The sequence below is a fragment of the Mustela lutreola genome, chromosome 4, assembly GCF_030435805.1.
Source record: "Mustela lutreola isolate mMusLut2 chromosome 4, mMusLut2.pri, whole genome shotgun sequence".
Lineage (NCBI taxonomy): Eukaryota > Metazoa > Chordata > Mammalia > Carnivora > Mustelidae > Mustela > Mustela lutreola.
Window position 1 is genome coordinate 32,587,428 of NC_081293.1, and position 576,716 is coordinate 33,164,143.

A 576,716-nucleotide genomic window follows, 5' to 3' on the forward strand; every position below is an offset into this window, starting at 1 on the left:
AGGGAAAGGAACAGAAAGAACTTTGAACAAATAGGCCCTACCTAGCTTACCAGCTTACCATATCTACTCCATATTCTTTTTAACTATCTTTCTGGATGAGCCCCTCTATCTGAATTCTTTCAGGCAATTGAGGGGGGAACCTAAAAAACTCTTCTTGAGTCTTTTGGGCCTTAAATGTCTTCCGCTCAAAATAATGAGCATGAAAATTGGCACATTCTGGGGAAACTTGTTTTGAAACCCTCACTGAAGTCCAAGCAGAAGCTATTGCTAGTACAAAGAGACTAAGGCAAGAATAAGCTTGGGCATGTTTGAATATTAGAAGGTGGCCAGTATGATTGAAGCAAGTTGGCAGGGGAGGGGGGATACAAAAGTCAGAGGCAGACTGTCCACATGAGGCACTGATATTTACTTCTAAGATGTTACAGTCATGATTTTCCCCCACCAGCATAAAATGTCTACTTCTCCTAGAAATCCCTTTCATATTAGTGGTTTTGTTTATCCACCCAGTTGTAGAAGGGGGGGGACCCCAAAATCAAAAAACAAAACCATGTTTTCTCTTGCTTACGCAAGATGGCCCCACTTCCTGCTTACTTCCCAAAGTAAATAACATTTACATTTAGAACTCCCCTTTCAGAATCCCAACACCAAATTTTAAAAACCTACCTTCCTGAACACCTTTTCCACTTGCACTGATGTCATGCTCTGCATCCATTTTCCTGTAGTCTGTTCAGGAATCTTAGATTACCTATTATCCCATTCTCTATTTTTTTTTTTAGATTTTATTTTATTTATTTGACAGAGAGAGATCACAAGTAGGCAGAGAGGCAGACAGAGAGGAGGAAGCAGGCTCCCTGCTGAGCAGAGAGCCTGATTCAGGGCTTGATCCCAGGACCCCTGTGATCATGACCTGAGCTGAAGGCAGACACTTAACTGACTGAGCCACCCAGACGGCCCTGCATTTTTTAAAAAGAAGAAAACAGGGGCGCCTGGGTGCTCAGCGGGGAGCCTGTTTCTCCCTCTCCCTCTCCCCACTGCTCGTTCTCACTTTCTCTCATTTTTTTTAAAGAGTAAAACATGTAGTCTAATTAAAAATTTGATGAGCAGTTTACTTTTCAAAGGCTCACATAAATGGCCTTAAAAATCAAATCAGAAGAGATATTAAGACAAAGTAATGAGAAATTCCCTTTCTACACTAAAATTTATTTAAAAATCACTTGGGTTTACTTCAAGAATAGAACAAACCCTATCATTCAAACACTTTCCAATTTATCTTTTCACTCTCAAAGTCCAAACACAGGTACCCTAAATACAATCTACAAGATTTTAATCAAGTCATTACTTCCCTTTTAAAGTTTCTTAATAATATAGATGCTAAAATTAAAAGCCTTGAGATTTATGTAATAAATTAAAATATATCATTTACTTACAATATTGATTATCACTATTGCCTAGAATAGGAAAAAGTGAAGCTTTACTTTCTGCTTAAGTAACTATGTATAGTTTTCTGCCTGAAAATGAAAAATGAGAACATATATACAATATTGTTGTCAATTTTATCTACTTTTCCAAATCTGAATTAGTTTACTTTTTTTTTTTTTAAAGATTTTATTTATTTATTTGACAGAGAGAAATCACAAGTAGACGGAGAGGCAGGCAGAGAGAGAAAGGAAGGGAAGCAGGCTCCCTGCTCAGCAGGGACTCGATCCCAGGACCCTGAGATCATGACCTGAGCTGAAGGCAGCGGCTTAACCCACTGAGCCACCCAGGCGCCCTTAGTTTACATTTTTATTATAAAAATGATTTTCCAAATTCAATACAATAGTATTAAAGTCATTTGAAATTAAAAAAAAATCATGAAAGTACAGTTTATGTAAAAGTTCAACAAATAAAAATACTTTGTAATGCAATTTTTTTTAAAGTCAAAGTTTTTTCTGGTTATTTATTAGAAAATAAACCCACCCACAGAATGAAAACAGTAAAACCTTATTAATTGGAACTGAGGGAAGATAAATATGAACAGTAGAATGTTCGGAAAGAAATGTAATTTTGCTAACTTCCTAAGCCTTGCAATTTATTTAGCTTATCAGAATATTAAGAGACAGTGTTTAGCAGGGCTTAGCAAATGTTCCTACTTTCATTCAAAGTACCAAGTTATTTACTTCTACTGCAGTTACACTGTTAGTAAACTACACACACACACACACACACACACACACACACACACAATGTATAATTTACTTCAGGATATGTATTTATTAACACATAGTACATTATTTGCTTCAGGGGTACAGGTCTGTGAATCATCAGTCTCCCACAATTCATAGCACTCACCATAGCACATACCCTCCCCAATGTCCATCACCCAGCCATCCTCTCCCTCCCCCGCGACACCCCCCCAACCCTCAGTTAACAAACAATGTTTTTAAAGGGCCAGATTTTCTTCTCTCTCTGAAGTCACTAGTTTCTCTAAAATCTTCTATTTTAATTTTTGTTTTTAGATGTTGTGAAGCAGTGCAGTTCTAATTAATGAAGTTTTACTACATTTGGGAATTCATATTTTGGACACCGCTTTGATAACATCAAACTAATACGAATTTGACACAAAAATCACTTTTCCCCAGAGGTAAGACTGTTTTCTGACACATATATGTCAACTAGTCATGGCAAATTAAAAGCTGATTCCCAATACTATTTTGTCACATATATGTTTCCTCTTTTACACCCATCTCTGCTGTCTGAATATGCTCATGGAATACAAAATAGTCTTATCCAATCAAAAATAAGAAAAATCAAAATAACCAGGTGGCATTATGAATATAAATTATTCCATGATTATATGCTTTAGAATTATACCCTCCAATAGTATAGAGTCTAAAACGTTGACTGCTCTAGATAAAAATAGGATCAATTCCTAAGCTACAATGAAAGCTGTTATCCTGAAGTCAGAGGCTTGAAAATATTAATGCCATTTTGCAAATGTTACCTAACTTCTATAAAATCAAACAAATATACCCAAGCCAATAATATCATATAAAGATCATCACTACAAAAGAAATCAGCAAAAATTATGATTATATTCTATGACTCTTAGAAAACTATGCCAGTTACTTGGATCTTCTAGGTAGCACTTAAATAATACAATGTATACCTGGCCTGAAAGGACAGTGAAGTAAGAAATTATATATATATATATATATATATATATAAATCAGACAAATGAAACATTCTATACATATTAAATTTAACATCACCTTGAAAATTTTAGGAAAACTTATTTTTTAATTGAAAATATACTTTAACCAAAAAAATCCCATCATACACTGACCATGTTGAATAACCCTATACTGCCTGTATAGGAGATTCAAAGGAAGATACATGATAATATTTGAGCTGCCAGTACTGTGAGTCTCAAGAGGCTGAAGGACTAGAATATCCCTTGGAAGAGATTTTGGGGGAAAAATTATTCTTTTTTTTTCTCCAAATGTGGTTAAATAATAAACCAGTTATCCCCAAAGTAATAAAGACTCATTTCAAGTAATTACTCTGCTTACAAGTTTTATTTACACAGTAATTATTAATAGTGGTTTTTTTAGTGAATTCCTTGTATTTACATTTTATATACACATTTATACTTGAAAAGTAAAGAAACTGTACAATAATAAAAATGAAAAAAAGAAATACAGTAATTTAGGTCAAACTCAGGAAACAAATACATACAAGTAAGATTAAATTTAGGCAGGTAGTACAACTTCAACGAGATTACTGCCAGGGGTTACATTCCCTCTTATATCAGGGCCACCAATATCGAGGAAGTAGTTACCAGAGTTAAAAACGTCATTCTAAAACCTATTAAGACCCTGGGTACTCCCTCAATATGTATTACAATACCAGTTTCCACTAAGTAAGCTCCTAAGATAGGAGTTAACTTCTGAGGGTTCCACTAGTGGTCCCTAGGCTAGAATGACCCATGGGGTAAAAATATATGGACACCATCTGGTCCCATACTCCTAAAGAGGCAGTCAGTGAACTAACAAGATTTTCAGGCTTGTTAGTTTTAAGACTATATGCTACTAACAGAAATAGTATGCTCAAGTGTTGTTTTAAACAAAACTGCAAACATAAAAGCACACTGTACATCTAATTATTAACCAAACAGCATGTTATACAGATATCACTTATAATACTCAAGTGATTTATTTTAGGTTTGAGGATTAAATGTATTATAATAAAATTCATGTTGATTTACCAATAATTAATTTCTTTATCCACTATACCATCAAAGTTAGACTCATTAGAAAAAAGTTAATTTTATCTTTTTCTTTTACTCTTATTTCCATTGATTAGAAAATTATGCACAGTGTTTTACAAGTCATAGACTTGGCTACATATTAAGATTTCAAATTTAAAACTGGAATTAAATTTTGTTTCTACAGACAGTGAAGGAATTTTAACTAAAAAGTTTAAAGTCTTGCCAAGTAGCATGCTATTTCAGAACTCTCAGAATTTGTATGTTTTAACTCTTACCAGTGAAAAATCTCATTTATATTCATGGACTTACTTCCAAAATCAAGTCTTCAGTCCACTAAAGTGCAAAGAACTCTCCTTTTACCAGTTAGTTTCCTTAAATTACTAGATGAACAACTTCTTAGACTAAACAGAAAGGCTAAAATTCTTTGAGTCATGGGTATTCCTTAAGAAACAATTTTCCTTCAAAAACAAACAAACATGATGCTGTGGAAAAACACCTAAACAAATGTGAAACAAGCTCCCATCAGTATTTCCAGTTCCCAGAAAACCCCAATTTGTCCCAGCCTGTGAATGAAGACAACAATTTCAGTGACTTAAATAATCTACAAAGTTGCTTTCTTTTGTTCTCTAATATCTTCAAAAGGTTGGAACTGGAGATAATATTTGTATTCAGGTGTTTATTTCAAATAGTATTTTGGAAGTTAAAGTAGTATTTAACAATCCTGCTCTGACCTCCAAAGTGCTTTTATGGTAACTGTTAAAAAAGAAAAGATGTAAAAATTTGAATAATCTCCAAAGCTGTTAAAAAAGTTTATTGCATTAAACTTCACTCCAAATTATGGAGTATGAACTAGCCATTTAAACTCTTCCCTTTGTAAAATGGCTCTCCCTACAAAATACTTTTTATTAATACTGTCAATTGGTTACTCATTTCATTTACTTCAGCCATGGAATTCAAAATCAGCAGTTTCCCATGTCTTGATTCTTTTAGATTTCTCCAACATTTTCTTCCACGCTTTTTACATAGGAAATGAAAAACTTTTATGAAAACATTATTTATGTTTCAATTAGTCTGTTAATTTTGAAGATTAGCTTTTCAGAGCAGGACTATTATTCTTGTCTCCTTCTTTAATATCCTTCATTACAGATGCAAAGACCTGGAAATTATATAAAGGAAAGATTAATCCTCAAAATTAACTACCACACAGATTAAAGAGGTTTAAGTGACTATAGTTTATTAACATGGAAAAGCTTTAGTGTATTTAACTCTATCCCCTGGACGACTGCTATTCTCAAATCCTCTTGTTCTTTTCAACTCAATTTTATGGTATACAATTAGATTCCAGTTTTCATCACTTGCCAAATATTCTGAAATTACTACTTAGTAACAGAACATTTTCTGGATGCATATTTTCTGACACTTCATTTTAGTAAGCAATAAAACTGTGAGCTTATGATGCTTACTGTCTATCATTCAAGGAGCAAGTGATAATGCTTTTATGGCACTTAACTTACTTAGACTGCCAATGTTTGCTTCCCTAACAGGAGAGGCATCTAAAAAGCCAAGATCATACATTAAATTCTTTCTGTTGTAAATCTTTAGCACAAGGTGGGTAGTTTTGTTTTTGTTTTTTTAAGTAGGCTCCATGACACAGAACCTGAACTCATGACCCTGAGATTGAGATCTGAGCTGAGACCAAGAGTTAGACATTGAACCAACTGAGTCACCCAGCAGGTGTCTGATATAATTGTTGTCTATTTGAAATAGATTCCTAATCCAGTCCTTGGGATCATGACCCAAGGCTAAGGCAGCCGCTTAACAGACTGAGCTACCCAGGCGCTCCGTAAAAAAAAAAAAAAAAAAAAAAACAAAGTTATTGGAGTTACATAAAAATAAAACCATAGCTTTGGATAGGTAAAAGAGGAGAAATTGACTTTAAATTCTTGCCTTTTCAAAGTCAAAAATTATTTTTTTGTTTTTTAATTAGGCACTAACATTTGAGAAATAAGGTTTTTTTTTTTTTAAGATTTTACTTTTTTATTTGACAGAGAGAGAGAGAAGTCACACGTAGGCAAGAGCAGCAGGCAGAGATAGAGGGGGAAGCAGGCTCCCCGCTGAGCAGAGAGCCCGATGTGGGGCTCGATCCCAGGACCCTGAGATCATGACCCCCACCTGAAGGCAAAGGTTTATTAACCCACTGAGCCACCCAGGTGCCCCTGAGAAATAAGTTTTTTATAAGTCAACTGGTCGTTTTAACACATCCATTAGAAGAAGTAGGAAAAGGTCACTCTACCTGAGTCCATTTTTTGGTGCTATTTTGCATCTGAATGGCTGCAATACAGCTGAACAGCTTTTCTGATGTGATATCTTCTGGCAATTTAGTGAGAAACTGTGCTATATGAATAAAGTCCATTTGTAGGAGAATATCTTCATATAATCGGAGGATTCCTAATCCAGTCCTAAATAAAAATTCCTCCCCATCTCTGCAAAATACATCCCAGACTCGACAAGCCAGATCAAGTGGTAGTGATTTGCTATAGAGTGTGAAGATCCTAAAATTAGGGAGAAAATAGTCATGAAGTTCTTCATTCATTTATTCATTCACTCATTAATCATCTCTATATAAAAAGAACAGTGCTTAATTAGGGATAAAAAGATAAATAAGATACTACTCCTTCCTTCAAAGAATTTGAATAGTGGGAAAGTAAGTAAAAGTAACTTACCACCTTCCACAGAGACATGGCCTAGCAGAAATTAAGAGTGGCAAAAACACCTAGTGATTAAGGGGATGGGCTCTGAAACCAGAATGTTTAAGTTTGACATTAGTGGCGTTAACTTGAGCAAGATATCCATCCTTGCTGTGCCTCCATTTCCTCATTAGTAAATAAAGAGTAATATTACCTACCTCTCAGGATTGTTTTGAAAATTAAAGGAATAAATGTAAAGTATTCAGAATAGTGCCTGCTACATAAAAAAGGCTCAATAAAAGTTACTTATTATTGTATGAGGAATCCAAGTATCATCTTTTAGTAACCTAAATACAACTTCTCTCTTTTCTCCTCCCACAAACATCTACTGGTTCTTTCTTCCCTTTGCCAAACTTTACTTACTACTTCTTTTGTAGCATGTATAGCTCCAACAGAATCACTAAAATGGTTTTTCCCATCCTTTCTGACAATGTCTGATTGTGTAATTTTTTTTTTTAAGATTTTACTTATTTGACAGAGAGAGACAGTGAGAGAGCCAACACAAGCAGGGGGAGAGGGAAAGGAGAAGCAGGCTCTACGCTGAGGGAGCCCAATTCGGGGCTCGATCACAGGACCTTGGGATCATGACCCAAGGCTAAGGTAGCCGCTTAACAGACTGAGCTACCCAGGCGCTCCGTTCATGCAATTCTTTATCCAGTGGAGTTTTAGGGCTGTGCTCTGGTTGGGGAAATGGGGACAGTAGGTGCTAGAGAACTTCTCTTGAAGCTGCCTTGGCAAAGCACACTTTTTTTTTCTCTTTTTAAAAAACTAATCTCTACACTCAGTGTGGGGTTCAAACTTATAACCCTGAGATCAAGAGTTGCATACCCAACCTTTGGGAGCCAAGAGCTCCCAAAGTACACATTTTTTTTTTTTTTTTACAAAGACTGTGCTTATCTGAGGTAGTGCTGATGAAACTTGAAGAAGGAACTAAGTTTTACTACTTACTTAGGTAGTAAGTTCAGAGGCAGTGAAACAAAAATCCATGTCTATTTCTTAAATAACAAATATTTAATTGCATAATAAAAGCACACCCCTGGTAGTACAGAGGATAGTAATTCATTGCTCAAAATGAGAGAAGGTACCAGCAGTGCCTAAGTAGTACACAGTTCTCACTACTAATTACATTCTGCTCCCTATTACCAAATGTGATACTGGTTTGCCTTATGTTCGTTCACACTCTTCAAGATGGGCAATTGAGTATTTTTGCCCCTTCTCTACAGATTTAGTATTTGGCCTTGGTCCTCTGGGTCTTGTAACATAAAACTTCTCTTCTCCCCATTATCTTGGGGCCTTCCCAGAGGAACTCCAATGTTCCCAGTAGAAATGGAAAAGAACACAATGATGCAGTACCTCTTTCTGCCTCGGGTTCTGTTCCCATCCTTTAATAAAACCACCTTTTTTGGGCATCTGGGTGGCTCACCTGGTTAAGCAACTGCCTTCGGCTCAGATCATGATCCTGGAGTCCTGGGATCGAGTCCCACATCGGGCTGCCTGCTCAGCAAGGAGTGTGTTTCTCCCTCTGACTCTCTTCCATCTCATGCTCTCTAACTCTCTCTCTCAAATAAATAAATAAAATCTTTAAAGAATAAACAGGGGCTCCTGGGTAGCTCAGAGGGTTAAGCCTCTGCCTTGGGCTCAGGTCATGATCTCAGGGTCCTGGGATCGAGCCCCGCATTGGGCTCTCTACTCCGCAGGAAGCCTGCTTCCCTCCCTCTCTCTACCTGCCTGCTTGTGATCTCTCTCTCTCTCTCTGTCAAATAAATAAATAAACAAAATAAATCTTTAAAAATAAAAAAAAAAAAACCTCTCTTGCACCAAAAAGAAAAAAAAAACACTGAAAAATAACTAAGTTTTTAAAAAAACTTAAATAAAAGAAAACCTTAACAACTGGGAATATAGCATACTTGAACAAGGCCATTAATTATTTTTCTATAGTGAAACTTAGTCTCATTTACAGGAAATCCACTGAATTTGATGACTGGGGTTTAAGGTTTGAATGCCTCACATGTAATCGTAACAAGCTATCTTAAGATAATTGCTCCATCCTTTTGGAAACTTCACCATCCCACCATTCTACAATCAACTGGTGATGGCTCACAAGAGTCCTTGGCAAGGAAGAACTGTAAGTGCAATGTTGAGAAAAAGGCACTAGCACCTAAATAAAGCATCACTCCTCTGTCAAAAAGCAGGATAAAGCCTTGAAAAAAACCAAAGTCCTCAGTAAAAAAAACCAAAACCAACCAAAAAAACATATCATAACTATCATAAGCTCTTGTGTGTTAAGAATGATAAAGAAATAGCTTTCTCCTGAGCGTAGCATGCACGCATTGAAGGAGATAATCTATGTAAAACACTCACTACAACCCAAGATAAAGATATTATTCCCATTTTATAGATAAAAAACTAAAACACAAATTGAGGGATTCTGATTTTAGTCCAGAGTCCATGTTCTTAATCAAATGCCTCCCCACAAAAATGTCTGAGTTTCTCTATTTGTTAAGGGAAGGAATTTTTATCTGTATAATCCTGTGCATGAGATTTACTCTTATTCCTAAAATACTCAAAAAGTTATACTATTTTATTGATTTTATGACTTACCAGTCGATCAAGTATATGTCTGGTGTAAGACTGTAAGATTTGAAATGAAGAAATAGTTTGGAGAGATTTTCTTCAAAAAATACTTCAAACGTTGCAAAATATTTCAACATCTAAAGATAGAAATATCAATAAAGTTACTGAACAGTATACTTTAGAAATAGAGAAATTAAACCCTTAAAAAATTAAAAGAAAATCTTGCTTAGCACTTCTTTCCTATTCTTTTTATCAAGCATTTGTAAAATTATAATTCAATGAAAAACTTATTTTAGATCATATTTTTTTGGTCTTCTAATTACTGTTTTTCACTCTAAAAGAGCACTCAGACTATAGAAACTGACAGTCAAAGGAAAACATGATTCCTTCCAAATGTTCATACCATGTTGTGATCCACACGAAAAAAGGCCAGCTGGCATGGCTTATTGAGGAGGTTTGCAAATGCAATGAAGGCATCTGCCTCTTCCAAATTGAGAATGAGAACTGCTGCTATGAAGGACATCCCTTGGACCTTCAAAGAAAAGAAATTCATCAAAATGTGCTTACAATAATAATTCAATACAGTTTATCTTACTGTATTCCTTAAAAATTAAGAAGTGATATTAAAGTAGAATTAACCAAGTTTTCTTTTTTGTCAATGAAAGTAAATACAGAGAACTTGTCAATAATTATGAAATCTCCCTAATCTTAAATTTTTTTGTTCATGTGTTACGGTTTAAAAAGATTAGGGAAAATTTTAGAAAAAAAGGAGAAAGTATCAGCTTTTACTTGCTACAAAAGCCTATCTCCACGTACTAATCTTGCTTTCATTTTCTCTCACTCTGAAGTCTTTCAAAGTAGAGGACATTGAAAATATGGTGATTGTCTTCATGTCACAGCACATCTGTCTGAGGTATAATGTGAGGAACTAAGAATAAAAGAAATGTATGAAAAGTGCTACTGAAGTTCTAAGACAGAAGAGGTGGTGGGAGGGTGGAAGTAGGCTGGATTCCTGGAAAAGCAGGATGAACAAATAAGAAAAAAAAAAAAAAATCCCAATAAATTAAAAAAAAAAAAAAATGTGACCAAAGACACACAGGACCAGCCCAGCTGGAGCACAATCTTGATATTGGGAGAACTTAAGTAGGATGCAATTCCAACAGTGAAAAGCCTTGAGGAAAAAGCTCAGCTACACAGATGCTTGCTTGTGAGTTATGGACAACTGTTGGACATTTTTGAGCAGATAACTGATATGAATTGCTGATCATTGTTTAACTAAAAAAACTTCATCAGGCACTTCTGGTACAGATTTGCAGAAGAGACTTACACAAAAACAACACTTAACAGTATTTACAATGAAACCGCCTGTGTCTCTTTTTCCCAGCCAAATGTTTTCAAGGTTTGCCTGCAATCACTATTTCTACTTTCTCAGCTCCCCTTGAAGTTTTTATTTCTTGCAGACTTCAGTTTGGATTCCCAATCCATTACTAGCTGATTTTGAAACTCCTTTTGCCAGGATAACCAATAACTTGTAAAACCCAATGGGCACTTTTCTACACTCTTAGAATTCCCTTTGCTTCTGTGATCCAGTATTTCTTTGTTCTCCTCCTACTTCTCTGGCTTTTTCTGTGTACTCTTTACAAAATCTACAGTAATTCCCTATTTGATTTTCTAGAGTATAAATTCCATGAGGATAGAGCCTGTGGCAGGCAGAATAAGTGATAAGTGCTATAGGACAAATATGGCATAGTAAAGGGGGTAAGTGCCAAGTTTGGGAATATGGTAGGTTTTATATTAAAGAAGATGGTCCAAGTAGTCCTTACGGAGAAAGTGAAATTTCAATGAAAGATCTAAAATCCCTTGCTCATGTATTATGTCACAGAATAGTCAAAACATTATGTAATGTTCACATTTTTTAAAAATTTTATTTTGGGGATGACTGGGTGGCTCAGTCAGTTAAGTGTCTGCCTTTGGCTCAGGTCATGATCCCAGGGTCCTGGGATTGAGTCCCACTAGGGGCTCCCTGCTCAGTGGGAGCTTCTCCCTCTGTTCCTCCTCCTCTACTTGTGTGCTCTCTCTCAAATAAATAAAATCTTAAAAAAAAAAAAAAAGACAAAGGTAAGATGAGGTTTCATGACTTCCAGTTAAACATGGCAAACTGAACACTTTTTTTTTTTTTTAGGTTTTATTTATTTATTTGAGAGAGAGAATGAGAGGAGAGAGGTCAGAAGACTGACCCTCTGAGCAGGGAGCCCAACATGGGACTGGATCCCGGAACTTCAGGATCATGACCTGAGCCAAAGGCAATTGCCTAACCAACTGAGCCACCCAGGTGCCCTGAGCACTCACATTATTCTGTGTTCCCTCCCAAATCCAACTATAATGACATTAAAGAAAAAAAATCAATACGAGCCTAGGAAGACAAAGAGAATGGAAAATAATATAAACAGTAAATAAAAATGTCACTAGCATTCCAGAAGTTGTAAATAAATGGAGAATGTTGAAACTAAGATATCTGCAGAAAAGGAAGCCAATAAGCAGCAAACCAATTCTGCCACAAATCTGCAAGGCTCAGAAACTGAAGTTACAGGCCACTCTGAAATTGGAGGGGTAAGGCTAAACCTAGGATTGGCTGAAAATTTATACAAGGAGCAAATCCCTTCCTCTATTCTATAAGGACAGGTGCCTATCTTTCCCTCAACCCAACATAATCTAAGAGGTTTATCTCCAGAGGCACAGACACAGGGAGGAGGGAATAGACGCTACACCAACATCAGGGGCAATTAATAAAGGCTTACAAATTGAATAATAAAACCCTCAGTAGCTCTCCCAGAAATCTGGCAGGCAGTCTCACAAGTGCCTGGGAAGATTCCTCTCTGTTTAGTTGGCAGCCCCAAGAAAAATTAGACAGAGAGATACAGATATTTGGGAGCTAGGACAACATAACTTTGATAAGATAGATAAAATGTTTATATTCAAAAACAAGACTGAAACAAATACTTACATAACCAACATCAGGTCTGTAACACGTATATGCCCCTAAGATACTATGTAAGACATCATGATATGGGCCACCCTTAGGAGAGAAAAATGAAATGTCAAATACACAATAACTGTCTATATGTTAATTCCCAAATAAGTAATTTTTAAATAAACTCCAGCATTTCCTAAATGAGTTGTTTTAGTTAGTATATTGTGTCACTGTCAGAAATACTCTAAATATGCTCTGTAATGTTTTCTCTAAAGAATTAATAAAAATATTTAATCCTGAACCAAAGAAAAGTCAAATGAACTCACTTGATGGATACAAGTTATATAGTCTTTGTACTATTTTAAAGATTTCTAGATTTGGTACAATAAGATTATGATGAAAACAGACTATTTCACTTCATATAATTTTAGCAAAAGGAAACCATCAAGCTACACCAAATTAAGTTTAATAATTTTAATCTTAATGGTAAAAATTTTATTTCATTGTATCAATCTAGAGAAATTCCATGTGAGAAAGAAAAGTACACACAAAATGTAATAATCATTTCTCCTAAGGTATAAGCAACTCATGACTGCCTATGCACAAAATCATTTTTATGAACCATTTTTTCCTATTTCAACAGTAATCCTAGAAAACTAAGATTTGGGAAAATGTTCTTTATATTTTAACAACTGAATAAGCAAAAATGTTAAAATTCAAATAGCTTTCAGAATAAAAAATAAAACAAATAAATTCACCATAATGAATAAAAGTATTATGGGCTATGCTAACTACAATGCATTCAGTCAATGGGTCAAAATAACAGAAATTCCTTCAGAATTTTCCTAATAGTTCCACAGTTTCATATAAAGGTCTCTAATTTTTATAATTTTGCCTTTTAAAAAATAATAACTATGCATTTGAGAATTCGTTGCCTTGGATCAAAAAAAATTTTGAAGTAGTTACAACTGGTTAGAAACCCTCACCTTCTGAAAGATGTAAAGGGATGGAAATGTGCGGGATATGTCCAACTTAATTAATTCCAGACTGGCCTCCCGATCAGCAACAGAAACACCTGCATTTGTCAGGTAGATAAAATTAAAATGATTACTTGTCTATACCCAGTTTAATCTTGTACACACAGAATGATCACATGTTACTTAAGGAAAGTTAAAAGACGAATACTCCAGAAATTCAAAGAAACACCACACAGCTTTTGCTGGAACTTAAGAGCTTCTTACATGAAGAAAGTATTTATGTATTTATCAGAAAAGTATATGAAAGGTTTCTACTTCCAGTTTTTATATAAGGTAAGAGCAGATTATCACTCCCACAATAACAACTGGGAAAAATAAGTAAGTTTCAAATAGCACAAGGTTTTTAAGAATGCTGTGGACATAGAGAGAGAGGTCCTGATGATTTAAATCCCAGAAAGAGAAGAGTCTTTCCTAGGTAGCCATTTTTCTTCGTGGAGGCATGTGCCAAATCTGGGCCATTACTTTGGGACTGAGTCTGCCATAGACAAAGGTACTCTTGCTTGAGAAAACAGAAACCAGAAGAGATTTCCATGACCAAATAAGACCGATGTGATAGAATCTGGAGGAGTCTGAATGTATAACTGGTTTACCCCTACAGGACTTCTGTGTAGTGTTAGTGAAGTGCAGAAGGCGGGGCTGGAAAGGCATAAGGAAATCACCCCAAATTACAAAGCCTTTGGGAGAGCATCTCAGGAGAGGGAGAAGCCTATATGACAAAAATACTACAAAAAATACGACAGTTTTTCCTACCAAGATGTGTGAAACCCACGACGAACTAAGTTTACATAAAGCTGATACCTTAGCCTAACCTAGCTCAGTTACTGATTGAACTGAGGGAATAATCCAACTGCCTGACAGAAAACAGCATGCTTCCTCTGTAGGGCAAACATCAACTTCAGTTTATCTACTCTTCTTCTAGAATGACTGACGTATAATAAAACATTTTAGGACATGCAAAGAAGCAGGAAAATGTGACTTAAAATCAAGAGGAAAACAAACCCACAGAAGCAGGCCTGAAGATGACCCAGTATTAGAATTAAACAAGAATATTAACTGTTGGGGCACCTGGATGGCTCAGTGGGTTAAAGCCTCTGCCTTCAGCTCGGATCATGATCCCAGGGTCCTGGGATCGAGCCCCGCATCGGGCTCTCTGCTCAGCAGGGAGCCTGCTTCCTCCTCTCTCTCTGCCTGCCTCTCTGCCTGCTTGTGATCTCTCTCTGTCAAATAAATAAATAAAATCTAAAAAAAAAGAATATTAACTGTTAAATGTTAAAGAAAATAGAGGGAAAGGATGGGAGCAAATGTATAGAATGGAAAGGTGAATTTCCACAGAGAAAGAAAATTTACAAAAAATACCAGGTTGACATTCTAAATTACAAAACAGAATATCTGAAATTAAAGACTCATTGGACAGATCTAATAGAATGGATATTGGAAAAAAAGATTGGTGAAATTGATTACAGGTCAATAAAAATCATCTAAACTGAGGCACAAAAAGGAAAAAATATGTTTTTTAAGTGAACGACTTGACGGATGCTGATAAATGGTCTAACATACATGTCTAAAAAAAGAGAATTGAGGCAGAAGTAATAGTTGACAAAACAATGGCCAGGAAAGTTAAATGACAATTGCAAATTATAAACACACAGTAATAAGAAATCAGTAAATCAGATAGAATACTGTTTCTAATTGGAACAATTCTTCATTACACCAAATTAATTTCCACTAAAGTACAACTTTTACCACTTAATCATGACCAAAATGTCCCAAAAGTAAATAATTATTTTAATTCTTATACTTTCAAAACTTCATAAAATGAATTCAAAAAGAATTATGAAACAGCTAAGGCCTTTCCAGTCTACAGCTTCTTACATCTTCACCCTCCTTACACTTTTAGCTTCCCAAAAATAGCTGACAGAGCTAATAGGTCTCAGGATGACACTTACATGAACCTTCTCAAAATAAAATCTTCTCTCTAACCTTATTTGGTCACTTTTCCCTAACCCACTATTCAATCCTCTAAAAATAGGAGAGTATTCAAGGAATTTAATAAAGTTGTATACATACTCATAGAAAACCACTCTGCAACACATACCACGTCTCACTTCTCTAAATCATGTTCATTTTTAGAGTTTTACTTACTGGCAAGAGAAGAATGTTTGCTATCTATGAAGTAGAGCAAATACAGAAAGAAAAGTGACTGGCAGACAAATAGCTCTCCATTATTCAAGGACAAGAGGTGACTGAATATATTTACCTATATTTAATAAATAATGATAACAGGAAAAAAGTATCCTATCTTCTTCAAAATTATTAGGGAAAAAACTCAGTGGAGGGAAAGATGAGGTCTTTAAGTAATTCAATGAACAAAGGCTAAGGCATGATAAGAATTATAAATAATGTTTTGGGGAGTGAGTGAAAGCAGTGATTGAGGATATAGGTCATAAGTGAGGAGTGAAGACCATCTTTCTTTAAGTTAAAAGTAGGCTTAAAAATACTTCAGTTTTGGGCGCCTGGGTGGCTCAGTGGGTTAAGCCGCTGCCTTCGGCTCAGGTCATGATCTCAGGGTCCTGGGATCGAGTCCCGCATCGGGCTCTCTGCTCGGCAGGGAGCCTGCTTCCTCCTCTCTCTCTCTGCCTGCCTCTCTGCCTATTTGTAATCTCTGTCTGTCAAATAAAATAAATAAAATCTTAAAAAAAAAAAAAAAAAAAAAAAATACTTCAGTTTTTAAGTTATTAGTCTTACTGTTGTGAATAAATCCTGGGTTCCGAGGTCCAAAAACATGGGTTTACATCACAGCTTCATTGCTTACAAGTTAATTACTTTGAGCCTCAGTCTCCTCTTTTATCATTCAGGGTAATACCACCTACTTAAAGGGCTACTAACATTAAAGGAAATAATTTTGTAAAGCAATTGCTACAGTTCCTGACACATGGAAAAATCACCATGTTTTCATCCAGAAATTTGTACTAAAAAAAAAAAAAAAAAATCACACCTTCTGCATCATTCTCTGAATTTGTTTCACTGAAGCTTTTCCACCGTTCTTTTGCTCTTGAGAGGAAGATTTCATAAAGTTCTAGGGAAAACAAAATAAAAATTAATAGTAGGAAAAATACATTCATATATTTTAACTTTTACCCTTTTTTTCCTGGAAAAGGTTCATTTGTAAACCTGGGGCCACACATGGAATAAGGCAGCTTTGAGAGTTAAGTGCCATGAGAAATATATACATGGAACCATGGGATCACTTGGAGAGTTTTCTAATCCAGGTAGGGGATAAAGGAAGGCTACTTGGAGGAAGTGATGACTGAGCTGTCCCATAAAGAATAAATATGGGTCTTAGAAAAGAACAAGGTGGAAGAAGGCATTCTAAGAATTCTTGTCATGGGCAAAGTCACAAAGAGAAAAGAGATCATGACTTATTTGCATGAATTACAAGTGATTTCAGGACGCTTAGATTATAAGGGGTGAGGGAATAAGAGCAGATGATAAGGTTGGATGACAGAGGCAAGCATTAGTTGGTCACAGGACCTGAATGGCATGCTAAGGGGATTAGAGTTTATCTACAACTACAAGAGTCTATAGCACACTCTGATCTGTGTCCGTTAAGCTAGCAGTAGTGTAGTGGGTAGGTTGAAGCTGACGTTTTGCTGAAGTGAAGTTAGAGTTTTGTGGTAATAGCCCAAGCAAAAGATGATAAGGCTTAAACTTGAGCAGTGATAGTGCAGTTGGAGAGAAGAAATGAACACAAGAGATATTCAGAAAGCAGAAAAAGCAAAACTTGCTGAAAGAGAGGGGGAAAAGGCAGACTCATTAGGACTTCCAGGCTTCTGGCTACAGTAGCTGGGTACATAATAATGTCACTGAGAGAATGAACACAGAAGAAGCAAATTTGTGATTTTGGGGATGGAGGAAGGTGATAAGTTCCATTTTGGACAAACAGATCTGAAGGCAGTGCATGCATACTGGAGAAAGAGTTTGGGATCCACCAGTATACAGTTGATGATTAAAACCATTCATAAGCGTGTTCAGGGAGATTATTAAGGGCAAGAAGAAATGACAAATATGGATTGCCAGGAAAGACAAATATTTAAAGGGTAGACACGGGAAGATGCACATCAGAAGAATAAGAACTGCACAAAGAAGGGGACCTGGGTGACTCAGTGGGTTGTCTCTGCCTTCAGTTCAGGTCATGATCACCGGCATTGGGCTCTCTGCTCAGCAGGGAGCCTACTTCCCACTCTCTCTCTGCCTGCCTCTCTACCTATTGGTTATCTCTCTGTCAAATAAATAAATAAAATCTTTTAAAAATGCATGAAGAAATAAAAGAGAACCAGTTGTCCTAGAAACCAAAGGAAAGGAGCATTTCACTAACTATACATAGGACAGGGAGTTGCTGTTTGAAACTTAACTCTTCTAACCTAGTTTTTTCATTCACAAGTGGAACTAGTACTAATACTTACAGCTTAGGGCTTTAAATATTAAATGAGATAATATATGTAAAATCTTGGAAGCACTTAAATGTAAGCTACAAAGAAGGAAGTGATCAACTATCCAGTACCATATAGCAAGACAAAATCTGAAATCTGCCCATTGGAATTTGTAGCACGGAGGTGATGGGTGACCCTGATGGGAGCAACATCTGAGGGTAAAGGGGGCAGAAGCCCAAATGCAGAGATATGAAGAATCTAGAGAATATACTTTCTAGCTAACAGACTGGATATATGGGAGGAAATGAATTCTGATTTAACTTTTACTCTTAAAAATGGAGGAAATTCCTATTACGGCTCAGGTCTTCCTCTGTATAGCAGGCATCAAAAATGTGGCAAATCAAAGAACTTGATTCTACCAAAACTATTTATTACCACAACTGGAAAGAAAGCAAATAAAATATTGCACAGTGGTCATCCAAATAGCTACAATAGAGAATGTATGTATGAGGCAGGAAGAGATGCTTTTGCTAAAGAAGTATCATCATGGAGTAAGAGAAAAATGATTTTTCAGAGTAAGACCTAGATTCAAATACCAGATTTTAAGTATTTGTGACTTTAAGAAAGTTACATGGTTACTCTGGAATTTGGTTTTCTTCATTTGTAAAGTGGAGAAAAATAATACCTATTCATGGCAATACTGATGATTAAACAAGATAATTTTCATAAAGCTCCTGACAACTTACAGACCCTCAATAAATGCTAGTGCTTGTTGTCCTGGATGAAAAATGGAGAAATTGGTTTCTCCATTAGGATACTGCTTTCTAAAGCTACGTAACCTTCAGATTTGGTCGGAGGGCCTGCATTCAAATATCTTTACTCATATCTTTCCGTTTTAAGTGCCCAGTCACTGTAAGACTACCACTTTATGCACCCATACACATGATCTTGATACAACTTCAAGAATAAAAGAAACAATGTTTTTTCCTCAATTCTCAGATTTTAATGGTCTTTACTTTCTAACCATTACTGATATTCTAAATTACACAAGAACAGAACATTTCAATGACAGATGAATAGCAAAAAACATTTCTTACAAAACATCAACATTTATATATTGCCCAAAATGCCAAGAACGTTTTTGTTTTCATTAATCTTTTTTAAAAAATTTGTTTAAAGACAGTACAATATGATTTTTTAAACATTCAAATAGTATAAAGCAGTATAGAATAAAAAGTAAATTTCCTTCCCTCTAATGTAACTATGCTTACCAGAAATCTAAAGATGAAAATATGAAGGTACAAGTATATACAGATATATCTTTCTTTTAAAAAAAAAAAAAGGTGTAGCAGCATATTATAGCACCAACCTGCATCTTGCTTTATTATATTAAAGAGAATAAATTATTATTAGGAGAATAATAATAGAATAAATTATTAGGAGAATAACTCTGCTTTAGTTTTTTTTTTAAAACAACTGCACAGTATTCCAATGTATGACTGTACCATAATAAGTATTCTTATATTGCCAAGAATCAGATCTTTATAAAAAAAGCTGACCAGATATACTTCAAGCAGCTCTTGCTATGTTGATCTCTTCTCCCTTCTGTTCATTTTTCATTACTACTAGTCATTTAGAAAGAACATTTTTAAAAGTCAAAATTTCTATTATTTGAATCCGTCAATAATTTGATAAAAGTAGATATAGTTTTGTAATATAGATATGCAATATTTTTTTGCAGTTATCAGGTACCAAACTGAAGGTCACAATTTCTGATTTCAAACGGACTCCAAGCCACATCCAGTCTCACTATTCTACTCAAATTTTAAAGCTGTCCTGGAAGAAGAAAGGCTCTCCAAATAAATCCTCACCTGTGGGAGCCACGGAATTGGCCTACTAATAAAAATATGGTAATGAATTTTAAACGTCAAAGGACATCTCTCCAGGGAAGATTTACAGTGCTTATCTACAATAAGAAGACTTGCATTTCAGTTCAATTCCATACTTGACTCCACATGCCTCATTTATGTTATTCTGAATCTACAAAAGTAGAATATGAAGCAGACTTAAACATGTATCTTGGACTTGAATTGGGAACTCTTTGAGATCAGTATAAGTTTCATTTTCTCATTTTCTGACAATGATAACACTGTACATACTCTTAGCAAATTTTCTTTTGCTGTAATTTCATATTCATTACCATAAATAATTGTTAGAGCAATCCTTTCAGATAGCTAATACTCTAACTCCATTTACAGATGAAGAAAACTAATTCTCTTAGATGTTAAGTAATTTGCCCAAGGTCACAAATCTAATGTATAGTGGAACCAAGATTTGAACCACTAATGACTGACTTTAGAACCTTATTCCTGGACGCCTGGGTGGCTTAGTTGGTTGAACGACTGCCTTCGGCTCAGGTCAGGATCCTGGAGTTCTGGGGTGGAGCCCCACATCGGGCTCTCTGCTCAGCAGGGGTTCTGCTTTTCCCTCTGTCCTTCCCCCTCATGCTCTCTCTCTCTCTTTTTCTCTCTCAAATAAATTAAAAAAAAAAAAAGACTTAAAAGAAAACCTTATTCTTATCCTCTATTCTACTTATTCTAATCCCACTATTCTATTCTTACTTTACTAACTCTTGTTCTGCTATTCTCTAAGGGTTATAAATTTCATGATTAAAATCAGTAAGTAAAAGTCAAACTGTTAAGAGTCATTAAAAGGAAACAAAGTTATCAAAAGTAAGTTTACTTCAGGGTACCTGGGTGGCTCAGTCAGTTGAGTGTCAGACTCTTGAATTTGGCTCAGGTCATGATCTCACTCAGGGCTGTGAGATCATGCCGTATATTGAGTTCCATACTCAGTGCGGAGTCTGTGAGAGTCTCTGCCCCCTCCTATCCCCTCCTCTCTATTCTCTCTCTCTCTCGAAAAAAAAAAAAAAATCTTATTAAAAAAAAGTAGATTTACTTCAATTGAAATTTAGCTTCCTTCCTACCACTAATAAAAAAGAATGATCACCTAGTCCATTCCTGAATACATAACTGTTTAGTAGAGAAAATATAAAATTACTTTAAAAGTAAATGACCTAGTTATGTTACCAACTTTATAAATTTTGAGCTTGAAAAACAACTTCATGATTGCATTATCATAAAAGGTTAATACTAACTTAACCAGTATTTTAATGCAGAAGGTATTAGGACACTTAACATTCTAAAGTCAAAGTTCTCAACAAAACTACAAACCAAATTTCAAATAGCCATCAATACTTTATCATCTCATCTGTATATAAAACCAATTCTTAAGATTTCAAACAATTGGGCACCTGGGTGGCTCAGCGGGTTAAGCTGCTGCCTTCAGCTCAGGTCATGATCTCAGGGTCCTGGGATCGAGTCCCGCATCGGGCTCTCTGCTCAGCAGGGAGCCTGCTTCCCCCTCTCACTCTGCCTGCCTCTCTGCCTACTTGTGATCTCTCTCTGTCAAATAAATAAATAAAATCTTTAAAAAAAAAAAAAAAAAAAGATTTCAAACAATTACTGTATGTTCAACAATCCTTAATGTCAAGGGTTTTATCTGAGAGTTCTGACTGTAATGTAAAAATATTTCCTTTTAATTAGTTTCAAGCACAGAGGGCAAAACAAAACTTTGTTTTATCTGGAGGAAATGGTTAGGTTAGGTAGACTTGAATCTTTTCTAACCTAAATTAGAAACTCTTTAGTTCTTCCTTCCTTCCTTCATTTTTTTATAAAGTAAACTCCTACCCCCAACATGGAGCTTGAACTTACAACCTCAAGATCAAAGATCAAGAGTTGCATGTTCTATTGACTGAGCCAGGCAGGTACCCCACTTAATTCCTCCTTTAAATTATATTTTTAAAATTAAAAAAAAAAAAGTCTGCTTAAGGTAACATGTTTGTTATGGGATATTTGTGAAAATCAGTGTTAAAAATCATTGATAGGAGTGCCTAGGTAGCTCAGTCAGTTAAATGTCTGACTACTGAGTTTGGTCCAGGTCATAATCTCAGGATCTGGAGACTGAACCCAGCATCAGGCTCCCTACTCAGCAGGGAGTCTACCTATCTTCCTCTCCCTCTGCCTCTGCTCCTCCCTCTGCTCATGCTCTCTCGCTATCTCTCTTTCTTAAGTAAATCTTTTTATAAAAAATCATAATCATACCAAAGTTGGCATCACTTCTAAGACTAAAGATAAATATTTAGATTTTTGTTACAATTCTGTCCAGTTTTTTATTTATTTTTATTTGCTACAATGGGTATTCTTGTAAAAAAGCTTTTGTACCCAATCCTGACGATTTTCTTATTCTTAGAACTAGAATAGATAGGTGAAAGATTATTTTTTGAGGCCCTTGCTAAATATTTCTATATTATTATCAGTCATACCCTATGTGGATAATTTTCATTTATTTTAATCACTTTTGAGAGGTAAAAAATAGTACCCTGATGTTCTTTTAACATATGTCATTGATTTGACAATCATCAACAAAATGATTAAATAAATTATAGTACAGCCAAACTGGAATACAGTGCAGCTACAGTATTGCATAATGTATATTGGTATGCAGTGACAAAGAGGATGTTCAAGGCAGATTATAGTGTAAAAAAAATAAGCCATGAAATAAGCTTATGGTATACATTCTTTTTTGTGGGGGTAAAGAAAAGAAAAAGAGAAGGCTTAAACATAATCATACTTGATGCACACTTTTTTTAAACATGTATAAAAAAAGACCTGAAAGAACATACATTAAACTTGTATTTATAGTAGGATCAAAAGCAGGAGTCTGGGTAGAAGAGTGGGATAAAACATATAATTTGTTCCTTACTACTGCTTGAGTTTTAAAAAGCTAGTATGTAAATAACATTTTTTAAGAAACAGCAACAATCTAGTCACATAATTATACCAGAGTTCCTCAGTCTTCCCGTGGTGCCACTGTCTAGCACTGTCATTATCACTCAAACCTATTTAACATTTTTTATTAGTTACTACTTTACATTTTCCTCTATTTGATATCATCCTAATTTTAACTAACTTTTTTTACTGCATCAAAACTACTTTACATTTTACTTCAATCATTTAAGATTTTAAAAAGCACAAGAAAATAAAATGGATCTTTGAGAGTCTTTCTTACTTATTTTTCTGTTTTTTTTTAAATTTGAAATTTTCAAATAAAAATCTGAAAGGGGTGGGTAGAGATGTAAAAAAAGAAATTTCTAGCCTTCCACCAGCATTTATGTTTTTTTTTAAACAGAGGGGATACCTTTCCACCATCAGACTATTTCATTTTTCCTTTTATATACTTATACATCCACTGCTACCTAGAATCCCAGAAGTTACCTGCAGTCAAGATATTTGGATGTCAATTATACTAGTGATGGTTATCAACTAAAGGAAAACCCATAAATCTTATTTATGTAAAAACTTACTCATTAAGGTTTTACAGGGAGTGGGAATGAGGCATGTTCTTAAAATGACATTAGATGTGGTAATGTCTTTTTAAACAGCCAATCTAATAATCTGCCTTGTAGCACTGCAGATGTCTATTTGGATGGGTGGGAGTAACTGAACATAGAATACAAACCAGGAGTGATATTTAGTTCATTTCCTACAGCTAGACTCCAAACTTTCCCACGAACACTAGGGGGCAATCCCTGCCACCACAATTCTCGAACTCTTCTCGTACTACGCCTAGAATTAAAGGGGGAGAAAAAAAGGAGAGAGTTACTTTTTATACCAAAAACACTAGTTCCATGATGGTTTACCTAGTCTGTGGCCAACTGACTGAATGATTTTTGAAGAACATGGTTAAGTATACAATGCATTCTTTCTGTGGGGTCCATGTCTGTAGGCAACAGAAACCTAAACAGTACTCTAAAGAAGAACAACAGTAATTTAAAGGGAACTGCCTTCTACAAGTGCCACTTACTGGGTACAATGAGAGAATCAGAAACATGTGGACAATCACATAAGAAACAGGATAAAAGGAACATAAAAATCTGTTGTCAACTCAGTACCAAAAAGAAAACCACAAGGTATTTACTAAGGGTAAGAAGTCTTTGAGAGGCAGTGTAGTCTACTGAAAAGTGTAGGTTTTGGAGTCAGAGAGGCCTGAATTCAAATCTTGTTTAACTATTCATTAATTGTATTACCTTGGGCAAATTATTTAACCTTTCCGGCCTTGAGCTTCTTTATAAGATAAATGAAAATAAAGGCTGTAAGAATAAAATGTGATACTTATGTAAAGAGCTTAATGTGCTATCTGTCACACTGTACCAATATTCAACAAATTCCTTATGCATACCCTACACTAGGCTCTGCAGACTACATCTCCCTTCTACCTTCCAGTCAGTCTAGAAGGAAGATAAGCCATGTACAAAAATATTATCAGAAAATAAAAGGCAAAGTAAAGCAAGAACTACATTATTCTCAAATTATATTGGGACATTACAGAAGGGAAAGATCATTTATAGCATATTTATAATTATAAGAAAACATTAAAAATCATTTTAATACATAACATTTAATAAATGCATCTTACAATGAATATATATATTTAATGTTTTCTTTGCAAAAACCTGCTATGACATCAATAGTGCATCTTGTGACAAAAGATATGTCAGAATTAATATGGTAATTGAGGAAATTAACATTTCATGGATCAATTCCCATTTCAAATGGATATCTTCAAAGGATAAGTAAATTCTGATGGGCATAGAGGGTGGTCAGTAAGGGAGGTATTAGAGATTGAGAGATTTATAAAATTAAAGGCAAAGAAATAATTATTAAATTTTTCAGACACTGATTATCAGTATCATTTAGCCAAAGCATGAGATACATGTTGGAAGTAATAAAAATGAAGAATTAGAAACACGAGATCTTTGGAGACAGACTGGAATTCAGGAAAAGTCTGCTTACTTACATTATTTCCCAATTGGGCAGTATTTCATTGATCCAAATTACCATTGCACTTGCGATATTTTCTTCCTGTTTAAATCGTTCTTTCATTATTTTTTTCCTTTTATATGCGTCTTTAATTTCTGTTTTAAACAAGCAAAAATTATTTCAATACAAAAAAGCTAGATCATATGCTCTTCTCTCTCTACCTAAGTCTAAAAAAGAGGCATTAAAAATGACATTAGGGGGACGCCTGGGTGGCTCAGTTGGTTAAGCAGCTGCCTTTGGCTCAGGTCATGATCCCAGCGTCCTGGGATCGAGTCCCACATTGGGCTCCTTGCTCGGCAGGGAGCCTGCTTCTCCCTCTGTCTCTGCCTGCCATTCTGTCTGCCTGTGCTCGCTCTCGCTCCCTCTCTCTCTCTGACAAATAAATAAAATCTTTAAAAAAAAAAAATGACATTAGGGGTGTCTGGGTGGCTCAGTTGGTTAAGCATCCAACTCTTGGCTTCTGCCCAAGTCATTATCGTAGGGTCATGAGATCAAGCCCTATAGCCGGCTCTGTGCTCAGCAGGGAGTTTGCTTGAAATGTGCTCTCAATCCCTCTCCTTCTGTCCCTCCTCCTGCTCATGCTCTCTAAAAATAAATAAATGAATCTTTCCAAAAATTGACATTAAATAACATTAAAAAATAATTTTGCCAATGGCATTATTATAGTTAAACCTTTCTACTATGATGTCTCACTTTAGTAATTAGACTGAAAATTTAAAAACTGTAACATACACACATACACAACACTCCTCTGAAAATCAGAAGTCACAATTCTGAAACAAATGATGCCTCAAAAAGAGAAGAGATAAATTACATATATATATTATTACATAATATACACTATAATTATACATAACAGAAAATCTGAAGTTACAATTTTAAAACAAGAAATGCCTCAAAAAGAGAATACGTACATAAAATAATTATACAGAATATATATGAGAAATTATAACCCTGTTTTATATTATGATATATAACATGTCATATTAATATATTTATTATATACCATAGATCATAATTATTAATGCATTAATAACAGTATATTATATGTAATGCTTTACATACGTTTATTTACAACATATGTAATTTTAGACACAGTGGGGACTTCAGAGGTCAGCTAGCCAGAATGTTTACTAATTGTGCTTCACAAATTCCTCAGAAATCATTTTAAGCAGCAAGCAGGAGGCCAAGTAAGCAGCAGCTCTTTCTTTTATTTGCTGTATATTTTCAGATTCTATAGATGGTTTCTTTTTTTTTTTCTTTTTTAAAGATCTATTTTATGAGAGAGCATGAGCAGGAGTTGGGGGAGAGGCAGAGGGAGAAGGAGAGAACCTCAAGCAGACTCCCCACTGAGCACAGAGCCCAAGGTTAAATCCCGTAGCTCCTGAGATCATGATACAAGCCAAAATCAAGAGTCAGAAGCTCAGCAAACTCAGGAACCCCTATATAAGGCTTCTTTGTAGAGAGTTCCACTGCTTTTAAAACAAAAAAGTATTAATAATAATAATCAAAACCAAAAAAGGTTTTAGCCTTAATCTAGTCAACCTGACCCATGTACTTCAGACTTAAGGAAACTAACATTAGGTTTACCTACAGAGGCATATCCAGGTAGTATCAAAGAAGATTAAAGCTATTACCTTCTTTTTGGGGGGTTTCTTTTTTTTTTTTTTTTAAAGATTTTATTTATTTATTTGACAGAGAGAGAGATCACAAGCAGGCAGAGAGGCAGGCAGAGAGAGAGAGAGGAGGAAGCAGGCCTCCCGTTGAGCAGAGAGCCCGATGCGGGGCTCGATCCCAGGACCCTGGGATCATGACCTGAGCCGAAGGCAGAGGGTTAACCCACTGAGCCACCCAGGCGCCCCTGGGGGGGTTTCTTTTTAATTTAAATTCAATTTAATTAACATATAGTGTATTATTAGTTTCAGAGGCAGAGTTCAGTGATTCATCAGTTTTATATAATACCCAATGCTCATTTCAACCAGTGCCCTCCTTAATGCCCATTACCCAGTTACCCCATTTTCCTACCCTCCTCCCCTCCAGCAACCCTCAGTTTGTTTCCTGTGATTAAGAGTGTCTTATGGTTTGTCTCCCGGAATTCGTCTTGTTTTATACCTCCCATGTTTCTTTACTAACCAGAATCATGCCATATATATTGTTCTTTGATGTAAAGTTATTACCTTCTAATTTCCCAATTTAGTGTTATTTCTACCATATCATGTTGTTAGGATTATGTATTTATCAATAACTATCATAAACATTAATCAACTAGTAAAGTCAAAATTCAGAGTCAATTAAAATTTGTTGGGTATGGCAGGAATATTTCAAATTCTAGATAGTAAAATAAACCCAACCAAAGTTTAAATGATTAGGGCTTTTAGAAAGATATAATTGGCCTTATGAGTTTCTTATAATATTAAAAAAATTAACTTCATTTCTAAAATAGTGCCACAAAATAGAAATGTATACTATGATAGTATTCCACTAAAGTCAAAGAAAAAAAATTCATTGTTAAAAGATTTGTGCCGGGCGCCTGGGTGGCTCAGTGGGTTAAGCCGCTGCCTTCGGCTCAGGTCATGATCTCAGAGTCCTGGGATCGAGTCCCGCGTCGGGCTCTCTGCTCAGCGGAGAGCCTGCTTTCCTCTCTCTCTCTCTGCCTGCCTCTCCATCTACTTGTGATTTCTCTCTGTCAAATAAACAAATAAAATCTTTAAAAAAAAAAAAAAAAAAAAAAAAAAAAAAAAAAAGATTTGTGCCTAAAAATATACATAGTTGTATAATATTTTCTGAAAATGTATGCTGAACTAACGGTGCTTAGTAAATAAATACTCTTAAATTATCCTTGCATTATACTTCTTGGTGGGAGGAGAGACAGAATAAATAAATGTGTGTATTTATATACCAAAATACACATTTATGTGCCTGTCCAAATGACACAACTGGGATTCTAGAGAGACTCCATTAAGTTACAAAAGCAAATTCTAATTTCAAATCTCATTCTCAGTCATACAGAAAGTTAAAGTGTAAAGATTATTAAATTATATTAAAAGCTTAAAAACTGTAAAGGTGATCTTCATGAAATAAATTCATATCCTCTCCATTCATAAGTCAAAATAATAGTAGTCTAAGGTTTACCACTGCAATTTTAAGAATTCTCAGTCTGCTGCCTTTCTACTATTAGTTTTGTAAAAGAACTTGTAGAGAAAGTATGACCTTTTTTTTTTTAAAGGTTTTTATTTATTTGTCAGAGAGTGAGAGCACACATGTACAAGCAGGGGAAACAGCAGGCAGAGGGAGAAGCAGGATCCCTGCTGAGCAAGGAGACTGATGAGAAACTCGATCTCAGGACCCTAGAATCATGAACTGAGCCGAAGGCAGACACTTAGCCGATGGAGCCACCCAGGCATCAGATTAACAACAGATTTAGTTAGAAAAATAAGAAATTAGCATCATCTTAAAAACGGACTTAATCAGTTTCATCATCTACCCTCCTGTTGAAATTAACCAACGGGTTAGCTTCCTAATTGACATCAATAAATTAAATATACCAATTAGGCTTCAATTTTATACCTCGTTTTTTAGCCTCAGCCACCATCTCATCATATTCTTGTCGGTGACGTAAAGCTTCCTCCACAGATTTGGCAGGTAGATTTCTGGGGGAAAAAATGTTTTAAGTCGATTTTTAAAAAATGAACTTTTAAATGTCTAAACTTCTTTTTTATAGTCAAATATAAAGAATTTCTTTCTTAACCTTCTCATTTCACACCCTAAGACAGTACTAGGTTGAAAAGAACTCTGAATTTCAGAAAAGAATCAGAATCCTGATTGCTAATATTTAACATAAATGTTACTATTTATATGTCTGACAGATACATGTTTATATATTATTTAAATGTGTTAGATTTCAGCCAACACTTCTAGGTTATCTGTCAAACCCAGTTATTAGTTTTTTAGTCAATTTTTTTGAGGTATAATTTTCATACAATATAATGAATGAATAGATTTCAAGAATACAGTTTGACAAGTTTTAACAAATGTATATACCTGTGAAACCAACATATTAATCAAGATATAGGACAATTCCATAATTCTACAAAGTGTCATTATGACCTCTTTGCACTCAATACTTACCCACTTCTACTTTAGGCAATCACATCTCTGATTTCTATCTCTACACTTTAGTTGGTTGCCTTTTATTTATTTTTTTTTTTTAAGATTTATTTATTTGGGAGAGAGAGAGAGAGAGGTGGGGGGCGGGGAGCAGAGGGACAGGGAGAGAAATCCTCAAGCAGACTCCCCATGAGTGTGAAGCCTGACACAGGGCTGGATCTCAGGACCCTGAGATCATGACCTGAGCCAAAACCAGGAGTCCACACCTAACTGACTGAGTCACCCTGGTACCCATAGTTAGTTAGTTGCCTTTTAAAGAATCTCATATAGGGGAAAAAAAAAAAAAAGAATTTCATATAGATTCTTTTTTGTCTAGTTTCTTTTGCTGAGCATGCTTTTTAAATTCAGCCATGTTATTCTGCATACTAGTAATTCTTTTAATTAGTACTTAATTAGTATTTCTTTTAATTGGTAAGTAGTGTTCTATTTATCCACGTGGATGAACATTTAGATTGTTTCCAGTTTAGGGCCACTACAAATAAAGCTACTATAAATATCCACTTCAAGTCTTTGTGTGGGTATCTGCGTTCATTTCTCTTGAGTAAATACTTAGGAGTAGAATTCTTGGGTTTCATGATAAGTGCACGTATACTTTTATAAATTGCTTTCTACTTTCAGAGTGTTTTTTTTTTCTTAAAGATTTTATTTATTTATTTGACAGAGAAAGAGAGATCACAAGAAGGCAGAGAGGGAGGCAGAGAGAAAGGGGGAAGCAGGCTCCCTGCTGAGCAGAGAGCCCAATGCGGGGCTGGATCCCAGGACCCTGAGATCATAACTTGAGCCAAAGGCAGAGTTTTAACCCACTGAGCCACCCAGGTGCCCCTACTTTCAGAGTGTTAAGATAACATTCTACCTACAAATTTGATTATCAGTTAATCACTTGCATATACTATATTTTGGCTTATAAAATTAATGGCTTCATATAGCAGGTGATTTAGATATCAACTGTGCAAAAGAAGTACATTTGAATATTACCACATATCCAAATATATCATAATAATGTCCAGTTTGGGAAGTCAGGTTTTTTAATTAAAAAAACATTTTTTCTTTTTTTTTTTTTTTTTTTTTTTTTTTTTTCCCTTTTTAAGATTTTACTTTTTTTTTTTTTTTTATTTTTTTTTTTTTTTATTTTTTATAAACATATATTTTTTATATACATATATTTTTATCCCCAGGTCTGTGAATCACCAGGTTTACACACTTCACAGCACTCACCAAATCACATACCCTCCCCAATGTCCATAATCCCACCCCCTTCTCCCCAACCCCCTCCCCCCGGCAACCCTCAGTTTGAAAAAAACATTTTTTCAAGTAGGCTCCACACCCAGTATGGGGCTTGAACTCATGACCCTGAGATCCAGAGTCTCATGCTTTATGGCTGAGACTGTCAGGTGACCCTCAGGGTTTTGAATTTATTTTCAACAGGCCAGGATGGGCAAAGATATGTGACAAACTTTAAAAACATCTATTTTACCTCTTCTTCCCAAATTAGTTCCTCAGCTATGTTATAACGGGGAGGAATGACAGTTAAAACTTCTTTAGGCCATAATGGAGTAAGAGGAACCCAGGCTTACCCTCTTGCCTTAATTAGAAAAATGAACAGAACATACTAACCATTAGTTTCTAGACACTGGACAATAGACAGCACAGTGATCCTTAATAGAAAGGAAACCAACAATGTAACCCTACAAATGCCTAAGCACACAGCCTGCCATTTCTAGGTCTCAGTGCTGGAGGTACCCAGAGTCCATCAATCTTGCTGAGGTGAGGAAACAAGAGTTTGGAGTTGAGGCGTCCACAGCCAGACTTTGCAGATCAGAGTACAGAGTGAGGGGAGCTACGGAGGGGTCATCTCAAATTTCTGGCTGAATATTATTTATGCACGTGGGTGATTAAATTATGGTAGCCAAGGAAAGAAATACCAAAAAGGAATAGGTAGAACATTCTTCTTCTTTTTTTTTTTTTTTAAAGATTTTATTTATTTATTTGATAGATAGACAGAGATTGCAGTAGTCAGAGAGGCAGGCAGGGAGAGAGGAGGAAGCAGGCTCCCCGCTGAGCAGAGAGCCCAATTTGGGGCTTGATCCCAGGACCCTGAGACCATGACTGAGCCGAAGGCAGAGGCTTTAACCCACTGAGTCACTCAGGCGCATCTCGGTAGAACATTCTGAAAGATGGCACTGGGCCAGTCAGAGTGGAAAGACCTCCTAATAGACCAGGTAGCAGGTGGAATTATTAGGCTACAGCTTCATTAGTAAGGATACTAGTTCTAAACTAAAGCTCTTCTAGAATCACTCTAACAATGCTTAGAGTAAAAGGGGCAAGCAAATTCCAAAGAACTTTGTATGAGACTGAAGCCAAACAATATTTAAAGAAATACGAAAAGGCCAGCTATGTATGCTATGTAAACTCACAAAATCTAGTGTCCAATAAAAGTTACTAAGGAAGCAAAGAAGCAGAAAAATACAATTTATACTGAGGAAAAAACTAATAGAGATAGTGCAGAAATAACAGATAACAGGATTATTTATTCAAGGATAATACAAATGCTGTTGTAAATACATTCAAAAAGGTAGAAGACAGCAGGAACATGATAAAAACTCAAGATCCAAATCAAACATCTATAGATGAAAAGTGCAATTCTTAAACTGAAAAACACAAAAAATGGGTCTGACAGCAGATTATAAACTGCAGGAAAAAAAAAATAAGTGAGCTTTAAGATATAATAAAAATCTTGACAAAATGAAATAAAAAGAAAAAAAAATCCTCTTGAAACAGCAACATATGCTTTAATTGACTCAGAAGAAAGGGGAGAGGTGGCAGACAAAAAATAGTTGAATAAAGGCAACAATTTTTCCAAAGTTGATATAAAATTATAAATGCAGGCACATCAGAGTTCAATGAACCCCAAACAAAAGGAACATGAGGAAAACCATACCAAAGCACATCATCAAATTCATGAAAATCAGAGATAAAGAAAAATCTTAAAAGCACTTAGAGAGTAAAAGAATTCAGACAGCAGACCAGCGCTACAAAAAGTGTTAAAAGAACAGTTAGTAGGGTGCCTGGGTGGCTCAGTTGGTTAAGCATCTTCCTTCAGCTCAGGTCATGGTCCTGGGATGGAGCCCCACTTGTGGTTCCCTGCTCAGCAGTAAGTCTGCTTCTCTCTTTCCCTCTGCCCCTCCTCCCTGCCCATGCTCTTTCACCGGGTGCACTCTCTAATAAATAAATAAAATCTTAAAAAAAAAAAAAAAAAAAAAGGCCATTCAGTAGAAGGGAAAAATAGCAGATGGAAATCTAGTTACTCAAATCCTTAGAAAATAAAAAGGTTTAAAGAAAAAAAACTGTATGGTGGGATGTAATGGTTAGTTTTGTGTATCCAACTTTTTCTCTCACTCTCCCCTCACTCTCCCCTCACTCTCTCTCTCTTTCTAAGCCTGCTTGCCTGCCTCTGAGATGGGACATGGGTCTTCTGCCTTTTGTCTTTGACTGGAAATCACACTATCAGCATTCCTAGTTCATAGGCTTGGGACTTGACCTGGATATGGAACAGCAGGTCTCTTGGGTCTCCAGCTTGCTGATTACACATCTTCAGACTTCTCAGTGTCCAAATTCATGACAGCCACTTCCTTATAATAAATCTCTTACATATAGAATATATAAAAAGAAGAACCTTAATACATAGCATTTCCACTTCTCTAAAGAACACTAAGACACAGGGTTTATAACATGTAAAGTGGAAGTGTATTTCTGTAATGTTCTTATATATGTGAAATGGTACAATATCATTTGAAGGTAGTCCATGAAGGGTCAAAATGTATTACAGAGAAAGTACTGATAAAATATTTAAAATATAGGCAATTCACCAATAATAAATGAAATTAAAAGACAACAAAATATTTTATCCAAAAGAAGGCCAAAAATAAAAAAGTAGAACTTTGACTGCCATCCTATAAAAAAGATGAATTTCTCCAACTCCTTAGCATTAAACACAGAATTGTTTCTAATAAGATTTAAACAAAAGTGTGGAATCTCTTAGAAGACTTCCTAAAAGGAGAGTTGACTCAACTGCAAGAGACCTTTTGTTCTATCAGGTTTGTCCCAAATGCAAGTGCAAGGTCAGCAAGAGAGTAAAGTCAGCTCCTGAAGATGGTGCAACAGAAAGATATGAACTTGGGTTCTTGATCCACAGAGACACCATACTAGCTCTGAATGGCCCAACTCTGGGCCATGTATATATGAGGGAATAAATCCTTGTATGTTTAAGCCTCTATTTGGGAAGACTCTTATTTGTAGTTGAATGTAATTGCTGAGTATTCTACCAGTTAAACAATAATAATACTCTAAAGGGCAAGGACCATCACAAATCTCACCTATCTGACTCTGATGTTTAGCCCTCACACTAAATTAACATTACGATCCCTAGTACTGTTTACCCTTAAATCTTACAAACTGATGTTGTCCAAAGCTGCTTACTACCCAGATCCTAACCAATCATTAACGCCAATCCCAGCCTTAAGTTTCTCTCATTTCCTTTTGCAAACTATCTTGCCTGTGTCTCTGGATATAGTTTGGTACCACAAAGGAACAGGTTTAATGGTTTTTAAATTTCAGATGCTATTACTATATAAAGAAAGGAGAAACCTTATTTATTGCAAGAAAATGAGACCACAGAAAAAAGAGAAAGATACACACACACACACATATAGTTTTTTTTTACATTTTATTTTATTTATTTGACAGAGAGAGATCACAAGTAGGCAGAGAGAGAGGAGGAAGCAGGCTTCCTGCCGAGTAGAGAGAGCCCGATGCAGGGCTCGATCCCAGGACTCTTGAGATCAGGGTCTGAGCCGAAGGCAGAGGCTTTAACCCACTAAGCCACTCAGGTGGCCCTATAAATCTAGTTTTCAAGTAAACAGTGATCTGGACTCAGTAATACTGTTTTCTCTTTTACTTCCTCCAGCTTAAGAGGGGAAGTATTTTTTTTGCATCTATTAATCTTTTGAACTCATATTCCCTTCTTTTGCTTTTTTAGTCCTTCTAACAACCTTGTAATAAATTCATCTATTAAAGTCTCTTTGTTTGAAATCACTATGTTGCTGTCAGTTCTTCCTGACTGGACTCTGAACCTTTAAGATACAGAAAACTATTTGATTGATAGCTATACTTCATCTACCTTTAGAAATTTGTATTTTACCAATAGAGAAACAGCTTAATTAAAATTTTATTTCTAGTTTTTGAACCATAAATCTACTCTTTTTAAGATTTTATTTATTTGACAGAGAGAGAGCAAAAGCAGCGGGAGATGCAGAGGGAGAAGGAGAAGCAGACTTCCCACTGACCTGGGAGGGCTCAATCCCAGGACCCTGGGGGTCATGACTTGAGCTGAAGGCAGACGCTTAACCAACTAAGCCATCCAGGTGCCTGATTATAAACGTACTCTTAAGATACCTCACCAATTGCAGCGTATCATGCTTAGTGAAATAAGTCAAGCAGAGAAAGACAACTATCATATGATCTCCCTGATATGAGGAAGTGGTGATACAACATGGAGGCTTAAGTGGGTAGAAGAAGAATAAATGAAACAAGATGGGATTGGGAGGGAGACAAACCATAAGTGACTCTTAATCTCACAAAACAAACTGAGGGTTGCGGGGGGGGGGGGGGGGGGGGTTTGGGAGAAGGGGGTGGGATTATGGACATTGGGGAGGGTATGTGATTTGGTGAGTGCTGTGAAGTGTGTAAACCTGGTGATTCACAGACCTGTACCCCTGGGGATAAAAATATATGTTTATAAAAAATAAAAAATTTAAAAATAAATAAATAAATAAATAAATAAAATCTTAAAAAAAAAAAAAAAAAGATACCTCACCAATTGATGCAACATGGGGGCTTAAGTTGGTAGGAGAAGAATAAATGAAACAAGATGGGATTGGGAGGGAGACAAACCATAAGTGACTCTTAATCTCACAAAAGAAACTGAGGGTTGCTGGGGGGAGGGGGTTTGGGAGAAGGGGGTGGGATTATGGACATTGGGGAGGGTATGTGCTTTGGTGAGTTCTGTGAAGTGTGTAAACCTGGTGATTCACAGACCTGTACCCCTGGGGATAAAAATATATGTTTATAAAAAATAAAAATTTTAAAATAAAAAAAAAAAAGAAAGAAAGAAAAAAAAAAGATACCTCACCATTTACTATTATTTTTCACCAAAGGGGCCTGATCATTCCCGTCAATTAGAATGCTGCCTGTTTCTCCTGGTGTGAATCCTAATGCTTTTTGCACTTTCATTCTTTCTTGTTTTTTTTTCCCCACAAGTCTCAGCAAAAGACTATAGTCTAAACTTAAAAGCACAATCTGAAGGATCTGTTCTTCTATTTATTAAGAAAGCAGAGTTTATAGATCTAAATAGATCTCTTCTCTACACAACCTCAGTCTCTCCACATGGTCTAGACCAGTACTAAAGCAATGCTAGAAATGCTCTTTTGTGCTGTTCAGAATGCAGCAGCCACTAGCCACATGTCATTACTGGGCATCTGAAATGTGTTCTAGTGTGCCCGAGGGAATGAATTTTATAATTTCTTTCATTTTAATTCATTAAATTTCAATTTAGATAGCTATATGTGGCTAGTTGTTACCATAATGGTGATAAAATGGTCTAGACTCTAGAAAAAGAAGGAGCAGTAACTTGCTATCCAGGTCATTTACATAAGAAAGCAGAACTAAACTCTGAATAACTACAAAGATCAGAGATTTTTAAAGTAACACAGAGGTACGTCTCAAAACCATAGTTATAAAGGCCTAATTAATGAGAGAGTACAGTCTCTACATCCATGTTACTGTTTCCCTGACAACTCACACCTTGATTTTTCCAGACAGTTCCCCAAACTATGTTTACCTAGTCCTAAAAGAAGATTTTGAGAAGAGGTTAGCAGAGAGATTTATATCAGTTTTAAGTACTCCAGTCCTAGCATGAAATGATTTACAGGAAGGAGTTAAACATTGTTCAGGAAACAGAACTTTTCAGATAGTCATATGTCAGGTTTTTCTTCTCTTTTCTTTCTTTTTTTTTTTTTTTAAAGATTTTACTTATTTGACAGAGTCATAGTGAGAAAGTGAACACAAGCAGGAGGAATGTGAGAGGGAGAAGCAGGCTTCCCACTAAGCAGGGAGCCTGATGCGGGGCTCAATTCTAAGACCCTGGGATCATGAACTGGAGCCGAAAGCAGACACTTAATGACTGAGCCACCCAGGAGCCCCTAGGTCAGGTTCTTCAATTGTGATTTCATTTTTTTTTTTTTTTGAGAGCGAATATATATACTCTAAACCAAAATAGTACATAAATAATCATTGGCTTATTAATTATTGTTTTGGTATCCTCTTCTTCAAATCATTATAAATGCAAAAACCTTCGGACATCATACATATTCAATAATTATGCTTCAAAGGTGAATTGTCCATTTGGTAAACATCCTACCAATCTTTGACATTTTGAGGAAGACCAGAGTCTTCGGTACCCTAACTTTTAAGTAACTCTAGGTTAGAGTGAATGAGTAAAGCATAAAAATAAATATATATACACTAGTTTTCATATTTTTTTCTTAAAAAAAAATCCCTAATTTTGCAGTCATTTGCCTGGAGAAGTATATTAAAAAATACGATTCTATAATCTTGAAAATCAAAGACTGAGTGAATATAATCAAGAAATACTAAGCACCTCACTCAGTACTCTTACTCTACAAAAAAGATACAGATTACTCCTATCTCTTACAAAAATGTCAATTAGTTATTAAAAAAAATTTTATTTGAGAGAGGATGAATGAGAGAGAGAGAACATGAATGACAAAGAGTGAACATGAGCAAGGGGAGGGAGAGAGAGAGAGAGAGAGGGAGAAGCAGATTCTCCCCTGGGCAGGAAGCCTGACATGCACTCCATTCCAGGGCTCTGGGATCATGACCTGAGCCAAATACAGACCACCAAATACAGCCACCCAGGTGCCCCAAAATGTCAATCAGTTATGTGGTCAAGAGAAGAAACCATTAATGAATACTTAAGATAGCATATCATGCTTAAATACATGATATGAACATTTGCTGATTTTCAAAGGTATCACATAAAAGCCTATGCTTTACTTTTTTTGTCAGTCTTCACTTGTATCTTAAGATTTCTCCATTATGTTTGGTATTGTAGATACAGTAATTCAGCAAGGAGGCCAGAATAGAAAGAAGAGACAGCTCTATCCACCGGCGGGTTTAAAAAAGTCCTCTAAGTAACAGTGATTCAAAACATAGAAGAGTTGGGGTGCCTGGGTGGCTCAATTGTTAAGTGTCTGCCTTCGGCTCAGGTCGTGATGCTGGAGTCCTGGGAATGAGCCCCGCATCGGGCTCCCTGCTCAGCGGGAAGCCTACTTCTCCCTCTGCCAACCCCCCTGCTTGTGTTCCCTCTCTGTCAAATAAATAAATAAAATCATTAAAAAAAAACAAAACAAAACATAGAAGAATCAGCTCATATGGATGCTCTTACCCTCCTGTCCAAGGCTGGCTTGATTTCGAGGTGAACTGGGATAGCAATAGGCAGAGAGAAAGTTAACCAAAGGATGAAATTACAGAAATTCCTACATTTGATATCTTCTGAGATTTCAGATGATTAAACGCTAATGTTGCTTCCAATGTAAAGCAGTTCCAACAATAAAAACTTATGCAGTCAATGATTCTAAATGTTTCTGCAAAATTACAGAGGCTAAGAAAGGAAAAGTAGCACCAATTCACAAACCCCCTTTGCAAGGGGAAATTCTTCTCCTTCCACTCTCACTGTGACTGATGAAACACAAAATTTCCAACATCAAGTTCACACTGAGGCAAAAACTTCTGCCCCCTTCTCTACCTCCACCCAGATGCTATCTCATAGATGGAGCAGTGGTGGTAATAGAACGTGGCTGCATCCAGAAACAGAACAACACTACAGATTATATAAATCTCAGCTCCAATTTCTCAGCCTGTGAAAGGAAGGATGTGAACTGGCCCAGAGCTGCTGGAGAGTATTCTGAGGGAGATAAAGAATAAAGTGTCATTTATTTATTTTAAAAGTCTGTTTATTTTAGAGAGACCGTAGATGGAGGGAGGGACAGAGGAAGAGGGGAGAGAATCTCAAGCAGACCAGGCTGAGTGTGGAGCCCAAAGTGGGGCTCAATCTCATGATCCCGAAGATCAGAACCTGAGCTAAAATCAAGAGTCAAAAGCTTAACCAACTGAGCAACTCAGGCACCCTGGAGTGCCATTTAATATATAAGTTGCATCCCTGCATTCTCATCTGGTTTTATCGTTAATGAAGTCAAAATTTTCATTCTCATTGGTTCTTTAGGTCTATTTTTAAATTGTTGAAGTAGAAGAGGGATCGATGATCAGGTAGTCCCATGTACTAAAGCTTTTGTTTGTTGGCTTTAGTTATATAAATGGTAAATTATATAAATCACTTCCCCAAAAAAGACCCCTCCAATTTTGAAAGGTGAATAAAATTTTTAATTAAATTGCAGCATCTCAGAACTGGGGGGAACAGTTGCTATCAAGTTGAATCTGTTTGCTACAGATGAACAAAATCACACAGAAACAGCAAAGAAGCTGTAATATTTATTATAATTCCTATATTAATTTCCAGATAGTAGTGTGGAAAAGAAAGTCATTCTTTCCATTGTTTTATATACTTCTGGTACACTGAGATCTTATTTACTATGTCTAGAGTACTATTTCAAGTTCCAATATTAATGAACTGCTTATATGCATTACAAGAAATATCTAAGAGAAGCAAGAATCACTAAAGGTTGAAGTCAAAGACTTGACTGGATGGCAAAGATAAAGCCTAGTCCTTAAAGGATTAGGAGGTGAGAAGAGGAAATAAGTGCATCCCAAGTGAGGGCAGTAAATGAGCAAAGGTACAAAGGCGGGACTTAAATAGGTTCAGTTATAAAATAAAATATGGCGTAAAGAAAAATATGTCCCAAATACTGTTTAGAAGAGAACCTTTTGCATAAAATTTTTATGAACTCCTGGGAAGAAATGAACAGTCCTGATAAAAAGCTTAACCCATTTCGGATAAATTTCAACAAACTTAAGAAAACTCTTCTGGGAACTTCATTATCTACCTGCTCAGCCGACTGTCTGCCAGAGTCTGAAGGTCTTTAACCAGGCATTCTTTTCTGGCTTATCGAAGCACTCTGAATTGACCTGGTTTATTCCCCTCCCTGGCAATAAGACTTAAATAAAACTGACATGTTCTCATAGCTAAATTTCTGAGAATCTTTTTTTTTTTTTTTTAACCAATGGAAAAATGAATATGAACATATTTACCAAGTCCTTTAAAAGGAGTGTCATGATCACTTTAGTGTGAAGGAATGCAACAATTATAAAATATATATATATACTTATGTGCAACCTTTCTTCTCTCACAACGTCTAAAAAATATTCAATTCAACCTCTGCCTGTTTGGCTCTAGATTCTTTTATTATGTTCCTCTTGATAACGGGTGGAAAAAGCTGCAGATGAGGAAAATGACAAAACAGGTTAGGAATTTTTACTCTGGAAGGAAAGAGAAGTCTAGAAGACGAAAAAGAATAGATCCAGAGAGCCCAAGAGGAGGAAAAGGAGTTAAGAAGCAAGGGGTCTTTAGGGAAGGTGTCTTTTGTTTAATAACAAATCAAAGACAGTATTTTGAAGAACACCAGCTTTCTGGAAGGCTGAGATGGGAAGGACAGGGAAAGCAAAGGGAAAAAATTAAAATGTTTTACTGGGTATCAAGAATATATTCCTGGAGTGGGGTGCCTGAGTGGCTCAGTGGGTTAAGCCGCTGCCTTCGGCTCAGGTCATGATCTCAGGATCCTGGGATCGAGTCCCGCATCGGGATCTCTGCTTGACAGGGAGCCTGCTTCCCTCTCTCTCTCTCTGCCTGCTTTTCCGTCTACTTGTGATTTCTTTCTGTCAAATAAATAAATAAAATCTTAAAAAAAAAAAAAAAAAAACAACTTCGAAAAAAAAAGGAATATATTCCTGGAGTACCAGGGGGCTCAGCTGGTTAACCATCTGCCTTCGGCTCAAGTCATGATTCCAGAGTCCTGGGATCAAGCCCCACGTGGGGCTCCCTGCTCAGTTGGAAGTCTGCTTCTCCCTCTTCCTCTGCTCTTCCCTCCCCCACTCATACTCTCTCTCTCAAATAAAATCTTTAAAAAAAAAAAAAAAGAGGGGCGCCTGGGTAATTCAGTTGGTTAAGCAATTGCCTTCAGCTCAGGTCACGATCCTGGAGTCCTAGGATCGAGTCCCACGTCAGGCTTCCTGCTCAACAGGGAGTTTGCTTCTCCCTCTGACCTCTCCTCTCTCATGCGCGCTCTCTCTTTCTCAAATAAATAAATAAAATCTTTAAAAAAAAAAAGAATATATTCTTTATAAGAGTAAACCAACTAGCTGACATTCCGTAGTTATTATCTCAAGTTACAATTTCAAAATCTGTACAAAAGGCAAGGACAAATACATCTTAAGTATACATTAAATGTCAAGAAAGGAAAAATAATTGCCTCATCTTGTTAAATTAAGGCAGGAAGGGTTGAAATAAGAATAGATATGAAAAAAGCAAAGATTTTATGTATCATACATTGGCTCAGAGATACTTCAAGAAAATATGTATAAAGTCTGGACATCAATAATATATTCTTTCCTATTAGTTTTAGGATACATGACTAAGATTTTTAAAATTAAAAAAAAAAGCCATTTCTATATTAATTTCTCAATATATTTAAATTGAAATTTAAACTGAAGTTTAAATTAAATTGAGGTTTAAAATATAAACAATGTACCTGATGACAACCAGAATACTTACGATGGTCGATCCTCAAGAATCAGGGCAGTGGTAGAAAGTGGCTCAAATTCAAAATTCTTACGTCTTGAAGACTGAGGCGGTGGTTTACAGGTCCTCCCAGTTCGTGCTTCATATTCCTAGAACAGATAAAAACACTTTATGTAGAATCTTTTTCAATCTTCAGTTTGTATTATTAAATTTGTATCATTAAGGATATTACACTATAATAAAAGATACAAGTCATACATTAATTTGGTAAAACTATGAGGCAGACAGAAAAAGAAGTCACTTTTTTTCCCTGAAGCAGTCTAAATCATGAATTTATATTATATATAAAGTAGAAAAATACGTTAAGAGAAGAGAAAGATACAAATGCACTACATTAATGAGTCAAGGTTTTAGGAAGTTGCCCTCTATGGTATCAGCTGTCCTAGTCCAGCTTTGAATCTACGAGCAGATAAACCTACTTTCTAACCCTTCAGTCAGATCAATAATGAAAATGTTGATATAGGCATAATCCTATCATAATGCCTTGAAGATCTCTCCCAAGAGTAACAATAAACCTATAATCAAAATGCTGGTTTTCAATTTTGACCTACTTTAAATTTAAATACTATAAATCTGCCTGTTTCCTCTAAATGTAACAATAATTCACCATCGTTTCTTATCCAAAAATCTGGCAAAAGATTGTCAAATACACTATTAAAATCAAGAAACTATTATTACAGCATTTTTCCAATTCATCTGAACAGATAATCCTATCAAAAGAAATGAAGTTAATTTGACACAGTATGTTCTTGGTGGATACCTTTAAATTTCTACAGATGAGCTTTTTTTTTTCACAAATGTTCACAGACTTCTACTGAAATTATTTCCAGAAATTTAACAAAGATCAATAAGAAGTTGCAGGCTTATAGTTTCCAGAACCCACATTTTCCCTTTAAAAAAATTATTAATCTAGATTAAGTCATACCTAGATAATAAATATATTTTTCATGAAAATCTCAAAGGGGCACATGGGTGACTCAGTTAAGTATCTGTCTGACTTGGTTTCAGCTCAGATCATGGTCTTGAGATCCTGAGTTGTGAGGCTCTGTACTGACTGGGAGTCTGCCTGGGTTTCTTTCCCTCCCCCCTGCTCCTACCCACGCTCACACATGCCCTCCCTCAAATAAATGAAATAAAATCTTTAAAAAAAAAAAGAAATTCTTAAAGATTATACAGTTCCATGGGTAGATTTGCAAGTCTGCTGGTCATTACAGAAGATACTAATTTTTTTTTAAAAGATTTTATTTATTTATTTATTTGACAAAGAGATCACAAGCAGGCAGAGAGGCAGGCAGAGAGAGAGGGGGAAGCAAACGCCCTGCTGAGCAGAGAGTCTGATGCAGGTCTTGATCCCAGGACTCAGGGATCACGACCTCAGCTGAAGGCAGAGGCTTAACCCACTGCGCCACCCAGGAGCCCCAGAGACATTAATTTAAATGAAGAAAATGAAATACACTTAAAGTGATCAAGTGCTTCACTTACTGGCTGCTTTCCTACCATGACCTATAATTCTTTTTATATTATTTTTACCTTTTCCAACTCAAAGACTATTTCACCCTACTGAATCAAACGGTTGTAAAATAATAAATTCATGGTTCTATCCCTGTTAAAAATCTGATGGCCTTGTGGAGGTTTAATCTTCTAATTTGAGATAATTACTTTTTAGGGAAAACTGCACTGGATTTTTTGAGACTTCTTGCTCAAGTTATTTAAGACTGTGTATGCTCATTTATACGAACTCCCATCCCAAAGAGCTATACAGCTTTTGAGACTTTTTGAGTCAAAAGGTTACTTATTTCTTTATCACAATTTTCTTTCCTAATGTCTAGGATATATATGTAATTATGATCATTGCCTTTTTTCTTCATTACAAACCCAAATGTAACAAATTCCCTTTTCTACTAATGTTTTTCTTATTAAAAATCATAGATGCAGGGGCACTTGGGTGGCTCAGTGGGTTAAAGCCTCTGCCTTTGGCTAAGGTCATGATCCTAGGGTCCTGGGATTGAGCCCCACATTGGGCTCTCTGCCTGCCTCTCTGCCTATTTGTGATCTCTGTCTGTCAAATAAATAAATAAAATCTTTTTTTAAAAAAAATCATAGGTGCGGGGTGTCTGGGTGGCTCAGTTGTTAAGCAACTACCTTCAGCTCACGTCATGACCCCTTGGTCCTCGGATGGAGCCCTGCATCACGCTCCCTGCTCAGTGGGAGCCTGCTTCTCCCTCTCCTGATCTCCCTGCTTGTGTGTGTGTGTGTGTGTGTGTGTGTGTGCACGCGCGCGCGCGCACACACACACACACACTCTCTCTCACTCTGCCAAATAAATAAATAATTAAAATATTTTTAAAAATCATAGATGCTAGATACATATGACAGGTTGTTTTGTTTTGTTTTGTTTTTTATTTATTTAAATGGCACTTTGTTTTCCTATAATGTGACCTGGTCTCACTGCCAAACAGAATACAATGAATATTATCCAATAAAGCATTTCCCATGCAAATAAATGCCAATGCACAGACAACAAAATAGCATTTCTAAATCAACATACTAATAATATTTACTGATATAATGTACCATGCACTGTTTTAAACATTTAACACTTTTGATCCTTGAAAAAATCCCGTGAGGCACCTAACTCACAGTAGAGGAACCTTAGGCACAAAGATATGCAGTCACTTGCTGAAGGTCATAAATGGTAGATAGTGTAGCTCCAGAGCCTGGCCTTTTAACAATCTATTACTTTATTATATTAACAGTCAAGTAGATATCTATGACAATTTAAAAAAATGAAATAGATAAAATCATTCAGTGATAGAATAATGGGGATCTTTAAAATGGGTAGATCAGGCTAACAATACACTGATCCAAATAAACATCACAAGAAAAGACCACCAGATGATATTTCCTGTTACAAGGCAGTGTGAAGTACATATCACCATTCTTGACATATTCTTGCCAAAAGAAAAAACCAAACTCAAATATGGTTAAACCTCTAGAACTGTGTTCTCCAATATAATATCAAAAGGAGTAATAACCAAGTATGTCACAATGCTTAAATACATGTAGAAAAACAGCAAGGAATCTGAACTATTAAAAGGTTTTCCTCTGGAGGACTGGACTAAGAATGAAGGGGACTTGTTTTACTTTAACATATTCAGTATTATTTGAATTTTCTTACAAGAAGAAATAAAATACTTTGTAAGATCACTTACATTCATGGTAGATAAATGACAAAGATTTTACTGAAGAGGTAGGATCAGAACTGGGGCATAAATGATAGGTAGAAAGAATAGGAAAGAACAAGTGGGGGGGGCAATCAAAGGCATGGATGAGGCACCACGTTAATCTCACTGAATATGAAAAAGGACAGGAAATAAGGTTGGACACGTGTAAGCTAAATTATGGAATCTTCCATTGATGAAAATATTTGGAATACATGAACATAATGGAGAGCCATTAAAAGTTTAGATTAAGAAGACAAAAAAAAAGGTAGGTTTTTGGTTTGTTTGATTTTTTTTTTTTTTGGTTTGTTGTTGTTTTTTTAAAGATTTTATTTGTTTATTAGACAGAGATCACAAGTAGGCAGAGAGGCAGGCGGGGTGGGGGGCGAGGGAGAAGGAGGGCACTGCAGAGAAGCAGGCTCCCCGCTGAATAGAGAAACTGACACGGTGCTCAATCCCAGGACCCCTGGACTATGACTGGAAAATGCGCCCAAGGTAGGTTTTTAAGTAGGCTCTACACCCAGTGTCAGGTCTGAACCCATGACTCCAAGATCAAGAGTCGCATGTTCTACTGAGTGAGCCAGTCATCAAAGCCTAGTTTTGATGAAAGTAGTTTTTTTTTTTTTTAAAGATTTTATTTATTTGACAGACAGAAATCACAAGTAGGCAGAGAGAGAAAGGAGAAAGCAGGCTCCCGCTGAGCAGAGAACCTGATGCGGGGCTTGATCCCAGGACCCTGGGATCATGACTCAGTCAAAGGCAGGGGCTTTAACCCACTGAGCCACCCAGGTGCCCCATTGAAAGTAGTTTTTTACTAAAAATTAACTGAAGGGGTGCCTGGGTGGCTCAGTTGTTAAGCGTCTGCCTTTGGCTCAGGTCATGATCCTAGGGGCCTAGAATCAAGCTGCGCATCAGGCTCCCTGCTCAGTGGGAAGCCTGCTTCTCCCTCTCCTGCTCCTTCTGCTTGTGTTCCCTCTCTGTCAATTAAATAAATAAAATCTTTAAAAAAAATTAACTGAGTAAATACACATTTAATATAAAAGGTGACACAAAATGAGGCACCTAAATATATTTATGTGTCTACCTTACAAATGGGCTTTATACAGAATTGTCATTCAGGTATTTTCACAAGAAATAAATTATATTTCTTGCAATTCCAATCATAGATCCTTAGCATAAAAATGCTTTGAGTTTCTTGAGGGTAATATGAACAAGAAAAGCTAAAAAAACATAGCATCAATCCACCCTTATATGAAAATAATATAGATAAATATATCTAGAATGACTAAAATATTTGCTGAATTAAAGCTGCTACTCTAATGGGATTAAAATTACAAATTATATTAGAAATAGTAAAATATTAAGTACCAATACTTTCAAAACTAATCACAACATGGTATCTATTAGTATCTATTAGTTTGGGTTTTGTTTTTGCTTTTTGTTTTTTTTTTTTTAGTAATATACAACAAAAGTCCAACTCAAACAGTTTTAGGTGAATTTATCAGGCGATAGGACTGAATATTCCATATACTCAGCTAACTTTGGTCTTTGACCAAGAGGTTCAAAGCATTAGTCAAGGACTCCACTTCTCTACCAGTCTCTCAGCCATATCTTCCTCCACGTGTGGGCTTCATCTGGAGGCTGGTTTGCTACTCAGAGAAATGACTGCAGCAGTGTGAGTTGTCACATCCTTAATCAACTTTCAATGATCCTCCAGCTGCTCTTCTAGTAACTCTCACAAAAGAGAAGGAAAAAATCCTTCCTAAAAGTTCTCAGTAAATATCTCATTCCACAAGCATCACAATGACCTGAGAAATAAGCCTTATCAATGAGTCAGTCAGGGCCTGTAGCTGAGGCCAATCGCATGACTCTTAAGGAACTCTTGAGTCAGGGGCAGTAGGGAGATCAGAGGGCTCAAGTTAGTGAAAAGTAGTTGAAACACGTAAGATTCCATTTAAAAATATAACAAATAATATCTCATGGAGGTGGATTTCACTTTAATTCTATGTGTATTATCATGTCATAAAAATCCCCCATGTATTTCTTCAACAGAAGTTTAATAATGAGCTAAACACTAACAATTTGATAGGTTTTAAAAGAACATTACAATATTAAAAAGCAACTGGAAATATAACAGCCCAAGAAAATCAGTAAATAATGCTAGCTACAGTACATTCACCGTCTGAAAATACTGTAAGATTCTGCCTCGTTTTTTTGCCAACAAAGCTGTTTTTTTTTTTTTTTTAATATTTTATTTATTTATTTGACAGAGAGAGATCACGAGTAGGCAGAGAGGCAGGCAGAGAGAGAGAGAGGAGGAAGCAGGCTCCTGCTGAGCAGAGAGCCCGATGCGGGACTCGATCCCAGGACCCCGAGATCACGACCCGAGCCGAAGGCAGCGGCCCAACCCACTGAGCCACCCAGGCGCCCACCAACAAAGCTGTTTTAACTGACCTATTTTATGAGTAACTGGAATCCACCTGCCAAATATAAGATAAGAAACATTTAACATATGGCATTTTATTTCTATGGGATGTTGTAATGAAGCCTATTTACTTCTTCTATAATTTATTCTTGTTTTTCATTCAAAATATTCTGTCCTATGAAATATGCTTAATTGAGATAACTAGAAGAGTGGATGAAACCAATGCTAAGGGCAGGCAGGCAAATATCTGTAGAATAATTTATGTTATGTAATATTCTATAATATTAAAAATTACACAATATATTCTGCTACTATAAAAAATTTGCATCAGTCGATCATTCTAACCCTGGTCAAAAGAAGGTAGGTAGTTGTTGTCATCTCCTTAAGAGTAAAGTAGAAAAAATGTCTTACAATTTAAAGGTAAAGAGATATTCTATACACATAAAGAGAAAAGATGTTTTTCCCCAAAATAATCTCTCAGAGAAGATGTAGCCCATTTGCTAATAGCATCTCTCATATTATGGGTGCTTTCTCTCTGTTAATTTTGAACAGCAAATTACTTATTTGGAGAAAACACATTATCTTGAAATTATCTCAACCAATGCTAAGCGTGGAAGGTCATTTGTGACCTACTCACAAAACCCCCCCACTAATCAAGTGGGGGGTTTTGTTGTTGTTTGCTTGACTGGAGTAGGAAAGGAAGAAACTGAATGTAAAATAAGTAACAATTCCAGGAGGTATATCCATCTGATTGACTGCAAACTCTCACAAAGAGACTTTACAGATTACCTTAAAAAACAACATAGTAAGAGACTTTGCCATATAGATGATAATTTTATACCTTAAAGAATGAAAGAAAAAAAAATGTAATGCATTTGAAAATTTACGGCTTGGGACAAAATTTCTCATAGGAAGATAATATGCAGAATCAAAAGCACTATATCTTTGGGTCACTTGAGTGGCTCAGTTAAGTGTCCAAATCTTGATTTCAGCTCAGGCCTTGATCTCAGGATCATGAGTTCAAGCCCCACACGGGGCTTAAAATATCGTAAGGCCTATTGCAGCAGTTCTCAATAGTATCCCTGAGACACTCATTGGACCTACAAAGTCAAAACTATATTCATAATAGTTTGTCTCTGTCAGTGTATTAACATTAGCTCTCCTGCTGCTACAGCAACGTTACATAAAACCGTTGTTACTCTAGCACAATTCAAGGCAGACTCCAACTGTACTACTAATCACTGTATTTTTTTTTAAGATTTTATTTATTTATTTGACAGAGATGACAAGTAGGTAGAGAGGCAGGCAGAGAGAGGAGGAAGCAGCCTCCCCACTGAGCAGAGAGTCTGATGTGGAGCTCAATCCCAAATCCCTGGGATCATGACCTGAGCCAAAGGCAGAGACTTTAACCCACTGAGCCACCCAAGTGCCCCAGTGTTTTTTTATTTTTTAAGATTTATTTCTTTATTTGACAGAGAGAGAGAAAGAGAGAGATCACAAGGAGGCAGAGAGGCGGGCAGAGAGAGAGAAACGGGCTCCCCACTGAGCAGAGAGCCCGATGCGGGGCTCAATCCCAGGACCCTGAGATCAAGATCTGAGCCGAGGGCAGAGGCTTAACCCACTGAGCCACTGAGGCACCCCACTAATCACTGTATTCATCATGGCATATATTCACAGTTAAGAAACAAAAAGGGAATGGGGGAGGTCTGGTCAGTTTCACTTAAGAATGTCTATGATTAAACAGTAAATGTTACTAATTATATTAAATCTCAACCTATGATAAACATCTCTTTAATATTTTATGTGATAGGGACGCCTGGGTGGCTCAGTTGGTTGGATGACTGCCTTTGGCTCGGGTCGTGATCCCGGAGTCCTTGGATCGAGTCCCGCATCGGGCTCCCAGCTCCGCGGGGAGTCTGCTTCTCTCTCTGACCTTCTCCTCGTTCATGTTCTCTCTCACTGTCTCTCTCTCAAATAAATAAAATAAAAATATTTTATGTGATAAAAGGAAATGTATACATAAGGAGCTTCTGCTGCACACCAAAGTACAATAGTTGTCTAGAGAAAAAGCACTTATGCAATTATTTGAGTGGTGAACAGGATGAATCTTTTTTATTATGGGCACCATTTTTTAATTAAAAAAATGATAGCAAACTATACTTATTCAGACTTGAGTATCTGGCAGGTTATTTTCTCAAATTTGTAGAAAGTAGGTACTTCATCTCCATGGTATTCCTCCAAAAACAATATAACCCCAGTCACGTCATGAGGAAATCATCAAACAAACCCAAACTGAAGAACTGACATAATAAGTATATATATTTGGTCTGTTTCCTGGCACAGACCCTAAAACCCTTGAATTCTCTGAATTAAGTAGTTTTTTGGTACGCTAATGAGATGATGGATAGCTGAAGTCTCCTGGATATCCTCAGGATAGGGGCTGGTTGTCAGGGGAATGAATGGTGTAATGAGAGAGTTGGAACTTTCAGCCCAATCCCCTGACTTCTGGAGAGGTGAGAGGTGCTGGCAGTTGAGTTAATCACTAATGACCAGAGATTCAATCACTTATGCCTATATAATGAAGCCTCCATAAAAAAACCCTAATGAACAATTCAGAGGACTTTTGGGTTGGTGAACACATGGAGGTGAAGGAGGGTGATGCACATGGAGAAGTCATTGACACTCTATGCCCCTTCCATGTACTTTGCTCTATGTAAATCTTTCATCTGATTGTTCATGATTGACCTTTCACAAATTGGCAATCTAAATCTAATAAGTAAACCATTTTCCTGAGTTCTGTGATTCATTCTAGCAAATTATCAAACCCAAGGAAGGAATCATGGGAATCTCCAATTTATAGATGGATGGTCAGAAGCACTAGAAGCCTGGACCTGGATTGGCTTCTGAAGTTGGGGGTGGTCTTGTAGAACTGAGTTCTTAAGCTGTGGAATCTGACACTGACTCCACGTAAACATTGTCAAAACTGAATTCAATTGTAGGACACCCGACTGGGGTGGGGAGGGGAACCCTACATAGTTGGTGTCAGAAATACTGAGGATAGAGAGAAAATAGTATGTTTGGGTTTTTTTTTTTTTTTTTTTTTTTAAAGAACATGCCAGAAAATACCTGAGCAGTACTACTCAAAATTGTCAAGGTCATAAAAACAAGGAAAGATTAAGAAACTGTCAAAGGCCATAGAAACATGATACTACAATGTGGTATTGTGGATTGGACCCTGGAACAGTAAAAGGATGTAACTGGAAAAACTGGTGAAATCCAAATGAAGTCTGGGGTTTAGTTAAAATCAATGTACCAGTGTCAACTGTAAACTTCTTAGTTTTGACAGAAGTCTAGAATAATGCAGGTAATATCAGCATTAATGAAAAAAATGAAAGATTATACAGGAATTATACATTGTTCTCAACCCTTCTATAAGTCTAAAGTTATTTGAATATAAGGTTTATTAAAATAAAAAGGATGAAGTGAACTAGTGATTTCAAGGAAAGCAATTGAAGGTAATTGTTGTCAATAATAAAAGTCAACCTTTCAAGTGAAATTGAAATGCTGAGAAACTTATAAATGCCACAGGTTTGAGAGTTTCCAATGAATTTTTCAGAAGAAACAATGGTGATATTACTGCAATTTTAAAGTAGTCTATAATAAAACATTATAACATTTAAATGATCTGCAATATGGTAAACCAGTATTTTCCAAATGATCAATGTATAATATGAAACCACACAGGGGTAAAAACATCCACCCAAAGTGCGAGAGAGACCGCTGGATTTTAATATAAGAGTTATTTATTTTCAGATTCCACAATATGACTTACCTTTAAGAAAAACTACCACTTGATGAGTTTGAGTGTAACAAGAAGAATAGCCACAAATATCTGAAAAGACTATTAAAATGCTCTTCCCTTTACAATTGTTAAAAAGAAAACCACAGGCCCAAAATGGAGTCACTTAAACCACACAAAGGCTTGATACCTAATCTAACTTCGGCTTCAACCTGCCCCAGAAATGCGATCTTATTAATCAGTCAGTCAGGAATTTTCTGCTCTGCACCAATGAGGTAATCTGTCACGTGGGCCCTCTCCATCCTCCCCCCACCTCCACAAAGGCAGACGAAGTAATATGCATCATAAGACACCTTTAAAGGGTCTTCCCTAAAAAAGGGCAACTTTGCCTGAAACCATCCCTTCTTTTCTTTTGCTAGTAATTTCTTGACCCACCTTCCTTCCTATAAAAAACTTCCATTTTGTATAGCACCTCAGAGCTTCCCTCTGCTTGCTGAATGGGGTACTACGCAATTCATAAATCTCTAAAAAAGCCAATTAGATCTTCACATTCACTTGGATGAATTTTGTTTTCAAATAATGTCTACATATCTGTTTGAGGCCAGATTTTCTTCACAGATGTACACCAAAACAACATATAGCAAGAAACTGAAAGCAGAAGTAGAGATATAATCTAGCCTTCTTTTATTAAGCCAGACTTCAAAGAGATAAAAAGTAAAACAATGCCACTCTTTCTACCAGTTTTTTAAAAATACTTTTTTTTAAAATAGTAACATAAATGTTATTTATGTTAACATGCAATGACTTGACTACCATTATTTTAAAATGAATTAATAGGGGCACCTGGGTGGCTCAGTGGGCTAGAGCCTCTGCCTTCGGCCTGGGTCATGATCCCAGCGTCCTGGGATCAAGCCCTCTGCTCAGCAGGGAGCCTGCTTCCCCCTCTCTCTCTCTGCCTGCCAATCTGCCTACTGTGATCTCTGTCAAATAAATAAATAAAATCTTAAAAAAAAAAACACAAAAAAAACTTTAAAAAAAATGAATTAATAAACACCTCAATATTTCAGTTTTAACTCTGGGTATAGTAATCACTGATTATCACCTTAAGCAAAAAGTCTCTGAAGTCATTAATAACTACAAGTCCAAGAGTTGTGAAACTAAAACACTTGAGAACTGTTGGTTCTTCTTCAAGAGAAGTGTTGGTCAAGTCAACCACTGAAAAGCTAAAACAAAGGTATACCTAATAGGCTAATAATGGAAATAAAATGGAGTACTAAAAATACTCACTTATTCCAAAAGAAGGCAGGAAAAGAGAAAAAAAAGAAACAAAGACCGATGGGACAATTTGAAAAGAAATAGCAAGATGGTAAATTTAAAACAAGTCACATCAATAATGACATAAAATGACACTCATTTATAAAAAGCTCATCATATCAGATGGCATACAGAAGATTCAAATATATGTTATTAAGAAACCCACTTTAAATATAAAGATGAATAAAAAGGAAAAGAATAGAAAAACAAATTATCATGCAACCAGTAACTGAAAGCAAGGTACAGTGGCTAAATTTAAGTCAGACAATAACTTCATAGGCTGATTCACCAAGAAGACAAGAAAACAAGCTTCAAAACACATGTAGGAAAAGGAGAAACACCCAAGTAGATTGTGGTGCAGATTTCATTATTCCTCTTTTAGTAATTCATAGAATAAACAGGAAATCAGCAAAATTATACAGGACTCGAACAACACTATCTTCTAATAAGACCTAATTGATATTTATATAACTCTTCCTCAACATCTATAGAATGCACAATCTTTTCAAGTGCACAAGGAATATTCACTAAAACAAGCTATGTCTAACACAGAAAATAAATCTCAAATTGAAAAAGACTGAAATTGTATAATGCATATTATATGACTGTATAATTACATTATGTCATATATAATTATATATGACCATATATGACCGTAACAAAATTAAATTGGAAATTATTTACAGAAACTTATCTGGCAAATTCTGAAATATTTGAAAGTTAAAATGACACACTTCCAAATAAATATTAGTAAAAGAAATAACAAAGAAAAAGAAAAAAACAATTTGAAATGGAGCAAAAAAGGAAAACACTGAAACTTGTGGAATACAACTAAAGCATGGTTAGAGGGAACCTTAATATACTTATATTAAAAGGATGAAAGGCCTAAAATCAGTGATCCACCTTAAAAAAAAGCCTAGAAAAAAAGCAAAAACAAACTCAAAGTAAGAGGAAATAAGTAAACAATAAAAAGCAAAAATAAAATAGGAAACAGAGAGGAGGTAAAAATCAGTGAAACCAAAGGTATGTTTTTAAAAAAATCTGTACAATTCATAAACTTCTGGTAAAACTGGTCAAGAAAGAGGACACAAATTACTAAAATCAGAAATGTAAGAGAGATGACCTCTATCCATATCACATATCCAACAGACATAAAAGGATAATAAAAGAATATTAAGAACAATTTATTCCAATAAATCCAACAACAGAAAGAAATATAAAAAACTCCTGAAAAGAATGCTACCAAAATGGACTCAAAAAGAAACAGAAAACTTCATGGTCCTATGTCAATTAAAATAATAAATTTATATTTAACAATTTACTCAAAAACAACAAACCTTCATGTTTGGTTTATGTCAGTACTTCTCAACTGGGGTCAGCTCTGGCCCCCAAGGAACATCTAGCACTATCTAGAAACATTTCTGGTTGCCACAACTCCGGGTAGGGGTGGAGTGTGGCTACTGGTATCTAATTGGTAGGGATGCGGATAAATATGCTACATTGCAGAGGAAAGTCTCCTGCAACAATAATTACAAGACCTAAAATGTCAATAGCATTGAGGTTGAGAAATTTTGTCTCTGATAACACCAACAAGTTCTACCAAACATTTAAGGAAGAAATAATATTAATTCTACACAAATTCTTTCAGAATAGAGGAGGAAGAAATCATTCTCAACGCATTCAATGATGCCAGCATTATCAATACCAAAATCAAATCAAGATATTAAAAGGAAATTACAGGGGACGCCTGGGTGGCTCAGTGGGTTGGGCCGCTGCCTTAGACTCGGGACATGATCCCAGGGTCCTGGGATCGAGTTCTGCATCGGACTCCTTGCTCAGCAGGGAGCCTGCTTCTCTCGCTGCCTCTGCCTGCCTCTCTGCCTGCTTGTGTATACTCTCTCTCTCTATCTCTGGCATACAAATAAAAAAAAATCTTAAAAAAATAAATAAAAAATAAAAGGAAATTACAGACCATTATCTTGAATGAAAATTCTTGATTTTATTTATTTATTTGACAGACAGAGATCACAAGTAGGCAGAGAGGCAGGCAAGGGGGGGGGAGGAGGCTCCCTGCTGAGCAGAGAGCCCGATGCGGAACTTGATCCCAGGACCCTGAGATCATGACCTGAGCGGAAAGCAGAGGCTTTAAACCACTGAGCCACCTAGGCGCCCCTTGAATGAAAATTTTTAACAAAATATTAGCAAACTGACTTCTTGTTTATGGTCTAACACAGAAGAAACTTAGAAATTACCATTCCATCCTAAAAAAGTCGAATAAACTAAAAAAAATTAGTAACTTCTCTTGGAGCTATCAGAGAAGTAAAGTCACAGGGTGAACTGTGCCTCCCAAAATGGAGACAGATAGGTGGATATAAAGAAACATAGCAGAAAGCTGTGAGCACAAACCTCTGCAGGAATAAATGCTAGGGTAGGAAAACATGAACTATAATTCTATTATTGAAAAATTACTGGAGGCACAATGTGGACAGGTCTAAGAGCTAAAACTACAGGAGGACCCAGTCCCACATACTTCTGTTGAGTTTTACCTCCAGTAACTCTACCAGGTCTAGAGTGAATATTAGAGAAAAATCCCCTCATGCTTCTAGTGCTAGGAGGAGAAAAGAACTTTTTTTTTTTTAATTTAAATTCAATTAACATAGGGTGTATTATTAGTTTCAGAGGTAGAGTTCAATGATTCATCAGTCTTATGTAATACCCAGGGCTTATGACCTCACGTGTCCTCCTTAATGTCCATCACCCAGTTACCCTACCTCTCCCCCAGCAACCCTGTTTGTTTCTAAAGTTAAGAGTCTCTTATGGTTTGTCTCCCTCTCTGATTTCATGTCTTAATTTTCCTTCCCTTCCCGATGATCCTCTATTTTGTTTCTTAAATTCCACATATGAGTAAAATCATTATAATTGTCTTTCTGTTTGCCTTATTTTCCTTAGAGTAATACCTTCTAGTTCCCCCCACATCCTTGTAAATGGCACAATTTCAATTTTTTTGATGGCTGAGTAGTATTCCATTGTATATATAGATCACTTCTTTATCCATTCACTGTCAATGGACTCTGGGCTCTTTCACAGTTTGGCTATTGTGGACATTGCTGCTATGAACACTGGGGTGCAGGTGCCCCTTTGGATCACTACCTTTGTATCTTTGGGGTAAATCCCCAGTAGTGCAATTGCTGGATCATAGGGTAATAGTTCTATTTTCAACTTTTTTTTTTTTTTAAAGATTTTATTTATTTATTTGACAGGCAGAGATCACAAGTAGGCAGAGAGGCAGGCAGAGAGAGAGGAAGAAGCAGTCTCCCTGCTGAGCAGAGCGCCCGATGTGGGGCTCAATCCCAGGACCCTGGGATCATGACCTGAGCCGAAGGCAGCGGCTTTAACCTACTGAGCCACCCAGGCACCCCTATTTTCAACTTTTTGAGGAACCTCTATACTGTCTTCCAGAGTGGCTGCACCAGCCTGCATTCCCTCAATGGTGTACGAGGGTTCCTCTTTCTCCACAGTCTTGCCAATGCATCATTTCCTGACCTGTTAATTTTAGCCATTCTGACTGGTGTGAGGTGGTATTTCAATGTGGTTTTGGTCTGTATTTCCCTGATGCGCAGTGATGCTGAGCATTTTTCATGTGTCTACTGGCCATCTGGATGTCTTCTTTGGAGAAATGCCTGTTTATGTCTTCTGCCCATTTCTTGAATGGATTATTTGGGTGTTGAGTTTGGTAAGTTCTTTATAGGATTTGGATCCTAGCCAAAGACATTGGGGATTGTATGTGTTGTGGTGAGTGCTGTGTACTGTGTAAGCCTGATGAATCACAGACCTGTATCCTTGAAACAAATAAACTGTTTAAAAAAACCAACTTATCCTAAAGACTTTGTGGTACTGACAAAAGACAAATGTATCCTAAAGAAATTATCAGAGATATCATGGGATACACATACATACCACACACACAATTTTTTTATAATAAAAAAAAATCTGTACCTAATATCATATCTGGTGGTAAGTAACTCAAAGTTTTGCTGCTAAGATCAAGAACAGCACAAGGATGTTCCCTCCCACCACTACTGATGTCAACATTACACAGGAAGTCCTAGCTCATGCAATGAGACAAGAAAAGTAAATAAAAGGTATACTATTAGGGAAGGAACAATTAAAAATTGTCTTTGTTTGCAGATGCCAAGATTATCACTGTAGAAAATCTGAAAGAACAGACAAACTTCTGGAACTAATTAGAGACTATAGCAAGGTTGCAGGATACAAGGACAAATGGAATGTGAAATTAATTAATTTATTTTAAAAAGATATTTATTTATTTATTTCAAAGACAAGAGATCACAAGTAGGCAGAGAGGCAGGCAGAAAGAGAGGGGGAAGCAGGCTCCTGCTGAGCAGAGAGCCAGATGATGAGGGGCTCCATCCCAGGACCGGGGATCACAACCCTGAACCAAAGGCAGAGGCTTTAATCCACTGAGCCACCCAGGCGCCCCTGGAATGTGAAATTTAAAACACACTTACATATTAGCACCCAAAGGAAGGAAATACTTAGGTATAAACCTAACAAGATATGTACAAGATCTACATGAGGAAAACTACAAAACCCTGATGAAAGATATAAAAAAAAACTAAATAAATGGGGAGTTACACCATGTATATAACAAGGAAGAGTCAGTATTGTTAAGATGTCAGTTCTTTCCAAATGTATGGATTCAAGACAATCCCAATCAAAATCCTGGCAAGTTATTTTGAGGATGTTAACAAAGTGACTTTTGAAGTTTATATGTAGCGGAAAAAATTCCAGAATAATAAACTCAATATTGAAAGACAAAAATTAATTTGGAAGACTGCTACTACCTATCTTCAAAACTTACTATAAAACTACAACAATCAAGATAGTGTGGTACTGACAAAAGACAAATGTATCAATGGGACAGAACACACAGTTTAGAAATAGATCCATATATTGGGGCGCCTGGGTGGCTCAGTGGGTTAAGCCTCTGCCTTCGGCTCATGTCATGATCTCGGGGTCCTGGGATCGAGTCCCGCATCGGGCTCTCTGCTCAGCAGGAAGCCTGCTTCCTCCTCTCTCTCTCTCTGCCTCTCTGCCTACTTGTGATCTCTCTCTGTCAAATAAATAAAATAAAATCTTTAAAAAAAAAAAAAGAAAGAAAGAAATAGATCCATATAAATACAGTCAACTGATTTTCCACAAAGGAGCAAAGGAAACAGAATCAAATGAAGATAGTCTTGTCAACAAATGGTGAATAACTGGACATCCACTTGCAAAAAAATCATGAACATAGACTTTACACCATTCACAAAATTAATTCAACAGACATAAATGTAAAAACAAAACAAAATAACCCAACTGTAAAATTCCTAGTAGACAGGAGAAAACCTAAATAACCATGGTCATGGTAATGATTTTATTTTGCTGTAATACCAAAACAAGCCATGAAAGAAATAATTGAGAAGCAGTACTTTATTTAAATGAAAAACTTCTGCTCTGTGAGAGATACTGTAAGAAAATGAGAAGACAAGTCACAAACTGGCCGGAAATACTTGCACAAGATACATCTGATAAAAAACTGTCAGAAAAAAAAAATATAAAAACCTCGTAAAAGTCTACTGAGTTCTGTTCTTATTGTTATGTATATAATTTGCTTATTTTTAGAGAAAGAGTGAGAGCATGAGCAAGCAAGTGGTGGGGGGGGGCAGGTGGAGACGGAGAGAATCTCCAGCAGTCTCCCTCCCTACTTACTTAGCACAGAGCCTGATAGAAGACTCAATTTCACGACTTGAGATCATGACTTGAGCCAAAATCCAGAGTTGGACACTTAATTGACTGAGCCACCCAGGTGCCCTGTTCTTACAGTTTTGAAATGAACAACCCAAGAGACATCTCACTAAAGAAGATATACAGACAACAAGTAAACATAACATGTTCCACCTCATATGTTAATAGGGAACTGCAAGTTAAAACAACAGTAAGATATTATTATGTACCTATTAGAATGCTCAAAATCTGAAACACTGACAGTAACAAATGCTGATGAGGATGTGGAGCAATAGGAGCTCTCATTCACTGCTGATGGGAATGCAAAATGGTATACAAAGTTTGGAAGATAATGTGATGTTTATTATAAAACTAAACATGCCCTTACCGTATGATCCAACAATCAGAATCTTTGGCATTTACCCAAATGAAATGGAAATTTATATCCATTTAAAAAAAAAAAACCTGCCTGTGGATGTTTATAGTAGCTTTACTCATTAATGAATAAAGTAAAATTATTCCATATCATACTATGTCATTACACATTTGTCCAAACTCTAAGAATATACAACCCCAAGAGTACACCCTAATATAAACTATGGACTTAGAGTAATTATGATGTCTCAGTGTAGATTCACGGATTGTAACAAATGTATCATATGGTGGTACAGAATGTCAGTGGGGGAGGTTGTGTGTGGGGGTGGGGACAGGAGGTATATAGAAACTCTCTGTACTTTCTGCTCAATTTTGCTATGAATCCAAAACTATTCTAAAAAAGTTTATCAATTAAGAAAATATATATGCAAACCAAATCCAGCAACATACAAAATGGATAATAACTTTGACTAACTGGAGTTTATCCCAGGAATGAAAAGATGATTTAACAATCAAAAAATGTTTTCAAGTTAATAAAAAAATGGCCAAAACAGATTGCATCTGACCTTTGCTTCATTTTAATGGATGAAAAAATTAGACAGCACCATCAGGTACCCGAGAAACACAAATTAAAATCTCTAAAGGATGATATAATCTTAGCCTTCAAATTGTTTTCTAGATATGGATATTCCAAATATTGTATCCAGTACCCCAGCAAAGGTAAGTAGGCATGCACAGAGATAAAACAGCATCTAACAAAAACTAGTAGAGGGGCACCTGGGTCGCTCAGTCAGATAGGCATCCAACCCAACTCTTGATTTTGGTCCAGGCCACGATCTTGGGGTCATCAGATCAAGTCTCACGTGGGACTCTACACTCACCAGGGAATCTGCTTGATATTCTCTCTCCTTTTGCCTCTGCCCCTATTTCTGCTTGCACGGTCTTTCTCTCTCTCTCTCTCTCAAAAAAAAAAATAAATAAATAAATCTTTTTAAAAACTAGCAAAAATTATTTTCAATATAAACAGACCTATAGAATTTGCAGACACGGGGTGCCTGGGTGGTTCAGTGGGTTAAAGCCTCTGCCTTCAGCTTGAGTCATGATCCCAGGGTCCTGGGATTGAGCCTCCTGTCGGGCTCTGTGCTCCGTGGGGAGGCTGCTTTCTCCTCTCTCTCTCTGCCTGCCTCTCTACCTACTTGTGATCTCTGTCTGTCAAGTAAATAAATAAAATCTCAAAAAAAAAAAAAAAAAAAGAATTTGCAGATAGTGGAGTTATCAGACAGGGCCTTGAAACAACTATACTTACTATGTTAAGGGAAAAAAAGGCCAAGCTTGAAATTTCAGCAGGGAATTGTAAACTGTAAAAAGTGATATAGCAGATTTGAAAAAGAACCAGCTAGAAACATAGGAATTGAAAAACACAAATCTGATAATAGGAACTCAATGTCTGGGGCTGTATTTTTAACATATTCTGTAGGATTAGTAATCCACTATATTTAGAAACCAGAATTGTGGGCTATTACAATAAGTCTAAATGTCCTTGTTTGCCAACCCACATTTTTAGCTTCTATAATGCCTCCAGAATTTGATGTCTCACTTCTAACATATGAATTTGATGTCTCAGTACCTTATTTAAAAGTATTCTGGGGGACGCCTGGGTGGCTCAGTTGGTTAGTGTCTGCCTTTGGCTCAGGTCATGATCCCAGAGTCCTGGAATCAAGTCCTGCACTGGGGTCCTTGCTCAGCAGGGAGCCTGCTTCTCCTTCTGCTACTTCCCCTGTGTGTTCTCTCCCTCTCTCTGGCAAACAAATAAAATAAAACAATTTTTATTTTAAAAATAAAAATAAAAAAAGACTTTTTTTTTTAAAAAGGTATTTTGCATAAAACCCAACCCTCTAATCTTGTGACTAATGACCTTTCACCATCTATCCTATATCACTGATATACTGGCCTACTAATTAAACAAGGCTTGTGCATTCCTGCTTGCTCATTCAATTTCCTCTTTCTGGAATGGCTTCCCCCATCTCTACCTCATAAACTCCTACCAGTTAGTATACATTAGAACACAACTCATATGTCATCCCTGAACAGAATTAACTATTCTTTCACATGTACTCTTCATACTTTGTTCACAACTCTACTACAGCACTCAGAATCATTAAGATTATATATGAAGCTATGCCTCCCCTCAGTTATACTGGAATAATTCAAAGGCTAGGACTCCTATTGATTTATAGTCTAAGAACCTGAACCATACCTATTATATATTGCAGTCAATGTATGCTGAATTATGCATTCATTGAAATAAAAGCTAGAGAAGAATCTAGAATCACTTCAAGATTTTTGTCCTTCTGGGCACCTGGGTGGCTCAGAGGGTTAAACCTCTGCATTCAGTTCAGGTCATGGTCTCGGGGTCCTGGGATTGAGCCCTACATCCCCACATTGGGCTCTCTGCTCAGCAGGGAGCTTGCTTCCCCTCTCTCTCTGCCTGCCTCTCTGCCTCTGTGATCCCTTTGTGTTAAATAAATAAAAATCTTTTTAAAAAAAAGATTTTGTCCTTCAATTTCTGCTACAGAAAAAGCTTAGTTTGTTAACATGAGGTCCCATGGTAAACTAGGAGCAGAATGGTAGTCTGCCACACTCTGACACTTTGGGCTCTGTAACTAAAGGTACCTACCAGAAAAAAGGTGACTAGGAGGGAAATGTGAGAAAAGATTTCTATAGGTTCAAAGGCAGGGTGGCCAGAGACTTTGAATAGCTTCTTAAAGAAGTAAAATACTAGAACTGGTAAGAGGAAAGAATAAAATAGGAACTTCTCTTCCAAAGACAACATGAAAACCAAAACAGTCTGACACATAAACTGATGTGGAGTTCTAGTAGACAGTGAGAACACCCCTTCTAAAGGAGTTAATGTTAAACCTGCACCAATCATATTTCTATATGCTGTGAATAGTTTACAGACAGCCAGAATAATGTGTTGGAAATGGAAGTTAACTCCTCATGTGGACCTACCACCTCAAGACCATGCTTGCCCAAGATAAAGGGCTCTCTTGACACAACTTGATCCAAGAGCCAGGGATACCATCAGGCTTGGAGTAGAGAGGATAAAGGCAATTATGATGCCTTTACTGATTATAAATTTTATCCCAGAATCTGTGAAGTAGGCCAAATAAAATCCATTTCATAACTCAACCTTAATGAAACCTTGGGGCAAAACATTTAATTGCCCTTTGGCAAATAGGAAAGCCTTAATAAACTTCATTTTGGTAAAGTTATTAGCACAATTTTGTTTGTTCAGTCTAATCTGATGCCTAACATAATATACAAGTCTGACATAAAGACAGAATGAATACAACTTTTTTTAAATCTTTTTTAAAAGATTTTATTTATTTATTTGACAGAGAAAGATCACAAGTAGGCAGAGAGGCAGACAGAGAGAGGGGAAGGGAAACAGTCTCCCTGCCGAGCAGAGAGCCCGATGTGGGACTCAATCCCAGGACCCTGAGATCATGACCTGAGCTGAAGGCAGCGGCTTAACCCACTGAGCCACCCAGGTGAACCCAGAATGAATACAACTTTTTTTTTTTTTTTTTTTAAAGATTTTATTTATTTATTTGAAAAAGAGAAATCACAAGTAGATGGAGAGGCAGGCAGAGAGAGAGAGAGGGAAGCAGGCTCTCCGCTGAGCAGAGAGCCGGATGCGGGACTCGATCCCAGGACTCTGAGATCATGACCTGAGCCAAAGGCAGCAGCTTAACCCACTGAGCCACCCAGGCGCCCATGAATACAACTTTTAATAAAACTCTGACATAAACTGTATTTACAGAATCAAATAACAGGTAGCAACCCTTTTCCAAGTCTCTGTCTCTGATGATAGCAAAAAACTTTCCTCCAAATCCCACCCAGTTCAATTTCTGAGCACTTACTGCTTTTATTCTTTTAGTTTTCTTTAGCCAAAGTAAGTTTTTTCTTAAGGCTTATACTTTTCTCCTCTCCAAGAAGAGGCTGGCTGAGCTATTATGAATTCCTCTCTCAACCTTCAGACCATATATATTAACTTTTATGAAATCAATTTATTCATACATGGGAAAGACAATAATTTATCATTAACTATAAAATAAAGAACACACATACAGCCAGAAAGGTAATTACTGACTTGCTTCTCAAGGTGACATTATACTAGGTAAACAAAGGTGAAAAAAACAAAACAGTCTTAACTGTTGTTAACAACAGTTAAGGGTGTTAACAATTTTAAGGATTTTTCAAAAATAAATTCTGACACAGTCCAGCCCCTCCACAATTTAACCACAAATAAGGAAATGGGTACTTTTTGTACTGCTGAAATTTTACACCAAAGGTATCTATACTTAAACATAATTAAAGCCAACAAATTGTTTTCAAATATTCTAATGGTGCACATACCAATCAAGTTATTAACCAGAATATTAAGCTCTAACACTTTAACAATGTTATAGATTTGAGTACTACTCACAAAGTACACATATTCTATCTAGTCCCTTTCATGTCATTGTTTCTGCAGTAAAACATTTCAAAGAAATGGCCTAACTGAGGAGAGTGACATATTCTTTTAGATTTTTAAGACATTTTCAAGCGTTCAGATTAAGAAGTCATGTAGTGTCTTAAAAGTTTTTTCCCTTACCTATGGAAAGTTATGTGAAAGTATTTCGAACTCTCAACTGAAGGTTCACTCAGAAAAAGACATGAGTGAAGAAAAACTGGAAACGTCATCTAAGTACTATAATCTCATTTTCTTATTTTAAGATGTCAATATAAAAACAGTATCAAGCAAAAAAAAGATCCGTCAGTTTGACATAAATAGGGTATATTCAATCTAGTATGCAATCATGTTAAAAATTATACGTAACATGGCTCATTTGTAATCATTCTTACTTGCAGTCTGAAGGTCAGAAGACAATGTAGCTACATTCCAACTTTGGCCAATTAATTTCGAAAAACCAAAAACTTAGGTCAATCGAATTACAGTGTAACTGAAATACTATTTACTATTAATAGATGCAACTTTTAACATGGCTCACCAACTGGTTCAAAAGGCCACAAGCAGGAATTTCACACCTGCAAGAGAACACATGTGATAATCCTCATAAAATAATATTATGAATATTCATGTGATTTGGGAAGTGACTCAAATTAAATGCCAAACGTGAGTTAGACTTTGCTATCACCCCAAAATGATTTTATGTTGTTTTATGTTAACATGAGAAGCACTTAAACTGATCAGATCTTTAATAAAATTTACTATAATAAAATTAAAAAAATATTTAACCTACAAATATCTTTCACTTATGAACTTCATAGATCTCTAAAAAGCTATGGGTGCAAAACATGTAAAGATAAATAACGCAAAAAAATTATATATATAATATTCTGTTCTTGAAATGAGTCAAAATATATATATAATATCATATATGTACAAATATACACACATAATTATATGTGCTTCTACACAAAGAAATGAATTTTAAAAGGCCCAAAAATGTGAAAGTGAAATGAGACATACCTTCCTATAATGTTTTACATTTTATAGAGAATATAATCATGTGTTAATTGTATAATTAATAATTAAGAAAGAAAAACATTTAAAAATAAAACCTTACTTTTCTATATAGTTACTTTATAATCTTATAGATGTCTTTTCACTGAAAAGAAAATTCTGGCCCAATAATATATTCATACTTAAGAATATATCAACTCCTTTCTAAATATTTGCTTTCTACTTTAAAAAATTATCTTATGAGGGGTGCCTGGGTGGCTCAGTGGGTTAAAACCTCAGCTCTGGTCATGGTCTCAGGGTCCTGGGATGGAGCCCTGATCGGGCTATCTGCTCGGCAGGGAGCCTGCTTCCTCCTCTCTCTCTGCCTGCCTCTCTGCCTACTTGTGATCTCTGTCAAATAAATAAATAAAACTTAAAAAAAAATTATCTTAGGAAATACTCCTCATCCTCTATAATCTCTCAATAAATCTATTTTGCCACTCAAAAAGCAAGTAAGGAAACCTTAGAAAGCCCAGCAGAATGCACTTTCCTTCTGTATTTTTAGCACTACCTCACTTTTTCAAGCATTTTTACACTGGAATTACTAGATCCCTTCATTTTCTACAGGCTGAATAGCAGAAGGCCTTGCCCTAAAACATGAAAGATGTGCCCTGGGGTACCTGGGTGGCTCAGTCGGTTAAGCATCTGCCTTCTGCTCTGGTCAAGCACTGCATCAGGCTCCAAGCCCAGTACAGAGTCTGCTTCTCCTTCTCCCTTTACTCCTTCCCCCACCTCCCCTCACCCTACTCATGCACTCCCTCTCAAATAAATTAAACCTTAAAAAAAGAAAGAAAGAAAAAATAAAAGATGGGCCCTAACATTCTTCATGTCTTTACTGATAATACCTTCCTTTTTTATTTCGGACTCTGAACATACAGTATTCATTTAAAAGGAGTACATGGTAAAAGATCTCAATCATACTTCGTATTCATAACAGTTTTACAGAGTTTAAAAGTCAGGGCTGTGAAAACATGTTTTCAAGTGGGAACAGAGACACAAAGTTATCAATTTGCTGTTACTAATAAAAGAAAATCATGCCCACCTTGAAAATGACATCTGCAGGGAAGAGGAGAGCAAAGTCAGACAAATGGGGAGGAGAGAACATACACAGAAACCGGGGGAAAAGAAAGCAGAAAGCGAGAGGCAGAAACAGGTTCCATACATGAGGAGATACATATTTTGAGGGTTGAAAGGATCAGAAGAACAAAGACTTCACTATCTACCACACCTCCCAGAAAACAAACAACCATGGAAAAGGCACCAAAACAGACACTAGTACCTACAAATCGCTGGAGAGTTCAAAAATAAAAGTAGCAAGTAGGAGATATCAGCATCTGTAAAAGGCCAGACAAAGGACTACAGAGGAGAGCAACTCCACTCCCTCTTCCCACATGAAAATAAGAGTTGTTCTTTCCCTGACCCCTCACCAAACTTTCACACAATATATATATATGAAAAAGAGAGAATGTGACCTCTTAGCTTTCCAAAATAAAATAGCTAATTAAAAGCATACAGCATATAAGTAAACATATAATTCTCCAATCAGTAATTTACTTAGAGGCTTGTCGCAGAATGTTAGTTTACATAAAAATATAAAAGTATGCACATGCATATTTAACATAAACTATCATAAAGAATACAAACCTTCAATAGCAAGACCACTGTTTTGCCTCTAGAGGGCGAACTTGGTCTTCTGGAAAACTCTAGACAAGAGAAGTTACTTTCAGACTTTACCAAAAAAAGTTAAAATTAAGATGTCGAGATAGCAAAAATTCCCAAACTTTTTTGGTGAACAGTGCCCTTGGTGTACCATTAATTTTTTCATGGCTCCCCCTGAACCAGTAGAAATACCAAAGTATTGTTTAATAAGTAGTTTTGCCCAACAATTTAATAAGGATTTATGCCCTAACATTGGAAAAAAATAATACACATAAATTGAAGGGGAAAAGGTTTTCATTCTTAAATAACCACAATTACTAATTAGGCCTGTATGCTTATCGTGCACTGTATAATTTGACAAATCTCGAAATCAGATTGGACACGATCACGCTCATTTCCCACTGAACACTAATCTTTGCACAGTATCTGATTTTCATCACAGAAACCTCAGAAAACCAGATTAACAAAGATATGATGCCACAGGAAAAAAACAGTGTCACTTAATGTCAAAACTGTGTATAATCTCAAGCTAACAGTCTGCACTGTATCTACCAGACATGGACTATCACTGAGGCAGCCTCTGTTCCCCTGTGTGTAGGCTGCAGCACATGGAATACCTAGGCCCACAGGTTGGAAAACACAACACTGCAGTTTCAAGTCCCAGCAGCTATATAAATTAGTCAGTGTTTTAATTGTAGATAAAATTAACTAAAACATATGTTTTTAAAGATTTATAAATTTTCTTGTATTACCTGGGAAATGAGTTTTTCTTTAAGCAATAAAAGGAATACTATTAAATCCTTAATGGAAGACGTTTTCTCTAATTGGAATGGTGATTATTGTCTTAATGTGATTATTTTTATACACAATGATTGCATTGAATCTGAAAAACTACAATTGGGAAGGAGAGAAATAGAAAATGTATTACATATATATCTCTTCCTTCTGAGAAACAATTTCTCAGAACTTAGAAATGCCTGCAAACTCATCCAGTCTCACCAATTTCCTGGTACTGATAGAGCCCAATTTTAGGAGTCAAGTAAGATCTGAAATTCTTAAGAGCTTCAGAATATGGACATTAATACAGATATTAGAAGAACTGACTCCAAAATTACTAGAAACAGATTATACATCCACCTATTTCACAAAGTCCTTGGTTAAGGTAGAACACTAGAAAAGTGACCAAAGAAGGTGTTCAACCTCAAAACTTACTCAGTTTTTGCTTTCTACTGTTTCACCGATTAGTAACTCCTTGCATCCATAAAATCTGTGCCACTGGCAAACACTACCATATTCAATTACAAGTCAATGTACGTGGTAAGACTGCTTAGCTAAGAAGAAAAACAAAAGAACCAAAAAGCTCTTCAAGGAGTAACTAGGAGTAACTAGGAAAAAAACTCAATTTCCATTACTTTAGAGAATTTTCACAACCATAAATGATAATTGAAAATATGTGTGTGTTTTAAAAAAAAAAATTTAAGGTTACTGTAAGTATCTAATAATCCCCAAATTTTATATGTAGAAAAAGGACAAATGAAAGTGGAATATGATTCATTATCAAGAAAAAATTATTTGAAAAGTTAAGACAAACCATGTGGCTATATTAATACTTACCTGTTGAATGATTTTAGAAGTTTTCTGAAGATTCTCTCTGGGAGGGACTTTACCAAATAATTTCCAGCCAGGAGCACTATGGACAACTGATTTGAGTTCCTTAGTCCTTTTTGGAAAAAGGTTTCTGAAACACAGAAAAGTTACATGAATTGTGTTTTTGGTAACCAGAACACTATTTAATAATTTTTAAAGTATGTTTGTACCCAAGACAAATACAAATACTTTTAAATTAAATTCTATCTTTTTAATTTGTAAGTACTCTCTATACCCAACACAGGACTTTAACTCACAACCCTGAGGCCAATAAATAGCCTAGGAAGAAAGTATCTTTTGGGGAACCTGGGTGGCTCAATCAGTTGAACGTCTGACTCTTGGTTTCACCTCAGGTTCTAATCTCAGGGGTCATGGTCAAGCCCCACATCGGGCTCCATGCTCAATGTGAACTCTACTTGGGATTCTCTCTCCCTCTCCCTCTACTCCTCCTGCTCTTGCTCTCTCTCTAAAATAAATAAATAAATCTTTAAAAAAAATTTTAAAGGAAAAAAAGAAAGTATTCCTCACAAATCTAAAGGAAACCTGCACAATAATCAAAGATTTTTTTTAAAGACTGTTTATTCATTTGAGAGAGGGAGAGAGAGCTAGAAAGCACATGAGAACACAAGCAAAGGGGAAGGTCAGAGCAGGGAGCTGAGTAGGGAGCCCAACACAGGGCTCCATCCAGGACCCTGGGATCATAACTTCAGTTGAAACCAGTTGCTTAACTGATCAAACCACCCAGATGCCCCCAAGGACCAAGGATTTTACTTTATCTCTAGGCCCTTACCAACCAAATAAAGTATCTATAGCAGATATAAGCAGGAATGATACTCAGAATATGTATCCACCAATAAAGCATGATAAAGGCACTCTCAGAAAAGTCTGGATGAATCCAACCAAATAGGAACCCTTCTTATAAGCTGTGATATGTGATTATTATGAAAATTTTTAATTTGCACATTGCTACAAATTATTTGAAGTCCTAAATAACTTGGTTTATCTACATTCAAAATATCATGTATCTGTTCTTAAAAGTACATTATTGTGATAAAAAAGGAGTTATGTTTTTAAAGCATAATGTTAAAGCCATTCTTTGAGTTTAGGAAGGGATCAATGGACTCCTACAAAAGAATGTGGGCTAATTCATAATAAATCAAAGGGACACTCCCATTTCCTTGGGTGTGCAATGGAAGTGAACTGATGACAATATAAGTTCTACTTCGGATACTCTAGAAGTTTCATCTCAGAGATTATACATAGCGACTCAATTCTCTACTTAATACGATCTGTAGGTTGGAGGTTTTTAATGATTATACTGAGGACTGGTATATTTACAACATACAATTTCAAGCTTCAAACGAGGGCCTATTAATTTAAGTAATATTTGACATCTTGTGTGTAATAATAGAATTTCTATGAGCATTTCTCCTTTGAAATGAACATGAAACTGTTAAATTTTCTTAATAGAGGGCACTGAAAAAGACACTGAAGGAGAAAGGAACTCTCCTATGGTTTTCAGCAGCTGCCAAGTAGGTAGTAGAACTCCACTCAGTCACGTGCCCAGGACATGTTCAGCGAATTTTCAGCACTGGCAAACTCGGCCTGGAGATGGCTTCTCCACCCCTCCTAATATGGAAACTAGTACCCCAAAGGCCTCCTGCTGGCAGTGAAATAACAATTCCCTCAATAAGCCCCACAAGGCTTGTCTATACTCCAAAGATTTGCCATCCAGCCATGCTAAACACAGGAGAAAAATGTTTGTCACCATGGTTTATTCAAAAAATTACTGAATATGACATCAAAGTCATGATCCATAAAGTAAAAACTTTTAATTTTTAATAATATTTTAGTTATTTGAGAGAAAGAGTGCATGTGTGCATAGGTAGGGGGAGAACAGAGGGAGAGGGAGAAGAAGACATCATGCTCAGCAAGGAGCCTGATGTGGGGCTCGATCCTGGGATTCTGGGATCATGACCTGAGCTGAAGGCAGATGATTAACTGACTGAGCCAACCAGGCCCCCCTGGTTGAATATAAAAATTGAAAAATGGCCTTAGGGACATGTGGGTGACTTGGCTGGGCATCTGCCTCTGGCTCAAGTGATGATCCCAGCGTCCTGGGATCGAGTCCCGCACTGGGCTCCTTGCTCGGGGGGAGCCTGCTTCTCACTCTGCCTGCTATTCTCGCTGTTTTTGCTCTCTCTTTCTGACAAATAAATAAAATCTTAGAAAAAAAAAAACTGGCCTTAATCAAATTTAAAACAAATTTAAATCAAATTTGCAGTTCAAAAGCATCACTCATGCAAAATGGAAGAATATGAAGCTCTAGATGTCAGTTCCTTCCCCAAAGTAAAAACTGAGCTGGAAAGAGCACTTGTAATCAACCATTTCAGAACTCTAGAAACTTATCAAACATTTGTAACAAACAGGCAAGTACATGAAGGAAGAGGGTGCCGATCCTTCCTAAATCTACAACATGTATCAACAAACCACCTTCCCTCAATTCCTTAGTTGTTCCCTCCCAAAGAAGTGGCGATTATGAGCTCATGTTTCTGAAGTGGTTGAGAATCAGGAAGGATAGCTGGGTTCATGTCTTTCTAAAATTTGAAGTTATGAATTTTGTTCGTCTGGCAGTGACCTGAGGTACCAGCACAGACACCTGTATCAGTTCAGTCATCTTGCAGCAATGGCTTCTACTGGTGGTGTCTACTGAAACATTAAAAAAGATAAAACTCTTGGGTGCCTGGGTGGCTCAGTTGGTTAAGCACCTGCCTTTGGCTCAGGTCATGATCCTGGGGTCCTGGGATCAAGTCCTGCATTAGGCTCCTTGCTCAGCTGGGAGCCGGCTTTTCTCTTTGCCTGTGGCTCCCTCCTGCTTGTGCTCTCTCTTAACAAATAAATAAAATCTTTAAAAAAAAAAAAAAAACAGGGGCGCCTGGGTGGCTCAGTGGGTTAAGCCGCTGCCTTCGGCTCAGGTCATGATCTCAGGGTCCTGGGATCAAGTCCCGCATCGGGCTCTCTGCTCAGCGGGGAGCCTGCTTCCTCCTCTCTCTCTGCCTTCCTCTCTGCCTACTTGTGATCTCTCTCTGTCGAATAAATAAATAAAATCTTTAAAAAAACAACAACAAAAAAAAACAAAGAACTCTTTTGTTTCTCTTTTTGAGCCAGAAGTTTAAGGAAAAAAATCTTTTCCAGGCTACCAGCTGACTGCAGAAATAACAGAAACTTGTGACATCACACAAAAATGATATACTTCACCAAATAGTTTGGTAAACATCACAAATGGATGACTCTAGAACTCAATAAACAAAAATCACCAAACACTGAAGAGTTAACAGATTTACAGAATGCCACATCATAGTAATCAGAATGTCCATGTCTCAACAAAAAATTAAAATACACACAAAGAAAGAACAGAGTATGAACCATTCACAGGAACAAGATTTGACAAAAACATCCCTGAGGAAGTTCAGATGGTGGAACTACTACTCAAAGATGTTAAATTAACGGTCTCAAATATTCCTAAATAAACTAAAGGAAACTACAGACAAAGAAATGGGGAGTGGAGAATGCATGAACAAAATAAGAATATCGCTAAGAGAAAAGTATTACAAAAAGGAGCCAAGCAAATTCTAGGGCTGAAAGCTAGCATAACTAAAATGAAATTTTTTTTTAAAAAGATTTTATTTGGGGACACCAGGGTGGCTTGGTCGGTTAAGTGTCTGCCTTCACTTAGGTCATGATCCCAGAGTCCTGGAATCAAGTCCCATATACGGTTCCTTGCTCAGTAGGGAACCTGCTTCTCTCTCTCCCTGCCTCTCTCCCTGTGCTCTCTCTCTCTCTCTCTGACAAGTAAATAAAACCTTAAAAAAAAAAAAAAAACAAGGATAAGGAAAATTTAGAAAACAGAGAAGCAAATACCACAAACAAGATTAACAACTGATTTTTCATCAGAATCATGGAGGCCAGAAGGTAGCAGGATAACATTATTTAATGGTTGAAAAGAGAAAAAACTAAAAATGTGATATGTGGCAAATATATCATTCAAGAATGAAAGAGAAATGAAGACATTTCTAGATAAAAGTTGAAAGAGTTCATTACCAACAGACCTGAGCTATAAGAAATGCTAAAAGGAGCTCCTCGGGCTGAAATGAGAAGTAACCAAAGAGTAACTCAAAGCCATGAGAAGAAATAAATAACATCAGTAAAATTAACTATATAGGTAAACGTCAAAGCCAGTATTATTGCACTTTTGGTTTGTAACCTTTTTTTCTATATGATTCAAAAGGCAAATGTATAAAACAATATTTATAAATATATGTTAATGGACACACAATGTACAAACATATTATCTCTGACAACAATATAGAGTAGGAGGGACAGAGATGTGTGGCAATGTGTATACTAATGAAACTGACTTGGTATTATTCAAAATAGGTTGCTGTAAGTTTAAGATGTTACTTGTAATCCTTAAAGTTACCGCTAACAGCTTAAAAATATCCAGAAAAGGAAAGAAGGGAATCAAAATGATCCACTACAAACATTGAACTAAGTACCAAAAAAGTGGTAATGGAGGAACTGGTGAACAAAAATCATAAAAGACATACTGAAAACTAATAGCTGAAAAGGAGAAGTAAATCCTTCCTCACCAACAATTGGTTTAAATATAAATCGATTTAACTCTCCACACAAGAGATATTGGCAGACTGAATTAAAAACTGTCTATATGCTGTCTTCAAGAGATTCTATTTTTTTTTTTATCAAAGTATAGCTGACAATAAGAGACCCATTTTATTATTATTATTTTTTTTTTAGAGAGGGAAAGAGAGAGTAGAGGCAGGGAGGAGAAGGAAAAGAGGGAGAAAATCTTAAAACAGGCTTCATGCCTCTTTATGCGGCACTATGAGGGGCTCGATCTCACAACCCTGAGATCATGACCTAAGCTGAAATCAAGAGTTGGACACTTAAGTCTAAGTGTCTAACACCCAGGTGCCCCAAGAGACTTACGTTAGATAAAAAGATACAAAGAAGTTGAAAATAAGAGAATGGAAAATTATATCGAAAATACATAAAAACCAAAAGAGACCTGGAGTGTCTGCACTTTTGTCAGGCAAAGTAGTCATTAAGTCAAAGAAGGTTATAAGACACAAAGACAACATTATATGTCAAAAAAAAGTTAATCCACTACAGGATATAACCATTTAAAAACATATATGCACCTAACAACAAGAGCCCTAAAATATGTGAAACAAAATTGACAATATTGAAGGGAGAAATAGACAGTTCTACAATAATAACTGGAGATAACCGCAGCCTACTTTCACTAATACACGGAACAAGCAGATCAAAAAGGAAAACACTAAAACACTGTAAGTCAATTAGACCCAACAGACATACACAGCACACTCAACCCAAAAGTAAAAATACACATTCTCAAGGGCACAGAGGACATCTTCTAGAATGAACTACATGTTAACCCACAAAACAAGTTTTGATAAGCTTAAAAAGATTGAAATCATGCAAAGTACCTTTTTCAACCACAGTAAAATGAAACTAGAACTCAGTAACAGGAAAAAATTGGAAAATTCACTAACATGTGGAAATTAAACAAAATAGTCTTAAATGACTAGTTGGTCAAAGAAAAAAAATCACAAGGTTATTTAAAACACCTTCGCGGGGAAAAGAAGAAAAGAATACACCCTGAGATGAATTTAAACAAACACAACGTACCAAAACTCTTGAGATACAGCTAAGGGGGAAATTCATAGTTGTAACCGTTAAAAATGAACCATCTCATCAATTACTTAATGGCACACATGAAGAAACCAGAAAAAGAGCAAAGTAGGGCACCTGGGTGGCTCAGTTGGTTAAGTCACTGTCTTCGGCTCAGGTCAAGATCCTGGGGTACCAGGATCGAGTCCCACATCAGGCTCCAGCTCCATGGAGAGTCTCCATCTCCCTATGACTTTCTCCCTTCTCAGGCTCTCTCTCTCAAATAAATAAATAAATAATCTTTTTTTAAAAAGAGAGAAGTAAACCAAAAGTTGGCATAAGGAAAGAAAGAAAAAAAATTAGAGTGGGTACGAATGAAATAGAGAATAGAAAAATAGAGAAAAAAAATTAAAAGCTGGTTATTTAAAGAAGATCAACAACAAAAAAAGGAAGATTCAAATCACTAAAAGCAAAAATAAAAGAGGGACATTGGGGCGCCTGGGTGGCTCAGTGGGTTAAAGCCTCTGCTTTCGGCTCAGGTTACGATCCCAGGGTCCTGGGATCAAGCCCCACATCGGGCTCTCTGCTCAGTGGGGAGCCTGCTTCCTCCTCTCTCTCTGTCTGCCTCTCTGCCTACTTGTGATCTCTGTCTGTCAAATAAATAAATAAATCTTTAAAAAAAAAAGAGGGACATTATTACCAATAAAAAGGAGTATGTGTGAATACCATAAATAAACAACTGTTCATAGTCTAGTGTTAGGAAAAAGCAAATCATAAATGACAATTAGGTACCAACCACACCCACTAAGGATGACTATTATTTATAAAACAACAACAACAACAAAATAACAAGTTTGCACGGATGTGGAAAACCTGGAACAGTGGGCATGTAAAATGGTGAAACAGCTTGGGAAACCCTGCTGGTAGGAACGTTAGGTGGTACAGCCACCTACTAATTTGGCAGTTTCTTTTATAAGTAAAACATAAAGTAACCATACAACCCAACAATTCCACTTCTAGATGTCTACCCAAGAGAAATGAAAACATAGGTCTACATGAAGGCTTAAACAGAAATGTTCATAGCAGTATTTTTTTTAAAGATTTTATTTATTTGACAGAGAGAGATCACAGGAGGCAGAGAGGCAGGCAGAGATAGAGGGGGAAGCAGGCTCCCCGCTGAGCAGAACGCCCAATGTGGGGCTTGATCCCAGGACCCTAAGATCATGACCTGAGCTGAAGGCAGAGGTTTAACCCACTGAGCCACCCAGGCACCCCTGTTCATATAGCAGTATTATTCATAAGAGCCAAAATGTAAAGACAAGCTAAATATCCAGCAACTACTGAATGTATAAATAAAATATATATTCATGCAATGAAATCCTATTCAGCAGTAAAGAGGAATGAGGCAATTGATATATGCTACAACATGGATGAACTCAAAATATGCCCAATGAAAGAAGTCAGATGTGTAAGACCACATGTGTAATTCTGTTTATATGAACTGTGCAAAAAAGGCTACTCCTGGGGGTAGAATTGAGTATTGACTACAAATGGGTACAAATGATCTACGGTGTGGCAGAAATGCTCTGCAACTAGATTTCAGGCTGTACAGCTAAATAAATTTAATATCATTGAATTGTGCTTTTAAAGTGGATGACTTTTATAGAATGTTAACTATACCTCAATTAAGCTGTTAATTAAAAGAGATTATTTAAACTAACGATCAAATATGAAGGCTGACACTGCCAAAAGTTGGTCTTTCATCAAGTTTAGTAAAATAGATAAAACTTCCAGTGGGATTTATGCAAAAAATAGAAATAAATAAATTAGGAGTAAAGAGAAAAACATAAAATCAGATGCAACAAAATTTTTAAAGGGAAGAGAATTTATAAACAACTCCAAGCCAATAATTTAGAGTATTTCTCAAGGGGTGTCTGGGTGTCTCAGTGGGTTAAGAATCTGCCTTTGGCTCAGGTCATGATCTCAGGGTCCTGGGATCAAGCCCTAAGTCAGGTTCTCTTTTCACCAGGGTGCCAAGCCTGCTTCTCCCTCTCCCTCTGCCTGCTGTTCTGCCTCCTTGTGTGTGTGCTCTCTCTGTCAAATAAATAAATAATAAACCTTTAAAAAAAGGGTATTTCTCAAAATGGACAGAACTTTGTAAAAATACAATTTATCAAAACAGACGTGGGGCGCCTGGGTGGCTCAGTGGTTTGGGCTGCTGCCCTCGGCTCGGGTCATGATCTCAGGGTCCTGGGATCGAGCCCCGCATCGGGCTCCCTGCTCCGCAGGAAGCCTGCTTCCCTCTCTCTCTCTCTGCCTGCCTCTCTGCCTACTTGTGATCTCTGTCTGTCAAATAAATAAATTAAAAAAAAACAGACTTGTAAGAAATATAAAATATCAACAGTCCAAAAAATCATTTTAAAAACTGAAATAAGGGGCGCCTGGGTGGCTCAGTGGGTTAAGCCGCTGCCTTCGGCTCAGGTCATGATCTCAGGGTCCTGGGATCGAGTCCCGCATCGGGCTCTCTGCTCAGCAGGGAGCCTGCTTCCTCCTCTCTCTCTCTCTGCCTGCCTCTCTGCCTACTTGTGATTTCTCTCTGTCAAATAAATAAATAAAATCTTAAAAAAAAAAAAAAACTGAAATAAGAGTTAAAATTTCTCCCCCAGAAAGTCAGGCATGTTAGTTTTGTTTCTTTTTAAGATCTTATTTATTTATTTGACAGAGAGAGAGCACAAGAAGGAGGAGCAACAGGCAGAGGGAGGGGAACAAGCAGGCTTCCTGCTGAGCGTGGAGCCTAATGCAGGGCTCGATTTCAGGACCCTGGGATCATGACCTGAGCCAAAGGCAGATGCTTAATGACTGAGCCACCCAGCCGCCCCATCACATGTTAGTTTTACATGAGAGTTCTACCAAATTTTTCGGGATCCAGATTGCACTAATATTGTATAAACTATTCTATAATCCTTAATCATAGATGTAAGGCCAATATGAACCGGGCATAGGGGAGCCTGGGTTGCTCAGTGGGTTAAAGCCTCTGCCTTCCGCTCAGGTCATGATCCCAGGGTCTTGGGATTGAGCCCCACATCGGGCTCTCTGCTCAGCAGGGAGCCTGCTTCCCCCCCCCCTCTCTCTGCCTGCCTCTCTGCCTACTTGTGATCTCCATCTGTCAAATAAATAAAATATTTTAAAGAAAAAAAAAAGTAAAGCTGAGTCCCCCTACCAAAGATAAGCAAATTTACTACAACCAGTTTTTTGTTTTGGGTTTTTTTTTAGGATTTTATTTATTTATTTGAGAGAGAGAGAGAGCGCAATACCAGGCGGAGAGGCAGCGGGAGAAGAAGTAGGCTCCCCGCAGAGCACAGAACCCAAAGCTGAGCCGCCTGATACCAGGACCTGGAGATCATAATCCAAGCTGAAGTCAAATGCTTAACCAACGGAGCCACCCAGGCGCCCCCAAAACCACTGTTTTTAAGACAGCATGGTAATGGCCCAGGGATGAAAAAATTGATCATTAGAGAAACAATGCACAACTTAGAAGCACACAAAAGCATAAATGGAAACAGAGGTGGCACTGCAATCAATGACAAGAGACAGATCATTAAAAAAGTGACGCTAGGGGGCTCCTGGGTCTCTCAGTTGGTTGAGTGTCCAACTCTTGACCTCAGCTCAGGTTTTGATCTCAGGTCTTGAGTTTGAGCCCTGCATTGGGCTCCACAATGGGCACAAATCTAACTTTTTTTTTTTTTTAAGTATAAAAAAAAAATGATGCTGGGACCTTTGGCTATCAATGCAGGGGAAATGAAACTGGATCCCTACCATATGTAACAGTCAGCTCCCAGTGGATTAAATAGTTAGATCTGAATAATAAACTTCCAAAGTTTTAGAAAGAAATACAAGAGAATTTTTAAATAAGTTCATAGCAGTGAAGAATCTAAAAACAATACCTAGAAGCACTATCATTTTTTAAACTTAATTAAATCACAACATTAAAATTAACTACTAGTTTACAAGGAGCAGTATAGAAAAAGAAAGTAAAAAGACACAAATCTGGGGTGCCTGGGTGGTTCAGTCTGTTAAGTGACCACCTTCGGCTGGTTATGATCCCAGGGTCCTGGGATGGAGTACCACACTGGCCTCCTATCTCAGCAGGGAGTCTCCTTCTCCCTCTCTGTCTGCCCCTTTCCCCTGCTTGTATGCACGCTCTCTCAAATAAATAAATAAATAAATAAAATCTTAAAAAACACACACACACAAATTTGGAACAGAAACTACAACACAAGTAAATGACAAAAGATTGGCATATAGAAAATATAAAGAACTCCAACGATCATTTTCATAAGTGACAAACTGTCTGATAAAAACAATAAAAACTATTAAAAAGTATTGCACAGGGGCGTCTGGGTTGCTCAGTCATTAAGTGTTTGCCTTCGGCTCGGATCATGATCCCAGAGTCCTGGGATGGAGCCCTGCATCAGGCTTCCTGCTGCATGGGGAGCTCCTCTCCCACTCCCCCTGCTAGTGTCCCCTCTCTCACTGTCAAAAAATAAAATCTTAAAAAAATATATTGCACAAAGAAGCCAAACAAATGTCAAATAAAGAAATCTATCAGAAGATATTTATCCTCATTCATAATTAGTGAGCCCACAAACTAAAAGCAGAATAACATTTTATTTACACAGGATTGGTAAAAAACAAATCTGATGACACCAGATTTAGAGGGAGAAGACAGCTGCTAGGAATTGACAATAGTGTGATCACACATCAGTTTCTAGCTCATGAAGCTGAACATTTGCATCTTGTGATTATACTTTTAGCCACATACTCTAGAGAAAATTCTGGACATATGCATTAGAAGACACATTTAAGAACATTCAAGGAACACTATTCAGAAGAGCAAAAATCCTGAACAGTCTAATAATCCACTGGCAGAAGAATAGAAAACTTAAATTGTGGCATGTTACTGAATATAATATTGTTCCTCAATGAACACAAATCAAAGCTACAACCATCAATATGGATGAATCTTAAAAACAATGCTGAGGGGCGGCCTGGGTGGCTCAGTGAATTAAGCCTCTGCCTTCAGCTCTGGCCCTGATCTCAGAGTCCTGGGATGGAGCCCGACATCGGGCTCTCTGCTCAGTGGGGAGCCTGTTTCCCCCCTCTTTCTGCCTGCCTCTCTGCCTACTTGTGATCTCCCTCTTCCTCTGTAAAATAAAAAAAAATCTTTAAAAAAAATGCTGAGTTTTAAAAACAAACAAAAATGAAAGATGCAGGGACGCCTGGGTGGCTCAGTTGGTGAAGCGGCTGCCTTCGGCTCAGGTCATGATCCCAGCATCCTGGGATTGAGTCTCACATCGGGCTCCTTGCTTGGCAGGGAGCCTGCTTCTCCCTCTGCCTCTGCCTGTGCTTGCTCTCGCTTCTCTATGACAAATAAATAAATAAAATCTTAAAAAAAAAAAAAAAAGATGCAGAAGAGTACACACAGTATACTATTTATACAAAGCTCTAAAATAATATAAAATAATAAGAAAAACATTCTGGCCAAAGTATTGCTTAAATCATTAAATGAATTGAGGTTAGTTGCTACCTCTTAGGGGTGGAAAGGACAGTATGACACTCATAGGTAGAATTTCAATAGTATTGATAATGTTCTATTTCTGAGACTGGGCAAAGGGTTCACCAATGTATACTATGCCTCATAATTCATGTATCTGTTACAGATTTTCTTCTGTATGTGTCCAAAAAATATTAGTTTTTATTGTTATGTAAACTTAACTTCCCAACTGGAACTCCCTTATAACTGGAGAGCATGATATACATAAAGGATTGCATATTCTGAATCTACCACTGGGGAGCTATAAAGTTAGCCTTTTCCTACATAATGATGGATATCCACTTTTGCCACAAGCTTAGGTATACTTATTTGAGCCAAAGTTGACAGACATTCCAGATTTTAAGTACTCCTCCTATGGTTAATTCACATCTCTATATCAATTTGTCTCAATCATCAAACTGAGGTTGTTACTGGGTCAGAAGACTTCATGCTAACAATTAGCTCTTGGCGGGGGAGGAGAAAGAAGTGTACAATGAACATTAAGTTTGATTTTTACAAATACCACCAATTCTAATCATTGACCAGAATCAGATCTTTCACTCAAATCTAAGAACCCCATAAATTCCTTGCCCCTCACCATGTATAAACAAGGTACTTTTACGAAGGGAAAAAAATAGCATTTCATTCTCTGAGAAATATAGAATTATGTATGTATATAATTAAAGCAGGCTAACACAAAATAGAAGAGGTTATGCAGGTTTTTCAAACACAGTGAAATATAGTTTCAAATAATGTGACATGGTGGAGAATACAGACATAGAAGCACAAAGAGGAAACCACAAGCATAAGATGCAGTTATATCTAGTGAGAGTAATAATCACAGATCAGAAAAATCTCCAGGTTAAGAGCATTACAGAGAGCTCTTGGGCCGGGGGGGGGGCGGTCATTGTAATCTACGATTTTTACCTATGATCAAGGTATTGTAATCACTACCAAATACATTCTCATATGAAAAACGAGCAGCTATACATAGTAATACTGTGCATCAGGCCACCTGTAAGTTACAGAACTCTTTATAAACCACAATCAAAATGCCGAATAAACATGGATTTTTTCACAAAGACCATTGAAAATTATCCTGCATCATAAAAGGACTGTTAAGATACGGGTTTACATCTGAAATTAATTTATGAGGATATTTTAGACTTCCAAAATTAATGTCAAGGAATACTAACATCTTAAACCAAACAATACTAAGCCTTTCTATGGATGTAGTTTCTGAAGAATCTTGATATGACTGGAAAGGAAAAAAAGCAAAATAAATGCATAACCTCCACAATAGAGAAAGTCTGGTTTCAACATTTTTATAGTATAATATCACAATGATAATAAGTTCAGCATAAAGTTTAAATTTTAATTAAATCATTAAAACAAGTCAAAACCAAATACCTTAAGCTTACATACCCAATAAACTTTGGTTACTTCAAGACATTTCCATAAAAGAAATATGAGCCAACAGGTATCCAATTGCTAAAAAAGGCCACCAGATAATGTTTCACATTAATTTCTTATGCCACTAAGAAATTTTGGATTAGGTTTTCAAGTTATCCCCTGCCACAGAAACTGTATATAATGCAACTAAAAGGCATACATCTGCAACAAAAAGTAATTTTAAGATATTATTACAAATATATGAAATTGTATTAAAATAATACAAATCAAATGAGTTCTACTAGTCAGTCTAGGAAGAGTACCACTCTATTAAGTCTTAAGGGAAAACATAACAAAAAAGTACATTAATAGTTTGAGGGGCGCCTGGGTGGCTCGGTGGGTTAAGCCGCTGCCTTCGGCTCAGGTCATGATCTCAGGGTGCTGGGATCGAGTCCCGCATCAGGCTCTCTGCTCAGCAGGGAGCCTGCTTCTCTTCCTCTCTCTCTGCCTGCCTCTCTGCCTACTTGTGATGTCTCTCTGTCAAATAAATAAATAAAATCTTTAAAAAAAAATAGTTTGAAAATATGTCATATGCTGTCATTCTTCCTATACCCCATCCCTCGTCCCCTAATACACTATCAGAGGACTGGTGAAATGAAGGTCTCAGTGCAAATAAATTCATGGGACTAGATTCCTCCACACCACCTTTTCTTTTTTTTCCTCGCCACCTTTTCAAAGTGAACACACACACACACAGTTCCCTTTTTCCTGTCCCCCTTAAACATCCCCTTTAAATTTCTTAAAGTCCACACTAAAGGTTCTTAGCAAAACCAACCAAACATGTTCAAGCACCCATACACAAAAAAGAGGAGACAGCTCTTCCTCTCCGGATTTCAGAGGTAGAGCTTGACCGTACGAATGAGAATTATATGGCAGTGTTAGGAAGAAAAGGTCACTCCTGGTTTCTTCCTGCTCCCTTATTCATCTCCTCTACTGAGGGGTTAAATTTTGGCAGACAAACATGCTGCCTAACAGCAGAGAAGATATAGTTTGCTCTGCATCCCTAATAATACAAGGTTAGGTTTCCTCTGTACCCCTCTGCCTCTGACCCCCTAAAAAAAGACCTGCTACGCTGGTAACTAGCTAGGTATATAGGGAAGTTTTAGAAGTCACGCTGCAGCCACAGGCATGTCTTTCAATCCAGATGTCATCAGCATAAAGTTGATGTTTTCAGACCCCATTCGTCTGTGTCCTATTTTTTTTTCCTACTGATTCCAAACTCAGATGGGCTGATAAAGAAGTATTATTTACTGGTTCTCCCCAAACTCCGAAAGTCAAGTTTTTAGAAGTTGAAAGCATCTTATTACCTCAGATACACTGGAGATATTAAAAACTATTTTTCTAGTTTGAGTGTTTGGGGTTTTGTTTTTTTCCATTCTGTGACAACATCTTGTCTAGAGAATAGGAAATGGTAGTGGCAATCCGTCTTCTCTCCACTAAGTTCATTCTCTATCCCCAATCAACACTGTGCTCACACACACAGCTATCTACACACACAGAGACATAAACACACCATCTTCCATTCTCTCCTCTAATCTGTGTCTGGTCTTTTTAGCAAAAAGAAATGAGAAAATCTATTGTACCAGCTAAGAAACAGCACTAGGTGAGAAGTAGCAGTTCAATGTTTCCACATCACTGAAAACACACACACACAAAAGAGGCACACCAAGAAAAAAATGATGTGGGGGTTAGAAGAGAAAAAAAAAGGGCCTAGCCCTTCTTCTCAGTGGCTTTTATAATAAAGGTTGGTGAATGATTTTTGCTTATTAGTACTAATATTTGCTTCACATATCTGTGTATCTGTGTCTGTTTCATTTTTCTAAGATTTCATTTCTTTTACCACGCAAAAAGCGTTACATATGATAAAACAATCAGACCACTTGCCTACTACACCATATTAAAGGATAAAGCTAACCAAAAAGGGACAACACTTACACCATGATTCCTAAAGTAGCAGAAACTCCAGGGCTTCAGTCTTCAAGAACTGGCAAACCCATAAACATGACAAAACCATGTAAATTCTGAGACAAAACTATGTAAATTCCATAGTTTCTCAGACTATGGAATTTGACACAGAAAACTGGAACTACCTAAATTTTCAATCTTCTGTCAATAATGTCAACTCCGGGAGGGGTGCGGGGAAGAAATCATTCTTTTTGCCTAACATTTATACTTATATGCTTATTTTAATTTTTTAGATTAAATTCTAATCATCACTGAAATACATAAAAAGGTGTTAGAAGGCTTTTCCAAACAGTTAAGAATCCAACTTCAATCAAAAGTAAAATCAGTTAAAAAACAAAACAAAGGGCGCCTGGGTGGCTCAGTGGTTAAGCCGCTGCCTTCGGCTCAGGTCATGATCTCAGGGTCCTGGGATCGAGTCCCGCATCGGGCTCTCTGCTCAGCAGGGAGCCTGCTTCCTCCTCTCTCTCTCTCTGCCTGCCTCTCTGCCTACTTGTGATTTCTCTCTGTCAGATAAATAAATAAATAAATCTTTAAAAAAAAAAAAAAAAAAAAAAAAAAAAAAAAAACAAAACAAAACAAAACTTGAAATCATGACCTGATCTTAGAACTCCATCTCAGTAGAAACTGGACTGCTGAAAACACATGAACTTCCTGGACTTTGTACTTAAGTTTCCCTGAAGCATAATAGAAAGCCAAAAAGAAAACATTATCTAGTGATCATGGAATGCCACAGTTGACTACATAATTAATTCAAAGAAGTAGAAGTACTGTCTCTTTAAAATTCAGTACTTTGGCTACCCTTGAGTATTTTGGATTTAAGATCTGGCATGAAGATTACTTACATTCTTTCCAAACCTCAATCATTTTTCACTTGAAAAAGACTTTCAGCTGACTATATGCAAAAAAAAGTACTTTTTCTGCCAGATAACTAAGGCTTTTTTTAATTCCAAGAATTTTCTTTTTCAGGCTTTTTCTGTATCTCTTTATTGTTATTGTAAAAATTGTAAAAATAAAAAAATATGTAATTTTTATTTAATATACACTGCTAAACTAAACTAACGTACTTATTCTCAGAGATTGGAGCTATCTAAAAAAGGACAGAATTCATATCATTTACTCTGTCAAGAAAAAACAACCCACGATTTCAAGGCTGAAAGTAAAGGTTATATGGAGGACATGGGGAGATGGAGGAAAAGTGAGTTGGGAGAAACTGGAGGAGGAGAGGAACCAAACAAACCAAGGGTTTTGGAGGGGAGGGAGGAGTGAGGTTGCGTGAGCCTGGTGGTGGGTATTATGGAGGGCACGGATTGCATGAAGCACTGGGTGTGGTACATAAACAATGAATTCTGGAACACTGAAAAGAAATTTAAAAAAATAAATAAAAACTTTTTAAAAAGAAAGTGAAGGTTATAATTTTGGGGGGTTATTGTTAAACATTTTAGAGTTGCCAGGAACTACAGAGGGTAACCAGTCAAAGGTTCTTCATCATGAATCAATGAACCTACATGAATGAGCTAAAGGAGGTCCACAAGCCTCCTCAAACTACATGCAAATTTGAAGTAAATGATGTGCTTACAGAAATTTGGGGGGGGGGGGCAGTTGTCTATAGCTTCCATCAAATTCTCAAAGTATTCAATGTGTACCTGCCACCACATCGGGAAAACCTATACTTGCCAAAGTCACATCACTAGAGACCTGAGTCAGGTCTCTTGAACAGCTAGCTCCTCTTCCTTCCAAACACACTTAATTTGTTCATGTCCTTCACAGAACGATTAACATGTCAGAGCTTTTTAACTATTCCTATTCCCTTTCATTCTACAGATTGCCAAAATGCTTTTTAAAAATACACATTATTTTTTTCTTCCTCCTATGTTCATGTCAATAAGTCACCTTATGGTATATCTTATTTCTTGTTTTAAGCAAATATTTATTTTTATTAAGTAATCTGTACACCCAACATGGGGCTCAAACACATGACCCCAAGATCAAGAGTGGCATGCTCTACCAACTGAGCCAGCCATAATAGGTTTTGGGCAGTATCTTACAAAGAGAGATTTTTTTATTCTTTTGTTGCACAGGCAGAACATAACAGAATACAATTAAGGGGGAAAGAAAAAATTAAAAAATATATTTGCTTGTGTGCTACATACTAATTACACATCGTGAATGCTTCATGAAGAAAATCTCCATCTCTCTATACCCTATGTTGTACTTAACACATTCATAAGAAAGACAGAAACCACCAGAAGAAGAAAAGAGGAAGAATATAAGAAAGAACTTTTGGAAAGAGAACATAAACAGTAACAAGGAACAACACATTAGCAAAATATGAGAAAGGTATTTCACCAGGAGGTAAGCTATCTTTTAACCTAAAAGAAATTTAGGAAAGAAACGCAAGATAATGACTGCTGATGATAAGTAAAGCTAATCACGTTTGTGAATACATTTCTATTTATGCCTCTTGCATTAAAAAAAAGAAATTATGTTAGTGTTTTCCTTTATAATAAAAGTAAAATAAAAATAAAATAAAATAAAATAAAAGTAAAATACATTCATATATATTTAATCTTCAATAATGGACACAGGGTTTATTTTTGAAGTGATAAATATGTTCAAACCTGATCCCAGGAATGCAAGGCTTATTCAGTACTTGAAAGTCAATCAATGTTATTTACCATATTAGCAGCCTAAAGAAAAACCACATGATCATATCAACTGATACAATGACAATATCCTAAATCCATTCTTGACAAAAAAAAAAAAAAAAAAAAAAAATACACAAGAAATTAGGAATAGAATGGAAGTTTCTTAGTCTGATTAAGGGCCTCTTAAAACACAAACACACAGGGGCACCTGGGTGGCTCAGTGGGTTAAAGCCTCTGCCTTTAGCTCGGGTCATGATCCCAGGGTCCTGGGATCGAGCCCCGCATCAGGCTCTCTGTTCAGCAGGGAGCCTTCCTCCCCCCCCCCACCGATCTCTGCCTGCCTCTGCCTACTTGTGATCTCTCTCTCTGTCAAATAAATAAATAAAATATTAAAAAAAAAAAAAAACACAAACACACACACACACACACACACCCCCTAATATTAACATCATACTAAACTGTGAAAGATTAAATATTTTGGAGATTAGAACAAAATAAAATATCCACTCTCATCGCTCTCACTCAAATCATACTGAAAGTCCTAGCCAGTGCAATAAAATAAGTCAGTCTTGCAGACTGACAAGGAAAAAGAAATAAAAGTTTCCCTATTTGTATAAACCATTATCATCTATATAAACAATCCCATGGGATCCATAAAAAAATCTCCTAGAACTAATAAAGACATTTAGTTAGATTGCAAAATATAAGGCAAACATCCATCATATTTCTATATACCAGCAATTAATAACTGGAAACTAAAAATTTTTAAAGTGTATCATTTACAGTATCTCCAATATTAAGTATTCGCATATAAACATAGAACATGAGCAGAACACATATGCTGAAAAATACAAAATACTGATGAAGGCAATCAAACAAGACCAAAATAAATGGAGACACCTACTGTATTCAAGGAATAGAAAATTAAACATACTAAAAATGTCAATTCTTCCCAAGTTAATAAAGATGATCTGTAGATACAGACAAGCTATTTCTAAAATTTATATGAAAAGGCAAAGGAAGTAAAATGGCCAACATGATTCTGAACATTTATTTAGTTATCTTCTGCATTTGAATATAAGCTCTATGATGTTATCACTATATTGGACTGTGAGCTCTGCGTTCACCCTTGTATCCTTAGTGCTGCACTTACACACATGAATGAAAGTTTACTCATTTGGGGAGCAACAGAGAAAAAAAAATCACTTCTATTCCTAGTTGTATTAGTCCATTTAGGATGCTATAACAAAATACTATAGATTTGGTGGCTTATAAACAACAGAAGCTTATTTCCCACAGTTCTGGAAGTTGGGAAGTCAAAGATCAAGGCACTGGCCGTTTTAGTGTCTGGTCAGAGTCTCCTTCCTGTTCATAGACTTTTGATTTTATCCTCCCATGGTGGAAGGGATGAGAGAGCTTTCCAAGCCCTCTTTCAGAAGGGCATTAATCCCATTCATGTGGATGGGCTTCACTTGACCCAAGGACCTCCCAAAGTCTCCAACTCCAAATATTATCACACTGGAGATTAGGTTTCCAACATATGATGGAGGAGTACATGACAAAGATTCAGTCCTACAGCATTAGTCTAATGGAACAGCACAGTCTAGTGAGCCATTATTTCTATGAATCCTCTCTAAGAGCCTCTTCTTCTTGCATCATTCTCTTCTAATACTTCTCACTTTCTATCTTATATACTGATCTGAATGCAACTTTTCAGCTACAAATGCACTGTGAACAGGACTACAGAACATTAACAATGCCCTGCATATAAGCTATGTAAACACTCAGTAAATATTTTTTAAACTAACACGAAATGAAAATTGGCTGTTTTTCTTTTGATGTACAGTTCTACAAGTTTTTTTTTTTTTTTTAAAGATTTTATTTATTTACTTGAGAGAGAGACAGTGAGAGAGAGCATGAGCGAGGAGAAGGTCAGAGAGCGAAGCAGACTCCCCATGAGCTGGGAGCCCGATGTGGGACTCGATCCCGGGACTCCGGGATCATGACCTGAGCCGAAGGCAGTCGTCCAACCAACTGAGCCACCCAGGCGTCCCCAGTTCTACAAGTTTTATCCCATGTACAGATCTGCATAACGACCACCACAACTGAGGTATAAAACAGTTCCATCACCCCCAGAAAATCCATCATGTTATCTCTTTGTAATCACCCTCTCCCCTAACTCCTGTAAAGCACTGGAATAAACCTGAAGATAAACTTACAAGCCAGACTCAGTGCCAGAGAAGTAAATTTTGCCCCCCCCACCATCTCTTGCTGCCTGCTAGTATCACATCATAGCATTTCAATTTATGTCTGCAATGTCATCATTGCTGAATTCACCAGAAAGGCTTTATTCTAGTTACTTCCTTGGAATACAGCTGTGTGTTCAAATATGCTTGCTGAATAAACAAGGGGGGTGGTCCAGACAAACTGAAATTAGGAGAATATCAAACAACTCATTCTGAGTAGAATAAACTACAAAGTACGAAGAGAGAATAGATCATTTCATTTCCTTGTCCTCAAACCCTCAATAGTCCCTAATTCTTAAGGAAAATTTTTAATTCTTTAACCTAGTATTAAAAGCTCTTCATGGGCACCTGGGTGGCTCAGCGGGTTACTTCGGCTCAGGTCATGATCTCAGGGTCCTGGGATCGAGTCCCGCATCGGGCTCTCTGCTTGGCAGGGAGCCTGCTTCCTCCTCTCTCTCTCTCTGCCTGCCTCTCTGCCTACTTGTGATCTCTCTCTGTCAAATAAATAAATAAAATCTTTAAAAAAAAAAAAAAAAAAGCTCTTCACAACTTGAACCCAAATAATCTGTCCAACATTAGTTCCTACTACTCTTGCCACAACTCAAGAGAAATATACGTGACTTCAGCATACCTGCAACCCACTCCCACTTCTTTGTCCATTTTTTCCAATTCCTACTGAAGCAGCAGCCCAATGTGGCTGCATTTATATCTTATGGCCTTGCCTTTGGAACAAATTAATTCATAGGCTAAAACAATCAGGTTCCCAGGATTTTTTTTTTTTTTCTTTTTTGGTGGGCGGCAAAGCAAGGTTTATTGGGTACTAGCAAAGTGACAGTACAAAGCTCCCAAAGGCAACCAAAGGGGTTGTCCCCCACTTTTTTTTTTTTTTTGGTCCCAAGATTTTTAAATAGGAAACTTGGAGACTGAATCAGTTGAAAGCTAGTAGATGCTTGAACTGATAAATCAGGTAGAGCTAGGACAGCTTTATAGGGCTTCTGCAGGTGGAAACCATGCACTGAACAATCAGAAGGCAGAAAGATGAGAAAAACCATCTCTTGAAAAGTGGAGAACTGTTCCAGGCACTCTACAGCCCAGGTATATTTCATTCTCTATTTTCAAAATATCTAGGTGCCTGGGTGGCTCAGTGCGTTAAGCCTCTGCCTTTGGCTCAGGTCATGATCTCAAGGTTCTGGGATCTAGCCCCACATCGGGCTCTCTGCTCAGTGGGGAGCCTGCTTCCTCCTCTCTATCTGCCTGCCTCTCTGCCTACTTGTGGTCTCTCTCTCTGTCAAATAAATAAATAAAATCTTTAAAAAAAAAATCTACAAGATGCCTCTTACACGCCTACAATAAACCTTCCTTCCTCTAAGGTAGCTTAGGTGGGCTTCTGTTCCTTACAGTATGGACACTAACCCTAACATAGTATTTGCCAAACTTTATAACCTTTCCACACATTCTGTACTTTCCTACCTCTATGCTCTACATACACATTTTATTTCCCCCTCTTAAAATATAAACTAAGTTGGTAACACATGGTTAGAACTGTGATATAGCCAATCTAAAGATTTTACTTATTTGAGAGAGAGAGTGTGTGCACCTACAAGCAGGGGGGAGGGGCAGAGGGAGAGGGAAAAGAGACAGAATCTCAAGTAGAGTCCACACTGAGCCTGGGAGCACCACGTAGGACTCAATTTCATGACCCTGAAATCATGACCTGAGCCAAAATCAAGAATCAGATGCTTAACTGACTGAGCCACCCAGGCACCCCAAATATAGCCAATCTAAAAAGATCCTACTTTTGTCCATCAAATGATACTACCAAGAAGTATAAAGATAAGCCACAGAATAGGAGAACCTATTTTCAAATCATATAACTGATAAAGGGCCAGTATTCAGAATATATAAAGAACTCCTATAACTCAACAAAGATACAAACAAAGGGTGCCTGGGTGGCTCAGGTATTAAGCGTCTGCCTTAGGCTCAGGTCATGATCCCAGGGTCCTGGGATCGAGTCTCACATGGGGCTCCCTGCTCAGTGGGGAGCCTGCTTCTCCCTCTCCCATTCCCCCTGCTTGTGTTCCCTCTCTTGCTGTCTCTCTGTCAAATAAATAAAATCTTAAAAAAAAAACAAACCACACACACACAAAGATACAAACAGCCCAATTAAAAATGGACAAAAGATATGAATAAACATTTCTCCAAAAAGGATAAACAAATATCTAACAAGCACATGAAAAGATATTCAACATCATTAGACATTAGGTAAACTCAAATTAAGACCACAGTGAGCTACTCCATACCCACTAGGATAGCTATAAGTAGGGGGGATAAAAAGGGAAAAACTAGAGGTGTTGAAGTGGATGTACAAAAAGTATAATCTTTGTACATTGCTGGGGGGAATGTAAAATGGTGCAAGTACTGTGGAAAATAACTGGTGGTTCCTTAAGAAGTTAAACATTATCATATGATCTAATAATACCACTCCTAGACATAACACCCAAAATAACTTGAGGAGCATTAAAAAAAAAAACCAAACTTGTACACAAACATTCATAGCAGTATTCATAAAATCCAAAAGGTGAAAACAACACAAATAAATGCCTGTCAATGGATAAGTGGATTAAAAAATGTGCTATATTCACACAATGGAATACTATTTAGCCATCAAAAGCAAAACAATACTGGTATATGCCACGACATGGATGAACCTTGAAAACATCATGCCAAGTGAAAGAAGACACAAAAGTCCATGTATTGTATAATTTCATTTACACAAAATATCCAGACTATGCAAACCCTCCGAAACAGGACACAGATAGTGATTGTCAGGGTCTTGGAGGGAGAGTGGAGTGCAATGACTGCTAATAGGAATGGAGGTTCCTTTTGGAGTAATGAAATGTCTTGGAACTAGACAGTGGTGATGACTATTAACACAAAGAATGCAGTAAATGTCACTAACGGTAAATTTTATATGTATTTTAACATAATAAAAAATGTTAACAGGTTTCTAAAAGTGAACTTCCAATTATCAATTTTTAAAAATATAGTCACCGGTTTAAGACTAGACCTACATCTTTATGTAGTAATAAGTCTGCCAAACCCAAAACCATATCTAAACCACACATCTTTGTGAAGATAATTCACTTTTTTTTTTTCCTGGCAGTGTTTGGAACTAAATATATTACACAGAAAACTAAATCCCACTGGTTAAGGCTTTTAAAACAATATACAAAAATGACTTTAGGGACGCCTGGGTGGCTCAGTTGGTTGAGCAGCTGCCTTCAGCTCAGGTCATGATCCCAGCGTCCTGGGATCGAGTCCCACATCGGGCTCCTTGCTCGGCAAGGAGCCTGTTTCTCCCTCTGCCTCTGCCTGCCATTCTGTCTGCCTGTGCTCACTTGCTCTCCCCCCACCCTGATAAATAAATAAAATCTTAAAAAAAAAAATGACTTTATATCAGAAGCTGTTTATTCTATCTGAGCAGTGTTTTTAAGTGTTATCAAATCTAAAATGAAGGCTAATATTTAGCCTTCACTTTGGTGATGGCAAATAAGTGTTATTTAGTATAGATTTGTAAGAATGAGTAAGAATGTACAAAATGACAAAAGATGAATGTGTTTGCTATTAATAAAGGATCAAAAATATAATACGGAGTGTAAGAAAAAGCCAGATACATCTACTTCTACTGAAATTGAAGATAATTTGTTTGCTAATCAGGTAAGCTGAAGAAGGGGCACCTATGGAGCCTCCTTAAGTCTCTCTCTCCCTGTCCCTCTGCCCTCCCCTCCAAGTGCACATGCACACATCCTCTCTCCCTCTCTCGCTCAAAAAAAAAAAAAAGAAAAGTTAAAGAAAACTACTTATTTTCCAAGCGGAAAAAGCATAAAGGATATTTCAAAACTTACATCATTAAGGCAACATTTACTATACAGAGTTCAACATTTCTTTTACATTATAACACTGCCAGTTACAGATGCTATATTATAGATTCTCCTATTAGCTATACGAAAGTTAGTCCTTTAGGAGTGCCTGGGTAGTGCAGTCTGTCAAGTTACTGACTCTTAAAAAGGTTTTGGCTCATGATCTCAGGGTGATGAGATCTAGCCCTGTGTTGGACTCAGTGCTGAGCTTGGAGTCTGCATGGGATTCTTTTTCCTTCTCCCTCTGCCCCTTCTGCTTGCATGCTCATGTGCATGCACTCTTTCTCTAAATAAATACATCTTAAAAAAAAAAAAGTCCTTTAAACATGGACTGTTTTTGCAAACACAGTGGTAAGTAAGAAGAGTTTTAAGCTCCACCAAAATTAAACTAATATAGCCAGATCTACCCAAGATGACCAAATTTAAGGGTGGCAGACACCAAGTCTCTGACCTTATTTAATCCTTTAAAAGAATATGAAGGTGAAATCATTTATGCCCGTTTGTACAAACCACAGCTATTTATATATTATGTCTAACTACTTGCCTGGGGATAAATCTATTATACCTAAGATATTATTTAAAGTACTTATTATAGTTAATGTACAACTAAACTTGTTTAGTTGGCTTCCCAATGTGTTTCAGCTTTGATCTCCTCCAACATTCAGTTTTTTAGTCCTTACACTGGCCCAAAGGATTTCTCTTCTACAGAAACATCTCCCCAAAGACAGGTACCAAAATACTTTGAGAAATGATACTATTAAAGTAAAAAGTGGAGAGCCTCCCAAAGTGACCATTTCAAAGGTTCCAGACATTTAGCTATATTACATTCTTGTACCTTTTTAAAGCTGTAACCCAATAAATCTTTGTTTTCCTATTACATATAAGGACCTACGCCTCTATGCAGAGACAAAATAGACATGTTCTTTATCTCCAGGGAGTTTGGAAGTCTCGATACTTTGTCTTTACCTCAAACAATCCCTGAAATGGCTGAGAGTATACTGCCAGCATCCACTTTTATGAAGCAATGTACAGAACATGTGCATTGAATGTAAAGACTTGATTGTACAATAACTTAACACTCTAAGGGTTTACCCAGAGGTTGTTTTCTTTCTGATTCATGAGAGCAAAACAACCAGCCTAACAGCTATTCTGGCTCTTCCCGCCCCACCCCCCCACCCCCCTGGCCCATCAAATTCTTTACAAGAACATGGTAGACATAATTTTTCACATGACTCTCCATTTTCATGTCATCACACTTCCCTCAAAACAAAAATCAGATTCAAGGTTTTCTTCCACCAAAGCTTCACAAAAAGACATCTAGTATAAGCATAAATCACTCAATTTGTTAGGGATGCCTTCTAACAAGGATTGAATTTAATGTTACTTACATCAACTACCAGATATCATACTTTAATAAAGAGACTGACAAGCACGTATAAACTACCACAGTGCATCCAAACCCTGGTTTCACAAGTTCCAAATCAATCTGCCACAAGAGTCATTATTCTGAAATACAATTCTGCGGGGTGCCTGGGTGGCTCAGTCAGTTAGGCATCAGACCCTTGATCTAAGCTCAAGTCTTGATCTCGGGGTCATGAGCTCATGTCCCACATTGGGCTTCATTCTGGGTGTGAAGCCTACCTAAATTTTAAGAAATAACTAAATAAAAGCAATTCTGAGCATGCTTCCCTTGTTTTCAGAGCCCATCTGGGGAACCTGGGTGGGGGGGCTCGATCAGTTAAGTGTCTGCCTTTAGCTCAGGTCATGATCCCAGATTCCTGGGATCCAGCCCAGCCTGAGGTTCAGGGAGTCAGCTTCCCCGCCCCCTCACCCCCTGGCTTGTGCTCACTCTAATAAGTCGTATCTTTAAAGAAAAAAAAAAAAAAAACCATCAAACGTCCTGGATGGAATCAGTTTAAAATTGCTTAGTTCTGTCAAGCAAACTCCTTCACAATTTAACTTCAACATTTCTGACACCCTGCCTCACCCAAGGTCAGTTATTCTGCAGTCCCAAGTGCTGTGCTATTTTCATGCATATTTTCTGCACATACTATTGTATGCCTGTATGGTCTTCAGTCAGCCTCACTGCAGAGCATGGAGCACAATGCCAGGTTCAATCCCAGGAACTGAGCATAAGGCCGATGGTTAACCAGTGAGCCACCAGGTACTCTGGTCAGTGAGCCTCATTTCTGGTAAAATCTTTTATAGCACTAATCAAGTAATATAGTATAAATACTGATTCATGTGACTCCCCCATCCAAAGTTTAATGCTATTTAATTTTCTTACTGTTTAATAATATTTAATTTCCTTAGTGCCTCATATACATAATAGGGCTCAAAAGCATTTGTCGAATAAAGAGATGGTAAAGAAAATTGCAAACTAACTCAATAAGAGTGTGCTAGGTCAGAAGGCCCAAAACCAAAAAGAGGCTCAGAAGCAATCTTTAAATTTCTGAAGCGTGATTATGTTAAAAAAAAAAAAAAACAAACACCTAACTTATTCTTTGTGGCTCTAAAGGGCAAATTAGGACCAGAAACATTACAAAGAGATACACTGTTTTCCACATAAAGAAACTTCTAACAATTATTTCCTCAATAGGCTGCCTTGAGGAAATTGACCTCTCTGTTAGAAAAAGAACTCAAGCAGAGGCTAAACAATATCCATCAGGTGCCCAAACTCTCTAAGAATAAAGAGGCAAACACACTTAGCTCTATGGTGGTGCTGGTTGTTACTGGTTTGTTTTGTTGACCTTTTGCTCAGGCCTGAGCTAGAAGTACTTCTTGAACTGATGGCATGCACGATAGAACTTATCTTGCAGTAGCATATTTGAAATCCCTCTAGTGATCAAGGTGTTGTGATATTTCCATTAAATAGACAACTAAATCAAAAGATTGTATTTTGGTGGTCTCTTAGAACAAAACAATCTTATCTCCTCATTAAATATACAGTTATTATTTTATTTGGGAAAATATAATAGTGGTTATCTTCTAAAATTGTTCTCAGTGTTGTTTTTTTTTTTTAAGATTTTATTTATTTGACAGAGAGAGAGAGATCACAAGTAGGCAGAGAGGCGGGCAGAGAGAGAGGGGGAAGCAGGCTCCCTGCTGAGCAGAGAGCAAGATGCAGGCTCCATCCCAGAACCCTGAGATCATGACCAGAGCTGAAGGCAGAGGCTTAACCCACTGAGCCACCCAGGTGCCCCCAATTCTCAGTTATTTGTATGCCCCATTTTGAAACTTAATTTCTGTCCTAGGTATTCTTAACAGTATTAATGCATTTCTGGGAGTATATCACAAAGATGGCCATTATTCTCTGGTTATATGTTCAATTATTGTATTGGTTACCTTTATATAAAAATTATTTATCAAAAATATTATTAGTCGGGGTGCCTGGATGGCTCGGTGGGTTAAACCTCTGCCTTCGGCTCAGGTCATGATCCCAGGGTCCTGGGATCGAGCCCCGTATTGGGGCTCTCTGCTCAGCAGGGAGCCTGCTTCCTCCTCTCTCTCTGCCTACTTGTAATCTCTGCCTGTCAAACAAATAAATAAAATCTTAAAAAAAAAAAAGTTATTAGTCTTTGATAACAAATTTTGTTTCCCAACACCCAGTTCTGAATCACAACAAATCTGTCTTCCAAACAACACCCAGGATTTCAATCTCTTCAATCCTAGGTAGTACCATGAGGTTAAAAAGTCAGTCCAACAGGGTTGTCAAGAGCCATGTAAGAAAAAAAAAAAAAAGGCATTACATTTTACCACTTACGTTTTAAAAACCTACATTTTATCACTCTTAAGTTGAGACCTTTCACTGACTTAAAATTTCATTAGTTTATTTCAGAACTTAAATTTAAAACTACACAACATATCTTCCTGGTAATGAGCAATTAATTTTCTCCTTACGGGTGAGAGGGATTTTAATTGTTTTCTAGGTTCACCATGGTGCTTATAAAAAACTTTCCTTTTAATACTGAATCTCAAGGAAGAACACACTGCATAAAACACTCCTTTTTAATATCTGTATCTATCATACTAGCACCTAAATTTTTAGATCCTAAATTAAACCATATATATAGAGGTTACTTTACATTATACATTACATCATATATACACCATAAATATTAACCTACTGTATATTATATACATTACAGGATACATATATATACATGCACACACATACATACATATATACACACACATACATATCTGTCATTAAAAAATATTTCTGCTGTACAATATGACTTCTGAAGAGGCCATGAGAGGCTGGGGACATTAGGGAAGTTAAGAGGGAGGCATAGCAGACATACTTAAGGAGGCAGCAAGTTGCCAGAAACCTCTACAAGGGTACTGAGGGCAGAAAAATAAATATGCAGATAATCTGTACTTAATCTGTACTTATTATCTATAGCAATACTCTGAAGCCTAGAGCCAAAGTACAGAGCTAACTTCCAACTAACATGTATTCTCCTCAGCAATTTTTCTCTGTAGAAATGTCTTCAAACTCATTCTCTTAACAGCTTTTCCTGTCTGTAACTGTAACTTCACACTCTCTAAATTTAACTTTTTCCTTACCACCTAACTGGAATAGTATGGAAACAACTACTATCCTTAGTAGTTTTATATTTCCTGTCTTGCTTTTCCAAAAGCAAATAATAAGAGCATTTTCTAAAGACAAGGAAATGGACCCTCCCCTCAAGCCTCTAGCCCTGCTCATACCATGATTTTAGCCCATTGAGACATGTATTGTTAGACTTCTGACCTACAGAGCTATCAGATAATAAATTTCTATTTTTTAAGCCAAAAAAAGATGAGCATTTTCTGTTCTTCTTATAAAAAAATTTTAAATTTATAGTCTCTGAATACCTTTTTCTTAGAGCAATAAAAGTATTTCCCCTACTTGACTAGAAGAGGACTACAGTCTAGATGAAAACCAGATTTGGAAACTGTAAATAATTCCCAATGTATGATGGGTAGTTATACATTATGGTATTTGGGAAAATACGAGAAAATAGCACATAATTTGATTTCAAAACTATCATGTTCAGTTCCAAACTCAGAATGTTTTAATCTCTGTGGGGTTAGAAACAGGCAGATGGAAATATTTTCTAGCCAATAATATATCCCAAAATAAAATTCAAATTAAAAAGAAAGTGAAAAGCCAAATTCAAGGGTAAATTTAAACACATTACTAAGTTCACTCTCAAACTAGCTCTAACTAGGAGCATAACTTGTAGCTTGGTTTCCTAAGGTAAACTTCTCTTAATTGCAGGAAAGAGCCTGCAGAAAACCCAGACAGTCACATGAGTTTCCCTTTCTTCTTTTGGCCACAGAAATAAGAAGTCCAAGAAAGGCTGAAGCAGCAAATTCTACAGGGGAATAAGCCATGTGAAATCTGCAGGATTTTTTCTTAAAGGCACGGAAAAGAGTTACAACTAGCAGGAGAAGGAAGCAAAATTAACACCTTCTTTGATAAGCTATAAATATGGACAGTTACGTCTCCATATTAAAGAGATCTGAGTAAGATTTTGAAAGTTAAAACTTTTCACAGAACAGGCAAGCATGGCTATCTACACAGCATAAAATGAAAGTAAAAGACCCTTCCCACCAGGCACCTGGGTGGCTCAGTGGGTTAAAGCCTCTGCCTTCAGTTTGGGTCATGATCCCAGGGTCCTGGGATGGAGCCCGGAATCGAGCCCCAAGTCGGGCTTTCTGCTCCCGGAGAGCCTGCTTGCTCCTCCTCTCTCTCCGCCTGCCTCTCTGCCTACTTGTGATCTCTGCAAATAAATTAAAAAAAAAAAAAAAAACCTTCCCACTAAAAAAAAGGAAGCTACGATTTAATCAGGCAGAGATAACTTCTCAATCTAGTTAAAGTTAGCAAAATACTTACACATTTGTATTTACCCCTGATCTTTACCATACCTGTACTTATACTCACCAGTTACAGGACTTACTTATAACCCAACTTTATTTTATTTTATTAACATATAATGTATTATTTGCTTCAGGGGTACTGGTCTGTGAGTCATCAGTCTTATACAATTCACAGCACTTAACATAGCACATACCCTCCCCAACAACCCTCAGTTTGTTTCCTGAGATTAAGAGTCTCTTATGGTTTGTCTCCCTCCCAAGTCCCATCTTGTTTCATTTTTTCCCCCTCCCTACCCGCCAGGACCTCCTGCCCTGCTTCTCAAATTCCTTACATCAGAGAGATCAGATGATAATTGATATGACCCAATTTTAAATCAATAAGGTAATATGAGTTGTAAATGCATGTTGTACCTTCTTCCAGTTATTATCTGAGGAAACCTATCAACAATAATTTCAGTAATTACAGTCCAAGAACCACCTGCATCAGAATCACTAGGGAGTCCCTGTTAAATAAATACTTGGTTTCCTGCTGGGCCCCACCCAAGATCTAGTGAATCAAAAACAGAGTGGGGGAGCTCAAGAAATCCCCATTCTTGACAATCTCCTCCCTCCAGGTAATTTTAAACACTAAAGTTTAAGAATTATTGTAGTAGGAACCAAGGATCTTATCAATCAGAACTACCTGGGGACAACTCAGGGTAGATAGCAGAGTTCCTAGGAAAATAATCTGCCTCAAAAAGGACTGACTTTTCCCTTCCCAATATGCTTGGAGATGGGTAACAGATGTGTCACCTCAAAATCTCCAAATGTTTCCACTCTTCCCAAAGCTTTCCCACAACAACATACTAACTTTGAAATGTATGAGTGAGCCAAGTTAAACATTTCATGAACTTAAACTAAAAATCTGGCTTTGCCATTCTGTAAAGTTCCTTAAAACAATAAAAGATACAAATATTTTAATCCATCTCAACATTCCCCCCTTTCTCAGATTTGCTTTTTAGTCAAAGTTTAAAGACTTCTGGAAATTTTAGATCATAATTTTACAGTCGATTTTAATTCCCATACAATCCCAAACACCAATTGTGTTTAAAAGTCTACTACACAAATTGTGAAATGTTTCTTCAGGTAGTATACAAAAAAATCCATTCATCTCTTCCTTTCTTTAAACCAATGGATGTCAGTGATGAAACTGGGGAAGGGACTACAGCTGTCATACTGAAGTCTGAATAAGAACATCTGAACCTTCGCTGTATGTCAAATAAGAAAGGCAACACACTTAGACCATTATCTCATGGATGGTCTCATGAGGTGGGTATCACCATTATCCTTACTTTATGGATGAGCTGCCCAAGAACTAGATGGGTCAAGTAACTTGTGCAGAATTATACAGCAAGATAAGCTAATTCAAACCAAAGCAGTCTAACTCCAGGGCCGGCACTTTTAACACCAAACTATCCTGTATTTTGAATATGCCATCTGCCAAAAGCAAGTCCCCTGAATCTAACAAGGTAGGAGTTGTGGATTCTGGAGAATCTCATTTTTTAAAATGTGCTTTTAGGTGATTGTGAAGTATAATGAAAGCTTGGAATTACTGTACTAGGCTATTAGTTCACCAAAGTGGAACACTGGCAACCTCTGAGATAGAACTCATGGTCCGGAAGTTAAGGTCTCAAATTCCACTACACTGATTAACTAGAATTTACTTATCTTATTTTCTCTCCTACTCCAAAGAAATTAAAAGGAAAAAAATCCAGAATTTTCTAATTAGAGCTGCTGGTCTATACTACCCATATGAAAGAAACTAAACAAAGATTATTGATGTTCAGCATTATTCTGGGGCAGAGTTAGACCTTTACTAAAGGAAATATGCAATGTAGAATTTATTTTTTCCATGAATGCATTTTATTTGTACATTTTACTTATTTGTACTACATCCCTAGAAAAAGAATCTCAGGATTTTCCCTCCTATGTTATTTCGACTTTCTTCCTCATGGTCCCTGGTGCGAGCTGAGGTTGTCAGTACAGTGAAACCAAACTGGGAGAACTGGAGCCCATGATTCTGCCATTTTTCTAGATCTTTGAGTTGTACATCAAATCTGGGGCTGATTATTCCTCACTTGTTTAACCTGCCCATGAGGTTCACAACAATTTTCCCTGCTCTGTGATCATCAATGATTTCAAATTTGACTGTCAGGGGGCACCTGGGTGGCTCAGTGGGTTAAAGCCTCTGCCTTCCGCTCAAGTCATGATCCCAGGGTTCTGGGAATGAGGCCCACATTGGGCTTTCTGATCGGCAGAGAGCCTGCTTCCCTTCCTCTCTCTCTGCCTATCTCTCTGCCTACTTGTGATCTCTGTCAAATAAATAAATAAATAATCTCTTAAAAAAATTTTTTTTACTCTCAGTATAACGATGCTGCATCAACACAGTTAGAAACTGGATGACGACTTGGAGCATGGCCTGTAAGAACCTGGCATTTGCCTCTCTTTTCAGCATTGTTAACACTCTCAAGAGCATCTGCCAGGACATTCACATGCACCATTATGGTGACACGGAAAGATGGTGGAAAGAGCTGCAGGGCAGAATTTAGAGTTGGAGATATTTCAACTTTCTCATTTTACAGATGCAACAAACATCCTGTTTTTTAAAGCACCATCTTTAACTCAGTTCACATTTGCAATATTTAGCTGGTAAAATTTTGAGGCCTATAAAAGTATTGCAAGAAAATCATATAATATCACAGTATATTGGAGCTGGAAGGGACTCTGAATCTCCTAATTTCACAGATGAGGAAACTAACTAAATTTAGTTAATTTGTCCAAGGTCACACAATTATTTAACAGCAGAATAAGCTTACCCAGGACAAAAACCAAATTTCTTATCTCTCAAGCCCACAGTATTTTTACTACACCAAAAATTAAGTTTTTGTTCATAAACTTTTCAGAATTTGTAGAAATTAGTATATAAGCTTCAAGTCCTAGGAATCAGATCTTTGCTCAAGTTCTGATTCTTTTACACATTCACTATCTGACCATAGGCAAATAATTGTAAAATAAAAATAAATCCCACCCTTAACAGGTCACAGGGAATATTTCCAGAATTAGAAAACACATATCAATATAACTTTGGAAAAATATGAAGTTATATAGAATTAAAATATGCTTTCATAATTTTTTCTAGAGGCAAACAGGTAAACAATGATTGTTAAATACTGTCCTGAACAGTGTGAACTGCAAAGCCTTGGAAATCAATGCCCTTGGTCCACCTGAAGAACAATTAATGACCATGTCTAACTTATTTCCAATGTTAATTAATACCACCCTACTAGAAGATACCTAGCAAATCAGAGATTTCTCTGATTAACAACACTGCTGATTTTCCATAGGATATTAAATGATGAATAAAGTGATCCTTAAAGTTCCTTCTACTTTAAACATTTTTTATTGTACAGTAAAACACAACTGCTCCCCAAATAAAAATCTTTTAGTCAATATCGCTATGCTGAATAAAGTGTGAAGTTTAATTAATAGCAATGTACAAATGCTGGTTTCTCAGTTGTTGAAAATGTACCACAGTAATGTGATATTAACAATAGGGGAACTGGGTGAGGAGTATACCAGAACTCTCTATCTTTGCAACTTTTCTGTAAATCTGAAACTATCTTAAAATAAAAAGTACTTTAAAAATAGAGTAAATCTCTATGCCTATTTTTTTTTAAGATTTTATTTATTTGACAGACAGAGATCACAAGTAGGCAGAGAAGAAGGCAGATAGAGAGGAAGGGAAGCAGGCCCCTTGCTGAGCAGAGAGCCTGATGTGGGACTCGATCCCAGGACCCTGAGATCATGACCTGAGCGGAAGGCAGTGGCCTAACCCACTGAGCCACCCAGGCGCCCTCTATGCCCATTTTTAATGGTTCAAAAAATTTCTACCAAATGAGTAACTCCAAGTTAATACTGGAGTAAGAGTCTGCTTTGTTACTGCTCTGTTAATGTCTAACTCTTGATTTCAGCTCAGGTCATGATCTCAGGATTGTGAGACCGAGGCCCATGTCAGCTTTGCGCTGCTCCTGGCACCTATTTAAGATTCTCTTTCCTTCTCCCTTAGCCCCTCCCCTCCATTATATTAAAATTATCTTAGTTTCAGAAAAATTGGGAGTTTTCCAATATTTTCTACCTGACTTATATTTAGATTATTACATTTCTAACCAATCACCCTAAAACCACAAATTTCTACGTAATGTCCTTGAACCAGAGCTGTATTTCCAGTAATTTAGTGCCTTAAGAAAGCACTCAATGGTGGGGTGGGGGGAATGGGGGTAGTGAATATCAGATACAGGGAACAAATAATACAAAAGGCTCTTGAGCCATCAGCTCCTTAATCTAAAATAATGGGTAGCTTCACAACATTCTAAAATTTTAAAGGGTCTTGTGCTCGCTTCGGCAGCACATATACTAAAATTTTAAAGGGTCTTACTTTTATTCTAGAGCAATGGATTATACATTATTTTCAGCTTTCCTAAAAATGTAATGTCAAATGTGTTTCACTAGTGACATAGAAAAGAATACTTCTACATTTTTTGTAATCTCTTGCAGTAACAAAAACTTAATATATATTTTTAATTTAATATTTAAATCAAGATATTCCTTCATTCCCCTTACAAATAATTATACTGTACCCCTGATTTGGGTAACTCTAAAAATCTTTTAAAACTTATCAGAAATGTGATATTTTGCCTCTTCTTTATTGAAATGCTGAAAAAGGAATTTTTTTGTGAAACAGGCTTTTATTTTAGTTGGTTGGGAGGAATACATGCTGTACAACAAATAAGGGAGCCCGATCTGACAGAAGTCTCCGATAGTTCGGTCAGGTGAATTATGATCTTGCCAACCAGCACAAATTCTAGGTGGAAAAAGAAATGTGGTTGATTTTGTTGTTTCTGAGAACCTTAAATAAAGAAAATTTACATGGGACATCTGAGTGGCTCAGTTGGTTAAGTGTCTGACTCTTGATCTCAGCTCAGGCCTTGATCTTAGACCTTGATCTCAGGGTGGGGAGTTCAAGCCCCATGCTGGGTGTGGAGCCTTCTTAATAAAAACTTTTTAAAAAGGAAAAGAAATCACTAAACGAGCCTTTAGTCTTCCATGTTCAGTCTAACTTTAATATGTGTTCTGTGAAAATAATCTTTTACCTCAGCATTAAGTAAGTTTCAGAAGTCAATAATTACTGGAAAAGCTACATGGATCTGTATGTTTCATAATCTACAATGTCAATTCTCCTTTTTAAAAGTAAGGAAAAATCTTCAATACTTTCTTCTCTACCTGAGCTATGCCTTTTAAGGCCACCCAATTCTCATGATTCACATGAAGACTTTGTAAGAAAAAAATATCGGCACTACCTGGCAACAGATACTTGTGTGTTTCTAAATAACAGTAACTGTGCCAGTACAATCTGAACAAAACTCAAAAGTGTTAAACAGCTTTATTTTTTTTTTTTTAAAGATTTTATTTATTTGACAGAGAGAGATCACAAGTAGGCAGAGAGGCAGGCAGAGAGAGAGAGAGGAGGAAGCAGGCTCCCCACTGAGCAGAGAGCCCGACGCGGGACTCGATCCCAGGACCCTGAGATCATGACCCGAGCCGAAGGCAGCGGCTTAACCCACTGAGCCACCCAGGCGCCCTGTTAAACAGCTTTAAAAATATACCTATAAAAAATACCTATAAAAGGTGTACCTTATCTAAAAAATAAATCTTTCTAGATTGAAAAAAAATTAAGACATGAATTTGCTTGAAGGATCCATTTAAATAATTTAAATTTATTTTATTTTTGAAAGAGTAATAAACAGGGGTGCCTAGGTGGCTCAGTTGGGTTAAACAGCTGCCACTGGCTCAGGTTATGATCCTGGAGTCACATAATTGAATCCCACATTGGGCTCAGGGAGTGTGCTTCTCCCTCTGACCCTCCCCTGTCTTGTGCTCTCTTTCACTTTCTCTCTCTCAAATAAATAAATAAAATCTTAAAAAAGAAAGAAAGAAAGAGTAATAAACAGATCCTTAAAGAATGAAAGCTAGCCTGGAAACATAAGATATATATTTTTTTAAGTTTTCAACTCCTCCTTACTGCTAAGTGGGTGACAGTAGTAGATCCACCTAGCATTTTATTTTTTTTAAGACTTACTTATTTGAGAGAGAGAGAGAGAGAAGGGGAGAAAGAGAGAGCAAGTGAGCATCCACAAGCAGTGGAGAGGCAGGGGGAGGGAGAGAATCTCAAGCAGACTCCCCAAAGAGCATGGAGCTGGATGCCGGACTGGATCTTACAACCCTGAGATCATGAGCAGAACCAAGAGTCCAAGCTCAAATGACTGAGCCATCCCAGGTGCTCCCTAACCTAACATTTTAAACATTTATGGACAGGAAAAGACCAAGGATCTGAGGGAATATTAGTTCTGGGGCTCCCATAGTCAAGTCACCATTCATTCACAGAGGGATGCCCATGTGAAGCTGAGGCAAGGCCCCAACCAGGACTGAACAAGAGCTCACTTCATCTGAAAAAGAAGTAAAGTAGGAGATGGAGGGCAGTCCCATCCTGGACAAAACTCCTTTAGCTCCTACAGAACTTCTACCCTACTCAATGAAGCTTCTGTCAATGATGTGTCTCAACTGAAGATAACTTTGTAATAATAGATAAACCGTTGTAATATGTTCCCCTCTCTCTACTTAAGTTAAAACAAACATGAATCTATTCCTTAAAAGTATTTCTATTATAGATCTATAATAGTAAGATCTATATAGTAAGAAAGAGAAGAAAGTAGAAAGAGAAGAAAGATGGAGGATAATCAGGTGGGAGAGAAAAAAGCCATGGGTGAATGCAAATTGTGATCAAATGTTAACCTGGTCTGAAAATCAGGAATCCTGGTTTCTAATTCCAGCTCTGCCATTAGCTACCTAAAATACCTTATGTAGACAGTGAACTTCCTCATTAAAAAATGAAGTGGCTGAAGGGAGGGATTGCTCCCAAGAACAAGAATATGTCCTAGAACAAGATATCCCCAAAGGGATCCCACATCTGGAGCTCCAGGCTTAAGAATGACAATTGTAGGGACACCTGGGGGGCTCAGTGGGTCAAAGCCTCTGCCTTTGGCTCAAGTCATGATCCCAGAGTCCTTGGATCAAGCCCCACATCAGACTCTCTGCTCAGCAGGGAGCCTGCTTACCTTCCTCTCTATCTCAGCCTGCCTCCCTTCCTACTTGTGATATCTATCAAATAAATAAATAAAATCTTTAAAAAAAAAAAAAGAATGATAATTGTACACATGAAGGGAAAACAACAACAACAATGACAAAAAAAACTCACAGGTTGTCAAGACAAAGGAAATTTCTAATTATTCTACCCAGGGATGGGAGGCTTCTTCAAAATTACTCTGGGCACCTGGATGGCTCAGTCAGTAGATCTCTTGATCTCAGCTCAGGTCTTCAGCTCAGGGTCAGGAGCTCAAGCCCCGAGTTGACTTACTAACAAAAAATAAAATTACACAACCTAGAGAATGGTGAAGAGGAAGAATCTATGAAAGTTGCCAATCCAACACAAACTGAGCAAGGTTCTCAATATCACTGCTAGGTACTGTAGACTCAGAGACGAATATCATAGTCTCTGTCTTTAAGGTGTTCCAAAACCAAGTAGGGTTTCGGTTAAATGCTAAAAGAAAAATTGTGCCTCTTGACTGTGTCCCTTTCCAAGTATCTTATACAAAGAAGCAATTGACATCTAGAATCTTGACATTCAAATGTCGATTAAGAAAAATGAGGCTTAGAGAAATTAACTTCATGGTACCTGTTTTCTGACTTCAAATCCAGTGCTCTGATACACTTGCTTAATAGGGCTATATAAATGTCGCTACTTATATTAACTGAAATCCTATTTGTCTACAGATTAAAGAAAAAAAAAATCAAAATTCCATCCTACTGTTAATATGAAAAACCTCTTATAATAGATTTGCCTTGTTATTGCTCATAATTTACAATGCATATATACCAATCTGTCTTCTAACTTAATACCTACTAGTCTGCACTCTACTGTGCAAATCATCTCTGTTCCCAATGGGGGCACAGAGCAGGCATTCTGTGATTGAATTAGCGATCTCCAAAGCCCCTTCCAGGTCTAAAACTGCCTGACACCTGACATCAAAACATGACCAAAAAATACCCAAAGTTCACAAATGTATAAGCTTAGCTCACCTTGCAAACTTTTAAAATACTACCACTATAAGCTTTAAGTATATTTTTGTATATTTTTGCAACTATAGGCACAAATACAGATCTCACTACTATATATTTTGTCCTACAAGTAAGACAAAATTAGGATTTCCCGATCTTCACGTAAACAAGTTTATAAATCCACACAAGGGAAAATAAATGATAATAAAATAGAAAAAAATTACAATCAGAAAATAGTGTGTCTACAAAAATGCACACAGATTGTATAATCCTCTAAAACTGGAGCTGTAGAATTTGCTTCATTTCTATCAAGATCCCTGAAAAGGAAGCAAAAGCACAGGAGAACTCTGAAGGGGAGAGTTTACAAGTTGGGAAATTTGCTTAGAGATTAAAAGAAAAAAGCGTATCAAGCAAGAAGAGTCCAGGAAAATTGGCATTTCATTAATGTACATTAGGATGAGTAATTTATCCCTATCAAACCCTATTCCGAAATCTGCAATGTCCAGCACCATTACTTAATTTCAAGAATAGCAGGTCAAAACAAATACAATGGCATCAAAAATTTAAAAGTTGCTGAAAAAAGCGTAGGCCTATTTGGCAGAAGTACAGAAAAGGGATTTTGGAGATAAAGCGCCATAGTAACTTGGCTTTAAGGGCCGGAATCAAATTCTAAACCCGAGACTGACTGCATTTTAATAAAAGCCACTGAAACAGTTAAACACTATGAAACACGATCAGTTCTAATTTCAAGAATTCCTAAGTCACTTGAATGGGTTTTAGACTCCACACAAATAGTCATGTCTGCAAAATGACTTCCCTTTCTCTTCCACAACCACACCCGGTGCACACATTACCGCCGCGCCCACCCCCAACCCCACACACCACCCCTAATCCTCGCAGTAGGCTGTCTGCTTTTCCGCAGGAGGCAAAACTGCAGCGGTGGCATTAGCACACTGCCAGGACCTGAATACACGGAAACCAGGTGTGAAGCGCAGGTAGAGCCTCCAACCTACAGAGGAACAGAAAGATTCGCTCCCCAGAAAGTTGGCAACTTCTCTGACAGGCAACACAGTGCAGACCCAGTTCCTCTTCTCCCGGTGACAAATCAAAGCTAAGTACTGACGCCAGCAAAGAGCCCGGACGGAGGCGGTCTCCACGCCTCTCTCGGCCAACTCCCGGCCTCGACCTCCGCCCCGGCCCCGAGCCCGCCCCGAGCCCCGGCGCAACCTGCGCTGTACCTGGCGAAGAAGTCGGCGAAACCGCCGCTCCGTCGAGCCCGGGCCGAAGGCCCCGCGGCGCCCTGCTCCGCGGCGGGCGCGGGCACCGGCGGCCCGGCGGGGGGCAGGTGGTCGCGGCTCACCTCGAACGTGTTCCGAGAGTTCACGTGAACGTCCGAGACGCCGGGGCGCGGCTCTACGCCGGCGCCCCCGCTAGTCCTCTCGGCCGAGGCGGCGGCGGACGCGCCCTCGTCGGGACCCTCAGGGCCTGCTCCCGGCCGCTCCACGTCTTCACTGCTGCTGCCGCCGTCGCTGGCGCGGCCGCCCTCCGAGCCGCCGCCCGCGCCCTGCGGCTTGTCAGGGTCCGCCGCTGCAAGGCAGCAGCTCCGCAGCGGGTCTTCGAGCGGCGCGGCCCAGTCGGACGGGCTGTCCGCGCCGTCCGCGTCCTCGTCGCCAGGCCCCTCAAGGCGGAGACGGCGGTGGCGCGGATCCCGACCGCCCGCGCGGGCCAGCCCGCGAGCCTCCTCCAGGTCCCGACAGTCCTGGCCCGGCAGAAAGCCCGAGTCCCCGTTGGTCATGCCTCTATGCCGCGGCGTGCGGGCATCCGCCACCTCTGCGCCCAGGTGCTTGGAGCCCGAGTCCCGCGGGCAGGCGTCCGAGCGCGGAGCTGCCGGGGCCGGGGGGGCGCGGGGCTGGCCAGCGGGGAGTGGACAGTAGCACAGCCCCGGCTCCAGCTGTCCCCCGGCCGCCGCGAGGTAGCGCCGAAGGAGCTGCTGAGGCGTCGTCTCCTCCTCTTCCTCCCCCTCCTCCTCCGCCGGCCGCTCCACAGCGCCGACGCCTCCGCCAAAGCCGCCGGTGGCCCGGATCATCTTCCCGTCCTGGCCCGCGGGCTCCGGCGCCGGCACCGGGAGCAACTTGGGGTTTCTTCCCGAGCAGGCTCCGGCATCGTCCGGACCCACCATCTAGGGCCGGGTGAGTGCCGCCCGAGGGGGCGACGGAAGAGCCCCTGGCACAGGCTCGGCCCCGGAATAACCCTAGGGGTTGGGGACGCGGCGGCTACCGCCGCAACGTTCCCAGACCCACCCCTCCCACCCCGGGCTTTGGGCTGTTGCGGGAGGGCGGGCACGCGCCGGAGCTCGCGCACGCGCAAACGCCGGCCCGGTCAAACCGCGACCTGGAGATTCCGCGAACCATAGAGATAGTAGCTAGAGAGGCCGCTCCCTGACACTCAGGCGGCCAATCTGGGATCCGCCATCTGGATGATGGAGGCTGGTTGGCTCACTCCGAGCGAGACAATACTTAACAGGCACCGGTTTGCCTCCCTGAGCAAAATTCACTTGACGTACTTAATTTATAGAAGTGGAATACAGGATATTAGATATACGTCCTTCCAGCGTCAATGGGTCACCAGTGGACTTTACGCTTTTTCATACATCTTCCATACTGCCATTGCCATAATTCAGGGAGTCTTTGCTTCATGTCAACACCCTCCCTTCTCCACTTCATCTTCCACGATACTACCAAAGGAATCTTTCTTACCTAGACCCACGTTTCATAACATAATTTTTCTTAAAAATTTCCATTATCACTTAAGGAGGGAAAGGAAGTGGAATCAGACGGAGAGGGACTGTTGAAATAATTCCAGCACCCCATGATAATGGATTGAAATGGGGTGATAGTCACTGAGTGGAAATGAAAGGCATTTAAAGTAGAAATCACAAGACGTGATAACTGATTTAAGGAGCGATTGAAGAGGGAGGAACCAGCAATTACTACAAAACTCATGCGACTGAAACTAATGTGGTTTGAAGAAATGGGATTTGGATTAGAAAACAAACAAACAAAAAAAAAAAAAAAACCCTTGATTAATAGGGGAAATATATCCGGTAAAGTGAAAGACTGGGACTGTCCAGGATATAGTTAAGAGTTCTAAAATTTAGGTTAGGGCTTCTCTTTGGAGACTCGAATTGAAGAGTCATGAGCATATTGCAACAAAGTGAGTCATTAGTGACTTACCCTGGGAAGAAGGAATAAAGACGGAGGTGGGGCAGAGAATCAGAGGTGTTATTATTTCAAGATGGGCAAAGAAGTTGTACTGCAAAGGATTAAAGAGGAATTAGCTGTAGATAAAATGAAGGGGGAAATATTGGCCACTCATTCTAGAAGTATATCAATGAAAAGAGAGGAAAGAAATAGGAGAATGGGGTAGTAATGAGAGGAAGCCCATTGCCAAGCCTTTATATTTTTTTTTCTTCTATATACAAGAAGGAATATAACCTATATATGAGTAACAGTAAAATATGTAAATAAAATGAGCACTTATGTACTCAGCACCCACTTTAAGAAACAAGTGTCTTTTATAATGAGCATATCTGAAGGCCTTAGGAAGGACTAAGTGGCAGAGGCACAGTTAGCAATATATTTATTGCCAAGATTTTTCAGAAGAAGAAATGACTTCCAGGACACAGGTGGAAAAACCAATATAGGAAGAGAGGAAATATTTGTAAATCATATATCTGATAAGAGTTAGTATCCAGAATATATAAAGAACTCTTACAACTTAACATGACAACCCGATTTTAAAGTGGGTAAATACTTGAACAGACATTTCTCAAAAGAATATATGGTAATAGCTATTAGTAAGCATATGAAATAATGCTCAATATCATTAGTAAAGAGGGAAATGTAAATCAAAACCAAATGACATGGTACTCAAATTGACTAGAATAGCTATATTCAAAAAAGTGGAAAGAGGATGTGGAAAAAGTATAATCCTCAAACATTGCTAGTAGAAATGTAAATGGCATGGCTGCTATGGAAAATGTTCGGTGGTTCCTCAATGAAGTTAAATACTGAATTGCCATATGACCTGGCAATTCCACTCCTAGATCTGTACCCAAAAGAACTGAAAACAGATTTTCACACAAAAACTTACACTTGAATATTCACAGCAGCAAAATTAGAAACCAAAATATAGAGACAACCCAAATGTTCATCAACAGAGGAATGAATAAACAGAATGTGACATTTATACAATGGACTATTATTCAGCCATAAAAAGAAACGAAGTATGGATATATGATAGAAAGTAGATGAATTTCAAAAACTACGCTAAGGTAAAGAAACCAGACACAAAAGGTCCACATTGTATAATTTCATTTGTATGAACTATCCAGAATAGGTAAATACATTGAGAAAGAAAACAAATTGGTGATTGCCAATGACTGGGGTGAGGGGTAGAAATAGGGACAGACTACCTGATGGATACGGGGTGTTGAAAATGTTTTCCAACTAGATATAGGTGGTGTTTGCATGACATGACAAATGCACTAAATAGCACTGAATTGTACACTTTTTTAATTGTACATGTTTAAGTAGCTGTATTTTATATAAATTTTCACCTCAATAAAAGAAATTTAAATTAATTTAGAAACTACCTATACATAAGTATAGTTATATGATGGTAAAGATGAGGATAACTGAAAGAGTCTAATCACAATCTTTATTTATTTATTTATTTATTTATTTGACAGAAATCACAAGTAGGCAGAGAGGCAAGCAGAGAGAGAGAGAAGGAAGCAGGCTCCCCGCTGAGCAGAGAGCCTGATTCAGGGCTTGATTCCAGGACCCTGGGATCATGACCTGAGCTAAAGGCAGAGACTTAACCCACTGAGCCACCCAGGGGCCCCTCTAATCACAATCTTGTTTCAACTTTTTTCTTTTCTAACTTTCTTAACTTCTAAATTTTTCAAATCTTTTTTTTTTCTTAAGTTTTTTTTTTTTTTAAAGATTTTATTTATTTACTTGACAGAGAGAGATCACAAGTAGGCAGAGAGGCAGGCAGAGAGAGAGAGGAGGAAGCAGGCTCCCCGCTGAGCAGATAGCCCGATGCGGGGCTCGATCCCAGGACCCTGAGATCACGACCCGAGCCGAAGGCAGCGGCCTAACCCACTGAGCCACCCAGGCGCCCCTTTTCTTAAGTTTTTATTTGCTTGCGAAAGAGAGCATGAGCGAGAGAGCAAAAGCTGAAGGAGCAGAGAGAGAAAGGTCGGTTCCCCAATAAGCAGGGAGTGCAATGCAGGACTCCGTCCCAGGGTTCTGGGATCATGGCCTGAGCTGAAGGCAACTGCTTAACCTACTGAGCTACCCAAGGTGCCCCTTTCAAACCTTTTCTAACTAACTTGTTGACATACTCCTTTCTAGCTCTATTTCTCCCTCTATGAAATATACTACAGTATTTTAAACTACCAATTTCTCTAAATGGTTTATTTAGTTCATCTCTTTCCTTTCCCCTGGTCAATACCAATGAAAGTTTTATGAATTATAATAGCCCATACAACACGACTGTTTTCTCATTAAAGATTTCAAAACTGAAGCACATTCACATTTTGTAGCTTTTTCTACAATAATATGTATTTCATAATAAAGTATTTCAGTCATTCTTCTTAGGCATTAGTGGTTATATTTTCTACTTTCAACAGTAAAAGATTCTGTCTTATCTGGTAAGTAATACATACCATCTTACAAATTTTTAAGAAGTCTACTTTCAAGGTGTAGCATATTCTTTTTGTGGTCCTTAAGAGTTTGACATTAAAAACTTTTTTTGTTGTTTTACTTATTTAAGTAATCTCTACACCCTACCTGGGGCTTGATCTATTACTCCAAGATCAAGAGTCATGTGTTCTTCCAACTGACCCAGCCAGGTCCCCCCATATTAAAAACCTTTGATACCATATTATATTACTACAACTTTAGGCATAAATAAAATATCCTGGCACATTCCTATAAATAAGGTGAAACTATTATGAGAAAGGATTTTTTTTTAATTTTTTAGTTTTAGAGATAGAGTTCAGTGATTCGTCAGTCTTTTTTTTTTAAGTTTTATGTATTTATTTGAGAGAGAGAGAGAGAGCACACACAAGTTGGGGGAATATCAGAAGGGAAGGGAAAAGCAGACTCCCCACTGAGCAGGGAGTCATATGCAGGGCTCTATCTCAGGATCCTGAGATCATGACCTGGGCGGATGCTTAACCAGCTGAGCCACCCAGGCACTTTCATTCATCAGTCTTATATAACATTCAGTGCTTACTACATTATATCCCCTCCTTAATGTCCATCACCCATTTACCCTGTCCCCCCCACCCATTCCCCTTCAGCAACCCTCACTTTGTTTCCTATGATCGAGAGTCTTTTATGGTTTGTCTCCCTCTCTGATTTCATCTTGTTTTAGTTTTCCCTCCTTTCCCCTATGATCCTCTTTTTTGTCTCTTAATTTCACATATGAGTGAAATACTATGGTAATTGTCTTTCTCTCTTTGACTTATTTCACTTAGCATAAAAACTTCTATTTCCATCAATGTCATTGCAAATGGCAAGATTTCTTTTTTTAATGGCTGAGTAATATTTCATTGTGTATATATACACACACCACTTTTTCTTTATTCATTCATCTGTTGATAGACATCTGGGCTCTTTCCATAGTTTGGGTATTGTGGACATTGCTGCTATAAACGCTGGGGTGCATGTGCCCCTTTGGATCACTACATTTGTATCTCTTGGGTAAATACCCAGTAGGGCAATTGCTGGTTTATAGGGTAGATCTATTTTCAACTTTTTTTTTTTAAGATTTTATTTATTTATTTGACAGAGAGAGATCACAGTAGTCAGATAGGCAGGCAGAGATAGAGAGAGAGAGAGGGAAGCAGGCTCCCCGCTGAGCAGAGAGCCCGATGCGGGACTCGATCCCAGGACCCTGAGATCACAACCTGAGCCTAAGGTAGCGGCTTAACCCACTGAGCCACCCAGGCGCCCTATTTTCAACTTTTTGAGGAATCTCCATACTGTTTTCCAGGGTGGATGCACCAGTTTGCATTCCCACCAACAGTGTAAGAGGGTTCCCCTGAGAAAGGCTATTTTTAATCTCTGTGACAAAATATTAATTAACAGTTAAAATATGGAAAACCGCAAGTATACTTTGGATTCTTTCGTTTTCTAAGAAAACTTGACTTTCACGGAAAATCTCAAAACACATACAATTTGTCATATTCTACCAGTACGATCCTCGTACTGGTAAATATGGTCCCTTATCCCATAATATAATTTTGCTACAACTGTACTCAAGGAGAGTACAAAGGCCTCAAACAAAAGGTGTCAAAACCCTTCATATCCTTCTTTAATCCTCAATCTTTTTCTTATGTACTAGGATTTCCAAAAATCTTTCAAACGTGCTTTAACTTCTATCATGTTAAATCACCTCTGTCACCACCCACATACTCTTAGAGCAATGTTTCTCAAACTCACCTGCAAATTAATAACATTTAGGAAGTTTTAAAAATGCTTAATGTCTGGACACCACCCAAGGCCAATTAAGTCACTATCTCTAGAAGAGGAGCCCTGCATTGATATTAAAAGCTATTCAAGTAATTCTAATTTACAACCAACGTTGAGAAATACTGGCTTATAGCTACAAATTTATCTCTCTTCTTCGCTGAGCAAGCAAGCTTCTTTAAAAAGCTGTTTACAGGGGCACCTGGGTGGCTCAGTGAGTTAAAGCCTCTGCCTTCGGCTCGGGTCATGATCCCAAGGTCTTGGGATCGAGCCCCACATCGGGCTCTCTGCTTGGTGGGGAGCCTGCTTCCCCCTCTCTCCCTGCCTGCCTCTCTGCCTACTTGTGATCTCCATCTGCCAAATAAATGCATAAAAATCTTGAAAAAAAAAAGCTGTTTACACATTGTGCACACTTAGATGCGATACTGTGAAAAAGACACAGTGTGGCCGAGAATGTATATAACCTCAATCTAATCAAAATAACCTCAAAATAATATAATAATAATATAACCTCAATCAAATTCAAAAGGAGGAAAATTCTATTTAGAAAATAAAATGGGGGATTCTCATTCTTCAAAAAATGCCATTATCATGAAAGACAAAGAAAAGCTGTGGACATAATTGAGATGAAAGAAGATTAAAACAAAATAGTAATTAGATGTAATACCTGCCCCTAAACTTGATTTTGTACTCTGTAGAGAAAAAGAAAACAGTCTATGAAGGATACTATTACACCAACCAACACAATTGTCATATGCACAGTGGGTTAAATAAAGGTGTCAATGTAAATATTGATAGTTATCATTATAATTGATATTTGTAATTTATAATTGCTGTATCAGATCTATAAGAAAATACTTCTATTCTTAGGAAATATACAGTGGAGTATTTAGGATAAGGGTCATGATATATGTAATTTACCCTCAAACAATTCAGGGAAAAAAAAAACTATTCGTACACACACACACACACACACACACACACAGCTCATGACAAAGTGGAACTGGATAAAATGTTAGCAGTAGAAAAATCTGGGAAAGATATATGAGTATTCTTCATGCTATTTTTATGTTTCCAACTTTTTCTTTTTTAAAGAAAAGATTTTATTTATTTGAGAGAGTAGGCGAGAGAGAGAGAGAGAGAGAGAGAGAGAGAGAGAGAAATTGGGGGGGCGGGTAGAAGGAAAGGGTGAAACAGACTTCCCACGGAGTAGGGATCCTGATGCAGGGGCTCAGTCCTGGACCCTGAGATCATGAGCTGAGCTGAAGGCAGATGCTTAACTGAGCCACTCAGGTGCCCCTATGTTTGCAACTTTTTCTAAGTTTGAGGTTATTTCCAAAAAAATGTTTTAAAGATGTCTGCATTTCCTCATCTCCCATTTAATCTGTTCTAGCCTCTGTACACTATTCTTTACTCTCATTAATGACTTTCTTATTCTTGATCCCATAGAAAGTTTTCAATCTCCATGTTGCTTGATCTTTCAACAGCATTTATGCTGTTGATTACGCCTTCCATATTGAAACACTTCTTTCCCTAGCTGCTAACTTTTTGAAAGAAATACTCTTTTTCCTTAGTTTTCATTACTCTATTGTTGCCATAGTCTCTTGGTTTTCCTCTTCCCTCTTTGGCCACCTCTTCTGTTTCTTCCTTGGAAGACAGGATTTCTTCCTCTAAGTCTAAAGCCTCTTCTCTCTCACCCAACCCTCGGTACTCCAGGCAATCTCATTAATTCTCAAGATTTTGATGATCATCTATAAACTGATGACTAGAATTTAACCTACCACTCCTACGTTATAATCCAACTATATGACATTCTCATACAGATATATCTAGGTATCATAAACATAATAAGACTAAAATGAGTCTCTCCTGGTTTTCTTCCATTGTTTTCTATCTTAATATGCACCACCACCATCCACTCAATCACTCCAGATCGGACAGGCCAACTGTGTACCCAACATTTCTGCTTGCTGGTATCAAAGCCATTTAAAACCTAGTATATACAAGTTTAAATTCATAATTGCCTTCTTGAAATCTATTCTCACTATAATATTCTATATCTTACTGAATAGCAACACTGTATGTCTAATTGTACAAACCTATAACCCAAGAGTAATCCTTTTTTTTTTTTTTAAAGATTTTTATTTATTTATTTGACAGAGAGAGATCACAAGTAGGCCGAGAGGCAGGCAGAGAGAGAGGAAGGGAAAGAGGAAGGGAAGCAGGCTCCCTGCCGATCAGAGAGCCCGATGCAGGGCTTGATCCCAGGACCCCGGGATCATGACCTGAGCCAAAGGCAGAGGCTTAACCCACTGAACCACCCAGGCGCCAAGAATAATCCTTGATACTTATCTCTTCCTTATCCCCTTAGCCAAGTATAGCGCTCACTATACTCTCAAGAGGTATGACCTCCCAAGAGATATGACCAGGTCCTAACCTCTAGTACCTGTGAATGTGACTATTTAGAAAAGGATATTTGAAGACACTCTTAACATGAGATCATCCTGAATTAGGCCTCCCTCTCTTCATAGAGCTAATAAAAAGGTGTAATGGGTGTCCTTTAAAAAGACAGGAAAAAAAAAAAAAGACACATAGAGACATGGGAAAGTGAAAGTGAAGGTGAAGGCAGAGACTGGAAGGACATGTCTACCAGCCAAGGAACACAAAGAATCACTTTCAGCTAGGGGCACCTGGGTAGTTCAGTTGGTTGAGTGTCCAATTCTAGATTTTGGCTCAGGTCATGATCTCAAGATCATGGGATTAAGCCCTGCATCAGGCTCCATGCTCAGCAGAGAGTCTGCTTGAGATTCTCTCTTCCCCTCCCTACTGTGTGTGTGCGCTCTCTCTAACAAATAAATAAATAAATAAATAAATCTTAAAACAAAATAATTGCTAACAGCCACCACAAGCTAGGAGAGAAGTATGAAGTAAATTATCCCTCAGAACCTTCACAAGAAATCAACCCTGCCAACACCTTGATTTCATATTTCTGGTCTGCAGAACTGTGACAGAATAAATTTCTGTTTTTTTAAAGCTACTTAGGTTTTGGTATTTTGTTATTGCAGCCCTAGGAAGCTAATACACAAAGAAGTTACTAAAGTCTGTCTTTTTTTACCTTCTACATGTCTTGTATTTTTTAGATAAAATATTTTTACTGTTCTTTATAAAAATATAATATGGTGTTATCAACTATAGTCATCATGGTTTACATTAAAGCCTCTGAAATTGGATAGCTGAAAAATCCTTATATACTTTCAGCTATAATATGAATAAAGTCTGAGGATCAAATGTAAATATCTTTTAAATTTATTCACTTCACACTATATCCACCCACCCAGACTAAATTGCCATCATCTTTTCCTGGGTGACAGAATTAACCTCCAGCTGGGGGCACACACAAATCATTCTCCATGGCTGCAGCCAAAGTACATTTTTATGAGCACCAAACTGATATTGTCACTGCCCTACTTTTTTAGTCATCATCATGATAATAACCTTTTAACCTTTGAAAAGAAACATTTCTTCCTCAGTTTTCATTGCCCTATTTTCTCCATTTTTTTTCTCCTACATTTTTGGCTATATTTTTCTGAGGATACTTGGGGAGGGTTCTTCTTCCTTAATCTAAATGTAATGGCTTGGGGCGCCTGGGTGGCTCAGTGGGTTAAGCCGCTGCCTTCAGCTTGGGTCGTGGTCTCGGGGTCCTGGGATCGAGTCCTGCGTGGGGCTCTCTGCTCTGCGGGGAGCCTGCTTCCTCCTCTCTCTCTCTCTGCCTGCCTGTCTGCCTGCTTGTGATCTCTGTCTGTCAAATAAATAAAATCTTTAAAAATAAATAAATAAATAAATAAATAAATGTAATGGCTTCCTAAAACAAAATATTTTCTCATGACCTACAAAGCTCTTCACAGTCTATGTACCTATCTAGTCTCCACTCCCTCTTCTCCCCAGAATCCCTGGACTTTAGTCATAATTATCTTCTTTTCATTCCAGCTACTACGAAACTCCTTCTGCAAGCTCTTATATCTAGCATGTTCTGCATAATGATCTGGGATTTTTGCTATACTAACTTGTATCTGTCTCTCCGGCCTCATTTCTCAGTTCTCTTCTCCCTACTCATCATGTTTCAGGCACATCACCCTTATCTCTGTTTCTGAAATTATGTGCAAAGCCCATTCTCCCTAAGGGTCTTTATGTATGTTGGTCTCCCTGCCTAGAGGACTCAGCCCCACCTTGTTGACCTGGGCTAACTCCTCTTTCTTCAGGACTCAGTTTGCTTGTTTGTTTGTTTATTATTATTATTTTTTAAAGATTTTATTTATTTATTTGACAGAGAGAAATTACAAGTACACTGAGAGGCAGGCAGAGAATGAGAGAGAAGGAAGCAGGCTCCCTGCCGAGCAGAGAGCCCGATGCGGGACTCGATCCCAGGACCCTGAGATCATGACCTGAGCCGAAGGCAGCGGCTTAACCCACTGAGCCACCCAGGTGCCCTGTTTATTATTTTTTAAGTAGGTTCCATGCCCAGCATGAGCCCAGTGTGGGGCCTGAACTCAGGACCCTGAGATCAAGAGCTGGCTGCTTAACTTACTGAGACACCCAGGATCCCCCAGGACTTAGTTGTTTTTTTGTTTGTTTGTTTGTTTTGTTTTTGTTTTGCTTTAGATTTTATTTATTTATTTCACACAGAGAGAAAGTGAGAGACAGAACACAAGCAGGGTAAGCAGGAGAGGGAGAAGCAGACTCCACCCTGAGCAGGGAGCCCAACGTGGAGCTTGATCCCAGGACCCTGGGATCAAGAGAGGAGCCAAAGGCAGAGGCTTAACAACTGAGCCACCCAGATGCCTACTCCCCGCCCCCCCTCACCTCCACCCCAGGACTCAGTTTTAGTTTTTGTTTTTTAAAGATTTTATTTGTTTATTCAACAGAGAGAGATCACAAGTAGGCTGAGAGGCAGGCAGAGAGAGAGGGGGAAGCAGGCTCCCCGCTTTGCAGAGAGCCTGGTATGGGGTCCCAGGGTCCTGGGATCATGACCTGAGCTAAAGGCAGAGGCTTAACCCACTGAGCCACCCAGGTGCCCCAAGGACTTAGTTTTAATGATACCTTCTTGATAACTCTTCTTTGACTTCCCCTCTAATTGAGTAGACTCCAGTTATATGCTTTCAAAGCACTCTTTTTTTTTTTTATAGCCACTGTAATAGCTCCAATCTCATAGCATTTTGGACTGGACTCTACACTGCAAGCTCTGTGTTTGTTCTGTTCACTTTCTTAGCAATAATAACTAGCACAGTGCCAAGGACAGAGTAGCTGTTCAATAAACATTTACTAAACGAATACATGAGTTAATAGATGAATAAAACTACCATCAAAATACATATCTAGGGGCACCTGGGTGGCTTAGTCAGTTAAGTGTGTGACTTCAGCTCAGGTCATGATCTCAGGGTCCTAGGATCAAGCCCCAAGTCCGGCTCCCAGCTCAGCAGAGAGTCTGTTTGTCTCTCTCCTTCTACCCCTCCCCCATCTCACGCACACACACACACACACACACACACACACTCTCTCTCTCTCTCTCTCTCTCTCTGTCTCAAATAAATACAGTCTTTAAAAAAAATACACATCTAGCACCCAGGAAATTCCCAACTCAATAGATTAAGCCTATCTATAATCCTCAAGGCCATTTCAGAAACTGCCTGAAGGTGATTCCTATTTATACTCTTGAATGCACACAATTTCATCTTCCATGGATAAATGCCTAACCTAAAGATGACTTGAGCTGCACGAGTAGGCACTAGTGAGACCTAATATAACCATAGATTATCCTCACTATATGCTGATCTGAAAGCTTTGATGAGCTTATGAGGTTTGATGATAAACTGATTAAACAAAAATGTGGTGAACACATCCATCTGGAAATCAGTTGACAAGACTCAGAATAAATTTGATATCAAAATCCACAAGAAAGTTCTGTAAAGCAATGGGAATAAGCAACCTTCTGTGGGACCATGTGACTTGGATTGGTACTGAAATCATCTTCAATGTCCACAAATGGTTTAAATTCCATGCATTTTTGGCAAAGGCCCTCCTGGTAAGAGGGGGTGAGTAAGACTAAGATTGTGGATTATAGCTAGATAACAAGTATTGAAAGGATGTGTATTACAGAGTAACTCAGCCGGATAAGATATGTGTGGGAAATAAATGATAGTAAAATCACAAAGCTGCTGCTGTTGGGTAAGCCACAGAGGGACAGCCACAAACCAAGAGACAGATGAAATGCTTTAGAAATGCACACTGATCTTTTGGAGAACCAAACCAATGCCATGTATTAAGAGGCACTGTAATCCTACTCCTGGGAATCTGCCATAAGGAAATCATTCAAAAGAATAAAAGAAAAGCTATACAAAGGTGCTTATGGCAATATATTTAAGAGTTAAGGTTTTGGCTTAACATTACTGAAATTGTGGGGGTGCCTGGGTGGCTCAGTCAGCAAAGTGTTTGCCTTGGGCCCCCGTCATGGTCTCAGAGTCCTGGGATTGAGGCCCATGTCAGGCTCTCTGCTCAGTGGGAAGCCTGCTTCTCCATCTCCCTCTGCCACTCGCCCTGCTTGTGCTCTCTCTCTCTCTCTCTCAAATAAATAAAATCTTTAAAGAAAAATTACTGATACTGTCAATAATACAGGAAGTATAGGAAAATCTAGTATATCAGTGACATAGGCAGATGATTAAAATGATAAAAATGCAGAAATATGGAGAAATTTTACAAAGTAATATTAAATAAAAGGTAGAGATATACAATCACATATTATAATGACAATGATGCATAAAACTGCATGACTAGCTTGATAAGGCCACAAAGGATAGACAAGAAAGAAGACTAATGGAGGTTTTTGAATTTTTTATACTCTTCCTTTTTATGAAAATTTAAAAAATTGATTCAATGGTAACCCTCTACAAGAATGCTCTTGAAATTATTTCCATATACATGCCATAGCTATGTGTTGTGACAAAACGAGAGCTGAAAATATTTTTTATGCTGCAAGAGGGCATTCAGTTACATCTGAAAGAAAAAGCATCCATCAGTATCTATTGAAGGGTGCCTGGGTGATTCAGTCAGTTAGGTGTGGGACTCATGATTTCTGCTCCAGTCATGATCTCAAGGGCATGAGATCAAGCCCCGCATCAGCAGGGAGTATGCCTGAAGTTCCGCTTAAGATTCTGCTTGAGATTCCCTCTGTCCCTCCTCTCTCGCCCCCTCATAAAGAGATAAAATATTTTTTAAAAAAAGCTATTGACAGACTTGCAAAAACAGGGACAAGTTCTGCAAATAGCTGCTACTGCTATAATCAAATGAGAGTTTTTACATAAATTTGGCATAAGGAGGACTAAATTTATCAAGTGTTAGTATTTTCAGAAATGTTTAGGGCCAGACCTGGAGTAGATTAAATATTTCCCTTTATATCTCAATGATGTCTTTATTTTTATTACCAAAGTAATAGAAAAGAATATAGAAAAAAATTTTCTTAGGTATTTTTAAACTATTCTTCATCTATGTTAAACGTGTTAAAATAGTTGTCTATGGAAGAGAGGAGAAAGGAATTGCTGAAAGGAAATAAAACTGAATATAGTACTAAATAAAAAATGCATCTGGGGCACCTGGGTGGCTCAGTGGGTTAGGCCGCTGCCTTCGGCTCAGGTCATGATCTCAGGGTCCTGGGATCGAGTTCCGCATTGGGCTCTCTGCTCAGCAGGGAGCCTGCTTCCTCCTCTCTCTCTGCCTGCCTCTCTGCCTACTTGTGATCTCTCTCTGTCAAATAAATAAGTAAAATCTTTAAAAAAAAATGCATCTGATAGTCTTTGCATGAATAAATGATGATAATGTTTTAAGAACTGAGGAAGTTGTTAATGATCCTCTGCACTTAAGGAGAAAGAAAGAAAAGGAATAAGGAAGGAAGAAAGAAAGAGGGAGAAAGCAAGCAAGCAGGAAACTGACCTGTAATAAGCCTGTGCTTATTGGGGCTTTGCACATGCTGTTCCATCTGCTAGAAATTATAATCACTCCCCACACCCCCTACCAGAATTACCTGTTTTCTTGAGATCTCAAGTTATCATTCCTTCAGTAAAAGCCTAGAATGACCTCCCTAACAAGGCCACATCCTGCTGTTATGATAGGTCCTAACACTTAATACTTTGGCACTAATTACAACTAAAATTATAGAATTTGAAAACTTCACATTGATTAGTGTGATTCTTTAATACCTGCTTTCTGCTAGCAGAACACAAGCTCAATTACAGCAGGAATAATATCATTTTCTTTTTCTCAGGCCCTGACTTAGTGGTTGATATAGAACAAGTGGCCAATTAATATTTGTTGGATAAGTGAATTAATAAAAGGATAAATGAATGAACTGAAAAGAATCAAGCTAGGAAAAGAGAGCCAAAAGTGGAAGGCCTGTGCAGGAAGCCTCACGGAAGTTCTTGAAAGTATTTGCCAATAAGAAGGAGGGAATGTTTCTTTTCTAAATTTAAAAAAAATTTTTTTAAATTTATTTTTTATTTTCAGCATAACAGTATTCATTATTTTTGCATCACACCCAGTGCTCCATGCAATCCATGCACTCTATAATATCCACCACCTGTAAATTTTTAAAAATTTCTTAAAAAATATTTTATTTATTTATTTGAGACACAGAGAGGGAGAGAGATCACAAGTAGGCAGAGAGGCAGGCAGAGAGAGAGGGAAGCAGGCTCCCCGCTGAGCAGAAAGCCTGATAAGGGGGCTTGATTCCAGGACCCTGAGAACATGACCTGAGCCGAAGTCAGAGGCTTAACCCAATGAGCCACCCAGGCACCCCTGGAGGGAATGTTTCTTAAGTTCACCACACCTTTTCCACGCCAAATGCTATATATACATTATTTCACTCACAGGCATTGTTACCTGTGTTTTAAAAATTAGTAAAAACAAAGTCTGTCTGACCTCCATGTATGTGCTTTTTTCCATGTATCATTGAGGATGTGGATTGAAAATTGTAGGAAATGAGAATATTCACCACAAACGCTGACTAGGAGGGAAGGGAAAGAAGAGACAGAGAGAAACCAAGTGTTTAGCAGAATGCACAAAAAGCAATAACCGCTGAAACAATACTTTTGACCTAAAACCAAAAGTCATCTCCTGGAAACAGGTCACCCTTGGGATGGAGAGTAAGAGTAAGCCAAAATAGGGTTGCCTGGGCGGCTCAGTCGGTTGGGTATCTGACTCTTGGTTTCAGTGCAGGTCGTGATCATAGGTCATGGGATCAAGCACTGCATGCAGCCCTTTATCAGGCTCTGCGCTGAGTGTGGACTCTGCTTGAGATTTGCTCTCCCTCTTCCTTCCCCCTTCCTCTTCTACCCCTCTAATAGGCTAGAATACTATTATGTATTGTAATCCTGAAATTTTAAATCTATGTGCCTGGGTCTCACACTGAAGCCTTTAGGGACCAGTATGGCTGATGGGTATTAGACAACAGGAAGTAGTAAGGAACAAGGGAATGCATACTGACTGTTTCTTCCACCTAAAAGCATTAAAAAATCAATTTAAAATCCCTCTCTCTCTCTCTCTCTCTCTCTCTCACACACACACACACACACACATGCACACACTGTTTTAACCAAACACAATAATTCCACTGGCAGAGTATGGGTCATGGGCCTCAAAGAGTTTGTGCCTCTGTGATTGCTCTAAATTCTAGAGAAAAGAGTTGACCATGTTAAAAATAAATTAATAGAAAACATTATTCTAAACCATAGCAATCAAAATTTACAAAAATCAAATGGGGTACCTGAGTCTATACTTAGGACTCATCTTAATTCATCAGATAAATTTAATTCAACAGGGGTGCCCGGGTGGCTCAGTGGGTTAAAGCCTCTGCCTTCAGCTCAGGTCATGATCTCAGGGTCCTGGGATCGAGCCCCACATAGGGCTCTCTACTCATCAGGGAACCTGCTTCCCCCACTCCCTCTGCCTGCCTCTCTGCCTACTTGTGATCACTCTCTCTCTCTCTCTCTGTCAAATAAATAATATCTTTTAAAAAATTTTAATTCAGGGGCGCCTGGGTGGCTCAGTGGGTTAAGCCGCTGCCTTCGGCTCAGGTCATGATCTCGGGGTCCTGGGATCGAGTCCCGCATCGGGCTCTCTGCTCAGCAGAAAGCCTGCTTCCTCCTCTCTCTCTCTGCCCGCCTCTCTGCCTACTTGTGATCTCTGTCTGTCAAATAAATAAATAAATAAAATCTTTAAAAAAAAAAAATTTTAATTCAACAAACAAGTAAATATTATTTGTAGATAAAAAATAATGACCCAGGTGTCAAGGATTACAAGATGGAATGAATCACCATCTGTGTACTTCCTCATTTCTCAGTTCAGATCCTATAAAGTTTCAAGAATGGGCAGTCACAAGGTTACAAAATAACCTCTCTTCTCTGCTCAGAAGAAAACCAGCCCCTCATATTGTCTGCAATTTACATCTCACCTCATGAACATTCAGCTTTAAACTATTATAGTCTTGTAATGCCCTGTGTTCTAAAATTGCCTCTTACCTACCTATACAAAAATTCCAATTTCTTTAGGCTGAATTTAGGCTGAATTCCAATTTCCTGAGTGGCAGGGAAATAATTTGTTTTTGAATTCAAGTGCCCCACTCAGGTCCTAGTAAAAATGCTCAATAAATGTTCATTGGACCCAATACTCATTTTTTAAAAAACGATTTACTTATTTGAGAGAGAGAGAAAGAGTGTGAGTCGGGGAAGAGGCAGAGGGTGATGGAGAGAGGGAAGGTAGGAGAGAGAGAAAGAGAGAGAATCCTTAAGCAGAATCTCCACTGAGCATGAAGCCCCACCCAGGGCTCAATCCCAGGACCCTGAGATCATGACTTGAGCTGACATCAACCAACTGAGTCACCTGGTGCTCCATTAACATTGATTATTTTTAAATGTGTCCACAAAATTTTTTTTATACTTCTCCCTTCAAAAAGTGAACTCTCATTCCCCTATCATTGAATGTGGTCTGAATTAAGTGACTCACTTCTAACAAATTGAATAGCGGAAGTGATGACTTCCAAGAACGGATCTTTTTTTTTTTTTTAACAGGTGAAGTCAGGGATGCCTGGGTGGCTCAGTTGGTTGGGCGGCTGCCTTCAGCTAAGGTCATGATCCCAGCATCCTGGGATCAAGTCCCACATTGGGCTCCTTGCTCAGCAGGAAGCCTGCTTCTCCCTCTGCCTGCCACTCTGTCTGCCTGTGCTCACTCTCTCTCTCTCTCTGACAAATAAATAAAACCTTCAAAAAAAAAAAAAAAACAGGTGAAGTCAAAACATCAGGATACCTAAAGCAGGGACTCTTTACCCTGACACACATTAAATCACCTGAGAACATTAAAAATGTTCTGATCCCCAGTCATATTCATGCCTATGAAATCAGAATTCTGAGGATGGATTCTGTATTAGTTCACTAGGGCTGCCATAACAAAGTATCAGAGCCTGGGTGGCTCCTCATTATTTATTTATTCTTTTCAATTTATTTTCTCAGGATTCTGGAGACTAGAAATCAAAGATCAAGGCGCCTGCAAGGTTGGTTTCTTCTGAAGCTTCTCTTCTTGGCTTTGTAGAGGGTGGTTCTTCCCTCCTCGTTCCTTCACATGGTCTTATCTCTGAACCTGTATCCTGATCTCCTCATAAGGACCAGGGCCTACCCTAATGACCTCACTTGACCTCCTAAAAGAACCCATCTCCAAGTATAGTCACATTCTGAGGTTCTATGGGTAGGATTTCAATATATGAATTGGGGAGCAAAATTAACCCTATAAAAGGACTATAGAATCGGTGTTTTCAATTCCCGCCCCAAGTGATTCCAACGTGCAGCTACATCTGAGCATCAGTGCCCCACGCGCAGGATTCTCAAACATGCCTGTATTAGAGTCACCTGGGTAGCTTAAAAAGAGTAAAAAACACCAATGCTTAGGCATCACCCTCAGAGATTTGATTTCGTTTATGTGGGATGGGGTGTTCTTCGTTTCCAAAGTTCCTGGTGACTTAAATCTGTAACTAGGTTTAAACACCACTATATGACTAGATCTTAAAAGGCATTAGAGCTTTTCCCTTGCTCTCTCTTGGATAACTTGCTTTGGGGGAAGCCAGCTGCTTTGTCATGAAGATACTGAAGCAGTTCTCTAAGGAGATGGCCACACAATGAAAAACTGAAGCTTCCTGCCAACAGACAATAAGGAACTGAGGCCTTTTGCCAAGAGCCATTCAAGTGAGCCATCTTAGAAGTTAATCCTGGAGTCTCACTAAAATCTTCAGATGAGTGCAGCCTTAACCAACACTTAGACTTCAACTTCCAGAACAAGAAACATTTTGCTAAGCCACTCTTAAATTGCAGACCCACAGAAACTGTGTGAAATAATAAATGTTTATTGTTTTGAGTTGCTAAGTTTTAGAGTAATTTATTAAGCAGAGATAGGCAACTCATACGATTACTAAAACTATAATTCTACTATGATATACGCATACATCCTTAAATTATCTTTAAAAACTAGCTATTTTGGAGCCTGTCCCTTCCAGTTACATCCTTCCCCCCCTTCACTTCCCATTTTTGCTACCTCCAGGAGCCACAAATTTCCTTTTTTCTGGGTGTTAAGAGGTCCTAAATAGAACATTAAAAAGTCTCTTTTGCCCTAATGGGCCCAAGAAAGAGAGTCCTTAGGGGCAGATTGTTATCTTCTTTCTGGAGTGACAGTTGTCACTCCGAGTGCAGCAGCAACTTGGAAAATGCCACGTAAGCAGGCCTTCCTTCTATGTGTATGTGGTAAGTACATGAATGAGGTATTTCCAAGCTGAGGGAGGACTTGAACTTTGGTGATAGGGGTGATAGAGAATATTACAATTAAGCAGGGGTATGTTGTGGGAGGTGTGAGATGACTTACATGTTACTTTATGAGACTGACGCGCTACCTACTGCGCTAACGAGGCACCTACATGTTACTTTAGATATTAGTTTTACTCTATAGTCCCTTCGTGCTCAGCTATACTTCCCAGCAGCTTTAGAATAGAGATCTAGAGACACAGTGCCCTTGTTTTACAAACATTCTTTCATAGAGAGCTCCTAGCAGAGTCTGGTACGGGGGCGGGGGGCGGGGAGGGAGGAACTGTTGCTGCCAAAGGGACTATTAGAAACTATACACGACATTGTGCACAGAATCTACTTCCCCTTCCCTAGACATTTTGGAAAGCAATGAATTAATACTGGCTCTGAACAACTAATTCAAGCAAGAGGAAATGTCATGTGTTATCAGTTTAATTTATCAACAAAAATCTTAAGTAAGAAAAGAACTCTAAGAAGATCCTCTTTAATTTTTCCTGTTTTATAATATAGCAGATTAGAAAAAGAGTTTAAGGCATTTGATCCCTTTTGCTGAAAAAGTACTCCCACTGGTGGAACTAGCATTTTATTACATTTCCCACCTGGTAAAATGCAGACTTTGTCACAGCATATCTAAGCCTCAGATTCATTAACTTTAAAATGGAGCTAATATTTATCTTATAAAATTATTGAGGATAAAATGAAATAATTTGTACTTAGAGAACCATAAAAAGTGTTTAATAAGTGATAAGTCTTAGGTTGGGGTCCCCGAATTTGACCCTGAGTCAAGGTCTTACGGGTTGAATAGTTTGCTCTCCAAAATATGATAAAATCTTAACCTTCAGTATTTATGGATGTGATCTTATTTGGAAACAGGGGTTGTGCAGATGTAATTAGGTTGAGATGAGGTCATTAGCGTGAGCCCTTAATCCAATCTGAGGGGAAGACAGCCATGTGAAGACATAGACACAAGGGGATGCTATGTAAGAATGGAGGCAGAGACTAGAGTCTTGTACTCACAAGTTGAAGAATTCCTAGGACTTTTAGCTGTCACCAGAAGCTAGGAGGGAAGCACTGAAGAGATTCTCCCTCAGATCCCTAAAAAGGAAACAACTGTGTGCCAACACCTTTATTTCTAACTTTCAGCATCCAGACTGTGAGAGAGAGAATAAATTTGTTATGGTCATGCAAATTATGGTACTTTGTTATGGCATCCCCAGAAAACGAATACACAAGGATTTAAGTATAAGTGGTTTATTTTAAAGAAGAGTCCAGAGACCACTGATAGAAGGGTGGGGAAGTGAGACGGAGAAAAAAGGACTATGAAAGAGTAGGGCTGATGAGTAGGTCAGCTTTGTAGGTGGAGCTCATTCCTTCCGTGGATCTCTGGGAGACAATGTGGAAGATGCCTCAGAGACATCCTACTTCTGTGGAATGAGAACATTAGCATGCTGATTAGTGTAAATACTAGTGTATTAGTTTTTGATGGCTGTTGTGACAAATTGTCACAGATTTGGTGGTTGAAGACAACAGAAGTTTTTTTAAGTTATTTTTTATTTTTTTTAAAGGAATCTCTACACCCAATGTGAGGCTCAAGCCTACAACTCTGAGATCCAGAGTCTCAGGTTCTACCGACTGAACCAGTCAGGTGCCTACAAAACTCTCTCTCACCAGTTGAGATCAGAAATCAGAAATCATTATCATTGATATCAAGCTGTCAGCAGGGTTGTGTTCCCTCCAGAGGATCTCGGGGAGGATCTGTCTCTTGCCTCTTGCCCTTTCTGGTGCTGGGGCATTACTTGATTTGTGGTTACATTACTACAATCTCTGCTCTTTAGTCACAATGCCTTTTCCTCTTCTAATCTCTCTCCTCCAAGCTTATATACAGACACATGTAATTCCATTTGGAGCCTACCTGGATAGTCCAGGATAATCTCCCCATCTCAAGATCCTTATTCACACCTTTGGCCATATGAGGTAATATTCACAGGCTTTAGGGCTTAGGGCCAAATATTTTGGAGGACATTTTTCAGCCTTCCACAATTTATCCTTCAACTTCAATTTATCACTGGTTGAAGACTGCTCTCAGGAGTCAAAATTCTTTGGCACTTCTGACCTATTTTGCAGGGTTCATGAAAAAGTCTTCAGGTTAAAAGTTGTAAACACTTAAAGAGGACATTTTTCTGCATGTGTGAAGTAAGTGCTGAGAGGATGTTGACGGGACACCAACAAAACCTGCTAGATTATTATTTTTTTGGCATCAGTCTTTTGTTTACAATTTTAATTCCATAATTAATCATTAGCTGTAATTATTGCTATTAGCTATTTTAACTTCATTTCCTGATGGGCCACAATGAAAATTATTTGCATTACCTGTGTGATCTTCCTCAGAAAGCATTATCCCTTCTATATGAGCTTTGTCCTTTTTTTTTTTTTTTAAAGATTTTATTTATTTATTTGTCAGAGATAGAGAGAGAGAGAGAGAGTGAGCACAGGCAGACAGAGAGGCAGGCAGAGGCAGAGGGAGAAGCAGGCTCCCTGCTGAGCAAGGAGCCCGATATGGGACTCGATCCCAGGACGCTGGGACCATGACCTGAGCCGAAGGCAGAGGCTTAAACCCACTGAGCCACCCAGGCGCCCCCTGACATATATATTTTTAAATTCTTGATGTCTGAATTTTGGAGATTTACATTTATAATTTGGCACCATAAAGTAATTCCTCTTTAGGAAATACAACATCTCTTTTGAGCCATTTTATGCTTTTAGTTTCAAGGTCCCTTGTTACAACTTATATGAATTATCTTGTGGGACAGGAACACCAGAAGTCTTACTGTTCTATGCCTATTTAGTGACATTTAAAAAATCCGTTTATTATAGAGAATGGCCAAGAAAGCCCTAGCTTGTATCCCAAGATCTCTGGAGTATTGGAATTCTAGCTGTGGGTAAATGAATAAAATAGGGAATATTGGAAAAGGCCCCAGGGAAGAAAATAGTTTGGTTTTGAGCATGGTGATTTGAAGTTCCATGGTAACCATGTGGGGATGTCCAGAAGGAGGTAGCTATGACAAGGAAGCTTGGAGGGAGAGGTATGGACTGGACAAAAGACTTGGAAATCTTTTTGCAATATGTAGATGAATGAGATCACACTGGAAGAGCAAGTAGAATGAGAAGTAGAAAAGTGGGCCCAGGCCAGAACCCTGAGAATCACCTACACTGAAAAAGCAAGAGGAAGAAAGAATGGAGGTAGGACAAGAACCCAGGGAAGAGGTTGTTAGGAAAGCCAAGGACACTGACACTGTAATATGAGAAAGAAGAAATGTGTAGCATCAAATGTAGTAGAGAACTAGTGAGGTTAAAAAAAAAAAAGAGTAAAAAGAAATGATATAGCTTAGTGCATACTTAGAAAAACAATTTGGAGGTTTTTAATGACCCCAATGAGAGTGACAGTGGAATGTTGGCAGATCTAGATGGGTTCTTAATAGATTGCTCTAAAGGGCTCATAGGAATCTCTGCATATAATACTTGTGAAGATAGTTTGGGGTAGCCCAGTGACCTCTCTTAGCCCAAATGTTCAGGAAAGCTCTGGAGGATCCAAGAAGGCCCAAAACCCTGAGTTTAGCAGTGGGTTGAACTAGTGGGAAATGACACAAAGCTGGAGAACATAAAATTGAGAAGCCATTAAAGATTTTATTTATTTATTTGACATAGAGAGATCACAAGTAGGCAGAGAGGCACGCAGAGAGAGGGTGGGGAGCAGGTTCCCTGTTGAGCAGAGAGCCCGATGAGGGGGCTCCATCCCAGGACCCTGAGATCATGATCTGAGCGGAGCCAAAGGCAGAGGCTTAACATGTTTAGTAGAAATCATGTAAACTTCCATTTTTAAGTTTATTTTCAAATAATTGCTCAAATTCAAGATGGGAGGGATTTAGATTGGCAACAGTTGTTGCAAAATGATCTAGGGATTCAAGCTGATTATAAACTTGAAAGGGCCAAACATATGATTTAATTCCTCAAGAAGTTAGCACAAACTTGGGCTATGATAACAGAAAAGAGGAAGTGAAGACATCGGAATACCAGTTTTTTTGTTTTTGTTTTTTAAATAAGGAGAAGCAGGAAAGGAGGAAAATGAAACAGTAACTAAAAGGGAGATAGAGTCAGGGGCGCCTGGGTGACTCAGTTGCTTGTGTCTGCCTTCAGCTCAGGTCATGATCCCAGGGTCCTGGGATGGAGTCTGGCATCAGACTCTCTGCTCAGCGGGGTATCTGCTTCTCCCTCTCCTTCTGCCCTTCCCCTCTACTCATTCCTTCTCTATCTATCTCAAATAAGTAAATTGAAAAAAAAAAAAAAGATTTTCATTAGAAAGAAAGTTATGGAAGAGATTTGAATGTGCTAATGGGTTGAGGGGAAGGATCCAAGGGAGAAGGAAAACAGAGAAGTGGTAATTAGTGGTACAGGAGTCTGATAAAGTTGGGAGAAAAACTGGTTTTGAATGGAAGTGGGGATGCCTCACCCGTGGAGAGACTGGAGGGAAGGCTGGAAGGATGGGAGTGACCAGAGATAAATTGCTGTTTGGTAAGGGATTTTGGCACATGGGAAGAGCACAGCGTAATGTTTTCAGTTTGTTTGATGAAGTAATACTCCGGTGGGACAGGCTCTGCTGTTTCTGAGTATACGTGGAAGGACAGAGAACAACGGGCCAAACTGGTGAACTTGGAAGGGAGGGAAATCATTCCAGATAGGATGGGATTCCTGGTCTCTGAAGGGGAACCCAGAAACTGGCAGTTTTCTTCCCAATCTATTTAACACTAACACCCACCAGGAAGCTCACACTTCTGGGCCTCTCTCTCCAGCTTTTCCCACCTGGCTTAGGGCTGCTGGGGTCGTTAAGTCCGTTGGGAGGTGTGCTCAAGAATCACAGGCTTTATTTTTTTAAAAAATAAACTGGAGTGAAATCCTTATTCAGGAAAAAAAAAAAAGGTCCTTGAGGGACAAACATTTTGAAAACTATATTTTTGCAGTACCTACATCTTCCTGTTGGAATTAATGACTTTGCTGGAATTAATCAGACAAAAATTTACACACAGGTAATAGTTGCAAAATATTGAAATGCAGAGTCTCACCGACATACCTCTTTATCAGACAATGGTTGAAATGACAACAAGAAACGTTTCAGAATAAAATATTGAGAATTAAGATACTTTCCACGGGCGCCTGGGTAGCTCAGTGGGGTAAGGCTCTGCCTTCGGCTGAGGTCATGATCCTGGACTCCTGGGATCCAGTCCCGCAAAGGCCCCTCTACTCAGCAAGGAGTTTGCTTCCCTCTCTCTCTGCCTGCCTCACTGCCTACTTGTGATCTCTCTCTGTCAAATAAATAAATAAAATCTTAAAAAAAAAAAAAAAAAAAGAATTGAGAGACTTTCGAGTTCCGGAAGGTCGTGAGAAGTCATTCGCCATTACACAAACACGCCCAGAGAGCCCGTGGAGGGGGCAGGCATGACACAAAAGGAGTACGCCTTTCCTGCCCTCAAGCCTCGATGGAAGAAAACCAACTGCAAAGGTCAGTATCTCTGACAGAAAGATGAGAGACGCTGCGTGAGGAGAGGCACGATGTGCTGGGAGGTGACTGATAAAAAGCAAGCCCTTTCGTCCTGAAAGGTGGAGCCCGACTTCCCCAGGACTTTAAAGGAAGTTGGGCGACAGGACAGGAATCACAGACCTTATGAAGTTCCCCGGGGGCCACCCGCCTTCGGCAAGCGCGGCTCAGGGACACCGCACGTTCACAGGCGCGTTCACCGGCGTGCCACCCGCCCGGTGCCGCGAGAGGGCGCGCGGCCGAGTCTGGGCGCGGAAGTCCCACTTCTATTTCCGGCGGCGGAGGATGGGGAGGGGCCAAGGGTAGCTTCCGCCTGGCGCAGTTTAGGGCTTTGGGCACGTGTGTTAGTTACATCCTTGCGATCCCTGGATTACATTTATCCCCGGGGAAGCTGTAGGATTGGGACTCATCATATTTAAGGATGAAAGCGGTAAGTGTCTTGAGGAGCCCGATCTCCGCGGCTTAGGCCCCCTGGTGTAGCTTTTCGGCGAGTTTTTGACCTTGTATAGGGGGCGGTGGCTTGGATTCGGGGCTCCCTCCCTTCTGTGCGCTGCCAGCCTTCCGGCACTTAGATCGGGATCGCCTACTGTGCTCGCGCTCGGCTTCAGGAGGCCGTGATGATACAAGCACGGAGTCTTCTCTCTGTAGGGTGTCGGACATTAAAGGGTTCTTCGAGACCATCTTTCGAATCCTTTATTTTAGAAATGTGGCAGGGTCCTGCTCCCAGCGAGTTTATAATGTGAGTCATGGGACGCAGGTTGAGTCCATTTTTTCCCCCTGACGGGTGTGGGGATAAGAAAGTAAGTGATTTGCCCCGCTTCTCAAAGAAAAAGAGCTGGGATTTGAATTTCTCAATTAGAGGTTACCAGCAAGCGTCGAAATCCACAGATCCTAATTCCGTTTGCCCTCCTTAGTTTAAGAGTCTTTGACAAGTCATATAATCTCTCTCAGCCTTAGCTTTGTCATCAGTTACTTGAAGGTAGCAGCAATCACTGCTTAACGGGGATGTTGGAATCAAATATGTTGGAGGACTTAGCAAGCAGTAACACGATGTATGAATGTCACTTTATTTTTTTTTAAAAGATTTTATTTATTTGACAGAGATCACAAGTAGGCAGAGAGGCAGGCAGAGAGAGAGAGAGAGAGAGCAGGAAGCAGGCTCCCTGCAGAGCAGAGAGCCCAATGTGAGGCTCGATCCCAGGACCCTGGGATCATGACCCCAGCCGAAGGCAGAGGCTTTAATCCACTGAGCCACCCAGGTGCCCCGAATGTCACTTACTTTAAAGACAGCATTTTGTTCTGGGTTTGCAGTTTAAATTTCTGGTATGCTGTACTCTTGTTGTTTTCTAGAGAAGAAATAAAAAACAGGTCCCAAGCTTTCGGAAGTTACTAAAAACTAGTAAAGTCAAACTTGAAAACAAGCTAAAAAATAAGCAATTTAAACAACAAAGCACTCTCAAGAAGTACCGGAAAGAACAGAGGAAACTAAGACAAGCTGTAAAAGATGCTGTGTCTAAGAAACAGATGCCACTGGAGGACCCAAAGAAAATACGACCAGGTAATTGCGAAAGCATTCATGTCCTGTAGTTTCTCTTGATTTGTCCTAAAATGTTCATGAAATAACATTGCTTTCTAGTAATCAGTCTTGTTTCCAGATCTTCCCAAGAGTAAGTAAGGGTAGTAGTCCGATGTGCTTTATCACAGTCCGTGTGAGAAAACATTACAGGATGGTATTCACTGTGAGAGAGCTAGTCTCTGCTTTTAGTTTGTTTAGAAAGCAGGTCTGAAGATAGAATACTTGGGAAAACAGAGTGAGAGTAGATGTGTAAATAACTGTTGGGAAACAAGCCAGAGCTGCCACTTTCTTCTCATTCACTGGCAGTCAGCTTAGGTAAGAACATAGCCTTTCTCTGGGGCATCCTTGACAGTGTTGCCAAGGGTCACTTAGTTTTCTCAGCTTCGGCTTTCTTTTCATGTGGAAACTTGGAGTGAAATTGAGCTGTAACTGTCAGGGTTATCTTTTGGAAAACTATCGAAGAACTCCCAAGTACTCAAAACGGGTAAGGATTCTGACCATTTTGAGTCAGACCGGTTCCTCTACAATGTTCTGGTACTTTCAGGGTATTTATATTTGATCGTACCTGACTTAAGTCTTCCTATGTATATCTCATTTTCTTAAGTCTGACCTATTTAGTTTGATCTCTTGGCTACATATTATTGTGATGTATAAAAAGGTGGTTGAACTGGAAGTGGGAAAACTTGGGTTTTTGCCTTAATTTTGTTATTAGCAAAGAGGCCTTAGTTGGTCACTTGATCTCCAGGTACTTAATCTGTTTAAAAAAGAAATGTTGCTTGAGTTACATGCTTTTTAAGATCTTTTCTATCTAAATTTCAGTGGAATTTTTAAAAATGTGATATGTTATAATTATATATAAAAAGTAAAATGCTTATTTTTATATGCTGAGCATCTAAATGAAGTCTATCAGGCGGTAAGGTATGAGTATCTGAGTTAGAGAGAACAGCTTTGGGAATTATCTGCACGTAGATGGTAATTGAAGCTTTAGACTTGGTAAAGTCAATGTGAAGACTGTGTAGTGTGAGAACAAGAGAGTCAAGAAAGAATTTTAAGGAACCCAGCGTTTAAGGAATGGGTGGAAGAATAATGTGATGTAATGAGGTTTGAGGAGGAGCCGGAGAATTAGGAAGAAAACCAGAACTGTACAGTGTTAGAAATCAGAAGGATGTTTAAAGAAAGAAGGAAATTCTTTTTGTCTCAACATAAAATAGTCTACGAAATAGTTAATTTAAAAAAAAAAGGTGAAAAGTAGTGTGTATTGATGCTTTCACTCACTTGAAATTATAGACTTTTGCCACATGTATGAGATGCTTATACCATTTGAATAAAAATATATATATAAACTCAAATACAGTATCACAAAAAGATTTTCAGATAATTCTTTTCCTTTGACCTAACAGTAAGACTGTTAGGAATTCAGTCTATGATTATATTTGAAAATATTTGCCAAGAATATATTTCCAAGTATGCTCATTTCAATGTTATTAATAATAACAAAAAAATAATAAAATAATAATAAAAAACGTTATTAATAATGATCAAAAATTGAAAATAAGATGTTCATCAACAGGAAATATTAAGTGACATAATGTTGTTTATGGTGGAATACTATACAGCTGTTAAGACTGACAGAGCTATAGTCCATCAGTGTGATCTATATGATCTATGAAGCGAAGGTTGACAAATTGCCCACTGGGGAATGACTTGATTGTCTTAAAATGCTGATATAAAGAATTTAATGGACTAGACAGTTTGAAGGTACAAGGGAGAGAGGGCTTAAATCATAGAACAAGATAAGAGAAGGTAAGAAGTTCTGAGATCCAGAGCCCAGGAGGAGGGGCATTCTTACAGAGTTATGAGAAGGAAAACAGAAGGGATGGAGGCCGATGTTGTTGAATTCAATGTGGGAAATTGCAGGAGTTTCTAGCTTCTGGCTTTTCTTTTCTCAGTGACAGAGGAAGCTAGATCCTCGGAGGATTACGAAGTGAGGCAGGTGATGGGATAGAAGTGTGATGATAGAGACAAAATTTGAAAAGTCTAAGGAAGAGAGAAAGCTGATCAGCGAAATAAACCAGCTGCTGGTCACTGTTGAGAAATGGGAAGCTCACTTAAAGTAGGTAGGGGTTCTTTTCTATGCAGTGTGTACCTTTGTATATTTACTAGTGTTATAAGAATCAGGGAGAATTATAGGTTCTGTTAAGGAACTAAGATTGTCTTGTTCATGGTTGAATCCTTAGCAACTGCTAAGGCAGTGCTTGGCACTTAGTCGACATTCATTTTTATATTAAAAAAGAGAAAGAGAATGAGGGACAGACAGAAGATGGAGTGATCAGTTGGGGTTTTGTTAGATGTAAGTGCGTAAACCATAGAAGGGTTTGAGGATATTGGCAAGAGGGCAGTTGAAATGATAACCATGCAGTGGAAGTTCGGAGTGTAGAACACAATGGAAGATAGAAGTAGAGTGGTCAGAGGATAGAAGACCTATATATGGGTCACAGAAATGCAATGGAAGTAACCAGATGAGACCTAGAAGGACAAAAGGTTGTGGTCAAGGCCTGGGGTGAGCACCAAGGTTTGGGATGCGGATTGTAGAGGGGGTGGCTGAAGTGGAAAGGAAGTCAGCAGGGATCAGAAGGAGTGAAGCAGGTACGCCTGGGTGGCTCAGTTGGTTAAGCAGCTGCCTTCGGCTCGGGTCATGATCCTGGCATCCTGGGATCGAGTCCCACATTGGGCTCCTTGCTCAGCAGGGAGCCTGCTTCTTCCTCTGCCTCTGCCTGCCATTCTGTCTGCCTGTGCTCGCTCTCTCTCCCTCTCTCTCTCTGATTAAAAAAAAAAAAAAAATCTTAAAAAAAAAAAAAGAAGGAGTGAAGCAGCTAGTCATCGGTTCTCACATGCTCAGAAAGACATTGCAGACTGTGTGGAGGCATTTTATTTTTTGGTTGCGACAGTGACCTGCGAAGGCAGGTTGGAGATGCTAGCGTTTTGCCTAGCTTAAGACATCCAGGTAGAACAAAGAGCTGTCTGGCCCAGCATGTCTTTAGTGCTCCTCTTTAGGGGTTGGAGATGCTAGCGTTTTGCCTAGCTTAAGACATCCAGGTAGAACAAAGAGCTGTCTGGCCCAGCATGTCTTTAGTGCTCCTCTTTAGAAATACCAGGCTGACTGTACTAGAAAAGCATAAACTTTCCTCTTATGAACACAAAAACACAGAGTTCTATACCTGAAATACCAGTTTCTGACTTTGTTTTTGTTGTTGGAACAGGTAAAAGGATTGAGAGGGAAGAGGAAGAAGAAGAGGAAGCCCTTCCTTTGGATATGATGGATGCAGATGACTTGCAGTTAATGAGAGACTTAGGACAAAGAGCATCTTTTCTAACGAGAGATCTTTCTTCTAGGTAATACTTCCTTTAGATTATAAACATTGACATCCTTTCAGTATTAAAAACTTGATTCTGAATTTTAGTTAGGTGGTTAGTAGTAGTAGTGCAAGATGTTCAGCTCGAAGCCTAAGAGAGTAACTCAGTTTATTTCCTAAATAAAGGAAGTTCATGACCAAAGCAAACTGATTTTATTTAGTGTATATCTTCATTTCTTTTGAGTCTGAATAGTGAAGTAGAGTGTCCTGGGGGAAGAATGTAGTTCCCTGGGGAATCGACAGAACAGTCCTGAGTTCTTAATGGCTATGATTTCAGTCCTTGTTACCCTGTTGGGGACATATTATTTCCATTTACAGAGGAAACCGATGCTTCCTGCAGTCACAACTAGTGGATCTGCAGTTTAAACCTAGATCTTATTAACTCCGAAGTCCATGCAATAGTTTCAGGGTTTTTGGGAAAGTAAAACAGCATGATGTCACCCTTAGCTTTGTGGAATAGTTTTCAAAAAGAATCTGCTGTAGCTTTCACTTCTCTTTTGTATCTGAAGGCAGCCGTAGTCTTCGGGGGAGACTGTACAATTCTTCTATTCATTTAGTTCATTTGAGTGCCTACTATGTGCCTGGTCTGGTGCTAGTATCTATGTACTGATTTTTTTTATTTTTTATTTTTTATTTTCTATATACCTACTGGAGGTTTGGCTAGTAGTTTTCTTTTCTATACTTTTAAAATAATCTCTAGATTCCTTTGTAAATACACTAAAACTGGAATTTTTCTTTCCTGCAGTGAACCTGTTCACGTCAAGAAACGAAAGCATGAGCGTGTTATAGATAAATATGAAAAAATACCAAGAACTCTGCAAACTGCACCAGAAAAGGAACTGATTCACTTACTTCCTATCAAGGATAAAAGTGGTATAATCCCGCAGACCAGGGAGAAGCCAGGTGAATCTAATCAGTCAGCCTCTGTATTAGTAAACATTGTAGCTCTTTACTAATATCATCACTTTTTTTTTTTTTTCACTTGAGATCTAATTTTATTTTTTGCTTTTACCTACAAAATAGGAGGTCGCTGCAGTTAGTCATATAGCAAGCTTGATGATTTTGGCCAGAAATACAGATGGTTATCTCCCATATCTGTTGGGTCAGTATAGCTGAGGCTGCAGTGTTGAGGTGATTTTCTTTTCAGAGGTTTTTTTTTCACCAAATACTCTTGTTTCTATAATTAGAATATTAGTTATCCTTTATTAACCTTTTTTTCTTACATTTTCTTATCTTTTTCTTGTGAAGTAAAATACACAAAAGTCTAGAAATCAGAGTTGCCTTGCAAAGTTATGTGGTTTATCACAAAAAACACACCCATAAAACTGCTATCTGGGCAAGATAGAAATGCTGCCAGCACCCAGAAACTTCCTTTTTTTTTTTAAAGATTTTATTTATTTATTTGACAGACAGAGATCACAAGTAGGCAGAGAGGCAGGCAGAGAGAGAGGAGGAAGCAGGCTCCCTGCTGAGCAGAGAGCCCGATGCGGGACTTGATCCCAGGACCCTGAGATCATGACCTGAGCCGAAGGCAGCGGCGTAACCCACTGAGCCACCCAGGCGCCCCAGAAACTTCCTTTTTGACCCCCTCAATCATTAATTGCTTCCTCCTCACAAAATTAACTACTTTCCAGATTTTATGGTAATCACTTTCCTGCTTTTCTCTCTGTATTTTTATCACTTAAGTATATTGTCAGAGTTTTTAGTATATGTGCTGCCGAAGCAAGCGCTCAGATTTTATAAATATACGTGTTTTCCATACAGTTATAGACAGTAAGCAAGATGAAGAGGAAGAAGAAGAGCTGGAACTTGAGGAAGGTAATGGAATGCATTTTTGAAGTTACTAAATTGTTAATTGAGAATTACCTTTTTTGCCTAATAATAAATGTAACTTAATTTTAGATAAAGTCTGAAATGTGCATTTTAAATTACTGGTCATTTCAAGGTCATTTTGAACATTTTCCCACATGTTGAAAGTCTTACCTTGTGGAATTTGATTCCTTGTTGCTCTTTATTATGGAAAATTTTATGCAGTTATGTTTGTAATGTCTAGGCATGCATGAAGAGTCTTGTAAATTATTACCATTTTGAATTCTTCTTAATTTTAAGTGAAGGACTTACTTATAAATATTAACTTTTTAGCTTTAAATTACAAATTGATTCTGTGATATGAAATCATTTCACTTCTTTCTTAGAGCAGTTATGTATGTCTGTATGTATGTCTATCTTAGATAATTGAAGGTGGGTTTCTAATAGGTAAGACAGTTGCAATCAAAGTTAAACTGAAAGAATATATGGTTTGACATTATATTTGTTTGGAATTTGCCGTAGAACAACCTGGTTAAATTTTACTTTAGCTTAGCAAACCTCATTAATGGTATAAATGAGATTACAGGTCAACCAGTTGTTTTCAGTCATCCTTCATAGGCTTATTAGAGATTATGCTTGTGTATTGATTAGATCTAGTTCTCTATCAATTTCTTAAGATTGACATATGTTCTGAAGTGCAAAGGACTGCAGAGAGTTGAAAACAAGGGAGACTGTACTGTACTTTTAAAAAAAACAAAATCAGTTTGCTTTTTCCTGTAATTCATGGCAATTATTATTATTATATATATATATTTAAAGATTTTATTTATTTATTTGACAGACAGAGATTACAAGTAGGCAGAGAGGCAGGCAGAGAGAGAGAGAAAGAGGAGGAAGCAGGCTCCCTGCCAAGCAGAGAGCCCGATGCGGAGCTCATGGACCCTGGGATCATGACCTGAGCCGAAGGCAGAGGCTGTAACCCACTGAGCCACCCAGGTGCCCCAATTCATGGCAGTTATTATAAGTTTATTAGCATAGTAGTTAAGAATATGAGCTCTCGAGTCAGACTACCTGAGTTTTGAATTCCATTTCTACCAGACTTATGAGTATAAGCAAGTTACACTCCCTTTGCCTCATTTTCTATGTATGAAATGGATATGATTGTACCTGCCTCATAGCATTTTTGAGAGGATCATATGTAGTAATCTTGACCCGTGACAAGTACTCAGTAAAAGTTACCATCATTATTATCTATCACTATAGAAAATATTGTATTGATAAAGGTTCTTGGATACTTGTAAATAAAGAAATGTTTAAGAGGGGATATCTAATCTCTTTCAGAAATCGTTGAAGATCCCATTCGAGAACTGACATTAGAAGAACATTTGATTGAGAGAAGGAAGAAACTACAGGAGAAGAAAATGCATATTGCAGCCTTGGCATCTGCCATATTATCAGACCCAGAAAGTAATGTAAGTAGTACTAATTTCTTTGAGCTTTTCATATTAGATATAGTACAAATGTCTAATATTGTAAGATTCCTTTACTACCTATAAGCATATACAGAAAGGAAAAGCAATAAAATACAATGACTGAGGTAGAATAAGAGTAGACAGAACTTTGGAGTACCTGGGTGGCTCAGTCGGTTAAACATTTGCCTTCAGCTCAGGTCATGATCTCAGGGTCCTGGGATCGAGGCCCATGTCAGGGCTCCCTGCTCCATGGAGAACCTGCTTCTACCTCTCTCTGCCTACTTCACCCTCTGCTTGTGCTCTCTCTGTAAAATATATAAAATCTTGGAAAAAAAGAAAAAAAGTAGAAAGAACCTGAACGTAGTCCTACATCTGAACTTAATTTTTTCTGTAATCTTAAGAAAAGACACTTAAACTCTCTTGAGTCTTATTTTCGTCTTCTCTAAATGAAGGTATTGAGGGGCTTCTGTGTGGCTTGGTCAGTTAAGTGTGGAACTCTTGATTTTAGCTCAGGTCATGGCGCAGGATCGTGGATCTAGCTCTGTGCTGGGTGTGGAGCCTACATAAGATTCTCTCTCTTTCCCTCCCCCTCTATTACCTCCCTTCTCTTTCTCTTTCTTAAATAAATAAATAAATAAGCTAAAACGAGGATATTGACTTAATGTTAGAACTCTGAAAGTGCTAAGTGTAAAAATTAATTGGACAAGAGAGAAGGAACTTACTTGCAAATTTGCTTGACTGATGGGATTTTTATTTATTTATTTATTTATTTATTTTTTTAAAAGATTTTTTATTTATTATTTATTTGACAGAGAGAGAGAAATCACAAGTAGGCGGAGAGTCAGGCAGAGAGAGAGAGAAGCAGGCTCCCGCTGAGCAAAGAGCCCGATGCGGGGCTCGATCCCAGGAAACTGAGATCATGACCTGAGCCGAAGGCAGTGGCTTAATCCACTGAGCCACCCAGGCGCCCCTGATGGGATTTTTAATAAGGAACGTGCTACACAAAAGTCAGTGAGATTAGTTCAGGAGTACCTGTAAGTGCAAAATATGTTAAGTGAAATAGAACAGAATTATAATGATCAGTGGGCCATGGAACAGTGGTGAAGATGGTCATGGTTAGAACACGTGGACTTCAGAAACCTGGAGTACTGTCTGTTAGACTTTGGGTAAGTCCTTTTACTCAAGACTCATTTTCTTCATCTCTAAAAAGAGAATGGTACCTATTTTAAAACTTTGTTGTAAGGGTTAAATAATCAAATATACATGAAGTCTTGTAAAGTAGTACTACTGTTCCTGTTAATGTTGGTGTTCCTGTCATCCTACTGTGAATATACTGTTTATTGAACAGTATTATTTACCTTTGTTTATTTGTTTATTGAACAGTATTATTTACCTTTGTAGAAAAAAATGCATCTGGGTACGTTTTGGAGTGGTACTTGTTCTTTCTTAACAAAGCGAAGGGAAAGTCTGGAGCAGAATTAGGGAGGGAAATTTGGAATATATCTCACCTCTATCATCTCATTTAATCATTATAAAACCGTAAAGACAAGAACTGTTGATCTTACTGAAAAATTGAGCCCTAAAAAATTCAAGTAAATTTGTTATGATTTCAACAGTTGCTGGATTAGAATCTGGGTCTTCCAGCTCTGGAGCCTCATACTCCCATGAGTTAGGGCTAGCGAATAGGTGGGAGTATATTGATCCTAGCCCTGCTGCAGCAGATGTTGCTGACTAACCAGAGGATTTCTTCTCAAGATACCTAGCAGGCAATAGTTCATCAAAGCAAGGACATTCATTGAACTGTTTTTTACTTCAGCATTACTTCATACAAATGATTTTTTGTACGAGTCTTGTTGAGGCTAATGTATATACATTCTACTTATAAATTCCTGATTAACTTCTGTATATGTGATGAATATATTTGGTGTATATAACATTTTAATTTCAAAAAAAAAATTAAGAGGCACATGCTTTTAAGAAAACCCAGTAAAAAAAATTTCAAAGAGTAGGTATATTAATAAATTTAAACTTTTTGAAAAGTCTGTATCTTCTATTTACCAAAGATAAGATTGGCTTTGATGATTTATCTTTTGGTAATGTGAGTCGTAGCTGGAGTTGTGTATGACTAAACTCTGTGAGTCACTGCATGGATTCCACTTGTGCCAGATGTGAGGCTATTGTCTTTTGTTCATAATTGTTTTGCAGTCATTTCTCTGCCCTTCCAAGTTCTTTATTTCTTTAACAGATTAAAAAATTGAAAGAACTACGTTCCATGCTGATGGAACAGGATCCTGATGTGGCTGTTACTGTTCGAAAGCTGGTGGTAATTTCCCTGTTGGAGTTATTTAAAGACATTACTCCTTCATATAAAATACGACCCCTCACAGAGGCAGAAAAATCTACCAAGGTAATGATAGAAAACAATTACTGTACAAAATAAGCTGAACATTTTGGAGAGGTAGGGATGGGAGAAATAGTAGGGTTTTTTGGTTTGTTTTTGTAGGACTGGGTATATACTATGCACTCACATTTTGTGCTAATTTAAGGATTTTGATATTTTGATTTAAAAAAATGAGTGGTCTTTCTGATTTTTTCAGATCCGCAAAGAAACCCAGAAGTTAAGAGAATTTGAAGAAGGCCTGGTTAGCCAATATAAATTTTATTTGGAAAATCTGGAGCAAATGGTTAAAGGTATATTAAACATTTTAAAAATATGTAACTAATTTACTTTGGTCTGGAAGATGAGTAGCATGTTGTCAAGAGCAGAGTCTATAGTCCGACTTCCTGGGTTCAAATCTGGGCCCTCTACTTAATGCCCATGTGGTGGGCAAATTACTTAATCTCTCATTGTTTCCATTTTTCTCTTTATAAATAATAGTACTTATTTTGGGCACCTGAGTGGCTCAGTGGGTTAAGCCTCTGCCTTCGGCTCAGGTCATGATCTCAGGGTCCTGGGATCAAGGCCCACATCGGGCTCTCTGCTTGTGGGGGAGCCTGCCCTCCGCCACCCCGCCTGCCTCTCTGCCTACTTGTGATCTCTCGCTGTCAAATAAATAAATAAAAATCTTAAAAATAGTACTTATTTCATAGGATTGTTGTGAGAAGTAAATTAGTTTCTAGATGAAAGTTGCTTACAACGGTGGGTAGCCTGTATTGATCAGCTTTTAGTATTATTGTTGCTCTAGGCCTTTTCCTTGTATGTTTCTTGAATTCGTGAATGGTTGAAATTTATGCTGCTGGTTTTTATTTGGAGAGGGTAGTTAGGGGAGAAGGATGACTAGAAATGGATGAAATTAGTGCCTTAAAAATGGACTAGAAAGAAGTTGGTTGTATTGGATAATAAACTCTTCCACCAAACCTTTATTCTCTTCTTTGTTCAGAAAAGGAGGGGCCTATGAAAATTGGAGCATGAATGGAGAAGAAATTCAGTTGCCTAGGTTAGGTCAGGTGCTTTCACTTTACTCAGCTGGGCTCCTTTACTCAGTAGTGGGCCTAAGGATCACCTAGTTGCTGTCTCAGCGGGAACAGGACTGCCGAATTCTATTGGCCCAGTAAGGGCAGGAAGGAGATGGTGGGGTTGGGTGCTGTGGATGTTGCTTTCATGCTCTGGCCTCCCAACTGGAGCCTCCTTGGGAGCATACATTCCAAGGCCTGGGAGCTTTGTGTGGACCAGCACTGTCCAAGAGAAATAGAACATGAGACACATACATCATTTGAAAAATACGTAACCATGCTAAGGAAAAAAATGTAAAAAGTAGTGAAATTACTATGTATATGATGATTTCAACAAATGATTTCAACATGTAATCAGTTTTAAAAATTAGGTATCTTACATTCCTTTTTTTGTACTAAGTTCAAAATCTGATGCGGATGTCTGCGTTTGGACTAGCCACAGTTCAGACGTTCAGTGGTCACATGTGGCTTGTGGCCTCTGTGCTGCACCACGCGGGTGTAGGTCTTTTCTAAGCTGGTGGAACCTTATGAATTCTTGTTTTTTTAAGTTTTAAAAAAATTATGGTGGGGCGCCTGGGTGGCTCAGTGGGTTAAGCCGCTGCCTTCGGCTCAGGTCATGATCTCAGAGTCCTGGGATCGAGTCCCGCATCGGGCTCTCTGCTCAGCAGGGAGCCTGCTTCCTCCTCTCTCTCTCTGCCTGCCTCTCTGCCTACTTGTGATCTCTCTCTGTCAAATAAATAAAATCTTAAAAAAAAAAAAAAATTATGGTAAAATACAACTCTACCATTGTAACTCTTTGTAAAGCTTACAGATTTGTGGTGTTCGGTAAATCCGGTGTCATCTAGCTGTCACCGCTGTGCATTGGCGGCACTTTGGCACCTTCCCCCGCGGAAGTTCTCTGTTAAGCCTGAGCGCCCCTTTCTCTCCTGCCCCAGCCCATTGCAGCCACCATTCTACTTTCTAATTTGAGTTGAATATGGATCTGGCTAATCCAGGAACCTCATAAGTCGAATTCTACAATAAGTTATACAATATTTGTCCTTTTGTGACTGCTTTGTTTCACTTAGCATAATGTCTTTAAGATTCTCATAGCACGTGTCAAAATTTCCTTCCTTTTAAAGGCTGAATAATATTCCATTGATATATATGTAAATACATTTTGTTTATTCATCCATTATGAAGCATTGTCAGGTTTAAGTAAATAGAAGATATGGTTCTTGTGATGATTACAGCTTGTTTGAGAAAAACTCATATACATGAGAAGCAATTTAAAACACAGGCGCTGTCATCTATACTGTCTTTCTCATCTCTGGTTGTGTATGATGTATAGGGAAGTGTTGAACCTACTCTAGAAAAACCAGCATATTTTCCATATTCAAGATGCAATGTTATGGTAAGCAGAGTATGTATGTAGAAATTTCTAGAAAAGAGGTACTGTGGGGACGCCTAGGTGGCTCAGTTGGTTAAACATCTGCTTTTGGCTCAAGTCATGATCCCGGGGTCCTGGGATAGAGCCCCATGTCAGGCTCTCTGCTCAGTGGGGAGCCTCCTCCCTCAGCTTGTCCTTCCCCCTGCTTGTGCATATGTGCTCTGTCAAATAAGTAAAACCTTCAAAAAAAGAAAAGAGGTACTGTGAATCATCTTTATTTGAAGAAAAACTTAAATCTTCTTGACCTCCTCGATAAAGATACCACAGTGAGCATTAGCAAGAAGTTGGGAGAAAATGTTTTAGATTCTTCAGAATTTTGGAACATGGAAGAGGTCGGGGCTCAGAATCTGGAATTTGCTCATATTCATTAGCCAAATAGTGGAGGATTAGGATTTGAACCCAGGTCTCTTGACTTGTAATCTAGTGTTTTGGGGAAAGCCTGGTAGATCCCAGTCCAGGGATTCTGCCGTAAGGCATCTAGCTCTCTGTCTCCCCTACCCTGATTTATTCCCAAGACCCTTTTCCTCTAACGATACATCTTTTAAAATGCATTGAAAGCCAAAGTTCTTAACATGATGGTGAGAGTCAGAGGGTGGATGATTGCAGATAAATTTAATGATAACGTTTGTACTTGTGTCTAAGGGTGGATACAACATTTAAGAATTTGCACAGTGTATTCTATTATTGCTTATTCCTGTTCAAGAAAGCTAATTAGTTGAAGCTTTGATCAATGAGTACAGTAACTACAGTTCTCTTTTGATTAGACTGGAAGCAAAGGAAACTGAAGAAAAGTAATGTAGTTTCCTTAAAGGCCTACAAAGGACTGGCAGAAGTGGCTGTGAGGAGCCTGTGTGAGCTGTTGGTGGCACTACCTCATTTCAACTTTCACAACAACATTATTGTGTTGATTGTCCCTCTCATGAATGACGTGTCAAAATCGGTGGGTTGCTAAGTGGTTGTTGCTTTCATCCTGAACACAAAGTTCTAGATCTTTTGATTATTATTTTTGTCTTAGAATTTTTTTGGAGCTATTATTTATCGCTAAAGTAGTGTCACTTTGTTAAATGCTGTCTCTTTAGGAAAATTCTTTGAACGTAAGTTTAGTGTGGTGGTTCTGAGCAGGGGGTGCTTTTGCCCTCCAGGGAGTGTGAGGCTGTGTCTGCACGCAGTTTTGATTGTCCCCTCTGCCGTGGCTACTACTGGCATCTAGCGGGCAAAGGCTAGGGGACTTCTAAACTTCCCACCATGCACAGGACAGCCGTCCACCACCAAATGAATAGTTGTCTGGCTTAAAATGCCAGTGGTGCCAAAGTTGAGGAGCACTGGCTGAGTGTAACATTTTATTTCTTTCAGGTATCTGAAATGTGTTGTGAGGCAGTGAAGAAACTGTTTAAGCAAGATAAATTAGGCCAAGCTTCCCTTGGTGTGATTAAAGTGATTTCTGGTTTTGTGAAGGGCAGAAATTACGAAGTTAGGCCAGAGGTAAGCCTTCCTTTGCTAACCTTGAATTTTATTTGTTTTTAAACTGCAAAGTTCATTTTCAGTTGTTATGAGGAATTTTATTCTTTGTAAAAGACTCCTCAAGTGTTAACTGTTCTTAACAATTTAGTACGAATTCTAGGTGCTTATACATACAGACATATATACTTGTTTATGTATCTTTAAAATTATATAATACATGTTTAGATTTTAAAATAAAAATGATTTATTCTATGGAATAAATGCTGTTTTCATTTTGTGTTGTAGAGGGCTGTCTCATCCTTTTTTTAACATCTTTTAGTTTCCTATTATATGAATTAGCCCCCTACTTGATGGACAGCTGAGTAGTTTCTATAGTGATCATAAAAGAGAACATCTTGGCTATATTGTTTTTTCATACTAACAGGAGTATTCTGTGAGTTAAATTTTTAAAGTTTAGATGCTGGGCCCAATAGTAAACACATTTATAAATTTATAAATCTCCAGATAATTCTCATGTTTGCTGAAGTTGGAGACCCATTGGCTTAAATGAAAATAACTTGTCTTAAAATTAATAACACTGGTCTTGCATGGGTTTCTTTTTTTTTTTTTTTTTTGTTATTATTATTTTTTTTAATTGGTGGAAAAAGATGAGGATTAGAACTGCTGACTGCAAAATGGAGGCTGGTTTGGTAAATTACAGGTGATTTAGAAATACCTAATTTACATTTTCTCCTTCCATACTGGTCCAAACCTTTTTCTGGCCTGTCTACTCTTGGTAACTCTAAGTACCAATGCCAGGTAATATGTTCTGTCTTTTTTCTACTCATTACACTGCCAAATATTGTTATGTGTATTTAGCCAAATACTAGTGTCCTATTATAGACATAGATTACCGAATATGTTTAGCAATAAGATAATAGAACTTTAGTGTGAAATGTGATAAAAGGTGTGTCACAGGTATTTTGTTTGTTTGTTTTAAAGATTTTATTTATTTATTTGACAGAGAGAGAGAGATCACAAGTAGGCAGAGAGGCAGGCAGAGAGAGAGGAGGAAGCAGGCTCCCCGCCAAGCAGAGAGCCCGATGTGGGGTTGATTCCAGGACCCTGAGATTATGACCTGAGCCAAAGGCAGAGGTTTAACCCACTGAGCCACCCAAGCGCCCCTTGTTTGTTTGTTTTTTGGCGTAAAGGAAGGAAAAACATTGTTAAATGCTTTTCTGTATAAAGGGTTTGAGGGCAATAGAAATATTAAACTGTGTATTGTATTTTCTCCTATTAGATGTTAAAGACATTCTTGTGCTTAAGAATCAAAGAAATAGAAGTGAAAAAAGATACAGAGGACATTAATAAACCAAAAAAGTTCATGACTTTCAAGGAAAAGAGAAAAACTCTATCAAGAATGCAGAGAAAGGTTTGGTTGATTTCCTTTTTTGCTTGACTTCAGATTAAAATCATAATGTAGGCACAGGCAGAGAGCATAGTTAAATCATAAAAATAAATATATCAAAACCTAATATTTAGAAAATTTTATTTTCCCCAATTATTGCAGAGAATTGCTTTATTAAATTGACAGTTCATTGGCAAAAAGATCAGTTGATGAAAAAATTTCTGCGTCATGCTGGCTTTTATTTTTACTGTTCAGATTGTCTTAGATTCATTGTGATACGCAGATCCCTTCCTTGACCAGGAAGGTGATATTTATGTAAACGGGCAATAAAGTGAGATTTTGTTAATTGAACCACGTTTCTTATTTGAAACCTAGGTTGAAATTCCAGCCCCTTGTTTATTTAGTATAAAACTTTTTTTTTTTTAGATTTTGAGAAACGGAGCTAGTAAAAGCAGCTACTTCGTGGGTCACCCTTCCGTCTTAATAAGATGAATTAATTATGTGAAGCACTTAGCAAATGCGTGGCACTGGGTGTGCTGTATAATGTATAGACGTGAATCGCCACTGCTAGCATCGTTGTTATTACTTCTCAAGACAGGGTTATCAAATTGCTTATAAAAACAAAACAAAAGATACTTTTCAGGGATATCTGTCTTTGAATATGCCTAAAATAAATTTTGAAAATGGGGCAGAAGTACCAAAATAGTCTTAGTAATTAGAAACAAATGAAGGTAAATCTTTTAATTATTTATCATGCTATCCTAATATAAATTGTATATCCCTGTTAGAAACAGCATGTGTGCAGCTGTGATGGTGAAACAAAAGACCCACTAGAACATGGCAGCTCCTTAAGTTTGCATGAAGGAAGGAAACTCTTCCTGAGATGGTCCCCTGAGTCTCAGGCAGCTTAGCAACCATTATTTGCTGCTCATACAGCATAAAGAAGTGGGAAAAACTGATACTTTGTTGAATTCTTCTATAGTATCTGATTTTTTTTTTTTTTAAGATTTTGTTTATTTATTTGACACAGAAAGAGGGAACCACAAGCAGGGGGAGTGGGAGAGGGAGAAGCAGGCTTCCTGTTGAGCAGGGAGCCTGATGTGGGGCTTGATCCCAGGACCCTGGAATCGTGATCTGAGCCGAAGGCAGACGCTTAACAACTGAGCCACCCGGGAGCCCCTGTAGTATCTGGTTTTATGCATTGTGTGTAAATGTGTTTAGGAAGTATCGTTGATGACTAATTGCTGTGTTATAGAGGATTTAACAATAAGAATTATTTCTGGGCTCTGTGTTCTTCCTTTTCTCTTTCTTTTGAAAAAAATGGAAATTATTGAAAACTGCAGAGACTAATACAGCATAACCCATGTATCTACCATTCACAATGAGCAAATACTAATAGACTTCAGTTTTGTTCTTGAGAAGAAACCGTCGGTGATATAGTTAGAGTCCCCTTTGTTCCTCACCCCAGTCTTGTCCTGCCTTCCTCCCAGGAGGCAGCTGCTGTCCTTGGCTTGGTGCGTGCTTGCTGCTTCTCCAGGTCTTTGTGTTTGTATTCTTATGTAGTCTAGGGTATGTGTTTTAGAATGTTTACATATTATGCCTCTTTGAAGCTTGCTTTTTCACTCAGTGTTATGTGCTCTTACTTTTTCTTTCCTTGTCTCATTCCAGTGGAAGAAAGCAGAAGAGAAGTTGGAGCGAGAGCTTCTGGAGGCAGAAGCTTCAGAGAGCACTGAGAAAAAACTTAAAGTGGTAGGCAGTTTCACATTCTCTGACGCTTTTAAAATGTTTTGTGAAATGGTTTTAACTAGAGATTATAGTTGCAACTTGGGGTGGTCTGATCTCAGTTTGTCTCCCAAGGCTTTCATGTGATCATTGCTGGTCTCATGACATCACAGGGTATGTATCTTCATCCTGTTTTATGGAAACTCTTAAGATTGGATTGTGGAGAGGGTTGGGAAGGGACAGAAGGGTTGGGCTTTGACCGTCATTGTTGGGATAAGTCAGGAGAAAGAGTATAGGGTTATATTCAAGTCATTTTGTCTGCTTCTTCTGCCAGCACACGGAGACTTTGAATATTGTGTTTGTGACCTACTTCAGAATATTGAAGAAGGCCCAGAGGTCACCTCTCCTGCCAGCAGTTCTAGAAGGCCTTGCCAAGTAAGGGCTGTGTAGGTTGAAGCATTTTTGATTCTTTCTAAATAAGACCAAAAAACCCATGCCTCTTAACCAAGGTTCACTAATGATGACCCAGTGTTTTTCTGTCTTTGTTTGTCATTGGCCTTTCCTTGAAACTGTTCAGAACACTGTCTTTTTAGTTTTCTCATCTCAAGCCCTTTATTTTTTAAATCTCCTTCATAACTCCTTCCTTCTGCTGACTAAGTTCTGAGGGTCCTGAAGATTCATTGCTCAGTTCTTGGTTCTTTCTGCACTATGGCCAGTTAGCCACTGTCAGACTTCTGAGTGGTCTGTGCAGGCGACTCTTAAGTCTGTTCTAACCCTGCTTGCATATCCTTTCTCGAGTCCTGTGTAATCTTCCCTGCAAAGAGAAATCTCTCTGTATATTTTTATGAACCTGTTGGGGGATGCAAACTAGAATAATGGTGCTTTTGATGGTTTTCCAGGTATTTGAGGTAGTATTCTCTAGAACAGTGCAGTAGAATTAAAACGGGAACTACACATGTAAGTTTTCCATTAGCCACATTAAAAAAGTAAAAAACTGGTGCAATTAATTTTGACAAATTTTATCGAAGTCCGCTTACCTAAAATATTTTGATATACAATCGGTATTAGTTATTGAGATATTTGGTATTCTTTTTTCCCATAAAAACCGATGAATATTACACAGGATATCTCAGTTTGGACCAGCCCCATTTTAAATGACTAATAGCCTCATGTGCTAATGGCTGTTATCGTTGGACAGCACAGTGTTAGAAATAGGACTTAGGGTTGAAAGACAGAGAAAAGGCAAGTTCTGGTTAGTGTAAGAAATTTCTTTGTAATGAGTGGAGTTATTTGGCGATGGAATTATAAAGTAATTGGGCCTTGTTATTGAAAAGACTGAAAGAGAGGTTGGTCAGAGAAGGGAATATTTCTACGTTGAATAGGACCTCCTGTTTGTTTTTCAGTGACTAGTTCCTTTATTTAAAAAAGCTTTTAGTCATATCGATTTGCTTTAAAAATTCAAATGATTCAGAAGAATACAAAATTTAAAAATTATAATTTCACTTCCTATGTAAGTACATAAGTGTGTCTGCCTGTCTTCTGTCACACACAGAATCCTGCTATGTAGATGTTCTGTAACTTGGCTTTTCTGTTTTGATAAAATGGTTACTTTGGGTATCTTTCCATGTTGGTGTGATTATATCCACCATTTTTTTTTTAAACATTTAGAATATTCCATTTCATGGATCAGTAATACTTTTATTTGGCCAGCCCCCTGTGCTGTACTGGAAACCCCTTCATGCACTTGTGTGCATATATTGTTGGTCAGAGGGTCTGCTCGCTTTAAATGTTGATAAATATTGCACAGTTTCTTCACACAAAAAGTTGTACTAGTCCACAGGGAGTGTATCACATTTAAGAGTCCTTTTTGTCTAAGATTTACATAGTGTCAAAGGCTCTTGCACTAATATTGAAGATCTTGACTTAAGTACATCATTGCCTAGGATTTTATACTATACTGAGTGCTCTCACATTTAGTAGGTCAGATGATTCTTCTATAACTCTACCTAGGGATCTCAGTTATTTCTAGAAACAGAGGCCCAGGACTTGACAAGCGACTTACCTAGGATCATACAGGCAATTAATTGCAGAGCCTGAACTAGATACTAGGTCCAGTATTCTTTCCATTTTATTTTTAAAGCTTTAGTAGGGTCCATATTCCTATAAATAACAGTCTCTTTCCTCGTTTCTCTTTTCCTGCTTCCCATTTTCCCAGAAGCTGATGTTTTTGACTCTTTTATGAGTTAGAACAGCATGGGGTAGCTGGTACACTTCCTTGGGGAGTTGTTTTTAACAACTTGTTCTGTAGGGCAGAAGTATTTCTGAAATATTTTCAGTTTGTTTAGTGCCTCATATATTCCTGCTGAGTATAGTGTCCAGCTGTAGATGAATTGCTAGAAAGGTCATTCTGGGGGTGCCTGGGTGACTCAGTGGGTTAAGCCTCTGCCTTGGGCTCAGGTCATGATCTCAGGGTCCTGGGATTGAGCCCTGCATTGGGCTCTCTGCTCAGTGGGGAGCCTGCTCCCCCCCCCTCCGCCCCCCGCCTGCTGCTCTGCCCACATGTGATCTCTCTTTCTCTATCCAATAAATAAATAAAATCTTAAGAAAAAAGGTCATTGTGAATTAATGAGAAGTATCAATAATTACCACCATCTGCATCATAACTAACATTGAAATAGGGAATATTAAAAATAGGACTTTAAAGTCAAGTTTAATTTCTAGCTGTTTTATTTGTGTTTTTAGGTCACCTGTTGACTAAGCTCTGTTTGATTCTAGGTTTGCTCACCTTATAAATGTGGAGTTTTTTGATGATTTATTAGTAGTACTGCATAATCTCATCGAGTCTGGTGTAAGTAACTCTACTAATGAATTTTTAAGGTATGAATGGTGATTATTATCCTCAGTGTCCTTCTCTCCCTTTTTTTCAAGGACCTGAGCTATCAAGAAAGTCTTCACTGCGTCCAGACCGCTTTTCATATTCTTTCTGGGCAAGGTAAAATATTTTCTTAATCAAGTTTTGTTTGCTTTACGTTTGGAGGCTGTAACATACCTAATTGTTGTAATTTCAAAGGTGATGTTCTGAATATTGATCCGATGAAGTTCTATACACATCTGTATAAAACACTGTTCAAGTTACATGCAGGTATGTACATTTAGATAATGTGTCTTGAATAAATACTTACCTTTTAAGAATATCTTGTGTGTAGTCAATGAAAAATAAGAAATCAGAATTGGTGTATTAAAATGTTGGCCTCTGAGGGCCACAAATCTGTATTTAACTTTATGTTAAGAGTTGGAGAGAGAGAATTTCCGGAATTGACTGGAGCTATGGTAGAACCCTCTGCATCTCCTGAGCAGCATAGCACTACTTCATTGGTTAAGGGAATGATTTGGGACAGGTATGACAGTCGTCTTGAGTTTTTCTGGAGTGCAGTGAAGCTGTATAATGAAAAAGTAATGATACTAGGTATTTACCCCAAAGATACAAATGTAATGATCTGAAGGGGCAGCTGCAGCCCAGTGTTGATAGCAGCGATGTCCACAGTAGCCATTCTGGAAAGAGCTGAGATGTGCATCAATAGATGAATGGATAAAGAAGATGAGATGTAAGTATGTAGATATACAATGGAATATTAGCTCTCAGAAAGGACGGATACATACCACTTACATCAGCGTGGATGGGACTGGAAGGTATTATGCTGAGTGAAATAAGTCAGTCAGAAAAAGACAGTTATACAGTGTCACTCATTTGAGGAACATAAGCAACAGGGTAGAAGACCACTGGGGAAGAGAGGGAAAGCGGAAGGGAAAGAAACCAGAGAGGGAGACAAACCATGAGAAACTCTTAAATAGGAAACTACCTTAGGGTTGCTGGAGGGTAGGGATAGGGAGTAACTGGGTGAGGGGCCTTAAGGAGGGCATGTGATGTGACGAGCACTGGCTGTTTTATGCAACCGATGAATTATGAAACACTACATCTGAAACTAATGATGTACTGTAGGTTGGTTGGGGTTGGCTAATTGACTTAAAAAAAAAAAAAACAAAAGGTAAGGAGAACAGACCTGAAGGGTATATCTGCTGTTTTAGGTGCTACCAATGAAGGTGTCGAGATTCTCCTCCAGTGCCTTGATGTGATGCTAACTAAGCGCAGAAAGCAGGTTTCTCAGCAGAGAGCCCTTGCTTTCATCAAGCGTCTTTGTACCCTTGCTCTTCACGTTCTTCCAAATTCAAGCATTGGCATTTTAGCAACTAACAGAATATTAATGCATGTAAGTAAGGATACAAAGCTAAGTTCAGTGGTAGTACAACACTGCTGTCTTGTTTGCATCTTTTTTCCCTATTTATGTTATTACTATGATAATGAAAAAATGGTAAAATCCAGAGAGAAAAGAACTATATAAAATTACAAAATGAAAGCATTTCCACCCCTGTTGATACTCTCCAGAGGTAACCATCCTACCATTTGTTGGGTTTCCTTCCAGCAAACTTTTTTTTTAGACTTTTTCATTCATATATAAAACGTACAGCACATACACATAGACAACACCACTTTTTTATGGTATACATTATAACTTTTTTTTTTAACACTAATGGTGATGGACACATTTTTGTGTCAGTACAAATATGTTTATAGCTCTTTAAAAAAAATATATTATTTTGGGGGTGTCTGGGTGGCTCAGTTGGTTAAGCATCTGCTTTAGGCTCAGGTCATGATCCCAGGGTCCTGGGATAGAACCCTGTGTCAGGAGGAGCCTGCTTCTCCCTCCCCGCTCCCTGCTACTCCCTCATTTGTGCGCACGTTTTCTCTCTGTTAAATAAATATAAATCTTTAAAAACAAATAAAAACACACCAAAAACATATTTTAGTTTCTAAGTAGGCTCTACCCAACATGGGGCTTGAATTTATGACCCCAAGATCAAGAGTCACTCCACCCATTGAGCCAGCCAGGCACTCTGCTTATGTTTCTTATTTAAGCATAAAAATCAAAATAAATTTAAATTCAGATGAAGGTACAGAATCCAGGAGTGCTTTCAGTTAAGCATCTGCCTTTGGCTCAGATCATGATCAGGGATTGAGCCCCCCCATTGGGCTTCCAGCTCAGTGGGAAGCCTGCCTCTCCCTCTCTGTGCCTGCTACTCCCCCTGCTTATACACAAGCTTCCTTGCTCTGTCAAATAAATAAAATATTTTTTTGAAAAAAAGTGTAGAACCCAATAACATTCTTTGCCAGTATTAATTACTTCTTTTTAATGTGACATTTTTGCAGACTTTCCCAAAAACAGATCTGTTGCTTGACAACGAGTCTCAGGGAAGTGGGGTTTTCCTTCCTGAGCTGGATGAACCCGAGTATTGCAATGCTCAGAACACCGCACTTTGGGAATTGCACGCACTACGGGTAAGGATGGTCCTTTCTTTGTGAGCAGTGTTTTTCACTTTTCCCCCAAGTTGTTATTATTGCCAGAGTCCTCAATATAATTTTGTTCTGGTATGGCCTTTTGGAGAATTCCTGTTTTACTAATCTACATTTTACTTTGCTCTTTCTGATTTTTAAGTTGATGAGGTGCATTTTCTAAGGAGGCAGAAAATGACATTTTTGTGGGGTGAGGTTTAGAAAATTGAACTCTTTCCCCAGCATGATCCGGAATGGAAGGTTTGTATTGGGTCCTGCCCAGGGAGACGCTGGTAGCCCCTCAGTTTCAAGAGGGTGGCACTGTAGTGATCCCACAGTGCGCGCGCATTGGAGGGAGCCTTGTAGCAAGTGTGTTTCAGGAAACCTGTTGGAAGCTAACTTTTTTCACTCTAAAAGAGAAATAGCCTCTTGATTTTTCTTTTCATACTATAAAAGCAAGACTGAACTACGTCCCTGGTAGCTTGGTCATCAGGTTTCATGTTGTCATCATGGGAGCAAAGAGTATTTTTTCTGTGGGTATGTGGTTACTGTGAATTACATATACGTACATGGTTGTAAAAAATGAGTGTGTGTTCGAGAAGATCTTTGCTGTAGCCCGTGTTTTATCAAGTACTGACCTGTACAAAATGTGGCTGTCCTGCTGTCCTTCAGAGACACTACCATCCTACCGTGCAGAGCTTTGCGGCTCACCTGATTGCCGGAGCCCCGTCCGAAGGCTCGCAAGCGCTCAAACCGGAGTTGAGCCGGAGGTAGGCATCAGACCACAAGCCGCGCCTGGTCACTATTCACGCTGAGCTGCCTGCTTTAGAAAGTGATAGATTTTGAAACACAAAGTACCAGTTGATCTGGATTTGGTCTCACTTCATATTCCTGAATTGTTCTAAGGAGAAAACATGCCGACCATGATTTTGTTAGTGTGTTTTTGGTAATCACTTAACATTTTTTTGGTTATAAAAAGTTTCACACATCAAGGTAAGTAGAAAGAATAGTGAAAACACATACCCCTGACACTCAGGTTCAGCAGTTAGTGAGATAATGCCATCTTTGCTCTGTGGGAATGTCCACGAGTCCAGCCGCGGTGGGTTCCTCCCCACCGTCGAATGGTTGCAGTAGGGCCAGCAGGGGAGGAGTGAGAAGAGTAGTGCTTTGCAACACTGTGGCTCAGAGGGGCCGAGCTTCCTGTCCGTGGGGCCCCCAGTTCTCTCGGTGCTGTGCGGCCTGACCTGCTGGTACTTCCAGCCTCCACTGTCAGCTCCAGATGGGGAGTAGCACCCTGCCCAGAGAAGTTCCTTTTCCAGCTTTTTATTCTGAAAAATTTAAAAGTACAGTAAAGTTGAAAAAATAACGACCTTTCCCCCTACAAAAAGAGGCAATTACACAGAAAAGGAAGTGACATAAAAAATACCCTTGTAATATACTCACCACACAGAGTTAATATTTTGGTGTAGCTTTTTCTCATTTGCAGCCTGCTGGTTTCTCTGATTTGGAGATCAAAGACAGGTGACTGGTAGGCCAGCAAACTGGCATTCTGGGCCTCTTCAGAGTTTAAACAAAAATGGAATTATTTGCTATATTTTAAATACTGGACAAATTCACCTAAAAGTTCCAACTTCTCTTGAAGGTACTGGGAGACTTAGGAAAATAGGTCTATATTTTACACAGCAGAAGTCAGCTGCTTCCTCCCTCTAAATGAGGCAGAAACTCTATAGTTTTCCATGAACCCTTTTCCTTCTGGGTATTATAAAGATAACTTTTGGCCTTATTAAATGAAAAAGTGGCCCATTTTTTCATCCTCATACTTCCTGTCTGTCCTCCGTCCTTGTTTTTTAAAAGGGAAAACAAGGAGAAAACAATTACCTGTCTGTTTTCTTTTTTTTTTTTTTTTTTTTTTTTTTAAAAAAGATTTTATTCATTTGACAGAGAGAGATCACAAGTAGGCAGAGAGGCAGGCAGAGAGAGAGGAGGAAGCAGGCACCCCGCTGAGCAAAGAGCCCAATGTGGGACTCGATCCCAGGACCCTGAGATCATGACCCGAGCCGAAGGCAGCGGCTTAACCCACTGAGCCACCCAGGCGCCCCAACCTGTCTGTTTTCTTATTCCTGATCTTTTTCTGGCATGTTTTTGTCAGAGATCTTGATCCGGGCCTCATTTATGTCAGAAATTTCTTTCTCTGGAGGATGATGAAGAAAGGGTTTATCCTGAAAGCTTGAGAAGGGAAACTCATGATGGTCTTGCCCTGGAGGGTGGAGCTTGGGATGAGACTCTAATTGTAATCCTTGGAGGCCCCTGCTGATTTCCTTCCAGGAATGTGAACCAATCCCAAGTCACTGAAGATTCGTTTACATGCTGTGGGTATGGATGGTTAGTGTGTCCTAAATGGACTTTCTTTGCTTTTGATCCAGGCCAATAACTGAGGGGTTGAGCTATTTGAAATCCATGGAGGGTAACTCTGCTTCACTTGTCTGGCCCCCATGACCTTGTTGCGTATTGTCTGCATAACTGGTTGAGTTGGGATTTGATCACACTGAGTTGGAGTTCTGCTCAGCCTTGTTTTTGTCCAGGCCTGTATTTCTAAATGTGTACCAGGCCTCTCTGAGGTAGATTTCATTGATGAGCATTGTCACTACATGAGTATTTAGGATTTATTTTAGCAGTATGTTAGTTTGTTGGTTTCAAGAGCAGGATTATCTTGTACTTTACTATATGGGTTTAGAATAGTGAGTCCTCTTTGAGTACAGTCCAGTTATTTTCAGGTTATACAGATACAGTGATGTTTTTATATTCTTTCTGTGATTATAGATCAGCTGCAGAACTTTTTCAGACATACAGCATGGGTGCAATGACATTCAATCCTCCTGTTCAGTCTTCAAGTTCCAAAAAGAAGGTATGTGATGTTTTTTCATTATCTTTTTTTTTAAAGATGAAATAAAAACTAAATGTCTCTTATCAACTGATTCCATCTTGCTTAACTAAATATATTATAGGGAGATTTTTTTTCATGTTTAGGAGTTGCTGATGGTAGGCGGGATCTCTGGGGTTGGGACTCTGGAGATGGTCATGAGACTTTGGTTCAATGTAAGCTGTGTCCTGGACCTGAACCAGTGCTTGGCACTGTCAGGTTTCATATGTTGGTTTGGGGTCTACTGTTGACATTTTCAGTTTTGCTCACAGCTTGGCTTTTGTTTATGTTACAAGAACTTTTAATGTGAGTCACTTTGAATATTTTTTTCAGAGTGAAGTTTTACAAGGGGATTTGTTTTTGAATGAAGATTTAAATCAACTAATCAAAAGACATTGCGGTGAAGTAACTACTCACTTGCCTCTGGATTTTGCTAAATATTTGAAAACATCACTGCGGTAGTAGAAGGAGTCACTGGACTTTCTCTTATATTTGTGTTTGATTCGATGGACATAGAGACCTACCGTTACTTTGGGACATTCTCTTTTTATACAAGGGAAGCTTCCTAAGAAGATTAGCAGAGGAGGAAGAATTACCCTTTCTTTGCTTGGCACAGAGTTCTGTCCCAATTCTGAAATTGTCATTAAGAAAGGAGAATTGAAAACTATCTACCTGCACATTTGGAAGTTTTTTAATGACATTGCCTTTTTTTTTGACATTGCCTTTTTAAAACTTAATATATATCTTGGGGCACCTGGGTGACTCAGTTGGTTGAGTGTGCGCAAACATTGGGCTCCGTGCTAGGTATGGGGCCTGCTTAAGACTTTTTCTCCCTCTGTCCCAACCCTCAGCTTGTGCCCACACGTGCTCTCTCTCTCTCCCCCCATCCCCGCCATCTCTTTCTCTCTCCCTTTCTAAAAAAAACCCCCCCAAAACAAAAAATGTAATCTTAAGTTATAGTTATAGTTTCAAAAAAATCTTTGGAGTGAACTTAATTGGATTATAGTTGCTGGATTAAAATGAGGGCATAGAGCGCAGAAAAATCAAGACCATGAGATTGCTTTTTATCATTCAACTACTCTTTACCAAAACTCTTTCAAATGAAATAAATGTATTTTTATTGTAACACCAAAGATGAAAATGAAAAAAAACTCTGTATTTGAGTATATTTTCAGGAAGAGTTTTTTTAAGTATTTTTTTTTTTAAGATTTTATTTATTTATTTGACAGAGATCACAAGTAGACAGGCAGGCAGAGAGAGAGAGAGAGAGGGAAGCAGGCTCCCTGCTGAGCAGAGAGCCTTATGCAGGACCCTGAGAGCATGATCTGAGCCGAAGGCAGCGGCTTAACCCACTGAGCCACCGAGGTGCCCTTCAGGAAGATTTTTAAGAAAAGAAAAATTAGCTTGAAATTAGATACCAGGTTCATTGGCTCTGGCTGAATGATACACTTTAATTAGTAACCTGATGTGATCTTTGTAAAAGAGAACGAGGGTGTTCATTATGGCTACTTTCAAAAAAAGGTTGAATGTGATTGTAGTCTCTTCACGGTGCTTCTCATTTTCCGCTGTGTTCTGGAGCGTCATGGGGGAAGAACTGCTCCTGGATGGAAAAACCAAGTTGAAGACTTGACTCTGTTTAAGGATAAATGGTGCCTGTTTAAGGGCTTTTCTTCGTTTACTTCTCTTTCTCCTGCTCCTCCTTCTCCTCCTCTTTTTCCTTTGTCATCATTGTCTTTGTACAGTTACGGTCCTGTTCTTATGAATATAATTAAAAAACAGTATTTTACCTAAGCTACTGCCATATTCGAGGAACGGTCTGTGAAATAAGTTTTTGTAACAACCAGTTATAAATATTCTCTGTGATTAATTGAATAAAACAGCTGGTTTTTTTTTTTTTTTTTTTTGCTTCCTATTCTTATGATACGAGAATTAAAAAAAAACACACAGCAGTCCCAACTAAATAGATCTCTTATGTCTTCAAAACTATAGAAGCCAATTCTTTTGGTCTGGAGCTTAAAGCTCTTTTTTCCCCCCTCACAATGTAAATGAAAATAGAAAGTTCCTTTATTACTCCTGTTTAATGGGGCTCAATAGTGCATGTTAATCTTTTAACATATTCTTATATGTGATTTTAAAACGTGTTTTTTATGCTTATTTAAGGAGAATGTACAATTTAACATAAATATTTGCTTTTAATCCACATTTTAGATACAAAACAGGGTCCAAAAATGTTATGAATAGTGTTTGGATGACGACAGGGTCTTTCCCCATCAGAGCACAGGTGACCATTACATGTCACAAACAATTTATTTTCCAAACATATACAAATACATTTTTATTTCACTTTGGCAGCAGAAACTGTAGGTGAAAAATCAGTTTTAAAGTAGGAATTCATTAACTATTTCACACTTGTATTATGCTTTTACCCTTCTAGTTACATACATAGAGAATCACGGTGGGACCATAAAAATATACATCTAGCATTTGAATGCTCTATGAATTTGGGAATGAAATTTATTGGTGCATAAACTTCTATGGCCTATATTGATGAGTTTCATTTTCAGAACTAAATATCCTAGTCAGTTACCCACATACACCCTGAGGCTATAACAAGCTACAGCCATTAATATATAATTTTTTAACTAGACAACTATCGAGCACCTACTGTGTGCTTAGCACTGTGCTAGGCACTTAAAAGTGAAGTGGGGGTAATAACAGGTGTAAGACACAGCACAGTCTTCCATGGTCTTGCATACTAAGATCATTCACACAACATTTTAGAAAATGCAATGTTACCCAATTCGGTGCCAGAGTGAATTAGTTCAAAGTTCAGAGGCCTAGGAAAGGTCTCAGAAATCTGCTTGAGCATAGTCTATTTGGGATCTAAGAGATGTATATGAATAACTTGGTAATCATGGAGATTCATGATTATAAATGGAGATTCATAATTCACGGAGATTCAGGAACATTTCGGTCATTCCATGTCAGAATCCTTAGCCATCAGCCAAAGATTCCTTTAGGAATTTGACACTTCAAATGGCTAAGAATGTACACATTGGTAACAGCACACCAGACCCTGGGAATACTGACCGAAGAATGGTCTTTGTGTAGGAGGCGGTCTTCCTTTTCTAATAACTTGGTGGAGGGTCTAGGTGTTCACATCCTTTCACTTTGCTGCTCACATAAGAGAAGCAACTGTTAGGGGTCTGAGGCAGCCATCTAGACAGCTATAGGCTGTAGGTTGTAGGCTGCCTCACTGCCAAGTTGGAAAGCAGACACCAGCCAGAAGAATCCTACTCTTCTTTTGGTGTGGTGGCAGTTAATTCAGTTCTACCAGGCAGAATGCAAGCTCTGTTACTTGTCAGAATTAAGCAAGGCCTGTGGGTCCCCAGGCCCCTAGAGGATGACAGGTATACAAAGCTACTGGATAGGGAAAGAGAAGAGAGGAAGGGGAAGATGTAGTTTGAGAAAGGAGTATGTGCGTGGCGGGGGGGGGGGGTGGGGGGTGGAGGGGAAGGCTCTGCATTAGTGAGCCTCCAGTGTTTCCCAGGCCCTTGAGATGGGAGACCTTTGTATGAAAGCTAATTTAAAAACTACCTGTAACTCAATTTTGTTGAGTTGCAACCCCCATTTATCCCCAACTGGAGAATTTATAAGTAACTATTACTTGCTAAGGATAGAATGACATGAAAAGAGGCATTTCCCTTAAAAGGGCATTTTTTGCCTAAACAGTATTGTTAACTTCCTACAGATTTGCCCTCAAACTTACCCTCAATTCTTTGATGACCTCAGGCAACCTTCCATTATTTTGTAAAACAATCAGTTCCAGATGAACAGGTGACCCAGAGGAAGTTAGTCTTTCTTCAGCATCACAGACCACGTTGGATTCTTATTTAGTCTTTCTTCACCAGCTACACGTATGCTGTAAAGTTGGCATCACCTAACAATAACAGAACTCATGCTCCTTTGTTTTTGGTAAAGCATGTTAAAATATTTTTCCTCAAAATCTTGTCATAAGCCTAGTTTGCATATTTAGATTCTTTTCCATATCAACTTTACTGATAAAAGTTTGCTACCCAGATTTTCAGGAGTCTGAAAAGTATGAAGTGGTAATGGGTAGAGTTGAGGTGGCCATTTTCGATTTATTCTAAATAATAGGTTAATTTCTTTCATTTGGTATACTAACATAGCTAGATCAGAGAAGATACAAGTAAAAATTTCATATATTTGACAAACACCAAGTTGTGCCAGTTAGTTGTAATAGAGGTTAGTTGTAATAGAGCAGGTGCTTTACATTTTGAGCAACGTGTCCTTCAGAAAGTCCCGAAGACTCTGATACAACGGAGCACGTGCTTTCACCGCAAAATGGAACGAACAACTAAGTTGGGTTCAACATAGGCAATACATTCACTTGTGAAACCTAGTCTCACTATAGTCTCAGGGAATTTCAGATTCTGTCATGCACACAAATCAGCTATGTTATAGATGGTAGGGTGGGGCGGGGCTTGAGCTTAGAGTCAAGGCCAAGTGCTAAACCTAGAGACCAGTCTTGCTTCTTACCCCTTACTCTGCACGGTTTTCATTTTGACTCTTAGGCAGTATGGGCAGTACCTCAGTTTTCAATATAGGATAAACCAAACCAGAGGAAAAGATGCCAATTTTATAGAAGCATGATAAAGTATTTCTGGAATATGTTTTTAAATGGGTCAGTATTGTGCATTTCTTACAGATTGATGATTTGATAAGAAGCCTGTAGCACTGGGCAAACTACATTCAATTGGAATAGCTTGAATTCTGTCGACAAGCAAATGGTGGCTATAGCATTAAGGCTTTCAGTCAGTAACTTACAACAACATGAAAGCTCTCTGGTTTATTTTTAACACTTCTGATTTTAGACTATGCAAAGAACTGGGGACTGTTTTATTCATTTTTATAATTAGTAAAAATATTTATCAAAGAAAAAGTTAGGATTTTTCGTGTGCTTTATAATTTGAAGAAAAAATTTGAATATTGGTAGAAAGGTAAAATTTGAATTTTACTTTAGAGGAACACACATTACATTTTAAAAGTCATAATTTGCTTCATACCAAGAATAACAAGAATCCTTTATACTTACATGATAGTTTTATACAGCAAGATTTTAAAGATAATATATCTTAAATGGCAGTTATAACTTGGAGCAATAGCTCTTCAGTTAATCAGAAATGAAAATGAAGCTTTTTTTTTTAACATGAAATTCTGGCCCATGTCATGTATTCAGAGCATACATTTTTTTTTGTTGTTGCTAGATTTGTCTTAAAAGTGAGAACCAGTAATGCTTTTAATCGATAAGTGATATCAAGAAAGCTATGTATAATAAATATATAAGTACAGTGTCAGTACAAACCTTGTAAAATAAATAAATTTGAACACCAGCTCAGTCTACTTTTGCTTTAAGAAATGGTTAAATTTCTTGTTAAGATGTCACAACTCAGTAATTAATTTATACATCATTCTAAATTCAATTTGTGAAAACCAAAAGTGGAATAATCTGTGAATACATAAGCAATAAACTTAAAAAAAAAAAAAAAAAAACAACAACCCAGCATCATTCTCTACATAAAAAGAGATGCTAAAGAAGAGTCCACTACGGTGCATAATACATAACCTACACCGAATTACTCTTTAATGACTCCTACAGGATGTATCTACATTTGCCCCGAAGTTTCCAATTGTCATCCATGACGTGTAGGACTGAACTAGCTTACTTGTTTTCAGACCTCTGTGGTCTTGTTCCCAGTTTTCTAAGTCAGGTCAGCAAACTATGGCTCTGTGCCGAATCCAGCCTGCCACCAGGTTTTTTATGGCTCTTGAACTAAGAATAGTCTTTATGTTTTTGAGTGATAGAAAAAAAACCCAAAAGAGAGTTATTAGTGACGTGAAAATACATGAAGTTGCGATTTCAGCGTCTGTAAGTGGTTTTATTGGAACACAGCCACACTCACATCTGTATGGTCTGTGGCTGCTTTTGCACTGTTACCAGCTGAGCTGAGTGGCTGCAGTGGAGACCAAAGGACCCAGAAAGCCTAAAATCCTTACGGTCTGGCCCTTTATGGACAGAGTTTGCTGACCCTTGTTCTAAGTCCGTCACTGCAAGCTTAGCAGTGTTCCGACTGCTGACATTTATAAAATGGCCACCTCCTGGGCTTCTTGGTTGCATTCATCAGGAAACTAGGTGGTAGGTAGCCCGGTGCCATTTTGCTTGACCTCAGCGTGGACTTCACATCATGTGTGAAGAAGTCTTCAGTTCAGAAATCATCAGTTTCCAGTTTAAGTCTGATGAAGGTAAAGGAAATAATATTTGTTTCTACCATGTTCACTCTTGACTTCAACTTCTTACCAAAGGATCTTCACCTGTAAAGTGGTATACATAGGTTTGTGAGTATATTTAAAATGAAGGAGCAGCAACATCTGCAGTGTAGTAGCAAGGGTTTAGTGTGGTTCAACAAAGAGAAACCCATAATTCTGGTGGCTGGTTTAGAAGAGCGAGTCTTGGCCATAAACTTGCAGTCAGTGTTGGGATGCCTGGGTGGCTCAGTGGGTTAAAGCCTCTGCCTTCGGCTCAGGTCATGATCTCAGGGTCCTGGGATCAAGTCCTGAATTGGGTCCCTGATCAGCAGGACCCTGCTTCTCCAGCTGCCTGCCACTCCCCCTGCTTGTGCTCTCTCTGACAAATAAATAAATAAAATCTTCCAAAAACAAACAAACAAACTAACTTGGGGTGTCATAACGTGGTGTTCCTGGGAGGTGGAACGTGAGCCCGTTTCTGGCCTGGAACACCACAGCCTTTCGAAGGATTTTTAAAATCACAATCAGATGAACTAAAGCTTTTCTAAAAGGTGGGATTCTTTCAATTCTGCATCGTTTCAGAGAAGAGTAAGGTAAATAATTGTTTAGGATTTCTTAAATTATTAAGGAGTAACTGAAAACTTCAGGAGTGAAAGTTTTAGAACATGAAACCTTATGTTCTCGAAAACACTAAACTTGCCTTCTTGTGAACACAGAAAATCTCTTCTGAGAAGCATCCCTTTCTGAGGACACTGTAAAGAAGTTTATAACATGAGAGTCACATTCCCATAGTTCCAACCATAGCTGTTTTTTAAAGAAAAACTTCCCCAACTTTAAGCAAAGCTGAGGTCAACTGAATGATTCTGAATGTCTGCTTGCTTTAGGAAAATACAGTCCAAAGGCATACTTCTAAATCCACTCCCTCCCTCACCCCCATAATGCTCATTTGTAGTAAGCTTCTCTGAGTCAGACATCCGGAGGCGTTGCCCTCCTACAGACTTCCTTAATCCTGCGGCACAATGAGGACTCCGTTCATGCGGAGTGTGATGCTACTATCACTATGGAGGTCAGAATAGAGGGGTATGTACAACCTTACATCTCGGATTCATTTGATATTAAGTTCTTGATCTGAGAAAATATTTTGAATTTTGATTACTGTCCTTAACAGTGTCTGCTCACAGACCCACTGCCAAGGTGAAGCATTCTCTGAAAAACTGGAGAGGCTCAATACTGGTGCTTAGTCCTAAAGAGAAGTGTTCTGTGCACAGTCACTATTATCCGATGTGTGATGTGGATTGCTGCTCTGGCTCTGAGAGTTCCTTCAGATGAGCCTTTACATACAGAACCTATGTATCCGTGAACCTCTCAGAGTAGCTGGATACGCCGGTGGTCTGCAGGAGGGTGTTTCCTGTATTTGGTCCCATCTGTTGTTTTCGAAGAGCTTTGTATGTGTAGTACGGGGCACTGATTATCTTAGGAGTTTCTCCTTAAATGTAGAAACATAGGCTCAGTGTATTGGACCTTCTTTTGTGCTCTTAAAAATCAGATTAGGTCCTGCCAAAAGGTATCAATGAATTCTTTAATCGTGAGCTTCTACAATTTTATATAAGAAATTCCTGATCATGGGGCGCCTGGGTGGCTCAGTGAGTTAAAGCCTCTGCCTTCAGCTCAGGTCATGATCCTGGGGTCCTGGGATGGAGCCCCGCATTGGGCTCTCTGCTCTGCAGGGAGCCTGCTTCCTCCTCTCTCTCCGCCTGCTTCTCTGCCTGTGATCTCTGTCAAATAAATAAATAAAATCTTAAGAAAAAAAATCCTGATTCTGATAAAGGCAGACGATGAAGCCCCACAGTGTAAGCAGCAATGCCTTCACCATGGTAGCAGTCTCTCAATTTTAGAACGACAATGGCTTAGGTAAGGAGTGGGCTTTAATAATCACTGGGTGGTTCATTAAGAAATTAAAAAAAAAAACAGTAACAACTAGGTTAATTTTTTTTTTTTTTAATTGGGTTTCATGTAATTTGTTTGAAGACGGAACGACATTCACCCTGTGGACACCAAGCGGTGGGTGGGCCACCGAAGTGAGTTCACTGCAGTTTCCAGATAGAGGCTGTTATGCAGTTTTGAATGCCGGATTTTTATTTTTTTAATTGAGGCAGACCGTGATGAGGTTATTGAGGCTAAATCAAACCTCAAAGTGGACAGCATGAAACTAAAAATCCAAAGGAATGAGAGCTGAATGACCCATAGTAGTCCTTCGAGAATATTTGTGTTAGTAGTGGTTAAGGCAGGTCCAGGTCTGATAAAATAAGGCTGATGTAGTAGTTTGAACAAGTTGGTTGTCTTCTTGGGACCTTCGTTAGGCTATCTACAAAACCAGTTGGTCTAAAATTAAAATGCTGATGGGACGCCTGGGTGGCTCAGTGGGTTAAGCCTCTGCCTTCAGCTCAGGTCATGATCTCAGGGTCCTGGGATTGAGCCCCGCATCGGGCTCTCTGCTCAGTGGAGAACCTGCTTCCCGCTCTCTGCCTGCCTCTCTGCCTACTTGTGATCTTTCTCTCTGTCAAATACATAAATAAAATCTTAAAAAAAATAAAATTAAAATGCTGAAGGCACATGGATCTTCAAAACCCTTTTCCTATTTTTTAGGTACGATTCTCATCTGCCTTCAGGGGACATCGTCCTCTGGGCCTGCTATGCCTTACACAGTGGGCCCCCATTTCAGAATGACACAGTGACTCAGTCTACCTGGGTAAAACATGCCAGCCTCGGTTATTGTCGGTAGTCTATGGCATCACTGGAGGGCAAGCTGCCCACTGGTTTCTCCTCCTTGCTTTGGACACTTTCTGAGGCCAAGACCTGAGAAGATGATGTGAGTCCTCGGGGCTGTTTAGTTGACTTGGTGAACTTCTTGAATTCACTTGCAAAAGAAATGCCTTTTCTTTTGTCTTCTCTGGATGCCTGTGGAAAAAAGAACCTTCCATGGGTATAAGGTGAAAGCCAGGATCCTCAATCATCTGCCACACTATCCCTTTCCTCTTCCTCTCTAGTTGGTAGAATTTTGGGAAGAAGTGCTGAAGGAGCCCTCGCTCAAGACTACTTACTCACAGTGGAGTACATTTCTTTTTATGCAGTGAAAGTGAAGCCAAACTATTTTCTCCCTACTAAACCCTTGACTCAGAACCTTTCTCCTAGATTTCATAAGTTCCCAGATTTGATTACCACATGGTTATGAGTATCAAATGCTTTGTGGAGAGAGGAAAAGAACTTTGAACTTTACCTGCACCTGCTCCTTTAGCTTAAGGATGAATTTTCCTGCACCTTTCCACTTGCTCTGGGCTTGAAACACACATTCCTGATCCAAAAGAACCCTCTGGGAGGACTTCGGGGTAGAAGACTTCTTGGTAGCATCTTTCACCACTTCTTCCAAAAGCACATAGTCACTCGGGTTGGGGTTGCTCAGGATGCTATAGGAATATTTGGCTTTGCATAAGGTCTGAAAGAGAAGTTATAGTCCACTGAATATAGACACAGTATCTCCAACACTTGCATTCATTCTGAAGGAAACCTGAAGGCGGGAAGATGTCACAGACTTTTAGAGGAGGGGGATCTATCTCAGATTGCATCGTCCCATGGTTGCACAGTTGTTGCCTGTAACATGCTCTCCCAGGTTACCTGATTGGGCTTCACAGCAGACCGTGATGTAGGTATTACGGCCCCATTTTCAGACAAGGAAACAATACAGAGGTTAAGCAGACTCCAGAGAATGCACAGCTAATGAGTAACAGAAGATGGACGTGGACTGGGTCTATGAGCACCAAAGCTCATAGACATGAAGGTCACACAGACCGGGAGGAACAGAACCCTGATCCTAGGCAGCCCCTCTATCACGTTTTTGGATGTGGAGAACATTTTAGTAATTTACCCGGTCTCCCTTCTCATTTAGTATAAGATCGTCTTTCACGTACGCATTTATTTGCTCATCAAATGCTTAGTGAGGGCCTTCTGTGTCCCAGATACTGTACTTTGGGGGAGAGAAAGGTGAAAAAAACAAACATAGGTCTGGACTCTGAAGGAGACAAATATTAACCATGCCATCGTGCGGCAGGAAATAGCACCTAATAGTGCTTACCAGGTGCTGGGCATTGTACATCTTACGTGTATTTACTGACTTAATCTTCACCACAACCCTGTGTGGAAAGGACTATTACACAGTCTCTGCATTGTGGAGGTAGTAGCTTACCACATAGGATATAATAATGTGTGCTGGAGCCAAAAGGACTGGGCCAATGAGGTCAGATGTGGTGGGACTCTCCACACAACAGAAACTGGCCAACACTAAAAACCAGTTGGGCTTTTTCTTCTTCTTCTTCTTTTTTTCCTTAAGAGAGCCAGTTAACCAGCACACCACCGTAACTGAGGCACTAAGAAGGACAGCTGGGATATGAACTCAGCAACTTATTATTTATTTATTTATTTATTTATTTTAACAAAAAAGGATTTTATTTATTTATTTGACAGACAGAGATCACAAGTAGGCAGAGAGGCAGGCAGAGGGAGAGGAGGAAGCAGGCTCCCCGCTTAGCAGAGAGCCCGATGCGGGACTTGATCCCAGGACCCTGAGATCATGACCTAAGCCGAAGGCAGAGGCTTAACCCACTGAGTCACCCAGGTGCCCCTGAACTGAGCAATTTAATGTAGAGTCTGTGCTGTTAACTATTATGCTCTACCACTTTTCAAATGGGTAGTTAATAAACCCAAACCATGACGGGACTTGAAGGAAGGAGATACAGTCCTTCGAAACATGTACACAAAGAAGCATGACTTAGAAGAGGGAAAGGGCCTGAGAAGGCCTCCGGCATGTCCTCTGTAAAATCTCAGAAACAGTCACCAGGGACTGGCTTAGGCATTTCTGGGACAATGAAATTACTCCTCTGTGGAGTCCCCTCCTAAATCTTTTCCCAACAGTTTCACGGAAAGTGGGACTCATGATAGATACCAGGCAAATGTCTGCTGAAGGAATGAACTAGTATGTCCTAATCTAGAGGCACAATCTCCCTTTTCAGATACCCATTGGTCTAGAACTTCATTCATAAAATGAGCTGACATCTGATTTGTGCCAGTGGTTTACAGTGAGGAGCCGACTTGAGGCGAGCGAGGGTGAGGCTTTCACCTGCTGAATGACATCCTGTGCGGTGCTGACACGGGGCGCTTTGATGACCGTTCGAGGTTGCTCTGGAGAAACATCATGCACTTGGACAAAGAAACTCTCCTCCTCGGAGCTCAGGATCACCTCCTTGTCATCTTGAATAATGCTTCTCTCTTCTAGGTTCTATGTTAGAAAAAGAAAGAAAGTATGAGTAAATGGTAAAATGATGAAGAAAAAGAAAGAAAAACTCAGCGAAAATGTGAGCTGTATCTGGGCAATGTGGGAACTATTTCTCAGCTTTCTATTTCATATACGAGTTAATAGTTCATAAATGATTCTACAAGGATATCCATGTCTTCTGAGAGGAAGAAAGTAATGTAGGTATTTCTGCTGATGTTTACAGACTGATAAGGTCTGGCTCACAGTGAGCCAGTAGATCTCTATATACTACAGAGTCCAAGTCAACTGTAGATACATTTGTAAAAGGACAACATACCATATTGCCAATGACCAAAAGCCAAATAAGAACACCGTGAATTACATTTAAGAGAGAGCCCATCCATTCCCTACACAGGCCTTGGGCAATTAAGGAATGCTAGACATTCGAACAATGAAACATGCAAACAGACTCTCAGCCAGACTGGATGGACAGAACCAGCAGTGAAAAGGCTGAAGGTTAGGATACACTGCAACGAATATCGACAAAATTCTCAGTAAGTGTTGAGAATTGGTCATCAGTTTAATTGGCTTTTGGTGACTCGGCTTTCAGTAAATTTTACACATGTAACTATATATTAAATATATATTTAGATATATCTATAGATATATGAATCTTATTAAAATTTTTAAAGAGTATAGAAATATATCAATAAAAAGTCAAACTTTCCCCATCATCAGCTTTTTCTTCCCCTCTCATCTTATTCTCCACAAAAAACCCCACTGTTGTTAGGTTATATATGCTTCTAAACATCTGCTATCGATCTATGTATTTTTTTTTTTAAAGATTTTATTTATTTATTTGACAGAGAGAGATCACAAGTAGGCAGAGAGGCAGGCAGAGAGAGAGGAGGAAGCAGACTCCCTGCCGAGCAGAGAGCCCGATGTGGGACTCGATCCCAGGACCTGAGATCATGACCTGAGCCGAAGGCAGCGGCTTAACCCACTGAGCCACCCAGGCGCCCATGATCTATGTATTTTTGTGTGAACAAATATATACAATGAAACCCTGCAATTATGTGAATTTAGGTATAATATGATTATCGAATGGCTCCTGATTTTGTTAGCGCCATTCTCAAATGAAAGGTAGCTTACAGTTCTCTTCCGCAAGGTGGGGGGTGGTCTGAAGGGGGAAGGTCAGCTCTATCCCAGGAGCTGAGCATTTAGCAGGAAAGTCCCTGGATCTCTAACAGTCTCCTGGCCTAATCTCCTCAGATCAAGCCACTGAAATGATGCTAACTAACCAGAAAAATCCAAGAATCACTGCCACTCTCCTGGAGGTTCCAACCAGCGGTATGGCCCAGAATTGTCCCGGGCAATATTGAAGTCTGAATGCCACCAGGTGGCGCCAAACTGCAGCCACGACCAGAAAGAATAGGTTCCTGGAGCTTCTTGCCAACCAGCCCCCCAGGCTCACTCCAATCATTTCATTAATCTTGCAATCATGGTTCCTACAATTTTCAGGACTGATGTTTTTGGACCCCATTTGTTATCTTATGGGTGTTGGGGAGGGGAGAGTTACTGTCTATTTTTATTATATAAACTCCATATAATGTTTTTCAACTTGTTTTTTTGTCCCCACTTAAAAGATTGTGGTGTTTAGTTCAATTTTAGGTCCAATTCCTAGATATTTAGCTGTGTAATACGTCACTATGTTGATCAAAATATATTTAGCCAGTTGGAGAGTAGGGCTGGGTGGTAATTCATCTGACATAATTTATAATCCGTATCTTGAAAACCAGGAAGCCAAGAAGCATAAAAAAACCAAAAAAGGTTCTAATGGACACATAAAATACCTCAATAACTATGCAATAAACATTACTTTTAAGAGAGCTCCTTGGAGCCTTACTCAGAACTTATTTATTTCCAAGGAGTTTTCTGCCCACATATTGGAAGGCTCAGGTTACACCAGAACAATGGCCCTCACTTGTAGCTCTTTATAGCTTATTAAGCATTTTTTTACATATTGTCTGTAAGTTTGGCGTGAGTCTCATGGCAATATTTTTCAATCAGGCAGAATAGTTTCTCTTACAGATTTACAAATTAGGGCACAGAGTTTTACATAAGTTAAATGAGCTGTACAGGGTCATCTAATTTGTGGCAGAGCAAGGTCTGTCTGATTTCAAGTCTGGCAGGTAGCCCAGGAGGGCATACTGACCACAGGAAGATGTGATCCTGACAGCCTGAGAACCCAGAAGACAAGAAAACTATAAAAAGCAGGCAGGCAGGCAGACAGAGGTCAGAGATCATGGAGGGCAGTTTGGGGACTTTCAATATATAGGCAATCTGCATACTTATCTCACTAGTTCCACAAAATGAAATACATGGAAATACTTATAGCCCAAATCTATCAACTATGCTTGTATCTGCTTGCATTCAATAACTGCTAAATTCATTCATTCAGTCAGTAAATATTTACTGTGTGTCACTATGCACCAGATCAACCTAAACACTTAAATGTAATTTGTTCTCTTAGCAGACACATGTCAGTCATTTAAAAAATCTCCCCATGCTTAGTGGCTCAGTCGGTTATGTTTCTGCCTTCAGCTCGGTTCATGATGCTGGAGTCCCGGAATCGAGCCCCACATGGGGCTCCCTGCTCAGGGGCGAGTCCGCTTCTCTCTCTCCCTCTGCTCCTCCTCCTGCTTGTGTTCTCTCTCTCACTCACTCTCTCTTTCAAATAAATAAATAAATACAATCAATCTTAAAAAAAAAAAAAAAATCTCCTTCCCACAAAAGCATTGTGTAGGAGAGCTTGCTGTATTCTCTCCCTCAGAAAAATGCTTGTTAGCCTTCCTTTCTAATTTATCCCCCTGACGCTTCAAAATGCATCTCTTCCACCAGCCCTTATGAAATATTTATTCCTGGGGTCTCTACAGCTTGTTTTCATATGCATTTTAAAGATTTTATTTATTTACTTTAGAGAGAGATTGCTAGAAGGGGAAGGATCGAAGTGGGAGGAGCAGAGGGGGAGGGAGAGGGACAAGCAGACTCCATCCTCAGCATGGAGCCCCACATGGGGTTTGGTCCCAGGAGCCTGAGATCATGACCTGAGCTTAAACCAAGAGTCAGATACTTAATCGACTGAGCCACCCAGGCGACCCTCAGACACATTTTAAATTGCATATGGGCATTCCTTTTTTTTTTTTTTTTTTTTTTTTTTTTAAAGATTTTATTTATTAATTTGACAGAGAGAAATCACAAGTAGACAGAGAGGCAGCCAGAGAGAGAGAGAGGGAAGCAGGCTCTCTGCCGAGCAGAGAGCCCGATGCGGGACTCGATCCCAGGACTCTGAGATCATGACCTGAGCCGAAGGCAGCGGCTTAACCCACTGAGCCACCCAGGCGCCCACATATGGGCATTCCTAACCTCCCCAGCATGACACTCAACGGCCGGTCCATGTTCTCTCCTGCTTGCTGCTGCCTGCTGTCTCCACAGTGCTGGGCACCAGTGTCCTCTGCAGAGGGCTGGCTCAGCACCAGCCTGTGGAGCACAGGATGGGGCAACAACACTGACCGGAAAGCCACAGATGTAGTTCTTTCTATGTCTCACCTTGTCATGATTTAACCTCTGTGAACCTCCATTTCCTTATGTGTGAAATGGTTTCCATTCTGTCACGAGATCATTCAAAAGCAGTAAGTAAGAACTTTAAACACTGTAAATCATTATGCAACTATATGGTTTGAAAATTCACTTGTTGACATAATCACTTAGATACTTTTTTATAGGTAGCTGGAGAATGAGGTAAGACAATGGGAAATAAAAAGGAAGAATGTAGAGAGAAACTGAACATGAGTTCCAAAGTCCAGCTAAGCCCTCTGATATTTTCTCATAAAGCTGTAATTACTAGAACTGCTTGTTAACTGTCTCTGCAACGTGTAAGTCCAATAGGGAGGGGAGGATTGGGAGACAATTACATTTCTGTGCCTAACTGAAGTGTCCTTTTATGGTCTAAGGCAAGGTTAGGAGGAAAGACAGAGGCTCTGGTTTCCCAGAGCAGATGCTGGAGCTCTCTGGAGCCAAGAGCTGGAGCTCTTGGCCACCTCCACAGTTCAGTGCACAGTGAAAATGTAGCACATGATGCTGAAAACTGGCTCTTTCTCATCTCCACTGTATCCCAACACCATGGACCTTTGATGGGCATTTTACCAACCAAGCTCTATTACATGCTCCAAAGGAACCAACCGTGTGCCCAGAACAGGGCTTGGCTCCTATTAGGTGCTCAGGAAATATTTGTTTAATCAATGGTTGAACTGACTCAACTCCTTCATTATTGACATATCATGAGGCATGACTGTCTGTGGTGAAGCAATGACTTTATAGGTCATTTTAGAAAATGGCGGGAAGTTAGTGGGTTCTTATAAAAAAGAAAAATCAATGCTCCATTCACAAACTCAGACAGGAGTTAACCAACGTAGACTGACATGCAATTACTGAATTGTTTCCTTTGTGGGAACAACCATGGGAATGTTAGTGAATGTAATGTTAATTTTTACTAATTCTGCCGGAGGCTGAGAGATTATTCTTGCTTTGTGTGAAGTTACAGAATATTTTCAAAGAACTACTGTTGTTTTGCCTAGAAGCACAGAATCTTCGAGTAGCTAAAACTTTAATAGGCATGAAGAGGCCGGCAAGGAAACCCCAAAGGTAAAAATACCAACGGGACTAGCATGACATAGTGCTGTGATGCTTACGACAATGTCTTTTCACAATGAAATCAAATCCTGGACCCAGCTGATTCCTTATGTACAGCTGATGCCATACATAAGGAATCCTTTGAGTTCTTGCTCCCTTTCTTTTACAAATGACAGCTTTTAGACTGAATTTCCGTACCTTAGAGATAACATTCTAAACACGCGCAAAAGAATAAAATCATTTCTCCACATTTACTTAAGAAAAACAACAGAAGTCAAGTTGCAGTTATAGGAAATTCTGAATGCAGGGAGGTGGCCAGGTGTGAGGCTGCAAATCACATACTGAGTCGTCATGGTGTCAGACACACTTACTTCCTGCTGGGTTTTTAAGACAATCCTGCCAACATAGCCTTCCTCTGGAAACCAGCTGCTTAAAATCTGCATGATCTCTTCTTCTGGACCAATGACTCTTTGGAATGGTTGTTTCCTGCATTCATTCTTTTCCTTAGATATAAAAAATTTTTCTTCCATCAAAAAATAGTCTGTGACAATAGGTTTGGTGTTTTGTTCAGTCGTCAGAATCTAAAAAAAAAGCAAAGGCAAAACTTTCATTCAAAATAAGGCTATTTTGGGATGCCTGAGTGGCTCAGTTGGTTAAGCAGCTGCCTTCGGCTCAGGTCATGATCCCAGCGTCCTGGGATCGAGTCCCACATTGGGCTCCTTGCGCGGCAGGGAGCCTGCTTCTCCCTCTGTCTCTGTCTGCCATTCTGTCTGCCTGTGCTTGCTCTCTCTCCCTCTCTCTCTCTGAAAAATAAAAACAAAATCTTAAAAAAAAATAAGGCTATTTTTCCAGCACCTGGGTGCCTCAGTTGGTTAAACATCTGCCTTGGTCTCAGGTCATGATCCCAGGGATCAAGTTCTGCATCGGGCTCCCCGCTTTGAGGGGGCCTGCTTCTCCTTCTGCCTCTCTCTCTCTCTCTCCCTCTGTCTCTCATGTCTCCCCCTCTATTTTTCATCTCTGTTTCACTCTCTGTCTTTCATGAATAAATAGAATCTTTAACCTGCCCCCAAACTAAAATGAGCTGTTTTTTTTTTAATTTTAAAGATTTTATTTATTTATTTGACAGAGATCACAAGTAGGCAGAGAGGCAGACAGAGAGAGAGGAAGGGAAGCAGGCTCCCTGCCGTGCAGAGAGCCCGATGCGGGACTCGATCCCAGGATCCTGGGATCATGACCTGAGCCGAAGCAGAGGCTTTAACCCACTGAGCCACCCAGGTGCCCCTAAAATGAGCTGTTTTTTTGCAGCGAACAAACTGATGGTTACCGAAAGGGAGGTAGGTTGGGGGATGAGTGAAATAGGTAAAGGGGGATTCATGAGACACTTATCATGGTGGGCACTGAGCAATGTATGGAATGATCGAATCATTGCATTATTATACACCTGAAATCAACATAACATTGTATGTTGACTATACTTGAATAAATACACACACACACACACACACGAAATAAGCCTGTTTTCACAGTGTTTACATAGGTTTGATGTACCATTTATAAGTAAGACCTACTCTGCAGCGTTGCATAATTCTTCCTGGAAGACCTAAGAACTTTCTGATGTCCAAGAAGGATTGTTTATGTTCATTCTGGGCAACGACACAATTTATTCATAATCCCCAGACAGTGTAACTATTTTTCCCACAGTTGGAATGAGAGCTCCTACTGAATTACAAGCTTGAGGCTTCCCAGTCTATGCGTTTAGCTCTCTGGGATCCTGTCACTCAGGACCAGTGGCAAAGACCCTAACACAGCTTTTACCAACATCATCCCTTTTTCTCAGGTTGGAAATGCTTGTCTTCTAATGTCATCTGACCTAAGTTCCTGGGAATTCTCCTTTCAATGAACTCTTGACACCATGCCTACAAGCTTGTTTTCTTTGTTGGCGACGGACCCTGGATGGTCAAACAGAGCAGCCGAGATGAGGCTCTGGAGCCAGACGGACCTGGGTCTGAGGTTTGCCTTTAATATTGACTGACTGCGAGGTGCTGGGCATGATATTTAACCCCCTGGAGGCTCAGTTTCCCCATACATAAAATGGGAACAGTAAAAGTAACAACCTTGTCATTTCATTTTATGATACAGGCACCGGTTATGAAGCCGGATGCAGGCACTTATGAGAACCCAGTGAACACTAGCCATCACTATGGCCCCTCTGGCTAATGCATTGCTTCCCACCCGTACAGGTTACTGACAAAAGGCTCAACTTCGAGTGGGGACAGAGAAAGTTGCCACCATCTGGCTTGTATTAGGCAAACACCCTTCTCCTAGCTTGCACCAATGATGCAACTACCAGAGTCAACACTTGGCACTGCTTCATCTCACTTGGAGGAAAAGCAGAGAGAGCTGAGGACGGTGGAGGCAGAAGACTCTCAGGGAGACGCTGCTCCCTTCACCCCAGTCCTTGGTCTCTAATCGATCCTGGGCTACGGATCCTATGGGGGGCAAGACAGCTACTGCTATGGGGTATTCAGGATGTGAAGCCTCTAGGAGTGGGTCAGTTGGCACCATCATCCCCATGAGAGGGCCGTCTCACTCCCTCCTCAGTCCTGCTTTATATCCATGGAATTATTCACCAGGAGTGACAATAAAGTAATGGGCTGCTTTTTGTGGGTGGTCTATGGAAATACTACCCTACTTAATATCTCCAAATCCCCGACAATACTTTGTGATAGTAGATGCTGAAGTTCATGGCCCGATTGCTTTAAAAGATAAAAACAAACCCCCAAACAAATGCCACTCCCCCAAGTCTTGGTAGTTGCTTTTGTTTGATAGTCTATGAAAACTGGCACTTAAGCCGTTTTCTCTGACTTTAAGTCAGTTTTAAAATGTTGGGCAAATTGTTGCCTGTCCATAGAGACTTTCTTTCAAAACCAGAACTATTTATTACTCTTATTCCATATGGTGGTTTCACTGGTTTCTAGTCTCCACCCCCGCCGCATACATTCTAGGATCCCAGCTACCTGTCGTCACACACCCTAACTTCAGAGAAAGCCCATGGTTACTCCTCTTGGTTACTGCTCCCTTGGTCTACTCCCAAGGAGGAAAAGGGATGAATTGGGTTAGGGATAAAATAGTCTGCCAAGATATTAGGTCACTGTGCTAGGAAAAGACAAAAGACATTACACATGGGTATGCCTGTCCTTTTGAGGAACTGCCTCCCTCTGGATGCTGCTTTGTTCCCGGTTTTCTCACTCAGACATGCCCTCCCATGGGGCAGTGGCCCTGCCTACAGAAAGCCACAGAGATCTTTGGGGTTCCCAAGCAGATGCGGGACCACATGAGGGGACTCAGGCCAGGGCTGCTGCAGGGTTTGGGGCAACAGGCCCTCGTTCTCTCATGTCAGGCCCTGCTGGCCCCTTTGCACCAGAGGGATGGTACCTGGAAGGCTGAGATCAAGTGACAGGGGAAGGCCGACAAGGGGGCTGCTCAACATGCACATAAATGCTTAAGGTTGGAAGGGCCAAAGATGTCTTCTTGGCCATGTGCTCCACCCTGATGCGCTAAAACTTTGATCTAACTCCTAGGATGGCAAGCAGACTTCATTCAGCTTGTGTGCAAATTCTGATGGATTAGTAAGCTCTACATTAAAAAGGGAGATGAGGCCTGGCTCTAGGGTTAGAGGGAAGGAGTACACATGCTTGGAGAGCCACGCATTCTAGTCTTTATCCTTCCTGAACCCCATGTTTTTAATGTGTTAAAAATCCTTTTCTACAGGTTAGCTTGTCTCGTGGTATACCAAGTTCTCCCAGATCATTCTTAGGGTGGATCTTGGTGTTGAATTACACAAATAATCAAAAGGAAGCGCATCACCATGAACTTTGTGTTTTATGTATGCTTTTGTGTTTACACATGCATTTACGCATATACACAAACACACACACACACACACACACACACACACACACACACACATATATATATATATATATATATATATATATATATATATGTTGGATTCTCCCAACCATGGGCTTGTTGGACTTACTTGTTGGAGAAGTTGCTTTGCCTTGGTGCCACCATTTATGGAGAAAACAGTAAAGGGCTCTGGACCCGGGACCCCATGCACTGTGACTTTGTGAGTCTGCAAACATTTTCTTTCTTCTGTATTAAACATCTGCAAGGAAGATCACATGGTTTCTTATTCACTCTAATTCTTGTGTTATTTCCAGGCTATATTCAATACAGAAGTACTAGTTCTTAGAAGTCTGTAGGGGGACACATAAATGCAAAAGAAGACCATTCTTCTATAACGGGATGCTTCTGTTTGTGGTTGAAGAGGCCATGGTGCATCTTCCCTAATAGTCTAGTGAGGATATTAGCAATATACTACCAAAATAATAATTTATTTTAAATAGTAGTGACTCTTTACATCCTAATTAGGAGACCTAATATCATCTGAAATGCGTGTTACTTCTGATGAACTGACCTCCAACAGTGTCTACTGAGTTCCATCTCTCTTTAGGGTCCTGGGCTAGAATTTTGGATGGTAAGATGATAAATAGACTATTACATCCTTGGAGAGCTTGCTGCCTGGGCACACAAATAATTATAATGTGAAAAGCATTTCTGTTTCAGGAAGAGCTGGGGAGGTGTGTAACTCATAAAACTTTTTTTTTTAAAGATTTTATTTATTTATTTGACACGAGAGAGAGAGAAAGAGAGAGAGAGAGAATACAAGCAGAGGGAATGGGAGAGGGAGAAGCAGGATTCCTGCTGAGTAGGGAGCCCGATGCAGGGCTCGATCCCAGGACCCTGGGATCATGACCTGAGCCAAAGGTAGATACTTAATGACTGAGCCACCCAGGAGCCCCCTTATAAAACTTTTTGAGCATTTTCTGTATTAAGATATATTCATTCATTCATTCAAAATACAAAATTTACTGAGAGCTGAATTTTGACATTATGCCTGGCCCTGGAAATATTATTTTATTATTATTTCTCTCCCTGGAAAAGGGACAAAGCCTCCATAAAATCCCCTAAAAGATGGAGTTCTGAGAGCTTCTGGGTTGCTGAACACTTCAGGATGCTGAAAAGCTCTGTACACCCTTCTTTCTAGACCTTGATCCATATATCTCTTCCATTTGGCTGCTCCTGTGTTGTATTCTTCATAATAAACTGGTAAGAGTAAAGCACATTTCTGAGTTCTATGAGTGATTGTAGAAAATTCTTGAACCTGGGGAGGGAGTTGTGGAAAACTCCTGAATTTATAACTGGTCAGTCAGCAGTACCAGTGACAGCCTGGCACTTGCCACTGGCACCTGAAGTGGGGATAGTCCTTAACTTCAGGATCCAATGCTAAGTCCAGGTAGATGGTGTCAGAATTAAATCAAAAGGCAGGACACCCAGCTGGTGTTAGAGCTGAAGGAGCATTGGGAAGACACCATGTATTTGGTGTCAGAAGTGCTGTGAGGAATAGTGGTTCATTCACGGCACGTGTGGCATCTTCAGTGCTAAAAGGTTTCGAGGACGACCGACCCTGAATCCAGCACAAAGTCCTGCCTCTCCTCAGTGAAAACATGTGATTCTTGCCCTTTGGTACCAGGCAGCCCTGCCCCTGCTTCCCAGTCCTCCGACCACGTACCAGCAATAGTATCCCTCCATCTTGGCCAAGGTGCTGTCCTTGACCTTGACCACACACTGAAGGAAATGAGATCAGGACAGAGAAAGAAGATAGTGACGAGGTGAGGGGAGGAGAAGCAGAGAAGAGAGCTGGGGGATTGCCAGGAGCCCATGGCAGTGGTCAAGCCAGTGCCATTTGTGAGCATACACAGTGCCTTTCCACAGGTTGTTAGCGCTATGTTGAAGGTTAAGATTGCTCCAATGGTGAACGGGTTATCAAACATGTAAAGAGGTAATCATCAGGCACCCTTTAAAATTCACCTCTAAAGGGCAAGGTCATGGAATCATCCAGTTAATTAAAGCAGTGCTACTTGTTTAAGTAAACAACCCTGCATTACTGGGGTGAGTGCTGGTCCAGTGGTTCTCGAACTTCAGTGGGCCTGGGGAGCTTGTTAAGATGGAGAGTCTGCAATGGTGCTCCTCTCTGTGGTGTTCCTCCCCCATTTCCAAGAGGGCCGATGGTGCAACTCCCCAAGCTTGGCTTGATTAGTCTTTTCCCCATGTTGTTATTTTGGGTTCACCTCCCTGGCAGGCACCATCATGTACTCATTAAGAATATGGACTTTGTAAAAAATCAAAAATTAAAAAAAAAAAAAGAAATCTTGCCATTTGCAACGACATGGATGAACAGGAGGGTATTATGCTGAGTGAACTAAGTCAGTCAGAGAAAGACAATTATCATATGATCTCTCTGATATGAGGAAGTTGAGAGGCAAAGTGGGGGGCTAGGGGGCTAAGAAAGAAAAAAATGAGACAAGATGGAATCAGGAGGGAGAAAAACCGTAGGAGACTCTTAATCTCACAAAACAAACTGAGGGTTACCACGGAAGGGGGGTAGGGAGAGGGTGGTGGGGTTATGGACATTGGGGAAGGTATGTGCTATAGTGAGTGCTGTGAAGTGTGTAAACCTGGCGATTCACAGACCTGTACCCCTGGGGCTAATAATACATTATATGTTAATAAGAAATAAAAAATTAAAAAAAAAAGAGTATGGGCTTTGGCACTAGAATAACTTGGATTTATCACTGTGTGACCTCAGATATCTTAGCTCTGACCTTCCTCATCTATGGAGTGGAGATGGTATCAATATTTATTTCACAAAGTTATTGAGAGGATTAACTGAGTCAGTATGGGTGGAAAGTACTTAGAAAGTGTGAAGGGCTGGATGTTATTGTTACTATTACTTCCATTGCTACCTAATTAATAACTCTAATGGACCAGGTTCCTGTGCTGCAAGAAAGCCTATCCCCAGTGTAGCAATCCTTGCAAATGTGCTGAGTGAAATAGAACTTCATTACCAAAGAGGCCGGCACAGCACTGCTGGAGGAGTTTTCTTCCATCCTTCTGCTGTTTATGAATAAACTAGAGATTTCCAAGACTTCATTGTGGAGGTTTCGCAGCTGAAGATGCCGATAACCTGGAATAATGCAGAATTGGGAGAAGCCTGTTAGCCACGCACCCCAGAGCTCTTTCCAGGAGACCACCCTGGGGAGGGCAGTCAACGGTCGGTGGAAATCAGGCCTTGGCGATGGGTGGGGAGTGGCAGCAGGCACGCAGCCAAGAGTTGCCTTTTCCTCAGCAGACTGCTGTCCCTGGGGACAGTTCTGGATCACTGAGCGGTAACTAACTTGCCTAGGTACTGTTTCTTTTTCTTTTTTTAAAGATTTTATTTATTTATTTGACAGACAGAGATCGTAAGTAGGCAGAGAGGCAGGCAGAGAGAGAGAGGAGGAAGCAGGCTCCGTGCAGAGCAGAGACTCTGGGATCATGACCTGAGCTGAAGGCAGAGGCTTTAACCCACTGAGCCACCCAGGTGCCCCACCTAGGTACTGTTTTTAACGTAGACTCAAAGCGAAAATCCTAAACTCAAATAAAATATACTAGGAAAACCTGACCACCTCTGTATCAAGTCATCTACAGTTACCATTCTACAAATATTCCCTTTTAGGACAGTTTTAGGGATAATATTCCAACAATAGGGGGTTGGCTAAGTAAGTTATGGTTTGAATGTTCGTACAAAATGGAATAACATGCAGCCAGTAAAAGTGGTAATGAAGATGCATGGCTGTCAACATGAAAAGTCACACCCTACATACACCAGGAAGTGAAACAGTAAGGTGTGAAGCACTAAGATTAGTAGGAAGCCTATTTGTTAAAAATATACATTATGGGGTGCCTGGGTGGCTCAGTGGGTTAGGCCTCTGCCTTAGGCTCAGGTCATGATCATACTGCCCTGGGATCGAGCCCCGCATCAGACTCTCTGCGCAGCAGGGAGCCTGCTTCCCTCTCTCTCTCTCTCTGCCTGCCTCTCTGCCTACTTGTGATCTCTGTGTGTCAAATAAATAAATAAAATCTTTAAAAAAATACATTATGTAATATGTATATGTATGCATGTTATGTATAGTATATAAATACATGGGCAGAGAAATAAAGTCTGCAAAAGAAATACACCAAAAGTGATGATTTTGGATGGGGAATGGATGGTTAAAAAGAATTGTTTTTGCTTCTCTGTACTTTCTCACATTTCTGTAATGACTGTTATGAACCGAATTGTCTTCTCCAAATTCTTATGTTAAAGCTCTAACTCCTGGGACCTCAGAATGTGACTGTATCTGGAGGTAGGGATTTTAAAGAGCGTTAGGGCCTTTAGGAAGTTAAAATGGGTCATCAGGGTGAGCCCTAAACCAGTATAATTGGTGTCCTTCTACAAAGAGATTAGCACAAAGACACAGAGAGACACCAGCCACACACTACAGACTGAGGGATGACCATGTGAGGACAGAGCAAGAAGGTGGCCATCTGCAAGCAAGGGAGAGAGGCCTTGGGAGAAACCAATCCTGCCAACACGCTGGTCTGCAGAACTGTAGGAAAGACACATCTGCTGTCTAAGCCCCCCATCTGCGGTGCTCTGTTATAGTGGCTGGAGCTGACTAAGGCAGTGACCGAGGGCTGCTTGCATAGTGGGGAAAGCAGAAACTGTAGGAGCCTGTCACATGCTTGTGGCAGTTGGAGTGTGGTTGTGGGAAGAAGCATGTACTAGAACCTTGGTACTCAGAGCAGACCAGCAGGGTCAGCATCCCTGGGGGCTTGTTAGCCATGCAGAATCTCACGCCCTGCCCCAGACCTACTGAGTCAGAATCCGCATTTTATTACCAAGAGTCCCTGGTGAGGCCGAACCACCTCAGGCCAACAGCCCCAGCCGGTGCTCAGCATTCTCCAACCACCCCTGCTCTGCCCCAACACCCACCCCAGGTTCTGCCCCTGGATGAGGCTGGGGCCGACTCCCACCACAGCCTGCTGATGCCACAAGCATACCTCAGCCCACCTCCTCTCAGGCTCCTTTCCTCTCCTCTCTCTCTGTTTTTTGCTTTTTTAATTAAAAAAACTTTTTTTTTTATTTTTTAAAGATTTTATTATTTGTTTATTTGACAGACAGAGATTACAAGTAGACAGAGAGGCAGGCAGAGAGAGAGAGAGAGAGAGAGAGGGAAGCAGGCTCCCTGCTGAGCAGAGAGCCCGATGCGGGACTCCATCCAGGACCCTGGGATCATGACCTGAGCCGAAGGCAGAGGTTTAACCCACTGAGCCACCCAGGTGCCCCATAATTAAAAAAACTTTTTAATGTAAGTTCTAGACCCACCGTAGGGCTTCACCTCAGGACCCCAAGAACAAGAGTTCCCTGCTCTTACCGACTGAGCCACCTGGCGCCCCTCGGGCTCCTCTCCTAACGTCAGTCCCTGCTCTAAACATGCCAGGCTGTGGTGGGTGCTACTGGGAAGGGGTGTGTGGGAACGGGAGTACAAACACTCCTCCCCACACGAGCAGAAGCAGAGGCTGCGCTCTTACGGGATGTGGTCAATATGTGTGATTTTAGGATGATGTAAAAGAAAAACCTCTTCTGAAATGTGCTTCAACAGTGTTCAAATCTGTATTATTACTTTGTGCCTCTTATTTTAACTATGTACTATGGAACTTTTGCACACACACACACACACACACACACAGTGGTAGGAAGAGCACCAAAAAGTCCGGGGCATCCATCAGGTAGCCACACTAATGATTAGCATTTTAATGATTATATTCTACCTCGTTTTAAAGCCTTGAGTGGGATGATTCTCTGAGCAGTCACAGCCGAGCTGTTGTTTTCCACAACCGCAAAACGAAGAAATATGAGGTCTTCAAAGTGAACCCGGAAGAGAAACTGTTCGTTCCACATGGGGTTCAGAGTGTTCCGGTGGATGGGCTTTGTGCGGAAGTGGCAGCTGTCCAGGGGCATGCCCAGGACGTCGACTTCGATGCACGGGCTCCCCGTGCTGCTGTTTGGACACACGTTTTGACCAGAGACGATCTGAGGAAGAGAAAAGGATCCAAGTCACCGAAGATGTCAAAGGAACAGAGCAACCTCTATGCCTCATCACTTCCCTCCAAGACGACAGGGAACACTCTGGGATGAGTGTGGTAAATGGTTAATAAAGTTGCTAAAAAAAAAAAAAAAAAAAAGTGATTGTAATTGGGTCATCACATCACATCAAGTGAAAGCCTAATTTGTCCACAGAATTCACCCGACCATAACCTTCAACTATGAAAATGACAAACTACTTTCAAAAACTAAGCAATCAAGATGATTGCATTTCTCAAGAAAGCAAGAGAAAAGGGACCGCGGGCAATGTAACTGAGAATCGTACTAACATTCTGTTCAAAAGGTTTTAGGTGGATATATTTGATATACCCCAAATCTTTGTCGCGAAGAGTTGAATTTTGACCCAAGTCCCAGGGAATGTTGTTAAAAATTAACCCACAGCCTTCTGTAAGTAGATGGAGCTATACTTGATTCCAGCTGAAAGGCTCAAACAGAAAGGGGCGGCTGCCCTGGTCTTGGGGCCAGCAAAAAGCAGTTTGGGAGGGAGGAACACATGTGAGTGGGATCCCCTGGGGCTCTGAGGTATCAGGAACACAGTCTGCATGACAGTCTTCCTTTGCAGCCAGCCAGACAAGATGTGAAGATGGAGAGAAGAGGTAGCTTCGTCCCTCCCTGATTTTTCTATCACCATCTGGCAGTTTTGTTTCTCTATCAACTAAGTAGGAGTGAAAGAACAGGGAATAAGTCTGGGTATTGAGCTACTGGGGCTCAGCTGTTGGGGTCAGCCTCTGGAGTTCTGATGACTACTTAACTAGGTAATAAAAGGAGTAAGGAGAGGCCCAGGAATGATAGTTAATCTGCAAGGAGAAAAGGTGTTTAATTGATTTGTATATTATGGCCTGTCTGATCTTGATCTGATCTTGTAAGGACTTATCAGAGTTTAAGATGATCTGCTCTAACCAGGAGCTCAGCGTTTATGGGATCCACTCATAGTTATGATGATCAGGGGCAGGAGGACAGAATCCATCATCAATATGCAGGTGAAGCCGGGACCTCAAAATTTCACCAACTGGGCTCTCGCAGATACAGGGCCTGGTGAAAGCGTATTGAAACCAGAGCCACTGCTTTCTGAGAGGTAAAGATATTCTTTTGGGAACAAAATCTGCATGAACAAGACTGTGACACAAGACCTTTGCAATGCCTTGAATTCAAGACCAGTTCATATTCAGGAAGTCTTATAGATCTTACTATATTCTGACAACAGAGGCCATGCTTACAGTTAAGGAATAGACGGCAGGCTCCATGTTGTCCAGGTCTCTTTCCAAGGGTGAAAACTTTTGATACATGGGACAGTTCTTGTCCCACAGAACTGGGGGTTTCAGAACATAGCCACAGCCACCGTTGGCCTCAAACATGGCAGCATTTAAATGTAAGGGGAGATCTGCAAAATAAAGTAAAAATTGCTTGTTACTTGGTGGCTCATGTGTCGTCTCACACATTTACTTTCAAGCTCAAAAGAACTTCGGATCCATTTTCCCCTAAGCTGAAGCATGAAGAAGAGATAACTATACATTCACGGCATAGACTGTGTGCCGACCGCACCCGAGGCACAGCCAGTGACGAGACGCGGGATCAGCCTCTGCGGAGCTCACGCTCCATCCCACATTTTGCCACTTAAAAACTCATGCAAATAAAAATTCACAACACCCATCCAGAAAAATCCGTGAAATACCTCATTTTGTACTGAATTTTGGAAGGGGATAATGGCATTTTCTTATCCCCACGCACCAAACATTGCAGACAATTGTATGAATAATCCTGGCTTTTTCAAAAAGAAGATGAAATATTAGGAATACAAGAAAGGTGAGGAGAATAGCCAGAAAAATTAAAAAATTGTCTTTGAAATCTCAGTTTCAACCCATAAATCGCAATACGTCTACCTTTTTTTTTTTTTTTTTTAAATAATAGTACTTCCTTATGAAATGTACTTCCATCATGTCCCCAGTCCCCTCAGTCATAAACGCCTGGAGCTCCCACAACAGCTTCCAGTGTCTGGTGGCCAAATTTTATTTGGCATGTTCTCTGATGAACGACTGGACCCCTGCACTTGCAGCCTCTTCCACATTCAAAGGCTCATCTAATGGCACAAGTCTGTATAAAAGTGGCCCAAATGAGCAGTTTATGAGACACACCTGACAAATGTTCTCTCTGATAGATTCCTCCCCTGTGCAGAGTGAACTTGCTACATGGACCCACATCAAGGAAAGGTGTGGTCAGCACCGTGGAGCAAGGAGAAGTTGGCCTTCACTCGTCTCGTGTGTAACTTTTTTCCATGTTCATGGGGGTTGGCTGGGGCCATGTGCAGGAATTGTTGGGGGGAAGATGTCTTAAACACATGAAAGCTCCAGGGGCCTCAGCCTCCTTAGCTACAAAATTAGCACTCTGGACCCCACCTCTCAGGCTCAATCTGGTCCCCATGTGACTGATTCATTGAGACAATGGAGGGAAGCAAACTAGCTCACTCAGCTGGTAAACATGAAATGGAGAAATGTTCCTCATGAAATGAGAGCAGCTCCCACTCCCTGTGCCCTTCCCGTGCACCAGCCCCTGTGTGAAGCACCGTGTGTGCATCAGTGCCTCCATAGCCCATGGGGTAGCTTCTGTTAGTATTTTCATTTTTATGATGAAGAAACCAAGGCACAAGAAATGAACAAATTCAAGGCACGTGGCTTGTGAGTGGTGAGTTGGCGTTCACACTTGAACAGCCTGACCCAGCTTAACTTCCAAACCTTGTAATGTATACTATTGTTAACTACTGAGTCTGAACCGCTGAAGCCATGTAGTCTATATCTCAAGGGGTGTCATAAAGATAAATGAGATGATGAGGGAAGGTCCCTACCCTGACACATGGCACACAGAAGGTGCTCAATAAACAGTAATCATTAAATATGACTATGATATCAACAGCCATTTGGGTTTGAAGTCTGATGGCATTAGTGATATGTCTATCCTTACAGCTTTCCAAAATCTGGAAGTGCTTTGTCTTAACTAAAATCCCATTTGGTGATCCACTTTGTAAAACAGATCCACGTGGAGGTGCTCAGTTGGGATAAAGGTGGGACCTTCAAGCCCAGTCCTTCTCTGGTCCTACGGCTGGTCCCAGATCTTCATCTAGGGATATAGTTTTAAAACCCTGGTTCTAACCAATGGACAGAGTACGCAGGAATCTGTCTAACCCCATCATCCCTCTTAGTCAATGCATGTGATGGCAGATCAAGCATAGCATCACCTTAAAGTCTTCCATTCTTTTAAAAACTCCATAGTAACTAGACACCATTCTCATAATATTTTCCCTATATTTTGGGGCCGGAAAAGTCATCATAAAGAGTGTGATCAAGAAAGCATAATGAATATTACTGGAAGCTTGTCTTTGGACTAGGGCTGAAGGTCTATATACTTGTAGGTCCTAGGACATGATGCAGAATATGTTCTGCTCCAGATGGGAAAGAGTGTTGCAGGACTGTTGCCAGCAACAACAAGGGTCTGTCTGCACACCAGCTTCAGGTGAGTTTCCCAGCTCAAGAGTTGGTTTTATTGAGGAGACGTGGGCTACTCCTGGTTCTAGATAACTGTACATATTCCAGGAGCTGAAGGAGCTATTAGAGTTCCTGGGAAGAGATCAGCCTAAGTCTACGGACACCCCTTTGTGGCATCAGAGTTCTCTGAAATTCAGAAAGTGGTAAGGTAGATGAGATCCATAGAAAATATCTGGAGACTAAAGGGAAAACGGGAGGGGGTTCTGTTTTTTGGTTGGGGCATTTCATGGAAAATCAAGCACTCCATAGCTTAGAAATTCTTTTCAAAAATTAAAAATAATGATTCCAATGTTGGCTCTTATCTATTGGACTCACATCCGCAGAGAAGTAGAGAGATCTGGACCAAAAATCATGAACCACAGGTTCAGACTGCAGCAGGGCTAATAGAGACAATCTGTTTCGGCTCAGTGCAGCAAGCATTTATTGAGCACCTAGTGTGTGCAGGTTATGACGTGGCTCCACCCTCAATTTGAGGAAAGAGGACTACAGATGAACATTTTACAGATGAACACCCTGACACTGCGTGTAGCTCATGCTCTGTGCAGTGTGAGGAGATGTTTATCATTGCTTGCTGTATTGAAATCAAGAGAGTAGATATGGCTCCCGTCCTGGGAGCTGGAAGGTTTTGCAGAGAAACTTGATGGACTGCATAACACAGCCATCTACCCCCTCTGAGTGCAGGAGCTCCAACACACTCTCTGGCTTGACTGGGGACAGAAGATAAACCTTCTGGGGTGAGTGGAGGCCTTGCGGCAAGCTCAGTGCATGGTTCAGACTGTGGGGGGCTGAAGGAGGGGCTGTGTCCCCTTCAGCCGTGGCTCCCTCTGCTGTCAGCGTAGCCAGTATGTCTGCAGCAGCTTTGGCACTTCAGGAGAAAGGACACATCCCAAACCAAATGTATTTCCATTTCCTTGAGAAAACCATTTTGCTAGTTATTTCAGTTTACTTAAAATATTTCAGGATCATAATAACCAAGGGGACCAGTGGACACAGGGCTAAGGACAGGGCCAGAGATGTGAACCCACAAGCCACTTGGGACAGATTGAAAAGAAATTTTTACAACTTTGAAAATATTTCATTATTATTTCCACTTGTGAGTCCAAATCATACTGTTTTCATAACTTATCAAAAAACACTTACGACAGTTAATGTTTGTGGAATGCTTTCTATGTGCCAGGCACTATGTTAAGTATGGTACTTCACTTGCATTGGCTTACTTAGTATCAACTGAAAGAAACAAATATTAAGGGGCATAAAGACAGGGCTGGTATCTGAGACCATATATCTGTGGGGTCAACCACAGACGGACCCTGTTGGCACCAGTGCCAGGCTGCTTGGTGGCCCCAGGACTAACGCTGTGGTTTGAACTTGGCTGGAGACAGGGCTGTGCTGATAGGTCAGCACGGTTAGTGAGGATCTGATTCGGTTCACGTGAGAGGAATGGGGAGGCAGCTTCACTCTTCAAAGGAAAGACTCTGGTTTTTGAATGAGCTTTTAGAAAACACTTAAACATTTCTCTTTTACTCTTTCCTCATCCTCTGTAGCTTCCTCACTCCTCCCCCAATCAAGTGGACACAAAACACTTTATCCTCTAAACTCCCATAATCCTTGAATCTATTATTATAAATCATTCTGTCATGTGGAACAAATTAACTGCTCTGTGCCTTGGTTTGCTCATCAGAGAAATGGGGATCCTAAAAGTACCTACCTTGTAGGGTTGCTGTGAAGATTAAATGAGATAATGGGAGGGGGTCCAAGAATTCAGCACAGTGCCTGGTGCGTGGTGAGCCTGCCGTCAATGGTAGCTCTTACCTGGAGTTTTAGGTCTCATCGGTTCCCTGGTTAGGAGAGTCTCATCCCCAGTGGGGAAACACAGACATTACTCTCTCTGTTCATGTGGTTCACTCTGGTTTTCTTTGTGTTAGCCACTCCTAGAACACCCACCATTATTCTCTAACTCAATCTCAAAGGGAAGACAAGAAGCTCTAATGATTTTAACGTGCCAAGTGTTTGAAGCCACACTACTTTTTCACAGCAAGAACAAAAGCTTAGCAAGAGAACTTACTAAAGGGTATGAGAAAATCTCTACCTCAAAGATCTTTAAAAACAAATTGGACACAGCCCTATCAAGAGCAGTCAAATGTTTAAGAAAATGCTTTTAGAAAGGGGGCAGGAACAGGAGATAATTAGGGGCTGTTTCATGGTTCTTATCTTTTGCCTTAATCAAAACATCCAGGGCACAATTCCTTATCAAATTCACTTCTGTTTTCAGTCCTCTGTAGTCTACCCCTTGCATATGGTGTGCCCCGTGTGGAATCTGGCCCCCTTCAAACAATCTTGCTTGTTGCACTACATTTGCTGAAACATAAGACGCAGGGGAGAGAGGTGGGGAGGCACCCTTCTGGGGGAAGCAGGCCCATTACCATCTGTCTGGTAGTTGAGCGCCACGAGCTGAATCCCATGGAGCCAGAACATGAGGGGATTGGGGTTGGAGGAGTCGATGCGGGTGGCAGCCGGGTAAGTCCTCAGCAGCTGACAGGCGGTGTGCTGGATCAGTTTCTGAGAATACCTGCGACACAGACGTTTGGCGGCATTTTCATTCAGCGATGAGATATGGTAACATTTGGGAGTTCTAATGATAGCGCTGAGGGATGTGGTTGGGTTCAGGGGGGAAGAAGATTCCTCCCAGGCCTGCCGCATTCCTTCACAGGAACCTAAACCCCCAAAAGATTAGCCTCAGATTAGTGCAGAAAACTTTACAAATTTTTAGAAAGATAAACCTGAACAACATCCTAATAGGCAATCATAACACGTAACACATCGGAATACATCTTGCCTGTTTCTTGTGAGCTAGTCCATTGCCTTGAAACAAAATGGTAGCGAGTGTGTTTTAAGATGAGTATAACAACGCTAATTTAAATCAAAAGCCCAGAAGTCCTCTGCCTCGGTATCTCATCTATTCTGTGGATAAGTTTGCACAAATACACCACCACACACCCCCAAGGGTGTTCACTCTAGCACTGTTTTTTTCTTTAAAATGGCAAAACAAAACCAAACCCCAAAACCGAAAACTTCCAAACTTCTGCCATTACCACCCCACCCCCACCCCCTAGAAAGCAACCTAAATGCAAGGAAGCAGTTAAATAAAGGACAGTCTATCCACACAACAGAACACCATGGGAGCATTAAGGAGAATAAGGTAGATATGCATAGAAAGCTATGAGGAAAGTTACAGCAAGTATAAAAGTTATACAGGTCTCCCTGATTTTAAACTATACTACAAAGTTATAGTAATCACAGTAATATGGTATCGGCATAAAAGCAGACACACAGATCAATGAAACAGAATAGAGAGCCTAGAAATAAACCCACATAAATACGGTCAATTAATTTGTGACAACAGAGCCAAGAATATACGACAGGGAAAGGACTGTCTCGTCAGTAAATGGTGTTGGGAAAACTGGATGTCTACATGCAAAAAGGATGAAACTAGACCATTATCTTACACCATACACAAAAAATTAAATTGAAGTTGTTTAAAGACTTGAATGTAAGACCTGAAACCACACAACTCTTAGACGAAGACAAAGGCAATAAGCTTCCTTACATCAATCTTGGTGTTGAATTTTTGGATCTGACTCCAAAATTAAAGGCAACAAAAGGAAAAATAAGCAAGTGGGACTAGATCAGACTGAAATGCTTCTGCACAGTGAATCTACTGAATGGGAGAAAAATATTTGCAAATCATATATCTGATAAGGGATTAATAGCTGAAGTGTATAAAGAACTCAAATAACTCAGGAGCAAAAAAAAAAAAATCCATTTGTTTAAAAAATGGACAGAGGATTTAAGCAGACATTTTTGCAAAGAAGACACACAGAGAGCCAATAGGCACCTGGGAATATGAACATCAATAATCACCAAGGAAAGGGAAACCCAAACCACAATGAGATATCACCTGGTAGAATGGCTATTATCAAAAAGACAGGAAATAACGAGTGTGGGAGAGGATGTAGAGAAAAGGGAAACTCCACACACTGTTGGTGGGAAGGCAAACTGGTGCAGCCACTATGGAAAACAGTAGGGAATTTCCTCAAAAAATTAAAGATAGAACTCCTATATGATCCAGCTAAACCAATTCTGATATAATTCTCTGAAAAAAATAAAAACATCAATTCCAAAAGATACACACACCCCAATGTTCACTGTAGCATTATTCACAACAGCCAAAATATAGAAACAACCTAAGTGTCCAGTGAAGGATGAATGGATGAGGAAGACATGGTATACATATACACAGCAAAATACTACTCAGCCATAAAAATGAAGGAGATCCCACCATTTGTAACAACATGGATGGATTTTGAGGATATAATGTTAAGTGAAATAAGTCAGGGAAAGACAAGTACCACATGATTTCACTCATATGTGAAATATAAAAAACAAAACAAACACAGACAACCAAGCAGATCTCCTGGATACAGAGAGCAGATCGGTGGTTATTGAAGGGTGGGTGAAGGGGGTTAAATGTATGGTGATGGATGGTAACTGACTAGATTTATTGTGGGAATCACTTTGCAGTGCATACAAAGATCAAATTACTATGTTGTACACATGAAACTAATATAATGTTATATACAAATTTGACCTCAAGAAAAAAAAATGTTATCCAAGTATGTTCAGTTATATCCCATTTGGATTATCTTAAAAAGAATCTTATTTTTCTTGAACAAAACACAATAAACTTAACAGTGGTTACCTCTGGGGAATAGAACTGGGACATGGAGAGTGGAAAGGAATTTTAATAATACTCTGAAAAGTTTGGGTTTTTAACTATGGGAATTTATTACTTTTATAATAAAAAGTAATTAGAAATAAAATGGATATATCTTCTGAAGTTATAAGGATGAAGAGTTATAACGATGAAGAGTTCCAAGAACAACTAGAATGTTCCAAGGTGGCTCCAATTTTTACTTTTGAGGCAAACACTATTAGAACGTCTTCAGTGAAATGTTATTTTTTAGGAAGTTAAGAGTGTAAATTTGTAATTTAAAATATATTGGTATCACACTTAGATAACACAACATTCATGAACATAAAAAAAGAAATTAAAGTTCAAGGGAAGTGCTTAGACGGTCAAGCATTGGAATCATCCAGCATGCAGAATTGGGCCAAAATATTGGAAGAAGGTGACTTTACTTTTTCCAGATGCTTTGTTAAACGATGCTGTCTCCCCAGGGCTCATTCTGCCCGGATTGTTGCCAAAAATGGACTTCCTGCTTTTCCTTTCTTTTCCTCTGCTAGAGCCAGATGCATTTAGAGTTGACAGGCCTGTTCCCATAAAATGAAAATAAATAAGCCAAAAACTACAAGCAAGGGAACTCAACATTTTCCATCCCCGTTACTGTTTATTTTGAAGTCCTACTACTCCCTTGCAGCCCCGGGACAGAAGACCTACTAGCATTTTTAGTGTAGTTAATAATAGCATTGCAGGCATGGTAGCAAAGCTTCTCTGTCTCTGGAGGCAAATGTGGCAAGATCATCACAAAATCACACACACACACACACACACGTACACACACCCATTTGATTGTACACCAGAAAGATTTTGAAAACGTGTAGGAAAAGAAAGTTCCCTGGTCAGTATTTAATTATCAGAACCTAATGTCTCAACTCAGAGCGATGAAAGAATGAGTCAAAGCCTGAGCTTCAGCGTCACACTGTCTGGTTCAGTTACTGCTAGTGGCAGGTTGGCTTAACGCCTCCCTTCTCCGTTCCTCAGTTTCCTTATCCATGAAATGGGTGCGATGACTGGTACTTGCTCACAAGGTTAGCCTGAGGGTTCGGTGGGAAATGCTGTGGTGATGATCCTGATGGTTCATGGCTTCTCTTGCTTACTCCTGATCCTGACCCTTCCTGCCTGGCACAGAGCCCGGGGGTCAGCAGGAACTTCATAGGGTTTTGCTGAATGAGGAAATGAAGGCGGACCTGGCTCCAGTGCAGGGAGAGTCCTTTAAAAGCACCCACAAAGCCAGAGTTGCCTCCAAACCCTTCAGCGTGTACAACTATAACACTAGAAAGTCACTCCTTCAGCTGAAGCAGTGGTCAGAAGGTCCTCTTTGAGATGAAAATACACCTTCCAAGAACATCAGCAAAGACAGGCTAAGGCGGTGCTTAATAAGAGCACAGACCCTGGGGTTCACACCCTGTTCCTAGTGGTGTCACCTCACATAAATGACTTAGCCTCTCAGCATCACTCTCTCCTCACCTGTAAAAGGGTCATGGTTAGGGCTGAATGAGCTCATGTGCAGACAAACACTCTGTAGAGTGTCTTGCTCAGAGAAAGTGCTCAGTTCATAGCAGCTGTGGGGCTTCTAATTTTTTTTTTCCTCTTAAGTATCTGTAACCACAAAGATGCACACACTTGGACTAGGAGGTTCTCATGCTTTATTTTTAAAATTTTGTGTGAATTTTGCCCTGTGCATAAAGATCTAACAGCAGGTTTTCTCCCAAGGGGCTAGAGAAAGGGGCCTGTTCATTCTGGCGTGTTTTTTTTTTTTTTTTTTTTAAGATTATTTATTTATTTATTTGACATTCTGGTGTTTTTGCACACATCCTGGCATGCGTCAAAGGGCATGTGGGCCCTTTTGTGAAGAACCCGGTCATTCCCTTGGGGTAAGAAAGAAAGAAAACAAGGGCTGGGTGGTCAAGAAAAGGGAATGAATCTGGGGAGGCCCAGAGAAGTAACTGAAAGAGTAACAAAGAGCCTTTTTCTGCCCTGTTGGCCCATTTACCAATGACAACAACCACCACTCCCAGAGAGCCAATTCTTCTTTAGATAGTGTGCTAATCACATCATATACTTTGCTGCTTATTTTTTAAAATATTATTTATTTATTTGACAGACAGAGATCACAAGTAGGCAGAGAGGCAGGCAGAGAGGGGGGAAGCAGGCTCCCTGCTGAGCAGAGAGCCCCATGAGGGGCTCGATCCCAGGACTCTGGGATCATGACCTGAGCCCAAGGCAGAGGCTTTAACCCACTGAGCCACCCAGGTGCCCTTTGCTGCTAATTTTTATCACCATCCTGCAAGTTAGGACATACTATGTCTTTTTTTTTTTTTCCAGATAAGGAATTGGAAGTGCAGAGAAGTTATGTAACTGTCCTGTCAAGGTCACTGAGGAGTTGAGTTCTGCCACTGAAGCAGGTTCATGGTCGTGAGGAAATTAATTTTATTTCTGGGGAAGGTCATACCACATGATCTTCGTGGTGCCTCACTGCTCTGAAGTTTTTTTTTGCATGTGGCTCCTTGAAAGGGACTTGCAAAGGTAAAGGGGAGATGCACTGAAATTGGTAATGTAGCAAAATCAAAGTGGATAGTGTAGTGAAATAAACATTTTATGGCGTTTTCCCAATGAGCAACGAAACAAAGCATAATAACCATAAATATTTAGAATCTCTTAGGACAATGATTCTGGTAGCATGGTTTAGTTAATTTTGAAAGGAAATAAACTTGGGGGGAAAAAAAGGTAAGAAACCTCAATCACAGAAAACAAACAAACAAACAAAAACCCCAAAACAAAATTAAATGTAGTATACCTATAAAGAACATGTGCTATATAAACACTTTAAAAACAACCAGCATTCTTGGAATTTTAAACATAAGCCAAATAACCCTTAGCCTGTGCCTTGAGTCAGAAGCTGGACCCAGTGACCTTTTGGCTCTCCCACAATTCTCTATTGGTACAGAAACTTTCTTTCACAGTGACTTCAAGTATCTTTGGGAATTTGTGCTCTTTAATCTGTGCTTGAGAAGAAAAGACACAGTCCGTGGAATGGCTTGGGTGTGGTGGCCCCTGAATTGATAAAGAACGAGAGAGACAGTGATTCTCGAATGTAAGCATGTGAGTGATTCTTGATTTGTGAAGGCAGTGGTCCTCACACGTGTTCCATCATAAAGGACAGGCAGGCCACAAGGCTCCTTGGCAGGAAGAGGATTTTATCCCACATGCGTATGGTTTCCCCAGCTGCAAATATGATCATATCGTACTTACGTGACGGAAAGTCACACTCTGTGAAACTAAACCTAAATAGCTAGGTTCTTACATTTCTTTGAAAACTCTGATTGCTACTTATTAATTCATATCTTCCTCAATGGCATTTGCTATCAGATAAGCAGCAGAAGCTGCCAAAAGTTTAAAAAGAGTTTGGGGGAGAAAACTTGAAACTGAGGACGTTCTGTGATTTTTTTCCATGTGTGTGAAAAGACCATTATTACCTAATTTTTAGCCTAATCCTTTTGTCCTGTGTGCAGAGTAGAGTGTGAGAAGTGGGGCCGCTATAGGAGGCCCCTGGAGGCCAGGATCTGCATTCCCATGCAGGCCCGAATTGTTAACCCACTCGCTCCAGACTAAGTTAAAAACCCCATTTCCCAACATTTAGATGAATCTCCTGATTCCAGCTGCTCTCCTGTCCTTAGAAATTTTGCACAAGGGTATCCTTTTTCAGAGTCTAAGGAGATGAATTTTTCTGACTTCCATATATTTATGGACTCTCCTATTTGCCCTGTAGCCCCTGCTGCCCCATTTGTGGGATGCAATTGGGTGAGTGCACTTAGATCAGCCCTCAACAAGAGGGACAGAGTTGTGCAAAGATTAAGAGCAGGGCTTTGGAAATAAACAAGCTTCAGGATCACAGTTCTGCCTCGTATTAACTGAAATGCATGTTTTTCGGGGGAGGAATGGTTCATGAATGGTTCATGAATGATGAATCATGAAGTTTGCTGTACTTCTAGAAATAGCAAGTTGGGGAAACTTACTCTCCCACTGAAATCCCACCCTTGGCCCTGTGGTTTGGGTGGAGCCTCACTACCCAGCTCAGAGATGGGTAATGTGCCATAGGCCCTAGGTCACAGGGTCACAGGCACTGATTCAGGAATGGGCAAAGGACTCAACGGAAAACAATCAAATGGGTGCTGAAATTTCTGGAAAAGGCTGTAAGACGGAAGCTGATCTGGAAACATGGTGTTAGCTTGCGGCAGCAACAGGCCCAATCCAGAGGAAGCAGAGGGAGAAATGGGGAAGGAGAAGCCCTAGATCAAGCTCTACCTGAAACTTATATATCCCTTCATGTTTCAATACATGAGCCAGCACATTTCCCTTTTGCTTAAGTCAATTTCTCTACCACTTTCAAACAAAAGCGTCTTAGCTGATACATTGTGAAACCTTGGACCAATGTGTCTCTCTCAGATTTCATTTTATTTAAAAATGGGGATAAACCCATCTACCTCACAGCATTATCAGGAAGTCAGTAACACTGTATAGGTCAAATACTTCTCACAAAGCCTGCTACTGAAGGGCTTACTAAATTTAAGCTATTAGATGTTATGAATATTATTATTATCATTATTATTAGCTATTATGAAATGATATGGTATCTAGAAAACAAACATTTTATGGTATTTTTCCTCATGAACATCAAAGGTAATTAGTAATAATAATAATATTAATAAATATTTAGAAGGTGGTATAACAGTAACTTCAGTCACACAATTTGGTTATTTTGAAAGCATTTGCAATGTCCAATTAAATAAACAGCACATTTTTATCTTTTGGTATCTTTACATGTTGTAGATGATACTGCCCACCCTTACCTGGAAATTTTACTGCTTGGCAATAGATGACAAGGTCAGAAAGCTCTGGTGCAATCTGTCTGCTTTCCTTTTTATTCTGAGGAAGATAAAATTCTTCTCCCAATTCCATGTCATAAACCTATCAAGGGAAAAATGATAGCAGTTTACACAGGAAGTGAATGCCCACCCACCTCTGAAGCCCCGAAGATCTTTATCTGTTCCTTTCTCATGTCTTCAGTGTGTTTCACATCGCTCTGTATCCATCTACACACAAAAGTCCCAACACCTTTCCCAGAGTCAGAACTTTCTGATAGCCAGCAATGAGCCTAACTCATTCTTCATCTTCCCTTGGGGCACAGTCCAGTGTCTTAAATGTGGAACAGTCAGTGCATGTTTGTTGAATGAGACATGATTTGAGTATGCATCTCTAGGGCTCAGATTTTTGGCTTTATTATTTGGCTCTCCAACAGTGTCACTGCAACTGTGTCTGCAGATCTGCTCAGAGTCTACATGGTGTGAGGTACTTGAAGGCAGGATCTGGGTATCTCATTTAGATTTCCTTTCTCTGTATCATTCCTCCATGAACACTTAACAGTTTGGGTCCTGTTTATTGGCTTGGTCATCCCAAACACTTTAAAAATTCTAGAAATTCCTTGCATGCAGCAGGCTGTCCTCCTCTTGGCCTAAATGCCCTGTTTTTGTCTGCTTGGCCAAATCTTCTTTTCTGACATCATCCCCCTGATGCTCCAATAAGACTGTGTAGTCACTGGCCTTTGTATTCAGCTACAAGCTCTGTTTACGTATTTGTCTCCATCACTAAACCACCTTCCATGCCTGCCACCGCAGTGCCTGCCACACTGTATGCTTCTGCAGCCACTGGTTGGATGAACCAGTGACTAACCTTCTACAAATGGCAGGTGTGTGTCCCATAGCATCGCCATGTGGGCTTTGGCATCTAAGAGAAAGGGAGGGGGAAATATGAAGGAAAGGGACAGGGAGGGAGTGAAATTTCACCCGCAACTGACAGGAGTGCCATGGCCCAAGAGTAACTGAACAGAAACCATTCACCCACCTTTCCTTTGTTGCAGGCAGAGTTATCTGCTTTCTTTATCCTCTTGGGGATTTCTTCATTATACTCAAACTGAAGCTTGTCATTACATGATTTATTTTCAGGTCTGTCTTCTAGAATGTTGTCTGAAAATAAGTGGGCAGGCTTCAGCAAATGAGAACCCAATGCGTCACCTACAAGCTATGTCTACATCATTCAAGGATATCCAGACACTCGTGCTTATCGGTTAAGACTGAGGCTCTGGCTACATGTTACCAAAATTATGGCTTGGGGTGTTATTTTAAAAATCTGTTAAATTTGGTCAATGATATATTTATTTTGAATGGACTCATTCAAAGTAGTTTTGGTACCCTACAGACATAATCTAAATGAGAAGGCTCATGTCCGTACAGATCATTAGGACCATGCAAACCTTACATTAGATACCCTCGCGTCAGAAGCCTCAGCACCCAAGTCTGGGGATAACTTAGTAGTAGAAATACTTCTAGATGGTGTATACAGGAGTTAATCACTCTCACTTTAAAATGAAGCTATTAGCTTCTTTTACCTTTAGAAATGTCAAGACCTGGGGAAAAGAGATACTGTTATTTGCAATGCAGTTTTCACAATTCTACTTAACTGGAAAGTAAACTTTTCATAATTGTTTGGGAGTTTATTAAGCAAAAACCTCAAGGATAGAAATTAACATATATCTAATAATAGCTAAAGCATGACAGATAAACGTTGCTCTTGTTTTGGTATTTCTAATCAAAATGACTTTAAAGGTGTTAAATGCACATTACAGTTATGCTCTTTTAAAATGAAAAATAAGAATGCTCTCACTTCTCACTCAAGTTTCACTATTTTATCAGACCATATATATGCTTAGGCCAAAATATCCTCATATCAAGTGAGGGTCATGCAGGCTGCCAGGAAATAAATGAGATCAATCATTTTATTACACTTTTACTCATGTAAGTAACACGATTTCATCATGCTAATAAGGCCTAAAAAACTGGACACAGAATGCCGACATTCATGCAGTTAAAATGTCCCATTCAAATGGCTTTACCTTCCTGACTGTTAGGAGCAGGAGAAGCAGTAAGGACATCTGCTATGGAAAAACAGAACCAGAAAGGGGATAAAAGTAAGGAAAATTAAGACAAAAAGCCAGATATATTAAACTAAGGTTTGAAGCAAAGCATAAATAACAATAGCTTAGATTATAAGAGAAATGAAACAAGAAATCCTCTATTGATTTAATATTCTGACTGTTAGGGATGCAAGGGCTAGCAATAAAAGAAATGGAAATATTTTTAGTGTTAATCACACGGCCACATTCACATTACCTATTTTCAGTGACTGACTGTCATAACATTCCCACTGATGCATTATATCACATGGACAGACATGGATTAATTTGCTAGAATCATGCAGTCACTGTCACAGAATGTCTGTATTAAGTCACAAGTTCAAATCTGTACTCTGATGCTTGTTCAAAGCTAGTCAAGATAAACAGCAAGGTTGGAAGAAAATTAATCTATATATAGTTAACAGAACTTAATTAACTAGACACTCATGAAGGACTAACTGGCCAAAAGGCAGAGAAGGAATTCCTGAAACACGTGGGCCTCATTGTAACTTCCTTTAGATCCTCTGGAATTAACTTTGTGGTTAGGAATCATCACATTTTTACTGCCCAAAGAGGTTTTAGACTAATTCTCTCATTTTATAGACATGAACACCGAGGACCAGAGCTGTTCCAGAGATAAACTAGGCCACCCAGATTCTACAGATGAGCTCTTCCCTTGGGATGTCTGCGAGGGCCTCAGAAGGCCAGCCACACTCCTGCAACTGTACGCAGAATTTTGAGAGCACGTTTCTTTCTCTGAAAGGAGTGGTCCTAATTTCTTCATTTCCTTCTCAGAGGGACCCATCATTACAAGAAGCTGAGAAACCTCTGAGGACCCCTAGGAAGCTCCGAATGGTTCTATCCATAGCAGGCAGGTTTCCATTCCCATCTCATCTTAGCTAGAGGATGTGAAGCTGGTAGAGGAACTGCCCGGAGGTGAGTGAGGCACTACACCAACCACAACCAAGATTGAAAGACTGACAGGACATTTAGCAGAAGCACAAGGAAGCCTCAACATGACCAGCTTACACTAGATATGGGAAAGCCACAAAGCCTTTTTGGGAATCAGCCAGGTGGAGGAATCTGTCAATGAAGTGGGAAATACCCATGTGGTGGCAGGCAGTGGCCTTCAGCTGTCACAGACCTTAGGTGTTAGTGCTAGAAGAAGGGAGAACACCAGCCAACACCAAACAGAAGCTTTTCATTACACAGCTGAGGGTCATGAGGCCTAGAGTGGAGATAGGACATTGACCCATCGTTTCATAGTTTATTGAAGGAGGACTTAGTGAGGCTCCACTTCCATGTGTCCCAGTCAGGCTTTAAGCAAACATGCAACTATCTTAGGTATTCAGTGGGGTATGGCTTAAATTTTACTCTCCTAACTGAAATAAACAAATTCCTGATCATTTTGTTACTTGCATATCAAAAACTTTCATATAATATTAATACTAATAATTAAGAAAAGTCTCTTCTTTCTGTTCTCAAAAGTACAGAAAAAACATAGGAGTAATTTATGATAGAGAGTGAATATAACTTCCAAGGAACTAACTTCTCACAGGGGCAAATGACATCTGGATTGGTTGATTTCTGAAGCATATGTGGTTTTTGTTTCTTATTTGAATAAATTTGTTCTTCTGGGACACCATAATCATAATAGAGTTCCATGGGGAAGAATAAATCAATGTAAGAATATTTATATTCCCACAACTTTTCAGGAATAGGATTCAATAAATTATCTTGATTCCTTTTCATTTCCCCCCTCTTTTTACCTTCCCATTAGAGTAGACGCCCCTCACATTATCCGATGGGATTTCAGGTCAAGTAAATTGGGCTTTTAGTGGATAGTATGAAGAAACCAGCTATTACTGAGGACAAACATTAAATGGACATAGACTAGGATCGTATCTGGGAGGGAAAAGGAGACTGGGCTGTACCTCGTGACCCTGATGGAATGTCAAGGAACACGACAGAACTAGGGGGCAGGCAGACCTGGAGCATGAGAAGCAGGTATTTGGGGGAGGGTAGCATGGCTGTCTTAATGTCAATGGTAAGTGACTGCTGGTCTGGGCATAGCTACATATTAGCAAAACAATGATCTGACAGATGTAATTTATTCTACACATGCAATGTTATTTATATAAATAGAAACTCTGGCCATTTTTCATTACATTGCTTTTCAAAAGTTGCTGAAATGAAACTGTTTACCATCAGCAATGGTACCTAGAAAACATTTTGCAATCTATAACCAATTTAGTACAATGAGACACACATGAAATCTAATTCTCATGGAAGAGTTAACTCTTCACTTGTAATCTGCAAGCAACTTCATTCATGTGATATTTATATTGTGCCACTAGCCATCAGCCATATTTTGTCTGTTTGGTGAAGCCAGACGGAAATATCTTGTTGGTTTAGTGATACGAGAACCAGGGAGAGGAGAAAGTGAAATGCTGTTTTTTGTTTGTTTTTTCTATATTCCTTACAGAACAGGAGTGAAGACCATGAGAGAGAGGAGCAGAGAGCACAAAACTGTGGTGCTGCCCCCTGCAGGTGTTTGAGGAGTGCAACTAGCGAGCAGTCACTATTCCTGCGAGAACATTCGCTACAGCAGGGACTGAAGGGTGAGAATGGGATCTCTGCTGCCATTCCTCCTTTTCCTCCAGAAACCCAGTCAGGAATGACTCCTGTGCTGCTTCCTACACCCTCCTCTTCTTTCCTTGAATGTTGGCTGTAGAAGATAACAGAATCCCCATCCTTACTTGTCCTCACCAAGCAGTGGGATTCAGGAACTCTTGGACAATGATTACAACAATCTGCGCTGTTAGCCTGAGGAGTGTCAGACTCATTTTGGGGGGGAAAGAAAAAGAACACAAAAAAACTACAACAGAACATCATCCCATCACTTCCCTGCACACAGCCTGGGGTTGTATTTCTCTTACCATCAGACAGAGATTCATAGTCATAATCATATTCATCCTCTTCATCCTCCTCTTCCTCGTTATTAGCAGGTGGGGGGTTGGCATTCCCCCCATTATAAGCCTGAGCTTGCATGGATGCTAACTGATGAGCCTGTAAGATATGAGTAATTAATGATGCAAAGCTACTCAAGTTCATTTGTAGCTTTCAAGGTGATGCTTGCCACAGCCATAAAAAGAGGCTTACCCTATTTTGATTCATTTGAGACAAAAACCAAAAATCTAGATTCACCTAAAGTTCAGTCTCTCTACTTGGGCAAATGTTGACATCCCTATAAGAGAAATCCAGGAGCTTTTAATGACAGTCACAGAACCTATGTGTTGTTCCCAGGCACCCGGGTTCCCTGGGCCAAGCTCTTCAGGACAAAGGCTGGTGCTTGGGAGAACCACCATCACTCCCCAGTGATGAAATGAATCAGCCCATCACTGTGGAAAAGTAAGTCTCTGTTTAGAAACTGTTTTTTTAAGGCTTTGACTTAGAGTAAAAGGTTAGAGGCCCCATGGACAATGAGACTGAATGAAGAATTGTTTAAATAAAGTTTTTCAAAAGACTTTATCTGAACCATCAATCGGATTAACAAACCAGGTTTAGAAACATCTGGAAACTTGATGTGTGCTTCGAGGGAGATCATGTGCCTTTACATTAGACTAGAATTACTGTCAGGTGATATCACAGGACACAAGGTTAATATAGGTCTGGGAACTCAGCACAGGAAATAAGCAGAAATATAGGAAAAGTTACTTGCACAAATTAAAAACAAGAAACAGAGCTAAAATCCAATAATAGATGAATGGGGTCAGTAAACTATGGTGTATCTGCTTGAAAAAAAAATTGTGATATATATTTACTGAACAAAGGATGCAGAATTGTGTGTTTATAATTATACATCTGAATATATATGAATATAGTATATCTATGTAAATATATATACAATTCTATATCATTTGGTCTGTGTCTATCTATAATGATTATAATGGTATACAATGACATGCATAATACAGCAGGGATTATTGACCTATTGTTGTGCACAAACCCCTTAATCAGTCTGGTGAGGCAGGATTCCTTCTCAGAATGTTATTTTAATTTAATTTAATTTAATTTTATATTTTTAACTAAGCTCCACACCCAACATGGACCCCAATATGGGGCTTGAACCCATGACCCTGAGTTGAAGATCTGAGCTGAGATCAAGAGCTGGATGTTAAACCAACTGGGCCAACCAGGCGCCCAGTCATTTTAAGTGCATAAAACAAAATACAAAAGATTACCAAAAAAATGTTGAATACAGTCATCAAATATTAAAAAAAAATATGGTGTTATAAGAATATGTATTTCTTTACTAACACAGACAAAAATGTATAAGTGTAGGTCAAATAACATTTTTGAAGTAGTGATAAGCATAGGTAATTCTTGGAGATATTAGCAACAACTGTGATGTAATAGAAAAAACTATAGGGGCGCCTTGGGTGGCTCAGTAGGTTAAGCCTCTCCCTTCAGCTTGGGTCATGATCTCAGGATCCTGGGATCCAGCCTGGCATCGGGCTCTCTGCTCCGTGGGGAGCCTGCTTTCCCCACCCCTCTCTCTGCCCGCCTCTCTGCCTACTTGTGATCTCTCTCTGTCAAATAAATAAATAAAATCTAAAAAAAAAAGAAAAAAAGAAAAAACTATAATTTCTACTGCTGATGAAGACCAAGTACTGCCACGGTTACTGTGGTTTGTTCCCTACATTTATTACCAGAGGAAATGCTAAATTTTAGCTAGAGGTTAGTGAAAATGGAGATGTAACTTTTTTTCTATCTATACTCATAGATCCTTGAGTTCTCTTTGTAGATATATTACCAAAGTTAAGAACCCCAGTAATACAGGTTTTATTTGGCATTGGAATTATGGATGTTTAAAAATAAAATGATGCTCTCTTCCCTAAATTTTCTGAGATGTGGTTATATTACTTTCATAAAAGAAATGTATACATAGGAAGATACAATTTAGTCTGTGTCTATATCTACATAAAATATTTTACAATACAGTCCACTGGAGACAATGGAACACTGTCTAGGCTGGGATTTCTCAAAGTGGGTTTTATGGAACATGAGCTCCATGGGTGTTAATAGCTGGTAGGTGAAAACTGAGCTGTATTACAGTTACCACAAGACACAATGGAAGGCTGGGAACAATGCTTAAACAAACTAGAACAGTCCTGCTACTGGGTTTCACAAAGCCTTTATTTCATATGCTAAAGGGCACTGTGATTCTTCAAAGAGCTCCACTACAGCATTTCCCATGCTTTTTAACCAAGGATTCCACCCCACCCCCAACCCCGCCACCTTTTCTCAGTGTCTCTCAATAGGATGAGTGTTCTTTGAAATGTTGAGAAATCTGCTCTAGGCACAAGGGAGCCACAGAAGCAAGTCTATTTGTCATGGGTAAGAGAAGGAACTTGCTGCTGCCAGCGTTCAAGGTAGAACCAAGGGCTGGGAATGATGATGCAAAGAGTCAAGTAGATCCGCTACAAAGATGCAAAGATCTGGGGATTGACAATATCAGAAAGCAGTGTGCCAAGGTCCCTTTAACTCCCAAACACTTTTACCAACACAGAAATATGGAGAAATGGACAAAAGGATAACCAGGAGCTGACATCCTTATTCTTTGCAATATCCTACTTCCTCTGAGGCAGAAAATACAAGACACTGGTCCTTGAATAAAAGCAATTCAGACATAGGTCAAGGGGTTGGATATAGAGTTCATATGAGGGGACTGGCTCAGATGGGTCTAACAGGGGCCATGTCTTACTCTTCTTTATTCCACTGGCCCCTTGCAGAGTCCCTATCATCTAATGTGCATTGTTTGAGTCTACAGGGTTGGAGTGCTAGAGACTAAGGTCAGAAAACTAGAGATCTGATGTGTAGTTAGGGAGACTCAGTAAGAACCTCAGCATGAGTCTGATGCAGATGGAAGGCTCCAGAAATCCCTCAGGCTCTAAGTCAGTCCACCCGAGTTGAGGGTGAGTTTCTGGTATGGCAATGACCCAGGAAAGTCAGGGATTGGTTCTGAACATACTGGAGCTGTGGGCACTCACTCATCCAGCCTCATGGGAGCTCAGATCAACAAGTCTAGACCCACCACCTGCCAGGTGACTGAAAGACTTTGCAGGTGTCACTGTCGGTACTCCCTGGGAGATCATGGGAAGCTGGAAGTAGTCTTAAAAAACTACAAGTGGGATTATACTGTCCCATTTTTACAAAAGGAAGAAGAGCTAAATTGTGGAAATTATAGAAGGGGGAGTGTCAAGGTGATAGCTGACGAAACCTCAGAATTGGTTATTAACTGGTTGGTGTGTGAACACAGAAAATAAAGAGGTGATTAGCAAGAGTTAGCATGGGTTTACTATGAACACATCTCTAGAACACTAAACTCTTTAGACTTTTTGGGTAAGGTAACTCACTTTGTGGGAAATAACAGATAAGAAGTGTTTCAAAACTTCTAGGTGGATAAGAATTATTTTTAAATAAACAGATTACCCAGGTTTCCTTGTGGAAATTCTGATTTAGTTGGGAAGCCTGGGACCCAAGAATCTATGTTTTTAATAGTGTTCCAGTGATTATCAATGTATTCTGACTTAAAAAAAAAAAGATTTTATTTATTTGAGAGAGAGAGAGCATGCCTCTGTGTTAGTGGGTGAAGGAGCAGAGGGAGAGGGATAAGTAGACCCTACGCTAAGCATGGAATCCGATGCATGGCTAGATCTCATGATCTAGCTCTCTAGAGCTCATGATCTCATCATCTCATGATCCTGAGATCTCAGGACCCTAAGATCATGACCTGAGCTGAAAACAAGAATTGGATGCTTAACCGACTGAGCCACCCAGGCGCCCCTGTATTCCGACTTCTACATTACGTTTGTAAGAGTCTTCTGAAGACATGAATCTGAACCCTAGCTCTGCTACTCTGAGCTGGGTGGCTTTGAGAAAGTCACACAAATGGTTGGGACTTGGTTTTCTACTATAAATAAAGAAGCTAAGGCAGATGCTAGAGAAATGTGGGCTGCAGGAGAGGCGAGCACTAGGCAGGAGGGACGGTCACAAAAACTCCAGGAAGGATCTGTAAGAAGGACCACAGGCGGGCTCTCTGCCTGTTCATCTGACTCAAGGGCAACCTTAAGGATGAAGGCACCATTTGAAAAAACTGCTAATAAATGCATTGGATATCAGAAGTCAAAAATCACTAAGAACTCTTTAGGCTGCGATGACATACCGAAACCAAGAAGAGCCAATGTAACCGAGATAAATGTGAGGCTCCTGCCTGTGAAAGATGAAAATCAACCATAACCCTGAAGACATGGGGAGACTAGCCAAAGAGCAGTCCATATGAAAATAACTGAACTCTTTTTGTTTTGCACAAACATCGCAGGAGCCCAGTGTGCACTGAACAGTTTTCAAAGCCAGGATAGTCATAAGCTGCCTTAACTGCTGTACAAGTCCAAGTTAAGAGAGGCGATGGCTTCACTCTCCTCCTTGTGCTGTCAGACCCTAACTGGAGTATTGACTTGTTCTGGAAATTACATCTTAAGATGGAGAAGATATCCCTGAATATCCACAAATTCAAGAATATCCCAAACATTGTTAATGGAAAGCAGAGAGTCTGAGCAGCTAGATCCTGTGACAAACAGTTGACACAACAAGACTTTAGTTTGTGGAAGAGAGAAAAGCTGGTGGGAGGCACATGCTAGCTCTCTTATGGAACTGGTCTGTGCAGCTGCAGAGGGAAAAAGCAGTGCCAAAGAGTAGGAGCAACAGAGAGCAGGATTTGGGCTCAACATAAGGAAGACTTCTCAAATAGCACAATGTATTCATTTGTGAACTGGAGGCTGCATCGGCGGTAACTGCAGATGTCTGCAAAGAACAGGAAAGGCAACAGCTACAACATTCCACCACATCTAGAAGACCACAGAGGTACGTGCAGGGCTGCTGGGTCTGCTTGGCAGTCAGGAGCGGGAAGTAGTTGGTGAGTAAAGAAAACAGCATGAGGGACAGTGTTGTAGGAGAAAAAGCACCCTGTTCTGGGCCGTCCGTTACTGATGCAGCCGCTGCAGTGGGAACACATGCTAATACTTTAGTTACACGACTTCCTAACAAAAGCCCATCAGCATAGATCTTGTGGTCTCTGGAACCCAAACAAATGCTGGGCTTTCTGGAACAGCTTTGAGAGTCCAGATCTGGACACAGGTAAACCTAGCCGAGGGCTCTAACTTGTGGCCCTCAGGGCTGACTTCCCCTCCAGACCAGACGGTGTGGCTGGTGCAGTGTTTTAGAAAGAATGTAATTAGAGCCATTCATTTATGAGGGCATGTGTGCTTCACTCCCGTGCTGACCGTTTCCAACCGTCAACCAGCCAGCTGGCCCCTCATCTTTATGTTTCTGCCTGACCCCTGAAAGCAGCTGGTTTTGCAACTCTGGGCCAAGAGCTGTGTGTGGTTCAAACTGTGGACCCCCGGGGTACATACAACTTCTAGGGATGTGCAGCTTCATGTATTTTTAAAGGAATCAATTTCTAGATTCAAGATTTTCAATCTCTATGTGTACTCTTTAAAAGATAGGACTATCTGTGAGCAAGCGTATGGTCGGCTGGTTCTCCCTTCCCTTGCTCTTGTCATACTCTTCTCTTGTTTAAGAAAAGAGAAGTGTAACTTTCACTTACCAAATGGGGAAAAATCTGTGATACAGGAGATGAGGTGAAAACCACCCAAAGTAGCAAAGGATCATTTGAGAACACAGAGCTCTTGAGAGTCTTGAAAAACTAAGGGGGGGGTGGTGGAACATCTTATTTCATCTAGACAACAAGCACATTGAAAGATCCATGCCTTTATCTGTCTGCCTGCCTTCCTCTCCATCCATCCATCCATCCATCCATCCAGTCTCTGTCTCTATCTTCCCTCCCTTTCCTTCCTTTCATCTGCCCATCCACCCATCTTAGAATTAATATTCAAAAGTGAGATGGTTGGGGAGCCTGGGGGCTTAGCTTAGTTGGTTAAGCGTTGGCCTTTGGCTTAGGTCATGATCCCAGAGTCCTGTGATGGAGCCCCATGTTGGGCTCCCTGCTCAGGAGATAGACTGCTTCTCCTCTGCCCTTCCTCATGCTCTCTCATTTACTTGCTCTCACTCTATCTCAAATAAATAAAATCTTAAGAAAAAAACAAACAAACCAAAAAACAAAAGTGACGATGGTTATCATAGGGATGATAACACAATATTTATTTGAATTAAAAAAAAAAAGTCAGACTTTTTCTGACCAAACTAAATCGGGCTGACTGGGCTGATATCTTTGACAATGAGGATTGTTTTGTGCATTATATTGGTATATAACTTATCCATAACATGTTTGAAAATATATCTCTTGTAACTACTTAGACTTGTGATAAAAAATTTTTTTTTAAATATTTTATTTATTTATTTGACAGAGAGAGAGATCACAAGTAGGCAGAGAGGCAGGCAGAGAGAGAGAAAGGAAAGCAGACTCCCTGCCAAGCAGAGAGCCGGATGTGGGGCTCGATCCCAGGACCCTGGGATCATGACCTGAGCCGAAGGCAGAGGCTTTAACCCACTGAGCCACCCAGGTGCCCCTGTGATAAAATTTTTAAATGTCAATCAAAAAATGTATAAAGGGGGAAAATGTGTGAAAAATACAGTTTTTCAAAAATTTTTTGAGATATTTGAGCAAAAAAAGTTTGATGACCATACTTGTACAGCATCTGTGGTAATCCTGAGCCACTCTATTTAGGGCAAACCTGATGAGTAGGGATCTCTTGGCTGGACTGGCTTGGGGCCCTTTCTGTAAATATCTATTTTTCTGCTCAGAAAGGTAAGTCTAAGATGATGGAACCTCTGATCTCACCTTCCTCCCCCACCCTGAGGGCATCTGACATCACCTGAATCTTCAGGGGATATCAGGTAAATCTCTAACTCAGCCTGGACTTTGGGCAGCCTGCGATCCTACTGCAGGTGACCTTGACAACCTGGGAATTCCCTGGTACTTACACAGCAGACGACAAGATTCTTTAAGGACCCCTCAGGGAAGCAGTACTATTCTGAATGGCAAGAAATACTGAAATAGAGCCTGAGAAATGGGACAATGAAATGTTTATAGAGTGGTCTGCAATTCTGACAAGGGTCCCATGATTCACTTTGAGAAGCTTTTGTGAGATTTTAGTGTCAGAGAGGTCCTGTGAAGCTAGTTACCTTAACATTCCCATTTTACAGATGAAGAAACAGAAGCCTAGAAAGGCTGACTGACTCATGGTCACATGGCTGGTTTGACAGAGCCAGATACTAGAAACTGGCATTTCAGCTCCGCACCTAAGGCTCTTTCTCCAGTATCATGTTATATATCGTCTACTTTAAACTCAGACCCTTACCTCTGAGTTCCACAAATCAGGGCTTTTAGAAGATTTGATGATTTCTCCAAATCGACTACTCAACCATGTCAAGCTGGACCCTTGACTCAACTACATTTGAGATTTTTTTATTGATAACTTTGGACAAAGGTTCCAAATTTGCTGGGCTCATAGAATCCTTTGGCTGATTTCTCTGTTCTCTGGAACCCACTGAAGCAGGACCGGAGTAGGGGCTAGAGGCTTGGAGGTGATGGCCCAGACAGAAATTAAGAGCCATTGGCCATGACCTAGGTTGAGCTCTGAACTGTCCCTGATGCTGGAACAGCACCACTGTACTGAGCTTTGTGTGGCAACCCCCAGCTGTTGTTAAGTTTTGAAAAAGACAAAGCCCTAAATAAGACAAAGAATTTTGGCAGCTGTCATTCTCTGGGATACGTACAACCCGGCATATGAACTCAGCTCTGGACCTAAATTTTTTTGTGGATCCTTGGGCCGAAGGCTCTCTATACAAGCAGGTTTGGGATACTTGGGGAGTAGCTCTCTGTGGGTGAGGCAGGTTGGGGAGTGCCCTGGAGTCCACAGGCCACAGTGAAACATCAACTTCCATGCTGGCACCACAGGGCCGATGGTGTTAGGGTTCCACTACTGACTGCAGGAGTTACAGCCCCTTGTCCAAGTGCTCTCTCTATAGGGGCTCTCCCTATGGTGTGTGGGGGGAGGTCACTCTGAAGGGAGCTTTACCTAGAGGGGACTGCAGCCACTGATGTGGGATTGATAGCCAAGAAGTCCAGGTCCAGAGCCAAGAATCACACATTATCCTTCTCAGAGCAAATTAAACAATGAGATGCATTCTACATGAGAAATTAATTTCATAAAATAAAATTCTAGGTGAGTGGGAGGACAATCTTAGTCTATTAAAGGGAAGGCCAAAACTCAAATTTATTGTCCCAGGAAACTCAATCGTCAAAACCTGTTTACTCTGTAGGTCATCTGAAAGGTCAGAATATCACTGATTTCTTAGTTCTGGGCACACCACATACCTAGAACCTCTATAATGAGAGGAGAATACCTTTTGCTTTAAGATATCCACTGGCGTCTGGTGAGCTTTTAGCTTCTTATTTTTAAGAAGTACTTTCCTCCTAAGTTGGTCAGGTGAGGGAAGCATTGGATCATCTGAGAAATCGCTCTCAAACAGGAATTTTGCCACCAGTTTTTCTCCAAACACAGTCTACAAAGAATAAAGGAAAACACACCATCAGTGCCTTTTACCTATGCTTGAATTATTTCGCTAGATATTTCAGCTCAGTTGAATGGTTCTACAAACCCTAGGAAGAGAAAAAGTAGGAAAGAAGCAGTGTCCCTCCTCCCTGCCCACACTGTCTTACTGGAAGGAAGGGAGGTGGTTACAAGGTCAGGAGGAGAGGTCTAGGGCCTTCTTCAGGTGGGGCCAGCTCTAACTGTTTAGGACAATGCTCTAAGGTTTGACAGATTAAAGAAAAGGACACTCAGAGGCTGTGGTTTGTAGAGTATGATCCATCCCAGATGTGGGTAAGAAGTCAAAAGGATAAAACTTACACGTAGCTAGAGAGTGACGACAAAGAATGAAGGTAATGCAGAGAATCTGCCACCATGTAGTATAAAGAGCTGCACATACCCTTTTCACAAAGATTTTGTGAGCACTGGCCTCCAAAGAGGAACGTGTGTCCCTCAAGGAGGTAGGTGGTGGGAATAAGCACAAAATGATCCACTGGGGGGAGGGTAGAAAATATGGCAATTTCTATCTTTAGTTATTTTTTAATTAAAAAAGGAAAACAGGGACGCCTGGGTGGCTCAGTTGGTTAAGCGGCTGCCTTCGGCTCAGGTGGTGATCAAGTCCCACATCGGGCTCCTTGCTCGGCAGGGAGCCTGCTTCTCCCTCTGCCTCTGCCTGCCTCTCTGTCTGCCTGTGCTCACTCGCTCTCTCTCCCTCTATCACTGACAAATAAATAAATAAAATCTTTATTTAAAAAAAAAAAAGAAAACAAAAAAGGAACCTTAATAGTGTTTAACGTACCTATGCCTCATTAATGGAATTGAGAAATGAGTACCATGATTTGGCAAGAGCAGCTAACAACACCCTCTTTCTATCCACGTACAGTTTCTCTGTAAACTGTCTTTATCAGCAACTATAGCTATTCATCAAATACTGAAATAATAAACTAAACCTAAAGCCAGACATACAAGTGGCTAATCATAAAAATTTCAGCCCAGCTAATGGATTGTTCAACACTATGTCAACAACTAATCAAGTGCTACACATTAGCTAACTGAACATAAAAAAAAGAAATTAAAAAAATTTCAAGAATAATGAACATATTGAATCACATTACTCTCACTAAAAACTTAGATAATAAATAACACATTGTTAAAAATTTTTATGAGAGCAAAAAGGGATTTTGTACCTTTAATAAATAATAGTATAAGAATTATTGTTTATTTCACCCTTTCTATGTTATTCCCTTTCACAGTCTATTTTTGCATGTTTTAATTAATGTATAAAACATGTTAATAAGTAGGATATGTGTATAATGTATGAGTAAGACAATAAACATCCAATAGGAATACATACTATGGTATTTTACTGATGGAGCACACAATCAAAAAAGTTGAGACCATTATTCTAACTGATGGCAAAAGAAAGGCAATATGAAAGACTGATTAGTTTTGTTTGCATAAGTATTTGGGGACATTTTCCTTTGGCCAAGCCCTTGCCTCCCCCTGAGAGCCATATTTCCATAAGTGCGTCAGTCAGTGGAGGAAGGGAAAAATATAATGGAATATTTGACCCTGAATCTGTCTGCATTATAGCTCACCTGTATAAGGAAGGGCCAAGTGTAACATAGCAGCTGTTCTGGCCAGTCTAAGCTCTTTGCCAACTTGGATCCCCATATCTGTAGTGTCCGCCACAAGAAAATTTGACTTATTTGCCCTGAGGTATTTTCATCTTTTCCACATACAACTGACAGGTGCCATCCTAGCATCCCTGATTTGTGGTACCAGAAGCATTGGAGAGTCGGTCTCTCCTTATCTCCTAAGGCTTTCTGGAAATGGTCAGGAGACCACAGAACAAAGCTTCATCAGGTCAGCTGCAAAGGTGAACCATTCAGGAGGGACCCCAAGCTCCCACGGCACCCTCTTAGGTCTGAGGGACTCTGACTGTACGAACTTTGTGGCTGAGGTCCAGCTGTGATGTGGCCCTTGGTGGCTCCATATAAAAGCAACAGTGACAAGACAAAGGCAAAGATGCCATCCTAACTGCTAGCTAATACCTTACCTTGAAAATTTCTGCCATTTTTCGTTGCTGAGGCAAGGAGCAGTGGTTCTCAATTGATATGATGATGGGCAGGTCAGAGTTGATGAAGGCACTGCGGTCAATGGCTTCAACCACCTCCTGCGAGAGCCAGAACAGCCCATTAGAGTCCAGATGTCTGTCCGGGGTGTCAGAAGAAGTACTTATAGCCACAGAAACCACCTAAATTGTTGTATGCAGAAGATTCTGGCCAAAATGGTTTTTATCTTTTCAAACATATTTTCAAATTAAGCACGATGATAGGCTGTTTTCTATAAACACATTAAACGGCTCATATTGAGTTTTGTTCACATACTTTATAAGGAAGAGCTATTAGCGTGCCAAATTTAACAGATCAGTATGTGTTTTGATTACATTTTAGGTAAAAGGCGCTGTGTTTGCTACAGCATAAAAAATAATGAGACTTAAGGTACTTTCCTACTTTCAAAGAGTTTATAACCAATCTACTTGGGGTTAGATGTTTATGTTTATGTGTGCAAGTAAACATAGTTCTCAAATCCTCCTTCTCTCAATATAGAGTACAGAAGGTTTTTGTTATTTTAGTTTATTTATTTGACAGACAGAGATCACAAGTAGGCAGAGAGGCAGGCAGAGAGAGAGGAGGAAGCAGGCTCCCTGCTGGGCAGAGAACCTGATGCGGGGCATAATCCTAGGACCCTGAGATCATGATCTGAGCCAAAGGCAGAGGCTTTAACTGAGCCACCCAGGTGCCCCTAGAGTACGTAAGTTTTAAGAGACATGAATAGGAAAGGAAAAGTGAAGGGGGGAAATTAGAGGGGGAGATGAACCAGAGACTGTGGACTCTGAGAAACAAACTGAGTGTTTTAGAAGGGAGGGGGGTGGCAGGATGGGTGAGCCTGGTCATGGGTATTAAGGAGGGCACATATTGCATGGAGCACTGGGTGTTATACATAAACAATAAATCATGAAACACTACATCAAAAACTAATGATGTATTGTATGGTGACTAACATAACACAATTAAAAAAAAGAGAGATGAATAGGAAAATGAGCTAAAGAGAAAATGCATTTTAGCTATTCTGTCTGCAAATAACACAGAAATAACAGTATTCCATTCCAGCCCAGCCACATTTCAGAGAAAAATGATTTTATACAGCCCAAACCACTCTGGATGAGGATAGTAACCATACAATGAACTAATGAACTATTTAGAATTTGAAACAATAATCCAATGCAACTAGTTTTTCTGGGTGACTGACCTCCCCTAGTGGAACCACTTCTCATTACTTTACAGTATTGATTATTTAATCATCTCCTAACACATGATGTTGGTCTTTGTCAGCGGGACACCTGTAGCAGGAAAAAAGCCCCTGCCTTTTATAGACCATCTTATGATGTAAAAATTGCAACATTATTATTATAAGGTAACTCATTTAAGGTAATGGTTATTAAACTGGTGAATGAGACGCTAAGGAGAGTTCTAGATCAACTCTGAGAAAAATGAACATGTGCACATCCCACGCAATTTTGGGAAGTCTATTGACTTGGGTCAGGAATAAGAACCCCCAACCTAAGGTATAGTTTGGAAGAGTCAGTCATGTAAAGGACTAATGAAGATAATGACTCTGTGATCTGATTTAAGGAACGTTATGAAGCATTACCTTGAAGGGGATCTTGGTTGTCAGCGTGTGCCCGTGGTAGATGATGGGCATCCCATCATCTCCATCCCAGCAGTCCAACTCTACACTCCTGCAGCCTTGTAGGAGGACCTGTGTGACCAATGCATGGATTCACTCCAGATAAGCAAATGGACACAGAGCCTCCAATTAAACTCAACACATGCTTCTCTATATCAGTGTCCACATTCAGGGCTAAAGCAGAAGGGCATAAGATCTAAAATAAATCATGCATTTTGGCCAAAGGCCACAATGAATTAGGGGAGAGAACAGATTATAGTGGAAAGAGTATTTACCAGAGCTGAATACTATTGGAAGATAAACTTTTTTCTTTCTTTTTAAGATTTTTTTTAAAAATTAAATTTATTTATTTTCAGCACAACAGTATTCTCTTTTTAAGATTTTACTTATTTGTCAAAAAGAGGGGGAGAGAGAGAGAGTCCACACAAGCAGGGGGAGTGGCAAGCAGAGCAGACCCAGGGAGAAGCTGACTCCCCACTGAGCAGGAAACCAGATATGGGACTTGATCTCACAACTCTGGGATCACGGCCTGAGCCAAAGGCAGGCACTTAACTGACTGAGCCACCTAGGTGTCCCTGGAAGGTAAAATTTGATAGCAAATCCATATGACTATTTTCCCAGCAACTTTGGTCCCTCAAGGGACATGCACAGGGTACATCCTGAAATGAGAGAGCAAGGCTAGTGCTCTACCTGGGCAAATGTGAGTGAAGGTGAAGGGGCTGAGGTTGCAGACCAAAGCAAACGAGGCTACCGATTCCTTAATGAACTGGCTAAACATTTGTATGAATCCAATCAGAATAAATCTCTTCCAATTTAGACCCAAATTCTGCCACTGGCTAATGCCTTTCCTGTGAACATAGAGCATGGCAGAAGAGTAGAAGCAAGCAGTCATCAAGGATTTACCTTGCTGTCTAATCCTAGAACAGAGGCAAATAACCCATAAATTCCACTCTCCCATACCCACAGCAGTCATCAGTGATCAGTCACAACACACGTACCCCCTATCTCACAACCTCTTCAGGAAAGTGCTCTGGGAAGCACTACTGCTGAATTAGGTGAGATGATACCCATTTGCTCCCCTTGATGGGGAGCTGGCAGCAAAGATCCCGACACACGTGCTCAGGGTGCAGCTCCGTAATATTTGTGGGCAGCAACCTCTTCCTCCATAGACTGTCTTTGTAAACTATCTTTTGAAATTTTTTTTATTTTTAAAAAGGCTTTTATTTATTTTTTAAAAATATTTTATTTATTTATTTGACAGAGGGAGAGTGCGTAAGCAGTGAAGCAGCAGGCAGAGGGAGAGGGAGAAGCAAGCTCCCTGCTGACCAAGGAGCCTGATGCGGGACTCGATCCCAAGACCCTGAGGTCATGACCCGATGGCAGATGTTTAACCGACTGAGCCACTCAGGCGCCCTTCTTTGTGAACTATCTTAAGAGATTTCCATGTATTGGAAGAGTAAAGCATGTGGGAACACGCCAACTCACGGATTTAAAACTCCATATAATATTCGCAGGTGACAGCAATCCAGTACTGTGGGCGAGTGGCCTCTAGAGTTGTTGCAATGAAACTCAGCAGAACCCCTCTTATTTTAACTTTTTAAAATGAGGTCCTTGCTAGATTCTTCCCATTGCACAGCATGTAGACCCTAGTCTTCCCAGGTGACCTATCGCTCAGATCAAACCGATTCTGGGGCCTAAATTCCCAAGGCTAAGAGCTTCTTCCGGCAGCTACAGTATGTAGAGGTATGTTGCTGTGGGCTGAGGATTTGTGTCAAATGGTGACCACACTGGGGGAATGCTCGCTGACTGGCAGCTCAGGAGATGGTTTTTCAGCATGCAAAGGCAAAGGTCTTTCCGAAGTCTGTAAGACATTAAGACCTCCACACAGGGCTAGAAGAAGAAAACCGCGGCTGGAAATTCCAGGTGAGAACAGGGCTTTTCCTTCTTCCTGGTCCTCCGGTGGAGGATGGTGAGGAAGTAACTGGGAGGGCCGAGGGAGGGCAGAGGGTGGTAAGAAATAAACTACACGGGATCTTCACACTGGGTTTAACCACGTCTGTGGGTCTATTTGAGGGGTTCTTGGGCCTCCTTAAAGGCTGTGATGATCTCTATTTGGGGTGTAATGCTAAAGGGTTAAAAAAACACCTCTTAGAGGTCAAATAGGGAAGTGAGGTAGGAATTAAAGCTAGGACATTGGCCCCTGCACATTTTCCTGGGAGAAATCCACAGACACACTGCATGTATGCATGCGCGTGCGCACACACACATGGTTCACGTCTTTCTCCTAGAACTAGAACAATGGATTTCAAACTCCATTTTGACCTTGGAATTCTCTGTGCAAATGGAGGGTCATGTGCAAAGCACATAAGAAGAATAGGCCTTTAGCTACAGTGGGGATGGGGACCCCCCTACCCTTGTTTGTTCCTCTCAATTTCCCTGGCTGAGGTCTCCTGATAGAACTTCTATTTTGAAAATCACGACTCTAAGGACACCTCTTCATTTCATAATAAAAGTCTTTTAGAATTTAGCGTTTAAAATATAAATTCCATACTAGATAAGCTTTGGGACAGAAGTCTGACCCAGGCTTACAGAATATCTGGACTGATGTGGAGAACAAAGGAATCTCAACTCTGCTGGGTTTGTGTAAATGATGATAATTCTCACACTTGAACACCCTCCCTGCCCTACCCCTCACAACCACACATTTATATTCCCGGGCCTAGCCTCACTTTTCTTCCCGATGAACCCTTCTTGTAAGAGGTCAGAAAATAGGCAGCACAGATGAGAAAACTGCAAAAGATATAAAGAGGCAACTGACATGCAGATCACTGAGACGTGGTGTGAAGGTCAAAAGGATGTGCTTTTTCTAGTCCAGAGACCCTTATGAGTTTCCAAGAATGTTTGCATTCAGTGCCTACAGTCTTTGTAGATTTTCATTCCTGAAGTTGGTTACCGTAGACAGGGATGGATTGATTGTCTAACAAATTGTAAATGAAAATAAACAGTACTTTGGGATTAACTTCCTAGAAATTCTGTTGAATTTTCTATTATGCTTTCCCATTATAATACATTGATTTATTTACCATTTAGTGAAACGATTAATTTTCCCATGGGAAAATCTAATTTTAGTAGGAGTAGGTCAGACTAAGTAGGATTTAAAAGCTATGAGTCTCAAACAAATACTTTTTTTTTTTCCTTGTATAAGGGTTAAGTATAGATAGGAGGGAAAAAGAAAACAAAAAGAAGTAAAGAAAACAACTGTATGTATAGGCAGTTTTCCCATACATCATGTTTCCTCACATTCCCCACATAAAAGCTTGTAAGTTCTTCAAAGGAGTCGGGGTCAGGGTTTTGTGACTTTGGGGGTTATATCAATAAGGTTTAGTGGAAATCATATGCCACGTGCAATTCTGTACCTGACTGTAGAGTTCCACTGAGGACTCTCCTTTGAGCTGGTGGCCTGTGAGGTAGGTATTGTGTGAAGATTCAATGTAATAGTAGGACAGGGGCAGCTGCAAGTCTTTAATGTCTTCCTGTGACTCGTCATTTTTGGAGGCAAAATTATCTTTATCCATCAGAAACCTAGAGGAAATACATTTTCTTAGGTCTGCATGAGGAAAACAGATACTCTCAAATGATGGGCAAAAGAGATTTTAAAGGTTACCTTGCAAATCCCTCAAATGACAGTAGGCCCTGATGACACATACTAACGCTAGGCTCGAACTTCTGCAAGGGACACAAAGAGAGTGATATTTAGGTAAAGGAAACTAAGGGGAAAAAACCACCACATCATTTTTTAAAGCTGTTCTGTTTTCATCAGGAAACATCTAACCCAAATATTTGAACTAATTTTGTTATGCAGTGGTAAGAGGCAGTATTTTAGTCCCAAAGAAAACATTTATTATATGTGCGTTTATTATACGAAGCGTATTTATTTAAGAGAAAAAGGGAGAGCAAGGGAAAAGTCGAAGGCTGATTCATATGAGAACAGATGGTTGTCAGCATGTTCCAGGTGAACATGGGGATAAGCAGCTACCACAGAGCTGGGGAGAGACGAAATGAGACCAGTCACAGAGAGCACTCGGTACAGTGCTCCCAACACAATAGTAGTAGTAGTAGTAGAGTGAGCACTGGACCATGGGATCATAATCTTACATCGTTAGCATTTTCCGTGATCAGCTGCTGGGCAGAGAATCCACTCATTCCCAATCGGCTGACAAGGGAGGTTGGAACTCCAGACCCAGCCCGCTGTATATGGCCCGAATGAGGTCCCAGCCCGTCTCCTGCCACCCTCCTGAGGAAGCCATCATCATCTCTTGCCTGGCTACTGGGACGGCTTCCTACCCGGTCTCTCAGCTTCCACCTCATTCCCAGCACAGCTTACTTTCCAATGGGGCCAGCGGGACCTCTTGAATACATAAATCAAATCTGGTTACTCCCCTGCTCAAAAATTTCCAGTAGCTTCCCATGTCACATGGACTGAAGTCAAAGTTCTTACCGTGGCCTAAAATGCCCAGATGACTTGGCCCCTGCCCATCTGTCTGGAATCATGTCTACTGTTGTGTGTCTGGCTCACAGGGCTCCTATTCCACCAGCCATTTTGTTGTCTCGCTCCCATCTCTGTTTTTGAGTTCGCTACTCCCTGTCTGGAATGCTCTTTCCTCAGACCTTCACACGGCTTCTTGATTCAGGGCTCAGCCCCACTGTCACCTCCTCAGGGTGGCCTGTGCTTACTCCTTGCAGCCTCAAGCCTCACTGCATCCCCTGACTCTGCTTGAGTGTTTCAGAATCCATCAACACCTGAAATTACATTCTCTCTTTGTTTATTGTCTGCCTCACCCACTGGGTGAAGGCCAGAACGTGATCTTAGTTACTACTATATCCCACATCCTGGAACAGAGCTGGGCCCATAGAAGGAGCTAATAAATATTTGCTAAATGATCAAAGAGGTTGAAAACCTAGACGACTAATTTTATTATGTGCTAGGACAACAAGAAGGAACCATATACTGATTCCTTATAGCAGTCACCAAGAGAAGGCTTGCGATCTATGTTAACTGTATGTCAAGTAAGAACACATATACTTGGCATTTAATGAAACCCTTCTGTTTCTGCCCCAGACTTAACGGTTCTGGAAAGAAGTACAGAAACAGTATGTTTAGCAGAAAATAATTAGAACAGTCAGAGGCTTTACACACATGTGTGTACAAAATGGTACATACCTGAATGATACTGAGGATTTCATCGTAAGTGCAGTGCTCTCCCTGGCAGTTGACAAGGAAGTCATTGAGCTGGAGTATGCCGACCCCAAAGATGCCCAGAGACGTGCTCTCAACCCCAGTGCCATTAGTCACGATACTCGCAGCAGCAATGGCATCAGATATCTGCCTCTGGTTGTCTGACAGCTGCTGCTTACTCTTAATGAACAACCCCAAGTCCGAGACATTTCTGGTCAGTAAATCTGAAACAGAAGCACCCACAGAATATGCGCAAGCTAGCCAGAATCTTTCACAAAGTTCACTTTGGAGATAATGGTGTTGTGAAATTAGTCTCTTCACGCATCTGTCTACACAAGCCATCACACTCAGTGTTCATTCCTGGCTTCACGTAGTCGAGGGAATAAAAAAAATGAATCCAAGAATAAATTAAAGAAACCAAGAGAGAACGAGGTCAGTGATCTTGAAAGCCCATGAGCTCAGGGTATGAAAGGAGAACTAACTCCACATTCAGTTGGGGACTTTAGGCTGAGTTTGAACTTTGATTTTTGAGAATAACTACATTTTTACTTTTACAGATAGTGAAGATGAACCCTTAAAACTATAGTTGTTTTGTACTTCACAAGTGTAATTATAAACACTGGTGTGCAGGTTTCAGTGTGAAAATAAGTTTTCAGCTTATTTGGATAACTATCAGGGAATATAATTGCTGGATTGGATGGTAAGAGTGTATTTTTTTTTAAAGACTTTATTTATTTACTTGACAGAGATACATCACAAGCAGGCAGAGAGAGAGGAGGAAGCAGGCTCCCCGCTGAGCAGAGAGCTCGATGTGGGGCTTGATCCCAGGACCCTGGGATCATGACCTGAGCTGAAGGCAGAGGCTTTAACCCACTGAGCCACCCAGGCGCCCAAGAGTGTATTGTTTTGTTTTAATTTTTTTAAGATTTTATTTATTTATTTGACAGATAGAGAGTACAAGTAGGCAGAGCAGCCGGCAGAGGGAGAGGGAGAAGCAGACTTCCCGCTGAGCAGGGAGCCCGATGCGGGGCTGGATCCCAGGACCCTGAGATCATGACCCAAGCTGAAGGCAGCTGCTTAACTGACTGAGACACCCAGGCACCCCTGTATTAAATATATGTTTATAAAAAATAAAAAATTAAAAAAAAAAAAGAAACTGACAAACCTCTTCCAAAGTGGCTGTACCATTTTACCTTTCCACCAGCCACGCTCCAGGTGTCCCACATTGGCACCAACCTTGGTATGGCCTTTTTAATTCTTGCCACTTTGGAAGAGAAGTTGGAAGTTTCTTACAGGGCTAAAGATAGGCTTGCCCATACGATCCAGCCTTCCCAGGTGTTTACCCAAAAGAGTTTACCCAAAAGAGTTGAAAGATTATGTCCACACAAAACTTGCCCACAAATGTTTATAGTGTCTTTATTCATAACTTCTAACACTTGGAAGCTGCCAAGATATTCTTCAAAAGGTGGACGGATAAACACCTGGTGGTATATCCATGTGACAGAGTATTATTCAGTGATAAAAAGAATGAACTATTGAGCCATGAAAAAAACATAGGGGAACCTTAAATACATATTCCTTAGAGAAAGAAGCCAATGTGAAAACACTACATACAAACTGTGTGATTCCAATGATATGACATTCTGGAAGAGACAAAACTAGGGGGATAGTAAAAAGGGGTTCAGAGGGAAGGTGGGAAGAAAGACCAGGTGGAGAACAGGGGATTTTTTTAAGACATCAGAACTATTTTGTATGACACTATAATGGTAGATATGGGTCATTATACTTTTGTCAAAACCCACAGCTTGTACAACACAGTGAACACTAAACTATGGGCTTCAGCTAATAAAAATAAATTGGTATTAGCTAAACTGTCACAAATATAGCATGCTAATAATGCAAGATATTAATAATAGGAAAAACGTTATATGTGTGTGGGGGGAGGGTACGGTGGACCCTTGAACAACACAGGTTTGAACGGTGAGGGTCCACTTGTATGCAGATCTTTTCAATAAATGTAGTATAATACTGTAAATGGATTTTATCCTCCCTATGATTTTATTCATAAGAATTACTTTTCTCTAGCTTATTTAACTATAAGAATATAGTATACACACACACATATATATACAAAATATGGATTAATCAACTTCTCGTTATGTTATCAGTAAGGTTTTTCTGATCAAGACCAGGCTATTAGTAGCTAAGTTCGGGGAAGTCAAACGTTAACATGTGGATTTCTGACTGTCTGGAGGAGCACTGGCACCCGTAACACTTGCCTTGTTCAGGAGTGAACCATGTATGGGAATTCTATACCTTCCAATCATTTTTCTGTAAACCTCAAACTTCTCTAAAAAGATGCTTATTAATTTTTTAACGAGCGTAACTACTTGACTAATCCACAGTTGCCCACATTCTGTGACTAGAGTTGAAAAGGTTAATAGTCTAAGTTGAGGACAATGGAGGTTTTTGAGTAATAAAAGAGCAACTGTATGAAAGAGGACAGTTTGTTTTTGCCCCTTTGTGCTTCTTGTCTCCCAAGAGAACAGAATAGAAAACTAACAGGCTTACAGTGTATGAGCGGTGGTGATCGTAGTGGTGGTGGTGAGTGGGGCACAGGAGGCACATTCCAGTTTACACTCGGAAAAGTGTCCTGAATGTTGAGCAGGAGAAGCTCACTAAAGGTCTCCTTGTCAAAGGGCAAGCAACTCCCACTCTGATGAGTACCCATCAGCCCACCGGCAGGGACGCCTAGGTGATGCACCACATACCTACTGCACATTGGACGTGGATGGGAGAGGGTTTCTGACTATCAGGACTGGAAGGCTCTGTGCATTAAATATTCCAGAATGCCTAGACAGACTCACACAATGATGAATTTCCTTGCCTAAAATGCCAACGGTACCCATCCTCTAGGCAACCTGAAGGAATCCTAAAAGTGTTCCTCCACACTTCAGGTAGCAGCACATCCCGTGGGACAGGATGAAGGTCTGTGTGACGGGATCTCTAACCTTCGTTTTAAGATAGAAAGGTCTCCACGGGAAATGGCACGGGGTTGCACAAACCTAGGTCAGGCTGAAGATCACTGGTGTTTTCATCGATGGTTAGGTTGGTGTAGAGAGGGGCTGACTCGGAGCCGGCTCGGCTGCAGGGCACGGCGTAGATGTCAAAGAGATCCTTTAGGTCCTTACGGCTCCTCACGCTGGGTGGGGCGTGGAAAACACATTGAGTATTGTCATGGAAACGTGGGGCTGAGAGAGCATAAGAAGGAAGCCTGCCCTACCTGAATGATTTGAACAGCTCAACAAATTCAACGAAACTCATGTTACTGTCGGAAACCATGAAGCTCTGAAAACCCTTCATTCCTCCTTTGATCCTCCCGTGCCAGCTGCTGCTGCTCCAAGCACTGCAACAAAGACGGGAACTTAACAGGCACACCAGGGCTGCAGTATCCTCCCGCCCCAATAGACGCCCTCCGAAGGGCAACGCGAGGCAAAAAGTGGACTGCAAGTCATTTAAACCGGAGGCTCTTTTCCGGACTCTGTTTTCATTTCTCTCAAAATTAATCTATACGGTGTCAGAGTAAATAGGACATATGATACAGTGAAACCACTTTATGTTTATAGCCTATGTAATAAGGCCACAAGGCTAAGGTTAATATCCTCCCACTAATCAAAACAGTTCTTTGAAATCACAGGTTAGTGGGACCAAAGAACTTAAATGCAACGTTTCTGAAGAAAAGGCATTTTTTCAAAATTGCCTATGCTTTTTCAAAAGCATAACCTATGGAAAAATTTGCACGTTCTTTCCCATAGTCTGAATTACGTTTAAGAGCAAAGTCCTGAACATATCAATGTCTTCTCTTTTTCCTTTCTTAACCAGTTATTAGATGAAAACAAGGAAGGACTTTTAATACTAACGGAAAATGTGAGTCACAAAAATATTAAGAATGGAAAAAAGCCAATTCTGCCTAGAATATATCTGCACCTGCCAAGGCTGTATATTCAATATAAAAATATCAGTCCACTCGGTCAAAAGCTCAGTCTAGCTGTTTCATAACACTTTTCTTTTCTATACTGGTTCCTTATAGGATAATATAAGAAATGTTTTGATTGGTTTTTGGTCAAATTAATAACCAGGATCTTTTTTTTTCTTGCTTATTTTTGTTTTCTTGTGCTTTATCTTTTTTTACTTTCAAAATATTTGAAATATGTAAGAAAATATACGGAATACTATAATGAACAGCCAGTTTATCCGAAATCTTGCTAATAGTGTTTATTCAAGGAAAATTATTTTGTGTTGACATCTGAAAGCACTCTCTACAAGTATTACAAAAGATGGATTTGTCATTGTTTGTAGGCAAGCGTGTTGATCCCCAAAGTGTTGTTAGAAACAGAGGTTGGAGGTTCAGGAAGAGGAAAAGGTCTGATAAAGTAGGTTATTTGCATTAAGCAGTTATGTTCCCTGTCTTCTTCCCTTCTTGTTCTGTGTCAGCCACTGTCAGCAGGAGCCCTTCTCTTTTAGACTTTAGGAAACTCTGTCCACTCTCTCCCCTTCCAGGGCTCAGCCTCGCTTTCTCCCTGAACAGCATTTGGGCTAATTTTTCTTTCCTTGCCTTATCTTTTCGGTTTACCTGGTGGGCACTGACCCCTGTCCTGTTGGAAGGGCTGATGATCTTGTCTCTGGCATGTTAGTTGCAACTCTTTGAAAAGATTTCCCTCCCTTACTCTGTCCTTCCCATTCCTCCCATTCCTGCTCGTAAGGGATCGAAATAAAGGAAAAGCCACTTCATCCAAGTTCTTTGGCTACTTTATTTACCCAGCATACTGTAGAGGCTGAAATATAAAGAATTCTGATTCTATGTAGCTTTTCATTTTGTTACAAACCTAAACTTGCAGAAAAGTTACGAGAGTGGTACAAAGAATTCCCATGTACTTTTGACCCAGCTTCACAAAGTGCAGAAATCTGAATGTATAAAGCATAACTTATGTTCATTATTCACATTGTGAAAGAAAGTTTCCCTTTAAAAGATGATTTACTGTGGGTTCTTATCAGTAGCAAACTTCCTTGAGAGAGAGAAAGAGAGAGAGAGCGAGAGAGAGAGAGAGAGAGAGAGAGAAATTGTGTGTGTGTGTGTGTGTGTGTGTGTGCAAGTGTGTTATTAACATTTCCAAAGCCAGTGTCTGCACAGACCCATTTCCTCCTACTCCTCCTCTGTTTGATAAAGAGTGCCTGTTTTATCTTGGTTCTGTCTGGAACCTCTGCATTTCTTAAACTGTTTGGGGGGTTGAGGGAAATGGTATGGCATTCTAATTCCTTTGTTATGCTTTCCTAATATTATTTCATATTATTATTTTCTAATAATATTTCACCTGAAATATTATTTCATCTAGATGTTGTTTCAAATTTGTACTTCACATGAACCTTATAAAATAATTTACTATAATACCAGCTTTAGAATTACACCTTAACATACCCAACTTGCTCTAATACATTCGTTTCTCCAGACATGTGTATCTTGTCTTACATAAGAGAAGAGTATTAAATATATTTTATCTAACAGCAAAGGATAAGGTAGCTTACGTTAAAACTTACTTTATTCCTCAGAGCAATGATAGCCAACAATTTTTTGCAATGATAGAAATGTTCTCTGTCTCACTGCATTCCAGTACCACCAGCCACTTGTAGCATAGAACACTTTTAATGTGCATAGTGTGACTGAGGAACTGAATTTTAAATTTTATTTAGTTTTAATGGATTCAAAATCGAATTTAAATAGACATCTTTCTTTTTCCCCCATGGCCAGCGGCTACTCTATTTGACAAGGCAACTTTAGAAAATCAAAGTTTGGGTTGTGTTAGCACTCCTGACCTTTGAAGGGTTGGTCTGTCATACGATTAGCATATAGTAATAGCATATAGTAATTAGCATATAGTAAGTATATAGTAAGTAAGTATAGTAAGTAGTAAGTATATATATATATAGTAAGTAGCATATAGTAATAGTATGTATATAGTATATATATACATATAGTAATAGTAAGTATTAGTAATAGTAATTAGTAATTGGTAATATTTATTAGTAATAGTAATTAGTAATATAGTAATAGTAATTAGTAATAGTAATCACAATAGTATATAGTAATTAGTAATAGTAAGTATAGTAATATAGTGATAGTAATATAGTAATAGTAGTAGTAATATAGTAGTAATAGTAGTAGTAGTACTGCTACTACTACTAGTAATATATAGTAATATAGTAATAGCAAGCAGAGTAATGCAAGAAGATAGGAGTGTAAAATCAGGAAAATTAGAAGCTTTTAAAAATTGGGGGTTTTTCAGTTTTCAATTTAATTGTTAAGTCAAAATTAGAGACAGTCTTTCCACAGAGCACTAAAAAATGATGCCCTTCTACATAACTTGAATGATGTGAAGGGTCCTTGTGTTTTATCATGTTAAGGCCCCACCTGGACAGGCTCTTGTTTGAAGAAGACAGCACAGGGGAAGACACTGGCCTGATGGGAGATGATATTCCAGCAGACAAGTTGGGGGACCCAGCCGTGGTCAAGGAGTGGGCTCTTCTGGAAGGCAGAGTGTTAGGAGGGCTCATGACGGCATTTGCCTCTGTGAGAAACAGAGAAACCAGACAATGACGCCAGGTTATCCTTTCCCTAGAAATCAAAGAAACATCAAAGCTGCTTCTGAATGTCTGAGCAAATCCACCTAGCCGGCAATTTCTATGCAAGAAGTATCAAAATATTCTGATGAGTGGACTCATGTGGTGGGTTCTCAACCTTAGCTGCACATCAGAATCATTTGGGGCTTAAAAATACAGAGATGTTCAGGTCCCAGCCAGAAAGTGTTGGACTTGGTTGGGGCTGGGGTGCTGCCAAGGCATCCAGATATTTCAAAAAAAATCATCTTGCCATGGTTGAGAATCACTGGTCTGGTCTTGTCTCATCCACCACATTGTATTTTGTATATCTCATATCCTCTGTCCATGAGGCCAAGTTAATTAGTGAGAATTTTCTTCCAAGCACACTGAGCTTCCAGAAGTACCTCTTAGGTTCCACTTCCTAGTTAACTGCAAAGATAACTGTATTTAACAAGACAGTTTTGTTAAGAATGTCCACTGTAGGGGTGCCTGGGTGGCTCAGTGGGTTAAGCCACTGCCTTCGGCTCAGGTCATGATCTCAGGGTCCTGGGATCGAGTCCCGCATCAGGCTCTCTGCTCAGTGGGGAGCCTGCTTCCCTCTCACTCTCTCTGTCTGCCTCTCTGCCTACTTGTGATCTCTGTCAAATAAATAAATAAAATCTTAAAAAAAAAAAAAAGAATGTCCACAGTACTTAAATCATAATGGAAAACCAAAAGCATATTTTCCCTATAAAATAATAATTAAAAAAAAATCTTAGATGTCAGTATGGGGCTTTACCGGATTCTTCTTGCTCATTCACGTCTTGAGGGTCTGAACCACTCCGACTGCGACTCTCCCTCTGCATTTTGGCCTTCCGCGTGGCCATCTCGTCATCAGCTGCCTCTCCACTCTCACCCTGGGAACACACACGTGCCAACAGTCTTCATCCTGGGTTTCTCTCCCTCTGGGCACTGCTGCGGCTCAGGCAAGTCCCTATTTTCTGACTGCCCCACCTTCTACATGCCCCCACCCCAAATCAGTACAGACCCCTGTGAGGGCTGACCCAGGAATCTCATGTTACACGGGCGCACTTGTTTTTCTGGATACAGCAGCATTTTCCGGGGAGGGGGCTGATAAAAGCAGACACACAACCTCTGGCATCTCTGCATAGAGACCAAATTATGAAGCCAACAAAGGTTGGCTTAGACATCAATGGCCTCCCATATGCAAAGTGTGGGACTTTTTCTAGATAACCATGGAGAAACTACCTTACCGTGTTATAGTGATAATCTCTATATAATGTATTATAGAATGTATAGTGGTAACTAACCAAATATTTTCTGCCATGGTAAAAACCATAAAGTCCACCACTTCAACCATTTTTAAGTGTACAGTAGGGTAATGCTAACTCTATGTACCTTGTTGTGCAACAGGTCTCTAGAATGCTTTCTTCTTATAAAACTGAAGCTCTGGACGCAATGAAAAACGGATTCCCCTTGGCCAGTCCCCCAGCCCCTGGCACCCACCATCCTACTTTCTGTTTCTCAGAGTTTAACCACTCTAGGTACCACATCTAAGTGGAATCATGCAGCATTTGTCCTTTCGTGACTGGCTCATTGCACTTAGGGTAATGACCTCAAGGTTCACCCAGGATTTCCTTCTTTTTGCAAGGCTGACTGAATGCTATTCCATTGTATGTATACCTCACCTTTCCTTGATCTTTCAATTGTGGACATTTCGTTTGGTTCTCTTGATACTATATTTTAAGTTGTGTTCTACATTGAGCAGTTTGGCCCTCGAAGACCTTCCCAATGGGATCCCTGGTCTTTTCAGCCTTTGCTTCCCCCGACAGAGCCTCTACTCCAGCGTGGACCACGAACCCAGAACTGTGTGTGCTTCCCTGAACAAGCCCAGTCTTTCGTGCCTCCCTCCTGCCTCCTCTGCCAGAAATCCTCCCTGCCAACCCTGCCCTCGGCATTGTCGCTCTGATCCTTCAAGACCCATCTGTCAGCTTCCCTGGGAAGCCTCTCCTGCCTGTGTCCTGGCCCTGGATCTTCTTTATGTCTCCACCCACAGCACTCTGTAGATGGCTTCACCGTGACTCCTACTGAGTGCTCACTCTTGGTAGCCCCTGACGTTTTTGGGTGTTGACACAATTCCTGACACTAGGCCTGGCACCAGGAGGTGCCTGGTAAGCACTTGCATTTCGTTTGTTTCATTCTGTCTGCACCCCAAATGCGCTAAGGTAGTTTCTGGTGTTGTCGACCATAGGACAGTGCTGGATGATTGGGTCTGAGGCGCCATAAATAACACTCTACCCGTATAAGGATTTTCTTCTTTTTCTTGGTGGTGCTTATGCCCAGTGTGTTGTTCCTCTGCACACTGGGCTTCTCAGCACTCTTCGCAGATGTCCCAGGGCTGGGATTGCGTGTACTCCATCGCCGGCCACCGAACAGCTCCACAGCGTGAGCCAAAGTTGGGCCTTCATACCGTCCGTCCTCCTGTAAAAAAACCACATTCTGAACACATGAGGAGACAGCAATCAGTGCGGAGGTCCACAGATGAATGGCTTCTAGTAAATCCCCAGAGGTGGAGGAGCACAGGCAGTTAGGGCGGACTAGAGGTCTGGCCACCCAAGTGGCTCTGTCCTAGCTGTCAGGACTCTCTGTAGGGAGTCTCATCACATCCTGTTGTCCTGGTCACATCCTGCTGAGTTCCAGGGATGTGCTTTCCGGGGGGCCACGGGCAAGTGGGATGACAACAAACTTCCCTTCCCAGTTTCAGAGGTTACATTCCAGAATGGCCACTGTAGGAATATCAGGAAGACGCACTTGCAAATTAGGGCTTTGGAGGACTGAGCATGTGTATGTGTGTATCTACTAAGTAAGATAAAATTCTATTTGTATTGCCTCATCCTAGGTTTTTTGTTTTTTTATTGTTGTTTGTTTTTTATCTACTTTGATGCCTGGGACAGTCTGATTTGCAATACAGAGTATGTGGCATACCTGGAATTCACTCCAGAGGGCTCTGGGGAGATAACCACGGAGGGAACATATTATTAAATACTTGGCACACACCTGGAACTAAAGTAACATTATGTGTCAACAACCACACTTGGTAAAATAAATAAGGAAATAGTTGGGCTGCTGTCCTCTAGAGTGCCTGATACCCAAGGACAGAGAGCCCGGGCCACTCAGAACACCACGCATACAATGTTGCTGTGAGCATGGAGAAGATTCCTAAGCGGCAGCATGCTTCCTGACAGCTGCTTCTCACCAGGTAATGCGGAGTCATGTGCCTTGGGGAGCAGCAGAGATTTACTCATTAAACAACCACCAACAATTCTCCAAGTCAGGGAGGCCAGTTAATAAAACTACAAAAAGTCACGTGCGAATTAAAGCCAACATGAGTGATATTTCATAGATTGTATAAAATGGACCTTTTAAAATTAATTTTCATAATTTACTGTCTTTACTTTCTGCAAGCTCTTAAGGCCAGTCCTCCTCTGCAACTCCAAAGAGGTGCTTGTAAATAGGTTTTGCTTTGTTGTAAGTGCTCTTTGAAAAACAAAGTATGTGTGTGTGCGTGCGCACGCATGTGCAAGTGTCTGTGTGTGCGCGTGTGAGACTGTGTGGATCTGTGTGTGTGCGCGCATGTGAGTGTGTGTGTGCGTGCTTGCTCCTTCACCCTAATGTTCAATAGCTATCTCATTTTAAGACTTGAGTTGTGCATACCCATAATACATTATAGGTTTATAAAAAAATTAAAAAATAAAGTTTCCTTAACACAAAATATAATCATTGTAAATTATAATGAAATCTCACAATTAAAAAGCCTGGTTCTAAATTAAAAAAAAAAAAAAGCTTGCATTGTGACCTCCCACCTCCTGCATCCTGTTATGGATCCCAGGATGCTGAGTGAGTGGGATGCTTGATGTGGGAAATCTTTTGGTGATCTCTGATGGATATCTGGGATTTATGCCTGCCCATTAATCATTTCTCTTTTCTCTAACCATACCCCAATTTTACTATATATCTTTCCCACAGGATACAGTCTTTTTTTTAAAAAAAAAATGTATTTATTTAAGAGAGAGAGAGAGTATGCATGAGCTGGGCAGCGAGGGACAAAGGGAAAGGGAGAAGCAGGCTCCCCACTAAGCAGGGAGCCTGATGCGGGGCTCAAACCCAGGACCCTGAGGTCATGACCTGAGCGGAAGGCAGACACTTAACCCACCAAGCCACCCAGGTGCCCCTGGATTCAGTCTGGAGTCTATCAATCAAGATGAAACATGGTACCTTGACCAATGGTTGGCATAAGATCCAAATAAGCCAATTAGAATCTCTCTTCCTGGAAAATGAATCTTGAATACAGTGCTACTGAGAATGAAGAAGGTTGGAGATCATTCCTTCCTGATAGAGGGCATGCTCCCTGTGAACAAGCTGCTACAACTGACTTCAAAGTGGAATCAACATTTCATGCCACAATTTCATAAATAAATTTTAACTACCTTATCGAATATTGCATTTTGGAAGAAATTTTGTAAAAATTTTATCTATGGGTTTTGACTAAAACTTTGAAAATTTAATAGATCCCATCATTAAAACTTAAAACTTCTGCTCTGGAAAAAACATTGTCAAGAGAATTAGAAGACCAGCCACAGATGGGGAGGAAATGTTTGCAAAAGAAACATCTGATAAAGAATGGTTATCCAAAATATACAATGAAAACTTAAAACTCAACAATAAGAAAACTAACAACCCAATTTAAAAAAGTCCAAAGATCTCAACAGACACTTCACCAAAGAAGAGATACAGATGGAAATTAAGCATATGAGAAGCTGTTTCATGTCATACAGCATCAGTGAACTGCAAATTAAAATAAGATACTCCAACACCTATTAGAATGGCAAAAATCAAGAACACTGACACCACCACATTCTGGGTAGGGATGTGGGGTAACAGGAATAAGGATTCATTCTAGTATGAAAGCAAAATGGCCACTCTGGAAAGCAGTGAGGTGAGGCAGTTCCTTACAAGAGTAAGTGTTCTTTTACCATACAATCCAGCAGTCATGCTCCTTGGTTGTTATACAAAAGACTTGAAAACTTAAGTCCACACAGAGACCTGAACATGAAATATTTACAGCAGCTTTATTCATAATACCAAAACTTGGAAGCAACCAAGATGTCCTTCAGTAGGTAAATGGATAAATAAATTGTGGTACATCCACACAATGGAGTATTACTCAGCAAGAAAAAGAAATGAGCTATCAAGTTATGAAAAGACATGGAGGAATCTTAACTGCATAACACTAAGTGAAGGAAGCCAATCTGAAAAGTATGATTGTATGATTCCACCCATATGACATTCGGAAACAAGCAGAACTATGGAGACAGTAAAAAGGTCATTGGTTGCCGGGGTGGGGGGAGGGGGTGGGTAGGGTGAGGTAAAGTGGAAGGAAGAGATGAATAGGCAGGGGACAGAGAATTTTTAGGGTAGTTAAAATATTCTATGTGATATTATAATTATCAATATATGTTATTATATATTTATACAAACCTATACAATATACAGCACCAAGAATGAATCCTCAGGTAAACTGTGGATTTGGGGTGACTGTGATATATCCACGTAGACTTATCTTTTGTAAAAAATGTGCCATTTTACTGAGTGATGTTGACAAGTGGGGGCCACTTATTTATGCATGGGGGGCAGGAGGTTTATGGGAAAATCTCTGTACATTCTTCTCAATTTTATTGTGCAACTATAACTGCTTTAAAAAAAAGGAAATCTTTAATAAAAAAAATTTACTAGACCCATACCATGTATATATAAAAGAATCAGCCTCTACTGCTTGGGTATTTCTAAATTCAGAACATCCTAACATGGGTCAAGCTTTACTTTTAATAGAAATATTTCAGGCCTGGAAAAGGCACATGCCTTTGTTTAATCTTTAAAGGAGACTTTCTGGGAACTGAAATATAGTTTGACTCTTTTTCATTTTGTAAAAAACAATAACGTTGGTTGGGAATGCATGAAGGATGTCCCTTCTCTTTTCAATTTGGGAGAAGATCTACTGTGAGTGAAACTATATTCTCAGTTTTAGAAAAGTTCCATTAAAAAAAAAAAGATTTTATTTATCTGTCAGAGATAGAGAGCGAGCGAGAGCACAAGCAGGAGGAACGGCAGGCAGAGGGAGAGGCGGCTGCCTGCTGAACAGGGAGCCAAAAGACAAGAAACAGTGACATTTGTAATGAAGCCAGGAAATATAGGAAAATAAAAGAAGTTCACGTGGACATTAGGATCATGAAACTGATTCCTTAAAATAGTATTCATGCACTTTGGCCTCTTTGCATTATCTTCACACATGATATTTTGGAGACTGTTTAACTGATCTAATCCTTTGAATAAAATCCCTTTTTCCCCTTGAAGACAGCCAAAATCTGTTTCTGTTTTTTACAACCAAAGTTCACCTGAGAACCCTCCTTTGAACCTTTTCAGATTCCCAGAGATCTTTCCAAACACCCAGGATTATGGGTTCTTAGCTCTGCTCATGCAACCTCAGGCCAAAGCTCATGATACCAGTCTTTGTCCCACACCACACATCAAATCTCTGGGGCTTACTTTCTTTTATTTTCCTGCATTCCTAGGGTTTATTACAAACATTACTGTATCTTTTTGTCTTTTGCTTTATCTCCTGTTACTATTTCCATTAGATCAAATACATTTACTAGTACTAAAATACTTGTATTAGAAAGCATGGGGTTCCTGGGTGGCTCAGTTGGTTAAGCGTCTACCTTTGGCTCAGGTCATATTCTCAGGTCCTGGGATTGAGCCCTGCATTGGGCTCCCTACTTAGTGGTGAGCCTGCTTCTCCCTCTCCGTCTGCCTCCTCCCACTCACGCTTTTTCTCAAACACATAAAATTAAAAAAAAAAAAAAAAAGCAGCTTCATATACATTCATCACACAAGAAGACTCAGATGTTGGAAAGATTATTTTCTTTTATTCTTTTGAAGATTTATTTATTTATTTTAAGGGTGGTGGGGGGAGCAAAATGAGAGGGAGAGAGAGTCTTAAGCCAAGCTGAGAACTCAGCTGAGGTTCTGTGCTGAGCATGGAGCCCGACACGGGGCTCAATCTCATGACCCGGAGATCAGGACCTGAGCTGAAACCAAGAGTCGATACTCAACCAACTGAGACACTTTCAGGTGCCCCAGAAAGATTATTTTCTATATAAGTCCTTCCCAAACTGGGGATAAAGAAATACTCTTTATCTGTTAACATAAATTTGGAAGAACTCACAATTGTTCATAAATTTCTTAAATGCACAGATACATTTAAATTCTTTTTTTTTTTTTTTTTTGTACCTTAGGACTTCTCAGGAGCCTTAAGTGTGCTAAGAAGTATTATAAATCACCAAGAGGGCATTTAACAGGATGCCTATTTGACATTTAACAGGATGCCAGGTACCACACTGGCAGCACCTTTTTGATGTTCTCTGGGAGCTGGTCTACATATGGGAAAATAACAATTTGCTAACCTTTCCACTTAAAAAAAATTAAAAAAAAAAAAAAAAGTCCCGAGGGTGTGTTTCTGAGATATGTTGCCTCACCTGCCTGGGTGGCTCATGCACAATAATGTTTTGAGGAAGACCATTGCCTGTGTTTTCAGAAGTGACAGAGGTATATGGAGCTGTTTTGCCTTTACAAGGTAAGGGCTTGTTTCCAAGTAGCGGGAGAGGGAGGGGGCCAGGAGTGTAGCTGTGTTTGTAACCAGGAAGGACTAAGCTGGCTCCAAGTCACTTCCTCTGTTTCTGCTCCAGCAGAGCATTTTACCTCTTCTGCTATTCCTGGTCTCAGCCGATGCCTCCTTTAGCAAAAACTGTAGGTTGCCAGGGTGAATGAGAAACCAAGTATGCCTTAGGTATTAATTTAGTTACTTTAGGCTCTAAGATTGGAAGGGAAACAAATGAAGCCGATAAACCATGTCAGGTTTGTGACCATGATTGTAACTAAGCTCAGAGCTTTGGTTTATGTCCAGGTTGCATGGATTTGTATGATTCTGCAAGGCTGAGGGATGATTATAATTAAAGATTAATATTTACAATAGCTCCTGAAGACCTTTTTTCCAAGCAGCTGACCACACTGGACTCTCCCTGTGGAATGGACAGGAAGCTCGTATTTTGGTTTCTGTTTTAGGAGGAGTTAACTGAAACAGGCTTTTTGCTGTGCAGTCCTAGTATCACTGTGTAGATAGGACTATGGGCTTATTAATCAATTAATAAATCAGTATTCAGGATATGCTCTCTACTCATAAATGTTGCACATATCCATATGTGCAATATCTATGTATCTATCTATGTATCTATGTATCTATCTATCTATCTATCATCTATCTATCCCCTTACCAATAGCCTGGGGGGGATGTCTTTGCTGGTGGGAAACATGTTAGAACCATGAAATCAGTCATTTGAGTAATTTAAATTATTGTTAAATTATAGTTCTATTTGTTCAGTGACACTAGTAAAAAAGATAATGTTTTTGCCAAAAGATAGAAAAGCATAACAAAGAAAAACTGAATACTCAGTTACAACTCATTTGGCAGCGCCATCAATGGTGTCCCCTCGTGGCAGGTTTTTGACTCACTTCCCAGCCATCTGCCCTTTGTCCACTGCAAGTGCACCAGTCCGGTGGTGCCTGTGTCTCTTCCCACAGCTTGCTCAGCCCAGTCCTGCTGCCACTCTTAGCTGGAGTGTTGATACACCTGAGCATTTTAGGGTAGTGAGAAACCCACTCACTTCAAGTAGCTGACTGTGAGAAACTCCCTCGGGGGCTGCTGCCAATATGATAACCTAGTTAGGCAGAACTCCGCGCACGAGTTAGTGATCCTACATTTGGGAAAGTTTCTCTTAATCTCAGAAGTTCTACAGTGAGGCAGCAATGCACAGTAAATTAATGCTCTAAGAGTCACACAGCACATCAGGGGATGAAGCAGGATTTCAGTTTCCAAAGTGAAGATTTCCAATGTTATCAACCAATCCCTAATTAATAATAAAAATGTTTACACTGTCATGTTTTCAATGGAAACTGAGTAAGTGACAAGGCTTATATTAACCAGTTTCTTTCCGATGTGAGAAGTACAATGCCCGGTCGTTGTGTTCATATAAATAACAACAGGACCTACTATGAGTCAGACACTACTCTTTACATATAGCAGCCGACATTATGGTTTTACATGTATTAACTCAGACCCCACAGCCACCCTATGAATGTGTATTGTTATCACTCTCATTTTATAGATCAGAAACTGAGGCACAGAGTGAGTCAAAGCTGCCCAGTGAGAGAGTGTAAGGGTGAACCTTGGTGGTCCCAGTGCAGTTTAGGATTAGTATCTTAAGAGTTAGGGGAGTGAGGAGTGAGGAGACAGGGGAGGGTGCATCCCTACCTGATAGAGGCTGACGTACTGTTTCCGCAGCCACTGCTGTCTCTGGTCTGGGAACTTCCTCATCTTCCTCACGGCCCTCGTGAGTTCTAGCAATCCGCTGAAGAGCATCTTAGCTGTGTGCTTGGGCGCCACAAAGTGCAATAATCTGTTGTCTGTGGTCTGGAGCCCATAGAGCAGTGTCACACCAGTCTCGGAGAGAAACATGCTACCCAGTTTGTTCTGAACACACACAGTGTGTATATCGATGCTAGGGTGTCCCATGTACACAGCCTTTGCTGAAAACAGATCCAAGACCCCCTCCGCCAGGCCACTTAATCCAGCATTGCCCAGTAAGGGGAATTTGCCAGGCTCAGACGTGTTACTAAGCACACCAAGTTTTGCTTTAGCACTGGCTGGGGAGGCAGTGGTGGGCTTTATCCAGGTCAAGGTGCTGTTGTCAGGCTGAAGCTGAAGGAAGCAGCGGGCGGACAGGTGCGTGTCCTGGTCATAGTGGATGACAGTGGCCCCCTGCAGTAGGAACTGGTGCACATCAGCTTGGATGGACAGCACGTACCATGGGATCAGCTCCGTGCCATGGTCAAAGGCCTTCTGTGGCTCTTCTGATCCATGAGAGTCCCATTCTTTCGACTGCTCAAAGATGTCATTTTCAGAATCCAACAGATCTCCAATTATAAACCTAATGGGAAGAGATATAAATTTGGTCTGTCTTATAATTAGAAGTGAGAACAACACAAAGCTTTCCACGGACACTGGGCATCATTTTTCACTTCACTATGAATTCAAATTAGCATAGGAAATATAAAATGCTAAAGATTAGAGTAGATTTTTATAGCTGCATTCTAAAACCCTATATTTAGTAATAGGTCTAACCACAGGAATAAGGAAAGGAACTTCTAGATAAGTTGTTGTATTTTTTATAAGATTTCATTTATTTTATTTAGAGAGGCAGAGGGAGAGGGAGAGAATCTGAAGCAGACTCTGCACTGAGTGCAGAGCCTGGCATGGGGCTCAATCTCATGACCCCAAGATCATGACCTGAGCCAAAGCCAAGCATTGGGGGTTCAATTGCTGAGCCACCCAGGAGTCCAAAGTTATTGTGTTTTTAATATCAATAATAATCTTCATGATGTATTAGTTTTCCCTCTTGTATTAGGAACTGTTAACTATGTACATTTGTTATTTAATTATGTACATTATGTACAATTGTGCTTCATTTGACCTACTTGTGAAGAAAGGCTTTATTTATTTATTTATTAACATTTGAGGAAACAGCTTCAGAAGGGTCAGTAACTCACTTCGGTCATCCAGCTCAGAAGGGGTCTACTCAAGGCAGGATTCTGCTCTGACTCATCAGCCTGGGACCTTCATCACTAGGTTTGACTGCCTTCTACTTGATCAGAACCAAAAGTTGTGGCCTGAACACAGTGGCGCTAAAATAGGCAGAACAAGACTTAATAAGCTGGCCGAAGATGTGTCTCTGTTAAAAAATAAAATAGCATTTCTTCAAAGACACTCATTGGAAAATATAGTCACAGTGGCCAGTTGAATAAGAACAGCTAGCTCTCCTTGATATAACTTAGATTTTCATTGTGTTTCTGTGTGTGTGTCCATGTGTGTGTGCACACACGTGCACATAAAGAACTTGTCAGCTTGGAAAATTTAGCAAGTTGTCTTACTTGAGTTGGGAATGTAGAGTGTTAGGTCTCCGGAAGGATGTGGTAGGGGGGGGAGGCAAGGGAGACCTCACTGCCTCACTCCTGTATGTCCACCTTGTAGGCATGTGCCCAGGAGAGATTCATGTTTTTTCAAAGCATGAAGAATTTTTATTAAGGTCAAGGTTTCTGCTGTTTGGTCCATAGACATTTGTTGCAAAGTGGTGCATAAAATTGAGAAGGAGCTGGTCCATACATCTCTGGGAAGGAATGTTCCCATCCTCTTGGGAACTTGGCACCTGGGCAGACTACTGCCTCCTGGCAAAGTATGAGCAGTAGCACTGGATTTCCTGGACTCTCAGTCTAGATCCCAGTCCCTGAGCAAGATCCCACTCATGTTTTCTGCAGGTTCTTCCTCCTTGCCTCACATAAGCAGATATTCTTAAAAAAGAAAAGAAATCTACAAGAGATCTCGCAAATCTGATAATCAGAATATCCTTTTCAGATAAGCCGCACTGAAAACTCTAGAAGCAATCTTAATGCCCGGCAACAAAAAAACCTACAAGTAAAATTTGATGCATTTATATTATGTAATGCATTGCACAGCAATGAAAATGAGTAGTAATAGTTAATGCAACACAACAATAGGGACATATCTTAAGCAAGACACACAAAAATAAATACTGCATGGTTACATTTGTGTAAATGTAAATTTCAAAACTGGGCAAAATTATACTATATTATTTAGAAATGCATAATAGTGATATAATTATAGAGAAAAGTGGGAAGTAGTATTGTAAAATTCACTACTATAGAGGGAAAGGTGGTAAAAAACATTGAGAAGGAAAGCAAATAGTTTATCGGTGCTGGCAATGTTTTCACTCTGAGTGGTAGTTATGCATGTATTCACTTGATAATTCTCCAAATACATTAGTTTTTTTACAAAGTTTTAACTTTAAAATACCTTTAGATTTATGTAGAAATTTCAAAGACAGTAGACCCCACATTCAGTTTTCCTTGTTATTAATATCTTACACTGGGATGGCATATTTGACACAATCATAAACCAATAGTGATACATTATTATTAATTGAAGTCCATACTTTAGAGAGTTCCTTAGTTTTTTTTTTTTTTTTTTTTTAATCTATGTCCTTTTTCTTTTCCAGGATTCCATCTAGGATACCATATTACATTTAGGTGTCACATTTCTATAAGGGTCCTCTTATATATGGCAATTTCTCACACTTCTCTTGTTTCTAATGATCTTGACTGTTCTCAGGAACACTGGTTAGGTATTTTATAGAATGTCTCTCAATTAGAACTTGCCTGATAGTCTTCTCATAATTAGACTGTGCTATGGGTTCTAGGGAGGAATTCTCCAGAGGTAAACTGTCATTCTCATAACATCATAGCCATGGGTCATACTATTAACATGACTTATCCCTCTTGATGTTGAGCTGGCTGAGGTAGTGTTGGTCATGTCCCACTGTAAAGTTATTCTTTTTTTTTTTTTAGATTTTATTTATTTGTCAGGGCAAGGGAGAGAACGAGCAGGGGGAGCAGCAGACAGAGGGAGAAGCAAACTCCCCACCAAGCAGGGAGCCCAATGTGAGGCCCAATCCCAGGACCCTGAGACCATGACCTGAGCCAAAGGCAGACACCCAACCAACTGAGCCACCCAGGTGCCCTCATACTGTCCTCTTTGTACATTTAAGATGTAGGGAGTTATTTTCTACCTCCTAGAGGGTGGAGTAGCTATATAAGTTATATGGAATTCTTCCACATTGGAGATTTGTCTCTTCTCTCCCATTTGTTTATCACTTATATATGGACTCATGGATTATTTATTTAATACTTTGGTTTATAATCTAATACAACTTTACTTTATAGCTCATATTGTTCCAGTTTGGCCATCAGAAGCTCTTTCAGTTGGCTCCTATTCCTTTGAGATTTTATGTAATTAATTAATTAGTTTTTAAGTAGATTCCATGCCCAGTATGGAGGCCAACATGGGGGTTGAACTCACCAACCTTGAGACCAGGACCTGAGCTGAGATCAAGAGTCAGGCACTTAACCAAATGAACCACATAGATGCCCCTTAGGCACCTTTCTTAACGTTACATTTCACAATAAAAAGTGAAGAAACAAAAAGAAAATCCTTTTTGTCTAGCCTAGTTCTATTCCTCTGAAATTGCAACAAGGAACAATGGAAAACCAATACTTATCTATGTCCTCTTCTATAATACTTATGTTTGTGTTTCATACATTTAGTGCGGTAGTTAGGAACATGCCCTATATTGTCACCCTGGGTTTCATATTTAGCTCTGCTACCTATTTGCTGTGTGACTTAGTCAATCACTCAACCTCTCTGAGCCTCACTTTACTTATCTTAAATGGCAAAAAGACAATGCTGATTTCACAGGTGAAGCTCAACTAAGACAATACTGCAAAGCACTCAGCTATGCACCCAGTCTGGCTCAGTAAAGTACACCTCTCTGATAAAATACAAGAAGACCAAGATTTCATCCCTCCTGCTTTCCTTCCCCCCTTCCTTTTCCTGTGCTAAACTGGCCCAACTATTCCTTTAAAGGAGCTTTGTTTAGAGTCACATCCACACCCTTTTATCTAATTTCCTTTCTCTGGGACCATTTCCACATTCTCCATGTCACGCTTCATGTTTTTATTAATTTTTTTAAAAAGATTTTATTTATTTATTTGACAGAGAGTGATCACAAGTAGGTAGAGCAGCAGGCAGAGGGAGAGGGGGAAGCAGGCTCCCCGATGAGCAGAGAGCCCGATGGATGTGGGGCTCGATCCCTGGACCCTGGGATCATGACCTGAGCCGAAGGCAGAGGTTTTAATCCACTGAGCCACCCAGGCACCCCCATGTTTTTATTAATTTTTTTAAGAGCAAAAAGAATTCAATTTGTGTCTGTACCCATGAAATATAACCTATGTGAATCTGGACGTAGAACTCCTCATTTTAAATTAGCACAAGAATGAGTGTTGCCAATATTCCATTTAATTTGAGTTCTGAGCTAAATCAAATATTTTTCAGTGAAAAATTACAAGCATTATACAGGCATTATAAAAGATTGTGTCTGGGGAGAAAAATTATGAGTCTTTTCTGAAGCCCATTTTTATTGCTCAGAGCTGATGTAAGCTGGGAGGGAGAGACACCATCTCTCTGAAGATCAGTTTCTATTTTTGACCACAAGAAGAATGAAGGCTAGGTATTAGCATTTCTATTAAAAAAGCACTCTTCTCCAGGGGTACCTGGGTGACTCAGTTGGTTGGGCATCTGACTCTTGGCTTTGGCTCAGGTTGTGACCTCAAGGTCATGATTTTGAGCCCTGAGTTGGGCTCCAAGCTCAGCAGGGAGTCTGCTTAAGGATTTTTTTTTCTCTCTCCCTCTCCTTTTGCCCCTCCCCCTCCTCTCTCTCTCTAAAATAAATAAAAAAAATCTTAAAAAAGCCCAGGCATTCTTCCCAGGAAAATGCCCAAGATAAAATTGACAATTGTTGGTAATTAAATAAATTCATTTCAAGAAGAAAACTAGTAGCTTCATGTCTTAGACCATATGGTGAATGTCACACACTTCTGTGCCTGATTCTTTCAGGAGACAAGTCTCTGTGGGTTTACAAAAGGGAGTCAGGTGGCACTTAAAGGGTTATGTAGGAACCAAATAATGTCATCAAATATCAAAGATGTAAACCAGGAAAGAAACTACCTTGTCAGACTTAGGTCATATGACTCAAAAGGAGGACCAAGGAATGAAAGAGAAGGAAAGTTTGTATCTCACCCACTGAAGAAATTCTGCAGTGTTGGTCAGCAAGAAACCATAAATTGACAGATAAATATTTTTCTCATGTTCCCTAATGAAAATCTTATATGAGGGGACAGGTGGGCTATTAATCAATCAGGTTATGTATTTTCTTAATAAGCTGCTCATTACTTCCTACAAAGTTAATAGGACCATGATTCATCATGATTCAGAGCCAGCCTGCCTGAAGTTCAATCCTGGCCCTGGGAGGTATAAGATCCTGAGTCCAAAGGAACTGTTGTGACGATTACGTAGTCTAATTTCTGTGGAATTAGAGCACTGGATCCTCAGAATCTGCTGTGAACAAAGATCCCAGATAGAGGTAGACGTAGATTAAGGATGGAAATGGCCATAAGGTGCTTTCTGTGCAGACATGTGTTTATTTGTCGATGGTCCTCTCTATGTATATAGATTGCTACTAAGGTCAGCCAACAGTGCGGAAAACTTTCAAATAACCTTTGATTTGAGATAGTCTTAAAAAAAAAACAACAACCCAAAAAACAACTGGTAGAAGCTACTTGTGTGAGACATTTCAGCTTAAGGGGCAGGGCACTGTGGTAGGGTTATTCTTTGAGCATCTGGGTCCTTTGGACCAATTTGGAATATAGGTTTATCTCCCTCCTTAACAGCATTAGGGACTCAGATACAAGGCATTCATTTCTTTGTTCACAATAGATTCTCAGGATCCAGTACTCGAACTTCACCGAAATTCTTTTCTAAAAACACTCTTGCTCTTCCCAGTGTAGGTTCATACACACACACACACACACACGCAGAAAGAGAGAGAGAGAGAGAGAGAGAGAGAGAACTGGGAAAGGCTTTGCAAAACAAGCCACAATGTCTCATAAATGCACACAAGTGTGTATGAAGACTCCAAGATGACTGCAAGGTATGACTCATGAGTACTGACTACAGATAAAATCTTTTGTGGCAAAGATGCTGAAGTTGGTAGGCCTAGTGGTTTTGGATGGCTCTAGAGGATCTTCTAGCTGGACCAGGCTCTGCCATTTGAGTGTGGCCTTGAAGAGGCACAACACATGGCCCGAGACTGCTGATTTCTGAACTTTTCATTGGGCTGTGGGTACACATGTCTAGATCAGTAGCAATGCCTGTGGATACAAGAGCAGCTAGAGCAATGGAACAATTACAAAGTTACAGATGCTGCCTTGCAGAGCTGTGCTTCTGGAAGTGAGATCTGGGAACCATCTGATCTACAATCACCCAGAAGTTTGGGGGAGCTGCTGAATATACTGATTTCGGGGTGTCACTCTAGCCCTAATAAAGCAGTATATATGATTTAAAAATATTTCAATCCTTGTCCCTGTGCCCTGCCCAGTGATTAATAAGAACTGTTTTTATATAAACTCTGAAATAAATAGAATATCATTGTTTTAATCCTAAAGTTTAACTTGCTGAATTTTTAGAAGGGACAGGATAGCTCTAGTTTGTTCTTTTTTTTTTTTTTTTTTTTTAAATTTTATTTTTTTTTTTAATTTTTTATTTTTTATAAACATATATTTTTATCCCCAGGGGTACAGGTCTGTGAATCACCAGGTTTACACACTTCACAGCACTCACCAGTTTGTTCTTTTTAAAGAGATAAACATATGGCAAGAAGTAAAGTTATGAGCAGTAATTCTAGAACAAAGAAGCCAATTTAAAAAGGTAAATCCTAGTTTAGAATTGGTTAAGTTGGAAAATAAAGTATGGCTTCCTGACGAAGGTGGTGGGTTTGTGCTAGGAGTCTGCCTAAAACCAACTGACATAGGAAAAAGAAAAAAATGAGCATCTCTTATAAAACTTACTGCCACCGTGCTTTATCCCTCAAGGAATTTTTCCTAGAGCTGTTGCCTTCGCTGGGGCTATCTTCATCCTCTGCCTCCAGACTTCGGCTACAGCTTCTGATGGTCTGAAAGATGCTGTTGACAGTGGACTCCTTCTCTGAATTCTTTAAGCCATTATGTCCCACTCGTTGTAAGAAATTATCTTGTCCGCTGTAATCGGCTACAAACTATAGGAAAACATACCAAGAATATGTTATTGCAACTTCATGTACTATTTCTAAATAACCAACTTCGGTAGGGAAATAAAGTCGCAGTAGTCATAAATAATGGCACTTGCGCCTATTTTATTGAAAGAAAAAGAAAGAGCCTCCAGGAAAAACATTTTTTCATTTCACCACATGAACTGTTTAGAATTCGCTCTTGTTTTCACTAAGACAACTTTAGTCCCTCTAGGAATCAACACTCCATTTCAAATTTACAACACAAAAAGCAATATTATTTCAAGGTTCCCTAGGGAGATTAGCCACTTTACAGAAAAAGGGTAAGGTTGTTTTATCCTGGTAGTGAAAATTGAGAAAAACCATGACAAAACTCTATTATTCTATGGAACCAGATGAAATTCCTGGGGCCCAAGGAAAACACTGTGAAAGGATGACATTTTGCTTTACTTCCCTCATACCCTACAGTAGCACAGAGGCTTCCTGATGGTTTTAAAGCTCTTATGGTCTGTATGCATGATCTGGAAACGCCTGCCCTTAGAGGTAAGAGCTCCCGCTGTGCTGCTGGATGTGGCCTTCCTGGCTTCAAAGACATGAGGGAGACAGTGTGGGTGCAGCTTGGGGGGGCCTTGCTATAAGCTTTCTCCTCCATTTAGTGCACCTTTATCTTCCTGCATAAGCCAGAGGAATGCAAGCTGGGAGTGGGGCTCATACCCCCCAGGGGCTCTTAAGTCTCCCTGATAGCAGGTGAAGTTCTGGGTTCCAAGTGACAGAAGAGGCTGAGTTTTAGGGGTGTATGTGAGTGTGTGTGTGAAGTCAGTAGCGGTGCTGTTGCCAAGTGAGAATGACTCTAGATTTGGGTTTGGAACTGCCAGGTATGGGAAGGGGAGGAGGGTGGAGGGATGCAGTCGCTGGGTGATGGGCCTTAAGGAGGACACTTCATGTAATGAGCACTGGGTGTCCAATGCACTAAACTCTACCTCTGACACTAGAAAAAAAAAATCTTGGTGAAGTTCTCCCCAATTCAGTCTCTTCTCTCATGTCTAAACATCTTTTTTCTGTTTCTCAAAGCCCCTTCTCTCCAACGCCCGACACCCTGAGTCAAAGTTCACACGGTCCTCTCCCCTCTCAGAGTCAGGAACCAGGAGGCACAGGGCTGGGCAAGCTGAGGCAACTGTGATCAGAGCCTGGAACTCGTCTTTCCATGAGGCCCCAGCTTTTCCAGCACCCTCCCACGAAGGGGGAAAGCAAGGCAGCCCTGATCTCCTGCCATGCTTTAGCCCTCTAATTCCAAAAAGTTAATACTGACTTAAAAAAAAAATATTTCATTTATTGTCAGATTGAGAGAGAGTGCACAAGCAGGGGGAGCAGCAGGCAGAGGGAAAAGCAGGTTCCCCGCTGAGCAGGAAGCCAGATCAGGGACTCAATCCCAGGACCCTGGGATCATGACCTGAGCCCAAGGCTGAGGCTTGACTGACTGAACATTAGGCAACTGCCAGGTGTCCCTCACTTGACTCCCTTTATCCTCAGCATCCAGACATTCCCACCCACTGAGAGAAGAAAACCCCAACATCCTTAAAAAAAAAAAATCAGAAAACAACACTGACTTCCACTTGTACTTACACACTGCCCCATTCTAACTAAGTTAACAAGATGAAGCCCAAACAGTGCTAGCTGGCATTCTTTTCTCCGGAACCTCACAGGACCTGTTACCCAACACAACAGCAACGTTGATAAACAGGCTCTCCCTTCCGGCGACAATGACTCTTCAGATTTTGAAAGGCCTCACCTCTAGAGTTTCTTCTTGGGAATTGTACCTCGGGCAAAGCTTCATGAGGCCAGAGGCTCCGTCCAGTACTTCACAGAGCTCCTTCAGAAACACCCCACAGAATGGAACCACCTTACAGCCGGGTATGTGCAGGGCCCGCGTGACCACCTTCCTGTACTCGCAGGAAGATTCGTGCTGAGCCATGGCGTCCTTCAGGCTCCTCATGGTCTCCAGGTCAGACTGGTCCATAAACTGCCACATTTTTAAAACTTTTCTTGACCTGTTGCAAGTAAATGATTTTTTTTTTTTTAGACCAAAGGAGAAATAATATCATTCATAGTGTATAGCCTAAATTCCATAGAGATCCATTCTTTTTGCTTGTTTTCCTTATGTTCTAATAATTTACTTAGGACTCATATCTCTACCTACTTTTCCAAATGACGTATTAGTTTTAGAAACTAAAACACAAAATTAAATAGGGCAGATACAAATAACACATGGGGAAGGAGTTAATTTTGGAAGGTGGGAGCTGAACCTAGGTTTGTGCTTTTCTGGCAGCTGTAGCCAAGAGGGAATCTTAGTGGGTAATACGGTTTGTACAGATATTCATGGAGGATTGTCTGCACAAAACATGGTTCATCCACTCCTCTTGATCTTTTAAATGCTGTCCTTGGATTAGGCCGGTCCCTCAGTGAAATACAGAAACCCTGTTTTGGCCTCTTTTGTACAATTGCTTTTACTAAATCCAGCTTTGACATTAAGCCACTGGTCCATCCTGAGGGACATTATCTTAAAATACTATTTGCATAACAGGATGTTAAAGGGCACTTTTCCTATGATGAAATTGCTGCTGAGAGCAATAGGTGACATTGTACCCCACCTCCTAAAGAAAGGGACCAGGTCATCACAAGGGTACCCACCTGCTCTGCCATCTGGTCTATACCCATCCCTCAGCCTGTGCAGAGGAACTGGGTCTGAGCATCTGGGTAGGGGATATCTCTCTGGACAGAGCTGTCAGAGTGTGCTCTATGTGAAGGCAGGAGGATCACCCCCAGGGCAGAGGGCTTCACGTGAACTCCATGGAGAGGCTGACCTATGTCCTGAGTTTGTTGATGCATAGCCCGGTGTGTGAGACCGGGAAAGTCTAAAGACAACAGGCTTCCTAGAGCTGCCTGAAGCTTCCAGTGAGCCTGTCTTGCATGTGCAGAGTCTGGATGGGCAAAGCACTGAGCATTTCCTATGAGTTAGGAAGGGACACCATGAGGCCCAGCTGTACCTGAGCCGTCTAGAAAGGCCTGCCTGCCAAAGGAGGGTATCCTAGCAGAGTCCATGAGGGCAGGACCTCCAGAGCTTGATCCTGAGGACTAAGGGGGCCCTGCTCCTTGCCAGCTAATGGGGCAGTGGGAGGTGCCTACAGGGCATCAGGTGGGGGAATGGAGAAGGAGTAACTAGGAAGGAACCCTCAGACCACACCGTATCCATCTCCAGGGAGCACCTAGGCCAAATGACAAGTGTGCCAGTCAAATGAGACTTTGCTCCCTTTATCCCAACTCCCTCCCTCTTTCTTCTCCTGCCCACTATTTCTATAGGGACCCTGAGTTGGAGGGAAAAAAGATAAACCTGTTCTCCCATTTTACTGCAGGTTTCTGAGACTGAGCTGTGAAATGTGGGGTCATTAAATCAAATGAGAGGTTGAAATTTTGATTTATATCAGACTGGATTTAAAAATCTCTTTATCATCTATAAGACATTCAAAGGACATAGAGAAGTACAATTCGACAAATGCCCAGACACCAATCTCTCAATATTAATAAAACATTAATATTAAATAATATTCAATAAATTAATATTAAAAAATAAAACATTAATATTGTGGCTCAGGCCCGAGTGGGTTCCTCTATGAGCACACACTCCTCCTGCCCTCACCAAAGGGGACCACAAATGTACTTCAGCATTCTCATGTACTTACAATTCTTTATAGTTCCCCAATATATGTACATATCACTAAGCAGCTTGAGAACTGTCTGTGTGCTTTTAAACCTTATAGAAATGGTATCGCACTGTAACACCATTGTGTTACAATGAAAGAAAATAGTCTTTTTTCTTGCACAGCTATATGTTTCTGAGATTTACTCATGCTCGTGAGCACGGGAGAAGGAGACAAGCTTCTGAACATATCTGTGATTGCAAAAGCTACAAGACCTCTCCAGGTAGAGCCCAGAGCTGGGGAAGGAAGAGCTCATCTTGTAGGTCTGAAAAACAGTGAGGTCAGAAAAATAAAATTGTTCCCTGATGTCACCCCACTGAGTCCAGCTACCACTGATATCTTACAATTTGGGGAGAATCCTTTTTGGGGGAATGAAATAGAAATATAAATAAAGTGAATACATGATTCTCATTTTTGGATCACCCTTCTTTCCATGCATAATGGGGTCATCATGGTACATCTGGGGGCAAAGGACAAAGTTCAGCAAGATCAGATCAATGATTTTTTTGTTAGATTGAGAACTGACGCTCTTTTAAAACTTTTATTTCTTTTTATGTTTATAAAGGCCCTAGATGCTCATTGTAAAAAAATCTGGAAAATAAGGAAAATCCACCCACAGTGCTACCATCCACAGACAACATTAGATACATTTCCTTCCAGTATTAATTCCATTTGTAGATCTCTGGTCTAAATATTTTTAAAACATTGTATAAATATTGCAGAGGTCATTAAGTAAAGACAGACTTGTTCCCAGATATTTTTATGCATTATATATTGCTTGTTTTCCAATTATATTAAACATATATTAAACACATTTTTGGTGGCCACATAATATTCCACTGTAAGGATGCATCATATTATTTCCCCACTGATGTTCACTGGGGTTATTTTAAATTGACACTGTGATTGAGTAAATATTGTTCTATGTAAATCTTTTTACTTCTAATTGTTTCCTCCAGCGATCCCCTGTTCCTGGTGTAGTATAGACCCCGCCCACAATCAACCAGGCCTCTGTCTTATGTGACCAGTATAATATGGTAGAAGTGACAGTGTGTGATGTCTGAGGCTAGGTCATAAAAGGCACTGCAGCTTTTGTCTTGTTTTCTTGTTGTTCACTTTGGAGCAAGCCAGCTGCCCTGCTGTGAGGATAGTCATGACCAGAACAGAGGAAGAGAGGTCCCCAGCCAAGAGCCAACACAGACTTGCCAATCACAGGGGATAAGCATCATTAAAATAGAATTATTTTATCATAATACGATCATCCTTGTATTAAAAAGAAAAGTAACACAGGTTCTTTTTAGAAAATTTATCACAAAGAGAATCCAATTGTCCAAATTATCTCCTGTTCTCCCAGTATTCTTTCCATTTTTTCCTTCTTTTGAGCCATGCCTGATACATCTGTATGACCATTTTAAGTGCCAGTGACACGGCCGTTTGAGTTTATTCTTAGTTAAGAAAGTTCAAAAGGACAAAAAAAAATTCCAGCTCTGAGAATTTCTCTCCCAACCCAGAATCCCTTTGCAGGGATCTGGAGAATCAAAGAAAAATCTCAATAATGTTATGAAGCAAGATCTATTTATAGTGAGAACCCTCACTGGGAAGGTGAATCTTGGACACTAACAACAGCAGGTTCACTTTTTGGAGCCTTACTCTGCCAAACACACGTGCAAAACACTTCATACTATCTCACTAAATCCCGTGTGAGGAAGTAGGTGCTTTTTATTATTATCATCCCCATTTTACAGATGAATAAACTAGGGCTCACTGAGGTCAAGAAACTGGCTCAGATCATGCAGCTATATACACCACGGGAGTGCCAAGATTTGACTCTTTGTTATTCTGACCCAACAACTTATACCCTTCTGCGCCACACCACATTGTCCCCCACAAGAGTGAGGGGCAGTTACTTTACACCAGATAACTGAGGCTGAAAGGGAATAAGGCAGTGATTTATTGATAAAATGATGATCTTATTACTAGCTTGTGGGAGAAAGCATATAAGCAGCATAGGAGAGGTTAAGGGCAAGGGCTTCCAAATCAAGGCTGTCTGCATTCCTATCCCAGCCATGCTAGGTGGCCTTGGGTGAATGATTTAACTTCTCCTAACTTTAGTTTCTTTTTTTATGTGATGTGGGAATAATAATAGCATTGACCAAGAAATTGTTCTGAGAATTAAAAGATTTAATGCATAGGAAATGCACAATCCAGTGCTTGATCCATGGTAAGTATGCAATTAAAACAACAGCTAACATTACTGAATCCTTGTTATCAGTGCCAGCCATTCCCGGTCATGGCTGGGAGCCTAGAGTGCCGAGGCAGTTCATCAGGAAGAGCTGGGAAGAGACTGTTTATAGTGGGGTTTACAGGGCACAGAGGGCAAGTGGGGGTCACCAATGGGGTTGATGTTAGTTGTGCAGCCAGATGATTTACCCAGTGTGGCCAACAGCATGGGCCCAGAGCAGACGTAGCTAATTAGGATCGTGACTGGCCACAGGGGCTGAATTCTGCTGCTGCATTTAAGGGACAAGGTTTGTGGTGTTAGCAGAGAATAACATATTTCCCCCAAACAATCACTACCAATTGCCTGGTTTGGATAAATGTGGTTTCCAGGGCAATTAATTACAGTGCCATTCGGCTGCTGTCCAGATAACTGTATTCCCCACTTCCATACCTGAGGCCAGCCAAGAACTCCATGACAGCATTGTAGTTGCCCATGTTCCAGCAGCATTTGGCCACATGCACCAAATAGGAGAAGACTTCCCGCTTCTCCTCCATGGAGCCCGCCGTGAGGATCAGCCACGTCACCCAAGAGCTCACCTGGAAAATGCAAAGAGGGGCATCCACTGAACCCATGTCCTGCAAACTCAATGAATGTTTTTTTCACAGGAAAACTTTTTTTTTTTTTTTTTTTTTTTTTATTTTTTATTTTTTATAAACATATATTTTTTATATACATATATTTTTATCCCCAGGTCTGTGAATCACCAGGTTTACACACTTCACAGCACTCACCAAATCACATACCCTCCCCAATGTCCATAATCCCACCCCCTTCTCCCCAACCCTTTTTTTTTAAGATTTTATTTATTTGAGAGAGACAGAGAGAGACCCCAAGCAGGGGGATGAGTAGAGGGAGAAGCAGACTCCCCACTGAGTAAGGACTTGACTGAGCCGCCCAGGTGCCCCATCTTTTTTTCTTTTTTAAATCAGTTAAGTATTAGGAAATGCAAGCTCCCCCCCCCCCCCCCAGCTAAGGGTTCTGAGGTGAAGCTCTAGGCTCCATCACTGCTTTGTTATGGGATTCTGGGAAAATCCATATTTGTCATCTTCCATCTTTAAGGAGGCAGAAAGGCAATTCGTAAAGCTCCCTCTTGATCTATAAAATTCAATGAGACTATAAGAAAATAAGGCCTAAGGATATTTATTTATTTCTTAAAAAAATATTTTATTTGTTTATTTGACAGAGAGAGAGAGAGAGGGAGTACAAGCAGGGGGAGTTGCAGGGAGAGGGAGAAGCAGGCTCCCACAGAGCCTGATGCGGGGCTCAATTCCAGGATCCTGGGATCATGACCTGAGCCAAAGGCAGATGCTTACCTGACTGAGCCACCTAGGCGCCCCTAATATTGATTTAAATACATTTAAATATAGTTGACTATATTTAGTTATAAATATATATGTATATTTAATTAATTAATATAATTTAATTATATTGATGGGTAGCAAGATTAAATGCAGTCAATACTCTCAATCCATCAGTTAAAGGGTATTTATCCAGAAGTAAAATGCAGAATACCAAATTTAAAAAATGCAAAAATATACATATGTAAACTATCTCTCACAAATGCATTACCAATTATGCCCCTCACCTGACTAATATTAGAAGAACAAACACTTATACAGCACTTACTATGTGTCAGGCATTACTCCAAGTACTTTACGTATGTTAACTCACCTCTCACAACAATCCTGAGAGTCAGGGGTTATTATTATTCTCATTTTATAGATGAATAAACTGAAAGACAGAACACCTAAGAGATTTTCACTCAGAGCAGTAAAGCCTAAATTTGAAATTCAGTGTTTGACCCAGGGGAGTCACAATTAACTGCTCCCTAAATGCCTAGTGTGTGTACATGAGCTGTGGGAGGAACATTATTGTAATGTGATTAGCTTTTTCTACTATACAGACTAGAGTATACTATTTAATAATAACCTGCTACCAAGTCCCCCTTTGATGATATGCAGCACCCCTCCCCCCCATATTTTGCCTAATCTCTAAGGTTACTTTGCTGCTATTTATACTTTGGTGCTTGGACTCTAGTGGTCATTTAAGTCACCTGTTCCATCCTGACTGACGTCTGGGTTGATAAACCCAGCTGTTAACAAACCAAAGCCTTGGTCTTGACCCCACATCGCCCAGGAATTATACCGGTTCAGCAACAGTGCTGAAACCTGGGGTCAGCTCGTTTCCCTCGCCTGAGGGAGAGTGAGGCCTGAACACAGAGTTCATGGTCACCCATGGCACCTGCAGAAAAAACAAGTTTAAGTTCTATGGTATACTGCACCTCCTGCCCGTCTCCCTCGATGGAATGACAGGAACGGATGGCACTGAGAGCTGGCAGCAACCACAGAGGGCAGTCCAGACCCATTTTTCCAGATTAAGAATCTATGGTTCAGGGGAGTAGTAATTTTCTGAGATCCCAATTCTTGTTGATGTCAAAGTAAGTACCTCCTGTGGAGTGCTCTTTTATCTGATAAGGAGTGACAGTTTCTTTTAAACTTGGTGCTGATTAGGTTTTTCTAAGCACTCCATTAAGAGCAGCACCTCTGAACACAGAGTTGGAATAAAAGTAGAAGATGCCAAGAAGAGTCCCGAAATACAATAAAAGCGATGAAAAAAGCAGAACCCCTTCCCTTGCCCTATGCAGAAACAACAGGGAAACAGGGGAGCACGCACCTCTGCTCTCTACTTGCAACTTCAGGAGAACAGATCTGGAATCAGACTCCTAGGACCAGCCCTGGTGCAGATCACCCTACAAGGAATTCAGAGCCTCTTGGGAAGAAGATAACCTAAGAAAACCATTTGTTCTGATTTCCAGGGCTGTTTTGAGCATCCTGGTACCTTCTGGGAATTCCCAGAGCTGCCCACTCTCCTCCAGCGATGAGCAATCCTTTGCTCACTGTCTGCATGCCTTGTCCCCTTATCACCTGGTTACCCAGTTGAAAGTTATCTTGTGAAACCCTTGCTCTCTAGAGCAAGAAACTGTTGGGTCAGTAAAGACTGGTATCTTTGGTGCTCTGGTGTGGTTCTTCCTTCTGTGTGATTTGCTTTTGATGAGCCCTAGCCTGCTGAGGGAAGCCATGAGCAAACATTTAGAATCATGAAATTACTGACTCCTTGAGCTAGAAATTCAAACCCATCTCCTTATGAATAAAAATGAATTCCCTAAAAGTTAAAACGGTTCCCCAACAGCCAGTGCATTAATTCTTGAGACCTCTGGCTATATTCTTCGTATGGCTTTAGTTCCTTTTTTAAAATTGAAATCCACAGCAAATCAGCAGCTCTGGAAAGTCATTGCTCTTTCAGGCTATTCTGAAATGGTGACTTACTAGTCTAGTGTCCTGATAGGATTAATTCGTCTTCTTCTGGACAGCCTGCTGTATGAGCAGGCGCAGACCGCCACGTGGTTTGTGCCTCAGTCCTGATCATGCATCCAGATTTATTTCCTATCAGTCAAATCATTTTCCATATACTTTCCCACAATGCTAGGAAAAAAATAGCGATACGATATTTCACATGGAAACCTAATTTAAACCAGCAGTTCCATCTCTGTGTGTGAGTCCCCAGGGACTGGTTGTTGGGATTATGTAAGCACTGTTATCATAAACACACACAGACACACACACACACAGACACACACACACACACACACCCATCTGCTTACAGACATCAGGGATAATTTTTATTGTGGCCTAATGTATTCATGATTTCATGGGCATTAAGTGATCAGAATTTCATCACTAATTATGAAAAATAAATGTCACCAAAAAACCCCATGAGGATTTGGCAACGCTTGAAAAATGTGGTCCCAAAGCATAAACGGTGGTCATATTTACTAAGTGGAAAAAAGGATGGGTTGCCAATCCAGAAAGAACTTCAGGACACTGAATTCACACATTAAAACACAAAAATCACATACATAGAAAGTACTATGACTCAAGCATAGTGAACACGTTGAAAGATTATTTTGTGTTAACTGAATGCTCAGCACAGAATAAAGACAGAATGTGGCCCCCAGCCCAGTCCCGTCAGAGTTCCTCCAGAGGCTCTGTGCTCCCCCCGAGGCCCAACGCCCAGTTCATACCTACAAGTCCTCCACAAATGCTCCTCTCCGATGCTCCTCCCTCCTCCCTTGCCTGTATCAGACGCTGAGGCCTAGCCACACTGAACAGCCTGCTCTCCTCACATCAAACACCTAGTTGACATCACACATGCTCAGTTTGGAAGGAATGTTCTCGCTCCGTTCCTGATCATCTTTCCCTGGCCCCACCACGTCCTGCCCATGTCCTTGGTAAAGTCAAATCTTCACGTTGGCCACCAGGCCCCCATCCGTTCTCCAACCCCACCTCGTCTCTCCCCTACTCTGCTTTTAGGGAGATGACCAAGGTCTTGTCTCATTTCAGGGGGCTTCTACAGGAAGATTTTCCCCCATGCATGACCTTGATTTAGCTAACTTCCTACTTATCCTTTAGGCAAAACTGTCCTCAGACTCTGCCATCAGGATCCCTGCCCCGGGCCCTAGGTTTTAGAAGGCCCACGTTGGGGTGGAGGAAAGTGTCTGCCCCGTGGTTGTGTGCCCACTTCCAGATCACTCATCCCTGTAGACCCAGGACCCCCAAATCCCCCATCTAACAGTTCAAGCCCACTTTTGGGCCTGCAAGAGTCTTTCATCTGCACCAGTCCTCCTGTGGGTAGATCCTGACACTAGGCCTGAAGGCTGGCTGAGGGGCAAGGGGTGTGGTGTGTAGATGCAGTCTGAACTTGGGGTCTGAGGTGTCCGCACACAGGTATATACAAGCCAGCATGGAAAGAGCAGGTGGACAGGCCACAGGCTAGGGTTAGAGGCAGGGCTGCCTTTAGGAATCTGATGAAAAACATCACTTTCTTGAGGAGGCCTGCTCTGTGATGCTCCTGGTTCCCTGACACCAGACCTCCTGCACAATCAGCACCATGTTCCTCCAGAGTGCTCCCCAGCAGCAGTGCCTATGGCAAGTGCTCCATGAGACCCGGTGGAGGAGGCAACGTGAGCTCCTCCAGCAAGGCTGTTCGGATGGCTCACCTAGCACCTCACATCCAGCTTATCCCTGTTTCTCCCTGACTTAATGCTGGACCTTGAGACTGAGCTCCCGTCCGCACTGGGAGTCTCCCTGCTGCAAGGACTTGCATCTGCTTTATTTTTATTCTATTTGTGCGCCTGACTCTTTCACATGGATCTGTTCTGTCTCTGCCGCTAGATCTTACGTCTTCAAGGACAGAGACCATCTTTCCCACATCTTCACTGTGGGGGTGCTCGGTGCCTCTGACCAACTGGCAGGCCACCCAGAGTCCCAGGAGGCCGCTGGCAGAGAGGATTCTCAGCCTCCAATTGGTCAGGGATTATATTTGGGAAAAGGCCTGAACAATTCCTACTGCTGTTCCCAGGTCCAGAAAAAAGAGACGCATGTCTTCATGCCAAAAAGCTTTTTTTTTTTTTTTTTTAAATATGCTGAGCAATTTCCACAGAAAGATGATCCTTTAGAGTGGGTATCTGGTCACCTAACTGTAAGGGCTGGATGTGAATAGTAGGATCCGCAGAAGACAATGAAAACCTGGACAAAGCCACTCGAAAGTAAACTACGTGCAGTGCCCAGTGACACCTGCCCTCCGCAGAGCTTTCCTAAGACAACCCCTGAACTGTGGGTGTGCAGGCAAGTACACCTGTCACCACACACACACACACACACACACACACACACAGCCCTGCCCAGGCAGCACTCTACAACATGTGCAACACCGGCCTCAGCACTTCTAGTGGTAGCAGCAGGCTGTTTGTTCCAATGCAGATTCCAAGGTCTCACCCAGACTCTCTGAGTGGGGCCCAGGGATCTGCATTTTTAGAGAACTCCCCACAGATTCTTATGCACATTTAGGTTGAGAACTGTCCCAGGGGTTCAGCGTCCCTCTCCGCACCCCTGGTGCAGTCTTGCGTCACAGCTGAGGCGTCCGCTCCATACTACCAGTCCACTACTATGGATTGCCATCTCTGTAACCTACCTGAACTGGGGCTGTCCCCGTGACCCACGTGGAAGCAGGGAGGAGCATCCAGAGGGATCAGAGAGCACCGTGGAGACCATGGCACCAGGCCAAGTGGACCATGTTCACCCCCGCCTGCTGCTTCCTTGTGCCTGGTCCCAAGGCAGGCCACCCAGCTATCAGCCTCAATCTCCTCTTCAGTAAAATGGGAATGATAGCATGACCTCTTAAGAGGATGATAAGGATGAGACTGGAGACTGTATGCAAAGATGGAAGCCCGAGGCTCATTGTGTAGTTACAACCTCGGTAACTTGTTTACTGCTGGGACGGCTCCTGCCGCGAGAGTGCTGTTCCCTGAGTTGTGGAGGAGCTGAATTCCAGGAAGCAGAACACAGGAATCCTGGAGAAAGGAAGCTCTACATTCTTCTTCAAACCACAAGGAAGGAAGAAGCCCAAAGCTGGACCAGGAAGAATCCGTGATTGCCCTGAAAGGGCTTGTGCCCTGAGTACAAGCCTTTCCTAGAAGAAGAGTAACACATATTTCCTCTGCTCTGCAGCCTTCCCTGACTCCCTGTGAGGAATCAAATAGCCCTTTTTGCCTATACAGTCCAGTCCCATACATAGACATATATGTGTGTATACTTCATATATGTGTATGTGGGTGTATTTCTAGTACTTTGTCCAAGACCAATCTTCCCAGTGGTGAGCTCCTTAAAGCAAAGGCCATGACTTATCCACGCTGGGGACTCAGTGTTGAGGATGCAGAAGCCAGCAAGTTACAGGTGCTCAGAAATCCTTCTAGATATGATGTGGCTCCAGGAGAGTCTCTTGAACTCCATGTCCTGCTTGGCATGTTTCCACCGGTAGCTCTTGGTTTAGGAGGGATGCAGAGGGGGAAAGAGAGGCCCCTAAAGGTGGCTTCTGGAGAAGCCCTAAATACATCTTGGATTATACCCCCCCTCCCCTTCTCCTCACATTGTATCGCAATTGTCTACAGAATGAATCTAAACCTTCTTTTTTTGGTCTTCAAGCCTGGCACCATCTGATCTAAATTTCCATCTTCAGCATTAATTCCCACTGTTGCCCGCCACTCACCTGTCTGATGTTTCAACCCTACTATGTTTTGTACCATTACCTATCCTCTGCCTGTTCCTATCTCTACACTATTGTCCTGTGTCCTTGGGGTGTGAATACATAGGGCATTTTGTTTGTTTGCTTTGACTGTCCAATGTCTCTTAGTTGAAATCAGCTTTCTCCATCTTGATCTATATAGAATTCATGGAGCTGCTCCTCCTCTGACTTCAGGCCTGGTCTCAGTGATTTGTTCAAAGATGGGTATATGACTAAGCCAGGCCAACCAGAGCCCTACTTGATGGAGTTATTCCCTGAAACTATCAGGAAAAGAGACACAATCTTTTTGTTGGAATTGTAAACTGTAAAGACATGAGTCAGATGCCTTTGCCACATTATCAGGAGAGCTTACCTGAGAATGAAGATAATACAAAAGAAAGATGAAGATAAGGGTTGCCTAGTTAAGTGCCTGACTCTTGGTTTCAGTTCAAGGTCCTGAGATGGAGCCCCAGGACAGGCTGGGGCTCACAGTGTGAGTCTCTTGTCCCCCTCCCTCCGCCTCTCCCCTATCCCCCACTCACGCGCGTTATGTGTGTGTGGACACTCTCTCAAATAAATAAATAAAATCTTTAAAAAAACCCCGATGATGATAGATTCCTGAGGACCTTGACCTTACATTCCTAGATCCAGCCATACCTGAAGCCCCATGAAGAGTCCATATACATAAACTCCCAAATGCCTTTATTTTGTTAAAGCAGGTTTGAGTTGCTGCTAACTTGCAACTGGGGCAGGGAGAAGACCTGACAAATAAATCTGATGACGCTCCTTCTTTCAACAAATACTTAATGAGTATATTGAGTATCTACTATGTCCCGTGTACCATGCCGGACACCAATAAACACGACAGACATGGCATCTGCTCTTGGGGAGGCTGGGCCTTGTGGGGGAAAATAGCATAAGTAATTAAAGAGTAGTATAGTGGATGCTATGATTGGGAGATACAAGGCTAACTTAACCCATTTCTATGCTACCATCTTTGGAAGTCCAGTCTTTTTACCATTCCTTGGTCCTTGCTGCTCTCCCAAAGTATTTTTTTTTTAAGATTTTATTTATTTATTTGACAGAGAGAGATCACAAGTAGGCAGAGAGGCAGGCAGAGAGAGAGAGAGGAGGAAGCAGGCTCCCTGCTGAGCAGAGAGCCCGATGCGGGACTCGATCCCAGGACCCTGAGATCATGACCTGAGCCGAAGGCAGCGGCTTGACCCACTGAGCCACCCAGGCGCCCTCTCCCAAAGTATTTTATTCATATCTCTGTAATGGTGCTAATTCTTCCTATAAACAGTTACTCTATGCCTGTGCGTTTTTGCCAGGAACTATGCTAGGCATGGGGGCCAGAGGGGTTGGAGCAAGTATAGGAAAAGTAAGATAGCATGTTCTGTCTTGCAATTAAGTCTGTTGTATATATATACACTTCTCTAAACTGTCAGCTCCTAGTGCTCTGGCCATCCTTCTATTGTTTGCAGAATGTCTTCCCCACGGTTTGCAAAAAATGCTTATTCTCAGATTCATCAACTAAAAATTCCCTATATACTCAGAATTCTAGACTTCTTAGAATTGTTTACCTTTTTTTAAAAAATGTTTTTTCTTTATTTTGATTCCATTTAACTGACAGTTCATGCTAATAAATAGCATGTAAATATTCCCAATGTGAATATGGAAGTTTTGACAAGTGCTCAATTCCACATGACATACTTAATTTAAACTACCTTTCTGTACAAAGAATAAATTCATTAAAAATTTTGAAAATGTTTTGCTGTTCCACTCTCTGTGACACCACATTTCTTTTTTAAAATTGAGGTATAATCTGACAGATTCATTTCAAACAACATGATTCAATACTTGTTTATATTGAAAAATGATGGCTGCAATAAGTCTAGATATAGTTACACAAATTTTTTTCTTGTGATGAGGACTGTTACAATCTACTCTCTCTGTAACTTTCAAATACACAATACAGTATTACTAGCTGTTATCACCATGCTGTACATCACATCTCCTTGACTTGATTATTTTGTAATTGGAGGTTTGTACCTTTGGACCCTCTTAACCCATTTTCCCCACCCAATAACCCACACCTCTGGCAAACCACCAATTTGTTCTCTGTATATATGAGCTTGGTTTGTGGCACTTGTTGTTTTAATTCTACATCTAAGTAAGATCACAGGTATTTGTCTTTCCCTGTCTGACTTAGTTTCCTTAGCTCCATTCCCTTGGGTCCATCTCTGTTGTCACAAATGGAAAGATTTCATTCTTTCTTATGGTTATTTACTGTTTTATTTATTTATTTTTTTTAAGAAAAGTTATCTGTTATTTTTTTTTGACAGAGAGAGACACAGTGAGAGAGGGAACACAAGCAGGACAAGTGGGAGAGGGAGAAGCAGGCTTCCGCCTGATACTTGGCTCCATCCCAGGAACCTGGGATCCTGACCTGAGCGGAAGGCAGGAGCTTAAGGACTGAGCTACCCAGGTGCCCCTGGCTACTTACTGTTTTAAATGCAACGAGAGGAAACATTTGACTTCAATATGCAGATGCCATTTCTAGCTAAACGGGCTGCAGAGAACTGCCACGAGTCACGCAGGCTGCATTATCCTCTGCTTTCTTACCTTACTCCACTGAACAGGTCATCCATCCTGAAACCAATTATTACACGGTATTCAAGAGTGAGCCTCATTTCACCCGTATTCTCTCCTTTTGTATCTATTGATAAAAAGTATCAATAAAAAGTAAAAGCATCTATTGATAGTCCTAGAATAGGATCTTCGTTATTTCATTCCATTTTAATAATGGGATTGAAACCCATGGCCAGGAGTTTACATAAAAAGTCTTGATATAAATGAGCAGGTAGCTCCAAACTATCCTGATCCTACCGCAGGGCCACTTATGAACCGATTTCTTCTCCTCTTTGCATGATTTTAGTAATTTAATAATAATACTTAAAATAATGATTTTAATAATAATACTTAAAGTTCTTAAAATCACTGCCGCTTCCGTGTAACGGGCATGTACTTATGAGAGGGATGCTGCTTATCCTTTTTAATCCTCTCAGCCTTACATGCTGGTGCAAATACTGCTCTTATTCTACAAATGAGGATGCTGAAGTTCTGAGTGGCTGACCTAGCTTGTCCAAGGTTACACAGCCTGTAAACTAGGAACCAGCCATATCAAAAGCCTGTGACTTTAAGCTACCATGATTTACTACTCTCCATGTTCTCTTACGAGCATTAGACTAAAGAGTGAATTCATTATAGCTTTTTAAACTATATTATAGCCCTAAATACTACCCTGATCTAGTGAGTAAAGAAATGCCTTAGCAAAACTATCATGAGCTTAGCTCAAAGAAGGAACATCCCCTTTAGAAACAGAATGCTGGCATTCCGAAAGGTCATAGGGAAGGTGTTGCAAGCATGTGCCAATTGTCTACGCTATGTTCCTGTTCTGTCACCTGTCTAAAATTCCAAGTTTTTATGACATGCAGAATAGGACAGGGTCTCATGAATTACAGAGTCTGGAAGGGAGAAGGCCCATGAGATTCCATCCTTCAGCTCACTCACGGAAACAACTAGGTGTCCCAGAGTCAAGAGAGTTGGGAGATGCCCTCAAGAAACCTGCTCCCCAAACTGCAGCCACCACTGGGTTCCCTGGTCCCAGCAGCCTCTTCATGCTAGCTGAGAGGCAGGACCTTCAGCAAATATATCCTCATTAAGCAAATCTTTACGGAGGACTCTTCTACCCACAAGGAGCTCACACACCACTGGGCACCGCTCTAGCCACTGGGGCATGCAGCGAGTAAGGCAGACTCCGTCCCTGCCCTCCCAGGAGATGGTGGCATCCTCACCACCTGGCATGATCCACTCCTTCCCATCCCAGCTGTGATTGGGCTCCCACTGGGGCTCCCCTTTACCTCTCCTCACAGACTCTCAACTGAACCATCAAGAGGCACTGAGAGGCCTGACCGCGTCATAGGCTGTCCTTTCCCTTTTGTTCCTTTTCTGACACCAGTGAAGAAATAATGCTATTAAATGCGCTTATACCGTCTACTTAAATAGACCGCTTGAAGTGCTTCACGTGCATTAATTTAATCCTACAACGAATCAACGAGTTATATGTCATCATCACCCCATTTTATAGATGAAATGGAAGCACAGCGAGGCATAGTCACTTGCACGGGTCACACAGCTACTAAGTTGTGGAAGTGGGATCCCAACCCAGGCAACCCAGCCCCAGAGACTTGCTCATAATATTGCCCTCTGTGGGCACAAGTCACTTCTTGGATGCTGGTGTTTCTTGGGGCTCTGTCCTTGGCTCTTCTTGGATCTCTTCTTAGGCTATATCCTCTTCCTTGATGAGTTCCTTCACTGACCAGCTTTTACCCACCCCCTCAGCTGCTATCTCTGAATATCTATCTATTGTTCTGTATATCCAAGAATTTTTTTTATAGATTATTTATTTGAAAGAGATTACAAGTAGGCAGAAAGGCAGGCAGAGAGAGGAAGGGAAGCAGGTTCCCTGCTGAGCAGAGAGCCTGATGTGGGGCTCGATCCCAGGACCCTGGGATCATAACCTGAGCCGAAAGCAGAGGCTTTAACCCACTGAGCCACCCAGGCGCCCCCCTGTATATCCAAGAATTAACTGGGCATTTCAAGCTGGAGGGCCCAAAGGCTCTGTAAACCCACCCTGACCCAATCCTTAACTCCTCCAACACCTTCCATCCCCACATCCCACTGACTGCCAAGTAGCCCAGATGTCATCTCCTCCAGGAAGCCTTTCTTGAACCCTCGCATAGTTAATCCATCCTCTGCCCTAAGCTAACTTTATCACTGCATTGTGACCACTTTCCCTGGTTCCTGCCCCTGGAGTATGGGTTTCTTGAAAGCAGGTACTGATTGCTTTACTCATTTACTTCCCAGCACAGGGTCCAGCTCAAGTGGTAGGTGCTTAATGATCTCTTGTTCTGAGTTGTGTACAAGGCATAGCAGCTGCAGCAGCAGACTCCCTGTTGGTGCTGTTTTTCTCAGAAGAATGTCTGAGCACCTGAACGCCAGGGTATCTGGGGGCTGCAGTTGGGGAAAGGAGGCTGACAGCCCCACCCCGTCAGCTTGCTCTTCACCCAAGAAGCTCAAGAGGCCCATGCTGGGGAAGGATAACCAGGGAGCCATGCCATAGAAGGCCTATGGGTAATTTGGCCCATGACTAGAAGATTCCATTTTCCTTGAGATAAGTGGGCATCGGAGAGTAAGGGTAGTGGTGGCCTTTCCATCTGCTCTGGAATTGGCTGGGCCCATTCTCAGGTACCCCAGGTGATGGAGAGGGAGTGGCCTCCCCAGTTACTTAAGTCCTCTGGATGGGGAAGTCACTGTCCATAGGCCATCCTGCTTGGGGAAATCAGGGGAGTGAAGTCTGTCCTTCAGGGCCACTGAGCAAGTCCAGAGGTTCTAAGACATGCTGTGAATCCTGTGAATCCCTCTGGCCCCACGCAGGTAGACACTTGTCATAGGAAAGTAAACAGGAGCCCAGCAAGTCACTCTTTCACTCGTAGGGCCCAACAACATGGGTACTGACTGCAGTGAGGACGGTGAGACCAGAACAGTGGACTAATAATGAAGCCTACACTAATGATCAAGCAGGAAGGAGAGAATGGAAGGGAATAAAATGGTTTGCATGTGTTGGCGTATGTTCTCCTGAAGATAAATCTATGTGAAGAAAGAAAGGATGTTGGCATCCCACCAAGATCAGTTACATCCTGGCCAAGCTAGACACTGGTGCACATAATCGATCGTTAGGGAGGTAATTCAATCTGCTGTCTGTGCAGTATGGGTGAGCTTCTGTGAACAAAACTTGTTAGGGAATAAATTTGATGAAAACCAGAATTCTGTCTCTTTGACTTCCCTGTTCTGAGAGAGGGCGTGGGAGCAACAGGAGAGGACAGGATGGGGAGTCGGAGAAATGCAGGATCGTTTCTTAGCCCTGATTCTTACTAGTTCTATGACCTTGAGCATGTTTTCTAGCTTCCTTGAGACTCAACTGCTCATCCATACAATGGGAATAATAAATGTCCCATATCATAAAGGGTGTGGTGACGAACAAAAGAGACAATGTATGTCAAGGGCTCTCATGCTTGGAGCAGAGCACATACTCCATAAATGTCAATATTAACAATTAAAAAAATAATAAGCAATTTCTTTTTCAAGATATAGTCTTTGTGGAAACAGTGTTGGCCTTTTTATTACAGTGCTGGCTTCCCTTCTCTGTTTAGCAGAGAGGAACTTCCTGAGGATTCAACCCTCAGAAAGAAGAAGACTTCAGTTCTTTTAAAAAGGACAGAAAGAGGAGGCAAGAGAAAAGGTGGAAACGAGGCAAGAGAAAAAATTTCAGAAAAAAACACATCAATAGAACATCTAAGGAACATTGTCAGGGGAGTGGAAAACAAGTTATGGAGAAAGGGGACGGGGCTGTGTGAGGAAGTGAGGATGCATGGGTATGGCTTGGTTCCAGTGGAAGTGCTTGGAAAAATAACAGTGAATCACAAATAGGTCCTAGAAGGGGGCCCTGAGAAGCTTGGGCCCTCTGTCCAGGAAACAGCGGGTACACAAGACACTTAGTTCAGATGGGTATTAAACAACAGCATGAGACGTCGGCCATGTCAGTATCTTTCTTACTTGGTGAAGAGGAGGTCATCTTTTCTACTCCCCCCCCACCCCATTCCGAATAAAACTCAACAGAGCGGTATGTGAAAGGCAAAAATTCTAGGATGTTCAGCACGGGATAAAATTACTCCATGTGCCTCACCAAGCACATCATCTATAAAAATAAACAATGAATGTCCTGCTTCGATATCGTGTAACTGGCTGAAAGGTAATGGCCTGGGAGAGCAAAGCAAAGAACTTGAGAGTGACAGCTGAGAGCAGGGAAATTCAGCTCCGGAAAGCAGACAACTGCCAGGACAAGGCCTGGCTCCTGGGTTCCCAAGCTGCACTTGACACTTCATTTGTCTTGTTTGTTGACTGACATGCTTATTCCTGTGCCTGTTCCTTTGCAGCTTTAGATTTTGAAATCCTGGCTGCCGGACAGTTGACCTGCCAATTTAAAATTATTCCCACGTGTTCTGGATACAGTAGGTGCTTAATAAATATTCTAGCAGTGGTAGTTATCCCTTTCTGCTAGTTATCCCTTTCTGCTCTGAAGACCCAGCTGGAGATAGGTCAATAATGATTGGGGGCAGTGCTTCCTAAACTCTGTTCCAGGGACATGTTCTACCAGATGTTAAAGTCTTTTGTGAAGAAAGTCTCTGGGACTATATCAGTTTGGGAAATGTTAGGATAAATTAAGATCTCTTCACTGCCAAGGATTTCTTGGAGCTTTAAAAACACTAATGCACATAGTCAATCACCAAGAAGGAGCTAATATTTGGAGTTTCCCATATTCTTTTGACCACACAATTCTTCTTTTTTCCCCAAAGGAACACTCACATTTAGAAAGACCCTGGAAGAGTGGCACTGGGTTCCTCCAAACTCCTTTATCCTGAAGTGAATAGAACCACAGGCTTATCCCCACTGGCAGTCCTGGAGACCACTCCTTGCATCTGTCCAACCTGAGAACACATTCTTTCATCTCTAGAAACTGCATGGTGTGATGGACCTTGCGAGGTAGAAATAGTCAGAAAGGGCAGCATAGGATTTTCTAACTGGAGTCATAAATTCGGAATCAGTATATCCTTGGAGGAATTCTAAAGCCAAGGCACAGGAAGATTTTTTTCTTCTAATCCGAAATGAGATTAAGGCCCACAGGCAACTCTGATTTCATAGCCAAGACTGTGATGAGGAAAGAGCTGAGCAGACATGTGGTTTTAGACATGTGAAATATATAACATGGCAGCTAATAAATTAGAAGACCTTAGAGGTTATTTGGCCCATTTCCCTTATTTTTTAGATGAAGAACCCCAAGAAGCAGAGGGGTTAGGTGACTTGTCCAAGGTCATCCAACCAGTCCGTGGCAGTGCCAGGGCTAGAAACCAGGTCTCCTAACCTCAGAACACCCTAGAGTCGTGACCTGCTGGGTTCCCTTATCTCCGTGAAGAGGATCTGATGCATGGCCACCCCTCCCTGCTGCCTTCTGTCCAACCCTCCCTCCTTCCGTCCTACCCTCCATCTGTGGGGCCTCAGAGGCAGCCTCATGTGAAGAAGCTGGTGGTGAGGAAAAGCAAGCTGGCAGCTGCAGGAATTGCTAAAGACGCTGACTCAGGGGGCCTGAGACAGGCAGCGGGTCGTCATCAGGCAAAACTCAAGGAACACAAGGGCGAAAAGTCAGGGTCATGAAACAAGAGTGGCTAGCACAGGGCCTGCCACATCCCAGCCCTCAGTAGCAGCCACATGTCTGAAGAATTTCAGACACACTGTGGCCTGAACTCTTTGCCTTCAAGCCGCACTCCGGCTGTGCCCTGCAGACCAGCTCCAGAAGGGGAAGGACCTAGGGGGCGTGGAGATCTGGGACAGAAGGAAAACGGGAGCAAGAACACAGAAAAGTCGGTGTGGCTGCTATTTGTCTTTACTGTGGATGGCAAGAGAGGTCAAAGGAAAAGCCAAGAGGCCTCCTCTGTTTCCCGGAGGAGAGGGGTATCGGCCGGAAGAGACTTTGCAGAAAAACCCTGGCAGGATCTGTTTTGGGAAAGGAGGAAGGCGGCTGCTCCTGATGGGTTGGGGACCTTGAGTCACAGCTTAAGGGCACAAACCCCAGGACAGGAGCTGCAGAAACTCAAAACACTGGATGTGGGGAAGTTGACATGAGCTTCAAACCAGCAGAAGAGGGGATTTATTTTGGAGGTGGTGGCCATGAGGCTGGCAGGACTTGGGATTTTGCTGAGGTGGCTGAAGTTAGAGCCTGCTCATTGTCATCAGGAGAGTCAATGAAAGAAGTGTGGGAGTGTTGACAGCTTTTAAGGATGTGCTGACAGTCTCTATAAAAGTGAATGACCTGTCTGGGGTCTGGTAATTTAAGGGTTACTTGGCGCTATGGCAAGGTGAGGGGGGGCGGCAATACCGGCCTTGCTTTTCCTGTAAAGGGCTGAGCCTTCACTCCAGAAGGGTAAAAGCATTCAGCTTCTGGTTCAAGAAATCTCTTTAGAGAAATATTTACTTGGAAAGCACCTAGGGTGTTGATGACAGACACTAAAAAGTAAAAAAAAAAAAAAAAAAAAAAAAAAGTGGCACATGTCATACCAAAAATCTAAAGCAAAGCAAACCAAAACAAGATCATGTTTTAGGGATACTAACTGGACAAATACTCTTTACTAGATGCAGTGGGGTCAGCCTGAGCCTGTGTTGGAGGTCGGATGTGCTGTTTTCAAGTCTTGGCTCTAATATTTACTAACTAGGTGGTACCGGGCCAATTACTTAGTCTCTCTTCTCCTATACCTTCAGTTTGAAACAGGCCTACCAGCAACACCTACCTTACAGAATTGCAGGATTAAAGGAGATACAGGAGATAAGTGCTTTGTACATTTACAAGCCCAGTGAAAAGGCTAGCCAAGTTTTACTAAAGTTAATGAGCACATATCCAATGATTTGGTTTTATGAGGTTACCTACATTTAATGTGGTATTTCTTTGAAAGTAAAAATTACAGGGTGCCTGGGTGGTTCAGTGGGTTTGGCCTCTGCCTTCGGCTCAAGTCATGATCCCAGCATCCTGGAATAGAGTCCCACATCGGGCTCTTCGCTCAGTGGGGAGCCTGCTTCCCCTACCCCGCTCTGTCTGTCTCTCTGCCTACTTGTGATCTCTCTCTCTGTCAAATAAATAAATAAAATCTTAAAAAAAAAAGATAGTAGCAATTACAACTTTTTAAAATGTCTTATGTTTCCCTGGCTGCTCCACTCTCCACCCCTCCCTGGCTTCTGCTCCATTGTAGGACGAGGGAGCATCATGTCTTAGACTCATGCACAGAATGTACCTACAACACACCCAGCCTCAATTTTTAAATTCTGTGTTTTTATATCTTTCCTGAAATTCTGCAGGCAGAGAAGAAATTAACTGAAGAAAATGACTTTTATGTCCACAGATAAATTGACAGCTGCTATTAAGGGAGTAAAAGCATATTTTGCTATGAATTAATGAGAAGTCAGTATATAATATAAAACCAAGAATATCTGAAAATGAGATATTTTCACATATGAGTAACTAAAAGATTTCTTTCTATTTTCTCCTAATTGTCTAAGTGCTAGAAAACATAGTCAGAAACTTGAATAGTTTACTCAAATATTTTTCTGAAACAAAAAAATTGGTATGCATAAACTTTTAAAAACTCTAAATGAATAGATTTCTGTTAAATACATTAACACCTATAGTGTATAAACTCCTAAAAGTTTCCTAAAAATGCTGGACATGTTTTATTATTGTAATGATAAAACCCAGATGTCTTGTTTCACATGCCCTAGAAGAAAAGAAACACACAACCTTACAAGAACTCTCACCATTTTAAATCTGATTAAACTCTATGCCAAAGAAGGACTGGAAAGAGTATGATGTTTGTACAAACAATCTTTTAAAAAGTATTTTTCAAAGCCACTTAAATGTTCTGGAAAACTCCTGAAATGTGAACCAGCAATATTTATTTACATTCCACCCCTGCATTGGAATATTAGTTTGGGGTCATGTCTTGGTGCTTGGAGGCATCCTGGTGATTATTAGCTTGATTCTCCAACCTGTGTTTTGAGGCCCATGAGGAATAAACCCCATTTTGGTCACTTATACATGTGACACCATCCTTTGGAGTCCCGTGGTTCGTGTGGCTCCATAGCAGAACCATCCTCGAGAGTTCCTTAAAAGTATCCAATGGTGGACTTCACCACTTAGCATCAGTGTGTGGGGCTGGGAGGTAGGAACCCGTCCTTTTAGACAGTTTTCCTAAGTGATTCTGATGAAGCTTAAGAACTGCTGATCAAGGGTCCTGGCCATCCTCAAACTTAAATGTACAAAGAAGGCACTGGGGATTTTGTTAACATGGAGGTCCTGATTCAGTAGGTGTGGGGAGTGGGTGCAGGGGGTGGGGGTAGTAATCTGCATTTCTAACAAGCTCCCAGATGCTGCTGATGCTGCTGTTCTGGGGAACGACACATGCATTCTGTATGTGTGTGAGTGTGTGTGTGTGTGTGTGTGTGTGTGTGTGTGAGAGAGAGAGAGAGAGAGAGAGAGAGAAAGATCTTTTAATGGTAGAAGGATAACAAGTACCCAGTAAAATAATATAGAACAATTAGTGAATCACCTATAGCTACATATATCCCAAGAATCTTAATTTTCAACTGCCTGTAGCATGTCACACCGACCTCCTTACTGTTCCTCAAATGTGCTAGGTATGTGTTCTACTGCCACCCTATCTCCCCAGGGCATTTGCACTTACTGTTCCCTCTGCCTGGATTACTCTTCCTGCATATGTCCACAAAACCCATTCCCTCAACCCCTTCTGGTCTTTACTCAGATACTAGGGTCCCAGTGAGCCTTCCCTCACCACCCTACTTAAGTGTACAATAGCCACCCCTCCCCAACACTCCCCATCCCTCTTCCCTGCTTTATTTTCTCCCTTTCATTTATCATTCCATACTTTTAACTAATTTTTCCTATTATCTGTCTCCACCTATCCAGAATGTAACCCCTGTCAGTAGAGAATTTTGTTTTTTCACTGCAGGATCTCCAAAGCCTAGAACAGTACCTGGTACTCGAGCAGTATTTCTGGAGGAATGACTGAATGAACAATTGAATGATATTCCAAAAGTGGCCCCAGGAAGCAAATGAACTTGCCAGCAGAGTGATAACAGGAGGAAGGGCTCATTCCCAGTTACAATGGATCAGAAGAGGCACTCCTGGCCGCCCGCCTCTGACCTAGAACTCTGGTTGACAGATGAACTCATTTAGGAATCTTGGGGATACATTTTGGGGCTGCTTATCCTGGAAAGGGGCCTTCAGAGGCTGCCCTACTCACAACAAAGTGTTTTAAAGAAACCACAGTACATTTGTTTCTTATTTGAGGGGGCCAGCTGGCAACTTTGTTTCCAGACTCTCACCGGCTGGTGCTTGCTTCCGTTTCTCTTTATTATTTCATCATTCAACAAATATTTGCAGAGCAATATCTAAGTGGCAGGACCACACTAGGGCTTCGTGTGTTAAACAGACCTCTTCAAATATACTTGTGTGCAACTGTACTTTGTTTTCACTCTCTCTCCCTCCCTCCTTTCCCTCTCCCTAAGGTCCCTGGTATCATCTCTATTATTCTGAGCAACACATATTTGCTGAAAAAAAAAAAATCCAGTAAAACAGCACTCCATACAGTAGAAAATGAAATTCCATCCCTCCATCCCTCACTATGGATGACTGCAGTAGTAAGTTTCTTGGTCCTCCCTGCAGGTGGATAGCCCCAGATTCCCTGGGGAATAGGAAGGTGGTGCAGGTAGAATAGTCACAAACCTGAAATACTTTTCTAGATGAAGGGACTTGCCAAGAATCTCCATTTTCAACTATCTTTAGCCTATCACACTTGTCAAAAGCTTGGCTGAAGCATGAGGTATTTGAGAAAGACATCCTAAGGGTCATAACAGGCATTCATTCCTTCAATTTTCTAAGCTCGTCCTGTGCCAAGTAAGACCTTTGGTGAGCAACACACCTGAACCAGATTTTCTTAGCGGTCTACACGGGTATCTTTAGAGAGCTATGCTTTTTCATGATGCCCTTTTATTGAATGTCCATATAAAATATGTCCAGAGAATGGCTGTTTCAATGTTTCTGTCCTGTAAGCTGCTCTTAAAGACTATCCATTGTCTATAGGACACAGAAAACAATTTCTCCCAGGGTTGAGCTTGGATTTTCTGACAATCTGGTATGTGCTGTTTTTTTTCCTTCCTTCATCTTCTTTCTTCTGTTCCTTCCACTCCACACTCTACTTTTTCAGATAATAAGAAGAATACAACCCATCACATCTCTCTTTTTGTCTAGGCTAACTGGAAGCTCTGACCAAATTTTCATTGATGGCATCAGTTATTTCTGGCCTAGGCATACTTTTTTTTTTTTTTAACATAAAATGTATTATTTGCCCCAGGGGTACAGGTCTGTGAATCATCAGGCTTACACATTTCATAGCACTCACCATAGCACATACCCTCCCCAATGTCCATAAACTAGCCATCCTACCCTACCCTCCAACCCCCTAGCAACCCTCAGTTTGTTTCCTGAGATTAAGAGTCTCTTATGGTTTGTCTCCCTCCCGATTCCATCTTGTTTCACTTTTTTCCCTCCCTATGCCCCATGATCCCCTGTCCTGCCTCTCAAATTCCTTATATCAGAGAGATCATACAATAATTATCTTTCTCTGATTGACTGATTTTGTTTAACATAATACCCTCTAGTTCTATCCACATCGTTGCTAATGGCAAGAGTTTGTTTCTTTTGATGGCTGCATAGTATTCCAGTGTATGTGTGTATATATATATCACATCTTCTTTATCCATTCATCTGTTGATGGACATCTAGGTTCTTTCCATAGTTTGGCTATTGTGGACATTGCTCCTATAAACATTCGGTGCATGTGCCCCTTTGGATCACTACATTTGTATCTTTAGGGTAACTAACCAGTAGTATGATTGCTGGGTCATAGAGTAGCTCTATTTTTAACTTGTTGAGGAACTACCATACTGCTTTCCAGGATGGCTGCACCAGCTTGCATTCCCACCAATAGTGTAGGAGGGTTCCCCTTTCTCCACATCCTTGGCAACATCTGTCCTTTCCTGACCTGACTTGTTAATTGTAGCCATTCTGACTGGCGTGAGGTGGTATCTCATTGTGGTTTTGATTTGTATTTCCCTGATGCTGAGTGATGTGGAGCATTTTTTCATGTGTCTGTTGGCCATTTGGATGTCTTCTTTGCAGAAATGTCTGCTCATGTCCTCTGCCCATTTCTTCATTGGATTATTTGTTCTTTGGGTGTTGAGTTTGATAAGTTCTTTATAGATTTTGGATACTAGCCCTTTATGTGATATGTCATTTTCAAATATCTTCTCCATTCTGTCAGGTTTTGTTGACTGTTTCCTTTGCTGTGCAAAAGCTTTTGATCTTGATGAAGTCCCAATAGTACATTTTTGCCCTTGCTTCCCTTGCCTTTGGTGATGTTTCCAGGAAGAAGTTGATGTGGCTGAGGTCAAGGAGGTTGCTGCTTGTGTTCTCCTGAAGGATTTTGGTGGATTCCTGTCTCACATTGAGGTCTTTCTTCCATTTTGAGTCTATTTTTGGTGTGCTCTAAGGAAATGGTACAGTTTCATTCTTCTGCATGTGGATGCCCAATTTTCCCAACACCATTTGTTGAAGAGATGGTCTTTTTCTGTTAGACCTTCTTTCCTGATTTGTCATAGATTAGTTGACCATAGAGTTGAGGGTCCATTTCTTAGCTCTCTATTCTGTTCCATTGAGCTATGTGTCTGTTTTTGTGCCAGTACCATACTGTCCTGATGATTACAGCTTTGTAATAGAGCTTGAAATCTGGAATTGTGATGCCACCAACTTTGGTTTTCTTTTTCAACATTCCTCTGGCTATTCAGGATCTTTTCTGGCTCCATATAAATTTTAGGATTATTTTTTCCATATCTTTGAAAAAAAATTGATAGGCATTGCCTTGAATGTGTAGATTGCTCGAGGTAACATTGACATTTTCACAATATTTGTTCTTCCAATCCATGAGCATGGAACTTTTTCCCATTTTTTTGGGTCTTCAATTTCTTTCATGAGTACTTTATAGTTTTCGGAGTATAGATTCTTTGCTTCTCTGGTTAGGTTTATTCCTAGATATCTTATGCTTTTGGGGGCAATTGTAAATGGGATTGACTCATTAATTTCTCTTCTTCTGTCTTGCTGTTGGTTTATAGAAATCCAACTGATTTATGTGCATTAATTTTACGTCCTGACACTTTACTGAATTCCTGTAAGAGTTCTAGCAGTTTTGGAGTGGAGTCTTTTGGGTTTTCCATATAAAGTATCATAGCATCGGCAAAGAGTGAGTTTGACTTCTTCTTTGCCAATTCGAACACCCTTTATTTCTTTTTGTTGTCTGATTGCTGAGGCTAGGACTTCTAGTACTATGTTCAATAGCAGTGGTGATAGTGGACAGCCCTGCCGTCTTCCTGACCTGAGGGGAAAAGCTCTCAGTTTTTTCCCAATTGAGAATGATATTCGCTGTGGGTTTCTCATAGATGACTTTGATGATATTTAGGTGTGTACCCTCTATCCCTACACTGTAAAGAGTTTTGATCAAGAAATGATGCTATACTTCCTTTTAAAAATTTAAAGAAAGATGAACACTTTTTCATGTGTCTGTCAGTCGTTTGTATGTCTTCTGTGGAGAAATGTCTGTTCATGCCTTCTGCCCAGTTCCTGACAGGACAATATTATGTACTGTATGCTGGGTAAGTGAATGTAATAAAAAAAATAAAGAAAGATAGAGAAGGAATTGGTAAAAATAAATAAAAAATCCACAAGATAGTTATTCAGACTATCAGACACAAAATCAAAGACCACTCTGCCAAGTTAAAAACAAAATTCAGCTTGATTTTTGTTTGTTCTCTAAAATGTTAGCTTCAGTTTTCAAATTAAGAAATAAGAGGAGCTATACAAATAAGATCAGCTTAAAATGTTATAGAACTCTGTATTTTACAATGTGACCGTGGTACGTAGAATATGTCCACTTAAAAACATCTGGACCATCTGGGTCAGTCCATTAAGATGTTTTATACCAAAGGAAAACTCCTATATTCCTTTTTTCGACTTAATTTATTCCTGGCTGCAAGTCCCCTTCCTCCCCTAAGATAATAGTGATGCCTTTAAAGGATATGTAGCAGTTTAATCTTTCATTGCTTTCTAGTGAGCTTCCTATAACAGAAAGTTTCTGGCAAGAGGTTTTTATATTCAGATCCAAATCACTGTCTGTGATGAAACTGAGCCAAGGATTTCACCATCACCACACCACCCCCATCCCAAAGAGGCTAATGTTCCTCCACTTCACTCTCACTCAGGATTCAGGGCTGCTAGGCTTTCTTCTCCTTGCGCTCTGACCCTAGGATGGTGGTCTTTCCCCCAGGATTACCCTGTAGGGGCCCTTTGGTTTATATGCTAAGCTGGGCGTTTAGGACGTGATGACAATGTGAGGAAAACTTGTAACTACACACTCTCTAAGTCCTGCAGAGTTAGACAGTTACCAGGTATGGCCTTTCTTTGTCCATTTGATTTACCCTAACATAAGCCTGGCTCAATACAATTGCAGTCTGAAAACCATTGCGTCTGTAGCTGCCTCCACCCCCCAGGGAGTTGTTTGCCCTCAGCTAAATGTACCCAGCTACTTCAGTTCCTCCCGGGACTACTGTGTCCCCTCAGGCTGCTCTAGCCTTACTCTAGCCTGACTCGGTCATGGTAACAGCCACAGTTAGCTGAGCCTGTAAGTCAGAACCACACTGTGTGCTGCATGCATGTGGCCTTATTCCATCCTCTGCACCATCCCAGAGTATAGTTAATGTGGTTCCCATTTTATAGATGGGAACATTGAGACTCAACAAACTTGGACAACATGTCTGAGTCTACACAGCTGGGATATGGGAGAGCTGTGTGCAGACAGATCGTCACACTCTGCTTCCCCTGACTTGTTACCCGCTCCTGCACGTCACTTATGGGCACCTGTCAGTCTACCCTGAATATTTATCCAAATTAGCACTCCCAGACCCATCTTTAGACCTGCCATCTTTTTCCACACAAGGAAGCATCAAAGTACTAATAGGATTTTTTACTTCAGAAATTATCCTCTTGCACAGACCTGTACTGCTGGGGCAAATAATATTATATGTTAATAAAAATAATTAACAAAAAAAGAAATTATTATTTTAAATCCAGTTGGTCATACCTGCTTTGGGAGTATAAATTAACTTAGTTTACGCTTCAACGTGAAGAATTTTCAGCTTGCATTAAACTCATTCCGTCCTTTTTTTCTGGGGACCCCACACTCCACAACAAAAAATGTCATACTCAGAAATCAGAAATACTGGTTTCCTAACGATATTTTGTGCCTATTCCCATTATTATGCCTGAAGTCCCAAGCAAATTTGGTAGACTGTTGGAGGTGGCCCTCTGCGGACAGAAAAGATGTGAGAAGGTATCTCCGTCTCTCTTGGACCCTGTCAGCCTGGTGCATTGATGTGATGAGTCGGGTAACATCACACAGACCAGTCATGGCTTCTCTTTCCAAAAGCAGAACACAAAGAAAATCAAGTTGAGTGAATATCCACAACATGTAAAGGGTGAAGAAATATTAATGTTTAATTTGAAATAATATAGAATACTGGGGAGGGTGGAAATCCTGAGGTTTCTGTCTGAAAGCTTCCCTATCCAGGGAAGCTTTGTTTATGGCTCTTAGAAAGTCAGCCTCTCTGGGCCTTATTTTCCTTACCTGTAAATTGTAAAATGTCACTATTGGACTGTTTGTTAATATATCATTTACGTCTCCTCCTCCTTGAAAAACAAAACAAAAGATCTCAAGAGGCTTTTAAGAACAGTAGAGCAAAAAGCCTAGAATCATACAAGAAAGGTTGGAACAACATGGGCAAGAATGCCTAGACCAATTTCCTTACAGAACACACAAAAATAGACTCAAAATGGAAGAAAAGACCTTAATGTGAGACAAGAATCCATCAAAATCCTTCAGGAGAACACAGGCAGCAACCTCTTTGACCTCAGCCACAGCAACTTCTTCCTGGAAACATCACCAAAGGCAAGGGAAGCAAGGGCAAAAATGAACTATTGGGACTTCATCAAGATCAAAATCTTTTGCACAGCAAAGGAAACAAAATAATCAACAAAACCAAAAGACAACTGACAGAATGGGAGAAGATATTTGCAAATGGAATATCAGATAAAGGGCTAGTATTCAAAATCTAAAAAGAACTTACCAAACTCAACACCCAAAGAACAAATAATCCAATGAAGAAATGGGCAGAGGACATGAACAGACATTTCTACAAAGAAGACATCCAGATGGCCAACAGATACATGAAAAAGTGTTCCACATCACTTGGTATCAGAGAAATACAAATCAAAACCACAATGAGATACCACCTCACACCAGTCAGAATGGCTACAATTAACAAGTCAGGAAAGGATAGATGTTGCCATGGATGCAGAGAAAGGGGAACCCTCCTACACTGTTGGTGGGAATGCAAGCCGGGGCAACCACTCTGGAAAATAGCATGGAGCTTCCTCAAAAAGTTGAAAATAGAGCTACCCTATGACCCAGCAATCATACTACTGGTTATTTACCCTAAAGATACAAATGTAGTGATCTGAAAGGGCACATGCACCCAAATGTTTATAGCAGCAATGTCCACAATAGCCAAACTATGGAAAGAACCTAGATGTCCATCAACAGTTGAATGGATAAAGAAGATGTGATATATATACATACATACACTGGAATACTATGCAGCCATCAAAAGAAACAAACTCTTGCCATTAGCAACGATGTGGATAGAACTAGAGGGTATTATGTTAAACAAAATCAGTCAATCAGAGAAAGATAATTATTGTATGATCTCTCTGATATAAGGAATTTGAGAGGCAGGACAGGGGATCATGGGGCATAGGGAGGGAAAAAAGTGAAACAAGATGGAATCGGGAGGGAGACAAACCATAAGAGACTCTTAATCTCAGGAAACAAACTGAGGGTTGCTAGGGGGTTGGAGGGTAGGGTAGGATGGCTAGTTTATGGACATTGGGGAGGGTATGTGCTATGGTGAGTGCTATGAAATGTGTAAGCCTGATGATTCACAGACTGTACCCCTGTGGCAAATAATACATTATATGTTAATAAAAATTTTTTTAAATTTATTTTTAATTTATTTTCAGCATAACAGTATTCATTATTTTTGCACCACATTCAGTGCTCCATGCAATCTGTGCCCCCTATAATACTCACCACCTGGTACCCCAACCTCCCATCCCCCCGCCACTTCAAACCCCTCAGATTGTTTTTCAGAGTCCATAGTCTCTCATGGTTCACCTCCCCTTCCAATTTCCCCCAACTCCCCTCTCCTCTCCAACTCCCCACATCCTCCATGCTATTTGTTATGCTCCACAAATAAGTGAAACCATATGATAATTGACTCTCTCTGCTTGACTTATTTCACTCAGCATAATCTCTTCCAGTCCCGTCCATGTTGCTACAAAAGTTGGGTATTCATCCTTTCTGACAGAGGCATAATACTCCATAGTGTATATGGACCACATCTTCCTTATCTATTCGCCCGTTGAAGGGCATCTTGGTTCTTTCCACAGTTTGGTGGCCATTGCTCTATAAACATTGGGGTACAGATGGCCCTTCTTTTCACGACATCTGTATCTTTGGGGTAAATACCCAGGAGTGCAGTTGCAGGGTCATAGGAAAGTTCTATTTTTAATTTCTTGAGGAATCTCCACACTGTTCTCCAAAGAGGCTGCACCAATTTGCATTCCCACCAACAGTGGAAGAGGGTTCCCCTTTCTCCACATCCTCTCCAACACATGTTGTTTCCTGTCTTGCTAATTTTGGCCATTCTAACTGGTGTAAGGTGATATCTCAATGTGGTTTTAATTTGAATCTCCCTGATGGCTAGTGATGATGAACATTTTTTCATGTGTCTGATAGCCATTTGTATGTTTTCATTGGAGAAGTGTCTGTCCATATCTTCTGCCCATTTTTTGATATGATTGTCTGTTTTGTGTGTGTTGAGTTTGAGGAGTTCTTTATAGATCCTGGATATCAACCTTTTGTCTGTATTGTCATTTGCAAATATCTTCTCCCATTTGATTCCATTTACTATAGCACCAAGAACCATAAGATACCTGGGAATAAACCTAACCAAAGAGGTAAAGGATCTGTATTCGAGGAACTATAGAACACTCATGAAAGAAATTGAAGAAGACACAAAAAGATGGAAGACCATTCCATGCTCTTGGATCGGAAGAATAAACATTGTTAAAATGTCTATACTGCCTAGAGCAATCTATACTTTTAATGCCATTCCGATAAAAATTCCACCAGTATTCTTCAAAGAGCTGGAGCAAATAATCCAAAAATTTGTATGGAATCAGAAGAGACCCCGAATTGCTAAGGAAATGTTGAAAAACAAAAATACAACTGGGGGCATCAACCTACCTGATATCAAGCGTTACTACAAAGCTGTGATCACCAAGACAGCATGGTTCTGGCATAAAAACAGACACATAGACCAGTGGAAGAGTGTAGAGAGCCCAGATATGGACCCTCAACTCTATGGGCAAATAATCTCCGACAAAATAGGAAAAAATATACAGTGGAAAAAAGACAGTCTCTTCAATAAATGGTGCTGGGAAAACTGGGCAGCTATATGTAGAAGAATGAAACTTGACCATTCTCTTACACCATACACAAAGACAAACTCAAAATGGATAAAAGACCTCAACGTGAGACAGGAATCCATCAGAATCCCAGAGGAGAACATAGGCAGTCATCTCTTTGATATCAGCCACAGCAACTTCTTTCAAGATATGTCTCCAAAGGCAAAGGAAACAAAAGTGAAAATAAACTTTTGGGACTTCATCAAAATCAAAAGCTTCTGCCCAGCAAAGGAAACAGTCAAGAAAACAAAGAGGCAACCCACGGATTGGGAGAAGATATTTGCAAATGACAGGACAGACAAAAGGTTGATATCCAGGATTTATAAAAATTTTTTTTAAAGGAAATCCCCCCAAATATCTATAGTCATCTTTTTGGGGGGGGGTATCTCAATGAGCAATAATAAAAACATCACAATGGATGGTTCATTTGAAGCTCACACAATTTATGTAATACAACATTTGAAAGAACATATCTTATGTAAAATTTCATCAAGATTGAACTGAAATTCCTCAGGGAATGTTTTCAGTGGGGCAAAGTGTTCTATATAAAGAAATGAAATTTTGCATCTTTCTAGCTCTTATTTTGCAAGGCAATAATTTTCTTCAAAGTAAATTTTTATTATTTTAGAGTATTTTTAGGTTAATAAGGTTAGTATAGAGAATTCCCATACACCCAGCTCCCAATTTTCTCCTCTTATTAACATCTTAAGTCAGAATTGTACATGCATCACAACTAATAAAACAAATTGGTATGTTATTATTAACTAAATTCTATACTTAATTTTTCTTAGTTTTTACCTAATTTTGTCTTTTTCTGGTCTAGAATCCTGTCTGGAATATCATATTATGTTTAATCACTGTGTTTCCTTAGGCTCCTCTTGACTGTGACAGCCCCTCAGACTCCTTATTTTTGTTTTTTTTAGAGAAAGAGAGAGTAAGCTCATACTCATGCAGGGGTAGGAGGGACAGGGCAGGGCAGAGGGAGAGGTCCAAAGAGAATCTTAAGCAGGCTCCACGCCCAATGCAGAGTCTGATGCAGGGCTCCACCTAATAACCCTGAGGTCATGACCCAAGCCAAAACCAGGAATCGGGTGCTTACCTGGCTGAGCCACCCAGGTGCCCCTCAGACTCATTTTTAATAAATTTGGTTATGGTTATGGATGTATCGGTCAGGCATTTTGTACAGTGTCCTTAGTTGGGATTCATCTGATGTTTTTCTCACAATAAGGCTGGTGTTAAGGGTGAAGGAAGACCACAGAGGCAAAGTGCTGTTCTCATTATATCTCATCAAGGGCACACGTTATCGACATGACTCATGCCTGTTGATGTTAGCCTTGATCACTGGCTGAGGTAGTGTTACCTTGCTTTCCTCCCTGCAAAGTTACTCATCTTTCTTCCTTTCTCACACCATGCCCTTTGGAGGGAAGTCACCACAAGCAGCTCACACCGAAGGGGCAGGAGTTATTCCAAACCTCCCAGAGGGTGGAGTTTCTAGAATAAGTTATTTGGAATTCTTTCACATAGGATAATTGTTTACAGTTAGCCTGTTGAACAACATAGGGGTTAGGGCTGCTGCTAACCGCCCCACAACTTGCATAGTCAAAAATCCATATAGAACTTCTGACTGCCCCCAAAACTTAGCTCCCCATAGCCTACTGTTGACCAGAAGCCTTACTGATAACATAGTGGATAATACATATTTTGTATGTTATATATATTATACACTATATTCTTACAATAAAGCTAGAGGAAAAGAAAATGCTATTAAGACAATTATAAGGAAGAGAAATCAAATTTACAGTATTGCATTGCATGTATTGATAGAAGTCCACACCTTTGCTTTGAAGCGAACTCAAATAGTACCAGGGTCAACTATATTTTCATTTATTTATTCAGTCGTTTACTTTTACCAGAACAGACACATGAATATTTATCATACACTTAGGGCTACATTGAGAGTTTAGCTAATCTACTCCATGGTATTATTGCCTCAGAATCCATTTTGTTTGGCCAAACAACCCATGGGGTCCTTCAAATGATACTAGTGTCTCCTGAGAGAACTGCTCTTGGTAACAACCCTCAGAGTCACAAGCAAATGTGAGTTCCGGATATGACTTCCCAAAAGACCCTCATGACAAATACTCTCCCCTGTCACCCAGGGCTTCCCCTTGTATAAGACCCCTCAGAAGCTTACTATAGCCTTGCTCTTTTTGGTTTGAACTGATCAATCTGGCTTTATCCCAGTAACCCCAAAGCATTCTGGTCTGGACCCTAATAAAGGAATGTGTCCCAAGTCCTGCCTCTCCCTCTGCCTGCAGCCTGCCTTGACTTCCCAGAGTGGCCTTTGTAGGCATGCTGTGTTCCTTCTCTAGCATCTATGAGTAGTAACCTTCTCAGGTTCACTTTCCCTTGTGGCCTTTTGTTGAAATGTGGTTACTACTGGATACCTCAAGGTTCTACTTAACAAATGTTCATTTAACAAAATCACAACAGACTATAACCTAATACTACCTTATTTTGATCAAATTTCTTTGGCTTTGACCATTGGGACCTTTCTCAGTTGGCTCCTGGCTTCTTCGACATACCCCATCCTTGACTATTCCCTTACATTCTAACACTACCACACACTCCAGGTTCATTTTAGATTCTCCTCTCCCAGTGTTAGAATGACCTATTTCTCTAAGGATCCCAGGTTCCTTTTTAATGGAAAAAGGTATTAGATACCAAGATCTGGGGATTAGATGTGCTTTTTGCTACTGGGGTGTCAGCGGTTTCTAGGCCCCTTCAGATGACAGAACAAGGAAAGTATATATGTATACTGACCAGTGAATACACACATATCTCTAAACATTTCCACATATAACTATCTGTATATTGCAGTAAGTATTAGTTCATGCTAATGTCAAGGAGAAAACCTTTGCTTGTTTGTTTCTTATGCCTTTCTCTAACATGGAAAAAAAAAAGTAAATTTCAATAGTTGAAAATGTTGAAGGGATTACTTTTATTGTCAGGTTTCCTACCCACCCCTCTCACCCTTACCACAGTTGGACATTTTAGATAGCCAGTCCTCTCTGTTGCTTTAGCCATCCTGAATGCTTTGCCCTGGGGACACTGCCTGGTTGAAGTCTCCATGTATTTCTCCCACAGCACGTCATACTGTCTGTCCTGCTGACTCCACTCTTGCTGACTTCCATCACATAGGGTCATTTTTCTTTACAAAGCTGACTCACACTTGATGATTTACATCTTGGTCATTTATCTGCTTCTGTGAAAAGTTCAAAAACTAGAGCCAAAACAAACTCTAGAATGTATCTAAGGCAAACCTCTTGCTGCTTTAGACTTGCCATAACTCACTTTGTCTGCCAAGATGGAGAGGGAAAAATGAAACATTCAGCTCATGTGGGAAACACACTATTATATAGAAGTGGGCATGACCATGATCATCGGAGGTGGCAGCATTTACTTGGCTGCAGCACTTCGCAGTTTACAAAGCACTTCTACTTATACAGTTTTGTTTTTATTTCTATCAAACAGTCCTGAGATATTAAGGCTGTGTTTGCTATTTTATTTACAGATGAAAAAACTGGCATTTGTGACAAGAGGATACAGAGCAACTCTCCCACGTTGGTGGGAATGCCAAATGACAGAGACACTTTGCACCTCACTTTGCAAAACAGCTTAGTATTTACCCAAGAAAAATGAGACCTATATTCACTTAAAAATATTTTTAGTGGCTTAATTCATAATCACAAATACCCTGAAAATAACCCAAAAGTCTCTCAACTGATGAATAATAAATAAACTATGATAGATATATGTACAATGGAATTGTACTCAGAAAAAATTACTCATGTATGAAAAAACAATGATGAATTTCCAACACATCCTGCTAAATGAAAAAAAGCCAAGCTCAAAAGGCTGTCCACCACTGCAAGATTCCATTCAAATGACATTCTGGAAAAGGCAAGAGGATAAAGAGAGGAATCAAATCAATATTCCCAGAGGTCTACAGTCAGGGAAGAGACTGACCACAAAGGAACAAAGGAAATTTTGGAATGAGAGAAATATTCTCTATCTTGATTGTGATGGTTGTTACACAACTGTATGCATTTGTTAAAATTCAATTGGTACACCAAAAAGGGTGAATTCTACTGTAGGTAAATTATACTTCAATTTAAAAAAGGAAGCATGAAGATTAAAAGGGAAAGTGGTGGAAAGGACAGTTTAAAGAAGCTTATTAGTACTTACTAAGCAAGTTGGTCATAGTCATCAAATGGAACCCAAGAAATTGAACCCAAGTCTTTCACCTTCAAGTCTAGAGCTTTTCTATTGAGAGTGGATACATTTCTAGAAAAGACCTGACACAATCTTAGTTGGAGTGGGATTCCCAAATGGTGACCCCTCTCTTCTTATTCACACTTGTTTTCTTCCTAGGACATACATTGATCCTTAAGGATTTGGAATGATAATAGCCAACCTTTGAAGGATGAGACTACATCTTAATGTCATGTCTCACTGTCAGAAATGTTGTGAGAAAGGATTTGAATGGAGGATTTCTCCAAAGAAGATACACTAATATAAAAACATGAAAAAATGTTCAACATAATTAGCCAGTTAGGCAAATCAAATAGAAATCACAATGAGCTACCACTTCATATCTACTAGGATGGCTATAAGATAAAAAGAATAGCAAGTGTTGTCAAGGATGGGAGAAAGCAGAACCCTCATGTGTTGCTGGTGAGAGTGTAAAATGGTGCAGCCACCTTGGAACAGTTTGGAAATTCCTCAAAATGCTGAACAATGAGTTACCATATAACCCAGCAATTCTACTCCTACGTATAAACCCAAGAAATGAAAACACACATCCACACAAAAGTACATGAATGTTCATAAGAGCATTATTTATAATAACCAAAAGGTGGAAACAACCCTAATATGAATCAACTGATGACTAAAAATGAGGTATGTCATACAATGGAATATTATTTGGTGATAAGTGTTGATCCATGCTGTAACATGGATGAAGCTTAAAAACTTAATGTTAAGTGAAAGAATGATGCACAAACGACCCCATCTTATAGGATTCCTTTTATGTAAAATGTCCAGAATAGGCACGTCCATAGGAGAAGAGAATAGATTAATGGTTTCTAGGGGATAAAATTCATGAGGAATAAAAAGCAACTGCTAATAGGTATGGGTTTCTTTTTGGAGCAAAGAACATGTTCTAAAGTTATAGGAATGGTTGTATAACTCTATACTAAAATGCCACTGAAGTGTATACTCTATTTTTTTATTATAAATTTTTCTTTTTTAAAAATTTTAATTCCAATGTCCAGGGTTACATTAATTTCAGGTGTACAATATAGTGATTCAACAGTTCCATATATTACTCAGTGCTTATCTGAACTGTATACTTTAAGTGTATGCATGTATGGCATATGGGTTATATATCAATGAAACTTTTATAAAAATTATACTGAAAACAAGAAACAAACACACAAAAAAGAAGTTTTGCCAGTAATGATGTAAAAAAGTAAAGAGCCAGGAAGGAGGTCTGGGTATTCTGGCCAGGCAGTCCCACCTTATTAAACCTGACTGGGGCCCTTTCTCCCTATATCTCTCTCATAAAAGATAGGCTATAGATCCTCCCCTCCCATCTTAAAAGGCTTTCCCTCATCTGAGCTGGGAGTGCAGTTGCTTCTCCTTTGGGGGTTCTCCCCAGCTGTAACAACCAGGCTGAAGATGGACTGGATTAGAAATAATCACCTCAAAGGAAGGAAGAGAAGACTTCATGCCAAAATACATTGTAATAACAGAATCCTTAGTGTCACTCTCTCCCCATAGAACCCAAGCCCCCGAGCCCACAGACTTTGCTGTTGACTGGCCCACTCAGTTACTCCCTCTTCCTGCCCTAAAAATAGGGGTATAGAAAGTGAGTAGTACATACAAGATATTCTGGATTCAATTACATTCATTTCACCTTATACATTGAGCATCAGAAGATTACATTAAAAATAGACAGCATTTCTTGATCATAAGACTCCTACCTAGAAGTAAGTATTATCCTCATTTGACAGATGGGCAAAAGGAGGCTTAGAAAGATTTAGAAACTTAGGTCATATAAACAATATAGCTGGGATTCAAACTTGGGGAGGTCAGACTCCAGAGCTCAAGTTCTAAGGAAGTCTTGGAGATCTTTGGGTCTAATCCCTTATCTTAATGGTCAGAAAATGATGCACCCAGACCATAGGACTTACTCAATATGACATGGCCGGCTAGAGGCAAAGTGAAGATTCCAGACTCATGATCTTATTAAAAGTTGCCTAGGTCTTTTTAGATTCATGGTACAGATATGGAAGAAATTCCCTGAAGTCAGAGTCTCACATCCATAGCCCAGAGTTATCTAACTTGGGCCCTAAAACCATCCCAAGCAGATGGTGTGTATTGTTTTCTTAAGGGTTTCTAAGAAAAAATGTTCTCAAAATCTTCAGGGAGTTACACTGTTATAAAATGTCCTCCCCCGCACCCCTCCTCTTCCCCAACTAGTTTCATTTTCCCAAGAGAAAAGGAATCATTGGGTATGGTGCTCTCCTCCTCAAACATGTCATGTCATGTCCCTCCTCTTCCCAAAATAAATAAACAAATAAATAAAGTCCCCAATTCTTATGGTGACATTCTCAGATCTAAACTTCTGTTCCCATCATCTCTCATTGTGTTCCTTTACACAGGGACTTCTTTCCTGTTAGTTGGATCTCCAGGGCTCGGACATTTAGTCCCTAAATCACAAAAGTCCAAGAACTAGAAGAGCATTCGTGGAACTGGACTAGCATATGTGCTGCCAAAGCGAGCATGTGGAACTGGACTAGTCCACTCCCCTTTCTCTTTATGACTGCGATTCTCACCTTGGGGAGGAGAGTGAGGACGTTCTTGGCCAGGATTGGGGCAGAGTAGGTAGGGGAGAGGAGAACAGGTAATGCTTTAAAATTTTATATTCAGTATCACAAATGAGTTTATTCATGCTACTAATTATATTTGGAAATTCCAAAATAGCATTAAATGTTCACATGAGATTTTTTAAAAAACACTTTGAAAGAAGACATGAGGGAAAATACTAGAAAAACTACTTTGGATGCAGGTTCTCTGTTCTATGAATCCAGATATAGACAGTTGAACAAACCCTAGTATCAGTACCTCTATCTGCTACCTTTGTAATCATTTAAGAGCCCACCTAGGTGTGCTGAACTATTCAAAATGGGGACCATTTCGCCAAACATCTTGAGAGCCTTGTAAGTAGTGATCTTAAAATGTTAGAAAATTGGAAGCAAGGAAAACTTTTTCATCTGTTCTAAAAGTTAGTAATCCAGAGTTATTAGTCTTCTAGCACCATTATCTTCATCATTGGTTATTTATTGACTTCTGGGTAAGCAGTGCAATAGGGCTTTCAATTCCAGACTTAGAGCCCCTGCTCTCATCCAAGCTGCCACTTTGTGCACAGTGTGAATGGGGTGGTGTCTCTCTTACCTCCCACAGAGTGCAATAGTAACTCAGCCAGGCTGACAAATGTGAAATGGGCATGCAGAGATCAATAGGGGAGAAAACTGGAAAGGTAGGTTGTAGAGCCCCTTGTATGTGGCTAAGATGTCTGCATTCTATTTGCTTGGCAATAAGGAGCTCCTAAAGAATGAAGATGGCTATCTCTTAGTAGTGTCACAGGGACAAGGAACAAATGTGGAAGCCAAATGGATGAATGTAGCTTTTGTTCACAGGTGTCACATAATTCCCCTGGGAAAGGATGCAACCCTATTAGCCAAAGTAGGCTATTTGGGTTTGTGTGGGTTTTTATTAGCAGAATATCCCTCATTAGCATAGGTAACAGTTACTTACATTGGACTACATAATAGGTATCTTGCTTTGTCTGGAATAGGAACAGAAACTAAGTCCTGTGTCTAGCTTGAAATTCTACTGAAATAAATTTATGCCTCAAAGTGGTGTGAAGTAAACATTTTTATAACTGTTACAAGATGTTAATAAGGAAATCACACTGTAAGCAGCAATAAAAAAATACTTAAAAAAAGAAAGATCGTTTCATACCACACTTTCCATGGATTTAGCCTGCTTATCTCATCCTTTGGTGGGGGACCAAGCTTTTGAGAGCCTAGCAGGGAAGTCCGCCTTATGTTTATTCTGCAGTAGAGAGAATTAGTTTCAACTCACTTGCAGAAGTGGATTTCAGAGGAAGGGATTTGACAAAGTTGTTAAACTCAGTGGAGGCAGAAGAGGAAAACTGGGCTGATTATGTATCTGAGCACTGTCACTTTGAAATTCATTTTGGCCCCCAGAGTATAAATACACTTCAGTATTTTTATTAGGATTGCCAGAAAATCAGCAAGTGTTCACTTTCTTTGGCCAACAAAAGCATGACTCTCTGCACAAAAATTTTCTGCACATTTATAAACAAGAACATTTAGAAAATCCCCTCTTGCTGAGAGATACGACAACAGATATATTTAACTGAGCCATAAAATAAAGCAGATACTAAAATACCAGTAGGTTCATCAAGCACAGGAAAAGTTTTTATGTCTCTCTTCTGACAGAAACTTATACACATCTTCCTATCCTCCCACAAATACCTTTCCCGTCCTGTGCTGACCTGATGAGCCATCAGCCAGGTTTCACCTTTGTTTTCTGTCAGACTCCTCACATAAGTATTCCCAATCCAATATCTATATTTTCTCACCATGAACCCTGGTTTTCCGCCCCTGCAGGCTATTGCTATGGAAGTCTCCAAGTGACCAATGACCGCCCACTCAAATCTAAGGCAAAAACTTTTCTCCCTCACAGAATCTCCCAGTTGAAAAGAGGCCACCAGATGATCTCAAACCTTTTGGCAAACTTGTTCTGTCAAGGGCCCTATGATAAATATTTTAGACTCTATGAGCCATTCAATCTTGTCGCAATACTCAGCCTCACCATTACAGTGCCAAAGCACCCACAGACAATATGTAAACTAATGAGTATGGCTGTGTTCCAGTAGCATTTTATTTAGGGACACTGAAATTTGAATTGTATACCATTTTCACCTAATCTTATTTCACTAAATATTATTTTTCTTTTGACTTTAAAAAATGTTTAAAAAATGTAAAAAGCATTCTTAGCTCATAAGCTGTACAAAAACAGGTGGTGGAATGGATTTGGCCCCTGTGCCATTATTTGATCTAGGTCAACCTTCCAACCCAAACCAGAAGTTTCTTCCCAGCTTTGCAGCCAGTCAGCTAGGCTCTGTGTGAAATTTCTCCAGTCAGAAGAGGCTCACTACCTCAGAGGCAGCCTGCTCTAGGGCTGAGATAAAATGACTAGACTTACTTCTGCCTGCTGACATCACAAAGAAGTCAAATTCATCTTTGTGGTAACCCTTCAAATACTGAAAAGTACCTATTCTGTCCACCTTCAAAGTCTCCCATCTTGGGACAACAGTCCACATTTCCACTGTTGCTTGCACAATATTTTTTAGTTTCTTCTCTGCTCTGGTTTGTAGAAATCCTTCTGCAAATCTGGCCTCAGATGACACTTCATGTGTGCCCAGCTTAGGGGACAGGTTAGTAAGGCCATGGCATTCTGTGACCTGTTCAACGTCGTGGACTCCGTAATACACTTATGAACTTGCCTAGCTCAGGATGATGTGATAGTCATTTTGACATTCTTCCCCCTTGATCTTCAATACCGATGCTCCCTAATTCTCATGTGAGGCCCATATTCTCCTTCTCCTTGGATCTTTCATCTGCCACAAGAGTGAGTGTCACCAAAACTTGGAGTCTGTGATCTCTCTCACACTTGACATCTTAGAAAAAAAAGATGAATTCTCACAGCTCAGCCATCCCTTTTTAGGGATTATTCTCAAATTGTATCCGAAGCTTCAGTCTCCTAGTATATGAGCTCCAGGTTCTCACCTCCCACACCCTTAAAGGCCCTATTTTATTCTTATCCTAAAACTTTCATGCACCAAAGCATGTATGTCCTCACAGGATGATAGATAACAATGGTGATAATAGTAGCAAGAGTAGAAATAACAATTAACATTTGTTAAGCACACAACTGCGCCAGGCACTATCCTGAGCTAAGGATTCATTATCTTACTTAACTTTTACAACAACCCATGAGGAAACTACTCCTAGCTCCTTTTTTTTTTTTTTTTAAGATCTATTTATTTAAAGATTTTATTTATTTATTTGACAGACAGAGATCACAAGTAGGCAGAGAGGCAGGCAGAGTGAGAGGAGGAAGTAGGCTCCCCACGGAGCAGACAGCCCGATGTGGGACTCGATCCCAGGACCCTGGGATCATGACCTGAGCCAAAGGCAGAGGCTCCAACCCACTGAGCCACCCAGGCACCCCTTTTATTTCTTTATTTAACAGAGAGAGAGATCACAAGTAGGCAGAGAGGCAGGCAGAGAGAGAGGTTGAAGCAGGCTCCCTGCTGAGCAGAGAGCCCGATGTGGGGCTTGATCCCAGGACCCTGAGATCATGACCTGAGCCAAAGGCAGAGGCTTAACCTACTGAGCAACCCAGGCACCCCTCCTAGCTCCCTTTTACGGGTGGGGAAATGGGCTCAGAGAAGCAAAGTAATTCAGCCAAATCCACTGTGCAAATAAGTAACAGGGTTAGGATCTGAACCCTTGTACGTCTGAATCAGAATATCTGCACTTGACCATCACCCACAGACTTTGTTCCCGCCTAGACGATGTCACAAGTGTTCCCCGTCTTCCAAATGCCCTGCCCAGAAAGGTCCAGTCTTGACCTTTCCCTGAATTTAGCCTTCCTACACCCAACTAGTCTAGGCTTCTTTTTCTAAACAACTGGGTACCATTTTCTCCTTTTGTGCTCACCAGCATCCTACACCAGGCCTCTCGTCATCTATCCCCCGTTGTTTACAGCAACTTTTCTGATGTGTCTCCCCTCTGGTATCATGCATGATCTGCCCAGAATATCTTTGATCAAGCTGCTTCTCTCATTTGAAAGGTTCTCCCTGCTATCCACCTCTTTGCCATTTATTCACTTGGCCCACCTTGGAACTGTCCAGTCCTTACCCAGAACCCTCATCCTAGGTGGGGAGGAAGGAGGGGAGGCTACATATGTCAACTGCCACGTGGTTTAAATATTTTACATGCATACTTCCTTTTCTGCTCATTCTCCAGCTTTTGAGGAATCTGTGGCTAAACTACTTTGGAAGGCTAAGGCATTAAGGCCCAGTCCCAGTATGAGAGACCCACCTACCACCCATACTAACAGAGTTTTCTTTTTTTTTTTTTTTAAAGATTTTATTTATTTATTTGACAGAGATCACAAGTAGGCAGAGAGGCAGGCAGGGGGGCGGGGGAGCAGGCTCCCCGCTGAGCAGAGATTCCCGATGTGGGGCTCAATCCCAGGACCTTGGGATCATGACCTGAGGCGAAGGCAGAGGCTTTAACAAACTGAGCCACCCAGGCGCCCCCTAACAGAGTTTTCTAAAGCATGTTCTATAATGGGTATCAGGCACTCAGTATTCAAGTATGTTTGTGAAATACTACATTCTGAGTCTCAGTATACATTAGCATTATAAATGACCTGAAAAGTGCTGCAGTGAAAAAGAAATCTTCATTATCATTGCCCAGCATGTGGCATATGTGTCAGACCATTTTTCCATAGAATGCATACTGACATCCCAAACAACGCACTGTGGGAGATAACAACACTCGGTTACCCCCCAAATCCCTCAAACAAACTAGCATTTTGTTGCCCCATTTCTTTATTCATGGTATCTCTCATGACAAATGTTTATTGTGCAACTAGATAATAGTTCTATATGTGGAGCTAGATAACAGAGAGTTTGGGTTTTGGGGTCGTAAAAGTCTGAGTTTCATCATGGCTTAGCCACTTTCTAGTTATGTGATATTGGGCAATTTATGTAGCCTCTCAGTTTTCTTATTTGTAAAATAAAGCAATAATTCCCATCTATCAAGATGGTATGAAAGCTAAATGTAAAGTGTGTATGTAAAGTGTTTGGCATAGTGCCCACTGTAAGAATTCGCAGCGGCTACGATATTAATTTCTTTCTCATCATCACCGTCATCACCATTATCACGATCACCCTCATCATTATCACCATGACAGCATCATCATCATCACCACCACCATCAATGTCATCATCATCATCACCATCATCATCATCACTATCATCTAAATAAATGGGAAAAAATTAGAGATCCTCAATTAGATAACTGACAAATTTACCAAATTTTTTCTTTCCCTTTGAGAGAATAATTCAACTTACATATCAAGGATGTGTCTTGGTTTTAGGAAATTATTTCATGGGGTATCTCAAATTATACCAAGAGACAAAATGAGAAGCCTTTGTTGGATGATTGCAAAGATAAGGAAATTTACATCTAGCTTAAAAACACTCTGCAGGGGCACCTGGGTGGCTCAGTGGGTTAAGCCTCTGCCTTTGGCTTAGGTCATGATCTCAGGGTCCTGGGATGGAGCCCTGCATCGGGCTCTCTGCTTAGCGGGGAGCTTGCTTCCCCCTCTCTCTCCATCTACCTCTCTGCCTACTTGTGATCTTTCTCTCTGTATCAAGTAAATAAGTAAAATCTTTAAAATAAAAACCACTCTGCAAAGAGGGGATTAATGGTATAAGGTCAACCTGATGAGCCTTCTAATGATGTGCCATCGGGCTTCCTACTAATTCTTATTTGATTTGACATTTTTACTAACAATTTGAATAAATACACATGAGACACAGTATCAAGCCTGAGTATGATAAAAGTTGGAAGTAGTTAGCTAACTCAATATATGACTGAATTAATAGTCAAAAGCTTTTGACAGGCTTCAGTGCCCCCAAAAGATAAAATATAATAGACTTAACTATAAAAGATTACATTCATGCAAGAAAACAACAAGCAAAACAACCTATGCATAGAGAAAAGATGAACATGGCCATTTGTGTGCTAAAAGTTTAGGGGTTTTAGTTGACCTTCAGGTGGGCTAATAATTAGACATAGCTTATAGAAAAAAAATAATCAAATTAGCAGGCATTCTGAGCAGGAGAATGACTTATTGCAAGAAGGGAAATTCTCAGTGCTCAGAACAGACTAGGGAGCTTCATTTTTAAGAGGGATGTTGAAAAATGCTATGTTTTGACAATATGGAGAATGTTCAGCCTCAAGAGAACCAAACAAAGGAAGACAATTTCTATTAGTCCCCAGGGAATGACAGGTGGAACTTATAAGGAGGCAGATTTCAGTTTGATTTAAGGAAGAATTTTAAAACAAATTGAGCTCCATCAAAATAACAGGCTCATTAAAATAGAGTGAACTCTGTCTTAGAAATGTTTTGCAAAAGCTGGGTAAGAATGTACAAGGGAGCAATTCCTACATTTGGTGGATGGCAGGGGTATGTAACATAACCACTGAAAGCTCATTAGTGATAACGTTCATAGTTGTGTCTGGCAAAAGCCTTCCCAACCTCCAAGGCTCTGAAGCCTTTGGTCATCCTCAAGGGCAATGCTTCTGGTACCCTCTCCCTTCCTCTTTCATGGCACACACAGTTCCTGCTTCTCATGTGGCATGGAATCACACTAGTTACTATTTATTGAGTACTATTCTGTGCTATTCTATTATCTTGCTCAAATGTCCCAATAACCATGTGAAGATAAAATTATCACATTTTACACGTGAGAAATATGATGCTGAAATCAGTTTATGTCACTAACTTGCCCAGAGTCCTACAGTGAGTAAGTGGCAGACCAAGACTCAAATCCTGACTTTAGCAATAGAATACTCTTTCCACTAACCCATGACACTTCTCTCATCACAATCTCTTATATGATAGCTATGGTTTACATGGCCTTTTCTTGCTGTATATTTATTTATTCAATATCTTAGGTCTTATATGCCTTGAACTAAATTGTAAATTCCTCAAACAAAAGGTCATGTCTTGCTTTTTTTTGTATTTCTAATAGCACTTCTTTCAATAAACAACTGCTAATGTCAACTAACACTAGGCATTCATGAATACTTATTTACTGAGCACCTACTTTATAGCTGGCAGTTTGGAAAGAAACATACATATAGCAATGAACAAGTTTAAAAAGTTTCTAAGGATAAAAGCAAGAAAGCAATAACTTCCCTGACTTCCACGACCATGTCCAAGAGAAGATAGCAGCTGTGGTGTGACCAGGATAAGAAGATCTTAAGCAGAGTGAACAGCAAGTGCAAAGGTCCTGTGGAGAAAGCTAGCTCTGTAAGTGTAGGAACAAAATAAAGGTCAATATGGTTGGAACAGAGCCAGAGAGGGGGTGGCTGGTATAAAATGAGGGTGAAGTAGATGGGCAAAATCATGCATGATCTTGGCATTTTGGATTTATTCCAAATGTAAAGGGAAGCCATTGCGGTATTTTCAGCTGGGGGTGAACTGATCTGCTTTATGTTTATAAAAGATCATTCTGGCTGTTGAGTGGAGAACGGAGTATAGGACATGCAAGCATGAAAGCAGTACTGAAGGTGAGTGCAATGGTAGCCAGTGGTGGCAGGTGAAATGCTAAGAAGTGGGCCAATTCAAATGTATTTTGTCAGCAAAGCAAATGGAACTCACTGATCCATGTTAAGGGTTTGGGAAAAGAGTAAAATCTAGGATGACTTCTAGGCTGTTAGCCTGAGTACCTGAGTAGAAGCTAAGATAGGGAAGACAATGAGTGGTCTATGAATGGAGGAGTGAGAAGGCAATCCTGAGTTGTATTCTGGCCACATTTGAGCTGCCTTGTCAGCATTGTTAGTGTAAGCTTTGTGAGGGCAAGGGCTCTATGTGTCTTGTTCTGGGTTGTATCCCTAGGGCACAAAATAGCACCTAGTATATAAGCTGGTGTTTAGTAAAATCTTGTTGAATGAAAAAAGCCACAGGGAGGCATTGAGGAGGCAACTGGATTTATGAATGTTTAAATCTCTTGCGCAAATGTAGATTCTTGGCAAAGCATAATTACATTCCACGTTGTCTTCTACATGTGCAGTCAAGATCTGTGAGAGAATGGTTTTTCAAAGAGTTGAATTAAATATCCTAATAGGGTCAGTTAACGCAGACTTGGAGAGAGGCTCAAAATCCTAGTCTCTGACGGAAGCCTACCTGATCTTTCCCACAGTTTCAGTGTCACTGCGGTAATATGTCTGATGGTAAAGAACACTGGGCCTTGAAAAGACACTGGACTGCTTCTCTGAGTCATGTTACTGTTTGTACTTTTCACATACGTCAAAATTCTGATTTGTCTATTTGCTAATTTCTATTGCAGTCATTCTTATTTCTGCCAGTCCAGACTTGAACTACTGACTTTGTGCCTGCCTTAGATGGAATAAAACAGGCCTCCAATGGTCAACTGGAAGTTCTCTTTGGGGGCTGGTTAAATCCTAGAGACATGATGGGAGCTTTAAGAAGGGTTACTAAGAATGAAAATAACCCATTATAGTAATGAAATAGTTTAAATATTTAAGATTTCAAAACCATGTACTCTGCAGCATGTGTACCAAAAAATGAAAAAAAAAAAAAAAAAAAAAGAAGGAAGGAACGAAGGAAGGAAGGAGAAAAATAAAGAATAGACAAGCAAGTAAGCCACCACATTTATTAAAATTTACTTTGGACAATTCTCAACTCTTTGCAGTAATGGATGACCCCAAAGACAGGAATTACTGTCCCCCTATTTGCTTTGGGATACAGCTTTGTTCTCTTTGAATTCTAGTGGGGCTGATGGTCTAGAGCAGTGATTCTCAAGCATTAGGTGGCACCAGAATTATCTTGTACAGTTTTTGAAAAATATAGATTCCCCAAGCCCACCATGTATCTATGGAGTCAGAAACTCCTGAGGGTGGGCTGCAGGCATGTGCATACTTTAAAAATATTCTAATACCCATTGCCTTTATTTGGCTGGTCAGTGAAAACCACTGTTCAAGGAAATTGCATTAGATGTTTCTAAAACGAGCACAGGTATGGAGGTCCTGATTCCAAGGTTCCTGGCAGCCCTCATCTACCACCTTCTTCTCCTGTCCCCACACTAAGCACAGCCTCCCTCCCTCCTGGTCTTTTTGGAAGTACAGGTAAGACTTAAGATTATGAATTTCAAAAGCAGTCTCTGTTGGGGTATAGGTTTCATGCAAAATAGAAGTAGAGAGTGAGAAAGAAACATATAACGTGATGGTATGGGGAAGAGAGGAAGATAAAGAAATAAAGCAAAGTTTGGATTTTCATTTTTATATCCTACATTTTCAGGCATCCAGTACCTTAAATCTGAAAGGAACTTAAAAGCCAAAGACCTGAAACCCCCTTCTGCTTGATCTGTGGAAATGACAACTTATCCTAATGTTCTTCTGGGACAATATTCTAGGACACCTCAAGATACAGTTATCTTCCCCATGTTAAGGAAGACAGCCTCCCAATTCAAAAAAGGAGATACTGCATTTTCAATATAAGGAAGTGAGCACATGTGTTCAAGGCAACAAAGAGGTCAAATTCATTATACATGTTGGAATCATAAAGAATATTTTGAGTCCTCTTGTGAAGAAAATGGCTTTTTTCAGAATAAGAGAACCAACTTGAGGAAGAAAGACTCCTTCAGCTTCTGGTTTAATAGCACCACATAGACAACCCAAGAACACTGGCTTTGAAAGCCAGATCACCTGTATTCAAATCCTAGCTCTAAAATCATAGGTCATTTCATTAACTTCTCAGTGCCTCCGTTTTTCTCATCTGTTAAGTGGGGGGATCATCATAATAAAAGAAATGGGATCCATTATTATTAATTATTTTAGTTTTAGGTTTGTTTGTTTTGTAACCAACATTGAACCATCCGAGGTCTTCACTGCTTTACACACGTCATCTTTCTGAACACTTATATAACCCATTTGAGGTAGGTACTGTTATTAACCCTACCTTCAGATGAGGGATTAGGTAGTTAGCTTGAGGTTATGCAGCTGTGAATGGTGAATTAGAACCCAGGCAGGCTGACCCTCAAGATGAATGATGATGCACAGTGATACCACTCTTCATTCTCAGCCCTGTTGTTCACTGATGGTTGTTCACTGTGTATGAGCAGAATCCTGTGAGTGCTGATTGCTAAGAACTGCCAAACACAATTTGTTGTCAGTCGGCTCTAGGACAGATCGGTCTCCTACTAATAACCCTGCTCTTAGAATATGACCCTACACAGCTGAGTCTTCGTGGTTCAACTGCCTATTGTATTTTCTGGTCCAGAAATTTCTGGATTAAAATTTCTGTTAACTCAGGAATGCATAGTGAAATGTATGTATGAATGTAGTGTCTACATTCAGAGGTGCCTCTGGGGAGATGTGCTTTCTCAAGGAGAAATCTGGTTTTCCACAGGGAGCTGAAATTTCCCTTACCCTGAGGGGGCTTTATCAGCAATGCACCCCATGAGTATTCAGATATGAAGAAGTTTGCATCGCAGCTCTGAATAAATGATTTACTTGGCTGTCTGCATAAAAGGAGGGGAGAAAAGCCTTGAAAGGAACTTTTCCTAACATGATTGAATATACACATTAAAAAACAGTATTTTTTCCAAAATATTTCATGTGAAGAACATATTTGGGCATGACGACACTCCCCCACTTTAATCAGATGTCATGCGTTTTCCTTACTGCGCAAAGATGGTCTTTCCTTGGCTATGATGAGACAAAGTTTTAGATGTTGAAAAATGCTAAACTGATCATCACTTACAAAGTATATAAGGGATTCAGGTTGAAAGGACCTAGGTCGAAAGAGCCAATCTCTGGGCAGATGGTTTACTTGCGATTCTTTCTCAGGGAGTTAAGCTGCACCTTGGCATTCTTCATAGAATGAAGGGCTTTAAACTGCTGAACTGAAATCTAGTGGAACCTACCAGACAGAAGGAACAGGTAACAACTGAGTGTCACTTTCAGCTGCATGCATTTGTGTGTCTAGAGAAGCAGGTTGGTGACTGCTTAGGTTGACCAAACTTCTGGAGGTCGGGGAAGGTCACCCGAGGCAGAGAGCTAAGCAGAATCCCTCCATGGTCTTCTGGGATCTCAGAATAACTCGGATAAATCTTGAGCTCATGACTTTCCCCTGGACCACCAGGTCCAAAAGAGGAGCCCAGAGGAATGTTCTTGCTAAAATCTACCCGACAAGCAAAACTGCTCAGGCCAGAGGGAAAAGTGAACCTGCTAATGGCCTTTTGAGCTGAGAACTGGTCAATCTCTCGTCAAGAAATCAACTGCCTATCACACAAAAGAGCACTGGGCAATGGTGTGGGCAGTGGTGGTTACACAGACAAAAATTCACTCTGCTGACAGGTCCTGAGGCCCAGCTATTGAGGCAGACCACAACGAGTTCTGACTTCCAAGGTCATCAGTGGATGAACAGTAAAGACAGGAAGCAGAGGCCATATTAAGAGGCATAAGGTTTGAGAACCAGTGACTCAGAAATTCAAACCCAGGATACCACCCACTTCCATGTTTCACCATCATCCTCAGGGGTGGTGGGGGAAGAAAGGCATGAGAACAAAGGGAGCAAGAATGGTCTTCGATATTTAATAGCTTCTCGTCTCTTAGCTCATGTGCTAAAGTATGCAATTTCTTCAGTGAAGTTATCTACGAAAACATGCCTCTCTAGTTCCTCTAGAAAAGATAAATGGCTCTGGAATTTATTCTAAAAGAAGTGAAAAAACAGTAATATCAAAAGGAATCTGGGCTAGAGGCAGAGGCTGGATGGGGGAAGAAAGTATGGGGGGGAACCCCCAGGATGATTTGAGACTGTCAAAGTAAGAGACTTTGTGGGTGGCCAGAAAGTGAGGTTGCTCAACCTGAAAAGGAAGAAAGAACACTGGTTTCTTGGAGATTTAAATCAAGAGTATGACTATAGAGAGATGTCCAGATCAAAGGGGTTCAGAAAGACTTGCCTCCCAAATCAAGCAAAGCAGGATTGAACTTATCTATGCCCCCAATACCCCATCTGACTACCACTGGCTTCAGGGCTGACCCTCTGCATCATCCATTTACCTGTGTGGATAAAGAGATGACTGCCTTAAAGAAGTTACTCTGATGTGTACCAGTCTTGATGTTGGGCAGGAGAAGGGGGAAAGGGGAGAAAGCACTGTTTCCAAGCCAAAATCTAAACTGATTTTCATTGATTCTCAAGGATTTATCTCTTGGCCTTCTTTAATGTAAGTCATTTTTTTTCCAGATATTTTATGACTGCACTTTGAATTGCATTTTAACCATATTTTCCTAAGAACAAATATTATGCAACATTGCCCAAAAGGCACCAGGGATTCTCTTCCCTTTCCCCAGTTAAATCATTGGGTAAAGAGTTAAGTCATTGGTTAAAGAGTTATTAGAATTTAGGAAACTTCTAGCTCAGAATAATGTTCTATTGACAATCAGGAGCAAGCTTCCTCCCTAGACAATGGGTCTTGTTTGTAACAGCCGGCTGTCTTCTTGTCTGGAATATCCTCCATTCACTGTGATGTCCCCTCTCTAGCTCATCCATCCCTCAAGGCCCAGCCCCAACTTCCAAAACTGAGCAGAGAGAGCTCTGATCACCCACCTAGACACCTCAGCTCCCACAGTTGTGCCACTCACACTGCAGGCACTTTCTGCCTTTTTTGGTAGTGATTTGTGCCTGTGCCTGACTACAGTTTAAGACTGGTAGTGCTGGCAGCTGCAGACTGTTACTCATTTTCCTCAGTACTTATCCACCATGGTGCCCTGCTTCTGAGAAGTGCTGAAAATATGTGCACTGAATAACTGAAAGCATAAATAAATGCATTCACATCTCCCTTAAGAGACTAGCACTCCTGCCATGGAGCTAGTGTTCCCTATCTTGTCTTTGAGATTCTCCAGCCTTCCAAACAATAGATATCTTCCTCCCATGAGGAAAGTGCATTTATTTTTTGTATCTAATTTCAACAGAATCTAAGTATGATCTTATAATGTTGTAGATTTTTATCATATACTGCTAATTTCTTACTTAAAAGAATATTATGTTTGACATATCAGTGAAAGAAGAAAAGGTTATAGCACAGGACGTGTTCAGTTAGTAAGTCTTAAGTAAATGAATGAATGATTGTTAATAGGAAATTCCATAAAAATAGAAAAGAAAGAGGAGTTAAAAAAGAATAGACGCACAGGAGATTTAGAATGCAAGTAGAAAGAGAGGGGAAAAGTGAAAGAAGTCTCAAAACTCATTAAATTCTCAATCAGCAATTCTGGTTTACTACAAACTTGACCTTGGCAATTTAATAAGCAGAGAGGACAGGCAAGGCAGTTGGGTTAGAAGAGAGTAGACTGTGAAGACAGACATTTGGATTCTGACATTCACTCAGCTACTATGTGACCTTGAATAAGTGACTCAACCTTTCTTAGCTTCACTAGCTTTTTTTTTTTTACTTTTTTATTTTGAAGTAATTTTATTTTATTTTTTAAAGATTTTATTTATTTATTTGTCAGAGAGAGGGAGAGCGAGAAAGCGACACAGGCAGGCAGAGGCAGAGGGAGAAGCAGGCTCCCCGCCAAGCAAGGAGCCCGATGCGGGACTCGATCCCAGGACACTGGGATCATGACCTTAGCCGAAGGCAGCTGCTTAACCAACTGAGCCACCCAGGCGTCCCTGAAGTAATTTTAGATTCACAGAAAAGTTGCAAAAATAGGATGGAGAGTTCCTGCAGACAGTGCATCCCGCTTCTGCTAATGTTAGCATCTTTTATAAACATAGTGCCATTATCAAGATGAGGAAATTAACACTGACCCATGAATACAGATTAAACCATATGCCTTATTAGAATTTCACCAGTTTCCCCATTAATATCTTTTTTTTCTAACCTTGTATCAGGAGGATGCCCCACTGCATTTAGTTGTCATGTTTCTTTGTGTTCTCTAGTCTTTGCCAATTCCTCAATCTTTCCTTACCTTTCATGACCTTGATACTTTTGAAGAGTAGAATGTCCCTTGATCTGGGATTGTCTGATGCTTCGTTTTCCTCATGAATAAATTTAGGTTATGCCCCTCCCTTTTCTTTTGGTGTCAAGAACATCAAAGAGATGATATCATGCCTTTCCTAGTGCACCACAGCAAGAGTTACCTATCAATGTAACTTGTCTTACTGGTCATGATGACCTTGAGCACTTACGGTGGTGTCTACTGGGTTTTTCCACTGTTCTATTTTTTATTTTGTGATTAATAAATATTTTATGGAGAGATACTCTTTTTATTTATTTTGTTATTTCCTTAAGTAATCTCTACAACTAATGTGGGTCTTGAACTCATGACCCCGAGATCAAGAGGCAAATGTTTTGCCAAATGAGCCAGCCAGGCACCCCTTGTGGAGAGATACTTTTTGACTAAGCCAATATCTTATTTCTCATCATATTTTTGCCCAATAATATTAGCATTCTTTCTTGTAACAATTTATTGCTGGGGGGTCCTCCAGGTGATTTCCTATTTTCATCCTTCTACATTTATTAATTAGATTATTTTATAATTAAGAGCTTCCCCTCCCATCCCATTAATGAATTTATTCATTTATTTTGATCACTATGGACTCAAGAATACTTATTCTATGAACTATAATCCAATACTATCATTATTTATTTTGTTACTTAAGCTTTACTTTTTTTAAATCTGTGAATCAGAGACAATGGCAACAGCCTTACACAACTATCGTGAGGATTAAATAGGATTTAAAAGTATGAAAATGTCCAGTCCAGAGTACCTAATAAATAAATGCTGCCTCCTATCCTCCCTTTTCTTTAAAGAAGTCAAAGCCACACTACTTTGAAGGCAAGAACCTTCTAAGTAGGTGAAAATCTTAATTTAAGAATTCTCTTTTAGAAAGGGGAATCCTCCTACACTGTTGGTGGGAATGCAAGTTGGTGTAACCACTCTGGAAAACAGCATGGAGGTTCCTCAAAAAGTTGAAAATAGAGCTACCCTACAACCCAGCAATTGCACTACTGGGTATTTACCCTAAAGATACAAATGTAGTGATCCAAAAGGGCACATGCACCTGAATGTTTATAGCAGCAAATGTCCACAATAGCCAAACTATGGAAAGAACCTAATGTCCATCAACAGATAAATGGATAAAGAAGAGGTGGTATATATATACAATGGAATGCTATGCAGCCATCAAAAGAAATGAAATCTTGCTATTTGTGGCGACGTAGATGGAACTAGAGGGTATTATGCTAGCGAAGTAAGTCAATCAGAGAAAGACAATTGTCATACGATCTCCCTGATATGAGGAAGTTGAGAGGCAATGTGGGGGGTTGGGGGGATAGGAAAAGAATAAATGAAACAAGATGGGATCGGGAAGGAGACAAACCATAAGAGACTCTTAATTCCACAAAACAAATTGAGGGTTGCCGGGGGGAGGGGGGTAGGGAGAGGGTGGCTGGGTTATGGACATTGGGCAAGGTATGTGCTATGGCGAGTGCTGTGAAGTGTAAACCTGCTGATTCACAGACCTGTACCCCTGGGGCTAATAATACTTTATGTGTTAATATTAAAAAAATTAAAAAAGAAAAGAATTCTCTTTTAGTGCAATGCAGCCTTTCTACATTAAAGTACAGAAAGCAACTACAATTTAGCTAGCCCAGTGTTGCCTACTAGAGGTCATTTCAGATCTGTAATGACTATGTAAGACTGATTTTTAATCAGTATCCATAATTTGTATGAAAATAGATGCTTGAGAATACTTGAAAACAGACTGTTCTCTTAAGTAGTTTAAGTGTTTTCCCAGAAATCTTGTTTATGTTCTGAAGTTGCTTAGCTAAACTATTTTCAGAGATAGTCCAAAGCACGCCTCAACCCAGCTGTCCTTTGTATCATTACTAACTCTGAATTAGCGAAATCACTGATTCATCTTTGATTCCTGAGGTTATGGGAGTGAATGGAAGAAACTGAAATTTTCTTTCTCTCAAATTAATTCAAAATTAGATTTTAAAAGTTCAGGCAAAGCAGAACTTCAGGTAGAATTTAAAACAACCACAAGCACAATGGACAAGGATAAGGTCCTAAGGCCCTGAGAGTGAGTAGGTCTGGACATTTAAAGCACTATACAACAGAGAGTAAAATCCACAAATAAAACACTGAAGGTACTGGAACTTACATTTTCCACCTATTTTTATCAGTAGGGAAAATCAAGAACCTCAGGAGATTTAGTTGAAAAAGCAATTTAGGGGCATTGTGGTTCACAGGCCCTCAAGCGGATTCCCCAGGAGTCTGTGTTGCTCTGTTTGGGGCGGGGCCAGGTGCTATCCCTCAGTGGGAGCCTGAGACAGGTGGGGGGATAATGGTTTGTAGCCCCGGCTCTGGGGTCTGACCACATAGGTCTGAATATCACTATTGCTACCTACCACCCATGAAACTTTGGGCAAATGACTTCATTTCCTCATGCTCCAGTGTCTCCACTGGTAAGATGAGCCTAATGAGAGTATCTGTCTCCCTGGGTTGTTGTGAGAAGCAAATAAATGGTATGTGTAAAATGATGAGCATGACACTACCAGATGGTATCAGCGATTCCTACAGATAATGAACTTTCCTTTGAGGAATGGTGATGGAGCATGTCCAGGCACAAAACTGCTGGGCTCAGCTTCTAAAACTTTCTGATCCATCCACTGGGCCTTATCAAGGTCCCTGGCATTTACAACCATCATTGGGGTCAGGATCGGCAGGCTGTGGAGGTTGCAAGGTGAGCTGCCACAGTTGGAAAGGGTTTACGTGACAAAGTTTGATGGACCCTCCATCCATCAGAGATATACTGGATGGAGATCTGCCTTTCCTCCTGTCTCTTGTTCTTGTTCCATGGGCATATGATGCCAACCCAGGGCTCTTTTCCTCTCAGCCCCTAAGCCTCTTACAGTGTCTTCCTCTCAAGTATTCTCAGACTCTGGTCACAGTTGTCCTCTCCAGCACTGGCTTCTGGTAACATCTCAGAGGTCTTGAAGAACGTTCTGGGTTGAGGATCTTGTTGGTGTGCAGGGAACAGGAGTTGAGGGATGAAGTGCCCCTCAAACCCACACTCCTCCCTGTGCTTCTGACCCAGGTGCATTGGTTTTTACGTTTCTGCTGAGGAGCCCTGATAATGGAAGAGGAGGTGGGTTGGCAGATACTATGGCCAGGGATCATGTGGTCAAAACTCAAAATTGAGACATTTGGTCTTAAAAGCACCTGTAGGAATAAGGGGAGGGGGAATGCCAGAAAATGGTCCCAGGGAGAATATTTTGGCAAGGGAGAGGACAAAAGGGCAAACACTGTCCAAAGGGAGAAGGCCCATGGACTTGATGAAGACAGAGGTGAGGATAGGAATAGTTAGGCCTAGGGCAGGTTGAGTGAAGTGACCAGGAGGACGACAATGTGTTGTCAATCTCATTGCTTGGAAAGAAGGCAGCCATCACGGAAGGGGCAAGACCAAGAGGTAGGTGAGACACCAATAACAGATGATCCGAAGAGGAGAAATATGCTTAAAAATCACTTATTAGAGTTTCAAGTACAAGTATATCTCCAAGTGGCTTCTTACCTCATTAAATCTCATCACCAGATCTTCCAGGGCATTGTGCTCTCCATTCTGGGAGGTAAGAATCGAAGCTGAGATGGATGCTTTGAGGCAGGGCAGGGATGTCTGGCATTCCGGAGTGCCTAAGTCCCGGGTCAAGAAGCAAAGGTAGTCAACTGGCAAGACCCTTCGGTAAATGTTCTGTTCCTGCTCCATCAGGATGCTGGCAACTTCCTCTGGGAACTGAATGAGGGGCTGGAGGTCAATCAGTTCCTTGCTGATCCCAGCTGAACTTGAAGGGAGGGCACTGGAATTGGCCATGGAGGTGCCTGGCTGGCGTTCTAAAATAAAGCAACACAAGTTGTGGTGACACCAAGGTTGATACCCCTACAACAGATATTTACTTGAGAGCCTTTCAAAATCTTACAGGTCTCCTAACCAAGTTTCTGCTTGGTGAATAGCTCTCTACTATCTTTCTTGTAATGGAGACCTTTCTGATGACTATCCAGTCTTCTTGCTCCTGCCCCCTAGGGCATGGGTAAAGGCTCAGTTCCCCATTTTCAGAAGGAGAACTGATCTAACACAACATTCTTCAACCAGTTCACTATGACACTTTGCAGAGTAGAAGACAAGTCAAAGGTACTATTTGATTCCTCATCCTCCAGTGCTAACCAGTAGAATATGGTGAAATGAGGGTGTGTGTGGGCACCACAACCAAGGTGAAAGAGGAAAGAAGGATGGTAGGCAGGGTGGTGGAGGCATATGTGGCTGCATAGGCACATGGTGTGTAAACATACAAGAGACCTTGGGGACCCATGGCACATAAGGTCCAAACCTTCATGGTCTACCTGCTGACATTCCACCCTCAAAGACTGATTCTTGCTGAGAACATTTGGGGGTTTGCAGGGACAAAACCACCTATAAAGTAAGGGAGGAATAGGCAGTGAGGAGCTATCTCTAAATAAATTAAATAAATAAATCTTATTCCCTGTCGTACAAGTGGCAGTAAAAAGATGGTGAGGAAGCGAGTGTGGCAAATGCACTAGATAGAAGCACCAAATGTATTCATAGACTCCAAATTATTCCCTGGGCACAAATTCACATTATTTGACCACTCCTCCATCTCTCAATCTCCTGCCTACAAGTCATTCATTCATTCATCTACTTAACCACCCATCCGTCCGATCATCTGCTCAAAAAGCTTTGAAAATCTCTGATGAACCCTACAACAGAATTTCCCAAAGTATGATCAGTTTTATGGCTAAGTTGGGGAAATGTCACATATTCATGTCACAAATCCTCTTCCTGGAAACACAGGGGGTGCACAGGTATATTGTTAAAGGCTCTAAGGGTTATTGCAGTAAAGAAATCTATTTACATTGCTTCATCCATTGCTCCCCAAAGCACACTTTATATCATACCTACTGGGCCACTCTGTGAGACTAGGGCTACTTGGAGCCCTTCAGGAAATGCTGCCCCAGGAGCCAAACTGTTCTCACTTCTCATCCAGTTCACACCTTTTCCTTCCCAGCAGTCCCTCCCTGGCCAGTCCCCCTTAAGCTCCATAGGGGACATTCTACTTCCCCAGAATCTTTCTTCCATTCCTGATTTCTTAAAGCATTCTCACTGACTCTTTGGCAGAACAAAGCCCTTCTGATGGCATGGCATTCCTCACTGCTGACTGTCACCTGGCTTGGATACTGGACAACGGCACAGTTCATGAGGAAGTCTTCATCAACATTTAGACTTCCACATCCTAGACTCTTCTTTAAATCCCTGCTGCAGACAACCTTGGAATCGTCACTCCGAAATGCTCCATCGCTATAATACTGAACTCTGAAATCCTCAGCCTTGAGTTTGACTGCCTTTTCCCTTCCACCCCTTCTATTAAACGTTCTCTGTCCTTGGCAGACTTCCAGTTCCTTGGTCTTGGTTTGCGTGGATGGCCAGCATTTTAGCATGGCACCCACAACACCCAGGATGCTGTCCCAAGTCTCCTTGACTTCCCACCACATGTACTTCCCAATCTTCAACCCTAAACTCAACCATCTGTCCTTGGCTTCTGGGCTGCTATGTGATGACCCTGACATTGTTGCTACTTAGTGATGGGACCCTTGCTAATCTGGATTATCTAACTTCAGCTGGACCTTCAAGGCAGCTTCAGACTTGACATGAATTTGTTTTGTTTTGTTTTCCCAAAATCACTCACTGTCTTCTTTACCTCTGCATTATAGCCTTTCTATTCTCACACTCCCAAAGCCACCTTTATTTTCCTTTAATTCGTTTGATCATTTTTAAAAAATTGTTTTTACTTGAGTGTAGTTGACACACAACATTATGTTCGTTTGGGGCATACAACATAGTGATCGCCAAGTTTAAACAAGATGCTGTGCTCACCACAAACGTAGCTACTGTGTTTGATGCTTACCACACGTTTTACTACACGATGATAACTGACAAATGTCAGGGACTCCTTCCATTAGGTTTTCCGTTTTCTCCTCCTTTTCTGAGAAAAATGTGTGTCTCCCCCTCCCCAAGGCCCACCTAGTTTTGTGACTAAATCTATTCAAATTGCCTCAGCGGTTGTCTCCAGCATCAGTCATCAGTCTTTCCCACCGCAGACTCTTTGCCTGCCCGTGTTTGGTTTCCCTTACCATTAAAAACAAGCCCATACACTTCCCTTCCCTCTTAAACTCTAAATCTTCTCTAGCCTTCCCTTCACTGTGTATCTTTTGTGCACAACAGAATATGCTCCTCTGGTAAGTATGGACCATACCTTCTGATCCAAAAACTAGGACTACGCATTCTGCCCAAATTAACAAGCCAGTAACAGTGTGGGAGAGAAGAAGGAAACTGGGAATTCTTAGTTCTTAGACAACCCTGTTGACAGGGCATCTCTATTGATGGTCTGGGCTCTGATGTTCTTCCCTCACCCCATCCTCACCCATGCAGCCCACCCATCGCCTCTGAAGCATAGCTCAAGAAAAATTCTTGGTTACGTTTGCTGTTCAATTGAGTTGTTCCCCTTTTGCAGGAATGCTCTCAGTGACAATCTAACAAAAAATCATGAGAGGAAAACTGTAAAGTTTGAATAATACTTTTCTTCACTGATGCAAGCCTGATCCTATTTTAAGTATATTCCAGTCAGAACTCCCTGTTTTGTCTTCTGTATAAAAACTATAGTATCCAAATTATTCTCTTTGATTCTAAAAGGTGAATGGGTGAGTAAAGAGTACAATGACTTACTGCAACCATTTGTTCCCATTTTTTTGGACCAAACTACCAAAAATCAACTTCAGTGGACAGCAAGGATTACAAATTATAGTTAGTGCTAAGATCTTATTCGAAAATAATTAAAATATAGCAAGTGCTCAAATCTACATGGTGTATATGGTCTCACTCTCCAACTTTTGAATGGTTTAGGGAGTACTAGATTTCCTAAAAATGGACTCAGAATGTGGTCTGATAACAGGCAGATTGCAGCTTCTGGATACTGATAATTTATGTACAGTGGAATTAGCTCTATAGGGGAGGGGAGGTCTTCCCAGAAGTAACCAACTCTGAAACATGATTTCAAAGTACAACACTCTGTGATGGAAATAAAAGTAACTCCTAAATCTTGTAAAATCACTTATCTAATATGTAAGAGAAGAGATAATGTAATAAAAGACATAAATAACCTAAGATAATATATTATAAACTGCAATTTATCTTGAGATAGGAATCACATGCTGTTACAATGAATAAAGAGTCTAGTGACTGGTGAGAAACGGCAATAAAGGAGACCTAAAAAAACTGAATGAAAGAAGAAAAAAGAAGCAGGGTCATTGTAGCCCTAATAAATGCCACAGTCCACGTGTTTCAGGATAAGTGACATTAAACTCAAAACAAACACAAATCTGATGTTAGAAACCTTGACACATAATGTAGACCTTTGTGTATGTCTCTTTAAAGCAGAAATACTTGTGCCCTACAAAGAAATAGCCCAGAAATCTTGGGAGATAATTTTCTGCCCACAAGTTCTACCCTTTTTTTTTCTTTTTAAAAAGCTTTTATTTATTTATTTGACAGAGAGAGAGAGAGAGAGAGAGAGAGAGAGCACAGCAGGCAGGAGCCTGACATGGGGCTCTATCCCACGACCCTGAGATCATGACCTGAGCCAAAGGCAGATGCTTAACCGACCGAGTGACCCAAGTGCCCCGCAAGCTCCAAACTTTAAGCAGCTGTTAAAAACTTCCTGTTTCCTCTTGTTCTTACTGGGTGCTCCATAAAATCTCCCCCTTCCCCTTCCTATGCCACATGGCCCCCAACTCCAGCCTCCATCACCACCACACTGTGCTTTCTGCACGATGGGTAACTCTGTGATGGCTGAGAGACCTCAAAGCTCCATGACCCCTGGCACTTCCTCATTAGTTGTGGGGAAAATGCATAAAGCCCACTAGAAGCTGCAGTTCTTTTCTTATGAAAAAGTTTTTAGAAAATGTATAGTGAATAAAATTATCCACCTCTGTCACAGTCAAGGTTTTCTCTCAGCTCTATGTTCTTCAGTTAATAGCTATTTTACAGCAGAATCGGGCTATAGCTTTCGACACAGTCACAACCTGGAAATATTTACCATGAGACACAGGGCTTACAAGTTCTGGTTCTCTGCTCAAACATTAGTTTCCTGAACTAAGTATTTTCCATGGATTAACTTAGGAGGTAGATAGTAGTATGATGGGAGACTGATGTGAGGTCACCAAAGAAGTAACCTGGGAGCTGGGATTTGAATCAAGGTCTACTGGACTTCAGAGCTGATGTTCCTGATCACTCAGCATATGGCTTCATGAAACAATAGTTGCTCTCCTCAACCTTGTCTACATATCATTTATGTGGGAATTACAGCTCCTTCAGAACTTATATATCACACTCTGTGATTCTCAATGGGGGAACAGGGCTTAAGGTGTTTGTGAGGTTAGTCAGTGTCCAAGGAAATTTAGTCTGCCTTATTGCTTGGAACTCTGTAAAAGTCAGAGCGTAAGAGACACTGTGGCTTATTTAGAAAACTGCAGGTTATTCCCGATGGCTCCGTATATTAGGAGAGATGGCGTGTCACTGTAGAAAATAAGGAATAAAGCTTTATTTTCCAGAAGGCACCACAAAATAAGTGTGACCCATGAAGGCACCATGTGGGTAGTGGGAAGATCAAAACATCTACATAAAAATATAGCACCCTAGACTTTGCAGACTCTGGTTGGATCTAGGCAATCACTCTGCCTCCAGGGAGGGAAATCTGGCCCACAGCTTCCCTTGAGCAGTATCCCCTCCCCCACCTTGTCCCCTGCCATCCCCAGAGTCCTGTCATTCCTGCCTTCCTGTCTGGTGATCAGAAAGCGCCTGATTTTTATTATAAGCTACCATTTCCAGGGGTTGTCTGCATATTGTGCAGTCCAGAAATATCCGGAAAAGCCTCTAAACTTGGTAAGCGCTTTTCCTTAATAACTGCTTACCCAATGCCCTGGGGTACAGTGTTATTGGGGAACTCCCTCCCCCCAAAACCCACCCCCTCCCTCAGAGTTAGCGCTTATTCAGAAATGCTAGTTTGGGTCCAAGCCCATGGAAGCGCCTCAGGTTTGGGCTCAAGCCCAGCAAAACCTGCCACTTTCCATTTCTTTCTCCTTTTGCTTTTTGGTCCAATCAAAACTAAAAGCATTTGGTCTTTCTTGCTGTGCCTCACACGAAAACCTAGAGTTTATCAAGGAATCTCATATAATCTCTTGCATAATGTGAGAATGTCCCAACAGCCAGGCATTGCTAATGTTATTTTTTACAAAGTCTGAGTGAAGTTGCTATGGGACTTGCCCAAGGACCCAGGTCATGAGTGGTCAGCCCTGGAAATGGCAAAAGCTGAGCGGGAACCAGAAGAGTCTGGCTCCTGGCCCAGGACTCTGCATCGTCCCAGGCCAAGCCTGAGTTACCTTGGGTGTGATCTGTGTCCAAGGGCCAGCCCTATTAGCTGTCAATAAACCTGGGTTGAAGGAAGGTTCCAGTACAAATTTCATTCATTCATTTGCTGAGTGCCTACTGTGTGTGATACTTTGTTACAGGTCACACCGATGTTGGGATTTAGTGAACAAGAAAAGATCTTTGTTCACATACAACATTCTATGAGAGGAGACAGATAATCAGTATAATGCAGGGTCAGGGAGGGAAATGGAGGATGTGGGAAGAGGTGTAATATTACATAGCATACACTATCTAGAATGTTAGCAATTTCATCAAGGATTTTTGCAAAACTTTTAGAAAACTTTATCATCCAGGATGCCCTTGGCTAATACCCTAATCCTTTTCCAGCGGCTGAAGAACAGCTCCCCACCTACCTCCTGCTAATCACCATTTAAGAACTCTTGGCAACAAGAAACTCATTTAATTCTTACAAAGAACACTGTAAGACAAGGGTTATTATCCCTACCCTATAGGTGGTAAAACAGAAGACAGAGAAGTTAAGTAATTTGTCTAAAGACATTCCACAACTGAGAGGGGGTGGAACTACGATTCAGCTTTGACTCCAAAGGTCAGTCCTCTGTTACCCTCAGCATTTTGAGGGATCTTCTGCAGGGAAGATGGAGTCTCTGATTTCCTGGTGAGTCTCTTAAAAAAAAAAAAAATAAATAAAAAGCAAAGCCACAGGCCCTGGGTGGAGTCATTTCCCCTCAGGATAATAAACCAGGGTTTAACTGCAGCGTGGACCTCTCCAGGAGTGGGATTTAAGCCAATCAATCTGGAATTTTCTGGTCATCACCCATGAGGTCATCTGTCACGTGGACCCTCTCTATAACACTCCTACCCCACACAAAGATGAGGTAATCCACCTAATAAGACCCCCTGCCCTTTCCCCCAAGGGAAGATGATCTGGCTTGAAACAATCCTTCTTTTCTTTTACTAATAATCTCTTGCCTCACCCACCTCCCTATAAAAACTGTCCATTTGTACAACTCTATTTGCTAGATGGGATGCTGTCTGATGCACAAATCAGTCGTTTAATAAAGCCACTAAGATCTTCAATTTACTCAGTTCCATTTCTGTTGTTTAACAGCAGGATTACACATTACAGGAATCTGACTTCAATAAAAAATAGAGCATAGTACTTGCGTTATATTTTGATGGTAACTTAACATTTATTTGTGTTTGTTTTTGAACCAAGGTAAACCATCCGGAAGACCTGCTATGTATTTCTGCTTCTGAAACATTACTTTTCATCCTCATTCTCTATGAGTGCTGGTGAAACAGGCATAAGCTTTCTGGGAAGGGAAACCAAAACTTACACAGTACACCCTTTGTCCTAGAAATTCCACTTCTAGGATTTTATCTGACAGAAACTCTTGCAAAAATACAGACAAAATGAGGGAAATTTATATGTGCTGACACTGACACTTTTTTTTATGATAAATTTAGGTAAAAAAAACCACCACGTTGGAAACAACGAAATATGATCCTATTAGAGGAAAAATAATTTTACAAATGTATTTCTTTAAAGATTTTATTTATTTATTTGACACACAGAGAAAGATCACAAGTAGGCAGAGAGGCAGGCAGAGAGAAAGAGAGGGAAGCAGGCTCCCCACTGAGTGAAGAGCCCGATGTGGGACTCAATCCCAGGACCCTGAGATCATGACCTGAGCCGAAGGCAGAGGCTCAACCCACTGAACCACCCAGGTGTCCTACAAATGTAGGTGTATGTTGGCATATCTACACCTTACACACCAAACTAATAATAGTGTTTGTAGATTGATTTTTGTTTTGTTTAACTTTTCTCTACTGTACATATGACAGTGTTTAAAAAAATATATCAAAATTATATCTGGAAAAATCGTCCAGAGGAAAAAACTCAAATCTTCTCACAGCCACAACCTGGTTCAACATCTGCGCTGTTCAGATTTTTTTCCAATAAATATCACAATATTGCTTTTGAAAAGTTACTTCAAATTAAAAGTAGGGAAGAAAGTAGAAAACTTTTTAAATCATATCTACTGTATCCAGTTTTCTTTGAATCAATTAATTTTGTAGACAGTCCATTTATTTTTTTAAGTTAAGCGTTAGATTTATCAACTGCATATTTAATGGACACTGAGTGGTACAATTCCAATTATAAAATAAGACAGGAGAGAACAGATGTTGATTTCTTTTTATAAAAGATTTAGAGTTGGCTTAAAGACAATAATCTCAGGCAGAGTTGAAAATTGCTTTTCAACAGGGAAGTAAATGGTTTAAAAGAAAGGTTAGGTAATTGGTGATTCTTTCTCATTATCTGTTATTGGTTTTCAGACTAACAAATCAATCTTGTAACAAATGTGTCTGGGCTGTCCTCAGTACTACAACAAAAAAGATAAGTTCACAAAGTCAATGAAGCATATTATTTCTAAGTTAGCACATTAAAAAAAAAGAAAAAAACAATATGCCTAGATTGAAAATTAAGCCATAGTCAGATTAAAACAGTTTAGTGGACTGAAAAACCTCAGAGCAGAAAAAAACACCCTGACAATTCTTATTAATAAAAAGTAACTTCTGCCCTCAGATTTCCAAAGAGCTCACTGTGAAAGTATTGAAAACGTGGAGAAGCATACAGAGGAAAATTAAATTAATCAGTAATCCCATACCCAGAAATAATCTCAGTATTTCTTTTTTTTAATTTCTTTTTTATTTTCAGCATAACAGTATTCATTATTTTTGCACCACACCCAGTGCTCCATGCAATCCGTGCCCTCTATAATACCCACCACTTGGTACCCCAGCCTCCCACCCCTGCCCCAGATTGTTTTTCAGAGTCCATAGTCTCTCATGGTTCACCTCCCCTTCCAATTTCCCCCAACTCCCTTCTCCTCTCTAACTCCCCATGTCCTCCATGCTATTTGTTATGCTCCACAAATAAGTGAAACCATATAATTGACTCTCTCTGTTTGACTGATTTCACTCAGCATAATCTCTTCCAGTCCCGTCCATGTTGCTACAAAAGTTGGGTATTCGTCCTTTCTGATGGAGGCATAATACTCCATAGTGTATATGGACCACATCTTCCTTATCCATTCGTCCATTGAAGGGCATCTTGGTTCTTTCCACAGTTTGGCGACCGTGGCCATTGCTGCTATAAACATTGGGGTACAGATGGACCTTCTTTTCACTACATCTGTATCTTTGGGGTAAATACCCAGGAGTGCAATGGCAGGGTCATGGGGAAGTTTTATTTTTAATTTCTTGAGGAATCTCCACACTGTTCTCCAAAGAGGCTGCACCAACTTGCATTCCCACCAACAGTGGAAGAGGGTTCCCCTTTCTCCACATCCTCTCCAACACATGTTGTTTCCTGTCTTGCTAATTTTGGCCATTCTAACTGGTGTAAGGTGATATCTCAATGTAGTTTTAATTTGAATCTCCCTGATGGCTAGTGATGATGAACATTTTTTCATGTGTCTGATAACCATTTGTATGTCTTCATTGGAGAAGTGTCTGTCCATATCTTCTGCCCATTTTTTGATATGATTGTCTGTTTTGTATGTGTTGAGGTTGAGGAGTTCATTATAGATCCTGGATATCAACCTTTTGTCTGTACTGTCATTTGCAAATATCTTCTCCCAATCTGTGGGTTGCCTCTTTGTTTTCTTGACTGTTTCCTTTGCTGTGCAGAAGCTTCTGATTTTGATGAAGTCCCAAAAGTTCATCTCCGCTTTTGTTTCCTTTGCCTTTGGAGACATATCTTGAAAGAAGTTGCTGTGGCTGATATCGAAGAGATTACTGCCTATGTTCTCCTCTGGGATTCTGATGGATTCCTGTCTCATGTTGAGGTCTTTTATCCATTTTGAGTTTATCTTTGTGTACGGTGTAAGAGAATGGTCGAGTTTCATTCTTCTACATATAGCTGCCCAGTTTTCCCAGCACCATTTATTGAAGAGACTGTCTTTTTTCCACTGTATATTTTTTCCTGTTTTGTCGAAGATTATTTGCCCATAGAGTTGAGGGTCCATATCTGGGCTCTCTACACTGTTCCACTGGTCTATGTGTCTGTTTTTATGCCAGTACCATGCTGTCTTGGTGATCACAGCTTTGTAGTAAAGCTTGAAATCAGGTAACGTGATGCCCCCCGTTTTATTTTTGTTTTTCAATATTTCCTTAGCAATTCGGGGTCTCTTCTGATTTTATACAAATTTTAGGATTATTTGCTCCAGCTCTTTGAAGAATACCAGTGGAATTTTGATCGTAATAGCATTAAAAGTATAGATTGCTCTAGGCAGTATAGACATTTAAAAAATCTCAGTATTTCTGTTGCAACATCTCATGTGTTTGGTTTTGTTGGCTTTTTTTTTTTTTAATAAATACACAGTATTTACCAAGTTAGCCATCAGAGCACATAGTTTTTTCTAACCTTTTAAAAAAACACACTCTCCAGTGCACATTTCCCCAGCTCTAAAACTAGCTTTCTAATATTTTTAATGGTTTTCTAGTAGTCAATGTTATGTTTATAATGTCTTACCATAATAAATAACACTGTGATAAAGGGTATTGTAAATACATCATATGTGCTTATTATGTTATCAACTAACATTGGAAAGAGAAAAAAGTCCCTACCCATTTTGTGAAACTTCCAGGCAACAGAAGTTTCTTTTCTTTGTACAGCATACCAGCTAACTGTTTTATCAGTGCCTCTCATTGACTACCTGCCGATTTCTGACTACTTTGGGTAAACAAAATTAATTGAGCTAAAATTCATATGGCAAGCTGGGATACTGTATTGGGTAAATGGCATTAGTAACTCCAAGGTAATCGGAGGGAAGCTGGGAGTGCTGGTGACAATCTAAGGCCCTTCTACTCAGCAGCGCATTCCTCAGGGATGGTTGAGCCAACAGACGTGGATGATTCTAGAAGCAAGCCCAGGCGGGCCACCTGAACTCCAGAGTAACAACCTGGCAGGGCTACTTGCATCATAACCTTTAAGAGCATTTGTATCTCTATGATATAATTATAACCATCAATAATAATAGTCATAAATCAATTATTAAATAATATATGATAATGACTACTTATTATATTATTTTTTAAAAAAGATTTCATTTATTTATTTGTCAGAGAGAGAGAGAACATAAGCAGAGGGAGAAGCAGTCTCTCTGCTGAGGAAGGAGCCAGATGTGGACTTGATCCCAGAACCCTGGGATCATGACCGAAGCCAAAGGCAGATGCATAAAGGACTAAGCCACCCAGGTGTCCCCCTGCTTATCATATTATTAAGAAATAGATACTATCTAATACTTATTATGTACTAGTACCTACAGAAATTTTACTCAGGGCTCACAACCACTCTGTGTGGATGGCAGAGCACACTGTGTTATCATTATCCCCATTTTAGCAGAGGGTGACAGAGGTTAAGGAACTGCTCCACATCACACTGAGATTAGCTCTGGGACCAGTGCCACACCAGACCGACACAAAAGACATTCCACATCCCCACCCTACACTGATTTGAAGGTTCTATTCCTTAGTGTCACTTTTACAACTGAATCTGAGGTTTTATTAGCACTAGGTAAACCAAGCTGGACTTAGACCAAACACTGGGTCTGGAAGGAATGATGGGGGTAGTCAGGATGAATTTTCCACACTTTACAAATCAGGAAACTATGCCTCTGAGAGGTCAAGCTTCTTGCCCAAGGTCATAGGGCTGATTAGGACAAAGATGGACTAGAATTAGGCCCTGAACTCCCAGTCCACAGTACTTCCTCTCCACACTATTGCCTCCCTACTTGGTGTGGTTGGAAGTTGTAAACTCTTGGGGGGATTTTCCTTCAGAGGAAAGTGTTGGCACAGTCCAGTGGTTATGAGTGAGGTCTTTGGGTCACACAGGTGTGGGGCTGCAAGCCTAGCTCTGGCACAGACTCGCTGCGTGATCTTGGGTAAGTTCTCAATAACTATGTCACAGTGATGATGGGGAAATTAAAATGAGAAAATGCATGTAAGAGGCATCATACATATTCAGCTCTCAGTAGTTAGTCATTTTTATCATCATCACTAAGTCATCATTTGAAAGAGGAAGAAGGAATTCTGGGGCCTTTCATCTTAGAAGCCAGAGGAAGAGACTGTCATGTAGCAAATCATTTCAGGCTATGGAAACTTTTGCTCTGTTTTTATAACCTGTAACTCGTACCCTCTGGTGCAGTGCCTACCATAATAAAAAAAAAAAAAAAGTTTTTTTAAGATTCCCTAATGATACCTCATTTGTTCATTTAAAAAGAAATGTCTGTAAATCTTGCTCTACATTGTACTAACAGATTACCCAGTTTAAAAAAGCCCCTCCACCACACCCCTGCTGTTCCCAACTCTATAGCTCTTCCCTCTGTAAAGAGAACGTTCATGCCCCTTCTAACCTGGCATTATCAGCAAACCCCATCAAGATGTCAGGGTCGTTTTGGAGTTAAATCTTTCCATGCTAAAATATCACTGGGCTATTTATGTCCATTCCTTCTTTTAAATTAAGATATCGTTCACATAACCATAAAATTCAATTTTGAAAGTATACAATTCAGTATTTTTTAAGTATATCCAGAGTTACAATTGTCACTTTAGACAATCTTAAAACATTTTTATGACCCCCCTGTACACATTAGCAATCACTCCCCATTACCTCCCGCTCCCGGGACCACATCAGCCCCTAACAACCATTATTCTACCTTCTATCTCTATGGATTTGCTTACTTTGTATATTTAATGTAACTGTGAATTATATAATATGTGGCCTTTTTGTCTGGGTTTTTCCACTTACAATGTTTTCCAGGTTCACCAGCATAGGATGAATCAGTACGTCATTTATTTTTATATGGATAACTAATATTCCATTTTAGGCATACACCAAAAATTTTGTTTATCTATTCATTTGTTGATGGACAATCAGGTTGTTTCCACTTTTTGGCTACCATGAATAATTCTAATATGAACATTTGTGCAAAAACTTTCATGTGAATATTTTTTCATTTCTTATGGATAAATACCTAGGAATGGAATTGCTAGATCATATGGTAATTTTATGTTTAGCATAAATGTTTTTTCAAAGAATTATGTTTTTTCGAAGAATGCCCAAACCCAAACTGTTTTCTATATTGGCTGTACCAATTTACATTCCCATCATTAGTGTATAGGGCTCCAATTTCTCCACTTCCAGGTATACATTTCTTTCCTTTTCTTTGCATTTCTTTTTTTTTTTTTCATTTTTAAAAAAGATTTTATTTATTTATTTAAGAGAGAGAGAGATAGAGAGCAGGAGCACTGAGGGGGAGGAGCAGAGGGAGAGGAAGAAGCTGGCTGCCCCTTGAACAGGGAACCCAACTGATTTGGCCTGGGATCAGGACCCAAACCAAAGGCAGACACTTAACCAACTGAGCCACCCAGGTGTCCCAAGATTTTCATTTTTTCTTTCTTTTTTAAAATTATAGATGTCCTAGTGGCTATCAAGTTTTTTATGGTTCTGATTTGCATATCCCTAATGTCTAGTGATGTTGAGCATCTTTTCATGAGCTTATGGGTAATGCACATATCTTCTTTTGAGAAATACCTATTTAAGACCTTTCCTGATTTTTAAATTGGATTGTTTGTCTTTTTATTGTTGAGTTTTATATACTTTCTGGATATTAATTTCTTATATATATAATTTGGAAATATTTTAGCCCATTCTATGGGTTACCTTTTTATTCAACTGATATTGTTCTTTGATGCACAAAAGTTTTCCATTTTGATGTAGTCCAATTTATCTTTTTTTTTTTTTTTTTTGGTTCCTTGTGCCTTTGGTGTCATATCCAAGAAATCATTGCCAAATCCAATGTCCTAAAGATTTTCCCCCTGTGTTTCACAGTTTTAGGTCTTACATTTAGGTCTTTGATCCATTTTGAGTTAATTTCTGTACATAGTGGAAATAAAGGATCCAACTTCATTTTTTTAACATATGAATATTTAATTTTCTTAGCACTATTTGTTGTAAAGACTGTCCTTTCCCCTGCTGGATGATTTTGGGACTCTTCTTGAAAATAATTTAACCAGACATGCTAAAGTTTATTTCTGGGCTCTCTATTTTATTCCATTGATCTGTATGTCTGTCATTATGCCAGTATGGCACTGGTTTGATTACCATATATTTACAGTAAGTTTAGAAATCAGAAGTGTGAGTCCTCCAACTTCATTCTTCTTTTAAAAACTTATTTTGGCTATTCTGGTTCCCCTTGAATGTCCATATGAATGTTAGAATCAGCTTGTTAATTTCTGCACAAAAGGCTGCTGGAATTTTGATAGTAATGACACTGAATCAGTAGACTGCTTTGGGGAATACGCTCATCTGAACAATATTAATCTCCTAATCCATGAACATAGGATGTCTTTCCACTTCTTTATGTCTTATACAATTTCTTTCAACAATGTTTTGTAGATTTAGTGCACAAGTCTTAAAATTCTTCTGTTAAATTTATGCTTAAATATTTGAATGATTTTGATACCACTGTAAATGGAATTGTTTTCTTAACTTCATTTTCTAATTTTTCATGCCCAGTGAACAGAAATACAACTATATGAGCTTATATCCAGCAACCTTGCTGAACTAATTTATTAGTTCTAATAACGCTTCAGTGGATTCCTTAGGATTTTCTACATATAAGGTCATGTTATCTGTTAATAGAGATAGTCTAACTGCTTCCTTTCCAATCTGGATGCCTTTTATTTCTTTTCCTTGCCTAATTGCCCTGGCTAGAATCTTCAGTATAATGATGAATAGAAGCGGTGATATCTGTCTGGTTCCTGGTTTTAGGCAGAAAGCTTTCAGGTTTGTACGATTATGCATTATGTTAACTGTGGGTTTTTCATAAATGCACTTTGTCTGGTTGGGGTTGTTCCCTTCTATTCGTTTTTTGTTGTGTGTCTTTTCATAAAAGGAGGTCAGACTTTGTCAAATGCCTTTTCTGCATCTACTGAGATGATCATGTGGTTGTTATCCATTATGCTATTAACATGGTATATCACTTTGATTAGTTTTCATACTTTTTAACAGTTCATTCAGTTTTATGTTTAAGAATAGGCTGAGAAGAGCCTTATACAAGACCACCAGATATTTATTGTCTATCTGCAAGTCTAGTCCTAAATTGGACCTGAATATTGGACAAGAATAGATGACAAACAGGGACGTGACTGTAACCATGATTTCACATCACAAACACTCTGATATTTTTAAAAATTATGTTTGTTTTAAAGGAAATATATATTTTTAAAACTAATGTTGAACATGCACTCTGTATTACTGTTTGTCATTATAATTTTATTATGTTATTATATAATGTTATTATAATTTTCAACCTTTGATGATATGAGTATCAATTAAAATAGCTTTATGACTTAAAAGAAAACTGGTGTACGTTATTTCTAACTTAGTACATATTATTGCAGAAATGACCTGGACCAGACTTCAGATAGGTCAAAGTCACTTAATAAGAAAAACACATATGCACTTGGAAACTTTTTTCCCCTTGAAAGGCAATGATAACGTTACTGATAGTATTACCTGCTAATATTTTATTTAATTATCTCCTTTAGCCCTATCAGCAACTCTGTGGCCCAAGTAAGATTAGTATTCCATTTTACAGCCAAGGAAACTCAGAAAGGTTAAGTGACATGCCTAATTTTTTTTTAATTCATTTTTTATTTATTTTCAGCATAACAGTATTCATTATTTTTGCACCACACCCAGTGCTCCATGCAATCTGTGCCCTCTATAATACCCACCACCTGGTACCCCAACCTCCCACCCCTGCCCCTTCAAAACCCTCAGATTGTTTTTCAGAGTCCATAGTCTCTCATGGTTCACCTCCGACATGCCTAATTATTCACAGGTAGTAGGTTAGTGAGGCCAGGATTATACTTTGGGTACCTGAGGTTAATTTATGCACATATTCAAACTGTTGATTTTCCCTTTTCAACTAAAATGGGACTAAACCCTGGAAGGATTCACAATGCCTCACTTGTTGACTAAGTACGATTTCAAGTCAAGTACTCATTAAATACTTAATATGGGAATTCACTGATGGATGAGGTTGTAGAGGAACTGTTTTGTATTTATGCAGTTAATGGCTTTTTGACTATGTTTGGTGATGTAAATAGAACATACTTATTGATAAAATCAAACAAAATCAAACTCCACTCTAACAGGAAAAAATGGCCATGCCATAGTAGCTAAAAATAGATTTGAGGACATCATGACTTGATGCATTAAAATCAACAGAGAGTTGTTATGTAGCATGAGCTTCATAATCCTCAACTCTAAGCTCAATACCATGGATCTTCTTGAGCTCTGGGTCAGGGCATTATACTACCTTGGCTTTCCTCTTAACTCTCCAGCCATGGCAGTAGTTTCTGCCCCTTCTTGCATCCCCCCAGCATGAACTATACATGTCTCTGTCCTCTGCTTGTCTTTCTCTCTCTCCTCCAGAAAAGCTCATCTCAAGCTGTATTCATCACAGCTAAGCAGATGACTTGCAAATGTATAATTCCAGCTCTGACCTTTCACTCAGATCCATAGCTGATGCTTTTGAGAGTGTCTCCTTGAACATTCCAGAATCTCAAAGTCAAGATACACTCTCACTTTCTTTTTATGGTATTGCTTTCATCTCCTCAGGTCCCAAATCTTAGAGGCGTCTGTTATTTTTCAATATCCTGGGAAGAGTTCAAATCCATTTATCCATCAGTTGTCCCAAGAATTGGTCCCTTCCATCCCATTTTCATTGCTTTATCTCTAACTACCACGTGCTTGAATGTCTGCAATAGCCTCCTGATTGTCCTCAGCTGTGAGATACCAAGAAGCATCCTTATAAAACCCTTCTTAGGCCAACACCTCAGGGGTTAGAAAGGCCATTTGGCCCTGGGAGGTGATGTCCACGATGGCAGTGGGAGCTGGGAGAAAGGTGGAGGCCAGCCTAATAAAACGTGTAAAGAAAACACACAGGTTTATACATGTCCTGGAGAAACCTCACACTTCCTTCCTAAGGTCAGTTCCTTTCTGATTTGGTATAAAACAGTCATAGGAAATGGAAGAACAGCTGTTGGCTTCTTTCCCATGAGTCTAAGCAGCAGAGACAAAGGACGTGCTGGTGCCTACCACCGGAAGTGGACAGTCCCAGCTGACCAGAATCAGGATCCGTGACTTGCTGCTGGACCTCTGCCAGCTCTCCCTGTCCAAACCAGGGCTTCTCCCCTAAGGGCACCTTCATTCATGTGCCTCTTGCCAGAAGCAGAGGGGAATAAGGAGGATGTGAAAGAAGAGCCCTGGGGTCCAGAGGCAACACAGGCAAATGCTCCAGTGCCAGGTCTCTGAAGTAGGATGAAGCTAAGTTCAAATCCCTGCTCCTTATTCTTGAGTTGCTTAACCCTGCACTTTATCTTTCAGAGCAGACCAGGCCATCTGCTCCTCTTCCTGTGATCTCCTAGCTAAGAAGGAGTATAAACATCATCAAAGATATGAAAAGAGGGGGAAAATAAATTTCCCTAAACTCCTCACAAGTCAAATATCATACATGGAATGAATACTCTGGCAAACCTCTGAGGTTGGAAGGGGGTGGGATTACCATGAAGTTCCCTAAATGTCTTCTAAAACAGAAGCATCCACTTGGCCTAACTACAGAGACTTGGGTTTGTGGACCAGGGCAGGTTAAATTTGAAGCCAGAAGGGAATGGCTCAGGACAACAGAGGGTAAAGCCACCTGCTGTCTTTCCCCTTCTCAACTTTCCAAACGAGGGAAATTTACAGGGGTACCAAGTTATGGCCTCTAAGTCTCAGTTTACTCATCTTTGAAATGAGGAGCATGATCCTTACCAGGTTGTTTTCAGAACTTCCTAAGATATATAAAACACTCAGCATAGTGGCTGGGCCACTGATGGAAGACCTGCATGTTTCCATGTGAACTCTGTGCAGGTTGTCACATACACTGATAGTGTGTTATATTTACTCATTTATAGGCGCATGAGAGTTGGCACAGGGGGATACAGGTCATAAATACACATAAGACATGTGGCTCCTTCATTCTGTTAAAGGCCCAATTACTCACTGGTATGTTATTTCTTTCAGGGTGACTTCCTTTTTGTCTACGGTTACAGATATAAATATAAATAAAACAAGGAGATTACATTCTCTGACAGCTGTGGAGCATATCTACTTACTCTGTAATTCCTTCACCTAAAAGGACCCGACTGGCTAGCCCCATGGTGTCTGAAGGAACAATCACAAACCAGAACTCCCCTCCGGCCATGCTGAGTGAGTGTTAGAGGTGCTGACCACTAAGCCTGGGCACCAAAGAGAACTCCCAGCATCTTTATCAACAGAGAGGATTTGAGGTCTTTTTAAGTTGACCCTGAAACTGAATGAGGCCAAGGACTGAGGTTGAGCTAGGGGAGAAAAGATTAAGGTTGCAGGAGTAGTGGGTGGCACAGCTAGGACTTGAGCCCATGAGGATTCCATTGTTTAAAATAACGCAGATTCTGATTCATGAGGTCTCAGGTGAGGCCCAAGATTTCTGCTGGTTCTGGGACCATGCCTTCAGGTAAGGGCCAGTGTTGGTAAAGCCCTCCCACCAGTTTACGGCATGTCCTTCCCGACGAGGTCAATGGCAGTCATCATCATGTCATCACATATCACCTGTTGTGTGTGTGATACTCCAACGGACTGAGCTGCAGGTGGCCCTCAGAATCTGGGAAGGTGCATTTGGGTTTTGCAGTCAGTTTTCTGTGAACTTGACTGGCTCAGATCAGTTCAAAGACAGAGTCAAGCAAAGCAGGTGAACTGACACCTCTTCAGAGCTGCCCTCAAAGTACAGGGAAATGAACATGCAGGAGAACAGGAAACAAGCACTGTGCCACATGCAGAAGGGTGCCACAGGAGGATGGGGTCTGTGCTCTGTGCAGCAGAGAGCCTTCCTGCTCCAGGCCCAGGTGTGGACCTGTCAGGGAAGCTCTTGGCCCACAAAAGGTGAGTTAGCTCTCTTCAGGTAAAGGTGGGAGACCAATGAGCCATGAGATGCAGACAGGTGCCTTGAGGAGGCTTTCAGCAGGGAGTCTTGCTACTCACAGGAGGGTCTCGCCTGCAGCAACTGCACGGTAGGGAACATCATACACATTCAGAATCTCACCCCACCCCAGTCCCAGTAAATCCAAATCTGCATCTCATCAAGTTTTCCAGGGGACCCATATGTAACGTTACAGTTTGAGGAACTTAGGTCTGAAGGAGTTTGGTTACAAGTGACCAACGTAGAAGTGTCCAGACACAGCAGAGGAGTTGCTGGCTGGCTTCACAAACCTCACCCAGGGCCATAACGCTGTCATCGTTCATCATCACAGTTGTTAATGGTAGTAGCAACAGCAGCTTACATTTGTACAATGGCTTACAGTTAACAAATCACATGCCTCTGCATTCCTTGATTTATAGGAAAAGCCTATTATATCCACTTTGTGGATACAGAAAACTAAGGCTTGGGGAGACTGAATAATCAAATCTGAGGTCCCCCAGAGTGGCACTTTGAAATTGCACTTCAAAAATCCATTTTCAGCAAAGATGCCTAAATCAAAGTTATTTTATTAGACATTGGTCACTTCAATACATGGTTTCTCATTAATTTGTACTGAGCAGTAGAAAAGATTAATCCTAGCAACTATTTTTAAAGCAATACAGGCTTTTTGATTTTAGGTTCAGAGTGATAAATGATTTTTTTGGAAAAACAACATCACTGAAATTTGTATCCATGTAGGCACTAAGCAGTCACCTCTGGGAACGGTAGTTGTGCTAGAAAGGTGCTCTGTCTAGGGTAGCCCTGGGTCCTTTCTCCGTGCTGGCCACTGTTGCTTGGGCCTCCTACACCTTATGTTGCTGTTTCCAGCCCCAGGCAGAGTGCCTGCAGAGAGATTTAAGCACAAAGGAGTGTGACACTGCTCAAGGTCAAAGGGATCCAAGACCTGGGATCCTCTCTGGAGAGCTCAGAGGTTCTGGAAGGGACTGGCAGCCATGTCTGCAGACTCTTCCTCAGATTGCTCATGGAATCTCTCTAAGTACAGACATTCAGGGACGAAGCAAGGATGGGAAGAAAAACAGGAAGTCCTACAAGTGGGATCCATTGGCAAGGCTGATCTGGGACCCACTTTTGCTAAATGAGGTAGTTAGTTTGTGCTTGGCTCAACACCGGGACCCACTTTTGCTAAATGAGGTAGTTAGTTTGTGCTTGGCTCAACACTGGGACCCACTTTTGCTAAATGAGTTACATCACAGGTAGTAAGGTAGTAAGGTAGTAAGTTTGTGCTTGCCCCAGCACCGCTATTTTGCTCCATCTGTATACAATTCCCTGCCGTCTTCTGGATCCATTTCTCTTCCTTTCCTTTCATTCATCTCTTTCCTCCTCTCCTCCTCCCATCCCTTCTCCCTCTTTTTTTTTTTTGAAAGGAAGAGTTGGCATTAAACATTCCAACTTCCTCATGCCTGAGCTAGAGAAGGAGAAGGGATTTATCTGTGCATTATTCCATTGCACAAGCTAAGAAGATTAGTCAGACCTTCCGGCAGGTGAGATGCTGTCTGTGGCTGTTCAAACTTGGAATGGTGGTGAGGAGTGGGTGTGGATGGGAGAAATGAGCTCTGAAAGCAAGAGCCAGGAAGAGCTGTCATCCAGGGCCCGTCCTGCAGGGCTCTGCTTTGACCCAGGGCCCACCTGCAGCTCCAGACAAGCCTGTAGACCAGAGCGCCCTTCACAGCTCCATTTCCCACAGTCCCCTCTGGGTCCCCTTCCTTGCTAGTCCCAGTCCAGAGAAGCACCCTGCAGCTCAGCCTCTGCTCTCAGCATTTCTGGAATGTCTTCTTTGTCCCATCTCCAACTTTTTTGGTCTTTTTATTTATTTATTTATTTATTTATTTATTTTTTTAAAAGATTTTATTTATTTATTTGTCAGAGAGAGAGCGAGCGAGAGCGAGCACAGGCAGACAAAGTGGAAGGCAGAGTCAGAGGGAGAAGCAGGTTCCCTGTGGAGCAAGGAGCCCGATGTGGGACTCGATCCCAGGACGCTGGGATCATGACCTGAGCCGAAGGCAGCTGCTTAACCAACTGAGCCACCCAGGCGTCCCTGGTCTTTTTATTTTTGAGCATGTGCTAAGCACCTTGTATTCATTAAATTCATTTATTTTATGCCACTCTGATTCTCCGAGGCAAGTATCTGCACCATCCCCATTTTACAAGCAGGATAATCAAACTTAGGAACTGAGGCGATAAGTGACCTGCCCTGGGTCACACAGCTTTTTTTTGCGGGATCTAGGTCTGTCGGTCACCAAAGGGCACACTAACCTCAGCCTCATATGTATCACCGCACAATGTAACCAACATGTTCACACAACCATCTGTCAACTAAATTAGCAACTCCTAGGAATTAAGAACACTGCCTTTTTTCATTGTTTTTATCCCTGGCTAGAACAAAGCCATGGCCAGCACTCAGTACCTGTTTTTCATATTGTGCTGTGTTACAGTGTAATTCCTCGGAGTAGACTAGAGACAGGGTAAGAGCTCCAATCTAGCTCAAGATTACTTCAAACTATGCTTCTCCGACCTCTGAATTTGTGACCATGTAGGGCTGGGTTCTTGGTTGTTCTGTGTCTTGGTTTCTTAGCTCTCTGTCTATCTCATGTTTAGTGGATCAGGAGTATCAGGGACTTGGGGTATTGTTTGCACTTCTTCAGTCCATCCCCCTTCACTGTCCCCGAACTGCCTAGCAGTGTCCAGCCCCCAGGAGACACTGAGTTGACTGCTTAGTGAATGAATGAACATTCATAATTCTCTCTGAATCTGCCTCCCCAATATTTTTTTAAAAATTGGGATCAAAAAAGAAAATATGCCACTTACTTGTTCTGGGGAGCAAGACACAAAGTTACATGGTGCTGTGCATATAGAAAGCTAACTAAACTATTTGGCTGGAAAGAGTGACAAAGGATATTGAAAATAGAAATCGAGGTTGGGAACTTAGCAAGACCCTATGGTCAATGGAAAATGTGAATGCTCTCTGGACCTTTTCCAGCTGAGTTCCTGGATATACAACACACTTCCAGAACATCTAACTTGGGCTTTAAAATTCCACTGGTGGGGGAAAAATACTATATATGTTATAGGTTCAGAACACAATCCATTTATGGGTTTGCAACTGAGGTGTTAAAACACTTCAGAAAAGGACAAAGACGGAAGGGCACAGGGTCTCATCAGACTGGAGGAGCGCAGCTGAAACAAGACAGAATCCCACTCGAAGACCCTTGAGGCCTCCAGCCTTTCTCCTTGGATAACTCTGAAAGGCGTCCAGCGAGTTCCAATTTGGGCAGGGGTTTGTTTATTCTGCTTGGTTCAAATCAGGGCTACGGATCCCTAATGGTTTTCATGTCCCTAAAGGTTTTCCACATTTGGGCAAGATCTATGCTTTATGGAAGCCAGAGGAGGCCCTGCTCCCAGACAGAGGGGTTGGGCCAATACGCCAAGAGCACTCAGATGCCTGGACTCCAGGAAAAGGTTAGCAGCATCAACCCGCTGGCACAAACCTGGAGATTTTCACAGTGGTGCTCTGTTGGTAGTAAAAATGCCTCCATTCTTAACCAACTGTAATTTTTATTACATTTCATTTTTCTCCCAGTGATGCTAAATGTTCAAGACTAGTCTTTTTCCTGTAACCGCTGCCTTGTGCCAATGAAACTACATAGGCTCCCACCAACTTCTGGCTCTTCATTCTGGGTGTACCATTCCTAATCTGGAAATAACTCTCCTTCCTACAAAGGGTGACTGCCTCCAGGCTCTTGACCCCAACATGCTGCTGTTGGTCTACCTTCCTAATATTGAATGTGCTAAGAGGCTATGACAGCCCTCTAATGCTTTAGGTCCAGGTTTTCACCTTGCTTTCAGAACTATAACCACACCTACAAATTAACCTCTCTCTATCCACCCACTAGATTGTTGTGGAGAATCATTTCCTCATTGCTTCTGAGGCACTGCACTCATTCTGACCCTGGCACCTCATCTCACCTGCTTCTCCTGCCTGGAGCTACTCCTGTGTCTCCCAGGGAGATCTCTTTCACCCTGACCAGAAGCCAGTTCAAAGACAACCTGTTTATGTTTGCAGCCCTTCTCTTTGTCCAAAACTTCCAGCCCAGTTTCTTAAACCCATAACCTGAAATCCTCTAGAGCTTGTGCAAATCTCAGAATACAATCCAGGGGTCCCAAATGTAGATGCCTACAGGGTCAGGTAGGTACCAGGTGTAGCTAGGAAGAGTATGGAGCTGGTGTGTCTTATCTGGAGGGTTAGTGTGTGGGTCAGGGGTCAACCCACAGGGCCAAAAGTGAATGGTGGCTCAGGATTGCCAGAGAAGCCAGAACTCTACATTTTAAGGCAAAATTCCCCAGTTTTAAAATTACTGCAGCTGTCAAAAGAAAAACACACATGGTCTTGATTTGGGACACAAGGGAGGTTTTGCTTCCTTGGTATAAAAAGTAAGATAGGACTTCAGCTCATAGTACTCACTGAACTTGGTGCAGGGTGGGGAGCGTAAATCTCTGCTCCCGGAAGGGGACTGTCTTCAACCTCCCTCCCTAGGTCATATGGGGCTCTCTTCTAAACTTCTCAGAATACAGGTCTCAGAAAAAGGGAGCTGGACTACTAGGCCATTCCCTACCTCCTCAGAACCACCACACACCAGCACATTAGCTAATACTATCTAGGTCTCTTTTGCAGAATAATCATTTATTTTCAGATTCAAAAGCCATGATGATTTTAATGTAAATATGTAAATATTTTAATTTGGGGTACAAAAGAAGGGGTAGTGCAGGTGGGGGCATCTCTGGTTTATTTTTATCAGAATTATTCTTTTGAAACACCGTATGTTCACTTCTGCTTCAAAGCCTCTGATGGCTTCCCACTGCTTCTAGGGATAAAGACAAGGGTCCTAAACAAGAACTGGTATTATCTGGCAATTTGTTTTGCTTCTCTGTGCCTTAGTTTCTTCATATGTAAAAATGTTGGCTTTAAATTAGGTAATTCTTTAAAAAACACTTGTCAGAACACCTTGCACTCAGTGAGCACCCAAGACCGGTTAGCCTTTGTCATTCTGTCTTCTCCAGACCACTTTACATTCAAATCTCAAGCCTGCCATACTTTCTTCTGCCCCTGGGCCTTTGCACATACAATTGCATCTGTCTAGAACACAGTTCCAAGCCTTCTTCTCTTAGTTTATATATGGTGGACCTTCAGCCCTCAGCTGAAACATCATTACCTCAGCAAAGTCTTAACTTCTCAGGTCAAATCTGCCTTTAAGAGGGTCTCACAATCCCTTGTAGCATGTGTGAGGTTACAATTTGCCATTTGTTTTTGTAAATACTTGATTCCCTATAGGTCTTTAAGTTCCATGTGGGTAGGGACAACGTCTGCTCTATTCTTGGGACCTATCAGTATAGGTATTTAGTAAATATCTATAAAATAAATGAATTTTTACTAATAGTGGCCTCTTTCTGGACAGTGAAGGTGTCCTCATCTCTATGCTCAGGAAAGAGATCCTGGGCCCTCCAAAGCAGGGCTCATGAAGAGGTTGGGGTGACCCCCTTCCTTCTTTTTCTCTTCTCTTTTCTCAACCACACTGTGAGCCTACTTTGCAGAGATCAGACCATCGGGACCCTTGCCAACTGGCCTAGGGGTATAAGGACACATGGGAATAACAGAAACACACCAGCAAGAAATCATTTCATAACTGTCCACCTCACTGTGGGCCACATGATACCTCCCGATTGGGCAGAACTCTGTCTTCTGCCACCTACCTTCTATTGCATACTGAGCAGGGCTGGGACCAGCCCAAATGATTTTTGTAAATGATGCATGAAGGACAGTCATTGCTGGTAAATTAACTTCTGATGCTGGTGATGCTCAGAGGATGGCAGGAGATGGCTTCAAATGTTCCTTCCCGGAGTAGTACGGATACCTGTGTGTTAGCCTGGAGTTTTGTGCTTGTGTTTATTTGTTCATTCATTCAATCAACAAGTATCTTCTGGGTCCCTTCTGTGTGTTGGTTGATGTGTGGGATTTTTGGTAGAGAGCAATATATTTGCTTTGCCCATTAGCTAATAGGAGTCTCTCCTTCTCTCATTCAGTTAATTCTGTGCTGTGACTATTGGGAAGATCCTCATCTACCCTTATAAGTACTTATATTAAAGAATGCTTCAGATACCCTTGAAGTCCTCAGCTGTCTTTAGGCCAAGGAGGTGGCAGGTATGCAGGAAAATGATCCATTTTATAGTCAGATGGACCTGCATTCAAATAAGGGGTTCCACGTTGTACTTAGATACATATGTACATAGAGAGAAAGAGGGAGAGAGTGAGAAAGAGAGACTGAATGGGAGAGCACCTGAATGATTTCCTAGTGGTTAAGAACTTGGATTTGGCAATCAGACCGGCTTGGGATCACATGCTGGGTTTGCCCCTACTAGCTGATCACTCCAGGTAAAGATTTTGGTTCTAAACTTGGTAGTTTCTAAGTCCAGCTCTTGTGAGTTGCCAAGGTCTCTGAAACTTGGTATATTCTCAGTTCCCTTCTATGTTCCTCAGAACCTACAGAAATATTTGTTTGAAACAGATTTTAGATGACTGTGCTTCTTAATGCAAAAACATGACTCTGGATATGCATAGTTAAATACCCACCAATGCTACCAAGGGTGTTTTTGGTGACTGTGAAATTCACAGGGGAAAGCCTCAGAGGGGCTGAAGCATACATTTGTTCACACCTTCAAAGAACCGCTTGTGGGGTTAATATTATAGGAATCATGTTTTTAAAAGTTTGTGGCCATGATGAAATAGAGTTAAAAGACTTTAAGTACCAAATATGTATTTCTAGCTGGCAAAATATTTTAGACTTTCTTGAAGATGATAAAATATCTTCTGTTGGGATTCAGTTCCTTAAATTCCCTCTTAACTACTTTAACTGTATTACTAATTTATGATTTCTTGGTTTTAAGACCTAATTCAAACAGAAGTTTAAATAAGACTCAGACTATCTTGAGATTTTCCTTTTTTCCCCTTTAAGTATTTACTACTGGGCACCTGGGTGGCTCAGTGGGTTAAGCCGCTGCCTTCGGCTCAGGTCATGATCTCAGGGTCCTGGGATCGAGCCCTACCTCGGGCTCTTTGCTCAGCAGGGAGCCTGCTTCCTCCTCTCTCTCCCTCTCTGCCTGCCTCTCTGTCTACTTGTGATCTCTCTCTGTCAAACAAATAAATAAAATCTTAAAAAAAAAAAGTATTTACTACTGACCCACACATTATTTATTATAAACAAATTATAAGCATATTCCATTATGTTCTATAACTGTTCCCAGGGACAAGAATTTTCGTAGTTCATTTAAAATTAGTCTTTGTTTTTTAAAGGAAAAAATAATCCAAAAACACTCAAAAGGTTAAATTTACTGCAAAATCTCAATTTTATACATCTTCATAAAAATATATCAATTTTAACTTGAACACTAAATTCTGTACCAATCATAGATTTTAGACATGGCTCCTAATCCTAGGTATAAATGCTTTGCATCTTTTCCACTCTGCAGGGGAGAGAGATGATACGAACAAAGAATGAAGTAGAAACAAAAGAAGCTTCACCATACAGGTGAGGGCTTATTTTCTTTGGTGAAATAGGGCTTCACATTTCTTCAGGCTCTTAAATGGTTTTAGAAACCTCAAACTTCCCTCAAGAGGGTATGCTATGCTTATTTCAACTACAACATTTACACTGCAAACTGCATGTTTATCTGTCTGTCTCCTCCAATAGCAAGTGAATTCCTTGAAAGTTAAGACTATATCTATTCACTGTTTTATCCTGAGGACCAAGCACAGGGCTTTGAACACAGGGGATGCTTAATAAATATTTGTCAAATAAAAAGTGCTCCACATCACTCGGCATCAGGAAATACAAATCAAAACCACAGTGGGATACCACCTCACACCAGTCAGAATGGCTTTAATAAGTCAGGAAATGACAGATGCTGGTGAGGATGTGGAGAAAGGGGTCCCTCCTACACTGTTGGTGGGAATGCAAACTGGTGCAGCCACTCTGGAAAACAGCATGGAGATTCCTTGGAAAGTTGAAAATAGAGCTACCCTACGATCCAGCAATTGCACTACTGGGTATTTACCTGAAAGATACAAATGAAGTTATCCGAAGGGGCACGGGCACCCAAATGTTTATAGCAGCAATGTCCACAATAGCCAAACTATGGCAAGAACCTAATGTCCATCAACAGATGAACGGATAAACAAGATGTGGGGTATATATATAATGGAATACTATGCAGCCATCAAAAGAAATGAAATCTTGCCTTTTGCAATGACGTGGATGGAATTAGAGGCTATTACGTTAAGTGAAATAAGTCAATCAGACAAAGACAATTATCATATGATCTCCCTGATATGAAGAATTTGAGAGGCAACGTGGGGGTTTGGAGGGTTGGGAAGGAAAAAATGAAACAAGATGCGATCAGGAGTGAGACAAACCATAAGAGACTCTTAATTTCAGGAAACAAACTGAGGGTTGCTGGGGGTGGGGGATAGGGAGAGGGTGGTTGGGTTATGGACACTGGGGAGGGCATGTGCTATGGTGAGTGCTATGAAGTGTGTAAACCTGGTGGTTCACAGACCTGTACCCCTGGGGCTAATAATACATATTAATAAAAAATAAAAAATTAAAAACAAACAACATTTAAATAGCATTTATGCAAAGTTCACTGAGATTTTAATTCTGAATAAAAAAAGCATTATAAAAAATAAATATTTGTCAAATAAGCAAATGAATGAATAAATGACCTGTTGCATGGGTCCTAAGGAAAATCTAACTGAAGATTCTACATGGAGATAGCCCCCAGCCTGTAGATACCTCCTTTCAAGTATCCCTTTAGATGCTACTGCTCTGGGTCCACAGCCATGGAAACAGGAGGGTGTCTCTCTTTCTGTGCACATTTTGACTGAGCTAAGAGCAGAGCACTTGAAATAACAGTGGAGGGCTGGCATTCCAAGGTGTCAGCAATCATGACCACCATCATCATCCTCAGCATGGGCATCATTCCATTTATTTGTAATCATTAGGTGCCGGCTGCTAGGCTAAGTTCTTTATATGCATTATCTCATTTAATCCTCCAAACAACTCTAACAAGTTGTGCTCTTATTTTCATTTTATGGATGCCGACACTGAAGCCTCAAGAAAGTCACCTATGGGTGGCTCAGTTGGTTTAGTAGTAGCTCAGGTCATGCTTTTGGAGTCCCAGGATTGAGTCCCATATGGGCTCCCTGCTCAGTGGGGAGTCTACTTCTCCCTCTGACTTCTCCCATCTCATGCTCTCTCTCTCTCATTCTCTCTCTCTCTAATAAATAAAATCTTTTAAAAAAAGTCACCTATTCAAGATAACATGGTGTTGAAATCAAGTCTCAAACCCAAGACAGAATGATGCTCACATTACATTTCTTTAAATCAAGAAACAACTCAGAGGCTGACAGTCCTATCAGGACAAAGAAGAGCCCAAAATCAAACTTGTCTTATCCACTCTGAGCCCCTCTCCCCATCTTACTTCAACAAATCCTCTGGTCCTCCCCTCTCTCTTCTCATTTGAATGGGAGCCCCAAATGGTCTTCTGTATGGCAGCTGATAACAATGGTACTGGAAACGAGGGGCTTGAATCCATCAGAATCTTCACAAAGGCTCCAAAAGCTTCTTTTAAAACATGACCCATGTAGTATGTGCTCATGGAAATAAACATTTGAACAGTATAGATGAGTGGAAAGTGGCAAATAAAAGGCTTCTCTTGGAGGTAACCATTTTTGTTGGTTTTGGTGTCTGTTTTGGGGCTGTTATGTCCTTACACTACAAAAGCTTTACATCCCTATTTCTTTAAATATTCCATTCTCTGAAAGAAGAATATATTCAATCACCTCGATGAAAGATGAGGAGTTTGGCACATTTTCCCAATTACTGTGACTTGTATACTTTCAGGGTTTTTTTTTTTTTTTTTTTTTTTTTCCTATTGGTAACTGCCTCAGCTTTAAAAAGTATTCGAACTTATCTCTTTACCTTTCAATTTAAATGTATTTCTTGACTCCCCAGGATTATCTATCTGCTTTGCTTTTTGTTTGTTTTCTAGTTAAACTCACCTTGTTCAGGGTAAATACAACAAATTTTTGTTCTAGTTTGGTTTTCGGGGGGGGGGGGACATAGAAAAATCATCTTTTAGTACTTTTTCATTTAAAATATTCAGGAGTTCGGTTTTGTTATTTTGGGGAAAGCTTGGAGTTTAACTGCTGTTTTGTCTTTAGGTATAGAGTTTCAAATAACTATCTTGCAAATGAATTTCTAGAACATGGACCATTCTGAGATTCTGTACCTATGACTAGACATTTTCATGACCAGCTCAAATATGGAGATCCCAAGTAGCTACCTGGCGTTGCTGTCCTTACCAATCACTTTTCTGAATTCAGTGGTTAGGACTTTTTTTTTTTTAATCATAAAAAATGTTTTTGTTTCCTATTTTAGAGGTTTTAGCCTCTTATACTAAATAATTAGCCTTTAATGAACCCTTAACTTCCTAAATTCTTGAAGTGATGGTGGGGATGGGGTGGCAATGGGCATATAATCCAATAATACTAATAATTTTTAACTATTAATAACCAATTGGAAGAACTTCTTTTCAAGGTTTTATTTATTTATTTGACAGAGAGAGAGGTAGAGATCACAACCAGGGGGAGAGGCAGAAAGAGAGGCTCAGCTGGAAGTCTGACATGGGGCTCCATCCCAGGACCCTGAGATCATAACCTGAGCTGAAGCAGACATTCAACCATCAGAGCTACCTAGGTGCCCCAAATTGGAAGGATTTGAAATGATTTTTTATTTAATTAAAAAAAAATTTTTAAAGATTATTTATTTGACAGAGAGAGAGAGAGAGGGGTCACAAGTAGGCAGAGCAGCAGGCAGAGATAGAGTAGGAAGCAGGCTCCCTGCTGAGCAGAGAGCCTGTGAGCCTCGATCCCAGGACCCTGAGATCATGACCTGAGCTGAAGGCAGAGGCTTAACCCACTGAAACACCCAGGCGCCCCTTGAAATGATTTTTTAAAATAGATAGCAATAATGGTCATCTTGGGCTCAGCTCTCTTTATCCATACTACATCCATCCAATACCCACATTCTATTAATTCTACCCCTTTCCTGTGCCTCTCTGCTGCTTCCCCAGGATTCAGACTTTTTGGTAGAGTGAACAGTCTGTGCACCGCACAAAAGTGCTTACCCGAGTGGAAAAGAGGTCTGAAATCCAGCTAGCATGCTGTGCCCTAACTGAAATGTATGGGTATGAGGCTGTATCAGCCTGTAGAGAGTGAGGAAGGAGGCCTTTTGTAATTTTCACCGGTTGCTAAGTGTGCCAACAACATCCTACTAGGCTTAGCAATACCCTTCCAAGTGCCTCTGGTTCTCACTGCCCTCTCCCTCCCTCCATCTTCTACACCAAGCACACTCACCTTTAGTATCAGAGGCTAATCCAGTAGGTTTGGCGGTGAAGCCCAAGAGTCTGTATTTTGGACACTTATGCCAGGGTTAAGATGATACTCTTTGGGGAGTGCCTGGGTGGCTCAGTGGTTAAAGCCTCTGCCTTCGGCTCAGGTCATGATCCCAGGGTCCTGGGATCGAGCCCCGCATCGAACTCTAGGCTCAGCAGGAAGCCTGCCCCCCTCCCCTCTCTCTCCGCCTGCTGCTCTGACAACTTGTGATCTCTGTTTGTCAAATAAATAAATAAAATCTAAAAAAAAAAAAAAAAAAGATGACACTCTTTGCAGCCCCACCCCTTACTGCAACCAGAAGGATCTTTCTAAAAACCCAGTTTGATTAAATCCCACCCTTCGTTAGTACCCTTCAGTGTCTCTCTCCTTCCCTACAACGTGAAATCGAAGCTCCTTATCTTTAAATACAGCCCCCTGAAGACCTATCTTCTCCTCCCTGCCCCAGCCCTATGCCTTCCTACTCAGCCTTTGTACTTCCCAAGCTTTGGTCGTTCCCTAAACATACTGTGTGTCTTTCTGTCTCAAGCCTTTGCACCTTGTGCCCCATTCCCCCTGCCAGTTGCTCTCAGCTCTTCCACCTGTCCCCTGTCCGCCTCAGTTGACGCCATCAGTAACACTCCAGATCTCTATTCTAACCCAGCACGTCACTCTGCTCACAAGCCTCACTGGGATCCACTAAAGAAAGAATAGGCAATTATGTTATTATGGGGCCATGAGTGAGGAGTGGATGGGTTGGTATAGTCAGGGTGGCTCTAGACCCCCAGAGGCAGATAGTGCCTTGGAAGGAGGGGATGGAGTTCAGACAGGAGTAAGGGAGGCCCCAGAGATAGCCCTGCAGCCATTCGAGGGTCCTGGTGCTGAGAATGCTTTACGGAGATGATGAAAATGGCTTTTGTGCCAATTCAAAAACCTCCTGAATGTATTTGCATTTTCATTTGTATGAGTTATATATATTTGTACAACCTACAGTATAAATTAGTATTTTCTTTTTTAGGTTCTAAAATTATCTCATTCAAGGGCGCCTGGATGGCTCCGTGGGTTAAGCATCTGCCTTCATCTCAGGTCTTGATCAGGACCCCAGTTCCCCACATCAGGCTCTGTGCTCAGTGGCAGGTCTGCTTCTGCCTTTCCCTCTCCTTCTGTGATCTCACTCTCTTTCAAATAAATAAATCGGCTCTTTAAAAATATAAAAAAAAAGGTCTCATTCAATTAAGTGTTATAAAATAGTAATGACTACATGTTTCTTGATTCTGTGAACACACCTGCCACTTGATTCCACGAAGGTTTACGCCATATGGCTCTTTCTAAAAACCCAATCTGATCAAATCACACCCTTCCTTAGCATGCTTCAGTGTCTTTCATTACTCACAAGGTAAAATCCAAGCTTTTTATCATAAAATACAGCCCCCTGAAAACGTATTCCGTGCCTGGTCCTGTGCCAGGCAAAATGTGTATAGGAGGAGGATGAGCGCCAGAGCTCATGACTCGGAAAAACCCCAAACAACTAAAACGAGGTAGAGATCGACATTGCTACTGGGGAGCTGCAAACATGTCGCCATCATAGCAGTGACCATGAGCCTTGGAGAAGCTTGGTCTAGGTTGGCTGCACATACCTATTCTCTGTGTGACCTTGGGCAAGTCACTTAACCTGTTTGAGCCTCAGTTTCCTGGAGTTAATAATTTCCTCCTCACAAGACTGTCAAAAGGACTCACTTAGGGGTGCCTGGGTGGCTCAGTGGGTTGGGCGTCTGCCTTCGGCTCAGGTCATTGTCTCAGGGTCCTGGGATCCAGCCCTCCATCAGGCTCTCTGCTCAGCAGAGGGCCTGCTTCCCTCTCTCTCTGCCTGCCTCTCTGCCTACTTGTGATCTCTATCTGTCAAATAAATAAATAAAATCTGTAAAAAAAAAAAAAAAAAAAAAAAAAAAGGACTCTCTTAGTTTCCTGGTGCTGCTGTAACAAGTTACCACGGTTGGAATGCTTGCTAACAGTAGAAATCTATCTTCTCCCAGTTGTAGAGGCTAGACACTGAGAATCAATGTGTTGGCAGGGCCATGCCTGCTTTAAGACTCTAGTTCGAATCCTCCCTTGCCTCTTCCCACCTTCTGGTGGTGGCTGGCACTCTTTGACATTCCATGGCTTGTGGGTGAGCCTCCCATCTTTGCCTCCATCACCACATTTTACTCACCACAGTGGGTCTGCTTCTAGGTCTCTTCTCTTCCTCAAACAGGGTAAGCCAGCTGCTGGGTTTGGGGCTCACTCTCACTGAAAATGACCTCATCTTCACTTGAATACATCTGCAAAGATCCTATTTCCTAATCAGGTCACATTCATAGGTACTAGGGGTTAGGACTTCTACATATCTCTTTTGCGGTCTATAAATCAACCCACAATGAGGACTAAATGAAATAATACAGAAGGAGGGCATGCTGCAGTACCTGGAACGTGGTATGGACTCAACCTGCTGCCTAGATTCACACACTCACACCATTCCTGACTACCTGCGTACCCAAGGGTGAGATTCTTAATGTCTCTGTGCCTCAGTCTCCTCATTAGCAAATAGTAGTACCTCCTTCACTGGACCACGGAATAATGGCTTTCAATGCAATCACACAGGCAAACCCTCAGAGCAATATCTGCTACCCAGCAAGGAGTAAGAAAATGTTAACAATAAGAATTAACACTGTAATTCTACCCAACTTGACCTGCCCTTATGCTCAATTTTCTCTTTACAAATGGAGGAGTTTAAAATGTCAGAGATAACAGAAATGGGGGTGTTGTCTTGAAAAAAACTTAAAAAAAAAGAAACATAATTCCTCTGCCTGACCCTTCTTCCCCTTCAAAATATAGATAATTGTTTTGGTGACAGAAGCATCATGTCTCCTGTTACATGTGAGGTATGTGACTTCACCCTCCTCTGGTACTTTGGAAGCACCCCCTGGTTATGAGCAGGGGTGCAGAGACAGAGTCCTCGGGTACACCTGGCCATGGAGTGACATGCTTGATCACATGCTGTAATTTACTCTGAGGCTACACTTGGGTGTGGAGTCATAGTCCTCGGCCACATCTGAGCATGTTTAGGTCATACCTAGACATGGAGTCACATTCTGGGTCACACTCAGGTCTAGCGTCACAGTCCGGGATGACATCTTACTACTGTGGACCCAAGGCACTTGGCTTTGTCCTTTACCCACCAGACTTACTGACCCCATGAGCTACAGAACCTACCAACAGTTGTGTAGCCCAGCACTTCATAAATCTCTTGGCGGGTAGTAAGAGCTACCTCAGTAGACCTAAAACCTAATATTACATTTTCACTGGAGTGAGAAATACTGTTGTTCAAGTTGAAGATTTCCAGATGTAATCCCTTACATTCTTCCCAGAGGTGACATAGCACTGGGCCACAGTGAACGAATACTTTCTAGTTGATTAACTGGTACAGAAACATACCCCAAATTACATAAAGCATACTTTTAACCACCAACAAAACAATTTCAAAACCACAGAACTAATAAGTCAGAGGATTTCTTTAAATAAACTTAAATCTGGGAATTAGAAGTATGCATATGCCTTCCACTGCTGGGTAGGCACGTAAAGGGTGATTGTTTTGATTATGAGGAAGTCAACGAAGACAGCCTTTATAAACTAAATTATTTATGAGGTATAGTCACATAGTTCTAATATGTGTATGTGTTCTTATTACAACTTCTTATTTTTATCCTTGAGGGTATTAATTTTAGAAAAATACACAAATAGAATATCCTTATTACAATAAAAGAAAAATTTATTAGACCTTTCTATCAGAAACAAAATACTGTCTACTTTCAATAAGAATATTAAATATGTATGGCACTTTTTGTTTTCATGTTAATATTCTATTTACAATCTACATATGACCCACACCTTTAAGATAGTTATTCTTTACATATACAGACACACACTCAAACTGGTTAACATGAAGAGTGGAGTGTTCTTTCTGCTACATAATTCGAATATGAACAAGCTTTGTCCTGGTCTTATGCAAATACATTATCCTTTAATTTACAAATTTACTTAGCAACAGCTTGAGAAGGAAAAATTGAATTTAATATACCAAATTTATTATATTGGCTCGTACAATATGCACATTTGAAAATACTTAGCTGCCTTCAAATAAAAAATCCTTTCCCTTACCACTGATTTTTTTCTAATTTTACTGTAAGTGTTTTACATTAATATCAGCAATGTCCCTCTTTATTTTATCTCAGTCTTGTAATTTTCAGTGGAGAGGACATTGGAAAAAAAGAAAACAAAAGCAGGCAATGGGTTTAGAAAACCTCCTGATTATTGATGTCGATAATTCTTGTGGCCGTCACTGCTATCGGGAGTTGATCCTGAGATTCTAGCAAGGTAAAGAGGGATGGAGAGAAAGGGACCCAGACTGGAATTAAATGGCGTAAATGCTCCATTTCCCACTTTGAGAAACCACACCTTGGTAATCCAGGGCACACCCTTGCTAATCAATGCTTCGTATCAGGAAATGTTTCTTGTTTTTTGGCAAACTTTTTACTTTGTAGACAGACCATCCTCGGTGGTCCTGAAGGCAGAAAATCGGGAATGTTTGTATCCTAATTGCCAGCTGTCTTTCTAGAGTCACCTGTACCATCGGAGGTGTGGAAGCTCAGTGAGATACTAAAGATAGAGTCAGCAGAATCCTGTGGTCTGTGGTAAAGAAGCAAGGCTGCAGAACTCTGGCCAATCAAGCCCGAGTCCCCAGTTCCTGACTTATTACTCCTTGTTACTCCTAAACAACTGACTGGACATTTTCTTTCCTAGTCTCACCTACTGCAGGCAGCTGCAACCCTCGTCTGGTAATCACAACCACTTCCACAACACGAGCCAACTTGCGCCCCCTTTGGAAGTTCACATGAAGAGCTGTCTGTTTTCAAATTTCTTTTTCCACAACCTGGATTCTAACATCGTAATAAACCTGAGACCAAAGACCTACATAACAGCTTCTTCCTCTTCTAGAAAGTTTTTATTCTTTTTTATGGCAGGGATGGGGGGGTGGTTTAAATACATACAAAATGTAGCATCTTAACCACTTTTAAGTGTCTATTTTAGTGGCATTAGATACATTCACACTGTTGTACAGAACTCTTCATTTTGTAAAATGGAAACTCTATACTCATTAACAATGACTCCCCATTCCCTGTCTCCCACCAGCCCTTAGTCTCTATGATGCTGACTGTTCGGGGTGCTTCATATAAATGGAATCAAGGGGCCCCTGGGTAGCTCAGTTGTTAAGCATCTGCTTTCGGCTTGGGTCATGGTCCCAGGGCCCTGGGATTGAGCCCTGCATCAGGATCCCTGCTCAACAGGGCAGTCTGCTTCTCCCTCTCCCACTCCCCCTGCTTGTGTTCCCTCTCTCGCTGTGTCTCTCTCTGTCAAATAAATAAAGAAAGAAAGAACTTTGGGAAAAAAAAAATGGAAGCAAACAGTACTTGTCTTTTTCTCTACCTTTCCCAACTCCCTTTAATCTATTTCAAACATGCTCTCTCTCATGGGAGAAGTCATTCTTTTTTAATCTCTTTCTTACCCTTTCCCTCTGGGAGAAAAAACAAATTAAACCCTGCCTGGCCTCTCTTCCCTTCTTCTCTTCATTTATAAGCCTCCATTTAAAAAGGGAGAGTTGGGAACTACTGAGATAATAATTTTCTGATTCTTTTATATCAGCATGAGTTTTAGTATATGTGCTGCCGAAGCAAGCACTATATCAGCATGAGTTTTGAAAAGTGATTAACCATACAAGAGAACTAGATGCCAACATCTAAAATCTCCAAAATGGCCTGAAGTTCTTTTCAAAATCTTCATAAAAGTTTCAATTTAACTCTGTTCACCTTGATTAAACTTATTTCCCTTAAGCAGGAAGCGTCTTTTAACTCATTTGTACTGCTTTTTGTTTGGAGGCTGATTCTCAGTATTCCAATAATAGTGTTTGAAGAGACTAAAGAGAAAACACTTCCCAACAGAGTATATAGATTTCAACCCTGTGGTGGGTTAAAGAAGTTTTTGAGGATGAGAGTCAACCAAATCACAATGTTTAATACTATGTCTCTAGGAAAGTATTCTCTGTTCCACACAGTCCCTGAGAAATGAACTTCTGGAATACAAGTTATTTATAAAATGGGGACTGAGTCTGTGCTATATACTTCCTAGCGATTTTCATTAGCAATACAGAGCTGAAAGCCATTGGCCAACTCAATGCCACAGGACATGCAGTGAACATTGAGAGAAGCGGACAACCAGGTCACAGCGCCAGCATGTCTTCCAGACCCCTTGCTGGAGTATATGGCCAACAGAGTTCAAGACCCAACTGGTATAGGCTGAACCTATAGATTCTATAAACATTCTATGATTCTGAATACCTGTATGGTTTTTGGGATGTATTTTCTTCCACTGCATGTTAAAGAAACACATGGTTCACTATGGCACATACAGACACTGAAGACCCCATGGGAGAGGGCACTAAAGTCAGAGAAGTTTTCCAAGAGAACAAGTCAGAGCTACAGAAGTAAGCCTGGAGCAGAAGCCAGCCAGCTAACTGTATTGTTCAGCAGAAGCTACTTAAAGAAGGATATAAAAAAGAGCTACAAAAGAGAAAGTTAAAGAAAATCCCAACTCTTGCATAAATTGCCAATTTAAAGATAACATATTAGCTGAAGGTCCAATGAATCTCTGAGCTGGGAATGTTGATCAAAAAGTTCTGATCTGCGGGTGCCTGGGGGGTGCAGTCAATTAAGTGTCTGACTCTTGGCTTCAGCTCAGGTTGTGATCTCAGGATCATGAGATCGAGCCTGGTGCTGGGCTCCAGGCTCAGTACACAGTCTGCTTGGACTCTCTCTCCCTCTCCCTCTGCCCTTTCCTCCCCATATCTCTAAAATAAATAAATAAATCTTTAAAAAAAAGTTATGATCTGAACAGGGAAGTACAAATAGCAATTGAGATCAAGTTACTGTCAGGGCAAAAGACATGCTAACGAGCAGTCTCCTTTTTTCTCCCCAAAGGTCTGTGTAGGACTGGAGGCAGCTGCCTTGGTCAGGGAACCTAGAGTTCCCTCCCTTTGCAATTAATGGAGAAGAAAGAAAGTGGCTTTCATGGACTTTTGTTTATTTGTTTGAGGTCTCGTGTTTTGGGCCAGGCCATTTGTCACAAAGAACATTAACTCCCTCTCTAAACTCTTTGAACTATTAAAGCCACTTTCACATTATTTAGCACTCAACTCTCTGTGAAGTATTCTTCAAATACTTGGTGCACACAAATCTGGCCTCCTCATTAGGATCATAAACAACCTAAAGGCAACTAAATTGACTTGTACTTCATGAGAATCTCTGAAGCATGTGGGTGGTCAGTCGGTTAAGTGCCTTCAGCTCAGGTTATGAACTCAGAGTCCTGGGATAGAGCCCCACATCAGACTCCCTGTTCGGTGGCAAGCCTGCTTCTCCCTCTCCTTCTACCCCTCCTCCCTGCTCATTCTCCCTCTCTATCTGTATCTCAAATAAAGCAATAAATAAAATCTTAAAAAAAAAAAAAAAAAGAATCACCCATATACCTAAACATGGCTGGGCATGAATGGGGTCTCTGACAAACACAAGTTGTCAAACTCATAGGACGAAGTTCTCGGAGTCACAAGCCTTAAAGCAACAATAACTCCACATGCCCATCTCAGCCCGGCTTCCCAGGAAGAGCATGGACAGAGAATGGAAGATTGGTAGTCACCAGGAATCACAACAGGGTAAAGAAATCCTGAGTCCTGTGCATGGGGGAAACTGCTTACCACCTAGAGCCTACCAGCTCCATGACTGCAGGAACTGTGTTTTGTTCCCCACCCAGCACCAAGCATCCAGTAGGGACTCAGAAAATATATGCTGAATAAATGATAAACATAGGAAACACTTTGGTCTCTTGGATGAGTATCCCCACACCTTGTGTTTTCCTTCATTCATCATTTATCACCAAGATGCAAAAGTTAAAATGACTCTAGAAAACAAACCAACACCAACTTGGTACCACATGGTACCCACATGGTACCCAGGGAGGTGTGTACTTCCTCTTGGGCCTGCCCAGTGTGTGTGTTGTGGGGAGGGGGAGGAAGGTCACTGGCCTGCAAGCTACAGGTCTGGGACTTGCTGTGGAGGGACAAGAGCTGCTCTCCTTGAGAGAAATGGCCGGATGTCAGATCAAGCTCTTGGCAGCCCCCAGGCAGTGGAACATTGCTCTGCATGGTCCCTGTCTGGCTGGCAGCTTCCTGCCAGGGAAGGCTGCCAAGTGGGTTGTGACAGCTGTGCAGTGCACAACTCTCCAAGGTTCTTTGGTGCACTGCCATTTCTGACCTGCCTCTCTGCTACTCGTGGGAAGTAGCTAGGAAGTTCTGGTGCTCAGGGACCCCATTTTCCACTGGCTTTCATTTTTTAGCGGGATGCCTAACTATCCTGCTTTTTAAGATGGGAGTCATTGGAGATGGCCTTTAGCTTTTCTGGTTGACATGAACCTACTGATTCTGTGTGGTAAGAAGAACTGCATTTCACTCTGTTCCATATCAGTGTTGGTTTTCACTGGGACCACATGACCAAATTTGTTCACAAGACTTTCATCACAGTAATTGACATGTCATAGACTACAAGTAGGAGAAAACCTGTCTGTACAACTTTTTTTTTTTTTAAAGATTTTATATATTTATTTGACAGACAGAGATCACAAGCAGGCAGAGAGACAGAAGGAAACAGGCTCCCTGCTGAGCAAAGAACCGGATATGGGACTCGATCCCAGAACTCTGGGAGTCATGACCTGAGCCGAAGGCAGCGGCTTTAACCCACTGAGCCACCCAGGTGCCCCAACCTTTTTTTTTTTTTTTAAATAAAGATTTTATTTATTTATTTCACAGACAGAGATCACAAGTAGGCAGAGAGGCAGGCGGAGAGAGGAGGAAGCAGGCTCCCTGCTGAGCAGAAAGCCCAATGTGGGGCTCAATCCCAGGACCCCGAGATCATGACCTAAGCCGAAGGCAGAGGCTTTAGCCCACTGAGCCACCCAAGCAACCCCTGAATATTTTTTTTAAATTAAAGATAGTCTTGTAACTATTTATTTCTTTTGAAAAAGAAATGTCAAATTCGTAATGCTTAGTATTTGGAATGTTTACACCTTAAAGGATTTTGATAAAGGACTACATTATTTTTTATAGTTTACTAAAGTGGCAATCCTTATTTAAAATTGCCAATAAGTAAACCCAAGTTTCTATCAGGAGATGCATAAGCGTTAACTTAGATTCTTTTCTGCACTGAAAGATGAAAAGTTAAAAGTGACATTTCAGACATTACCTTTTAGCATCATTCGTCCAGTGGATCCTCCAAAAGTACTGAGTAGGCCACTTCTTGCTCCCAAAGATGTGGTTGCTTCTAGGAGAGAGCCCGTGATGTACTGAGATATGGACGTTCTCTGGAGGGTGGCCCGGTACTCACATATGGTGTCTTGGACACACTGTTTTAAGCATGGACCAATGCTAATCCTTTCATGGGCTGCCTCGGAGGCCGGGAGATTTGTGAAGACATGGAGAAGAGATTCAATTGTATTTTCTATTTCTTCTCCGCTTCTCACTGCATTGTAGATCTGTGAATAGCACAGAGTACAGGAAGTATTAATCTAGTTTCTTAGAAAAGCAAATTAGTTTGTTGACAAAATGCCAGGATGACTTATGAAGAAAGAAGGCTCAGTTGCTCTAAGCACAAACACTCTTGAGCACTGGACTCATGCATTAACCTGAACATTCTACAGACACCATTTATTTGGAAAAGCTATGTGCAGTTATGAAATCAGCCATTCAAACAACCCTGCTATCAAACAGAGCACTTACAAGTTGTTCCAACCAAAAATATATTCAGCTCAAATTTCTCCTCTTCCTCCCTAGCAGAGTGACAAAGTCAAACCTTCCCTTTTTGTCCTTTTGGACTCCCCTGAGTGCCTGACTGTCCCAGGTCTGTCTGTCTCCAAAGAACACTTGAGCCTGACATTCATGAGGAATCTTTTCTCCATGTTCAAACTACTGTGAGGATGAGAAGGTCAGGGGAAGAAGTTCTATATTTCCCTCTTGGGCATAATCCTTCAATCCATCCGCTTGGTTCAAAATCTTTGTTTGACTCCTTTTGCCTCTTCAATCTTTCTCACCTTCCACCTCCAATGAGTTGACAGGTCCTGCCTATTCTTCTTGCTCTGTCTCTGTCACCATCCTGATTTCCTCTCCCCTTTATCATCTGAATTCACCACGAATTATCTCAAGGAGACAGTACAGTTAGGACCAGTTCCCACCCATAATTCCAATACAGTTGTTAGCATGTGTTTATACAGATCCCGCTCTGTGGGAGGCAGTGCACTGAAAGATGGGGGGCAGGCACAAAGAGCAGCACACATCTCCGGTGCTGAAAAGCTGCACAATCTAATTTAGAAGATGGAGCCTGAAAATTAAGAGGTTTGACAGTCTTACAGGGAGGGTCTGGGTTTGTGAAGGTCTCTGGGAAGCCTGAGACTTCTGGATGTATATAAAGAAAAGGGAAGAAATACTACATGGATGACTTAATTTAGTTTTCTGATAGTAGAATAAAAGTTTATTGTGTTGTCTCCACCTTAAGCACCTTGCTTAATTCATCAGATCAACAAGTGGCTATTTTGTATTTATATATCAGTTATGTGTCAGGTCTTGGTAAATAAGATAGCTTTTCCCAGGCACAGAGTTCAAAGTCTAGTAAGGGAGACAGATAGATAAGCAGAGTTCACAGTAGGGTGAAAATGGAGAAATCCCTCTAGTGACATCAAGGAGTACCCAAGCAAGAAAAGACTCTCACATGTCCTCCAGGCTGTGCATGCAACCCTGTGATGCTGCACACTCCAAGGCTCACTTTAACCAGGACCCACCGGCCCTCAAGAAAACACCTACTGAGCTCTGCTAGGTCCTTAGGAGACCCTAGAATGTTCCTAGAACACCCCTGGTATTCAAACTGCACTGACTCTAACTAGATTTCTACTCTGCCTTCCATCCCCAACTGGTAGATACTTGCCACTTGAAGGAAAAGTGTGAATTTTGAGCTTTAAATATCTGCCATTAAATTTCTTGTGACCAGTGTGGCCAGGCAGATGTTGTGCTGGGGCAGAAAGAGCCCAGGCCTTGGGGTCAAGTATGTGGGTCGTATGGCTGGCTCTGCCTGGACCAGCTAAAGAGAGGGTCATAAACATGAACAAGCTGACTTAAATACTTAGAGAAAGCTTACTCTTCTGTAAAGTGGGGATACTAACGCTCCTTCTTAGGGACTTTGTGGGATTCACCAAGACCATATATGTAAAGTGCTCAACCTAGGGTTTTCAAATGACAACCATTACTATTGGGCAAGCAGAGTATGGATTCTTCCATCCTCAAGGAATAGCAGGTGCTTGTATAATAACAAAGCACAGTCTGTGAAATTCACCATGATGGGGTTGTACCCTTGCTCCTATGTGCTGCTTGATAATATCATCCTCCCTTATTTGGGTATACTGCAAGGGCAAACCGGGGTTGAGTGTTGCAAAGCTCAGGACATTGCCTTTCCTCTTACAGTTTCGAATCATAGAGGCAATGTCCAACACACTAAGTCTCAATGAATCCTTAAGAAGTTTAAATGCTCTAGAAGTTCAGAGAAAAGAATCCACTGTGAGGTTTGATGGCTAAAGAGGGCTTCGGAGGAAAGCAGATTTAAGCTGTGCCTTGGAAAACAGGCACGGCTCTGATCAGAGCAGCTGGGGGAGGCAAATCACATTGTAAGCAAGGGTGAAGAGGCTGGAAAACAGAAAATGCCCTAAGGACAGTGAGCAGAACAGGGTATTTAGAGCAGAGAATGAGTGTTAAGGCATAACTGGAAAACCAGAAAGGTCAGCTGGCCTGATAAAGGAGAGCCTCGAATGTCAGGCAAAGAGGTTTAATCCATCAGAGGTAGGGAAACCTTCACTTTTTGGGGTTTATTTATTTTTATTAGAGGAATGATGCTAAAAGGGTTTTATTTTACAAAGATTAATATGCTGATCGTTCTTAGTTACTAATGGGTTTACCTATCACCTACTTTCTTTACATGCCAAGCTGCTCCATTGCTCACTTGTTACCTTATGCATTCCAGTTTCCACAACACTCCTTCAGAGATCCCCAGTGGCTCGTTCAGTCCCTCATCCTGCTTCCCATAAATGTTTTCCTCAAATCATTAGATCTAGAGGGATTGGAGGAAATAAGGACTCCTTGATCACTGAAACACTTAGCATCCACTTCTTTTGAAAATTTACATTGCATATTAGGATATTAAAGACAGGGGCACCTGGGTGGCTCAGTGGGTTAAGCCTCTGCCTTCAGCTCAGGTCATGATCTCAGGGTCCTGGGATCGAGCCCCATACTGGGGTCTCTGCTCAGTAGGGAGCCTGCTTCCTCCTCTCTCTCTGCCTGCCTCTCTGCCTGCTTGTGATCTCTCTGTCAAATAAATAAATAAAATCTTAAAAAAAAAAAAAGGATATTAAAGACAATGAAAAAGGTCAGAGTAAAGAAATCCATTTTACTTTGTTTTACTGAGTGTTTGGAGTATTTCTGTTACTTGACCATGGATTTCTTTTTCTTTCTTCCTTCCTCCTTCCCTCCATCCGTCCTTCCTTCCTTCCTTTTTAAGAACCCATTCTGTGAACGTAGTGTTGTAGCAAATAATTTACTTGAATCAAGTGGCCTTTTCTTATGTTCTCTTTTCCTTGACCTCTGTGAAATCTCTGAAATAGACAATCATTCATCTTTCCTCAAGTCCTGTCTCTCTTATTACCTTACTGCTCCATCTTTGCCTTATTCGGTGGCTCCCCTTCCTCCACGGGCCTTTGGGACAGGTGTAATGCAATAGAGATGTGCCACCCAGCGCCTCATGTAGGGGAGTGACATACTGGCTGGCCATGGGTCAGATTTATCAGAAGACCCGTTTGATCGGACACATAGTATTTTAAAATCAAGATGGTGGGGGCACCTGGCTGGCTCAGTTGGTAGAGCATGTGACTCTTGAACTTGGGGTCATGATTTGTGCCCTACATTGGATGCAAAAGTTACATAAATACATAAATAAATCTTTAAAAAATAAAATAAAATCAGGAAAATTTATATACACATTTGAAGTTACAGCATTTCCTAAAAACTGGAACAGTCTGACAACACTGAACATTCCCATTCCCCTGTGCTGTCAAATGGCTAGACCTTTCCCTGCTGCCTGGGGCATGAGTTCTTCAGTTGACACCAGTCCCCACTCCTCTCTAGTGGTCATATATTCCCAGTACCTGGTCACTCTTAGTATATAAGTGTGTGACCCATGCCTTAATGGGATATGAACCGAGCTCCCTCAACATGTAGTGAACTCCCCCAACATGTCCTCTGGGTGACCTTCCCTTTGTTAGTTGCCAAGGAGACACAGAGAAAGTCACAGTCTCTGCTCTCAAGGGGTGTTGCTGTTTATCTCCAACATATGTAAATGTTATGTATATATTCAATAATCGACTGCCATCAGCCACTTATTTCCAAGTCCCTAAACTTCTCTGAAGAAATAAAGATGAAGAATTCTAGACTAAACTCCCCCACCATTGTTAACACTCCACTAAAAACAAAAAAGAATCAACATGTTCTACCAAGATCTGGACCAAAACATTCCAGTCATACCAATACTAGGTAAGCTTTAATAAGGTAGATGTTGGAAGGCTGAAACATAGATAAAGTGCTGATAGATATGGCATTGCTCAGGGAACAAGTTAAAATCAGGCTACAAACACTTATTAGATCATCCACTTACAAAAAAAGAAGCAACCATGGAAAGTCCCACATATATATAGAGTAGGAAGAGGAAGAGGATGTAGTATAGAATAGTCATTATAAATGTGGCTCTGGAGTGTTGGTTTGAATCCTAGCTCCCCTGCTTCCCAGCTGTGTGACCTTGGATAGGTTGCTTTGCTATTCTGTGCCTTGTGTCCTTTTCTCCAATATGGGACTATAATAGTATCTGCCTCATAAAATTGAGATAATGATTATAAGCTTTTATAAATGTAATTGATTAGAACAGCACCTGCCACCTAATAAATACTCAACAAATATTGTTTTTTACAATGATGGCAACAATGCTGATTGAGGTAGACTGTAAAAATGGTCATATGTTATTTCCCTCACTGATTCTGGGCCAGGTCTGTGATTTGCTCAACCAATGGGAATTTAGCAAATGTGATGTATGCAAAGTCTTGAAAAATACTTGTACATTTGACCTTGTTCTCTTTTGCTGCTTTTGGGAACTCTGCAACAACTACCATGTGGGGAAGCCAGAATTAGCTTGCTGGAAGATGAGAAACCATGGCCTAGACACTCCTGTCACCCTGACGGATATTGCCTGCCAATAGCCAGACACATGGTGAGGTCATCCGAGATCCTAGATCATCCAATTGCCAGTCCAACTGCCGTCATAGATACATGAGAGAGTCCAGTAGAGTCTCCTGATCTAGACTTGGAGAACCACAAATTCACAGAAACAGGAGTTAAATACATGAGCGTTGTGAAAAGTCACTAAATTTTGGAAGTGCTTTGTTATAAAAGTTAACTGACAAAATGATGATGTGTTGGGTACGACAAGTATTAACTTGCATCCACACACTAACCCTGTGAGGTTGATTTATTTTGCAGATGGAGACAGTAAGCCTAGAGAGGTGGAGAAATACAGCCAACTTTACCTAGCTAGTAAGAGGCTGAGCCAGGACTGAAATCTGGTTTGTCCAGCTCCGCGGTCCTTTATCCTTTGTACTAAATTGGTCACACCAAAAGCCCAAACAGCAGGATTCAAGAAAATATTATTATTTGGCAAAAGGTTTAAGTGATGTTTACATCGCTATTATTGTTTTGATTCATGATAATTCCTTTCATGGTCACCCTAAACTACTTCTAAAAATGGGCAAGTTATGACTAATGAATGGCCAAATACGTTTCCTTTATATGGAGATTTATAGTTTTAAATTCAAGGTAAAAAAATACATAAACTTTATCTCACTCAATTAATGTGATAATAAGGGGCTGATAACTAGACAGACCACCACCCTGTAGGGGCCAATATCTTTTTTGAGATAAAATCAACATGTCACAACACAGCATCTAAGCTTGCCAAACATGTATGTGTCTGTTCATTAACTCAACAACTGATTTATATTTATTAAGCACATCCATTGCGGCAAGCTCAATTACTGGGTATCCCACCGTGAGCAAGAAGAACTTTATTTTAGTGTGGAAGGTGGTCAAAAAATATGTGGGTCAAATTAAGTTGATTAAAAATTGCAGATTATTATACAGTCAAGATTTATTTTGGATATAGGTTCCATAGGACTAGCTGAAGTGTTGGGAATGAGAAAAGGAAAGGAATCAAGGTTTCTACATTGGGTCATTGTTAAGTTCTTAGAGATTTAATATAGATCAATGTTGCAAACCGCAACCCCATTTGTGGACTATGAATGAATCTTTCTTATGGCTGTACACTACTCCCATTACGCCAGGTACTACCGTCAAGCAGGATGACTTGGTATTATGAACTTAATTCACAGAAAAGTAAATAATGCTTAGACAACACTTAAAACATTTGTGTTCCTTATGACTCAAGAAAGAGGGATGCCTTATAGAAACCAGCACTGGCACATGGAGTTCAGAACTAAAACAAAATAACAGAAACATCCAAGACTGAGGAGAGCTGGGGCAATTCAGATGGAGAGAAAGCTGAAGACTTTAGTGCACAGAAAGGCATGAAGTAGCCAGTACACTACATCCATAGTGCTCACCCAGGAAGAAAGGCCCTTTCTCTATACAGCCACAAAGAGCTTTGTCTTAATTTGACTTCTATTGGGGTCAAAGAGGATACCGGTCAAGGGGAGTCAATTTCATAACTTGCTCTGTTGCAAAAGCTATCTTTCTGGGGTCAGAGTTATGGAAAATTACGATGTTTTTAGATTTGATGGCACATCTTCTTAATTTTTCAACAAGAAGAAAGCTTGTTACTTTGGTGTCCATCGACTCAATAATACTTGTAATCACTGCAACATTTATTGAGTGCTTAAAATGAAGTAGGTACTGAGCATTGACATGATCTCATTAAAATTTCAGAACAGCTCAAGGAAGAGGTATTACCTCTGTGCACACAGTGTGCACACAGCTAGGATTTAGCACCAAGGATTCTTTTTCTCTCAGCCAGAGCTACTACCCAGTTAGGGAATCCTATACTATAGTTGTCAAATCACTTTTCAGAGGGGATAATTGTAGTAACAATCCTTTCTTCTCTGTTTATTGTCTGTCTCCATCTAGAATATCAGCTTCATGAGGATTTTAATTTTTTTCATTGCTCTATCTCCAGTGTTTAGAAGTGTGTGGCATTATAGCTTCTCAATAAGTTCTTGATTAAATTAATAAATGTCTCTATTCTATATCTTCTCGAAGAACTTGGCTAGAGTCCTCCAGTTTTTTGGTCATGGATATATTGGATACATCTGAACAGGTGATATTGTAATGTCACTTGCATTTGCTGAATAACAGACATGGAAATCACATAGAAATGGCATGAAATGTTTCCAAAGTATCCAGAATGGCTACATCCAAATGTACACCTAACCAAAGGTGGCCTGCTCTGAGAAATTTACCAATAGTATAATATTATTCTATTATCATTTGCTGATTGAGAATGCTTAATCAGATCTAGTCTACATCCTGACTCTTCAAGAAAATGATGATTTGGAAATATTGTGGCTTAAAATAAACAGGATATGGATTCATACATTGACTCTCCTAATTCGGTTTAATTCAATGAATGTTCTTTAACATAAAGGGGTCAGCTGACATCTCCAATTAACTTAGTGTTATTTTTCAGGAAGCCATACTTCCTAGCCTTCTTAAATGGGAGATGGAACATATTAACCTTAATTTTGATCATCATTATTTTCTAATACAGTGTATAGTAAGGGTCTTCATCATCTTTTTTTTTTTTTAAATTGGGTTTATTTATTTATTTACTTATTTGAGGCAAGAGAGTGTGTGGGATGGGTGAAGGGGCAGCAGGGAGAGGGAAGCAGACACTCTGCTGAGTGTGGAGCCCACTGCACACAGGTCTCTGTCCCACGACACTGAGATTGTGCCTGAACAGAAACCAAGAGTCAGACACTACACTGACTGAGACACCCAGGTGCCCCTAGTTAGGGTCTTATCAGTGTTCATCAATACCCATTGTCACTTGTCACTAGTGTCAATGTATGCACTTTTTTTTTCTTTTTAAATTAGGCTACTTATGGGCACCTGCATTAAGTGTCCTATTCTTGATTTTGTCTCTGGTCTTGATCTCAGGATCATGAGTTCAAGCCCCACATTGGGCTCTATTGTGGATATGGAGTCTATTTTATTTTATTTGTTTTGTTTTAAAGATTTTATTTATTTATTTGACAGAGAGAAAGATCACAGGTAGGCAGAGAGGCAGGCAGAGAGAGAGGGAGGAAGCAGGCTCCCTGCCGAGCAGAGTGCCCGATGGGGGCTCGATCCCAGGACCCTGAGATCATGACCTCAGCCACAGAGGCTTAACCCACTGAGCCACCCAAGTGCCCCAATGTATGCACTTCTAATAGCACCTTTATCTCCCCACAATGTGATTCTTAAGTAGACTGAGCTAGAAAACCAAATAATCACATTTATTTGAACTGTGAGTTAATAGCGTGGATAACAACGCAGTTAGGAGCTGTGGTTTGGAAACCCCTTTTACTGACCTCATGGGTCCTTTTCCTAACTTCTGGAATCTAAAAGCAGTGTTTTAGAAGGCTGAAAATACTGAAGCTTGATGGGTGTGTGTGTCTAAACGAAATGGAATGATCAAAGAACTGCTGAATTTCCTGAAGAGTCAACAAAAACAGTGAGGCTGTTTCAAGGGGCGAGGACCGAAGCAAGTTGCAGACCTGAGCAGCAGGGGGCCGGGAGTAGGATACTGGTAGCAGCCAGTCCCTTCCTCTGCCCTGGATTCCACATTCCATTCAAGTGCCTGAGCAGAGAATTCCATTCTACTGAGAATATTCAGACCATGCACGAGACGCTGACCAAACACAGCTCCAGGGAGCCAAAAATAAAGGCTTTTACTAAGGCCGGGCCAATTAACCAGAGCTCCACCACTGGCTTCTATGGGAAGTGAGATAAACCTTTATTACTGCAGGAAACATCCAAGGAGTGTGAGAGGGTGTCCCCAGGACATTTGATAATCTAGGAATTTAACAGCCGGACAAGCCCTCCCACATAATCTCTTTCAAGACACACTTAGCCCTGGGATTTTGCCTCCTCCATGCAGCCTTCCTCAGGCTCCAGTGAGAAGAGAGCATCTTCATTTTTGTGCTCCAACTACCCCTCTGCAAAACTCTCGGGGGGCACTTCCTGTGAAGTATGGAAGTCACTGTTTGACTCCCCGTCCAGACTGGGAGTTCCCAGAGGGAAAGAGCCATGTCTTATTTTAACAAGTCATCTCCAGCACAGAGCACACTGCTTGGCACCCTGTAGGCAGTAGAGAGAGGGGACCAGAGAGAAATAGCTAAAGACTTGGAGCCAAGTTCCCAAAGTACTGTCCCCAGACCAGCATCGTCACCTGGCAACTTCTTAGAAAGGCAAATTCTTTGGCCCTGCTGGAAGTCTACTGAATCAAAAACTCTGGGGCTGGAGCCCTGAAATGTGTTGTCACAAGCCCTCCAGGCAACCTTGGTTGTGATAAAGTTTGAGAATCCCTCCCTAAGACTTTAAGGAGAAGAGGTTACTTTTCATCTCTGACTGCACTTCTCACATTACCTGTCCCATAAATACTCACAACCATGTCACCTTTCTTTTAGAATGGGAGCTCCTGAGGGCAGCGATGAAGTCCTGTTGTATCGGTATTCTCCAAAGCCCCTAGCTTGCAGTCCAGTGCAGAGTAAATTGGACAAATGCTAGCTGAATGACGCAGCATCTGTCACAGAAGGTCCATGTGGCTGTGACTGGAACAGGCCTTTCTAAAATGATGCTTCTGACTGAATATTTCCAAAGATGAATCATGTCTGAGATACTAATTCTAATGGGTATCATCATACAGATTAATCATATCATAATGAGAAAACCTGGCTGCCAAGGATGCCTCTTGAAAAGAAAAAATCAAATCAGGACAAATGGATTATGTTGTGAGGCTTGGGATGTCAGGCCATGAATTAGGCCAACAGAAGGGATTTAATGGCCTGAACTACCAGGCTCCCTGAGGCTCAAAGGAGCAACCGGTCAGTTAATGAATCACATGGGGACAAAGCCCCTAAAAGAAAAAGAAAAAAAAAAAAACCTTTCACAAATCCTGCAGACCACGATACCTTGGCTCCAAGGCTCCAAAGCAGTGTTCTTGCTAAGCTGTGCACGTGTGAAGCTGTGAGGGACAGAAAGTTCCTGAAGTCCTATGGCTCCAGGCTGCTGTGTGTCCACACAGGTGGAGGGGACCAAGGAAGACACAGAGGGGTGGGTTGTTTACTTCCTGTGCCAGCTGAATCCCCACTCACCTTGTCCTGGCCTCTTCTGCCCCTTACTTCCTGGAGTCATTGCTTCTGGACCAACCAACACTATGTTTCCTTCTTGTACTCTTTGCCTGAAGCCTGACCTCCCTGAACATCCCACTATGACCACCAGAGGTAGAACAGCAGAACAGAAGCCTTGCAGTACAGAGGAAACAGCCTGGTCTTTGCATCACACTGATCATGATTCCTAGTGCTAGCATTTAGCAGCAGTGGGGAAGTAACCTGTGTTCCCCTCCCCATTCCACCACGTTTTTATTTAAATTCTGGTTAGGTAACATACAGTGCAATATTGGAGGTTTCAGAAGAGAATTCGGTGATTCATCACTTACATACAACACCTAGTGCTCATCACAAGGGCCCTCCTTAATTCCCATCACTCACTTAGCCCATCCCCCACCCACCTCCCTCCAGCAACCCTCAGTTTGTTCTCTATCACTAAAAGTCTCTTATGATTTGCTTCCCTCTTCCTTTTTCCCTCCTTCCATATGTTTATCTGCTTTGTTTCTTAAATTCCACATATGAGTGAAATCCTGTGCTATTTGTCTTTCTTTTACTGACTTATTTCACTTAGCATAACACATCTAAGTTCTAGCTACTTCACTGCAAATGGCAAGATTGCATTCATTTTGATGGCTGAGTAATATTCCACTGTGTGTGTGTGTGTGTGTGTGTGTCCCCTGTGTTTTTTTTTTAAAGATTTTATTTATTTATTTGCCAGAGAGAGAGATCACAAATAGGCAGAGAGACAGACAGAGAGATGAGGAGAAGCAGGCTCCCTGCTGAGCAGAGAGCCCCATGCGGGACTCGATCCCAGGACCCTGGGATCATGACCTGAGCCGAAGGTAGAGGCCTAACCCACTGAGCCACCCAGGCACCCCTCCCCTGTGTTTTTTTTAATTGGAGATTATCACAGAGTTGTTACAAGCCAGCAGTAAATGATAAGATAGCTGTGAGTTCTTTGTCTCTAGCTATACAGCTCTTCAGTGTCCAGTGGTCATAACAGCCTCAATGCTCACATCTCCAGAGCTCCAAGGCTATGCCTGCTATCTTGTAAGACCTGAGGTGACTTCCCACCCTGAAAAGCTGTCACCCCCACCCACCCCTCCTATTTATTCACGGGTGATCCCAGGGTGCTAGAGCCTTTCCAATGCTTGGCCTCCTGCATATGGAGGTGTCTGAGTATTTTCTGGGCTACAGTTCCTCAAACAGCCACACTCTTGAGTTCAGTCTGGGCTTGAGTACCCACCATGCTGTCGATGCAGACATTGGCACAGTATTGGGTACATACATGGCATTCAATAAATGGGCCTTATCAACCCCGTTGGTTCATATGGCAGTTCGAGCATGAATTCTCTCTCCCTCCAGGTTTCCTTCTCCCTCACTTCTTTTTTTGCTCCTGGGGGCGTTTTCTCCAACTTTCTCTGGATCCCCATGGTTTCTTTACTCTCAATTTTTTTTATTCCGCTTCCCTTTCAAATCCTCTGCTTTGCCTTCTTTTCACTCTACTCCCATTTTTTCTTGCTCTGTTCCGATCCCGATCTTCCTATCTTCCTCACTCTCTCTCCTTGCCTTCCCTTTATTCCCATTGCCTGTGTCTCTCCTCCGCCCCTCATTTCTTCTCACCTCCTTTTTAGGGGGATCCTTTGAGCTTCATTTCCAGGGGCAAAGGAAGAAGGTGGGAATAAAGGAGGAGTGTTGACTAGTAGGGTCTGTAAGCAGAGACCCTCCTCTAGTCAGTAGACAGTTGTTCCTCATTATTGAAGGCACTGTATTTCTTCTATTAGAAATCTTCAGTGTTTTAATTCTTGAAAGTCTCTCCTCTGATGGGTGCCAAGTGAATGGTCACCAGAGTGGAGTCAGGGGCACTCCTCTCTTGAACTTCCAAGGAATAGGATCTTGGTAGTTGACTCAACATTAGATCCACCCTCAGACACAGGACCCAGTTAGGGTCCACTGGCTACCGGCACAATGGTACCCACATCAGAGCCTCATGCTACCAGGAAGACCTGAGAGTTGCTTAGAGCTAGCAGTGCGGATTCTCAGGTTTCATTCAGGATAGAATTAGGCTTAGCAACTGGTTGACCACACCACATGTCAACCAGAGAACATGCTTCAGGCAGATAAACTAGGCCATGATGAGTGAATAGAGAACATCAGGTTTCCAGGAGCCAGAGTCATCAATGAGCTCATACAGATCGGGAGGACATGGGGCCTGCTGGGTCTAGAAGTAAAAAGGCACCAGGGCCCTGGAGAGGACAGTGGAGTTGAGGAAGGGTGTAGTAAAGGGGTATAGCCCAGCTTGGTGGGGAAATCCTGGGACCCACATGCAAAGAAGAGCAGCCTCTGTGTGGGCTTAAGTAACAACCAGGTCTCAGGCAGGAGTGTTCACTCAGGGGAATCCTCTGAGTGGCATGGACTAGCATGCAAGGCAGACATGAACAAAGTCTCTGGCTGCTCTTTAATCTCTGAAGTAGAAGAAATCTACACCGACGAATGTCCTCTTTGTTTGGACTCCATTCACTCATTCATTCATTCATTTAACAAATATTTACTCAATGTGTACTTTGGGTCAAATGGTATTCCAGAAACTGGAGACAAAATGATGAATTTTTTCTTCAAGAAAGTTACCAAGTCTCAGGGGAAGTAGGCCAGAAAGTGGGCAATTCTATTATAGCATGCAATTCTACAATGGTGTGAGCACAAAGTGCTTTGGGAACACGGAAGAGGGTGGGTGGTGGGGGGTGAGGAGCTTCTCCTAGGTTGTAACAACTAAACATAACCTAAAGACAGTAGGAGTTAACCAGGCAAAGGTGAGGACAGAATAAGGTAAGACAAGGGGAAACATTCTTAACAGAAGGAACAGCAAGTGCAAAGTGGCTCCCTGTGGTTGGAGCCAAGACTGAGTAATGAGTCTAGGGGGTAGGCAGATTCTAAGCTCTTGTAAGTGAGTCCAATTAGCTTAGAACTATTTCCGTTCACAAATATTTCCAAAGCTAACAACCATTGAGGTAGCTTCAACAGAAAAAAAAAAATACATATGTTTATGGCTGGAGAACACCCATTGTCCTTCTAGGGATACCATGCTAAATACTGAAGATGCAACATCAAACAGGACCCAGCCTCAGCTCTCACAGCACCAATGAGATAGAGATAACCATTTCTTCTTCTTCTTCTTCTTCTTCCTTTTTTAAAAGATTTTATTTATTTGAGAGAGAGAGAGAGAGAGAGAGAGAGTAAACATGACTTGGGGGAGGGGCAGAGGGAAAGAGACATGCAGACTCCCTGCTGAGCATGGAGCCCAGTGCAAGGTTCAATCCCAGGACCCTGAAATGATGACCTGAGCTGAAGTCAGATGCTTAACAGGCTGAGCTACTGGGTGCCCTAAGAGGTCACTTCTAAGGGTTCTTACAGCTTGATGGTTACTTGTTATTAAGAAAAACCTATGGGAATGGACAAATGCCCAACATCACTTACAGAAGAGAGACCACTGATTTCATTCACACCTGCAGTGTAGCAATGACAGGGTAGGCAGCGATTGAGAACTCTTCTTGTCTAGTTGGACATATAGAGCAGAAAAAGATGGGAAAGACTGAAGGAGACACAGCCTTCCTCTACCTTTGGAATATAGCAGTGGAAATGCAAGCCTTTAAGAAGTTTCTAAAATAATGGGGACAGCAAAACAATAATCCAGTAATGGCATTAGAATTATATGCAAGTTTATGAAGAAGAGTCAGGGACTCTAACACCAGATAGAAAGCGTCTGTCCCGTTAGAGAGGTTCTCAGCTCAAGTTTGTGTATAAGCGTAAATGCTCAGGGACAGGATCATATGGAGACACTGAAGGTCAAAGACAACATGCTCAGAGGTGTAGAAAAGCTATTACTGTCCACCTCATCTGTGCTTACCCTGCAGTCAGATACAAAAGAAAGTGTCCGCAAGAGGTGCATTCCAAAGAACTGCATGGATATTATTAAAACCTAACAAAACAACACCTAAAATTCATCAAAACCAAGGCCTATAATCATATTAAAAAAAAAAAGCTTCTAATTTACATTCCAAAAATAAGGCATTTTGGCCCTTACATTTTGTCATTTAAAAAGCTTGTTCTGTTGTCTCTACGGAGCTTAAGGTTTTTCTTGGCTATCAAAACAAAGAGGTCTTTTGTTGACAGAAACAGGCGACAGTGTTTCAGTAAAAAGATTATATACAGAATAATGGTATGAAGCTCCATTGTGTAAAAAGTAGACTTAAGAGCTCTCCCTGTCTCCAGATACTCTGGATTTCTTGCAACATCTAAAATACCTTTGTCCTTCACTTTGTGGGGACCCTAAACAACAGCCATTGTTTTCTAAGAGCTTATAAGGGATACTATGTAGATGTGACTGCATATAATTAAAGGCAATGTTAACAACAGTGTATCTAATGACTAGAGCCATGACCAGCCCCACTGGGACCAATCACTGTGGGGAATCTCCAGGACTTTTCTCTTCTTTGCACCCTCCATGATCTGGTGATCCATGGTATGCTGTACTGTATACATTTGGAACTCATAATATAGTCCCTGAATTGATTTGTTGGCTCTCAACAACTGTATTTACTGGACATTCCAGTAATGCCAAAGGCAGGGGACAAAGATGGTGCAGCCAGCATCATGGCCAGGTGGACTAGAAGGAGGGTAGGGCAGCTGAGGCTCAGTTCCAGCAGAGCAGGTAGGAGCTAAAGAAGACGTAGGAATGCAGTGCTGGGCTGGAAGAAGGGGTCTTCTGATGGGGCCAGGCCTTGGTATAAATCCCAGTCATTTCTGTGGTTTCTTTAGACATCAATGGATGCCTTTTGGGGAACAAATGAGGGTTCAGCTGGAGGGTTCTTTCATCTGTGGACCCAAAGTCAGGCTATCTTTTGTCACTGGGAAGCTCATTCCCTGTGTTCTTTTTTCTGAAAATCTTTTTTCTGAAAATCTTCTGAAAATGCATTTCCAATGCTTATAGCAACAATGTCCATAAATAGCCAAACTATGGAAAGATGTCCATCAACAAATGAATGGATAAAGAAGATGTGATATATATATATATATACACACACACATATACATTTATATATGTGTATGTATAGCGATATATATACACACACACACACACACACACACACACACACACAGAATGGAATACTATGTAGCCATCAAAAATTGACATCTTGCCATTTGCAGAGACATGGATGGAACCAGAGGGTATTATGCTGAGTGAAATAAGTCAATCAGAGAAAGACAATTATCATATGGTCTCACTGATATGAGGAATTTGAGATGACGAGGATCATAAGGGAAGGGAGGAAAAATGACACAAGATAAAACCAGAGAGGGAAACAAACCATAAGAGACTCTTAAACTCAGGAAACAAACTGACGGTTGCTGGGGGGTGGGAGAGGAGGGATAGGGTGGCTGGGTGATGGATACTGTGGAGGGTATGTGCTATGGTGAGTGCTACGAATTGTGTAAGACTGATGATTCACAGGCCTCTACCCCTGAAACAAACAATACATTATATGTTAAAAAAAAAAAAAAATCTTGGTTCCTCATTACAAAAAAAAAAAAAAAGAAAGAAACCCCAATGATGCTTAGCCACTTGCTCCCCGTGGGTGAAGGAAAGAGGAAGGGCACGCTATCTGTGTTGATCATAGCTGGAGAAGGAGCACACAGAGGGGCCTGGCATGGAGCCACACTGATGAACAGACCCCAGATAACCCTCTCAACTCTCACCAATTTGTGATCCAATAGTGACCGTGATGTACTACAAAATAGGAGGTAGGGGCTTTGGGAATGGAGAAGAAACAGGCTCTGGAAAACAGGCTCTAGGAAGTCAGGGGGTGCAGGGATGATAGGAGGAGTTTCTTCTTTTCTTTTGATCCCCTCCTTCCAAATCGGTCCTCTTCCACTCTCCACCTTTCAGCCGTGGAGAGAGCAGGAAGTAAGACATATTCTGTGTCGGGACGGAGGGCATGGCTATCCTCAGCTGGGCTAATTCTGGTTTCCATCAGCTCCCTCCAACAGGTTTCCTCATTACCTCTTCCACATTTTGCCCTGCGCACATTCCTAAGAATACTTAAGGACAGACTGCGCAACCTTTTCCTTATCAAGGCCACGAGTCCTTTCCTCATTTCTGAAAACTGATTAATCAAAGGCCACTCACAAAGAGTTTTTAAAAACTCATCTCTAGTATTATTTTCAGACACAAGACACAAAAAATAAGCAAAGCCAAGAGGTGTATGTATAGCGGATGTGAGGATAAACAAGATCCACATTGTGAGCAGTTAAGAATGGGGAGGGAGTCTGGCAAGGAGAGAATCCTAGAAAGATACAGTTCTGAAGCTCGGGGTGGAAAGAGGGAGGCGGCGGCAGGGAGAGCAGAAGTCAGTCTGAGTTGAGTGTCCTCTGGAGGCACCTGCTGTTTGCCTGGTTTTGGAGATCGGAACAATTATCACCCTCCACCCCTAATCTATGAAGGGCTCACCGATTAATCAATGACTCACCTCTGCTTCATTGAGTGTCTCTTACATGGCCGGGGGGAGCTGGAAGGCAGGGCAGGTAACAGGGAGAGTTAACGAATAGGATAAGACAGGAGATAATAAGTGAGAAGAGAGAGGTTCAGGCAAGTGGAAACAGGATGACTTCACGGGGAAGTGAATAGCTACCACAGCCCCAAATCATGTAAGGGCATGAGAGAGGGTGTAATGGATGAACCTATTGTAAGGCCGGTGGATGAAGAAATAAGAAAAGAGCTGCTGTCCTGTGAACTCCTGGTTATCGGGGCAATGTGGAGATGGTAATATGAAGCAAAGCTACCTGTAGGGTACAAGGTGCTAGGGTATAAGCCTCATAAGGCTTATAATAAAAAATCCAAGCAGGAGAGGAAGTCAGAACAGTCAGCAATCTGAAGAACCTTCCCGAATGAACAAAGCCCTGAGATGGACAACACAGGGTTGGGAAGGTGGAGAGGGATGAGTTCATGGGGATGAAAAGTTGCTGGCTCTGAATGCTGGTTTGGGTTGGAGATCAGACTGTCAGCCTAAGATGCTGGATGCCCTTCCCTCCTCTGCCCGTTAGCTGCATTACTGTCCGTCTGTACCCATCCCAGTGGGGAGGAGGAGAAAGGTGGGAAACCCAACTTGCTCCTATTGTGAAGAGAGTGAGGGGGCCAAAGGGGAACAGTTTTTTGCTTCTCCTTTGGAGAATTTGCCTTTCAGTCCAGGAGGCTTGATGCCAAATGTTCTGAGCATTCTGGGCTTGGGGAGGGCCCCCAGGCTGAGACTTTGCTATCATGGCAAAGAATTTAAGGTTCTAAGTCAGGTCTTATGGAGAGGCTCTGTGGTTCCCCCAGGATGTTGGTGATTTCTCTCTTGGTGGCCACTCCCACCAGAGGCCAGGTCCTGAGGCCAGGTGAGATGGCAGGTCCTGTGCTGTGTTGACCCGCACACCCAGTGAGATGCGGGGGACTAGATGGTACTCCAGATGATACACTCACAGCTGCTTTTAAACAGACCCAGAGATGCACACATCACACAGACACACACCTGAGCACTGAGAAGACACGGCCTTCCTAAGCCTTGCTCTGACTCAATCATCTTCAATGGGGCCCACCCCAGGACATCTTGAGTTACAGTCATGATAGTGCCTCCATCATCTGTCCATCCTTTGGGCCTCATCCTCAGTTCCAGCCTTACAGGGACCCACTGCTCCTGCCAAACCAAGTTGCTTTCTGCTGTTTCTCTCCTCTCAGCACACCCAAGCCCTCCTGGGCTACTGTCACCTACCAGAATCCTATCGACTCCCCGAGGCAGTCTTAATGTCACTACTTGGCTGGCTGCATGGACTTGGGACAGTTACCTTCTCTGTGCCTCAGTTTCACTAAGGAAAATGGCAACAAGAGTGTGGTAGTTATGTGACTGAATAAAAGTAAAGCACCTTGAGCAGTGCCCGAGACTCAGTCAGTTCTATGAAACTTTCTGTTTTCTTCTCACCCGTTGGATGTCCCAGGACCTCTGCATGGCTCCTGGCCCATCTTCCCCTCTGATCATTCACATGCTATCTGGATTACAGGTAAATAACTCAATGCCGTCAAGCAGGATTTATTCCATTTTGCTCTCAGTCAGTGTCTCCATTTTAGGATCTGTCGATTTTGAAAGGAATAAGGATATAGCACTGAGTTTCTCCTCTGCTATCCCAAATCAACTATTCAGTGTGAAGTCCTCCCAGTGAAGGATACGTGTGACTTTTTTTATTTTTAAAGTAACAGTTTTATTGAGATATAATTCACAACTGACACAATTCATCCATTTGAAGCATACAATCAATGGTTCTGGAATATTCACTAAGTTGTGCAATCATCACCACAATCAATTTTACATCACTTTCATTACCCCAAAAAGGAGTCCCATACACATTAGCAGTTACTCCCCATTTTCCCCCCAACTGCCCCAGACCTAGGTCACTAATCTACTTCTGATCTCTATAGTTTTGTCTTTCCTAAACATTTCCTATAATTCCCTGGCTTTGTCAAAGGCCAAACTCTTCTCCTTTTACTCATCATTAATCTATATCCCCCAAATACCCAGCTCCATAGGTCCAGGCACATAGTTGCCACCCAATAAATGTGCTATTGAATAAAAACTGAAAGATGGGTTCAGTTGAGTTCAAGATAAATTTTTTTCACCTTTCATCCTGGGAACTTGGTCCAAAGCAAGTTCTGAAAATAGATCAGGAGCAGAGTTGTTGTGTTTTTGTTTTCTAGGGCATTAAAAAAAAAAGCTTTGCTAAGATTCCTCAAAGTGAAATTTTAGTGCAATGGTTCTCAAAGTTGGCTATACCTTAGTGTCACCTAGGGGACAAAAGGTCCCGAGGCATGAGCCTGCTTCCTGCCATTCTTCCCCTCAATGTTCTGACTTATTATCCTGCAGTGGGGACCATCCGTATCTTTTCAACCTTGCACGATTTCAAATATGATTCTACAAACACCGAGGATTGAGAGTTCTTGTTCCAATGGAAACAACCAGCCTAAGCAAGAATAATTTGTTGAATTCCAGCCATGCCCAGAATGATACGCAGCCAAAGTTTGCAACTCTGTCTTCAGGAAAATGAATCTCTAAATTTTTAAGAAAGCAATGAAAACCAGAATATTCATTTCACAAAAATTTTCTTTATAGCCAACATAACTATTAGACTGAATCGTACAAAACTGCTGATATTTGACTGTTTCTGAGCTATCAAATGGAAAGTCTGTATCATTCAAACTAACTGAATGCATTTATTTCATGAAAGAGAAGATACATATAACACACATTCTGAACCACCTTCTTACTAATCCACATATTCATCTTCCTTGTGCTCTACACACTTTTTAAAAAGAACATTTCAAGCTTCATCAAATATACATTTCTAGTAAAGGATGGAAAATAAATTAGCCACTGAAGAAAATGAAAGCATGAAAATTCACAAACAGATAAAACAACACCAACCTTACAGACAATCTTTATTTTTTGCCACATTATTTCTGGAAAGCATGCCATAAAGAAGACTGTCATAAAGTAAGTTATGTTTTCCCATAGGAAAACTTTTATGATTTGGGATTGTGTTCCTGACTAGACGTCATATAAATCAGAGATATGATCAAAAACAGGTCACAAAAACAAACCTAACAGCTATGAACCTCTATCAACATTTAAGATAACAAATTTATTATTCAAGCACTCTAAAATGTTAAAGTCATATTTTACCCATTGATCATTATCCCCTCATTTTGGAAGGTAATTTAGCACTGCACAGCAAAACTCAAAAAGCGCACATTCTTCCATCTTTCCCATGGGAAAGGTGGCTCTGTCTCTTCCTCCCCTCACAGAACCCATCACAACCTTCTCAAACTAGACTGGAGATCCTGCTCCCTCTCACTGCCACCTGGGTGGGGTCCTCACTCTTGCCCACCCCGCCATCTCTTCCTCTGAGTCTCTGTTCCTTCCATCTGCCAGCTGTGTGCTGCTCCAGGTTCTGTGGACAATCCTGCTCTGAGTCAGGAGGAATTTAAGGAGCTGAGGTCTCTGGTGCAGGCTCCACGGTGTCTGGTCAAGTGTGTTTCTGCTTTCATTCCCATCTCAGGCTGGGAATTCAGGCGTCTACCTCCTTCTGATGACCAGGACTGCTCATATCTCTGTTCTTCTGAGCCTTGCTGCTTGGCAGACTCCTTCTTCACTACCCTCCTGCCTGCAAGAGGCCAAAGACCTCTCCCTGAACCCCACCCTGGAGTTCTGCTACCTACTGCCATACTTTTCTGGTACCGAATACCTCTCTGACAACAGATGTTTCATGGATGAGTGAATCCCTAGCTTTCTCCATGCTGTGCACAACTCTTGGTGCATCTCCTGGAGTCAGATGGCTTGTGGACTGCTGGCCACCATGGCTTCTTTGTGAAAACCACATGCTATGAACACCAGGGCAGCCTTTCTGGATGCACCCAGCACCTGCCTCCCTTTGGAAGAGTCCCCAGGACTCCTCCCTCTCTCTGTCCCTTCTTCGCTACACCGATCTCAGGTCTTACTAGCTCTAAGCTTAAGTCTCTCACCAAAACCCCCTCATCCAGACACTCTCCTTCCTGCTTTACCATCTCTTTGGTCCCTCCTGTACTGCACAGGACATTTGAGTGGACATTTGGTAAAGTATCAGCACATGATTCTAGAACAGTGGTTCTCAGCCATTTTTCCCCTCAGGGGACATTTGGCAATATATGGAGACATTCTGGGTCATCACAATTGAAGACGTGCTATGGGCATCTCATGGGTAGAGGCCTATGGTGCTGCTAAATATGCTAGAAGGTATGGAACAACTCCTACAAGTAAGAATCATCCAGCCCCCAAAACCAGCTGAGGTTGAGAAACCATTCTAGAAAAATCAGAAAACTTCCACAGCACTACAAAACAAGTCAAACTGAAAATCACTAGCAAAGAAGTATAATGCTCCTGCTTTTAGCCCCTCCCACAAAAACATTTCCCCCTTATTACAGAAAAATTAGAAAATTTTTCTGTAATGCCTGTAATACCACTTTCCTTACGTTTTTACCTGTAATAGCTGTGTGTGTTATATACCATTCATACTCTGTGTTTTCTGTAGAACTTGACAACCATGTTTTCTCCACATTACTAAAAGACACTGCTTCCACTGTTATGGGAAGCTGCTTGCCATGATCCAACTGCACCGTAATTAACCCTTCTCTTAGTAGTGTAAATTATAGCTGTTTCCAGGTTTTCAGCCGGTTGTGATATACATATTTGTGCATAAAAGTTTTTCTACATGGTTGGTTACTTCCTGGACAAATCTTAAAAAGGGTCTATAGTTCACACAGAATTTTTGAGAGGCAAACAGGATTTGTCAAAGGATTCTATCTAACATCAAAACCCATGTGAAACATTCCCCTGGACCACGGCTCTGCTCTAGCCTAAAAACATACTCCAAACTTATAACTTAAAGTGTCTCCATTTGAGGAACATCAAAGGAACCTGAAAAAAAAATTCCATCCCACAACTTTCTGAATAGAGACTGCAGTAGATCATGAGAACAAGAATGAAAGGCTTGTGATTTTTGGCACGAAGAGACATAACTAAGATGCCCTTAAGATGGCAGGACTTCCTGGTTACAGAGGCAAAATGATTTTATTTAAAATGTCCCTCCTATTAGCACAAAGCCATTCTCTGTGCATTAAAACAGTTTCACTATTTCATTTTTAAAATTTGGGGTTATATTTTCTCTTTATCTCAGGTATTTTGGCTTTTGGGAATGCAATGATTTTGACAATCATCTTAGCAGCTATTTGTTGGGATAAATTTGGAACATTCTGAAACAAGAATAAGGTCAAAGATTAAAAAAAAAAATTCTTTTCACTAACACCCAAACTAGTTCTCTCTTGTGTTTTAGTAGCTGATTATAGGATAGCTACAGAGAAGTAAAAGTTAAACTGTCACTTTCTCTTCCTGCTCCCAGCTTCAAAGGGAAACCTGCAAGTATATAAAAATCATTTCAATGTAATGTCTTGATGTGTAACCTTCTCCCCAGCTTTGGCACTGACCTATGAAGAATTCAGTTTCAAAAAAGGAAGACTATCAAATATGAAGGAGTGTATGAGTACTTTTGGAGATACAGTATACTTCTCTAAATGCAATAATAGTACAAAGAGGGTTGCTACAGGTGGCTCAATCCATTAAGCATCTGCCTTTAGCTCGGATCATGATCCCAGGGTCCTGGGATGGAGCCCAGCATCGGGCTCCCTGCTCAGCAGGGAGTCTGCTTCTCCCTCTCCCACTCCCCCTGCTGTGTTCCCTCTCTTGCTGTCTCTCTCTCTCTGTCAAATAAATAAATAAATAAATCTTAAGAAAAAAAAAAAGAGGGCTATTATTGTGTAGTCCCATGTATTGTGTATTCTCCTTTATTATGTCAACCCAGAATATTAGCATCGATGAAGGGAGGCATAAAAATGACTTATCATCTACAGCAACCATGACCACTGAGGCCGGCTGAGGGATTCCCTCACTGTAGGCACTCTGCTAAGTGTGTCACTTGCATTATCTCAGCCAGTCCTCACAACCGCCCCACAGGACCTTGTTACAGAAACATACACGTGACCGAGGCTTGGAGAGAAGTTCAGAGTAGTGTAAAATCTTCCAGCTGCAAGACGGCCAAGCAGAGATTTCAACCCTGTCTTCTGACTCAGAGCCCAGGGGAAAGGCCAGGCAGGAGAAGGCATTAAATAAGGAGCTCAGAGGAGGCGTGAATCTGAGTGAGTGAGTGAGGCAGAAGCCGAGGCTCCCCAACTCGTCCTGGGGCACTCACCAGGCAAGGCTCCCGGAGGCCCTGTGGCTGCAGAGGAGCTCAGACCTTGCCTGAGGCACAGTGGGGTGGGGGTCAGGAGGTCCGACAAATGGGCTGGGATTGTTCCTCCACGATCAGGAAATGGTTCTTGCTTCTGTACTTGCCCTCTCTTCCCTGCCCTCCTCCATGGACAGGGTCAGGGATGGACTAGGAGTGCAGCAGACACCAGCCTGTGCTACAGAAGTTAGAGAAGCAACAGTGGGGCCTTGGTCCATGGGTCAAATCTATCACCATGGGTTAGACCCACAGTCCATTCAGCTCACGGCCCATCTCCAATACTGAAATCAAACAACTAACGCAATGGCTTGTAGACATTTTTTTTTTTTTTTTTAGATAACAACAACAAAAAAAGTATTTTCAAGAGTAATCTATTGAAATTACAAAAGTTAAGTAGTAGAGAGACCCTGGTTTGAAGAGAGATGAAGGAATCCCAGAATGTCCTCCTTCCACCCATTTCCAACCTAAATATTTTCATGGACACTAGCGCTGGAAGCAGGATTGGACCCCTCGTCATCAACAAGAATGACTAAGGATCCCAGGCAATCTATTACCATGCAGTTTTCTAAAACCTTAAAAAAAAAAATCTATTTTTCCATCTGCACCACTTTTTTGGTGAGAGTCCACTGCTTACTTGCCACTTTGAGTAGTACCACTGGCTTACTACCTTTCTCTTGTCCTAGACTCAATCGGTTCTCACTTCAAGGGGGATCTTTTCTTCTTCCTAGTAATTACACTAGAACCATTTATGACTTCAGAAACTGTGTTCACATCCTCCTCTTCTTTCCAGACAGGACATTCCTAATAGGTTGTTCTGTTCTCACTGGAGAACTAAATGTAACAATGTATGTAAAGCACCAAGCAAGCTAGGAGGGTGGTATAAAGGGGAGGTTCAGCAAGCATACCCTTTCATCTTCCCTTTTCCATCTCCTTCATCATTTAAAGGGCTCTCACCTAGTTTTGCCTTCCATTGTGACCCTCAAGGAAGGGTTACTTTCTTTCTTTTATTAGTCACACTCATTGCTGTGCCCCAAATGGTTGGACAAGACAAGAGGATCATCTTTACCTACACAGCCAAAGAGTAACACTGTGAGACTGTGAACCCCAAGCCCAACCAGGACCATGGGCAGTGCCATCTCAGCCAGGAACACCAAGGTCACTCTTCTCTAAGTAGCCTCCAAGTTCCTTTGATAGGGAAATTGCAGCAAAGAACCCGTGGCTGCAATGAGGATCTTTATTATGTTTTTGCATAACCGAAGGAGGTACAGAGGTGAGAGAGAGAAAGAGAGAGGAAGAGAGAAAGCCAGCACAAGTGAGAAGGACTGAGCAGGAGGGATCTGATCCAGCTAAGCCATGTGGGGAGAAGAAACAAGTTTCCTCTGCAGAAAGAGAGGCATGAGAAGCAGAGGACAGGCGTTCTCAGTTCCTGCTGGAAGGGCGCCAGAGTTCACTTCCTGAACTCATATGCAGAGGAAAAGAAAGTCATGGGGAACTTCAAGACAGCAGGATACTGGCAGGAGGATAGATTGGCACAAGTTTCAAGAGGACCATTGATCAGTGTCCCTCATGGTTTTAAGAGATTCAGCAATCACATTTTTAGGAATCTAAACTTGCAGAAATATTAACATTACACAAATAGATGCATATGATGTTCAGTCCAGTTCCTTTAGGAACAATGCCTAAGTGTTCCATGGTAACTAATTAAATAAATGATGGTGTATCCATACAATAAATACAAGGTAGTGGTGAAAAACAACAAGGTAGTGATATATTACCAATATGAAAATATCCTAAGAATACACTAAGTGAAAAAGGCAAGTTGTAATATTAGTCAAGTTTTGTTTTATAATAATATAAATACAGCAATTTGGAAAGATGGATTGCCTCGATTTTCTTGCAGAGGTAGAGAATTGTCACTTTTTACTTTTACTTGGAGAGGTAGAGAATTGTCACTTACCCTAGATTGTTGAAATTTGTTATTAAACATAAATTAAATTGTAAAAAGCTAGCTATAGCATAGCAGTCACGTCCATGGGCTGTGAAGCCATGCTGCTAGAGTTTGAACCCAGTTCTACCTCGTCCTACAGGTGATAGGTAACTCAATTTCTCTGTGACTCAGTGTTTTCATTTGCAAAATGGTAATAATGATAGCACCAACGTTATTGGATTATTTTACTGATTAAATGAGTTAATTCACACAAAAGGTTTAGAAAAGCCCTGGCATATAGTAAACACACAATAAATTGCTGGCCAAGATAAAGAATGATTTGGTTCTTTTTTTTTTTTTTTTTAAATGGCCAGAGAATGGAAGGAGCAAAGTGGGAAAAGATTAGCACCAGATGATAAAAGACCTTGGACGCCAGGCAAAGGAGTGAGAATTAACTTACTCAGTAGGAAATAAGGAGCCAAGTAGTCATTCAACAAATATTTATTGAATGCCTTCTATGTGCCATGCACTGTTCTAGATGACTGGGACGCATCAGTGAATGAAATGGACAACAGCATATTGGGAAAAGGACCGATGTAATCAAGACTGGCCTTTTGGGCATGATGGTTATAGGTCTTAAAAGTGTCTATGAGTGTTTGCAGGGAGATGATTGGGAAGCCTGGCGGTTGTCAGTCAGGAGGCCATTGCATTGGTCAGGTGACCAGGGCCCAGTACACGAAGGGAACTCCAAGCTTGGTGCAGAAGGGGTGCTGGAGGCCAGAGATAATGGACAGGTGACCCCCAGTGTTGAAGAGGCGGCTAAGGGGAAGACACAGGTAGAGAACTATGGTGGCCAAGAACCTCAAGCACCAGCTTTTCAAAGTTCATTTCAGTATCGGCCAGCTCAGCTGGCTCTAGTCCATGTCCACCACCACTGATGTGAGGGTCCCCAGAGAATCGAGTTTCTCTGTGTCTCAGAATCCTTTTATAAAATGACAGGGTCACCTCTGATGATCTCCAGGGCCGTTTTGGCTCTAACACTCTGTAATTCTCATGTCATTACAAAGCGGCGACTGAATGGGACTTCCTTTCCCATTACCAATATATTATATACTGGAGTCAAAGAGAAACCATCGAGACTTAAGATTCAGATGTGCAGGATCATGGATGAGAAGATTGTTTACATTCATTTCCTTTTTGAGAAACCACATATTGAATTTTGAGCCAAACATATGTGTCAAGTTCTGAAAAAATGGGTTACTCAAATAATTTCCTTCCATACATGCAGCTGTTCTAAAGCATAAGCCACACTCGTCCAGTAAAACCATCATCTGTTCTATAAAGAATATGAGCATTCATCTGGCTCTTATTTTAAGAGTAAGAGGTCAAAGGCACAAGGTACGGTAAGATGTAGTCAAGTCCACTGTGCCAGAAGCAGACAGGGGGCTGAGGGCCAATTATAAATCATAATATCTGAATTTGTGGGTATTTAAATTAGATATCTTCAAAGATAAAAAGAAGGAAATCACAGAAAATCAGGGTGGCAGGCAGAAGCTGCAAAAAGCCTACATTTTCATTTGTTCATTCATTCAGTAACTCTCTCACAAAGTAAACCACCAAAATAAACAGACTCTGACTCATTTCCCATTGCTTGCTGGAGTTTGGTTCTCCTCACCCAGGGTCATGGAATACATGAACTTCAGACTTACTCTCTGCATGAGAAAAACCCCGCATGAAGATAATCAACTCTGTGTTAGAAGAAACGGCAACTTTCCACTACCCAGGAGGAACTGGCCCTCAAGCCAGGCGACCTGAACCCTGATGTCCAAGCCCAGCTCTGCCATTCACCATCTGTGTGACTTTCGGCAAGTTTTGTACCTCCTCTCTGCCTCAGTTCCCCTCTCACAGGGTTGTAATGAGGATGTTACTATTTCTACATTGTTTTGAACGGTGCCTGCTGTACAGTAAGCACTATGTTTCTAAGATCAATCTCAGTTGCTACAGGCAACACACGCCAGCTGAGAGCAGTTGTGTATTGATTCTCTGAAAGGATATTTCCTCTCTGCTCATCCTACCACTCATAAGAGCACCACGGAAAACCATACGGTAGACAAGACAAGACAAGGATCAGCTGTTCTTCATCTGTACTTAGGAAGGGCTAGGAAGAATGTACACTAAAAATCCTCCTGCCAGGACTGCTGAAATCAAAATGACTCTAGTCTTTATAAAAGAGATACAAGTTTGTTGATAGAGATGAAATTAGAATGCCCTGGCATGGTGCCCACCAGTCTCAGAGTCTGTAATTTCAACCAACTGTTTGCTTGAGTTATTTGAATCCATTTTATTCTTGGCTGTTTTGGTGTTTGAATAAGGTGTGTGTGTGTGTGTGTGTGTGTGTTTGTGTGCGTGCATGTGCACGCACAATGCACAAATGCATGGTTGGGGGAAGGGGAACAGCCCAGGTAGAGACCTGATGCTTGGGTCAATTTGGCTCTAAAATGTAGAGTTGTCACATAGAGCAAAGTATCTAACTTCTTGAGCCTTAATTACTGGAACTGAAAAATGTTCTTGACAAGTGGTCCTTTGGGTGCTCTTTTCTAGACCTATCATTCAGATTGGCTGGGGTGATTTGTTTTCATAACAGTGGTCTCCTCCCAGGCCAGCCAGAGGGCTGCAGTTTCTCCAAGGGCTAAGAGAACTGAAGGTGTCTGGTAACCTGAGTAATTAAGAACACAAACCTTGAATTAAGAGTTCAAGCCCAGGACACCGGGGTGGCTCAGTGGGTTAAGCCTCTGCCTTCAGCTCAGGTCATGATCTCGGGGTCCTGGGATCGAGCCCCTCATTGGGCTCTCTGCTTAGCAGGAAGCCTGCTTCCCCCTCTCTCTCTGCCTGCCTCTCCACGGACTTATGATCTCTGTCAAATAAATAAATAAAAATCTTAAAAAAAAAAAAAGTTCAAGCTCCAATTTTGCTACTTACTATCTTGTGACCCTGAAAAAAAAAAATACTGAACCTCTCTAAGCCTCAGTTTGCTATCTATTGAAATGGTGATAATGGTAATAACAATATCTATCTTATCAGGTGGCTTTGAAGAATAAATAAGAGTACTCTAGAAGCACTTAGCATGGCTTCTGACAGTGCTTTATAAAAGGCAGATTTCACAATAATGGCTGTTCTCTTCTGAGTGCCCCAGGGAGAGCTTAGGTATATTCTTCTTTGGATGGTGATGGGCAGTTTATTAGATGGTTTTTATGTTAGCTTTTAAAATCCTCGGTGAGAACTCTTTTAAAACATGCCATCTGCCTCTTTCGCTGTTTTTCATCTTCACATTTTTAAAAATTATTATTTCAAAACAAACCAGCTATTTTAAAGTACGTCTGAGTGGTTGCCCATTACTCATCAGAAGAGATTCCAAAGCTTTTTGCAGGAAGGATTTCATGTCAGGATGCTTTGGTCAAGGAGCTGCCTGTCCTGTTCTTTCTTCCCCTGGGACAGCCCCTGGAATGAGGAGAGCTTTGAAGCACCTCCCATCAAGGTGGTGGGGTTGGAGGGTGGTAGAAGCTCAGCCCAGGGTGGGGACTGGGGAGTTCTGGCCTTGGCCAGTCCAACAACGGACTGACACAGGCCACTTAAACTCGCCAGACTGTATTGCCTTCATTCGTGACATGGGAGATTCAGCAGTGGGCAAAACCCAGGAGGACAATTCACCTGGGAGTACAGTCAATTTTGTTCCCTTGCCTAGCTATAAAAAAAAGAAAAGAAAAGAAAAAGAAAAAAATGCAAATTATACAACAGACATTATGTTATATATTAAACGAAGACATAATGTTTAAGCTTATTAAAATATAAATTTGAATACCATGGCACTTTTCTGCATTTCTGGGAGCACTGGCAAAACTGGCAGAGCCGTGTGGGACTAGAAACCACAATTCATATTGTGTTTCATAAAAGAGAAGGAGGTAAACTTGGTGTGCAGCCTCATCTTTTCAACTCACTAGTTTTGAGACCCAAGCTTTTTGAGACTATTTCCTCACTGAAGGAAAAATGGGTAAAATGGTGATAGCAAAAATAATGCCCACTTGACAGGTTGTTGGGAGGGCTGGAAGTAATGGAGGTAATGGAGCCGCCCTAACATTTGGGACCTTCCAGATGCCTATTGTTGCCAGGAGAAGGTTGATGATGACTCTCCCTGGTTCTATAATATTGTAATGCTGCTGGAAAGAAAACTCATTTTCCTGTCCTTTCTCCGATTCCTTGTCAGAATCTGGCTTCTCAGCAGGCAGGGCAGACAGCTGCTCAGCTGCAGCCCCATGCACCCAGTTTCCTAGGGGATCTTGACCCAGTTTCCTAGGGGAGGTCCCCAGGGCAACTTCCAGTGTTGCCCCACACAGACATCACCTACTGCGCACACACACCACTACAAGTGACTGCCCCGCACTGCCTGCTAGCACTCACTCAGCTCTGCAGTGGCCTTCTGGCCTCCAGAGCTAGACCCCTCTGGTGCTTGAGCACAAAGCACGGAATGACAGCCTCCTTGTGGCCTTCAACTTCGACTGCACCTCCCTGCACCCAAACATAAACCAGCCCTCTTCCCCCCTGCAAAGCACAAGCATTTTGACACAAAGCTGGTGCCCCCACACACTGCACATCTGCACCAGCCCTGGGCTACCATGTTCACCGAGTCACTCATTCCACCCTAAGGAGGCCCTCAGTCACTCATTTTCAAATGCCCCTTTGCTTCTGAGGAGGGTTTTTCTTTTCTTCCCCTTTCTCCTGTGATTCCTCTCTTGTTTTTTAGTAACTCAAGCTCAGCACTGACTTGAATTGCCACAGAGTCTTTATCTACTCAATATCAAAGATGTCTCTCCTCAAATGTTTTTTTTGAATTCTTTCTCAATATCAGGTTCTGTTTCTGTTCCCATTTTGCAACCTAATAAGGACTGAAATCTGTTTTCAGTAGTTACTTGATTTTTTTTTTTCTCGGTTTTAAAAATAATTTCAGAGAGCCATGGAACTGAGGAACTCAAAGGAGCTCATCCAGTCCTTGCTTCATTCATGAAAAACTAACACCCCTGGGGGTGAGCTTTGTGGTGGTCACACTGCAGGAAGGCACTCAGGAGAAGGAAAGCAGACCATGCACACCTATTCCTTGCCTCTCAGCCATCATATGCCCTATTTCCTTGTTAAACCAGGTCCAGGCTCCACACAGCAGGGTTTCTGACAATGACCGCACTTCCTTCTGTGGGAGCTCTGCCATGGGGCCTGGTAGGTCTGCAGACGTAGCTCCCTCCAGGTGTCCCAAATCCATCGTGGACTCATTCCTCCTCTCTTATGTCCATGCTTTTGTCAATGCCATTTCCTCTTCCTGCTAACTCTGGCTAAGTCACATTCATTCTCTAGGTGCGTCCCCAGGAAGCCCCCCTGAGCCTCCAATTCCACAAAGGCAGGGAGCCCTCCCATGTTTCCCCCGCAGGGAACTGTATGCCCTCTCTCCAAGATGGGTTTTGCTCACCAGTCTTGCAACAGATGGTTAACCTGTTTGCACCCATCTTCCCTTAGAGGTCTGCCTGCAGCATGAAGGCAGAGAGGACACAGTTGACTCATAAAAAACAAAGTGTTAGTGACCTTTAAAACCTCTCCTATCTGCAGAGATTCCGGCGCTAAGCACTTGAAGAAAGGAAGAGTCCCAAGGGTAGTCAAAAGCCCACAGACAAATGATTTCATAATTTCAGACTGAGGGAGTTTCCTCTAAGTTTTCAAGAAACTGGGGATAGACTCTTACCCAAGCAAATAAAGGGGGCAGGGGTGGGGGAAGGGGAGCAGAGCAACGAACCAGGTCCAGACAGGCACACCCAATCCTTCCTCCTGATTCACAGCTTTCTCGTCCAGGGCCATGTATCTACAGAAAAGAATAAGCCTTTGAAAGCATCCTCCTGGTGCACCATCCTGGTGCTTTAGGAGTCTAGCCTGTGACCCACGGTGACCCAGAGTCCTGGCTGCCCTTCAAGGAGTGAGTGGGGGGAGGGAAAGGCTGGGCCACAGCAGAGGCAGGAAGGGGGAGATGGAGGCCAGAATGGAAAAACTCTGGGTCTTGACTTCTCTGGATTTTTTCCCCACATGATCTCATATGATCCTCCAAGCAACCCTAAGATGTGAGCCCTTTATGATCTCCATTTTACCTAGGAAGAAACAATGGATTGCGAAGTTCAGTGACTCACAGATCACAGACACTGGTTGGAAGTTTGCTGAGCCACACACAGAGCCCCAGGCTCCTAACCACTGCCTCTTTCTCTGATTTCCTACAGACCCTTCTGAAAGGGGCCAGGGATGTCTCTGTGTGCTTTTCCTGACCATTTAAACATGCACTTGCACTCATAAGACAGGAAGTTTAAGGCAGGTTTTAAAAACACTTTTCTATCAAGCCTCCCTCCTTGGCCTGCTCTTCCTTCCTGGAATGCACCTTTATCTCCTGTGATAGTCAAATACCTGCCAGGTCCTACCTGCCTGCTCCACTGCCAAAAGGACTTCCACCCAAATTAAAGCTCCCTTTCTCCGCACTTCAAATACTTTCACAAATGGCTCTGCACAATGTCATGTTCTACAGCACTAACAACTGGCATATAAATTTACTATTTTATAACAACCATGTAAACAAATACTTGGGAGCATTTGCTATCTGCTGAATATATTTTCTTGTTTGATTTTCATAATAGTTCCATAAAATGGATATAACATCTCCCCGCTCACAAACAAGGGTATGGAGTTTTGATAAACCTTGATGGGAAAAGTAATATATCCCAACAGTTTGTGTGAGCTCTGAATTCATCTGCCTGGGTTCAATCCCAGGTCATTAATGAGGTAAATGTGCACCTGACTACTCCTCTAAGCCTCAGTCTTGCCATCTCTAAAATGGATCACGGAGTGCTAGGGATAGGACTGGCACAGAGTGAAGTGGCCATACTTAATACCATTAGGAAGAAACAGAGCTTAGAGTCAGATTCTGATTATCTTACTGGAGGGCCTACGCTGCCTGCTTCTCATTTAAGCCTGAGTTTACTGTCCTTATTTGAAAAATAAGGAGTGAGGTTCAGAAAGGTGAAGTGACAGGTCTGCAATCTCGCAGCTGTTAAGTGTCAGGGCTGAGGTTGGAGCCAAGTGCAGCCTTTTTTGACTTCTCTACACTGTGCTGCCTTGTGTTAACCTGTTAGTTGTGTGTTATCTTCTTCCTTTCCACTGAGCGATGAGCTCCGTGGGGGCCATGCGAAGGCAATTCCCCTTTCTGTTTCCTAAATGGCCTGGCACAGCGTTACATATGCTGTGTTCTTGTTGCACCACTGGGAAAGCAACTATGGCTGCCCTTGCTCAGACTGGCCCCTAGTTTGCTCTTCAAATCAGAAGCAGCAGCAACCACAATGGTGGAGACTCCTGAGACAGAAGAACTACGAGAGAGAGAATTCCAAAGTCACCGAACAATCATACGCTCATTGCAATTATAAGAAGTAAATCTCAAAGGGGAGTTCAAAATGCTCTAAAAGAGACTGAATGTTCCATGGACAGTCGCCACAGCTTCTTCAACAAGTGAAGGGTGTCTAAAAGAAGAGGAATCTATCAGAGATTAAAAGACTCGAGAGACATATCACTCAAATGTAATATCTCTCATCTGATTCCTGATTCCAGAAATCAAATATTAAAAGCCCTTTTTCAGGGACACCTGGGTGGCTCAGTTAAGTGTGGTTAAATGTCTACCTTCAGCTCAGGTCATGATCCTAGGGACCCTGCTCAGTGGGGAGTCTGCTTCTCCCTCTGCCTGCTTCTCTCCCTGCTTGTGCTCTCTCCCTCTCTCTAACAAATAAATAAAATCTTTATTTAAAAAAGCCATTTTGGGGTGCCTGGGTGGCTCAGTGGTTTACAGCCTCTGCCTTCGGCCCACGTCATGATCTCGGGGTCCTGGGATCGAACCCCACATTGGGCTCTCTGCTCCGCAGGGAGCCTGCTTCCTCCTCTCTCTGCCTGCCTCTCTGCCTACTTGTGATCGCTGTCTGTCAAATAAATAAATAAAATCTTTAAAAAAAAAGCCATTTTGGGGACAATCAGGGAAATCTGAATATAGGCTCATTATTAAATTATAATTTGGAATTATTTATTTGTTTAGGTATGGATAATACAGCAGTTATGTTTCAAAAAAAGTCTTTATTTCTCAAAAATATATAATGAACTCTTTATGAATGAGATGATACAATTCAGGGGTCTATTTTAGATACTCCAGCAGGAGGGGTAGACATTCCTGAGAGGTGACTGGTGAAACACCACGGCAAATGTTGATAAATGGTGAACAAGGTGATGGGCCCCAGGGGATTCATTATACTATTCTCAGTATTTTTGTATTTGTTAAAAAAAAAAAACTCACACAATAAGGTTTTTTGTTTCTTTAAAAAAAGAATGAAAGGTGTGAGTCCTCCAAAATCTTCTGTTTTGTTCTGCAACTACTTTTCTTCTAAGAAAGCAGTTTCCTTGCTGTGAAAAGCTTCCCAAATGTGCTCATCCAAGTGAGGTTAAGCACCTGTTGTGAGGATCACTCACACGGACCATTCTGTCCCCCCTTCCCCATGAGCCCTCTCCTAACTGACCTTGGCACCTTCCACAAAGAGGCTCACTGTCTCCCCATCCCAACTCTACTATTTCTACTACCTCCTTCCTTCCACTATCTGGAAGAAACCTAGAAACCTCAGCATCACCTTTATCTCTTTCTTCCCCTTCATGCTCTGCCCTGGGCAGCCAGTGATACTGCATGTGAACTTGATTTAGCCACCATGTTTCTGATCTTCAGTTTCACTCTCTATCAAAGGTAATTGGTGGGATCCTGTCAGTTATGATCTTCTTGGGCTTTCTTTCATGGACGCTCTTGTGCCCTAGGCCAAACATGTTAGGTGACCTAAGTGTTCAGAGAGTTTCCTTTTCGTCATAAGTTCCAGCTATTTGCCTGACAGGGAAATTAGACTCTCTGATATGAAGTGCCTCTCTGGGACTTAGCTCCTGATGGAGTTTCTTTCATTCTTTTGTTCAATACACATGAGTTAAGTTCCTACTGTGCACCAATTCAATTTGTCCCTTCCAATGCTGACACTATACCTCTTAATGATTGTTAAATTATGCATCTTTTCAGCCTGCCTTATAACCATTGTTATCCCATACCCAGGGCAACCAGTGGAGACAACTAGGTAGAGTTTATGGTTGGCTCATCATTTCACAAATGAATCAGCTGGATAAGCAACACACTCAAGACCAAAAGAGAAGTGAAAGTCAGGGGTACTTAGAATCTAGGTCTCCCAAATCCTGGTCCAGGACTCTTGAGCATCATTCCATACTGTCCATGCAAGCAGCAGGACAGCTGCTAGGAGGGTGAAGAGAATTGAGGTCTGGCCTTACGAAGCCATCTCAGCAATATGTGAATGATCAATGAACTGATGGCCCAAATAAGGATGTATCTGGATCATGAGAAGTCCCCAAGAACAGCTGGAGATGACAAGTCCAGATCTGCTATGCAACCTGAGGAAACCCCCAACCAGCCTGTCTTTATGGCATGGGAGCTGGCCTCCAGCAAGGACCATAGGCCTAGGTGGTTCCTTCAGAATATGGAAGTTGAAGGCACACGGGATCAGAGTCTAGCAGGTGGGCTCAAATCCCACCTGCAACCCTTATTAGCTGTATGAAATCAGGCCTGCTGCTCAGAGTTCTATCTTTCCCAAATGTGTTCCCCCTTGTATATGTCCTGAGGTAGACCCAGCATGTGGCTTACAGCCCCTTTCCTGGCAGAAATAGAAATCAGCCTCTCTAGAAAAGAGTTGTTTAAACACGGGGGTGTCTTAAAGATGGTTAAAATATATTCTTTGTTAGCTCCTGAAACGCTGGGTAGTGTCAGTAACTGGTAGCAATTCCTGGGTTAGTCTTCTGAGAAAAGTTTTTTGCTAACAAGTTTTGAATCTTGCTCTAATTTCATTCAATTAACTAACTGACATTAGATTAGAAGACATTAGACATTAGAGCTGAGTTTTATGGAAAATTCACCAAGGGGACTAGATACCCATTTCCTCCCCTGTACTTCTGACCATGGGGCTAAACATTTCTAAACCCGTGTCATTTCTCCTCCAGTGGCAGGTGCTTGGGTGTAAGCACAGCACCCAAACTCATTAACCTGCTGGCAGATCCTGGGAGTAAGATGCTGCCTCTTGGGGATAAGGCTGTGCACCAGAAAGAGTGTCTCCCACCCATGAGTCACCACCCAGCTGGCTGGAGGCGTCCTCCCCTGTTTCCAGGCCTGGCTATTCCCTCAGCCGGGAGCACTGCCCTTCCTGATACTCCTGTGAACTTGCCCTTAAGGACACTCGCTCTGCAGGTCTCCTCTTTCCTAGGAGTTGCTCTAGGAACCTCCCCTCCCCACAAGGTCTGGGTTAAGATGACCTGCCAGGAGCGTCCATACTCAATTGCCTGTTCTTTCTCTATTCAGGCACTTCTCCTACCTTACTGCAACAATTAACTACGGGGGACAATTTGCTTCCAGGGGACATTTGGCATTATCTGGAGACATTTTTCGTTGTCACAATGGCATGTATGAGCAGGTACTGCTGGCACCTAGTGAGTGGAGGCCAGGGATGCCGCTAAACATCCTGTAATGCAAAGAAAACCTCCCCAAATGAAGAATGATCCAGCCCCAAATGCCACCAGTGCTGAAGTTGCCAAAGCCTGTCTCAGTGTAACTGTTTACTTGTTTATCTTTCTCACAGTGGCTGTCTCATTCATATCTGTATCCCAGTATGATGCCTGGCCCATTCCAGGTGCTCAGAAAAGACCCTCTAAATGGCCGAATGACCTTCACCCCAGCTCCCATCTCTTAGTTGCTTCTGTTTGCTTTGTTCCTGACCAACTCTCTGTACTGGCCTCTCCATGTCACTCAGCACAAATCCTCTTCTGACTCTGACCAGGCCCCCCATCCTACACTTGCTCTGTGAACTGCAGGCGAGGGGTAACAGAGAGCTAGGGCTGCCTGCAACAACTCAGAGAACAGGGTGTCTGCACTAGGACTCACGTCGGGCTAGACAAAGTGAAGGCCATGAGAAAGGGAAGACGGCCCAAGCCAGCTGGGAGCAGGGCCAGACCACCAGGCAAATGGGGCAGCTGGACTGTGCAGTTAGGAGCTCAAAAGCTGATTAGTTTTCAAATCCTCCACATGCCTTTTATGTAATTAATGGACATTGAGCGTCCGTTTCTGAGGCCGCGGGAATCTATTCCCTCTTTAACGAAGCAGCTCTGTATGCTAAATATTCTCTCAAAACACTGAGTCACTGCCCATTTCTTTCTCTGTGCTTTTGCTACTGAGTTCACATGAATAATTATAAGCTTATTTTACATAATCATAAGGGGCTGGGTAATTCTCAGCAATTTCAAGAATGGAATGTTCACAAAGACTTTCAAGACTGTGACACAACAGGGTCTGGCAAAATGCAAAATCACTGCTGCTTAAAAGATATTTTCTTATTTGGTTTATCATATTTCATGTTTTATATATATATTATAATTTAGGTTCAAATAATGTAGTGCAGAGGGATAGGACCAGGCAATTTTATGAGACAAAGAAGGTTAGGGGATTGCCGGATTTTGAAGCTAAATATTAGATGCTCTAACCAGCAGTCCCACAATTTCACCCTTGAATTCCTTCAGAACTCTTGGATGAATGCCAACCTGTCCCCGTGATTTATCCACATTCAATTTGCCAACTAGGTCTAGAACATTCTGTGCATTAGCTACTACTTGATCTAGTACCTCTGCTTCTAAAGATACTTTAAGAGTGATATTCATTTTGATATGTGTTTCTGAAAATTTCAGAGCCAATAATTTATTATGTCTGCTGGCTCCTTTTCATATATCAAAAGGAGTGTTCTGATCATCTACAAAGGTTCTACCAGGTCTTTGGCTGGTTGCTTCACTTCAATTACTTTAAAAGACCCTATGTCTGCTCCTTATAGGATGCTCCTTAAATGATGTGTGGATCCCTTCTGTTTCTGAAATTCTGGTTTCCTAGGTGGGTTCCCTGTTTTTGCAACTGAATTAACTTTCTTTCTTTTTCTTTCTTTTTTTTTTTTTTTTTTTGAACATATCTCTTTCTTATGAATGTGCCTTCGTCTCAAGCAATCCTTTTTTGGGCTGATTCTGTAAATCATGATTATTATCCCAACCTCCAGGGCCATGAGAATCAAATGAAGAAAGGCCATTGAGGGTCGTGCCCAATGCCTGGCACAAAGTAAGTGTTTAGCAAACATTTACTCTTACCATGTTGGCCAAAGAAGGAAAAGAGCTGATTCTTTTCAACCCCAGCCCCCAAAATGGTTTTTCAAATCTTGTCATACTTCGCGCTTTCTAAAACATGTTGGTAGTGTTTCTAAAAGTTAGCTGGCAAGATTCTTGAGGCTGATTGACTTTTTTTTCTTTCATAATTCCTATCTGTTACAATATACGTGCTTTTCTTCTTGTTATGTATACATTATCTTGATTTTCCATCTCTACACCAGACTGTTCAACTTAAACTTATTAGAGTTATTAAATTACAATGGTCACACACAGATACTCTCTGCACCTTCTATGGTGGTTCTCTTCCTTTTCTTCTGTAAAATCATTAGGGCAGGAAATGATCATTTGTCCTAATTCATCCCAGGGAGATATTTTGCCAATTTACAAATGAGTAAACACCCTCATTATTACTAATTGGCCTGATTTTTTAGCTCAGCCAGTCCTATTGCCGTTTCCAGCTCAATCTCATTATCCTTGTCAGGTGGCTTATAACCCCTTTCTACTGCCATATTTTCATGAACTGTTGGCTATTTCCACCCACTGGGCATTTCCTAATGCCATTTTTATGCTGAGGCTCCTTGGATTTCTCCACTACTCTGACAATCTGTTTCATGACTCTGGTTTCTTACCCTTCTCTTCCAGCTGTCTCACAAGAACCTTTGAATCCTAAGGAACACAGTAGTCCAGTATCTGCTCTCACTAGGACCTGCAAATCCTACCTGTTTCCACCTGTATTACGTATGATAGCCATCAACAGACTACAGACACACACACACACATATGACTATAGCTCAGCAATGACCACAAAAGGTTCTGATCTTCAGCTCTTTCTCAGCTTCCCAAATTAGCCTTCAGAACCCTCCTGTTCTTTGCTCTCAAGTCACGCTACTGGGACTAATGGAGAGAGGTGGGCACATTACCTCTTAGACATGCACGGGACAGTTTCCATCTTACTGATTTCCTTCCTCTGCTCTCTTCATTTTCACCAGATTGTCTTTACCCAACTCGTGCCAGTGTACAACTCCCTCTGCCAATTGTTGCAAAAAAGGAGTCACTGTTCTGGAATGCCCCAAGGCTTCTCCTTGTCCACACCTGCCTCAGCTTGCAGTCATTGCCACAGTTTTCTTCTCATGGTGCAATTTGTTGACCCCACTGGATTTCTCAGTTGGACTGACCCCAATGGAGAAATCACTTGACATTTAGAGCCTCTGACAAAACCCCGCAACACATACACGCATCTGCTTTTTCTCTGTATGTCTCCATGTTGCAGGTGAGAATGTTATTATTGGTATTAGATGTCTAAGCCATTTGAATCCAAATGGTTTCTTGTGGCAGAGCATGTCAGTGTGTGCAATGAGCATTAAATAAAACACTGTAGGTGTTTTCCCTTTTTGTTCTTCTTGCAGAAACAGCTCCTTTGGGAAGGGGCAGAAGTGGGTGCCAGAAACCAGTAATTCTATTTTATTATCCAACCCACATCACACTATCACTAGGGCACCACCATATACGGGGAAACTCTTGGAAAATGGTACAGGGATGAACAGTTGAGAGCTGCATCATGGGCCCCTAAAGAGCATATGCCTTGAAGGCAAGAACTATGTTTTAATTTCATGGGTGTCCCCTATCGTCCTAATGTGATTACCTGCCCTGAGTAATTGTTTAACTAAACAGAGCATGAACTGGAAGGGCTGCATCCACACAACCAGTCATTTACTAAGCACATGCATCATACATTATCGTTCCTCCTTTCTCTCCCTTCTTCATCTCTGTGCTGGGCTACTTGCCCCCTCTTTCCAAGAATCTCTACTACACCCGAAGCTTCATGGGCAGAGACCATGTCATCCCCCTCACTGCTATATCTCAGGACCTGGCACTGTGTGGCACATAAGGCCCCCACTAAACATATATGGAGTCAAAAAATAAATGAAAACAAACCTGTTTCCAACTTGGGCTCGTTTCATGGAAACCACTGCTTAGTACCAAAGTGTGACCTGTGTTCATTTGTGTCAAACACATTCACGTATGCCATTTGCCATGGGACAGAGGAGACATGGTGATGTTCACAGGGAAGCGGAGGTGAAAGTGGATGGAGGCAGGGTCATTTTCCCAGCACATGTGCATATTGTGTGTATACATATAATTATGCCGCATGTTCTCAAAATCATGGCCTAGAAAGAGATTTTTCATGGAGGTGGTGCCCATTTCAGTTGATGGTACCATTTCAGGTTGTAATCGAGATACAAATTTATAGGAGATCAACTATAAGACAATGTCCTTTACCCATTGTATGGGCATCACACACAATGCCTTCGACCTTCAACACCCCTCTTTCCACCCAAATTCTAATTATAGACATGTGATTTATTTTCCACCACGGTTTTCTCCCATGTGATTTATTTTCCACCACGGTTTTCAACAGCAGCCACTCTGAAAAGTGGAGGAGAGACAGTAGAAAACAGATGCAGAAAAAGGAGGCCTTCGCTATTAACTGTCACTGCTCGAAGTGTGGTCCCAGCAGGCTGTGTCAGCACCTGGGAACCTCGGCAAATGCAAATTCTGGGGCCTAATCGGAGTCTTCCAGAGTCAGAATCTTGGGGGCATGTGAGAGGGGTGGGCAGCAAGCTGTGTTTTCACCAACCCTGCAGGTGTTTGCCAAGGCACGGTAAAGCTTGAGAAGCTTGGGTCTAAAGAGCTATTTATTCCTTTTCAGAATTCTCTCAGGCATTACCTAGAGGGGAAACTGGGTGTCTGGAACCCATGGAGGAGGCTTTTCATTATTTATCTTTTTGTACTTAAAACATTTTTCTTAGCCACATGATTACCTTGCTATTCCAATGGAAATAAAAACAACAAAAAAGTAAATCACACCTCTATCAAGAGCACACTGAAAAGGAAAGGGTAACTCATGGCAACTACTCTAGGATGTTCCTGGTAATCATTCCTTAACTGTTTAGCTGAACAGTTTCCCTCCTCTCCTAAATGACAAGGAGGAAGACAGAATGAGGATAAGGTAATACATTGGCAAAGTTTTATTTTGTTAACAAAATATATTTTGTTTGATATTTCTAAAAATATTAGAGGACTAAGGATGTCCCTTAAGATGATATCAATGTGACAATGAGGAAAGCCAGGACAACATACCATTTCCACATTATACAGCATGTTTATTTGTTTGCTTTTTAGCTCAATTAGGGAAAGCATTTGTAGTGATGGTTTGCCTAGATTCTTCAATAATTGGAAGAGAATGTACAAAGCACAAATAAGAGTTTGCATTCATGTTTTAACCCTTGGCATGATTTTATTTTCCTAAAGATGATGGCTGCTCTCACACCTTCTCAAACTGCTTTAGGACTGCCTTGTTTTTACCTATCCCACTAAAAGAAAAAAAAAAAAAAACCACACAATCGCTAATATGCTAAGTTAAAGTAATATATAATACTAAGACTCTACTGCGAGTCTGTTTCCAAAGGAAAAACCAGAGGACTACGGGAACTAAAGGGCTCATCAAACACAAACAGTAAGAACAACTGGAGGCACAGACCCCTCTCACCCAAATAATGGTTTTTGGGTTAGAGTCCCCTATATTTAAGAAAAACATTTCACTTTCAATAAATAATAGGGATCACGGGTCCTTGCCTCTGTCAGCCACAATGGTCTGAGGCAGTCACTCATTGTGATGCGGGGTGCCAAATGCCCCCCTTCCTCACTTCGGCAACTCTACACTATGATGGACACTGGAAAACTGAACTTGTGTCAGGAAACTGACATGATTTTTCATGTTACTTTCTTAGTGTTGTTATCCATCTCCTAGGGCTATAGAAGAAATGAAGACTCACTGAAAAGTTTAATCCTAATAACTCACAAAACAGCATATGCTCTTGAAAAGGGTTATAGAAACTCACAGATAGAATTGTGCGAACCATTTCAAGAGTAGTCCTCATAGCTTGAATTCCTTAAACACAGTACTTTGCAATGAAGTTAGCCAAATACAGAGAAACAAAACAGTTTTCAAGTTTTATTCTGGGTTATTTTTAACTCCAGATTTTTTTTTTTTTTTTTTTAAGAAAAGGAACAGAATTTGGAATTAAGTTGGTGGTGAGCAGAAAACTACTCTTCCAATTATCTCTTCTTGAGCTAATCTTATCAAAGGTCTAACTTGCTTTTAATATTTGTAAATAAATAACCACACAGATAAACTGCATCACCTTTCCCACCAGCTAGGGACATTTACACTGAGAAAAAGAAAATTTTAATAAAGTCTATCTGAAACATCAAAAAACATGTAGCTCATTTCAAAGAGGGATCCTATCAAATATGATTGAAATGAACTCCTAAGTATATATCTTTTCCTCTTAAGAATTAGCTATACTTAAGGATATTCTTTACCAGTACCATATGCACAAAAGCCAAAAGATTAAAAAAGAGAAAAACAAATCAAATCTGCAAAAAGATCCACTTATTCAAAGAATAACGAATCATTCATTTTCATTAAACTAGAAGTTGATCTATAACACACCACAGGTCATTATAAAAGGAAGGAAAACAAACATCTAATAAACCATCAGGATTCTTTTTAAAATCCAGTAGATTAAAATGCAAAGAAGTAATCTTAAAGCTGTGATTTCAGAGAAAAAAATTTGCATCTCTCTAGTTAAGTATTTGCGGCTAAAACATTTTAGAAATTTTCTTAACTAGGAAAGAAACTTCCCTGATCTCTGCGAAATGTCTCACAGGAATTGTGTTCTGGCTAACACTGCACAGGGGTGTGAGTGAAGGAAAAGTCCCCAGGATCCCATGCATTAAAGACATCGGGGGATCTGTGGACAAGAGCCCTTACTTACCTGGTCTTCCTTAAGCCTCCAGCGTCCACAGCCATCCTTTAATAAGGTAAAGTGAGGTCCTGCAGAGAGCGGGAAGAGCCAACCAACCCTCAAGGCAGGCTGAGAGCGTGCAAAGCCCCAGCTGACAGCCTGCTTCCCTCTCCGCAGGCTCTCTGCCTAAGAGGCTGCACAGAGTCCAACTCGGTGCCAAATCTTAATCCTTTTGCAGGATCTCACATGGAGCCGCCTCACCTCTTCCATTCCTGCAAAGCCTCTTCCTGCTGCACTTCCTTCTGAAACCATTAGTCACTGCAAGAACCCAGACCCACCGAATGAAGCCCAATCTCAAACTGTACTGAAAAATCCTGCAATACACAGGGTGATGAGTGTTTACATTAGCTGAAATAAAATGATGTAATACCCAGAATCAGGGGAGGGCCCTGATCCAGGGTCAGGGCATTGTAAGAACTGCTGTGAAATACAACTTTTCTGGATGGAGAGAGGAAAAAAAAATACTCATCTTTGGGTTTTGTTAATCTAGAGTCTAAACGTAGAGTTATTTGGATTGTTCTGCTCTCGTCAAGATTAAGAGGTTTTCCAAAGAGAAATTCAGAACTTCTCAATTACCCACAGCTTTATTCAAGAGAATAAGAGGTAGCAAACAGAACCCAAAATGAATCTGCATGCAAAAAACTTAGTATTGAGGGGTTTATGGGAGAAGGCATCAATCCAAGGCTGTGAGCGCCTGCCATGCTGTGAGATAGGAGAGCCTCCTAAAGGTGCAGATGTCTTTAAAGTAAAGGCAACTCCCAGGAAAAACAGTATTGTTTTAAGCAAAAAGTCTGTTTCTCTTCCTGTAGCTTTTCATGAACAAGAAAGCCCAGGGGTTCCCAACACCATTCCCAATGGGCAACTGCTATTGATTCCTTCAGGACCCTACGGTCCCTGAGTCAGGCGGGAGGGAAAGAAGCGAGGGCCACACTGCTGCTGGATAAGAAGGGGATGAGGACAGGGGGCAGGGGAAAAGCGCCTGCTCGGGGGAGAGACCTGCTAGGGTTTCATGACTGTTCTTGACTGGCTGGCCTGAGACTGGTGGGGATGCCAGAGACAGACTATTTGTTTTTGGATGTGTTACTGACCACAATGTGAAACTTTACAAAGGATTTATCATGTGCTGGGCACTGTGCTAACGCTTTGCGGGCACACCTCCCAGAGCCCCCACAAGAGCTCTGCAAGGTAGATACTATCATTGTTCCTCTTCTGTATATGAAGAGAACCCCCAAAGCACAGAGGAGTGAGGTGGTGGTGAGCTGGTAAGCAGTGTACCAGAGTTGTCTGGTGGCTCCTTAACCACCAGTCTATTGCTCTTGCCAGCTTCCCTAACCATCACCACCACCACCACCACCACTGTAATAATCATAATAATAACAACACCATTCACATTTATTGGGTGTACTATGCAGTAGGTACCATGCTAAGGGCATTATATGAGTATTCTCATTTGCCCTATAAAAGCCCCTAAGAGGCAGTTTTATCATTCCCATTCCACAGATGCAGAAATGAAGGCTCAGAGGGAATGAGTGCCTTGTGGGGCCAGCCACACAGCTGGTTAAGGGGAAAAGCAGGGATTGGAGCCAGGCCTGGTGGATTCTAGAGTTCCATATATGACACTAACACTACCCATTCTTTTAGTGACACTCCTGTCACTCAGATCAATTCTGGAAAACCTCTTTGGAAACTTCCTTCAGAGCCTGTACATTCCATTTGAGTAAATACACATTTTTGAATATCAGTTCCATGTTGGGCACTGCAGAGGGTATAACTATATGGTCCTATTTTCCAGAGCCTTCCCACCTGGTAGGGAAAGTGGAGGCAGAAGGAGGTTATTGCACCATAAAAATAAGGGAGCCTGAGCTAAGTGTTCCTACAGAGCCACCAAGGGTGATGGGGGTTTGGGCAAGTGATAAATTATTTAAAAATTATCCAAATGACTACTAATATGCCCAGTGGTGATGATTAGCCATCCTTAGAGGGTGGATGTAATTTTGGCTTACAGGCCACTCAATCAGAGCCAAGTCTGGGGAATAATGTAGGTCATCAAGCAGGGCAATACCATTTTTGGTCACAATCTAGGTGTGGCTATAAAATAGTAAGATGGATTTTCCTGTGTGGCTCAGACTAGCTCTGAAGGCGATTCCTAAAGGGCAGTTCCAAAAATGTTTCGAGCAATGATACCATCTCCAGATTAAAGGCAGAGCCAACCAAAGAGATTTCAAAAGACAATGTTTCTCAAGCACAGCACTTGACCACACGCAGGCAATAGCCTGCAGAATCAGCGAGCTCCCTATCAGCAGCTCCAGATTAGCTTGCTTGCTGCTCTGCCCCTAGCACGTGGAATGATGCTCAGCACAGGGCAATGCTCAATCAATATTTGTTGACTGAATGCAAGACACTTTTGAATGTGAAATGTTAAAATTTGTCTTATTATTTGGTTACACTTAGACGTCTGCCTATGGAATACACCTTCCCAGCTGAGTCCAATGGCTAGAGTAAGGCTATACTTACCCAGTCTATCTATAAGGCCAGGCCCTGGGTAGTCAGCTGGCCATGACACCTTCCCACTCTGTCCATATTTGTGGCCAGTCTTGTATTCAGTGGGAGGAGGAGCGAGGACTGGTGCTAAAGATGCTACCATGCAGGACTGGCTTAGGGCTTGTGGCCAAGTGGGCTGACAGGTTCCTCCAGTGGTGCCAGCTCTGGAAGCCAGGCAACACTAGGAAATGCTTCCACAACCCTGTTAGGGCTGGGCAGGATTTGTGACCCACAGCCAAGCTGGACTCCAAGTAGATCCAAGTCTGGGGGAATGCAGGCTGTCTCAGGAACCATCCCCCAACCACAGCCTGACTCCATACACATTCCAAAAAAAAAAAAAAAAAAAATTGACATTTCAGACTCTATGGGGTTCCCCAAACAAACAGATTCAATGGGAGTTCAGAATAAATCTCAGGAGAGTCAGAACCCAGAAGTTTTTCCCATCTTCTGTGGTCACCAATTCTCTCCTTCTTGTCCTTATGTTAACTCCTTGTTTTTGTTTGCTTGTGCTTGGTTTAGTAACCATCCACATAAACAAGCCAATACCAGATGGGCTAAAGCCTCTCTGCCACTAGGAATCCCAGGGCTGAAGGAACTCTTTGGGTCTAATGGGATCCTCTTGGCTTGCCTATCCACCACCAGTGAGGGAAAGGGCTGGTCTCTCACTAACTTGAGGTCTTGAGCAGCTACTTAACCTTCGGGTGTCTCAATTTCCTCACCTTTAAGTAAAGAAAATAGTAATACCCTCAAACACAACGTTGCTGAATGAGAAAACACATAGAAAAGACTTGAGTGCCAGGTCAGAGTAGGTCCTTACTGAGTCCCAGGTGCTGCTGTTGTTTCACGCTCACTGGGTGTGGGGAAACAGAAGAGGGACAACAGAGCAGCACAACAGAAGCCACTGAGAGTGGGAAACAGCCTTCGTGTATGTCTGTATCTAGTCACTGTGTCATTCTGCATCAACGACCGATGCCCCGTGGAATGCCTCAGAGGGATTTGGTGTGGTTTCTATATTATAGTACATAAAGTCAAACGACAATAATATCCAGCTCTGAGAAGGATTTAGAGCCCCGGGTTGTCTGAGGGAAGCCACTATTGTTAACCACTATGTTTAGCTCTTGAGCTTCTTGGCAAAGGGATTCACAAGAGAAACACACTGAGGGGGGAGCATAGATGTCATCCAATCCAAAAACAAGTAAGGGTTCAAGCTGAGAAACAAACTTTTTCCTGGCTCCAAATTTCCAGAGGAATTTATAAGCTGGGATATAGGGTACCAGGTAATAGAAAGGACAATGCCTTCTCCGGTACTTATGCAAAAGATACAGAGACATCTTTGCAAGGGCCCAGACTAACACGGTCCCTCCATAAAAGCTGAGGGTCCACGTTAAACTGCAGCCCGACAGAGGCGTTTATGGTTTCACAGAATGTCAGCATCAGGAGGGCCCACTGTCCAGCCCCCTGGTTTTATGGAGGTGGAAAGACTGCCAGGAGCTCAAGGGCAGCTGGCCGAGCACCCGGGCACAGAGCTCTCAGTCCTATGCTTGTCTCCACCCTGTACTCCGCTCTATCCCTCCTTTCTTCCAACAAACAAAAGGAAGCTTCCCTTGGTCCCTTTCCCCAGGGGATACGGCAAAGCTGCAGCAGCGTCCTTCACACTGTGGGAATCCCTGTTCTTTAAGTTTGGTTAAAAATAATTTTGAAAATGTTTAAATTTTCAAAGTCCGGCCTGGCGAGTGTCCAAGCGGCCTTCGCAGTCTGCAGCACAAAGCTGCTGTAGGCTCTGAATGCTGGGCTGTATCTGCCTGTCGTCAAGACACATTCCCCACTCTGATGTCCAGTTTTAAAAGGTGGTGTGCTGTGTCTGTCTACACAAAACTTACCCAAACTCCCAGCACCACAACCACATGAGACTAAACTTATCCAGACTCCTAGCACCATAGCCCCATTAGATGAACTTTAGGAACTCATACAGAATTTCACCACACTGCATTACAGATATTTTTCCGATGCCTGGAATTCTCTTTTCTCTTTTCCCCATCAAGCAAACTCTCAAACATTCTTTATATATAAGCTGAATTTTTAAGGACGCTTCCTTGAGCTCCATGACAAAGTTGAATATCCCAACATTATAGTCCCTTCTCCAGCATTTAACACATTTTTGGTCTTGCGCATTCCAGTCTTTGAGTGAATATCTGAATACTGTTCTCCACCCTCACCTGACTGTAAATTATATAAGGTTTCAATTTCTGTTTTTGTGTTTCTAGTGCCGTTTAAAGTGGCTAACATACATAATAAATACTTGAAAGATTAAAAAAAAAAAAGGTGGTATGTTTTAGCTGCTACTGTTCTGAAAAGCTTTCTAAGTGCCCTTCTGGTGTGTGAAGTGCCCCGACAGGCCTAGTTATTCCTTCCAACACCACTATGAGGACGGTTCCATGATTAAACCGGGATTTGAACTGTATTAGTTGATTTCAGAGCCCAAGGTCTTCACTACACACTCTGCTCCTGTTACAGAATGAGAATCCTTGTGAGGCAGGAACTAAGCCTGGGAACCATGCTCGTGTCCAGGCCCCTGCTGTAGCAGTAACGTTTCTGAGTTCAACACTTGGCAAATGCCATATAAACTGTAGCTGCTTATCCTAAAATTCTAGGAGACACTCTGGACAGATGGTCTTAAGATTGGGGCAATTCTTTAACTGTGGTGTCCTGAAGCCAAAATCAAAACAAAAACCCCAGAGTACATCCAACATTAGCCATATCTAACAGGGAAAAGCACTTCTGGCCAATCACAGGAAACCAGTGTTTGCTCTCACCAGGCTAGAAACAAGTGGCAAGGTGGTTGGGTACACAGGTGGCGTGGTTCCCAGGCCAGGGTGTGGGTGTGGTTTTTGGCACTGTCACATCTCCTGTGCAACCCTGGGCAAGTGGCTTAACTTCTCTAGAACCCAGTTTCCTCTTCTGTAAAAGGAGAGAGCAATATCAGTGCCTCTTTAATGGAGCCAAGGGCATTACATGAGAAAACATCAGTGAAGTGGTTTGCAAGAGTGGGAGGCCCATATTGTGGGCTCAAGAAAAATCAGCTAATGACAGCAGACACATCTTTAAGGCAGGTGTCAGAATACAGATTAATGGTTGAACTTGGGAATTCATACAAGTGTCCTTAGTGTGAATTAGATGCTGCTAAACATTTGAGGCCAAATGTTACCCATTTCCCCCATACATCCTGATTTTGTTTTACCTAATATACTCTTTCCCAACTCTCAAAGCAATTGTGGTATATTATAGATTCATCTAAGTTTCTAGCAATACTGTTTATTGGCAACATGTAATATTTACCCTTCGGATTCTTGACCAAGAATGAAAACCCCACTTCTCTCCTGTTCCTTCTTACCAAGGGCTTGGATGCAAAAAGTAATGATCATACAGAATTGCCAGAAGTACGTTTGGCCTATCTATCTGTATTAAATTTTAAATTACAGTCTTTGATCAAATCAAATCATGGGAAAGCCATATTCCTAAAATATCAACATTTTTACTTCATGTAAAATTGGTTTTAATAAATTTGCTCCAATGTTTTGCCATTGACTTTTCAATGCTGTTCTGTAGTTTTCCATATACAAGTCTTGTACCTCTTCTGTTAGATTTACTTCTAAGTATTTTATTCTTTTGATGATATTGTAAATGGAATGTTTTCTTAATTTCACTTTGGAATTGTTCATTGCCAGTGTGAAGAAATATAATTGATTTCTGCACATTGATCTTGTATTCAGCCATTGGCTTTTATTGGTGGATGTTACAAATATTCATTCATTTAAAAAATATATCCTGAGCACCTACTAGGTGTTGGGCTCTGGTATATAATGAAGAATACAATAGATATGGTGCCTGCCCCCTCAAGAGCTTGGTATTGAGTAGGGGAACTGGGTACAGGTGAGATGTACCTCCTCATTACTGGGAAGATGCTGGTAAGCACTGCCCACATCACAGAGGGTCCCTGTACGAGGGCCATGGCAAAATTAGGAAATGCTATGTATCCCCTTAGCAACGATTCTATTTTGATCCCATGGTCACTATGAATTGTGTAGCTGGATAGATTTTCTTTGCTTCAGTTGCTAGGATGCTTAGGGCTATGTTGTGGCCAAACTCTCACAAATGACGCTAAGGCAAACATTAATTTTGCCATATTTATTTTTCCTTTTTTCCCTGTTTTTCTCATCTTATTATTTTATTTTTGTCTTGGGTAGATATGTGCAGCTGCCTCAAATCTTTTATGGATAGAGGCTGGGAGGGAGGGAAAGAAAGGAGCAAGGGAGGAAGAAAGGGAGAAAAAAAGGAAGGAATTCCAGTTACTTGTTAATATTCCTGAGAATGTTAACTTATTATGAAGATATACTCCTCCTTCCTGAAGGAGACTTCAGGATGTGACTTTTTTTTTTTTAACCTGGGTGAATGCTTATACCATCTGGAATAAGACCTGTTCCATACTTACAAGGTTCTTTAATCTGCTTTTGGCAGGTCTAAATTAAACAAAGTCTATTGGTTTTGTTCAGACACACTGGAAGTGCTTTTCTGGCATGACTTCAATAAAATCTCCTTTCTTCATTATACATAGAGAATCTAGGCAAGAGCAGGCAAGGTAGACAGAGTATCTTTTCCCAGAGTCATTTGTGATAAGAGACAGTATAAGCAGTTCAACTCTGTGGTCACTCAGAGTTCTATTTGAATACTGACTCTGTTATTACTTACTAGCTGTGTGATTCTGAGAATGTTAATTACCCTCTCCAAGTTTCAGTTACTTCATCTATAAAGTTGAGATAATACCTGCATTATTAGCTATTAGTGTAATCAAAATTAAATGATATTTAGCATCAGCCCAAGAACACATCAATTTAATACTGCAATGAAAGTACTAGGCAGTGCCTCTCTGCCTACTTGTGATCTCTCTCTGTCTATCAAATAAATAAATAAAAATCTTTAAAAAAAAAAGAAAGTACTAGGCAGTGCGATAAGACAAGAAAAGCAAACAAGTAGTATAAAGATGGCAACAGAAAAAATATACCCAACTGTATGTGGCAACTTGGTAAAAATCAATTAGACTTCTACCTAATAACAAAATAAATTCCAGATGAATGAAAATCCAGAACATGAAAATCAAAACATTTAAAACATTTTGAGAATCTCTTTCTAATCATGGATCAGGGAATATAATAAAAATAAAAAAAAACAGAAATCAAAGAGGAAAATGTTAGATTGTTTTCAAATCTAAAATTCTTATACAACACGTGATCATCTGAACAGAGACAAGAGAGATAAAAGTTATGGACTAGAAGAAGGTATCTGCAACATATACAAAGCAAAGGAATAATCCATCTACACAGTAAACTTTATAAACCAATGAGAAAAAGACAAATAACCAAACACGTAAGTGGCAAAAGATATTAATAGGCAATTTACAGAAGTAGCTTAAGTAGCCAATAAACTGAAAAATGTTCAACCTTACTAGGAAAATATAAATGAAAACAAGAGTGAGATATTTCCCATTGAAAAGGCTAGCCAGAATGTCATATTTTCTATTTTCTTTCACTCACAGATTTTCCAATGACGAGTCTGACAATTGTCCTCATAGTGGTTATCTCTGAAGAAGGAAGAGAGAATAGGGACTAGGTCTCTTTAACATTTCATTTCCTTAAAAACAAAAGTCTGAGGCAAATAGGATTTACAACTCTGGGCAGTGGATACATGACTATTTGTCATAAGCTTCTCTGTGCTTTCCTATATGCTTGAAATAATAGTAATAAATGAACTATATCTAAAACAACATTGTTGATATTAAGGAGGAATGACATAACAGAAAAATGCCTAAATAAGCCAGTTATTTTTAACATGATGGTTCCAGAATGGGAACCAGGATGATCTGGACAGGGACAGTGCAAAGGCTGGCAGGTAGGGGCAGCAGGAGGGACAGGTGAGTGACTTGAAGAAAGAGGTACATTTTAGAGAAAACACTGGTCTACAAAATAAAGTCTCAAAGCAGAGGAGTTACTTCTCTGGAAACACAGAGAAGTACAGGCCTTGCTTGTTCACTTACTGCATGAATATTTATTACATTGGAGTATTTTACCTGGTCTTTGGCCCAATACCATGTATAGTGTTATGCTAGAAACAGACTTACGTGGTAATCAAACTAATAGCTAGTCTTTGCAAGGGGAAGGTATAATTTTAGAAAGCCTTCTTTGAGGACATGAACTGAAGTTAATCACCAGGTACAAAGAGATAGTAGGTAGACTGTGCATCCCAGGGAGCGAAACCAGTATGTGCAAAGGCCCTGAGGCAGAAAGGAGTCTAGGGCTATGAAGGTGTTAGTGCAGAATATATAGAAACCTCTGTGAGAGATTCTGGGGTGCAGTGAGGACGGGCATTGCATTGGGGAAACTGGAGAGTCTATTTTGCCTTTCACAAAGATCAAAGAACCAGAGAGAAACCACCCAGGGTGAAGAACCATGTGTAAAAAGTTGAAAGACATCTATAAGCAATAATAAAAGCTGGGCGGGAAAAGGGTTAACAGGAGTTCTTAACTGGTCTACATTCAGTTCAATCTGTGATATTCCCTTTCACGGATATAAAATCAATTATGAACTTGAAACTTGAAAACAAGTCAGTAGGTTGAACTGCAGAGGACACCATGGGAAAGGTACATCAAGGAAGTGGGATCTGCTGAGGAATGGGAAGGTTCCTTGCACACTGATATTTGAAGAAACTCCTAGAGCCAAGTTCTAGAATCAGTGGTTAAAACAACAACAACATCAAACAAACAAATAAAAAAAACAATCTAGGAGCATCCTTCTTGGATGTGATCTTGGCTGAAGCTGGTCACACATAAAAATTCAGGAATCAAAAATTCCAACTGGCTTGGGGCAGGAATTTCTCCTGAGGTTTCTTGGATTGGCTCTGCTATAAAGAACAAAAGAGAATAAATTTTACACCTGCAATTTTTATAATGGAAAGTGACATCTTCTTGGGATTAAACCAAGAGAAATAAATAAAGCTGAAAGCGTTCCCCTAATATCATATCAAACTCAGGCTCCAGGGAGGACATTAACATTTTCTCATTTCAAACAACGCTCCATGCTGGAGTCCTCTGGTGGGAGAGCTTGTGACCTCAGATTTGCTCCAACGACTTTCTCTTAATGTTGGGATGACAATATCCACTTGACTTGAGTGACATTCACCTATTTGCCCTCGGGTCCGAGTGCAACCTCTTGAGCAAAAAAGCAAAAAAGCAACTTGAGACCAATTTTTTTTTCTCAGAAAATTTTAATGGTCATCAATGTAGAAATACTAAAACTCTGTCCACCTGGGGGAAAGTGAATTGGACTAACACTGAGGAGGGATGCAGCACACACTACTGTGGACTTGAGTTCTGCTTCTTGCCAGTTATGTGACTTTGCCCAAGTCATCAACTGCCAAAGCCCATTCTCTCATGCATAAAGGAAGCTAAAAACACACTTCTTTGGAGTCACCATTGTAAAAGTCAGACTTGGTAATGTTTTTTAAAAGCATGGACCACAGTAAGCAATTGTTGTAGTTATTGCTAATATTTTAAATGTTACTCATAAAATCAAGGCAAAAAGTGCTCCTCAAGGTCATTCTTGTTGTTTTCTGATGGGCTAATTTGGGTGGAAAGCCACAAGTCACTGGCAGTAATTACAACCTGAATACATGCAGCTCTTCTTGATAGGACCAAATAACTTTTAAAAGGGGGTTTCAGTTGCTGAATACAAAATCATCAAAGTCATCCCTATCCACTCATTCTAACACATGAGGACTATAGGGACTAAATGCAGGACATCACTACAATAATAAAAGGTTGGAAAACTCTGGAATTCAATTATTTTTAAGATTTAAAAAAAATCAATGAGGTACTTCTGCTATTTATTATGTAACATCCCCATCAGAGACAGAGGCAGCATTCCCTAATCACAAAACGTCTAAATAAATAAAGACTGTGTCTAGCCTCATGCTAGTTCAGATCAGGTTTTGCCACCAAATGAGCGTGCCAGCAACTTAAAAAACAATGTTTTGTTTTTTGGTCTTTTACTTTTAAAATAAAATTCCCATACTCAAGACATTTTACTTTTGTGTCTTTATCTTGTAGAAATAAAATTTCACAGTGCCCAAAGATGTAAAACAATAGTCACTGCAACATCGTTTTTAATAGGAAGGTGTTGGAAACAGCCTTACAGGGCTGCTTGTAGGAAGATGGATTAATACAGGATGGAAAATCCACACAGTAGAATACTATGTGCCCATTACAAAGAATGAGGCTTTCTAGAGAAGTGCTTCTCAACCTCAGCACTGTTGACATGGAGAGCCAGATCATTCTTTGTAGTATGTGTGGTGTGTATGTGTGTGTGTGGGGAAAGCTTGCCCCCATTGAGAACCACTGTTCTAGAGATAATCATATATATAAACAGCCCTAAACCACTGATGAGTGGCAAAGGCAAGATGTAGCATAATGCTTATGACATGATACTAATTTTATTTAAACGAAGATCTATACTTGTAGATGTGTAGAAAATTGCCTGGATAGTGATGCCACAGACTGTTAGTGGATACCTTGAGGAGGTGAGGGGGACCACAAATGGGAGGCTTTCCCCCTTTATTCATTCATTTATGCATTTCAATTGGGTAAGTTTTTATTTCAGAAATGTGGTTTCTGGAAAAAAAATGATGATATACAAATTGAGAGCAAGTACAAAGTTTTAAAACTCAGAATAAAAGTCTCAGAAAAGGACATGTGCTCAGAACCGGGGAAGAAAACCCACTCGAGGTGGGTGTCCAGCAGGGCTCACAGGACACCCAAGACTGCCAGCAGCTGCCTCCAGCACCCTGGCCTTGTAAGAGGCTAAACCCATTATCTGACCATCACCCTGGAAATCCTCCAGTCTTTCTGCAGAATAACAATCCCCTAACTGTACACTCCGAACCTCTCCTGAGGGCATTTTTTTGGCTGATGTTCTTTTGAGGCAGAAATTAAAGGAATCCTGCTGGGACTCAGCGGAAAGAGCAAGAGCTGGAAGATTCAGTTCTATTTCCACCTACTGGTAGGAAAGAAGACAACAAGGCAAGGTTGAGGAGAGGCAGCACCACTCTCCAACACTGACCCCCTGCAGTCCTAACAAAGACCTCTGCCCTCTGAACTCCTATTGCAATGGACGAAAGTCTCAGAAATCACCTGGCAGAAATATCAGCTTAACCAAATTCAAAAGACCATGTGATTGATCAAATTAAGCACTGTACAGTTCCATAACAGCTGGGAGCTCTCTCAAGAAAATATAGGATATTAATTTCATTAATTTTCCACTAAACACTCTAATAAGGATTCCCTGACCCATTCTACATAGAGCTCTTTTTATGAAACTCTCAAGATTTCTCACAGAGGCAGCTTAGCATGGAGGTAAAATTAAAGAAAGGCTTTATAGTTAGAAAGACCTGGATTCAAGCCACAGACTTTCCCATGCTCTTGTAGTTGACCTTGAGCAAGTCACGTCACTGCCAAGCTGCCATTTTCTCTCCTGTGAAAGGGGGAATCCTAATGTTACCACTGTATAGGGATATTGTTAGGATTACATGAGCTCATGGATTCAGCATGGTCCTTGACTCACAGGAAATAAACACTATTTTTATTACACAATAATTCCACTGACTTCCACCCACTTCTCATATGGAAAACTGAGGCAAAGGGTGATGCTCAAGCGGAAGGGAAGTTTGAACATTGAGACACATTCTGAATGTTACTCCCTCAACCAGGTCATGATGCAGGCCTCCCCACACTCTTGCTTTTCCCATTATACTCAGGAAGAGGATATCATCTGTTGTCCTGATAGACATGCCCGCATATTTGTCTCATGACATGCATGTTTCCAGGCATATGATCCAAATACCCTCCCTTCACTCAAACAAAGGTAGAGTCAGCTTGAGAAAGACACCCATACCAATGTTTTCACCTCTATGGCACTTTTATCATAAAAAACAGAATGGCAGCAATTTAGTTAGTAGAAAAACTATTCAGTTTCCTGAGAGGAATGACTCCCAAAGTCCATATATATGGATTTGTCACCTAATTTTATGTCAATTTTGCTTTCTCAGGTAAAATGGCATAAACATTGATACTTCTTTTTCTTTTAAGTAGGCTTCACACACAGTGTGGAGTCCAATTCAGGACCCAAGTCCACAATGCTGAGACGAAGACCTGAGCTAAGATCTAGAGTCATTTGTTTAACCAACTGAGTTGCACTAGTGCCCCTATTAGCCTAATATTTTTTTAAATATAGATTTTATTTATTTATTTGACACAGAGAGAGAGAAAGACAGCAAGAGACAGAACACAAGCAGGGGGAGTGGGAGAAGGAGAAGCAGGTTTCCCTCAGAACAGGGAACCCTCAGAACAGGGAACTTGATCCCAGGACCCTGGGATCATGACCTGAGCTGAAGGCAGACACTTAATGACAGAGCCACCCAAGTGCCCCTTAGTATTTTTACATGATTTATTACTGTCACCAAATATAAAGAATGCATCTGATTCCCTACACTGGGTTGGGTGATGGGGAGGTGAGGCACTGGGTTGCCCTCAAAAAGCTCCCAGCCCAGCTGGAGAGGTGGGCATGCCCCTTGCTAACTAGCCATTCTGCTAATGGTGCAAATACCAAGTGCTACAGAGCAAAGAAGGGAGACACTAATTCTGATGGTGGATATGGAGATTCCGGAAAGATCTACGAGGCAAGATAATGCTTGAGCCAGTTCTTGAAAGATAAGAATTAACTGCCAGGAGAGAGGGAAGAAGGGAAGTGATGAAGAGAATCCACAGAAGCCTAATCACTTAAAATCCAACTGTCTTTGTGAAAAACACGATGTGTAGACCTGGGTTGTCCAGGCATAAATGATCTGTTTGATAAGAGAGGAGTAGAACTTATTAATGTAACTGTCCTACTTGGTATTATAAAAATCATACTTAAGAAAATCAATGCCAAGTTCTGGGAAATGGATCCATGCAAAACTGAAACCTGAGGAACAATAACCATTAACATCAGTAACTGGACTGATGTTCCCTTCTAAACGCAAATGGATTCACATACCAGTTAAAAGGGCTTTGGTGTATCACTACAAAATCTATATCTCAGCCAAATAGTACCCTAATGTATCTGAACAATTACATTAAAGTTGTTATAAGTGAATATTTAGATTTTTCAATAAGTTAGTCATAATACATATCCATGTAGAGATAAAAATCACCGGGTTGACTACATGCAGGCCATGAATAGCAAAATGAATTTCATATTGCATGCCAATGTTAATCAACTGGTAGAAGTACTTGGGATGTTTCATTATGAAAGATTTTTAGGCCATATCTGGACCCCATGCCCCCCCAAAAACCATCATGATGACTAGTAAGGTCTTCCCTGGGTGGTGTGGATAAACGCAACATATGTGCCCAGCGTTTGTCACCCCTGACTTAAAAATTAGAAAGCTTAAACCTCAATTGGAGTCTGTTTATTAAAACTATTTATTAGTAAAACTCTCTCAACATGTTTGCTCCTCTGGACTCCTCTTCACTGTCCCATACCAGTTCTGCTTCTCCTTCTTCACTCCTTCATCTGGAACATCTCCCTTTCTGAACCCTCACACATCCCTCAAAATCTAACTCAAGACCCACTTTCTGTGAAGCCATTCCTAATGATTTTCAGCCTTCATTGAGCTCCACATGATTGTAGTTGTATCAGTTACAAGTTTGTAAGTCGGTTATTTGGAATTCAGAACATGCTCACCTATGAAACTGTGTATAAATGTTGATTAGTATCCCAAGCTAGTCTATAAAAAAATCTAAGTAATGACATGGGAGAAAATGCATTTGTCAGAATGTTCATTTAAAGATAAACTGTAATAAGCTGCTTGGGGCCACAGGGTTAAGAAAATGCTCAAAGCTTGAGGTGGGAAGCTGGGTATGGAAGGATGAAGTTAGGAGCCAGAGAGCTGGGTGCTCCCTGGGGCAGGAGATGAAGGGCAAGGAGGTGAAAAAGAAGAACTCCTGACATCACCTTTGCAGGTGGAGATGCCTGAAGGGATGTTGGAATTCTTACGCAAGGGAAGGTGATGTCAACCCTCTCCTCAGTAAACCTCCATGTCGTCCACCAATGCTTCTGTGTCTAGAGTGGTGGCTTCTGGGAACTCAGAGAGGAGCGCCACCTAATGACATCAGATGGCATTAATTTAACCTTTATTACATGAGAAAATGAAAACTGCAAACTCTTATTGAAATTCTGGGGATTAAGTGTAATTAAACTTATCACTGTTGGTCCCTGAGAGAAAAACGGCTTATTTGTAAGAAAACAGAGAAGTAAATGGAAATTTTCAAATAAAGAAATAAATGGAGATATTCTGAGTAGTTTCCAAGGTTTGGTTTGTATGGTTCACAAACTCAAATACCTAGGAGCCAAGCAGGTAAGTGAAATAGGTAACCTAAGTGAAATGGTTGGAACAGGAGAGGTAAAAGGTAGAGACAATGCACTCCACTGAACATTCCAATTCAAATTTACATTCAAATAATAATAGCAATAATCACCAAACATTGAAGGCATATCACATTTCAGCTTCAGTAACTTCTATTATGCCCATTTTACAGTCAAGAAATTGAGGCAGAGAGGTACAGGCATTTGTCTGAGGTAGGAGAGTGGTGGAGGTGGGAGCCAAATCCAAGCAGACAGACTCGTATGTACCACCCTAATTAGCCCTGGAGCACAGCTCTCTTACTTGGTCACCATGCAGGTATTGTCCTCCATGGAATGAAACTGGTGAAAGAGAGACAGGTAAAAGCAGGGACAGAACCAGAGAAGAGTTAATATAAAGAGGGGGAAGGGCAAATGCAGGGGTGATAACAAGCAGAAAGGAAGCGGAGTAAAGAAGTGGTGAAGAAAGGGCATGATGTAACCAGCCGAGGACTGGGAGAGAGTAGAAAGAGGGAAGGGGGTTAAGAAGAGAATCCATATACACCCCAGGGGAGACTGCTGAGCTGGGAGAAGAAGGTATTTGTATAATGGATGCCTTTCTCTAAAGAGGGAAGAAAGAAGAGCCAGGAGCTAGGCACCAGGTGGTGCCCCTGGCATAGAGGAGACTATCCTGAGCCAAGATGGCCTCAAGGTATGAGAGGAGCAGGGAAGAAGGAGGCAGCCACTGATAGCCCTCCCTTCCAGCCCTTGGAGTCCGCATGGGACATGCCCAAGTTGAACAGCTCTGCCCTAACACAAGTGTTAGTTTCGTAGAATAGCAGTAAATCCAAGACCTGGGCTTTCATCTCAGGTCTAGCACTTCATCACTACCTGATCTTGAACAAGCTGCTTAGCCTCATGAACTTCTCTTTATCTCTGAAATGGAATAGTAATGTCTCCTCTCCTCCCTGATTATTGGCAAGACTGTGTGCCAATGGGAATGAAGTGCTTAGCCCAGGGCCTGGCACACGACATGTGCAAGGTCACATCAGGAAGAAAGGATTAACACTGGCGGTGTAGTCCAGGAAAGCTATAGAAAAGGATGGTCCTAAAGAGTGGGTAGGATATGAAGCAAAATAAGAAAAGGGAATTGAGGTTGAGGTGCTGGGGATGGTAGGAAAGAGGGAGATGGGGGAGTGGTGGGAATTGGGGAGACAGTGCCTGAAGGCACAGATGCAGCAATGGGCCCAGATTTTCTTTCTGTGAGATTCAGGGTGGAAATATTCTCAGTTAAAAGGAACAGCATGAAGAGTAGGGGAAAATGGCGAATGCATAAGAGTATCATACTGTGGAAAAGCTAGAAACTTTTGCTCAAAAAAAGCATATCACCATGCCAAGGAATAACCTGTTAATATATCTTAGAAACAACTGACCTTGTAATTGGGCAATTAGACCCTAGATTGAGATAAATAGAAAAAAGAGGAGTGGACTGAAGAGCACCAGAAGGAGAACAAACTAGCCTCTACTGGGGATCATTGTTCCTGGTGAAGGGAGGGAACCAGCTCTTCTGCTTCAGGATGAGGCCATTGACAGAGGGTGTGGGTGCAGAGGAGGAATATCAGACATTGGGGACAGCCCTACCATTGATATTCTTAACACATTTGCTCAACATTTATTTGTTGGACCAAGGACAACACTGATTTTCTATTAATAAGAAAATTCACATCTCATTCTTCTTGCTTAAAAAACGGATTCACGGGGCACCTGGGTGGCTCGGTGGGTTAAAGCCTCTGCCTTTAGCTCAGGTCATGATCCCAGGGTCCTGGGATCGAGCCCCGCATCGGGCTCTCTACTCAGCGGGGAGCCCACTTCCTCCTCTCTCTCTTCCTGTCTCTCTGCCTACTTGTCATCTCTGTCTGTCAAATAAATAAATAAAATCTTTAAAAAAACCAGGATTCACTTATTTTATTACTTTTTAAAAGATTTTAGTTATTTGTCAGCACTATTTTGTTATTCCTAATTAGTTTCTACTTTGGGTCTTGACCTCAAATGGTCCCCAATCTCCTTTGAATTATCTGAGTTATGCTAGTTCCATAAAATGAACCAGGTGGCTTTCCATGTTTTTGCTTGGGGACAATCGTACCACATTAAAGTTCTGTACTCCTCTTGGAAGCAACCTGATATCATGGGGGTGGAGGGTATGGGCTTTGCAGTCAAGCAGACCGGGACCAACATTATAGCATAGGCTATGCCAGTGAAAGTTATTTAGCTTCTCTAAGTTACAGTCTTTTCAACTGTAAAGAGAGAAATGTTTGCTAAAGATTCCTCTTCCTTTACCCCTCACTCATTCCTTTTATTCATCATCTATTAAATAACTCCTATTTGCCAAGTTCTATGCTAAGCATTGGGGGAAAACGGGGGGGGGGGTGGCGAGGAAAAAATAAATATCATCTTATCCTTGGTTAAGCTAATAGTTCAGTAAAGGAAGCCAGACACGTAAATAAATTAATTAAATCGAGTCAAATGGTACAGGTGCCTTGAGTTTCTATGGCGGAGTGATTAGTAGTTACAGCCAGATTGCCTGACTTCAAAGCCTGGCTTTGTGAATTATTAGGTAGGTGCTCTATTACCTAACCATTCTGTGTCTCAGTTTACTTATCTGAATAATGGGGATAATAAATTTGCTATGAGGATTCAATTAGTTAACACATGCAAACTTTTCAGTGTCCGGCACCTAGTAACACTCCATACATGTTAACTATAACTGTGATGATGGAATAAGTGTGGGGTATTATGGAAGTAAAAAGGAATGTGGCCAATTCTATTTGGTGAGGAGTTTGAAGAAAGACTTCATAAAGATGGTGTCATTCAAGTTAGTTTTGCAGAAAGTTTGGCAATTGGTGGATAATAACAGAGTGGGTATTCCAGGCAAAGGATGTAATAGGAGCAGAGGCATGAGCAAAAGAATAGCCCAGGACTGCTCCAGAGCCCCCCAAACCTACAGTGGCTACAGGGGAGGATGGGAGGCAAGAGGGGACAGCCTGATAGAAGAGGACATTATGTGCCACCATGAAGGTTTGGTCCCTATCTTATGAGCACTGTTTAGAAATACATGCTAGGTAAATTCTATTTATGGGCCTCACCTCTCTCCCCTACTTCCCCAACTCCCACTCTTTTCCCTTCTCCACCATGTTCCATGCCCTGGAAGTTGACCAATATAGACTGTGCCACCAGCTCTTCCCCTTATCCAATGGAGGGTGCTGGCAAGAATTCAGAGGAAGAAGAATAAGAGAGAAGGATTATTTATTTTCATCTTTCCTTTCCTGTCTGTGCTGAATGTTGGATGCATCTTTCCACTAAATACAGCTCAAGTTAGAGAGAGCCCTCTTCCTTTAAACAAATAATCACTCTATCCCTTTTGCTCCTATTGCTAGCTCTTGGATCCCTACATCAGCCCTCATTTAGTACCTCTCCCGGCCATACCTTTAAAATATCACCTTCACTGAAGTCTTCAAATTACCCATTGTGAGTGTGCCATGTACATCCTGCCTTGTCCCTGCCTTGTAAAAACAAAACGAAAACAAAAAAACTGATAAAGGGTTTTTCACAGGGAATGATGTGAGCAAATTTGTATTTCAGAGAGGTCTTCCTGGTTCCTGAGTGGTGACTGTTTTGGGGGCCACAAGAATAAAAGAAGGCAGATCTTCCCAACCCAGAAGTACCTGTTACAAATATAGATTCCAGTCCCCCACCCCACCCAAGACTCTGATTCAGTAGGCCCGGCCTGGAATAGAGTGCTCAAATCTACATGAATCTCATAGTTGTCTAGGAACACCAAGCAGTCTTTTGGGCAGGGTCCAGAGAGAACTAGAGAGGGGAGGATAGCTGATGGAACACCATTGTGTCCTAAAGGACCTGGGGGGAATGGGGAGAAAATTCAGAAGCAAGGGTAGAGGAATTTGTTTTGAGAAGGCCAAAGGACACTTCTATTTTGAGAGCTGGCAAAACAGAAGGTAAACAGTTAAATAAATTCTTGCCTTGTAACTTCAATTTCCTATGGAAGCAGGAGGAAGAACCATACACTATGATTGAAAGGTGTGGGAAAAGTGAGGGGCTAGGGGGATGTAGGTTTGGGACAGCCATTGTGGGGCATGGGGTAAAGTGATGATAACATTTTGAGACTGCTTGGTGAAGCTAAGACAAGAGACTAGGAATTTGTGTATCATCTGAGGGCTTAGTTTTGCCATTTCTCTCTGGCAGTACTTGGTAGCCCACATTAGAAATGGGGAAGGCAGTAGTTGGATTGATTCCAGTTGGGAGGGTTTCAGAACAGGTGTAATGGAAAGATAAAGGGCCCAGGATGTTGAATCACACACAAGCATGGGAGTAACAGCCCGAAAATGTGAGGGGGAGCGTCCAATGGATGCTGTCCTTGGTCCTGAACTAGCACTGCACACCACAGCATGGCCATTTCACCTGGGGGTGGGCTGGTCTATGCTCCCCTGCTCTACCTCACCATACAAGATTCATGGTGTCAAAGGACTGTGCTCGCAGCTCCATACTACTGTAACTGGTGTGAATGCAGGGCTGACAGTCTGGGCATCACGTTTTGTTGAAGATATAGTTCCAATATTTAAGAAATATTTAAGGAATTCATTAAATAAATATTTACTGAGAACTTTCCATGTGCCAGGCAAGGGATAGAACAATAAAAAATACAGAGAAAGTTTTTTCCTGAGTTAAATCTTGTATTTGTTTTTTAAAAAAGAACACCAGAGGGGCCCATTCACCTCTTCTCTTTTCTTTCCAATTCCTTTTCACCTCTTAGCAGCTGCAGAGCTCTCTCTGCAAAATGACCTCCCCTCTCCAAGTTCACTTTCTCTCCATACAGGTCTCTGCGATTTCTGTTCTTGTCCTCCTTCCCCTGGGGTCCATTGAACTTAGCTTCTCTCTCAGTCACCAAGAATACCACTTCTTTGAAGAGAGAGAAAATGCAACACTGAAAAAGCAAACACTGACTTATCTTTAGCTCCTTTTGGGGGGGAGAGGTACACTGTGAAAACTGATACACTAACTTTTGTACATGTTGGTATCTAGGAAGTCTTCTCTAAGCAGAGAAAGAGGCCATGTCACTGACTCTGTCAACTGACCAAGGAGACTTCCCCTTGGAAGTCTCCTTCAGCTTATAAGCTGAAGATGACTGTGCCATCTCTGGAATTGTCCCATAGTCCCTGCTGCCCTCTAGCAGCAAATGGTCCTATTTCTTCCTCCCTGGTCGTGCAGGCTGACCCTAGATTTTTTGGCAGGGTGACAATTTTCAATTAATTTTGAAACATCATTTATTAAAGGTCTACTTTTATTTTCCAGGGCCTGAACTAAATGTTGGAACATAGAGATAATTAAGGACAACTGCTGTCTTCAAAGATTTCATAATTTAATGGGACAGGCAAATATGATGCAATGAGTTCTATGTCTGCAACATGACCAAAGTACAGAAAGAATGAGGCATATGGACATAATCTATTTTAGATTATGCTGAACCAAAACTGGTGATGGGAATCAAAGGTCTATCTCTTATCTAGGAAGAAAGAAAAGCAGCAGCAGCATAAAGCCTTAGTTGTAGGGAGTAAGGCCAAGAGAAGCTGGACGTGAGTCTGGGTGTAGGACTGGAAAACAGGGGTTAAGTTTCCATAGATGACAGGTATCATAGGCAAATAGGTCAAAGGAGGGGAAAGGAATACATTGTATCACCTTTCCAGTGCAATCCAAGAGTATGAGGCCAGATTAATGGATTGTTGAAACAAAGACAAGCAGATCTCAACGACTAGGACAGAAAAAGGTCCAGAATCCAGAACAAGTAGAGGTAGCCATAGAGTGAGCAGCAGGAGTGGGAAATATAAACATGGGGAGTGGCAGTTAGAAACAAGCTAGTAGAAGACCTAAGAACAGTTTCCCCTAAGGATTACTGAGTGAGAATCAGAGCCCAGGACTAAATGACCTTTATGGCCATTTCATTTTTAGCTGAAGATGTCACCTACACTGCAGTTTTCACTTAGAGAAGTCTCACCTTCTTGGTTGGAGGGAGGAGATCTGCCTTTATCACTGCCTTGTGCTGGGAGTAGGCAGTGAATTGCTACCTTCTCCCCAACACTTACAGGATATTCGTGTCATCAGTCTGAGGTCTTTGACATAGTATTGCCACATCTCAATTCTATAATCCCTGACTGAATGTCTAGAACAGAGCCTGGCACAAAGTAGGCATTCTTCTAATATGTGTTAAGTGAACAGAATGAATGAATGAATGATTATCCCTAAGGAGTTTAATCAGTTGGCACATTTTTTGCCCACCCTGACTCCATTTACTTATCATTATTTATTCATTCACTCAGTAAATATTAATAGAGATGCTAGGGGTGGTTTACCAATCAGAGTGTGGTCTTCTCCTGAGACATGCCATTTAGTGAGAAGAAGCTATATTACTTAAATTAATTAGACCTGTAAAAACATCTGAAGAAGAAGAGCAGGGATTCTATGGGGTCTAACCTAGTGAGGAATGGGGTGGTCAGTAAGGACTTTTGTAAGGAAGCGAGGCTCAGTTGTGTACTAAGAGGGGGGATAGTAATTGGGTAGGTCAAGGTGGGAGAGAAAAGTGGGGAAGAGTATTCCAGGCAGTGTAAGCAGTATGTGCAAAGGCCCTGAGATAACAAAGAGTACATACAGCACACAGTGAAGGTGCTGAAGGAGGAACAGAGGTGTGGCAGCAGCGGTGATGGCTGCTTGGCAAGGCCAAGCCTGGGGGGTTTAGCATTCATTTTCATAACACTTCATATTCCTCGACATCAGAGCCATCAACTTTGTATGAGTGCATCATTGCCCTACATGTTCCCACACATTATATATTTTTAAACCTATAAAAGCCTTTTGTCTTACCTCCACCCCAGGGTGATCATACTTCAACCAGACTTAGAGAGATTTATCATAGTAAAGTAGGCTGGTTGGATGACTAAAAGCATGAGGCTCGCAATCTGGCAGAGCTGTGGTTCAGATCCTACCTAGCTTCCTCACCTAGCTGGATGATCTTGGACAACTTACTTAACCTCTCTGAGCTTAAATTCTCTCATCTGAAAATAAGCACGATAACCATTACCTTGCAATTTGGTAAAGATTAAATAAATGAAAGCAGTAAAAGCACTGAACATAGAACTTGAGTCATATTCATTGTTTATTGGATGGCCAGGCTTCTTTTTTTTTTTTTTTTAAAGGTTTTATTTATTTATTTGACAGACAGAGATCACAAGCAGGCAGAGAGGCAAGCAGAGAGAGAGAGAGAGAGGAGGAAGCATTCTCCTCAGCAAGCAGAGAGCCCGATGTGGGGCTTGATCCCAGGACCCTGAGATCATGACCTGAGCTGAAGGCAGAGGCTTTAACCCACTGAGCCACCCAGGCGCCCCTGGATGGCCAGGCTTCTTGAAGATTGAGGAGCATTTAAAGCCCCTTTGCTATAATAAGCAGTAATCCAGAATTTTTTCAACCTTTTTAAAAAATTTATTCTTTTTTTTATTGTGTTTTGTTAGTTACCATACATTACATCATCAGTTTTTGAGGTAGTGTTCCATGATTCACTGGTTGCATATAACACTCAGTGCTCTATGCAATCCATGCCCTCCTTAATCCCCATCATGAGGCTCAAACATACTCCCACCCCCTCCCTTCTAAAACCTTCCATTTGTTTCCTGGAGTTCATAGTCTCTCATGGTTCATCTCCCACTCCGATTTCTCCCCCTTCATTTTTCCCTTCTCCTAACATCCTCCATGCTATTTCTTATGTTCCACAAATAAGTGAAACTATAAAATAACTGACTTTCTCTCTTTGACTTATTTCACTTAGCATAATCTCCTCCAGTCCCATCCATGTTGATACAAAAGTTGGGTATTTATCCTTTCTGAGGGCTGAGTAATATTGCATTGTGTATATGTTTTTTTTTTTTTTTTTTAGATGCGAAAATACTCAACAAAATACTAGCCAATAGGATTCAACAGTACATTAAAAAGATTATTCACCATGACCAAGTGGGATTTATTCCAGGGCTGCAAGGTTGGTTCAACATCCGCAAATCAGTCAATGTGATACAACACATCAATAAAAGAAAGAACAAGAACCATATGATACTCTCAATAGATGCTGAAAAAGCATTTGACAAAGTACAGCATCCCTTCCTGATCAAAACTCTTCAAAGTGTAGGGATAGAGGGCACATACCTCAACATCATCAAAGCCATCTATGAAAAACCCACCGCAAATATCATTCTCAATGGAGAAAAACTGAAAGCTTTTCCCCTAAGGTCAGGAACACGGCAGGGATGTCCATTATCACCACTGCTATTCAACACCCTTTCCCCAGGTGAGAAAGGGAGGCATTGGGTCAAAGGCAGCAGGAGGGGAGAGGGGATGGAGTGGTAGATGTGAAACCAGGGTTGAGCCAGCAGAAGAGGAAAGAAAGTGGGAATATAAGGGAAGAAGGAGACTCAGAAGGTCTGCTAACAGAATTACATGTTTTCATGAAGTTCAGAAGAACAGAATTAAGCATCCTGTGGTGATTCACGTACTTTCCTGGAACCTGATGTATTGCCAAGATTGGCTATAGAACACTGTCTGGAAAGTTAATTCAGAAAGACGATAATTGACTCTGTTGATCAGGGGCCAACAAAAAAATCTGGGAAGAATCTTCCAGCAATGGAAGGTGGAGAACCCCCCATAGCTGTCAGTTTCAGATTTTCCAATTTTCTGTTTGAGGAGTAAAAATGGTATGTTTGAAATCTGAAGACAAGAAAAAATGTTTTAAAAATTGACAACAGCTGTCACTTACTTGAGTGTTTACTATATACTGGACAATGCGTGAATTATAAAGTGCTTTGTGAACTTACCACATCAGACCTATAAAGGAGGTACCATTAGTATAATTATTTGACAAATGTAAAGACTATAAGAAGTTAGGTAACATGAAAAAGGTCAAGCTCACAAGTAGGAGAGCTGAGACATAAACCCAGGCCACCTGAGTCCAGAACCCACACTCTTAATCTCCAAGTTATCAAAATAATAATAGCTAACTCATATGCCAACTCTGTATGTCACATACTATTCTTTTTTTTTTTTTAAAGATTTTATTTATTTATTTGACAGACAGAGATCACATGTAGGCAGAGAGGCAGGCAGAGAGAGAGAGGAAGGAAAGCAGGCTCCCTGCTGAGCAGAGAGCCTAATGCAGGGCTCAATTCCAGGACCCTGGGTTCATGACCGGAGTCAAAGGCAGAGTCTTTAACCCACTGAGCCACCCAGGTGCCCTGTCATATACTGTTTGTAACATTATAAATTTATTACCTCTTTCCAACTCTCACAACATGAGGTAGATACTGCTTTTCAGCCACTTAAAGATGAGGAAATGGAGCCACGGAGAGGTCTAGAAACTTGCCTGAAGGGACACAGCTACAAAGAAGTGGAGCCTGGATACAGTCTCAGGCAGTCTGGCTCAAGAGTCTTTGCTTTCCATCACTATTTTATAGTGGCTCCTCAAATGAGCAGTCCCTCATATGAGCAGTGGCACCACTGGAGGCATGTAAAAACAAAAACTTTTGTACTTGAATTTTCATTGTGCTACAATTTAGATACTACTGGTTAAACTTTCACTTTTTTCTTGCCTGAACAAAAACTGAACAGAAAACCCTGGGGGATAATTTCTTGATCATGTAAACATAAAAGAGAATTTTTCTTTGGCTAATGGCATGCACATCACAAGAAATCCAGCTACCCCTTTGCCATGACATTAATCACTGCTTTTCATTTGTCCTGGGTGCCTTACTTAAGGGCCACCTCCTTAGTCCACTTCAATTTCCATCCACAGAAACATGGTGTTGGTTTGCTATGGTCTCTTCCATTTTCACAGACTCCTGAAGAACTACCAGTTAGAGATTGTCTGTTCCAGCTAATCTTCTGATCTCCAACAAAGGAACTTCATTATGACCACAACCTGTTCTAATCTCCCTATACAACTGGTTTCTCTAGCTTGTCTCGGTTTTATGGAAAGTTTTCTCAAACCAGAAAAATACAAAACAAGTTTTGCTTGAAACTTGCCACGCAGAGCATCCAGTGGCCTGGTCCAACAACTTCCTTCTCGCTGAACCCTTGGAGCCACATTTTCTGCCATTTCCTTAGTCTTATAACCAAGAAACACAGAAAGGGTTCATAAAAGTTGAAAAGGGACAGAAAACAAACCTAAGTCCAGTAATTGTGCCTGAGTCCATGTTAACATTAATGTATCACAGCTGCAAAAAATATTTCCTACTTTGCAATCAGAGACTCCAGAAGTTCAATATAAATGCACTAATCCTTGTAATTTTCTTTTAAGGCCAGCCACAAGAGTACTCATTTCTTCAAGGCGCAGGGAAGTAAAGTTTCGCCAAGCTCACAAAACTAAGACAACAGATGTCGAGAGCAAGATAATCTTATTTCCCATATTCTCCTTTATTTTTATATGTCTTTATTCTTTTCTGTATAACTGAAATTTCTACTTAGTTCTCTCAGCTGTAGACCTCACACAGTTCCATTGCTAAGAATAATGATGATGGTGAGGATGATAATAATAGTGCCCATTTATTGAATACTTACTAGGTCCCAAGCACTTACATGTATCAATTCACTTCAGTCTTTTTTTTTTTTTTAAGATTTTATTTGCCCGAGAGAGAGTAAGCAAGTACACACAAGTAGGCAGAGAGGCAGGCAAAGGCAGTGAGAGAAGCAGGCTCCCCGCCGAGCAAGGAGCCCGATGCAGGACTCGATCCCATGACCCGAGCCGAAGGCAGTGGCTTAACCCACTGAGCCACCCAGGCGTCCCTCACTTCAGTCTTATAACCACATTAGGAAATAAGGAGTATGGTTATCTCCATTTTAGAGCTGAGAAAACCAAAGCCTAGTAAAACAAAGTAACTTGATGGAGACCAGGCATGTGGTAAGCCTGCATTTCAAAGCCACACAGACTCTCACACCATCCAAGCCCTGACCTACATACCACATGCCACTAAAGTCATGAACATTAAAGAAGTCCCCATAGGAATATTGTTTTTAGCTGCTTTTTTATTTTAAGAAAACAAACAAAAGGGGCACCTGGGTAGCTCAGTGGGTTAAAGCCTCTGCCTTCGGCTCAGGTCATGATCCCAGGGTCCTGGGATCGAGCCCCGCATTGCTCTCTGCTCAGCAGGGAGCCTGCTTCCTCCTCTCTCTCTCTGCCTGCCTCTCTGCCTACTTGTGATCTCTGTCTCTGTCAAAAAAATAAAATAATAAAATCTTTAAAAAAAATTGTCTTAAGAAAACAAACAAAAAACACAAAGAATACTTCCACTATAACTTGATGCAATTTAACAGTATGCCAAATTGAATCAAATATAGGCACTCCTTTTCGAGCCTGATGGAAATAAACAGAAAAGGCCTTCGGGAGCTGGAAGAGCATGCCCAGTACTTGAGTTGAAACAGGGACCACTTATCAATTTCACCAAAGCATAAAGAAATAAAATAAAATGGAGCTCAAAAAGTAGTGTAAGTGTTCCATGTTTTGAAGCACTGTAATAAATTCGCCCTCAAACAATGTAGACAATGTGTTAAATGGAGTACAAAGGTACCTTCCCAGTGCAATGGTACCTGAGCAAATAAGATTAGCATGTAACACAAATACCTCTGATAAGAGAAGACACGGTGGGGTGCCTGAGCGGCTCAGCCAGTTGGACATCTGCCTTCGGCTCAGGTCCTGAGCCCACGGTCCTGGGATCAAGCCCTGCATTGGGTTCCTTACTCAGCAGGGAGTCTGTTTCTCTCTTTCCCTCTCCCAAATAAATAAAATCTTTTTAAAAAAGAAGCCACAGAGTTATTTTTTCTGTCATACTTCCCACTGCACTTGCCTGCCCTGCTTATTGGGCTGCTTTGGTACCCTCTAGATCTCAACATATCTAGTAAAAATCACCATTTTACCCCTGAGTCACCCTTTCTGCATGCCTTCCTTGTCACCACCAATGGTACCACTTCCTCTTTTGAGATCTCCACCCTGGAGTCATCACTGGTTCCTCCTTCTCCCGCAAGAGTCAGAGTTCATGAGTCATCATGTTCCAACAACCCTTCCTCCACGTGCTCGAGCCCTCACCTGGCACAGCCCCATCTCTGTCCAGCGGGTTGTTGTCATGGAATCAGTCTGGTCTTTGTAGCAATTCTCTCTTCTTATCTATCCTATGCACCAAAGCCTGATAAATTCAGCTGAACTATGCCTGTCCTGATGTTATTTCTATGCTCAGGAAGCACCTCCTATCAGCCCCACAACTTTCAAAGCTCTCAACACATTCCTTTCCACACAACTATTTTCTCACTTTTCATCACAACTGTGTCTGTTCAGCCAAACTTCTCTCCCTACCCCTTTCATATTGTTGCCACCCTGTAGGTTTGGAATACGAGAGCATACTGAACTTGTCATTTAGACAAATCCATGCAAGCTATGCTGATATGTGCACATGCTTATGTAATGGGACAATTCAAAAATTCATGAGCAAAGATTTCCATGACCCAATTGCTTCTCAGAGGGCCCATCGATGACTTTAACTTTTTGGTTTGGGTTTTGTTATTTTATTTTTGGCAAAGCTGTGTTTGTGAGAAGTTTTTCTTTTATACATTTATAATAAAGTAAATGATGGAATCCCATGATGTCAGAGCGGAGACTTTAAAGCATAACTAATCTCCCCACCCTCACTTTACCGAAGAGGAGTTAGCATCCTAGACAAGTAAGTTTATTTGTTCTAGATCACCTGGTCATCACTCAAGTTTTAGATAATCCATTGAACTCTACTTAACCTTATTAAAGAGGAGAAAGAGATACATAGAGCAGCATCGCCCATAGCATCCTCATTCCACGGCCAAAGAAAATCTGGTCTAGTATTCAAACAAGCTCTTTACTGAAGAACTTTTCAAGTGTTCATGTGTACTATGACTTTCCAGAGGAGTACAGACGGGAGTAGAAATAGGAAATGCATTTGTTCCCGAACTTGGTTATCATGGAATGTTTGGCTCAAAAAACTATTTCCCAGAACACATTTGCAAAGAAGGCCATCATAGTTTGTGGCATCTTTGCCATTGATATTTCTGATTCCGGAGATAGGCACAATTCTCCAAAAAAAAAAAAAAAAAAAGGAGAGAACTGAGAGACTGTAGTACCAGGTTCCCCCCAAATTTACACACCAATAACAGCTGATGTTTATGTAGCCCTTGAAGTCTTAAAAAGCATTTTGACACGCAATCACAAGCAAAAGAAGCATAAATTCTCCATTGAAAAAATGTTTGTCACTGTTCATTGGAGTGGTACCCCTGAAACACTGTGTTATATCAGTTCAGTTACAGTTGGGGTTTTGTTGCAGAAAGATAGCCAAGTAGATAACAGATGGTAAAATGTTATAATTAGAAGGGTCTTAAAATTAATCTAGTCCCCTGGCTCTCAAACTTGTACCTACAGAACATAGGTATTTGACTGTTAAAAATGAGTAACAGTGTGTCTTACCCTAATTCAAAGAAAAAGAAAGTAATTTAATGAATAGAAAGTGTGAGAAGGAAATGAATTCTAACAACAGTTGCTGAGCTTGGAAGAAGTCCCCCAAGTCCCAAATGAGAATGGCTTCCCTGGTTAACACCTTGAGTTTAGATAAGTGAAAACCTGAGCAGAGAATCCAGCTGTACCACACCAGACATCTGCTCTACAGAAACTGAGATGATATAGTTGTGTTGCTTAAAGGCAGTACACTTGTGGCAATTTGCTATGCAGCCCAGAAAACAAATGCAGATTTTTTCTGTAAGGTTCTCATTAGAAAAACGGGCAAAGGACATGATAGGGTCATGCACACAGTTTGGTGAAAGTGTAGGTTGTTCTTAAAGGAAAATGTCATACTAAGGAATAAAGGTCTTAAATATGTCTATACCCTTTGACCCAAATATTCTACTTCTAGGAATTTACTCTAAAAGGAGGAGGGGTGGGGGTATGTGTCTGGCTTAGCCCATGGAACATGCAACTCTTGATCTTGGGGTCATGAGTTCAAGCCTCATGTTGGGTGTACAGCATACTAAAAATAAATAAATAAAACAAAAATAAAAGGAATAGAGATGCACATAAATTCACTTGCATCATCATCATCATCATCATCATCATCACCATAGATGTTCAGCATTAGGAAAATAGTTGACTTAATTATTGTGTAACCACAGGATGGTGTATAGGCCAGCTATTAAACATAACATTTTCAAAGACAATATAGTGACACACATAAATGACTGTGATAGAATTCTATATGAAAAAGCAGTCTATAAAATGTAATGGGGGTGCTTGGGTGGCTCAGTCAGTTAAATATCTGCCTTCATCTCAGGTCATGGTCCTTGGGTCCTGGGACTGAGCCCCACTTTGGGCACCCTGTTCAGAGGGGAGGCTGCTTTTCCATCTCCCTTAGCCCCTCACCCTCCTCATGCTCCTCCCATCATGCTCCACCCTCTGGCTCATGCTCTCTCTTGCTCTCAAATAAATAGATAAAATCTTAAAAAAAAAAAAAGTCATGAAAATGGTGCAGTCATTTTGGAAAACAGTTTGGTGATTATTCAAAAATTTTAAACATAGAATCACCATATGATCCAGCATTTCTACTCCTGGGTGTATACACAAAGGAACTGAAAACGTGTCTACAGAACTTGTACACAAATATTCACAGCAGCATTTTTCATAATATCAAACGGTTGGAACAATCTAAATGTCTAAGAATTACTGAATGGATAAGGAAAAGGTGGTATTTCCATATAATGAAATATTATTCTGTTCTTCTAATAAAAGAACAAAATAGTAATACACAAGCTACGCATGGAGGAACCTTAGAAACATGGTGCTGAGTGAAGAAAGCCAGTTACTAAAGGCCAGTATGTATTCTGCTTATTGTATGATTCTGCTTATATGAAATGTCCAGAATAAGTACAGAGAAAGAAAGAAGATGAGTGGTTTCTAGGGTATGAGGAGGAGGAATGGGCAGTGACTACTAATATGGATGGAGTTACTCTTTGGAATGATGAAAATGTTCTAAAATTGATTATGGTGATGGCTGTACAACTCCATAAATATATTAAAAACCAGTGAGTTATGTATTTTACGAGGGTGAATTTTATATTATGTAAATCACATCTTAATAAAGTTTCTTTTTTAAAAAGGCTAAGGGAAAAAACATTAAGCATGATAGAACATACAATTTGTGGGGAAAAGCAAAGTATATGCATAGAATAAGAACTGCAAGGAAATTCACCAAATACTAATACTAGCCATTCTTTGGTGGTTCAAATACAGATAACCTTTTTCCTCTTCCTTTTTTTTTTTTTTTTTTTGTATTCTCAATTCCGTAGGAAGATATGTAATTATTAAAATCTAAAAAATCAATTAATTCAAACATTCCTTACACTACCTACCATAGTCTATCCTAGAATCTAAAATAAGAAGGTACTGGGGTGCCTGGGTGGCTCAGTTGGTTAACTGTCTGTCTGACTCTTGACACTTGACACTTGATACTCTTGGCTCAGGTCATGCTCCCAGGATCGTGAGATGGAGTCTTGCGTTGGGCTCTGCACTGGGTGTGGATCCTACTTGGGATTCTCGCTCTCTCTCTCTATCTGCTGCCCCTCCCCCTGCTGACTCCCATGCTCTATCTCTAAAATAAAATAAAATAAGGTGTTCAATATAATATATAATTATATTGTTAATTATTTAATGTTTCATAAAACAGAATTTCACGATGTTTGACAAAGAGAATCATAAATTCTGGGTACTCTTCTAATCACATTAAAAACCCACTTCTCTAAACCAACCCTTTTTCTCTCTTTTTTCCAATCTTTTTAATGTTGATAAAATCCAACAGTAATAAGTATAAATTTAAGCATATGGTGCTCCTCTTTCAAAATAAAGCCAAAAGAAAGAATCTTTACCTTTCAGAAAATTCACACTTACTGTGGTAGGAAAGAGTCTGCTAAAAAATATAATCTTGCTGCCCTGATATCTACAGAACAGCCATGTAGACCACTGGGATGTAGACCACTGAGCTGGGCAACCCCTCAGAATAGATCTGAAGGTCCTTTGACAATTCAAACTGATATGAGACCACAACAGCGATATAATCACTCATATTCACATGAAATCACATATGTAATGCCTTGAATGGTTATTACTTCTGTGTGTGTATCTTGCCTTCCTAAATGATAGTAAGGTTTCTATGATCAGAGTATGGAGACTAACATAGTAATAGCTCAAGAAAAAGTTGCTCAGAGACACCATTAATTTGTTATGCACTACATGTGGCACTGAGAAGGAGATCATAAATTATCCCCTTACTCCTTACCATAACTCTATGAGGTATGTATTCTTAGCATCCTTACTTATAGGTGGCAAAATCAAAGTTCAGAAAGGTTAAGTAACCTGCCCAGGTTACTTAATAATAAGAAAGAGGCAGAGTTGGGATTTGAATGCAGAAAGTATAACTCAAAGTAAGACAACAAAAACAATAAATGTTTATTATGATTCAGGCAATGTTTTATGTTTTATTAATTTATATGTGTAATTATTAGGTTATTTATTATATAACACTAATTTAGTCCTCAGAAGAACCCTATGATATAGGACCAAGTATTATCCTCACTATTATATAGCCTCCTTCCATAATAAAATCACACCAGATCATAGCTCTCAAATTTCAGCTATTCAAAAGTGACTCTGTCATTTATTTAGGTTTGTTCTTTACTTTTCTGAAAGGTAAAGATTCATTCTTTTGACTTTTGGCATTTGAATTCCACCTGAATAATTTTGGGGGGGTCATTTAATTTTCATCTGTTTGCTCCAATAGACTAAAGCACTATAAGGGAATGTTATTAATGGATAAGGTAATTCTACCTTCTGTAAGAGATAAATCCTGAATCCCTGAACTCTCAAAGCCTTCGTAACAGTTTATTTCATGCCCACACAGTCCCCTGCAAGCACTCAGCAAGATTTCTACATGGTGATTCAGGAAGCAGGCTCCTTGCCTTTCACCCTCCACCTCTCCTGGGTCTCTAATCCTTCATCGCGGGTAGGTGGTTGTGGAAAGAGAGTGCTGTGGCTGAGGTCAGAGAGGTTGCTGCCTGTGTTCTCCTCTAGGATTTTGATGGATTCCAATCTTACATTTAGGTCCTTCATGCATTTTGAGTTTATTTTTGTGTATGGTGTTAAGAAAGTGGTCCAGTTTCATTCTTCTGCATGTTGTCCAATTTTCCCAACACCATTTGCTGAAGAGACTGTCTTTTTTCCCTTTGGATATTCTTTCCTGCTTTATCTAAAGATTAATTGACCATAGAGTTGAAGGTCCATTTCTGGGTTCTCTGTTTGTTCCATTGACCTATGTGTTTTTGTGCTGGTACCATACTACCTTAATTATTACAGCTTTGTAATACATCTTAATGTCCAGAATTGTGAAATCTCCAGCTTTGGTTTTCTTTTTCAACAATACTTTGGATATTCAGGTTCTTTTCCAGTTCCATACAAATTTTAGGGTTGTTTGTTCCAGCTCTGTGAAAATGCTGATGATATTTTGATAGGGATTGCACTGACTGTGTAGATTGCATTGGGTAACCTAGACATTTTAACAGTATTTGTTCTTTCAATCCATGAGCATGGAATGTTTTTTCATTTCTTTGTGGCTTCCTCCATTTCTTTTACCAGTGTTCTATAGTTTTCAGAGCACACATTTTTTAACTCTTTGGTTAGGTTTATTCCTAGGTATTTGTAGGTTTTGTTGCAACTGTAAATGGGGCTGATTCCTTGATTTCTCTTTCTGCTGGTTCATTGTTAATGTATAGAAATGCAAAAGACTTCTGTGTGTTGATTTTGTATACTGTGACTTTGCTGGATGCCTGTTACCAATTTTAGCAATTTTTTTGATGGAGTCTTCTGTGTTTTCTACATAGGGTATCATGTCTGTGAAGAGTGAATGTCTGACTTCTTCTTTGCCAATTTGGATGCCTTGTATTTATTTTTGTTGCCTGATTCCTGAGGCCAGGATTTCCAGTGCTATGTTAAACAAAAGTGGTGAGAATGGACATCTGTGTTGTGTTCCTGACCTTAGGGGAAAAGTTCTCAGTTTTTCCCTGTTGAGGATGGTATTTGCTATGGGTCTTTTGTATATGGCTTTTATGGTGTTGAAGTATGTAAAAGGGTCCCCTTTTATGGTGTTGAAGTTATCCCTGTATCCCTACCTACTGGAGTGTCTTTATCCAGAAAGGATGTTGTATTCTGTCAAATGCTTTTTCTACATCTATTGAGAGGATCATATGGTTCTTATCCTTTCTCTTATTAATCTGATGTATCACATTGATTGATTTGCAGATGTTGTACCACACCTACAGCCAGGAATAAATTCCACAAGGTTGTGGTGAATAATCCTTTTAATATACTGTCGGATCTTATTGGGTAGTATCTGGTGAGAATTTTTGCAGCCATGTTCATCAGGGATATTGATCAGATTCTCCTTTTTAGTGGGGTCTTTGTCTGGTTTTGGGATTAAGGTAATGCTGGCCTCATAAAATGAATTTGTAAGTTTTCCTTCCATTTCTATTTTTTTGGAACAGTTTCAGAAGTATAGGTATTAATTCTTTAATGTTTCATAGAATTCCACTGGGAAGCCATCCAGCCCTGAACTCCTGTTTGTTGGGAGATTTTTGGAGACTGATTCAATTTCTTTGTTGGTTATGGGTCTGTTCAGGTTTTCTATTTCTTCCTGTTTAAGTTCTGGTAGTTTATATGTTTCTAGGAATTTATCCATTTCTTCCAGATTGCCTAATTTGTTGGCACATAATTGCTCACAACATCCCCTTATAATTGTTTGTATTTCTTTGGTGTTGGTTGTGATTGCTCCTCTTGCATTCACAGATTTATTTATTTGGGTTCTTTCTCTTTTCTTTTTGATAAGTCTGGCCAGGGGTTTATCAATCTTATTAATTCTTTCAAAGAACCAGCTCTTACTTTTGTTGATCTGTTCTACTGTTGTTGTTGTTTTAATTTATATATCATTGATTTCTGCTCTAATCTTTATTGTTTCTCTTCTCCTGGATTTAGGCTTTATTTGCTGTTCTTTTCCCAGTATATTTGAGACTTTTTTTGCTTCTTGAGGAAGGCCTGTATTGCTGTATACTTCCCTCTTGGGACCACCTTTGCTGCATCCCAAAGGTTTTGAACTCCAGTGTTTTCATTTTCATTTGCTTTGATATATTTTTTAAAATTCTTCTTTAATTTCTTGGTTGACCCATTCATTCTTTAGTAGGATGTTCTTTAACCTCCATGTATTTGTGATCATTCCAAATTTCTTGTGGTTGACTTTAAGCTTCATACCACTGTGGTCTGAAAATATGCATGGTATGATTTCCATCTTTTTGTACCAGTTGAGACCTGATTTGTGACCCAGTATGTGATCTATTTTGAAGAATTTACATGTGCACTTGAAAAGAATGTGTATTTTGCTGCTTTAGGATGAAATGTTCTGAATATATCTGTGAAGTCCATCTCGTCCATTGTATCATTCAAAGCCCTTGTTTCCTTGTTGATCTTCTGCTTTGAAGATTTGTTCATTGCTGTGAGTGGGGTGTTAAGATCCCCTACAATTATTGTATTATTATCAACAAGTTCCTTAGTTTTGTTTTTAACAGATTTATATATTTGGCTGCTCCCATGTTACGGGCATAAATATATATAGTTGTTAGATCTTCTTGTTGGATAAATCCCTTTATTATAATATAGTGCCCTTCTTCATCTCTTATTACAGTTTTTGGTTTAAAAACTAGTTTGTCTGATATAAAGATGGCCACTCCAGCTTTCTTCTGATGTCCATTAGCATGATTAGGGGTCCTCCACACCCTCACTTTCAATCTGCAGGTTTCTTTGGGTCTAAAATGAATCTCTGGTACACAGCATTTTCCCAATGGTCTTGTTTTTTTATCCATTCTGATACCCTATATCTTTTGATTGGAGCACTTAGTCCATTTACATTCAGAGTAATTACCAAAAGTTATAAATTTATTGTCATTGTATTACCTGTAAAGTTGATGTTCCTGTAGATTGTCTATGTTCCTTTCTGAATTTTGCTCCTTTTGGTCTCTCTATCCACTCAAAGGGTCCCCTTTGATATTTCTTGCAGGACTGATTTAGTGGTCACAAATTCTTTTAGTTGTTGTTTGTCCTGGAAACTCTTTATCTCTCCTTCTATAATGAATGACAGCTGTGCTGGATAAAGTATTCTTGTCTGCATTTTTTCCCCAATAAGTACACTGAATATATCATGCCAGTCCTTTCTGGCCTCCCAGGTTTTTGTGGACAGGTCTGCTGCTAGCCTTATGTATCTGCCCTTATAGGTTAAGGGCCTCTTGCCCAGACATGCTCTCAGGATTTTCTCTTTACCTTTGTAATTTGCAAGTTTCACTATATGTCCAGGTATTGATCTATTTTTGTTGATTTTGAAGGGAGTTCTCTCTGCCTCTTGAAATTGAATGCCTATTTCCTTCCCCAGATTAGGGAAGTTTTCAGTTATAATTTATTCAAATACATCTTCTGCCCTTGTGCCCACTTTTCTTCTTCTGGGACTCCTATAATTCAGGTATTATTTCACTTTATGGGATCGCTGAGTTCCCTGTGTCTACCTTCATAATCTAATAGTTTTCTTTCGCTCTTCTTTTCAGCTTCATTTTCAATTCAGCTTCATTTCCATAGTTTCATCTTCTATATCACTGATTAATTCTTCTGCTTCATTCATCTTCATTTTTATGGCCTCCACTTGGGACTGCATCTCAGTTTTTAGCATTATATTTCAGCCTGACTTGATTTTAATCTCTACAATAAGAAATTCTCTAGTGTCTTTTTTTTTTTAAAAAAAAAAAAAAGAAAGAAATTCTCTAGTGTCTTCTAAGCTTTTTTTCAAGCTAGTATCTTTATAATCATTTTCTTAAAAATTCTAGTTCAGACATCTTACTTATATCTGTATTGTATCTGTATCCATATTGATTGAATCCCTAGTTGTGAGTACAACATCCTATTTCTTCTTTTGGGGTGAATTTCTCTGTCTGGCAATTTTGTCCAGAAAAGGAAAGAAGAAAGAAAAAAAAAAAAACAAACCAGTAACAAAAAAAAAAAACAAAAAACACTTCAGTAAGTGTTTCTGGTGTATGCTCTGTACACTCTGCTGTTGTGTTTTGGCTTCTCTTTCCCACTGCTCTGTCCTCTACAGAGGTCCTCCTTGCTTGTAATGGGGAGTGTGTGGGACTTTAACTAGGTGTGCTTTCATCTGTTTAAGATAAGCCTCACATCTGCTGTATTCTCTCCTTCCAACTATGCAGACTGTTTTCCTAATCCTTGGATCATTTTCCTAGTTGTTCTAAATAGTTGGATGTTGATCTAGCTGTGTTGGAGGGACAAATCAAGCTCAGAGTCCCTCTACCACTGCACCACCTTAGCTCCTCTCTGAGGATATTTGCAGTTCTTAACTGAAATCCCAGAAAAACAGAGGTCTGAGGGGAAGAAGGAAATCTAAGATTTAGTGGAGATGAATTGGGGGAAGGAGCACTGGCCAGCAGAGGGAAAGGGAACAATCTGTTGGATTTAGCATGGTCTCTTTCTCCCCAAACACTTCCAGGAGCTCAGGGTTAGCAGGGAGGATCTGCCACCTCTTCATTTATAGACTGGACAGAGATTTTGTATTTTTTCATTTTACTTAGGTTTGATTTCATCCTTGTTGACTGGAAAGATCAGTAAGGTTGATATCATCTACAGTTGAATCCTGTGGAGCTGACTGTTCCCACCACTCACATTTTAAGATTTTCTTAATTATATCCTGAGACTCTCAGACTTACATTTTTCCCTGATGATTTGATCGTTTGTATGGACACTCCTACTCCCTGTTTCTTCAACTTGAATTATGGTATTTTGATTCTGAATCTCAAGTTCTGTCCATTTACTTTTTCTATTTTTATTTTTTATTTTTTTATTTTTTAAAAGATCTTATTTATTTGACAGAGAGAGATCAGAAGTAGGCAGAGCAGCAGACAGAGAGAGAAGGGGAAGCAGGCTCCCCACTGAGCAGAGAGCCCAATGTGGGGCTCGATCCCAGGACCCTGAGATCATGACCTGAGCCGAAGGCAGTGGCTTAACCCACTGAGCCACCCAGGTGTCTCTCCATTTACTTTTTCTAATTAAAAATATTTACTTAGAAAAAAAGAAAGAAAAAAACTAATCTGGCCACCCTGTAAAAGAGACTTACTTCTGCTTTCCAAATCTGCTCTAGTTTTCAACTTTATTCAGAGACTGGAAGGCTGGCTCTTATTATGGTGACTAGCACCTTGGCAGCCCCAGTTCGGGTTGGAATGCAAAATCCTAAAGCCCTCCCCGGCTTTCATTCAACAACTGTGAGGATATTTCTAAGACAGAGCCTTTACTCTGGTGCAGGCTGGAATCCAGCTTCCACCTAGAATTTCCCAGTGCAATTCAAGAAATTCTTCTTGAGGGGTGCCTAGGTGGCTCAGTCAGTTAAGTGCCCAACTCTTGACTTCTGCTCAGGTCATGATCTCAGGTTGTGAGACTGAGCCCCGCACTGGGCTCTGTGCTGGGTATGGAACCAGCTTAAGAGTCTCTCTCCCTCTCTCTCTGCTCCTCAACCCCCACCCACCCTCTCTCCCTCTGGAAAAAGAAAGAAAGAAAGAAAGAAAGAGAGAGAGAAAGAAAGAGAGAAAGAAAGAAAGAAAGAAAGAGAGGAAGAAACCCTTCTCCAGGACCTGCTCAATGCAAGCCATCCTGAGGGTCTACTGATAGATGCAATGCAAAAACTAGTACACAGGACTGGTCAGGAGGGCTACAATCTAGGATTGGCAATGGGCTATAACTCTCATTTAACAGGGTAAAAATGTCACATGTACTACATAAGATACCAGTAATGTGCACATATTTTGCTCAGACACAGCACATTACTCTACCACGGGACTTCACAATCCATTAGGAGTAGCAGTGACAGTCAGAGAGAGAGGTCATAATCACAATAGCAGCCACTGAAATCTGTTGGGACAATTACCACGTGCTATGTTTAATGTTTTTTCAGATATCCAACCTCATGACTCTCTGAATTAGGTGTTATTTCCATTATTCTCATTTTACAGGTGAGACAAACTAAGTCTTAGGGAGATCAAGTAAATTGCTGAAGGCTCCACTGTGAGTTAACGGTGGAACAGGGCCTGCTTCCAGAGCCTCGCTCTTAACTGCTCACTTGCCTGCCTGTATAACACATTCCACTATTATGAAAACCCAAAGAAAAGGAAGGCCTTCCAAAAGTTTTCCCTTCGGAAAGCACTCCTCAAGACAGTACACTTCAGGTTCACTGGGAGGAATGAAAGGCATATCCATGGCAATTAATCAGAAACAGCAAATGGCTTATTGCAGCCCAGACTTTTTCAGTTTGCAAGTGCCAAATAAACGTTTAGTCATGGAGTTGGAGGATTAAAAAAGATAAAAAACCTTGGGGAAATAATATGAATCACACCTTAAAACTATATATTTTTTAGTTTTCCAAAGTCATTGTTCTTTATATTTAAAGGCAACTACTGGTTAACTAGAAATGAGACGTGATGCTCACTACCTTTATTCCCAAAGCAATAACTAATTCTTTCAGTCTAGATAGGAAAAGACACTTTGGACTTTCTTTGGTCCATTTCCTTTTTTAATTAAAAAGAAAAAGAATGAGGGAAGGACAAAAAAAGAGTTGCCAGCCCTTTTGCTTGAGGAAATAAAATACAATATGTTTAAATTACAGTGTGGAGTCTAGATGTGTTTTTGCCAGCATAATTTAACTTTCTCTGAAAACATCTGTAAAAGAAATTACCAATAAAAACACCCCACAGCAAATTTTAGAGTCAGCCGGTACAAAGTTAAAGATTTATCTTCTGCTAGGCCCCTCTCCTGTCGTGCCCACCTCCTCCTTCCACACGCTCTTCACTAAGGAGGATGTGGGAGAGGGAATCACACAAAGCTTTTCTCAAGGTTTTGTTTATGATGTCTTCATGATTTTGTACTAAGAGGGAAGGAGGGAGTAGAAAAATAGCACTCAGGGTGTTCCTTAAAAGGTTATTAGCAATAATTCTTGTCAAAGGCAACTTCAAAAATATTGCTCTTGGTTTCCCAAAGCCTCTAGGTTTCCATTTGGGCATTTTCCTTCCTGAACTCTAATTAATCAATCACTAATCAAGTCAATCAATATGTACTAAGAACATGTTCTATGCAAAGCACTCTCCCAGGTAGGAAGAGTTATAAAGTTAAACAAGAAGCTTAAAACCTATATAGAATTCTCAGGAAAAGGTCTGAAGCCAGAAGCAACAAACTGTTAATCTGAGGGTAAAATAAGGGCGGGGGAGATTACGGAACAAAGAATCAATCACTTTTAAGATTTTACACACCATTTTTTCTCTATAAGAAATATGTATTACCTTTTTAAAAATTTAATGCCTTGGGGAGATAATATATAAAAATACAAAGACAGGGGTGCCTGAGTGGCTCAGTGGGTTAAAGCCTCTGCCTTCAGCTCAGGTCATGATCCCAGGGCTCTGGGATTGAGCCCCGCATTGGGCTCTCTGCATGTCAGGGAACCTGCTTCCCTTCCTCTCTCTCTCTGCCTGCCTCTCTGCCTACTTGTGATTTCTGTCTGCCAAATAAATAAATAAAATCTTTTTAAAAAATAAAACATATAAATATTTAAAAAAATACAAAGACATTCAAGAAGTGAGTCAGATGACCATAAGCCTACTGGTGATTCTGTATGTTTCCTTGTCATTGTTCAATTTCAGTCATGTTGAGGAGAATATTGATGTTCAACATGATTTTCAAGCACTATGGACTCCATTCAGTCCCAGCACATTTCCATTTTTCCATCCAGGTTTATTTTATATTAGTGATGACTTTAAGTTTCAATTTCAGTGGTCTCATGATGAGGAATGTACTTTCATAATGCCTACTGATCTCTAGCACTACCCAGTGTTTGACCACATAATCAGAAATTTCTGGCTTGTTCTGGGATGCATATGCTCATCTCCAGTATTTGCGGAATGACATAGCCTTCTGATGAACATAGCTGTTTTTCAGATGGATCAGGTTCTCTTACAACGAGCTACAATGATGGAGCAGAAGTTTGATCACCCAGATAAGCCAAGGCAGCTGGCAAGATCATGAAGCATGATTCTTACTCTTGAAAAACTGTGATTCTCTTCTACAATTATGATTTCAGTTTCTTCTAAGTAACTCTGCAAGTTCGTGAGCTTAAGAAACATTTAGAAATGTAAGAGTTACATATTCTCTATATGCCTCATCAGAGAATTCTTCTCTTACCTCTTATTAAAATAGCATCTCTTTTCTTCTCCCTTATCCTCTATTTCTATACATTGCTTTACTTATCACATACCATCATCTGATTATATAATATTTGTTTTTTTCTCTAATGTGTTTTTCTCTTTAGTAGAATGCAGCAGAGACTACTAGTCCTCCAGTATACATCTTGCCATAAACATAACACACTTGAATTTATCTCTATGATCTTTCAGAATCAAGACTCCATTTCCCAGCTTCCCTTGGAGCGAGGTAGTGACCATTAACAAAATTCTGGCTAATGGCATGTTTTAGAAAGTTATGTGGACAACTTCTGGGGTATGTCCTCTGAAAGGAATAGGCATGCCATTTTTCCCCTCCTTTTCTTCTTCTTGCCATTGAGAATATGGATGCAATGTTGAGCCACCTGGACCATGTGGATAAGGAAATATAACAGAAGGAGCCTGGGCCCCTGGATGATGTTGTAGGATAAAATTTCTAAATAACCACAGACCACTTTTAAGTGACCAAAAAAAGTATGTCTATCTTATTTAAGCCACAATTATTTTTGGTCATTATTAAAGACAGAGAACCTATGTCCCAACTAACACACTTCACCAGTACAGAGATGTTTCTGTTTTGTTCACTATTTCTCTAGCTCCTTAACTGTACCTGGTACATAGAAGCAGGTCCTTGACAAATAGTTGTTGATTAAATGAATGAATTAAATAATGTTCAAATGTCATGTCCAATTTGAATCTGAGCATTTTTTACTTGTTGAACAAATCAGTATTACATTATTTTTGTTTGGTTTGGATTTTCTAATTAAGTGTATTCAGATCCTTGTGCCATTGTGAGAAAATGATGCATTTCAAACCACTATTAATTCACAGGGCCTTTTAGTCCCCAAAGTCCCTAATCTGAAAGAGTAATTGAGGAAATCTTTTTAACAAGTTCCATTACCTAGCCATCTGACAGCATTAAAGTCAACTAAATATTAATAATCTGCTTCAGCTTCTTCTAAGTATCCCATCCCATAAACTAGCAATAGTTAAGGGTAGAAGCACATAAGTCATTAACAATCTTGGTCATTTTCTCCATTACATCATGCTGTGAACCTGGCCTACACTTTCTTCTGAAGAAGGATGAAATGGAAATTTGTTATCACAATTATCTCTTTGACTTACACAAACTCTAGGAAGACTTTACTCCATCCTTCCCTTGCATATGGCTACAGGTGAACTCAATGTTTACACACTTAGGAAAAAATTTTTCAAATTCTTCCTTGGCAGGTAGTTAGACCTGATTAGTTCCTATCTATCTGCTAGATACTAATTGCTTTGTAAAACTTTCTCTTTTTCTCCTCCTCCTCCCCCTCAGCTTTGCCCTCCTTGTCCTCCTCCTTCTTCCTCCTTTGCAAAAAACCTTCCAAGTGCTGCACTTAGGGTTCGATTCATAGGCTACAATTTTAGATGCCCTGACAGAGAGTAACTTGGTATATTGGGATGGTCCCATCCCAATTTACAAAATTTACAAGATCTACTTCCCAAGGCTTTGTAAAATGGCCAGGGTCTTAAGTAGTGGAGGGAATGGAAGAATGACGGGAAGAGGGAATCAGCTCAGGCAAGGGCTTGGAGACTGGCAGGGAACAGAATAGTACTATTCATAATAGCTTCAAACTGGGAACAACCCAAATGGCTGTTAACAGTAGAATGGATAAAGAGTAGGATCTTCATGAAATGGAATGGAATGGTAAACAGCAATCAGAATACACAAACTACAACTGCATGGATGAATTTCACAGATATAATGCTGGGGGAAGAAAGCATACAAAATGGCACCTCCTATGAATTCATTTATATGAAGCTCAAAAATAGGCCAAATGAATGTATGGCATTAGAAGACAAGACTATCATTTATTCTTCTCGTACCCACTTAAGCCCCCATGTTGCATCACCACTTCCTCATCTCACAAAACAAACTGAGGGTTGCTGGGGGGAGGGGGTTTGGGAGAAGGGGGTGGTATTATGGACATTGGGGAGGGTATGTGCTTTGGTGAGTGCTGTGAAGTGTGTAAACCTGGTGATTCACAGACCTGTACCCCTGGGGATAAAAATATATGTTTATAAAAAATAAAAATTAAAAAAAAAAAAGAAGACAAGACTAGTCACTTTTGGGGGACAGAGAGAAAAAGAGAGACTGAGGGGTGATACAAGGAAGGCTTCTGGGGTGCTAATGTTTCATTTGTTGATTTTGGTTCCAGTTACATCACTGTGTTTCACTTCATATTGTTTGCATATTTCTCTATAAGTATGTGATGGTTCAGTCACCGTCATGATCATCACCATTATCATCATCAGAGCAAAGATTAAAGGGTAAAGAATAGTAAGGATTCTGAAAAGAAGCTGTATACACCCTTGGCACAATAATGGATAAACTAACCAAAGAACTAGGTTAGGAGCTCAGAGAAGATGGATGCATGTATGGAACTTTGATATATAACAAGATGGCAAGTCAGATTAGAGCTGACAAATGGATATTGATATGAAAAGAGATTAAAATGAGATCTCTGTCTCACACCACATACAAAGGATTTAAACAGACTAGGGAATTAAATTGTCAAAAATAAAATTCCTAGTAAACAATACAAATGAGTATCTTTTAGACTTCATGTAGAGAAAAATTTCTTAAAAGGCACTGACCATAAAATAAAAACTTTAATAAATTTGACTATTAAAATTAAAAATTTTGGTTATCAAGATTAATTTTACAAAAATAATTAAAAGTGGGAAAAATATTAGTAATACACACAAACAAAAACAGATATCAGGAATATTTAAAGAACTACTATCAGAAGCACAAGCAACACAACAGAAAATGAGCAGAAGATCTAAGGCATTTCATAGAAAAAGAAACAATGATGGGGTGCCTGGGTGGCTCAGTCAGTTAAGTGTCTGACTCTTGATCTCAGCTCAGTTCTCAATCTGTGATAGTGAGTTTCAGCCCCACGTTGGGCTCCGTGATGGGTGTGGAGGCTATTTTAAAAACAAAAACAAAAAGAACAAAACAACGATGACAATATGAAGATATTATTAACATTATTAGTGATCAGGAAAATGCCAAATTAACCCCAGAGAAATGTTTTAAACCTGCTTGAATGGCAAAAATAAGTTGGAATATAACAAATATTAGAGAGGATTCAGGTTTCGAGAATTTTTTATAGGTTAGGTGATGTGGGGGAGGGGCAGGGCATATACTCTAAGGTGGTACAGTCACTTTAGGAAACAGTTTATCACTATCTTCCAAACTGAATATTCACATGCCCTATGCTCCAGCAATTCTGCTCCTGGATATATGTCCAAGAGAAAATGTTGGACATGTATAACAAGCAACATTGAGAAAAACAGCTAAGGAAGGACTGTTTAAAATAATACAAACATAAAAACATCTAAATGTATATCAATTGGAGAATACATGAGGAAGCTATGCTATATTTACACAGAGGAGGGTTATACAGCAATCAAAACAAACTGAAACAATATACAACAGTATAAATAAGACTTTGAAATATATTGCATAAAAAGTAAAAAGCTTACACATACTATGCTTTTATGAAAATTTCAAGACAACTAAAACTAAAATGCATAGTTCTATTATTTTTAAATTTTTAAAATTTTTTATTATTTTATTTATCTATTTATTTTAGTTTTTATTTAAATTCCAGTTAGTTGGGACGCCTGGGTGGCTCAGTTGGTTAAGCAGCTGCCTTCAGCTCAGGTCATGATCCCAGCGTCCTGGGAACAAGTCCCACATCGGGCTCCTTACTCAGCAGGGAGCCTGCTTCTCCCTCTGCCTCTGCCTGCCATTCTGTCTGCCTGTGCTCGCTCTCTCCCACCCCTCTCTCTCTCTGATAAATAAATAAAATCTTTAAAAAAAATTCCAGTTAGTTAACAGTGTAATATTAGTTTCAGGTGTACAATATATTGATTCAACACTTCCATACAACACCTGGTTCTCATCACAAGTGCACTCCTTAATTCCCATCCCCTGTTCCACTCACCCATCCTCACCTCCCCTCTGCTAACTAGCAAATTTGTTGTCTATAGTTAAGAGTCTGTTTTTTGTTTACCTCTCTCTTCCCCACCCTTATGATCTTTTGTTTTGTTTCTTAAAAAATGCATAGTCTTTTATATTAAGCTGAAGGTCATGTGACATACAACTAATTAACTATTTTAAAATATAAGATATAGTGGTATTTAGTATTAGTATGTAGTTCTAAACACACATGTAGATACAACAACACTGCATACAAAAGAAAGTAAGAGAATGTTGGAAACAGAATTCAGGTAATGGCACCTGGACAGACTGAGGTTGGGAGAGCCTAGAGAGGGGACTCACAGGCGAGATGAAAGATTTCCTAGCTTTAGTTTCATATAATCAGTTAAGTGGGTCCTTATTTCATTATTAAAAGCCAACTATATGAACAAGCAAACCAGTCCTTTTTGCTTTACATCAAGAGATGTTGCCAACAACCTTTTACAAAGTATAGAAGGCAATTTTCAAAAAACATGCTTTGAAAACAAAACAGGAAAATTTCTATTGAGAGAAATTATGTCACTTTATATTTCATATGAAACAATTTCCTTGGGGGAAGATGGCTAAGGCAAGATAGCAGAAGGCCTCTGAAATCAACATGACATTTGGAGTAAATCAAAGATGCACTTCTGCAAAGGGAGAAAAGTGGTCAATTTTCTTATGACAGAATGTTTTGCCCACTGCACGCAGAAGAATCCTAACTCCTGACAGAGCTCAAATGATATCCCACATCCTCCAGGAAGCCTTCTTAGACTACATAAACTCTCCTCCCACTCTTACAGCACTTGGAGACTATATCCCTAATTCAGAGTTATTCCACCAGAGTTCCTAGAGAAAACTTTGATTATTTAAGGAGATATAATACAGAATTTTGGTTAAAAACTGAGGCTTATGAATCAAAAAGAAAACAACAGCAGTGTCAAGTACTGTTCTAAATGCTTTAAAACTAAGAACATTTTTGTTAACATTTAGAACATTAGTACATTTAGAACATTATATGTTAACATTTAACATATAACAACCTATTAATCTTTCTAACGATTCTAGGAAGTAGGTTAAATTATTGTCCCCACTTTAGAGGTAAGGAAATAGAGACACAGAGAAGTTAAGTAACTTTCATGAGGTCACAGCGTGAGTAAGTAAAGAGTCAGATCTGATCATAGGCAATTTGGCTCCAGAGCTGACTTAACTACTATGGAGCCTTACAGCTTGAATAACTTAACCATTACAAGACAATCAACTGAGCTCCTCGCCTGTGGGTCAGAAATAGTGTTTGGCATCTGGCACCAGGCAGGAGAGTTGGCTTGAGAGCAATCCGGATTCCAGGCCTGGCTGTGGAACTAATGCCTGAGTAGACCTAGGCACGGCCACTGCCTTCCTTTGAGCCTCAGTTTCCCTCTCTGTGAAATGAAGAGTTGGACTCGACAGTCTCCAAGGCCCTTCTACTGCTAATGTTTTATGAGCCTGGGATTGCTGGCTCAATTCCTTGGGCCCAGTCTGACCCCTCCTGCTGGGCTCAGTGTCTCTCACTGGCTTTACTTCCCATAAATAAGGGAAAAAGAACACGGGAAAATATTCTCCTGAGAGACTGGGAGGGATCCCATGGCTGCTCCGTATGCTTTGAAGAACTGGTCGTTAACCAGAGAGAGCTACCTGCCAAGTGAAAGATGGAAAGAAACTAGACTAAGGGGAGAAATGAACTCAACAAAACTTGGCTTCATCCAAATTTAAAGGGCACCTCGGAGTACTTAAAGAACTGACAATGTTATTGCAACAAGATGAGCCAGCTCCTTAAAGCACTGAAGATAGGATAAGCTGTGAAAACTGGAATGGACTAGAGAACACAGAAAAAGCTATGCACTAACCACGGTCATTTACAATCTGGGAAAACCGTGGAACAAAGGAAAGACAGCACAGGCACATCGGCCTCCACCATCATTCACCATGCGCTCTGCCAGGGCAGGTGCCATATCAGGAATCCACGTCTCCCCGGAACCACAAAGGCACAGGGGTTCAGAATCAGGTGGCATTAATAAGAGCAGTTACTATGTGAAAGGCTGTATCATATATTTTTATTCTATTTGAGAGATAAAGATCCAATTCTAGTTCTGTGTCTTTATCATTAGCTGCATGAATCTGGTCAAGTATTTTCCACTCTGTAGGGACTTGGCTACTTTATCCATAAATGAGGGAGTGAATAAGGTTTTAGAAGATATGCCTTCAGGCTCAAGAATTCCATAGTTCATGAAGTTACCAAACACTAATTTTATACTTATCTATAAAAGCATTCACACTATTTGTTTATATTTCAAACCCGTGGAACTTAATGGATTTCACTGTGCTGAGCACATTATATACGAATCCAAGAGATTCATTATATATGAATCTAAGAAAAAATCCAATTGTAGCTTTGGTCTTCAGTAGCTTTTCTGATGGTCTTCCACATGGTACTCCCCAGGATTACCTTGTATGGTTGGGCATGTTGTGCTCTGTACAAGGGCACCTGTCCAAAAAGGGCAGGGGAGATGGAGCTAAATTTCAATCTCACCTCTTGCATGAGCTTCATGCTCATGAGGCTGAGTCCAAACCAAAGGGTCATATGGCTTTATAGGTACCTCTGAACCACCCCTTGACAGTGAGTGAGATTATGAAGCAATGACTAAGTTTGTGTTCTAGTTTGTACACAGAACTTAAAATTTTACCTTTGCTCAAAACATTTCCAGACACCCCCTTTTACTGCCAATCTGTTTATAAGACCCCTAATAAAACCAACCCTATCCTTCACAGTCATAAATCAACATTGACCTGAACCAGCATTAGCTAGGATGCTTGAATGGACTGTTTCTAAAATGTCAATCCAAGCTCAAAGGATTAAGACATTTTGTATAATGGTCGCACAAGCAGAAAATGGAGTCTGCTTTTCAAGGTGATTTCTTGGAGAGGGACAGCCCTTATTTAGCTGAGCATATCCAAGTATCTCAAAGAAATCTATTTTACTACCTTTATACTTCCAAGGCACAGGAGCTACCAAATACTTGGAAAAAATACAGAAAAGCAAAAAACTGTGAGAAAAACACTCACTGGATTCCATTCTGGGCTTCTAATGTGTTGTCTTTACAACACATTCGCAACCACTACACCAAGTCATTCACTTGGAAGCTCCTGATTTTTCTAGCAACAAAATAGATGTGCTCTAATTCACTCATGTTCTTTTTCTTTTATATTGTGATCAACAGCAACTCCAAGACCAATCATTTTGGATTTCCTGAGTCAGTCTCAATTTCAAATATTCTGCGCCTCTCTCCTCTCAGTAAAAAGTTCCCAATTTTTTATTTGGAAAATATGGTCGCCACAATAATGGCATTATCCTCACAAAATATTAGTCATGGCAGAGTCATACCCACATTACGGTGTCCTTATTTGGTATGTGGCCATCAAAAGGAGAACTTGCTGGTCCATTCAGGGCCCAAGACCATTTTCTTTGGCCCCATTAAAGAGAAAAATAATGAATTTGCTACTAAACAAGTTTTGGATTCACCAATTTCGAGCTCAAATGAACATTTCCCTTGTTATAGAAAAGTTTTTCAAGGCTAAGAAATTATTTGATGGAAGGGTACACAATCTGGAAAAAGTGAAGCCATGGGGTTTTCCAACTGCCAAACTCCCACATGCTGGCTCTCAAGACACATCCACACTCACTATTAAAGTGTCACCATTTATAATTTGGTGCTAAATTTTCTGAGCTAGGCTACTCAACAGGGTATACAGACAAATTGATTCCTTATTTTATTAAAACACAGGGATAAATTGAAGTAGGTGTCGGTGATAAAAGTCACCTAATCTCAAGCTGAAAATGAAGTTATGAAAACTAGGCCAGCATCACAATGGGGAAACCAAAGGGTCAGGTTTCAGTAAGCAGGTTCCCCTGGATGCTTGCAGCATTTCTGAAAGGAAATAGCTGACTCCAGCTTTGTTTTGCTGCCGCTAGAATAGTTTCAGAATCCTCTTTCCCTCCAGGTACCTCATGCTGAAACCTCAGAGCCTGGAGTAAGAGGAGAAAAGTTATAATTGCAGGGACATTTTATAATGTTTGCCCTGCATCTGACTACACAACCAGCCCCATTTTTTTTTTTTTTCTCCAGCCTCACAGCCCTGTGAAGGATGTGAAAACTTCACTTTAATGGTGTGACTATGGAAAGAAATGTTTCTGAGTAATGTTTTCATACTCAGGTCAGTTGGTCAGAACCCTTGAAGATCACAGAAAACTTTAAATTAAAATGGAAAAATACTAAATTATGCTCCCAACAGTTTGGGTCATTTCAGCATGATCATGAATAAACTATAGATTCTGAGTCAGATGTGTGCAGTTTGCTTTGGACTTTGTTCTTGCTTACTTACTTATAAAACTTTCAAAATGTACTTCAAAATTACAGCAATTCAGTAAAAAATTCAAACCTTCGGGCTTGGTTTCCTCCCCCTAGCAGGCTGAGTCATAAAAATAAATCTTAGCCATTTCAATAGCCAACACACCCCTCACATTAAGATTTGGTATTGTTTCTCATCTCTCCCATTTCATCCAAAGGTCACACCCAGATCACATTTGAAGACAGAAACAGCTCAAGGGCTCATCCAGCTCAACATTTGCTCACTTTAATAAGGGAACAGAACCTCTGCCAAGTTATAGGGATGAGTTACATCAGAATCTTCCAGAGGAACCTCTGAGGAGTGGTTATGAGTCTGGGCTTTGGAGGCAGCCCAAGCCAGGTTGGAGTCCTCACACTGTGTGACCTTGGTCATGTCTGGAAAGCGCAGTGCCTGGCACACAGTAAGAGCCCACCAAGTGCTTGCTGTTTTCCTGCTACAGACATTGCAGGGCTCAGCCACTGATGAAGAGGCACCTCTCCTGGGCCCATCCACTGCTGCAAGGGCTGGAGAATGAGTGTTCCCTCCAGATCAAATCTCCAGGAGGCACTGCTGGGAGAGGTAGAATATTTACTCAACCATAAACCCAGGGTCAAGACTTAAATCAGAAAATCACAGACTGTTGGGCTTTCAGAGTTAAGAAGAAATGTATAACTTATAATGTACTAATATATACAAATTATACAACAGTGTCTGACAGACAGTGAATACATGTCTGCCCTCACTTTTTTTTTTAAAGTATTTATTTATTTGGAGAGCATGAGCAGGGGGAGGGACCAAGGGAAAGGGAGAGAAAGAATCTCCAGCAGATTCCACATTGAATGCAGACACTGATGGGGGTTGGGGGGCTGGATCCCACAACACAAGATCTGAGCTGAAATCAAGACTCAAATGCTTAACCAACTGAGCCAACCTAACTTTGTTTTATACCCAGAGGAACTAAAATCTCAGGTCCTACAGTGACTTGCTTAAGGTCATACAACCAGTTAATGGGCGAGGTGGAATTGATACTTAGGTCTTATTTTGGGTATGTGTGTATGAGAGAGAGGGCTGACCCATGTTTATTAATGAGAGTCCTGGAGGTCAGATGGATTGAAGACACTGATCAAATACCTCCAAACTCAAGAATGATCTCTTCAACACAGCATGCTATCCCTATTCCTCACATCACCAACCCCAACCCTGACCACCACTGAGAAACAGAAGCTAGATTCCCTCTGGTCTATGATGGAAATCTCTGCCTGTAAAGACTGGGGGTGCTGAAGGACAGGGACAGAGCACCAGGATCTTGAGAGGAGGGGGCTTCTTTACTTTCTGGCCCATTGCAGACAATAGCAGTCTCAGATGCCTGCCTTGTGAACACAAAACATTTGGCAACTTTCCCAAGGGGTTTTTGCAGCCATTGAAATGGAGGGTCAGGGGCAAGGAGACGGAAAAATGTTTCCTCTCTGTCTTTCAGGCCAAGTCTGTGGAGGTGACAAGCATGGGTCTCTAGGTTCACAGGACTGAAAAAGACCCTTCTGAATATCAATGGAAAATTCTGATTCTATTCTAGGTATTGCTCAAAGTGTTTCCAAGCTCTGATGCTCAGGGGGAGGCCAGCTATTAAGCCCGAACTGGGTCTGGGGAAGGACAGAAGGAGACATCAGCAATGTGTGGAAACTGTCTTTATTTATAATTCAAGGAGTCACTCAAGAAATATGCATTAACACTGACTGTCAGTGAAACTCTGGATTGGGGTCCGTGGTGGGGGAGAGACCCACAGGGAGGACCACCAACAGGATGTGAAATCTAAGCTCAGGACTAAAGAATGGGTAGAAACTAGCCAGGTAGAGAGGGATGTTCTAAACCAGGGGGACTTTTACTTTAAAGTACCAGATAATAAATACTTTAGTCATTCCAAGCCATAGAATCTCAATTATAGCTCCTCGACTCTGCTGTTACAAGGAGTAAGCAGCTACAGAAAATACATGAGTACTAAAAGGAATGAATGCAGCTATGTTCTGATAACCTTCATTTGTGAACACTGAAATTTCAATTCCATATAATTTTTAGATGTCAGGAAATATTATTCTTCTCTTATTTTTTTTTTTATTGCTTTAAACACGAGGAACCATTTTTAGCTTGTATTTTAACAGTATCTGCATGAAGGTCTATGAAGGGATAAGTCCAAGCCATTCCTGAGCTGAAAAGATGACAGGCATTTCTAAACCACAGACTCTTATAGACCCTCTACCCAGGACTGGGACTAAGATGAAACAAGTGAGTTGCCTAGAGCTCAAAACTTAAGGAGGTACTCCCTGATAAGTAGAGAGCAGGCACTTCTGAGACCCTGAGTTTGAGTGCCTTCTTAAAAGTTGCCACCCAGGCACCTTGTCTGCCTCAACCTAGGCCTGGTCCACCACTTGTGCATAATGAAGTACACTACTATAAAGTGGTGCCCTTCTCAACCAGCCCTGCCTTGGATGCCATGAGTGTAATGCACAAGTTTGCAGATGACAATCTGGTTCCCAGCCACCACTCTGGGGAACAGAATTTAGGTAATAAGAAAAATGGCCTACATAATACAAGCTTTTAGAAGAGGAGGGAGAGACTACACTGACTGGAGTCTGGAAAGAATTTGGGGGAGAAGAAGATAAAAAACTTGACTAGACCACTGTTGATGGGTGGGTGGGTAAATTTAAAAAAGACTGAGAATGAGATCAATATCCAAAGAAAATATTTAACAAATTTCACTGTGCATTAAAATTATAAGCCTTCTTTACTACTTTCTTGACTTGCATTCATTATATCCATATCCATACCTACACACACACACACACACACAGACTGCAAATCATTTATGTGATAATGGACTTAAATCCAAAATGTAAACAACTTGATAATAAAAGAAATTTTAAAATAGGCAAAGGATTTGAATAGGCATTTCTCCAAAGATGTACAAATGGCCCATAAGCTCATGGAAATTGCCCAACATCATTAGATATCAGGAAAATGCAAATCAGAAGTACAATGAGATATCACCTCATATCAAGTAGGATGGCTATAAGCAGAAACAGGACACTAAGAAATGTTGGTCAGGATGTAGAAACACTGGAACCCTCGAACTCTGCTAGTAGGAATGTAAAAAGGTGCGGCTGCTGAGGAACAGTCTGGCAGTTCTTCAAAAAGTTAAACGCTGTTACATAATTCAGTAATTCTACTCCTGGATATGTACTCAAGAGAAATGAAGACATATATCCACACAAACACTTGCAAATGGATGTTCATAGCAGCATTATTTATAACAGACACAAAGTGGAAAGAATTTGATGTCCAACAACCAATGAATGGATATATAAAATGCTGTATGTTCACCCAACGGAGTATTACTCAGAGGTAAAAAACAAAGTTCTTATACATGCTACAGAGTGGCTGTACCTTGAATCTTAAAAATATTATGTTGTGTTAACTACACTGGCATTAAAATTTTAAAATGTAGCAAGCTAAATGAAAGAAGCCAGTCAAAAAAGAGTGCATACTATATGAGTCCATTCATCTGATGGTCCAGAATAGGGAAATGTATAGGCACAGAAAGGAGATTAGTGGATGCTGCTGGGTGGTGGAAGGGAAGCAGGATGAAGGGAATGCAGGGTGATTGCTAGAGGGTGTGGGGTTTCCTTCTGAGGTGATGAAAATCTTCTAAAATTGTGTTGATGATTGCACATATCTGTGAATATATTAAAAAACACTGAATTTTGCATTTTACACAGGTGAACTTTATGGTATATAAAATTATATCTCAATAACTCTATTAAAAACAGAAGAAATCAAAGAAGTTCTTCTTGCCTCCAAAGAGCTCTACTATCGGGATTCAAATTATGGGTTCTCCTTACCTTTGAAAGATGATAGTGTCTCTGAGTTGCTGAAGACTAAGCGCTTGAGGGGTGATGGCCTAAATGACAGGGATGGGGCAGGGGCTCAAGGGCTGAATGTTGGTTAGGGTTAGGGATTTGGATGCCTGAGCTCTGCAGGACCTATATGTAATCTGAGGCTCTGAACACATCCAGGCCAGCTGCTAGAAAAAAGAACCAATAGACGGAACACTATATTGGTGTCACAGGGCTCGTCAAGACCAGAAATGACCCAGTACCGCTGTCTGAGAACAGCTTTTCAGGGTGGGCCCTGCCTAAGCCATGAGTTAGTCTAGTCATGGAAGGGTCAGGGGATAGTCACCCCTCACTCCCAGTGATGCTTCAGTCCTTGATGCTGAGTCCTGTGGTCACTGGGGAGGAAACCTCCACACTACTCCAGGAGGTCTATGAGGCCTAGAGGGACTGCTATACTTAAATCAGCAGCCAGGGAGGGGACCAAGAGGAGAGGGACACTACTAGCATTCATGACTATGGGAGGTCACTCTATGGGCAGACTGAAACCCTCCTGTGTAAAAATGGAGGGTGTGCATTATTAGATCAGGGCTCCATCTGATCATCTTATCCTTGCCTACAGGTTCCAATTCTTTTCAGGCCACAATTTAACCATGGCCCATTACCAGGGATGAGGCCTTTCCAGCTGCTAATTCCCATTATGCCGGACATCTGGGGAAGTGGGGGGGAGGGAATACTAGTGCCGATACTGTCTTAAGGCTACCGTGTGAATTAACAGTGGCCATGAATATATTCACCTGAAATTAGTGTCCGGGGTCAGCATTTTTCCTTTTCATTCCATTTTTTGGCCTAATCCTAGTCAAAGACCTGGTGTTACTACAAAGATGTGGAGGTAAATGTACCCTAAACTGCCCCGATGCAGCTAATAAGGGAAAGTTGTCCAATCATCACAGAGTCAGCCTCTGACAGCCTGTCACATTTTCCACTGATGTACCAGACGTGACTAAACTGTGCAGGGGCCGTCCATCCGGGAGCTGGATTCCCTTTCACTGTGCTCAGCAGGAAGGGGCCAGCATCGTCCCATACCCATGTCATGAACTTGACATAACTCTTAGTAATGGAAGAGGAGGCTTGGCATGCCATGAAGCCCAGACATTTAACTTAGCCTGCACACCCTGTGAAATTTTAATTATTTCAAGGTCCACACTGTACCCAACCTGTAGGGAACCCAATTTCTGGAGGAGAAAATAAAATATCTTGCTACTTCAGCAGCCATCTATTACAACACTGGACAGCAGGGCCCAATGGATATATGATCATCCCTAAAAAGTTACAACCAGGAAGACGAATTTATTATTGGTTGGTGCCTTGACACACAGCAGAGAAAATATGGACTCAATAACATATATACTGACAAAGGTATGTATGTTAAACATTCAAAAATTTTTCATTGCCTCCGTAGTTTAATTCTCTGTGCTAAAGAGTAGAAAAAAATGAAGAAGATACATTTTAGAAGGAAGAAAGAAGAGTAAGAACTAGCAACACAGGAGCTGGTTTGGCTTTCCTTCCGAATTTACAGTTTTTCTAGTCTGATTTTTTTAAAAAATGAAACTTCATTGTTTTCTATTTTGCTGTACCTATTGTTATACAGTAAATTGTCTTGTGGACCACGTCAGGGAGATCAGTGAAGTGATGCTATGGGAGCTGGTGGCCTGTCTGTCCCGGCTACCCTCCCCTCCTCCACGCTCCAACCCTCAAGGCACACGGAACTCAGGTTACATGAATGATTGCAGCACAGGCAGAAACTTCATGTCTTTCCTATTCAGAATAACTCTAAGTACCCTGAACTCCCCCAAAATTCTGGCAGAGAGAATTTTTTAAAAGGAAAAACACCCTTAACCAACTTTCAACCTAGAGATGTCAGCCGCTTGCCAAAATATGCCATCTTGTGAAGCCAATAAACGGAGAGCAGGAGAGCAGGAGGAACGTGGCTGAAACTGGATAAGGGGCAGGGTTTTCATTTCTCACAAGCAGAGGGAGGAGGATACCAATATGGTTAGCCAGTCAGCAAGCATTAATCCTCATTAATGTCTCCCATTCTTCTCTGCACAGCTGTGCAAACATAAATTAATTGGGTCATTTTGACGAAGGCATACAAGAAAAAAATTTCCATGGGAGGCAGAGGAACTAACTAGACACACAACACATTCTTGAAATGTGCAGGAAGGACTGTACAAGCTACCGCATCTTAGACAGGGAGACAGACATTCAAATGCACAGCACCATGAACTGCCCCTATGGGAGAGGCTCCAAAGAGCAGAAGGAGGTGGGGACATGTTCATGACAAAGCATATAATAAATTGCCAGAGTGAGAACAGTGGCTCCCACTCCATGCCAGATACTGTGCTGTCGACTTCACAGTGTCATTTCATTTAACCCCCTCAAAATATGATTACCTCCAGTTTACATATAAGGTGATTAGAAACAAAGAGGTAAAGAACTTGCTGGAGATCACACCAGCAGCAAATGGTGGACTCGCAGTGGTTGACTCACCCCAGAGACCATGTTCCTAAGATGACACTGTCCTGCTTTCTATCTAGTTGGCATTAGGCTTGCATCATGGAGAGTAGATAAAAGGTATGGCCACTTCTTGACCTTAATCAACTTATAATCTGATTGGGGAACCAGGATGGATATGTGTGAGATGATCAGGAATGGGAGCATTCCATCAAGGTCCACATTATTCAGGTGAAAGAAGCCACTTATAGGAGTTGGGGAAGTGGCTATAATTCATCTGTGCAACTCTGAGAAGGATTTCTACCAGACCCTAAACTAAAAACTGAGATAGTGAAAGAATACTATACTTGAGAAAATACTGACTCATTCCTGCTGTGGTATAGTTTGACTATTCAAAAAGGATTCTCCCTTTCAGAACTCTCCCTTCAGAAAGGACAAGACAGTCAGCCCTTTCCCCCAGCTTCATTTTAAGGGTTCATAAATACATCCACAGCCTCCTGGAAACCAAGTCAGACAGGAGAGAGGACTTCTTGGAGTTTACTCTGACCGAGGTGTGGCAACCTCTCCCAGCCTCCAGAGACTAAAAAGGAAGAGATGATTTGCATCATCTCTTTGGTCCTTTTCAACTGGAAATTACCCATCTCAGGGCTCTGACCGACAGAAAGGGGCAGACTGGCAGACTGGAGCTCCCTAGCTCTGTGGACATTCCCAGGAGAAGAAGTGGCTCCAGAAACTGGAGGAGTGAGTATGGTCATGCCAGAAATTATTCTTCAATTATATATAGCAGAAGCATGACCCTCATGCCTGTGTAACTGGGTGTGGGGGTAGGGGACGGTGGCCTATGATAACAGTTCTCAACCAATCCGCTTCCATTCCCTTTGCAGCATTTAAATTTCTGTTGCATTCTTAACATTCAGTTTCAGGTGTGCATGAATTTTTTAAATCCCTGCATTTTTAATTGGAAAGACACATTACTGTGATGAGCTCCTTTCTCCCTACATGGGCAAAATTCAGTCAGAAGAGCTGGGGAGTCTATGTGTCGCTGATATCACTCTTCTTGTGACTCAGGTTTTATGAGGAATCAGGTAAGGTGGCAAAAACAAATCTGGGAACTTGCTGGGTGAATGGTAGGTTGAATGTATAGAAAGAATGGCCTGCGGGTCATCCCTTTTCAGGCAGGCTTTTGGCTCAGCCCTGCCACTCCTGAGAGCCTAAGTAGGGTCAGGGTCTTTAGGATGGAGCAAATATTCCCTAAACGTCCTGACCAAAGAGCAAAGAGCTCAGTTAAAGCTCCTGGACAGTGGTTTTCAACTCCACAGAACCATAGAGTCACCAGGGGAACTCTGAAAAAACATTTATGCTAAGCCTGACCCTAGCGATTCTGATTCAGAGGGTCTGGAGTAGGACCTGGACACTGTGGTTCTAACATAGAGCCAGGGTTAGAACTGCCACACTGAACACAGCCCAGTCCAGAAGCATCAGTGAGTGTGGCAACTCAATCAATGGACACCGAAATGAACAGAAGTCTTCTGTTCAATCCTAGCTCTACCACTTAGCAGTTAAGTGACCTTGGCCGAGGCACATGACTTCCCCGAGACTCTGTTTCCTTAGCCATACAATGAAGTTAATGATCATACCAATACTGGAGGGTAGCTGAGAGGATTGCATGAAATCAAGTATATAAATTATGTGACCCGGGGCGCCTGGGTGGCTCAGTGGGTTAAGCCGCTGCCTTCGGCTCAGGTCATGATCTCAGGGTCCTGGGATCGAGTCCCGCATCGGGCTCTCTGCTCAGCAGGGAGCCTGCTTCCCTCTCTCTCTCTCTGCCTGCCTCTCCATCTACTTGTGATTTCTCTCTGTCAAAAAAAAAAAAAAAAAAAAAAAAAAAAAACTTAAATTATGTGACCCAACGTCTGGCATGTGTAAAATGCTCAGTAAGTATCAGCACCTGTGACTGATGATAATGATAGTAAAAATACACCAGTTATGTTTCAATAAAAGGCATGTTCTTCTAGATTGGGTATTTATTCACAAGGCCAGGTCTTAAGGAATTGGGAAACACTAGAACGTGAAAGTTAGACATTTGGCACATCCTGCAATTATGAATATAGGAAACAAGACTCAGCACCGGGAGCAGCACCTGTGATCTTATCACCGATAGAAATCACAGATGTGTCCCTATTTTATGGTCATGGTCAAAACCCTAAAAGAATATTTATATTTAGGGTGACCAACTGCCCTGGTCAGCCCGGGACTGAGAGGTTTCCCTGGATGTGGGATTTGCAGGGCTAAACTGGGAAAGTCACAGGGAAACCATTCCGTACTGACATCCCTTACCACTTAGAAATTACAGTCGTCATCGCCTCACTGAATGCCACTGTTTAATGTGTTAATAAAGAAACACCTACTCTGCTATATATCGCAATTTCAAACCCTTTCCTCGTATGTATACATATGGCCACATCATCTGTGTCCTTTTTAAAACTCTATTTCATTTGATGCATTTAAAAGCATTATTCTGAGTCCACAGACTTCACCAAATTGCCAAAGGGGTCCATAGCACAAAAAAGGGGAAAAGGGAAGATACTGGGAACATTGGTTGGAAAATGAAGGAAACCAGATCTTTAAATTCTTTTAGGTCCTGCAACCTAAAAACATGTCAGAAGGAAGACATAAGCATCTACCTCCAAAGGACATGACTAGTTAATCAGTCAGTGGAGCTGCTTTCCCCCTATCAGGAGTCTGTGTTATAATCCTACATACAGGAAACTGGGGGTCTGCCTAATTTCTGCACTCCTGATGACATATATATGTGTATTTTACATATATACTTAAATCATTGCAAAGTCAACTCAATCTTAACAGCTACCGATTGGAGTATCTGTAAGGTCTACTAGTTTCTAGTAACTACAAAACACTTCCCTGAAGAATCACAGTTTGACAGAACTTAACACTTTCCATGAATTAAAACAATGGAAAATTGGATTTTTCAAAGATCAAGTTTAAAGAAGTGGTCAAAAAGAAACTTTAACTCCTTACCCGATACCACTGGGCTTCTGATAGGCACTGGCTTCCATCCTGCCTAATCGCCACCACTGACAGCTGTTCCAGAACTCTCCCACAGGGCAATAAAAGACCACTTCTCTTCTGATCGATGTAACTGTAAGCTTCCAGCCCAATGTGACCAGAAGGCAGAGTCCTCACGATTGCCCTTGTCCCGGTATACACAGATTTCTTTATTTCCCTGTCATTTTTACAAAATCTCCTCACTAACAAAGTGGACCTCTCCTTTTTGCTCTTAAAAAAATCTTCTTCTACATCTTCACAGTTATCAGGGAAGTCCTCAAAATGGCTCAGAAAAGTCTTGGCAGGGGGACTGTTAGTCAAGTCCTCCCTGCAAAGGCTGTCACTTGAACATAGCACACTGGCCCTTCGGCAAGAACCTTCAAAGCATAAGTAATTGTCATCCAAGGTGTCACAATGATCACATTGCAGCTGCCCATTCTTATTATCACAGTTTTCAGCCAATTCCATAAGTTTACAAGTATATGCCGCATAATTTTTCTTTTGCTCCCCACCAACATCAGGCAGTGGTACACAGTTTCCACAATCATCTAAAATCAAGTTGCCTGACAGGGTACAGAAAGTATCTGACACTCTTCTGTCAACTTCATAGTGAAAGTGAAATGCTGCTGTGTTGCCATCAGGGTGTGCCTGGCCAGTCTCTATGATGGCCGACTGACTTCCTAAGGGACTAATGTCCATGGGAGGTCCATCAATTTCCAGTTGAATTCCAGGGAACACCTCTCTTTCCAGTGAGGATGGGATTCCAGTTTCCAAATATGGGTCTTCCTCCATGACAGAATCACACGTGTCATAACACTGGCTCTTTGTCAGTACGTTGTTTTGGTTAATGTTAAGGTTTTCCACAGAAACTGGTGTGCTTTCTGTCCAGCACTCTTCATTGCTGTTCTCATCACTCACTATTTTCTCCCTTGCTATTGAGAGAATCTTGGGCAAGTTGCTTCCAGAAGGTTCTTCGTTAAGCTTGTTCATCTGTGCAGTGGTAGAAGTCTGCCCACTCTGCCTGATGCTATGTGCCTTCAGAACACTGATGTCTGAGACCTTTTCACTACTTTCATCTATAGCCGATGGAGTGGATGTTACTTTTCTCTGAGTTACAGGTGTGAGAACAGAAGCTGCCATTTCTTCTGATGTCATCTTCACACATACACAGGTTTTAGCTATTACTGTTTCTCCTCTCTGGTGATCATGTCAAGATTTTTATAAAAGAACTTATTATTAAAATATTATTTCTCAGATACAGAAGTCCTCTGAGAAACAGTGTGACAATTTTTTTGATTCAGATTCATTAAGAGCCAAATAAATTTCCCCAGTTATTACTTTCTGATGTCTGCAATGTTTTTCTAGACCAGGGTTTTAAGGTGGCAGTTCAACTTTCTTTCCTCTATTATTTGAAGTAATTCTTTTGGAGAGTTTTACTCAGGATTGCATTCTGCAAATTCTGATCCATCACTGACTTACTAATGATTTAAAATTCCAGTTTGAATGTTTCCTGAAAGAAAAAGACATGATGTCAAACACTGTGGCACTAAATAAAATTTTTGAAATGAACTTCATAATAATTCTAAGCTAATGCAAAATATGAATCAATTTTGAAGAAGGAGTTTTGCAATTGACAGCTACTTTCAATATTTTAGGTATTTAGTTTTCTGATTTAATATTTCAGAAATTCTGTTTCCAGCCTTTTTTTTTTTAAAAGATTTTATTTATTTATTCGACAGACAGAGATCACAAGTAGGCAGAGAGGCAGGCGCAGAGAGAGAGAGAGAGAGAGGGAAGCAGGCTTCCTGCAGAGCAGGGAGCCCGATGCGGGGCTCGATCCCAGGACCCTGAGATCATGACCTGAGCCGAAGGCAGCAGCCCAAACCACTGAGCCACCCAGGCGCCCCTGTTTCCAGCCTTTAAAGTGGAGTAATAACAGAGACCAGAAAAATCCCCCCACCTTAAACAACTGAAAAAAAATCAGAAAAAAATATGAAATAATGGTTTTTAGATATCAAACAACAGGTAATACAGAATAGTGATTCCTGAAATAAGGAAAAACAAACAAATGAGGTGAGCCCTATAAATGCCCTAGTTTGTAGCTTGAGAGCTTTTAGCCATAAGAGAGGAAAGTGGAACTCAGGTTGGGCCCAACAGAGTGCTGATTTAAAGAAAAAACAAAGTTGAGAGTTCAGTAAGGCCACAAAAATTGGAGAAAGAAGACAAATTAAGTGGAGAAGAACAAAGATAAGAATGTTGGCAGGCTTCTCATGAGGAACAATGCAAGCCATGAGGAGGTGGGTGGGGGATGGGGAAATAGGGATTAAAGAGTACGCTTACATGATGAACAAATAAAATAAAATAAGAAACAATACAAGCCCGATGAGAGTGCAGTAAATCTTTAAAGTTCTAAAGTACTTTCTTTTAGTACTTTAAAAGAAAAAAGAAAGAAAAAATACTGCCAAGTTAGAATTCTATGCCCAACAAAAATACCTTTTGAAAACAAAAATAAAATAAAAACTTTCTAGACACACAAGAGCTGAAAGAACTCATCACCAGCAAACTTGCATATAAGAAATGGTAAAGGAAGTCCTTTAGGCAGAAGGAAAATGATACCAGATAGAAATCTCGATCGATGCAAAAGAAGAGAGTATTTAAAATGTTAAATATGTGGGTAAATACAAATTTTCTTATTGTAAATCACTTAAGATAGTTGATCTTTTGAAGCAAAAGTAATAGCAATGTATTATGGGGTTTCTAACAAATGCAGAAGAAAAATATATGACAATAAAAACACAAGGTCAAGAGAAGAGAATGGAAGTAAAGTTACAAGATTTTTTTCTACATGAATTGGTATGATATTACTTAAACACAGGCTGTCATAAGTTAAAGACATATACCCTAAGTCCCAATGCAACCACTTTAAGAAAAGATATAGGTAATAAGTCAAAATATTAGAATCATAAAAAAATTTCAAATAATCTAAAGGCAAAAAAGGGGAAAAGATGAACAAAGAACAGATGTGGTAAATGGAACTCTCTGTGTGTACTCTCTCTGTTTTATTTTTAATTTTTTTAAAGATTTTATTTACTTATTTGTGTGTGAGAGAGAGAGTAAAGCAGGGGGAAGCAGCAGGCAGAAGGAGAAGCGGGCTCCTGCTGAGCAAAGAGCCTGATGTGGGGCTTGATCCCAGAATCCTGAGATCATGACCTGAGCTGAAACAGATGCTTAGTCAACTGAGCCATCCAGGCATCCCTCCCTCTGTTTTATTTGAATACGAAATTATTCAGGTGAATATTAGTGGACATAAAAATTTTCAATTTATGAAGAGCATTATTAAAAAATAATTCAGCTTATCTTTATTCTCCAAATTACTGAACCCTGTTCTATGCTGGGAACTGTGTAATGGGCTAGATATCCAGGGCCTGCTTGCCAGTATATTGAGAGGAAGAACTGAACAAATTTCAATCCAGTATGGCAAGTGTAATTATCAAGGATATACAAGGCACTGTGAGACCATAGGTGCCCATCACAAGTATACCATTCCTTTGTACGTATAGCTGTCCTTTCCAAGACAACTGATGAACATTCATGTTCTGCTGTCAACAGCAGGTTTGACCTATCTTTGCCCTTTGCCACGTAGGTGTCCGTCTTCCCCTTGCTTTTTCCTTTTCCTCTTGTCCTAAAAAAGTAGCAACTCCTCTTCCCTTATGTATGTAACCCTCAAGTGCAATCACAAACTTTCACCTGCTCCCAGCACATGCAGTCTTCATAATTACCTTGAAAAATTAGAGGACACCCTATCAATCAGATACTTCCCAGGGAGTTAATCAGCCCACAAACCTTTCACATTCTCCTTCTAACTTGGTTTCTTTCTTATTTTCTTTGGAAAAATGCCTCTATTATTTTTTGGGAAGATATGCTCAGTGTAAAACAATTCAAACAATGCGGAAAAGCACAAAGAAAAAATTTCAACTTAACATAAATCCCACTATCCAGAGATAATCACTATTAATACTTTGAGGAAACTCCTTCCAGGAGGCTCCCTATGCACCAACACACAGAGATACATGTATATAATTACACAAGCACCTAATCAAATCATGCTATAATTCTTGATTTACACCTGCTTTTTAAAATTTTTTTTTACAAATTCAACTCATGAATAGCTTTTCATGTCAAGAACTATATAATTTCTTTAAAGATTTTATTTATTTACTTGACACAGAGATCACAAGTAGGCAGAGAGGCAGGCAGAGAGAGGGGAGGGAGCAGGCTCCCCGCTGAGCAGAGAGCCCGATGCGGGGCTCAATCCCAGGACCCTGGGATCATGACTTGAGCTGAAGGCAGAGGCTTTAACCCACTGAGCCAGCCAGGTGTCCCAGAAATATATAGATAATTTTAATGGCTTATGGCACTAACTTGATTTCATTATCTTTGGTCTGTTTTTTAAAGTAACTTTTAAAGCCAAAGCCTTCAGATTGACTGTTAATGTGTCCTTTCTCACCTATGGGAGAAAGGTAATTCAAGGCAAGTGCTGTTTAACTTCTGTTCTAAGCACTTGGAAATTATTATCTCATGTAATTCTCACTCAACCCTACAAGATAGCATGATGGTTTTAAAGTATGTCCTCAAATTCTTTGATATTCCTCCTTTCAAAAGCTGAAGCCTAACTGCCTTCCCCTTGCATGTGGGCTGTACTTAGTGACATCCTTCCAAAATACAGAATATGTTGGAAGTTACAGTTTATGACTTCTGAGAATAGATCAGAAAAGGTCATAAAATCATTGGGGTTTCTTCCTTGCTCTTCCCCTTCTTTGCTCTGGGGGAAATCAGTTGCCATGTCATAAGCAAAGTTCCATGTGACAAGAAGTGAGGCCTCCTGCCAACGGCCACTGGTGAGAGCCATCTTGGAAAGGGATCCTCCAACATGTCAAGCCTTCATGTGATTGCAGTCATGGTCTACATGTCTACATATTGATTCGAACCTCATGAACAAACCTGAACCAAAACCACTCAGCTCCCAAAATTCTGAGCCACAGAAAATGTGAGATAAATGTTTATTGTTTTCAGACACTGTTTTGAGGTAATTTGTTACACAGCAAGAGAGAACTAATATAGATCAGTTCTATTGTTATCCATATTTGACAGATTAGAAATCAAAGCACAGAGAAGCTAAGTCACTTGCCAAAGATCACACTGCTGGAAAATGGTGGAGTCAGAATTCAAACCCAAGAAACCTGACTCCAGAATCTATGCTCTTCACCATAGTATGCTGCTTTCTTACTACCTAGTTTGAAACCTCATGGGTTTGAATTCCCGATGTCTGCTAGCTGATGGGATCCATGATTTCTGGGAGGATCCTCTTTTATTTGAGTTTGTCTCTGGAAGGCTGAGATCTTCATTTTGCCTCCAGCTGTAATCACAACCAAGGACTAAAGACTCCATCTCAGGTCATTCTTTTACTCAAAAAATTCTTATTGAATACAATGCTAAGTGAGGCAGGAATCTGCCCCTGATTTCTTTATAAGCTAATAAATCATCAGGTAAGGTAAAGTATAAATAGGCTTATAATGTGGGCTAACACAGAGAAAGAACATGTAAATCAGATAGTGGGGACAAGGCAGGGGTGAATGCAGGGAGGGTTTCCTGGAAAGATGGTGATCAAGCTGAATTTTTGAAAGATAAAAAGGAATTAGCAAGATAAAGAGGCGGGGCATCCTTTTCAGAAAAGATCAAATGTGGATTCTCACGGAGAAAAACAATAAGACATAGGCCCCTAATACTTCATGCAAATATTTTAACCATGTTGGGTTTAGTTTGATTTCCTCACATATAAGACAGAAATAAAACCGCCTATTCCATCAGACTGTGGAGAAAATGCTTTGGAGGACACCTGGAGACGCTCAGTCATTTGAGCGTCTACCTTCAGCTCTTGGATAATGATCCCAGGACTCTGGAATTGAGCCCCATGTTGGGGAGCCTGCTTCTCCCTCTCTCCCCTGATCTTGTTCTCTCTCACTATCTCTCTCTCTCAAATAAATAAAATGTTTTTAAAATGCTTTGGAAACCAAAAGTCTGGGGCAAATATTTGTTATTCTATGCCTTGTAAAGTTCAGCAGCTCTGTTGGTGACATGTGTTGAATTTACTTTGGCAAGATGCCCCCACTCCACTCACCAGGTTCACCCAAATTTAAATTTTAATTCTATAACTGGGACTGACTCCCTGAATCCCAGCTGCATGACCATGAGCTGGTTATATGATCAATTCCAAATTATACTTCTTATTTCTGTAACATTAGAATGAAATACATAATTTATATGTCAATTATAAATGTTAATTTTCTACCTACCTCCTCTTGGTTAGCCCTAGGTCATCTATGAGGGAAGATGGGTTAGGTTAAAGTTATAAGTAGCATTAAACAGCTGGCTGAAGAAAACCTGAAGCACTGAATAAGATCACAGTCTAAAAGTTCTGAAGAAGAAAGAGATGGAGAAAAAGGTTCTTCTTTTCTTAATGTGGTTTGTAGGGAAGCCGAGAGAAGGACCAGTCTGAGAGAGATCAAAGGATATGTGGTTAAGAATATGGCAGAATAAGAAGGAATTTGTCAAGGTAGCATTTCCAAACTAGAGATGAATTGGGATGAGTAATAGGTTTAGAGAAATGATTGGCCATGAAGTATGGCTATAGAAATGATGCCAGGGGTGCTAGAAATCCTAGCCAAAGTAGTAAGACAAGAAAAAGAAATGAAAGGTTTAAGAAGAATCAGGAGTGACACAGAGTAAGTTTTTATCTTCAAGATAGAGAAATGTAAGTTACAAATAACCTTATAGACAAATTTCCATGGGCTAAATCAGGGGCTGGCAAGCTAGAAGTCCAAATCTGACCTGCTGTTTTTGTAAATAAAATTTTACTGGAACACAGCCATGACCATTCATTTATGTAATGTATATTGTTGCTTTTGCATTACAATGATAGAGTTGAGAAACTGTGACAGAAACCATATAGCCCGCAAAGCTAGAAATATTCACCATCTAGCACTTTATATAAAAAGTTTGCCAAAATGTGTGCTAGACAAATGAGTCAATAAAATGCCTGGTTAGAGCCAAAAAAACTAAGTGGAAGGCTTAATAGCCATCTTCATATATTTGAAGAATTGAGATGAGGAAATAGTCTGGTTACATATTGTTTCAAAAGGTAGGATCAGGGCCAAAACAAATGAATTACTGGGGAGGTATGCTTTGGCTTACTGTGATAAAGTATTCTCTAACTTGTAGATCTGTTTAATAAAGGAGAAGCTATCTTGGATGGCAGTCTTCTCATTGTTGATAGAGGGATTTAAATATAGAGAGGCACAGTGTTTAGCATAGCAGGTGTTTGATAGGTGTTGAACAAATATTAGAATGAATGAATACTGTCTATAATGGTTAATTATAAAAGTAATGGCTCATAACTACTTATTGAGCATGTATCATACGTCAGACATGTTCTAAGCACATAATACCTCATTTAATTTTTATAATAGCATTATCAGTAGCAGAAACTACTAATTGTTCCCCAAAATCTGTTCTCATTTTTCTCAGTAAAAGAACCTCTGAATTTTAGCCAAGCATATGGCCATCCCTCTATCGGCCTTACTATTAGCTAGATGTACTTATGTCACTAAGTTATTACTAATTAGAAATAAACAGAAGTGGTTTGCTATTTCTGGAAAGTGTCTTTGAACAGAAACACGTGCCTTTCTCCTCCCTCTTTCTCCTTTCTGCTGACTGGAGGGAAGGCATGATGACTGGAGCTCAAGCAGCCATATTAGACCTTGAGGTAAATATAAGAATGGACACCTTTCATAGTAAAGAAATAAGATAGAGGCCTGGGTGCTTGTTTCCTGGATTTGGGGGGAAGAAAAAGAAAATTTTATGTTGTTTAAGCCACCACTATTTTAGGTTTTCTGTCACTCACATCCAAACCTTTTCCTAACTAATAAAGGTCAATACTGTTATCACCCCCATTTTGTGATGCTCAGAGTATTTGAATGGCTTATTGAAAAGTAGAGATATAATATAACAAAAAAGCTGTAGAGAGAGAATTCCTGCATTGGATGGAAAATTATATTCACTAATTTACAGTATGTCTCCACTTTTATGTTTCTGGGCTAGATGAAATCTTTTGTGTCATAAAGAACAATTAAATGAGAAAAATATTAAATACAAGCACATTGTTTTTTATGATTGTAAATGTCAGAAGGAGGTGGGATTTAATAACAAGAACAACAAAAACTATAAGATAACTATTATTTATTTATTTATTTGTGTACTTATTTTTTGTAAAGATTTTATTTCTTTATTTGACAGAGAGAGATCACAAGTAGGCAGAGAGGTAGGCAGAGAGAGAGAGGAGGAAGAAGGCTCCCTGAGGAGCAGAGAGCCTGATGTGGGGCTCGATCCCAGGACCCTGGGATCACGACCTGAGACGAAGGCAGAGGCTTTAACCCACTGAGCCACCCAGGCGACCCAACTATCAATTATTTACTAAGCACCTGTTACATTTCAAGTTCAGAAGCAAGGTAGTTGTAGACCAGGAAATCAGTAAAGCTCTGAGGGTGGGGAATTTAACTTGGAACTTTACTGAGAGGTAGCAATTACTCTTATCCATAACCAAAAAAGAGACCTTGGGTAAAAGGAATAGAGTAAAGAAAGATAAAGAAGTAGGAAAATACAATGCATAACTATGAATTCATTTGAAGTTCTTAGGAGACCATTTAATCCAATTAAAGAAAGTGAAAGCTGTTCAGTAATTTCACCATCATGAAGAGAAATACTAGGGCAACTGTTAAAGCTGGTAATGGGATGTAATATTTCTATTTCATCTTCAAACTTAAAGGATTTTATAGACTCACTTGTAGTATCATGTATATGACAGATAAACAACCATAAGACAGTTATTTACTTGTGCATTCTCTTCCACAAAGCTCACTCTGCAAAGAGATTAAAGAAAATATTTTGCCTGCACAGCTCTTCCTCCTTTTTCTCCCTACTACAGGCACACCCACACCCAAACCCTACATGATGAGTCAGTCATCACTCTTCTCCACTGAATGTCTGCTGCTCCACTCCCTCCTGACCTCTTTTCTCTGAATATTATGATGGAAACTCCATAACTAACAAAGAAACAAAGCTTTTAAAACATTCCCCAAAGGCACTGGTGCACTAATCTGGGTCATTTTTCAAGACCCCACAGACTTAACCCTTCATGACTTGCACTCCCTTTATCAGAAAAGTTTCAAAGTCTGGGAGGCTAGACTGGTGACCCAGAAAACCCAGAGACAATTTAATCTTTATACTCTGTGTATATTAAACACCAGGAATTAATGTATAGGTAGATGCCAAAGTTATGCAAATATTTTTGAACTAATACATTGATAAGGTTGCATATAGTAAAATAGAGGATCACAAAAGAAGTTTGTTCATTACAGGTTAATTCTCAATTGTCAAACTCACAAAGAAAGGAAAGCCTCACTGTAAACAGTCTCTGATCAGCCTGCAAATCACCCCCTACTGTTCTCCCAGAAATGTGGAGTCACAGACATTAGAAACTTAATCCAAGATTGGAGGTAGATAGGATTGCAGTGTTCTGACACTCACAGGACTCCCTCTCCTTTACTGTAGTACAATCATGCCAAGAATTTCTGCAGTTAGTATATGCGCACACATGCACACAAAGATGCATGTTTTTGATAAGAGAGATGAGAAGGGACAAAAGTGAGCAGCAGAAGGTGGCAAGAGACTCTCCATGACTTAGTCCCAGTCTATTTTTTCCAGCTTCACCACTGACCAACACCCCCCAAGGATAAGATATCCTATCATACTTGTCTTTTTGCTATGTATTCAATCAGCCTAGCATTAATGCCTCTGTGCACTTCCCTTCCCACTGTTTCCTAATTCTGCTAAGACTCCTTCGCCCAGCTTAAATGGCATCTCCCCTCTGTAGCCCTCCCTGATACCTACTTGACAGCATTAATTGTTCTCATCTGTTTCCCACAAAAAGAACATTTCACCAGTACAACCTGTCATGAAACACCATATTGTAGCAATTGATTATATAGGACCCCTGCATGGATTGAAAGCTTGTGAAGAACAGAGACCTTGCATCTTTCAACTTAAGGAGTTTATAGATACCCTGCAACCTACATTTCTGGTATAGTTTCCAGGTATATAGTCTCAATAGACATTTCATTCTTTCCTTCTTTTCCATGGCTCTTTGAACCCAATCCTTGTCCATTAGGACCTGGGCGCTTAGGCGCTTTCAGTTTCCTAATTCTAACCTCCTCCTATTTCATTCCAACCCATATGATTTTCAGAAAAATATTTCCCACCACTTGCCTGCCTTTTGGTTAAGATCAAGTGCAGAAAAATATTCTCCAAACATTATTTTCATCATATCACTCCTTTGCGTGAGATAAAAGGAGATAAAAGGAACTATCATTTTATCTAGTATAGTAAATCCACACCTTAGTCTCATCCTTAAGAACATCATCAATTTAAAAAAAGAATTCCTATACTACTGGGTGTTTACCCCAAAGATACAAATGTAGTGATCCAAAGGAGTACCTGCACCCCAATGTTTATAGCAGCAATGTCCACAATAGCTAAACTGTGGGAAGAGCCCAGATGTCCATCGACAGATGAATGGATAAAGATGTGGTACATATACACAATGGAATATTACACGGCCATGAAAAAAACCCCAAATCTTGCCATCCAAATGATGTGGAAGGAACCACGGGGCATTATGCTAAGCAAAGTAAGTCTCACTCATATATGGAATTTAAGAAACAAGGCAGAGGATCATAGGGGAAGAGAGAAAGTGAAAGACAATCAGGGAGACAAATCATAAGAGACTCTTAATCTTAGTAAACAAACTGAGGGTTGCTGGAGGGGAGGGGTGAAGGGATGTGGTAACTGGATGAAGGACATTGGGAAGGGTATGTATTACAAGAGCACTGGGTATTATATAAGACAAATGAATAACAGACCTGTACCCCTGAAACAAATTATGTTAATTATGTTAATTAACTGAATTTAATTTTTAAATATACTTTCAGTATTCTTCAAAAAAAAAAAAAAGAATTCCTATAGCAGCGATGTCCACAATGTCTGCAATAGCCAAAATATGGAAAGAACCCAGATGTCTATATATGATAGAATATTACTCAGCCATCAAAAAGAATGAGCTCTTGCTATTTGCAATGACAGGGATGGAACTACAGGGTATTATGCTCAATGAAATAAGTCAGTCAGAGAATGACAAATATCATCTGATTTCACTCATATGTGGAATTTAAGAAACAAAACAGATGAACATAGTGAAAGGGAAGGAAAAATAAAATATGATAAAAACAGAGAGGGAGGCAAACCATAAAAGACTCTTAACTATAGGAAACAAACTGAGGATTTCTAGAGAGGAGGTGGGTGAGGGATTGGGTAACTGGGTGATGGGCATTAAGGATGGCACGTGATGTGATGAGCACTGGGTGTTATATGCATGTTGTATGATAACTGGGCTTAGCAGTTGTCTTAGTTATAAGTAATATTCATGTAAGAGCAAATTAAAGCAAGCAAGCAAGCAAGCAAGCTCTATAGATCCTGGGGAGATGGGGAGCCATTCTCGACTATTTTCTGCATGTCACAGATGAAAGAGCTGCTGCATAGCCAGGCTGTTTTTACAATGTGTCTGCTGCTTATGGAATGTCACACAGATGAGCTGTGTTTGCTCACAGGAAGCAGAGGATGGTGGGTGAGTAAATTGTGTAGGCTGGGTAGAGGCAGTGGCAGAGTCAACCACACAGCTCTGTGGAGCCGACACAGGAAAATCAAGTCATGCATGGTACTGTCTGAATATAAACTCTTAATAAATTATTAAAACAAAAGATTAGCTCGTGGTTCCTCAACAATTTTTGGTTTATCTGGAACCTCTCATGAAGGTGCTGAAGAGCTACCAAGGCAGTTAGACCAGGGAAGCCCAGAGAAGAGAATCTGACATTTTTTAAAATAATTTTTTAATTTTTTATAAACATATAATGTATTATTGGCCCCAGGGGTACAGGTCTGTGAACTGTCAGGTTTATACACTTCACATCACTCACCATATCACATACCCTCCCCAATGTCCATAACCCAACTACCCTCTCCCTACCCCCCCTCCCCTGACAACCCTCAGTTTGTTTTGTGACATTAAGAGTCTCTTATGGTTTGTCTCCCTCCCAATCCCATCTTGTTTCATTTATTCTTTTCCTATCTCCCAAGCACTCCACATTGCATCTCCACTTCTTCATATCAGGGAGATCATATGATAGTTGTTTTTCTCTGGTGAATCTGACATTTGCTGTCACTTTGTTCCACAATGAATTTGTTACTTTGAAAGCGATGGCTGAAAGGCTGAGACATAGATTACTGGTTTATTATAAATGTATAACTCAGGAAAAGCTACATGGAAGAGATGCAGAAGACAAAATACAGGAATATAGCAAGTAGCATCCGTGCCCTCTCCAAGCACACCACCCTCCCCAAATCTCCATGTGTTCAACCTGGGAGCTCCACATATATTTTCTTTAATTTATCTCAGTGGTATTTTATATTTATCTATACAGAGGTCTTGCACATCTTTTGTTAAATTTGTCTCTATGTTAGTGTTGCTACTATAAATGGAATTATTTTATGTTTCAGTTTCCAGTTGTTTGTTGATAGTATGCAGAAATACAATTATTGTGTCTAGACATTATAACCTATACCCTTGCTAAATTCAATTATTATTTCCACAGATATTTTGTAAATGACTTAGAATTTTCTACACAGATATCCACGTCATTTTCTTTTTCTTTTTCTTTCTTTTTTTTTTTTTTTTTAAGATTTTACTTATTAGACAGAGAGATTTACAGCAAGAGAGGAAACACAAGCAGGAGGAGTGAGAGATGGAGAATCAGGCTTCTGACCCAGCAGGGAGCCTGATGCGGGGCTAGAACCCAGGACCCTGGGATCATGACCTGAGCCGAAGGCAGACGTCCAATGACTGAGCCACCCGGGCGCCCCCATGTCATTTTCAAATGAAGAAAGTTTTATTTATTCCTTTCCAAAATGTATACCTTTTATTCTTGCCTTATTGCATTGGTGAGGATCTCCAATTATAATACCAAATTAAATATGAAGACCTTGCCTTGTTCTCATTCTTTGAGGGAGAGTATTTAACACATCACTGTTTAATATGAGGTTAGCTGTGTCTTATAAATGCCCTTTATTAAACTGAGGATGTTCCCTTGCATCCCTCGTTTGCTGGAAGTTTTTATCACAGAAGAGTTTTGCCCAATGCTTTTTCTGCATTTATTAAGATGACTGCATGATTTTTCTCCTTGGTAAATTATATTGTTTGACTTTCAAGTATTGAAACAAACTCACAAATTCATGGAAAATGGAAAGGACCAAGAGTAGCAAAAACAGTTAAAGGGAGAACAAGTTGGGGGACTTACACAATCTAATTTCAACACTACTACAAAGCCACAGTAACCTGAATAGTATGTTACTGGCATAAAGACAGAAATTTAGATCAATGGAACAGAATATCCAGAAATACACCTACACATATACAGTCACTTGGCTTTTAAACAAAGATACAGAGGTAATTCAGTGGGAAAAGGATAGTCAATGAATGGTACTGGATCCAAAAATAAAAGTAATGAACATCAACCGCTGTATCACACCATCACAATAATTAATTCAGTATGAATCATAAAGCTAAAATGAAAACCTAAAACCGCAAAATATTTAGAAAAAAAAAACAGGAAAAATCTTCATGACTTCGGGATACAGAAAAATTTCTTAGGACACAAAAAGAACTAACCACAAAGGAAAAAAAAAAGGTAAAATGAACTTAATCAAAATTTTAAAAAAATTTAAACTTCTGCTCTAGAAAAAAAGAAAGAACAAACAAAAGGACAAGCTAGAGATTGGGGGAAAATATTCCCAAAACATACATGTGAAAACCTTCTTGTATCTAGACTATACATAAAACTCTTATAACTCAGTAATAAGCAGTTAACAACACGAGTTTTTTGAAATGTACAAGAGACTTGAATAGATCTTTCATAAAATAACATATATGAATAGCCTATAAGCAAATTGTGACAGATCAACAAAATTTCTGTATGAAATAAATATGAAGTTCAATCCCTTCCTCACACCACAAAGAAAAGTTAACTAAAAATGGATCACAAAATGGATACTAAGTGTAAAAGCTAAAATTATAAAACTTCTAATAGAAAACATAGGAGAAAATTTTTACAACTACTGAAACAAGCAGAAATTTCTGAACACAAAAGTATAAACCACAAAAGAAAAACAATTGATAAATTGCAACATAATTAAAAACATCTGCTCTTCAAAAGACAAGCCATTATTGTATGGTAGAAAATACTTGTAAGATAAATATCGAATAAAGGATCTGCTTCTAGAACACATAAAAAACTCCTATAACTCAATAATAAGTAGACAAACAACCCTATTTTTTTTAAGTGGGCAAAAGTTTGAAAAACACCTTACAAAAGAATACAAATGACCAACAAGCACATGAAAAGATGTTCAAGGTTATCAGTCATCAGGGAAATACCAATTAAAATCACAATGAGATAGAACTTCATCCCCACTAGAACAGCTAATACTAAAATGACCATACCAAAGTTGGTGCAAACTTGGAGAAACTGGAATATTGTGGTGGGAATATAAGGTGATACCGCTACTTTTGAAAACAGCTTGGCAGTTTCTTACAAAGTTAAATATACATTTACCAGATGACCCAAAAATTCCACTGGTAGAAGAAAAATAAAAGCATATATCCACAAATAGAATTGTATGCAAATGTCTTTAGCAGCTTTATTCATAACAGCCCCAACTGTTGGGAAATGACCCAAAAGTCTATCAAAAGATAAATAAACCACCTGTTGTATATTCATACTATCAAAGTCTGCTCAGAAATAAAAGGAATGATCTCCTGATTATGTAACATACATGGATGAATCTTAAAAACATTAGGTTATATGAAAGAAGCCAAGCACTGAATAATTCCATTTATTTAAATTTTAGACCTGTGTTGATATAGTAGCTTCTAGCCATATGTGGCCACTTAAGTAAAAAATTAATTTAAACTAAGTAGAATTAAAAATTCAGCACCCAAGCTGCACTAGCCACATTTCAAGTGCTACACAGTATACAGTCCTCCAACTGTATACTTCCCCCTTTCAGCTTCCCAAGGGACCTGCAGGCTGCATTTCAATCCCATTTGTGCTCTTGGCCAGGCACCTCCAAGCACTGAACAACCTGTTCAACTGTACAATATGGTGCTGACATAGCACTAGTACAGTGGAATCCTTCAATCTGAGTTTGGATCTCATCTCCATTTAACTTTGCTAAGGCTTAGTTTTTATATCTGTAACATGGAAGGCAGGGAGGAGTCATAGTTTCTCATATAATCCTCACAATAATCCTATGAGGTGGTAATCCCTCAAAAAAAGGTACACTTTATTCTTATCATTATATCCAGACTCATCACATACTCCCTCCTAATGTAGAACCATGTTTATTTCTTTTAAATCCCCTCTGAGGACTATAATAATAAAGGCTCAATAAATACTTGCTCATGTATTGTTCTGTGTAGAATGTTATTTGTATGTTAGTAGGTGGTGATTTTTTATCGCATCCAGAGCAAGCAGCTGAATTATTTATCAAGTTGAGCTCTACAAGTTTACTGGGTGTTAGCACATATGTGCAAGGGACTAGATGACTTCAGAAGAAGAGAAAGGCACAACCCCTGCCCACAAGAAAATAATTTCACTGTTACAGAGCCATAAAGAAGAAACTTAGGATATGAGCTAATATAAAATCCTGAATAATCCAGGCAGGCAGTTAAAGATTGAAAGAATCATTCAACAGTGTGTGTACAAACTGTGCAACTGATAAAAAGTGAAGATAAAAGATGGCAGAAATCAGCTTGCGCTCAAATCTTATCAGAGAAGACTTCCCAGAGAATGTCACAGTCCTTAAAAGAGGACTCTGACCTGGTAAATGAGGCCAGGGAGAAAATGGAAGACGGAAGGAATTTGGGCCATGTCTTGGAGATGGAATGGAAGGTTGTGGGTTGATAGAAGGTTGTGGAAGTTACCCTACCCTTGCTAAACACAATGGCAGCAGAATCAATAGGACCATCCTGGATAGGTGCTGGAAAGTTCTAATATCAGGTCAAGACAGACATTTTGGAAACCCTGCAATGAAGGGGAAGAGAAACACAGGGAAGAACCCAGAGCTGCTTCCTTGAAGGCAGCTTCTTCTGCATTAAAAATATAACAGACTTCCCCAAATAGCCAACTGCCACCTCTGGCTGGGGTACCTATAGCTCATATTATAAGCAATTTTTAACTAGTTGATAGTTTGCAATATCAACACACCCATTCACTAAATGTTTTTTTTTCTTCAAACGGGTATTCTATAAGTCATTCCTCAATTAATGTAATTGTCTTTCCAAAGAATTAAAAATACATGTGATGAAAACTAACTCACTCTGGATGAGATAAACATAATAGAACTGCTCCACTACCCTAGCACATTCTCACATTACAGTCTCTCAGTAAAATGATCCTGATTTAATCAAAATGGGATATGATTCAGCTCCTGCAAACTCTTTTCTTCATGGCTGTGCTTGATCTCCCTCCTACCTGGTTCCCCCACATCTGATACCTAGCTTACATTTCATCATCTCGCAGAGTAAAACGTTTTCCAGACTAAATAATTCTCCAGTTTCATAGAGACTCTCCCATAAAGCCCCAACAGATGGAAAGCATTTTAAATCCACATACTTAATACATAAGATAACCATTTCTAGCCATTTTCTTTTTTATATTTGCATTATATTTAACACCATAACAATGAAGATCTTCAGAGGTCCTCTGGTCAACGAGCTTACAAATAATTCCTGTTCCTTATGGATGCCGACCAGTGACATCAAATTCTGGGTGAAAGCCCAAGCCAACAGCTGACAAACAGCTGATATTATTCTAATGGCTTGTTTTCAGTAGGGTTAAAAATGCAAATGGAATACCTCATTAACACTCAAAGTTCATTTTAGCTCTACCTCGGATTTTTCACTAAGAAGTCATCATCCAAGAGGGAGAAGAAACATTATTCATACTTTGTACCTAATTGAAAAGAAAACTAAGCAAATACGTTTTTGGATTTTGCTGTTGCTGTTATTTAAATTTTTTTAGTCTGGGGACACCTGGGTGGCTCAGTTGGTTAAATTTTTTTAGTCTGTAGGCCAACACCTTGATGCTTCTGCTATTTTTCAGGGCAGTGTAACCCAAAGTACAGAGCTGTTTGCAAAGAACGCAATCTGAAGCAAGCAAGGTAGCTCCGACATGCATTACCAGCTTTGAGGACATTCATGAGCCTCCAACAGGTGATGGAGGGCAGTCAGTATGCAGGGAGGGTGAGGATATGCGGGTGGAAGCAAGGAGACATGAGTTGGCCAATCTCAGGACCTGGGTGGTGTGGGCTCCTCAGTAAATCAATGATGTCATATGACTGGTAAGGTAGAGTTCATTTTTGTTACCACTTTATCATTATTCCAAGTATCAGTTGTGGTTTTTATAAGTTCCAGAGCTTAAAAAAAAAAAAAAAAAAAAAAAAAAAAAAAAGCAAGTTTTGGCAAGAGTGTTGTACCACATTCTATACTGTTTAACAAATAACACATGTTGTATTTTTCTGATTATAAAAGTAACAGATTTACTGTAGAAAAATTTTAAAGAGTCTGATAAGCAGGGGCGCCTGGGTGGCTCAGTGGTTAAGCCGCTGCCTTCGGCTCAGGTCATGATCTCAGGGTCCTGGGATCGAGTCCCGCATCGGGCTCTCTGCTCAGCAGGGAGCCTGCTTCCTCCTCTCTATCTCTCTCTGCCTGCCTCTCTGCCTACTTGTGATTTCTCTCTGTCAAATAAATAAATAAAATCTTAAAAAAAAAAAAAAAAAAAAAAAAAAAAAAAAAAAAAAAAAAAGAGTCTGATAAGCATAAAGGAGAAAACATGAGGTAAGATCTAGGTAAGTCCTAATTTTCTTATAACTTCCAGTTTTCCCCCCATGAACATATATATATCTTTTACAGAACTGAAACTTTACCATATTTTCCATTTGTATCTTGTCCCTTTTAATATTATATTGTCCAAAGGAATAACTTTTGGACATAATGAGATCTATATAAACATCAACACACCCTTTCCCAACATTCTAAACACTATTTTAAAAAGGAGGAGATTGTGGAAAATGCCCCCCTTAAATCATGCCTAATCTCACCTGTTCGATATATTTGTAATACTGTCCTATCTTTGGAGTACAAGAACCTCCAAACTGATCAACCTTTCTTGCAAGGGCTGGTCAACCAAAGGGTATGATTTATTCATTCACTTTTTCAACAAAACTTTTTGAACACCTATGTCCCAAATCCTATGCTAAGCACTAAGTAAAAATAGTCCATAAAACTACAGATTCTAATTGAAATTTATCAAAGAGATATCTGCTAGATTCAGGCGATATTTTATAATATTAAACTAGGCCAAATGGAGCCAAGTTGGAAGGTGATCTAATCAAAACCAGACTCTCCAATGCACTAATCTGATATTCCCCTCAGCCAGGGTAGTCTGGTCTGTTGTTCCCCGAACCTGCCTATTCACCCCCATTTTTGTGTCCTGTTCATCACTCCTGAGCCCCCTCTTCCTTCCTTTCTGCAGAGCTACACTCTATTCAGGAAGTTTCTCTGACCAGTGACTGCAACTCACTCTGAAGATACTATTGCACCAGCCATCCAGAACATTTTTTACACAACCTTAATTGCCCTTGTTCCAAAGTGGGGTGGTGGTAAGTATTCTGGGATAAGTGCCAGAGCCTCATTTTCTTAATTATTTCCCACAGCTAAGCACTACATGCATTACTATTAATCACCTAACCATTTCTCTCAGGAATTTCTCCACATGAACCCATCTCTGAAAAGATTTTTCAAGAAAAATATTCTACCTTATCAATTGCTATAAGTATAACTATGTATGTCCTATCCTAATAACCCTGGCTTCTTTCCTGCAGTGGGATGGCAGCCAAAGACAAAACACTTTTGGAATAGCAAATTTTGATCCATTTACCCATAATTCCTCAAGAAAACAGAACTATCCTGTGTAAAGCAGTTTCTTGGGTCATCACCTCTGGCCCACATCAAGACCTGAGGAGGTCCATGCGAGGCACCTATCTGAGCATCTTGTGTCTTATTCAATCATCATAGCAACTCTGTTGACATATGTACTAAGACCACAATTTCCAATTTAGAGATAAGAAAACAGGTTTAGAGATTAAGCAACTTGCCCAGAATTATTCAGCTTTCCACTGGGGAAGCAGATATTCAAATGCAGGTAGCTACTTCCCCATAGCAAGCCTTCTATGCCCTTGCTAATAATTTTCTCACGTGTTCTTCCCATGGGGCTGAAACCAGTGATTCTCACATTTACATCAGCTGCATAATCATGTGGGGGACTTGGCACAAATGCACAGGCTTGAGTGAGAGATTCTGATTCAGGAAGGAGAGGGGAGATCTAAATTTCAACAAGCACTTCCCCTTCTCCCAACCAACCGGGTGACTCTGGTGCCAGTTGTCTTCAGACTACATCGATGATACTGTATTAAACATGAGGAGGCTAAACTCACCGGGGGGGAGGCTTTTGTGTAACGGCACTGATTTCATTACCCATGATCCACCAGGGCCTTAAAAAAGGTGGTAGAGAGTTAGTGCTGAAACGGTACAGAGTGTCAGTTTGGGGCGATGAACTAGTTTTCGTGATGGATGGGATGGATGGCTGCACAAAACTGTGACTCTACTTAATGCCACTGAACTGTACACTTAAAAATGGCTAAAATGGCAAATTTTATGTTATGTGTACTTTATTACAACAACAACAACAACAACAGGGCAAGATGCTAACTTCTTAGCTGCCTTGTAAAGGAATTTGTGATACCCTTTCCTGCAGATCTGGAAAGAGGTAAGGTTTACTCATAAGGGATGCCTTATGAAAGGAACCTACTGAGAGAGAAATGGGGAAGAAATCTGGCCCCCAGGTGATCCCTCCTCAGCTCTGGACTGCCAATGCACACTCCAAGGGGAGCTGACAGTGTCCATGCTTAGTGAGAGTTCCTGGCACATGTTAGCAGGCCTCATCCCCTTCCTGCCCACAGCTTGTCCTGGACATACTCATCGGGGTCCACGGACATGACAGAGAAGGGAGGGAAGTGCTCAAGGGACATCGGGGAATGAGTTTGTTTCATAGCTTCAGGGCCAGCCCCAGCCTGGGACTTTCAGCAAGTCACCTCACTTCCCTCAGACATCACCTAGCCAGGTCCTTCTCACCTTTCAGATTTCAGCTCAAATGTCACCACCTCGGAAATGTTCTGCAAGCTCTAAAGCAGCCCTTCTTTCCTCCCACCCATCGCTTTCTATCATATTACACTGCCTGATTGTCTTCTGAGTAATCACCACCACTGGAAGTTATAAGTACTACTTATCTGTATGCTACTTACTGGCAGCCTGAGACTAGGACCAGAGCTTCCTGAGAGCTGCAAAGTAGTTTTGTCTACTTCTATGTTCCCAAAACAGAGACATAGTAGGAACTCAATAAATATTCATAGAATAAATGAATTAGCCTCATTTGTTAAATTCTGCATAAATCGGTTCCTTCTACCTCCCAAGATGATTTACAGGAAATCAGCTCTGGCCAGGGTGCTTTGTAAAGGGGAAGATTGCACAGGTTAGGTGGGATTACTATGGGGTTCGGGGGAAGGGCAGTCCATGACACCTGAAGCACTTCAAGGAGCCTCCTCTGTGACCCTGACCCAGTGGTTTGGCTCCTCCTTACTCCTGCGCTCTTCCTAGGCAGAGACTTGTCTGGAATCTAAAAATAATGGATTCTCCACCCTGCAAACCGTCCAAATAGAATGTGACACAATTATTTGTTATAAAGCAAAGCCTCTCAGTGAGCTTTCTCACTAATGAGGCATTATTTCTCAAGTAACAAGATGGGACTTAGGAAGTCAGGGATCTTTCAGGTGGGCAAACCTAAAAGAACCACAAAGACAGCCCCTGCCCTAGGTCATCTGGGTTCAAAAGCATAAACTGAGTACCCAGTATATTCCAGGTCCTGGGCTCAGCCCCGGGGGCAGAGAAATGACCCAGACTGTCGTACTGGAGTGGGAGACCCAGATATTAAATGAAAAACTCAAGGTCAGTGAGGTGAACATGGCATTGGAGACGTGTGTGTGTGTGTGTGTGTGTGTGTGTGGTAAGGCTTTCTAGAATGAGTGACACCTCAACTGAATTTAAAGTACAGAGGAAAGGCAAGTGGGGAAGAGTGAGCAACCCAAGGTAAGGCACAGAATGGGAAGACTATGTGTTGTGTTTGGGGAGCTCCAAGTAGAGAAAGCAGTAGGTATTTACGGCAAGTGTGTCTGGGGTACCAGGGGACAGGTTGGGGTCAGAAGGGGAACAATGGCTGGGACATGTACCTAAAGAAGTGGGTAGCAACCACTTTCCTGCAGGTAGCAGATCAGAGCTACTTTTCAGACATATGCGCACGGAAGCCATGTGGAGATGAGCCCCTCGGAGTCCAGCAGCCCCGAGGGCCAGTTCGGCTTGGCTAGGAGTAGAAACAGGTGAAATGAAAAAGATCCCCCAGCCTTCATTGTGCTGCAAGCAGAGGACTCAAGTCGGGAAGGGCTTGGCTTGGGGAATTGGAGAGATCCCAAGAAACTTCCCAGCCCAGCCAGACTTGTCAGACATGCTAGAGGGCACGGCTGCCTAGGTCATTGAGTCGGGACAGCCTGTGAAGCCCGGCTCTTGGCAGTCTTACCCTAGGATAGTGATGCTTCCTGAGAGCCTGGCAGACCACCCAGCTGCTGAGTCAGTGCTGAACAGAGGCAAGAGGAGGAAGAAGAACCAGCATGATTCCCTACATAGCAGCCCAAAGCGGACTCTCCTCTGAGTCCTGAGCGAAGGCAGCAAAAATGAAGAGAAGGAAAATGAGGGCCTTGGTGTTTCTGCATAAAACACTTGTGCCCCAAATCTGCTCACTAGATGTGGTATGATTTATAGCATCAAAGGCAGGAAAGCCAGAGAAAGAGCAAGGGAGGGAGAAGGAAGAGAATGGGTGGGTTGGGATAAAGCAGGTACAGAGGGGGTTCTTCTTCCTTTCCTTTCCCTTTACATTGGAGCTGCCTCAGTCCCATGTACTCAAGAGAAAAGGGAAAAATGGACCCATTTCTCCAATGGGGATATACTTTCAGAAGCTCTCAAGTGGGGATTTAAAACTTTGTATATTCATTCTGATGCTTGTTTAAAAAAAAAAAAAAAAGAGTTCTCAAACCCAACCTACCCCTCCCCAAATAAATCAATCACTCTAACTTTGGCTGAATCTAGAGATGGAGGTGAGAGTCCCCATCTCGTTAGCATATGTTCACCCTTTCCTTTTCTCCCTGTGACTTCCAGCTCCTCCAGCTTAAAGCACCAAGGAGGCTGAAAACAGCAAGTGGCTGAGCCTGACAAAGAAATGCCCTATCGTAACGTTAATAACATATTCATAGTTCACCCCTGGGGGATGTGCTTCTCATTGACCCCAACAGCTTGCAAATCCCTGGCTTAATATTGACCAACATATCCTACTACCTGCTGAGCAGTGCCCTACAGAGTACAAGCAATCAACATCTGCAGGATGGACAGATGCAAAAGTTGGAAACATGGTATATTCCATCAATAAAGGAATGATTAAATAAAACATGGCACATTTCTACCCAGGAAAACAGATTTTTCTTTTTTTTTTTTATGACTGATATAGACAAATTTACCTGGAAAGAGTTTCAGAGCATATTGTTTCACTTTTTTAAAAGAAAGATTTTATTTATTTATTTGAGAGACAGAGATCACAAGTAGGCAGAGAGGTGGGGGGCGGGCAGGGGGACCTGAGCAGAGAGCCTGATGCAGGGCTTGATCCAGGACCCTGGGATCACGACCTGAGCTGAAGGCAGAGGCTTTAACCCACTGAGCCACCCAGGCACCCCTATTGTTTCCTTTTTAAAAGTAAAAATTGGGACAGCTGGATGGCTTAGTTGGTTAAGCGTCTGACTCTTTGATTTGGGCTCCTGTTGTGATCTCAAGGTTGTAGAACCGAGACCCACATGGGGAGCTTCTGCTTGGGATTCTCTCTCTCCTGCTACCCATCCCCCTACTCTCTCTCTGTCTCTCTCTAATGGATAAATAAATCTTTAAAAATAAATAAATTAATTAAATAAAACACTTTCAAGAGAAAAAATAAAGTAAAAATTTGAAAATAAAACATTTTATGAGCTCACTTATATAAAACAAAACCACACACATAAACAAGCATATATCTATATGTGTATGTGTGTGGATGTACAAATGCATTAGAAAAAGTTTGTAAGAACACCCACTGAACTTGTAACAGTGATTGCTTCTGGAAAACAAAGTAAAATTGGACAAGGGTTAATATTAATGGGGGCTTTTACTTTATCTGTGTTTACACAGTGTTTACATTCTTCCCAACCAAGAATGTATTACTTACATAATTAAAAATAAGTCATAATATGCAAATCAAAAATACAATTTTTTTAAGATCTGAAATTATTGTATGTCATTTTTTCATCCTGTAAAACTTTGCTTGAATGAGTTAAACAGCCTGAGGAAGGCAGCAGAACTAGTTCCCACTTGGGCAAGGGTTTGTTTATCCTGCTTATCTCAAGTTAGAGCCAACAATGCTAATGATTCTGAGTAGCACTGGCCACTCCTTGGCCACCCCTCCACTCCCACCCACAGCTTCAACTATCACCTCCATGTGGATGACTCCCAAATGCCTCTTTCCAGACACAGACTCTTCTCCCAAAGCTGCAGTCCTGATTTTCCAACTTCCTGTTGGGTAAAGTCAACACCCCATGTACAAAACCAGACTCCTGCCCTCCTCCTCTCCCTAACTCAATTCTTTTGCCTAACTTCCTCCTTCCTATTAACTGGTACCTCCTTTTTCCCACGAACCAAGAATGAAAATTTCCCATTCATTTCTTTATCCACATATTTATCCAGTTAGCCTCTATATTCTAGTGATTTTTCAAAAAAGTTCTCCCCAACTGTTAACTCCCTTCATTGTCACGGACAGTGACACTGTCACTCCCTTCGTTGTTCAGGCCCTTTCCATCCATGACCCGGGGGGGTGGAATCCCCTTTTAAATGGTCTCCTTGCTCCTGGCTGTTTTCATCCACCTGATAGATGCCTGATTTTCCATGTCAGCCTGTTGAGGTCATTTGGAGCTTCTATTCCATCACCTACGGTACCAGCTATCCTAATACTGAATCATCTGCAAATTTAGAAAATCAGGCTTCATTTAAGCATCTGACGAAAATGTTAAACTGGGCGGGGGCACCTGGGTGGCTCAGAGGGCTAAGGCCTCTGCCTTCGGCTCAGGTCATGATCCCAGGGTCCTGGGATTGAGTCCCGCATCGGGCTCTCTGCTCAGTGGGGAGCCTACTCCCCCCCCACCCCCCGCCACCAACAGCCTGTCTTTCTGCCTACTTGTGATCTCTGTCAAATAAATAAATAAAAATTAAAAAAAAAAAAAAGAAAAGAAAAAGAAAATGTTAAACTGGGCCAAGCCAAAGATAAGACCCTGGACCACAGATCTCTTTCCAAGGGAACCCAGAGGTTATCCAGAGGAAAGAAAGTAACTTAACCAAAGAACAAATTACTGTCAGACACTTTTCATATACTGTCTCTTTATACATTACAACAATTCCTGTTACAAGGTATTACAATTCCTGTTACAAGGTATTATGGTCCTAATTTTAGAGTTTTGTGTTGTTGTTTTTTTTTTTTTAAGATTTTATTTATTCATTTGAGAGAGAGCACGAGTAGGGGGTGGGGTATTGTAGGGGAAGAAGTGGGCTCCCTTCTGGGGAGGGAGCTCAATGCTGAGCTTGATCCCAGGAACCTGGGATCATGACCTGAGTCGAAGGCAGACACTTAAGCGACTGAGCCATCCAGGTGGCCCCTAATTTTAGAGGTTATAAAACTGAGGTTAAAAATGGCTTAGAAAAACCTTTGTGAAAGACCTCACAGCTATTAGGTGGTAGAGTTCTGATCTGAACCCATGTCTGTTGATTGCAGAGCTCATGGTTTTTCCACCATAGAGTTGGAAACTTCCATGGATCCTCACCTTCTAAAAAATAAAACACATACCTCTTAACCTGCATCAAAGGCCTTAAATATCCTAGCTTCAAACCTCACTTTGTAACAGCATAGAGTATGCACATGTCAAACACAAAAAAATGTTTCATGTGCTTTATTTCATTTAATCCACCACAAATCTGTGAAGTAGGTACTCTGATTATGCTCATTTGACAGATTCAGAAAGTGATGCAAAGTGAAATTAAAAGTACTGTTCTGCAAATCAAAAATGATCTCAAAATAAAAATTTTAAAATATCAACATTACCCAGCTAGTAAACAGCAAAGCTGGATTTTAAACTGAGGTCTGCCTAACCAGAGAAATATTTAGAAGGCAGAACAGACAGGAAATTCAATTCATACAAGTAAGTCAACATTTGTCACTGGCTCAATATGGTGTTGGGACTGGAGATGAGAGAAGTGAACACTAACAATGGTCCTGCTCCTGGCTTCATGGAGCATGTGCTTTATTGAGAAAGAGGCAATTAAATGTGAAGGAGAAGCCCCCAGTGCTAAGAGACCATGGACTCAGAAGGGATGGCCTTGGAGAATTGAGGTTTCTGGTCTCAGTAAGTGGGTTGGTACGGGTTCTATTCACTGCAATAAGGAACATGGGGAGAAATAGGTTTGGGAAAAGACTGAGTCCAATTTGAGACACGACTTTTGGGAAGATGTCACACAGGCCATTGGAAATGCAGGTCTGGACCTCGAGAGTGTGGAGGAGGCCATGAAAAGGTCAGGAACCACTGATGTAAAAGTGAAACTCAACTCATGGAGGTGGCTTTACTCTAAGGAAACCTAAAATTTATGTGGAGCAAACAAAGAGAAAGAAGGCCTCAAAGGAAACCCTGCCCATCTGGCCATGCTTTCCTGTTACTGGACCTTGGGAGACTATGAAGCCATACCCTGCCTCAAGTCCAGCCCTCACTTTGCACCAGAAAACTCCACCCCAGAGCTCCCTCTCCTGGAATCAAGCCATTTAACAAATGGCCAAAGACTCAGCGATTTCTTTGTAAGGACACTGAAATTTTCAAATATTTGTGCCTGTCTCACTAACTGGACTAAAAGACCTTTGATGGCAAATCCTGGGTATAAAATTAGGAATACAGTCAACATTCTCTTTACAGAAGCAACCAATGGCAGTCAATTTCAAAAAGTGTAATAAAGCAGTAAATCAATAGCTGAGCATTTCTGTAAACTAGTTACTCCGGAAGGATCTGAGTGTCTTCCTCAATAACATCAACCCAGAGCGTGGGCATTCTCCCAAGCTTTCCCGTGATCCTCTGCACTGAACAGAACCAGTCATAAGGTGATCATCTTCTACCTCTTCTTGTACATTCAAGTCTCTTCCCTGGAACGGGCCATGTCTTTTAACCTAGCAGTCTTTGCCTCTAGAATTCCTCAAGTTGAAAATAAATATCTTGAAAAGGGAAGACATGAGGATGAAAATGTTTTGCTTGAGCAAACACCAAGTAGCAGCATGAAAAACCTCATTCCCATGAATCGAGTCACACTTTTAACCAAGCCTCTTTGACAAAACATTGTTGTATTTTATAGCTTATAAATGATTCCTCCTTCATGATGTTTTATACTACCCTTCCATAAATAAATAACTGTCTGAGATAGAGAGAAAGGGAGAGAGTTAGTAGCACCTTGTTTCACAAATCAGAGAAACTGCTGGGTTCTTACCTGTATTACTGTCTGGCTCAGTAAGCCCAGGGAGGCTGTGGCTGTGGGGGGGTCTCACTCAGGCCACCAGCCGTGCAGGGCCTGACACACTGGAGTGACTCAAAATGACCTCTGCATGTATGAGCAATGAATGAATGACACAAGAAGGTTGGGGAAAAAAATTATAGAAAAAAAATGAGGAGACAAGGAATGAGAGGTGACCAATAGCAAGAGTGTGAAGAAGGCAAAGGTGAAGAGAAAACCAAGCATCTCCTACATCTGAGGCTCAGATTCTCCTCAGCTTCTCCACAAAAACACCCACACAGAGGCTACATTTTGGGGTCAGCTTCTCAATCCTATACCTGACAAATGCACACATATAGTAGTCACCATTTAATATTTTTAAGTTTTGTAACTGCCTCCTTTCTTCCTTTTTAATGTGCCTTAGGAACACTTAAAAAAAAAAAACAGATTTTATTTGTTCAGTTGAGAGAGAGAAAGCGGGTGCAAGAGCTGGAAGGGAGTGGCTGAGAGAGAGGGAGAAGCAGACTCCCCACAGAGCAAGGAGTCCCATGGAGGGCTCCATGTGGAGCTCAATCCCAGGACCCCGAGATCATGATCTGAGCCCAAGGGCAGACACTCAACCAACTGAGCCACCCAGGTGCCCCAGGAACACTTTTTTTAACCTTTCACCTGAACTAAGCCTTGACATTGAATCTGACAACTACTAGGTTCTTAGGCAATGATGCAGCAGCTCATGCCTGTCCTGTGGTTTTGCCACTGCACTACTTAACAACCCATTGCTCCAGAAAAGGGGGTCTGTATTGGGTGTCTGGAATCCGCCAACAGTGGAATTCCAATTCTGCCTATCTTATGAGAGGCATAAGGAAGTAAGAGTGTCCCAGATTTAAACAAAACAAAACAAAACAAAACAAAAACCAAAGGTACTAATTGCATTTTCACCACACAGGAAGAGCTTCAGTTAACCTATCTCTGATATGCACTTTGTCTTCCTTATTCTCTGCCACACAAACAACATCTCCAGTTCCTCATCACATGGGAAGCTGCCCCTGTCGCTCTCAGAAAGGCATGGGGGTCTCCTGAACTCCAGTCTATGCATACTAAAGAGGAGCAAGTTAATTTTAATGTCAGCCTTTGATGACCAAGGCTAAAATAAAGATAACTAAAAAAAATTCCAAAGTAAAATCCAAATGGGTTCCAGATTATTCCCTATCTTAGAGAGATAATTCATTAACACCATGATTATAAATTGCCACAATGAGACTGCAAGTATGGTTTAATGATGGGAAATTTGTTAACATAATATATCAGTAGTCAAATGTGAAAAAAAGCATATAATCACCTCAAAGATTATCTTTTTGACATATGACATAAGTCAATTCTCTTTTATTTCTTTTTTAAATCTGTGGCTACAAAACTACTTTCTCAAAGTGATTTAAACTTTTTTAAAAATATTTTATTAATTTATTTGACAGACAGGAATCACAAGTAGGCATAGAGGCAGGCAGAGAGGCAGGCAGAAAGAGAGAGGGGGAAGCAGGCTCCCTGCTAAGTAGAGAGCCCAATGAGGGTCTCGATTCCAAGACCCTGGGATCATGACCTGAGCCAAAGGCAGAAGCTTAACCCACTGAGCCACCCAGGCGCCCCTGATTTAAACTTTTTAAAACCAAAAGATAACATTATATTTCTTAATGAATATGAAGAGCACTTCCATTAAAATCAGGATTAAATTAAAAAGTCTATTATACTTATTCTTAGTTATTAACATTCAGGAATTTCTGCTTCAGAAGAGAAATAATCATTATTTGCAGATAATAAAATTCTCTACCTAGAAAGCTCAAGAGAATCAGCTAAAAAATTAAGTTGGTTAAATAAAAAAAATATTTTTAAAAGATTTTATTTGTCAGAGAGAGCACGTGTGAGTGCATAAGCAGGGGAAACAGCAGCCAGAGGGAGGAGCGGACTTGCTGCTGAGCAAGCAGCCTGATACAGGACTCGATCCTGGGACCCTGAGATCATGACCTGACTGAAGGCAGATGTTTAACTGACTGACACACTCAGGTGTCTCAAAACACACAAAACAGTTTTTAAATAAGAAAAATATGTTTAATGTGAAGGTACTAAATTTAACTGAAAGACATAAAAACATTTGAATAGATTAAGAAACATACTGAAAAGATAAAAAGAAGATGGTGTCTATTTACTTATACACACACACACACACACACACACACACACTAGAATATTACTCAGCCATAAAGAAGAATGAAATCTGGCCATCCAACACAGGTGGAGCTATAAGTCAGATGGAGAAAGACAAATACCATATGATTTCACTTATATGTGGCACCTAAAAACAAAACAAATGAAGAAACAAAACTAGCTTTTAAATACAGAGAACTAGTGGGTGCCAGAGGGGAGGTGGATGGGGGGAATATTACAGCATACGGAATATAGTAATATTGTAATCATGTTCTATGGTGACAGATGGTGACTGTACTTATTGTAGTGAGCACTGAGTAATGTACAGAATTGTCGTGTCAACATGTTGTACACCATAACATTGTATGTCAATTGTACTTCAAGAATCAATTTTTTTTTTTTTTGTGATTCACAGACCTGTACCCCTGGGGATAAAAATATATGTTTATAAAAAATAAAAAATTAAAAAAAAAGAATCAATTTTTTAAAGGAAAAAAAAAGAAAAAGAAATAGAAGTATAAAGAGTAAATACTATAAACATATTCATTCTTTCTGAATTAATATATAAATTTATTATAATCCCAATCAGAGTCTTGGTGGATTTTTGAGGTCTGACAAAATGTCTCAAAATTTAATTTGCAAGAATAAGCAACAAAGTAATAATAAAGAAAATCTGAATAATTATGAGACAGAACTGCCTCTATGTGATACAAACATACATTATACAGCTAACATACCTAAAACAGTGAGGTACTCAAGCATTTACAGATAGATTATTTTAGGCCTAAAAGTGACTTTAGAATATACGAAATGAGATTAGGAATTGCCTAGGATTATCCAATAAATATGTTATTCAAGGAAATTATATAAATATATATATATATGAGTAAATAAATATATTACTAAGGAAAATTAAGTATTTAGAAAACAGTTTAGGTCTTCAACTCATAATATGGACAAAAAACTGATTCCAAATGAAAAGCTGAATGTAACTAAAAGCCTGAAAATCTATAAACTATAGTTAATCATGAAAATTAAACAAAAGCTACAAGTTTAAAGGCCATGGAAGTAAAAATCAGGGAGGACATAGATCTATGGTCCTATCGAATTTAAAGTTTTCTGTACATTAAAAAATGTGCTAAACATTTCAAAAATATATTTCATTAATATTTTTATATAGTATCCCATAACAGAGGTAAGCACGATCTGCTTAATTATGATTAATAAAAGTAGGTGAAAACTTATAAAACACGATCTCAGTTTGGGGAGGAAAAAAGAGAACAAGAGCAAAAACCCTAGAAAGCCATGAACTAAATGTTATTCATTACTCTAGAGGTAGTAGAATTGTAGGTGATTTTTTTTACTTTTTCTTTATTGCACTTTTCTCTATTTCCCAAATTATCCAAAATAAACTTGTATTATTTTGCAACCAGGAAAAAAATTCTAGTTGAGAAAAACAGCATCAAGTGACAAAGATAGGAAAATATTTGTAAAAATACAGAATGCAGGGATGTTACATCCTTAATTCATTAAGTCTCACATAAAAAAGAAAGACAAATGGACAAAACTATTAAATAACCAAGAGAAAGTACCATGATAATATGTTATTTCTAGTAATCAAAGAAATGCACATTCAAACTATGGAATACCAAGTCTGATATCTTTCACCGATATCCACTGGAAAAACCACTCTAATATATCATTAGCAGAAGTGCAAATGGGTACAACCTTTTTAGAGAGCATTTTGGCAGTGTGTATCTGGAGTCTCTAAAAAACTTCTGCACTTTGATCTGGTAATACCACTTCTAAGGACTCTGTGCTAAAGAAAGAATTGGAGATCTGGGCAATGGAGAGGTATATGGTTAGAAAAAAATCAGGGATCAGATGAGTCCTCCACAGGACCACATGCTAACGTGAGATCCAGCCACTGAAGTCAAGGTTTGGAAACACTGAATGACGTGGAAACATCTTAATGATGGAATGTCAGGCAATTAATTTCAGGATTTAAAATTGTGTATTATGTATCTATAGTATGGTCTTTTGTTTGAAACAAAGGTCTTAGTTTTGCTGCTCCCCAACTAAGTGGCTTTCGTCAAATCCTGAGTCTCTCAAGAGACAAGTCCTTTAACTTTAAAAGTGAGAAGGGGATACTTGGACTCCTCCTTTCTAGCTCTCAATGTTCACTGTTGGATGATATAGCATATAATAAATAAGTAATAAATCACAAATGGATATATAATATCTGCATTAATAAGTAAAAGATAAAATTTTAGTTGTTAAAATTGTTTGGATTAAAGATTCTCTCTCTCTCTCTTTTTTTTTTTTTTAAACTAGTATCCTCCTAAATAGGTGACATATTTTAAGTGTGACTGCTTAGATAGTGATAATTCATCAGAACTATCCAGCGTGGCTAGAAATAAGCACACGCTCTTATCCTCTGTAACTAATTTGATCTGGGCCTGCCCCGCCTGGGTCAGGAACACACTTCACCTGTTGTCAGCCATCCCATGACTTGGCATTGGTGAGGCCTGGCCCCTTCTCAGTCAGCAAAGGGTAGTCAAAATCTAGATCCAAGAGATGTCATGCGAGAACCTGCAGGACAGGCTGACTGCTGTGTTGCACTCATGGCCCAGGAAGGTTACTTTTTGGAGTTCTCTTTGCATATTTCTACCGCTTGTATGTATCATAGCTCAAGAAGTTCTTGCCTTCTTCTGTGAGGTCCAAATATTAATTGATCATATTTCTTTCACCACTGCCTGGAGCTTACCAATCCCTCCCACTGTGAATTTTAAAACCATGCCGGAGGCATGATGAAAGAATAAACCTTGAGCACAGTAAACCAGGCTGAGTTAGGGACTGTTGAACCTGCTGAGTGGCAAAGAAGTGAATCGGAATCGGCTCAGACCCCAGCAGTTAACCAATTGCAGACAGAGTGAGGTTTACACGCTGCCTTGTCATCCAAATTCATTCTGCCTTTGGGGGGAAAAAGGGAATACAGTTTCATGCCAAAAGCATTTAACTTCTGTGAATTGTATCCACCTCTCTGAGACTGGCAAACTGGACTACCAGAGAGGGCTTCAATTCTTCTAGGCAAACATAACGTAGGTGAAAATATGTTCATCGATGAAATCTGAGTTCGTGTTGTTAATAATAACAAATGAATCAAAACTCCTTTAGAAATGACAGTAACTTGAACCAAATCCAGTGATATCCAAATTAAACTATGTTATACGATATTTTAATCCCAGATGTGTATAGCATGCACTTGGTCACATGTGTTTTTTCCCAGTGATTTTTTTTTTCCATTCCCTGGATTTTCCATAGTCAGTGATATTATATAGTTTAAACCTAAAATGAAGTCATCAAAACAGAGTCTCTCCTTGCTTCTGCCTCTTTCTTAATTCTGCATATTGCAGCCTTACTGTTTTATTATTATAATGTAGCTGTTCCAACAAGGCATTAAAAAGATATAGATGGTCATCACGTTTCGTTATACCTCTGGACTTAGACACATCATCAGCCCCTCTGAAGGAGACCTTCCAGGATTCTTATAAATGGAGCATATTTTGTTGGGGCCACCACCTAACAGATCACACCACAGAGTACACAGCAATGTTACCACTGAGCAGATAATGGCAGTGACCAGCCCTGTCTGACCAATAACCCGGTCAACTTTAGCCACTCTGTTTATGTTCATATTTTGTTAAGTCCTAAGGGAAGAGGGGGAAGGATTCAACAGTATTCACTCTGTATTATAGACCAAATGCCTTGGAGAAGAAGCAGGGAGGAGACTGGAGTTTCATTCTGCTCCTCTCATCCCAGCACCTACCTCTGGCAGGAAGGGGAGAAAAGAAGAAATGTCCCACAAATCCTAAAAGTAGCAGAGACCCTGCTTCTTGGCAGAAGGCAGTGAAGCCTCAGAGATCTTGGGGGCATGCAGCTGCTGTAGCCACGAGAGGCAGCCTCATGTCACTTCACCTGAAGTCACCTGCAGTCAGAGACGATGGAAATTTCAGAGGCAACCAGGCAGACAGAGGGCTAACAGGGGACCCTCCGCTGCAGCACCACAAGAGAGCAGAGCCCCACAAAGACACAAGGCTACCTGCTTCTTCTGCCACAGCACTGGGAGACTTAGAAATAAGAAAAACTATCCTGAGAGTTAGTATTAATTGAATTCTTATTGTGATCAGGCATTGATCTAAGCTCTTCACATGGATTACCTCATTTACTAAGTAGGTTCTACTACTGCCCCTCCCATTACACACGTGAGGAAGTTTGGGCCCCAACAGGCCAAGTCTTTTGCACAAGGTTGTGCAGATTGTTTTAAGTCAGTGGAGCCAGGATGTAAGCAAAGCTAAGCAACAAGCATCCAGACTCCAAACTTATAAAATAGCAATTAGAGAAAACACAGAGTTCTATTATCTTACACACCCCAGTCTCTGGGCTAAAGATCTTAGCAGAAAGCCTTAACATGCAATTGAGTTCCTCTCCAACTTCTCTGTCTCTTTAGCAATAGAAGCAGGGTGAAAGGCTGAGGTCTTCTCTGACCACACTCCTCACCTGGCAGAGGCCCCAAACACTCCCCGAACATAGTTTGAAAACCACTGGTCCCAACCAATACCACTCCAAATTTTGTGCTTGAGAGACAAAAGCGGCCCCGCTAGAAAACCAAGAGCAGCCAGATAAACCAAAGGAAAGGGGGCAAAACAACCTCCCCCTGCAGCCCTAAGTCACAAAGGCACCTCACAGTCCAGTCCTTGACACTAACCATCTCCAGTTTGAGCAATTGAGGGGCCAGGAGGAGGTGGAATTCAGGGCTGGAGCGGAGAGTCAGGAATGAGGCAAATCCAATAAACAGGCAGAGGTGGGAAGCAGAGCCAACAGGATGCCTGGGCCAGCGGTCTGTGGTGAGCGAGCAAGGCTGCTGTAAGAACAGAGGTGGGAACACGAGAGGGAGGCCAGCACAGGAACTGCTCCCAGGGCCAGCGTCCTCCAGCTTCAAGCCATCCACACATATCATGCGTGACAGGAATGGCAAAACCATATCAAGCACTTCAATACCAGGCCTTTTTTTTTTTTTTTTTTTTTTTTTTTTTGTGGGGAGGGGGATGAGGGGAGGTATTGAAGGGACAGCATTGCCTTCCTTCTCACTGATCCAAATACTCTCTTCCTTCCATACAGTAACATACCATTCAGTGGCTGATACTGTCAGAATTAGCCGACAGAAACGCCAGCTTTGGGGAACAGCGTGAGTAACACTTGAGTGCCAGACTGCTTGGATTCTCATCCTGGTTCTACTACGACTAGCTCTGTAACCTCGGGCAAGTTACTCAACGTCTGGTGCCTCAGTTTCCTCTTCTCTGAGATGCAGATAACAAAAGTACCTATCTCAGAAACTTGCTATGAGGATGACAAGCTCATAGGTATGACGTACTTAGAATAGTACCCAAGCAAGGTTTGCGCTACCCACTGGCTGTTCTTGTTCCCTCATTGTGAGAGCCTGTGTTTTACTCCTGACCACTTTCTGGTTTCTCGTCCATGCCCTCTTAGTCTTGTATTGCTGCTGTGATAAGTTGCCACAGACTTGGTAGCTTCAACAACACAAATTTGTTATCTTACAATTTTGGAGGTCAGAAGTCTAAAATAGGGCTGCATTTCTTCTGGAGGCTCTAGGGAATAATCCATTTTCTCACCTTTTCCAGCTTCTAGGTGGCCTGCATTCCTTGGCTCATTACTCCTACCTCCTGCTAGGGACTCTGATCCTCTAGTCTCCCTTTTATAAGAACCTTCTTGACCAGACTGTGACCATCCAGATAACTTCCTCATCTCAAAATCTTTAATCACGTCTGCCGGGTCCCTTCTGTCACATAGAGTAACACACGCATAGATTCCAGGGATTAAGACTAGGATGCCTTTCGGAGGCTATTGGCATTATTCAGCCTACCATGTAGACCTCTCCAAAGTGTAAAACTGCAGACCAAACATAGGAAGGCCCAGAACAACAATATTAGCAGCTAACTTTGTGAGCACTCACTATGCACCTGGCACTATGCAAAGTGCCTTAAGTGAGTTATCTTGCTTAGGTCTCACAGCAGCCCTGTTAAGATTACTATCCTACAGAAAGGTTAATTGCTAGTCTAAGGTGGTACAGCTAGTAGGCAGCAAAGCCTATGTAAACCAGGTATGTCTGATTCTAGTGTCCCTGTATTTTCCAGATAAGGTGCCTTGTCTCTACACCTTAAGTCATTATTACTTGGGGAGGTGGAGGGAAGGATGGCACCATGATCATTAGGAGGAGCCTGGGAGGCTATGCCATAAAAGGCAAAATGCTCCCTAGATACAGAGAGATGGGGTCCTGCCGAGACCATACTAAAAAATCCAGACAGATAGTGAAGCACTCAGAACATTTTCTTATACTCAAAGGAGAAACCGTGGGGGTAATTAAGAACTTCTTTATATGTGATTATCTAGGTGGTTCAGGGTCTCACTCTTGAATTTGGCTCAGGTCATGATCTCAGGGTCCTGAGATCGAGCCCTCATATCCAGCTCCCTGCTGAGCTGCTTGTTCCTCTCCCTTTGCCCCTCACCCTGTTTATGCTCCCTCTTGTCTATCTCTCAAATTAATAAATAAAATCTTAAAAAAAATTCTTCAAACATGGTCCAGAAGGGACTACCTATTCCTGCCACCACTTGGAGGGAAAGTAAAAAGTCCATTTCTGACCCCAGACCAGGTCTGCAGTTCTAAGTCAACCTCAAAAAGAAGAGAGGAACTTACTCTTCCCTGGAGAGACTTCCAACTGAGTCGGACGGATCCAGATCCTCTGAAACCATACCAGGAAGTCTCAGAACCCCTGCAGCCCACCAGTCAGTATACACCAAGACCAAACCATCCCCTGCCTTCTACTTCATAACTGTTATGAGTATATAAACCCCCATGTGCCACTGATTTCACCAGGGGCCCAGTAGCTTTATCAGTGCCACAATGAATGGCCTCTTTTTCTATAGGTTCTTACATACCGAATGGCTCGAAATAAACTGTGAGTTGCACAGGGTGGAAATGGGGGAGCTGAATGACAGCTAAGCATGCCCACTATGGTGGTGTAACCATCCATAGAATTTCACCCCCAACTGCTAAACAATTCAGCCAGAGGTCTACCTGAAACTTTCTAATGGGCTGAATTAAAGCTAACTGGCTTCACCAAGCCAAAAAAAGTGGCCATTCATTTGTTCTGTATGATGAGACCAGAGGCTGATGCAGGATAGCGCACTGGTCCAGGGAACAGACTCTGAGGCCAGCCTTTTCTGACTGACTCCTGGCTCTGGCACTTTCCTGCTATGACTCCACGTAAATTGCTTAACCTTTAGTTCCTCAGTTTTCCCATCTTCAAAATGGACATGATGATGGAGGCCCATACTCCTTTATCCAAAACAGAAGAATTTTTTGGCTTTTATAATTGAGACAGTGCCATGGGCCATATATTACATAACACCATTAGTAGGATCCACAGCAAACATGTCCATTCTCTCTGAAATAAAAAACATATGAATAGTACTCACCAGGTGAGAAAAGTAAAGACTAATAATCTCATGTCAACTCAGACCAAATTTTGTAGCAAAATTTATGAAAACCAGTTTTCAGAGCTTGCTTTGATTTTGGAATTACAGGTAAGGGATAACAGGTCTCTGACACTTGCTGCCTCATGTTAGAATGAAATAAGTTAATAGATGTAGAGTACTTAGAACACTGCCTGGCTTGCAGTAAGCACAACCAACAATAACTGATGCTATTATTTGTATCTAAATAGATTTGCTAGAGAATTATAAACAGCAACATTTTAATTTATGACTGAATTAGGTATCTTGGCAATTAACAGACATGAACCCTTTAGAACAATATTCCAGAACAGGATTTCTGGAATGATGGAAGTGTTCTGCATCTTCATTGTCTTGTAGGGTTGCAACCAGTCACATGTAACCATTGAGCACTTGAAGTGTGGCTCAGTAATTTTATTTAATTCTAACTAATTAAAATTCAAACCCAATAACCATACACAGTTTGTGGCTACCATACTGAGAACACAGCTATAGAGGGCTAGGTTCTGATCTGGCCCATGAAAACCTGTTTAAACCATAACACAGATGAATTACGGCTTTAATAAAAATAAACCTGAATTCTGCACCCTGAGAGCAGAGAAGTCTGCATCATGCTGAAAAGAGTTTTTTCTTCCTTTCTAGGCCCTGTGGTTTTAACTCAGGGCAAAGTACATCTTTGATATCATCTTTTCTCTATTCCCTAATTCTCTAACTTCCTTTGTGGGAACCCCACGTATCTGGGCCACATGTTTCCCTAAGCCCCACCAATACCTCCCAACCCTTCTCTCAGAGTACCATGCTCCCCATCACCTGCCTTTCCTCTCCCCAACCAAATTCCCACTTGCTCAATGCCAAGATCTCGACCAAATGCCAGCAGGAAAGCAACTTGATTAAAAGAGCTGCTACTACTTTTTCTAGATTTTCCCCTACGTTTCCTTCTACATCCAGAAGCTCTAAATCATTGTATTCCCTGGGAACCTCCCCCTCCATTATGTTCCCCGGGAACCCCCCTCTGCTTAAATACCAGCAGAGGTAGGCACAAGCATACAGACAGAGTCTGGAATGAAGCAGCTGTTGTCCTTCATAGGCTCTTGCCCAGCCAGGTGTGTGGAAGGCAGGGACAGCCAATACACGCGCGTGCATGCACACACACACACACACACACACACACACACACGTGCAAAGCTGCCTTGCTCTGTGCAAATATCTCCTCTTGTCCAAGCATGGGAAACATTCCCTGCCCTTTGCTTTAAAAAACATCAATTATTGTTCATTGATTTGGAAATGTATAAGTAGCAAGTTGCACATCAAATTTATTTTTTAAAGTATACAACAAAAGCCCAGAAGGGACTGTGACTAACAACAATTGCAAATAGAGGGTGGGGGGGAAAGTACCTTCACTGGAATCTAGCTTCACCACAACGCACTTGAGCACGGAATTTTTAATGACACAGGTCAACCTTGGAACACATCCAAGGAGCTTATGTTACTAGAAGGACTGGAAGAACGTCCCTCAGCTCACTCTCACCTCTCACTTGGTCCCAAAGCATGGACCAAAGATAATTATTATGCATGGCTTCTGCGTATAAAGAAAATTTCCTCTATGGGCCTGTAAATGGAGGACAACGTGAATGGTAAATATTATGTTTTTTCAATAAATACTTTCAATTCTATTATCTCCTCCAAAGTAAAAATTTCTGTTGAAGAACCAAAGTCTTCACATTTAATAGCATCCCACAATTATTTCAGAGGGCCTCATAGCTGCAAGCACTGGGCTAAGACAGCCACAGTTAATGACTTCAGTAGGGAAAATGAGTCGTGCACAGAAATAACTCTCAAAGAAGGAGAATGGAGAAAGATCGGGAAGGTAAAATGCTGCAGGAATCGCAGCAGGAGAAGGTTGATTCTTTGGGGCTGGGCTTATCAGGGAGGGCTTCAGAGACCCAACAAAATTCAGCTTGAAGGATGGTTAGGGTTTAAAGTGGTGAAATGGGCAGGAAGGGCATTTGGGAAGAGGAAAGGGGAAAGGATGTTCTAGATGACAGCATCCTCAGGCGTTCTTTAGAAATTATCTGTGCAGACATGGCTGCAAACAGCATCCAGAGATAGTTCAACTCCCCATGTCCCGCAGTGACAAATGTACCGGCGTCCACTGGGTCACCTGCCTCCACCTCCCAAGGCAGGCTCTCAAAAATTCTCCCCGGTGGGTCCAGCATTCTTGGCCGCTGTGCCCATTCTGCGGTAGTGGCCCCACCCCATCCCAGCTCGGTTCCGACAAGAAACACAAGGAAAAGGACCTAATCTCGCAGGGATCTAAAGGACCCTCGGGCAAATTCTGCAAAATGCAACGACAATCATGAACAGTGTGCGAATAAAACTTTTTAATGAAGTGACTCCCCCATAACATCTCTTCCGGGAACTTAGCATTGAAAGTGACACTGGTAAATCTTTAAATGTAGACTCTTTCACACACGAACAACTAGTTGAGTCGGTTGAGGTCTCATGGCTTAAATACCAGGCACAGGAGTGGGTGGCGGGCCGGGGGGCGGGGGGAGAACCCCATACATTTTGCACTGTGCATTTAATATTAGCCACAACAGAGGACTTCTGGCTCTCGCTATTCGTTATCATAACGCCAGAGAACATTTAAAAGGACGCGGCCAGTCTTCTGGTCACTAAAGTGAGCCCTGGTCCAAGATGGTATTTTCTAGGACTTGATGGAGATGGACCTCTCCAGGAACACTCTCGCGGGCACCCTCCTTGAAATACAGTTGCTAGGTGCCGCCTCAAAAAGAGCTTCTGTTTTCCCTCTCTGACGGCCGCTTCCACAAGTACACGGAAAACGCGGCGGAGACTGAGGCAAACGCGTGCGGGAGCGAGGCACGCGCTCGCGGAGCCCCGGAGCCGGAGCGGCGGCCGGCCTGCGCGCCCTCCCAGCGCGGCCTCGGTTTCCCCCGGGTGGGGGCGGGGCCCCGCGCCAGGTACGGACGGAGGCGGCCGCCCTCGCGGATCCGCGAGAGGCTCACAGAAAGCGCCCACCTCTGCCCTGCGCCCACCTCAGGAACCCAGCCACACAGTCGCCTCCTCACCTCTCCTCTTCGGGCCAGTAGCGCCGGAGTCCCCAAATGCAGCGTCCCTCTGGGGACGCGCCTGTCGCTAGCGGCGTCGGGTGTCCCCGCTACCGTGTGTCAGCGGAAGAGCGGGTGCCAGCAGCGCGCCGCAGCCAGGCAAGTGCCCGGGAGGCAGAGCCCGGGGCGCGCCGCCCGCTCGCCCGCCGGGCCCCCACCCCCACCCGCGCCCGCCGGGGTCCCCCACCCCCGCCCGCCGCGCTAGCGAGTGCGCCCCCGCGGGCGCCGCTCCCTTGCTCAGCGCCCCTGGACTCTGCGAGCTGCCGGGACCGGACGGCGGCGCGGGCGGCAGCGGGGCCCCCGCCCTGGGCCGGCCTTTCCCAGAACTCGCCCGCCCCGGGTGAGAGGCCGCGAGCGCCGCCGCGGGCCCCCGGGCGGCCGGGGGAGCGGCCTGAGGCGGGCCCGCCCCCGACTCAGGCCGCGCGGAGCAGGCGGGGGCGAGGGGCGGACCTGGCCGCCACCCCCGCCCGGGCGGCCAGCCGCGCGACCCCCGTTCGGCCTCGGGCTCCGCTGGGCGGCCGCGCTCCGGGCCCAGGCGGGAGCAGGCGACAGCGCCACGGGGCCACTCGTCTCCGGGGAGGCGGGAACTCTGGGCACCTCAGGCGGCGGGAACTTTTGCCCACACCTTCTCCCCGGGGACCGACCGGCCCTGCTTGACAGCTGTGGAAACTGAGGCTTGTGGAGGATCGGTCACTTGACCAAGGTTACTCTGGTGAATGGCAGCACCAAGTCTTGAACCCATTCGGTCAGTCATTAATGTAACAAATTTTACTGAGCGCCATGCAGTGCCTGGCGCTGTGCCAAACTCTGAAACTATTCCTTTTGCTGCTCATAGTGGCCATTCAGGTCTGTGGACTCCCAATCCAGTGCTCTCTCACTGATGAAGCAAACTTGGGGATGTTCGACCACCTCCAGAAACGAAAGGGTCTGCACAGAACCTTCCCTAGGGGCGCTGGGTGGTTTGTATACCCCGCTGACAGTCAGGAGAGCCAGGGACCCGGAGAAAAGCCAAGTTATCATTCCTTCCCCTTTCCCCTAAACCTGTTCGTCTTTACCTATTTTGACAAACGGTCTTTCCACAGGCACATTCAATCAGACCAATCCCTGTGGCCCATAACCCCTCTCATCTGTTCTCTTCTTGGACCCAATCATCCCTCACACCCCAGCCATATTATTTTCCTTCTACAGCTTAAATCTGGGCAGAAACCTTCATAGGCTCCCTACTGCCTTCCCAACTAACTCCCCATCCTGCCTCATCTGGTTAATATGGACCACCCAGCATAATGTCTCTCCCACTCCACCTCTGTACCTGTTTAGGCTGAGCCTCTACCTGGAACATCATCATCTCTGCCCACACACTTTCCTCCTGCTCAAGTTTGACCCTTTCTTTCAGGTCACTTTTAAAAGTGACCTCCCCTTCTTTGAGCCTCCAGGGCACAGGAGAGGTTGAAGCAAGAATGCACAGGAGGATACCAAAGAATTTCTGCCTATAAGAAAAATCTGCCACCCTGGTCCTGAACTGTTTTGCTATTTTTTTTTTTACCACTAGGATTTTAATGAAAATCAACATTACTGCCTCCCTTGAGAGCTGGTTTTGGAAAGGACGCTGCAGAGGATGCTGAGGAAATTCTCTGTTCATTAAGAGCTTGAGATCTCAGCACTAGAGCAATAGGGAGTGGTCATTTACTGCAATCCTTGAGTCCATGATGAACAGGTGAATGGAGGAGCCAGGAAAAAGGAACCATCGCTGACAGTAAACAAGGTACACTGTTTATTTAATATGCTGTTTTCCATTATGGTTTTAGAAATCATTTAATGAATCTAGTAATGTCAGACATCACCGTCACCTGGAGACCCCAAACACTTGAGTTTTGTTGTTGTTGTTGTTGTTTAGATTAGGCACATGGGAATTAGATTGCTACAAACTGGTGGACACACAAGCAGTTAATATTGAATCCTCCAAATGAGTCATTGCACTGTTAGTAACCAAGACAAATCAAAGTCTATTGGATGGGGGAAGTTACCTGAGTGTGATAATCAACATCACCTCATGCCTGGAAAAGAGCACGTTCCCCAAATCTTTGCAAAGAGAGCTGGTCCAAATCAATGTCCTTTGCTCGCCCCCTCGCTCCCTCTCTAAATGAGACTGGAGGGAGCCCTGTCCCTGAGGCTGCCTCACCGCATTGGAATGTCTGAGCTAACAGTGCTTCCAGAGTGTTCATTGCTCCTCTGAACAGCACTGCCCAGACTTTCTGGAGATTTTAATTCACTTCCCAACCTCGCCAACAGTTGCACACAAGGTGCCTTTTTTACACCCTGCTCTCTGTTCAGTGAAACATGCAGACCATCTCAGGGGAACAATGGCTCCATTCAAGACTTTTTCAAAAGTGCAGCATATAACCTCCATGCTGTGTATTGCTGCCAGCCATTATCTGGAGGAAGAAAGGCTGTCAGATAAAGTGGGGGGATTGGGGGAGCACTGGATAATTTCCATGAAAAAGTCAGCTTCAATAAATTAAGTTATGCATCTTTGTGTATGAGATGATTCTGCATAGTCAAAAGCAACAACAAAAAAAAGCTCCAAGAAATAATGCTGTGGAAACTTTCTTTAAATATAGAGCATCTGTGTTTGAAATTTCAGAAGAAAGCACATATCTTTTTTGAACTTGTTACATAATGGTCTCCGTTCGATGAAAATTGATATAAAGAAGTTATAAATATTGGGACTAGGGAATTTAAGTCGTAAAGCCATTGGTAGAAATGGAATCATCCCCTTATTTTTTTCCTTTCCCATCCTATACTTTTTCAGGTTGGGGGAAGCAGTCTTTGATTTCATGGCTGTTGCTGCCAATGAGAGGCCCCACACTGCCTACTGTACATATTACAGAAAAAAAGATTGGCCCTTTGCCACACTCAATAAGATAGCCATCAGTTAACTCATTTATGAACAAGCCTTGAGGTCTGTACAGGCATCACTGACAAATGAATTGATCTTTGCTTAAGAGTGGCTAATGGCCAGGCAGAGTTACTTGCCAACACACATCTTGGTAGCTTTGAAAACCAAGAGTGGAAAGAATAAACCAGCCCTTAGTTTAAGAATCACCATCTTCTCCCCTTTGAAGTCATGGCATCAGATTGTACTGGGTTTACCAGCTGTCTGCAAATAGGCTCGCGAGTTCAGATAAGGGGGAGAGAGCCAAAAACAAGCTTTTGAGAGTTATCTCGTATGGGTGGGTGATGTATTAAGGCAGTTTGAGGTTGGTGGAAAACAAGCCATTTGTTAAAGTAGTAGGTAGCTCTACTTTTCTGAGGTTCTTAGGATTGATGGTGGAGGCGATCTGGTAGGAACAGTGGGCCAAGCAGGGAGAGACAGTTCTAAATGTTGTGTCTCAGCATAACCAGTATTAGGGGCACAGACTCTGGTGTGGGACCACTTGAGTTGAAATCCCCAGTCTACCCCCTTGGTGTGAGCCCTCAGGCAAGTTACTACCCGTCTGTGCCTCATTTTCCTCTTCTGTAAACTATACCTACTCCTCAAGGCTGTTGTGAGGATTGAAACGAATTAATCTATGTGAAGTACTTAGAACATAGAAGGAGGGGTTCCAGCTGATGGTCCCAGCTAGGCTCCTAGCTGACAATCAGCATTAATCCCAGGCATGTGAGTGAGTGTGCCTTCAGGGGGATTTGGGGGCCTAGTCTTCAAGCAAGCTATCCTAGCTCTTGTAGAGCAGACAAAAGCTGTCCTTGCCAATTACTGCGCAAATTGTAGGTTTGTGAGCAAAATAAATGTTTTTTGGCCTTTTAAGCCACAATTGTTGGAATAATTTGCTATGTAGCTTTAGCTATATAAATTGCAATTGGAAAGTAGGTGTGGATGTTGGGAGGTAGAGTTTTTAGAAGTTTATGAAAGTTTTCTACTGCTTGCTTATATATTCTCAATGAAATGGCAAACAATGTCCTCAGGTGAGAGTAAAACTATGGTAGGAGGTGCAAAAAGTTTGAGAGAGAAGGTATGAAATATTCATTTAGGAAAGTGGGAAAGCAAATGTAATAATGAAATATAATGCCAGGCATTAAATGCTCAATTGTAGTCATAAAGTGTAAAGTGAGCTCAATCATTGTGATAGTACATTTTTCTTCAGAGGTTTAGCCACATTCATACATGGAAAAAAATATATATCTCTCCTGAAAAAGAAGAGGCAAAATTATGACTACCTACAAAAAAAAATGTGATTATTTTTCTAGATAAATACAAGACAAAAACTACAAAATACTTGGAATTAATGAGAACTCACTAGAGTCACTGGATATAAGTCAAATACTCAAAAATCAACAGCTTTTCTATATAACATTAATATCTACTTAGAGATATATTGGGGTGATCTCATTCATAAAAGCAATAAAAACATTAAAGTATGGAAATTAGGGATAATCACGATAATATACATACACATATATGCCTGTGTCTAAACATTTTGGAGAAGTTAGATTTGAATAAATAAAGAGAAATATACTATTCATTCATGGGAAGACATAAAGATTTGAAAAGTTCAATTTCTACCAAGTTAATATTTAACATTATCTCTCTAGAATTTTTTTTTAAACTTGCCAGAAAATGTTGATATCTAAGGTGATCATCACATTGGATTTCATTATAATAGTCTCCCTTCTTTTACTTTTGTTTAAAATTTTCCATATTGAGAAGTTTTAAAAACTTGACTGAAAATTTCAACAGATTGTTAAAAAAAATAAATGATTAGCTAAAAGAATGTTGTAAAAGAAAGCTATTAGGAGGGGAGCAAAGGTGACATTTCAGCATCAGTAGTGATTGTCCACAGGCAGAGGTCATGGGGTAGCAGGGAGTGTCCTGTGGAGAAACACCAGCAGTTGGTCCTTAGCTGACTGTTTCTGTCATATGAGCATGGCTGTGTCTTTCCTTTCTTGGTTCCTGCCATTTTCTGAGCCTGATTCTCCAGGTTTCCCAGCGATTCTGGTATAATATGTTCCTCTTACACGGAAGTTATCAAGAATTGGTTTTTATTGTTTGCAACCAAGAAATCTGACTTGAACAGTTTAGAGAAGAAAAAAACATACTTCTAAATAATTCATACACTAAAGAAAAAAATCATAAGAGAAATTCTAAATATTTAGAACTGAGTGACAATTTTTGAAAAATAAGAAACTATATACCCAAACTTTTTGGTTATACCTAAAGCAATACTGAAGGGGAATTTATAACTTTCAAACGCATTTTTTCAAGGGTGCTTGGGTGGCTCAGTCAGCTGAACATCTGACTCTTGATTTCAGCTACGGTCATTATCTCAGGGTCATGGGATCAAGCCCCATGTTAGGCTCCACACTCAACAGGGAGTCTACTTGAGGGTTCTCTTTCTCTTTCCCTCTGCCCCTCTCCCCACTTGTGTGTGCACTTTCTAAAGTAAATCTTTTTAAAAGTATTTAGTAAAAAAGAAGAAAGGTGTATATTAAATTGTGCAAGCATTCAACACGAGAAACTAGTCAGAAAACAACAGACTAAAGCCTAAAAGAGAAATAATACATTATTTAAATAGAAAACCAGAAGAAGTTGGATTTTTAGAAACTCTGATAAGCTAGGTAAGCTTTTAGCGAGAATAATTAAGATAAAGGAAAAAAACACATAAATATATAGTGTGAGAATAGTTGTAATGTTTATATTTATTGAAAGGTGATGTAGTTTCAGATGAAGTATTTGACATGACTCATTTATTCCTCAAAATAAGCCCATGAAACAAACGGTATTATAATTCCTATTTACATAATAGGAAACTGAGGCACAGAGAAGTTAAGTGATTTGCTGAAGTTTCATGGCCAGTTGTAAAAAGACCATAAGCAGTCTGGCTCCGAAGAAGTTGGACTTAACTAAAATTATAGAAGAGAGTAAGAGATCATATGACAACACTATGAAAAATTCTATGCCATTAATTTTAAAAAGAAATTAAACAGCCAAATTTTTAAAGATTTTATTTATTTATTTGACAGAGAGAGATCACAGGTAGGCAGAGAGACAGGCAGAGAGAGAAGAAGGGAAGCAGGCTCCCTGCTGAGCAGAGAGCCCGATTCGGAGCTTTATCCCAGAACCCTGGGATCACTACCTGAGCCGAAGGCAGAGGCTTTAACCCCCTGAGCCACTCAGGTGCCCCCAAATAGCCAATTTTTAACATGTTAAGTTCTTGTTAGTTTTGTTTTTGTTTTTGTTTTTAAGATTGAATGATCTGAAAGAGAGAGAGCGTGTGTGCAAGTGGATGAACAGAGGGAAAGGGGAGAGAGTATCCCAAGCAGATTCCACACTGAGTGTGGCGCCTGATGCAGGGCTCAATCCTAGGACCATGAGGTCAGGACCGAGTCGGATGCTTAATCAACTAAACCACCCAGGCACCCTAGTTCTTCTTAGTTTTTTAAAACAAATTTATTTACTTAATAGATATCACAGTGTGATTCCTCTGACTTTTTTTTTTCAAGGTTGTTTTAGATATTCTGGGTTTCTTGCATTTCCATGTGAATTTTAAGATTGACTTGCCAATTTCTCCAAAAAAGATAGCTGGGATTTTGATAGGGATTGAATTTGCAGATCAATTTGAATCCGTTTATATCTGTAGATTAAGGAACATGGGCAAAAATTCAAAAGATGCAAAAAGTAAGTTTCTCCATCTCCTTGACCCCCACACAAGCATTCAGGTATCCTCCCAGGGCTGTTCTATGCAGATTCAAATATTTGTTTGTACCTTCTTTTAAAAAATCTAGGAATAACCACTATGTTTTATCCACTTTGATATTTTCACCTAACAGGGTGACTTAGAGATTTTCCTATGATAGTGTAGAGTACTGTTTCCTTCATTAACATTTGCAACCCCGTATGTGGCCATCCCATTATTTCCATATCCAGTCCTCCTTTGACAGACATCTAAGTTGTTTCTACCCTTTTGCAATTACAAAAAGGGCTGCTACAATGAATAGCCTTGTATGCACATCATTTTATTCACCCAGGACTAGTATCTCTACAGGATAAATTGCTATAAGTTAAGCAGCTATATTTCAAAAGGTTTCAAAAGTTTCAAATTTAAAAACTGGATTGACCATGATAGGGATCATAACAATTTATATTTCCACTGCCAATGTATGTGAGTGCTTGTTTTCTCACCTTCTCCAATAAAGTGCTTTTCAAACTTCTTGAGGCTCTTCCAACATGGAATTATAGTATTTCCCTTTGGGGTGTTTCATTTTCTTTGGCAACTTGCCTCCTTTGTGGGATGTTTGCAGCCTTGGCTATCTTCTTTAGGGACCTTCCCACACCTGCTTAGCCTTCTTTGGTTTTCGGCATCCTTTCTTCATATATTTAAGAGATGCCTGAGGCCAATCTTAATTTCTTTTTTTAGATGATGTGATCACTTTCCTCAGTGCCTAAAGGACTGTTTTGTTTTCTTTGGCCTCTGACATAGGAGAGCCAGGGTGACTCTGTGATAGTGGATAAAGGAAGGAGACACACCCTCCCAAATATAAGAACTTTATAACATTTAGACAAGAACATAGGATAAAAGTCTGCAGTCCCAGAGTAGAAAAAGAATTTTTTTTTTAAAAGATTTTATTTATTTATTTGACAGAGAGAGAGCACAAGTAGGCAGAGAGGCAGGCAGAGAGACGGGGAAGCAGGCTCTCCCCTGAGCAGGGAGCCTGATGCGGGGCTTGATCCCAGGACCCTGGAATCATGACCTGAGCCAAAGGCAGAGGCTTAACCCACTGAGTCACCCAGGAGCCACAGAAAAGGAATTTTTCGATGAAGTTCTTTAAAAAGCTAAATAATAAGAGAAAATTTATAAATTCAGCTTTTACTACATAACTTGTATAACCATAGGCATTGTTAACAAAGTTAAAACAAAATCCAAAGATTAGAAGAGGAAAATTGCAACATAAAGACTATCTTGAAACCAGTAGGAAAAATAGAAAATGGGCAAATGATATGAACAAGTAATTGATAGGAAAAAAATAAACAGGACAAGCATATGAAAGCATGCTAAACTTCATTTATAGTCTTGGGAAAACTAAAATATTTTAAAGTGAGATAGATTTTACATGAGCCTTTTGGCAACAATAAATAGAGTCTGGCAAGAACAAATGTTAGAATTATGGGGTGTGGTAATTTATATACAGTTTCTGGGACAATAAATTGTTACAAACACTTTGAAGAGCAGTTAGGGAGTATCTGGTGAAGTTGAAGATATCCTTGTATTACAAATCCAGTTTCACATCTAGGTATATACGCAGTGGAATTTCTGCATTTATACATAAAGAAACAGACTGAATTTTCTTTGCAGACTTGTTGTTAATTGCAAAAAAAAAAAAGAGAAAGAAAGAAAGAAAAAGAAAAATATTGAAACAAGCCCGAATGTTTGAATGTACATCTGTTGAGTGCTGTGTTAACATGTTTGTTTTTGTTTACTTGTGACAGATGCTATTCAATAATTTAAGTGAATGCATTAGATTTATAAGTATCAACATGATATATCTACAAAATATGCTGAGGGAAAAACAAAAATTGCAGAATGTCATGTAAAGCGGGATACCATTCTGTAAACTTTTAAAACAAACAAGGTAATATTATATATGGTTTATGGGCACACATGAAATACAAATGTAAAAGCATGAACAAGATGTGTGCACACAAAGCTCATGACAGTAATTTGCCACTAGACAGGTAAGGGGATGAAAGGGAAGGGTGAAAATATCACTTCAATTATATCTGTAATACTTTTGGTCTTTAAAAATATCTGAAGCTGGACTTCATTAAAAATAAAAACCTCTGTTGTGTGAAAAAACAGTAAAGAGAGTAAGAAAGTCACAGGCTGGGAGAAAACACTTACAAAAGACACATCTGATAAAAGACTGTTACCCAAATATACAAGCAACTCTTATAATTCAACAGTAAGAAAATGAACAACCCAGTTTTTAAAATGTGCAAAAGACTTGGACACCTCACCAGAGAAGATAGACAAATGGCAGTTTAACATGTGAAAAGATGTTCAACATCATATGTCATTAGGGAATTACAAATTAAAAAAACAGTGAGTTAGAACTACATACTTATTAGAATGGACTGAAATCGCCAGCACTGATAATGCAAATGATGACAGGGATGGAGAGCAACAGGAACTCTTACGTTGCTCGTGGGAATGCAAAATGGTACACAGTTACTCTGAAAGATAATTTGGCAGTTTCTTATAAAACTGAACATACTCTTTACATACAGTCTAGCATATTGAAAACCTACATCCATATAAAAACATGCACACAGGAGTGCCTGGGTGGCTCAGTGGGTTAAGCTTCTGCCTTCGGCTCAGGTCATGATCTCAGGGTTCTGGGATGGAGCCCCTGCTTCTCTCTCTCTCTCTGCCTGCCTCTCTGTCTACTTGTGATCTCTCTCTCTCTCTCTGTCAAATAAATAAAATCTTAAAAAAACAAAAACAAAAACCTGCATACAGATGCTTATAGCAGTTTTGTTCATGGTTGCCAGAACTTGGAAGCAACCAAGATCTCTTTCAGAATGTGAATAAATAAATAAACTGTGGTATAACCAGACAATGGAATATATTACTCAGTGATAAAAAGAAATGAAATAACAAGGTATAAGAAGACATTGAGGAATCTTAAATTATCTTACTAAGTGAAAGGACTCAATCTGAAAAGGCTACATATTGTATAATTTCAACTATATGACATTTAGAAAAAGCAAAACTTTAGAGACAGTAAGATCAGTATTTGCCTGGGGTTGGGTGGGAGGGAGAGATGAATACTTGGAGCAGCTAAACTATTCTACACGTCATTATTCATTTGTCAAAACCCTTAGAATATACAACACCAAAAGTGAACCCTAATTTAAACTACAGACTTTGGAAAGACAACTATCATATGATCTCCCTGATATGAGGAAGTGGTGTTGCAACATGGGGGCTTAAGTGGGTACGAGAAGAATAAATGAAAGAAGATGGGATTGGGAGGGAGACAAACCATAAGTGACTCTTAATCTCACAAAACAAACTGAGGGTTGCTGGGGGGAGGGGGTTTGGGAGAAGGGGGTGGTATTATGGACATTGGGGAGGGTATGTGCTTTGGTGAGTGCTGTGAAGTGTGTAAACCTGGTGATTCACAGACCTGTACCACTGGGGATAAAAATATATGTTTATAAAAAATAAAAAATTATATTAAAAAAAAATAAACTACAGACTTTGGTTAATAATGATGTATCAATGTAGATTCATCAGTTGTAACTAATATACTGCTCTGGGGCAGGAGTTTGATAATGGGAAAAACTGTGCATGTGTGGGAGCAGGAGATATATGAGAACTCTCTACATTCTTTTCAATTTTGCTATAACCCTGAAATTGCTTTAAAAATTAAAGTTTATTTTAAAAATATCTGAAACAAATATTTCAACTATGTATCTACCTCTCAGAACAAATATTACTATATCTGTATTTGTTCTGAGAGGTGGATATATAGTTTTTATTACTTTCTATACATTTATATGTTTATATATAATATATAATACATGTTATATAATATGTACTATTATATGTAATATAATATAATATGTAATACATATTATATATTATATATTTAATATATTTATATGCTTTATATATTTTTATTTATATGTTTTATATATATTTTCTCAATTCTACAAAAAGAAAGAAATACATAATATCACAAGACCAAACTGAACAAAATAGTAGAAAAGATGGATTTGAAAATAACCCAAATGCACACATGCATTATAAAATACATATGGATTTAATATGTGATAAAATAAATGACACATCAATGGTAAAGGGATGGATTATTAAACAATTGGAAATATTAGGAGAATTGGCTATTTGACAAAATATCAAGAAAGAACCTCACCTCACTCACACACATCAAGTAAAGCTCAGAAGACTGAATGTTAAAATGAAACCATTAACATAAAAAAGTAAAATAAAACGGAGGTGAATATTTCATTTGTTTAATTGTGGGGAGGTTCTTTCTGAGCCTTAAAAGCAGTAGAAGGAATTTGAGCAAATGTTTAAAAACATAAATATTTAAAACTACATGTTAAGGTATCAAAAACACAAAATTAAAAACGTAAAAATCAAACTGTATAGTAAACAGGTATGACTTTTATGGTCTGAAAATAAGAGCAAAACTGAGGCAGGCAATGAAGCCTAAAGGTATCCCCAGTTAGCCTTCTCCTGACTTCTCACCCAATTCATGTCACTGCATAATTTTCCCTAACCACTACACTTAAAATTCTCAAGAATCTTCAGCTGCTCAGAATTTTTCTCTGCAATTCCATCAATACATTGGCAAACATATTTTCTACTGTCACTCAGTATGCACTATGTATCAAGCGCTCTATCAAGTGATTTTCATACTTTATCTTCTTTCCCCATTCTACAGCACTAGCATTATCTCTTTTTCATAGATGAGGAATCTAAAGTTCAGAGATATGAAGAAATTTTTCTTAGTTAAGCTGTGGGCTGCAACTCAGTAATGGGTCATGAGATCAATTTAGTGGCCATGGCTAGCAGCTTTAAAAAAAACAGTTTGACCGAAGGCTTAACCATAGAACATCCTGAGAAAATGTGGGAGGATGGCAGCCCATGGCTGGGTGAAAGAAGTGAATGAGGCTGAAAAGAAAAGAAGGGGAAGGCAATGGACAGCCCCATTTTTCTGTCTTAATTTTAGAGGAGGATCCATTCTTATAAATAAGATTTGTAAAATGCATGACTTCATGTTGGATTATACTTTGGTGGAAAGTTAGGCACCCTTTGACACTTTCAGGTCACTCTCCTATTGAGTAAATCTGTGATAAAGGACCCAGGGTGGCACCAGTAGTAGCTAACATTTACTTACTATGAACCAGGCTCTGAGCTAAGCTCTTATAGGCATGACCTCAGTGAATCATTGGCCCCATTTTATAGATGAGAAGTCTGTGAGTTAAATTTGCCCAAGATTGCATAGCTAATAAATGGGAGATCTACTTTTCAAAGCCAGGCTGTGTTTTTCCAGAACCTGTTTGGTTAACCCCTATTATTATACTGCCTTCAGGCTAATGTCTCTGAAAAACACTCTCTGACTGCTTAGTTTTCAAGCTCATAAAATGGGGTAGGGAAAGCTTGAGGGCTGGGGGGAGCTGTTCACATGGGTAGTACCTGAGGAAAAGCTGCTTCAGGGGGTTGAAGTGACCTTGGAGGGGGTTTTATCTGATCTGATGTGAGTCGGGATGGAGAACAGGAATTATTATTGGAAGACCCAGGGTCAGTGATAAGAAAGTGATCCTGAACTTGAATCTAAAATTAAAGACAAGAATTAAAATGGAACAGTGAACAGTTGGGAGAAGGTGGTTCGGAAGCAAGGTAGAAAACAACAGACCCAGCTATGGGAAGCTCCTTGCTTGTACTTGGGGATGAGTGACTTGAAGGTTGTCAGAAGTCATGGGGTGCTGTCTTCCCTGTGCTTCCCTGGGGAAACGGCAGCCTTGTTTCTACCAAGCAGACACCCTGGGAACAGGCAAGTGACAGTGTTCAGAAACTTTCCTCTGAAGAAGGAATGCTGCTGCTGTCATTGCTGTGGGCACCCAACATGGGACACAGATGACCTTTCCAATCACCCATCCTCTAATCATGAATACTTGGAATAGACCATTGCCCAAGTGAAACCAGCTGCTGTGTATTTGTAACTTCTCTTGCCCAGTGAACTCAGAACACTGTGGAGGGCTGGGCATTGATAAATAATGAATAATAATAATTCACATTTACTGTGTGTCTCTTGTGTGAAGGTCTTTTAACACATCCTCTTCTTTTGCCTTAGAAAGAACAAATAAGTTCATTTTCAAACTTACAGGGGAAACACATTCCAGCTTCTACCCAGGCCCTCTCTTTGAGCTATGCCAAAGCTTCATAGATGGAAAGACATTTCTCAAGACACTTTCCCATACGTGGGAGGTAATCTTTCCACAGTGAGATCAATAGTGAGTTTTCAAAGCTTATTTCAATTTTACCACATTATTTTAGTTTCTGCATAGCTGTTTTTCTTAACAGCCTGATATATTTTCCTACATATTTGTTTATTGTCTGACTCCAGTCATGTTCGTTTCCCAGCTCCTATGATTCAGGCTGGCACTAAATGGCATCTCAGTGGATACTGGTTAAAAGGATGAGGGTGTAAATGAGCAAAACCAGAGTGAGATGTATAATTTAAAAATATTGCTTATAAAGATATCCCTCCAATTAAACAAAATCATTTCAAAAAGAGTCACTGTAGGGGCACCTGGGTGGCTCAGTGGGTTAAAGCCTCTGTCTTCAGCTCAGGTCATGATCCCAGGGTCCTGGGATCGAGCCCTGAATTGGACTCTCTGCTCAGCAGGGAGCCTGCTTTCCCCTCTCTCTCTGCCTGCCTCTCTGCCTACTTGTGATCTCTGTCTGTCAAATAAATAAATAAAGTCTTTTTAAAAATTTAAAGAAAAATAAAACTATAAAAAAAAGAGTCATTGTAGGATTTTTAAAGTAGTCCCACTAATACCTAAAAACATGACTTACTTGTTTTACAAAGTATTGGTGTATGCTTTCTTTTTTATGGAATACGGCTACTGTATAAACTACAATACCCTTGAATATATTATCCAGAATATAAATTCCTTACTATATGATCCAATCAATGGATAAAATAAAACAAGCACCACCCTCTGTGACTGAAGTGAGTAGACAGATGCACCAAGCAGGGCTTGCAGAAAACTACCCAAAATAGCCATTTGACAGTGTTCTCTAGGCACAACTTACAGGAGAGTTTTGGGAGCATACTCTGTGGTATCAGGAAATATCATCCCCGAGGTAAAATAGAAGTACCAATAACTCATCGAGTGATGAAGACTGCATTCATTTCCTATTGCTGATGTAACAAATTACCATAGATTTAGGGGCTTAAAACAATACAAGTTTATCATATTATAGTTCTAGAGGTTGGAAGTCCAAATTCCATCTCATTGGGGTACAGCAAAAGTATCAGGAGGGCTGATTCCTTCAGAAGGCTCTAGGGAAGGATCTTTCTTACCTTTTCCAGCTTCTAAGAGTTGACTGTCATCCTTGGCTCCTGGTCTTCATCTTTGCTTCTGCTGGGACATGTCCTTCTCTGATGTTCTGTCTCCCTCTTCTAAGTATCCTTGTGATGATCTTGGATCACCCCATTAATCTGGGATAATCTTCCCATTTTAAGATCCTTAAACTTAATCACATCCACAAAATCCCTGTTGCCATATAAGGTAACATATTCATGGATTCTGGGAATTTGGATGCAGATGTTGTTGGGGCCCCATTATTCAGGCAGATCTTAACCAGAGAAAATTAGTCTTAGGGCTTCACCTTGTAAAATACCAGGTTCTTTTCCAGTGTAACCTCTTGGTAGCTGTCCTGACTTATGTTTGTTCTCAACTTAGCTATGATATTATCATATAATAGCACAATATGCCAGGCACTATTTTATGTACATCATATATTTTATAGTGTAGTTATAGGAAGTTATAGTGTAGTTATAGGAAGATTAAGTAAATTAGTGTAGTTATAGGAAGATTAAGTAAATTAAGTAGCAGAATCAGGATTCGAACCAAGGTAATTGCTCCAGAGAGTTAGTGATTCTGCTGTCTTGATCTTCTATGACCCATCTTCCTCTTGAGCACCCTGGTGCTGAATGTGACATCTCACTTGAACCATCTGACATCTCATGACATCTTTCTCTGACTCTGGCTCCCATCCACAAGGATACATCGACATGGCCTCTGCTTTGAGCCACATGCATCCTCAGACAGACCAGGAGCCTCCTTTAGCCCCTAAGCAGCTTTGGGTCAACAACCAAATGAAATCTCAAAGGTAAGGACCAGCTCTGGCTGATAGCAACTCCACAGGGGTTCAGTCCTTAAGATCCAACCAGATTCATTTCTGCAGCCTTTACTACAGTATTGAAATGTATTACTTTTAGTATTGGGAATGTGACTCATGCTTCTATTTTTTTATTGAGTACATAGAAGCAACAGTTAATGCAATTTGGTCTGAACTCCAAGCATAATTCCACTATTGGAGGAGCAGTCATGCTCAGATTTATTAGAGGCTGGAGGCTCTGCCATAGTTCATTAAAGTTTTTCATTTTTCAGCTATATTAAGCTACATGCATTCTGGTAAGTCAGACAACATAGAGCTGTTGCTCTGATTAGAAACTTTCCTTGGGCCAGGAATTCCTAATCTGAGACCATGGACACTTCAAGCAGCCTGGGTTTCTGAGAATCAAGAGCCACCAAGAAACCAGTAATGGAGATTAATTATGTGCTGCAAAGATGGAGGTACTTGATAAACATTAGCATTATTCATTGAACGAGCCAGTGCAAATGCATGGCACAGTTCTGGACAGTTCTCCCCAAAACCCACTTGAGAAATTTAGAATCCAGTTAGTTAATTCAACACTCTTGTTACCAAAGCCTTGTGTCTGTAGACTGTAAGTATTGTGAGGGAGTCAGATGGCCAGTACTTCTCAGTGAGATAACCTGGCTCAAGTGAGGGTTTTCTAGCATCCAATCACTTTGATTGATTGATAATACAGAACCACTAGATTAACATCCCAGAACCTCAGGTTCTCAACTTTAAAATGGGAATAATAATCAAAATGTGGGAGAATGAAATTAGGTTGCATGTGTAGAGCACCTAGTACACTTCCTAGCAAGTGTTAAGTTCTTGACTAATTAATATGGCCAAGAGTTAAGCTTGGGGGATCATCCCCCAAACCCAGTCCCTACTGTAGCTTCTGCAACTGCTTTCTCAGGGACAAATAAAGCTGTACCCTCTATCTTCCTTCCCCTGCTGTCTACTTGGTTATCAGAAAAATGTAAAATCTGCATGGCAAGAGGGTTGAAGGGAAAGTTCTATACCAGTGGGTGTGGGCACGTACAGGCCAGGGTAGGTGAGTCTGTGAGTTCCTAGAAATGGGAGGCCAAATGTCATGCAGGTGAATTTCTCTGCAAAAGTTCTTCAGCTCTTTTCAGATTCTCTAAAATGGCCCAGCCCCAGTAGCATTTCAGAACCACTAGATTAATATCCCAGAACCTCAGGTTCTCACCTTTAAAATGGGAATAATCATCAAAATGTGGGAGAATGAAATTAGGTTGCATGTGTAGAGCACCTAGTACACTTCCTAGCAAGTGTTAAGTTCTTGACTAATTAATATGGCCAAGAGTTAAGCTTAGACCTCAAAATATCAACATAATTCTATTTGAAAATATCTGAAAAATAGGCAGTCTAAATTTCCCTTGAAGATAAAAATAAATAAAACACAAAATATGCACAAGGTTATCCATCATAAAATTATTTGTAATTCTCAAATTTTAAATATTGAAAAAACCTAAGTCCTATTTAGGAGGCTGGTTGAATAAATTATGGCACCTTCATATAACCAAATACCATGTGGACATAGTAGAGAATGTTAAATATTTCTATTGACAAATATCAAGTGATTTCTAAGATGTATTAAGTTAAAAAACAAGGTATTTTTCAAAAAATGTTGCTGGAACAATTGGCTATCCATATGCAAAAAAGAAAAAAAAAAGAACCTCCATTCATATCTTATACCGTATAAAAAATTAACTTAAAATGGATTGCAGATCTAAACTCAAAACCTAAAATATGAAACTTACTGGAGAAATGTTTGTGACTTTGGATTAGGCAAAGTTGTTTTTAGATACAGCCCTTAACACTTGATCCACATAAGACAAAAATGATAACTGGACCTTAACAAAAATTAAGAAATTTTGCTCTTCAAAAGACACTGTGAAGGAATAAAAAGAAAAATAAAAAGAAGACTGGGAGAAAATCTGGGAAATTATATATCTGATAAAGATGAATCCAAAATACATAAAGAACTCTGAAAATACTATGTAATAAGAGAACAAAGAACCCAATTTTAAAAATGGGTAAAAGATTTATTGAAGACTTATCCAAAGAAGATATATGAGTGGCAAGTTATTGCATAAATATCAGGAGTTATGTTAGTTAATTAGAATCTCAATGAAATACCAATACTCATCTAATAGAATGGCTCAAGTTAAAAAGATTGATAATACAAATATTGCAGTTTACTGGTAAAGATATGAAACAGTTGAAACTCATACATTACTGGTAAGAATGAAAACTGGTATACAAGCCCTGATAATTTCTTTTTTTTTTTTTTTTAAGGTTTAAAGAGAGAGGGTGCCTGGGTGACTCAGTTGTTAAGCGTCTGCCTTTGACTTGTGTTGTGATCCCAGTGTCCTGGGACTGAGCCCCGCATCGGGCTCCCTGCTCAGTGGGGAGCCTGCCTCTCCCTCTCCCAATCCCCCTGCTTGTGTTCCCTCTCTCGCTGTGTATCTCCCTGTCAAATAAATAAATAAAATCTTAAAAAAAAAAAAGAATTATTTTAGAGAGACAGAGCACAAGTAGGAGGGGCAGAGGGAAGAGAATATCAAGCAGACACTACGCTGTGTACAAAGTCCAACTCGGGGCTTGATCTCAAGACCATGAGATCAGGACCTGAGCCAAAATCAAGAGATGGAGGCTTCACCAGCTGTGCCACCCAGGCATCCCAAACTCTGACAGTTTGGGATGAAAAGTTAATATACACACCTACTGTATGACTCAGCGATCTCACTGTTAAGTGTTTACCCAAGAGAAAGGAAAGCAAATATACATACAAAGACTTTACGTGAATGATTATAAGAGCTATATTTGTAATAGCCTTGTTATGGACTGAATGTTTGTGTTCTCTTCTCCATATTCTTATGTTGGAGCACTAACCCAATGTAATGGTATTTGGAGGTAGAGCCTTTGGGAGGTCATTAAGTTTAGATGGGGTCATGAGAGTGGGACTTCCATGTGGGCATAGTGTCCTTAAAAGAAGAGGAAGAGAACCCTAGCTTGCTCTCTCTCCACCATGTGAGGACATATGAGCAAGTGACTGTCTGCAAGCCCGGAAGAAGTTTTGTGAATCAGCTGACACCTTGGTCTTGGATCAAGACTTGGACTTCCTAGTCCCCAGAACCATGAGAAATAAATGTTTGTTGTTTAGGCCACCCAGTCTATAGTAGTTTGCGATAGCAGCCATAGCAGACTAAGAGAAGCCCCCAACTGGGGAAAAAAAAAAAAAAAAAAAAAAAAAAAATATATATATATATATATATATATATATATATATATATATATATCCATCAACAGATGAATGGATAAACAGATTGTGATATACTTTACAATGAAATACTGCTCAGCAATAAAAAGGAATAAACTACTGAAGCATGCAACAAACTGAATGAATCCCAAAATAATTACACTAAGTGAAAGAAGCCACACAAAAAAATAATAAACCAATCAAAGAAAATTTTGAGCATGATATTCTAATAGTACGTCCCTATGGGATATAGTCAAAGGACAGATGAACCAAAAAAATCTACATGAAAAGCTTGAATTTTACTTTGTAGGTTTTATTTTGGTAGGGATATTGACATAGTAATCCAGAAACTATTTTTTCTGTATTGTATAATAGAGTAATATATTGATCTATTTGGGGACCAGGATTTTCACTATGGTAGAAGGGAAATACAAATGTGGAGTAGGGGAAACTGAGGAGAATCTTGTGATTTTTATATTTGAATTGGAGGTATCAGGGTGAAATCATGATTTCAAACAGATACACACACACACAAAATACACATGTTAGTCTTTCCACAGACAGCGCCTAGAAACAGTGAAACAGTGAAACAGTAGGAATGAGCATAACTACCACCCAGATCTTGGTTACTACATATCATTTCCTCTTAAAAGGAGCCAGGTTTCCTTAGAGAAATTCTGGAGCAATGAAAGCACAAGGCGAACCTGTAATGTCTTCTTGTGCCAAAATGCAGAGAAGTGCAGAAAGACCAGTGGGGACATGTCAAAAGGACACAGGAGTTAGCTTGAGAAGCTCTTATTGAATCAAATTTGGGACAATTTGAGCTTCAAAACAGTAGCAATACAATGGATTTTAACATTGTATTGAAAAAAGGACCCATGAGCTCATATTAATATTTTAAAAGAGAGTTGTAGCTCGTTCATACATAAGAATGTCCGCTAATTCATAAAAAGGGTGAAGAATTGAAGTAGAAATCAATTTTTAGCCACCAGTATAACTAATTAGGAAGCAATTGTCAGTGGATCCCAAACACTCTGGGTGAAATTCTAGAGAACACGATATTCATACAGCCTCTGAGTATCAGAAGTAGGGAGAAGGTGCTTTTGCAACAGACAGTACAGTGATGAAATTTAGCATAAGCAATAATTGTACGATCTGATATAATGTGCTTCCCAGTGGGATGCAGTGGGAAGTACACATGCATCATCAGATGTACAGTGTTCTTGACTACAGTGTTTGATCTGAATTAATCATGAAGAATACAATGTGGCAAATCCAGAATGTGGGATATACAACAAAATGGTTGGCCAGGACTGTTAACTTAAAAAAAAAATAAAAGTCAACTTGGAAAGAGTTAAAAGTATGGCAGGACACTTTTCTAGACCAAAAGAAAGCTAACAGATGTGACAGACAACTGCAATGTGCGAACGTTGATTGAATCCTGGATTTTGAAAAACAGCTTTAAAAGACATTTTGTGGGGAACCTGGGTGGCTCAGTTGGTTAAACATTAGACTCTTGATTTCAGGCCTGGTCTTGATCTCAGGGTTGTGAGTTCAAGCCCCACACTGGGCTCTGCATTGGGCATGGAACCTACTTTAAAAAAAAAAAAAAAAAAAGGTGTTTTGTAATTATTGGGGAAATTTGCTTCTATACTATATATTAGACACTGAATTGTATCACAGTTAAATTTCCTATGAATGATAATGGCATTTTAGTTATGTAGGAAAAATATGATGGAGTATTTAGGAATTGAATATCAATGATGTCTACAACTTTCAAATGGTTCAGCGAAAATGTTGTGTGTGTGTGTTGAGAAAGAAGGGGGAAAAAGAAAGTATGGCAAAATATTGACAATAGGTGAATATAGGTAAAGGGAATATGAGACTCACTATATCAATTTTTCAACCTCTGTAAGTTTAGAAATTTTCAAAATAAAAAGTTGGATAAAAGAGAAATAGAAAAATAAACAGTTCAAGAAAAACAAATACCATTTTATGCCTATTAAACCAGTTCCTCCCACTCCACTGTGCTTTGTTTTTTAAAATAATATCCAGTACTGCCAAGGTTGTGGGAAGCTATAGTCCAACTGCCAGTGGCATGACCATCAGCTCAGCCTATGCAGACTAGAATGGAGCCTGCTTACTAAGCACTGAAGCACATTTATATTGGGGGAGGCAGTCATTGCCCTGAGGATTCATTTCCAGAAATCAGGTTGCAAAAAGTAAAATGCTAGAAGTGGAAACAACTTTAATGTCAAACAAGAAGGGCTAGTTTTAGGAAATTATGCTTTGCCACTAAATGGGATATTATGCAAGTATTAAACATCGATTTTAAGACTTCCTAAAATGAAAACCAAATGATTATGGTTAACATTTAGTTCTTTAACAACAACAACAACAACAAAGGAACGCAAAATTGTTGTGATTCCAACTTTTGGGAAAAAAAAAATGAATGCGTGAATGCGTATGAACCAAGACTAACAGGTAATACACAAACATTAAATTTACTGTATTACAGTGTCAGAAATGGATGATTTTTTTTTCTTTAAAGTCATTTAAAACTGGTGCAGTTTATGCAATAAAGAAAAAATAATCCCAACAAAGTTAAATTTGTTTCTATGAAAACTTTTATGGGATGGTAGATGAAAGCCTCATACTTTAGTGTATGCTGTAGGTATTCAAAGATCAAGTGACAAATTAGTTAACCTTAAAAAAACTATGGAAGGGTATGGACTGGAAGGAAAGGAGAAAACTCAGAACTATGTGCCAATGTGGTAGAATCCCAAATGTTATCATTTCACTTGATATTGTTATTTTATCAGCACATTAAAAAGTGATTTAAATGAGAAACAAAGAATGAAACTCATAATTACCAGTCATTCAACATTTTCTTTACATATTTTATCTCTTTTTAAGCTATGGACACACTCTTAAATGTACATGCTTTAAAGTAGGTTGACTGTGGGAGTTGCTTTTCTCTCATCTCTCAGCTGGTTGGCTTCCATACATTCATGAAGAGGCCCCTGTTGTTTCCAGCTCCCTTTCTCCCTCCACTGGGAATAGCACCTCCAGTCTTGCATTGGAGAAATCATTCCCTCTCTCTGTGTTAGCCACATGCTTTTCTCGGTAGAGCTAATTCCATGCATTGCTCCTTAACCAGTCATATGTGTTTTAAGTGACTCTGGGACATCCAAGACAAGCTCATAAGAAGCCTTCCAGCTTTTGGTTGGTTCTCTTGGAGTACTCGCTCTTGGAGCTCAGAGCTGCCATGTGTGGAGACCCCCTATCCTGCTAGAAAGATCATGTGGAGAGTCCCTGAGACTATATGATGAGAGAGAAAGGCATAGCCTTCTGATTATCCCCACTGGAGTGCCAGGCGTGTGAGTAAAGCCATCATGGACCAGTCACCACCATTGTGAGTATATTAGATGCCACAGGAAGCTGAAGAATCACCCAGTGGAGATTTCCCCATGTTTCAGCCTCTTCTCATGGTTGTAGAGCTGCTGTGGTTAGTATTTGTTTGTTAGTTGGTTGGTTGGTTGGTTGGTTGGTTAATTGGTTGGTCGTGAGCAACAGAATCCAGCTTTGGCAAACTTATGCCATGTATTAGTTTCCTCTTGCTGCTGTACCAGCTGACTTAATGGCTTAAAACAACATAATTTTATTATCTTATAGTTCTGAAGGTCAGACATCCAAAATAGTTCTCACTGGGCTAAAAATAAGGTGTTGGCGGTGCTGCATCCCTTCTCAAGGCTCTAAGGATTCTAGAGGCAGCCTACCTTCCTTTGCTCCTGGTTCCTTCCTCCATTTTCAGAGCCAGTCATGCTGCATCTTCAAATCTCTCTGACTCTCCTCCATTATCACATCTCTTCTCTGGGCAGCAGGTCTACCGCCCAATTGTTAAAATCCATAATTTAATCACATCTGCAAAGTTCCTTTTTAGTATGTAAGGTTCATTAGGTTCCAGGGATTAGAACTTGGATATATTTATCTGGGTGACTACTATTCCTCCTACCATATGCCACAGAGGAATATTTTGGAAGGACACTGCATTATCTCATGAAAATCAAATATTGTTGAATATTTGAACCATTGGGGTTTAGGGAGGGCAGGAGACTTATCATCTTTAAGGACTTGAGCACTGGTAATAACAGTATTAATAAACAATTTCACTTAAAAAGCTCTTACTATGCATGAAGCACTGCCCTAAGAATTCTATGTGTATTAACTCACTCAATCCTGGTGTCAGTTGTGTGTGGTAGATACTATTCTCTGCTTCACTTTACATACGGGGAAGCAATTAGCACTAGTGCTATGCCATTAATATGAAGAAGCTTCAAAGGCTTTCTCGCCTCTGTCTTTTAGTTCAGAATTCCAAATTCCCAGGACAGATCAGCCAGCATGGGTCAGGAGTCTACCCTGGACTATAGCCGCTGAGAGGGTCTGGTGGCCCTGTCATAGCCATTGGGTGCCACTCTCAAAGAAAGGATTTGTATGAGCCTTACAGCCATCTCCAAAAGTGTCCATGGCAAAAGTTAAGATGCTCCCAAGACCTTTGGTAATAAAGTAAAATATGTATGGATAACCCAATTTAAATTTGACACATATAGTGATGTGTGGGACTCCATAGACAATGTTTTCACTACCTTCAGTATTAAATAATCTGATTTAGCAATTCGCCAATAAGTGAGTAAGAAATGGGGGCTTAAACGTTGCTTAAAACTGACGGAATGATTTATTATTCTGTTGTAAATTGAGCAACAGTTTCCAAATACTGAAAAACAAAGCTTTCTGTGGTCAAAACGTTTAGGAAATGTGATATCTCCCTTAGAGATTTACATCTCATGTTAGTGTATTAAAGATTAACTCAAAGAAACTTGTTTTACTCTGTTCATTGGTTAAGCCACAAACCTATTTTCTTAGGGAAACTATTAACACATCATCCCCTGTAAGATTTTAATCTTAATGCCAATTTGGGTAGCTCCAAGGTAATATGCATGTAAACCAAAATAGTTATGAAATTTCACCTTGTCTTATCCTGGCAGCTGAAATATAAGTTCCAATACAGTTTTCTTCCTTTGCTAATGCTGATTTTTAAATGTGCAGAGCAGTAATTCTCAAGGTGTAGTCCTGGGACGTGCAGATCAGCTGGACTGGGGAACCTGTTAAAAATCCAAATACTGGGATGCCTGGGTGGCTCAGTTGGTTAAGCGGCTGCCTTCAGCTCAGGTTGTGATCCCGGGGTCCTGGGATCAAGTCCCACATCGGGCTCCTTGCTTGGTGGGGAGCCTGCTTCTCTTTCTCTCCCTCTGCCTGCTTGTGCCCTCTCTCTGTCTCTGTCAAATAAATAAATAAAATCTTAAAAAAAAACAAAATGAAGGGGTGCCTGGGTGGCTCAGTGGTTTAAGCCTCTGCCTTCAGCTTCGGCCATGATCTCAGGGTCCTGGGATCAAGCCCCAAATCGGGCTCTTTGCTCAGTGGGGAGCCTGTTTCCTGCCCCCACCCCTCACCCCCTGCCTGCCTCTCTGCCTACTTGTGATCTCTGTCTGTCAAATAAATAAATAAAATCTTTAAAAAAAAAAAAGAAAATACTAAGGCCCCACCTCAGACCTATCAAATTGGAAACTCTAGGGGTGGGGCCCAGCAGTATGCATTTTAACAAGACCCCAAGTGCTTCTGATGTAGACTAAGGGTGAGAGCTGCTACAGAGACTCTTCAATGGCCATGCTTGACAATACCGAGCTCAAACAGTTCCTTTAAAGTTCATGAATCCTGCAGCAAAACAGTTGACTGAGAGTGACCAGCCATCCTGGTTTGCCTGAGACTAATAAATTTTTCTAGGATGCAGAACTTCCCGGTAAAACCGGGCAGTCCCAGGTAAGCTGGTATGGGGGATCACCCTCTTCCAGTCTGTATCTCCCACTTTACAGATGAGGAAGCAGGTTAAGGGACTCATCTAAAGTCCTAGAGCTGGGACGCAGTAGAGGTGAGACCCATATATAGAAAGTTTAGTTGAGAGACTGGGTTTTTAATCATCATGCTACACTGCCTCTACTACATGGGTCAGAACCACTGCTACTCTCTGCTCTATGGCATAGTGGTGGTCAGCTGGAGCTGGCTTTTCAGAGCCCAGACCTTGAGTCGGCCTCCAACCAAGGGATATGTTTTTGGGGTTAGAAAGAAGTTCCCCTCACAGAGATCAGAAAAAAAAAAATTAAAAAACAACCTCTCTTTCATCTCCCACCGATTATAATATAGTATAGTGTAGTATATTATAGTATAGTGATGATTTTGAATTCTAGCTGCACTTATTAGCCTTGTGATGTTGGGCAAACTACATCCTCTACACCTCAGTTTCCTTATTTATAAAATTGGGATAAAGATAGTACCAAAGGATTAGGTGTGTGAATGTACATGAGTCCCAAGCCACAGTGCTTGGCACACGGCAGTCAATACATGTAAACAAAAATAATGAGGGAGATCACTCTTGTCCTTTCGATTCTCACCTTGGTGCCCAAGCCCCCCAGCAAGCTCTCTTTCCTGCTGCACTGCAAAAGATGGCAGAGAACCAAGGCTGGGAGACTATTCATTCAGCAAGCTCTGTATGCTGATTAGCTGCAGCACCGTACACAGTAATAGCACACACTAGATGTCCAATACATGTTTTTGAATGAATGAAATGCCTGCTATAAGCTGAGGGTTATATCAGGTCTTGAGGATATAGGGATAAGTATGATAAGCCAGATCCTGTAGAAACAATCAAATAGGGGATATTTTTAAAGAAAATGGAATAGCAGTGTACAACAGTGATCATGATAGGAGGAGGCAGAATGAGATTGGGTGGATACTTGAGGAAGAACCTAACTGGGACTGCAGACGAAAGCGATCAGGAAAGGCTTCCCAGGAGGACAGCACAAACTGAATCTAAGAGGCTATCTTGAAAGAAATGAGGTGTGACCTTCTAGTAGAGTGACCATATGGACCAAGGACAGAGGCATGAAACCACCATGGCTCTGTGAAACAAATAGAAAGTGAACATCTCTGTTTTTATCGATGTGTAGTTGACATATGATGTTATATTAGTTTCAGGTGATGTTATGTTAGTTTCAAGGATTCCCTTGGTTCCATATCCTCACCAACACTTCTTGTTTCTCATCTTTTTGATACTGTCTCTTTTGACTAGTGCCAGGTGATACTGTGATTTTTTATTTACATTTCCCTGATGATAAGTGTCTTTTCCTGTGTCTGTCAGAGAAGACGAACATCTGAATATCTTTTAATGTTCGATTGTTAGACCATTAGCCTGTATGTTCAGAGTGGGATGGGAAAGAGTGTATATGCCTCCTCCTGGCATGTGTGTGCACTGGGTTTTCTGAGACAGATGTAGGAAAATTAGACAAGAAAGCGAAGGCCCCTGTTCTCAGCTTTGGGGAGAATTTATTCTTTATTCATTTTTGTTCTCTAGAGCCAGATTCAAGCTTCTGCAAAGACTGGGTGTTCCCCAAATGCTTCAACAGACTGGCAGAACAGTGACACAGGCAGCCAAAACTGAACAGGCTCCCTGATTGTTCCAGGGACTTGCTGTTCTCCAGCCCTTTTACCCTGAGGGGTCTTTGAGGCTGGGATGTGCAGGCCTGGTATTATCCCATTGACAGAAATAGACTCCCATGAATGGAAAACAAGCACACAAAGGGAGATACATACTCAGCGATATGGGTGTGTACCCCTAAATGTGTTTTTACCCCCAAAGTAGAGATTGGATATTTCCGACTCTTCTACAAAGCTGAACTTGGACAAAACTTCATGTAAACAAATCCATTTCTCCAAATCACTGTCTTTCATCATTTCCCAATTAGATTGCAGCTTATTGGTTTCTAGAATTAGATTAAAGTATTCGGTAGGCAAAAACTCTTACTAAAATAATATCTGCCAAAATAAAAGGCTCCAAGTTGGTTTGAACTCCAAATGAATCAGAATATAATATCTACATCTTCTCTCTGATGTCTCCTTTCTAATCCTATTGAACTCTGAATGTTGTATAAGGTTTATTTGTCCTGTTCAAAAGCTTAGTAGACTAAAATGGAATTACTATAGTTAAGACATATGACTCTAAAGGGGACTAAAACTTGTTTTCTTCCTTAGATTTATAAGAAAGTCAATAACCATTTTTTCCTTCCCAGGGAGGTCAAGTGGGTTTCAGTTGCAAAGAAGCATACTGTTCTCTTTCATCAAGAAAGCATAACGTTGGGGCGCCTGGGTGGCTCAGTGGGTTAAGCCTCTGCCTTCAGCTCAGGTCATGGTCTCAGGGTCCTGGGATCAAGCCCCGCATTGGGCTCTCTGCTCAGCAGGGAGCCTGCCTCCCCCCACCTCTCTCTCTCTGCCTGCCTCTCTGCCTACTTGTGATCTCTCTCCCTCTGTCAAATAAATAAATAAAATCTTAAAAAAAAAAAAAAGAAGCATAACGTTAACAAAATTGAAGCAAACCATGTCAGAGTGAACTGACTTCTTAGAACAAACCAGCACCGTTTCTAAATGACTATAATAATTTACATGTGGCCGTTTTAACCCCCTTCCCCTTCTACAGTAGTCAACAAATATAATAACTTGAGGAAATGAACTGGGTGTAAATAACTCCACAAAAGGAGGCAGGATGGTTTAACAGGCTCTAATCTCAGCTCTAGCATCTTCAGAAAAGCTTAAGAAAGTCACTAGAATCTCTAGATTTCCTTGTCCTTCCCTTCCAATGGGGAATGTAAGAGCTGAAAGTACATTCATGGTTGCTAAGGGCTGGGACTAGGAAGAAAGGGGGAGAGACTTCTAATGAGGATGGGGTTGCTTTGTTGGGATGATGAAATGTTCTGGAACTAGAGAGTGGTCATGTATGGTTGCACACCTTGTGCATATACTAAAAACCACTGTACACTTTAAAATAGTGAGTTTTGGGCGCCTGGGTGGCTCAGTGGGTTAAGCCACTGCCTTCGGCTCAGGTCATGATCTCAGGGTCCTGGGATGGAGTTCCGCATCGGGCTCTCTGTTCAGCAGGGAGCCTGCTTCCTCCTCTCTCTCTCTCTCTGCCTGCCTCTCTGCCTACTTGTGATCTCTCTCTGTCAAATAAATAAAAATAAAAAATCTTTAAAAAAAATAAAATAAAATAGTGAGTTTTATGGTATGTCTTTTATATCTCAGATTTTAAAATACATGTGCTACTTCTCAGGGCTATCATTAGGAAGCAGAGAGAAAATATACACAAAACCTCTGTAAAACTCTGAAGTGTCATTTTTAGTGAGGATCAGTTGTATTCTTTGGCAGTTTTTGTTGTTGTTTGTTTGTTTGTTTGGGTTGTGATTGATAGAAACCTAACCTGAGACTTCACTGACCCATGCAATCAAACTGCAGGCCCTAAAATTAGAGATTCCAAGTGGGCCACACTCTTTCCACCTCTCATTTTGGCTTTTCTGAACATCACCTTCATTCCCTCAGTTGTGGCTGGGGAATGCATATCTGTGGCTGCCAGACACGCAACTTTGGTTTTGTCACCAGAGAAGTCTCAGAGTCTTTGGATCTCTGGCCTGAAGCTCAAAACTGCTGCACAATTGCTCCAGTTAACTCAGTTTGGGTAAAACATGCAAACTTAGGCCCATCACAGTGGCCTGTGAGGTGACTTCTACAGGAAGACTGGCAGCTCCCCTTTAGAGTTACACAGTAGAGGTGCACACCCCAGAAGGCTGCCTTCCACCAGACAAAACAACAAATGTCCCACACTAGACCAATGATCCAGGCTTCCCCATGTTGGAGTCAGAACAGACTTCAGATATCTTGGAGTACGTCTCATCCAACCTCCTTATTCTGTAGAGGAAGCTGTGTTCAGAGAACTAGTTAGCAGAGCCAAGACTAGATCTTTTAACTGCCAACTTAGTGAATGAACGTAGGCTGATAATTTTCAAATCTGTACCACGACATAAACTGGGGAACTTATTCAAAATACAGACTGCTGGGGCGCCTGGGTGGTTCAGTTGGTTAAGCATCTGACTTTCGACTCTTGGTTTTGGCTCAGATCATGATCTCATGGTTGTGGGACAGAGCCCTGCACTGGGCTGTGCTCAGTGCAAAGTCTGATTTAGTTTCTCTGTTCCTCTCCCTCTCATTCACTCACTCTCTCTCTCCCCCTCTCTGAAAAAAATAAATAAAATATTTAAAACAAAATATAAACCAGCAGACGCTGTCACATATGGAAAAAAACCTTTATCTTACTTTAAAAAAAAAAAAACCAAACATATTGCAAGGCTCTCCCTTGAGACCTGAATAAGAACTGGGGACCAGAGTGTATGTGAGTCTGGATTCAATTACAAGGGCCTCAGGTGATTCTGATGTTTGGGCTTTACCACTTAGGAAAAAAAAAACGTGATACCTAGATCTCCACCCTGAGATGCTCATGCACTGACCTGAGCTGTGGGCGACCCTCATGCAGCTAAGTTTGAGAACCACTAACTTAATATAATGCACTAGAATCACTGGGGAGGCTTTATTAATACTTTAAATACCAAGGCCCAAATGTAGAGTAATATAAATGTAGAGTTACTTAAGACGAAATGCAAATAAACACATGTGGTATTATTAAATGCAAATAACTCCTCTAAAGTGATATGAACTAAGCAGATACCTTTATGGAACCTGTGAAGTTGTCCTACACTCACAAATGACATTTATGTCCCACACTGGGCATGGAAGCTGGCAAATTTATTTAGATACATCCCATTTCAGGGGTAATAAAATATGGGGGAAATGTATATCTTTGAGTCATGGAAATACGGTATTATCCCTATTTTCAGATGAGGCTCTAGAAGATTAAATGACTAACCCAAAGTAGCATAGTTCATTCTATGGCCAAGCCAGAAATACAGCTTAGCTAGAGTTCTCCAGAAACTCCTCTACGAACAAACTTTCCATTTACAAACTTTCCTTGACAAGAACAAAGCAATTTGCCAAAGCAAAATCTTGTCAGCTCTGCCTGCAGCTAGCAGTTGGAAGTAGGAGTCCTCTAAGGCTTGCTAACGGACATAGTGGCAGACTTTTAAGACCTAGCTGATCCCAGAGGTGGACTTGGTATGTCTTTTAACACCAATGCAGGAACTAACTTTAAAGTATTTTAAAGCAGGTACAATTTTAAAGTATTTTAAACTGAAAATTTGGAGCCCATAAAGATGTAAATGCATTTATCTTTGAAAACAGCAATTAAAAAGTCAAAACAATTAAAAAAGGAAAATAGAAGAGACTAGAAGAATGAGGATGAAAATAGTTGGTTGGATCAGTTTTATGCTTTGAGTAGATCGTTATCAAGTTGTCAGTATGACCAAATTTATCTGATGTTGTATTCTTTCTTTTAAAATTACTATTTAAAGAGGTGCCTGGGTGGCTCAGTGGGTTAAGCCTCTGCCTTCGGCTCAGGTCATGATCTCAGAGTCCTGGAATTAAGCCCCACATCAGGCTCTCTGCTCAGCAGGGAGTCTGCTTCCCCCCACCCTCTGCCTGCCTCCCTGCCCACTTGTGATCTCCGTCTGTCAAATAATAATTGTTTATAATTATTATAATTATAATATTATAAATAATATTATATTATTTTATAATATAATAATATTTATAATATTATAATTATTAATTATAATAATTAATTAAATTTTTTAAATTACTATTTAGTTATAAGGAAATTTAATGTTCATAAAACAAAAAAAGCAACAAAGAACAATTCAGAAATAAAAAGGGTAAACATTAATCTTCTTCCCTACTCTTGTAAGAAATAATCAGTTTGGTATATATTTTCCCAGAATATACATGTCTACAATGATTTTTCTTGGCTCACATATGTGTAATTTGTAACTTGCTTTTTTCCATTGAACAATATGTAGTGACCATCTTATATTATTTTAACCTGAAGGTAAATTAAACAACTCACTGTAAGCATGTTGAACTGCTTGTGTGGTGCCAAATGTTTGTTTGATATTACAGAAATGTCTCTAAATACAGTCTGACTCTCTCAGCTTTATTAAAACTCTATTTATAGGGGCACCTGTGTGGCTCAGTCGTTAAGCATTTGCCTTTGACTCAGGTCATGATCCCAGGGTTCTGGGATTGAGCCCCGCGTTGGACTCCCTGCTCAGAGGGACTCCTTCTCCCACTCCCCTGCTTGTGTTCCCTCTCTCGCGGTGTCTCTCTCTGTCAAATAAATAAAATCTTTGAAAACAAAATAAAACAAAAACAAAAACAAAACTGTTTATACTTCGAGTCCAAAGTCACTGGACAAGATGGCACATTCTTTATTCTTCTTTGACTTCTAACAGTTGTAGGGTAGCACCCCCGCCCTCCCTAATTCCTCACACCTCCTGTCAGCAGTGTCAGGCAAACTGGCTCTGGGTGGGAAGGGAACCCTGATTTGTAGCAGATTTATTGATTTCCATGTTGTAAATTCTCCCACTATAGTTTGAAGTACCAACAGTTTAACAGTTGGCTCCCCAAATTCCTGCATTTTTAACATTCAACTCTGAGCTCCTGGAACATACAAGTGTCCGGCCACTCGATGATCAATTATGGCACCTATAGGACACTTTTATCTTGATATAACACAATGGCAGACTGGTTTCCTACATATAATCACTGCACCTAAAAGAATGGTGGATGTAATGGAACAAATGACTGAAAACCAAAATGGGAGGGAAAAAATCAATTAGAGGAGTACCCCTCTTGTATTTCTTTATTTACTTGGAATTTCTAGAATAAAGCCTACAAGTATAATGAAGTTCTTCTGTTAGATGTATAACTATTATCATACCACCATTTTTTTCTTTTTCCAGATAAAAAGTAGCCCACAAATCTGGTTTTATGTTCTATTAGAGGCTCTTTGCTCTTTGCAGTTTTCCCTCTCCCACGTGTGAAATAGCTTTTTCCTTCAGTATTTTTTCCTACATAATGATTTTTATGGAAGTGAATATAGAATGCATTTTAAAGTCTTACAAGTTGCGACAATAAAATAATGGGATTTTAAAAATCTAACTGTGTGTTTGGAAAGATAGGAAAACCATACACTTACCATTCTTAGGAAAACACATGCTCATTCTGATGAAGATGCCATTGCTCAAAATATTTTGGAAATCCTCTTACTGAATTGTATTTAGCACAAGATTGTGAAGTTAGGTAGGTTGCCCCAAAGCACTGCTTCATATGTTTTAAATTAAAAATAGAACCTCTAATGTGGGGTAAAAAGCAATGGATTTGGAATCAGATCTGGATTCAGGTCCAGCTCTGTTATGTAACTCTACACATCCCTTAACGTCTTCAAACTCACTTTCCTCCTCTGCAGGTTGAGAATAATAGTGCCTCCAGGGTTGTCCTGGAGATGAAATGTAATAAGGCATTGTTATAGCACCTTATGCAACGGAAAGCACTATCTAAATGCAGGTTATTATTGACCTAGCTTGATTATAATTGGCTCAGCTATTTCCAAAATTCACATGTAACTACTGAAAGCATAAATGTTCTATCACTGAAAAAAATATTCAAAGGAATTAGAAAAGGCTCTGATACCGCAGGTCAGTTTGTTGAACTCCAGTAAGAATTCAGCTGGGGTCCAGAGAAATCACATCCTGTGCAAAAGCCCTCCTTTCTCTCCAGGTCCTAAGCATTCTCATTTCCTCCTGCTCTTCTCCTTCCCAGCACCTACACCACTGGGTGAACACAGGGATTGCTGGCGAAATGCAGAGCATTTATAGCGATGAAATTTGAAAGGATCCTGGCTGGGCTTTTGACAAGAACATCTTCATCTCTCTCACACCCAGCCTGAGCCAGCCAGCCCTCCTCCTTTTAAATGCCTGGCTCCAGGACTGCCGCTAATCTTGCCATTTTAAGATAGCCTTGACCTGAGGGGTGAGACAAGTTCCCAGTGGAGCACAGGGCATAAGCAGGATGTTCTGTACAGTCTAAAGCAGTGAGTGAGAAATTAACCCCAAGCCCAGCCAAACCACAGTCACCAGCACTGCTTTGCAAATCCCATCCATCTGCCCCCCAACCTGCTCCAAAGTGAAATATTTAGCCAGGTTACCCCAAGCTCCTTGCTGTAAAACTAATCCTTTGTGGGTCTGCTGGAGCCATTACTGAAGTCTGTTGTCTGCAATACTCCTTTCAGTACTCTTCTTCAGCCATCACTTTGGTATTCTAACAGTGCCTTACCACATATAAGTCTGCAAAACAGAACAATAGATACCAGTTTGCTGTATTCTGTATCATTTTTTTAAATTTTAGTTTTTCAAGTGGGCTTTCTTTATAAGAAAGCAAGAGGGGAAACTGCTTACTGTTCTGAGGGGCAAAGAAAACCTCTCACATGTGGCTGTGAAGTGTTCATTTATGGTGCTGAGTTGTCCTGCATTATAACAACCTTATAAATAAAGTTTTGCTGTGGTCGCCCTCTCTACAGAGGGTAGGGCTTTGTAGTTAGTGCAAGAAGAGTATAAAGTGCCTTAAAAAGGAAAAGAATTTTTAGGGGCACCTGGGTGGCTCCATCAGTTAAGCATCTGCCTATGGCTCAGGTCATGATCCCAGTGTCCTGGGATCAAGTCCTACATCGGGTTCCTTGCTCAGTAGAGAGTCTCCTCCCTCTGCCTCTTTCTTTCCCCTGTGCTAGTGCATGCTCTCTCTCTCTCAGATAAATAAATAAAATCTTTAAACACACACACACACACACACACACACACACACACACGGAATTTTGGGGAATGCCTGGGTGGCTCAGTTGGTTCAGCATCTGCCTTTGATTCAGGTCATGATCCCAGGGTCCTGGGATCGAATCCCACATCCGGCTTCCTGCTTGGCGGGGAGCCTGCTTCTCCCTCTCCCTTCTGCTCCCCCTGCTTGTGCTCTCTATCTCTCTGGCAAATAAATAAATAAAATCTTTAAAAAAAAGAATTGTTTAAAAACAGGCAAATATAAATCTAGTAATATTTGAAATAGTTTACAAGATATAACAGTTCCATTAATAGGTTAAACACAATGAATACTCTGACCCGGGGTTTAGTTATCCTTGATTAGAGCCACTATAGATTATTTTAAAAAACAAAACAAAACTCAGCTTTTTTTAAGGAATCCTTTGAGGTAGAGGAATCTTAATGTGATACCTCTATTAATATTCTGTAACCATCAACTTGGAAACTGAGTGTTTGATGTTTGAAGGTAAATTAGATATTGAAGAAGCAGACCAAATGTTCAAATGTTCTCATCCAGCAGTGATCAGAAGCTCAGGCCTTGGTAAAGCATTTGGTTATATATTTTCTTATTTCCTGGTGCTGCCTGCAAACATTTGCAAAATGTACATAATTGCTCCTGTCACTTAGTCCCATCACTTACTAGTTTCTCAAACTCAAACTGAATCTTTGTGGTTTGGTATGAATGTTGAATTACTTAATTGGAGAATATTTAAGCAATGATGACATTAAACATTCTTTCTTTTCTCCTAATGGAGATTAATAGTCCTTCCCAATGAATGTTTTAAAAATATGTATTTTTTAACTTTAAGAAAAGTCATTGAAAAATAGAAAAGTGGAGATAAAAAGTGAAGAAAAAAGTTACATTATAATCTCAATACCAAAAAAACTACTTAACATTTTGTTGTATACCCTTTGAGGGATATTACATTTCAATTGAAAATATTTTTAATAAGTGCTTAATATATGCCTAGAACTGTTTCGGGTGCTGAAAGAAAAAGATGAATGAGGCATGTTCTTTCTTCCCTAAGACTCACGAAGAGGGCCATTTGAGTTATTGATCAGAAGCCAGTTTGTTTGTAAAAGGATTAGTTGACATTTCCTAGTTTTCAAGTTTTGAATATTTAGTTTTTATACCTAATTAAAAACAGTTCTAAACCCCTGAAGTCCAGGCTATCCCTCAGAGTAACTCTAGTAGACTCTGTTGGTAAAATCTTGGACTCAACCTATTTCCAGGTGACTTCAGGGGGCAGCCGGGGTTGAGAACCATTATCTTACAGAAGCAGCTCTTTCTTTCTTTCGTTCTTTCTTTCTTTCTTTTTTCTTCCTTCTTTCTTTCTTTTAAGCATGTACTTGCCCAATGAGAGACGGCATCACCACCAAGTCCGAGGACCTGGTGTCCTCGCTTGGAAGGTATCATCAGAAGTGGAGGTCTGTCTTACTGGCTACTGCCACATTTTTGACCTCTGGGACTCTGGATGCTAGCCTGTAGGTCCCCAGGCCCTGCCTGCTCTGGGTCAGATGTGCATGGCCACCTCAGGTGTTTGTCCATCTTCCTCCAGTCCAGCTCTATGCTGCTAAATGATTTTGATTGTTTGCCAGGCCCCCTGCCATGTGGCCAGCACCCAGGGAAAATAAGGCTTTGGCCCTTGGGCTGAATAGTCTCTATCCTGAACTTTTTCAAACCATCTCACTTCCTGCTGTGTTTCCAGACCTTTTTAAATCCCAGCTCCTGGTCTCTTGTCTCACTCTTGACCACAGTCTCAAACTGACCTCTTGATCTGGCAGCTGATATTGCTCCTTTGGCTCCAGTCCTTGGCTCTGAAAGTTGCTGTGCCCTACGTCTCTATCACAGCAGTCTCCTCCACCCCTGGGGTGCCAGCACCTTCCAAAGCAAACCAGGACCCCTCTCCTCAGCTTACAAAAGAGGACAGGGCAGTTTTGCCCTGCCTCAGCTAAAGTCCGTGCTCTCACCTAAATGTGCAATGTGGGCCTGACCATTCTCACTTGGCTGGTCTGCCCCTTTGACCCAGCCTGGCCATCTTAATTTTGTTGGACATCAAAAAGAATTGGAATCAAATGAGACAAAATGCCCGGACGTGCATCGGGCTGAAGGCATTGTATCGGATTTCTGTGCTTTGGAGGGGCTGGTATCTGCCCTGCATTCCATTCCACTGACCATGTGGTGCATTCTCGGTGCAGGCGGCTGGATGAAGTGTGTATCAGAAAATACAGCTGCTCACCCCTCAGAGCTCCAAGTGCGCTCTCTTGTCATCCGCCTTCCCCAGCTCCGGCCTGCCCCTTCCTGGCCTGGACCACAGCTTTGATCCAGGGTTTATCCTCATGTCTATTCATGGCTTGTATTTGTCCCTAGCCCCAAACCCCTGTTACTGATCCCTCCAAGAGGACAGAGGGCAAATCCCTGACATCAGGTTCAAAGACATTTGTTGTTTTTGCCTGCCCAGCCTCCTCTCTCTTCTGGTAATAGCACCTAGCTTTTGCTCGGGGGATGCTATGGTCACCTCCAATCAGAAATAACATAATTCCGGGGGAGGAGTCAAGATGGCGGAGAAGTAGCAAGCTGAGACTGCTTCAGCTAGCCGGAGATCAGCTAGATAGCTTATCTAAAGATTGCAAACACCTGAAAATCCATCGGCAGATCGAAGAGAAGAACAGCAATTCTGGAAACAGAAAAACAACCACTTTCTGAAAGGTAGGACCGGCGGAGAAGTGAATCCAAAGCGACGGGAAGATAGACCCCGGGGGGAGGGGCCGGCTCCCGGCAAGCAGCGGAGCAACCGCGCACAAAATCAGGACTTTTAAAAGTCTGTTCCGCTGAGGGACATCGCTCCAGAGGCTAAACCGGGGCGAAGCCCACGCGGGGTCAGCGTGGCCTCAGGTCCCGCAGGGTCATAGAAGGATCGGGGGTGTCTGAGTGTCGCAGAGCTTGCGGGTATTGGAACGGGAAAGCCGGCTACAGAGACAGAGCCGACAGTAAGCTCGCAGCTCCGTGTTACCTTGAACCGGTCGCAGGCTCGGTGAGCTCGGAGCGCGGCCGGAGGTCAGGCAGACGGGAGTAACTGGGCGCTGTTCTCTGAGGGCGCACTGAGGAGTGGGGCCCTGGGCTCTCGGCTCCTCCGGGCCGGAGACCAGGAGGCCGCCATTTGTATTCCCGTCCTCCGGAACTCTACGGAAAGCGCTCAGGGAACAAAAGCTCCTGAAAGCAAACCCGACCGGATTACTCACCCCGGCCCCGGGTAAGGGCGGTGTAATTCCGCCTGGGGCAAAGACACTTGAGAATCACTACACCAGGCCCCTCCCCCAGAAGATCAACAAGAAATCCAGCCGAGACCAAGTTCACCTACCAAGGAGTGCGGTTTCAATACCAAGGAGAGCAGCAGAATTCCAGAGGAGGAGAAAGCCAAACACGGAACTCATGGCTTTTTTCCTGTGATTTTTTTTAGTCTTGCAGTTAATTTAATTTTTTCTTTTTCATTTTTTTTTTTTTCTCGCCTTCTGGTAAATTTTTTTTTTTTTAACTGTTACCTTTTTCTTTTTTAACGATTTTTTACTAGTTTATCTAATATATATATATTTTTTCTTTTTTACATTTTTCTTAGGTGTTTTCTTTTTTTAAAAATTCTTTTCTTTTCTTTTTTTTTTCTTTTCTTTTTGTTTTTTTTTTTCTTTCTTCCTTTTTGAACCTCTTTTTATCCCCTTTCTCCCCACTCACGATTTTGGATCTCTTCTAATTTGGTTAAAGCATATTTTCCTGGGGTTGTTGCCACCCTTTTAGTATTTTACTTGCCCCTTCATTTACACTTATCTGGACAAAATGACAAGACATAAAAATTCAACACAAAAAAAAGAACAAGAGGCAGTACCGAAGGCTAGGGACCTAATCAATACAGACATCGGTAATATGTCAGATCTAGAGTTCAGAATGACAATTCTCAAGGTTCTAGCCGGGCTCGAAAAAGGCATGGAAGATATTAGAGAAACCCTCTCGAGAGATATAAAAGCCCTTTCTGGAGAAATAAAAGAACTAAAATCTAACCAAGGTGAAATCAAAAAAGCTATTAATGAGGTGCAATCAAAAATGGAGGCTCTAACTGCTAGGATAAATGAGGCAGAAGAAAGAATTAGTGATATAGAAGACCAAATGACAGAGAATAAAGAAGGTGAGCAAAAGAGGGACAAACAGCTACTGGACCACGAGGGGAGAATTCGAGAGATAAGTGACACCATAAGACGAAACAACATTAGAATAATTGGGATTCCAGAAGAAGAAGAAAGTGAGAGGGGAGCAGAAGGTATACTGCAGAGAATTATTGGGGAGAATTTCCCCAATATGGCAAAGGGAACGAGCATCAAAATTCAGGAGGTTCAGAGAACGCCCCTCAAAATCAATAAGAATAGGCCCACACCCCGTCACCTAATAGTAAAATTTACAAGTCTCAATGACAAAGAGAAAATCCTGAAAGCAGCCCGAGAAAAGAAGTCTGTAACATACAATGGTAAAAATATTAGATTGGCAGCTGACTTATCCACAGAGACCTGGCAGGCCAGAAAGAGCTGGCATGATATTTTCAGAGCACTAAACGAGAAAAACATGCAGCCAAGAATACTATATCCAGCTAGGCTATCATTGAAAATAGAAGGAGAGATTAAAAGCTTCCAGGACAAACAACAACTGAAAGAATTTGCAAATACCAAACCAGCTCTACAGGAAATATTGAAAGGGGTCCTCTAAGCAAAGAGAGAGCCTACAAGTGGTAGATCAGAAAGGAACAGAGACCATATACAGTAACAGTCACCTTACAGGCAATACAATGGCACTAAATTCATATCTCTCAATACTTACCCTGAATGTGAATGGGCTAAATGCCCCTGTCAAAAGACACAGGGTATCAGAATGGATAAAAAAACAAAACCCATCTATATGTTGCCTCCAAGAAACACATTTTAAGCCCGAAGACACCTCCAGATTTAAAGTGAGGGGGTGGAAAAGAATTTACCATGCTAATGGACATCAGAAGAAAGCAGGAGTGGCAATCCTTATATCAGATCAATTAGATTTTAAGCCAAAGACTATAATAAGAGATGAGGAAGGACACTATATCATACTCAAAGGGTCTGTCCAACAAGAAGATCTAACAATTTTCAATATCTATGCCCCCAACGTGGGAGCAGCCAACTATATAAACCAATTAATAACAAAATCAAAGAAACACATCAACAATAATACAATAATAGTAGGGGACTTTAACACTCCCCTCACTGAAATAGACAGGTCATCCAAGCAAAAGATCAGCAAGGAAATAAAGGCCTTAAACGACACACTGGACCAGATGGACATCACAGATATATTCAGAGCATTTCATCCCAAATCAACAGAATACACATTCTTCTCTAGTGCACATGGAACATTCTCCAGAATAGATCACATCCTCGGTCCTAAATCAGGACTCAACCGGTATCAAAAGATTGGGATCATTCCCTGCATATTTTCAGACCACAATGCTCTAAAGCTAGAACTCAACCACAAAAGGAAGTTTGGAAAGAACCCAAATACATGGAGACTAAACAGTATCCTTCTAAAGAATGAATGGGTCAACCGGGAAATTAAAGAAGAATTGAAAAAAATCATGGAAACAAATGATAATGAAAATACAACGGTTCAAAATCTGTGGGGCACAACAAAGGCAGTCCTGAGAGGCAAATATATAGCGGTACAAGCCTTTCTCAAGAAACAAGAAAGGTCTCAGGTACACAACCTAACCCTACACCTAAAGGAGCTGGAGAAAGAACAAGAAAGAAACCCTAAGCCCAGCAGGAGAAGAGAAATCATAAAGATCAGAGCAGAAATCAATGAAATAGAAACCAAAAAAATAATAGAACAAATCAACGAAACTAGGAGCTGGTTCTTTGAAAGAATTAATAAAATTGATAAACCCCTGGCCCGACTTATCAAAAAGAAAAGAGAAAGGACCCAAATAAATAAAATCATGAATGAAAGAGGAGAGATCACAACTAACACCAAAGAAATACAAACTATTATAAGAACATACTATGAGGAACTCTATGGCAATAAATTTGACAATCTGGAAGAAATGGATGCATTCCTAGAAACATATAAACTACCACAACTGAACCAGGAAGAAATAGAAAGCCTGAACAGACCCATAACCAGTAAGGAGATTGAAACAGTTATTAAAAATCTCCAAACAAACAAAAGCCCAGGGCCAGATGGCTTCCCGGGGGAATTCTACCAAACATTTAAAGAAGAACTAATTCCTATTCTCCTGAAACTGTTCCAAAAAATAGAAATGGAAGGAAAACTTCCAAACTCATTTTATGAGGCCAGCATCACCTTGATCCCAAAACCAGACAAGGATCCCACCAAAAAAGAGAGCTATAGACCAATATCCTTGATGAACACAGATGCGAAAATACTCAACAAAATACTAGCCAATAGGATTCAACAGTACATTAAAAAGATTATTCACCACGACCAAGTGGGATTTATTCCAGGGCTGCAAGGTTGGTTCAACATCCGCAAATCAGTCAATGTGATACAACACATCAATAAAAGTAAGAACAAGAACCATATGATACTCTCAATAGATGCTGAAAAAGCATTTGACAAAGTACAACATCCCTTCCTGATCAAAACTCTTCAAAGTGTAGGGATAGAGGGCACATACCTCAATATCATCAAAGCCATCTATGAAAAACCCACCGCAAATATCATTCTCAATGGAGAAAAACTGAAAGCTTTTCCGCTAAGGTCAGGAACACGGCAGGGATGTCCATTATCACCACTGCTATTCAACATCGTACTAGAGGTCCTAGCCTCAGCAATCAGACAACAAAAGGAAATTAAAGGCATCCAAATCGGCAAAGAAGAAGTCAAATTATCACTCTTCGCAGATGATATGATACTATATGTGGAAAACCCAAAAGACTCCACTCCAAAACTGCTAGAACTTATACAGGAATTCAGTAAAGTGTCAGGATATAAAATCAATGCACAGAAATCAGTTGCATTTCTCTACACCAACAGCAAGACAGAAGAAAGAGATATTAAGGAGTCAATCCCATTTACAATTGCATCCAAAACCATAAGATACCTAGGAATAAACCTAACCAAAGAGACACAGAATCTATACTCAGAAAACTATAAAGTACTCATGAAAGAAATTGAGGAAGACACAAAGAAATGGAAAAATGTTCCATGCTCCTGGATTGGAAGAATAAATATTGTGAAAATGTCTATGCTACCTAAAGCAATCTACACATTTAATGCAATTCCTATCAAAGTACCATCCATCTTTTTCAAAGAAATGGAACAAATAATGCTAAAATTTATATGGAACCAGAAAAGACCTCGAATAGCCAAAGGGATATTGAAAAAGAAAGCCAACGTTGGTGGCATCACAATTCCGGACTTCAAGCTCTATTACAAAGCTGTCATCATCAAGACAGCATGGTACTGGCACAAAAACAGACACATAGATCAATGGAACAGAATAGAGAGCCCAGAAATAGACCCTCAAATCTATGGTCAACTAATCTTCGACAAAGCAGGAAAGAATGTCCAATGGAAAAAAGACAGCCTCTTCAATAAATGGTGCTGGGAAAATTGGACAGCCACATGCAGAAAAATGAAATTGGACCATTTCCTTACACCACACACAAAAATAGACTCAAAATGGATGAAGGACCTCAATGTACGAAAGGAATCCATCAAAATCCTTGAGGAGAACACGGGCAGCAACCTCTTCGACCTCTGCCGCAGCAACATCTTCCTAGGAACAACGCAAAAGGCAAGGGAAGCAAGGGAAAAAATGAACTACTGGGATTTCATCAAGATCAAAAGCTTTTGCACAGCAAAGGAAACAGTTAACAAAATCAAAAGACAACTGACAGAATGGGAGAAGATATTTGCAAACGACATATCAGATAAAGGACTAGTGTCCAGAATCTATAAAGAACTTAGCAAACTCAACACCCAAAGAACAAATAATCCAATCAAGAAATGGGCAGAGGACATGAACAGACATTTCTGCAAAGAAGACATCCAGATGGCGAACAGACACATGAAAAAGTGCTCCATATCACTCGGCATCAGGGAAATACAAATCAAAACCACAATGAGATATCACCTCACACCAGTCAGAATGGCTAAAATCAACAAGTCAGGAAATGACAGATGCTGGCGAGGATGCGGAGAAAGGGGAACCCTCCTACACTGTTGGTGGGAATGCAAGCTGGTGCAGCCACTCTGGAAAACAGCATGGAGGTTCCTCAAAATGTTGAAAATAGAACTGCCCTATGACCCAGCAATTGCACTATTGGGTATTTACCCTAAAGATACAAATGTAGTGATCCAAAGGGGCACGTGCACCCGAATGTTTATAGCAGCAATGTCCACTATAGCCAAACTATGGAAAGAACCTAGATGTCCATCAACAGATGAATGGATCAAGAAGATGTGGTATATATACACAATGGAATACTATGCAGCCATCAAAAGAAATGAAATCTTGCCATTTGCAACAACGTGGATGGAACTAGAGCGTATCATGCTTAGCGAAATAAGTCAAGCAGAGAAAGACAACTATCATATGATCTCCCTGATATGAGGAAGTGGTGATACAACATGGAGGCTTAAGTGGGTAGAAGAAGAATAAATGAAACAAGATGGGATTGGGAGGGAGACAAACCATAAGTGACTCTTAATCTCACAAAACAAACTGAGGGTTGCCGGGGGGAGGTGGTTTGGGAGAAGGGGTTGGGATTATGGACATTGGGGAGGGCATGTGATTTGGTGAGTGCTGTGAAGTGTGTAAACCTGGTGATTCACAGACCTGTACCCCTGGGGATAAAAATATATGTTTATAAAAAATTAAAAAAAAAATAAAAAAATTTAAAAAAAAAAAAAAAAAAAAAAAAAAGAAATAACATAATTCCACCATGCATGAGAGGTGTCCCTCCCTTGGCTAAGGTGGAGCAGAAGTTCCAAGCTAACTCATTCAGCTGCTTTCTCTCTCTGAAATATTACACTGGCCCCAGACAGTCAAACCCACTGAGCAGGAAGATGGATGCTTTTTTGTTTCTCTGTCTACAGCCTCTGACCTTCTTAGTTCATTCCCCTTTCTAAGCTTCATTCTATTGCTCTTACCTCAATTTCCAGAGTTTCTTTATTATTTCTTTTGCAATAGCAAGAGCTGGTTCTATTGTTTGTGACCAGTAGACACAACTAGTTTAGAGGCAACTTTTTGTTCTTTTTTTTTTATATAATTACAGAATTATTTGGAAAGTGTGTTTTTATTTACTTATTCATTCATTCACTTGTTTGCTTACTTTAAAGATTTTATTTAATTTATCTAGAGGGAGAGAGTGATGGCGAAGAGGGGCAGAGCAAGAGGGAGAGAGAGAATCTCAAGCAGACTCGGCACTGGGTGTGGAGCTCGATCCCACCACCCTGAGATCATAACCTGAGCTGAAATCAAGAGTTGGTGCCCCAAAAGTGTGATTTATATCCCTGGATTGCATGTAAGGGCTGTAGAGCAGAACCAGATTGCAAATCTTCCTGTACAGCCTTCACACTGTACAGATAAGGAAACTGGTATTTTGGGAGTTGAAGTAACATGTATCTTCATCTTCGTTATCTAGTTACTAAGTTCATATTAGGGGAGGTTTCTATTAACTACTTCTGATAGATGGGGAGGGAGCCCCCACCACATAAAATGTGAATAATTCATTCACCTAAATTTTCTTAAAAATAGCACTTCAGAGCTTCCAAAATTCACTAAAGTCTTTTTTTTTTTCCTTTTAGAAAGGTCCCCTATGATTTACATTTGGTAATTTTAAATAAAGGAATTTGGTCAGATTTTTCAGTTTTCCATAAAATTCTCCAGTTCCAGGATAAAATATCCTCCTTTTGGGGGAAAGGAATTGTAATTATTGCCACCTATTGTCTCCAATACATATTATACACTTCCTATGCAAAGATAACATTATTGCTCCATCGGTGAATGCAAAAGATGTACTTGGAGTGGTACTTACAGGGTGAGATAGTGTCTAGTCTCTGGGGGGCTCGTGTACTTTGTCCATGACTTATATAATCCTAACAAAGGTATTTTTTTTTTTTTTTTTTTTTTTTTACATCTCAGAGCTTCAGCTCTCCTCATTTATGAAAGAGTGTGCCCATGATACCTGTCTTATGGAAACCCAAGGCAGTTTGGATGAGAAAGTATTAACCACTTCCTGCTTGCAGGCTGGGACATCATAGGCAAATAAAGATTTATTGAATGAAGCATTTGTATATTACCTCCCAAGTCCACTTCACTCTCCTGAGATGCTTTTTTTTCTCTTTTTAAAAATATTTTATTATTTATTTGACAGAGAGAGACACAGCAAGAGAGGGAACACAAGCAGGGGGAGTGGGAGAGGGAGAAGCAGGCTTCCCGCCGAGCAGGGAGCCCAATGCGGGGCTCGATCCCAGAACCCTGGGATCATGACCTGAGCTGAAGGCAGATGCTTAACAACTGAGCCACCCCGGTGCCCCCCTGAGATGCTTTCTTAAAATTATGCAGTAGGCAGATGATAAAAAGCTGTCCCTGGGACTTAATCATAGAAAATACTCCTGACAAAGTATATTTTGGGGTATTTGGTCCAGAAACATAGCCAGTGATTTTTCAAGTGTATCGCTCCAGCAAAAACAAGGCTTTTGAACAATAGGACATCTTATTACTTTGGCTCCCAAAGTACTTATTACTTTGAGCCACCCAGGTACCCCCCGAAAAGGCTTTTGACTCTTACTCTCTCTGCCTCTCAACATGTGAGGTATTATGCTAAATCAAGGAATAAACTGCCTAGATAAAAAAACATGATAGAGAAACTTGTCTTATTTCAGGCAGCCCTTTGGTCTCTGACCACCACGAAAAGCACGAGAAGAAGTAGGGTCTTCTGATGGTGAATGGTTTGTATTTTTTCACAGAGCAAAAGCCCGCCAATGAGTCTGATAGTTTTTTTTCCCCCACTTAACGCCCTCTCTGTTTCTGATAGTGGGTGTACTTTGTGAAACTAGAAGACACTAAAATAAATAATAATAAACTTATGTGATATTTTTTTTCATCCTTCCAGTTTCTGCCTATGTCTTAGAAACTTAAAATAGTTAAGGGATGACATCCATTTTTTAAAGCCCAACTCAGCTGTATTTATTTATACACAAAATTTTTTTTTAATTAAACCAGTAAGGGTGTAATTACTGTCCAAATAAATTGTGAATGGTGATATGAGTCACCTGCATACTGTCTGACTCACCAAGGCATTTAATACTGAATGAATGAATGAATGAATGAATGAATGAAAGGTAGACACTTGCATGGGCAAATCAAGTCAACTGTTAATTTATGTGTTGGATTATGGAATATGGAGCAGCAAGGAGTCAGGGACACTGGTCCAATCCTGACATTTTACACAGGAGGAACTGAGGCCACAGAGTGGTTGTTTGACTAAGGCACTGGCTGGTGACAACTCTGAAAATGTTCTTACTTCTCTCAAGCTGAAATTCCAAACCTCTTGACAAATTGACTTATAGCGTGTACATGATCAGCTTGCTGCTGTAATAGATTTTCCTCACTCAGTTTGCCCTAATGACAGTAGCATTCTTTCATTCATGCGATACACATTTACTGCCTGCTACTATGTGCCAAGTCTAAGCAGTGAACAAAACAGACCAAAATCTCACCTTTAGGGAGCTTATATTCTAGCAGGAAAAGAGGAGGCAAAAGAAAAGAAAGTGAGTAGACATATCATATATCATTATAGACATTGGGGAAGGTATGTGCTATGGTGAGTGCTGTTAAGTATGTAAACCTGGCGATTCACAGACCTGTACCCCTGGGGCTAATAATACATTATATGTTAATAAAAAAACTAAAAAATAATAAAAAATATATATATCATATATCAGATGGTAAGAAGTGCTCAAAATAAAGCAGGATAAAAATAATGGGGATTCACTACTAGGTGTATACTCAAGAAAAATTATAACACATGTCAACACCAAAACTTATACACACACCTTCTTAACAGTGCTACTCTTCATAGTCAAGAAGTGGAAACAACCCAAATACCCATCAAAACTGATAACTGGAGCAATACAATGGGATAGTATCCAGCAATAAAAGGAATGAGGTGCTGATTCATGGTACCCCATGGATGAACCTGGAAAACATGACACTAAGGAGCCAGTGACAAAGGACTACATCTTGTGCAATCCCATGGGTATGAAAAGTCCAGAGTAGACAAATACATGGAGACAGCAAGTAGAATAGTGATTGCCTAGGGCTAGGGAGTTGGGGTGATTGGGATTCATGGCTAAAAGAAAATCTTTTGGGGGCAATTAAATGTTTTCGAATTGATAGGAAGTTGGATGCACAATTTTAGTGTGTGAATACACTAAAAGTTATGGAATTGTACACTTTAAATGGATGAAGTACATGATGATGTGAACTATTTCTCAATAAAAATGTTTAAAAATAATGAAGGATACTGGGGCAGGAGGAGGCTGCTGCTGTTTTAAGAAAGGTGGTTAAGGAAGGCCTTGTGGACAATGTGATGTTTGAGCAGAGACCTTCAGGAATTGAGAGAGTGAGATTGTGGATACCTGGAGGAAGAATATTCCAGGCAGAAGAGATTGTAAAAGCAAGTGCCCTGTGGTGAGTAAAAGATTGAGATATTAAAGGAACAGCAAGATCATGTGCCTGGTGTATGAGCACCAGGGAGGCAGTAGAAGCGGAGTTTAGACAGTTATCAGGGTAGGGTATGGACATGTTGGCAGAACTTGTTGGCTGGATAACTGTGGCTTCTCTCTGAGTGAGCCACTCTCTGAGCAGCCACTGGAGCAGAGGCATGACATGGTTTTTAGACAAATCATTCTGCTACCCTTATAGTAAATCAGAAAATTAACTGATTTTAGGGCACCTGGGTGGCTCAGTCACTAAAGCATCGCCCTTCAGCTCAGGTCATGATCCCAGGGTGCTGGGTTCGAGCCCCACATCCGGCTCCCTGGGTTTAACATAAATTCAGAACATAAGTGGATCTGGGTCAAGAGTCTCCCATACCCAGTCCTGATGAGAACATGGTTCAATCTTCACCATGGGAACCAGAAGTTAAGGAGAAATTTGGAGCTCTGGGGTTAGATCTGACACAATTTCATCTGGTTTTAGAAGGACTTTCTTTAGGGGCGCCTGGGTGGCTCAGTGGGTTAAGCCGCTGCCTTTGGCTCAGGTCATGATCTCAGGGTCCTGGGATCGAGTCCCATATCGGGCTCTCTGCTCAGCAGGGAGCCTGCTTCCCTCTCTCTCTCTCTGCCTGCCTCTCGGTCTACTTGTAATCCCTCTCTGTCAAATAAATAAATAAAATCTAAAAAAAAAAAAAAAAAAAAAGAAGGACTTTCTTTAGGAGAGGAGATAGCAATCAGATTAACCAGCAATTGTATTTGACAATAGGAATGCCAAGCCTTAAACGGATTATCTGATAGAACTAAGTAAGAGGCCAGGGATAGGGATGAGCAGAGGAGGCTGACTTCTGAGTCCTTCCTTAAATCAAAGGATAGGCTGAGGGAAGATAAAATTACTGAGTTCACAGACTTTAGAACCCATTTATCTATCCATAACTTCCGCTCTCTTTGTGCTTTTTACCAAGAAACACTGCAGAATCAATGGCATGAGACAAAGTGGTGGGAGGAAGGAAGTGATGAGATGTATTTACTGATGACTTACAATTCCTTATGGCTTTTCAGAACTATTTTTAAAATTTTTTTCCTCTTCCTCTACATGTCACATGTTTCATGTTTTTTTTTTAATGTGCATATTTGAAAGCGTCCTATTTCTATAGGTGAAATTTAAGGAATAGATTTGTTTTTCCTTTTTAAGATTTTTACCCTGCTCGGCTAACTTCACTATTGACAACCAGAGTTTACTTAAATAAAATAAATAATAGGGCTGCATATAAGATATTTTGACAGAATGGCTAGTGGTATGAATACTAGAGAATTATGTTTTAGGAGGTGAGAAATGCCCTTTTGAATTAGTCATTCTCAGTATCTTGGATAGTGATGGCGCTGAACAGAAAATCAGGCAATTCTGATTTTATGAAGAGCTAGGCATGTATTTTTTTCTCCACTCCTAACAATGAGCTAGTCAAAATGTGGTTAATAAAACCATGCCCATTCTCAGAAAAGCTCTGGGTAATTAAGATGGGTAACCTATCAGAAGGATATTTCTGCCCTGAGTATGCTCATTATTCCTGAGGGGATCAGACATGCTTGGGGAAAGAAGATTCTGTGGCTGGTTTTATCAGGGTGGCCCAGGGCTTGGATCCAATGCATAAGGGACCCAACTGAACAGGTGAGATAGAGGCTCATGGAGACAGGCCAAAGAGGTATAGTATTTGCACAGTGAGGATGTAAGATGAGTTTAGGGACTAAGGTTGGGAGCCTGGAGAGTGGTCTGATGAGATGTCAGCTTTAGGCTTTTTCCTTCGCATCTTTGAGGACATGTGTCTCTCTCCTTACCTCTCTGTTCCTCTTTCCTTCTCTCCTTTGTCCTTTTCCAGCCATCACATTTGCTCTGTCTCCCTCCACATATATCATGATACACAGTGAAAGCTCTTTTATGGATTGTTTTATTTACTGAATAAAGGTTTTTGTTCCTGTCTTTATTTTTCATTCATCCTCTTGCAGGGTGCCTGAGAAAAGAAAACAAAACAAAACAAAACAAAACAAAAAAACAAGGAACAGTAAGCAGAATGCTTCCTTTAAAAATGAACAGCTTTAAAAAAAAACTTTTTTTTTCCGTAAATGGAGTTCTTCTTTTTAGTGGGTCAATGGCTTTTCATAGGAAAAGAACAAAACAAAACAAAACCTTCCCCATTGATTCCAAATCTACACAAAAGTGTTCAAAAAGTTCCTTTGGTCAAGAATAAAAGCAGTGCATTAGAAAGGGGGGACATCCTATTTCTGTACACTATGTAATAGTCAGAAATTGATTTTTGATAAGGAAGTAAGCAGCTGCAAATACTGAAGTTCAGCTTTCGTGAGAAATGGTTGCTCTATTTTAGGGTTCTTGCCAAAGCTGAAACAGGTGCTGACTTTTTTTTTCTTTTTTTAATACTCATAGCTCATGGGGGTTTAGCTGACTGGTAGGAGGCCCCCACTCAGTGGACCTGTGCCCAAATGGGATGTTGTTCAGGCAGCACAATATGCTCTAACCAGCCTGATGCTCTGATACAATTCCCAAAGCCCTTCTCGAATACTTGGCTGGGTGGACTCCCACCCATATTAAAATTAGAATCGCACCTGCCACGTCCAGCATGTGTTAAGTTTCTGAAAATACTAGAGAAGGAAGATGGCAAAAATATTCATACCAATGTCCTTAAAGAGACGGCAGCTCTGGGACGTTTTGGGTGGGTGCGGGAAGGGGGTTGGAATCATCAATGACTTTGTTCCTCAAGGTTTTGATTGCAGGACTGTGGGAACACTTTGAGCCAAATCGTGGTAACACATTTGTTTATGCCTCTTTATTTTACAGTTTTCAAGCATTAGCTTAGTTTTCCCAAACTTGTGAGTATCTTTTACTTCTTTTTAAAATATTGTGAAATTTTACTGAGAACAGAATATAATGCAGAAGTTGCAAAGAGGAAGGTGAAAGTGCTAAGCAGGTTTTCAGAGACAACTGAGAACAATTCGCTGTCCACCTATGCCCGCCACAAGCTCAAATGCCGGTGGAGTCTGTGGGTCACGCTAAGGAGAGACTTGGCCCAGGAGTAACGAAATGGGGAGTGGCGGCACGTGGTAAATTGAAGGGGACTCGAGGCCTGTGAGGCCACTTAGCTCCGCCAGCTGTACCCGTGTGACCACATGGCTCATGGCTGCCAGATCTTCTGAGTGTTCAAAAGAAGCCAGAAATCTGGATGCTATATAAGATTTCCCAATTTCTAAAACTTCATGGAGGTCTTGGGGCACCTGGGTGACTCATTCGGTTGAGCATCCATCTCTTGGTTTTGGCTTGGGTCATGATCTCAGGTTTATGACATCAAGCCCCACACTGGGCTCTGCACTCAGTGGGGAGTCTGCTTGAGCTTATCTTCTCCTCTCTCTTTCTAAATTAGGTAAATAAATCTTTAAAACAATGGGGAGGTAAAAACAAACAAACAAACAAACAAACAAGCGACAACATATCCACTAGCTTATGTAGCCCAGTGCTGATTAGTGACCCCTGCCTGCCCTGTACAGCTCAGTTCTTCTGTACCATCTGCTGCTTACCAAGTTCCTCTTCTGCACCGCGGCCTGGCTTTGTCCCATCCTGCCAGCTACCCCAAGTCTTCTCAGACACATAGTGTGTCCCTGTCCCTCATTGAGTGTTAGCCTTCGCTTTCCCTCCCACTTTCTCTGATGGCCTTTTTGGGCATCCTCAGTCTGTTCTTTCATTTAGTACTTATTTACTGGTGCTTATTACGGGCCAGGCACCCTTCTGGGCATGTGGCCATATCAGTGAATAATACAGGCCAAAAGCTGTATTGTCATCAATGTCACCTTCTAATCTCTCTTGAGCTCCCTTTGCCTTTGAACCCACAGAACTTGAAGGAACTCAAAGTTTCACCACATCCCTGGCACCTAGGGACTAGATCAGATCTCCAATGAATATCTCTAGTGTGTAAATTCTCCCCTGACTGAAATGAGAGCTTTTTGATAGCAGAGACCATGTTTTCTACTTCTTGGAACCTCACAGCACTCCCCCAAATGATCTGGACCCAGGTGTCTAACAACACCCACTGTCTGATTGATTTTATCATAATTGATGGAATGGAGCCTATTTGATCAGGTAATCACATCTCATTACTGTTTTTGTTGTTAGTTTGTTTGTTTTTTGAGGGAGAGAGAGAGAGCAGGGGGGAAAGGGAGAGAGAGAATCTTAACCAGGCTCTACCTTGAGTGCGGAGCCCAACTCGGGGCTCTGTCTCATGACCCTGAGATTGTGACTTGAGATGAAATCAAGAGTTAAATGCTTAAATGACTGAGCCATCCAAGCACCCTTCATCACTGTTCTTTAAAAAGGAGACTTATGGAACTTTTTTTCCTTTAACTTTCGAATTACAGCATTTTATTTTGAAACATAGTTTGATTAACCTCTGAGAGTAAGTAGCTTGGACTTTAGAGTTTCACTTTGCGGACTTTGTAGTATCTATCTGATCATTTTGTGCCACATAGAGAAGCTAGTCAAAAAGGACCAGGGGAGAAGGGAGAACCTGGCTGCATTTCTCATCCTAGTGATGGTGTTCCAAGACTCTGCGTGACTTTTGTGTTTTGGAAACTTTGAAGCTGTTCATTCCACAGGGCATGTAGGTCACACTAGAGAACACAAGCATTTTTCATCCTCTCTGACTACTCAGATCAGCTCAGTGAGATTTAGTAGTGGAAGTATATGGAACAGTTGGACAGAAATATCTTTATTTCTGTTGAATTAGAGAGCTGTGTGGGGCTACCATATGGAGAGTCAGCTTAAGAAAGAGAGTAAAGGAAACAGAGGGAACTGTAATTCCAACATGGGAAAATAAGGGCAAGGGGAAGAGTGAGAGTGAGAGCAAGAGAGAGAGCCAAAGTCCAGATCTTAATGACATTGATTGAACCCCTGGATCTAGCTATGCCTGAAGAAAATATACCCTTTGACTTTACAGTTAAATGTACTGACTTTCTTCATCACTTAAACACTTTGAACAGGTTGTCTTACCACTTACAATTCAAAGAGTCCTGATTGGACTTGTCATTTAATTTAAGCATTTAATAAATATACGTTGAGCATCTACTATGTTCTAATGGTTATGCAGGGAAGTGCTAGGGATAAACAGTTGAGCAAGATGATTTCTTTTCTTTTTAAATTAATATTTTGAAAACTTGGCCTTTTATTAGCAATTTGATAAATTTGTCTTTCTCTCTGTCTTAAAAATACACACACATACACATTCTTTTTTTCAAACATTTGAGAGTAAGCTGAAGAGATTACGAACTTGTATTGCTAATAGATATCTCCTTAGAATTATAACTATTTCTTGTTTTGTTTATTTGTTTTGTTTTTTAGATTCCACATATGAGTGAAATAATACGTTATTTATCTTTCTCTGACTTATTTCACTTAACATAATACCCTCTAGGTTCACCCATGTCACAAATGGCCAGACCTCATCCTTTCTTATGGCTACGTACTATTCGTGTGTGTGTGTGTGTGTGTGTGTGCACATGTGTGTGTGTGTGTACATGTGTGTGCATGTGTGTGTGTGTGTGTGTGTGTATACACCACATCCTCATTAGCCATTCATCTGATGATAGACACTTAGGTTGCTTCCATAGCTTGGCTATTGTAGATAAGGATCCAATAAACACAAGGGTTCATATATCTTTTTTTTTAAGTTATCTTTTTGAATTAGTGTTTTCATTTTCTTTGAGTAAATATCCAGTTGTAGAATTGTTGGATCATATAGTATTTCTGTTTTTAATTTTTTAAGGAATCTCTGTATGATTTTTCAAAGTGGCTATACCAATTTACATTCCCACCAATAGTGAACAAGTTTCGTTTTTTGCCACATCTTCTCAAACACTTTTTATTTCTACTTCTTTTAAAAAATATTTATCTATTTGAGAGATAGAGAGCTGGGGGAAGGGCAGAAGGAGAAGGGGAGAGAATTGTTCAGCATCTTTTTATGTATCTGTTGGCCATCAGTATGTCTTTTCTGAAAAGTGTCTTCAGGTTCTTTGCCTCCTTTTTTAAAAAAAATATTTATTTATTTGACAGACAGATCACAAGTAGGCAGAGAGCCAGGCGGGGGGGGGGGGGGGGGAGCAAGCTCCCTGCTGAGCAGAGAGCCTGATGTGGGGCTTGATCCCAGGACCCGAGATCATGACCTGAGCTGAAGGTAGAGGCTTAACCCACTGAGCCACCCAGGCACCCCTCTTTGCCCCGTTTTAAATTGGACTTTTGGGGAGGGTTGAACTTTATAAGTTCTTTATATATTTTGGATATTAACTCCTTATCAGATATATCACTTACAAATATCTCTTCCCACTCAGTACATTGCCTTTTTGTTTTGTTGATGGTTTCTTTCACTATGCAAAAGCTTTGTATTCTGATGTAGTCCCAGTGGTTTATTTTTGCTTTTATTTCCCTTGCCTCAGGAGGCATATCTAGCAACATATCTAGAAAAATGTTGCTATAGCTGATGCCAAAGAAATTACTGACTGTGTTCTCATCTATGATTTTTATGGTTTTAGGTCTCACATTTGGGTTTCTAATCCACTTTGAGCTTTCTTTTGTGTATTGTGATAGAAAGTGGTCCACTTTCATTCTTTTGCATATAGCTGCCCAGTTTTCCCAGCACCATTTATTGAACAGACATTCTTTTCTGCATTGTATAGTCTTGTCTCCTTTGTCATAGATTTATTGACCATGTGAGTGTGTTTATTTCTGGACTCGATTCTGTTCTGTTGATCTGTGTGTCTGTTTTTGTGCCAGTACCATACTGTTTTGATTATTACAGCTTTGTAGTATATCTTGAAACCATGAATTGTGATATCTCCAGCTTTGATCTTCTTTCTCAAGATTCTTTTGGCTATTTGGGGTCATTTGTGGTTCCCTAGGACAGTCTGTTATTATCAAATTCAGGAAAATTAACACTGATCCAATATATACTTGTATCTAAAACATAGTATACATACAAATTTTGCTGACTGTCTCAATATTGAATATAACAATACTTTAATTCACCAATTCAGGATTTAATCCAAGACCACACATGCACTCCATTTAGTTCCCATATCTCCAATGTCTTTCAATCTGCAATGACTTGTCAGCCTTCCCTGTTTATCATGAGATAACATTTTTTAAAAATTTTTAAATTTTTTAATAAACATATAATGTATTATTAGCCCCAGGGGTACAGATCTGTGAATTGCCAGGTCTACACACTTCACAGTACTCACCATAGCACATACCTTCCCCAATGTCCATAACCACACCACCCTCTCCCTACCCCCCTACCCCCGGCCCCCCTCAGTTTGTTTTGTGACATTAAGAGTCTCGGGGGAGGAGTCAAGATGGCGGAGAAGTAGCAAGCTGAGACTGCTTCAGCTAGCCGGAGATCAGCTAGATAGCTTATCTAAAGATTGCAAACACCTGAAAATCCATCGGCAGATCGAAGAGAAGAAGAACAGCAATTCTGGAAACAGAAAAACAACCACTTTCTGAAAGGTAGGACCGGCGGAGAAGTGAATCCAAAGCGACGGGAAGATAGACCCCGGGGGGAGGGGCCGGCTCCCGGCAAGCGGCGGAGCAACCGCGCACAAAATCAGGACTTTTAAAAGTCTGCTCCGCGGAGGGACATCGCTCCAGAGGCTAAACCGGGGCGAAGCCCACGCGGGGTCAGCGTGGCCTCAGGTCCCGCAGGGTCACAGAAGGATCGGGGGTGTCTGAGTGTCGCAGAGCTTGCGGGTATTGGAACGGGAAAGCCGGCTACAGAGACAGAGCCGACAGTAAGCTCGCAGCTCCGTGTTACCTTGAACCGGTCGCAGGCTCGGTGAGCTCGGAGCGCGGCCGGAGGTCAGGCAGACGGGAGTAACTGGGCGCTGTTCTCTGAGGGCGCACTGAGGAGTGGGGCCCTGGGCTCTCGGCTCCTCCGGGCCGGAGACCAGGAGGCCGCCATTTGTATTCCCGTCCTCCGGAACTCTACGGAAAGCGCTCAGGGAACAAAAGCTCCTGAAAGCAAACCCGACCGGATTACTCACCCCGGCCCCGGGTAAGGGCGGTGTAATTCCGCCTGGGGCAAAGACACTTGAAAATCACTACAACAGGCCCCTCCCCCAGAAGATCAACAAGAAATCCAGCCGAGACCAAGCTCACCTACCAAGGAGTGCGGTTTCAATACCAAGGAGAGCAGCAGAATTCCAGAGGAGGAGAAAGCCAAGCACGGAACTCATGGCTTTTTTCCTGTGATTTTTTTTAGTCTTGCAGTTAATTTAATTTTTTCTTTTTCATTTTTTTTTTTTTTTTTCTCGCCTTCGGGTAAAATTTTTTTTTTTTTTAACTGTTACCTTTTTCTTTTTTAACGATTTTTTACTAGTTTATCTAATATATATATATATTTTTTTACATTTTTCTTAGGTGTTTTCTTTTTTAAAAAAAAAAATTCTTTTCTTTTTTTTTTTTTTTTCTTTTTTCTTTCTTCCTTTTTGAACCTCTTTTTATCCCCTTTCTCCCCACTCACGATTTTGGATCTCTTCTAATTTGGCTAAAGCATATTTTCCTGGGGTTGTTGCCACCCTTTTAGTATTTTACTTGCCCCTTCATTTACTCTTATCTGGACAAAATGACAAGACGTAAAAATTCACCACAAAAAAAAGAACAAGAGGCAGTACCGAAGGCTAGGGACCTAATCAATACAGACATCGGTAATATGTCAGATCTAGAGTTCAGAATGACAATTCTCAAGGTTCTAGCCGGGCTCGAAAAAGGCATGGAAGATATTAGAGAAACCCTCTCGAGAGATATAAAAGCCCTTTCTGGAGAAATAAAAGAACTAAAATCTAACCAAGTTGAAATCAAAAAAGCTATTAATGAGGTGCAATCAAAAATGGAGGCTCTCACTGCTAGGATAAATGAGGCAGAAGAAAGAATTAGTGATATAGAAGACCAAATGACAGAGAATAAAGAAGCTGAGCAAAAGAGGGACAAACAGCTACTGGACCACGAGGGGAGAATTCGAGAAATAAGTGACACCATAAGACGAAACAACATTAGAATAATTGGGATTCCAGAAGAAGAAGAAAGTGAGAGGGGAGCAGAAGGTATACTGGAGAGAATTATTGGGGAGAATTTCCCCAATATGGCAAAGGGAACAAGCATCAAAATTCAGGAGGTTCAGAGAATGCCCCTCAAAATCAATAAGAATAGGCCCACACCCCGTCACATAATAGTAAAATTTACAAGTCTCAATGACAAAGAGAAAATCCTGAAAGCAGCCCGGGAAAAGAAGTCTGTAACATACAATGGTAAAAATATTAGATTGGCAGCTGACTTATCCACAGAGACCTGGCAGGCCAGAAAGAGCTGGCATGATATTTTCAGAGCACTAAACGAGAAAAACATGCAGCCAAGAATACTATATCCAGCTAGGCTATCATTGAAAATAGAAGGAGAGATTAAAAGCTTCCAGGACAAACAACAACTGAAAGAATTTGCAAATACCAAACCAGCTCTACAGGAAATATTGAAAGGGGTCCTCTAAGCAAAGAGAGAGCCTACAAGTGGTAGATCAGAAAGGAACAGAGACCATATACAGTAACAGTCACCTTACAGGCAATACAATGGCACTAAATTCATATCTCTCAATAGTTACCCTGAATGTGAATGGGCTAAATGCCCCTGTCAAAAGACACAGGGTATCAGAATGGATAAAAAAACAAAACCCATCTATATGTTGCCTCCAAGAAACACATTTTAAGCCCGAAGACACCTCCAGATTTAAAGTGAGGGGGTGGAAAAGAATTTACCATGCTAATGGACATCAGAAGAAAGCAGGAGTGGCAATCCTTATATCAGATCAATTAGATTTTAAGCCAAAGACTGTAATAAGAGATGAGGAAGGACACTATATCATACTCAAAGGGTCTGTCCAACAAGAAGATTTAACAATTTTAAATATCTATGCCCCCAACGTGGGAGCAGCCAACTATATAAACCAATTAATAACAAAATCAAAGAAACACATAAACAACAATACAATAATAGTAGGGGACTTTAATATTCCCCTCACTGAAATGGACAGGTCATCCAAGCAAAAGATCAGCAAGGAAATAAAGGCCTTAAATGACACACTGGACCAGATGGACATCACAGATATATTCAGAATATTTCATCCCAAAGCAACAGAATACACATTCTTCTCTAGTGCACATGGTACATTCTCCAGAATAGATCACATCCTCGGTCCTAAATCAGGACTCAACCGGTATCAAAAGATTGGGATCATTCCCTGCATATTTTCAGACCACAATGCTCTAAAGCTAGAACTCAACCACAAAAGGAAGTTTGGAAAGAACCCAAATACATGGAGACTAAACAGTATCCTTCTAAAGAATGAATGGGTCAACCGGGAAATTAAAGAAGAATTGAAAAAAATCATGGAAACAAATGATAATGAAAATACAACGGTTCAAAATCTGTGGGACACAACAAAGGCAGTCCTGAGAGGAAAATATATAGCGGTACAAGCCTTTCTCAAGAAACAAGAAAGGTCTCAGGTACACAACCTAACCCTACACCTAAAGGAGCTGGAGAAGGAACAAGAAAGAAACCCTAAGCCCAGCAGGAGAAGAGAAATCATAAAGATCAGAGCAGAAATCAATGAAATAGAAACCAAAAAAACAATAGAACAAATCAACGAAACTAGGAGCTGGTTCTTTGAAAGAATTAATAAAATTGATAAACCCCTGGCCCGACTTATCAAAAAGAAAAGAGAAAGGACCCAAATAAATAAAATAATGAATGAAAGAGGAGAGATCACAACTAACACCAAGGAAATACAAACTATTATAAGAACATACTATGAGCAACTCTACGGCAATAAATTTGACAATCTGGAAGAAATGGATGCATTCCTAGAAACATATAAACTACCACAACTGAACCATGAAGAAATAGAAAGCCTGAACAGACCCATAACCAGTAAGGAGATTGAAACAGTCATTAAAAATCTCCAAACAAACAAAAGCCCAGGGCCAGACGGCTTCCCGGGGGAATTCTACCAAACATTTAAAGAAGAACTAATTCCTATTCTCCTGAAACTGTTCCAAAAAATAGAAATGGAAGGAAAACTTCCAAACTCATTTTATGAGGCCAGCATCACCTTGATCCCAAAACCAGACAAGGATCCCACCAAAAAAGAGAGCTATAGACCGATATCCTTGATGAACACAGATGCGAAAATACTCAACAAAATACTAGCCAATCGGATTCAACAGTACATTAAAAAGATTATTCACCACGACCAAGTGGGATTTATTCCAGGGCTGCAAGGTTGGTTCAACATCCGCAAATCAGTCAATGTGATACAACACATCAATAAAAGTAAGAACAAGAACCATATGATACTCTCAATAGATGCTGAAAAAGCATTTGACAAAGTACAACATCCCTTCCTGATCAAAACTCTTCAAAGTGTAGGGATAGAGGGCACATACCTCAATATCATCAAAGCCATCTATGAAAAACCCACCGCAAATATCATTCTCAATGGAGAAAAACTGAAAGCTTTTCCGCTAAGGTCAGGAACACGGCAGGGATGTCCATTATCACCACTGCTATTCAACATCGTACTAGAGGTCCTAGCCTCAGCAATCAGACAACAAAAGGAAATTAAAGGCATCCAAATCGGCAAAGAAGAAGTCAAATCATCACTCTTCGCAGATGATATGATACTATATGTGGAAAACCCAAAAGACTCCACTCCAAAACTGCTAGAACTTATACAGGAATTCAGTAAAGTGTCAGGATATAAAATCAATGCACAGAAATCAGTTGCATTTCTCTACACCAACAGCAAGACAGAAGAAAGAGATATTAAGGAGTCAATCCCATTTACAATTGCATCCAAAACCATAAGATACCTAGGAATAAACCTAACCAAAGAGACACAGAATCTATACTCAGAAAACTATAAAGTACTCATGAAAGAAATTGAGGAAGACACAAAGAAATGGAAAAATGTTCCATGCTCCTGGATTGGAAGAATAAATATTGTGAAAATGTCTATGCTACCTAAAGCAATCTACACATTTAATGCAATTCCTATCAAAGTACCATCCATCTTTTTCAAAGAAATGGAACAAATAATTCTAAAATTTATATGGAACCAGAAAAGACCTCGAATAGCCAAAGGGATATTGAAAAAGAAAGCCAACGTTGGTGGCATCACAATTCCGGACTTCAAGCTCTATTACAAAGCTGTCATCATCAAGACAGCATGGTACTGGCACAAAAACAGACACATAGATCAATGGAACAGAATAGAGAGCCCAGAAATAGACCCTCAAATCTATGGTCAACTAATCTTCGACAAAGCAGGAAAGAATGTCCAATGGAAAAAAGACAGCCTTTTCAATAAATGGTGCTGGGAAAATTGGACAGCCACATGCAGAAAAATGAAATTGGACCATTTCCTTACACCACACACAAAAATAGACTCAAAATGGATGAAGGACCTCAATGTACGAAAGGAATCCATCAAAATCCTTGAGGAGAACACGGGCAGCAACCTCTTCGACCTCTGCCGCAGCAACATCTTCCTAGGAACAACGCAAAAGGCAAGGGAAGCAAGGGAAAAAATGAACTACTGGGATTTCATCAAGATCAAAAGCTTTTGCACAGCAAAGGAAACAGTTAACAAAATCAAAAGACAACTGACAGAATGGGAGAAGATATTTGCAAACGACATATCAGATAAAGGACTAGTGTCCAGAATCTATAAAGAACTTAGCAAACTCAACACCCAAAGAACAAATAATCCAATCAAGAAATGGGCAGAAGACATGAACAGACATTTCTGCAAAGAAGACATCCAGATGGCGAACAGACACATGAAAAAGTGCTCCATATCACTCGGCATCAGGGAAATACAAATCAAAACCACAATGAGATATCACCTCACACCAGTCAGAATGGCTAAAATCAACAAGTCAGGAAATGACAGATGCTGGCGAGGATGCGGAGAAAGGGGAACCCTCCTACACTGTTGGTGGGAATGCAAGCTGGTGCAGCCACTCTGGAAAACAGCATGGAGGTTCCTCAAAATGTTGAAAATAGAACTGCCCTATGACCCAGCAATTGCACTATTGGGTATTTACCCTAAAGATACAAATGTAGTGATCCAAAGGGACACATGCACCCGAATGTTTATAGCAGCAATGTCCACAATAGCCAAACTATGGAAAGAACCTAGATGTCCATCAACAGATGAATGGATCAAGAAGATGTGGTATATATACACAATGGAATACTATGCAGCCATCAAAAGAAATGAAATCTTGCCATTTGCAACAACATGGATGGAACTAGAGCGTATCATGCTTAGCGAAATAAGTCAAGCAGAGAAAGACAACTATCATATGATCTCCCTGATATGAGGAAGTGGTGATGCAACATGGGGGCTTAAGTGGATAGGAGAAGAATAAATGAAACAAGATGGGATTGGGAGGGAGACAAACCATAAGTGACTCTTAATCTCACAAAACAAACTGAGGGTTGCCGGGGGGAGGGGGTTGGGGAGAAGGGGGTGGGATTATGGACATTGGGGAGGGTATGTGATTTGGTGAGTGCTGTGAAGTGTGTAAACCTGGTGATTCACAGACCTGGGGATAAAAATATATGTATATAAAAAATATATGTTTATAAAAAATAAAAAATTAAAAAAAAAAAAAAAAAAAAACAGAAATGTCATAGTCAATAAAATTTAGATATTATCTCTTCAAAAAAAAAAAAAAAAAAAAAAAGAGTCTCTTACGGTTTGTCTCCCTCCCGATCCCATCTTGTTTCATTTATTCTTTTCCTACCCCCCAAACAACCCCCCCCCCGTTGCATCTCCACTTCCTCATATCAGGGAGATCATATGACATTTGTCTTTCTCTGATTGACTTATTTCACTCAGCATAATACCCTCTAGTTCTATCCACGTCCTTGCAAATGGCAAGATTTCATTTCTTTTGATGGCTCCATTGTATTCCATTGTATTTATATATACCACATCTTTTTTATCCATTCAATGAGATAACATTTTTAAAGTATGCTTACCTATTATTTTATAGAATGTCCCTCATTTTAGGTGTGTCTGAGTGCCTTCTGTGACTTCATGATCAAGATACATTCTTGGCAAGAACACAACATAGTATATATCTCTTTCAGGGCATCAAAGCCAGAATCACCTCATGTTCCTTCATCCCACTTTGGGTGATGTTAGTTTTGATCACTTGACTACAGTTTTGATCACTTGACTACAGATCACTTGATTATTTATGATATATTGGTAAAGGTACCATTTCTTCTTCTATAATTAATAAGTAAGCTTTAAGAAGATGCTTTGAGTCTTTATACATATTCTGGTCCCCAACAAATTTTTGACCAATAATTTTAGCATCCATTGATAATTCTTGCCTGAATCAATAAATAACATAGTGGTTCAAAATGGTGATTCAAAAACTCTATTGTTCCTTATACATTTTGCAGTCGACATTTTTCTATAAATAGAAACTTTCTCTTTCCCCCATTCCTTTCTGTTTGTTTTTAGCAGAAACATGGACTTATGGAATCTTTCCTAATCTTTTTTTTAAAAATTTTTAAAGATTCTATTCATTTGACAGACAGAGATCACAAACAGGCAGAGAGGCAGGCAGAGAGAGAGGAGGAAGCGGGCTCCCTGCGGAGCAAAGAGCCTGATGTGGGTCTCGATCCCAGGACCCTGGGATCATGACCTGAGCCAATGGCAGAGGCCTTAACCCACGGAGCCACCCAGGTGCCCCTTTCCTTTTCTTTTTGAAATAAATTCAAACTTAAAGTTGCAGATATAGAACAAAGAGTTCCCCATCACCCAACTATATGAGGAAAAGTTGATGACATAACATTCATTACTGCTAAATACTTTTAGAATCCTTTTAAACAAAGACATTCTACATAACTACAGTACAACCTTTAAAATCGGGAAATTAACATTGATAATTACTATCTAACCTATAGACTCAATTCATATTTCTTCATTTGTTCCATGGATGTCCTTTGTCACAGAAAGATTCAATCTGGGAATATACATTGCATTTAATTGCCGTATCTGTATCTTTCCTTCACTTCAATGACTTTGACACTCTTGAAGTTCAGTCATTTTGTGGACTGTCCCTCAATTTGATTTTGCTTTATGTTTCTTTGTGATTAGATCAAGTTTTGTGTTTTGAGAGGTGTATCTCAAAAGTCATGCTGTGTATCTTCAGTATATCCTATGAGTTAGCATACAAATAATTTGTCCTATCATGGTGTTACCCTTTATGACTTTATTAAAGTGCTATCTGCTGCAAGGTATTCTCTACTATAGTTACATTCTCTCACTTCATACTCAAGTATTTTATGTAGTTATTTTGAGATCATGTAAGAATTCTGTTCCTCATTGAACATTCACCCACAATTTCAACATTGATGATATTTCTTGGCTGAATTTATTACTATTATGGTTGCCAAATAGTGATTTTCTAATTCCATCATTCTATCTATATTTATCAATTGACTTTCCAATGTAAGGAGGTTTTCTTTCTTTCTATCTATCTATCTATCTATCCACCCATCCTCTGTCCCTCCATCCTCTAGCCTCTATCCATTCGTAATCAGTATGGGGTCATGGATTCTTATTTTGTTTAAAGTGTTATAATCCGCTATTAATGATATTTATTTTATTGATCAAAATGTCCCTGATTTGAGCATGAAACTTTTGGAAACTTTGACATGTCCTCATATTCTTTGAACTCTTCTTTTAAAAACAAGGTAATCATTTTGTGTTTTCCATGGCACAGTGCTTGAATCAGCCATTTTTTTTCAAGAAGCTCTGGTTTTTATTAGTAGGGAATGGAATTTAGAAACCAAGATCTGGGCATTCAGTGTGCTTATTGCTTCTGGGCTGTGACTGCTTCTAGACCCTTTCAGCCAATATAAATAGTGAATCTATACCTATGTATTTTTAAAACATGACTTTATAATGATTCCTCTAATTTAAGTCCAGCAGCACAGAGTTCTATATGTCCATGCCCCATTTTATATTTACACATTTGTTTTCCAGCAGCAAAAGCTCTGATGTCCATAATCTTCAATATAAGGATAATCATTTGCTCTATCCTACGATAATCACAAAAAACTCTGAGAATATACCTATACTGCTGCCAGAAACAAATTTCCTAAGCAAAATTCAAAATATATTTGCAGTTCTTTTTGTCTTTAGAGTATATTTATATGTTCAGAGTCCTGAATTAGTTTCCCCCATGTGATTATATTACCCATTTGACATACAGCTCAATATATTTGGTTTTGTTTGTGTCCAGTTTTAGTTTTTGTGCTAACTTGTTGATTTGATTTTTTGAATATGTAAAAACATTAACATGGTTCCAAAAGTCAAAATAATACAGAAAAGTTTACTCAGAGAAGTGACACTATCTCTGCTTCCTCTCCCACTGCTTTTCCACTTTTCCTTTGTAGGGGACATTATCATTATATCTGATTTATCCTTCTTGTGATTCTTTTTGCAAAAATAAGCTGTTGCATGCATATTTTTATTCTCCTTGTTTCTCACACATATCAGAAATTTGTACCTTGGTTTTGTTTTTATTTATTTTTTGTTTTTGCTTTTATCTTAGAAATACCTTGCAAAAAAAAAAAAAAAGAAAGAAAGAAAGAAAGAAAAGAAATCATACCTTGCAGTATTGAAGTATTTTAAAAAATACCTTTTTTTTAGTAACAGCTTTATTGAGATACAACTCATATACTATACAGTTGACCCATTTAAAGTATACCATCTTTGACCACTATCACAATCAATTTTAGAATATTTTCATGACCCTCGGGGTGCCTGGGTGGCTCAGTGGGTTAAAGCCTCTGCCTTCACCTCAGATCATGATCCCAAGGTCCTGGGATCAAGCCCCACATCAGATTCTCTGCTCAGTGGGGAGCCTGCTTCTTCCTCTCTCTCTTTCTCTCTCTCTGCCTGCCTCTCTGCCTACTTGTGATCTCTGTCAAGTAAATAGAATATTTTCATGACCCTCAAAAGAAATTTCATACCTATCAGAAGGCACTGATCATTCCACCCCAGTTCCACCAACCCTAAGAAACTACCCATTCATTTTCTGTCTGTCTAGTTTAGCTTATTCTGATTTTTCATGTAAATGGAATCATACAATCTGTAGTCCTTTGTGTCTGGCCTATTTCACTTATCACAATATTTTCAAGCTTCGTCCATATTGTGTCATGTATCGATACTGTTTCTCTTTATTGCCCACTTCTCCATTGTATAGATATGCCACATTTTGTTTCTCCATTTTTCAGTCAATGAATCTTTGAGTCATTTCCACTTTTTGGCTATTATGAATAATGCTGCTATGAGCATTCATGTGCAAGTTTTTGTATGGGCAAATGTTTTCCATTCTCTTGGCTATATGCCTAGGAGTGGAATTGCTGAATCTCGTGGTAACTCTATGTTTAATTTTTTGAGGAAATGCCGGACTGTTTTCCAATCCATTAAATTGGATAAAATCGAGTAAAATGTTTTCCACCATTTTACTGTCCCACCAGTAATATATGAGGATTTTGATTTCTCCACGTTCTTGCCAACACTTGTAGTTATCTGACTTTTTGACTGCAAAGTGGTATATCGTTGTGGTTGTTTTTATATCCCTGATGCCTGATGGTTCCTTATTCTCTTGGACTGCACCATGGTACTCCTTTATGTGATATACCATAATGAGCAAAGCAAATTCTTGCCATCTTGTGCCCTCTTGGGAGTTCAATGACCAGGAGGAAAGGCAGATTGTTAATTTAATCCTTAAACACATTGCTAGTACAACTATTTAAGCAAAAACAGGACACCCCAGAAGAAGAAAAGAGGGAGAAACTCATTCCAACTGGGAAATGAAAGTCTTAAAAGAGGATGAGCCTAGAAGGACAAAAGTGGAGGTGGGGGAATAGCCTTTGAAAAGGCAGAGAAGCTTCAAAGAGCTTCACCAATTTTCCCATACCACACATAAACTACTTATGAAAATGAATCTTTTTATTTTTCGCCTGTATAGCGAATTTTTATTTCTCCTAACAATACAGGGGGTCAGTGAAATACTAGCAGGAACTTGTGTGGTCATGTTGGTATGTCAATAAATAAAGACATAATGAAACAACACATTGAATGCCATGAGATGCCTAAATTATAATGAAATACTTTGCAATCCATGCCAAGTTGTTTGTTTCATGAGTATAAATACGTAATGATAGTCTAGATCTATTTTGCTGGCATCTGACCATAATAAAATGAACTTGAACTGTTTTCTTTTCCTTAATCAGCTTCCAAATTTCTTTTTTTTTTCCCAATTTATTTATTTTCAGAAAAACAGTATTCATTATTTTTTCACCACACCCAGTGCTCCATGCAATCCATGCCCTCTATAATACCCACCACCTGGTACCCCAACCTCCCACCCCCGCGCCGCCACTTCAAACACCTCAGATTGTTTTTCAGAGTCCATAGTCTCTCATGATTCACCTCCCCTTCCAATTTACCCCAACTCCAGTTTTTTTTTTAATTTTTTTATTTTTTATAAACATATATTTTTTATCCCCAGGGGTACAAGTCTGTGAATCGCCAGGTTTACACACTTCACAGCACTCACCAAAGCACATACCCTCCCCAGTGTCCATAAACCCACCCCCTTCTCCCAAACCCCCTCCCCCCCAGCAACCCTCAGTTTGTTTTGTGAGATTAAGAGTCACTTATGGTTTGTCTCCCTCCCAATCCCATCTTGTTTCATTGATTCTTCTCCTACCCACTTAAGCCCCCATGTTGCATCAACACTTCCTCATATCAGGGAGATCATATGATAGTTGTCTTTCTCCGCTTGACTTATTTCGCTAAGCATGATACGCTCTAGTTCCATCCATGTTGTCACAAATGGCAAGATTTCATTTCTTTTGATGGCTGCATAGTATTCCATTGTGTATATATACCACATCTTCTTGATCCATTCATCTGTTGATGGACATCTAGGTTCTTTCCATAGTTTGGCTATTGTGGACATTGCTGCTATAAACATTCAGGTGCACGTGCCCCTTTGGATCACTACGTTTGTATCTTTAGGGTAAATACCCTATAGTGCAATTGCTGGGTCATAGGGCAGTTCTATTTTCAACATTTTGAGGAACCTCCATGCTGTTTTCCAGAGTGGCTGCACCAGCTTGCATTCCCACCAACAGTGTAGGAGGGCTCCCCTTTCTCCGCATCCTCGCCAGCATCTGTCATTTCCTGACTTGTTTATTTTAGCCATTCTGACTGGTGTGAGGTGATATCGCATTGTGGTTTTGATTTGTATTTCCCTGATGCCGAGTGATATGGAGCACTTTTTCATGTGTCTGTTGGCCATCTGGATGTCTTCTTTGCAGAAATGTCTGTTCATGTCCTCTGCCCATTTCTTGATTGGATTATTTGTTCTTTGGGTGTTGAGTTTGCTAAGTTCTTTATAGATTCTGGACACTAGTCCTTTATCTGATATGTCGTTTGCAAATATCTTCTCCCATTCTGGCAGTTGTCTTTTGATTTTGTTAACTGTTTCCTTTGCTGTGCAAAAGCTTTGATGAAATCCCAATAGTTCATTTTTGCCCTTGCTTCCCTTGCCTTTGGCGTTGTTCCTAGGAAGATGTTGCTGCGGCTGAGGTCGAAGAGGTTGCTGCCTGTGTTCTCCTCAAGGATTTTGATGGATTCCTTTCGCACATTGAGGTCCTTCATCCATTTTGAGTCTATTTTTGTGTGTGGTGTAAGGAAATGGTCCAATTTCATTTTTCTGCATGTGGCTGTCCAATTTTCCCGGCACCATTTATTGAATGGTGAATAATCTTTTTAATGTACTGTTGGATCCTATTGGCTAGTATTTTGTTGAGTATTTTCGCATCTGTGTTCATCAAGGATATTGGTCTATAGCTCTCTTTTTTGATGGGATCCTTGTCTGGTTTTGGGATCAAGGTGATGCTGGCCTCATAAAATGAGTTTGGAAGTTTTCCTTCCATTTCTATTTTTTGGAACAGTTTCAGGAGAATAGGAATTAGTTCTTCTTTAAATGTTTGGTAGAATTCCCCCGGGAAGCCGTCTGGCCCTGGGCTTTTGTTTGTTTGGAGATTTTTAATGACTGTTTCAATCTCCTTACTGGTTATGGGTCTGTTCAGGCTTTCTATTTCTTCCTGGTTCAGTTGTGGTAGTTTATATGTTTCTAGGAATGCATCCATTTCTTCCAGATTGTCAAATTTATTGGCATAGAGTTCCTCATAGTATGTTCTTATAATAGTTTGTATTTCTTTGGTGTTAGTTGTGATCTCTCCTCTTTCATTCATGATTTTATTATTTGGGTCCTTTCTCTTTTCTTTTTGATAAGTTGGGCCAGGGGTTTATCAATTTTATTAATTCTTTCAAAGAACCAGCTCCTAGTTTCGTTGATTTGTTCTATTGTTTTTTTGGTTTCTATTTCATTGATTTCTGCTCTGATCTTTATGATTTCTCTTCTCCTGCTGGGCTTAAGGTTTCTTTCTTGTTTTTTCTCCAGCTCCTTTAGGTGTAGGGTTAGGTTGTGTACCTGAGACCTTTCTTGTTTCTTGAGAAAGGCTTGTACCGCTATATATTTTCCTCTCAGGACTGCCTTTGTTGTGTCCCACAGATTTTGAACCGTTGTATTTTCATTATCATTTGTTTCCATGATTTTTTTCAATTCTTCTTTAATTTCACGGTTGACCCATTCATTCTTTAGAAGGATGCTATTTAGTCTCCATGTATTTGGGTTCTTTTCAAACTTCGTTTTGTGGTTGAGTTCTAGCTTTAGAGCATTGTGGTCTGAAAATATGCAGGGAATGATCCCAATCTTTTGATACCGGTTGAGTCCTGATTTAGGACCGAGGATGTGATCTATTCTGGAGAATGTTCCATGTGCACTAGAGAAGAATGTGTATTCTGTTGCTTTGGGATGAAATGTTCTGAATATATCTGTGATGTCCATCTAGTCCAGTGTGTCGTTTAAGGCCTTTATTTCCTTGCTGATCTTTTGCTTGGATGATCTGTCCATTTCAGTGAGGGGAGTGTTAAAGTCCCCTACTATTATTGTATTATTGTTGATGTGTTTCTTTGATTTTATTATTAATTGGTTTATATAGTTGGCTGCTCCCACGTTGGGGGCATAGATATTTAAAATTGTTAAATCTTCTTGTTGGACAGACCCTTTGAGTATGATATAGTGTCCTTCCTCATCTCTTATTATAGTCTTTGGCTTAAAATCTAATTGATCTGATATAAGGATTGCCACTCCTGCTTTCTTCTGATGTCCATTAGCATGGTAAATTCTTTTCCACCCCCTCACTTTAAATCTGGAGGTGTCTTCGGGCTTAAAATGAGTTTCTTGGAGGCAACATATAGATGGGTTTTGTTTTTTTATCCATTCTGATACCCTGTGTCTTTTGACAGGGGCATTTAGCCCATTAACATTCAGGGTAACTATTGAGAGATATGAATTTAGTGCCATTGTATTGCCTGTAAGGTGACTGTTACTGTATATGGTCTCTGTTCCTTTCTGATCTACCACTTGTAGGCTCTCTCTTTGCTTAGAGGACCCCTTTCAATATTTCCTGTAGAGCTGGTTTGGTGTTTGCAAATTCTTTCAGTTTTTGTTTGTCCTGGAAGCTTTTAATCTCTCCTTCTATTTTCAGTGATAGCCTAGCTGGATAAAGTATTCTTGGCTGCATGTTTTTCTCGTTTAGTGCTCTGAAAATATCATGCCAGCTCTTTCTGGCCTGCCAGGTCTCTGTGGATAAGTCTGCTGCCAATCTAATATTTTTACCATTGTAAGTTACAGACTTCTTTTCCCGGGCTGCTTTCAGGATATTCTCTTTGTCCCTGAGACTTGTAAATTTTACTATTAGGTGACGGGGTGTGGGCCTATTCTTATTGATTTTGAGGGGCGTTCTCTGAACCTCCTGAATTTTCATGCTCGTTCCCTTTGCCATATTGGGGAAATTCTCCCCAATAATTCTCTGCAGTATACCTTCTGCTCCCCTCTCTCTTTCTTCTTCTTCTGGAATCCCAATTATTCTAATGTTGTTTTGTCTTATGGTGTCACTTATCTCTCGAATTCTCCCCTCGTGGTCCAGTAGCTGTTTGTCCCTCTTTTGCTCAGCTTCTTTATTCTCTGTCATTTGGTCTTCTATATCACTAATTCTTTCTTCTGCCTCATTTATCCTAGCAGTTAGAGCCTCCATTTTTGATTGCACCTCATTAATAGCTTTTTTGATTTCAACTTGGTTAGATTTTAGTTCTTTTATTTCTCCAGAAAGGGCTTTTATATCTCTCGAGAGGGTTTCTCTAATATCTTCCATGCCTTTTTCGAGCCCGGCTAGAACCTTGAGAATTGTCATTCTGAACTCTAGATCTGACATATTACCAATATCTGTATAGATTAGGTCCCTAGCCTTCGGTACTGCCTCTTGTTCTTTTTTTTGTGTTGAATTTTTCCGTCTTGTCATTTTGTCCAGATAAGAGTATATGAAGGAGCAAGTAAAATACTAAAAGGGTGGCAACAACCCCAGGAAAATATGCTTTAACCAAATTAGAAGAGATCCCAAATTGTGAGGGGGGAGAAAGGGGATAAAAAGAGGTTCAAAAAGGAAGTAAGAAAAAAAAAAGAAAAAAGAAAAAAAAAAGAAAAGAATTTAAAGAAAAGAAAACACATAAGAAAAATTAAAAAAGAAAAAATATATAAATTGGATAAACTAGTTAAAAAACGTTTAAAAAGAAAAAGGTAAAAGTTAAAAAAAAAAATTTTACCCGAAGACGAGAAAAAAAAAAAAACAAAAAATGAAAAAGAAAAAAATTAAATTAACTGCAAGACTAAAAAAAATCACAGGGAAAAAGCCATGAGTTCCGTGCTTGGCTTTCTCATCCTCTGGTATTCTGCTGCTCTCCTTGGTATTGAAACCGCACTCCTTGGTAGGTGAACTTGGCCTCGGCTGGATTTCTTGTTGATCTTCTGGGGGAGGGGCCTATTGTAGTGATTCTCAAGTGTCTTTGCTCCAGGCGGAATTGCACCGCCCTTACCATGGGCCCGGGTGGTCCGCTTGGCTTTGCTTTCAGGAGCTTTTGTTCCCTGAGCGCTTTCCGTAGAGTTCCGGAGGACAGGAATACAAATGGCGGCCTCCTGGTCTCCGGCCCGGAGGAGCCGAGAGCCCAGGCCCCCACTCCTCAGTGCCCCTCAGAGAACAGCGCTCAGTTACTCCCGTCTTCCTGACCTCCGGCCGTGCTCCAAGCTCACCGAGCCTGCGACCTGTTCAAGGTAACACCGAGCTGCAAGCTCACTGTCGGCTCTGTCTCTGTAGCCGGCTTTCCCTTTCCAATACCCGCAAGCTCTGCGACACTCAGACACCCCCGATCCTTCTGTGACCCTGCGGGACCTGAGGCCACGCTGACCCCGCGTGGGCTTCGCCCTGGGTAGCCTCTGGAGCGATGTCCCTCAGCGGAGCAGACTTTTAAAAGTCCTGATTTTGTGCGCGGTTGCTCCGCCGCTTGCCGGGAGCCGGCCCCTCCCCCCGGGGTCTATCTTCTCTTCGCTTTGGATTCACTTCTCCGCGGGTCCTACCTTTCAGAAAGTGGTTGTTTTTCTGTTTCCAGAATTGCTGTTCTTCTTCTCTTCGATCTGCCGATGGATTTTCAGGTGTTTGCAATCTTTAGATAAGCTATCTAGCTGATCTCCGGCTAGCTGAAGTAGTCTCAGCCTGCTACTTCTCCGCCATCTTGACTCCTCCCCCAAAATTTCTGCTAGGTAAGTGACACAGAGGCTAGCCTGTCTATGGGAAGAAGAGTAATGTCCTGATTTATTCTAATTTACATGTGGCTGGCTTGGCTAAGAGAGTACTGCACCTTACCAGGTGGACTCTCTCCTATCTTTCTTTGCAAGGCATTTGTCTGGGTGCCAGGACAGGACCATTCAGGGTCGAGTTCACTCTGTCACCATCCTAAGTGCCTTGCTGTGACAGGAAGAGATCTGGTACCTCATCTGATTTCCAAGCCCTGCTCTTTGGACCAGCTGTTGGCATTTGTCCAGTTTATGATTATCCTCTGCTTGGCTCTACCCAGGAACTCTGGGGATGGGTGAAGTAAGAGGTAAACAGGAAAGAACCATAATCCCTCTGGGCCCTGCTGGCCCTTATGACCATGATCTTCCCATTTATTCCAGAATTCCATTTTTATATTCTGCTAGGATGATGTCTGCTAATTCCTAATGCTGACACTGGCCTTAACCAGAAGAACACAGAATCCTTTTGTTTCCTTTGGTTCTCCATATCCTGACCTCAGACTTTACAAACGCTTGGACAAGATTGTTCTATTGAAATCCATTTCCGATGGAGGTAACCCCAAAAGACCCCAAAACCAATAGTTAACATGGAGCAAGGGACCAGGACTGCAGGTATTTGGGGATAGAAAACAGTGCTTCATTTCTCTGTAGTAATTTTTTCCCCCTTTGGCAACTATACATATTGCTTTCATGAAAAAGAAGACAAAATAAATTCACTATGAATTCTACCCTGGAAATGATTTTTCCCTTCAGATCAGATTGGCATCAAAGCGCCTCTGGGTGACTTTCCTCAGAGGCCAGCAGCAAGAGTCTTTTCTCTGACTGCTAACGTGTGCCTTTTCTTGTATTGAACTTTCACACCTTCTTTCCATTTTTCCCAGAAGATGTTAGAAAATAAGGAAAATAGATTTAACAAAGGGATCTCCCTCCCTTCCAACAGACTTTTACTGTGAGATCATGCAGTGAAATGGTTAAGAACACCATGTGTGAAGGTCAGACCATGAGACAAGGGAGTCCTGACAAGCTATGGGTGGCTCAGTGAGACCTCAAAGAAGAGCATCCTTCACTTGGCTCTTGGTGGCTTTTGTTTCTTCTTTGCTTAAAACAATAATAATCCTTAAAGGTTACTCAGCATTAGGCATTGTAATAATTATACAAAATCATGACAATAAAATCCTTATAAGGAAATAATTATACAAAATCATGACAATAAAATCCTTATAAGAGTTTTATTGTCATGATTTTGTACAATTATTTCCTTTTAAGGATTTTATTGTCATGATTTTGTATAATTATTGCAACATCTCTGTTATTTGGGGACTAATAAATTCATTGCACAGATAAAGGTTAGGAAGGCGATGTTACTTGCTTAAGGTAATCTCGCTAGTGACGAAACTAGGGTTCAAATTCAGGTTCTTCATACTCCAGAGATGGAACCATTAACTACCATGCTATACTATTCTTTTGACATAACATACTTTTCAGGTGTGTATTGTAACATTATGAGATGTTCAACAAACCATTTCGAAAATACATGTTTAGTTCCTGTATCAATGAAGCATTTACTTAAAGTTTTAAAACCATCGTATTTGGTGTGTTGTATAGATTGCATAAAAGAATGTTATGTTTAAAATTTCACCCCTGGAATTTTGTCTGCATTGTAAGACTAGATACAGTTGTATTTCTGCACTGCTAAATTGAGCTTAGGTAGCTCAACTTAAAGCTATTTGAATTTCCTGTTTTGAATAAGACTTATTAAATAACTATACATCTATACTCATCTGTCTATCTATCTATCTATCTATCATTTGACTTCTGGTTTTTAGGTTACTCATTTCAAAATATAATAACATCTATAATGTTAAAAACTAAACCATAAGTGTCCAAAACTTATAAATACTACAAGTATCGTTGGTTAGACAGGCAGGATACTAAAATGATGTATAACACAGTATGATCATGATAAAACGTCTGGGTTGTTCTCTTGCTGTTGCACACTTTATAATGATGTGATGAGCACCTGCACAAAACAGATGGACCCAAACTTGGTCCGACATTTCATAGAGGGCTGCTCGCTGAAGCCATGGCTGCATGGCTCCTCAGGTGGTTTCATGTGAGTGGTCCTGAACAGTTCCTGAATTTTTTTTTTTTTTTTGAACAGTGTAGAACCTCAACTTCCATAAGTAGTTTATAAGAAGTTCGAATAGTTTCTCCACAGTAGAAGCTTCATTCCACATTGTTCACAATTTAACCTTGTGATTCAAATAAACATGTTATGGATCTTTAATATATAGATGTTGTTTTTAGTACAGTTTTCAGGGACACCTGGGTTGTTTAGTGGGTTGAGCCTCTGTCTTTGGCTTGGGTCATGATCTCAGGGTCCGGGGATCAAGCCTCACATTGGGCTCTCTGCTTGGTGGGGAGCCTGCCTTCCCCTCTCTCTCCCCCTGTCTCTCTGTCTACTTATGATCTCTGTCTGTCAAATAAATACATATTTTTAAAAATTTAGTATAGTTTTCTAATGAAAGAGGTACATCTTTATGTTCTGACATGGAAAATGCTCATGATATAGTGTCTTGACAGAAGGTACAGGACAGAGCGCATAATATAATTCCATTTTTGTAAAAATCAGTCAAACAAAAAATATATATATGTAAAAAAACAATCATTATACTACTTAGCACTTGAGGTAAACTGGAGAGTTGAACCTTCTTATATTTTACACATCCATGTTGTTGAATTTCTAAAGTATCACTTTTAAAAGAGTGGGGAAGAAAAAGTATATTTTTTTAATATAAAAATATTTCTAAGTCTGTTCCCCAGGACATTTGAAAGCCACTAGATTCCCTAAGTCTTGCCACCTGGGTCCAAACCACAAGGAGGTGCTGTTGGACTTTGGATGAGTCACTTCCCAGCCACCTCAGTTTCTTGCTCTGTGAAATGAAGAGAACACTCACCTCTCACCGGGGTGGGGAGCATGGAAAATGTAGCCCTGAAAGTCTTTTGATGTGCCTTGGGAGCCTGCATTTAATTTTCCTAAATCTGAATGGGGGTTGAGGGAAAGTGAGAACAAAGAATCCTTCTGCTAATCCAGAGTGAAGAATTCAATGCTTGATTTCTTCCTCTGACCTAAGTCTCTTCTCTAAATCTCTTACTCTTTATCAGAGTGTTTGAGGGGAAGGAAGTTTGGAAGTCAGCTGAAAGTCTCCTTAAAGAATCTGATGAAAGTTAGGTATCTGAATCCCAGAAAACTGCATGCAAGACTGAATTTTGGACACAATTCCTGGGGATTTCCAGGCCCAGAATAAGGATGCTTTATTGATTTAATCCAGTTACTTTATTTTACCCAGGAGGAAGACACCATCCAGAGAAATCACCACTTAGCTGATAGGGAGAGCTCAACTCCATATCTTCATTCCTACTGTGCCCCCCTCCTCCAATATCTGCAACCAGTAGGAAGGAAGGTGACCAGAACTTGTGGTAACAGTGGATGGTGCCTATGCCAGGAGAAGGGTCACTCTCTAGGCTGAGCTTCCATGTTGCATAATTAAATTAGGTGTGGTCTTTGGAAATTGGTAGCTAGTGGAGCACCAGGATGGCTCAGTCTGCAGACTCTTGGTTTCAGCTCAGGTCATGATCTGAGAGTCCTGGGTGAATTCCCGCATTGGGCTCAGTGCTCAGTGCAGAGTCTGTTTGTCCCTCTCCCTCCCTCTCTGCTCTTCTCCTGTGCTCTCAAGGCACTCTCTCCCTTTCACATAAACAAAATCCTTAAAAAGAAAGCGAGAGAGAGAAAAAGAGAGAGAAATGAAGGAAGGGAGGGAGAGAGGGAAAGAGAAAAAGGAAGAAAAGGAAAAAAGAAAGGGAGAGGAAAGAGGGAAGGAAGAAAGACACCTATAGCTAGTTAACATTAAGAGCACACAAAGCTAAGCTCCTTGATGGTTCTCATAGGCCCACACAATGACGTCATTTAATCCTCAGAATGGCTTAGTTGTGGCTAGATGGCTAGTTGAGACAACAGGACTAGTGCCCGTTCCCTCTGCTGTTGCACCCTGTGCCCTGCTGCTCTGAACTTGGGTGTTCATGGCTCATAGGTTCCATTCTTCTTTCCCCATCTGAACTGTGCTGGGGTGGGAACTATCAATAATGCTATGGTATAACTTATCCTCCAAAGCACTCCCAGGATCATGTAGGACAAGACTTTACCTGAAACCACATCCTTACCTCTTTCTCTCCCTAGTCTCTTTCTCTCAGCTTTCATGGGCTCTTCCTAAAGAGCACACCCTCGCAAATCATATAAACCCAAATCCCTATCTCAAGCTCTGCTTCTAGGAAATCTGAGCTAATACAAGTGCTAAGTGTCACTGTCATAATTGTGATGACAATACATTGGTAAGGTTCTGAACTGCTCTCTTAATCATACTTGGAACCTCAGTTCCAAGTATTTTATAAGAGGACATGTATGTATATATACATATATGTATATATGTACTTTATATGTGCTATATATATTTGCTTATATATCTTTATTCTGTTTTTTCCACATGATGTCATATCACAATTATTTTCCTTTAATTCTACCTTTACAAACATAATTGTAAGTGGGTACTTCAGATCCTAATCTATGACCACCACATACTAGTCAGGAGGGCTAAAATTAACAAGTCAGGAAATGACAAATGTTGACAAGGATGTGGAGAAAGGGGAACCCCCTTACACTGTTGGTAGGGATGCAAACTGGTTAAGGTAGGGATGCAAACTGGTATAGCCACTCTGGAGAATAGTATGGACGTTCCTCAAAGAGTTGAAATTAGACCTACCCTATGACCCAACAATTACACCACTGGGTATTTACCCCAAAGATACAAATGTAGTGATCCAAAGGGGCACCTGCACCCCAACATTTATAGCAGCAATGTCCACAATAGCCAAGCTGTGGAAGAGCCCAGATGTCCGTTGACAGATGAATGGATAAAGAAGATGTGGTATATATATACAATGGAATACTACTCAGCCATCAAAAAAAAAAATCTTGCCATTTGCAATGACATGGTTGGAACTTGAGAGTATTATGCTAAGCGAAATAAGTCAATCAGAGAAAGACAATTATCCTATGATCTCACTCATATGTGGAATTTAAGAAACAAAGCAGATGATCACAGGGGAAGAGAGGAAAAAATAAAACAAGATGAAATCAGAGGGAGACAAATCATAAGAGACTCTCAATCATAGGAAACAAACTGAGGGTTGCTGGAAGGGAAGGGCATGGAGAGATGGGTTAACTAGGTGATGGACTTTGGGGAGGATATGTGTTGTATAATTAGCACTGGTTGTTATATAAGACTGATGAGTCACTGACCTCTACCTCTGAAACCAATAATACATTATATGTTAATTAATTGAATTTTAATTTTTAAAAAAAGATCCTAATCTATGGATGTAGCTTTAAAAAAACAATATACTCTAATAAGAGAATAGTTCTTTACATTTTATTATTATAAATTATACAAAGGATTATCTTTATGTAAAAGTGTTCTCTTTTTTGTGTGTTCAAATTGTTGTCTTAGGAAAAAGTCCTAGAAATGGAATTCCTGGGCCACAGAGTATGACATGTATTGCAAATTTATTTTCAGAAAGATTTTACAGTTTATGCTGCCAAACCATAGTGCCATCTGGCAATTTGCACCCTCTTGCCAATATTGAGTATTATTAATACAAAAACGAAGACTCTTACTTAAAGTAAAAAGAACTCATTGCTGTGTTAATGTACTTTATGTAGAAAAGTTGAAATTTTTTTCATGTATTTGTTAGCCATTTGTTTTTCCTGTTTTGGGATTTCCCCCCTTCAGTGGGACTTTAAAAACCAATTTATACACTTTTCGAAGGCAACTCTGGAAAAATACACTGGTTATGGGTTTGGTTATTAAGCCCTCAGTTTAGAGATTTTTTATCTCATAATTTCTCCAGAGCAACACTTTCTACCTGCTCTCAAGCAAAGTATATGAGGGAAGATTTGAGTCTGTGGAAATTCCATTAGTAATTAACAGTCAAACAGATTTACCTCCCTTGCTAGAAGCAGGATGGAGTGTTTCAAAGAGAAGATTTCTAAACATAAAATGCAGTGAGATAATTTAGCAAACGATTTTAAGTGAAATGGAGGCAGAAATGACAACATCCTGGTGGAGACAGAAAATGTGTCCACACTGAGGCAGAAACACAGAGTAGGCAAAGGGCATTATTCAAAAGGTCAGGAGGTCAACCCATGTGCTTTGAAGATACTAACAAACACAGATGTTTGTCTTATGATTTCAACGTGCAACTTTGAAACCATTTCTTGTTTGGCTGTTTCCTTATTCCTGAAGTGGGGTAACATTAAGGAAAAAAAAAAGTTGAATGGATAATCAACACTGAAAGCCGAGTAAGCATTTCAAGTCAGCATCTTCCTTAATGTAGTATTATCAGTGATCTATTTCTGTGATTAAAAAAAAAAAAAATTGAAGTGCTGACGAGTTTTCAAGAGATAAGACTAAAGGGGCACCTGGGGGGCTCAGTGGGTTAAGCATCCACTTTTGGCTCAGGTCATGATCTTGAGGTCCTGGGATCAAGCCCTAAGTTGGACTCCCTGCTGGGTGGGGAGTCTGCTTCTTCCTCTCTCTTTCTGCCTCTACCTCTGCTCCTGCTCTCTCACTCACTCTCTAATAAGTAAATGGGGTCTTAAGAAAAAAAAAAAAAAAAAAAAAGGTGTAAAGCAACACCAAGTCTCTGAAAAAGTAAGAGAAAGAGAGAGACAAGACTAGATTCTGTATTGAAATTCATTGAACTTGTGCCCAACCTAGAGGTGAACTTTATTTTGGAAAATCTGAGAAAAGAAGCTCAACTAATTTTAAGGAGTGGAAAGAAAGATCCTGAAATATCCTTCTCTTCTCCAGACATATTATTTAACCTAACACATTCCTCACAGCAGCTGCTCTAAATCTTCTCAATTTTCCCCAAACCCCCATAGGGCATGTGGAGAAGACAGAGGCTGGGTAACCTTCCTCATTCAAGTCCCTCCTCATCTCCTGACACACCCACCCCACCACTGCCACTCACTTATAAGTTCTGAGGGCACTCTTCTTCTTTCCTTTAAATTTCCCTTTTCTAGCACAAAACAGAGTGCCTTCTTCAGAGGCACGGTTCAGTAATTAAGATTTTTTAAATGACTGGGGCAAAATGAACTTAACGTAGAGTCCAGATGTTATCTGTGGTCAGGCTTTGCCTACAGCCTGTTACTTAGGAATAATGACCTCAGGGAGCATGGCAGAGCGCTTCACCCAAGGCGGGTTTGGATCCGGTTCTATTGTTCATTAACGGGGTGGTCTTGGATAAGTTGTTTAACTCCTCACTCCCCACCTGCTAGTATCTTTCAGGTATTTCATCTCTAAAAGTTAGGACAATAAAAATCCCTGCCTTATAGAGCTTCTGAGAGGGTTAAATCAGATAAAGGACTTTGGACGGAGTGTGCTAGTTAGCAAGAGTTCAAAATGAATATAGTGTATATTCTCATATGTAATCAGTAGCAAACCTCTGAATCATTGGCTAGCTTTGTAAACTGTTTTCCTAATCGCTTTGTTTTATGTAGGCAAGCCTCAGTTTATAAAAAGGATAGTGGATGTTGATGGAGAATTCGTGGGAATTTGTTTCTTGGCTCCTTCTCCCAGATTTAGAACTTGTCTCTCTTTGGTGCCAGGAAGATCTGCCCCTTCCCCATCTCTTAGATGGAAGACAGAAAAAGTGTCCTGTGCTTCACTCTCTCCTACGTTAAAGATCTTTTTAGTAGAACAGAGTTCAGTGTGGACATGGGGTGGTGAATTTAATGTTTGTGAAATCGAATTGCTTAAATTTTCTTGTTTCTTCTCAAGAATGGACTCTATAGACAACTTGTTTTCTTCTAAACTTGTCTGCTCTTAACTTAGAGATCAGTTTCATTATGCAGTTTCTAAAGCTTTTCTCTGACATGGCTATGTAGGGGTGGAAGAGTTTCCCTTTCTTCTGTAAAAAGACAGAATTCAAATCAGTAAATTTAAAGATCTAATTGGTTTTATTCGATGATTCATCAGTCAGCAGCATTTTATCTAGCAAGTGGGACAAGGAAGTTATAATATGAGTAGATTGTTCAGGCAAGGTTACCTTCCCTTAGGGCAAGTCCAGAGTTCTTATTATACAGATGACCTCACTAGTGGGATCAGGAAATTCCAGAATGATTGCACTCCTGCCAGAGGCTGAAAATGCTGTTAGGTTGCATATTAAGTCTTGGTGGGGTTTAGCATCAGTGGCTCCATTTTTGGTCTGTTTCTTTTTTTTTTTTTTTTAAGATTTTTATTTATTTATCAGAGAGAGGGGGCGGGGGAGAGCGAGCACAGGCAGAGAGAATGGCAGGCAGAGGCAGAGGGAGAAGCAGGCTCCCCGCCGAGCAAGGAGCCTGATGTGGGACTCGATACCAGGACGCTGGGATCATGACCTGAGCCGAAGGCAGCTGCTTAACCAACTGAGCCACCCAGGTGTCCCTGTTTCTTTTTAACTTAACTTCCCTTCTATGTTCTTTGACTGGTCAAATAATTAAATTAACATAAAACAGATTAACAGGAAAAAACCAAATTCAATTTAAAATTTAATGAATCTATGGGAACCCTATAAAAATATGACACTCAATGGGGAGCCAGGTAGTTGAAACTTATATAACATCTTGAACTAAGGAAAGGGGCAGGAGTTTGGGGGTACAGAGGGAAGAAAGGTCATTCACAGGAAGGGTGAGAAGATGTTTTCAGAACAAAAGTCTCCCTGTGTTGCAGATAAATTTCTTTGGTAAAAAGGTATCTCTGATAATAGCTCTCTTCTTGGCACAGGCTCCTTTTTCCAATGTAAATTTAGGCAGTTTAAAGGAAGGTAAAGAGCTTTTCCTGAATCTGCAGTTTCTTAAAAATAATCAGCCTAAAATAATCCTTATGCCGAAGAGCCACATCTTGGGTTGACAAATTGTTTTCACCTATCAGAGTGTAACTCAATCACAAAAATTTCAAGGCAGAATAATTAATATACATTGATTGCTCATTTATTCACTCGGCAAATGATGATTAGATGCCTATTGTGTTTTTTAAAAAAGAAGAGCACATGTTTATATAGAACAGTTTGTTGGCTTCCCCCAGCTCCATAGCCTTTAAACGCTAATGAGGTCACCTTTTTGTGTTTTTCTAAAATAATGTCTGACTATAGCGACATCTACTGGTAAAATTAAGCTCTAAACCAAGGGCATCCTGAGCCTGTAGCCTCTAAGGTAATTTGACATTTTTTCCCTCATCCCCAATCCCAGCCACACATCCAGATCAACATTCTGTGAATGTTACCATTAACTTCTAAACCACTTCATTAAAGTCACTTTCCTGGAAATGATTTCTGAATTTTAAAAGTTTTTCTGTTTGAAATACTATTGCTGTCTTTGCTGAAAAGTCCTAACCTGACCTGGGTAGCCTTTTGAAAGGACGATTTTAAATGTATGATGGTTGATTTAAAGTGTCAACTAGGCTATGATGTCCAGTTGTTTGGTCAAATATCCATCTGGATGTTGGTGTGAAGGTATTTTGAAGATGTGACTAATGTTTTGGGTTTTTTTTTAAGATTTTATTTATTTATTTGACAGAATGAGAGAGATCACAAGTAGGCAAAGCAGCAGGCAGAGAAAGAGGGGGAAGCAGGCTCCCCACTGAGCAGAGAGCCCTATGCGGGGCTTGATCCCAGGACCCTGAGATTATGACCTGAGCCAAAGGCAGAGGCTTAACCCACTGAGCCACCCAGGTGCTCCAACATTTATTTATTTTTAAAATTTTTTTAATTTTTTATAAACTTATAATGTATTATTAGCCCCAGGGGTACAGGTCTATGAATCACCAGGTTTATTTTATTTTTTTTAAGATTTATTTATTTGGGCGCCTTGGTGGCGTCTGCCTTTGGCTTAGGTCATGACCCCAGGGTCCTGGGAGAGAGTGCCACATATGGCTTCCTGCTCAGTAGGGAGTCTATTTCTCCCTCTCTCTCCCCCCCTGCTCATAAGCTCTTTCTCTTTTGCTCTCAAATAAATAAATTTTTTAAAAAGATTTATTTATTGGGGCACCTGGGTGGCTTAGTGGGTTAAAGCCACTGCCTTCGGCTCAGGTCATGATCCCAGGGTCCTGGGATCGAGCCCCACATGGGGCTCTCTGTTCAGCAGGGAGCCTGCTTCCCCCTCTCTCTCTGCCTGCCTCTCTGCCTACTTGTGATCTCTCTCTGTCAAATAAATAAAATAAAATAGAATCTTTAAAATAAAATAAAATAAAATTTAAAAAAAAAAAAAAAAAAAAGATTTATTTATTTATGTTTGCAAGGGCAAGGATTGGGAAGAGGGAGAGAGAGAATTCAAGCAGACTCCTCACTGAACACAGAGGCTGATGTAGGGTGTGATCTCAGGACCCTAAGATAATGACCTGAGTTAAAATCAAGAGTCAGATGCTAAACTGACTGAGCCACTCAGACACCCCTATGTATTAACATTTAAGTCAGTAGACTTTGAGTAAACCAGATTATCCTCCATACTATGGATGGGCTTCATTCAATCAGTTGAAGGCCTTGAGAGAAAAGATTTAGGACTTCCAAAGAAGGAATTCTCCTCAGGACTGCCACATAGAAAGTCTGTCTAAATTCCTCGCTGAGGAATTCAGATTCAAGACAACATCAACATCAACTTTTACCTAAATTTTCAGTCTGCCAGCCTGCTCTACAAATTTCAGACTTGTCAGCCCTCACAACTGCATGAGCCAATTCCTTAAAATAATTCTCTCTTTCTTAAGATTTGTATATATATCATCTATTGGTTTGTTTCTATGGAGAATCTTGGATAACACAAGGCCTAAGTGGCATCATGTCTGTAACTTAGTCTCACATTTTCACTCTTGAGGAATCTGGTAAAAGGCAATGGGAATTTATACAATTCTTACAATATTTCTGTAATTCTGAAATTATGTCAAAATAAGAAGATTAAAAAACAAAAAAAGCAATGCTTATTTGAAAACCAGTTTGGAACATGGTTTTTCTCTTATACTCAAACGTCTGACATGAAACAGAGCCAAAATACTGGGCCCTCCCAAGGTAAGTTAATAGGAAGAAGGCAGTATTGTTTTCACAATGATTCAACCAGAAGGACAAACTTTAACAGTGAATAATAGATTTTAATTAATCTTTGTTTTGGTGGAAACGATTGATCATTGTTGAATATTCAAGTGCCAGCGTGAAAAATTGGGGGGAGGAGGAACAACAGAAGGGCTTAGGAAAGACTGGTAGTTAAAGAAGAAACAGGTGTTGGGTATATCTAGAGGGGAGGGGGAGGAGAGTTTAAGGAAGTTTCCATTTACTTTGATGTAACTGGAAGAAATTTGAGCATGTTTATGGGTCAAGGACATGGAGCTAAAGTAGAGTAGTTAAAAATCATACCAAGGAGAAGCAAAATCCAGTATGTATGAGAGAGGATGGAAACTTAACTTGTTATTTTTAAAATTTCATATTCCATTACAGTTTTTTTGTTTTTAAATAATAAATCTGGAGGGGGCACCAGGGTGGTTCAGATGGTTAAGCATCTGTCTTCTGCTTAGGTCATGATCCCAGGATCCTGGGATTCAGCTCCTTAGGGCTCAACAGGGAGTCCGCTTCTCCTCTTCCCTCGGCTTTTCTCCCACTGCTCATGGTCTCTCTCTCTCTCTTTCTCTCTGTCTCAAATGAATAAATAAAATCTTTAGAAATAAATAAATAAATGAAAGTAGAGGACCAATATAAGATTGTCAACTTCTGTATTTGTAAAGACATTAAAAAAAAAAAAAAAAAGGACAAAGCTATCCACACAATGGGTATTCACTATTATCATCCTTTCATAACTAAGAGGTATTTAACCTCTAAATATAGAAAAAGCATAATGTAAACACATGGCCAATTTAGCGTGACATGTTCATTTCACTGAGGCCTGTTTATATGGGCTCCAGCTTTGGGGATCAGTCCTAGCTGAGCATGTATAGTCAGGTGTGTCTGCCCTGCTTGGATCCCAGCACAACAGGCTGTTCTCACAGCACACCTTGGATGGTTGCACTCTCCTGTTTCCTCTCTTGTAACCTTGGCTCTCCCTCTGACTTACTTCCCAGCCAATCTGGGTAAGTCCTGACCTGGCTCTAGGCTCTGGTTTCTCCTCCTCCCAAGGGTAACCTTACAGGTAGAACCTGTGGCACTGACTTCCACTCACTCTATGGAAATGGCATGCCAAGGTTATGACCATTTTATATCATCAACTCTGCCCTTTGTTAATGTTCAAACTCATTTATCTCTTTCTGGTCAGTGCAACATTTCTTCTGTTTTCACTTTGTTTATATCCTCACCATTACTTCTCACAGGTGGGTTTTTTGTTTTGTTTGTGAGGTTTTTTTTGGGGGGGGGAATTGATCAGTACCTCGTTTCTGCTGCTCTCAGTGGCACAGTAGGTACCTTCTGCCTTCGCAGAACACATCTTCCTGGTGGTATAAGTGTTGTTCCACTGAGCCTCGTGTACGCCCTGCCCTGCCTCACCCCCTTTGGGGGAAAGTCCAGACCAATTTACCTTTTTGTATCTGTAAATGGGAAGTATGAGATCAATAGAATGTGTATACTTTGGGTCAAATTGAGTGCCTCTGTCCTTTGATGGCTGTGTGACTTTACACAAGTCTCTTTCTTAAACGTGCTGAGTCTTATCTTTCTCATCTGTAAAAGAGGGAAGAGAACATCACTCTCATAAGGTTATTCCAGGGAAGAAACAAGAGGAAAATCTAAGAACTTTGATATGTGCTGGCATATAACAGGGCTACAGAAGTGGTGGCTGTTCTTATAATCCTTCCTTACTTCCAGCATGTTCTAGAACTGGGCTATCAGACATGGAACTGCTATCTCTGTGTGTCCACAGAGTATCTGAAATGTGGCTGGTCTCAGCTGAGATGTGCTGAAACTGTAAAATAGACTCCAGGTTTAGTGTGACTGAAGGAATACATAATATCTCACTAATAAAGTTTTATATTGATTACATGTTGAAATGGTAGTATTTTATATATATTGGATTACGTCTGTTGGGGTCCATTATCAAAGGAATGAGACTGAGACAAAGTGAAAGTTATGTAAAGCTTTATTCTATGCCAAGCATTAGAAGTCAGACTGACCGGCCAGGGCCGCCTCCGAAGAGAGCGACCCCCCTTGGTCTTACAGGCTAGTTTTTATAGGGCACAACCGCAGACCTCTACTGCTCTCCCTTTGCTGGTAGTAGCCATGTGCCCCTGTTTCCCACCCCCCTTGTATGTGTGGAGCCACTCTTCCTTTGCTGGTAGTAGCCATGTGCCCCTGTTTCCCACCCCCCTTGTATGTGTGGAGGCGGGGGTTTGGAGCAGGTACCCTTCTTTCCATCTTGCTGGTGAGCAGACTCAGCAAGAGCATCCATGTCCTTACCATGTTTGGAATGGGCTTGGTTCTGGGTGGTGGGGCAGGCCCTAGAGGCGGGGGAAGGGAGAGGCAGCTCTTCTCTCAGATAGCGGTCACCAGGCCACCGCCCCCACTCACCCCCGGACTCACAGCTGGGAAAGAAACCACAGCATTATTACAGCATTATTGTGACAGCCACCAACTGGTGGGTTGATTGGATGTCTTTTACTTGTGTGTTTTAGTAATGGATGATTGGATGTCTTTTACTTGTGTGTTTTAGTAATGGTTACTCGGAACCAATACTAGTAACTGCTGAGGCATTTATTAAACAACAAAATGGCCTTGTTTTAGGTATGTGTTTTAGCAACGGTTACCTGGAACCAGTATCAGTAACTGCTGAGGCATTTATTAAACAACAAAATGGCTATCTAGGCAACATGGAGTCACTATGGCTAAGTAGGCCCAGGCAGGCCTTAGGGGTTTAACAGGTTTTAACGTGGAATCAGCCCCAAAAAATCAAATATATTGTTAAAATTAACTTCACCTGCTTCTTTTTACATTATTTAAGAGGGCCATCAGAAAATTCAGAATTATATATTGTCTAAGTCAGCAAAGGCTACTATTACAAAATACCATTGACTGGGTGGCTTAAACAACTAATATTTATTTCTCACAGTTCTGGAAGCTAGGAAGTCCATGATCTAGGTCCTGGCATATTCGGTTCCTAGTGAGGACCTTCTGACTGTACACTTACATAGTGAAGGAAGAGGGCTCTGGTCTCTTCCTCTTCTTATAAGGACACTAATCCCTTAATAGGGACCCTATCTTCATGACCTCATCTAAGCCCAATTACCTTCTAAATCCCTAACCCTCTTCATACTATCACACTGAGGGTTAGGGCTTCAACGTGAATTTTGGAGGGACACATTTAGTCCATAACACATACGTAGCTTGCATTAGATTTCTACCGAACTGTGCTATTGTAGAATCTTGATTTTTGTCTGTGAAATAGAAAAAGTGGACGAAGTGTTGTCTGGGACTGTCTTTTAGAGATCACTCCTGGATGTGATGTCCGTTGATATCCCCTTTATATCCCTCTTGAGGATGTTATGTTGTCTTTATCACTTATTCAGCCTTAAACACCTGCTTTGCATTGTTAATTGCTTTTTCCATGTTCCTAGAAGATCAAAGACAGCATGTAATGAGATAGAGTGGTGTCACCTGGAAAACATTGGTCAGACACTCCATCAGATCCCCAGGGGAGGCACGACCTCAGTGAAATTATCACAGCTCAGGGCCAAGTCATGAGGGAGTGGTCAGCATACAGGCAGCAATGCTGGGTATTGACTAAGCTATGTTGGGTACAAGTAACAGAAACTGATTCGACTTTAGTCATGAGTAAGGGATTAGTTGGAGTGATAGTCCAGCTCTTGACAAAAGAGCTGGACACCTCTTGGCAGCCAGCACTCAAGGCCCACCTCACTGGACACTGTTGTCAAACAAGTCAACTATGTGCCTTCTGCTCCTGTGACTCTGCTTGATTATCAAATGATCGGAAGAGAGAAACTTGACTTTGTTCCATTCAGGTCATGGGCCCACCCACTCTTTAGGCCATTGGTGGTGGGATTCTGTATTGCCAGCCCACTAGAACTCTGTGGAATCAGGTTTGGGTGGTTCTGGGAAGGGATGGGGTTGCAGCAGAGATAATGTTATGTGTTCGCCAAATTCTCTTTTCTTTTCCTCTTCCTGGAACCAAATGAAAACCAAAGGAATCCTGCCTTCCTTTTCAGTTAGGTTAAGCTCAGTAGGATATAGGTGGAAGTGATATTCTGCATATGAAAGTCTACATGGTCATAAAATCTGCAGCAAGCTTGGAGGCTACATGTTTAAGAGGTTAGGACTTTAGGATGGATGGAGCCTGGAAGCCTGAGTCACCACTTAAAGGAGAAATGACAGAGAGCTTGTAACTTACAACTTAATTGGACTGTGATATAACTAAGAAATAAATTTTTATTGGTATACATCTGAGATTTGGGGGTTATTATACTAGCTAGGATAATTATCCTGAGTAACACGGAAGTATTGTTTTAGAAGAAAGGGGATGAGGGATGCTGGGAATACAGTATATCTCTCTGGAAAGAGTTACAATCACCAAGTACCTGGAGACCAATACGTGGAACAATGGCAATTTTACTGATATACAATGAGAAATATAACAGTTTAGGCAACCAAGGGCTTAAGCTTTTGCTTAATCCATTATCCTCTGCATTTAAAGTATGTGAGAAGCCACATTGTAATTGTGTAGATACTGATAACATGGATATACAATGAATAAGGGGTGTGATTTTATAGTTTCCAGTGGCAAGAGGACTTGACTGCATAACCATTGGCCGTGTTTCTTAAAATGGAGTTGAAGAGTCCCTTGGGCTACACTGCAGTGTGCCAGGGGTACATAAAACTCTGGATTATTTTTTTTTTTTAAAGCATGGCTTCAGTCTTAGGGTGAGCAGTAGAGTAGCAGAGTCAAGAATATAAGTTTGGAGTTTGACAGGCCAGGGTTTTAAGACCCAGGTTCTGCCACTTACTAGCAAGTGGACAAGTCACTTAACTTGGACATGTCTTGTAATTTCTTCACGTCTCTATTTCCTCAATGATGAAATGAAGGCAATAAAAAGCCTTCCTTAAGGAGCTGAAAAGACTCAATGATCCAGAGCACAAAAAGCAGTTAGAAGAGTAGTTGTTACATGAAGAATACAATAAAGGGTAGTGGTTACTGTTATTGTGTTATGGGTAGAGCTCCTGATTGTGGTGATGCCATTATGCCTCTAACTTCTTCTTAGCCATTAGGGGTACTTTAGGGTGAAAAACTGGGAACTCACCATCTCTTATCATAGAGATCTCTACAATGGGAACATGCCTGACCTAGCCACCCTTGTTTCCTGCTTCCATGGCTGTTCAGCCCTTCTTCTGATTGGTACATTACACCCTTACAAATCTTCTTAGCACATCTAGGTAAGTTATGGCTAAATGTGGCTGGCTCAGAATTGAATCTGTATATTTAGGGGACCTTGCACAGTTTTGTTCTTTGTTCTGCCTTGGTTTGTGACCTCAGGAGGTGATCTCATTTCAAGGTTCTCATTATAGCTCATTGTGTACGGATTATTATAGTGTGTGTATGTCATTTTTGCATCCAGTTTTACCACTTTAAGAGCAATCTTTGACAATAATTGATGTTTGGTGTTTCCTTTCATTGACTGTGATTGTGTATGGCTACTGCTTAATAAATATTAATTATCAGGTTGAGAGAAATAAAACTAGAATATAAACTGCTATCATCACCTATTCTTTCACATCTGGCTCTTACATCCATGGAAAAGGAGAGAGGAGAAGGGCATACATAACTTTAAATCTCCAAGTCAAGAAACAGTCTTTTCACCAGTGACAAATGCCACGGTGACTCCCTATCGTGCCTTCTTCCCCAGCTAAGGAAGTGACATGGGGTAATGGAAAGGTCAGGTCTTTGCAGTCAGGCAGACCTTGGGTAGTGGCCAACTTCATCATTTACGGGTAAGGTAGGTGACCCTATTCAACCACTTTGAACTTCAGTTTCCCATTCAGCCCATCCCCCAGAGTTGACAAGAAGCTCCTGGCCTGGATGGGACAAATTAAGTAAATATTAGTTTCCTTTCCATGTAAGAATGGTTTTGTTGGTGTGGAAAGGCAGATATCTAACTCAGGGGTGGGCAATGCTTTCTGGGATCTTGAAGGATATATATATGTATATATATTAGATTGTATTTAATGCAAAGAAATAGAGCAGAGGGAGGGGGAGAAGAAGACTCCCTGCTGAGCGGGGAGCCCAATTCAGGGCTCATTCCCAGGATTGGAGGATATATTTCTTTTCTTTTCTTTTTTTAAGATTTTATTTATTTATTTGACAGAGACACAGTGAGAGAGGAAACACAAGCAAGAGGAGTGGGAAAGGGAGGAGAGGCAAGCTTCCCGTAGAGCAGGGAGCCCAACACGGGGCTCAATCCCAGAACTCTTGGATCATGACCTGAGCCTAAGGTAGACACTTAACAACTGAGCCATCCAGGAACCCCTATATTTATCTATGAAAATGCTGAAGTTCAGGATTTTCTTTTGTTATTTTCTTCAGTCATGGAGCATGTGGGAATTTTTTTTTAATTAATTAATTTATTTTTATTTTTGAGGGAGAGAAAGAGCCCACAAGCAGGGGGAGCAGCTGGCAGAGGGAGAGAAAGAAGCAGGCTTCCAGCTGAGCAGGGAGCCCCATGCAGGCCTGGATTGCAAGATCCTGGGATCATGACCTGAGCCAAAGGACTCAATGGACTGAGCCACCCAGGTGCCCCCAGCATGTGGGAATTTAAGTCCGATTTGTGGGCTGAATGAGGCAATAGGAAGTCAGTGACGGTGAGCTAGGGTGATGGCTCAGATGAAAGCAGTGAACATTTCTCTATGCATGTGTATATGGATATATATGTGGATATCTCTCTTTTACCTCCTTTTTTCCCCATCAGTTTATTTTTTATTTCGTTTTTTGACTAGGTCACATATATACATGGTTCAGAATTTGAAAGGTATAAAAAGGAATTTAGTGAAAAGACTCCTTCCTACTCTTCAGCCCCCCAATTCTTCTCCCTAAAGGTAACCAATGTTACCAGTTCCTTGTGTATCCTCTTGCAATATTCTGTTTACCTTCTTTTTATGTCAATGAATACATACTATGCTGTACTACTACCTCAATCTTACTTTTCCACTAATAATCTTGAAGATTACTCCACATTCATACATGGAAAGCTCCCTCGCTCTTCCTTAATTTATTTTTATTGTATTGTATTTCATTTTATGTATGTACTCTTAGGGCCAAGGGTAGGTAGGCCACTCCTAAATGTGCCACTTTGGCATACTGAATATTTTAAATAGAAGTTACTGAAGAGACAGCCTTTGCAAGGACACTTAGACCCTCCTCTGTCCCCCTGAAAGCAGGAAAGAAATCTCCCATGTGAAAGGTACCCTCTGTATACAAAGAAATAGAGATATCTTTATCACCAGAACTGGAAATTTAGAGCCAAGAAGGCTGTATAGATAACCCTTGTTACTTTTTACTCATTTACTAACCCAGCCCAAATACTCTTTAGAATTCCTTACTATCTGAAGCTCCCAAGGTTATCTTTGTCTTGTCATTCCTCATAGATTTATCATCTCTTTGCCTAAAAAGTATAAAAACTGTCTGGCCATTCCTTTAGGACTCAATTTCATTGCTGGGCCTCTGTGCACATGTAATGAAACTTTCTGGTTTTCTTTTCTTCCATTAATCTGTCTTATGTAAATTTAATTATTAGTCCAACTAGAAGAACCTTGGACAGAGGAAAATTTCAGTATCATTACTTATTTAGTCATTTAAGCAATTACTGGTACCATCACTTATTTAACATTAGACTAGCTCTATTTTTTTTTTTTTTTTTGCTATTACAAGTAATGCTGCAATGAATAAACATGTACATTTTATTTTGCAATAAGCCAGTATATTTATAAGATAAATTCCTGAAATGGAATTTCTGGGTGGAAAAGCATATTCATTTGTAAAATGATAGATGTTGGCAAGTTGACCGTCACAGAAGTTGTACCAATGCACATACTTACTTGCCAAGTATCAAAGTCTTCTGACTTTTCTAAAATGCACATACAAAGGAACTAAAACACATACATAGGAAGTAACAGAGGCAGCTTGATAATGACCCTGTGAACATTGACCAATTGGATTTCTTGTTCCTTTGCCCTCTGTTGGGTAGATAATTTGGATTGCTTATATACATTTAGAGTGGATTAACTCACGATTCTAAAATGGAACATCACATTAAAGATGTTTCCAATTTGCAAACTGTTTTTGAGCTGCATTTCAAACTGTGAGAACCTTATGAAAAAGTTGGTAGATTTGATGGTGGGATTAATCATTGTTTTCTGTTTTTTGTTTTTTTTTTTTAAGGTTTCAAATTTGATAACACTAGATATTAAATCTGCAACTTGGGAACTTTTCAGTTTTGTATTCCTTTACTCTCTTAAACATTATTGAGAACTCCAAAGAACTTCTGTTATGTGTGTTATATATAGAGAGATATTTAAAGGCAAAACTGAAAAAAATTATTAAAATGATTCCATAATGTTAACATAAATAATATTCTTATGAAAAATAACTATTTAAAAATCGGTGAAAAGAATAGCATTATTTTTTATTATACATATCTGGCTTAATAGATGATAGCTGGCATGTGCCTCGTGCAACCCAGTGGCACATTTCCTGTGGACTGAACTTCTATGATGCAACATTGCATGCCCTGCCTTGACACGAGATACGTCTTCCCCTTACCCTCCTTCTATAAAGTCCCACCCCAATTTCTAGGGGATGATGAGCAGCGTGAAGTTTCACAGGCTCTCTGTGAATTGGTTTTCCAAGTCCAACTTCAAACCTAGTGTTCTAATAGTCTAAAACTTGGATGGGTCTTTGTGAATCACAGAGTCCCTGTTAGGGCATCTTGCAGAATTCGAAGTGAATATGGTAGCTGTATTAGATTTCATAGAAGGGGCCAAAGGGACCATGGAATGGTGTGCTTAGGGTGGTGCTCAGGCTTCATGTGCCCAACCTACATCCTAAGAATCACATTCTAATGCCCAGTGCTGACCACAGCTCCATACACCTACATTAGAGACTGACATGTTACCTAAAGACTTCTGGCTTTCATCACTAGATTACCCTCAGGAGACTAATTGTGCTTACTGAGTGAACAGATAAGGGGCTAGAAGAGCCATACTGAGTGTAGAGAATAGCATGTGGGAAACACATAGAAAATCAGGCACCTTACCCAGCCAGAGCCAAGTGTAATACAGAGGATCAGAGTTAAAGCCAGAACTGGAAAGGTGGCAACACCTATGCATAAGATAAAGACTGGTTACCCTTGGCCACCTATGTGGGCAGATTAGCCAGGAAATTGAGAACTGTCCAATAGTGGAATTATGTGCTGGTTGGAGAGAGTCAAATGAGGTTTGAAATCCATTAGACTGTTCCTGGATTTCCTGGTGAAACTGCTTAGGAGTAAGGACCCTGAACTGGGCATCATTTTGAGGAGGAGAGAGAATGTTCAACTCTACAGTATTAACTACAGTTTGATATGTAGTGTTTTTATCTTCCTTTTTGATCTACAAGTCCCTCTATGGCATTTCTTTATAGCATGGTTTGGGCAAGTAATATCCTATTTAACAAATAAGGACAGGCTGAGGTACACTTTGATTGATTCAGCTGGAAAGTGATACAACCACACTCAGATCTTCAGCCTATTCCAGTGCTTTATCTACTCTGTCAGAGTGGGCAAGTATGGGTGGGAGAAGCTGGAGGCCGAGAAAGAAACAGAAGCTCAAGCTGAGCCTTTGGAGGCCAAGAGGGTTTAGAGGACAAAGAAAAGGTGGCACAGGAAGCAGGGGAGACCTAGGAAGGAATCTCTTGGCAAATGTGGGCCAGTGGGGAGATTGATAAGAGTATTGATTTGTGATGGGACATGGGAAATGAGGTTGGAAAAGTGGGAATGGGGCCAAGTAATTTGGATAAGGTGTGGTATGTGATACAGAAACATTGTGGTTCTCTGAAAACCTAAGTAACAATGAAAATGGCTTTGGGGGATGCCTGGGTGGCTCAGTGGGTTAAAGCCTCTGCCTTTAGCTCAGGTCATGATCCCAGAGTCCTGGGATCTAGTCTTGCATTGGGCTCTCTGCTCAGCAGAGAGCCTGCTTCCCTTCCTCTCTCTCTGCCTACTTGTGATCTCTGTTTGTCAAATAAATAAATAAAATCTTAAAAAAAAAAAGAAGAAAAGAAAAGAAAACAGCTTTAGGAAGGTCACTCTGGCAGTGAGGCAAGGATCTGAGTGGATGAGAGTCAAGCAGTGGGTAATCATTAGGAGACTGTTGTAATTCAACTGTGAGGTGCTCAATCGTAGACTAAGCTGGTGGCAGTGGAAATGGCAAGGAAAGAATGAATCCACAAGATAATAAGACAAACACTCCAGGACTTAGTGACAGATTAGCTATGAAAAGAAAAGTATAGGTTCAAAGCTGCTCTAAGCTCTGGGAGTCTAGAACAATGTAGGCCTCATTGGAATAGAAGTTTAGGGTCTTTATTTTAGAGAAATTAGATTTGATGTAACAGTATCAGAGGAACAAAAATACTGATAGATTGATGGGATGCCTGGATGGCTCAGTTGGTTAAGCTTCTGCCCTTTTGTCTCAGGTCATGATTCTGGGATTGAGTCCCACATCAGACTCCCTGCTCAGTGGGGAGATTTCGTCTCCCTCTGCCTGCCGTTCCTTCTGCTTTGTGCTCTCTCCCTGAGAAGTGAATAAAATCTTAAAAAAAAAAAAATTGAAACTTGAGATTACATCACAGGTGAATGACTAGGGACCATATCCTTTACAAAATGAATTTTGAAGCACATGGATGAAAAATGAAATAAGTTAGATTAGCGAGCACATTTGTTATAATCATAGAAACCAACATACAGCCTTCTTTCATATTAACTTTATTAGTATTTATAATAAAAACAATTTATGAAAATATTCTCAAGATATAGAAACTACAATCTCTGCAAAATATACACACTCATAAATTGTTACAATACACATCCTTGTATATACTTTGGACATTATAAAAGTGTTTAAGAATGACACTCTGTAAAAGTTTAGAGAAGAAACATTTTCTCCAACCTTGGTCATATATTGTGACATTCAAGTACTTAAACCACACACTGTTGAAATAACTCATATATAGTGTACAGGCCCAAAGGGATTTAACTCTCCAAGTCCCATAGGTTCTTTCATTGTGCAAGGTAAGGAACCAGGAGAGGGTTCCCTGAGTTAATTTACCTTAGGTAGCTTAAGCAGTGGTTTACTTTCCACACATTATCATGGAAATGAGGGAAAGGAGAAGGCCATGGAAACCCATCTTGGACAGATCCCCTCCCCAGCATCTCTATCTTTGCAGCGTGGCTCTTACAAGAGGATCTTTGAGCTCTAAAATGCTCTGATTCTGTAACTCTCTAACATTCTTGCAAAATGATGCTTCTGCAACTCTAAACTCCAAAAACTGTGGTTTAGGCTAAAGTTATAATGATAGTGTGACTCCCGTAAGTAGACTTCATTTAGGATTTGTCAGGTGGGAAGCGTTTGGGAAGATCAGCAAGCTAAAAATTTCCTCTTGGAACTACTGGAAAAGATCCTTTCTTACCAAGGCATAAACCTCAGAAGCCAAGTTCTTTCTTTCTTTGGAAGAATTATGATGAAAGGGAGAGAAAGAGCCTTTACTCGTTTAAATCTTTAGGCTTAAGATAATAACAGACGCTAGGTTGGACAGTAAGAGTTGGAAACCATTATAGCTTCACCAATAAAGAGCTGATTGTGATAAAAGAATCATTTGCGTCTACTCTCTACTTCCCAATTAACCTCCCAAGTACTCCTAAATAATGCATTCTCTCTTTAACTGCAGAGTATTGGCCTGATGAAATTCCAGATTAAAAATGTCATTTGAATTCATGAAATTAGTATCATGATACAGCACTAACATTTTATACTGATATACTAGAATTTAATAGTGATTTTTTTTTTCTGTTCAAGAAACTACAAAAGTCAATCAACCATGGATTTATATCTTTACATTTAACAAGTAACATGAAGCATTATTACATGTAATTCTATAAGGGAAAAGGACTACAAAAATAAATTTAATAGGATTACTGTATTTTAAAAAGTTGTCTTAAAAAAATATATGCCACAGTCTTCTAAATATTTGGTGTAGAGAGGGTAAGGGAGGTATCTATTAGGGTGAACCATAAGAAACCATTGTTTTTGTAAGTTAAAAAGGTAAAATTTCAGCAATTTCATATGGCTCAACCTAATAAAATCCTGAGAAAATCTTATTTGGCATTGCACTATAAATTCAAAGAGAATTTATAGAAAATCACATTTCTAGTGAGGGGAAAATACTTCAGCATGGAAATGTGCACACTGGCTATGCCAAGATTCCTCTCTTGTGGTTTAAAGACCTGAAATCTTAGAAAGTTAAGAAAAATGTAGTGCAGTTTCAAAAAATCAGAGGAGAACTTAAAATTATAGAATGATAGCTACAGTCGTGAATGCCACTGAAACAGAAAACTTCTAGCCAAACCTGGTGATTAAAAACTTTTTTTTTTAAAGTTTACATATAAAAATTCTGGCATCAAAATGAAAAGGCACTTATATGGGTTAAAAGAATGATAATCATTTATAAAAGCCTTGAAAATAAGGCCAATTCATTTGTATTATTAACACCATTAAGTAGGCACCTATTCCAAGTTTCAGCTTTGGCCTCCGAAATGGAATTAGGTTTCAAATGAATTTCCAACATAAAACCAATTATAGCAGCATTATAATCAGTTAAGTTTCTTAGCATCTACACTGCTCAAAGGGCATCTAAAATTTCCTACCCACATATATCCCATCAGTACCAAAAATACACTTTCAAAAATTACATATATTTATACCAGTCATAGAACTTTTTTTTTGTCCTCTTACTGATGCCACCCCAACAGCAAAAAAAAAAAAAAAAAAAAAAAAAAGAAAGAAAGAAAGAAACCCAAACCCAAACAATTGAGAAAAAAATTGCTACCACACTGACTGGCTAAATTCTTAGCTAATTAAAGACATACCATATTCAAAAATGGTACTTTAATTACGAAATTTATTAAGTATGACCAGCGAAGGAAATGCGGACTTTCCAGCTGTGTGCACGCGGGGCGTGTCTGCCCCGGGACCATGCGCGTGGCAGCAAAGCCTCATTTGGAACCCTGGCACCACTTCCGCACGGCCGCGCCGGTGCTGCTGGCTATGACGCACAGGGCCCCGCCCACCGTCCACCACGTGGGCACATCGTTAAAGAAAATAATCTGGAAGATGAACGCGAAGACCACGTCCATAGTCTTCATTATTGCCACTGGCCCTGCTTTTTCTATTTGGATGGCTTTCGTGAGAAACACCTGACCCCCCAAACCAAACAGGCCGATGAGGATGAGAAACAGCCTGTCCAAGCCGCAGTACGGCAGACTCCATTCCCCGATGATGAAGAGGACGATGATGCTCTCCAGGAGCCCGAGGATGACGTAATACCAGATGCTCAGGAAGTAGTCCACGGACTTCCCCATCTTTCTGAGGATGACCAGGGTCAGGGCCCCGAACACAGCGTGCGCCACCGCTGCAATCGTGCCCTTGAGGTGAAGGGAGTAGCTCTCGCCCCCGCCCGCGGCGCTGGCGCCAAACAGAAACGGGGGCCTCACGATAAGGATCACGCCGGTGATGGTGAAGACTGTGAAGAGGGCATCCCAAGGGCTGTATTTCTCCTTGAGAAATATGCAAGCAAAGATAGACGTGAACACGGGCGAGCTAAACGTGATGACAGTGGCGTCGGCGAGAGATGTTGCCTGGAAAGCGTAGTACAGTAGGATCATGGCCGTAGAACCCAGGACTCCTCTGAGCAAGAGGAAAATTCGTTGACCTTTGGGGCCTAAAAACCCAGTTCTGTAAATTCAAATGGAGGAACGCACATTAAACCAACTTAGTATGTTTTTAATATTGCACTTCTTGATTAAATGTAATTATTGAATGCCTAACTGTCAAAAAAATAAGGAACTGGTAAATTATAATAATGCCCACAAATGAATAATATACACCTTTAAAAAATGGTTTCTAAATATAGCTAAAGACATGAAAAGTGTTCACAGTAGAAGCAAAAATAGAAAAGAACTCCATAAATTGTATAATTATAATTCAGCAAATATAATTTTTCCTATGTTTACACAGGCTTGCAAAAAAAACAAAAAGGAAAATGTACTGAAATGTTCATAGTGGGTAAACATTAATAGATGGACTCACAGGTAATTTTTCTTCTTTATTTTCCCTCAATTTTCTACAGTAGTAATAAGTGATGTTTATAATAAACACAATTTCAAGATTGAGCTGTTTCTACATAAGAAAACTTGGTGCTGACTGGTATGCATTGCCAATCTTATGAGTTTTTCTATAAAAGCTGAGGTAATGCTAAAATGTATTTTAGCCTTGGAATGTGAGAAAACTTTTGACTGTTCTCTGCAGAAGAGTTAAAATATACTGAAAAAGAACATACAGCCATTTGGATAAGTATAATAATTGCCACTCAATTTTTTTTTTAATTAAATATTTACCAAGCAATGTGCTGGGTACATGTCAGGCTAGTGCAGCTTGCTGACCTGGAG

At 40.3% G+C, this 576,716-nt stretch overlaps 4 protein-coding genes across 13 annotated transcripts in view; 1 reads left to right on the top strand and 3 right to left on the bottom strand.

The window, feature by feature from the left end:
* Positions 1–3,538: 3,538 nt before the first annotated feature.
* On the bottom strand, positions 3,539–106,733 carry TBC1D12 (TBC1 domain family member 12). 5 transcript variants are annotated; one of them, XM_059169418.1, is made up of 14 exons: positions 105,653–105,768; positions 66,770–66,893; positions 62,982–63,018; positions 40,977–41,092; positions 28,517–28,599; positions 24,927–25,044; positions 23,589–23,695; positions 16,574–16,654; positions 13,528–13,616; positions 12,575–12,646; positions 9,974–10,102; positions 9,598–9,707; positions 6,543–6,801; positions 3,539–5,405 (listed from the first exon to the last, which is right to left on the bottom strand). In XM_059169418.1, the coding sequence occupies exons 5-14, from the start codon at positions 28,539–28,541 to the stop codon at positions 5,337–5,339; spliced, it is 1,059 nt and encodes a 352-aa protein (XP_059025401.1). In that variant the 5' UTR covers positions 28,542–28,599; positions 40,977–41,092; positions 62,982–63,018; positions 66,770–66,893; positions 105,653–105,768; the 3' UTR covers positions 3,539–5,336. The 5 variants fall into 5 exon arrangements, with proteins under 5 accessions (XP_059025401.1, XP_059025397.1, XP_059025399.1 ...); XM_059169414.1 differs by lacking the exon at positions 62,982–63,018 and having other exon boundaries at positions 105,653–106,733; XM_059169416.1 differs by lacking the exons at positions 6,543–6,801; positions 62,982–63,018 and having other exon boundaries at positions 105,653–106,733.
* A 23,528-nt stretch (positions 106,734–130,261) lies between these two features.
* Positions 130,262–158,355, top strand: NOC3L (NOC3 like DNA replication regulator). 3 transcript variants are annotated; one of them, XM_059169413.1, is made up of 21 exons: positions 130,262–130,396; positions 131,783–131,990; positions 135,269–135,401; positions 136,167–136,324; positions 137,186–137,239; positions 138,572–138,702; positions 140,948–141,109; positions 141,300–141,393; positions 144,349–144,524; positions 144,938–145,066; positions 146,325–146,456; positions 148,101–148,181; positions 148,489–148,589; positions 150,930–151,002; positions 151,083–151,146; positions 151,225–151,296; positions 152,241–152,422; positions 153,421–153,549; positions 154,216–154,313; positions 156,364–156,448; positions 156,797–158,355. In XM_059169413.1, the coding sequence occupies exons 2-21, from the start codon at positions 131,957–131,959 to the stop codon at positions 156,923–156,925; spliced, it is 2,217 nt and encodes a 738-aa protein (XP_059025396.1). In that variant the 5' UTR covers positions 130,262–130,396; positions 131,783–131,956; the 3' UTR covers positions 156,926–158,355. The 3 variants fall into 3 exon arrangements, with proteins under 3 accessions (XP_059025396.1, XP_059025394.1, XP_059025395.1); XM_059169411.1 differs by lacking the exon at positions 130,262–130,396 and adding an exon at positions 130,708–130,862; XM_059169412.1 differs by lacking the exons at positions 130,262–130,396; positions 151,225–151,296 and adding an exon at positions 130,708–130,862.
* A 3,124-nt stretch (positions 158,356–161,479) lies between these two features.
* PLCE1 (phospholipase C epsilon 1) lies at positions 161,480–481,582 on the bottom strand. Of its 3 annotated transcripts, none has more exons than XM_059169408.1 (33): positions 481,153–481,582; positions 441,208–442,744; positions 340,489–340,777; positions 300,554–300,870; positions 248,818–248,963; positions 244,181–244,439; positions 242,195–242,400; positions 234,915–235,590; positions 227,789–227,989; positions 226,269–226,386; positions 225,303–225,459; positions 222,120–222,242; positions 221,902–222,038; positions 218,822–219,060; positions 217,265–217,326; positions 217,017–217,182; positions 213,565–213,672; positions 211,907–212,023; positions 209,663–209,821; positions 201,169–201,298; positions 197,122–197,243; positions 196,071–196,188; positions 191,619–191,750; positions 188,843–189,133; positions 184,101–184,264; positions 182,550–182,811; positions 179,762–179,880; positions 176,830–176,958; positions 173,159–173,368; positions 167,961–168,119; positions 166,068–166,283; positions 165,536–165,748; positions 161,480–162,856 (listed from the first exon to the last, which is right to left on the bottom strand). In XM_059169408.1, the coding sequence occupies exons 2-32, from the start codon at positions 442,387–442,389 to the stop codon at positions 165,560–165,562; spliced, it is 6,903 nt and encodes a 2,300-aa protein (XP_059025391.1). In that variant the 5' UTR covers positions 442,390–442,744; positions 481,153–481,582; the 3' UTR covers positions 161,480–162,856; positions 165,536–165,559. The 3 variants fall into 3 exon arrangements, with proteins under 3 accessions (XP_059025391.1, XP_059025392.1, XP_059025393.1); XM_059169409.1 differs by having other exon boundaries at positions 227,789–227,971; positions 481,153–481,579; XM_059169410.1 differs by lacking the exons at positions 441,208–442,744; positions 481,153–481,582 and adding an exon at positions 382,769–382,912.
* A 91,376-nt stretch (positions 481,583–572,958) lies between these two features.
* The window catches only part of SLC35G1 (solute carrier family 35 member G1), a 10,205-nt gene continuing 6,447 nt past the window's right edge, over positions 572,959–576,716 (bottom strand). For both annotated transcript variants that reach the window (XM_059169424.1, XM_059169423.1), the window contains exon 3: positions 572,959–576,003. In XM_059169424.1, the coding sequence (XP_059025407.1) occupies positions 575,265–576,003 (739 nt within the window). In that variant the 3' untranslated portion in view covers positions 572,959–575,264. The remainder of the gene's footprint in view (positions 576,004–576,716) is intronic.

Excerpts from the sequence above, each read along its gene's own strand:
- TBC1D12 (XM_059169414.1), bottom strand. The coding sequence starts at position 106,593 with ATGGTGGGTCCGGACGATGCCGGAGCCTGCTCGGGAAGAAACCCCAAG. Across the intron at positions 16,655-23,588 it reads TGAACTAAATATCACTCCTG|AACTTTATGAAATCTTCCTC; the intron begins GTTTGTATTCTA and ends TGTTTTCCCTAG. Across the intron at positions 6,802-9,597 it reads GACATATACTTGATCGACTG|GATCTTCACACTCTATAGCA; the intron begins GTAAGTCATAAA and ends CCCTAATTTTAG.
- PLCE1 (XM_059169408.1), bottom strand. The coding sequence starts at position 442,389 with ATGACATCAGAAGAAATGGCAGCTTCTGTTCTCACACCTGTAACTCAG. Across the intron at positions 340,778-441,207 it reads CAGAAGCCCAGTGGTATCGG|ATCTACAATGCAGTGAGAAG; the intron begins GTAAGGAGTTAA and ends TGCTATTCACAG. Across the intron at positions 226,387-227,788 it reads AGAAGAAAATCCTTATACGG|GGTGAGAGTGGAGAGGCAGC; the intron begins GTAGAGTGTTAT and ends GTGTGTTCCCAG.
- NOC3L (XM_059169411.1), top strand. Across the intron at positions 135,402-136,166 it reads ACGAGAGATCTTTCTTCTAG|TGAACCTGTTCACGTCAAGA; the intron begins GTAATACTTCCT and ends TCTTTCCTGCAG. Across the intron at positions 145,067-146,324 it reads ATTACGAAGTTAGGCCAGAG|ATGTTAAAGACATTCTTGTG; the intron begins GTAAGCCTTCCT and ends TTCTCCTATTAG.